We start from the raw sequence: 576,716 nt of genomic DNA, 5'->3' as shown, positions 1-576,716 counted from the left end.
ATACATCTCTGAGCACCCTCAACCTATCTGCTTGAGTTTCTTTCCTTGGTTGGGTCCCTAAGAGGAGGCGGTTTCTGCTGAGAGAGAACAAGATCGCCCACTTGTGCTGGATACCCATTGCCAAATTGGATCCCAGCACAGACAGCCAGCAAGAAATATTTCCACTGAGGTTGCTATGAACCACAGACTCTTCCTGGTTTGCTTCCTTAAACACATGTGCATTGGGGGACCTATCAAGGAAAGCGCAGGATCAAGTGCCGAAGCTCTCGCGGACCAGCGTATTATTGTATTTTATTATTAATCAACAGCTATACGTGGCCTCATAAACTTACACGACCCTTCACAAATGCACAAGACATGGTGCCTGGCCCAAAAAGTCCACGATCCAAGGGAGACAACACCGACACCAAGGCAACAGGAGAGCAGTTTCCTAATGAAAGCTGCTGAGATGTCTGCTCCCGCCTCTGCTCTGCCAGCCTGCATCGCCCACTCGCTAGAATTTCAAACAGGCACTTTCACGCTTTCTCCCAGGCCGCCCCGCACGCTTGGGAGGAGCTCCCCCTAAACAACCGCAAAGCCACTGCATTATCCTCCAAATGCCTCCTTAAACTTCCATTTTGGTAGGAAGCCTCCAGAAAACTGGATAACAGGTAGGCAACGGTCTTGGCACACCAACTACCTATCATGCTACACTGCATTGTCTCATTTTTTTCCTTGTACTCCCCTCCCCCCCCCCGTTTAGTTCCAGCTGTTGTCTTTTGTTAGATGGTTAGCATTTGGGGGGAGGGGTGGTCTTTTTGTTCTGTTTGTACAGCGCATAGCACACTGCGGTCCTGATCCAGGACTTGGGCTCCTAACTGGTTCCACGATCCAAATGATTAATAATCCTCCTTTTGTTGTTCCCCTTGCCCTTTATGGTTCTGTGTGTGTGTGTGTGTGTGTGTGTGTGTGTGTGTGTGTGTGTGTGTGTGTGTGTGTGTGTGTGTTCTGGTGCTGTCAAGGGACCCAAACCAGGGATCAGGGCCCCATGGAACAAAACGATGGTCCTTGTCCCCCCCCAAAAAACATCCAGTGTAACTATAAAATGAGATTCCGGGTGGCTATGCTGAAGAGGCAGGGTGAGCACAATGCGACAGGTATGACTGTGACTCCCAGCTTAGCTGCTGCATCGTGGCTGACATTTTCAAGTGTCCAAGTGGCGTAGGCTTCTGTGTTTCTGTAGCAAGGCTCTGTGGCCTTCCTCGAAGCTTGGGTCCGAGGAAGGGTCGCTCTGCCCCCGCTGGACAGAACCAGGCCCTGCAGGCCCAGCCACCTGGAAGCAGAGGGGTGGAGCCAGGGCCAGGGTGGGAAATATAAAAGGCAGGCCCAGTAGCTCAGTCAGGGGGAAGCCACCATTGGAAGCAGACGTGTCTTCCCAGAGGCCACAATCTGAAGATTTTTCCTGGCAGTGGGATTGGCGAGATATGGCCTTTCACTTAAATTCACAGAACCACAGAAGATTAGGGTTGGAAGGGACCTCAGGAGGTCACCTAGTCTTTTATTAGTTTCTCGTCTTAAGCTCTCATGTTTTTATCGTGGCGCTCATGGGAGAAGGCCCAAAGGAGACTGTGAGTGAAGGCAATGCAAGGAGCAGTGAGAAGGGATTCAGTGGTGGAACCCTCCGGCGAGAGAGATTGATGAGAAATGGGAGCCGAGACAGAGGTGATGGCAGAATTGGGCAGAGCCATGAAGGTGTCGCTTGAAATTGGAAGGTGAGAGAATATTTTCCCATGGTCGACGTGGCAGGTAGCAGAGAGAACAGCTTTTCTCGTGGTTTTTTGGCAGTCCCAGTTCCACAGTCCACAGCTGCCAAGCACAGAAAGAAAAAAGGATCTGGCTGTTCTTTGCTGCTGAAAGTGATTTGGTTTGAGCTCCATTCTAAATGTGGATGAAGATCCTGGATCCCTTTGTATTTTCAGTGCCGGTCGCTCGGTGCCTAGGGAGGCCCCTGGGCAGCCAAGATTCTGCACCATCTACAAATAGCTGGGGCTTGCTGAAAAGAGCGGATTTGGTAAACCACATCAACAAGCATATTCTCAGCCAGGCCTTGTTCCAGTTTGTATATGTTTGAAAAGAACTGTCGGAGCATATGCTAAAGCTGGCATCTTCCTCGGACGTGCTAAGATCTGATGGCTGGGACACAATAACCAGATTCGGATGCCCAAACCATTAAACAAATAAAACCAAGCAAAGTCCACCAGAGACGCTTGTGAGGCTGGTCAGAAGAGCCCTTACTTACATATTGTACAGAGCTGAGCAATGTACCAGGCAGTGCCGCAGTTCTTGGCTGCTTCATCTGTCTGATGCAAAAATGGCTAGCTGCTATTTATCATAGGATAGCCAACTATGCCAGCTCCTGGCTCCGGTTTCTGATCACAGCTACGCCGGTGCAAATCCAGAGTCACTCCATTGAGATCAGTGCTAAAATTCCCCCAAACCTTAGTTTAAGACTCCTTTATAACCTTTTTAATTTTACATGCCAGCAATCTGTGTACATTTTGGTTTGGCTGGAAAACCATCCTTCCTGTATCGGCCACTCCTTTTCCCCTAAAGTTCCCCAGTTCTGAATAAACCTAAATCCCTCTTCTCTACCCTACCCTCTCATCCACGTAGCAAGACCCTGCAGTTCTGCCTGTCTAACTGGCCCTGCACAGGGACAAAGCCTGAGTAAAGAACTTGTTAGTGATACTCCTTGATCAAAGGGATAGCCTTTAGAGACCAGGACCCAAGTAATCAATAGGAGGTGGGGAAAGGGTGTGGCCTAGACATAGGTACCTAGAGGCCTCCCACGAGAGCCCCTTCTTGAGAAGAGTGAGAGCACAACTTAGCGCTGTCTACACTGCGGCTTAAGTCAGCTTAACTATGTCAGTCAAGGGTGTGGATTTTTCCACACCCCTGAGTGACGTATCTGTGTTGACCTAATTTTCTAGTGTAGACCAGACCTCAGCTGCCACAGGGCCCAGCACCTCCAAGGAGCTATGAGTCACCAGTGCAGCCTCTCTGCCGAAACTTGGAAATGAAGCTTCAGAGCTGGGTAAGCCTTTAGATTTAAAACTAACCGCAAGACTCAACTATAAAATTGTCGACCGCAGTTATGCTGACGTACAGCCACCGCAGTGATTGAATCGGTTTTACACGTCCACACTGCTCTCCAGCTGCCGGCAATGTGCGTCCTCCGCGAGAGCGCTTGAACCGATTTAACTGCCGGTGAGGGGCGTTGTGGGACGAATGTTTCTGAAAAGCAGCAACAGATGATGTAAGTAAGGCAGTGGAAGCAGTGACACTGTGTTGCCCATACTACATCAACTTAAGCGCGACGCTTCTCATGGGGGTGGAGTTACTACGTCAGTGTAGTGGGCGAATTACATTGGTGGGAGCGACATTTTAGTATAGACGCTTACAGGTGTTAGGTGGATGTAAGCTGTCTTATGTTGACCTAACTCTAGTGTAGACCAGGCCTGGTATTTTAAAACGCTTGGCCTGTAAAATGCCAAACCCCTCCAGCTTTACAGAATTTACATGGCTAATCCTGCCGCATTCAGATTTAAGAAGTTCAACATTCAGACAGTTTGGCTCCCACTAGAAACCTGACAAAATAATGGGAATGAAAAATAAGGGCATTTACCTGTCCGCACGGCTGCCAAACTATCCTTACCACGGCAGCTTGCTCTGCCCCGGGCGCTCGCTCGCTCACAGGTGCTCACTGATCAAGAAGCCAAACTACCGTGGGCGGTCTCCATTTGACAAAACCGTTATGAAACCGAAGGCGGACGCTGGGCTTTGAGGCTCATACGTTTGCGGACTGTGCTTCTGATCCTGTGAGGTGCTGAGTGGGCAGGGCTTTGAGGGCACTTGGTGCCTCACAGGATCGAGCCCATCCTTGCTCACCCCTTCGCCTCGATGTGATCGACGTAGAGCGTGACTTCGGTGGAAAATCTGCAGGGCACGGCTGGAGTCAGCCTGCCTCGCTGACTGGAGAGAGCTCTGCCCATAGGTAATGAGCTGTGGAAAAACAACACCCCCACAAAAAACCCCTGGCAATGTACTGTAAACAGTTTCCATGAGTAAACAGTGCTTTACAAAGTATCTGTTTGCACTACCTGTGCCTCCACTTTAATAACAGTGTTGTCAAATGGAGAACACACAGTATAATTTATGGGGTATTTTTAACTGCCACACGTGGCGTGCCATAGATACGGCCAGTACAGCAGGGGGTAAATTGCGGACATAGTCAGCGTTCCGACCTGAATTGCTCTGCCTGACACAATGCCTTATGAAACCCGAGTCCCAGTCTGGGAGCGCTGTTCACATAGCTAGACGCAGGGTGTGGGGAGAGGGAGAGAACTGGAGGTGGAGTAACCGTTCTGTTCCCCTCTGGGCTGGAAAGCAGGCAACACTCACTTGAGTCACTATCTTTTGAGTGCATTCATGCCACTGAGTCCTGGGATAAGACTAAGCTGAGTAGCCTGCTATTTTGTAAATGGGGGCAGGAGAAATCTAAGTAGCGCAAAGACTTTAAGGTCAGAAAGGCTCATGATCATAGAATCATAGAGTTGGACGGGACCTCAGGAGCTCATCTAGTCCAACCCCCTGCTCATAGCAGGACTAACCTCAGCTAAATCATCCCAGCCAGGGCTTTGTCAAGCCACAGCTTAAAAACCTCTAAAGACGGAGATTCCACCACCTCCCTAGGTAACCCATTCCAGTGCTTCACCACCCTCCTAGTGAAAAACTTTGTCCTAATGTCCAACCTAGACCTCCCCCACTGCAACTTGAGACCGTTGCTCCTTGTTCTGTCATCTGCCACCACTGAGAACTGCCTAGCCCCATCCTCCCTGGAACCCCCTTTCAGGTAGTTAAAGGCTGCTATCAAATCCCCCCTCATTCTTCTCTTTTGCAGACTAAACAAGCCTAGTTCCCTCAGCCTCTCCTCATACATCTTGTGCTTCAGACCCCTAATCAATTTTCTTGCCTTCTGCTGGACTCTCTCCAACTTGTCCACATTCTTTTTGTAGTGGGGGGCCCAAAACTGGACACAATACTCCAAATGCGGCCTCACCAATGCCGAATAGAGGGGAATAATCACTTCCCGCGATCTGCTGGCAATGCTCCTACTAATGCAGCCCAATATGCTATTAGCCTTCTTGGCAACCAATGCACACTGCTGGCTCATATCCAGCTTCTTATCCACTGTTACGCCCAGGTCCTTTTCTGCAGAACTGCTGCCTAGCCCGTCAGTCCCCCGTCTGTAGCTGTGCCTGGGATTCTTCCGTCCTAAGTGCAGGACTCTGCACTTGTCCTTGTTGAACCTCATCAGATTTCTTTTGGCCCAATCCTCCAGTTTGTCTAGGTCACTTTGTATCCTATCGCTACTTTCCAGGGTATCTACCACTCCCCCCAGCTTAGTGTCATCTGCAAACTTGCTGAGGGTGCAATCTACCCCATCCTCCAAATCATTAATGAAGATGTTGAACAAAACCGGCCCCAGCACCGACCCCTGGGGCACTCCGCATGTGACCGGCTGCCAACTAGACATGAGCTGTGCAGTGGATATACAGTTCTTTTATTACCCTGTTGCTGGACACCCAGGGGTCTAATTATCATTTACAATAAGGCCTGGTCTACACACCCAATTTGTATGATGACTCTCCACGACGATGGCACCAGCCTTGACCCGGCTTCTCCTGACTGAGCAGTCGCGGGCAGGGCTCACCCCGTTGTTAATGGAAATGCTGAATTTCTTGAGACCTTGCTTGACCTTCTCACTAAATCGGGGCTTTGGCTTTCTGCATCACGGGTAGTTCTTGAGTTGGCCATAGAGCACAGCCTTCAGCAAACGATCTTGAGACATGCGCTCCACGTGTCCCAGCCAGCCAGGCCTGTGAGCAGCCAGCATAGTCTGCATAGACCGTAGGCCGGTTCTCTCAAGGATCTCGCTGTTAGTGATCCATTGGTCCCAAGTCACACTGAGAACTTTTCTGAGACAGTGAAGGTGGAGCTGTTCAGTCTCTGCTCCTGCTTGGAGTACCTGACCCAGCTTTCACAGCTGTAAAAGAGGGAACTGAGGACACAAGCCTGATAAATGGACACCTTCGTATTCAGAGTTAGCAGCTTGTTGTTCCAGACATGTGAGGTAAGTTTGCCAAAGGTGACAGAGGCTTTGCTGATTCTCAAATCAAGTTCCGTATCAAGGCTAAGTGAGCTGGTTAAAGTTAAGCCAAGACAGCAGAAGTGATCCACATTGTCAATAATGAAGCTCTGAGCATAGATTTTAAGTGAGAGGTTGGTGCCCTGTGACATGACAACTTGATGCCAAACTTGATACATGCATCAGAGAACTTATTCATCGTGCTCTGCAATTCATTGGGTGAATTAGTGACGAACACAACATCATCTGCGAAGAGCAGATCCCGAATAGTGAGCTGGGTGTCATGCCTTTTTGCTCTGAAATCGCCTGATGTTAAACATCCTCGATTCAATGAGTACGCCAGATTCATCCTTTCTGAAAGCGTACTTACGGATAGAGAAGAAGATGCCAAAACCGGTAGGTGCTAAGACATAGCCTTGCTTCGTGCCAGTATCCATGGGTGCTGGGTGAACCACCCATTAGGAGACCCTAGCCTGTGGCTTCCCCCCTTCCGCCTGAGACCACGCCCCTCCCCCTCTCCTTCACCACCATGGAGCTCCCCCACTGCAATCGGAGGAGCCCCACCCCACCCTGCCACAGAGCTGGGCCACCCTGAGTCCCAACAGTGACGCCCCGGCACCCCAGCTTCCCAGGAGTCCCAGCACCAGCCAGATGGCCCAAGCCACACGTGGCCCTAGCCACCCCGGAGAGGCAGCCACGTGCAGCCCCAGGGCCCGCCGGCGGCCCCAGCCACCCCGGAGCAGCACCCAGGCAGCTCCAACAGCACCCAGGAAGCTTCTGCTGCAGAGGCAGCAAGAGGGGGCGGGGCCCCACCTGGCTCTTTGGGAAGCCTAAGCCTTCCCCCGCCTACATTACCCGGCGCCCATGCCAGTATCAATGCTAAACTCAGACGATGTTTCGTTTCCATACTGGATAGCTGCCTTCATTCCCTCCTGGAACTCCTTAAACAGGGAGTGCACTTTTTGCGGACAGCCAGGTTTCCACAGGATCTGGTATGTGCCATTCCTGCGAACCATGCCGACGGCCTTTTGAAGGTCAGCAAATGCTACACAGAGAGGTGCCTGTTCACGGCTTTTTTTTTTCTTGCAACAAGGGCACTATGAAGCACAGGTCGGTCGTGGAGCGTCCAGCTCTGAACCTGCCCTGGCTCTCAGGGTAAACTCGCTCAGCAACGACTTGGAGGAGTTTCAGCGAGACCCTTGCAAGCATGTTGCTGACCATGCTGAGCAGAGATATCCCTTGGTAGTCGTTGCAGTCTGCTCCGTCCCCTTTATTTTTGTATAAGATCGTTATGTTTGCATCTTTCAGATCCGGAGGTACGTGGCTTTTTTCCCAGCAGGCACTGAGAAGTGCATGGATGTTGTTCACAAGCCTTCTCCCTCCTGCCTTGAGGAGCTCTGGAGGTATCTGATCATTGCCTGCTGCTTTCCTAGGCGCAATCTCTTGGATACTCATGTAGAGAAAGCTATTTGGTCCAGCTCCTGCAGCGTTGGAAGCTGAGGAATGGCAGTGTCACAGATAATGGCATCCTTTGAGTAGAGTTCTTTGTAATGCTTAGTCCATCAGTCAAGTTGTTCTTGCCGGTCAATCAGGAGGGTATCATCTTTCGCTTTCAGGTTTGCCGTCTTTTTACGAATTGGACCAAGTGCCTCTTTGATTCCATCACAGGTACCATGAAGGTCCCTTCTTTCAAACTCTGCACAGGTCTTGCCAGTACCTCTGGGCACATTCTCTAGTGACTTTCTGGACTGCAGCATTAGCCTCTTTGAACTTATTAAAGTTAAAGTTAGGCGAGCTTGCTTTTTCTTCTCTATAAGTGGGAACAGCACATGTTCAGCTGCTGTGAACCAGTCCGGTTGTTTTTCTTTGTTGTGCCAAAGACATCTTTGGCAGTAGCCAGTGTCTGATTCTTAAAATTGTCCTACAAGGTGTCAGAGTCAGGGGAATCAAGTTGATCATTTTCAGAAACACGCTCAAGCGCACGTCAAAACTTTTCACAAGCGTCCCTTTATAGAATCATGGAAGTGCAGGATTGGGAGAGACCTCGAGTGGTCGTCTAGTCCAGCCCCCTGCACTGAGGCAGGACTAAGTATTAGCTACTAGACCAATTTTACTCTGGTTAAAATAGACTGGAAGAACCTTAACTCTCACACTGTGGCATTAACACCTTCTGATTGTGGGTAGGAGGACACGCCTGCTGTGGGGGAACCAATGGCAGTGTGGCCTGCATCTTATTTGGGCTATGATGGGAGAAGGGAGGGGGGCCTAGGAAGGGAGCACAAAGAGGCTTGGACTGCGTGTGCTAGATCGGAGACAAGATGAGATCAGCGTTACCTGGGTAGCCCAGCCCTGTAGACCCAACTCCCGCGGCTTCCATGAATCTGTCATTCCCCGCTTTAAGCCAGAGGATAATATGGAAAAGACAATCTGTTGGCTTCTGGACATAAGTCTCCCCTTCCACAGTCTGACCACAAAACCAGTTGATTTAGCCCTCAGGTTCCCATGGCCTTTCTCATAAAGGTAGTGACGTCTGTCCTAAAGCCCTGGCCAAAGTCCTGTAGAGAGAAAACAATTCCTCTCTCTTCATGGGTCATGGTGTTCTTCGCTTCCAGCCCTAACCGGTCGTGGAACCTTGCTGTGTTCATTTCTCCGTTCATAGATGCTAAGACTAGCAGGGACCGTTAGCTCATCTAGCCTCCTCTCCTGTATAGCGCAGCCCATAGAATTTCACCTGGTTGCCTTTAGGGAAGCTCCTGTGAATGCCCCAGTGAGGTGCCTACCGCTGGGGGGTGAGGTGGAATTGAGCCAGTATATTGGGTTTGGGAATCGGAAGACCGAAGGCTCTATTCCTTAGTTGCCTTATCTAAAACATGGATAATAATAGCTTTGTATGGCACATCAAAAGCTAAGGACGAAAGGTGCCATATAACACCAGGCTAATATTATGTCTACTGTAATTCTGTGAAGGAGTTTAAAGCTCCTAGAAGGAGCTGTATTAATATACGTAGTATTATTATTAATAAATGAGAGGTTTTATCAGCACAGGAGGTTGCACTCACTGACAGAGGTGGCGGCAGAAGCAGCAGGTGGAGAAAACTACTGAATTGTTACATTGAAAACCGACTATTTGTGAACCTACCAGGATCTAATAAGCAGTATATGCACAAATGGTGGTTGCATGGTGTATACCTTCTCTGCACAGAGTTCATGTGCTCCTACTGGCACTAGGGGTGGAGCATGCTGCAACACCTATTGGTAAGGTTACTCAAGAGTTTCCATTCTAAAGCCCCTTTAATTAGCTCATTATAGCTCTTTTCAAATAGGTTAGGCCCAGATTTTCTACTTGGGTCTCTATCACTGGATGATTTTTTTCCCCTGATTTAAAAATAATTCAGCCATCTTTGTGGGTGGGGGGAAGGGGTGATGGGAGAACCACTTATACCATTATTTATAAATTTAAAAAACAAAAACAAAAAAGAAAGTTGTGACTCTTTTAAGTACAAGCACCACATCAAATGGAAGAAACCTGAAATCTGGCAGGGAGTTGGTTCTTCGTCCATGTGCTTTTCAGGGGCTTGTGGGAAAATCTGTTTTGATTTAGCGGAGCTGAGACATCTTTTGTGGTCTCAATTGCCAGGTCACAATCTGTCAGCAGCCACCCTATGACGCAACAAGTGGTCGGCTAAAGCCCTCTGGAATGATTTCCTTGTTGCTGGTCCGATCGTGTGACTGCCAGGATTTGACCTTCCACATCACGTTTTGGTCTCTGCTGAACAGGTTCTAAACTGGCCAAGTAATATGCACAGCCAACCTCCACGCCTGGGGTCTGCCGTGATGACTCACTTTGTCAATGCAGCTGCCATCAGTAAATGGCGCATGCTGTTAATAAGTGTCAGCTAACTAGATGTCCTGATGGTCGTAGGGCCCTTCATTCTGCTGGAGCCCCTGCCATGTGGCATAAGCTTCATCATATATCACATGCACCCTCAGTCAAATCCCCACTCCGCTTCCACACACACACACGTGTGAGTAGTGCACTAGAAAACGGGCAAATTTCCCCACGCCAACCATTAGCATTGGGGATCGAATCCCAGTCCTCTGCTCTAATCACTAACCAAGCCTGCCTCTAACGTGGTTGCATTCCTATAAAGCTGATTTTAAAAAAAAAGTTTAGTGGGGGTCTTATCCTCTCTGATCAATTTTCAGTGCATGTCAAATGTGCCATGAGTTGGGGTATGCAAAGCAATGCCTCTCTATCTAGATCTCCCAAAAGGACCCCCACTCAGAAAGAGCTGGGCGCATTTAAATCATGCCCATCAGCCAGGAGAGTGCCGTTATTCCCATTTTACAGCTGCAGAACTGAGGCAGAGAGAGACTTCGGTCAAATCGAATGGAGCAGGGCACCTAGGTGCTTTGGAAAAGCATGCTGGGCGCCTCTCTGCATCGCTAATGTGCCTAAATAAATACTGGGTGCTAACGGTATGTCTACACAGCCTTCTAAACCTGGGCTCAGGCTCCAGTTTGAGCCCCAACCCCCCCCCCATCATCCACACACATCTGCTTGACCTGGGTCAGCAAGCCCCCAGGGCTTAGCTAGGCGGGGTGAGTCAGAGCCCCAGTCCTGCTGAGCCTGTGGTCCCGGCTATGATTTGCAGTGTGGACAGGGCTCAAGCCGCAGGCTGGGGTCAGAAGGTCCCTGCAGAGCGGGATGGCTGCGTTAGGATGGCTGGGCCACCCAGACCCAGCGCCTGGCAGCCCAGGCATGCAGCGGTGGCCCTGGCGGGATTTGACTCCAAGTCTCCCGCGCCCTGGTGCGGTGCCCGCACCCCCTCCCCTGCCGGGAGCGGCTGGGGGCAGCTCCGCACCGGTTTCTCGGCGCGGGGAGCGAAGAGTTAAAGGGAGGGAGCCGAGCCCGGCCCCACCCTCCCGCCGCCTGCGTTAGGCTGCCGGCTGGCAGGGGGCGGGCCGGGGGCCGGCTGCTCTTTGCCGCAGGAACGGGGGGAACGTGGCGGTGTGCGCTGCGCAGGGACACGGACCCCGCGGGCTGCCCGGAGCCGGCGGCAGCAGCAGCGGGGGCGAGGGCCGTGGCTCCCCGGCCGGGTGTTCCATGTCTGCCCGGCGCGCCGCGGCCGGCCGGGGGCGGGAGCAGGAGCAGCAGCGCCCATCCGGAGCCTGGCTCCCGGCGGCAGCCCAGCATTCCTGCCAAGAGTAAGGCTGGGGGGGGGGACAGCCCCCCCCCCCACACGCGCACGTTTTTTGGGGGGGGGGCTGCCTGTTGCAATGCACTTCAATGCAGCAGCTGGGCTGCAGATTGCACGGGCGGGGGGGTGCCTGGCGCATACTGGAGAGGCGGGGGGGCTTTATGGGGCGCTGATGGTTAGCCACCAAATCAGCCCTTTTTGGGGGGGGGGGGGGCTGCGATTTCTGCTTTGGAGAAACGTGTGTTTACTGGAGGTAGCAGCGCATCGCCGTGTTTTGTTGGGGGGGGTTGGGGTTTTTTGTTTTTGCTCTGCTGTGTCCATTGGGACCCCCCCCCCCCAAGAAATAAAGGGCGGGGGTCGGGGGTCGGCGGCGATGTCAGGAGTGGGGCTCAGGCCGGCCGGCGGCCCGGGTGCTGGGCAGGCAGTGGCTGTGAATTATGTCATTGCCTCCCCTGCACTAAGAGGGAGACTCGAGCCGGGGGCGGGGGGGAGCTCAGTGCCTGCTCTGCTTTGCACGGAGGAAAGCCGGTATTTACATCCAGCAAAGCAGGATGATTTCACGAGGCTCTCGGAAATGGGTCTGGGGTAGGACCCAGATCCCTTCCCCTGGCTGCGGTACTCTTCGGGGTGCCAGATCTGCTATTTTTTTAAATCCCCGGCCTACTGGAACCCCAAAAGATTGTGTGTGCACCTGCCCACCCCCGTTGGCCTGTATATAACCAGCTAACTCCTCCGCCGGTGTCAATCCACGGCACTCTGCGGACCCTCCGGCCCTAACAGTTTGTGCCGTGGGGGTGCTGAAAGCCATTGAACAAAACTGGAACCCCTCTGAGATGCTGGGAGCCATGCGTTCGATTGCCCTGTACCCCCTCCCTGTCCAGGAGACGAGAAAGTAAGTTGCTGTCCTGGATGAACGCTTGGCTTCCCTGTCTCCTGTGCTCTGCTTGGCGCGGGCTGGTGCCTGGCGCTGGCATGAGTGTGATGTTCCCAGCGTGGTTTCAGAGCCGAGCTCCCCGGGAGAGAGCAGGGCAGCAGCCTTTACTGCAGTGCAGCTGGCTCCTGCTCGCTTTCACGCCACCGCTGGCTCCCTGCATGATGTCAGCACTGGCTGGGGCACCCGGGTCAGCTGCAGATGAGCCGAGGGGAGCCCCCTCCTCCGGCGTCCGCTTTACTGGGGGCGTGTAGTGTGCGGGGAGGGGACTTAATGCCAAACTGCAGGGCCTCGAGGCCTGTGATCTCTGTCGAGAGGAGCTGAGGATCACCTAGCTCCTCTCCCCAGATCTGGGTTGTGTAAGCACCCAGCAGCGGGGTTTGGTACCACCTCTCTGCCAATCACAGCCAGCATCGGGGGGGCCTTGGTGGGGGAGGGAGAAACCTGACAGTTTATTTAAAAAAAAAGATCCCAAGTGGTTCATGTTCTTCTGCCATGGGGCAGCAGATCGATCCAGAAAGGGAGCTGGACTCCTCTTTGGTAAACTACCCGTCTAGTCTGAATAAGGGCGGCGGTAGATGAAGGAAAGGCCTCCTACAGTATAGATCATGGTCTGTCTGGCCAGCTGGCTCATAAACTCTTCCAGGCGGGGACTGAGCCTTGCTCTGTATCCCGTACAGGGCTGTGCGCGCCACCACTGACTAGGAAGTGATCAAGAGCCCATGACCGGAGCACACACTGTTTATAGGTGCCAATCATGAGCTGTTACGTTTAAAGAACCCTGGACACTTAGGAATGTCCTGTTTTTAGGATCCTGTGTTTAGGGCCTTTGAAGATCCCGAGGAATGAGGGCTGTGAGAATAGCATAAGAGTGCCATTTTTTTTGGTATAGGCTAGCATGTTTTCCATCATCGTGGGCCACTTACAGACTGTGGTGGGGTTTTTTACCCTCCATTAGAAGTAGATAAATGAGAACAGGCAGGTTGGGTTCCAGATCCCAATCTCAGCAAATGGGACGACTCTATTTACACAGAATCTGAGTCCCTTTTTAATTAGGGGAGGAATTGATCATAGCAATGTATTTAATTTAACATTGGGAGTCACTGAGCTAAATTTGAACATGGGCCTGGGAATCAGCTCTGCCACTGACTCACTGTGTGACCTTAAGTAAGTCACTTAGCTTTCCTCTGCCTCAATTTCACCATCCATAAAATACTTACCTGCCTCATCCAGGTGTAATGTTAATATTCATTTGTATTACAGCAATATCTAGAGGTCTCAATCAAGGATCAGGGACCCATTAAACTAGGCATTTTAATTAATACTTGCTTTTGAGATCTTCAGCTGGAAGATGGTGTAAAATATTTATTAATAAAATGATGATCAACTCAGTACCAAGCAGTGGAATGGTGCAGATATTATAGCTAGTCTGTTCTATATAGGTTCTCCTTCTGCTCTCGTCACTACAGTATCTGAGGACCTTCCAGTAGCGCATTAAGCAATGTGACTAACATCTGTCACATACGGTTCATTCTTTCTCTCATCCTTTCCCCAGGGGGAGAATTGTGTGTGCAGCGTAGTGTTGTTGTGGCTTGTTTGTGTATGCGCACACTGCTAGTGGCTATATGGTTTCACATGTCCATATATAGAATGCGACAGTATCATCTGAGTTCAGCTTACTCGTGGAATTATTTTCCCGAAACATTTGAAGACTGTTCTTTGGAAAACCTGGGTTACAGTTATAGGCTACGGTCCTGCAACCCTCTCACACGTGAGTAATTCTTAATCCATGACCCCAGTGCTCCTATTTGTGTGAGGAAAGTTTACTTGTGTCAACGAGGCACGCAGGATTGTGCTCATGTGTTCTTGCTCTGGTAGGCCCTGTAAATTCACAAATACATTATCCAAGTGCACAAATGCAGAGACCTGGTTCAGAGTGGAAGGATGGTCCAGTGGTTAGGACGTTTGCTAAGCCTGTGGGAAACCTGGCTTCAATTCCCTGCTCTGCCATGGACTTCCTGTGTGTCCTTGGGCAAGTCACTTAGCCTTCCTTTGCCTCTGTTTTCCCATCTGTAAAATGGGGATTTTCCCATCTGTAAAATGAGGATAACAGCCCTGCCCTACCTCACCCGGGTGTTGTGAGGATAAATACATTAAGATTATGAAGCACTTTGAGATCTACTGATGAAAGGTGCTATATTAGAAATAGGCATTATTAAGAATGGCATTGAAGGGAAAACTGTGTGACCTCCTAAGGGTAGTTCTGCTGGGGTGGGGGATTTGGCCTTGACAGAACAGCTAAAGAAACCTGGATCTCTAGGGGGATGTCACCATCCCGGGGTCCAATCCTGCAGTCATATTGCAGCAAGGGGGACTGTAGGAGCCTGTCTATGGTTTGAAAACTCCAAGTAGGAAGGGGTGTGAATTGCAGGCTGCTTGTTTGATCCTCCCACGTATATGGGACTGAGAGCTTTGAAACCGAGCAACTTCACGACAGAGAAAGGGCAAGCCTTAAAAACGACGCTGTTGGAGCTGTTACAAGGGTTGAAATCTTACCGACTTTACTAGGAGGAGAAAGGGGCATGGACTCTCCAGGAGAAGCAGAGACTCTGACTGTATGCACAGAGCTGTCAAATGCTTCCAGGAAATAAACGGGGGAAAGAAGGAGAAGGATATTTTTTCCTCTCTAATCTTTCTCAGTTACAGTCATGCTGCATGTTACTTGTCTTGAGAACGGCCATTCTGGGTCCATCTAGCCCAGTATCCTGTTTTCTGACAGTGGCCAGTGCCAGGCGCTTCAGAAGGAATGAACAGAACACGGAATCATCAAGTGATCCATCCCGTTGGCCATTCCCAGTCTCTGGCAAACAGCAATCCCTGCCTATCCTGGCTAGTAGCCATTGATGGACTTGTCACCCATGAATTTACTAGGTTTTTTTTTTAACCCTGTTATAGTCTTGGCCTTCACAGCATCATCTGGCAAGGAGTTCCACAGGTTGACTGTGCATTGTCTGAATAAATACTTCCTTTTGTTGGTTTTAAACCTGCTGCCTATTAATTTCATTTGGTGACCCCTAGTTTTTGTGTTAGGAGGAGTAAATTACACTTGCTTATTTACTTTCTCCACACCAGTCATGATTTTATAGACCTCTATCTATCTCAACTTAGTCACCTCTTTTCCAAGGTGAAAACTACCAGTCTTATTTATCTCTCCCCATACAGAAGCTTTTCCTTACCCCTCATCATTTTTGTTGCCCTTTTCTGTACCTTTTCCAATTCCAATATATCTTTTTTGAGATGGAGCAATCAGATCTGCGTGCAGTAGTCAAGATGTGGGCATGCCATGGATTTATAAAGAGGCAAAATATTTTCTGTCTTCTCCATCCCTTTCCTAATGATTCCCAACATTCTGTGAGCTTTTTTGCCTGCCGCTGCGCACTGAGTGGATGTTATCAGAGAACTATCCACAGTGACGCCAAGATCTCTTTCTTGAGTGGTAACAGCTAATTTAGACCCATCCTTTTATTTGTATAGCTGGGCTTATGTCACAACAGCGCAGTGGCGTACCGAGGGTCCGCCAAGCCTACGTTTGAACCCCCCACGCCTCATGCATCTCCCCCCCCATGCAGGGCAGGAGGGGTCCTGGCACCATCCCCCAGCTGCCCCAGGGAGGGGGTGTCTGTAACTGCGTGGGGTGTGTGGGGGGGGCAAATGCAGGCTTGGCTCCACCCCCACCTCCCTGCACCTACCCACCATGTGGTGCCCGCCTCTCCCGCTACAGCCCGGCACCAGCTCGGATGGGGCAGCCTCACCCCCCAGCCTGTGGAGGAGGGCTGGGCCAGCCATTCACGACACGCACGGGGGGGGAAGCACTGAGCTCCTGCACCCCCCACCCATCATGAAGGGCCAGCCCGGTGCACCTCTCCCCCACACACCTACAGCTCCAGCCCCGCAGCCCAGCAACAGCTTGGACGGGGCACTTTTGCCCCCCAGTCTGGGGAGGGGGGCCGGGCCAGCCCTTCATGACACGCAGGAGGGGGGGAAGGCGCTGAGAGGCCCCTCAGAGCCTCCTGGGTCCCCTGCCTCTGCCCGTCATGAAGGGCCGGCCCAGTGCCCCCCCACAGGCTGGCGCCTGGAGTCCTGGCCCCCCTCCTCGGTTTACCACTGCAACAGCGGTAAACATTATTATCAGATGTGTCCAAAATCTGAAAAGATGCAGCTATCCAAGACTCTGGGTGCCCCCATCCCAAAAGATTAAACTAAAACGAGATCAAAGGCAGGGCCCCGAGCTCTTCCCCCTGCACATACACACTGGATTTCTCCGAGGGAAATTTAAATTCTGAGTTGGGGTCCCTGCCACTCTCTGAGGGTAAACTGAGGCCCAGAGAAATGAAATGACTTGTCCCCAAGATCGCAAAGCAGACTAGTAAGGATCTGTGATGCTGTACTCCAGTGTTTCTCAACCTGTTAAAAAGCAAGGGCCCCCTAACTTCTGAAAATGTTAATAAGTGCCCAACACTCCATGTTCCACGGGATTTTATATTAACAGACTAACATGAGCCATATCTTGGAAGAAGGGCTGAGTATATAAGGCCGTGATATGACAGATGTCAGATCTAGTGTGGGTAGGGTTACCAGTTTTACACCAGGGGTGCACAACTCAAGTATGTACCTAGGTTAGAGGTGATGTTGGCCAAAGCTAGGAGGCTTTGAGCAGCATGCCAATGCTGGGGAATATAAAGTGCTGTGCCAATTTTTTTGCCATAGATTTGAGAGGAGGAAGGGGTGAGAGAGAGACAGGGAAGGAGGGTAACTGGTAAAATCTGGGGCTGTCATAGAGCAGTGAAATTGACAAGTTGTCTGGGCACTGGGCTTTGAGCCAGGAAGGGAGCCTGCCATCTGGCTGCCAGCCCGGGACGTGGGCGACTGCCACCCAATCCGAGCTGGGGCAGAGGAGGGAGGCTTCCGCGCCGGCTGGGACCCAGGAATGTGGGCGGGCGGCTGCTGCCCATCTTCAGGCCAGGGCGCTGGAGGCTTTCCCTCGGCTCAGAGTCAGGGTGTGGGTGGCTGCCACTCAGCTGCGAGCCCAGCTCACGAGATGCAGGAGGCTGCCACCGGGCTCCCACCTGGCAGCTGGGACCCGGTGGGATGCGGGTGCTGCCTCCCGCCTTCCCCAGAAGTTGGGGGCTGCTGCCCGTCTCCCAGCTCGGAGCTGGGACTTGACAGGAAGAGGGCGGCTGCTGCCCGCCTCCCCCAAGAACCGGCAGCTGCTGCTCACGTCTCAGCTGGGAGCTGCAACCCGGTGGGAAGTGGGGGCCTGCTGCCCACCTCCCCCAGAAGCTGGTGGCTACCACCCGCCTCCCACCTGGGAGCTGTGACAGGGCGAAAAGCGGGCAGCTGCGGTCTGCCTTCCCCAAAAGTCGGGGGCTGTCACACGCCTCCCAGCTGGGAGCTGGGACTGGCTGGGAAGCGGTCTGCTGCCATCTGGCTTCCCCAGAAGTCAGCAGCTGCTGCCCACCTCCCCTTCGCTCTGTTTTTCCCTGGGTACCCCCTGCCTGTAGGGTTCGGGTACCACAGGTTGAGAAACGATGCTGTACTCGCTCTGGTGCTCATACGGCCAATCCCAGCCAGTTTGGCTGCATTCCAAGGCACATTCAGACTGGAAAATCAGGCGTAATTTTATTTTATTTTTTTTTACCGAGGAAGGTAATTGTTCCCCGGGTTCATCTCCCAAGGCTCGTGGTGGATTTCCTCAGGCCTGGCAATGTTTAAATCAAGACTGGATGTTTTCCTAAAAGTTCGGCTCCAGGCATTATTTTGGGGAGTTCTCTGGCCTGTGTTATACAGGGAGTCAGACAAGATGAGCACAGTGATCCCTTCCGGCCCCTGGATCTATGAATCAAAGTAGTTTGGGTATCACAGCTGGGACTAGAGCCTTGGATGCCCTGTTTTTGCCACTGGAGCACAAGGCTGTATCCCAGGCTGTCTGCCCTCAGCTCATATCGGAGTCAGTGAGTATTCAGAGTCCTGAGTTGGGTCTCCATCCGCTTAGTGCCTCTTCTGGCTTAACCAGCTACCAGGCAGTGCTCCTTGGGGCAGGAGAATCCCGGGTGGCCTACAGCCGGGCAGAGCAGCCCTACAACACCCTGCTGACTGGCATGCTAGTATGGGGGACGTGGCCAGGGGCTCCCTTGCACTCTGACAAGTCCCAGTTTGATGAAATGGCCTCGGGGGGCCGCAGGGTGCAAGTTAAAGCGGCTGAGAGTCTGGAAGCACTTCAGCACCTTGTAAGATGAGCCCTGTCCGTTGTGTGTAGCTGACAGACTGCTGGCAGATCCTCTGCAGTGCTCAATGGAGCTTTCGGTGGGGAAGTTTAGATGCAGATTAAGATTATTGCTCTAGCGGAAGGACTGTGGCGGTAGAGGCTCGGTGCTCCAGTAGAAGGGAGGCAAAGGTATCCCCACGGTACTGAACGGATCAGGTATTCTCCTCTAAGGCCATTTAGGAAAGGGATTTTCTCCATTTCACTCTATCCACGTTGGCCCAGCCCTCACTTGAAAGTGAACATGACACACCTTAAATGGAGGATGACGACACTGGATCCTCTGTGACCTTCCACGAGTGGGAGAATGTTCCTTTGATCGGGTGGGTTCGTTAGTATCACGCTTGTGGAGGTGTCAGGTGGGCTCAGTGGCGAGTCAGGAGCCTTCTAAGGGGAAACCTATGTGCTGCCGGAAGTGGGGTGGGACATTCATTAGGCGGTGCTCTTCTCTGGGTCTGTGGAATCAACCCCGCAGCTGGCAGGGTGCTGGAGGTGCTGTGCTCCTCTTTCTGAGGGCTGGGAGAGCTGAGGGACGAAGCCTAGTGGGCGTCAAAATGCCCCATGGGTACATTGCAAGGGAGGGCTATTGGCATGGCCACTCTGGATTCTTCCCTGCTGCCTCCCAGAATCCCCTCCTGCAGTTTCAATTGGATACAGCTTTCTTCTCCTCTTGGCCTCTATGACGTAGTGTTGCTGTGTGCAGTTAAACAGCTGCTGCCTTCTGTGGTAGGGGAAGTGATTTTGTGTGTGTGTGTGCGTGAGATACATGCACAAATTCATTGTGCAATAGTTAAGATAGACATACACACACACCAGACATGAGACAAAGCAAAGAAATGAAAAATTAATCCACATGATCCAGTCCATGCCACCGCAGCAATAGCACACTAAAGACCACGCCCCATAACCTTAACTCTGCTCCTAATGACATCAGCCTTCCATCACCCCCCAGCCTGCCTTCCAAACGTGCAGGGCCCTCTTTTATGCACATACCCATTTACCAAGCTAACCCCACCCAGCACTTAGTTCTGGAGGTTTGGTGTAATTTGCTGTGTCTGGGGCAGAGGTTGCTGGGGGGCTGGTGTCCCTAGGGGAGCAGAACAAGTTTTTTCTGTGTAAGGTGAGTATGAAACATCACCACCAGTGTACGAGAGCGGAGAATGCTCAGCTGGTGGCATTGCACACTCCCAGCCCCTGCTGCATTCGCACAGACGTCGGGTAAAAACGCCATTGGACTTCAGCGGAGACTAAAACTGTGCTGATTCAGACCCCCTTTGCTCAGGCTAGGCATGAGAAGCCAAGCCCAGACTTTCAAAAGTGAGGTGTGATTTTTTTTTTTTTTTTTTGGCTGCCCCCCCATTTTGGGGGCCCTCCATCCTCAGAAGCATCAGGATCCTGCTGTTCAGAAAGCGCTAACTAACCTGATTTTTCAAAGGTGGTGGTGAGGGGGGTGATATTTCAAGGCATCTCCAGTGGGGTGCCCAAACAAAAGTCACTTAAAACTTGGCCTAGATCTCTGAAGTGGACTGTGTGTGAGCACAAGCAAATCCTCCTGAACTCGGGAATCTGGCCCCTGTGTTAAGACACATGGTTCCTGCAAAACAAGATTTGGGTGGAAAGAATGGAGAAGGAAAAGCATGTGGTGACGCATGGCCCATCAGTCCAGGGCTCACTCCGCAAACTCTTTGACTAAGAAGCCTAGAGGCTGATCCAATTCCAGAGAAGCCCGTGGAAAGACTCCCATTGACTTTAGTGGGCTTTGAATCAGCTTTCTAATGAGCTGCACTTGAAGGCAGGTGACTTCTCCATGAGCTTAATTAAAAATCAGGCCTCAAAAAGCAATCCCTGCCGGTCCGTCTGTGTTTTGAATACAAAGGAGGATAGAACGCACAGGGAACTTGTTGTGTTAAAGCTATTGGGCTGAATCCTGCCATCTGAATCTGATGCCAGGAAAAACACAGCTCAGCTCCCAGATCTTAGCTTGAGTTTTTAACATCTGCATTTAGATCACATCCCTCCCCGCAGAAACTTCTACCAACAAGCTGAGCACATTGACTAGGGAAGGTGTTGCAAGGGGGTGAAAGATTTCAGTAGCACAGAATGGTCCTAGAGAGACGGTAGCAGGAGCCCCAACGAATTATAGAGGCGGGTGGGTGGTGTTAATTAGCGTTTCTGTCTCAGTGGAATAGGACAGAGAGCCTCAAACGTTTCCAGAGCATGGAGCCCATCTTAATAGAGAGAATGTTTAGTAGACCAACCCTCCGCACACCCCTTGGGATCAAATAACTTCCCTGAGACAATCCCAGTAATTTCTCACATGGAAACAGATTTAATAACCTGAAGTCGTGAGTCCATATCCCACAATCATGAGATCATCTTAAATAATAAACGTTGGCTTTTCTTTTCTTTGCCCTTTTTCCCCTAGCCTCGCTTTTTTTCCCTGTAGCCACCAGGGCTAGTAACTATCTTTTTCATAAATGAAAATTGAGCTGGAATCCCGCACGAAAACAGCTGGGGCTTAAAGAAACACAGTAACAATTGCGAGGCTCATGATAAAACTGAGAGTTGGCAACGCCTATTTTTCGTTGTCTTTGTCAATGTGATGAAGCAGGTGGAAATAAAAAGGCTATTAGCACCACATGGCCAACCAGCATTCCCTGTCTATGGACCACAGCGTGAGACCCTCTGGGACAGCAGATGGGGCAATGACATGGCTTCTGGCCTGTGGGTGGAGAATAGGACTGAGGTTTCTTACAAAGGCTGGTCACGGCTTTCACGTGCTCCAGTGCGCTCCACTGGATGGAATGTCAAATCATCTCCGTATCGCCCTCCAGTGTCTGGAGGCCTACAAGGAAACTATGACCCCATTACTACTCCTAGCGACCCAAGTAGCAGGGTCCTGAATCATGGGAGCAGAATGCTTTGGGTTGCGCATCCCATGAAGTGTCTGCGCGGTAGAGCTGAAAACCAGGATGGCTGTATATACGCAGCTATGGGTTCATTATCCTGTCCTTGGTAGCTTAACTGAGCTGCACCACCAAGGGCCGACCTCTTTCACTTCAACAGGGCAGCTCCCCACGCCTGCTTCTAACAGATGCTGGCAGGGAGTCTGACTTGCACTGTGCGTTCGAGATTCATTGGTGCAAAGCTAAAACTGTCACTGCTGCTGCTGCCCAGAGTGGAGCCCAGCAAGATATAAATAGATAAGTAGCCCTGGCTTCTTTTAGACTCTCAGGACCAAACCCTGATCTTGATTATGCTGGTGCAAAGCTGAAGTAAGTCTGTCAGTGACAGAGCCCCAGCTGGGAAGAAATGCGATCGTATTATTAACACATTTTCTGCTCTTCCCACAAACAATCTCACAAATATTTATTAGCTGGAGAAATGACTTGGCAGCTCCAAAGCCAGTTTATGTAATGCTAGACGCTTTTAAATATGTGTCATGAATTACCCAGTTCCATTGGTACGGGGCCCAATGACATGTTTTCCTGTGGAATCAAAACAGCAGACATAATAATAATGATCCAAGCCAGGAAAAACCAGGATAAGCAATTTCTTCTCTTTTGTGGCCATCACCTAGAAAATGCTGCTGGAAGTTGGTTCCATGCGGAAGGTGATGCACACCGATCAACCTGTACGAGATCCTTGCTGTGGAGTAAACCATCAAAGAATGGTTTGAGTTTCGTAAGAGATGTGATAGCAGACGCCCAGACATAATAGACACAGTTTCATATTGTCGTGAATTAACTCGCATGTATGTGTATGCTGCTGCTGGACAGACTCAGCAGTGTTGGACTCTGTGTGTCATAGGCCCTATACTGCTCTGCACTATAACCTACCAGCAAAAAAGCACTAATCGTTCGGACCCCGGCTGGGGTGCCTTAAACCATAATCAAAAATGTGTATCAAGGAGTCGTCGTGGTGGCCTATTAAGTTCTGACAGCCCCCAAGGAGGGGAGTGTTGGAGGCTCAGTGCAATTCGAGTTGCTTAGCCGCTGTCCTACAGACCTAGCATAGTTTCAGGTGCTTGCTTGGCTATTCTGACCCCTGTAGCATGACATCTTCCGGTTGACAGAGACTGAGTAACTTTATAGATGTCTCAGTTTCTGCACAGCACGGCACATAATAAGACAAAATACAGATACTGTATTGCTTGCAGCTGCACATAGATAACGGTGGTAGGAGCAAGTTATCCTTGAACGTCTGGGGGTACACTGTTTCATTGCCAAGGGGCATGCTTTTACTCTGCCCCTCCTATCACCAGATGTTGTTTTGACAACCCCAATTATCATGGTGAGAATGGAATATAATTAAAAATAAAAACCCAATGAAAATAATTAGCATATATAATAATAAAAAAATAATTAAATACAAATTATTTATAAGAAAATATAAATAATCATCACTTAAACAAAAAAAAAAAGCTCCATCAACCCCTAACTCCACAAAAAATATTGCCAGTTAGACCAAAAAATCCACTAACTCCCTAGCAAAGCCCCTAAAAAAATCCATTCCTATATAGAGCCTTCTAAATAACTGCTTAACTCTCCAAACTTAATAAATATAATATATTTAATTTTAAGCTTTATATCTAACTAATATATTTATTAAAAACCTTACACATTAAACCTTATTAATCTGCAAATCAAATATACCGTGTCTCACTAATATCCGCACTAATCACAAAATATCCAGAATCAGCACCATACAGGATGAAACACACTGGGAATTATTCATGGCATTAGAATCTAGTCTTATCTAGTGGTCAGACCAGCCAGCTAGTAATCGTGACTCCTGTCCCTGGTTCTGCCACTGTCTCGGACCTAAACCACTCTGTTTCAGCTGCCTATTCGGTAAAACAGGTATAATTCATGGGGATGTTTTATCATTTGTATTATAAAGCACTGAAGAGGCCACAGCAAAGAGCAGGACATTGTACTGACAGAGTCCCTGCCCTGGAGACCATGCAATCCAAATCAAATAGATAGGAGAAGGGAAGTACCATTGGCCCCATTTTATAGATGGGGAAACTGAGGCACAGGGGGATTTGCCCAGGGTAATCCAGGAAATCTCTGGCAAAGTTGGGAATTGAATCCACATCTCCTGAATCCCTGGTCAGTACCTTAACCAAAGACCGTCCTTCTCGGGGATGACTCATGCTTCTACAGGGCTTACTGTCAGGATATTGCAATATAAATTGCAACTCCGACTGGGTGATACGGAGCAGCTCTGTTGGCTGTCTGAAAATACCAGCAGGCTCATGTACAAGAAGGGGACAGGCAATGCATGTGCAAGGAAGTCGGTGCGCTTGTAAATGCAGTGTGGAGGAGGAAGCTGTGGGGAGCACGCTTGCCTGTTGATGTCCAGATGGTGGATTCCTGGCTGTCAAATATTAATCTCTGCCTGCTGGAGCAGGGCGTTTTGTCTCCCGGAAGATGCTTCGCTCTAGGTTTTGGATTTTTGTGCCAGGAAAGTTGGAGATGAAAGCACTGCAGTCAGCGTCTCTCCACCATTCAGCTGCGCCTTGAGCTGTAACATTCCCTCTTACCCCCTTTCCTTCAAAAGCAGCGCACGTGGGGATCTTTGCAGACTGGCCTCTCCACAGAGCTGGACGGCAGTTTTCACTGGCCAGCTGCTGGGGTGGAATTCCCAACGAGGTGTGGCTGTCGCCTTTGAGAAGCTGCATTCGCAGGGAGCCTGTCTGCGTGGGAGGAGGGGAAATCTGCTCCCCAGGAGCCAGTGGGGGTCAGTGGGTCCATCTCTGGGGCTTCCACTCTCCAGTCACTGCTGGCTGTCAACCCGTCCCACATGGCCAAATCTGGTCTCTCACCTTTGTGAATCAGGAGTCGCTCCATGTAAGCCCAGGGAGTCTGAATCAGGCGTTTCTGAGGTGTGTATGTGGGGGGGGGGGAATCTTTGGTTATTTTCACTGTCATCAGCTCCCTATGTTGGACTGGAATGAGCAATTAAATCTCCAGCCACTTCTTTCTCCGAGTTACTGAGCCAAACTCCTCCCTAGTGGACCTCCACTGAATTTGGTACAGTTGCAGCAGGTATGAACGGAGTGCAAATTCCCCCCCGTCAGTATCTCTCTTCCCATTAGCAGTAGACATGGGGATGAAGACAGGCACTCTCGAACCTGCTACTGCACAGACCCTTCTCTGAGGCCCTTTCAAGCTTCCCACGGCATCTGTCCTCCCACAGATGAATGCAAAGGCCTCTTGTGGATGCACTGTGCTGAGATTCATGGGGGGTGTGAGATGATGAGAACGACGCACTGTTACCAGATTTGCCCGTCACCTTGGGGTTCGCTCATTTATTAGGGTTACTTTCCTGGAAGGGGGTGTGTGATTCTGTTAATGTACTGCTTGTGTTACTTGTGTGTTCATATGGCTACAAGTCCCCTCCCAATGGAGCTATCCTGCAGGACCTAAGGTTTTCAGGGCTGGGTTCCTCCAGCCCAGATTCAAATAATGCGCCCCCCCCCCCCACACACATCCCAGATTAACCAAGTGCATCTGAGCAGACCGGGCTATCATCACTCTCAGCTGATCCCTTATATGCCCCTGAACTCAGCAGGCTGGGTGACACAGCATTTTCAGCGGCCACCCTTATATGCCCCTTTGCACCGCACCAGAATAGAGCGCACTTCTGAGCAGGCTGGGTCCAAACAGCACTTTCAGCTGCCACCCTTATATGCCCCTGGAGTCCGTAGGCTAGGCAGAGCAGCACTTCTCAGCTGCCTTCCCCTCTCACTGTACAATTATTCTAGCAGTAACCCCCTTGATGAGCAAACCCCACAGGATTTTTGGGCACTCCGGGGATCTTTGGCTTAGGTAAAAGAAGCGTTGCTGCAGAGCAAGAGAGGGAAGCCAAGAACACAAAGGAGTAAATGAAGTTTGGAGAGAGAGACTGGCAACCAGTGTGATTATAAGAGTTATTTTATTGGCAGGTACATAAAACTTATACTAACAGTGATACCATACAAGGAAAGAAAAACAATCAAAGGGTTACAATACTACACAATTACAGTTGGGGTTTTGGAGAAAGCTAGCCCAGGTTTGATTACAAAAGTAGAAAGTTACGCCTGGACTAAAAGAGAGAGAGTGTTGGGGGAGGAGGGTGGGTCTCAGCTCTCCGTGCAGCTCAGAGGTTCCCAGGAGACAGGCTGTTCAGCTTAGGGTCCGGAGTGCTTGAGACAGGCAGAGCCCCCAGCATGATCAGTCAGGACAAGGGGAAGTCCCAGTGGAGCTGATGCAGCATTTGGATCCAGGCATCAGAATCAGGAGTTTGAACTTGGGTCAGGGTTTTTGTAGGGAAGAAACAATGGTTCAAGGGAGAACGCTAGGTTTGTTTATGGGTTGACTATGACTCAAGGGAGTATCCCAGAGTGGTTTTCTTTATGCTGGACAATAGGAGCTGATCGTTCCTGGCTATGGGCAGTGTTCCTTCCAGGGAGCTCCCAATGCAACCAGGCAGATGCAGTGTTTTGGAGATCAGTTACTAGAATGGTCTGATAACTGCAGAGCTGGGTGTGTGCAGGTGTGGGTTCATTTACATCAGGAGCAGAGATCTCCCATCATGCAGTGCGCCCCTGCTTTGCCAATCTCAGAGTTCAGTGCGGTCCCTGCTTTGGAGCGTGGATCTCCATTAGCTAGGCTAATTCTTGTTCCATCTTCGATGGAGATGAGGCTAGGGGAGTTGTATCACCCTTGTTTGGAGTGGTTTAGGTGTGTCTCCCGCTGCCTTTTCATTGCTTTCGGTTTCTGGTTCAAGCAGAGGCTGGGGGGTGGGTGGATTCAGGTGAGCCAGAGAGAGTTGGGGTTTTGCACCCTGGTTCCCCAAAAACACAGAGCTGATAGGTGACAGCACTTTCCCAGCCCTGCCTGCTCTGCTGCCTCACGTCTGCAGCGGAGGAATCCCAGGACAGATTGACCCCTGAGTTTGAGAGATCCAGTGCCCTTCTCGAGCCGGGTTTAAACAACACGGCACCACTCTTCAGCAGATTAGGCTCCTGCCCTCCTGGTTAGTTTCTAACCACGGCTAGCAGGAAAGCCCCACTGTGCGGTAGGGGCACAGATGGTGTCACAGCGTGGCTGGCCTTTTAAAGGGAAATGGGTCTCAGCCCCACCTGTGACATTGTTAACTCACCTGTGCAAACACTCAGGCTGGAACCCGAGCTCTGGGACTTTCCTCCCTCCCAGGGTCCCAGATCTCGGGCTACAGCCTGATCCTGAATGTCTGCGCAGCGATTTTTAGCTGACATGGGCCAGCCACGGCCGTGCTGCAGGTGTTTTATTCCAGTGTAGACGTACCTGACCTGGTGTTAGGCCCCTGCACAGGGGTTAATTACATGTGGACCTGGCAAATATCTCCTTGAAATCCCTCTGTACTGATAGGGAGGGGGAAACGTTCTGTTATTAATTAACATCTCAGATGTCACGGCGATGGGCGCCATAACAACGATGTTTAATATTTGTATCACAGTAGCCCCCGGGTGCCCTCATTAGGCCCCCTTGTGCTCAGAGCTGTACAAACGCACATCAGGAAACACAGTCCCTGCCCCAAAAATCTAACTTGGCGGGAGAGAGAGTTCTGGCTCCACTTTGTAGGCCCTGATTCAGGAGAGCACTTGAGTACATGCTGGAGTTCAATGGCATCTAAGCATGTGTTTAACGTCAAGTACGTGTTTGAGTGTTCTCCTGAACTGGGGTCCTGAAGAGCATCTTGGGGGCTGCTGAGCCTGTGCGTCTGTGCGCTAACGTGTCTCACAAGGAATTTTGCAAGTCGTGACGTTTGTTGATGCTTGAAAACATGAATGTGTATGAAATAGTGCAGGGATCAAATGTGCCGCTTCTGCATCTGTTACGAATCTGGATTTCTTCCTTTCTTTTGGCTGTTGTTAAATTTTGAACTACCATGAGTGTGTTTGCTGCTGTTAAAGACATTCTAACAGGCCTGGGGACCAATCCTGCAATCACTAACGAGCCTACGTAGTTGGACCCGGGGAATGGTTCCAGGCCCGTCAGTGGGCCCGCTCGTGCGAATGATGTTGCTCAGGATGCATCGCTCTTTGTGGGGTTGGCACCGGGGTGAGCCCTGAGCCTGCTGTCACACACACGTGCTTCGCCTCACTCAGGCGAGCAGAGTCAGCAGAGCCAGTAGGACTATTCCTGCAAGTCCTGGTAAGTCTGTGTGTAGATCTCTGCAGGATCAGGACTTTAAGGGAAGGTGCTGAAGGCCGGGACTGCCTCTTACAATATATTTGAACAGTGCTAACTGTCGTGAGACCTGGATCCTGAGCAGAGCCTCTAGCTGTTACAATGCAAATATCAAATCATCAGCGTCGGAGCCTGAGGTGAGAATGCAAAGGGCCAGTATCCCTTGTAGCCTACCTCACACTTACACGCCCTCAGGCCAGGTGGGGGTGTGCATTCCTCTCTTCCTCCCTGTGCAGTTCTGTGGAGAATGAAAGGCCTTACATCTGCACTCCTGCGTGTTTCCTGTGTCAAAGGGATGCTGTTAATGTGAAATCTCATCAGCTATGAGGATAGTTTCAGGTCCTGCCCCTGAGTCTCTCTGGCAGTCTGGGGTTTCCCGATGTGGCCTGATCCTCTCCTATAATGAATGCCAATTGGTACTCAGCTAAGGAGAGGAGTGTACTAAGGTTCTCGCCCCAGAATCAGACACAACAGAGTCAGGACTGACTAGTTCAATGTCTTGTAGGGAACCCCGGGGTGTATGGCAAAGGCACTCACACAGAGAGCAAAACACAACCTAACCAGCTTTATTAATTACCATGAATAGAGACAAGAAAGCTCCAAACCACATCAGCAAATAGCAATGACAGAGTATTAGAGAAATCTTAATGGCTATCCCTTGCATAGCATACACTCCCAGATTTCTATATTCACATCCCTTTCTTGGAGATCTGATGTCAAGAGATGAAGAGACAAAGGACCAGCCCTGTCTCTGGCATGGCAAATGAGTTTGATGGTCCAGATCCCCAATGCTTAAAGACAGATGGTCGATTCTAACACTAAAATATTGAAGAGTGGAGGGCTAGCTAACTTCTTCATGCAGGCTCTTGCTTATATAGGCCTGGGAATCACCAGGAATATTCATACAAACACCCAACGTCCTCTGTCCATATCCAACTTCCCTCACCCTCCTAATACTGGGTGCCTTTACCTGATAGGCTAGCAGATTGATCCCTGTTTAATCATTACCATATTGCTGAAGCAAGTTTGTGGTGAGACGTCTGCCAGCGAGCCTATCCTAAAACATCCAAGTTTAGTATCCGTTCAGTATTCCTGCAGTTGCTTAGTCTGATTTTATGCCAACTTTCCTCTTAAGAAAGCTATTCCCAGTTCTCCAAAATCTAAAGTGACTGTTTTATCTGTGGTAAAGGTCAGAGGCTTTGCTTCACTTGTGCTAACTTGTTTAAGCCAGAGTCTTACAGGATGCAGGCCTGTTCCTTGCGTTACTGCTAAAATAAGACTAAGACGGCCCTACGTCACATTTTCCTATTTTTAACAATGTTTGCCTCTCCCTGGCATGGCAGGAAAGACCCACGTGTGAGCATTCCTTGTCTTCACAGAATTTCTTCCACTTGCTCAGGTCCTAACGCTAATGGAGAGCCCATGGATGCTGGGTTTACTCCTCTACAGCTGAGAGTAGAATCTGGCCCAGTGTTTCACAGGGAGGCCAACTGGTTTGCTCTTGCTTTGCATGCCATTGGGTGAGCTCCCAAGGCAATTTCAAGAATCAACTGAGTAGCTGGTGGGCAAGAACCTCAGCTGGCATAAAGAGATGTTGCTCCGTTGCTTTCAATGGCAATACGCCACTTTACTCCAGCTGAAGATCTGCTTTTTAGGGAGGATTGGACTTCTGATCAGAAAAGGCGATTGGTCATTGGGGCCTCTGGTTCCTATTCCCAGCCCCGCTACCGACTTGCTATGTGATCTTGGGCCAGTAACCGAATTGCACTGTGTCTCAGTTTCCCCTTCCTGCAAAATGAAGCTAATAATACCAAAACATGTCTTCAAGGCGTTATAAGGCTGAATGCAATTTTTATAAGCATTTTGAGGCCTGTGGATTAAAGGACAAAGTTCTATGCAGTATTGGCCATCCTCAATCATTTCTTTTCCCCCTTTGTTTGCATACTTCAGATATCTGTCAAGTGCATTTTACTCTGTGTGCTTTGGTTTACAGCATTTAAAGATCCTGAATGGGTGAGTTACAGTTAAAGCTGCAGATGTTTTTGAAAGTCACCAAATAAAAAAAAGTTACCCTCCCATTCTGTTGGTATTCCTTTTTATCTACCCTCAGGAATGTGCTAGAGGGAGACCTTGCTATTTCTTATCTGGGAGAGAATGCTTGTAAAATAGATTACACAGTGAGATTGGAGGATTAACAGTCAAATATGACATCTTTTTCTTTTGGGTCATCTCTCTGAATCCAGCCCGGGGCTTGCGAAGCATGACATGAGTCATTTCCATCTGATGCTGGTTTGGTGGCCCCTGTGAGTTAATACTCTCCATCAGATTCCTAGCAGAATGCATCCATGTCATCAAACCCACCCCTGTGGAGGGTGCACATTGGCTCCTTTGTTGGCGTCTCAGCAAAAAACAGTATTACCAATCCCTGTGATTTTATCATGAGTCTCAAGATATCGGATATTTTTTCTTCAAGCCCCAGCTCCTGGAGTCATGTGAGCAGGGGAGAGTCTCGGCTTTCTTTTTTTTTTTTTTTTTAATCCAGTTTCTCGCCCTTGTGGTTGCCAAGAAGAGATTGAAAATGTGACCCATTTGTTTTCTAATGGCTCTGAAACCAGAAGACAGAGACCCCAAATGTATTGAGATTGGCTGGGGTTTTTTTAATCTCATGATTTTTTGCAGTTAGACTTATGGTTTTTAAACACTTGGGGCTGGCGGTACTGAGAGAGACCAACAACTGAATGGAGCTTGGAGGCTGAACTCCTTTCTCATCCCTACAGGTGACCCCTCCAGGTCAGAGGCAAGACCTCTTGGGCGGGGAGGGGGCAACATGGCAGAAACCTGTCTGATAACCATCATCTTGGCCAACACACCAGGGCTTGAAGTGGCAACCTCCAAAGAATGAGTTTGAAACTTGAGCTAAGGAGCCAAGCTGTAACAGATCCAATGTCCTCTCTCAAGAACATTGTTAGCTTTAAAATTCATATAAACAAACAAAAGCAAGCCACCAAGCAGTATCTTATGCACAAATAAGGGGCCTGAGGTATGGTCCATTGCAGACACTGAGGAAAAGATGAGAACAGTTGGTGAGGAGGGTGAATCAGACGTCTCCGTATGTGGCGTGGATCTGTAACCTGCTCCAGGGGTGTGAACTGAAAGTTCATAAGGGTAGAATACCTTTTGGCCCAGTGCTTCCTGCTGTCATGATCCATGCATGCATTGTTGAATGGTAAGGAATGAGGTGTCTCAGAGAGGTACATCTGAGCAAACCTAGAGAACTTATTCCTTGAGCCAGATATAAGTCCGCTGCTTTGAATTGCAGCATGGAATGCAAAGACACAGCAAAATGCTAGGAAGAGGGCCCTTTGCCAGCACATAATGTGATGGTTTCAAAGGCATTGTTCCCTGCTGGCGTTGCACGATGGAGGAGCTGCTCTTTGAATGTTTAGAAGGTATTTGTCAGGTTAAAGACACTGTGGCTGAGATCTCAAAGCTGCCAAAAGGGATTTAGATGCCTGACTTCCTTTCAGATTAATAGGATTGGGCGCTGAGCTGCTTAGAAAATTGCACCTTATTCAAGCATTCCACTCGGAATAATGAAAACAACATTTTTATTGGCCTCATACCTAAGCTCCTCGGTTCAGCCTGCAGATCAGGAGAAACTAATGGTAAAAAGCCACCATACCTGTGCAGTTGATCTCTTGAGGTGGGGAGAATGTTGTTTTCCTGCGCTCTGGTTTGTGTAGTGGAACCTATGGGCTGCTCGGGAAGGTGGGATGGAAAAAAGCGGTTCCTCCTTCAGAGAAGGCGTTCGGGTAGCTAACATTCGGCTGTGTGCTCCTTAACAAGGCAAATATTAATAAAAACGTGTAAATGACCTGAGGAGTGTCACGCTGCCCTGCAGCGTGTGTTAATCAAGAGCAAGGGTGCTGGGCTAGTGCATGGAGAGCCAGGAAGTGAAACTGACTAGCCTCGAGCTCTTGGCCAAGTCCAGCAGAAAGCTAAAACTGCCTGACTCTTCCCTTGAATAGTAAAGGGGGAGGGAGGAAGATATATTGGATCATCTAGCTCATCCCAGTGGGGGGCCAGCAAAAAATCCTAATATGTTCCCCACTGCTCTTTTACATGGCCTCAAGAAGGAGAATTCCTTGATTTTTTTCTGGGAATATCTTACAGTCTCATTGGTGCAAGTCCTGGGCACCGTTTACATCCCCAAAACAGGACTTAGATGGGGATTAACTGGTGCCTATATAAACTTTGTGCTAGCCTCTGGCTCAGCTGTGAATTTCATCCGGGAGTCCTGCTACTCAGATTTCCATCTCACAGCTTCCTCCCACTTCTCCCTGTTAGATAACTCTCTGCATTGCATCTCTCCTGCCCAGATTTACTTGCACAGAGGATGGTTAACGGGTCCCCCAGCTCCTTCCCTTCGGATGCTTCCAGTCTGCCCCTGGAAGCCCAGATCCACGAGGACTGGAACACTCAGGCGTTTATGAAGTCAGATCAGGTTAAAGAGATCTAAAGACATCTTGGTGGGGAGCCTTGAAACTCTCTTTGAAAGCAAAAGCAACGGCTCTTGGCCGACCTTAGCCCCAGAGAACAGGCCGTTCGGTGATACTGAAGAGGCAGCCTCTTCAGCTGAAACGAGGCTTTTGTGCAGAGGAAAAGTGAGCAGAATAGAGACGTCAGGCAGATTGCCAGCTTAGCTGCCAACAGCAAAGGCAACTTCACTGGTTGTGATTAGATTTCAATTGCACTTGGTTAGAGAGGGCGAGAGTTTGTCTCTGTCCCGGCCCTGTAAGGAGCATAGCCATGCCTGTCTTGGGGCTTGGTGCAGGCAGTGTATGTCAGGGGGATTTAGCCCTTCATCCTTGGCTTCCGGAAATGCAGGCCTGCAGCACATCTAGACTGCAGGCAGTATGGTCACTGCCCCGCCAAGGGACGGGGCTGTCTGAGGCACATTTCCCCCTGTCTCCCGTGAGCTGGATCCCCTATGGGACATGTTTCCCCACCCCAACCTGGGGGGCGGGCTGACTGCTGCCACAGGTCTATGCTTTGTCCTCGCATTTCCCAAAGGAATTTCTTGTCCGTAAAAATTAAAACAACTCTCGCTTAATCCTGTTCCCAAAGAGGCTTCATGTAGATTTTGTTCCGGGACTGAATTCTGTTCTATTCTTTGACACCAAGCTGTAATGAGAAAGAACTCCAGGTCTGAGCACTCTGTGTACATCACCTGGTGAGGGGCCTGGCTTTCCTTCTCTATGCCTGATAGGCCATATCCCCTGCCCTGGCCCTGCTCAGATCAGGTTACCTGATTTCTAAGCTGGCTGTACCTGTTCAAACGCCAGTGCCATCCTGCTGGTACCTGGAAACGTCTGTGTTCAGAGAACCCCCTGTTTCAGTGCAGAGTTGATCTGGTCCATTTCTTGTGTCCCAATAACCCAGCGCTTAGAAATGAAGGAGCCAGGTGCTGCAGATGCACCCCAAGTATTTAGGTACTGGTAGGCTAAAAGAATCTACGCAGCCTGCATATTCATTTTCTGGATCGGCACCGCGCACGCAGCCGAATGTATCATCCGGGCCCTCCATCCCTCATCTCACCTATTGCAACTTCTTCCTCTTTGACTCAGATAGATCCCATCCTCTCTCACTTTTAGCCATTCAGCAGACTGCCTCGGAGATCACTTCCTGGCTCGTCAGCTGGACCACATCACCCCTCTCTTTGCATCATTCCTTGGCCCCCACCTTCTCTGTCACGTCAAACCCAAATGCTTCTCCCTTCCCAGGCCCTTCGCTGCAGGTCCGCACCTAACGTAGCCTCCCTCATATGCTATCAAGACAGCAACTCTGCGAGTCCACCAGCTGTCATCACCTGCTTGTTACACTGTTGAACCCGAGCCTCTGTTTTCTTCCATGCCACCCCCAGCACATGCAAACAGCTCCCAGTAAATATCCACAGAGCCACATCATTGACCTCTTTCCAATCCCGCCTTCAAACTCTCCTCTGCTGTGATGGCTACAAAAAACATTGCCCAGGGTTAGGCCGCTGATGCACTCTGAGCACTGCTTCCCATGCTGGCGTGGACCGTCTCCTCGTTGTGTTGTGCTCTCAGCTGTATCCATCTGTCTGCTACACCCACCGGTTGTCTCATCTGATACTTGGAGACTAAGTTCTTTGGGGGCAGGGACTGTCTTTTTGTTCTGTTTGTACAGCGCCTAGTGCTATGGGGGCCTGACCCAGGCCTGAGGGCCCCAAACTATAAATAACAATTTTAGTCACTACTTGTTCATTAGTGGTATCACGGTAGTGCCTCGTAGCCCTGGTCCTGGACCAGGAGCACATTGTGATCGACTGTGTGCAGACACAGAACAAAGTCTGGTAAGGCCCCCAAAGAGTTTACAGCCCACGCTTCTCTTTACCTAATGTAACTGTGCTCATCCTTGTTTTCCTTAGTTCATCTGGCAGCACAGATGCTGTTGTACAGGAAAGTAACCTTGCTTTGTAATGCCCCTTCTCTCCCTAGTGGCCTGTATATTCAGTATTACGTCTTCCATAACGTCTTTCATACAGACTGTAACCCAAAACACATACCTGTTAACTAATCTACCTAGCATTTAATGGAGGGAGAGGGAAATTAAGACATGTTGGGATTCCTTCTGAGACCTCTTCCACTCGGCTTATCCAGAACATCTCGTCCCATTCTGGGAGAAACCTTTATCCGGTTCTCTGGAATCTAACAAATCGGTTCAACTCCCGCCTCATCATGGAGGCGTCTTTATCAGCACACAATCAAACTACACTGAATTGATCGGGTGCAGGTGTAAGGGTGGGTGCAGTGTATCCCACATGTCCAAATGACACAGTGTCATCAATCAGTTTATATATAATTCTGAAACAAACTGCCGCATGCACCTCCAACTCCATATCGTATCACGCACACTGATTGGTTTCTTAATTTCTGTAGCCAATCCCCATCTAGGTCATGAGCGGTTTATGCACTGCAAGCTATCACACCTTGCTTGTTATCCCACAATCTCATTTCTCCTAGCTACGTCTCTTACGTATTCACAAGGCTACTGTAAATTCATGCTTTGCTATTAAAACCCAGTGTGTGTCATGTCTACAGCTTTCTTCCTATCCGCTAGGCCAATAACCCTGTCAAAGAAGAAAATTAGATTTGTTTGACATGGTTTGTTCCTAACAAATCCATGTGGGCTATTACTTATAACTCTATTATCCTGTAGGTGCCTACAGATTGATGGTGTAATAATTTGTTCCGGTATCCTTACAGAGAAGTTACGCTGGCCAGTCTATAGTTCTCCGGATCCTCTTTGTTTTCCTTTTTCAAGATCAGGTCTTGCTGTCTTGAATACATCTAACTTGTCTAAATATTCTGTAACCCACCCTATTCTGGCTTGCATTTTTCCCTCTTGTTAATATTAATTGTGTTAATAAGTATCTGCTCACAATTTGCCTTTTTAGTGAGCAGTGAAGCTAAATAGGCGTTAAACAGTTCAGCCTCCTTGATGTTGTCTTTCCCCGCTGAACAGAGGTCCTACACTTTCCTTCCTTTTTTTTTTTTTTTTTCTTGCTCGTAATGTATTTATAGAACTTTTGCTTATTGGTGTAACTCTAGATGTAACTCATTTGGTGCCTTAGTCTTTCTGATTTTGTCTCTGCACGCTTGGGCTCTTCTTTTGCACTCAATTTGTTCATGTTTGCACTTTTTGTAGGGTTCCTTTTTGATTTTCAGGTCATTAAAAAGCTCCGGATGGAGCCATATCGACTTCTTACTGTTCTTCCTATGTTTCCTTCGCATTGGGATAGTTTGCTCTTGTGCCTTTCATGTTGTATCTTTGAGAAACAGATAACTCTCCTGAATAACTTTTCTCCTTAGATTTTTTCCCATGGGACCATACCTACCAGTTGTCTGAGTTTGGAAAGTCTGCCCTTTTTAAGTCCGTTGTCCTTATTCTACTGCTTTCACTCTTTTTCCTTTTCATGATCCCTTTCACTCAAGTTGCCTTCAACCTTCAGATTTCCAATTATTTCTCCCCCGTTAGAGCCATGTTTAAAATGCCTGTCCCTTTGTTACTTCCTTCACCTTCTAGAACAGAAATTTGTCACCAATACATTCCAAGAACTTACTGGAAATTCTGTCTTTTGCTATATTATTTTTCAACAGATGTCTGGGTCATTAAAGTCACCCATTTCTACCGGGTCTTGTGTTTTGGATATTTCTATTCTTTGTTGTAAAAATGCCTCATCCATCTCCTCTTCCTGATTTGGTGGTCTACAGTAGATTCCTACCATGACATGCCTCTTCGGGTTTTTTCCCCCTTTTTTCTGTCCACCCAGAAACTTTCAACTGGTCCGCCTCTCACCTCTTTCTGGACTTCAGAGCAAGCGATACAATGCAACACTTCTTCCCTTTTTTTCCTGCCTGGTTTTCCTTAACAAACTATATCTCTCTATTCCAATATTCCAGTCATGAGATTTAACTCACCAAGTCTCTGATGCCAATTACGTAATAATTTTGCTTGTGCATGTAACCCCCAAGGAGATTACCTAGATCCCTGGGGCTCTGTGTGTCGGTAGGTCAGGGAGGGGGAATCAAGGCAGACGCAGAGTCTGCCCGGCAACCATTAGGGATGGAAATGCCCTTCCCAGGGAGCTCAGGACAGGGGAGAGACCAGTTTGGGAGCAGTCTGGAGCCAGGGGAGAAAGGGGCAGGACTGGCTGTGTGGGGAGCTGGTGAGCCCAGGTCTGCATGCAGGGCTGCCCCTGAGAACTGGCCTCTGGGGACCAGAAAGCCAGATCCCTCAGCTTGAGCCCTTCCCGCTCCAAGGTGTCTCCCAGTTTGTAGAGCGTTGCTGGCTGAGTTAGCCACCAGCTCCCTACATGGGAGAGGCACCGCATGGCAAGCTCTGCTCTGGCTGTGAGTCTAGGGCCACGGCCTGCTGTGGGAGACTGAAGTTTTTGGATGTGTGGTGTAGTGTTGTAATCTGCGCCTGGAGCCCTGCACTCCTGGGAGGTGAGGGGAAGTCCTGGGACCAGAAGCAGCCTGGCGCCTGCATGGAGAGGATCCCTGCCAGCAGAGACCAGCCCTTCTGCAGGGACTGAGGAGTCCAGAGTCATCTCTGACCCTGAGGATCAATCCCAGCCCATGTGAGTGCATCGGCTGTTAGTTAGCCAGTCAGTCAGGGAAATTGCTTGGGGAACCCCTACTCCCTGCACGGCGTCCTCAAGCCGGGGAGTGAGGGTTTGGGGGATTCTGATAATCTACTGCCTATTAAACCAGCAGAGGGACTGATCACCCTATCCCAGCTGTGAGCCTGTTGTCTGTGCTGAACCCAGTCAGCCACACGGCGAACCCGCTGCCCAGCAGAGATTGTGGTCATCCGTCATCAAGGGCCCCAACAAAGCACACGTAGCAACGGGACGCTACTTTTACAATTGCTACATCCGGTCACGGGACCGGTGAGCCCAAGAATGGTGTTTTACCCTGGTGTAGGTTGTTTATCTCCTGTTTAATGCGATGGCTGTGTGGAATATATTGTGTGCGTTTGCATTCTTCCTTAGGAGTCTCCAACTATCTGGCAAGTAAGTAGGAGTTCTCCTGTGGTTAGCATTTTCTTCTCAAGCTGCCCTGGTGACCCTGCCAGGAAGGAGCGAGGCGGGTGGAGATACCGGCAATTAAATTCATAGGGGGGAAAAAATAAAGCAGATACACCCTGCTGAGTGGGGGGCGGGATCCATAAGAACCCAGGCCTGTCCATCAAAACCTGTTTGCGGATTGGCATTAAAGAAGGTGACGGGGTGGCGAGGGGCGTTACATGTACTAAGACTTCCAGTTCTTGCTGTTTATTTCCCATACTCCTTGCATTAATGTATGAACATCTAACACATTGAGCAGGTTCCCCCCACAGTTTACCCCCTGGTTGATCCCTTGACTCTATTGTAATTGTCCACTTTCCCCTGTTTCCCCATCCCTCTCCCCACCCACACACACAACTTCCAGCCCAAGATCGCATTTATTCTCTGTCAACCCCTTGCAACACTCGTGGAAATCAAATCTACAGGCTTCTGCTTTTTGTTACGGAAACTTTATTTTATTTTATGTTTACTCGTATTCATAGTAAATGGAAGTGGGGAGATAATGAACATTTTTTACTTTGAAGAAGGGGTCATTAGCCCGAAAAGATTGGTGTTTCTCAATCTAGTGGCTAGGGCCCTGGTCTTGGAGCATGGAGAACTGTTCTGTTCCTAGCTCCACCGCGGACCTGCTGAGTGAGCGTTGCTAAGTCACTTGCCCCCTCTGTGTCTCCCTTCCCCTCCCACGTTTTATCTGGCTGGTCTATTTGAAGGGTAAGCTCTTAAGGGCAGGGACTGTGTGTTTGTACAGTTCCCGGCAAGATGAGACCTTCAGGTGTTAATATAATACCACTAATAATTTAAGGTAGAGACCTCACCAATACCAAAGTGGAGTAATTATGTTGTGACCTTTGTAATCTGTAAAGAACAAGAAGAGCAATCAGGGGGCTTGAGGCACTGATTCATAATGATCACACCTAGCTGTTACATAGTGCTTTGCAGCAGGCATCTTTACAAAGGAGGTCCCGATCAGAATCTCCATTTTACAGATGGGGAAACTGAGGCACAGAGAGGCGACTCGCCTTTCCCAAGGTCACCCAGCAGACGAATGGCAGACGCAGGAATAGCTCCGAGCTCTCCTGAACCCCAGTCCAGTGCTCTAAGCACTAGGCATCCCTTTTATGAGGCACTACATCGGCATCAATTGGTGAGGTGGGGTGGGGGGACTTGATAAGTCTCCATACATTTGAAGAGTGTAAAAATCAAGGCGGAAGAGGAATTGCTTAGTGCAACAGCTAAGAATAATGGGATAAAATTAAGACTGGCTAAAATCCCCTGGCTGTGAGCGGTACTAAGCTGAGGAACGGTCTCCCAGGGCAAGTGCTGGAAACCTGTGTATTTTTTTTATTTATGGCTTTAAATCTAGATAGGACAAATCCCTAGAAAAACCTCCTAGAAGGAACCATCCTGCATTGTTTTCTGGGTAGTTGAACGGGATGATCCGCTGGGTCTTTGCCATTCCTGATTTCCGTGAGTTTTGGCAGAGCTGAACATTGGGTTCCTCGTGCTCTGAGGCTTGCCACGAGCACCCAGCACCATCAGTGCAGTAGGGCTGGACCGAAGGTTAATCAGCAAGATTTTTTAATATTGATTATTTACCAGCTTGCAGAAAATAGCTCAGTCTCTTCCATTCCCTGATAGGCCCTGTCTGCAGCATTCAATGCTCAGGTGATGCTCCAGTCCGTGAATGGCTTGGGGACAAGGCTCTTCCTTCCCTCCTTCTGGCTGGTCCATCTGTCTAAGCTCCCAGAATCTCAGTTCTTCCTGGAGGGGTGGGAGCAAAGCCGGCAGTCCCAGCCAGCATGCAAAGACGAGTGACTGAAGGTCTGCCAATAAATTATCATCCTCAGTTGTCATTCATGTTATCAGCCAGCCCTGTTCTCTCAAGGAGACCTAGATAATGCTATGGAGCAATCAGGCATTATTTTAATCTGATTCCTTGTAAGCAAGGTCAGGGATGGAAGGAGGCATCAGTCCTAACTCCAGATCTCACCCTGATGGGCTGGGCGAAGGGGAGGAGGGAAATGCCTGCCTCTTAATTAACTTCCTTGAGCGTTGCCCTTTGGACGAGAGGAAAACCTGCCCTTGTCACAACCGATCGGAGCCTGTTGGACAAGCACACGAGGAAGGCCGCGGGGGAGCAGTGTGGAGGGAGGCTTGGTAAAGGGCCTGATTGATTGTTTGTTGTATGAAGCCTGCATAAACCAATCGCTTGGTGGAAGGAGCCATGGCTTTTTCCCGTGTGAATGTTACACGACGTTTTAGGGTGCATTTGGACCTGAAAATCAGTTGAAGCTCAGTGGGAACAAAGCCAGCCAAACTACTTGCAAACCAAAGGAGCACTAGCTAATCGAGGCTTCCGTATTTCTCCCGTGGTCTGCCACCCGCTTACCCGCTTCTTCCCCAAACCCACGTGCTTTGGATTAGAGCTGTGCAAACTACATGGCTTGAACTGCAGAAATACTTGCTGTCAATCTGCCTCGGTCTGGGAGAGGGGCTAGTGTCTATGCACAAACGCCTTGCATAAGGCTGCAGACAGGCTGCAGTGGATGCTGGGAGAGCAGCAGTAGTGGGGTGGCCTGACTGTGGGTTTGAGGGGCGATTCTGTTCCCATCCCCAACCTTCATGGCGTTTCCCACAGACAGCCTGACTTGGTAATTTTTTTCAAAAGCGCCTAGGTGATTTAGGAGCCTAAAACCCTTTATGATTACAGGTCCTACTGAGTCATCTGACTCTGGATCTGTGTAATGAGATGTACTTATTCAGCCACTAAGTGTCTCTGTGGGTTGTACAGAGTTCCAAACAGGGTGTGGCCCCTGGTAAATAAGGGAAACGTAGCTGGGACTGGAGCTGTGCGGAAGCCTGTTTTGTGTTTGTAGTTGTATCTGTGCCCGTATAATTAGGGCTGTAAATCCATTATTCCACATATCACAGGGACAAGGTGAGTGAGGTAATAGCTTTTGTTGGTCTCTTTCCTCAGAAGAAGTTGGTCCAATAAAAGATATTGTCTCACCGACCTAGTCTCTCTAATATCTTGGGACCAACATGACCACAGAAACATTGCACGCAATCCATATATCATGACAGTCTGTAATTTGAGAAACCCCAGTGATCTCTATCCCAGTATTATGACAGGTTTCATATGTTTCTCTCAAGAACTTGCTAAAAGGGGGCCTCAGTGTACATGAATCTGCATATCCTGAAGAAAGCATCACAAATGAAAAACAATGTTGTTGTTAAAATTGTGAATGGCTTGTGGAGATATTGGCGTGTGAACTTCTTTATATAACACACTTCATTTTGTTGCATGATAAGTAAAATATATTCCATTTGATAATAATCTGCTAAACCTCTGGGCAGCCAGTCACTGAAAACTCCCTTCTTGTCTGCGCTATCATGCATGGGTATCATATAGTAATGTAAACGGCTGTAAAAATACAGGAATCCAGGTAATTAATCCAGGTCTTGCTAGGAGAGCGAGTGTAACCAGACCTTGGGATCTGATTCTTATACACATTAAGGGCTCGATCCTCTGTCACTGAATTCAGTGACAAAACTCGCATTGACCTTAAGGTTCATGGCCTAAGCAAACCTCTCTGTTAATGTCAACATTAATGCCGGTGGTTGGGTTTGCGGGGAGCTCCTGGGAGCTATTCCGTCCTGACTCACTGTGTGAATTTGAGCAAGTTGCCTAGGCCAAAATACTTGATGATGATTATTTAGAGTATGCGAGCGCCTGGTAGCCCTGAACCAGGACCAGGCCCACTTCGTGCTAGGCTCTGCGGAACCACATAGCGAGAGAGAGTCTCTGCCCTCTTACAGTCCAAATAGACCAGCCAGACAAAGGGTAAGAGAGAGGAAGGGTCGGTCTTTTGTCTGTGTTTGTACAGCACCTAGCACAATGGGATCCGGATGTATGACTAGAGCACCGAGGGGCTATGGTAATACAAATAATAAAGGCACTGTACAGCTGAGGCTTGGACACCCTCCACTTCCACTGGTTTCATTGGGAAACGGAGGAGTGTCCCAGTGGGATCAAACTGTAAGAGCTTATTTAAGTGACTCGTTATGGACTCAGGAGCCCAACTGGAGGCAGCCAACTTTGAAAATTGTGGCCTCACCCTGTCAGAGCTGATTTCCTCATCTGTCAAAAGGGGCTGATAACCTCTGCTCTTCCATGGGGGGATAGCCTGGGGGACTAATGCTAATGCCGTGCTTTGAGATCCTTGATGGAAGGCGTAACAATGTGCCAATTAGCAGTGCGAGCAATGCACAGAGCTAAAGAGAATGGGAGACTGTCCCTCCAGCTGTGAAGTGGAACATTTCAGGAGCTTTCAGGAGCTTTTCCAGGGGAAGCCTGCTGCACGTGCTTGAATGAAGGAGGCGCCCCTGAGCCAAAACAGCTCTGATTGGCTGCCTTCTCCATTGTCCCATCTCTCAAGGAACAGCAACCAATCAGAAGTGGATTTCCCTTTAGAATGAAAACTCTTCACCATGGCCTCAAAACCCGCAGACCGCAGGGAGAACCTGTAGAGTTAACAGGACTATAAACAGCTGCTGTGTCCCCCGCTCAGAGGTGGCTGCATTTTGGCGACATCCATGTCTAGTTTCTACAGCACGTGGGATCCTTCGAGATTCATGCCGGATTATCATCTAAAGGACATTCTTTGGCTAGGCACGTGAGTTACAGAGGAGTCCAAGAGGGGGAACTGGAGGTGATGGAGAACAAGAGCCCGCAGCGGCTAAGTGGCACGGATAGACCTCCCACCAGACCTGCTCCAGCTCAGGGGTGTCTCCGTTTGCTTAGAGCGCCGGTCGAAGGGGGAGAGGCAGAGTTTGCCCCTTAACGTGAACATAGCACTGGGTGGACAGTCATGTAGACATTCTCCACAGGCCAGATACAGCAGCCAGCAGCAGCTCTGGCTGGCTTCCCCCGCGCTACCCTAGCCCTGACATGGACAGAGCCCATCACTGAGTGGGACTCAAGGATTTCCAGAGTGGCTCAGACCCAGGGTCTGTCCAGCCCAGTGTGCTGTTTCCATCAGTAGCCGGGCCCCGATGCTTTTGAAGAAGCTATAAGAGCCCGGCAATAGGTAGATGGGGGATAATCTGCCTGCTGTGAAGATCTCATCCTCATCCCCAAGAGTTAGAGATTGGTTTAAACACTGAAACATGAGGGTTCAGCTCCCAATACTCTTGCTAGCGTTAATGATTCTAACTCTGGAGAGCCTTGTTATCCGTGTAAACGTCCATTCCTCTTTCCATCTTGCTAAATTCTTGGTCTCAGTGAGATTCTGTGGCAATGAGTTCCACAGTCTCATTCTGTGTTGCATGAAAGAGCAATTGCACATTGAGTGAAAGGATAAGGTGTCGTCCCTCTGATGCATTCAGTCCTGGGTTCTGCTATCAAAGTTGCCAGCAATGTTGCTAATTATCAGATAGCCACATTGGACAGCGACTGTCACCCACATTTCACAGGTGCCACCACCAAATACTAACCACTTTAGGTCACTAACAGCTGGGCGGGATTTGATCCAATGACCTGTAAGTGAAAAGCTCTGTGTCCCATTACCAATCCCTGCTGAGATATCTATGTCCCTTGGCAAGTGCCTTCCTTTTCCCTCTCCAAAAACACAAGAAAATTCCCTCTCCCTCTTACTGGCCTGCTCTGGCACTGATGGGTGTCTCTTTAAATGGTGAGAAAAATACTTAGGCATCAGTGCAAATCTTGAACCGAAGCCAGTTTAAGCTGAAAATAGCTACGAGTGAGTGCAGCGAGGTCATAGATAGAAGGCATTAGTGACTCATGCTGAAATCCTCTGCATTTGATTTTCACTGGCGTAACTCTGGCTCAGCAGCGCCTGGAAACATCCTGTCACACTGCTTCCATACCGTTTCAGCTTCTTGTAGGGCTGCTCTTCAGAGATTTTAAGCCACCTCTCTGGAGAGCCAGGGCAAGTAGGCGTGGTTTTTAGGGCTAGTGTTTACATCCCTTGCAATTGCTTCTTAGAAACAGGAGTGGCTTTCATCTGAGTCACATTGGCAGACATCACCTAGTTCCCCAGGAGAAGCCAGGTTTGCCGGTAAGTGCCAGTCTGACATTTCCTGAACCCTTTGCACCCTGCTGCTGCTATCTTTGAGTAGCTGGTGAAGATGAAAATTGGGCAGCAGCCGGATACCACATTCTTGCATTCTTTGCACACTCAAAAATCCCATTGGAATGCGAATTTGGGTGCACAAGAAATGTAGGATCAGACCATGAGCAGATGTGATCGCCTCTAGGGAATAGTCAGGTTGTGATTTATTAAGAGCCTTGTGTGTGCTGGGTGCTGCCATTTTGTGCCCAGTCACTCAGTTTTGTGAGATCCCTTTGTAACACGTCACAGTCTGTTTTGGTCTTAACTATCTTGAGTCATTCTGTGTCGTCTGCAAATTTTGCCACCTCATTGTTCATCCCCTTTTCTAGCTCACTTATGAATAAGTTGAACAGCCCTGGTCCCAGTACAGATCATTGGGGCACCCTGCTATTTACCTCTCTCCATTCTGAAAACTGACACTTTATTCCTACCCTTTCTTTCCTATCTTTTAACCATGAGAGCACCTTCCCTCTCATCCCATGACTGCTTACGAGCCTTTGGTGAGTATTCTTGTCAAAGACTTTCTGGAAGTCTACATACACTATATCCACTGGAACACTGATGTCTGCATGCTTGTTGACACCCTCAAAGAATTCTAATGGATTGGTGAGGTATGATTTCTCTTTACAAAAGCCATGTTGACTCTTCCCCAACATCTTCATCTATGTGTCTGATAATTCTAGTGGTTAGTATAGTTTCAACCAATTTGCCTGGTACTGAAGTTAGGCTGACTGGCCTGTACTTGCCAGAATCGCCTTGGGAGCCTTTTTAATAAATCTGCTTTACATTAGCTATCCTCCAGTCATCTGGTACAGAGGCTGATTTAAGCAATGGGTTACATACCACAGATAATAGTTCTGCAGTTTCATATTTGAGTTCCTCACGTCTCTTGAGTGAATACCATCTGGTCCTGGTGACATATTATTGTTTAATTCATCAGGTTCCCAAACCACCTCTCAACCAGGGACAGTTCCTCAGATTTGTCACCTAGAAAGAATGGCTCAGGTGTAGGAACCTCCCTCAGCTCCTCTGCAGTAAGACCAATGCAAAGAATTCGTTTAGTTTCTCTACAACGACCTTGTCTTCCCTGCGTGCTCCTTTAGCACCTCGATCATCCTATGACCCCACTGATGGTTTGTTTGGCAGACATCCTGCTTCCTAAGTATTTAGAAAAAAACTTGCTGTTAGTTTTGTGTTTTGTTAATTGCTCTTCAAATTCTTTTTTGGCCTATCTAATTATACACTCGACTTGCCAGAGTTTATGCTCCTTTCTGTTCTTGACTTCCAATTTTTAAAGGATGCCTTTTTTCATTTAACCTCCTCTTTTACTCTGTTTAGCCATGATAGTATATTTTTGGTCCTTACTGTTTTTTGTTTGTTTTGAGGGGAGGGGTAATACATTTAGTTTGAGTCTCTATTAGGGTGTTTTTAAATAGTTTCAGCTTGCGGGCATTTCATTCTTGTGACTGTTCCTTTTAATTTCCATTTAATTAGGGTTCTCGTTTTTGTGTAGTTCCCCTTGCTGAAGTTAAATGCTACTGTGGTAGGTTTCTTTTGGTATTTCCCCTCTACACATATGTTAAATTTAATTACACGATGGTCACTATTAGTGAGCAGTTCAGCTATATTCACCTCTTGGACCAGATCCTGAGCTCCACTTAGAACTAAATCAAAAATTGCCTCTCCTCTTGTGGGTTCCAGGACTAGCTTCTTCAAGAAGCAGTCATTAATGATGTCTAGAATTGTATCTCTGCAGCCCATCTAGAGGTGACATCTACCCAGTCAATATGGGGGTAGTTGAAATCCCCCATTATTATTATTGGGTTTTCTGTTTTGTAGTCTCTCTAATCTCCCTGAGCATTTTACAATCACCATCACTATCCTGATCGGTGGTTGGTAGTATATATTCCTAACGCTATACTCTTATTATTCATTCAAGCATGCAATTTCTATCCATAGAGATGGTATGGTACAGTTTGATTCAATTAAAAATTGTACTATATTTGACTCTGCTTTTTTTCACATGTAGTGCCTCCCCTCCCAGTGTGACCTATTTTGTCATTCCTATATGTTTTCTACCCTGGTATTGCCGTCCCATTGATTAGCATCATTCCAGCAAGTATCCAGGATTCCTATTATTATCAATATCCTCATTTAATACCAGGCACTAAAGTTCCCCCCTTTATACTCCTGGGAGAATTCTGCACCACAGCGCGCATGCAGAATACATGTCCCTCGCAGATTTCTTTTTTTCTCTGCAGAAAATAGATTCTGCCAGAGAGGCGCTGCAGTTACGCCTTTCGCCCACCAGAGGCTGCTATGATGCCAGAACAGAAGACAGTGGCTCACGGCTGAAGCAGCCAGCCATGGATAGGGAAAGGGCAGTGCTGCCCGCAGGGCCAGGTGAAGAGATATGGGATATGGGGGAGATGGACAGAGTGGGGCACACAGGGGTGCTGGAGGTCACATAGACTGGGGTTTAGAAAGGCTAGTGGGGGGGACAGACTAGGGTAGGGGCACAGGAGCTAAGGGGGTGACAGTATTGAGCCAGAGGCTGAATGGGAGTAAGGGTGCAAGGAGAAATGGGGACAGGGGCAGATGTGCCTGACTGAATGGGAGAGGTTGGGGGTCGCCAGGGTCTGCATGGGGGAGGTTTTTTGTTGTCTGAATTGTTACAGACACACTTGCTGAGAGGTGTTTTGGAATAAATGACCAAAATAATTGAAACTGGCATGATTATACTGTGTTATTCTGACAAATAAAATATGCAGGATTTTAAAATACAGTGTGCAGAATTTTTAAATTTTGGGCAGAGAATTCCCCCAGGACTAATCTTAGTATTTAGACTTCTAGCATTTGTATACAAGGACTTCTAAAATTCATCCATATTTAGTTGTCTGCCTTCATGTGATGCAATCAACTGGGGCCCTCTTTCATTTGATTGCTTCTCTTCAGCTCCTACCTGTGTGTTATCGACTTCTATCCTCTCCTCTTTACTAAGGTATAGAGAATCCCCAGTAATAGATCCTCCCCTAAGGGATGTGGCTATCTGCTCCTCCACACCTGTTGGCTTTCCCCCACTGCTCTTGTAGTATCTGAACACCTCACCATTTGGAATGCGTTTCTCCTCAGACCACCCCTGGGTATTATCCCCATTTTACAGATGGGGGGCTCAGGCAAAGAGAGACAAGGTACCTTCCCCAAAAGAAATAAGGAATTGAACCTAGCGCTGCCTGGGCTAGCACCCCACCTGTTCAACCATCCTCTTTCCTCATTATTCTGAGCAAGCAGAAAGGAACGGGGAATAGTTAAACCCTCCCTCCTTCCATGATGCTCACAAGAAGTGAGCAGGGAACATTTCTGCAGGTATTACTGTTACTTAGTTGTATTCTAGCCGTGCCCGCAGTAAGCCGGGCACTCCCCAAGAACTGGCTTTCGGAAGCTCTGATCCAAAGCCCATTGAAGGCAATGGAGAGAGTCCCAGGGATTTCCAAGTGTTTTGAAGGCTAGCAACCTGCAAAGGGTTGGGGATGCAATAAAAATATTTACAACATGGTCAATTTGCATTGGATTAAAAAATCCAGTGAAAAACTGACTGACAATATTTTTGATATTTGTCCAGCATGACGGTACCATGCCAGCCCACGCTGATGGATCTGGGTCAGAAGTCAAGTATAATTATGGCCATCTGGCTTCGGCTCTGGCATATTATTAGAATGACCAGTACAGATAAGTAGAAAACATCCAGGAGCCAAATTCTTCCCTGGTGCGCTCCATGGACTGCAGTGAATTTATGCCATGGAGTCGACGACATGAAATGTGAATAATAACTACCCCTTGCATTGCCCGTTCCCTGAGGAGATCACAAAGGCAGTAACTATCGTGGATCACATTTTATATTTGGGATAAGGAGGCAGAAAGCAGTGTGTCCAGCATGCCCGTGGCACAGTTAGGAATAAAACGCAGGTCTCCTAAGTCATAATACCATGCCTGTCCACTAGGCCACGGTGCCGCTCTAATTTAATCTGATGAAAATCAGAAAGGGCTCAATCCAATGCCTGTTGAATTCAATGGGGGTTTTCCCATTGACTTCTGTAGCCATTGAGTGAAGTGATAAATGTTCAGACAGCGTTGTCTAGGGGAACGGTCACACGCTGGAGTGTTAGAAAGCCCTAAATTCTCATCCCACTGCTCTCACTAAGCTGATTCGTGGCTTTGGACAAGTCATTTATCTTTTCTGTAAAATGGAGGATAATCATCCCAGCTACAGCCCTTCACACAACCATGAGGACAAATGAACGTTGTGCAGCGCTTAGAAGATAAAAAATGCTATAGACGTAACTAGCTATTAATAGTTGTGATCTGCTCATTCTTGACAGTTAAGACATAAGATTTAAAACATTAACGTGTCCAGAAAGTGTATGAGTCACCAAAACCTCACTTTCAGCTGGGGAAATAACCCTTTTAGGTTCTGAGACTGTTGTTGAGAATTAATTCATTATAGATTAACTCAGGATTTTTCTGGGCGTTTAGGCATGAACTGTGCCAAGAGGTGTTAAATCAACATGAGAAAATTAGGCCAGCAAACTGTACAGACCAGGAGTTTAATTTTTGCTGAGAGTCGCATACGCTTTCTCACTTCAAAGATCTTATAAATGCTTTGGCTGTTTGAGCATATTATAGCGCCTTCATTTCCCCCCCCCCCCCCCCCGTTCTTCCTTATTCTATCGATTGGAAGCTTATTATAATAATATCTGAACCCCACACCATTTGTAATGTATTTATCATCACAACACCTGTGTGAGGTAGGAAGGTGCTATTCTCCCCGTTGTAAAGGTGGGGAAACTGAGGCGCAGAGCTAGCTACTCAGCCTAATAGCTCAATGCTATGGTGGCTGCCGCCAAGTTAGACCCTGCCCTACGCCTTTGCAAGGGGGGACTTACTATAAAGGGGGCAGGGAGAGCTTGAAGGAAAGGAAAGCATTCAGAACTGTGGTTCCATCCCCTCTCTGCACCAGGCGAGCTGGCTGGCTGGACGGGGGAGGTACGCGACATCCTTTTTGCAATGTCTCCAGGACAGTGGACCTCCGCACTGCCTCTTCCAACGGGCTCTGTGGTAAAAGCATAGCCCTCTCTGCACAGCAGGGCGGTCAGACCAGTTCTCTGTCTTTTCAGTCCAAATCTGGGGTCCAGCACTACATTGCTCACTGGCACGAAGAGGCTAATTTTGAGGGCTTGTCGGACTGCAGAAGATGCTTTCCTTTAGCTAAAGAAGTTAAGAGAGAGAATGCAAGACCTTTTGTTGCTTTATTAAACACTGCTTCCTTCTCAGCATCTCCCATTAGGCCTCCTGCACCCTCAGGCCCCTTCAGGCACAGTGCAGATCAAAGCCAAGAAAAGCATCCTGGTGCCAGATCTGGCCTCTGGGCCGTATGTCGACATCCTGCCTTATAGATGAGCACTGATTATTATTAATTGGTTGAATTGTGGTCGCACCGAGGAGCCCCAGTCAGGGGCCAAGACCCCACTGTGTGAGGTGCAGTACAGACAAAGAACAAAAAGTCTGTTCCTGCCCAGAAGAGCTTATAATGTGACTGGTATTTGAGCATTAAAGAATGAAGCTGGCACATGACATCATTTCAAATTGGCTCCTAAGACAACATGAGAAGTTCTAAAAAATCCTTTCATCTGGCAACCTGGGTCTACCCCAGAGCTGGTCCAGACAAAGGAAACGTATGCACTGTCTGCCCGACAAACTCTGTGTTTAGTGTGGCTGTATTGACCTAGCAGTATATCTGACCCCCGGCTGAAATGAGAAATTGGCCTCCCAGCCCAGGCCCTGTAGATGTCACAATGCAAAGGTCAGATCCAAGAAAGAAAGGTCTAATCCTTTGGAGAGCAAGCATAGCCAGAGTTATAGCGGCAAATACTAAAGACTAAGCAAACTCTTGGGAAGGGATATGACCCCTCCTACCTCAGGGCCTAAATCAACCGCTAAATACTCTGGTTTCTCTTCATAGCAATGTGAGCTGGTAGATAGAGCACTGGACTGGGACACTGGAAACCTGGGTCGTATTCCCAGCTCTGCCACTGGCCTTGGACAAGTCATTTCTTTGGGGGTTACAATGGACAAGAAGCTGGATATGAGTCAGCAGTGTGCCCTTGTTGCCAAGAAGGCTAACGGTACATTGGGCTCCATTAATAGGAGCATTGCCAGCAGATCGAGGGAAGAGATTATTCCCCTCTATTCAGCATTGGTGAGGCCGCATTTGGAGTATTGTGTCCAGTTTTGGGCCCCCCACTACAGGACGGATGTGGACAAATTGGAGAGAGTCCAGCAGAGGGCAATGAAAATGAATGGGGGCTGGAGCACAGACTTACGAGCAGAGGCTGAAGGAACTGGGCTTGTTTAGTCTGCAGAAGAGAAGAGTGAGAGGGGATTTGATAGCAGCCTTTAACTACCTGAAAGGGGGTTCCAGGGAGGATGGAGCTAGGCTGTTCTCAGTGGTGGCAGATGACAGAACAAGGAGCAATGGTCTCAAGTTGCAGTGGGGGAGGTCTAGGTTGGATATTAGGAAAAACGTTTTTACTAGGAGGGTGGTGAAGCACTGGAATGGGTTACCTGGGGAGGTGGTGGAATCTCCATCTTTAGAGGTTTTTAAGGTGCAGCTTGATAAAACCCTGGCTGGGATGATTTATTTGGGGTTGGTCCTGCTTTGAGCAGGGGGTGGGACTAGATGACCTCCTGAGGTCCCTTCCATCTCTAATCTAAGATTCTATGATTCTATGTCACCTCTGTTCCTCAGTTTCCCCACCTGTAACATGGTCATAATGATACAGACTTCCTTTGTCAAGAGCTTTGAAATCTGCTGCTGAAAAGGATTTATAACTAAAGGGAGTCATGAGGAAACTGTATCTTGGGCTCCATTGTCCCACGCCTGCCTGTTGTGTGGCTTCTTGCCCAGTTTCTGAAGCAGGTGGTTCTGAAAACTGTCAGGGAAAGGATACTAGTGTGGACTAGTTTAAATTCCTGGGATCCCGCATCTCATCCCGTACTGCAGGGTGGCTAGCACCTGTGTTTCCCAACCCATAGGGCTCTGAGCAATGTTTCTCGCTGCATTTTTGCCAGTTGGTGTGCATGATTTTTGGCTCTGTGACCGTCCCAAACCTTTTTTTGCTCACCTCTAGCCCCAGGTGCCAGGCTGCCCATGTGAAAACGCTGTGGCAGTCATCTTCGGCAACTGTTGCCATGTAAATGCTTGCTGGGGAGCGGCTTCCCCAGAGCTACATTCCACGTTTAAACTCAGCATGACCCAACCTCACCCTAGTCAAACGGTATATAAATCTAAGCTGGGATGGGAACTGGGTGCCTAACTCCCTTGGGCCCCTCAGGAAATCCCTGCCCTAGTGAGACAAATGGTCAGGTTTGGGCTCCTTTTCTGAACCTATCAAGGAGAACACCAGGTCACACAGCTTTTTGTCCCCACATGGTCTTGTTCTATCAGACTGGCCCTGCCGCAAATCTTCCCCTGACAATCCCTTCCCCATCACCCTACCCGGCACTGTCTTGGGGGAAAGGAGCAGTAGTGGCCTGCTGCTGTCTAGGTGGGCATCCTGCCCTCATCACTGGGGTATATTAGCCGAATTCCACAATATATAGGCTACCCACTTCCTGGTGCCTTAGAATGCAGGGATTGTTCTCCTCTCCCGTGGACCACCAAACAGGACCACATCCGCTCCCACAGTCCTGCACATCACTCATCCCGGAGCGGACTCTGGGTCGCAGCTGAGCCCGAGGAATTTAGCAAAGGAAGCAGCCAGGCAAGTGTTACTTCTTTAAGAACTCAGTGGCTCTTAAAAGGAAACGACAAGAGGAGGCTTGCTTTCATTTTTGGTCAGGGTCGGCAGGTCTCGAACCCTGAGCCAGAGGGCCTAGCGCATGCCAATCTACCACCCGGTGACTTGCAGACACTTGCCAGAATAGAAAGTGAACTCTGCCAGAGGACGTCGGTCCGGGGCTCTGATTGGTGGGAACGCTGAGGATCCTGATTGGTCCCCAGCTTCTATTTAAACCAAGCACAGGAACAGGAAGTTGTCCATGTAAGTGGCTTCTCTCTGCTTTGGGCTGCCTCCCTTACAATACCTGCTGCTGGTGTCTTGGTAACGTGACCCTGCCTGCCTCCTGACACCTGACTCTTGGTTTGCCCTCTGGCCTATCTCAGACTCTGACCTGGCCCCTGACTCTTGCTCTGACCACTAGGTCGGACTGCAGACATCCTGGTTGTGATGGTAAGTCAGTGGATGCTTGGGTTTTTATACAGGGGTCAGCTCGGGAGTTTGCCTTTGAGGGAAAAGGGGGCACGACCCAATCCAGTGAAGAAACAGAGAAAAATCATTTTGCCTACACTCGATGTTGGCAAGCAAGTTCTCTCTTCTGGCCACTAGCTCTGAGAGTCAGAGTGCCCTGGGCTTAGTTACCTTTCTGAACAAAATATTCTCACCTAGTCACAGTTCTGTCCAGTTAATATGCACCATTGCTATATCCTTGGGTGTTAGTACTGAGATGCAGTGAAGCCCAATAGGTAGGGCATGAGTTCTGATGTTCCCGTTGCTGCTACCTGCTGTAGGTCACTTCCCTTCCCTGTGCTTCCCATCTGTAAAGTGATCCCTCCTTTGGTTAAGAACTTCGAGATCTACACATGAAAGGCCTGTGTAAGAGCCAGGTGGCATTAATCCTTTCCCATGGTGAGTTTGAAGCCTTTTCCATGCCCAAAGCATCAGGTGTCGGTGCGGTTGTGTTCTCCCAGGTGTGTTTAAAAAAAAAAAGTTCTGAGAAACTGAAAGCTTCACTGTTCAGCCAACTGGAACGTGAAGGCAGCAACGCAACGGCTACAACTGTTTTGCTTTCTTCATGCCCAAATGCTCTCCTGCTGGGGTGCCGACAGTCCGCTGAAGACGGCCGGTGCAGAGAGTGATTCAGTGCCTCTCTGATTCAGTGCTGGCATGGTGAGGAGGCTGGGGTTGGAAGTGGCCCATCTCCCCTCGGTGGTGGTGGTTGTGGTTGCTGATGGCACGGTCAGTGCCAAACAGAGGAGGAGGAACGGTCCCTGCTTCTGGGAGCTGACAGGCAATTTCTGAGACCTGTACATAGATGAGGAGGAGGAGATGAGAGAGAGGAGGGGGTGGGGATGCGCAGGAATTTGAAGGTGACCCCTTCCACTTGCTGTGCCGGTGAATTCCCTTCCAAAATCTTAAATCATGCAGCTGCTGCTAAGGCGCCTTTCTCCTGTGCTGGGTCCGAGCCGCTCTGGAGAACCATCTAAGAGTACGTCTGCACTAGTGATGCTACAGCAGCACAGCTACACCGCTGTAGCCTCCTCCTACAGTGAAAGGAGAGGATTTTCCATCACTGTAGTAAATACACTCTCCTGAGAGACTAATGAAAGAATTCTTCCATTGACCTAGCAGTGCCTGTAGCAGGGCTTAGGTTGGCTTAACTATATCTCCCAGGTCTGTGTGTTCGGAGTCATAATGTATGGTCTCCAGATGTGCTCTCGCTATGTGAGAACAAAGCTGACCAAGGTCAGGTGTTTGTTGCTGGGATGTGCAAACAGCGAGTGATTTCTACTGTGCTCTCAAAGGAGTTCCAGGCACCAGCTGATACGACGGGTAGGTTTATTTGACTTCAATGTGTACAGTTGTAGCACACTTAGGATCAACGCTGAGGGTGTTGGCAAGTTGCCGACGTGGTGCTCAGGATTGCAAAATTTGGAGGCCCCCAGCGTTAGAGGGGAAAGGTGCCTTATCTCTGCCCTATATGGGCAGGTGCATTGGGGTGAGCGGTTAACCATGGCGATTCCTCAGCTGATGTATATGGGAAAGGTAGTTATCAAGTTAATCTTCACCCAGCAACTTGAACATCTTTCCTCCGCTACCTATCTTTCCAAAGGTCCTCATGGTGTGCAATGGAATTACTAGAGATGACTGCATTCATACGGTTAATGGAGATGGCTAGGTGAGGACAGCTCGTTTCAGCTGGGACGCCGCATAGCAGCCTATCTATTAGTAAAACAGAACATGTTATTCTTGTGCTCCACCCTCCACACCGGCTCCCCATCGGATTCCGGATCCATCTCATCTTCATGGCCTCTGATGGCCAGAGGCCTAGCCACCTCTTTCCACCCCCCTCCAAGAGTGCTACAGCCGGGAGGGATGATGCAGCTGGCAGCTCAGGGCATAATTCTCCTTGGGGTGGGGCATGCTGGATACAGGATCTGTGGCTCCCTATCACTGAAGATGAGGCTGAGTTTGAGGTGTGGAAGAGTGGAAGAGTGCTCTCTTTGTACAGGCCTTCCATTAATAAAGGGGGCCAAAAGCAACTCCAGCATCCTTTCCCCTGTGTGCAACCTACCAGAATGATCCTTCAGAAATACAGCAAGAAGGGCAGAGAATACGGTCCTAACTGCTCATCCCTGTCAGTGGCACCTGCATACCAGGGTGATGGATGCATTAGAAACCTGTGGAGAAACAAGGTTGACTTCTGTATCCTGTCTTGCAAGAGGAGGGTAGGGAAGAGCTTGGACATGGCAGGAATGCTTCCTAAAAGTCAGGTAAGTGACAACTGATAGCTAGTGCTTGTTGCCCTAACGTTTTCTTCCGAAGGAAGAAAATCCTAACTCGTAAATGACTGGAAGCAGTCAGGAAGTTAGTGAGCTCTGTGACAATGTTAAATAGATAAGGACATGCAAACCTGTGTGTTGGGTTCCAATGCTGATAGCAGAGGACGAGGGAGGATTCCACTGCTGATGGCAGAGGATGCGGGACGGATAAAGCACAACAACCAATATGATTGCAAGCAGAATCGTTTATTCCATCTTGTTCTCCAGCTTATATACCCTTTTATCATCTTTGCATACAATGGTCATACAATTTCTGATTGGCTATTATATGATTTCACCTACTTCACACGGGAACAGCTTACATATTACTGGTAGCATCTTAGCTCACACAACTATCTTGTTTACGACCTTGAATACTTTCTACTATCTAGTGGATGGCGGCCAAGTCCCGGGAACTCGCCGCCAGTGAGGCGCCTGAGTGAAAGTGGCCACCTTCCAGCTCCCTGTAGGCAGCCTCACTTTACCCGGTGTCCAGCACCAGGCCTGCTGTAAGTGTCCACTAGGTAGCCATCAGGTTAGGGTACGAATGATACACTCCCACACCTGTGCTTCCTGATTCGCTTAACAGGGGTGAATAAGATTTTTTTCTGGACCTCTAGATTCATTGCCTCTTTAGAGTGTTACGAGGAAATAAACAAGCCACTGATGTGCTTAAGAAATGCATGGCTGGGATAAAGCAATAGCCAGGTGTTTCTCATGAAGATAATGAGCCTGATTTTTGAAATGCTGATCACCTGCAGCTTCCGCTGACTTCAACTGGAAGTTGGCTTTCTCTGAAAAGCAAGCCTGGGGAGTACTGCAATGAACTAGCTAGTGTAAGCAAGTGTCCTCTGTTGAATGGAATTAGTAGTGCTCAGCCGTGTGTCACATAGGCCCTATACTGCTATCAACTGATGGAGACAGTGGCTGTCTTTTTGGAGCCGGAAGCACTATCCCAAATGTCACTTGAAGTTCTAAATGGCCAAGACATGCAGTCTTGCATCCCCATGAAGTCCTAGGTGACCACAGATTTGTTGTGATGGATTAACCTAGCTCAGAAACCTCAGCAGAAATCAGCACGTGGCTATTTTTCACCAGGATGCAACCACTGATAATGTCACTGTAAATTAAACCTTCAAGGCCAAGATCCCTGAACAGTCCATCATCTGCCAGTAGCCAGAGGTGGTGGTTTTTGCATGTTTGTTGAATCAAATCTTGAAGAGGTAAAGCACGGTGAGGTAAAATCAAAGGCTTCTTAAAATAAAAAATCTCTCTTCTTCACCAGAGGGACCTATTTCGAGGACAGACGCAGGGTAGCGTTAATCATTACCAACTTATTGATTCACTCCTTGGACAGAACATTTCAGAATATCAAAAACTAGTTTTAGGTCACTGGTAGTTTACAAGGGGGAACAATAAACCTTTCAACCCTGAATCTGAACTGCAATTTGCTCCAGAGATACTAGACATTGTAAGAAGATATCTGATATTTTGGGTTTATCTTTTTATGTTGCAACTCCTTAGCCCGTACTGATTTCAAACCTCTTTATAAGAGAAGGGAAAAAAATAGAAATAAAAAACAAAGCTTCTATAGTCAACCTGGGAAAATGGCCTTTAAGCATTACGTAAACACAAAATAGACATATGATATGCAGTTCTGAGGCTCAAATACAGATTGATTTAGATAATATAGTAGCTTACATTTTATAGGACTCACGTCATCCATTTGTATCACAAAGCACTTTGTGAGGTTTACATACAGCTTTACATAGAAGGTTGGGGTCATTTTAACAGCCGTTGAAGTGCAGCCACTTCTGCAGTGGAAAGTGGTGACTGTTTAACAGGAAATGGTGCATATTGTATCCAATTGAAATTGAAGAATATTTTAGCGACAGGAAGTCAAATGTAATTAGCGAAGTTGAAATCTGGCCAGAACACCAGGGGTAATGCCCTTTTTCTTATGTGAAAGGTAGTGTGATTGATACCCTGGACAAACCTTCTTGAATTCAATTAAACTTTTCTGAACTACATTTAAGTGTTTTAGGAATTCATTCTACACTTGCCTTTTTAATACATGCAATCCCACAATACGTGTAATTTCTTTAAGGAGGAAACAAAGGCTAATGTAAGCCCTGGAAAGTTTTAGGAGCTTCAAAGAGCTCTTGGGAACAACGTGAGCTTATTAAATTTCCGTGGGTTTCCCAGGAAGTCTCGAGGGGGAGGTACACTCCAATGTCAATGCCTCTGGATATGCAAGAATTCAGCCTTCAAAGCTTCTCAAGCAGGAGGGGAGCTGTTGTCTGCTGAACACCTGTTACATAAGGACCAATCCAGAAGGCCCAAACTGGATTAAAGAGTGACTCTCAGATTCATGGGGCTGCTTTATTCCGAGCCAAAGCGGTTATGAACTTGCAACCCCTGAAAAACTCCTTGATGGGGTTTGAAGAGCTGCTCACCTGCCAGAGGCCTTGCTGGAGATGGGGTGATCCATCTATGCGCAAGCGAACAAGCTCACCAAGCTCTTTTGTTTGTCATGTGTTCTCGGCAATGCTTTCACCTGGAGAATAAATGTGCTTGCTTAGAAAGGACTGGTACTGTGCGGTGCTTTGTAACCGCTGGCAATGACACACCGTCTCTGAAAAGAAGGCCGAACAGGCCTGCTGAGGCAGTCTGAATTTTGGGCGGTTCAGTGTAGGCAGAGAACTGTGTGTGACAAAGTGGAGATATTCTGGGGGCTTTCTCTGAGTGCTGTGTGTGTGTGCCTCAGTTTCCCCACATATGTTGCTCATGTATGTCAGTGACGGGACCCGGGTGTGTGATCGTTTGAGACCACTAGATGGCGGATAACCCTTCCCCAGCCACACGTAAGCAGACCTAGCCAGGACCCCCTGCCCTGGCCCAACCAGTTGCAACAGGTTGTGACCAAGAGGAGTGGCCACCTTGCCCGGGAAGGAGACAAAGGACCAGGGAGGGGCTAGGGGACAGGTCTGGGGGTGGCTGGGGGAAAGAGGCCAGTCCCCCGTGGGGGGCCCAGCGGGAAAGGTGCCCCGAGAATGGGGCTCTCCAGGTGGTTGCTGCTATAACTCCTAGTTAAGGCTGATCGCTAGCAAAGTCTTTCTGTGCTGTGAACCTAAGAACTAAAAAACCCTTCTGACTTTCACGCTGGCTGTGAATTGCTTCTGATGGCAAGGTGGGGTGCCTGGCCCTTTGGGCGAGGAGGAACTCCCCGGGACCCATCCAAGGGGAGTTCCAGGCGGGGCCAGAGTCAAGAGGCTGCGAGCCGGTGTGTGGAGACCCAAGGGGCAGACTCCAAAGCACTAGAGTCCTGACTGGCCGTGCCAGAGTGTTTCAAGGGCATGATCCCTGCGGGACTCCGTCACACTGTGCAGTCAGGAAAAACCCCGGTCAGGAGGGAGAGAGACAGGTATCTTCACCCAAGAGAGTTGATGGCTGGGCAGCCAGAAACCTAAGTGTGGCTGCCCTTGCTGGACCCCGAGGGGTCTGAACTGTGACAGGCAGCACCTCCCATATTTCCACACCCCCTAACATCACACTGGGACTCAAGGACTGTCTCCTACCCAATCAAAACACCACCTTCTGCAGCATTTAAGTGTTTCTTGGAGATGCCAGCCAGCTCGTGAAAAATGCTGGGCTGCGGGCCCTGGAGAGGGAAGGTCTCCAGTTACAGAATGGACACCGTACAGGTAGCATCAGCAATGCCAGCGTTTCCCACCCTGCTCAGACAGTGTCACTCAACCCTGACTTAGACGGGCCACTTGTATGGGAGAGAGGATAGTTGCCCACTCAATCCTTGCCCTCTTGACACTGGACACGAGGGCATCAGTGAGTGCCTGTGGTGATGGTGTTTGACTTAGGAACTTGACTGAGACCTGCCCCAAACTCATTTCACGTGGGCCTCCGAACACTCATCGCTTTGTAACAACTCTTGCTCGTTACTGACTTCAGTTGGGCTTGACAGGCCTCACACCCCCTTACCGCACCCCTGAGCCAAGGTGTTGCTCCCTGTCTGTTGTTGCGTGAAGCCCCTAATGTTTGCCTGCCCTTGTGTCTTGAGGACTAGAAGGTTTGAATTTGCTTGCAATAAATCCCGCAGTTCAGCAGCTTTGTCCCTGGCCTGTGATTTCCCAGAGAAGGTGGCAGTAGAGGGATGTACTGAAAACTGTGGTACGCTTAAAGTAATAGCTTCTAGTTTTAAGGGCTTTCCTGGTCCTGCCTGCAGGCCAGGGGGCTCTGTAGGGCAGCATGAAATCTGGTTCTTCAGCAGTCAGTCTGCAAAAAGCCAGCCTCGAGCAAGAGGGCTTGAGTTGCGCCCCTCTGCCCTAGGGAGCAGCCTGTTTTGTCTGTCTTGTGCATTTGAGTTAAAGCAGTGTTATGTTTCTGGAAGGTTGTAGGGAGACTGGTTTCGATCTAACTTCTCTTTGTATGCCGTGAATGTAAGAGGCATCTTTCAGGAAACATTTGCTCCAGCCAGCCACTCCCTGCCCTCTCCAGGTACCTGTGGAGCTCCCCTGTTCCAGAACATTTGAGTAAGAGGAAAGAGACGTCTGGTGGGGAAAGATCAGTGATCTGTAGTCCTCCTTTCTAACCTGTTTCTCTTAGCACGTTCACTGTGCTGAGAAGCTGTCAGTGTCTTACGTGGTGCTGGCTTCACACCCACACGCGTCTGAAATGCCAGCTAGCGAGAGGTTAAAAGTCTCTCACAAAGTAGTTGTGGAGCTTTGGGAATAGAAGAGACGGGAAAGTCTGTGTGTAAGAGACAGATTCATGAAAAATTACTCACAGCCGCTCTGAGAGATGCAGGCAGGGCTGACCTGTCTTCCCAAAGGCTGGTATCTGCCTGCCTGCTGTTCTTGAATGTGTGCGTGTTTGTATTTTTGCTGCCGTTGGTTTAAATGCAGGAGCAGCAGCCCTTCGGTCACTAATTAGCGTGCCTGGCCGCTATCGATAGCGCAGACCAGACTGAGGCTAGCAGAGAGGTTTTGGAGGCAGTGGGGTGGGAGTGGCAGTGAGGGATGGGTGCTTTCCCCTCTAGGCTGTCAGTTCACATCTAGCCTGGGCAGCAGCAGGGCGGTGTTGCAGTGCGGCGTTGCGCAGTGCAGCCTGTGTGAAATGTGTTGGCAAACTCGTTCTGGTTCCTAATGGACGAATATCTACAGTGCAGCGTGGTGGGGCTAATTGGCACCTCTGCTGGCGGTCTCAGAGGGGTGGTGTCAAAAGACTGAATGTGCCACAGACTGGACTCCCCCCATCTCCAGAGATGGGGGCCCCTCCGGTTCAGGCTTGAAGCTCTTGGGAGAGGTAGCAGCGGGGGCAGCTTGCATGACTATTGCTTGTGTTGCACCTGCTCTTTGGGCACACAAAGGACTTCAGGCTCAGGGCTGATCATCCAGCACTAAATCCTGTGCTATCCAGAGCCAGGCGAAATCCAGCTGTTTGCTCAAACCTCTGCCTGGACTCCCTGTCCAACAAGTACCGTAAGCAGATGAGGGGAGGGCAGCTTGAAGACGGGTCATGCTGCTGCCTTTTGTTCCCCTGGTAAGGGGTGGAGGGGAAGGAGCAATCTGGGAAAACAGCAGGGCATGGGGCATAAACGGAGGAATCGGGAGGGGGAATTTGAGAGGGGAAAGAGGCATGTTTCTTTGGCTGGCTTGGAGCCATGTAAACACTGGCTGTGGCCCTGCATGTAGATTGGACTTTTGTGTAACACTAGTCATAGAATCCTAGAAGATTAGGGTTGGAAGGGACCTCAGGAGGTCATCTAGTCCCACCCCCTGCTCAAAGCAGGATCATCCCAGACTAAACCATCCCAGCCAGGGCTTTGTCAAGCCACAGCTTAAAAATCACTAAGGATGAAGATTCCACCACCTCCCGAGCAACCCATTCCAGTGCTTCACCACCCTCCTAGTGAAAAAGTTTTTCCCCTCCAACCCCCCCCCCCCCCCCCCCCCCCCCCGCAACTTGAAGCCATTGCTCCTTGTTCTGTCATCTGCCACCACTGAGAACAGCCTAGCTCCATCCTCCCTGGAACCCCCTTTCAGGTAGTTGAAGGCTGCAATCAAATCCCCCTCATTCTTCTCTTCTGCAGACTAAACAAGCCTAGTTCCCTCAGCCTCTCCTCATAAGTCATGTGCTCCAGCCCCCTAATCATTTTTGTTGCCCTCCACTGGACTCTTTTTTTTCCAATTCATCCACATCCTTTTTGTAGTGGGGGGCCCAAAACTGGACACAGTACTCCAAATGTGGCTTCACCAGTGCCAAATAGAGGAGAATAATCGCTTCCCGCGATCTGCTGGCAATGCTCCTTCTAATGCAGCCCAATATGCTGTTAGCCTTCTTGGCAATAAGAGCACACTGCTGACTCATATCCAGCTTCTTGTCCACTGTAACCCTCAGTCCTTTTCTGCAGAACTGCAGCCTAGCTCGTCGGTCCCCAGTCTGTAGTAGTGCATGGGATTCTTCCATCCTAAGTGGAGGACTCTGCACTTGTCCTTGTTGAACCTCATCAGATTTCTTTTGGCTCAATCCTCCAATTTGTCTAGGTCACTCTGTATCCTATCCCTGCCCTCCAGCATATCTACCACTCCCCCCAGCTTAGTGTCATCTGCAAACTTGCTGAGGGTGCAATCTACCCCATCCTCCAAATCATTAATGAAGATGTTGAACAAAACCGGCCCCAGCACCGACCCCTGGGGCACTCCGCATGTGACCGGCTGCCAACTAGACATGAGCTGTGCAGTGGATATACAGTTCTTTTATTACCCTGTTGCTGGACACCCAGGGGTCTAATTATCATTTACACTAAGGTCTGGTCTACCACACCCAATTTGTATGGGTGTAAGTACTTCAGCTAGGGGTGTGTTTCTTGTTTACCCAAACAGTTGTACTAGTGTGAAAGCAGTTACATAAAAAGATGCCCTTATACTTGCATCACTCATTCCCCTTCCTGCAGGGGAATAAACTATCCTGGTGTAAAAGCTTTCATATCAGGAGAACTGGCCACACAGGGGCTGAATCACTGGTATATTTAGAGCAGGATGACTTTTGTGGGTAGACGAGGCCTAGGGCCCTTTTCTACAACTTGAGCGGCATAAAGTGGCTTTCGTGTAAGTGACAATCAGGTCCTTGTCTGTGTTCTTTGTTCTGGGAGCAGAATCTAAGGGCTTGTCTGAACACACAGTTGTGCTGCTGTAGCTATAGTGATATACTTAAAGCTGTGTAAGGCCGTAGCATGAATGTGGTTATACTAGTATAAAAATGCTTATTCTTGTGTGGGAAGGGAAGTAAGCCATATTGTTATAAGGCACCTTTATACGGCTGTGTATGGGGCCACGCTAAGGGGTTTAGAGCTATTCCACTTAAAAACCACCTCTTTAGCCCAAACCGTGATAGCAGTACAAAAACGGCATGTAGGCCAAGCCTAAGAGCAAATGTAATGCTTCATCTCTCTAGAAGCATGGGTATCCTGAGGAGTATCCTCCTGCTGGTGGTCGTTGTGGGGCAGGGCAGTGGAGAGGTGTGATTTCAGATGGGCCTCTCTCCGCTCTGTGGAGCTAGTAAGATCTTCAGGCCAGGGGCCATCGCTTTCAATGAGTCTGTTTGGGGGGGGGATCTTCCTGATTCTATTGGTTTTGAAAAACATGTTCACTTTCAGCAAAGGATCTTTGATAAAGATGGGGGGGAAGGGGCACCTGCTGCTTCCAAGAAGTTTTATGTTGTACATTTACTACCCAAAGCTTTTAAGGAAGGAATGTGGCCAGTAGTTAGGTTGCAAGCCTGGGAACTGGGACCCTTGGATTCTCATCTGTGCTACAGACTTGCTGTGTGTGTTCTCGAGCAAGCACTTAACCTCTGTCTGCCTTAGAGCTTTTCTACGTGAGGAGAAAGCCCAAAATAGCAAGGGCTGAATAGTTATTCTGCACTAGGCACTAGCACCCCTCGTGGACACTCTTATTCTGCTCTGAGTGCATTAACCTCCTAAGCAAAGGCAGTCCGTGTGAAAGAAGTGTCCGCACGGGGAGTTAGTGCAGAATGGCTATTGCACTTTAAAGTCACACCCTAGCTACTTTGCAATAGCTTTCCCATGACTTCCCTGTGTACACTGGCCCTTAGGTTTTCTGGGTAAAATCCTGGCCCCCTTGAAATCAGGACACAACGCCTGTTTGCTTCAGTAGGACTAGCAAGCAGTCTGTAAAATACAGAAAATAATGCTTGTCCAGTTGGGCAGCTGTAATCCTTGTTGTTTGTGAAGTGCTTTGAGATCCTGAGAGGAAGGGGCCCTTCGTACGTGTACGGCTAGTAGAGCTGCTCGAAAAATGGAAGTATTTTCTGGGAGGGAAAAAAAAATTGTTGAAATGAAGTTAGGGTTTTTTCTAAGCTTTTTTTAGTGGTTTTATAAGACAAAAATAAAATTTTTGCTTTCCAAAAACTGACTTTTTTTTTTTTTTTCAGTCTTCAAGGGTTTTTTATTTTGAAAACTTTTTCCAAGCTTCTCATTGAAAAGACGGCTCTTCTTTTGGAAGAACTTCAGCTGAAACATTTCATCCAGCTCTAGTTACTCCGACCCAACGCTGTTGTGTTTGTGTATCTCTCCTGTAGCAGCCAGTCCTGGGTATTCCGTGAACAGAGAAAGGGGCTCTTCTGTTTTTAAGATGCAGGTGCTATTTTTCCTTCCATGCAAAGCTGCTAACTGCTTCACTCAAACTTCTTCTGCACTATTAAATAATTCACAGCCTAACTATTCGTGCTGACACTCATCCCCTTCCCATATGCATGTAGGGGTCGTGCTGTTATGAATGGCTTCTACAAACCTTCTAACCTTGAAGTGCACCTGCCCAGCTCTTCCATTGATACGGGACAGAGATTGGGGGGGCGAGGGGCTAGGGAGAGCATCTGGTGTCTGTTTCACCAGCACTTCACCAAGCAAGACTTCAAGCAAGTGTCAGCCTGTAGTGTCAGGGTGACTTAACCCTGTAGAGTGTGATCACAGCAGGTGGCACCATACTGCAGTTCAAGATACAAGGCAGCAGAGTGTCTGGAGCACAGATGCTGGGGGGAAAAGAGCAGGGATTTCTACTGGCCTAACAGTCTGCATCTCTGCTAACATGGTTCTAAAAATGTCCCACCTGTTCAAGCATCTCAACTTGGAGGGATTCCATTCTGGTTCTGTATTACAGCCATCACTCCCACGGGATCGGAGCACTTGATCATTAGAATCTGCATCAAATTCCTTCTCTAAAGTAGTTTCCTCCCTATCTGTCCACCCATCTTATGCTCATCCAATAGCATCTGACCACCTCACCGTGATATCTGAGCACCTATACGTGCTGACTTGTTTCCCCTCTATTTCCATTGCCCACCGGGGCTTTTAGTCTTAAAGATCAGAATTTCTTTAATGATTTCCTATGTAGGAAAGAATGTCTCGCCTTTCTGTGAACCACTGGGCTGCAGAAGGAAAATGGCACAGCTTGTAAGAGCGCCCATCAGAGCCACTTAGAACCTGACACACCTGCCTGGGCCTGGAATGCCCTGGGAGAACTTGCAGTGTCTGTGCCAGATAGAGATCTTACTTCTGTGAATATGTCCGAGTTGGGAATGTCCCTCTGGATGTGGTGAGCAGTCGGGTATAATGATCAAAACAGGAGGATGTACAAATCCGTCTGCTATACGAGGTTTAAACTGACTGTCTCAAAAGGTTTTCTAGAACAATCGAGTTGCATTGTGCTACTGTGATACAAATAACTGATAACAATTATATTGTGAGCTTCCCCCTATCTGTGACTTGAGAAGAAACTTACAAACAAGCTAGCCACAAGGAAAGACTTGCAAATTCACTAGCTTTGGAATTTTTTTAAATGCATCGTGTTGCAGGATGGGCCCCAGGAAAGCTTCAAGGCTAGAGCCTGGTTAGAAAACATGCAGAGGCCAAGGCTATACTATAAATTGGGACCCCATGTGTAACCAGATCCCCTGGCATGGCTTGTCTTTGTAGCGTGGCTCAATTTCAGATGAGCACCCAATGGCTTAGATGTTTGTCAGAGGCTTAGTCAAACTTCTTGAGTTTGCAACGTTGGGCAGGACGTCGTGTGAGAATCCTGCTGCTTGTGGCCGGGCTGGAGGCAGACAGAGTAAAGTAAGTTTGTCTCCTGGTGTTTTGACATCTCTGCTTCTCTTCCCAGTCAGAGCCAGAAAGTGCAGAGGGCATAAAAGTGAGAAACGCTTCTTTTTCTGGAGGGGGCAAGAGCGGATTAGAAATGGTAAGATCTTTGGGGCAGGGACTGTCTTTGTTCTTGTGTGGACAGCACCTAGCACAATGGGATCCTGATCAATGACTGGGGTTCCGAGGCACTACCATCAGACAAATAATAATGCTAACCATAATTCTCAGCCTCTCCGCAAAGAGGCTCCACTGATGTCTTGGGTAAAGCTGCTCCGGTGACACTGGGGTAGTGTGGTTTAACGGTGTAAGTCAAAAAGAAAGTAGGGGATCGGTTCTTAGTTAATCCAGACTGAGGGTCAGATCCAAACTCCCATTGAAGTCAATGGCACTAGTCAAAGGCTTCAAGTTTAGCATGAGTCTGAGTGTGTTGCTGGATCAGGGACAGAGCGCCTTGAAAGATGGAGCCTGTCGGGGCGGCAGATATCCAGAGACAAGCGCTACTCGAAATCTGGAGACCACTGAGCCTCATTCTTTGATTGGCTGGGTGCCCATTCTCCTGTAACACAGACTGTTTTCGCTGCCCGCTGAGGAGCATTTCGTTCATTTCAAGCAAGGTATCATCGTGTGCTCGTTTTCCATCTTGCCGCGCTGGCTTAGGCTGTGTCTATGCTATGAGTCCTATGGCTGCAGCTATGCCACTGCTTTGCCGAAGTGTGGACACTTCTTATGTCCATGGAAGGGGTTTTCTTTGATGCAGTTAGTCCACCTCCCCGAGCAGGGGTAGCTAGGTCCATGGAAGAACTCTTCCATCAGCCTAGCCACACCTACCCCACGGGTAAGGTTGATTTAACTACAGTGCTATGGGGTATAAAACGTTTTCAGAGCCCAGAGCAACGTATCTAGTTTGATCTAAATTAAGTGTAGACCAGGCCTTAGATAGATGACCTAGTGGGTTGGGGATGAGGCAAAAGCCTCCCTCATTAAAGGCTTCTAGAAACCGGTATGGCAGGGACTCCGGCTTGTTCTCTTCCTAACCAATCATCAGGTAAACAAGGCCCGGTGAGGCGAGGGGAGGGACCTGACTGCATCTTGGGAGGAAGACTACTGCCAAGTTGTGTTTAAAAACAATGATCGTGTATAATTAAAAGCCCTTCACTGCAGAGAGCTTCTATTTATATTTCCTAGCAACATGAAGGCAGCTTTATGAATGCCCAAGAGGTGTCACAGCTTTGCCCTTTGGCTGTCACTTTTTGCTAGCTAGCAGCTCTGCTCCAGAAGTTCAAATCCCCTTACCGTGTAATTGCTTAGATGAAAGAATCCTCTTCCCAAACCTAGCTTCGGGTCTGGATTTGCCTTTGCTGACCCTGGGAACATATTGCCATTGGTACCAATGGACCTTCCAGGGAAAGAGAGGGAGAGTGGGGGTAATTGGTTTTTAATCTTAACTCGCTGTGTCTAGGACTGTTTGAGCTAAAAAAAAATCCCACCCAGTCCACAATGAGATTTCTTGCGAATGGGAAGTACAGTCTGAATGAGCACAGTCAGTGCAGCTATGGGAAAGGGCATATAAATCAAGCAATCGAAGTCTGACTTAGAAACTTGGTGCTGGAAACACGCAGAAGCCTTTCTCTCAGAGTTCAAAAATCTGTGTATTTCAACCATGCGGGCAGGGAGCCTGGAGAAAAGGGTTTTCCCATGCTGTCTTCTGTGTTCTCTGAAGCATCTTCCACTGTGATTTATTTATGGATGGAGAGCACTACGACCCGGGGGAATTCCTGTGTTCCTAAAGCAGCTGTAACTTTGGGTAGCTGCTATATATGAGATGCTTTCACCTTTAAGCCTTGACCACATTACAACTTTGAAATCATGTTTATTAAAAGAATGGATATGTTGCACTTCCCTAGTGCCTGCTATCTGAGGATCTCGGAGAACTTCACAAGCATTCAGAAAGCCACACGACACCCCCCTGGGTTTGAAGAGGTAAGGGAGCTATAGGAGAATCACTGCGGTGGCAGCAATCCCTCGGAGTCAAGGATTTTCTCTTTCATGGATGTTTCTTTTGTCTGAGTCCTGGCGACTGAGAATTCCAATCCTGGAGCCTCAGACTCACTGGCAGACGTTGCAGGTGGTGGTGGAAGGTCAGGTTGGGCGACAATTGCTGCATGACAGTTGTCTGTCCCTTCTTTCCTGGCATTTTTCTGCGACCAGGGCACGGCGATTTTTCCTCAAAAATGGTTGTTCCTTCTCAGACAAGCCTTTGCCAGTTAGCCCTGTCTTGGGCTACCATCTGGTGTCGATGCTACACCTCTTGAGGTTGGTCTTACGGGTGTCTCTGAAGTGTTCCTTTTGGCCTCCCCGTTTCCTTTCTCTTTTGAGTTGGGTGTCCAGCAATTGTTTTGGTAGGCGTGCATCGGGCATACGCACAAAGTGCCCATGCCCCCTCAGCTGGTGCTGGATAACCAGCGTCTCAGGACTGAAGATGCTGATCTCCGTGAGGACACTGACGTTAGTATGGCAATCCTCCCGCTTTAAGTTGAGGATCTTCTGGAGAAAGTGCTGGTGCTGCCATTCTGCGTTTTTTCAGGATAGGTTTTCACCTCTGACTGAAATGCAACTGCTTCTGGCAGTGCCCAGTAACAGCATGCACATATGCTAAGCGTTCTGCTCATGTGATCATGATGTTGGCGTTTCCACATATTCCAGCAATACATGGGATAATCATTTCTCTCTTTTCTTTAAAGATTTTGTGCTCCTAAAGTCTAAGGACTAAATTCACTAATTCCAAGGTCAGAAGGGACCATTATGATAATCTAGTCTGACCTCTTGTATAACACAGGCCACAGAACATTCCCCAAATAATTCCTAGAGCAGATTGTACAGAAAAAAAATCCAATCTTGATTTAAAAATTGTCAGTGATGGAGAATTCACCACGACCCTTGGTAAATTGTTCCAAGGGTTAACTACCCTCACTGTCAAAAATGTACGCCTTATTTGCAATCTGAATTTGTCTAGATCCAACTCACAGCCATTAGATTGGGTTCTGCCTTTCTCTGATAGACTGAAGAGCCCATTATCAAATATTTGTTCCCCAGGGAGGTACTTACAGACTGTAATCAAGTCACACCTTAACCGCAGATCTCCTTAAAGTTACCCCCCACTTATCAATGTGTAACTTACACCCCATTGCTTCTTATTATTACAACAGCGCTAACATTAATGTTGCCTTAACTGGTAATTTCCTTGATTTGTAGTGTTCATGCTGATAGGAAATGCATTTGAGAGCACAACGCTATATTAGCTGTGTTCTTGTGTAGGATTGGTTCGCTAGATTTGTTCCTCTTCAAGGTCAGAAATGAACTAGTCAATATATTCCTAGGAGTTGAGGAGCCCCCAGAGGGTATTCTGATAATATATCCACCACAGCACTCTCGACAGGAGGTACCTGGCCTTGCCAAAGGAGATTGCAGTCAGCCCAAACCTGATGCTTTTATGATCAAATTGCAAGTTCCCATTTTGCTAAGCCTCCCCCCGGTACCAAAATCCTTCCGGGGTTAGTGCATGATGGGGGTGGGGGTAAGGAGACACTGAAAGACAGGAGAGCAAGAAGAGAGAGAGAAGACAAAGGGGGAGAGGGGAATAACATTCTGGTACTGAAGAGAAGCAGAGAGCTGAGAGCACCTGGGGATCTGCTTACTGTTAATTAGCTGTGTTTAGTGCTAAGATACAATGGTAAAAGGTGCCTTAGATCCCTGAGAGAGAACTGCATGTTTCCAGCTAATCTGCATAAATCAAGACCTCCCCACTTTATTTGACCCTTCACTCACCACTGAAAAGCAGCCAGACCCGAAGGCACAATACAGCAGGTCAAATTGTCTAGCCTGCTCCAGCCCTCTTGTGTTGCTCAAAGCATTGGGAAGTCTTCAACTGGTGTAGAATCAACATCGCCTGCTCCAGGGCCGACACCTGAGTCCAGCATAAGAGGCCACTAGGTGCTGGAGAGCTACAGTGCTTCAGTAATTCTCACCTGGTGGATGGACCTTGGGTAGTTTAGAGCAGCCCTCAGGCTGCTTTAAACTGTGCTGGGAAAGAGCCAACCAGAGGACCAGGGAGTCACAGCTGATTGCTTTGCAGCTCCTCATTGCCTACTGCACCTAACAGAGATTGGGTGCAGCAGAGAGAGAGTTGGGGCAGTATGTAGTTAACAGTATAACCCTGACATTACCCAACAGGTTAGGGAAGGAAGCGAGGAAAGAAGAGAACTATGCCCAGGTGAGGTTGCAGAGGGATTTGGCAGAACATAGTTCCCTGCCCTGGGATTTTTCTTGGACAGTGGAATTCACACCCCCCTTTGATAATGTGCCATGGCCAAAGGTGTTCTGAACTGGAGACCTAAAACCCACCTTGAACAAGTAACAAATGTGCCTTCTACTTGCTGTAACAGCAGAAGCAAAACCTCAGCTAGTATTATTACTCCCAGGAGTACCCATCGATCCAAGACACGTTCCCAGCTTTTATGTACTAAAGTTTGGATGGCAGTTAACATCAGACAAGAGACATTGATGGTATGACTCTGAAGACAGTGGGGCTGTAACAGAAAATAGGTGATGGAGAAATAACATCATAAACTGGTTTAGTAGTTAGTCACAAAAAATATAAAGGAAATTGCCAAGAAATGCATGGAAGTGCATGGTGCATCTTTGGTAGAAACACGTGTTAGAGGTTGCAACACAACCTGAATGCAATGCATGTTTGCTATTGTGTGCGTATGAAGCAGCCAGTGTTGCCACATGTCCATCCTGCTGGACAAAGCCAGCACATCACAATGTCACTGGAGAACAGACAGGACTCAGTTGAAATGAACATTAAAAGATTCTTTACTGAGGCTGCTGGATGCAGACCATCTGGTCCTTTCTGGCTCACTTGCTCCCAGACCCTCACTGGGACACATGCCGCTGTCTAGTGTCTCCTTAAATTCTGGCCTGGCTTTAGCTATGAGGAAAAGAACTGAGGACTCCACTGCAGGCACGTTTGCATTGTGACTTCTTGGTGTTGTTGATATGCCATGACGCAGCCTTTGTGACATCTTCAGCATCCATGCATGAGACCAGCCTTGCCATTACGCTAGGTGCTGCTTTTTGGCAGAGAGTGACCATTTTTACCATGACGTGCTTTATTCAGGAAGGCAAATGGGACCCAGAATTGACCTTGAACTAGCCTCTAGGAATAAATATTGAAGTAAAAGTGTCCCATTTGCTGTCTCCCAGGAGAGTTGCTGCTGTTGCTCCCAGTCTTAGCAGGATAGTTTGTAAACCAGTTTCACTCCACCACTTGCAGGTTATAAGTCTGTAACACATGGCAATAAATAAAGGACCTTCTGCTAGTTCTTTGGGTAGCGATTTATGTATGAATTCGATGCATGGCTTTATAGATCCTGCAAGGACGTGTGCAGCAGAGTGAGTGGAGATACTGAAGTACCTACACTCACACTACAGAGAGCAAGAATGTGGAGATGCATGTAGGTCATAAAACCAAGCTGTCCGAGCCAGCGAAAAGAAGGTGAATGAGGCATTACTAGACCAAATAACAGAAATATCCCAAACACAAGACCTAGTAGTAATGAGGGACTTTAAATCCCCAGACCTTTTCTGGAAAAGCAACATGGCAAAACACTCTCTGTCCAGTAAGTTCTTGGACTGTATTGGGGATAACTTTTTTTTCAGCAGGTGGAGGAATTAACCAGGGGGACAGCCGTTTTAGACTTGATTCTGACTCACAGGGAGGAATTGGTTGTGAATCTAAAGGTTGAAGGCAACTTGTGTGAAAGTGATCATGAAGTATAGCTTTCATGATTCCAAGAAAGGATGGGGTAAGAGCAGCAGAATAATGATAATGGACTTAAAAAAAATCAGGCTTTATCAAACTCAGAGAAGTGGTAGATAAGGTGCCAGGGGAAGAAAGTCTAAGGGAAAAAGGAGTTCAGGAGAGCTGGCAGCTTCTCAGAGATAATATTAAAGGTGCAACAGCAAACTATCCTGATGTGAAGGAAAGATAGAGGAAGAACAGTAAGAGGCCAATATGGCTCCAGCAGGAGCTTGTTAATGACCTGAACATCAAAAAGGAATCCTAGACTAAGTGGAAGTAGGGAGAAATTGTGAAGCATGAGAACCAAAGAATAGTGCAAGCATGCAGGAAAACATCAGAAAGGCTAGAGCACCAAATTAATTACATCTAGCAAGGGACATAAAAGGTAATAAAGAGTTTTATAAATAGATGAAGAGCAAGAGAAAGACAAAGGAAAGTGTAGATCCTCTACTTAGCAGGGAAGGAGAGTGATCATGTATGACATCAAGAAGGCTGAGATGTTTAATGCCTATTTTGCTTCATAGTTCACTAAAAAGGTAAATTGTGACCAGATACTAACGCAATTAATATTAACAGTGAAGGGAAGGAACTCAAGCCAAAACTGGGAAGGAACAGGTGAAAGACTATTTAGATACATTAGATGTATTCAGATAGGTGGGGCCTGATGACATGCACTGTAAGGTACTTAAAGAAGTAGCTGAAACAATCTTGGAACCATTAGCAATTATCTTGGAGAACTCATGGAGGATGGGTGAGGTCCCAGATGACCAGAGAAAGGTACTATGTTTAAAAAGCCAAAAAGAGAGGACCTGAGGAATTATAGAGCAGTCAGATGACCTTCTATGCCTGGAAAAATCTGGAACAAATTAATCAGTTTTTAAGCACCTAGAAGATCATAAGGTTATAAACAATAGCAAACATAGATTTGTCAAGAGCAAATCATGCCACACCAACCTAGCTGCTGACATAATCGATAAGGAGGAAGCTATAGAAGTGATATATTTTGATTTTCATAAGGTTTTTGGCACAGTCCCGCATGACTTTCTCATAAACAAGCGACGCGTGTGTGAACTTGATTAAACTACTGTAAGGTGGATGCACAACTGGTTGAAAAAACATATTCATAGTAGTTATCAGTGGTTTGCTGTCAAACTTGGAAGACCTATCTAGTGGGATCCCTTGGGGGTCTGTCCTGGGTCCAGTACTAGTCAATACTTGGATAATGGAGTGGAGAGTACACTTCATAAAATTAGTGTCTGACCATAAGTTAGGAGGAATTGGAGGACAGGATTGGAGTTCGAAATGACCTTGACAAATTGGAGACATTTTGGTCTGAATCAACAGGATTTAATTCAGTAAAGACAAATGCAGTGTACTACACTTAAGAAATTCAAATGCACAACTACAAAATGGGAAATAACTGGCTAGGCAGTAGAAGGATCTGGGGATTATTGTGGATGACAAACTCAACGAGAGTCAAGAATGTTCAGGAGGATAAAAGGCTGGATATAAGGTGAATAGAAAGATGGCTAGAGCTTTGAGATGCTTTGAGCAGGGGGTTGGACTAGATGACCTCCTGAGGTCCCTTCCAGCTCTAATATTCTATGATTCTAGATTGTCGGGCTCAACAGGTAGTGATCAACAGCTTGATGTCTAGTTGGCAGCTGGTAACAAGCGGAGTGCCCCATGGGTTGATCCTGGGGCTGGTTTTGTTCAACATCTTCATTAATGATCTAGAGGATGGAGTGGATTGCAGCCTCAGCAAGTTTGCAGATGACACTAAGATGGGGGAGTGGTAGATACGCTGGAGGGTAGGGACAGAATAAGAGTGACCTAGGCAAATTGGACGATTGGACCAAAAGAAATCTGAGGTTCAACAAGGGCAAGTGCAGAGCCCAGCACTTAGGACAGAAGAATCCTATGCACAGCTACAGACTGGGGACTGACTGACTAGGCAGCAGTTCTGCAGAAAAGGACCTGGGGGTTACGGTGCATAAGAAGCTGAATATGAAGCAGCAGTGTGCCCTTATTGCCATGAAGACTAGTGGCGTATTGGGTTGCATTAGTGGGAGCATTGCCAGCAGATCAAGGGAAGTGATTGTTCCCCTCTATTCGGCACTGGTGAGGCCACATTTGGAGTATTGTGTCCAGTTTGGGGCTCCCCCCCCCCCCCCCCCCCGACTACAGGAAGGATGTGGACAAATTGGAGAGAGTTCAGTGGAGGGCAACAAAAATGGTTAGGGTGCTGGAGCATGACTTATGAGGAGAAATTGAGGATACCGGTCTTGTTTAGTCTGCAGAAGAGAAGAATGAGGGGGGATTTGATAGCGGCCTTCAACTACCTGAAGAGAGTTCCAGGGAGGATGGAGCTAGGCTGTTCCCAGTGGTGGCAGATGACAGAACTAGGAGCAATGTCCTGCTCTATTTGGCACTGGTGAGGCCTCAGCTGGAGTACTTAGGAAAGATGTGGAGAAATTGGAGAGAGTCCAGAGGAGAGCAACAAAAAAGGATAAAAGGTTTAGAAAACCTCACCTATGAGGAAAGGTTTTACCGGGTATGTTTAGCCTTAAGAAAAGAAGACTGAGAGGGAACCTGATAAGTCTCTTATAAAGAGGACAGTGATCAGTCGTTGTCCATGTTCACTGAAAGTACAATAAGAAGTCATCAGCATAACCTGCAGCAGAGATCCAGGTTAGATATTAGGAAAACCTTTCTAATTATAAGGGTAGTTAAGCTCTGGAACAGACTTCCAGGAGAGGTTATGGAATGTGGAAGTTGTGTTTAAGAACAGGTTAGACAAACACGTGTCTGGGATGGTCTAGATTTATTTGGCCCTGCCTCAGCACAGGGGGCTGGACTAAATGACTTCTTGGGACCCCTTCCGATCCTACATTATTTCTATGACCAGTGTTTGTCATTGCAAATGGTCCTGATGTATTGCAGTGGAAGCGGCTGTTTTCCATCTATTCCGTGTTCTTTCACAGTTGCTCGCTCTATTCTGCCTCTATCTTCGACTATCTCAATGTGTTCCAGGCCTTTGTTTTAAACATTCTTAGCCAGTTCCAATCAAAGATGGCCAGTTCTGGGGTGGGGGTTTTTTGGTTTGTTTGTTTTTGTTGGGTTTTTTTTTTCTTCTTAAACGGTTACCCAGTCACGTCAAGCGACAACAAACCTTCTTGTGATTGGTGGTGGATATCCGAGCACTTTGTGCAAATGGGTGGTCACTTTCATTCTCTAACTGAGGGTAGGTTCCAGTTTTCATTTAACTTCCCCTCCGCCCCCCAGTTCAGAACTTTCTCAAAGTTCCTTTTTGGGTTGAAATGTTCTATACTTGGTCGATGCTGAAAGGGTGGGGGGTTTTTTTCTGTGTAGTAAGTTTGAGCTAAATTGATGGAGTTGTTTTCAGTTGTTTGAGTCTGAAGAAAATACGCTATTCCTCAGTGTCAAACTTGGTTTCATTTGTAGATCTGTGAGATTTTTTTTAAATAAAGTCGCATCGAAAATAAAATGAGGCAGTTTTAAAGTTATGTACGTTTAGTCTGCTTCAAACTCAAAACTTCTAGTAGGTGCCTGGAAACTTTAGGCATTCATGTTTAAAAATTGGGACCCATTAGGATTAAAAAGCTCCTCTGCTGATATTTTTAAGTACCTTAATTAATGATCTTCTTAGCATAAACAACATTTTTTTTGCCAAACTAAGTAATGGTTCTTTTATATTATCCATTAACGAGTGACCAAAAATCTTCCAGCCATCTTTCATCCTTTCTGGTGGGCCTGCCACTGTAGCCTATGTGCAGTGTTGTAGCCATTTTGGTCCCAGGATGTTAGAGACAAAGTGGGTGAGGTAACATCTCTTATTAGACCAGCTGGAGTATATTGTAACATTGGGGGTGGGGTGGGGAGAGTGCAGGGCTTACATGTGGGCAATAGACTGTGTAGGTTTGGGGCCTGTTTTCCAAAAGCGAATAGGGAGTTTAGGTGCCTGCTTTTCAGAGGGTGTCTGCTGACCACGTAAAATCAAGCCCCTGTAAAAGGTCTCAGATTAAATCCCCCAAAATATAAGCACCCGAAATCACTCTGTAAAATCTTGGCATTAACTCCTGTGACGTATTTTTCAATGTTGTTAGAGCAGGGCCGGTGTAATTCCCACGCTGATTTATTTTTTTTCCAAAGCTTGCATCCTGCAAGGAAAGAGTTAATGAAACTTAAGTACTTGAAGGGAGCAGTTCCCTGATATTAGCCAGTCAGAGGGAACAAAGGTTCAGCTCTGTGCCTGAGCTAAGGCAACAGGTGATCTGTTGTTTACAGCAGGTATTTTTGTAGAGCACCCTCAGGCACAGAGCAGGTAGAGACAGTCTCTTGTCGCCTTACCAGGGGAAGGGGCTGGGAGAGTAAGGGAGGAAAAAAACCTCTTGATCGCTGAGATACCTGGCCATCTAGCTTACATTTGCTGAAAACGTATTTTCTGCGTTAGCCTCTTAAAGGAGGCTCTGGGTAAGGTGAAAGTACGGCACTCCTTTGTTAGCAAGCGCTCTTCCCAGGAAGGATGGAAACAACAGAGAGCCGCCAATCTGGAAAATGAGTACAATCTGCTATATGCGGTCGCATCCTGCGTAAACAAGGAAAGAGCATCTCTCAGTCAACTCGGTGGGATTGTGTTTAACCAGGAGCAGCCTTGCCACACTGGGATGGAGAGAGAGGAAAGACCCACCCCGCGTTTACAGCTGGTCTGATCACTTCTGTGTGCGGAAGGCGTTGGGAAGGCTGGGTATGCTATCCTTGTTTTCATTTGCTGCCTGAACCAGGGTGCCTGCCTGCCGTTAAACAGTTGCCACTTTTCACTCCAGAGGTGGCTGCTTTCTGAGACACGGGTCTAGTGATGTGTCAGTGTATGTCTTTATACCGCAATGAACTGTATGGGTCCGTGGGTGCACCATTGCCCTCTGCTGTGTATCCCAGGGCCTGTGCAGCTTATGGAGATTCTCCTTCAACTCAAGCGCTAAGGGACCGAGTCTGTGGCTGGGGGGAATAGGAGAATCTGACTTTGGAGTTGTTGCTGCGGGGGATTGAGTATTTGTGGCATACAGTTGTCTGTAGGGGGCAGTGGAGTTGCAAGTTGGTAACTAGGAAAGTACCCTATGCTGTGTAAAGTCCTTTGGGATCCTTCGGCTTGAAAGGTGTTGTACGAGGCTTAGATAATACTTCCTTCAGGTTCCGGCGTCATGCCTTTTATTTGCAGTGTGTGTGCCATTCTCCCGGAGAGTAGAAATGCAAATGATTCAGGCGATCCCACTACAAATAATACAGTCTAATGTTTACGGCAGCAGGATTTTTAGGCAACGTAGGAGCTGGCTTATTCTCCAGCCAGACCACTCCCGTACAGGGAGGGGTAAGAGGGAAATGAATGACGAACATGTTTCCATTGGTGGTGGTATGTTGCAGGCTGTCGGTGGGAGCTGTGCCACTGCCCTTGAAATTCCTCATACCGAGTTAATTATAAATCTAGGCTGGATTCACAATGCAGAGCTGTTAAAGCCTTGGCGAGGGAGGCGGAGGCGGGTTGATCTGAAAATGGGCATGGTTTGTAAACACACCTTAATTTTTCTTTCCTCTACTCATGAGAATGTTGGGAAGGCCGGAGTTAGAGGTGGTCACCTTAGCCTGCAGGCGCCGGAGACATCGGCCAGGAAAACCTAATTTTGTGTACGTAGAACAGGGGATGAGACGGGCGGCTCTGATCCTCAGTGTAGCTACACCAGTTCACATCAGCGGAGCATCTGGCCTGTGTACTCCTGCTGCTTTTCACAGCTCACTGGCTTAATAGACACCTCCTTGCATTCCAAAGGGATCATTTAAAGTGTAAGAGCAGCTATGCTGGGGTCAGATCAATGGTCTGTCTAGCCCAGTGGCCAGTGCCAGGTGCTTCAGACAGCATGAACAGAGTAGGACAATCGTCAAGTGATCCATCGCAGTCCTCCAGCCCCAGTTTCTGGCAGTCGGAGGTTTAGGGACACCCAGGGTCCGGCGCGGTGCAGAACATAGCCATTCCAGGCCACTCAGTGTCGTAACAAAACAAAGCTAAAGTGCTGTTCAGCTCATGGATGTAGCTTGCGTGGACATCAATGAGTTACACATGTCTGAGGGCAGAACTGGGCCTGTAAACTAACAATAACAGGCCTGAGCAAATCCCTGAGAGGGCCCCATACAAACATAGGGGCCCAAACCGGCAAAGGACTTGACCCCCTTCTCTTCCCGTTGTGGAGTGAAAGGTGCTCAGCATCTTGCAGGATCAGGTCCTATGGAAACAGAGAGGTGCCCACATCAAAATCTCAGCTCCAAACTCCCCTAAAATTGGGAAAAGGTTCTATCTGGATTTGGAGCCAAATTCTACAACTCTGGAACCAAGCAAGCAAGCCTTGAACATAGCTGAGATACATGCCACTAATGTGCTTCTGCATAGATCAAGGGAAGGGGAATTCCACTGCCAAAGGCTCTGGGGGTAAAGGATCCTGTGACGTTCATGGTCTCTCTTTGTTCACTGTGTCCAGGCCTGTAGCATCAGCTCTCTCCCTGGCCCATAATTCTCTCCTAGCCCATAGCTGGGAAGCGGAGTCCACCAAATTGTGTTGCCTCAATGATACCGATGGAAGCTGTGCACAGCTGGATCCAGGGTGGTACATGGCTCCCTGGTAATATGGCCAGCTGGATTTACTCCTCTCACTCCCTGTGTGTTGGAGGCTTTGAGCTAGATTCTCCCCTGCATCGGAGCTATGCATGGCACAGAGGAGCAGGGGTAGTGGTTACAGTTGCCCTACTTAACGCCACTGGACAAGGGTCCTTATGGCTTCTCTCCCGGTGGAGGAGCTGCATGTCCTCCTCCTTGTGCTGGGGGTGAGGGTGGTCAGCTCTGCCAGCTTCACACCAGCAGAGAGTCTCCTTCTGCAAGGGGAAATCTCCACCGGCTGTTTGCAGCCAGAACCCAGCTCCCTTGGGCTACCTGCAGAGCACAAAGGGACCAGATTGTAACAGAGATTCTGGCCCTTTGTCTTCTTTAACCTGTTGTTAGACACTGGAATAGCCCAATGTTTATTCCCTTTACACAGGTTTCATTTGTGCCAGTACCGTTTCATGCTAACTCGGAGTCCCTGGGGATTCAGCACTGCTTAGCACTTACATGGTACTTTTTCCTCTGGAACGCTCAAAGGGCCGTAACAAGGTGAGCACCAAGCAGTATCCCTGTTTTACAGATGGGGAAACTGAGGCACAGACCAGTCAAGGGACTTGCCTAAGGTCACATGGGTATTCTGTGGCAGAGTTCAGAAGGGAACTCAAGTCTCTTAACTCTATCTTCCCATTGGTCCACCCTCCCTTCCCCCGTCTGTTCCAATGATTTCATCTGGCTTTAAAAATATAGTTTTGACAGGACTTTGTCTGTCCTGCGCCGATTGGTTGTTTGGTCCAGCCCTCTCCCTTCCTCTCCATGGTATCTTCATCTCAGCTTCTCTCCACACCTTCCCCTGTGGCCCTTTTCTTCCTTTCCCTATCCCCATCTGTGCTGCTTCCGGGAGCACCTAGGGTTGTGAGGCACCTCGCTACCACCTGCCCTTTGCCTGCAGACGGTCAGCTCCACAGCCACTGGAAGCACACGCACTCCCCTCTAGGCCTACACAGGCCCCGCTGTCACTACAGGTTAGTGATAGGTGCACTCCAACCGCGAGCGTCTCCCTGGAGTGTCCCGCTCCTGGTCCACTGGCCACTTGCAGTATTCACGGATTCGCTGCTTCCAAAGAAGCAGAACACCCTAGCTTACCAGCTCCACCTCGGATCACCGCTCCGCTTACCAGCTCCACCTCGGATCACCGCTCCGCTTACCAGCTCCACCTTGGATCACCGCTCCGCTTACCAGCTCCACCTTGGATCACCGCTCCGCTTACCACACAGCACTTAGGCTTGTTTACAGTGAAATCAAGTAGAAGCGTATTTAACAAAGCTGAGAAATTCAAGCAATAGCAAATAGAAGTGTTGGAAACAAATCGCTACATATGAAATAAGCTCAGAACACACGTTCCAGAGGTTAAACTGAATTAACAAAATACTCGCATCTAACAAAGTATTGCTGCCCCAAAATCCCTGCAGCACTTTACAGGCTGGCTGTGCCCCTTCTTTCATTAGACCAGCATGCTGTCAGCTTGCCTCCTAGGTAAAGGATTCAGCACATCTCTTTGCTCTCCAAGATACCAAACCAATCTTCTGTTTGTATTCCTAGACAGGATACCGCTCTGCTCTTTGTTTCTTCCTATAGACTTCCTCTCTTGTAGGTGTTTGACATCTTTCCATGCACACCTGTCTCAGTAAGCCTGCAATACCCAAACAGCCAGAGTGGGAGCTAGGTGTCCGTGATCTTTGCCTGAAAGGAACATCTCCAGGTACGCCTTAGGCCTCATCTACACTAGAAAACTAGGTCAGCATAACTAAGCCACTCAGGGATGTGGATTTTTCACACCCCTGAGTGGCGTAAAGTCGACCGAAGTCCCCATGTAAACAGCACTAGGTCAACAGAAGAATTCTTCCACCAACCCTGCCACCGTCTCTTGGGGAGGTTGTGACATTCCCCCCTGCAATCTGGACTGGTGTGTAGCTGTGTCACCCCAATCCCTCACTCCTGGGCCCCGATTTACTCTGCTTGGCTGTGTGAACCACCCACTCCTGGGTCCGCCCACGCCCAGCCTTCTGCGAGTAATCAGTCCCTGACCTAGTGAAGGAGCACTTCTGGCCAGCCACTTGTGGGATTGACCCCCAGTCACAGATGCAACCCCAGGAACTGCTGTCTTACAGGGTTCAGTGCTGTACACTGCACTGGGCAAGCTCATTACATTGGTCCATCAATTTATCAAATACATTTATATGCACCAGCTCTGTCACTCTGAGCAAAGTCTCTGCACACACTCAATCCACATGCACTGCTTTAGATAAAACAAACAAATAAGTTTATTGACTACAGCAAGATTTTAAGTGATTATAAGCCAGAAAATATGAATCAAGGTTTGATCACAATTAATTAAAAGACAAATCGCCTTCCAAACTAAACCCAACACTTCAGTAGCTTTATAGTTCCAGATAATGCTCACCACAGGCTGATTGACTCCTTTTCAACCAAGCTCTCCCCCCTGTGGGCAGTCTGTCAGTTGCTTGTTGTTGCTTCGTAGATGGATTCCAAGGGAGAACTCCAGGTGAAGAGACATGGGATATGGGGGGGGACAGACAGAGCGGGGTACATAGGGGCTTCTGGGGGGCCCGCAGACAGCTTCAGACGGGCTGGTGGGGGGCACAGGAGCTAGTGGGTGAGAGCATTGAACCAGGGGCTGAATGGGAGGGGGGGTGCAGGGACACACAGGGACAGGGGCAGATGTGCCTGACTGAATCGGAGAGCCTAGGGGTCAGCCAGGAGCTGCCTGGGGGAGGTTCCCTAACAATCTCCCCCATCTCCCCCCCCAAAAAAAAAACAAAAACCAAAACCTATTCCATACTTCTCCCACCCACACCCAGCAACTCTCCAGGTTCACTGCCAGGCTCCTTCCCTCTCTCTCAGCTCCTCCGTTACCCCTGACTTCCCCCAAGCCTTTGCACCGCTTCTGAGTGGTGCAGGCAACACGTTTCTGTATTGTAGTTTAAATAAAGTATTACTCAGACTTCAGTGTTAATATGCCTAGTAAGGACTCTATTTGTCAAACATTTCTTGAACCTTTTTTGTTGTCTGTATTGTTACAGACAAAGTTGTTGACAGGTGTTTTGAAATAAATGACCAAAATAATTGAAATTGGCATGATTATATTGTGATGTTTTGACAAATAAAATATGCAGAATTTTAAAACGTGCAGCATTTTAAATGTTTTGGGGCAGAATTCCCCCAGGAGTCACTCTGGGAGTCAGAGGAGCTGAGTTCTATCCCTGCCGTCACCATGACACTCAGCACTGGCCATCAATGTCTCACAAGCAACAGTGAAGTCCTAGGAAACCAAGTAACAAACCCAAATGAGTACAAAATACTTGTGGAAGGACTATGAATGCCGGATCCAGACTGATATGACCAAAGAAATGCAATTTGTAGTACATACTCACCAGATGTGCCTTCCCTGGCATCCTGGTCAGTCACGGTTTCCTGTGTCTGGCTGGGCTACTCTGTGTAGCAAACAGCTCCTGACTTCCAGGGAGAAGGGATACCCCACTCGCCTGCACCCTGATCTCCTCCTCCTCATCCACAGATTCATCCTCTTTCATCTTGGCCTCCGATTTCCCCCTGAGATATCTACGCTGCATGGTGGCATAATGGTTGGGTCTCTGCCGAGTATCGCCTGCAGCTCCGCATAAAAGCGGCATGTTTTTGGTGATGAACCAAAACAATCGTTAGCTTCCCTAGTTTTCTGATACGCCTGCCTCAGCTCTTTGATTTTAACGCGGCACTGCTGCGCATCCCTGTTGTGCCCCTTCTCCAACATGCCGCGAGATGTCTTCTCGTAGATATCCCCATTTCTTTTGCTGGCTCGGAGCTGAGCCAGAACAGACTCTTTGCCCTAGAGACTGATGAGATCCAAGATCTCAGGTCGGTTCCAGGATGGAGTGCATTTGGGGCATGCAGCTGCCATGATCAGGTGCTGGCAAGCTCTCTCCACGCTGACCTCACAGGAAATGGGAATTCAAAATTTCCTGGGGCTTTGGGGGGAGGAGCTATTTCCTGTTTATGTGGCCTCAGTGCAGTAGAGTGCAAAAGTCCAGAGCGGACACAACAGAGCATTATGGGATACCTCCTGGAGGCCAATGACGTCAATTTACGTTGCGCTCTGCCTACACTGGTGCTCATTCGACCCATACAATTCGACTTCAGCGCTATGCCACTTGCAGAGGTGGTTTTATTAAGTCGAATTTTACCAGGATTTAGGTTGGCGGAACTGACCTGCCAGTGGAGACGCCTACTTTATGTGGTCGACAGAAGCCGCGTTCCGTCAACCTACATTATCAGTGTAGACCAGGCCCTAGCTGCAATAGCCAGTTTTGTGCTTCTGAGAGCGCTCTTTATAGATTTCAGGGTCTGTTTCAAGTGCATTGCTGGGATTTTTACATCCGTAACTCCTAATGTATCCAAATTTGCACATGACGAGCAAGAGACAGCTCAGTATCAGCATAGCTCCAACCAGGACTTAGCAAAAAGTCTGATGCTTCAACTTCTAAAGGTTTGGAGGTCGGTTTAGATGAGCACCCAAAAATGTGGTTGTTTGTCAGGACTTTGTCTGCGCTGTTAAAGAGCTCTATATCCTGTTTGAGTCCATCCTCCCGCCTGCAAAGAACTCTGTTTTCACCCTTTTCCACAGAGCTTTTCAATTTGTCTTGTTGTTCGCGGTTCACTGGTGCTATCAAATACAATCAAGAATCCTGGCTAGGTGCTGCACAAACACATGGCAAAGGAGATTTCTAGTCTCAGCCTGAAAGAGTTTACAGGCAGTATCAGAAAAGAAGCAACAGATGGACAAAAGAGACCGATTAGGATGGGGTGGGAGAACTGGGAGGAAGAGAGAACCATAAAACAGTCTGTTAGAAGTCTCAGCTTTAAACTTGAAAGTTTGTCAATCCCACCAGCAGAAGTTGGTCCAATAAAAGATATTCCCCTCACCCACCTTGTCTCTCTAACCACTGGCAGGCAGGAGTGACTTGTAGGTGTAATGGCAGACTAGTTCTGATGAATACGATCCTACCTGAAAACCCTGAGTCTGCAAAACTGATCTGGAACTATTATAATTATTTATGCATTATTTGTATTGCAGTAGCACCTAGGACCCCGTGTCATGGATCAAGACCCACTGTGCTAGCCAGTGTACAAACACAGAACAAAGACAGTCCCAAAGCGCTTACGCTCTAAGTATAAGACGAGACAGATGGATTAAAAAACTTTCTAGTACATTCGAGACTACTTTATGTCAACACTCTTAATGATCAGTCCAGCTTAGGGGACAAGATTTTTATTTAACAAGACTTTTTTATATTAACAGTGAAGGGGGACATCATAGTCTTGTGCCTAAACATGGGACTGGGACTTTAGGAGTGCCTCTCTGTCGTATAGGGCCATGGATCCCTCTGTGCCTCAGTTTCCCTGTCTGTAAGATGAGAGTAGAAATGCTACAGTAGTGCTCTGCAGTGTTGTGAAAAATTTTCATACATATAGTGTGCTCTGAGCGCCTCAGATGGAAAGATCACAGAAGGGCAAAATGTTAGTCAGTGAATTCAAATGTGCCTGTTTACAGTTTAACGCCAATTGACAATGACATTAAACGGTTTCGTGTTTCAGACTGACTAGAAGACTCTGCTTGGCTGTTCCAAACAGCGCTTTCGTCTCACTAAGACTTTGAGATGAGTAGGTTCTCAGTTAGCTGCTGTTTATGAAACCCCTCCCTCTTGCCTGCATTTGCCCAGTGAAAGCCAAAGACCAAACAAGCATGACCTTTCTTGTTAGGTTTTTTTTTTTGTTTGTTTAATTTTTGCTAAATATAAGTGGGCTACATGGCTCTGGGCTTTCAAACAGCCCTGTTCCAAATGGCTTTTGCTCTGTTTGCCTTGGGATTCGCTTTTGAAAATGGACATTGATGCAACAGGGTATTCGTTTTTATTTGTCTAGCGGGAAAAGCCTGGTTGCTGGGTGGGTAGATTTGATTGTTGGCTCTGTGTATCGGAAAACCACACTCAGGCTTCCATCCTGCATTCCTTGCACATCCAGATCTCCCGCTGGCTTCCGTGGGAGTTTCAGGTGTGCAGGGAATGAAGGATTGATGCCCATGGAAGCTACTGGGAGCAATGGCTGAACAAGGAATGCCATCAAGCCCTGGGGGGGGGAAGAGCAGGTGACTGAAACTGATGACAGCTTTGAGTGTATGTTCTGGCAGGCTGAAAATACAGCAAAGACAGCTTTTTGCCACTGGCTTTAATAGAGTCAGGCTTTCACCCAGGGTTTGTTCGCTTTAGATACCGCAAATCCTGCATCGGGGCAGGGGATTAGACTAGATGACCCTTGCGGCCCTTTCTAACCCTATGATTGCTTACTTGGGTTCTGTTGCCTTCCAGAAACTTTTTCCAACCTCCAAAGCAATTCAACGAGACTTCAGGGCAAAGAACTGTAGAAGGGTCGTAATTTGTTCTCTAAGATTAATCACGCCGTATTCTGAGGCATAGTCTCATATGTGGTTGGTCTTGCTCTTTAAAGTGTGGCTCTGAAAAGTGGCTCTGTAAAAATGCTGTGGTGGGGCTCCATGGCTGTGCCTCAGTGGTTCCCGATCAAACTTGCTCACTTCACAAGCAAAAACCACGTTTTCCAACCGCTGGCCCGACAGCGTCAGCCTGGGATCTGAGAGCCCTGCTGTATTTAGGAGACTAGTGCGTAGCAGCAGGGAGGTGGCTTTCTTTTTCTTTTTTTTAAATCTCCTGTTGTTCAGCATTGGAAGGACTGACACTGGAATATTGTGCCCGGTTCTGATGCCCACATCTCAAAAGGGATGTTAGAAAAAAATTGGAGCGGGTGCAGAGATAAGCCACCAAAAATATTTGAGAACTAGAGAAAATGCTTTGCGGTGAGAGACTTAAAAATGCTCAATCTGTTTCGGCTGAAGATTGAGAAGTGACTTGATTACAGTGTATAAGTACCTTGAAGGGGAAGATATTTCAGGTATTAAAGGGCTCATTAATCTACTGGAGAAAGGCATAACAAGAACTAGTGGCTGGAAGCAGAAGGCAGACCCATTCAAATTAGAAATAAGACGCAGGTTTTTAATAGTGAGGGTTGTTCATCATTGGAATTGACTGCCAGGGGCAGTGGTGGAATCACCATTTCTTGATGTGTTCAAATAAAGACTTTCTGGAAGAGGCTTTAGACTTTATTGGGCTCAGTGCAGAGGTAATGGTGAGATTTAAGGGCCTGTGATACACAGGAGGTCAGACTAGATGATCTTATGGTCCCTTCTGGCCATAAATGCTGTGAAACTTTTTCCTTCTCGTGCAGCTGCACTAGTGATAAAGGTTCTACAGGCCACGTGATGCTTTCAGATTATGCCTTTCGTGACCCCTGTGCAATCCATTACCTTCCCACGGGGGCTGGCATGGATGTAATTGAGTAGAATTTAGTAAAGAATTCTGTTGGTGAAAGAACAGAATCCAGCTTCCTCTCCCTCGAACCACACTTCAGTCCAGAGACGAGGGAGGCCCAAGCCATCAGTTCACCCAGCCAAACTCCCCCAATGTTCAGGAAAGGTATGTAATCTGGGGTTTAATTTAGTCAGCTATTCCCCACCCAGCCTCAGTTTAGAACCAGATCCAATGCCTATTGAAGTCTCTGGGACTTTCCATTGCCTTCATGGGGCATTGGATCAGGCCTATAGCAAGGATCGTTTAGGAGGTTGGTCGGATTCAGCTCTGGCCATAATGACGACTGACGAGCACAGCTGGAATGACATGCAGTGAGTGAAAGAGACTCTGTCATCCCTGCCAGTAAGGGCTGGTAACGTAGCACGCACTTCCTTACCTGCGGGTGTTGTACATGTCGGCCTCGTGTTATTGACATTAGGCGGATCCAGTGGAGATTTGTCAAGATGTCACAAAACCCTGAGCGCATTAAAGAAACGAGGCCTGAATGTCCCAGCTCTGCAGACAGCAAGGAAGGAGCTGCCGCAAAATACGGGAGATAGCAGAGCAGCTTAACTCTTTCGGCTTAACGCTTCCACTAAACTCCGGCGCACCCTCTAACGGAGGTGGGCCCTGCTTGTGCTCCCTCTGCTACACTGCACACCGCAAATCTGCTCTTCTTTACATCTGTGCCATTCCACTGAAATAGTAGCAGGACTTTTTCTTTAGCTGAAAGCTGGGAACATGTGGTGGTAGAGATAGAGGCTGTCGTTTCTCTTCCCCATGTCCTAAGCATACGGGTACCTGATGACTCTGGTATCTGTCTGTGTCCTGTCTGCTGGGAAGTTTATCCACCGTGCGCACACACAGAAACAAGTCCAACCGTTTTCTGCTGGCCAGTCTCTGGCCTCACTAACTGATACCGCTAACAATGCAGGGGAAGAGGGAGCTCAGATTCACGTGGTGGCTTTTAAGGACATTTTGGCAGGGTCAGAGTAAATTACTTCTCGTGACTTTTAACTGTATTTCCTCTCCAGCATTTGTTAATACTGCCCTAGATTCTTTGTTCTCTACTAAATCTGTCCTCTGTCATATAGGAATCTATCCCCCACTTGTCCCTCCCCTTCTGTGTTTCAAATGGAGCAGAAATTATCCTGGCCATTTTCATTTAACATTGCTTACTTTCATTTCTACGGTCCTGGGGTTTCTGGTCCCAGGACACTGCACACAGCAGCATTAGCCCTAGTCTACTCTGCAGTGGAATACTGTGCACCGGTATGGGCCCAGAGCTCTCACACTAAGCTCCGGGATCCACAACTAAACGGGGCAATGTGGATAATCTCGGGAACATTAATGTCAACTCCAACAGACTGGCTCCCTGTTCTGTCCCATATTCACCCTCCAAAAATATGGAGTGACTCCAAAACCTCCACTTTCCTCTCCAACATAAACCAAAACACCAGAATCCCCCTGCACAATGACCTGTAGAATCTTCCTAGAACAAGATTAAAACCTAGGAACCCCCTTTGGACTCGCAGCGGTACTTTGATGGATTTCAATGGGGATAATCAATGGCGTGCAACCTGGGATATCTCATCAGTCCCAAATAAGCACCTTATTACTGACCCTACTGAAGAACTGCCAGGCTTTGACCTGCAACGGAAAGAATGCTGCATACTTAACCTCATAAGAACATCGCATGGAAGATGTGCCCAGAAACTCTTCCAATGGAAAATGAAAAGTAGCCTGGATTGTGATTGTGGACCAGTGCCGCAAACAATGGAACATACATACTCCTGCCCTAAGCGCTTCTTTAAGGGTAGCCTCACTGACATTCACCAAGTTACCCCTGATGCAATGAACTGCATTTCAAACCTGGACATAAACTGATCAACGTATAAACTGATCATTGCAAATCAAACCAATGCCATAAGAAGAAGAAGATTTCTGCAGTACATCATCATGCCAGAATGAGACATAATTCCTCCAAGCACAACAACTCTCTAGGAATAGTGCCATCCATTTAATTACTGTTGCAGAACCAACAGAAGAAGCACTAAATATCTGTGTTTATGTAGGTTCCACAGCAATGTAGTCAGCATGTTTTTTCATTGATTGGTAATAATAAAATATTCAAGTTTTTAAAAATCTAGCTAATGAGGGCCCATAGAACCTCTATTGATTATAACTATTATTAAAGTGGGGCAGATCTTTGACCTTCAAATACCCTTGACAATGACCCATATTCTTTAAAAATCAAACAGGAATCCCATGCTTTTGATGCAAATTCACTGAATTTTTCAGGCTGGTTATTAGAATTTCACATACATTGGCCATACTGGGTCAGACTAGCCCAGTATCCTGTCTTCTGACAGCAGTCAGTGCCAGGTGCTTCAGAGGGAATGAACAGAACAGGTAATCATCAAGTGATCCATCTCCAGTCACCTGTTCTCAGCTTCTGCCAAACAAAAGCAAGGGACACTTCAGAGCATGGTTTTGCATCCCTGCCCATCCTGGCTAATAGCCATTGATGGACCTATCCTCCATGAATTTCTCTAGTTCTTTTTTTGAATGCTGTAATTGTCTTGACCTTCACAACACCCTCTAGCAAGGAGTGTGTGTGTGTGTGTGTGTGTGTGTGTGTGTGTGTGTGTATGTGTGTGTGTGTGTGTGTGTTATGTTTCTTTTGTTCGTTTTAAACCTGCTGCCTATTAACTTTTGTATTCCTGAGATGGCAGGTTGATTCCTTTCAGCAGAGGGAATAGCATGGAGGCTAGGTATGTCTTCCAAAGTTGGTTGTTACTGCAGCATTAATAACCAGCCTACTAAATCAGAAATGGTGAGATCTTTATAATCTGGGCTCAGTTCACTGTTCAGCTGCTTATCTGAAAGCATTTTTTAAAGCCAAATAATTATAGACTTTGCAAACTAATTCAGCTAAAGCAGGTCTGACTATACAAGAATAATCTAATCAACATTATTATTACTGTAGTACCTAGAAGTGCCAACTGAGATTGGAGCTCCATTGTGCCATACACAATACAAATACATAGTGAGAGACAATTGCTGCTCCAAAGAGTTTACAAGCTAAATAAACCACAGGTTGGCAATAAGAAATCGTATCCTTAGTTCACAGATAGGAAAGTGAGACACAGAGAGATTAAGTGACTTGCCCACAGCAAGTCTGTGACAGAGCCGGAAATTGAACCTAGATCTCCTGAGTCCCAATCTAGTGTCTTAACCACAAGATGATATTTCCTTGCCACTTTTAGAATTTAAGGCACTCCTCCTGCAGCTATGGGCATGCGATATATTCCCAGGCAGATAGAAAGGTGATTGTATTGATTAGATATTGGGCTGCTAGGATGTTGATAGAAAAGATGGCTCTAACACAGCATTAGAGAGTTAATTTAGAGTCTGTGCACTTTTGGAAAAGGATTTGCTGGGAAGCCCACTTCGCTATAATCCATCCAGACAAAGGAATTCTTTTTCAGCTTTTATTAAGCACACACAAAGAGTTCACATTGAAATACTTGGAAATGGAAAGTTAGATCAACATTCATTCTGGAAAGGTTCCCCTGTCCTCCTTTTGTATTTGCATAAAGCCTGTTAATCCAGGTTTTAATTTAAAGCCTCCTGGAAACCAAATGCCTTTTTTGGGGAGGGAAAGTGCTGAAGAGCTGGTTAAATATTGATTTTTGGCTTAGTCATTTTTGTAGGATGCATCCTGCTGTTAAGATAAACATAACACCAGAGCGAGGATTGCACTGAATGGAAAACCTTTTCTTTTTCTCTCCCTGATGTTTGCTTCAACTGTGTGCTGCAGATGGGATACAGCAGAGACAGGTCAGTCACTAACAAGTTGCTTTGCCCTCCAGACCCTGTCTTGATTCCCAGTCTGAGATGACTTTCTGCAGCTATGGTCTGAAGCCTTCCCACCTGGGTCTCCCCTGCACCACAGGATAGCTCTGGCTATTTCAGTCTGCTGTGCTGGTTGCCATGCTGGTATAATGGAGGGAAGTCTGTTCCAAAGCTGGCCACGATTAGAACCTATTAGACAGAAGGGATAATCCAAACAGACAAGCAAAATGTTATGGGTTATAGATTCGTAGATTCCAAGACCATCAGGGACCTTTGTGATCATCTAATCTGACCTCCTGTATAACACAGGCCAAAGACCTTCCCCAAAATTCCTAGAGCAGATCTTTCAGGAAAACATCTTTCTGTTCAATCTTGTTAAAAACCGTAGTTCAGCACAGCATAGTTCACAGCAGCCCCGGTGGAGGGAAAGGGGTCTCACTTGGGCACCTAAAATCAAGGCAAAAATTTGCCAAAAGTGGTTTCCAACACCCATCTAGCATTTTGAAGATGGGATAGAAAAGATGATAGAAGTGCTAAAGGAAGGATGGATGGCCTTGTGATTAAGACACCGATATAGAAACGATAGATACGTAGCTAAGAGCTATATCTCAGCAACTTTTGAGAGGAGGCTAGAGTAAGGTAGAAAGGATGGATGGTCTTGTGGTTAAGGCAGTGGATTGAGACGCTGGAGGCTTGGGATCAGTTACCGGCTCTGCCACCGACTTCCAGTGTGACTTTGGGATCTCTGGGCCGCAATTTCCCATCTGTTAAAGGGGATGATAACGCTTCCCTTCTCCCATTTTGTGCCCAGCACCTTTGTTTAAATTGTGAGGCCTTTGGTGCAGGAACTGTCTCTATACACGTGAATGTACAGTGCCTAGCACAATGGAACTCTGATCTCAGTCAGGGCCTCTAGACCAGCGTTGCTCGCACGCCGCCACCAGTGGATTTTTTTAAAATTTTTTTTGCAGCCATGACTGCCTCCAAAGCATGGGCGGAGATTGGGGGGGCAAGACGGCAGCCTCTCCCTGCAGCACCAAGCTGTTGCTCCTGAATTGCTGTTACCAAGGGCAGCGAGATATGCTGCCTTGATGTTTGTGCTGGCACCATCAGCAGGGATCCTCGTCCTGCACCGCACAGCCTCCTCAGGGGCTCCAGGCAGCGCCTCTGGAGACACGTGGTGCTGGTGTGCGGGGTGCCAGAGGCGGCTGCAGTGTTGTGGTGTGGTGTGGTGTGCTCCCCTGGGTAGCTTCCCCCCTCCCGCCCGGTCAGGACATGTGGAGCCTGGGACTACGCAGGCGGTCGGTGAGTTCCCGATCCACCTTCCCCGGCGCAGGCATTCGAAGGGCCACGGGTGACAGGGACAGAGACAGGTTTACCAGAACAGCCACCAGCAAACATTCGTGGCCACACTCTGAAAATGTGTTTTGAGAACCCCTGCTCTAGACCCTACTGTAATATCAGTCACGGACACCTCTGGTTACAGCAGATCTCCATAGGTCACGGGGGTTTTATACGGCACCATGACATGGTATTGGGTGTGCATGAATTCTGACCGAGAGCAACCGAGTGCTCTGGCCACTTGTTGGAATGGTTCCAGCCTTTCCACCTTCTGCTTGACCACGATAAGTTTTCTGACCACTTTCTCTCTGGGAAACTGCCCTGGGGAGGGGAAGTGCCAGCTGGGCAATGGTCAGACTCCCCGGGAACTGGCTACCGCCAAACGAAGTCTGTTTTGCCAGCCAAGAGCCTGGCATGTCCCCAAAGCGCTAGTGAGGGAGGTGTATGACGTGCAGATGACAGACACCTGTCCCCAAGCTGGTAGCTTAGTGTCATTGTTTTTTCATAGCTCTGTTCTATACCCGGCAAGAGCAGGCCTAGAAATTGTATGTTCATGAACCAAGGTTCTGCAGCCTGGGCTCTGGAGGAAAGAGGTTATGTGCATTTATACAACCTTCCTAGTCCTGCCCCTGCCCAGTTCCTAGGGGCATCCTACTCTGCTCAGGGAAACTGGGGGTGCATCAGTCAGACTCTTCTTCCGCAGCCAGCAGCACCTCAGTCTGTAGCAGGACAGTGGGTCCACATGGATCCTCTTTCACTTCCCCCTGCCAGACCAGACAGCGGCTACTCGGGCACCATTCCCCTCTCCACCAAGCAGGGTGGAGGAATGATCCCTGAGCGAAAGAATTTCCATGCGCTAGTCAGTGGGGCCCGGGCAGAGCGGGGAATGCTAGATCGGCCTTTCTGAGCGGGTTCTCTAGCAGGGAGGCTGTGTGGTTCAGTGGCTAGAATACAGGCCTGAGAGATAGCAGACTTGGCTGTTAGGCCCAGCTCTGCCACTGGCTCAATGTTGACCTTGGATGAGTCACTCTCAGCCCATGCCTCAGTTTCCCTGTGATAGGGTAATGATTCTAGCTCACCTTTGAGATCTGCGGATGAAGAGCTCTGTGTAGTAATTGTATTGTCACTTCTAATGAGTCCATCCCCATGGTGTCTGGGCAGTCTATTTCCATGGGGCCTCATCCACTCAGGAGGCAGATTTGGCAACCAAGGGATCACTGTAAACAAGGAGCCTTGCTGAATGGGAGATTTCTAGCGCACTGTAACTGCCCCATGTAGCCCCTGCTGGCGTACTCTAAGAGGTACCTCGTTCGCACTGGTGGAGTCCCCTTTCAAACAGGACTCCATTAACATGCACTAGTACCTTTTGGAGCATGCCAGTGAGGTCTGCCTGGGGTGGTTGGAGCACTCTACAGCTCACACACCCCACCTCCCCATAGACTGCACTGTGTCACCGTGTAGACAAGCCTTTAATCCTGTTCGCACACCTCATCCCTGGGAAATCCTCACTCTCCCTTCTGCTGGGGTGTCAGTGACTCTTTCCTATGGCAATGGGAGCGGGGCACAAAGGAGCCAGACCTCAACTCAGCTAGCAATTTGCAGTTCCTTTCTTGGCCTAATTAGCAGCGAGAGCTGCCATCCCGGTGCCCTACTTTCCCGAGGGAGCTTGTTTCTTTTGATCACATTCAAATCCCTGGCATGGTTCCTTTGTCCTGTGCCATTCCAGTGCACCACATGGGAAGGCTGCAGTCCTGCTGCATTAACCTGTCCAAGTTTTGGTGCCTTTGGGGAATGTTTTCTCTCTTGGATGCTCTTTTCATGAGTGCAAGGGCCCCGCCTCGGATGCAGTAACCATATTTGGTCATGCAGATACATAGCTGCACTCCCGGCAGATCAGCCAGCAAGAGATGGTGAAAGACTCGTGCAGAGGAATGTTCTCCTTCTCAGCTGCCCATTTGCAACTAGCTTGTGCCACAGTGCAAAGACACCCTAGCAGGAGCCCACGGGCTAGCCCAGCGTGAATGCATATTGCTCCATGCACAGATACCGTGACCATCCTGGTCTCTGACTGTGCTCTACCTTGGGAAGCCCATAATCACACTGGGGAGCAGTTACTCACATGAGGAGCCACCCTGAATTAATCGCTCACCAGTGTGAGCAAAGAGGATCGTGGTTCTGAACGGGAGCGTTCAGCTGTAGCCGCGTTTAGGGAGAACATGCACCGTGACACCCTGCAGCGGCGCAGTTTTAAAGGACAGAGATGAGGAATGCCCAGCCAGTAAGTTAAATGGCAAAGATTCCCAATCTTTCCGTGAGAGACGCACCTACACAAAGAAATGCACCTTACCTCGCATCCTAGGGACCGAATCCCGAGAGCCTTCATCTCGTATCGAAATCAACAGGCTTTGCTCGGCGCTTAGCACCCATTGTTGAACATCTTAGCTCTCAAGTTTGGTCCCTAGCGACTCCTTAGACTGATGGTGATATTTTAGCCCTGCAGCCACTTGGCTGCAGAAATCCCTTTCTCATGAACTCACCCTGAACTACTTTGGGAAGCAAGGTGTTTTCGCCTGCGTACATTAGGTGCTTCCCAACACCACAGAGTCTGGCGGACTGGATCCCATTTCAGGCATGCAGGTGTTCACAACACAAGCCCATGATGAACTGGCAACCAGCCTAGCCTCCGTCCTGGCGCTTTCATCAGAGAAGCCCAGTGGATTATGAAAAAAGCTCTATCCTCCTGCCACTTGAGGAAAACGCCTCCAGGCCAAGGTCGGGACCTTATGGAGCAGCATGGGCAAATACTGCATTCCTGCTGCCTGTGTTGTTGTGTTTTAGGCAGCCAGGTCTACACATTGGTTCTGTGTTGGTATCGCTATTTTGCATAGGGGTGTGGTGGTTTTGATTTAAAGGAACAGTTATACACTCACTTCCTTTAGTGCTTTCCACTTTATAGGTGTAAAGGTGCCTTACACTGGTATAGCTTATTTCCCTACATTTCTGGGAACATGCGACACCACCATAAGTACCTTGTATGTAAACTGTGTCCAGGGGGGCGTGTGCTGCTAACTGTACTGTGCAGTTCTACAACTCTTGACTGTAGACCAGGCCCTTAATGGAGAATGTCAGTCCCCAGGGCCGTCAGTGTGACACCTTTCATTGACTCTAGGCTCAGTTAACACTGCCGAGGCTTCGTACAGCAATAGATGCGTAGGGAGGGGGAGGCCACGTGGGGTCTTGTGGCACTTTTCTGGCTGTAGCATCTCTTGACATGATGCAAACAGGCTTTGGAGTCGCTGCATTCCGTCTCTCCTGCATGACTCCTGCAGGGTGTTCCTTTTATTTCTTTATACGTGGAACCAGATTTGCCTCCGCAGTCTTGATGTTCAGTGACACGAGAGACTTTTTCATGTCAGGGGAGCGGTTTTGCTAGCAGTAATATGTCACCATGTCGGAGAGCTTGACTAGATGAACATAATAGGCCGTATAAATTACGGAGGCACCACCGCACCTCCATAGTTAGGGTTGCCTAGAGATGAAACCGAAAGGAGACTTTAAATCTTTGTTTGAATAATGTAGTGTAACTTCCCTAAACATGCAGCACTTAGGGCCCAGCCCTGCAAAGTTTTAAGCATATGCTTAGCTTTACTCGTGTGAGTAGTCCCAATGGTACCAACAGAATATCTCACATGAGTAGAGTCAAGCCTATGAAGAAGTCTTTGCAGGATTGGAGTCTTACTTTTAAAGCACAGTGGGACTGAGCCAGCTCCACTTAAGTCAACATGAGTCTTTCCATGTACTTCGAGGGGGGTTGTGAATTCAGTTTGGCCCTGATCCATGTCCCTCTGTTCATTAGCTGAGTTATAATCCATTATAAATGACCCTTTTTGAATTTTTGAGGGGGAGAGAGTCCAACTTATTCCTCTTGCAATTAAATGGCTGGTTTTGAGATGTAATAGTTGATTCACTGTTTGAGTGAGTGTTTTCTCAGCTCTGATAGCTCATTATGACATGGCCAGGTGCTGTTTTAATGGAACTCACCAACTTCTTAATGATCTGACGGCGTTTACTTTGGTCAGACGTAGACTTGTCTCTAATTGTGTTTGCCTTATAATTAAGGAAGAAGAAAATTAGTGTTTGGGTATATTTATATATTACTTTTGGATGGGTTCCATAAAGAAACCTGGGATTAAATAGAGAGATGATATCCAGGTAGCCTTTAACAGTTCAGATCACTCTTTCATTTTTGTAGACACATATGGTTGGATGAAAGCTCAAACTTTTTACAATCTTTGTATGAAAAATAACAAAAAATTCACTAAATTACAGGTAAGGGGGCATATCCTCAGTCAGAGCTGCACTAATTTACACCAGCTGAGGATCTGGCCGTAGCCTGCTAGATGCAATTGAAGACCAGACACATCCTTATTGCAGAGGGTAGAGTTAAGGTTATTTGGGTGCTGATCACTGAGGATTTTTGCACGTATGGTCTGTGTGCCTGAACCGAGTGTTAAGCCTTGTGTCAGAATTGTTTGTGTAACCTCAGCTTGTCAGTTCCATATTTTAATTTGGGGTTGTTTTTTTTAAGGCTTATTTAATGGAGATTCTTTTGAAGCCCTACACTGTCATTGGATGAGGTTTGTGGTTGGTTAATTCTGACCTCTCTGTTGCCACCTAAGAACTTCCTGGTACGCAGCCATCGAGTATGATGGCAATTGCAAGGACAGAGCTCTCACCTTCCTATTCCAATAGTACAGTCCCCCTAATACTGGTGTTAAAAAGGAATCCTCTGCAACTACTAACAGTGTAAGGCCCATGACCCGTAGCTGAGCAGTTCTTATTCCATCGACTAGAGGTCAGTGGTACACATATACACTCTCCTCTTCCTAAGCGTATTTAAGGCGTTATTGTATCTAAATGCCATAGACAAAGGAGCATGCTGTCCGCTGTTCTCAGTCTCAACAGATGTGAGCAAACGCCCCTGCAGCCAACACCGAGTTCATTAAAAAGCCATCAGCCTCGTTAAATCTTTCTTTTTTTCTCCAGCAAATATTTGTAATGAAGGCAAAAGTTCTCTCATCAGTGACTAACATCAAAGCTGTGTTGGGTAGAGGTTTGAGATAGTTGAGGTAACCATCCCAAGATTCATAGGCTGATCTGAAGCTTATCTGAGTCTCTGGACTTAATAAATCAAGTTGGGAACCTCATGTGAACTGTGGTTGTGTTTTGCCAGCGAGGTAGGGAACACTGCAAGAACAGCATCTGTTACAGTATTTACCGAGCCACGTGTTCTTTGGAAAGGGCTGCTAAACACTCATCTGTGATCCCAGGAGGAGACACATCAACCAAACAGGGCCATGTAGTGAGGTAATTAGTTTTAACCTCAGTCTTCCTTTCATGGGACTTTGTTTGGAAAAAAATGCTGACCAGCACTCATTTTAGGTCAATTTTTACCTCATTCCTTTCTCAGACAAACTTTTTTTCCCTTTAAAAAATTATTCACCCCCCTCCCCCACAAAAAAAATCTTTTTGCAAAAATATTCATCACTATTTTTGAAGTTTTTTCAATTTCTTTGTGCAAATGGTGTGCTTTTTATACTCTCCCATTTTTTTATTCTAAATATAGACCGAGATTTCAAAATGTTGTGTTTGAAAAAGCCTGGCTTTTCAGTAAACAAATGTATCAATAGCCATTTTGATACCAGTCTTCATGTTTCCAATTAAAATTCCAGGGGGAACTTCACATTTTTTAAAGAGGAGGCAGGAGAGAAGAGGTCCCTTTCAAACACTTCAAAGCAAAAACATCTCTGCTATTCTGAAATGCTTCAGGAAGTAGGTTGTTTTCTCCAACCAGCTCCACTAAAACACTCCGACTGGATTCAAACGCCTTTCCTTGTGGTGAATAGCGCTGTACTCCAAGAGCAGTCAGGGGAATTGTTTGTCCGCACCCGAAGGAAGGATGCAGAATCTGGCTCTGAATAGCTGAATCTGGCTGTCGGTCACTATATGTGCGGGGTTTGGGTGTTGGCTTCTTTCTGGATGCCGACCGGGGGAGAGTGGTGGTAAGAGTAACTTGGCATGGATATCATTCAGCCCCAGTGTTATAGGCCTGAGGTCTGCTATCTGCTCACAGCTTGACAAGGCCTGTGGCTTTTCCTCTGCCGCAGGGATGGGCAGCTTTAAGGTTGGAGAGGGCCACAAAATCCACTAAATGCTTTGGTGGGTTGGGTCCTGCTCCTGGTGCTGATGTGACATGGGGGGGGTTGTCCCCTGTCTGAGGTATGGGAGGAGTTGGAGAGCAAGCCCACCCCGTATCCACCCCCTGGCTCCTGAGTTGAGCCCAGTTCCCTGCTCTGTCCCACTGGGCTCTCGCCACAGCGCCATTGACGTGTGCAGAGGCAGGGTTCTCCCCTCACGACACCCCACGTTGCTCCTTTCCCAGCCCTGGGGCTGCCAGATGCCGTCCCCGAGCGGGGTTGTGTCAGGCCAGATAAAAGGGTCTGGCAGGCCGGATGCAGCTCCCTGGCCACCAGTTGGCCACCTGTGATCTACGGTGTGAAGCAAATGTAAAAGCTGCTTCTAACAAGGTGTCAAACTCCTCCCTGCATCCCAGTAGGCATGGAGTTAGCTCTTGGCTTAGACCTCACCTGGGTGGACAGGGCAGAGAAGCAAAGGACGTGTGGAGGCAGAAGGCCTGGTCAGGCTAAGGACTCTAGCCATTGGACTCAGTGGAAAGAGCAGTGTTATAAGAGCAGAGAGGCCAGGAGTCTCCAGGGAGGCAGGACTCCCCCGTTGTTTGACTCCCGGGCTGTAGCCTGAGCCGGGCCTTGTTTCTTTTGTTGATGGCTGTGGTGGGCTGGCACGGGGGGTTGCTTTGAGGACACGCCGCCTTTTGGGGCAGCTCATCAGTTGGCGTGAGTTGCCATAGCTCTTTCAGCTTCAATGCCAGGACAGTTTTTACACCAGCTGAGAATCTGCCCCTTGTCTCCGATGCCAGTTGGAAGGTGGCACCTGAAAGTGGTTGCCATCAGACTGGTAGCTTACAGGGGGCTCCAGACCTACGCTGCTTCTCAAGTGGTGGGTTTCAGGACCGTTCTCAGTGGGCGAATGTCCGCATCAGAAAACCCCATCACACCATGTTAGCTGCCTTGGCAAAGAGGTCAGGGCAGGGCTCAGATACTACAGGGAAGAGGGCCATATAAGTACGTGGACTGATAAGTCCGGAATGGGCCGTGAGGCCATGAAGGTGATCCCAGCAGGGACCAGCGTGGTCCCAGCTTTCAGTGTCTCTGTGTTACACATCGTATGCTTCAAGCGGCCTTGGGGAGTGTTAACAGTCTGCCCCTTTCACCACCCTAAACTGAAGTCCCCTTTTTTTTTTAAAGGATAAAAGTGTCTCTGCAGTTTCTTCATCTTGCCCTCAAAAAGTCAGTGTAAATGTCACCGTAAAATTTACACAGCTGATAACACTAAGCTGGTTTTCTTCCCCCAAACCCTGCTCATTTGATAAAGAACTTTGCCTGTAAGTCTGTAACGTTCTCTGTCCTGGCCTAGCACTGGGACTTTACAGTCGCTCTGTGATATCAGCCACAGGCAGCTGGATACCAAAAAGGACATGCGGCCTATAAAGACCAAAAATCCTCCAAAGTCATTGAAATAAAGATTACGCATAACCCCATATGTAATTAACTGAATGAAAAGTCTTCCCTGATTAGCATAATCCTCAAGCACAGAATGTGGTGTTTTATTTGAGCCAGTTGATTTTTTACACATCACTTTCCTTTGTGATAGTGACAAACCAGGTCTCTGCAGTGCCTGGAAAACGGCTGGATTTACTGTCAGGCACAGCACCAATATGGAGTTCAATCATGTTCTTCTTTGGAAAGTGGAATGAAGATGGGTCTAGGCCTTGTGCGCTGTCCAGGGAAGTGGATGCAACTGTTGCACAACAGTGTAACCTACACTAACACTGTGTGGTTGTTTGTTCCCCTCTAGCGGTTACACCACCTGCAGGGGTTTATGATGAGTCAGCTACTGCAGTGATAAACCGGTGGCTGGCCCATGCCAGCTGACTCAGGCTCAGGCAAAAGGGCTGTTTAGTTTGCAGCATAGATGGTGGCGCTGGAGCCCGGGTTCCAGGACCCTGCAAGGTGGGAGGGTCCCAGAGCTTGGGCTGCAGTCTATACTGCAATTAAACAACCCTTTATCCCGAGCCAGCTGGCACGGGCCAGCAGCGGGTTTCTCATCGCAGTGTGGATGTACCTACAGCCTTCAGTTGCTAAACAGGGGGCCACTGTTATGACCGCCCTGGAGGTCTTTTGTCATGTGGGCAGCTGTCCACTGGACTGAGGCTACCACTCATTTGGCACTGGTCACTGACCTGTCATCCCACAGTAACCACTTAAAATCCCTGGCAACCTAGGGATGAAAGGCTTCCTGTCCCTGGCCCAGTCCCCTGAGCCCTTCCTTACTCAGTCAGCTGCGAACTCTAGCTGGGAAGAAATGAGGCCGTGGTGTGTTGGAGTCTCGCTTTGCAGTGATCTCATCTTTCTAAGCTTCTTGCAGCAGCAGCTGATAACCACTGTTTCCCAGCAGGGCTTGGCAGGGACTTCATTACCGCTAGGCTCATCAAGCAAGAGAACAAACAGTGAACAGAGGAGCTTTGGAGCGTTTGCCAGCCAGGTGCATGTCGCCTTATGCGCCTTTCGCTCTCATTTTGGAATGGAGGTGCAGCTCTGTTCGGTGCACAGGATGGTACTGGGCTTCATGTGGCCAAAAGCAACGCAGAGCTATCTGCATGCAGTGAGGGTGACTGCTCACTTACAAACACCTCTTACTCCTATTCCTCCCCTCCACCCTTCCCAGACTGCTGAGTATGTGATCCAGGTAGCGCTGGGGAGAACCAGGACTCCCCTGCTGCTCCAACAGCCTCTCCTGTGATGCCGTTTCAGCTGAGGGCAAAAGCAGAGCGACTATCTTTGTGATATCGGTGGGAAAGCGAATGGACAAAGGGCAATGGACTGCTACATATACCGCCTGCACCAGTAGCTAGGGCAGGGGGGGCAGCTCCCGTTGACATCAGTGGAAACAGGGTTAGACCAGTACTCCTGTGAAAATCACACCCTGGGGATGGAGAAGACCTGTGCCAGTAGGTCACAAGGTCCATCTCCCTGCTGGTGCAGGTTTGTTCTCTGCTGTATGCTCCATAGCGCTCTGTCCTGTCTCAAGCAACGCAGGTTGTGTGCGCCTTAGGAAGCTGAGCCACAGTCAAATACATCTCACTGCTTGGACGCTTTTTGTTTTTGGTGCTCCTCAGTCTAAATTTTCAATAGCTCTGTTTCATCCCATTACATCGAATACCAGCCACTGTCCCCAGTACGGTTCTCCCTAAATAACTCCTCGCTGTTGGGAGTTTACACCCTTCAAATGCATGTGCATGTTGTAACTGTTATACCCCCCTCATATCCATGTTTGCCTGAAGGGGGTTCTGCTGACTCACAAAGCCAGTGTCTCATTACCTTGCCCAGATATTAAGGAAATGGAAGCGGCTGCCTAAAGAGAGAGGACTTAGGGTGTGAGCTGAGCAATCCTGAGGGAGGAACCATAAAAGCAGCCAAGTCTGGGTGGAAAGTTTGTTATATTTTTGTTTGTTTGTTTGTTAATACATCCAAACCCGAGGACGGGGGTGAGTTTTGGGTCTTCCCAGTTTGTGGACATTGTTTTAGAGCAGGTTGGGAATGGCATCTGCTCACACCTCTCCTTAGTGTTCTTATGGCAAAAACCCCTTAGGATATAGTAGAGATTAAACCAAGGGGTTGTGGAAACATTACTCTGAAAGCCCTACAAAAACTTCATACGGTGTTATATCCCTGCTATGGACTCATGTGCTTGTTTAAAGATCCGATAAGGAAGGTATCCTTCTCTTGCCACATCTGCAGTGTTTGTCCATAGGGGATGGTCCCTTAGCAGGCAACCCATCATAATTTTAATCTTTCCTGCTCAACCAGACTCTCCACCCCAGTATTCGTTTTGAAGGCTTTTTTTTTTTTGCATGCCCACTTTGTCATCATTGCCTCCCTGTTACAGGAGTAGCAGGGGCTGTACTGGTTAATCTGAGTGCTGTTTATTTCACTCTGTTTAAAAAAAAAAAAAAAAAAAAAAAGGCCCGGTATAATTTGATTTGCACCAAAGCTGGGCTGGAGGGCTCAGTGGTGGCATAGCCCTAGGAAGGGCACCCAAATGGACTGAGGTTGGGGATAAACCCCCTGCTTCTGCTGGAGCCATCCCCTGTGAATACTGCTAAGCCATCCCTGCCAGAAGTGACTTATCCTTGGGGGGCACATAGGATGCGTTTTGCCTTTAGAGTGACTAGATTGCACCATTAGCTGGTACGTTAGAATAATAATTTCCCTGAGAGGATTCCCTGGAGTCCCTAGGTCTTGGGTGCATTTCAAATGGCACAAGAGGGATCCCTGCCCTAAACCACAGATCGAGCCTGGATATTCTTCTGGAATGAAGCACTAACATTTCCAGCAAGTGGCACTTCATGGACGCATCTCTGCCAAGTGGTGCTGCTTGCTTTCTTGATTAATGAACACATTCTTCAGCCCTTCGCCCTTCCTCTCTGCAGCACAAGTGCTCCTGGCAGACCGGGGTACTAGGGGCTACATTTTAGCTGTAACCTCTTGTTAACAGCGTGACAGCACCTCGCTGCCTTGCAGTCACAGTGAGGGGTGGGAAGTCTATAGCTAACCTTGTGTCACCTCCGCCCTATTGTAATCTGAGACTGGATTTCGCTATAGACTAGGAGCTGGGGATCCTTTATTTGCCGAAAGTCATTGGAGTGAGCATATTTACAGGAAGGAGCTGAAGCTTTTACTAACAGGACACAGAGATGGGCCTGAAACAAAACCCCAAATTGGAATCCTCACATGCCTTCGCACCCTTGCTCGCAAGAGTGCAGGGTTAAAATAGGGGCAGGGCGCAGGTGAAGACAGGGGTTTGAGCATCATCCTCGTTGTCATGCCAATGGGGAGCTCGTAGCTAAGCGCCTGCCTTGCAAATTGGCAGCCGCATGGCACTGATCTCATTGGCACGTGATCAGGGTCCCTTGCCCAGAATGCCCAGCTCATCGCTTTTTCTCCTGTGCGCAGTTTTGCTTGCCAGCGCCAGGCAGGATGAAGCCCAGGGTGGTGGAATTTGCAGGGTTGTGATTTGATCAGGTCACTTTTTTGAGAAAAGAGTCCCGGGAGGGTGGCTGTGACTCAAAGGACAAAAGACTCTAGAAATGCAGTTGAATAAAAGAAAAGTCAAGAATCATGGACCTTGTTTTAACCTTTTATTTTTTCCATTCCATTTTTAGTGCAAATAACCAGACCTGTGAGTGTGCCGTGATAACAGGGGCCACTTGGGAGCATAAGAGTTGCCGTATCGGAGCCGACCTTTAGACCTAAGCCGGCTCTTCAAAGTAAATAAACCCGATTGTCCTATTTTGCTTGGGGGAGGACTAGCCATGGTCTGCCCTTCCTGTCACCGAGCTGCTATTAACAGATCAGACTCACATGGCACCTTCCATCTGAGGATCTCCAGGGCGGGTCAACCTCATTATCTCCATCGTACAGGGTAGGAACCTGTCCAGGATGCCCTGAGGTTTGTTTGCAGATCTCCCTACAGCCTGCCTGCATCCATCTACTCATGATCAATATGAGGTTTTAAACCTGAGAAACCCAAAACTGAAGACTTCTGCAACGAAAGACAAGTCTTGCCTCTCTCTCTCTCAGGTGTTGCATGGTTTAATTACATGCTGGGCCAGATTCTCTGTGGTGCAAATCAGCATAACTCTATTAAAGTCAGGTGCGGCTGATTTGCATTAGCTGAGGATCTGGCCCAGTATTTGTAAAGTACTTCTGAGATCCTTGGATGAAAGGTACTATAGAAGGACCAAGTATAAGAAGCTCTGCAGAGCTGGGACCTTGTTGTCTTACTGTCTGGAGAGCACCCAATACACCTCGCGTGTGTATAATAATGGGACAGACCCTGAAGCGCCTGCTCGGTGCATATCCAGGCACAACTGTCCTGGAGGTCGGTAGCAATTTACCCGAGTGAAGAAAAGAAGGAGGCCCTTGGGGTTTGACTCAGTTTTTATTTTGATTAGCGTCTCCCTCTTAGTTCTACCACCTTCATTTCCCATCATTTTGTTTGGAATAAGCATCTGCTCTTGTTATCCAATGACTGGTTGGATGCATATCGAAGCTTGCAAAACTCCTGACAGTGCTTTTGGCAGGCCCAGTCCTGCTCCTACTGAAAGCCAGAGACCTGATTCTCCACTGCCTTGCCACTCCAAAAAGCCAGTTATAGCTGCGGAAGTGAAACACGACCTCCAAGGTGCACAGAATGGAGAAATCAGGTTTGGTGGCACATTACACCCCCTTCGTACAACCATGAAAGACGGCAGTGAGTGTAAGGACAGTGGAGAATCGGTGGCTTTTCTGTGGAAATGGGATCAGTATTTGTCTGAATAACAGCATATAGTTCTGTAAGATCTGACCCGTTAGTTGTTGAAGACAATGAGACATTGACTTTATGACTAATGGATCAGGCCCAAAGTATTGTCACATGGCTCTTCCTTGTGATTTTTCTTTTTCCCTCTCATTCAGAATATTGGCCTCCTCTTCTAATAAACAACTGCCCAGAGCTAATGTTGGATCAAATTCTCATCTAATAACCAATAGCATGATCAAAATAAAGGAATTTGGGGGTTTTTGATAGAAATTATTTTATACTAACGAGGTGCTGGATTAAATTAAACAAGATTGAATTAACTAGTGGTTGAAATGGATAGAAAACCCAGTATTGTCATCAAGTATAACATTGTTCTTCCAGAACCCCTATTCAGACAAAACATCCCACAAATCCAGAGTGACCAGTTCTGGGGCTTTGTGTTGTAGGGGTTGGCCATGTCTTCTATATCTGGTTGAGCACGGGCTTTGACGTCCTGAGGATGTTCGTCTAGATGTCTGACCAGGACCATAACCAGAGACTGAGGCTAGAAAACACATCCCAGTCTTTACTCCGACCCCCCTCCTCCCCGGGCATGCTGGGACAGAAATGTGGGTGCTTAGTTGGCACAGTTTGGGTGCTTGTGTAGTGCAGATGTGATCAATAAAGGTCATAAGACTAAAGTTTCAAAGGACTAATAACTAGTGATTTTGGGTGCCCAACTTGAAACACTTTAAAGAGGGCCTGATTCCAGAGAGTGCTGGCCACCTGTCCTCTGAAACCCCAGCCCATTTAAGGTCCCTCATAGTGAGGACCCAGAAAGTGAGGGATCCAAAATCACGAGCTGCTTTTGAAAATACAGGCCATAGTTTCACTCCAGAGGCTCAATGCCTTGCTTTAAAGAGCTCCCCTGGGATGTAGCCATGAGGTCACCTCTTTGGCCAATCACTTAGTATGAAGATGTTCCAAGTGAGGTGTCTGCATTTGAGAGAGGATAGAGATGGACTCCTGGGGCTGGAGGTTCAGGACGGGTGCATCCAAACCTAGAACACTGTGGCTACATCTGCTGCTGACAAATGCAGAGGAAAGCAACACAAACGTTTACCAGGCTGGAGAGTCCGGACTAGGAGGAAAGAGGAAAAGAATTAAATAGGAATAGCGTGGCTTCCATAACGACAAGGAGGAACATGATAAGCGTCTGCAAGCATATGTAGGGTAAAAAGCCAAAGGACACAGGACTTGTTTAGGGTGATCACAGGGAGAATGTTTAGGGATAAAGAGGGTAAAAAATGTGTAAAGGAAGATTTTAGGATGACTGTCGTGGGGGAAAAGCTCTTGATTCCACAGCCTCCTACAGCTCACTTTGTCTCTCCAGGGAGGTGGTGAAAGCACCTTCACTTAGGATATTTCAAACCATACGGGAGAATTCACAGTAGGGAACAATTCCGCCCAGGCCTGATGATGGACCAGGTGGGACCTCCATGGAGGAATGTCCCATCCCCAGTGATTGTACGTGGTTATTTTGACCTGACCTCGTAGCAGGGTCACTTTACACCTAGCAGTCCCTGGCAGAATGCTCTTGGACAGCTTTGCCTGCTACCGCCCACTTACTGCTCCTCCCGCTCCGGTGAGCGCAGCCTCCAGACCCCCAGCTGGAGAGGAACCCATTCAGTTGTGCTGCATAGGGATGGACAGGATTTGGTGAACCTATGCCACGGGGCTTCCTGAATGCTCTTGGCCGTAGAAGCCTATTAAACTGGGCAGGGGCAGGTTAGCGGAGGAGCAGAGTCAGTGGATCTGCTGCTACCGGAATCCACCAGCCATTGCCTCCCACAGGAAGAGCAGGGCCTCGGCCGCCATGGGAGTTAACAGGGTCACAGGAGCAGGTGTGGAGCCGCAGCTCTCCCACTCCACAGGCTGGGAGGGGAGGATTCCTTCCCTAGAGCCCACAGCCCATGCTTTCAGAGACACATTTGCTCCTCTGTGTTCAGTGAGGGGAGCTGCTCAGCACAGGGGAGAGAAGCAGGCCAGTAACACTCTCCTTTTCCTCCCTTTCAGTGCCACTGACTCGTGCCTCAACTTCACCTCTGAGTTGCCATGGCCAAGTTAGAGACCCTGTCTGTTCTCAGTGACCCAAGCTCCCAGAGCCCGGAGACCTTCCACTCATTTGCCCCCAGAGCCTCTGAATCTGCCTCCCAAAACACGATGGGAAGCGTGGGCAGCGGAGTCGCCAATGAGCAAGAGTTTGCGATGAAGAGCGTGGGAACCAGGACTCAGAGCAGCGGCGGTAGGCAGGCTGACGGCTCGCGGAATGGCTATTCCACGCGGGAGAGCTCTAACCGCTACTCCGGGGAGGAGAAGGTCTACAAGTTGGAGAAGGTCTCCAACTCCCTTTACATCAACGGGGACCCACGCAAGAGCGAGAAGACGAAGACAGACATTTGTGGGAACGTTACCACCAACAACGAGAAAAACCTGCCGCCTCCTCCCCAGTACAGAGAACCCAGTAACCCACCAAAGATATTGCCGGTCTCTGGCAAATTGGACCAGGTAAGATTCCGTAATCACTTGGTGTCCTGTGATGCGTGCAAGACGTAACTCCAGTAATGCAACTCCGGACAGTGAAGCAGAGAGAACAGGACAGGTCTTCAGCTGTAATTCGCGGTGGTCTCAGGAGGCTGAGCAGAGTAAAACTCTGCCTTCTGAGAACTCATGGGATTGGTACTGAGTCTTTCACTGCTCGGCTACCCAAGTCACAGTTAGGCCCAGATTTTTAAAGCTGTTTAGGTGTTCTTAGCATAGATTTCGGAGCCTAAATATCATTTTCCAAAGGGATTTAGGCACTTAGGAACCTAAATCTCATTGACTAAGTGCCTAAATCCCTTTGGAAAATGATATTTAGGCTCTGAAATCAGAGAGACTTTGCAACGTGGAGAAAAACCTGGGCCTTAGTGACCAAAAGTTGTTGCTTTCTGATGGCTGCTGGGTGGCATCTGTGTGAAGCATTTCAGCTTCTGGTGGGCACACGACACAAACCACCACTGCAATTGACCCCCTTTGTTGGCAGTTTAAGCAGAGCTGCCAGGGATTGAAGGGGCTGAGGACACTGATCTCCCCCTAGAAGTAGTGGATCAGATCCTCTGCGGGTGCAAACTAGTAAAACCCCATTGAAGCCAACATCATTGTATGCCGCCTGTGGATCTGATAAGGTGCAGCATTGGGGAAGCTGCCACTCATGCCGTGCCGACTCTGTGGTTTATAGAGCCCATCAGTCTCCAGGGCCATCGGTCCTGTCACCTTTCACCAGGATTGAATTGTGGCACGCATGTGCATGCTCTGGATTTTTGTTGTCTGCCCCGTCCAACTCTCTGCTGTATTGCTGGGGGACGACACCTTTTTATCTTAGACAGAAGAAAATGGTGTTCACCTGAACAGAATGTCAAAGGCTGATGATAGGAGCTTGGAACAAATCCTGATTCACTTCAGGCACAGAGCGACAGAGATTGAGAGATGGGGTGGTGTGCTTTGAGCACAGAGCTGGCAGTAATTGCTCCTGAGGTCCATCAAATATGAAATCCAAAAATCCACAGTGTCTTTTACAGCTGAACAGTAGAAAACATGGGGCCTGATTTGGAGCTGAGGTAAGTCAGCATAGCTGCATTGACTCTAATGAAGCCTATGGAATTATGCTGGTTTACCCCAGCTCTGAATCAGGCCTGTGATCTTTTGTGTGTTGTTACAAAGCCTCCTGGCTACGTTTCATGTGTGATTCTCTTTTTTTCCCTTGCAGAGCAATGAGCCCTTAGTTAGACCTTCAGCCTTTAAACCAGTAGTTCCTAAGAACTTCCATTCCATGCAGAATCTCTGCCCACCGCAGAACAATGGGATAACAGAGAACAGAAAGAGCTTGAATCAGACCAACAGCAATAGCCCGTCCGCAATCAAAAGCGGACTGGAGAAGACCAGCCTTAATAGGACTACAAACCAAGTGGGAGGTCTTTCTGATTCTGGCCGTAACTCTTTGACGAGCTTGCCCACTTATGGGACAGGCTACAGTCAGCACATTGGCCCGATGAGTGCTTCAACTAGTCACATAAACCGCATTGGCACAACCTATGTCGATAAGAACATAGTGGGATACAATGGAATATCTACCTCAGACAGCGGACGGTCTTCAAGCAAGAGTACTTCTTCTTTCAATAGACTCAACCACCTGAACGAAACAATGCCTTTCCATTCGCCCTCGACAGATGATGTGATCCAGGACCTGGAAGACAGGCTGTGGGAGAAGGAGCAGGAGGTCCTCCAGATGAGAAGAAACCTGGACAAAAGCGAGGCTGCCATCTTCCAAGTGTTTGAGGAGAAGCAAAAGATCTGGGAGCGGGAAATGGAGGACCTCAGGCAAAATTATGCAAATAAACTGCAGCAGGTCTCCAAGAAGACCCAGAGAGCTCAGCAGGCCTTGCAGCTCCAGATCTTCAAGCTCCAGCAAGAGAAAAAAAAGCTCCAAGATGATGCAGGGCAGCTTCTCCAGCAGCGAGAAGAGCTGGAGAAAAAATTTGTGGCTTTCAAGAAAGAACAGGCTGAGTTTCTCCCCAAGATTGAAGAAACCAAGTGGGAGGTAAGAGCCCAGCAAACATCGTAGCGTCATATATGTCTGGGATGAGAGCATGAGTCTGTGCTAACAGAGATCCCAGTCCAGCAAAGCACTTGAACGCTATTTTCTACGGGGCTTCTCACACGCTTAAAGCTAAACACGTGATCAAGTGCTTCGCTGGATCAAGGCCCTCGCAGCAAAACGTTTAGCCCTGGTCTACGCTCACCGGGTGATTCGGCAGCAGTCGACGGGAGTTACGCAAGCTACGCAGAGCAGCTTGCTTAACTCCAGTCGACTACTGCTGTGCTTCCCTTCTGCGCGGCGTCTTCACTGCACCGCGCCACTTGGGGGGGGGGGGGGGGTTTTACAGCGTCAGCTTCTGGATCAAGGGAGCTGGTCTTCACTGACCGCTCAATTGATCCAGATAGGTCAATCTGACGGTGGCGACTTTGCCTCCGTCAGTGTCAACAGACCCTTAGTTAATGGTTTACAACAAAAAAACCAGAAGTCTCAGATGGGAGCTCCCACTGTGCCCACTTGCCTTTTATCTCTGCCAACATCTTTTACCTTATTCCCACTGGCGGCAGAGAGGTGTGTGGGGATGGCACAACCACTGTCAATAACCGGTGCAAATTATTATAGAGTAGAGGTTCTGAACACCTCGGGAATGGAGGTTGTTCGTAACTCTGAAATGTTCGTAACGCTGAACAAAACAGTTTGGTGGTTCTTTCAAAAGCTTACAACTGAACATTGACTCAATACAGCTTTGAAACTTGACTATGCAGAAGAAAAATGCTGCTTTTAACCATCTTAATTGAAATGAAACAAGCACAGAACAGTTTCCTTACCTTGTCAAATCTCTTTTAATCTTTCCTTTTATTTTTTTTAATACCGTACAGTATTTGTATGGTGGGGTTGCTTTTGTTTTTGTTGCTGCTGCTTGCATACGTCAGTTCCAAATGAGGTGGATGGTTGACTAGTCTGTTTCTAACTCTGGTGTTCATAACTCTATGGTAATCCTTGTTACATCAGGATTTGGAGGCTGCTTCTGATCCGTTCTACAGCAATACAACTGTGGTAATCTGTTCTGTGGTAATACAGTTGAAGTAGCAGGCTGAGGCTCCATCCACACACTGAGTTGCTCTGGGTTAACTAAAGCTGTGACTTCTTTTTTAACTGATTTTAGTTAAACCAGTACAACTTTGCACGTGCACCCTCTTCAGTTGGTTTAAACCTGATTTATATTGGTTCAGCTGATCGGTAGCAGCTAAACTGATGTAAATCCGGATTAAACTGATGTGTGTCCACATAGGGGTTTGCACTATCTTAAGTAAATCAGTTTTTAAACCAGTTTAAATTAAACTGTTGGAATTCCTGTGTTTAGACAAACCCTTGAATTCACAGCTCAAATGCTTTGTTTTTTATTTATAAAAGAGAAAGAGAAAGAAAGAGAAAGCTGGCAGTGACTCCTATAGTTAAAGCTTCCTAACACTTTTTTTCATTATCAGACCCAGTGTTCAATTGCTAATACGTTTACCAAACTTTAACAATCCAGGCAGAAATTTTTCATGCCTGGTCTCTGCCTCCGGCTGATTTTATTTTTTTCAGTAAGTATCAGAAAACGTCAGCCATTTCCAAGAACAAAGTTAGCCAAAAAGAAGTAGTTTTGCCAGCGTTAACATTTGTGCCCTAATGTGGTTTTGTTTGGTTGGTTGGTTGGTTTGGATTGGATTTTTGGCGGGGTTTTTTGTTGGGGTTTTTTTTGGTTTTTTTTTAAGAACTCTATTACCTCTGTGCACTGGATCGGGAACAATAAAATTTAGAAGGGAGATAATTCTCGGGTCAAGGACTTCTCCTTTACTCACCCTACAAAAAGCCATTCTGATTTGGCCAAGTTAGAAAGCCGCTGACAATCACCATTTGCACATGCTTAGCAGAGCTGGTAAAATCTCTGAACAGTCCATCTCCATTGAACATGCTCCCAGGCCCTGTAGGGCTACTCCCATGCCAGCCACACCAAGCACACATCCAGGCCTTGCATTGCTTTCTATGGGCTAGGCCTGGTCTACGTACAGATTTGGTACCTGTATAGCTGTGCATATTTACCCGATATACTGGTACAACCCCTAGTGGTGGACACAGTTATACTGGTATAAAGATTCTCCTTCTAGGACAGGAATTAGCTATACACATATGAGCACCTTCCCAGGCACAGCATTAGCAGCTGCTGCTGCCACCCCTTTGGCTTAGGGGAAGATATACTGGACTAGGAACCAGGTGGAAATCATGCATCCTACTCCCAGCTCTTGCACTGGCTGCTGTTAATAACTGTGCGCGCTTAGCAATCCTTGTTATCGAGCGAGGCCTCGTAGCCTTATCTTGGGAGGTTGGCAAAGATCCTTCCCCACATTTGAAAAATGGGGTGGGCTGCGATGAAGGGAGAGGGGGACAGATTGGTTTCAGACACACACGGGCATGTGGAGGGGTCAAGGAGCCACTCCGAAAATCTTCCAATTCTGCTAGCAACCAGGAAAGAAGAAGGGTTCGGCATTGCACACCCACATTTCCCAGAAGTCAGGAGAAAGACACTTGAAGATGTACAGAACAAACACAGGGCCAGAGGGTGGTTACCACTTTCATAATGTGCTTCTGCTCTGCAGTCAGTGGATCTTCCCATGGCGATCGAGGCGCTTGTCACTTGTAAAATTTGCAGACAGCCAAGTAATATTTGCAAATGCAGGGTTTCTAAAACCACAGAGTGCATGGAGACGGGGGACTGGATTATCTTCTGTTGGGATCCTGCCCCGGCACACGTGACCCTGTTAACGCTGCTAACTTAAGCAGGGCCAGATGAGTTTGGTGCTGATATGGGACATCTGCAGCGTGCATGTGCTGCCATCGGTGCTATGGGCACTCCTCCCTTTTAGCTGGCCACTGAAGACCCCATGGCACTTTTCTGCAACAGCATTAGATGTGCTGTCCACATCCAGTGTGAGTAATTTAAATTTACCTGCCTGATTCCTTTATAGGATATGGTGTTATTCTTCATAACCAGTGGCTATGTTCCAACCCCATATGGGGCCGCATTTCAGTAAGTGGTGCAGTGATCCCTGTGTTCAGGTTATAAAGTGCTTTAGGAACTTTCAGGAAGGGAAGAACTATATAAAAGTGAGTTGCTATCAGCTGATTACGTTCTAAAGTGTCCGCTCCCAATTCCTGTGCTTCGTGGTTCAAGTCCAGTGCTGGTGAGAGGCAGAAGGAATGGTGGTTCTGAGGTGACTCTGTTGTTGGAAAAACTCTCATTAACTTCAGTGGGCTTTGGATCAGGCCCCGGGCAAGCGGTTTGTTAATGAGAGAATCCGGTAAAATAAGTACATTTCTAGGTGCACCAGTGTCAGGCAATACAGTCACATGCAAACATCTAAGGCCTGATTCTCCACTCCATTACACGGGCTGTGTGCTGGTATAACTCCACTCAATTCAATGTGGTTGGATATTAGGAAAAACTTTTCCACTAGGAGGGTGGTGAAGCACTGGAATGGGTTACCTAAGGAGGTGGTGGAATCTCCATCCTTAGAGGTTTTTAAGGCCTGGCTTGACAAAGCCCTGGCTGGGATGATTTAGTTGGGGTTGGTCCTGCTTTGAGCAGGGGGGTTGGACTAGATGACCTCCTGAGGTCCCTTCCAACCCTAATCTATGATTCTGTGGTTTCCCAGGTATAAGCCCCATGGTACTGGAGAGGAGTATCGGCCCCTCGTTCACCAAGTGAACATGGCTCTCTGTTTCTCATGTTGCGCTCTCGTGAATATCTCTCACTTGCTCTTCCAGGTGTGCCAGAAGGCTGGTGAGATCTCACTGCTCAAGCAACAACTGAAGGATTCCCAAGCTGACGTCTCTCAGAAACTGAATGAGATAGTGGGGCTGCGGACCCAGCTCAAAGAAGGTAAGAACTTCCTGAGAGAGAAGGAGGAGCAGATCCTCACCCTGAAAGACTCCTACAGCTCCAAGACCGTCAACCTGGAGGTCTGCGAGAATGAGCTGCAGAGAAAGATGAATGAGGTGCAGATGCTAAGGGAAAAACTCAGCCACTGTGAGCTGGAGGTCTCGGGCCTGAAGCAGACGCTGGCCGGCCTGGGGCACCACGACCATTTCAACACAGAGCTCACCGAGAAGCTAAGGGACCCTTTGGCCTGCGAGAGCGACGAGGCCAAGATGAAGCGCCAGAGCGAAGACAACGTGAACGCCCTGAAGAAGGAAGTGGAGCGGCTCCAAACGGAGCTGAAGCTAGAGCGCCAACAGCGGGAGCAGCAGGTGATGGACTTTGAGGAGGAGCGGCGCACGTGGCAGGAAGAGAAGGAGAAGGTGATCAAATACCAGAAGCAGCTGCAGCTGAACTACGTGGAGATGTACCAGAAGAACCAGCTCCTGGAGCACAAGGTGAATGAGATGACCAGCAAGGCCACCAGCCCGCCTTACACGGAGGAGAAAAAACCATGGACTCCATCCAGGCTAGAGCGAATAGAGTCCACTGAGATCTAACAAGGGACCAGTCAAAAAAACGTAATTTTATTACTGTGCATGTACTACCTACTGCCAGCCAGTGATCTTCCTAAGGATAACATGCTATCTTTCCAGAGGTGTGAACGCACCGAATCTCCCACCCTTATCATGTTCTTCAGTGCGCTGTAGGTAAACTAACTGTGGGTGTACATTGTTATTCTATCGATGATGCTACATCTGTTTCTTCTAGCACAGCTAATGAGGGCCCAGGGGCCCTTTTGGAATCTGCCGTGACTGTTACTTCACTACGTGCTGCCATCCCCTCCACCATCATCAAGTCCCCGTGCCTCTGTTTCCCTCCCTCCCCCCTCCCCCCATTGGTACATGCAGCAAAACAGGGTAAAGTGACAGGGTTTTTCAGGGCATTTTAGCCACATTGGCTAATAGAACAAAGCTCTCGGGATCAGCAGAAACGTGCAGTTCAGCTTCACGGTATCCTAGCTGGATGATACTTGTCTTACAGCCTAATCCAATGACGTCAGTAGGAGGTTTGCCATTGAATTCAGTTAAACCAGGCATTGGCCCTATTCAGATAAGTCTCTATGGCCAAATGCATGGGTAACAATTGCCAGGGTCCACGATGTCACTAGGGGTTAGAAGAAGCCAGGTCCGGTCCAAAGAGCCGACACCACCCCTTGCCCAAAATGAACCGAGAGATGCGTTCTAGGTTTCAAAAACCTGGTGCGTTTTCACTTTATTATTTACATTCACGTCCCCCCTCCACTTCTTGGCAGTGACCAGGACTAGGAGCAGAAATGGTAGATTGTAGCAAAGCCCACTAATTTTTCCTGTATTTCTCACCTGGCCAAAATAAGGAATCCCTAGAAATTCAGGCAGCAATTCCCATTCCCCCAGATGAGAGATCCCAGGGAAAAGAATTTTGACTAAGCTTCAGAGAAGCATCCAACTCATTGCATGTTTATCCAAACCAGAAATTCACCCGGGAAGGATGCCAGGTGGTGACACTATCCCATTTCCTAAAGAAAGGTGCCAGGGTTGCATTTCCCCTTGCTGCTGTTCCCTGTAGAGGAGGTCTAGTTACAGAAGGGCCTCAGGAAACCACCCACACGTTTGCAGACTCAGCTGTGCTAGTGAGCAAGCATCAGCACCGTGGCTAGCTGTGGCAGGAGGTAAGACCCCAGCATTGCTAATACACTGATCTATCACATATCACTGTATCATAAGTAACTTAGGCCCCAGTTCAACAACGTGCTCAGCTGTGTGCCTGATTTTAAGAACGTGAGCCAATGCTTGAAGCTAGGCGTGTGCTTAAGCACCGTGCTGAATCGGGGCTGCAGTAAAATCCCCGGGGCCCAGTTCTGCCTGGTGCACAATCCTTGAGTCTCACACATAGATCCAAGGGCAACAGTCACCCATCAATGGGCCTGCTTCTCTCTCCAGCTCAGGATGTGTCACACCCCTCTGGAAGTGTAAAGGTGGGACTCGGAGTGAAGCAGTGGTGTGCGGGGGACTCCGTGTAACTGAGAACGAGACCCAGTGTGCTGTTCCAGAGGAAGAGATAGGACCAATGATATGTTAGGGTGTAGAAGGAGCAGTGCCACAACCCCCTGCGCAGTGATTTCAATGAGAGTTGAGGCCTGGCTGTGAAATCACCAAGAACGGCAGGACGAGGCAGGCTCAGCTGTCCGGAAAAAAGCAGCCGAGAAAAGAATTGAAGCTGCTCATTTTCCAATATCCCCTTAGCTGAGCTCGCACTACGATCTGGCGGCTCACAGTTCCCCAGGGGTCTTAAACTTCGGTTGGGATCTAGAACATCTTGGTGAAAAACACAGTATTTAGCAAGCAGGGCTCGCGGGAGAAAGGGGAAACTGACCAGTTCTCAGAGCCTTTGTCTGTTGTTTTCCAGCTGACTTTGCCCAGTGAGCATGCGCCAGCATGGGCAGCTGGGGGTGCTGGTGGGAGACAATTCACTTGCTGCACAAGGGAAGGTTTCTAGCAGGATGGCCCCGTTGCAGCCTGTCCTGGGAAACAGCAATTGATCTGGAGGGTTCCTCAGTTTTCCCACTGCTTCTCTTGTGTCAGGGGTGGCAAAGAAAACATACTGTGGCAGTCCTGCAAAAACGAAAGCAAATATCTGTGAAACCAGCTGTGCCAGAGACGAGCCCAAACCGGCTGCCCAAGAAATCGTCTTTGATTGATGGCCAAATGGCACCACCCTGGGCTTGGGGTGGGCTATGTAGGACAAGGAGTGGGCCTGGCTCTCGGAGATGGGCTGAACATACTAATGCAGAGCCCAGTGGAAAGCTTCTCATTAACTTAATGGGCTTTGGATGAGGCTCTAAATCAGGAGCTGGAGTGACTGCAGTATAGCATCCTTCTGAGAGAAGAGTCCGGCTCTGAATGCAGTCACTGGAGCCCAGGTATGGGGACCAGAAGCGCTTACAGTAGGAGGGAGGTTAAATTCAATCGGAGCCAGATCAGTGTCAAAACTCTCAGTGACTTGAAGAGGAGCAAGCTTAGCTACTGTCTGCAGAGACAGGAGAGTGTCCGAGGAGGCGTTGCTCCCCAGCCCCCGTCAGCAAGGGCTTGAGCAGGGGGCTTTATTGCATCCCGATGTTAACGAGGGACGAGACCTTGCATTAGCCTTGTAAGCTTGATTTCTCGCTTTGCTGCCCGTTTGTAATCGTGTTCCAGGCGCCGGTCGTTAATCCTCCCCCCCCCCCCCCCCCCCCGGCTGGGCAGCGGAGTCGGCAATACCAAGGGCCGGGTGCCGGGGCAGAGGGCTGAGGCTGTGTGCACAGAGCAGCGTACAGCGGGGCTCAGCTAGCACATTCGCGTGTCGCTTCTGCCGCTGTTCGACGTGGCGCCATTTCCACGTCTGGGCGTCGTTTTCCCTCCCTGGCGCCTGCGGTTACGGTTCCCAGCAAGCTGCAGCCTGGCTTTCAGCAGCAGGCAGGTGCAAGTCACGGGCGCAATTCCACATTCTGCGCCTGGGGGTGGGGCATCTAATTGGCACGCCCAGTTCACACCCATTCGAGGGTGTGGCTGCGCAAATGGCCTGCTGGAGGCAGACCTGGGCCAGCTGGGTCTGCCAGTGCCGAGTGGGTGTGCGAATGCTGATTGAGTGTGCACGAGGCTGGGCCCTAGTTTGGTCACTTTTAAATGAGCTGAGCCAGTTCCTCAGCTGGCATGAATCCGAGTCGCTCTCTTGACTTGACTGGAGCTGGCCACCCGCGTACTCTGTGCGGACTGGATCCTGCAACGGGCCAACCGCCCTGAATCCCCCTCAGTCAGTGTGAGGGCCTGAGTTCCCTAATCCCCAGAGTTAGTTGTCTTAACGAGTTATGGTCTTTGGTGGGGGGCTGATTTCTGTTTGTGTGACTGTGCCAAGTCATTTTGCTGTGCCTCAGTTTCCCCATGCGTTAAAGTAGGATAACCGTCCTTCCCTACTTCACAGGGATGGATTCGTTCCTCTTCACAAAGGGCTTTGAGATCCTTGGATGGAAAGGAAAAGTGCTGAGCAGCCACAAATAGTTTTAACGGCTTTCAGATCAACTTTACACGTAATTTTTCAGGCCACCATTTCACGAGAGGATGTCTCAGGGAACAGTATCTGCACTCAGCATGGGACGAGCCCGATGACCCACTAGATCGCTTCCATTACTCTGGGTGAAATTCTGCTTCAAAGGACGTTGATGGGAAAACTCCCACTGAATTCAGTGGGGCCCAGATTTCACTTGATCGTTCTAAAAGGCCCAAAGGTGTTACTCTGTGAGAATCAGCTGTTGGGCGTGTTTGTGGCCTGATGTTAATCTGTGTTAGCATCAGGCAGCAGTTCACACTGATGCCATCCAGAGCGCCCTGTTCTACCCACTCAATGCGCACCTGCGATTCCTCCTGATGCCTAGCGAGCGCAGAACGGTTCCTGATTACAGAGTTACATGTTCTGCCGGCTTGAAACATTCCCTAAATAAATAGTGACTATGCCTCCTGAAAGCTCCTTCGGGGTACACGGCGAAGAGGGTCAGCCAACTCAGGCTAGCGGGCTCGGGCCACGGGCCTGTTTCATTGCAGTGTAGACTTCCGGGCTCGGGCTGGAGCCTGGGTTCTAGGACCCTGCAAGGGGGAGAGGGTCCCAGCAGGGAAACCGCCCCATAGCTTGAATCCCATGAGTCCGAGTTGGCTGGCCCAGGCCAGCCGCAGGTGTCTAGATGCTGTGTAGACATATCCTCAGTGTGTTGCAGAAGAGGGAAGCCATTAAAAGACCCCTAAATACATATTTATCCAATGCACTGTAGCATCCCAGATCTTTGCAGTAAGCAAGTAGGTGACGTGTTTTAAGAGCTCCCTTAATGTCCAGCGTACACCACTGAGGCTCGGGGTGAATATTCTGGGCCAGAACCTCAGTTATTGTAAATCGGTGTCACTCCGTTGAAATCAGCTGAGGATCTGGTGATGCCCAAGTGACACTAAGGCTGTGACAGGAATCAGTCAGTGCAAAGGGACGTCAGAGAAAAAGCTGAACCTGGAACGCTCCACTGCTCCTTCTTTAACTGGCTCTGTTTCCTAGGCAAACTAGCCAGATGCTTTAACAAGTCAGACGCAGCCAGGTCACCATTTTTGCAGGATGTTTGGGGCTGTGAATTGCTCCTTGCGTGTGACACCCCCAGGTGGCCGTTATGCGAGGGAGGCTGAGGGCCCCGTTTGATGTTACTTACCCTGCAAATCCTGTAAGCAGGTGTTTTGCCGGCATGCCAGCAAGTGCAGAATCCTGTGCCCTTCGTGTCCCTGATCCCCACCAAAGCTGACAGGTGATAAATGGCCTCAATGTGCTGGACGATGTGCCGACTTCAGGGACAACAAAGCCACTTACGGACAAAGGTTGCGAGTTTCCGCCTTAAAGGCGGAAATGCTTATTCTCACCCCTCTGGTCGTGTGTCATTACCATTCTCCCTGCAGATGCATCACCTTGGATGGGGATCTGCTTAGATCTCTTGACCTAAGCAGCGCTGAGTCTGCCTTCCTATGGTGGGAGAGCTGCACAGGATACCCAAGGTGCGCTTCTTTGGAAGTTATGCTGGTGATTCAGTAAAGGGCGCCCTTCCTTCCCCGGTCAGCACTGAACTAATGCCACAGTGAGCTCACGGTGCTGCTGGAGGTGCCTCTTGCTGACAAGTTGTAAAGCAGAGGTTCTGATCATTAAGGACTCCACTGAAGGGCCGATCCTCAGCTGGTATGAATCAGCATAACTTCATTGCTTCAGAGCCAGGCATTGACGGTAGCTGAAGATTCGGCTCAGATGAGCTACACTCGTGTAAGGGTGGGAAGAACCAGACCCACTGTGTGTTTGGTTTTCTTCCATGATTTTGCTTCTGTTGCTTTAAGATGTCACACTGGCATCGTTTTGGCTCATCTCCAGATCAGCAGGTGTGTAATGGCTTCACAGAGGTATGGGAAAAGATTAAAGAGAAAAACGCTGATGTTACTGCGCACCTACCTATGCCCAATACTGCTTACCTTCCACCAATCTACTGACCGGCGATCAACCACATCGCTGCAGATGAGACTGCATCAAACTGTAGGGAAATCACTGACGGTTTTCTGTGTGTGAAGTGCTTATTAACCGAAATAGGAACCGAATCATATACTATATGCTGCTAAGTTATACAGAGACAAGTGTACTTGGATGTAAATAATGGTCTTGTTCTGTATATATGATTATTAAACAAAACAAAAAAGAAAAGAAACCTCTGTGAATTCTCTGTAGCTGACTGGCATTGACAGTAGGAGCAGAAGTCATTGTCAAGAGCTAAGTCCTGGACTACAGGCCTGATCCTACGAGGTGCTCAGCACCCTCAAACCCCCGTGGACTCCAATAGGAGTCTCTCCGTCTCCCTGGATCAGGCCTTTGCTGTCCTGCTTTTCTGTGTTCCTTCTGGCCATTGATAGTCCAGTGGGGGACCTGAGGGTTCCCCAAAGCCCACCTTGACAAGGCCATGAAGCTCCCTCCATTCTTCTGAGACTTGGACGCTCAGAAGAAATGCCCAGAGAGGGACCTCCTCTTAGGAAACCCACTGTTGAACTCTGCCGCTGGCCCAATTGCCCCATCTACCTGACTGCAGTGGCCAGGAACGTGACTCATAGTCTAGCATGCTCCAGGGTTTCCTTCTGTTGATGGCACCTTATAGCTTGTGTGAGATGATGCCCCCAGGGCTGTCACGACCAAAGACCTAGTTAGGGTGTTTGAATTACGGGTTTGGAACCGGTCCCTTCGTTTGCAAATGGTAGACGATGCTGAGAGGGCGTTAGGGGCGAGGTTGCAGAGGAGAATCCATGCACTGGGAAAGGGGTCAGAGTCCATTAGGGAAATAAGCGTTGATCAAAACTTCCTCTACTTGGAAAGGCCCGGCCAATTTCTGCAACTCGTACTGGAGCAACACACCCCGAGGAAGGACCCGCAGGATTCGGTCCGTGACAAGGCAGTGTGGACCAGTGGTGAGAGCTGGGGAAAGGGAGTTGAGAGACCTCGGTTCTTTTCCCAGTTCTAGTGCTGACTTGGGCAAGTCTCTTCATCTCTGGCTTAGTTTCCCCACCTGCGAAAGCATGGTGAGATCCTTGGAGTTGAGGGGCTGTATGAGCACAGGGTTTATAGGATTGGCCTGTGCCAAACGCAGGGCCCCATTTTACTCCCACGGACTCCGGCGGGAGGTGGATTGGGAATCTAAGCCACTCTGTTTATCGTAAACTAGCAGCTGGCAGCAGCACTGGGTCCTGGGAGTGTCACTGTCTCTCTCTCCCTACAGCCCATGCCTGGAAGTTCCTTAATGCCCAGGTTATTACGGAACAAAAGATTTCAGAGGCAAAACCTGAACGCGGTTTTCACGTCCCCTGCTTGGCATGTCTGGATAGACTCAGCCCACCTTAGCTCAGAAGTGACCAACGTGCTCATCACGTGTCCCCAACTTGGGCTCCTTAACGGACCAATTGCAGCATGTAGTGAAATGAGACTCATAGGTTTTCCCCTTCCTGTATTTCTCTGCCGACCTGACTGTTCTCATCCGCCCTAGGAAGCACAGTCTAGTGATTAACGACTGGGACTATCTGGATTCAGTTCCCAGCACTGCTGCTGACTTGCTGGATGATCTTGGGCAAGTCCCATCACTTCTCTGTGCCTCAGTTTCCCCAATTGTAGAATGGGGATAATACTCCTTCCCTGCCTCAGCAGGGTGCTACTTCTTTAGTGGTTTGTAAAGTGCTTTGAGATCTCCAGATGAAAGGGGTTGGAAAAATATAAAGTACTGCCTTAAATAGACCCATTTTTGAAAGTGCTATGGGAAAACAAAGAGAACAAGCTTTCCTTCCTTCCCGCATCCCCTTGTGCCCCTCGCCTCAAAGGAGAGAACTTATTAAATGTACCTGGCAAAGAATAAACTTCCGGGAGGTAGTGATATCTCACCGATCAAGTCTGGGCTCCAGGCCAGAATAGGCCCTGGGTTGGCACAAGGTACATACTAGCATGTTCTGTAGTGATCAGACAAATGCGTGTGAACTACTGCCCGCTGCTGGGTGGCATTGGAACTATACTTTTCACACCTAGTGGCGATAGGCGTTAGCTCACGCGGTAGGGAACTGAGCTGTTGGGGCTGGTTGCCGTGATGTGCAACACAGTGAGAATGGTGAAGGCCTGGTTGGCCCCAGATTTGATATAGTGCTAAGAATTCCCCTGTTTTTACTGCTTTAGTCCTAAGACATAAAAATCTGCACACATGGCCACTTCTGCCCCTCCAGGACATTTGCCCCAGGACCCTTCTCCAAATACCATGAAAGCTGTTCTTGCACGTTGCCTGGGACTGGGCAAGCACCCCTGAGAAATGCCACACCTGGGAGCCACGGCTCCATTTCCCCTTCCCTTTAGAACTCCTAGCTACGGTCTTGGCAAGCCAGCCAGAGTCAGCCCCGTCAGGGCGCGTCTTGGTGCCTGAGTACAGGGTGTATCAGAAAGGCCTGGATCTCCCACTAATAAGTAATTATTGCCCATCTTTGCTTAGGAGCCACTTTCTGTCACTAGTCCGCTGCCTTTGGCATCTCCTTTGCCACGCAATTATCAGCAGGATCTGCCCTTGTCAACCCCGTCTGTGTTTATCGCTTGAACTATGCGAGCTACCAGCCAGGTCAGGATCGCCTCTTCGGGAGCTGTGACTGAGCCCTGTTTTCCAGCACAGTTATTGAGCCCCGTGATTTCCCTGTCCAGTGTGGGCACCTATTTCTTGGAACAACGGTGCCAGCCGGGCGCGTGCTCTGGACTAGCTCCCAAGCGATCTAGTTCTCATAAGGCGCCTACGTTCATCTAGCAGGAGGGATTCTCCCGTGGCGTGTCACCACATTGGCTGGGGGCTCAAACGGGGCTGCAGCTTTGCTGGCAACCTGGCAGCAAGCCACCGTGCGGACTCCGCCTCAGCATCCCTTCATGCAAGCAGCCAGTGCGGAAGGGCTCCCTTAGAACTTCATGTGCCAGCTGGTCCCTACACAGGCAGCTGTTGCCACGCCCCCTCACAGCTCCCACAGGTCGCTCTTCACCTGACTGTAAGGGGGGGAAACTATGACTATCTCGGCCCCTGCGCTGTGGTAACTATTAGCAAACGCCGCCTCTCCTAGCAGATCTGATGGAATACAGGCCCCGGGGCGAAGTCAGACACCCGCCGTTTTGCTGGTGCCATTGGGGGTGTTGATCAAATTGGTATGTGAGTCTGTTCGTTTCGATTATAACTCCTGTACCCGCCCTTGAATAATATCAGAAGAGACTGTAATGAAATCCAGAGCTTGGCCCAGTGTCAGGCCCAGTGCCTGCAGAGCAAGGATTATACTTTTCTGGATTTAAATCATTTTCTCTGAAGAAATCAAGCTTTGCTTTCCCTTACAAAGATGTTCAGTTTTCTAGAAAGATTTAACTGTATCTGTTCCCTGCTTCACATATGGCTGGGCAGACCCAGGCAGGCCACAGCTTGCTTCCTTTGCAGTCAGGACTATGACATTACGATGAGGGATGGGGCCAAACTGCATAATTTGACTCGCGATCGGTGCCTCCCCAAAGTCTGTGTAAGACGCTGGCTCCGGGCCTGATTCAAACTCCATCTGAGTAAGTGGGAATCTTTCCACTGCCTTCCGTGGGCTATGAATCAGGCCCTTGTATGCATGATTATGTCTCCCTCTTAGTGGCTGCAGCAGTACCAGCTTTCTCCTTCTTGACAAGGTGGAGTCCTTTAACTCCGGTGGTGGGGCTTGTGTTTACAGCATTGAAGGTCCCCATTTGGTCCCCTCTGACGAACATTGTGTCTGTACTCGCACAGCCATAGTTTGCTACATTCAGATCCCAACAGAGATGGGGACAGCTCTGAATTTTGGACTGGGATCCAAACTTGGTCAGAGTCCAAGTGTGGGCAGGTTGGATCCAGAGTATCGTTTTTGGGCCCATCCCTTAGGAAGACACTGTATTTCTCTACTCTATCAGCGTGACACCTTGGCTTCTTTCAGATGACCGGAGGGACAAAACCACATGGGCAGATCTACCCCCCTGGTGCAAAAGGCTCGTAGTGTGCTGAGCAAATGAAATGCCTGGGCAGTTTCTTACTGCGTGATGATGGAGTCAGGTTCTGAGCTGGAACCTTTGAAGGGTGTTTTCATTCGCACTGGCTCAGATCTTCTATGAGTCTGACATTTGCTCTGCTAAAAGCCGTGAACCAGGGCACCCACGCAGGTGGCCCTGTGACAGGCAACCTGCCAGGATTCAGTCCTGCCTGCCTTTAAATTCACATTGGGTTTTAAAAATCAAACCTAACTCCACATGGCTTATTTGCTTGTCTCTGTATTGTGTCCGTTCCTTCACAGGAGCCGTGAGCCAGCTCCTTAGCTGCTAGAAATCCATGTCGCTCTGTTGATTTCAATGGAGAAATGCCAATATTGACCAGCTGAGGACCTGGCCTAGCGTGTTGTCTGAGTTCACCAGCAATAAAAACCTGGCAAATGAGCAGGCTGGAGCCTGGCCCTGCCGGCGGCAGGGGCTAGGTTAGCTGCAGACTGCGTTGTTGGACTCTGCCTAGACCCGCAGGCAGCACTCTGGATGGCCCTGCTGTAAACGTAAGTCCTGACCTTCAGTCCTGCCCTTGTGTGTTTTGGTTTCTTAAAGTCTCACTCGCTATGGTGACTTCAAACCAGAAGTTAAACTGTTCTCCTTTGTTCCGCGTTGACTGTTGATGGGTCTCTCCGAACTCCGGCTGAGGAGACTTTGAAAAAACATCCACAAAAACAAATACTTTAAAAAGAATAAGTATTTCTAAAAATAAACCTGGGTTTGGCTCCTGTCGACCCGTCAGACACCATTCTATTAACTGTGCCTCTGGTAAATGTATTTAAAGAAATGAGATTTTTTTTTTTTTTTAAACAACAATGGACTTTTTGTACAGCAAAGTTGGATCCATTTAGAAAACTATTGTTAAACCTCTCGCACATTTCACAATCAACTCCTAGTCTGTTGTTCATCTCCATCAGGTTATAATGTTGTGATGAGTCACTGCCTTTTGGATTTTCTACCGTGTACAGATATATATATATGTGTGTGTGTGTGTGTGTGTGTCCATATAGAGATATGTGTGTATATATCAATGTAAAGATCTATATGTATAATGTATCTCTAGCTATCTCTCTATAACGATATCTGACTGTGAAGGATTTTTATTCCAGCAAAATAAAATGGAGAAAGGCCCCTTTTACGAATCTGAATTTCTGGCTGGTCTGTGTGTTTGGAGATGGACAGGTACACTGGGAGCGAAGGGGGCAGAAGAGCTCGGGGTTCAGACCTCTGCTGCTGGGCCTGGGGAGGGAGAGAGTCACAGAGGGTTTAAAAACAAGCTGGAAAAGAAAGAAACTCTTGCCTCAGTTCTCCGTGAGCTTGTCGCAGTCTGGCTGTCGCTGGCTTTGATTCAGTAAATGGATTGGCTAGGCAACTGCACTTGTCACAGTAATAGAAAAGGGCCTTCGTGCGCTGGGAGAGTATCTAATTAACCGTTTGGCTACCAGATAATCCTTCAGGGAGAGGTTTTCAGAGCACCTCTGGGAGTTAGGCACCCCATTCCCACTGAAAGAGAAGTTTCCTCTTGTCCAGCGACCCAGTCCTTCCCTGACTGACAGCAATGAGGAGGCTTAGCCAGGCCAGGTAGATCTAATCCTAATCAGCCCTGTCTCTACCTCCTGCCCCAGATGGCTTGTCTGATGTGCCCCGCCCGCCTTGTTTGTGAGTCTGACCGCCCCTCTGGCAGGGAAGCAGCTCGCTCAGGTTGCTGGCTGTGGGGAAGCCGCAGGGGACAGAGAGCCGGGGGTCAAAGTCACTGGCATGACCTAGGGCTGGATTTGACCCCAAGGGATTAACAAAGTGAAAATTGTTCCTGCGTTCCACCTGAGAGCATGAGCACACAGCTGCTTGCCCTGGGAGGGTCCTGGAATGTTTGCTCCGATAAAGTCCCACCCGCTGTTTGTTTCAATGAGGTTATTTATTGGCTTCATTCCTTTCCCACTTTTGCTGCTGCACCAGCAAGGCTCGAAGGGAGGCCGTCCTCCCCTTAAGTTCATATTTCTGCCTGGCAGCTGTTCCAGGCAACCCCGCTAGGATTGCAGTACCCGGGGAGAAAGGACCCCACCCTGTCAGTGCACTTATGACTGCAGGTGGGCTCAGGGGCAGGCCTGCAGGATCGGGACCTGAATGAGGTTCTCCACTGTCTGCACGAGGGAGGGGAGAACAACCGTAAAGGTAAACGCAAGGGTGAAAACCCCCAAAATTTGTCCAGCAGACTCAAGGGCAGGGGTGGGACCTGAACTTCCTTGTAAGTCCTTACATGAAAGTGACTAGGACTTCAACTGATGGGATTCCATCAATAAAACAGCAGGACAGAAGAGAGGGCAGAGAGTGAGGAGTCAGATGAACATGAGAGGGCTTCTTAACCTGCTGCCATCCGTTTGGTGTCACTCTGCCTGGCAACCTACCCCTTCAGCTTAGGTTTCGAGGAGATGATTTCCAAAAAGTGCCTTTTGTGATTTAAGACGCCACGGCCCGTCGCCTGTCAGGGGCACATGCCCCCAACTCCCTTGCGTTCCTTTGGAAATCTCCCCTAAGCTGCCAGAAGTCCTTTTCTGTTCAGATCGGGCTGGGGAGAGGCCAGTGCTTGAACATGGAATGAACTCTGGTTGTGCCAGATGCTGACTGGATGCTGCAGAGTGCAGCTTGTCATGTCAGGATGTCCTAGACGCTGCCTCACACTGTCCCATCTGCCTCAGCTCCAGAAACGTGGGTGAGTGGGCGTACCGTGAATAAAAGATGCGCTGGGAGAGGCTGGGTTATAGTAAGGGATAAGTCACTAAATCCAACAGATTCTTACCCCCCCCGACTACTGCCGTGGTTCATGACACTCAGGAAAGAGCTTCCAAATCCCAGTACATGGAGAAAAACAAAGTGACGAGGGGAGGGTTTCCCAGGGTCACCTGCAGGAGCCAGCAAATAGTCTCGCTTTAGCCATGGTGTCAGCAGAGGGCTCTTGCTCGCCTGAGCCCACTTGCCACCATCACTGGGTAATCAACATGACAGCATGAAGAGGTGTCAGGGAAATCAATCATCTTGCCCGTCCCCTGTTGCTAAATAGAAGGTGGATCCCAGCTAGATGAAAGAGGGATCCCTGTATGGAAAAGGTTGAGAACCACTCAGCTTCTGTTGGTTGTAAGAACTGCTTGACTGTGTGTCATAAGCCCAATACTGCTAATGCGGACCTCCCTTTAGCTCAAGTGGTAGAGGGACTGTGCTCATAGAGCTGGAGGAGCTGGGGCCTATCCCCAGTGTTGCCTTGGAGTTTTGCATGGTTGTGGTGTGCAGCACCATGGGAAATGAAAAGTCCCAGGTGGCCACAGTGTGTTACAGCACAAAGCCACAATCACATAAACGAAGGGAGTGAATCAAACGAAGCAATTAGTAAAAATGGTGGCCAGAGCACAAGACTGGGGGGCCAAGAATCCCTGAAGTCTAACACTGACTCTGTGTGGTTATGACAATTTAATTTCTCTGCCTCAGTTTCCCCATCTGTGAAATGGGGATAATAGGGAAGTACTATCTTGCAGGGGGGTTGTCTTTATAAAGTGTTTTGTAACTCAAATACATTTCATAAATGCTACATATAACTGAAGTGACAATCAAATCAGTTTAAGTTTTATAAAAAACAAACATTTCCAAAACCTAACATCAATAGAAACAATTCCATGGATTTTTCTTCCCCAAAACTTTTCAGTGCAAACAGTAGATTTTTTCCTCTGGAAGACTCAACCTTTCTCTTTGAAACCCAAACATTCAGCCTTGCCTTAGTACATGAGAGTCTGAAAATAAAACTGACTAGAAACAAACATGAAACTGCACCGTCTGTTTCCATTGTCCAAGCTCTGGGAAATTCCAAAAGTAAACAAAGGGCTTGAAGGATGAAAGAGAAAATTAGATGTTCATAGATGGTCAGGGCAGAAGGACTCACTGTTATCATCCAATCTGACCTCCTACATAGCCCACGCCAGGAAATTGCTCCAGAATAATTTCTAGAGATCTTTTAGAAAACCAACCCATCGTGATTTAAAAATTGCCAGTGATGGAGAATCCGCCATGAACCTCGGTAAATTGTTCCAATGGTTAATTGCCCTCACTGTTAATTGACGTTTCATTCCCAGTCTGCATGTGTTTGGCTTCATCTTCCAGCCATTGGATCCTGTTCTACCTTTGTCTGCTAGACCGAGGAGCCCATTGCTATATGTTGGTCCCCATGTAGGTACATATAGACCATGATTAAGTCACCCCTTAACCGTCTCTTTGTTAAACTCAATGAATTCCATCTAGTTAGTTTATCACTATCAGGCAGGTTTTCTAATCCTTTAATCATTCACGTGGCACTTCTTTGAACCCTCTCCCATGTATCAACATCCTTCTTGAACTGTGGACACCAGTGCCCAATACAGCAGTCAAATAACGTCTTTACTCCTCCTTGAGATTCCTCTGTTTATGCATCCAAAGATTGCATTTTTAAATCTCACTGTTAACAGTGCAAGGGGTTACTAACCACACAGGGCAGAGCATTTCTTTTTATTTCACTTCATTTTCACCTGTGTTTCACCAATACACTGACCTCAGTCTTTTCAAGACAAGATTTCTAAGTGACCAGTGGTGAAATGAAAGGATAACAGCCTTACATGAAGAAACCGATGCAAAAGGAAACGAACGTGGAATAAAGCGTAAGGACAGGTATGACCGAATGCTAAATATAGCTGTCTAAGCCCCAGCCTCTGGCTAATGTATCTCCTCCTTGGTCTAGTTCCTGAGACAGTTAGACTGTTCCTTGTATGTGATTATACACTGAGCTGACGCAGGCAGGATGAGCGTGTGGCTAAATCACAGGACTAGGAGGGGTGGGTTAGCAGAAGTCCTGCCGCAGACTTATCTCATTATCATTGTTCATTTGTGAATTAGGCCCTGAGTTTTCAGGGACCTCAGCGCCTGCAGCCTAGAGGGTGAGCGCACTCAGCGGTGTGCAAAGCACAGAGGCTATTGTTGGTTGGTTTTTTACAGCGTGCTGGGCACCTTCAACGTAGAACTAGACGAGTCTCTGACTGGGAGAGTTTCGAAGGAACCAGCACTAGAGGAGGACGGACGCTTGGGAGAGAGCAAGGAAGAAGCTACCCCAGATCCTGCCGTGGATCTAGAGTAATCCACTCTTTCCTCTCGTTTGTGGGACTCAGTCACCAGGGTGAGGGATGCAGTAGAAGAATTAGACTAGAACCGAAGGGGGACTGGGCTGGCACAGGGGGCCATGGGCAGCTGCTCACGCCCTGGGTCAGCCTGGTGGAAGGAGGGGCCAGGGGAAACGGGAGGACGTCTGTAAGGTCTGCTAATGGCAACTGAGCACCCAGCTACAAAACCCTGGGACAGGGCAAGGCTGACAAACCTTCACAGCCTGTGCACCACAAAGGCGCAATAGGCTTGGAGGCCTGTGCCCCCCACCGGCCCCACACGCCTCCACCACCGCAGGCAGGGCAGCTCGGTCCCCCAGGAGGGGGCACGTTTCCTGAACTGCACCGTGGGTCGGGCATCAGCACAACAAAGAAGGCAGGTTGGTGTTAAACAGGAGCCGGGGGGGGAGGGGGGAGAACCAGCAACGTGCCCAGCCAGGGCTCAGCTAGCCAGGCGGGGGGCACCCTCCCTCTCCCAAGGGCCCCAGGCTAGAACCACAGCCCTGGAGTGTGGGCAGGAAACATCCCCCCCAGTACTTCACCCTGTCCCCAGAGCGGGAGGGACTCTATGAACCAGGCCCAACCGATGGTTACTGCTTTGGCAGCATTCCCTGTGCCAGACCCAGTGGTCGCCAGAAACCTGCCAGCGAGGGGTGTCCCTCACCCCATTCTCATTACTGTGGCAGGGCTTTGGGGAGTGTGCACAGCGCTGTACACAACACAGAGGCGCTCGTGGGCCCGGCCCCTAGCAGGAGAACACTATTGACTCCTCTTCCTGGCCCCTATACTGCCAATGACTGAGGGCGAGTCTCCTTGTGCTCCACCATTCGAGGACTGTGCTTTTGGAGCTGCAGGAGCTCAGCTCTACCCTGGCTGTTGCTGTGAGGCCATAAGTGGCAGCGTAACTCATCACTGTGGTTATCTGTAACCGGTGACACCTCCACTTGCGCCCAGAGGAGAAGACAGATTCACGGGAGAGCTCTCCCCACAGGCTGGCACCTGGTTATTGCCAATGAGTCAGCACTCGGACGCCTGGATGTCCTCAGTCAAATAGGCACATTAAAACCGAGGCTAGAGATGCCCCACGGGTCCACAGCGCCACGCTAGGAGTTGTATCCTCTCTGCGGGCCTGAGCCCAGCCACTAGGACTCCAATCTGATCACACGTTCGGGGGCAGAACCCCTTCTAGCCAGTAGAGGGCAGCAGTGCCGACACCCCAAAATAGCCACCACCAGACTGAGCAAGTCCCCTAGATGGGAAGCACAGGCGGGAGGGAGGGGGAAGGGGGATTGGGGAACACAGGCCAGGGAAAAATGGGGGGTGATGGTGAGGACAGGTGGTGGGTGAAGGTTGGGGGGTTGGAGAGCACAGGCTGAGGGTGGGGGGGGTTGGATCAGTGAGGATTGGGGGCATGGGGCACACAAGAGCAGGTCTGATTACCCCCCAATACCCGCTCCTAGCACCCATCCACCTGCTGGCCTGTTACACCGTGTGCAGCGTCACCGAATCCCCAGCGGCCAGAGCACCTCAGCCTCTTCCAGCCCGTTCATGGCACGCCTGCTCCCTGCCTCAGTGACTGCAGATCGCAGCAGCGATGTATAGGTTCAATAGCCCCCTCTGCCCAGGGGGCAGCTGCCGCCGAGTTGCCTGGATGCTGGGACCAGTCAGGCCCGAAGTTGCCCTGTCTATTTAAAACCCCAACCTCCATGGGGCGGGCTGACTGTGTCTCAGACCCAGCGTGAGCCGCACTTAGATTTTTCCTCCAGACATTGCCGCTGGCCGAGACAACGACAACAGGGGGTCGTTACTGCCTGCCCTAGCCCCAGAAAAGGCCAAACATCTGCCTGGAGCGGCTGGTTTTCTCCTGGTTTGTGTTAAGACTGTCTGATGGATCTGGCAGGTCTCCCCCATAGCTGGAATCCCCCCCCTGCCTCCCGCAGGCTACCCCATGATCAGTGACTTAATCCAGCCGACTTCTCAGTGAAGCAACGTTAGGCAGGATGGCGTTACCAAGTGACATAAGCAACAAGGAAGCGTGACTGGTTGTGCTCACTGATGTGCATGCCCCAGACTCTGCCCCTTGGAGTTTACGGTCTAAGAGCCCTATCCTGGAAGGCGCTGAGCAGCCGCAGCTTCCCCGGCCAGCAGCTCGCTCCACAGAGTTGCCAACCCCCGTTCCAAAATCATGAGATTGGCTTAAATCCCATCTTCAAACTCTCTTTTAATGCCTATAAAAAAGGAGCCACGGGCAGGCAGCAGCTGTGCTGAGTCCCCTGCCCACCATAATGACCCCTGGGCCTTTGTGTCCACCCATCCATGGGCTGGCTGTATCCACCTCGTCTTCTACTTAGTTTGTAAACTCCTGGGGACAGGGCACCCGACATTTGTTTGTACAACACCCAGCACAAGGGGGGCCCGGCTCCATGACTGAGGCTGTGACGTGCTAGCACAGTGTGACTCAAGAACAAGAATTAATAACACAGGAAGAACAGAAGAGAGCTGAACGAAACCAAAGATGGACACTAGCTCTCGGCTTCTTCAGGGCACCCTGAAGGACTGGTGACCGTGCTCCCGTGCTGCCAGCATTGAGCCCCGCTCACGGACAATGCAAAAATGCCAGGCGCTGCTGCCGAAGGTGGACCCAGCTCATCCGCTGAACTGGCCACGGCAGCAGCAGCTCTTTGTGAACCAGACGTGGCCGTGTGAGCTGAAAGCCATGGGCGTTCAGGGGGTCGTTACTGACAGAGTGGAGGTTGGTTGGCGTTCTGGGTTATTTTCATTGTTTTAAATGAGGACAATAGCCACTGGATTGTCCTAACGTCTGACCCCCAGTCATGTGACCGCAGCATTAATTGTTAGACCACGGACCCGGATCATGTGACACGTGTTTCATGACAACACTCACGTGGGTCAGGCCCTTAGCGCTAACCATGAGACAAGCTGTGTGTTAAAATACAGCTCTTATCCTGCGTAAACTCCAGTGCTCACAAGCGCTGCGTGGGTTACAGGAGCAGTGGTTCGAGGTAAAACTGGAAAAGTGGGGCAGGCTGCACCTTTGACTGCCGAGGATCTGAATTGCTGTGAGTTGCCAGTGTCAGGGGCGGGCTATCAGAGGGGAACGATTCAAAGGGACACAGTGCCTGGGGTGCAAGGCAAAGCTAGGGCTGGCCCCTAGTCCAGAGGAGAGTTCTGGAGGGGCTGAACGGCAGTTACCACAAGAAAGACGCCCTCACATTAGGCAGGGGGGTAACAAGATGACTCTCAGTCCTGGGCAGGCCGAGAACCATCACAGCAGGGTAGACGCATGGAATGTGAGTCGGCGACCGGATGCAGTGTCCGGAAAAGGCCAGTGTCATTCTGGGGTGTATTCACAGGAGAGCTGTATGTGAGACACAGGCGGGAACTGTCCTGCTCTGTGCAGGCCTCAGCTGCAGTCCTGTGTCCAATCCTGGGGGCCACACATTTGGAAAGACAGGGATAAGTCGGAGCGAGTCCAGAGGAGAGCGACCTGTCTTCTGAGGAGAGGTGACAAAACCTGAGCAAGTTTCATGTTGAGAAAAGCCCGAGGGGGGGACCTGATACCAAGCGTCAGGTGCGGTACGGACCCGCATGAAGAGCGCGGGGGGCTGGACTGGATGACCTGACGGGTCCTGCATGTCCGTGGCTCTAGGACAGTGCCGGGCCATGGTGATGTGACCCGGCGTAAGGTGGGCGTGGGCGTGACACTGCGGGACGAGCCCAGCCGGCAGGTCGAGGCTGCATTGCAGTGGCGCGACCCCGTGGCATGACCTCGCACGGTGGCGGCTTGATACGTGGCAGGGGGCGGTGCTGGCATGACGCCGGCGTGACCCCAGGTAGCAAGGGTGCGGCACCACGTGGCCTTGGCATGATGCTGGTGTTAGCCCAGGGGCCAGGGGCAGGACACCATGTGGTGTTGGCCTGACACTGGCGTGACCCTGCCTGGCCTTGGCGTGACCCTGCCTGGCCCCCAGGGGGCGCTGTCACACGGCCGGGTCCCGGCTCAGGGCTCAGCGCAGGCCGGGGAGGGGGGCGGGGCCGGGCCGGCGAGCGGAGACCGAGCGAGCGAGCGAGCGCCCTCTCGCGAGCCCGCGCCGCCGCCGCTGCCGGCGCCGCGCTCCCTATTACAGGGCGCGGCCTGGCCCCGCTCGCTTCCCGTCGCGGCGGAAGTGCGAAGAGGTCAGGTGACCGGAAGCGTTCGAAGGGGGGAGTGGCGAGTCACGACGGGAGGGCGGCCGGCGGGGCGATCCCGGCCCAGCAGGCAGAGGGCGAGAGACTCGGCCCGGTGAGTGCGGGGAGAGCCCAGCCCGGGCCGGGGGAGAGGCCCCGCCACCCTCCCCTTCCCCGCCAGCCCCCGCGAGGGGCCGGTCCCCGTCTCGCGCTCCTTGCCCCGGGCGCGCGCCCCGCGGCTGCCCCTGTCAGCGCCGGGCCCGGGCCCCGCCAGCCCCGGCACCGCGCGCGCGCCACCTCGCTGATGCGCGTGCCGGCCCCGCCCGCGCGCGCGTTGGCTCGCGGTGGTGCCCTCGTGCGGCGCTGCCCCTCCCCCGGGTGGTGGTGGTGGTGGTGCCCTGGCCTGGGACCGGGCGGACGTGCCTCGCGCGCACACGGCCCACGTGCTGCACCTGCTGCTGCTGCTGCGGCGGCCCGCGTGTTGCTTGGGCCCCGTGCATGGCCACCCGGCCTCGCCGTGACCCTGGCGTTAGCCTCGTCTGCTGCAGATGACTGGTTCTGGGCCGCCTGGCACTGCAGGCACCGAGGCGCGATGCTTCCCTGCCTGTGTCTTTCCTGCCTGGTCGCTGGCTCCTGCTGCCTTCTGTCAGGCTGGGCCGGGTGCTCCTGGGGTGACCCCACACAGTGCGTTCCCAGGCTCCGCCACTTGAAGTTCCCGCATGTCTCTGCCTTCTCCAGCACCAGGTGGCAGGCACCTGCGTCTGATCCTGCACGATTCCTGGGTCTGAAATACACCATGGAGCTGCCACTGCTCCAGATGCTCCGAATACACCATTGAAGCAGCTCGGCAGGGCAGAGATACCATTTTTAGTCATTCCGCTCTACAGGCGTTAACGATAGTCTCTTAGCCAACCTTGAAGCATATGTAAACTAACCAATTTCACACCTAACTTTAACATTCAGGTCCAAATTTCCTAGTATTTTTTTGGGGGGAGATAATCTATTCCCTTCCGTTTTTAAACTGGGGGGCTAACACAGTATGTGTTGTTTTTGAGTCACAAAAGTGCATTAGATGCTTCAAACGCCAAGAAAGGTACAATTCCTGTCCCATAGAACATGCAGTCTGAGACTCGGGTTCTGCAACTGCATCAGCACAATTGGAACCATTGCCTTTCTTGGTGCTCTGCAAGGGTCCACATCCAGATCCACTCGCAGGATTGCAGCACATATTAGGCATGACTCACAAAGTGAGGGTCATAAAGGAGGGACCGAGGAAGGATAAGATCGACAGTGTCGTCTCTTGGGACTTCTGTAAGCTTGAAGGATTCAGTCATGTTTGCTCTTTAATTTGCTTCTCATATGTGACACAGAAGAAGTGAGTTTTCAGGTGGAATTGGAATGGAGAGAAGAGGGGGATGTTGGCAGGGTGTTTACACGTGGAGAGTAGCATAGGAAAGAGCACAAAGGTGGGAGCAGGAGAAGGGAACAAAGGGGACATTGAGGCTGGCATGTGTCACTGGTGGTGGGAAGAGGGAACTATAAAAGAAAACACATTTGGAGGAGGAGACGAAGGACACCTAGTTTGAAAGTTCATCTGGTGCATAGTGGGGATTTGAAGATGGGAGTAACATAGACTAAGTGATGAGCAAGAAAGACACTTTAGAACATTTCTCGCTCAAAACTTGGCATTTCTTGTCCTCTGTCCCTCTCCGTCCTCTTTCTTTCTCTTGTCCAGGTTCTTCGGTTGGCTCTCAGGAGGGCTAGTTCAGTGGATTTGTAGTCAAGGAACAGATAAATAAACGCTTAACTCTACATAGCACCTCTCAGAGTCCTGCTGATTTGCTTTACAAGCTTCATACCAAACCATTCTAACAAGATGATTAGCATGATTTTTATGAGCTGTGTGACCGTGGACACATCACTGACTGGCTCTGTGACTCGGCTTCCCCTTGGGTAAAATGGGGATAACTATCTCAGAGGGATGTTTTAAAGGTTTGTTCACTAATAGTAGCAAAGTGCTTTGAAATCCTTGGATAGAAAATTAATTTAATTTTAATAAATGGCACCCCTTGGATCAATGAATGTATGTGTTCTATTAGTGGAAAAATTAATAGATAGCACACAGAATAGACCAAAAAAAGGTCCTAGAGAAACCTGCATATCCTGGACTTAAAGTGATCTGACAGTCAATGACTAGCTTATATTGTGCCACAAAGCTCACCTAATGTAAGCTCCAGCAGATTGCTAGAGGAGGACATGGTTTCAGGGATGGGTGGGCCTCCACTGAGAAGGTGCTTTCCAGTGTGTATATATATATATATATATATATGTATATATATATATATATATATAAACTGCTCAGGCTATATGGGCCTTACACAGATCATACTTCTCTACTGCTCCAGGCTTTCTATCTGGAGATCTGGGAAGATGGCACTGCGTCAGTTATGCTCAACTCAAGGTTGCCCTGACAACCCTAAGATCTAACTATGGTTTCTGTTTTTAAATGAAATCTTGGATTCTGCAGGCATTGATGGGGAAGGCTGGAAGAAAGATTCCTATTCACTGCTGACAATGGATTTGCTGGGGCTTGCGTTGTGCCAGTATGTAATGGCTATTTGCTGTGTTTTTATTGTACATGTGCTGGGAAGTGGGTTGTTTTGTTTTGTTTTATAAGAGCATTTGCTAGATTGCAGGGGTTGTGTGGCATTCTCACACTTAGGGTGAGCTGTTGCTTTCTGCAGTGTTAGCTGAAGTCCCAAGCACAGTGCATTGCAGTGATTCATACTGCTGTCAAGACTGAAGGAACCATTATGATCTCCTCTGACCTCCTGCATAGCACAGATTTGCTTTTGAGGTACCAAAGGCATGAATTGCTATGAGAAGGCTGGTGTTGGATTCAGCACTGTCATCTAACTCTGTGCAGCTGTGCTGACATGGACGAAAACACAGTTACCGTCCGAGGCAATGCAGTTTAGACGTATATAAGGCATCAGACAGGAGTAGCAGCAAATGAGTTTTATTAACCCTTTAACGTTTTTTTTTTAAAATAAATTGTCCTCTTTTCTAGCAGTCTTTTCCTTCTTTCTTTCTCTAGGGTTTTTTTTTTTTCTGCTTTGATTTCTCTTCTGTTAACCATTTTCCTTCCTCTCTCAATTTCTCGTGTGGTCTTGGTCTCTTCATCCAAATTGTTTTTTCAGCTTTTCTCACTCTCCTGTTGTAGGCCTCCTGCCACCTTTAATCCTCCACAGTTGCCATTCTTCCAGAGACAGGAAACATGAATGAGGCACGCTGTGCACCATGGCTAAGAAAAGTAGAAGGATAAATGATTTAAAGCACCATGAGAGGGCACTACTGGTTTCTTGTCGTGGATATGACATGCGTATCCTCGTTCAGGAAGCTCTGTTTGTATGCAGAGTCATAAAGGATTATTGTCCCTGGGGTCGGAGATCTTTGTGCAGAAGGGCACAGAAGGTAATACATATCGCTGCTGTAGTGTCTTCACCAAACTTTGGCTTCCCTAAATATTTGGCATTCTGCAGTCCCTATATGTTTGTTCTGAGTAATATGAGAGAGTGAAAGAGAGCTTGAGCTTTTAAAGGAGTTGAAAATGCTAGAAAATGGTAATACCTCCTTAAGGTTAACCACATAAGGTTGGGGAAGTATATATTACATAAAGCAGTGACCTGGTGCTGTAACTAATCACCATCTGACTCATCTTAAACAGACTAAATTGGCTGCTTACCTAGGCTGGCTACATTAGGTTTTTGTTTTGGCAAGTTTCTCATCGTTGCCCTCTGTCTGCAGTAAGAGTGGTCAGAGCATTTGTATAGCTGAGAGCCTAAGTAGTGATTAGTGTTTAAAGCGCTATAAAAAAAAAAAAAAGAGAGAGAGTCCTGTAGCACCTTAAAGACTAACAAATTTCTGCGGGCATAAGCTTTCGGGGCTGCAACCCACTTTGTCAGATGCATGAAGTGGAAATCACAGATAGGAGGTATATATACATCCAAGGGTAAGAAACAACAATGGGGAGGGCAAGTGCTAACAAAGTCAATTCAGTTAGAGTAGATGAGGCCTATTCACAACCGTTGATTAGAAGGTGAGAATGTGTGAACAGTGACAATTACTTCTTGTAATGAGATAACCATTCCAAGTCCCTGTTCAGACCCGATCTGATTGTGTCAAGTTTGCAGATGAGTTCCAGCTCTGCAGTTTCTCGCTGAAGTCTGTTTTTGAATTTTTTTTGTAGAAGTATGGAACTTCCCCTCTTGAACTAAAGCATTATGTTAGCTGAACTTGCAAAAAAACTTCCCCAGGCCTAAAGAATGGAGCCTCTTTGGTATCTTTACAGTTCTTTTGCATACTAATTTCCAGTGTGTGGTAGTGTAACAGCAGCTTATGACTTTGGGGGTTTTCTCTCGTGCTTTCCATTGCCCTCTCTTCATTCTAGGGCTGCTTTTCTTCCCTCCCAGTGCTAACAGTCACTAACAACAGTCACTTACTTTTGTTTAGGCCTTAGGGTGCCAATCCTTCTGGCAGGCTAGTTCTGCTCCAACTTTCATTCTTTATACCCCTTTGTAAGAGAGAGACACCCTCTCCTGTATCCAGCCCCCCTCCCAATACCCCAACCTTACATTGCATAGTCTCCGATACTTCCATCTGTGGAGCAGTCTTCATCCGTGAGCCTCATTTTGAGAACTGCTGGAGTTCTGGTCAGTGCTGCTTAATAGAACCGAGTCATTTGAAACACAGTCTAATGTAATGATTAGAGCTCTGAGGATCCAGAGTTATAAAAATGTTAAAGGGACACGGTCCGCTTGAAATCTAATCAGTTTAACAATTAAAAGTATTTTAGGTCCTTTCACAAACTGAAGAAACAGACTCTTTTCCCCTAACCAGAGAGCCAAGTACTTGTAACAGTTGAGTTGCCAATCCTATCAATTCTACAATGCGTCAGGTCTTCAATTTTGCGTAATAACGGGTTGTTGAGCTTGGGTAGATTTTGTGTGTGGTAGTTTGGATAGTACTGTTAGCTGCTGACTTGCAGGAAAACACCTGATACACAGTAACTCTTTGTGAGCCATGTGGGATACTCAGTCTCTCATATGCCATCTAACTTACTAACGTGTTAAAGGTTATGTTTTTTTAAAAATGCATCATGATAGATGGAAGCCACTCATTCTTCGTCTGCCCTTTTTTCAGTACCTGGAAGCAATTCTGATCCCAGTAAATTGTGATCCATGACTACAGTGATAATATGCCGAAGATTTCCAGGAGGAGTTCGCCGTGCAGTTGCATTTTCAGCTACAACCAAGTGCGGGGCCAAGAAGAAAATTCCTCATGGAAAACAAAAGGAAGCTGAGAGTCCTGAAGTGAGTGACACAGGTGCTAAAGCTGTGGCTTCTACCAGATTGTTGAGCCCTCTGAAGTACAGAGCACTTTATAATCCATCGGCCTACACAGGAACCAAAACTGCATCACATCGGAATGCGACTAGAAACTGTGAAGACGGTGAAGGGCCACTTGAAAATGAATTCTCTAGCATCAGTACTAAGCAGGTTCAGAATACGTACGGCATCACCTGTTCACAAAGCCTGCCAAGCACAAAAAACACCTTGTTGGATCTGGAGTTCCATAAAACTGTTTCCACAGAGGCCAGCTCTGTGCAGGCAGATGCACTGGAGCCCACGGAAGACATATGGCTAGACACTGATGTGGAGGACTTTGATCCTAGGATAGAATCCAGAATGTTTCAGAAGCACAGGCCCGAATACCGATCTCTAAGTTATGACAAATCCGAGACTTTGCAGGTCCTTCCTGTAGAAGAAGGTAACTGGATATTGCATAAAGTAACTTGGGTTGGTCATCGCCTGATCCCAGGCACCATTGTGGAAAGTTTTTGCAAGTTGAGCCGTTTGCCAGTGGAGCAGCAGCCGATGGTGAGATCCAGTGCCATGTTTATTAAGCTGTGTCATTATGGAGTTGAAAACATCCAGCTTTTTAACACCTCAGAACTCATTGATATTTTAAAGGCCTTTGTCCGTTTAGCCATTCCACCAAACTACTCCATGCTGGATGTGTATGAGACTGAATTTTGCCGTCAGATGTGGCACATGAGCCTGGATCAGGTGCTGCTGGTGGCTGACTTGTGGCATTGCTTAAAACGCCGTGTACCTTGCTATTTATCGATCTTATTCAGTTATGTTAACTTGCATTGGGAAAACCTCACCTTGCCCCAGCTGGTTCAGCTGATTTATATCATAGGCGAAGGCCAGAACATGCCCCAAGATTTAATGCAGAAGTTGGAGACCTTAGTGTGGAGATATTTGGATTCCTTCAACTTGGAGGAAATAGGCACTGTTTGCTTGGGGTTCTTAAAGTCCAACAGTATCTTTCCTGAGTATGTTATGAGAAAAATTGGAGACAAAGTGTCAGCCCAGATAGTAGACATGAGCACTTTTGCTTTAGTAAATGTACTTAAGATGTTCCGCCATACCCGTGTCAGTCATTTAGAATTCTTGAAGCAACTTGGGAAAATAATTCCTCCTCAGATTGGTACTATAAACATCTCGGGTGTCATGCACATAACTCTTACCTGTTCGGCCTTGCATTACCTCGATGAAGGGATTATGAATGCAGTCGCTTCTTCATTGCCTTCCAGGGTGATGTATTGCCGAAGCAAAGATATTGCTAAATTCTTGTGGTCATTTGGAATCCTGAATTATGAGCCGCCAAATGCAGAGAGGTTTTACTCCAGCCTCATAGAGGAGATGCAAAGAAGGATGCGTGAATTTAAGAAATACCCTGAACATTTCCTCACCTGTTTGTTGGCTCTGGCATTTGCTGGGCACTTCCCAGCTGACCTGATAGATTATGCTCTGAGTGCTGAATTTATTAAAAAAACCAGGAAGAGCAAATTTGACCTCAGAAAGGGCCTGTTCTGTCTTGATAGCAGTGTAGAGATTGAGTGCCCAGATTACAAAGGTAATCGCCTTCCACTGCAGTTTCAGGAAGAGGTTAATTTTACAAAGAAGGAAATCTACATAAGGCAAGAAATGGTAGAAGCTCTCTCTCTACTCGAGGAAATGTTGGGTGGGCCCCAGTATGTCAAACACCACATGATTTTGCCTCATACCAGAACAGATGATGTGGAGGTTCACTTGGGCACAGACCAAAAGCCGTTACCTTTTAATTTAGAAGCTACTACAGCAGCTAAAGGTGAACGGCAAAACATTGGCGTCATTCTCACAAGTAACTTAATGAATAAGTTGCTAAAGGGGAAGTCCAGTGGCAAGTCACTTGTGGATAATAAAACTCAGATAGAGACTTGTAGCCAGAAGGAGGCAGTAGAACAGAAGCAGGTTCCAACCACTGGGAATCATTCTGCATTTTCATATAAGGCTCCCCTAACCAACACCATTTTGAATTTGACTAAATCAAAGACTGCTCCTAAAAATCATCTGTCCCAGCTAAGGCCGCAGCCCGGAGTTGTGAAGCTAGCCATTCAGGTGTCCCTCATAGACGACTATTGCTATGCTTCTAAGCAGTTGTTGGGACTGCACAGCTTGAAGAGGAGGCAGCTAGAGAAACTGGGATATGTGGTGGTTGAGCTGCCATACTGGGAATGGATTCCTTTGTTGACACAGACGCGTCCAAAGAAGCTGAGCTATCTGTACCAAAAAGTGTACTCAGCTTTTTGATGATGCTGTTATTCTTAAAGAACTATTTGACCAATTAATGCTGAGCCAAGTGCTGTAGGAGAATCTGCCTGGTTATACAGAGAGTGAAATAGCCATACAAATGCTTCTCTCTGATGTTTCTGATCACTGATTAAAATGGTCCCTCGCTTAGAGTAACTTACTTTAAGCTTTGGTGGCTGCTTTGACCACCATGTTAGCAGGTTCATCCTGCTGCCTCTCCTATATCTGTAAATCCCAAGCTTGTTCTGTCTTGTAAGTGGATCCCGGAATGATTCTATTAAAAATAAAATCGATGGTGACATACTGTTTTATCCCTTCAGGTGAGAGCTGGGGGGTTTGGTTGCTCAGTGTGTGAAAACCAGTCAGGACAACCAGAGAAGACTTGGTGTGATTTCTAAGCTATGTACATGGCCCCCCTGCTACAAAAGCCTCTTGCCCATAGGTACTTGCCACACAGATCTTCCTTCACTTAGCCACTCCCAGAGCCACTGATCTGGGTGTCAGGGAAATGGGCCGCCGTGTGCTCTGACTGCTTCCAGTGTTTCTAGTTTTGGGGAGGTGGGGGTCTGGGAAGGATTCCAGGACTTCCCCTTCCTTGGGCTGCTTCCCTCACAAAGAAAGTGAGGGAGATGGTGAGTGGTATGGGGTGGGGTTGACAGCATGTGTGCTGGAGAGGAAGAGGATGGATGTGGGGAGGGACTTCCCTCTGGCCATAGGTTTCTCATGCATGTGTGCGCACACACAAAGCCTTTGGGGGAACGTAGGTCCTGGGTCATGCTAAGTGGAGAGGCATTCACCTCACACAGCCCCCAAGTCGGGGTTGAATCACATAGACCAAGCAGTGTGGCAGAAGCTTGTACTGCTGCTGTCTGGCATATCTATTCTGTAGCTCAAGAGAAGGTTTTAGTCTTCAGCACCTTAGTTGATACACTTATTGTGACGCATCTAAAATTAGATGGTAAAATCTTTCAGGGGAGGGAATAGGTCTTTGCTCTGTAAAGGACCTGCATGTTTTGGAGCATTGTGTAAATTATCATCTTCCTCTTATTTTATACCATGTTAAAGCTCCGATCCCATACTAATAAACCATGCTACTAGCAGAAACATCCATGTGACGGCACAGGCTAAGGGGTAAAGTTATGTGAGTAAAAATGTTGACTCTTGTTTCCACATGCTGTCCGACTGTTGTCGTTTGTACGTGTTCCCCAGAATTTGTGCCTACAGCTGTCCCCTGGCTGGAGGCACAACCACCTCTTTGTTCGTCCCACTTCCTCTTATCAGCTGTCACAATCCAACCACCACCGAACCTTTGGACTCCAGCATTCCATATGGTTCTCACAGGGCCCGGGGATGATTGAACCTGGCAACATGCTACACAAAATGAGCTTTCAGCCATGCTTATTTAACGCTGTTCCCATGGCTTCGTGCTGACTCAGCAGTCATTCTAGACTTCCAAGTGACCGCCCTGGAAGACACATTAATTTGTGTGAGGGGCGAATGAGGGTTGTGTGCTGAGATGAATGTCTGTGCGTGTTTGGGGCTATTGTACTTGCTGGTTGAATTGAGTGGGTGGTTGTGTTGAGTGGGGCATTGTGCTGGGAGATTTGCACAGGTGGCAGTTTGCGTGCACCGCTGTGGCAGTTGGGCCAAGTACTCCACCCTCTGTGCAGTCTGTCTCCTACAACCAATGAACTGTTGCTTGCAAAGTAGCAGTTGAGTAAAGGTGGTGATTGGTTGAAGTACCTTTGATATCCTAATGGTCTAGGACTCTTGGCATTACAGATACATGCCTTACTGTAGTTGTGTCCCGCTCGGGTGTAATTCATAAAGTCAAAAAGGCTGAGAAGTGAAAATGTGGAGGGTAGCAGACCATTTATCCCAGCAATGCCAGAACCTGGTGATATTCTGAAGAAGAATTGCTCTCAGCTGTGCTTGTACGGGTTTCCATCACCTCACACTAACTCATCAGACATCATAGTCTTCAGAGTGACAATCCCATAATTGTCATTATCATGACAATTATAATGATTCAATGATAATGTCATTCATAATAATCCCATGAAGAGGTGACAGGCTCTGTGGATGTGGGAAAGCAGTGGACGTGATATACCTTGACTTTAGCAAAGCTTTTGATACAGTCTCCCACAGTATTCTTATCAGCAAGTTAAAGAAGTATGGGTTGGATGAATGGACTATAATATGGATAGAGAACTGGCTAGAGCATAGGGCTCAACGGGTAGTGATCAATGGCTCCATGTCTAGCTGGCAGCTGGTCACAAGCGGAATGCCCCAGGAGTCAGTCCTGGGGCCGGTTTTGTTCAACATCTTCATTAATGATCTGGAGGATGGGGTAGAGTTTGCAGATGACGCTAAGCTAGGGGGAGTGGTAGATACGCTGGAAGGTAGGGATAGGATACAGAAGGACCTAGACAAATTGGAGGATTGGACCAAAAGAAATCTGATGAGGTTCAACAAGGACAGAGTCCTCCACTTAGGACGGAAAAATCCCATGCACAGCTACAGACTGGGGACCGACGAGCTAGGCAGCAGTTCTGCAGAAAAGGACCTGGGGGTTACAGTGGATAAGAAGCTGGATTTGAGTCAGCAGTGTGCCCTGGTTGCCAAGGAGGCTAATAGCATATTGGGCTGCATTTGTAGGAGCATTGCCAGCAGATGGAGGGAAGTGATTATTCCCCTCTATTCGGCACTGGTGAGGCCGCATTTGGAGTATTGTGTCCAGTTTTGGGCCCCCCACTACAAAAAGGATGTGGACAAATTGGAGAGAGTCCAGTGGAGGGCAACAAAAATGATTAGGGGGCTGGAGCACATGACTTATGAGGGGAGGCTGAGGGAACTAGGCTTGTTTAGTCTGCAAAAGAGACTTGATAGCAGCCTTCAACTACCTGCTATCAAGGGGGTTCCAGGGAGGCTGGAGCTCGGTTGTTCTCAGTGGTAGTAGATGACAGAACAAGGAGCAACAGTCTCAAGTTGCAGTGGGGGAGGTCCAGGTTGGATATTAGGAAAATCTTTTTCACGAGGAGGGCGGTGAAGCACTGCAATGGGTTACCTAGGGAGGTGGTGGAATCTCCATCCTTAGAGGTTTTTAAGCTGAGGCTTGACAAAGCCCTGGCTGGGATGATTTAGCTGAGGTTAGTCCTGCTTTGAGCAGGAGGTTGGACTAGATGTCCTCCTGAGGTCCCTTCCAACTTTCATCTTCTATGATTCTATGATGATATTGTTATGTAATTTTAGATATAGTTCAGTGGAGTAGAGGCAGTAGAACCTATTGTAATATTACACACACACACAACTATGCCAAATATCAGAATTAAGATTGCCTGTGCAACCCATTCCCTCACTCCCAGCGTGAGTCTTTCTGCCCCATCCCCTCCGGTCTCTCCTTGTCCCAGTGTCTTCACTCAGCTAGTCCCAGTCCCCACTCCTCAGGCTGCTTGTCCCAATCTCCCTAGTCTTATCCAGACTCTTCTGCCCAGTCTCCTTGCTCAGCCATTCCTAGTTCTCCCCCCACACCAACCTCCTCATCTGATTTTTCTTTCCCTCTTGCCGCCCACGTTCTCTGTCCCCACTGGATCCCAGTCCTACTTTCCCTCCCTGCAGTCATTCCAAACTCACTCTTTCCCCGCCTCTTTGTCCCAGCTTTTTTGTGCAGCCAAACCCAGTTCTTTCCTCACATCCTGACTCCTCATCAGATCTGTCTCCCATCCCCTTAATCCCTCTCTTGTCCAGCTAGTCCTAGTTTCCTCCCATCTACGGGCAATTAGTCCCCCACTACATACACATATGCAGTTTCCTTACATGGCTCCCAGTTTCCTTGCCCAGCCAATCCGTCTTCCCTCCCTGCCTTGCCATCTCCAGTCCAAGTCTTATCCTCCCACCCCATCTCAATGTGCTCCTTGTTCCAATCTATTCGCTCTTCTCCCGCCCCCCCTGGATCCGGCTCTTGTCCCCTCTGTATTTGAATCCGGCAACTTCCTTCTCCAGGTTCTCCGGGCCCAACAGAGAGAGCACTGAGAACACAGGCGAGACAGTCTTCCTGCTCTCAGGTAGGTACTGGACCCAGCACAGTTCACAGCAACCCAGGGCTGCAATAGCAGGGGAAGTCCTGCCCATCTCTGGGCTGGAGCATGCCCAGTGCGGATGGAATCTTTGGATTTAGCTGCTAAAATCCAGTCTCTATTGAGCATGTGCAAACAGCTTTTTTTTTTTTTTTTTTTTTTTTTTTTTTTTTTTTTTTTAAAGACTTTAATTTGGCTAAATTTGGGCAGATTTTCCCAAGAACAGCAAAAAGCACATCCCTGGCCCAAAGGCCATTCCCCTGCCAAACTTAAAGTCTCTGCTCCAAAACATGGGGGCACTTGAGCTTTTCAAAGAAAACATAACCAGAATCTTTAATGTGCAAAATGTGGTTTTTCCCAGACTTGATCTCAGAAACAGCTGAACTGTTCTGGCTGAAATTTAAAACAAAAACAAAATATTCAGCCTGAGGCAGGCAGCCAGAGTGGAAAACCAAATGATTGAAGTTTGACAAAGTCATAAACAACTGAAAGTAGGCTCTTACAGTGCAAAATGCTGGGTAGTCTTAACAGTAGGCAGTGCTACCAGTCACGACTATCAGCACTTTGGGGTTTGAAAGGGTTGGTGTGTGAGGGGGGTCCCCCCAGTCCTACTTCTGTTGTAATTTTTCCCACTCCTCAGTGGAGGGATAATTCTCCTTTGCATACAGAACTTGAACACACCGTGCATGCAAACAGGCCTGACAAGCTTATTGATACTCTGTTGAGCTGAATAATGTTTATCTCAAATAGTAGCACAATTTATTTTAAATCTTGTGTTTCATCTCAAAGAAAATCAGTCCTTAAGTAGTACAGAACAGGAGCTGCCCGTTGACAAATAGGCACACAGCTATATCCAGGCACTTATCTCACAGTGGATTGCCCCTCAATGAGAATATTCCTTACATCTCTCAATAAGGGAAGAGATCATACATACCTATTGCTGTGAATTGTTCTGCTGTTGGTGCCATGCTCCCTTTTCAAAATTACCTTGACGTGCATATTGTTTCTCCGTCAGAAATCTCTCCAGGGGAAATAATTTCTCTGTGGTAACTTATGTGAGCAGTACAACACTCTGTCCCGTGACATCATAGATTCCAAATGCAGAAGAGACCACTGTGATCATCTAGTCTGTCCTGCATAACACAGGCCAGAGAATTTCCCCAAAATAATTCCTAGAGCAGATCTTTTAGAAAAAACATTCAATCTTGATTTTAAAATGGTCAGTGATGGAGAATCCACTGCGACCTTGGCAACACAGTAAGTTGTTCCAATGGTTAAAAAGGTACGCCTTATTTCTAGTCTGAATTTGTCTGTCTTCAATTTCCAGCCATTGGATCATGTAATACCTTTGTCTGCTAGACTGAGGAGTCCATTATTAAATACTTGTTCCCCATGTAGTTACAAGCTATAATCAGGTCATCCTTTAACCTTCTCTTTATTAAAATAAATAGTTTGATCTCCTTGAGTATATCTCCAGTGAGGCGTGTTTTCTAATCCCTTAGTCATTCTCATGGGTCTTCTTCGAACCTGCTCCAAATTACCACTGCTGGTAACACACAGTCTGAGTTCTCTTCAAAAGCTGCTGTGATATCAGCCCAAAGTTGATACTTCAATGCTGGGCATCAGCATAAGAACCTGGCTAGATAAATAGATTGATCTTCTATTTTATAGAGCTACATTTCTCCCTGATGGGATCCCAAAGTGATTGACAAACTAATTCTTCTAGATGAGAAGCAGAGGCAGATGAGGTGGTGGTGTTTTATTTGTATTGCCATAGGGCCTCGGTGCCCAGAGGTGGGTCAGGATGCTGTTGTGCTCGTAGCTGTTCAAACACAGCACAAAGAGATGGTCCTTACCCTAATGAGCTTACAATCTGAGTATAAGACAAGAGCCAATTTGTCGATGCTGACAGACAGATGGGTGAATACGGGGGAACAGAGAGACCATATTGGTCACCAGGATAGGTAGTGATCTCAGCGTACCGGCACCATTCTCAGAGAACAATTTATTAGGTGAGATACACGCTAACAAATGGGACAGATAAGATAAATTGGGCACTCATACATATACTTCCTCAGAGTATAAGCAAAAGGGGACAATTAAAGTGAAAGGCAGCAAATTGAACAAGAAAACTTCTATGCAATATAATAATAATTAACCTGTGAAACTAATTGCTGCAAGACACAGTTGAGGGCAAGAGCTTAGAAGGATTCAAAAAGGGCTTAGTCACTTGCACTGTACAGCAGATGTTCTCAATGGCTAGGCTAAAAAGATACTTGGAATGGATTTAAACCTGGGATGTAAGCTAGCCAGAAACAGCCTGGGGTTGGGAAGAAACTTCCTTCATGAGCAAGCTGTAACATAATTCTCCACTACAGAATGACTTGTGCCTACCCTCAATTATCTGGTACTAGTCATTGCCAGAGATGGGTTGCTGGATTGGATGGACCAGAAGTTCAATGAGATCTTTAATGATGAGGAATGGAGAGATATACAGACAGTTCTACATCTCAAGACGTGGTATTTCTAGCAGCAAGCCCCGCACTGCTATAGATTGCAGACCTGACACTTTTAAAATAAATAGAGGCTTGAAATTGCCTCTCTGTTTACCTTTAGTGAAAGGGCCATTGATTACATGTATGTGTGCTGGTCTCCTTTTAGCACACAACGCCTGATTCACAAAAACAATCAGGTAGACATTGGTAACATAAGCTTCAAACTCTGCTCTTTCATGGTGGTTTGAGATATTTTTTACATTGGCTCTAAAGTCCAAATTCAACGTCACCATTTATCTGTGTTCTGACATCTGCATTTAATCAGTGTCCAGGCTGCATTATTCTTGCATGTTTACTAGACAGGTACAGGAAACATTATCTGGTGACCTGACTTCAGTTAATTTTATAATCCCATTGTACACCTAAAAGAGTTTGCATAAGTCCAGTTAGGCTGAACAAATACCCTCCATTAGAAATCATTTAAAGGGCTCCTTTTTCTTCATAGAAGTTACAAGTATGTGATTACAAGATTGCTCCAAGCAATGGTGTTTACACCTACTTTAAGAGGTTAAAATTCTTACTTTACAGAGAATCTTATCTTTAAAAAAAATTGCGTCTAACCAGTTTTAGTTCCTTGAATGCAAAAGTTGTGTGTTCTGGCTTTCTTTTCTGAACACTTTTGAATTTCAACATTGGTCAGCGCTCAGAATTTTGTTGCTCTCCCTAAAGCACACAGTGCTGTATTGGATAACAGAGAGCAGCTATTAAATAACGATTATTAATTTTTGCATCCAATAGTAACTTTCATCTGAGGATTTCAAAGTATTTAGAAACATTTATCCTTGCAACACCACTGTGCACTCTTACTTATTTGTATTACAGTAACGGTTAGAACCCAGGTCCTGTTGTGCTAGATCTTTGACTAACACATAGATAGTTGCTTCCCCCCCAGATTGTTTACAACCTAAATAGACAAGACAGACCCAAGACGGAAGAGGAAACAAGGACAGAGATGTGAAATGATTTGCTCAAGATCAGGCAGGAAGTCAGTAGCAGAGACATGAATAGTTCTTCTGACTCCTAGAGCAGTGTCCTAGATCACACTGCCGCTGTGCATAAACTATGGCCAGGGAGTGGTGAAGTGATTTGACCGAGGTTTTAGTGAGGAAGATTTGCAAAGACACAAAGGGAAATTAGGCTGCTGAGAGTTAGGCACCTTTGAAAATCTCCCTAAGGTTGAATGGATGGCAGGGCAGGGACTAGGTACCTACCAATCCCTTCCTCTCTAGAGCACACTCTCCTTTGATAAGGCTTGCATCTAATCACTGGTTTATTTATAAATGAAAATTTTTCATAAAAACGGTTCCTTCTCAGATGGTTTTTCTCCTTTGAATCGTGAATGATTTAACTTCATCTTGCATCTTAACCCATAATCCCCATGACACACACTCTTGAGTTTCTCTTGAGTTGCTCAATTGTGAACAATCAGACTCGCGATGCACCTGTGACTCAGGAACTGTTTACACAAGAGTCTCCTATCTTCCACTGTTCACTAACGTTCATGTTTTGCTTTTGCCTTTAGTTTTACCAGCTGATTCTGATGCTTAGAAGTTGAGCTCTTGAACTGCAAAGATGGTAATAAACGTCTGCCTCCCTCAGTTCAAGCCAAGAATTCACTGCAACAAGGTAAAATAAAAAGGCATTGTGTTTTCTGTGGCTGAAGTCATAGAAGGTCAGCTCTGGTATCCCTTGGTTAGGTGGGGAGAAAAAGCAGTCCTTGTCTCTGCTAGACAGAGTGGTCATGGGAGTGCTGACTCAATATATCATTTGTGTCCGAGATAATGGAGTAGCATTCTCAGATGCTCATGCAAATCTTTTCTAAGAAAATACAACCAATTTTACTCACCAGACTCCATGGTGAAATCCCCCAGCAAACACCTGAGCCAGTGTATGCTGCAATTATCTCAGTGTAACATGCAGAGAGGTGCTTTTGTGCCATCACATTTAAAGGGACATGTTCAGGTAGATTGCAGCAAAAACATAACAGGATTTTTTAATTTTGCAAACTGGGATAGAATTGTCTGGGGGGACTTGGGTTTAGTTGAAAATTTATTTTTAATTTATAACTTTTTTTTGTGTAAGCCCCTCACGCTACTCAAATCTTCAAAGCTAACCAGTTTTATTGCAAAGAATTGGGGCAGTGTGGTATAATGGTGAGCTAGGACTCCTGGGTTTTTTTTCTGACATGCATGCTGGTCTTCAGGAAATCATTTCCTTCCAAATTTTCAGAAGCATCTGCTAATTTGGGGTACTGAGCACCTGTAGCTCCTGTTGTCTTTGTTTGGAGTTGTGGGTGCTCAGCACTGTTAAAAATCAGTTCTGAGGTGTTTCAGCGTGGGCTGCCAGTTAGGAGGTCAATCTGAAAAATTTGGCCCTTATCCTTTCTCTGCTTCAGTTAACCTCTCTATAAAATTGGTGTTGTTATGCTGAATTACCTTATAGGGGAGTTCTGAGGCTTAATTAGTTCTGAGATCCTCGGATGAAAGGTGGTAATAATTGCAAAGTCTCGTGTTATAGTAAGAACTGGATATTCAAGTGCTTACGTAGTCATTATTTTAGTATTATAGACAGACACCTCTCTGCCACCCCAAAATTCTCTGTGGCTCAATATAATGTGAAACACTTTCTCATTTTTCTTTATAAGGTGTCAAACTATTTATATGTAACTGAGCTTTCATGTCTGGTGCTTGGGGTCATAGGAATCCTTAGAGATTATCTAGTTCTTGATTGAAAGCCTATTTTGAATTGCAAGCCCCCCTCCTTCCAACTGCATCTCAAAAACAATAAAGCACCTGGGTCTTGTACTGTGAAAAATGCAGCATTTATTTACACAGTATTGAAAACCCTTCCCAGACGGAGTTGATTCCGTTGCTGGTCTGTATAAGCAGGGTGACTCCAGTGAAGTCTGTGGAGTTGTCTGCTCTTCCAGCAGTGCTGAAGTTAGCCTCTCTTCCATATTTTAGCCTAGAACGAATTTATGGCAAAATCCTTTAAGTAAAAATTTTCAGTTACATTCTCATTCCCTTTAATTAAAGGGGCACGGTCATTGGTAAATGTGTCTAGCGTTCTGAGCAACACTACTGTACCAAATGGGTTTGCAGAGCCCAGCACCCTAGAATAACAACTCGGGAATACACTTGCTCTGGGGAGTAAAATCAAGGGAGCACGGTTCATCCTCAAGTTTTGTTATCCACAGTTGATCATTTAATTCCTCATTTACATTTTGTCTTGCAAATGCTGTAAAAGTGGCTGCAAACTCACTTTCCTCATTTGGGTCAAATCAAGCCCAGTATTCTCTCGTTTCTCTTTAAACACAGATTTCTGCTGATGGTTATGAAGTTGAGAACCTCATCTCTGAAGACCTTGCAAAGAGAAACCGTGGCTTTCGCAGTGAATATTTCATCAAGCCCCCGGTCCATATTACTCTCTCCTTCCCCTTCAACATAGAAATCTGCAGGATTAACATAGACATCTCATCGGGAGGATATCAGAATTTCACTGGGCTGGACATTTACACGTCTACCTCATCGAACAAAAGTTCTTGGACTAGCCCCGAGTCTCAGTTCTCAGGTCTGGCCAGTCAGCCCGTGTCAGACAAAGACGTTTTCACACTAGTGGGCAAAGCTGTCCTAAAAAATCAAAGCAAAGTGACGTTCAGCCACAGGGGCTTCAGGCCAAGGCCTCCCTTCCATCAGATGGACGCTGTCTTCTATCCTGGGTCTGCATCTCAAGACCTCTGGAATAAAGGCCCAGCCTCGCTGAGCAACGTATCACACTTAAAAATTTGCATCTCCCACGTAGCAGGAGGTGGCCTCCCTTGCATTAAAAGACTGGAGGTCTGGGGTCAGCCAGCCAAGTCATGCCCACAGGAAGTGGTAGACAGCGTGTTCCAGGTGGCCTCCGAGTGCCTGGTTCAGAGCGTGGGCGTCCAGAGCACCGGTTTCATGTTGCCAATGGAAAGTGAGTGTGTGCCCCTGAGCAGCTCCGACAACAAACAGCAGAGTCTGCAGAAGCTGATCGATGTTGTTCAGGATATTCCTGAAGAGTTCTTGGACCCTATCACTCTGGAGATAATGCCCTTCCCGATGCTGCTGCCATCTGGCAAGGTGATCGACCAGAGCACTCTGGAGAAGTGCAACCGGAGCGAGGCTTCCTGGGGCCGGGTGCCCAGTGATCCTTTCACTGGAGTCGCCTTCAGCCACCATTCCCAGCCTCTCCCTCACCCTTCTCTAAAGGCGAGGATAGACCACTTCCTGTTGCAGCACAGCATCCCTGGTACCAATCTCCTTGGGAGGGCTCAGGCCTCAGGGATGGTCACGCCTTCTTCCATAACCATGTCTTCTCTAAAAAGGAAAATGGCCTACGTGGAGCAAAGCCCTGACGACAGCAACCCCATGGAACCTTCCTACTTTTCTACCACGAACTTACTAGCCATTTCTACCTCAGAGAGCAGTGTTAAAAAAATGAAAACTGAGAGTGACTCACATTTGGCCCAAATGGACTGCTCAACAGGTATCTCACCTCCCTAATTCTTCACCTTCCTGGTCTCCCGGGGCCAGAATCTCACACACCAACCCAAATGGGGTTTCACTTAGTCTTCACATTTCCTACCGATTCCCACACCAAAACCTAGTGGCATTTTTTGAGGCTGTTTGTAGTTTGCTCTGCCAAACATTATGGAAATGCTTTTAGCGTCTCATTCACGTCTGATCGTCCCCTTTCCTCTACCCAGTATGTTCTTCCTTTCATACACAGATTTTACTTCTGTTTTGTGGGTTTTTTCAGCCCTGACCGTATTGTTCTACCTCTGTTAGTACACTATTCTTTTTATTTGCCTTTAATTGGTTCAGATCACTTAATTTTTCCTTTAGTCTTTATTTCCTTTGTCCCCATCATTTTGAGATCATTGGCAAGTTTTGCCATGCTGGAAAATCATCTCTCTTGCAACATGTCCAAAAAAATTATCATGGGGAATTTACTAGCCCAGGTGTACAATCTGCTGTCCCATCATCCTCATAATGGGGGGAAAACCCTCAAATACCTTCCCTGCACTGAGTGAACTGGTTAGTAGAATCATGCATGGGCTGCTCACACAGGTCTCTGCAATCACAAATGTGTTTCTACTGACCCTTCTGCTTCTTACCTTCCTAACAGTTCTCCCCCTAAGAGGCATTTGCGTAATATAGCACAGCTTTAGAAGCACGTGTCAAATCCCAGTCAGTAATGCTAAATGCTTGTGTTGATGGACACCCCTGCCAAGGCAGCGCAAACACTTCAAACCAGTGGATGTCGGAAGGAGCACACTGTGTGTCTAGTCAGAGTGAAGTGCTAGAGGCTAGGGGACAGCACTTGGAAGGCTAGAGGGGAAGGTTCTACACATGGGCTACGGGTAATTCAAGCAGAAAGGGCATTTCCGAAGGAGAAGCCTTTTCATTTGCTAAAAATGGGCTGTAGCAAGTGTCCAGAGAGGAGGAATTTAACACCCGGTATTTCCCCACCGCCACCACCTTCACAGTATGTCTTAGAAAAATGTCTGCCAGCAGAGCCATCGGGCATGAGTGCCTCTTCGTCAGTCCTTTGCCATGTCATGTCATCAGCTCTGGGCCCAGTCCTACACCTCTTGCGCAGCGAGCAGTCCCCCGACCATCCAAGGTTTTAACGCACAGTTTTGGTCCCTTCTGGGCTACAACCTGGAATTCTGTGCTACAACCAAGTTTGGAGATAGCCAGGTTGTAAGCAGGTTCTCTGGCTGGGGTGTAGTTGCTGTAATGGGGGAAGTCTCTCAGGCTTCTGTCACTGTGAAGTTGGGCGTGGGATGCTGAATAGCTAGCGGTGATCGTGGATTGATAGCACTTGAGCTTTTTGCCTGCTGAGCAAGTTACACTGGTTGGAGCAGGAGAATGGCTTTGTGGGTAAAGCACAAGACAGATGCTTCTGCAGGACCAGAATGAGACCGACTGCTCCAACTCTTTCATTGTCTAACAAGTAATACATTCAGTCTGTGTCCTGTGGTGAGCGGCTTAGCACACGGGGGGGATGATAGGCCTGTTGTCTCCATGCGTATTCAGTTATGTAAAGAATTCATTTTTCTTGGCATATTTATTTCCTTCCTTGTTTGTGCAGAAATACCTGAAATGTATTGACCCTAGGCTCTCTCGGTCTTTGCTCCAGAACACACGCAGCTCTTTATGTGCATACAACTCCATTTTGCTCTGCATCTTTCTTATCGGCTGTGTGCCTTATAATTAAATATAGTTACTCAGTTATTCAAGAACACCACAGGTAAAGAGGGGTAAATGGAGTTGAATAACAAAGGGAGAAGAGATGCATGGGTAGGTGAGCTTTGAAGAGAAGTTGAGGGAGTCACTGAGGCAGTGAAGTATAGGGAGTCTGATCTACATAGGACAGTGTTAGCACACAGCATGTGAGCGTCTGGACACACAGAAGGATTGTCTCTCTGAACAGCTGAGTTGAATTTTCTTTAATGCATTCTGCAAAAGCTTACTGTAAGACAAATAGGGTTTGGGCTGCAGGTGGCAGGAAGCGAAAGTATGCCCACAGCAGGTAAGTAGAAATGTTAAAGGTGGGCCAAAGCTGCACACTTCAGATCTGAACGCTCCCACAGTTTGAGGCTTATTAATTCAGGGCAGTCTTTAGAAAACATGATTTATTTTGTATTACAGTAGCACTGAGAGGTCTCAACCGAGATTGGGTGCCCATTGTTTTAGGTACTGCGTGTACACACAGTAAAATAATCCTTGTCCCAAAGATCTTTTTCCCACATCTATCGTGCTTCTGTAGCCATCATCTCTGTAGGAGTATATCTGAGCCCCTGTAGTCAAAAGATCTCCTTTGGGAGATGTATTTAACAGAATTACCTCTACCGACCATTCACGAGGTATAAATGCCAGGCTACTCATAACATGGTCTTTAGCAAAACTCGGTCTTTGGGAGCATGTAGGGGGAAAAGCTGCCATACCTTGCAAAGCAGCCAGAGGGTTCCAGTTAGGGTGTCCATATGTCCAGATTTTATAGAGACAGTCCTGATATTCTGAGCTTTTTCTTGTATGGGTGCCTCTTACCCCCACTCCCATCCAGATTTTTCACACTTGCTATCTGGTCACCCTAGTTCCAGGCCCTGATGACAACACTGTCTTCTAGTTTTGGTCCCCAATTCAGTTTTATGTTTCTCAAACAAACAAATAAATGTATGAAATCCAATGTGAATGGAGGGGTTTCCAAAAGAAAATTAAAACAGCATTTTCTTTTTGGCTTAAATTTTCCTCCTCAGCATTAGAAACCAAACCAACCAATGGCACCAGAAAGTGCAACTGACCAGCCTCGCTTCAGCTGGCCAAGCTGAGCGAAATGCAGAAGTAAAGAAAGAGTGACTGGGATTTTCAAAAGGGCCCAAAGGAATTAGGTGCCTGAATGCCATTGAAGCTGTAAGCAGGTGCCTAAGCATTTGCAAGATTGGGGCCTAAACTTCAGTGGCGTTCAGGCACCTTAATTCCCTTAGTCCTCTTTGTAAGTCCCAAGCAATATAAAAAATAAAACAGCATGTACATTGGGCTTGTCCCTCCATAGATCTCAAAGCACTTTACCCAGCTGGGCGAGGCATCAGTATCCCAACTTCACAGGTGGGAAAGCTGAGGCACGGAGAGTTAAAGTGACTGGGCCAGTCCGTCAAGTGAATCAGTGGCAGAGTCAGAACCAAGGGCTCCTGTCTGCGTAACCGCCCACCGCATGACATGGTAAAAAGTTGAAAAATGCTTTTGTGTGTCACAGTCCAGGACTTTCACTGCGCCATAGCAGTGACCACCCAGGATGTTAGCACGCAGCAAGCTGATGCGCTGTAGGTTCATGCGCTGGCCTGCCATGCATTAACTCAGCCCTAAGGCACGGTTTTGAAGAGAAGTAAAAGGGCTTTTGCCTTATGTTGAGTTGAGACCATCCGTTTAGAATTAAAAATACGTTTAGTAGCAAAGCAGCGTTTAATTTGTCCCTGGATGCCTTTCTTTTCCACGGTGGCTATTCCTAGATCTCATGCCTCTCTCTGCAGGTCCAGTCTCTCACGAACAGAAGCTGTCAGAAAGCTTGGACACTGCCTTGACCTCTGCGCTCAGCTCGAGGCCATCGTTTACAGCTAGGTTGCTAAAAGGCCAGCAGCAATCGCCTAGCGAGGGAGCTAGCAGCAGTTCGTGGAGTGCCGATACCCTAGCTGGTAAGCAGCAAAGCAATTGGTTTCACTGCTGGCGTTTAGAAGCCATAGAGAAGGATTCCAGCCATGGAGGTCTGTGCTTTTGCATGAACACTGAGCTCGCACAGGTTGGATTGTGCAACAGTTTTGCTCTTAACATTTTTTCCCCTCCTTTTGACCTAAAGAGTAGCTTGTAAATCTCTCCACAGTGTCCTGTAAAAAGCCTCACTGAGCAGTAACTGTTTGAGTGCCTCACCGTCTTTATTACGTTATTTTCCCAACGCCATGAAGAGACTGGGCAGTGCCACGATCCCCATTGTACAGATGGGGAACCAAGGCACAGAGAGAGGAAGTGATCTGCCCACAGTCACACAGGAAGTCTCTGCCAGAGCAGGGAATTTAACCTGGGTCTCCTGGATCTCATTCTGACCACTAGGCCATCTTGCCTTGTCAGCTGAATGAGGCCGTTGAAATCCACTGCTAGCAGCCACCTTGTGCCCGCCGCCCGCACATGCAGCTGCCATAGAGTGTGCATACATCTGAGCTGCGTCCCCCAGCAGTGTGTTATACTGTCGAGCTTTTTACTTTACCTTTTAAAGCCATCACCACCGAGATGGAATTTGAATGGCGCACTTTAGGGGTTACGGGCCTGAGAAGCAAAGTGGTATTTAAGGAAAGGTGTACGTTCTGCACACGGTGGGGTATGACACCTGTGCAGATGTCTGGCAGAGACAGAGTTCAGTACTCACATTCTAGTGTTTGGAAAAGGGGGTGACTTTCAGCCTAGACAACAGCGAGATTTCTTTTGCTAGCTTTTGTCCTCAATAAGATTCTGGTGGTACCAAACTTCACCTTGATTTAGTCCTTCCCAAACAGTAATGCTTGGGAGCAAGAGGAATACTCTTGGAGTTTTGACATGGTAGCTCGTTATAAAGAAAACGGCCCTGTGAGCGCTTGCAGCGCCAGCTGCTGTCGGTAGGAGCTCTGGGTGCGCCTCGCTTCTGAGAATCGAACCTCTAGCCTACATCCAACCTCTTGTGCCAGAGATATGGGTGTGGAATAGGTAACGTTTTGCCCAGGTTGCTGTAGCATCACCTGACTTGCTTGAACATTGACGAAACTCTTTCTTCTCTCAACTTTCCAGAGCACAATAGCAGCCCGATTCAAGGATGCGCTTCCTGTAATAGAACATTTTCTTCTTATTTCAAAACGGAGCCTGTTTACCAGCTTCCGTGCGGCCACCTCCTGTGTCGTCCTTGCTTAGCTGAAAAGCAGAAGTCCTTATCGATACTGTGCATGAATTGTAAAAGGTCAGTCTCCGCTCATGATGTGCTGAGGGTCCACTTTTAACTTCTCGCCCGCAGCTATCGAAATGGCTGGCTGAAAGGCCCCAAGCAGAACTGGAGCCTCTGCTATTCCACTTGCCTGTATTGAATAGTACAAGGACGCAGTCCTCCACAGAGCTTGCCAGATGAGTGCACGTCATTCTGAAGAGGGCTTTGTCGTCTTATGCTTACAAAGTAGTGGCGAGGTTAGAGCATTGCCCCAGAGCAAAGCGATACAAGGATAATTAAGCCATATGCTTCTTTAACAAGGAAAATGTATTTATATGAAACTGACATCCATCTAATCATGCACCATCACTCCACCATTCCAATGGCTCAGTGGTTAGCATAGGTGCCTTTTGGACTGTGAGTTTAGCTTCCCTGTCATTTAAAACCATTTAAATATTTGACAAGTCATGGGCCATGTGAAGTCCCTGTGAATGAACCCATGCAAGCTCCCTGACTTCTCACCTTTTCTGCCCCTCACTCCCTGGAATTTCCCAGCAGTGCGAAGAGCACACAGGTCACCTGTTCTGAAGACCAGTAGGTAAGGGGGAGAGGGGCTGGAGTTAGTGCATAAATAACTGGCAATGATCTCATTGTGCTCATACAAACCCTAGAAAAGCCATTGCATTACACACAATGTCACTGGTTGTCATGTGACAGGACCGGCTCCCGTCTGGCTGATAGACATTTAAGCCTTAATAAAATTATGGTTAAAGTCAGTTACTTTTTTCTGCCTTGTAATTGGTCTCTTTGCGAGCTTTCCTAATGATTTCGCCTTGCGAAAGTGGCGTGCCATGGGTCTCTGGTGTGCGGGGGCCAATGCTTGCATTTGCACCCCCCCACACACACCCCTGCACAGGGCAGGCGGGGTCCCTGGCTCCCACCAGACAGTGCCGCCCCCCAGCTGCCCTGGGGAGGGGGGGATCTGTACCTGCGGGGGTACATGCCACTTTCCTTCTCCTGCGCCCTGGGGACTTTCTGGCGCTCATGGGGGCAGCTCCCCCGACTCCGGCTGGGCTCTGCTGCTGTCTCATGTGTTGTCATCGTCTTCCCCGCCTGCCCCCTCCCCCCCGCCCGCTGCACTTACGCACCATGTGGCGCCCGCCTCTCCCACTCCAGCCCTGCAGCCCAATCAGAACTGGTGCTGACTCCCCCTACCGGGTGGGGGGGAGTGGGGGCCTCACCCCCCAGTCAGGGAGTAGTGGGGGTTCCTCTTCCTGGTCACCCACAGCTCCCTGAACCCCACCTGCCCCTAGGCTTTGTCCAGCCGCCCCTAAGAGCCTCCTGCGCCCCCCCACCCCGTGCATGTAATGAACGGCCTGGCCAGCATCCCCTCCTCAGACTGGCACCCGGGTGCCTGGCCGCCCGCACTGCCTCCCCTTGGTACACCACTACCTTGCAAGTTTCTTTTTGGAGCTGGGCCTAAAAGTAAGGAAAAAAGCAAGTCGATCCAAAGGAATATTTTCTCCAGATTCAAGGGGGTGATCCCAGTAACCTGTTCTGAAATGGAATTGAAATTCAGATATGTAAATCCAACGGGCTGCAGTTTGCAGGCACCTGCTGAGAGAAACCACTCAGGAAAATTATTCGGACGCCCTTTGTCACTGGCATATCCTGGATGTGTTGGGAACAAGTGGATATTGGAGGTTTTTACCAGTGCACATACCTTGATATTGACAGTGTTGACTTTCCTGGCTGATCTCCTGTGCCCCTTTCTTTAGTGTAGTACGTCTTGAAGATCCATCAAGTCAGGCAACATGTAAACCCTTTTTATACCTTACTTACAGGCAGCATCCTTGCTGAGTGACCCTATGGGTACCTCTGCACTGCAGCTCCATTTACTGAGGGTATTCAGACTAATGTAATGATGAGGTGAAACTGTTCGCACGTCACCATTAAACTAGTCTGACTGCTGGTTTGAATTGGTGTGATCAGAATTGGGCTCCATATGTATCAGAAAATACATAGTCTGATACAGCTGGGCTTCTGTAAATAATAAATTATAGGGAAATAAAAGACACAAACTCTCTAAATTCAGAGGCAAAAAACACCCCGTTCGCTCTGTGAGACGTGCACAGGTTTGTGTTTGCAGTGAACTGAGCCGTCCAGCATTGACTCACTACTCAGGCCTCCTCCGCCTCGGATCTCCTGCACGATATGCTCATCCGTTGATTGATTCCAGCACACACAGCTCTCTTTCCATTTCCCTAGAACTTAACAAAACCTAGCTCCCTCCAGGCCAAGCCAAGCCACAGCTCAGCCAGCCCACTGCCATACCCAACAGTTACACACGAAACCACCCTGGAAAATGACTGGTGGCTTGATGTCACCCCTGGAACACCGGTGTGTTGAAGAGACCATCTCACGGCACTTTGGACCAAATTCACAGGCAGTAGCTCCAGTGGAAAGACACCAGGAGTATATTGCTCATTGGAATCTTGGCTCCTATTTCCCTGATTGCTCACATACCCAGCAACTGGGGCCATCCATCAGGGATGCAATAGGCCAGTGATCCTCAACCTTCTAAAGGGACAAGACCAGGAATAACTGAGTGCTTTTCTCCAGTACAGACAGGCAGTTTGTGCATCTTCCAGGGGCAGGCCTATTTCTCCAGTACTGGTGTTTGCTGTTTTTCTTCTGGGGATGGGAATGTTTTTCTTCTGTTGCAAATCGTCAGAAGCTTTCAACTCTGTGCTATTAGTAAGGTTTGGCACCAGCCTACCTTCAAGGCTTTGCATTGGCTCAGAGCAAGAGAATGGGCTAACCCCTCCCTTCCAGAGACGGTCATGCCTGCTCCTTGCCAAAGGGGAGATGCAGTTGAGCAGCATAAGGCGTTTTCCACCTCTTCACGCAAATGGAGCGAGAGGCTGGGCCTGGGAACAGCGTCTGGCTTCTCTTTGCAGCTACACTTGGGGCTGTGACCCCATGAACTCTACCTATCCAATATCTGCCACCCGCTGACGTACCTAGGTGCCACGCTCAGGAGGCCCAGCTCTCAGATGAGAGACCTTCAGGTAATCTTTAGGAGCTGCAAGAAGTGATATCTGTGTTTGTCAGTGGTGTTTTTCCTTCCAAGTCAGCACAGAACCACTTTCCCAGCCAACCATCAAGTAAGAAGAATGGTGTGTTTTCGAGGAGCCTGAAAACCGAGGTCCTGAATGCTTGGGGGTCAAAAGAACCCCTGGAGCTTCTTTTAAGTGTGAGTGCTAAGTGACTTGCCCGAAGTCTCACTGAATTATTGGCAGATCGGAGAAAAGAACCCAGAAGTCTGGGTCTCCATCCCTGCCCTCCAGGCTCTGCCCACTAGATTGTGCTTCCTTTCTTAAGAATTTTTAAGTGGGGTTCGGCTCAGAAAGTGACACTCACAATGACATTCATTGCATATCAGTTTATTCAGATTAACAGCACGCAGTTGATAAATAAGAGGGTGGCTTTTTTTCCTCCCAGTTGGCAGCTCGGAGAACTCAACCTGGGAGCTGAGTCAAGCTGGGTTCTTGCCTCATCCCACATCATCACTGTTGATAATTTCTGCAGGCTCAGTATCTAAACGTTTTACGAAGGAATGAAAGTGAATGCAAAAAGATCTGTCTCTCATTTCCCCCTCTCCCCCACCATTCTGTAGGGACTCTTAAAAAGGAAATATTTTGTTGGGATTATTAATATAATGACCCATTCTTAGTACTGAGGGAAGGCTGGGTTTATATTTTGTTCTGTAGGTACAGAGGCTTGCAGTCATTCTGTTGACAAGATGAGAAAAAACATTGTCCTTTCTGTAACACAAAATCATTGCCCTTTCTCCACCAGAAAGAGAATATTTAAAAATCTCTCTCATTTTATGGGTGTATTTTGTGCTTTGAACTGTACAGTTTGCAGTAGGGTCAATTTCATCGTTCCCACGTGTCACAAAGTGCCTCTTTATGGCCAGGAGTGGATCTGCAGCACCCTGCCTCAGTTTCCCCTCGTCAATGCCTCAATAACTCTCAAGAGTCCAATGACAACAGCCCTTCTTGAGGGGTCTGATGTATTAACTTGAAGTTCAAAATACACACACAAGAGTTTTCCACGCTGGGCACATCCCCGCCCTTGAAGTCTTGAGATAAGTTACTTTTCTTTTCTGTGCTTCACTTTCCCCATCTGCATATTGAGTGATGTGATTCTTGATTAGTTAATGTTTGTAGAGCACTTTGCAGACAGGAATAATCCTTACACTTCCCCGAGCTAATGAACGCCCAGCTCGTCACAAATCTTTGGGGTTTTTCTTTCCAAGCTGCTTACGACCAACTGCGGCGCGAAGAATGGCTTTGTCAAAAGCATCCGCAGCAAATTAACTCTGCCGATTAGATGCTGCCATGTGTTTAACTAATGACTCGCATGTCGTTTATAATATTAGTGAAAACAAAGGGCCCCTGTGGGACAAAATAGCCTCAAAGAAGAACGTAAACAAGCGGGTCGTGCGGCATGTTCCGTGGCCTAGTGAGACGTGCAGACGGAAGAGTACATGCAGCGTTGGTGGCAGGGTGAGCTGGAAACGGGACCCAGTCACCAAGTGCAGGCCCCTCTGTAGTTGATCCGTGTGGCTGCTTTTTAATCGCTCTTAGAGGACATGATTCACTTGGCCTGTTCCGTTCCAGGGCCTGCTCTGATGAGTTGCTAGAGCCAGAGCAAGGAATTGAAGTTGGGGTTAGAAATACAACAGTATCTACGTGAGTCTCAGACAGGTAAGGACACGCCCAGCCTGGCTAGAGGCCCCAGGGATGAATTTTTAATCACTCACCCACTTTGGAAAAGACTTAGGAGTCCACATCTCCCTGACTTCCCATGAGACGTAGTGGTCTAAGTGCCCGAGTCCTTTCGAAAACGTTACCCTTATGACTAGATTCACAAAGGGATTTCGGTACCTAATTGCCACTTTAAACACCAAGTCCAAAATTTGATGTGCTCACAACCCCTGCTCAGCTGCTGCCTGACCCTCTAGGCCCCCACGTTTCCTCTGGTAGGGTCTCCATGGCTCCTAAATTTTTGCCAGTGAGCATGCACAAAGCCACCTAAGGCCTGACGCTGCCAGCAGGCTACGCAAACGAAGTGTTTCCTTGCCTGTCTCCTCCTATGCCGAATCCGGAAGGCATTCTCCAAGGCCACCTAAGAGCACACCTACTTGATCCGGCCCTGCACAAAATGTGGTGGTGCGTGCACCTTTCCCCTTATGCCCAGTGGTTGCAGCACTCGCGCAGGGGGTAGGAGACCTGCGTTCAAAACCCCACTTTGCCCAATGCAGAGTCGGGAACTTGAGCCCAGCACGGCCCCCTGTGCTGTAAGCACTGGACAAGTCATTCTCTCGCTGGCCCAGTGAATGTTTATTTCATATAAAGGGGGGCAGTGCCGACAGGAGCACGGCTGCAGATCCCAGCTGGAAACAGGCTCCTTGCTTTGGCTCAGCGTTAGGTTCCTAAGTCCTTTGAGGGACGGGGGGTAGGCCCCACTCCTCGCTGTTTCCTACCGGCTAGCTTAGGCCACTCCCCACCCAGCATGTTGCCTCCTGTGGCTCCCGTTCTCTGACACCTAACCTGCCCCCTGTATTTTCTAGGGAGCCTGAGGGCCTAACTCAGGGCTGGCGCCTCCATTCGGCAGCAACGCTTTGTGGATCTAGGCCTCCGTGACGAAGGTTAAGAGGTATCAGCGGCAACTTCCCGGGCCAGAATCGAAGACCAGGCCTCTCACGTGACACCTGCCTCTTCCAGCTCCTGGTGAATGGCCCTGCAGCTGGTAGATCTCTCCAAAAGGGCTGTGTCTCTTCTCAGTCAGGGTCTGTCTCCCTTACAGTGCAGCCCCTTTTGTCCTTCCCAAAGACGCTGTCCTGTGTGGAAGTCTCGATCTTTCTTGCTTCAGTAGACTCAGTTTCAGCAAGTCCCCCCTGCCCACGAGGCAGCCTTTGCAAAATTCCAGTGGGTAGAAATATACATCACATGGTGCCGCGTCAGCCAAGTGCAGAGATGTGTTCCACTTCCCACCACAAACCTGCAGTGACTCATCCACTCTGCCTCCCAGGGGTGGCGTGCTCAGCTGCCTGGTGGGTTCAAACCTATGGTGCCGGGCAGCTGGAGTATTTCAAAGTGGGGACTTGGGCCGTATGTGATCATCAGCAAACGTGGCGTTTTTTTTTTTTCAAGGATACATAGATTCCAAGGCCAGACGGGCCCACGCTGATCATCTAGTCTGCCCTTCTGGCTAACAGCGGCCAGGGAACGTCCCCAAAATAATTCTTACAGCAGAGCTTTTAGGAAAAACGCCCGGTCTTGATTTTAAAATTGTCGGTGATGGAGAATCTACCACGACCCTTGGTAAGTTGTTCCAATAGTTAATTACCCTTACTGTTGCGAATGTATGCCTTATTTCCAGTCTGAATTTGTCTAGCTTCAGCTTCCAGCCACTGGAATGTGTACTACCTTCCTCTGCTAGATTGAAGAGCCCATTGTTCAATATGTATTCCCCAGGAAGGTACTTACGGACTGTGATCAAGTCACCGCGACCCTTCTCTTTGTTAAACTGAACAGATGGAGCTCCTGGAGTCTGTCATTATAAGGCAGGTTTTCTAATCCTTTAATCATTCTCGTGGATGTGCTCTGAACTCCCTCCCACATCTCAACATCCTTCTTGAATTGTGGACACCAACTACAGAGGTAAAATAACCTCTCTCCTCCTACCTGAGATTCCCCTGTTTCTTCTTCGAGATGTGTTGCTCATGTCCATTCCATTATAGGTGAGTGGGCGCCTCCGTGCATGGCTACCGGAACGTTTTTCCCCTTAGCAGATCCCGTAGGGCCGGCTCCGGCACCCCCTGGAGCCCCAAGCACATGCTGTGGTATAAGAGGCACTGCCGGCCCTACCCCCTCTGTTTCCTCTTTCCGCCCCTGATGGTTACTGGAATTGCCTGTGCTTGCTTTGCAAGTGCTAATTCCCCTTATTCTGGACTTTTGTTTTTTCTGTTGCTGTGTTATTAGATAGCTAAGTTAAGTAGTTGTTAACAGTGGTAGTTAGAGACTTAAGGGAGTCCCGGCTGGGACTGAGCCGAGATCGGGGTATGCCCAGGTCAGCAGGCTTCAAACCGTGTGCCTCCTGCGGGAAGGCTGTCCCGCTCAGCGATCGCCACGACCGCTGCCTGAAGTGTTTGGGGGAAGCCTGTCGTAAGGACAAGTGTAAGATCTGCAAGGGTTTCAAACCAAGGACTCAATAGGACAGAGAAATCCGTTTGAAAGCCTGGCTTATGGAGGCAGCGCTTCGCCCGGCTTCCGAGCCGACCCACTCGGTCTCGATACCGAGCGTGGGGTCAGTACAGAGTGTGCCGTCGGCACCGGCTGCAACTCAGCACCGCACCGCTTCCCTGGCGCAGAAGAAGAAGAGGAAGCAGCAGGGGAAACGCAAACACTCCCCCGCACTGTCTAAACGGGCGGGGTCAAGCACCGAGCCGCACCGAGGTCGGCCCATGGAGACATCTCTCTGGAGCCAGCATCTCCAGTCAGGGAGCCACCCCCGACTCCTGGGAGTGGGGGAGCCCCTCTGTCCCTGCCGGCGCCGTTGACACCGGAGGCCTTTCAGGCAGCAAGAGCCATATCGGCCTTGCCTATGCCGCCTACACCCTGCCCTCCGCCGAGGGAGAAGGGGCTGGTGTCGCAGGGGAAACCCATGTTGGGTCCCCCTGAATGTCTGAGGAGATCCCCAGTACAGGGAGGATGATCTCCTGCCAGATGGTCATCTAGGGTGGAGCAGCACCGCTCTCCTAGCAGTCCCTAGCAGTCGAGGTCGCCTGCCAGGTGCCGCTCCACAGATGGTTCCTGCCGTTCCTGCTCCCCGGCACCAAAGAGTTCGCCCGCAACGAGGAGGAGCCAAACCGAGTTGCCGAAGCCCGATATGGAGCCGAGAGGCAAGCGGCGCCGAAAGTCATCGGTACTGAGATAATGCTCCAGTACATCTAGCTCCTCGGAGCGCGACTCCGCTCACCAGCACTGATTGCGGTGCCGAAGGCTTCCCTCATCATTGTCGAGGTTGGTGGCGTCGAGAGGGCGTTTTCCGGAAAGATGGGGAGCGCCCGTGACTCGGGACACCATTCCCCCCGGCTTGGTACCGCACAGCGAGGGCCTTGGGGTCTTCAGACACTGCTTCAGGGTCCTCCCGCGGGAGTAGTTGTTGGGCGAGCTATCGTCGACAAAGGGTGCTAGAGCCCCCAATGCAGGTAGCCCCCGGATGGCCTCCAGGGCAGTGGCCCACCCCAACGTCCATATTGGGGCCCTGGGGTTTCCGGGTGGGGCTGGGACCCCAATCTGTTAAGTCCTCGGGGGTACAATCGATGTCCCCAGTACCGGGAAAGGTCCATCACTCACCCTTGGATGATGATTCAGACCCACAGGAGGGGACCTCTGTGGGTTCCGCTCATCAACGGGAAGGGGCTCCACCTCCTGCTGCACCCCTTCAATCCTCCTCCTCCTCGCCGGACGAAGCAATCTCCCAAGGCCACTCATAGTCACTGGATGATTTCAGGACGCACCAGGAACTGCTCAAAGGGGTTGCCACCAACTGGGGGCTGGAGGTGGAGGAACTAAAAGAGGCTACGGACAGTCTTTTCAATGTGTTGGCGACGGCTGCTCCAGCTTGAGTAACCCTCCCCATCCATGAAGGGGTCCTCAAAATAGTGAAGGCAAACCCCCTCTTCGGTGGCCCCGACGTCTAAGGCAGCCGAGAAGAAGTATTACGTCCCGGCCAAGGGGTTTGAGTATCTGTTTAGCCACCCCTCCCCTGGGATCCTGGTGGTTGATGCTGTCAACCAGAGGGATAGGCAGGGTCAGCCGGGGCCTACTCCCAAAAACAAGGATAACAAAAAAATGGACTTGTTTGGGAGAAAAATGTATTCTATGGCAAGCCTACAGTTTAGGATTGCCAACCAGCAGGCTCTCCTGGGCAGGTATCATTTTAATCTGTGGGATGCACTGAGATGCTTTGCTGAGGCCCTGCCCTAGGACCAGGCCCTGGACTTTAATACAATCGTGGAAGAGGGTACCACAGTGGCTAGAGCAGCGCTCCAGGCGTCTTCGGATGCGGCTGATTCGGCGGGCAGGGCTATAGCCTCAGCCATCTGCATGTGCAGATGCTCGTGGTTCCAATCCTCCGGGCTGTCCCACGAGGTTCAACAGTCCATCCAGGACCCTCCCTTCAATGGGTCGGCCTTGTTTTCCGCCCAGACTGATGCTAAGTTGCGTGGTCTGAAGGACTCGAGGGCCACGCTTCGCTCCCTGGGCCTTTACACACTGCAGACTTGATGGCGTCAGTCACGTCCCCAGGCACAGCATCAGCAAAGGTTCCAACCTCGGCCGTTCCCAACATATAGGCAACGGGACAGAAATAGGGGGTCTAGGAGACGCAATCCGCCCCCGAGTTCCTCCTCAGCCCCCCAGCAGGGGTCCTCCAGGCAGATGGGCAACCAAAGGAGGCACTTTTGATGGTGCACCCGAGGGTGGCGCCCCCAACGTTCTCCTGGATCCATCCCGCCCCTTTTCGAACCGCCTAGCGCCCTTCCACGCCGAGTGGGCCAAAATTACTTCGGCCCACTGGGTCCTTGGTATAGTTTTGCTGGGCTATGCCCTCATTTGCCTCATTTCCCCCCAACAATCCCCCCTCCGTTCCTCTTCAGGGACCCCTCTCATGAGCAACTCCTCATACAGGAGGTGGACACCCTCCTCGGCCCGGGAGTGGTGGAAAAGGCCGCTCAGGGCATGTTAGAGAGAGGGTTCTACTCGAGGTACTTCCTCGTTCCCAAGGCGAAAGGGGGTCTACGGCCCTTATTAAACCTGCGTCGTCTCAACAAATATATCAAGAGGCACTTTCACACAGTCTCCCTAACCTCCATCATCCCTTCCCTGGATCCAGGAGACTGGTATGCTGCCCTTGATCTCAAGGACGCCTACTTCCACATATCTACAGCCACAGGCGCTTCCTTCTCTTCGTGGTGGCCGGCTCCCACTACCAATTCACAGCCTTACCCTTTGGCCTGTCTTCGGCCCCGAGGGTGTTTACCAAATGCATGGCGGTGGTAGCTGCGCACCTGAGGCGAAGGGGGGACAAATTTTCCCATACCTGGATGGCTGGCTAATGCGGGGCAGGTCCAGGTCCCAAGTTCAGGGCTGCGTGACCCCCACTTGCCACAGGCTGGGTCTGTTGATAAACAAGCAAAAGTCCATGTTAAACCCAGTGCAGCGCATCAAGTTCATTGGTGCTACCCTGGACGCTTCCCAGGGCAGAGCCTTCCTGCCCCAACCACGCAGAGGGCATGAAGATTGAGCCTAAGGACTGATAGCAGACTTGCCCTGCCAGCCAGCACTGTTTGGCAGGAGAAGGGGCAATCAGATGCTTAGGGCCTAGTTCAAGTAGAGCTTTATATACAAAGACCTTGACTTTGCATCTTGTCAGCCATTGCAGAGCAGATGTGACTGCAACCCTCACCCCCATCGAACGGACGGAGCGAGCAGCTTCTGCCATTGCAGACACGTATAGGTGGATGAACTGTCTTCCACCAATGGTGTTGTCCATCAGTGCTCCAATGAATAAGGAAACAAGCCAGCCACTAGCTGCCTGGAATCAAGAGGAAACTTTCCCCATGGCCAGGTTATTCCATAATTGTCCACTGAGGGGGCGAGGTTTCTTGCCCCTACCTCGGAAGCATCTGGTCCTGGCCAGTGTAAGAGCCAGACTGTGAACCTCGGCCCTGATCCAGTCGCTATCTATCTATCTCCCTTGTACACAGTGTCCTCATCATCGTTAGCCTCAGCAAATCCCACACCTCGTGCTTTTCCCATACAAAGGCACAGACCAATAGAAACTGTCCCCTGATTTTCTTCACCTGGCCCGGTGTTTTCCATCCAAATGCCCTGTGGCGGATTCTGCTTTTCGTAAATTTCTCCTCTCACCCCCACCCTCAGCTCCCTGACCGACCCACTGCTTGATTCCATTGAGTGATTCCGTGCCGCGGCTGTGAAGCCTCTGCAAGTCGGAAAACATTTGATTAACCTACCTTGACTCTTCAGAGCGTGATTACATTTTAATCTTATATTCCCGCGTTGTCATTCCAGACACAGAGTCATTTGAATGCAGATCATTCCGGCTAATGTAATTTTAAGATACAGTAATGAAGCGACGAGCATGATCATGTAACATAGTTGCCCAATTTAGCGATGACATTTGAGTTTCTTTTGAAATAAGTTTACTGTCCCTAGTTCACATTTTTTGCTTACTCCTCAGCCTCTTAAATTGGGGTCAGTTGCTGAACATACTGTGACATGGGCGTTGTGAGGGGACTGTGCAGCTTCCAGGGGATGATAGTACCTAGATAGGTGCTTAAGCCTATTTACTGGCTACGTGTCTCGCAATGCCTGCTGACACCTGAAAGCCTGGTACCTAGGATGCCACTTTCTAAATTACCAGCACATAAATAAGGGAGAGTAGCTGATGGCTGAGAGCAAAAGACTTTTGTGGCAGGATTGCTGGGGTCTAGTTCCCGCCCAGCTCCCACGGGCATCCTAAATGAAAAGGGTCAGATGCCCAGCAGTGAGCAGCTCACTTGCCCCATTGAGAATGAACCCTCTGGGTCTCAGTTTCTCCCAGCCGTGAAACAGCGTTGTGAGATGTGTCTGCCCCATTGGGCTTGATTATTTTTCTTGGACCATCTGAACCTGAGTCTGATTCTCTGGAAATGAAGCCAGAGATTCCACTTGCCTTATTTTAGGGACAGAAGATGGTAACGGGTGGGGGGGGAAATAAGTGTGGGTCACGGTGACATTGATTCATTCCCTGCTTCTCAGTCCTAGCACATGCTCCCCTCTGATGCAAGATTCCTGAGCTTGGCCGCGTATTTTACTGCCATTTCAATGTAAAATGCTCTTCTGTGTTAGTCAAGGAAAATTGCATGAAATAAGTTTAACCTGTGATAAACTGAGCAGGGAGCATTTTCCTGTCAGCTGCTAAACATCTTGTATAACAAGCTGACGGGCGCTGTAGCAGCAAGGCCTGTGGTGTTGTCTTTACCATCCTGAGAAAGCAAATCCTGCATTTTGAACATCATGCCTCCTCGGGTGTCAGTACACAGCCCCGTCTGTGCAGCCTTGGTTGGCGTGGCTCTGCCATCAGATGTGTACACAGGAGCCCAACGCCCCTGTGAGGCCAGGGCCCAGGCGTGCCTTTGCCTCCATCAGATCAGATGCCACGATGATGGGCATGGCCGTAAGAACCTGAATCCAGCCCAAGGAAAGCGTTCCTCCATTGTGAAAACACAAGACCACATGAGCCAAATTCATCCGGTCTTCTCAGCAGGCCAGGCCCATCACAGCCACAAAGACGCCAAAGGTGACATTAGCCTAGTCCTGAAGGTGCAGGGCTACCGCAGAAATGCACATAAGTAGAGTGAGTAGATGCAGGCTTCCTAGGAGGGGACGTGACTGGTGTTCAGGTCTCCAGGGGAGATTCAGTGATGGTCTTAATCGTGGTCTCTGAGGGTCATCTAACAGCTGTAAGGGACAGCGCCACCGCGGGTGTCAATTGCCATCGCTCCATTGACTGTACAGAACTGTGACCATTTAAACCAGCGGCCAATCTGTCCCCAAGGAGGAAGACTGGGGAATGGGCGGATTTAGACTCACAAAGCTGTAGGGCTGGAAGGGACCTTGAGAGGTCCAGCCCCCGGCACTAAGGCAGGACCAAGTAAACCTAGACCATCCTGAAAGGTGTGTGTCTGACCTGTTCTTAAATACCTCCAGTGTAGTGACTCTCCAATCTTCCTTGGAAGCCTGTTCCAGTGCTTAACTCCCCTGAGAGTTAGAAGGTTTGTTTCCCTGCTGTCTAACCTAAATCTCCCGGGCTGCAGACTAAACTGATTGTGTCTTGTCCTACCATCACTGCCCATGGAGAACAACGGATCACTAGCTTTGTAATAGCCCTTAACATAGTGGAAAACCGTTACCAGGTTCCCCCCTCTGTCGTCTTTTCTCAAGATGAAACCTGCCCTGTTTTTTTAACCTGTCCTCGGCGGTCAGGTTTTCTAAACTTATCATTTTTGGTGCTTTAAGAAGGAAAGAACCTAACAAGGGCTGTAACATGATGGATAAATATTATTTAAGCTCCGACAGTGTGCAAATAACCAGCTATAAACAGACACACCACAGGTCAGCTCTTCAGCTGACGTAAACTGGCGTAACTCCATGGAGCGAGGCTGAGGGATACTAGTTAAGGACACATCCACACACCTCACCCTTAGGATTCCTCAGTGTGATGCGGACAAAAAGGAGGGTTCCCTGTAGCACCCAGAGGCCATTGTGCTAGGCGCTGTCCGTGCACATACTAAGAGATGGCACCCAGTCTCATGCTCTAACCAGTAGGCTGAGCCCTAGCCCTTTTTCTGTGCTTCTCCTCATGGGTTCTTGCTCACACATGCCTGGAGACACTGGAGGGCTGCAGCAGCTATCCCAGGGTCTCCACTATCACGTCAGCGAATGATTCAGGGACTTTGAATGGGTCAAAAGTCCCATCCAACCAGCTGCACCCACCTGGCCTTATTGCTGAGGGCAAGATGCACAGCAGTCACCTGGAAGAGCGTAACAAAGGTCAGCCCAGTGCTGGCAGAATATATGAGTGCTCCCTAGCCAGGTGTCCATGGGGAGGTGAGCAAGGGATGAATGTGGGGGGTGGGAGAGCGGGGGGAGAGACAGATGACGACGGCTTGACCAACGCCTTGTTCACTTAACTGTCCCAGCCTTCGCCCAGGTGTGTGTAAAGTCCCGGCTCTGCATGGATCATAGTCCGGCTACTGCTGCCAACTAATAGTGCACGTTTGCTTTAGGAGCTGGAGGAGTGCGATACAAAGCTCTGCACCCAACCTGGGGGTGATTTCGCTACCTGTGTCGTTGCAGTAGCTGTGGGGGCGTGCTTTGACTGATGGAAAGGTGCTGAGATCTGGCTAGGCCTGTTACCTGCAAGGGTTAATAATTCATGCTTCAGTGTTGAATACATCCCCTTGGTGGTTTTGCTCAACGCGCAAGGAATCCCAAGTTATATTGTCCTTTCTCTGTACTTTTGGTGGGAGGGCTAAGAGAGGCCAGATTTCCTTTTTTAACAACTGCCTTTAGAAGGCTTTTCCAGGGCAGGTCTGCTCCACTTTGCTGATGAACAGCACCGCAGGCTGGCGTAACTCCCCGTGCTTTCGCTTTGGGGCTGGTCAAAGGATGAGGTATGTTTGCTCTCAGCCTGCGCTTCCCCTCGCTAAAGGCTGGAGGCTGAGAGTCACAAAAGGAGTGAGGCATTGCAATGCTGAGTGTTGCAACACTTAACTTCTAGGTGCCCTGCCACCCCGTGGAATCCGCAGCCCCGAGCTAGGCATCCAGGCTCCCTCTACAAAGCATGGGGAGAGGCTAGGCAGCGGGGAATGGGACTTGCTGAGCGGGACGTCGCCCAGGGCAGCCACTAGGAGAGGAGCTGGGAGAGAAAAGGGGCGTAGGCACCTCCACAGCTGACCTGGTGTGCCAGGCAACCACAAACCCTCTCCTGGAGTTAGGCTCCTAAATCTAATCAGCCCCTTCTAGAGCCCATAAACTCTCTCTCGCTCACTCCTTCTTACACTCGCTACCTCGCTCACGCCCACCCTACGTTTCCCTGTGCCCCTGGCTGTCGTTTATACAGGTGCTGGGCTGGACCCCCCACCTATCGGGCGGGCCTGTATTGGCTCTCCAGATGCGGGGTCTGACAGGTAGCAGGGCTTAGGGGTGCTCAGAGCAGGCCTACAGGGTCGGGCTGCGCTGGTGAGTTGGCATTTCCCCCACCTAGTTTTAAATCCCATTTTGAAGCCTATGGGGCCTCTGCTTCAGCTCATTTGCTGTGAGGGTGGCAGCAGCATTTGAAAATTTAGGTGCCTAGGGGAGTTAGACACCTCCAGGCTCGATGGTGCTTGAGCTGCTGCTTTGAAAATGTCAGGGGTGCCTGTCTGGTGGACTCAGGCCACCTATGTGCTTTTTGGGTGCCTAAATCCCTTTAAACACCTGGCCCCAAGGCGCCAGCAGGATTTCACCAGAAGCCAGCTCGAAATGCCTCCTCCCAGGAGGGGGGCTCGGTGCCAGCTCACAATCCGACCGGGTGCTCAGCAGTGCCCCGTTAGCTCTTGCGATTCCCTCTGCTGATCGCTGCCTCCAGGCTGTGTGCGCCACAGGCCCCAGGCCCACGCAAGCTTCCAACTGGGTAACCCTTCCTCCCCCCGGATAGCCAGCCAGACACCCACGGCCTTTGTATCCAACCCCCCAGCAACTGCTGCCCCTTCCCTCCAGCCGCCCACCCCGGCTTCTCCCCACCGGCTCGTCCTCTGCCAGCCAGCCACCCTTCCCTGCACCTCTCCCAAGTGCCTGTCCCTGCTTCTTTCCATTGCCCCTGTAACCCCTTCCCCCTCTGTCTCCCTTTCCCTCTCCTCCCCTTCCCCAACACACACTCGCTCATCCATAATCTTTTCCACAGTCATGCATACACCCCACCAGCCCCAGATGTGCCAAGCAAAACACAACAGTCATTTGGGTGCCGCTCGGTTGCTTACTATGTCGTTAGTGCTTTGGGGACCCCCTCCCTTCATTAGACTATGAAGATGCCCTTTAATAATTGCCTCTAAAGGATGAGAAGTGGCTGCTGTGCTGCTCCGCCTGGGCCATGGTGCGCTCTCCAAGGGGGGCGGCTGACGCGCTCATTAAGCAGATGATTCCCCTCTGCATGTTAATTTCACGTTACTGAGGTCATCCTCTGCTGGAGCCTGCCCTGGGTCCATCCCCACCGGGACCCACACCACAGGAATTGCCTGGCTCTGGAGCTGGTGTTGCGAGGAAGAGGACCTGGGACAGAAAGGATAGGACCAATAATAGAGAGAAACCAGGCCTCGTTTTCTCCACCACCAAAACCACACAAAAAAAGCTATCGCACCGGAAAGGCCACTTCTGCTGGGAATGTAACTAGTTAATGTAATTAATGGGAGAGGGAAGGGTGGGTCTCTTACAGCAACTGGGCATTTGCTTCTCTCCCACCAGAGAGCTTCACTGGAAATACTCCTGATTTGCCCTGGCGAGAGGAGAATCTGGTCCATTACCTCCACGAGGAAACGGCATCAGGGAAAGGTGAATCGGTCCAGTGAAGAGAGCAACCCTCTCCAGGAGGGGGGAAACCCAGAGCAGCCCCTAGGGGAAAGGGCATTTGGACAGCGCGTCCTGTGAGACAGAAGCGTAGCTAGTTTATGCAGGTTAGAGCAGCCAGTCTGGGAAGAGGCCTGAGTTGAAAGAGACCAGTTGCAGAATTAGTGCATGATATCTGACAACGGGAGCAGCCGTGAGCAGTTTGTGAGTGACGTGTGGGCAGGAATTTGTTTGCCAAGCAATGTTAACTGAATAACTGCACAGAGCTATCAAATCCATATGCAACATATGCACCTGTGGACGGGCAGTTAGAGAAGTGAACCGAGGACCAGGCCCGCCAAAGAAACTCCTGTTCACCCAAACTACCCAACAGGATTAGCGCCCCTCTTTTACTGGAACGTGCTGAGGATTTCTACCAGTTCTAGGGGGCCAAGATCTTAGCTTTAAGGCTGGCTGGATAAAAGCACCGCCTCATATCCTGCTGGAGTGTTATTTTTCATAACGGTTCAGATCACGGGCCATGATGTGCTACATCCCCCGCACCATTTCCTGCAGCTCGAGATGGTCCGTGGAGGACACCCAACCGAAGACTTAGGTCTGTACACACTGAAGTGTGTGCCCAGGCTCTGACTCAGGTTTGAGTCCAAGCCTCCCCTTCCGTGCACACACAACTCAGTCTGACTTGTGTCAGCAACACAGTGCTTGGGTTCTAAGACCCTGCTGGGGCTGGGGCTGAGCAAGAGTTCTGCTGGGACTCAGGGCCAAGCCTTGTCATTTTGCAGGTCAGGTTGCAGACCTGAGTCAGAAGGGCCGAGTACAGCAGTATGGACGCGTTAAGGTGGCTGTGAGACCGGGGCTCCAGCAACTGTAAGCCCAGGTTTATAATGCAGCGTGGACGCTCAAGCGCAGGCTTTAAAACAAGTCCACAAGCCCAGGTCCCACAGAGCTTTTGTAGAACACAATATAACCCAGAGGTGCTACCCCAATATCGGGGCTGGATGCTGGACCAGCTCCACTGAGTGATCAAGAGATTAATTTAGCTCCACCTCCCCCAAGCCAGGAATTTGTCACAGGGACTTTGCCAGAGAAGCAGCCTGCAGGCCCCTAAAAACAAATCTGTGCGGTGCAGAAGTCAGGGCCAAAACCACTTGGCATGACTCACTCACCAGATGGAGCTGGGTCCTGGAGGAGTGAATGGCCTCTAATACGCTGCAGTCCGCCTTGCTTCCTTCTTCACGGGGCACTAAACCTGGACTCTTGTTTTAGCTTAACCACTAGCCCATCCTTCCTTGGTCTGACAGAGAGGAGGCGGGGGGGGCGTGGTCTGCCTGTCCTGCTTGGGCAGCACGTGCCCTGCTGGTAAAGTCTCACGTGGCGGGGTTGGGAGGCGTGGAGTATCTCACCGCAGCCGCCATGCCAGGGGGCCAGAGGGCAACTCTCCTCCTGCAGGGCACAGGAGAGCGTCCATATGAGAAGCCAGTTCTAAGCCCCACGCCTCCAGTGAGTCTTTTCACCTGGCAAGCGCCTGTCTTTGGTCGAAGGCTGGGGCTACGCCAGGGCCCAGGGGTCCTCACCCAGGAGGCAGAGGTAAAGCGCAGTGCTAGTGCTAGTGCAGTGCTTGCAGATGGTGGCCCACGAGGTGGGTAGTATTCCCTGGCTGGGTGGCCGGCTATGTGCCAGCGGTGCGGGGGTAAGGGGAGCTGCTGTGGGGTCCCATCTCTGGCCCGGTGCTGAGTCAAACCCTTCGGGGGGGTTATTGGGAGCATGGCATGAGAAGACGTGTCTCCGACTGCACCCAGATGTCCTTCATCTCCCAGCAAGGTGTCTCAAGCCTGCAGAAGGAGGGGCGTGAATGTGCGTGTGAGCTGCCGGCGAAGCCAGCCAAGTGTGGGTGGCTGCTGGCTTTGGTGCTGAGCAGTGGCGTCACTCCACTGACTTCAGCGAGGTTACGCCATCAGCGGCTGGCTCAGCCCCTGCAAGCAGACAGAGGGGAGGGTCAGCGAGCATCTGAGCAGGGCTTGGCGGGAGGCTACAATGTGGAGGCGACCAGGGGGAGGGGGAGAATTAGCATAAGGCAACACAGCTGCCTCTTTCCTAGGCAGAGCTGAACTTCGGAGCTGTGCCTAGGTCCCCTCTCTTCCCCACAGCTGAGCTCAGGGCCCCACTGCTGGGGGTAAGGTATAGCTACAGAGCGACAGCCCCGCCTGTGCCGCAGAGACCTTACCGTCGAAGCAGACGCAGGCAGGATTGAGCTCACGGGACGGACGGGAACGGAGGCACAGAGCAACTACACAGCAGAGCTGCGACATGAACCGAGAGCGTCCCCCTTCCCACACAACCAGCCGCTTCTCTGGAAGCCTCCCGCTGGCCCCCAATGTAAACCGGCCTCGAAAAGCCTCCCTTCTTCAGCGCCTCAAGAGGAGGAACTGGCCCTACCCAACTTGCAGTTGTACTATTCACACCCCCCTCTGAGACACAGGGCGACACGGTTACTTCACCATGCAACGGCCACCTGCCCGGCTCGGGGTCGGACCCAAGAAGGCCCGAGGTTTGGCCGTGCTGCACCAGCCAAACCAGTCGCCCCAGGAAGGAATCGGTGCACCAGCGTCTCGTGGGCTGCTCTGTAAAGAAAGCGAGAGCAGCGGCAGGGATCTGTTTTCTCCAAAGACACACACACATAGCAGCCCATGGCTGACGGATGGAGACAGGGCCGTTGCACGTCGCGTCCTGGGCAGGACCCAGGTACAAGTCAGGCATGCCCCTCCCTCACAGGCCAGCCACGCGTCCGACCCTGACCCAGAGCACTGCGTTAGCTAGGGCTGACAGTGCCGCTAGCGCCAGAGCAGCTGCATTCTCACACACAGGAGAGCGCTGACTGTAACAACAGCCGGCGAGCGGCTCCATTTTCGTCTTCTCTGCCGTCTGCGTTGCTACGAGGGCACAGCCCCGTCCCTCCGTCTCGCCGTGTGCTGCAGGACTGTGGAATCTTGCTGGGGTCAGTGGCGGGAACGCCACACCCGCAGGGAAATTGAGGCTTGTCTGCTGCGGCATTTCAGCACGTCTTAGTGTGGCTGGCCCTGGGTGGCTAGGAATTTCTGCAGCTGCAGGTTAGGGATGTGTTTATAAAGGGGGCAGGCGTGGGTGCACCACCTGTTGTTAAGATGGCCGCCACGCGCCCCATTGCAAGACCCTGTTTTCAGTTGCTTATGACTCTGCCAAACTTTTAGTGTTTGGGCTGAAATTTCCCATGCACCGTGTCTGCCTCAGGCTTCCCGCCTTCAGGCAGCTGAACTGAGAGCAGGGGGCTGGCTGTCCAGTGCTCTCCACAGTGCCTGCCCGGAACCAGCCACCAAACCCAGTTGGGACTGGTTGTGGCGGGAGGGGGGGGGCGGCTACCGCCTAGTGAGCTGGGCATCACCATGGAGTACCTGCACCGGGCCCTGCACCCACGTGTGGCCTTGCGGCCGGGGGCTCAGCAAGTGCTGCCCAGGACGACCTGTGGGTTTGGAGCCACCAGGCTTGGTTGTGAGGGAGGCAGGAGATTGTGGTGGGGGGTGGTGGTGGACTGGCAAGGAGGACTCCAGAGCTGGGTGATTCCCTGCAGGCTCAGCCGGCCCCGGGGACACACCTGGCTGCAGGGAGCTGACCCCAGGCTAGCGGAGGTTGCATTGCGCTGCTTGTCCGGGGGGGGGAAACGTCAGAGGAGGGGGTCGAGCGGGGGTGCTGTGCAGGTTCCCAGGCGGCTGAGCAGACAGTACCTACTATTCAGCTTCCTCAGTTCCTCAATAATCTCCCTGGGGCGTCCGAGGGACCCAGGAAACTAAATAGCAGATACTGCCTCCACTGCCAGGTCAGAGGAAGAGGCTCAGGCAACCTTAATGTTGGCATTTCTTAAATTGTGAGTGCTTGACTTTGCAACTTTAATGGCCTCAACCTAGTTTGTGTGTAAATATTATATATCTAGACGCCCAGGGAGCGAGCAAGCAATACTGCACGCCACAGCAAACTATACATCTGAGCTGGCCGACTAGCCAAGGGATTGCAATACGGAGGCCGGAGCAGACCCGCGGTCTCGCTAGTTCCGTATCCTTTCTCCCACAGTGGCCAGTAGCAGGACAACACATTCTTTGGGGCTGAGAGGTTACTCAGCATTTAGCGCGCGTGACCAGAGCACAGACTAATGCCATATTCACGTGAGTCAATGGTAGTTTCTCCTGAGTTATGATCTTGGGATTTAGCTCAGAGAGGTCATTGCTCTGGCTCCTCCCACCCCCACCTTGCTACAAATAAATCATCAGGGAGACACAAAAGTCTTGTTGCAAAGCAGTAAATGTTCCCTGCACAGCAGAAGAGAAGCAATCTGGTCCAGGAGCTAGTGCACTGGAACGGGACTCCAGTGACCTGCGGGGGAGGGTCTGTCCCTGGCTCTGTTGTGTTGGACAAGTTTGTGTGCCTCTGTTGCCTTCTGTCTTGTTGTTTAGCCTGTAAACTCTTGGGTGCAGGACCTGTCTTTCACGATATGTTTGTACAGCACCTAGCACAAGGGAGCCCCGTCTTGACTGGGGACTTGGTGCTTTGATACTAGCAATCATAAATAATATAAGCTAGCGCGAGCTCACGTGGTTAAATAAATGGGCCAGCTTCATGCCAGGTTTTATGTGGTTGATGTTTACCTTCAGCTGTGGATGCCAGTGCCTTTGATCTCACCTCACTATTTACACAGCACCTGGGGCTTCCCCGGCAGGTGTGAAAGCAGTGTGCCCGATTCTCCACTGCCTTGCACCATCGTCCCTTCTGCAATGGGAGTGCACCGTGTCGGCCTTTAGCTCTCTCTGGGCACCGGTGCGAATGGCCGTGCAAGGGGAAGCGGCGCATAAAACCCAGAGATCCTGAGTCCGAGCTGGCCCGCGTGGTACTCAGACGAAGCCCCAGGCTGGCGAAGCAGGTTCGGGGAGACCAGAAGCAGCCCCATTGCATTCAATGGACCTGTTTGCATGAGTAAGGCTTAGTCGCCTGAGTAAGGGGCAGCAGGCCCTACAAGCATCCCAAACACATTGTATGTCTGGAGCCTCAACTACCCGCTGCTGTCTGCTCCCAGGACGTTAGAGGGGGGGCCAGCGCAGGATTGGTGCATCCCAACAAAGACGTCACTAACAAGCTCACTTTACTTTTAGGAGTCAATAAACATAGCGAGCTGGACGCTCAACTCAGGTGAGTTGGTGCTGGGTGAACCATTTCAGTTATACTAGCTGTGGATTGGGCCCTCCACGCCAACCCAGAGGAAAGCACTGGGTTCCGGTTCTCTTTGTGTCCACACCAGGATGCTCCATGGACAGCCGTGGAGTCACTCTGGAATAGCACGGGGGTGAATGAGATCAGAATCAGACCCAGACACCCAACCTCCCCAGTCAACGGGGCCCCAGTTTTCCTGTTGGGAAGGACAAGTTATTCCCCAGCACCCGGCTAAGGCTCAGAGGAACGGCTGAGTCTGGGCTGGCTGATTGTGCGTCTGCACTGAATCACCTCAATTACAGGATTTGCTTTCAATCTAGTTCGGGAAAGAGATTTTTGTTGTTGTTGTTGTTTTTTAAAATGCCCCCTCCCCCCCTGGAAATGGTGACAGAGGCCAAGAAAGGCGTTACGTCGGCACCGGGAGGGTTATAAATAGGCAGCTGGTCCAGAAAGGAGCCAGATGCAAACAGGAGGCTGGAAAGCAACAAAGCTTCTCTCAGTGCGTGTGAGAGCCTCGCACCCCCTTCAAGATGCCAGAAACCTCGCTTCCAGTCCACTTCCTCTGTCTTCTTGCCTTGTCTTCAGCCTGCTACATCCAGAATTGCCCTCGAGGAGGAAAGAGAGCCTTCCCCGACACAGAGACCAGACAGGTACTTGAGGGGCTGGGGGCAGGGTGGGGGGCTAATTCCTCATTGTGTGAACTGTATTCCTCTGTGTGCGTGTGTGTTTAAAACCCCCCTTCACCAGGTGAGGAGTGTACTTCAGTACTGTGTGCGGGAGGGACTGGATTCCAGTCCTGGCTGTGTTAGGCAAACTCCTCGGAGGAGGAGACTCTTTTCCAGTTCTAACTGAGAGAGAGACAGGGCAAACTTCTTAGTGTTGGGGGGCTAGATTCAGTCTTTGGCCTAAAACTCAGATTGGCATTTTCTAAAGCTCCTAGTTCTTGCTTCAGATTTCTTTCTTGGCAGAAATGAAGTTAGATGGATTTGAGTGAAGCAGCTTTGAAAACATTTGCATTGAAGCTTCTTCGGAGACAAAGGAGGAAAAAATCTTTATTTAGATTTAGGAAAAGTGCCTCTAAGCCACACTTAAGCCCTCACTGGAAGCAGCAGAGAGAAAAGCTTGGGAGAAAAATTGGGATCCAATTCTTAAATCTATTGAAATTCTTTGGACTGAAAAACTTTTGGGGATGGGAGGGAAGTGGTAAAATGATGGGCACGTCACTAAAATAAGGGCTGCATCTACTAAAGAGAAAGACGTGCATGATTTCATTCTGCCATCTAATATCCTTTTAATGCCATCTTGCTCCACAATATTGAATAGTTCTTTTGGCTTGTCATTAAAGAACAAAATCTTTGCTCTATTGCTGGGTGTAACATCCTCTCTCAGGCACTAGCAGAGAGATGACACCTTAGCCAAATCCTTAGCTGGTGGAAATTACCCTCAATAGAGATATGACAACATCAGCGAAAGACCTGGCCCCCCAAGAGCTCAGTACTTGTATTTCCAGTGCAAAGTGAACAGATGAAAAATTGTTACTTTAAGTTACAGAGCTTCAGCTGTACTTACGGTGAAATCCTGGCCCCACTGGTCGATGGGAGTTTTGTCACTGACTTCACTGCAGTCTGGATGGGAAATAGCAATAGTGTATTTAGAGTAATAATGTATTTCAGAAAGAAAAGCGCTCTCATAAAAGTTATAGCCCCAGTGCATTTTAAACACACATTGATTTACATGAGGCACTCCTGTAATACGTATTTAAACCAGTTCAGTCATTGCACAGCGTTTTGTACCATTTCATTTTGGTTCTACCCCATTTTGAGCAGATCTGAACACAACAGTTACCTGAGAAACTACATATTACTTTACAGCCAGGCAGGTTATATCAAGAGAATTGAAAATAACCAACTTTCATGTGATTGTCTCTTCCTATTGTGCCTGCCTCTTTTGACCATATCATGATTTTTAGACAGTCTTTGATGTCTGATAGCTCGTCCACCCGTGGAACTTTGGTCCCAAGTGTTTTTGGGCCATTAAAGAACCTAACAAATGAAGCACAATGGACAGAGCCGCAGTATTGCTTAATTAGCGCCACTGATCAGCATTTCAAACTGTCACCAACAAGCAGAAAATGTCATGTTTGAATGAGAACATCTCTAGACCACAATTTAATTTTCCATTTCAGTAGGATTATTGTGGCTGGGGATAGACCGAGTTGGCTTCGAAGTGTAATTACTTTCCCCAGTTTGCGGTTTGTGTGATAGCCATGAGCCCCCTGCAGAGGGGCAGTTATTAAACGAGCAGACCTTTGGCACAGAGATGCACAGCAAGTGCCTGTATTGCCCCCAGTCACTGAGTAGCCTTTCCCTTTTATCATGAAGGGAGCATGCAGAATAGACCCCGTTCGTATAATGGGCCACAATAAGCTTCTTACAGTAATTGTGAGCTGGAGCAATATGGATTATAGAGCATGTGAGTGAATAATACGGCCTAGCACGCATGTATCACTAGTCATCAGCAGATCTCAACATGCTTCACAAAGGAGGGCAGTGTCATTATCCCCATTTTACAGCTGGAGAAACTGAGGCACAGAAAGGCGAAGCGACCCACTCAAGGTTATCTAGCAGGCCAGTGGCAGAGCCAGGAGCTGGAGCCAGGACTCCTGAGGCCCAGTCAAGTGCTCTAGCCATCTGATGACTTCTCCCAGCCCACACGGGATTGTTTCCTACTGAATACAGGCTAGCGTTCTCTCCCGTCTAAATCTGCCTGAGTGATAGAGAGGCTACCCCTTCCCTTAGGAGGCCACTGAACAGCCAAAGAGAGCTGGCTCTTTGGCTGTTTTATTTGGTATTCATCATATGGTTAATAAGAATCTCCTGTATTAAAGTAGCTGATGACGTACATTGTGGAAGGGACACTAAATGCCACGCTGCCTTGTTTAAACCAATCTTTAGTAAAGACTAGGAGGAGACCTAATGCAGGGGGCAGATTATCCCACATCTGCCTACTGCGGGACTCTGGCACCTTCCTCTGCAGCATCCGGTACTGGTCATTGTCAGAGCCCGGACACTGGGCTGGATGGGCCGTGGGTCTGATCCAATCGGGCAATTCCTGTGTTCTTTCTTAGTGTCACCCCATCACTTCCAGCTATTCCCCCTTCATACGAGCCTAAGTAATTCCTCTCAGCCTCTTGAAATTAATGGTATGACCCCCAACCCACCAACCCAACCAAGGGATCCTCAGCCAGGTTGAACCCACAACTCTGAGCTACTGGAGCTAAAGGGATAACTCCGTTACTGTTAATAGCAGTAGGCTGTTATACACACACACACACAAAACGCACTGTGCTAGGAATGGGTGCATTGACATCTTTCACTGTTTGTAGGCTCATACGGCCCCTCCCACCCTTAGTCAGCCGAGCCATATGTTACCCTTTCACACGTTCTTTGCAAGACAGTCCCTACAGCCCCCTGATCACTTTTCGCTGCTCTTCTTTAATTAATATCTTTCTGTTAAGGAAATACTCGGAACTGAATGCTCTGATCCATTGGTGGTCTCAGCAGAGCTGTTCTGAGAAAGGCACTTGTACCTTTTTGCCCCATAATGCAATAAACCAATACACTGACCATTCTAGTGGGAAGGAAATTCCATTGCCCGGGAATTAACATGGGAGGGAAATCGGTGTCGCCCGGAAAGCAACATCATTCTGCAGTGTGGTGCTAATTCCTTTAGGGCTTGTAGGCATCTTTGTAAGAGCGCCACCACCATATATGAATGACATGGGCTTCCACGTAACATGGTGGAAGCCAGATTGTATGAGACGTTGAAAACAAGCCTGGACATTGCTGACAAAGGAAAGCGCAGGCGATCCAACAGGCCATTTCTATCTCCTGCTTTTTGGACAAAAGCTGTGACTGCTAAGGCCAAGTGCATCTCCAAAGCACTGGGAGCCACAAAATATTTAATCCCCTGCATTTACTTGAAGGGTTTGAGAGCATGAAGGAGCTCATCCTTTTGGTCAAAAAAAGAAGGTAACTTATAGCATCATATATGATCTACTGTGCATGGAAAGCTCTGATCCCAGCAGTAAGAAATGCAGTAAACGGAAGAGGTGCCCAGATGCTCCAGTGATGGACATGGGATACAGACATTAAGGGGTGGAGGAGGCTATTTAACAGCACATAGCAGCACTGCATTGCAGTGAAAGCAGAATGTCAGATCCAGTTGAAGCTACAGGGGGAGATCAGGGATCCAATTGAAGCTACGGGGGAGATCAGGGACGCAGGATGTAATTAGCTGATGGCAGCTCATCCGGGACACGTCCACTCTTATGGGCTCTTTCGTGGCGGCCTTGGCTTTGTGTCTCACCTGGAACAGGCGGAAAGGGAAGGGGAAAAACGTGAGACCAGGCAGCTGGTTTCAGGGTTGATCTCAGAGACCCAATCCTGCATCCCAGCTCAGGTTCAACTCCTGCTGATGTCAACGGGAGTTTTGCCCACGCAGGGACTGCACGATTTGCTCCATAAAATCAGGCAAGAATGAGCCGCCATTCAACACAATGGGGATTTTGCCACTGATTTCAGTGTGGGCAGTAGCTGGACCCCAACCTTCATACCCAATTCATTCAGTCTAACAGCTTCCCCATCCTCCACGCACCTCTCCCGGCTGGTTACTCCAGGAGCTCCAATGGACTCCCCCCAACTCCCACCGGTGAGATCAGGCCCCGTGCTCGTACCATGCACCTGGGCTTTATCTGTTCCCGGAGAATGAACCTACCATCTTTGCAACCCCTGGGGCGCTGATCTGTCCTGTCTCCCCAGTGCATACCCTGCGGTCCCGGGAACAGAGGGAACTGCTTCGGCCCTAACATCTGCTGCGGCGAGGAGCTCGGCTGCTACGTGGGCACTTCCGAAGCCCTGCGCTGCGTGGAGGAAAACTACCTGCCTTCCCCTTGCGAGGCCGGCAGGAAAGTCTGCAGCTCGGGAGGAAGATGTGCCGCGCCCGGCGTTTGCTGCAATGATGGTAATAGAGGGGCGCCCACCTACACAGCACAAATACAATGGGAGGGGGGGAGGCATATCAAAGGAAAACAGCCTTTGCCTATTGGATCATCTCCTCGCCTGGGTACTTAGCTGGTCCCATTTCTGTAGTAGTCAAGCCCCTCACAATCGTTAATGTGATTATCCTCATGCCACCTGTGTGGGGTGGGGACGTGCTGTTAGCCCCAGTGTAGAGATGGGGAATGGGCAGATATTGGCCACGGTCAGACGCAGGCTGAGATGGACCAATGGTATGATCCAGCATATCAAATGCTTTACTCTTGGACTGGACCATTTGGAAATGTAAATAACAATAATGGACCAAATCCTGCCTGACCGCCTTAGTTTTTGCTCAATCATTAATCAGGAAAAACTCCTATTGATTTCACCATTGCGGGGGGGCGGTTTGCATGAGTAAGGCCTGAGTAACTGACTTCACTGAGCATTTTGCATGAGTAAGGACTTCAGGGTTTGACACAACACAAAGCCTACAGCTTGTATGGCTCTTTATATTGTCAACGTTCTTTACAAGCGTGCACTAAAGAGTCCGCCAGACTCAAAGGTAGGATTGTAAAAAGTATTCCTATAATTCCTATCTTTCAGATGGGGAAACTGAGGCACAGAGCGGTGACTTGATTTGCCCAAGACTACGTAGCATGTCAATGTCAGAGCTAGGATCACAACTCAGGAATTCCTGGTTCCTCACTCCTAAAGTCCATTTGTAATAATGTGTTTGCTGGCAATATGTTATTCAACCACTAGATGCCTCTGTTTGCTGCAGTGAGTTCCAGACAGGTTGTGGTCCCTTGTAAACCAGGGAGACAAAGCTGGAACATAAGTTCTGTGGAAGCCTGTTTGTGGTTACAGTTGTAGCTTTTTTGTTTAATAAGTCCCTCCTGTTTAAGAAAGGCTGTGATCCCATGCACCATAACGCCAGTCTCTGGCCCCTATTGTTCATGTAGCACCAGTGGTAACACTTTGGTTTTCTTTCCTTATTTCGAAGAGAGCTGCACCATGGATACCATTTGCCTGGATGATGACAGTGACAGAAGTCGAGAGCCCTCGGAGAAGAACCTGACTGTGCTGGATGGCTCGGCAAGCGAATTTCTGCTCAAGCTCATGCATTTGGCAAACAGGCAGCAACAGGGGAAGCACCAGTTTTACTGAGGGGGGAAAAAAGCAAGCTCAGCGATGCGATGCGTCTACCAGCGAGTATGCTACTGACATACCGCAGGACCTCAGAAAATCCTTGCCAGATGTAAAAGAGCTCCCCTTTGTAAATAGGTGGCCAATAAAGTCTTTTATTGCACTGCGCTATTCAACTTTGTCCTGTGTCATTTGCACTGACGTCTTAGGCACTAGGGGCTAGATTGACAAGAGCTCTGGACTTCGGGTGTAGAGCTCATTTGAAGACGGACCGGCTAGGCAGCAGTTCTGCAGGAAAGGACCTGGGGGTAACAGTGGATAAGAAGCTGGATATGAGTCAGCAGTGTGCCCTGGTTGTGAAGAAGGCTAATAGCATATTGGGCTGCATTAGTAGGAGCATTGCCAGCAGATCGAGGGAAGGGATTATTCCCCTCTAGTCGGCATTGGTGAGGTCACATTTGGAGTATTGTGTCCAGTTTTGGGCCCCCCACTACAGGAAGGGTGTGGAGAAGTTGGAGAGAAACCAGTGGAGGGCAACAAAAATGATGAGGGGGCTGGAGCACAAGACTTATGAGGAGAGGCTGAGGGAACTAGGCTTGTTTAGTCTGCAGAAGAGAAGGGTGAGGCGGGATTTGATAGCAGCCTTTAACTACCTGAAAGGGGGTTCCAGGGAAGATGGAGCGAGGCTGTTCTCGGTGGTAGTAGATGACAGAACCCTGTCACCCCACCCTGGAGCACTGACTTCGAGGATCGCTCCTGGCAGCACCTGAGTTTCCCAGAAGACTCCCAGCTGAGTTCTGTCCAGGGGCAATTCTGCACAGCTGGACTATCCGATGGCTGGCTAGCTGCGGAGAGTGGCAATGGGTAAGGTTTTTTCAGAGGCTCCTGAGCACCCGTGGGTACGTCTACATGGCAAGCAGAAACCCAGGGCAGCTAGTTTCAGCAGCCAGGTCTACAGACTCAGGCTCCCGGGGCTCACACAACAGCGTCAAAAATAGCGCCGCAGACGTTCAGGCTCAGGCTCCCCCTCGGTGTAACTCAACCTTGCTCCACTGCAGAGCTAGGCTGATCGACACCAGCTGAGGATCTGGCCCAAATGACGTCAGCCCTAACTCGTTTGCTCAGCGACGTGGGTATCAGGCAACTTCCCCGAGCGTGTTCAGTCAATGGCCTGTGGCTGCTGCTCGTCTGTTGCCTAGCGCAGTGTTTCTCAACCCATGGGGCGCAGTATGTTTCAAAGGGTGGCGGGGCAGCTTCTGTGCCTCCTGTCCCCCCGGGGCTGGCCGGGCTCGCCTCCCTGCCCCAGGCACTGCAAACTTTGGGGGCCCAGCACCATGCCGGTGTGGCCCAGCCGTCATGGTGGGATGAGTGTCAGGCAGGATCCAACCCCCCCCCCTCGGGGTGGGGAGGGGGAGGATGAAGTGCTGGATCCAAATGAAACCACCCCAGCCTATTTTCTGGGTCGCAACAAGCCATAAACTTTTACAGATGGGTCCTGAGCCCAGAAAGGTGAGACCCACTGGCCTGGAGAACATCCTCCGGGAAGAGCCATGGGGGTGATGTGCACAGCGCCGTGTGCTGAGCTGGACTGGCTGCACGGAGCTGGGCGGTTGATTTAACACATTGGGTTTCTTGCCGCCCAGTTGGCGTGAATGAAAGCAGACGGGCGTTTGCCGTATTTGCAGCGTACGGAGCCTGCTGCAGGAGGGTGACCAGACAGCAGGTGTGACAAATCGGGACACCTGTCTAAGACACAGCCCCAAATATCGAGACTGGCCCTATAAAATCAAGACATCTGGTCACGCTACGCTGTGCTGAGGGGCTCAGACCCTGCGCTGACGGGCGCCAGACAAGCACCTAGAACAGATGGACGGATCCTATAGGGACGCAGGTCGAATGAATTCAGGGCTTTCAGCTGGGTGAAATGATACATTATAAGTCCTCGTTAGCCCGACCTCCAGCTGTCATAGCTCCATCGACAGACATGAGCGGCACCCATTGATGCCAGCTGAAGCTGTGTCTATCCTCCAGGGCTTACTTAGCTGACTGAAGCCAGGGGGTTTCCTCCACCCCTCGTCCAGATCGGGGTGCGGTGCTAAGCCTGGCTGTGCTGAACTAGAACATCGCATGCCCCATGCAAGCACTGACTGGCAGCGTCCTTAGAGCTGCTGGTCGCCTGCCGTGCGTGGTAATAAGCAGGAGAACAAAGCCGCGGAGACTCGCCCGCCGGCAGAGGCGCCCCTGGATCTGCAGTGCTGGGCAGCGTTCCCCTGGCTGGTTTTCACCAGGGGTAAAACCCGTCCGTTGGTCAGACTTGCAAAGCCATGCAGCCACAGAGCTCGTGGGTCTGTGCCCTGGGCGCAGACGTCTGCACTGCCGCGCAGCAGGTGACGTCTGGGGCAGCTACCAGCGCGTCCCCACAGGCAAGCCCTGCTCTGCTTGCATAGCTAGGGGCCCCCATCCCCTGCGGGGTCACACGGGCAAGTGCAATGGGTGCTGTGAGCATGGGGTGGGCACCATCAGGCCCTCGCTGGGTGCAGGCATCCTGGAGCTGAGAGAGGGGCTTAACTGGCCTATTTGTAGCGCTGGGTGAATGACGCCTGGAAGCAAGTGTCGCCTGCTTTCCAGGTTCATGACAAGCCCAGATCTCAGGCCGGGGGGGGGGCTGAGACCTTCAGATCTCAAGCTGGGGGAGGAGGGGGCAGGAGCTTCCTGAAGGAAGCCAGGGAAGCGCCAGCACTTGGGACACTGAAAACTAGCCACATGGGGGAGAAGAGCCCTGCCTTGCCTTTTCCACCAGCTCCCACCCAGCTCCAGCTCCTGCTTCCATCAGGCTTTCCCGGGAACACATTTCCGAGGCGCGTAGCGCTACTTTGGGGCGCAAATCCTCGAACGCTGCCGTTTCACGCGTTTCTTTTTCGAGTCTCCTGGGGCAGTGGAGCTGGAGCCCGAAGTACAGGGCTGTGACCCCCAGCACCCAGAGCCCTTGTGCACCCAGCAGCTGCTCCGCCTCTCCAGCAGCAAACCCTCCAGGTAGCGAGTCCCGCTGTGCAAATGGGGAAACCGAGGCAAAGCGGTTACGTGCCAGCTTGCGTCTGGACGCTCTGTGAGTGCATAAGGAGCGTCACACCCCATTGCACCCCCTGTGTGGTGGCTTGCACCCCCCCTGCGCCTTCCTAATGCCCCCTAGGACAGAGGGCAGCATGTCCGAAGGTAGGTAGCCTTGGGCACGGCCCTCGTGCACACCTGGGAGCTCCAGGGGAGAGCCTGCCCTGCTGCGCTGTCCCTGGAGCGGGACGCCTCTACATCACCCCTCGTCCGTAGTGACGCGCGGAGGGCGTCATCGTCAGGATCCCAGCGCAGGAGTTCCTGGCTCCTGGCCTCATGCTCAGACCACGTCGCTCTGCTGAGCATGTCGTTCAGCCGCATAGAGCGCCGGCTTCTGTCTTAGTCCCACTGAGCTGCCTCTCTTACAGGGAATGTGCAGTAAGAAGCCGATTAAACCACCCTGGCTAACTGGGTGCGTTTGAAAGACCCTGAGGTCAGAGCAACCTTGGCTGGGAGCTGTGCGGCAGGGAAGCGAGATTGCGGAGCTTGTGTCACCGCGATTACTGCCTGCAGAGAATGCCAGGGCATGTCAGCGTGGCCGGAGCAGAGAGAGACGGCACAAGCCTGCGGATGATTCAAGCCCATGTCTCTGATCGTCTGAGCTACTAAATGGCAGCTGAAGAGGCTGGTGGGGGAGGAGAGGGCGGCCGGCAAAGCAGCCAGGGAGGGATTACTCTGCATTGCCTGCAGTCACAGTGACATGAACCGACGCCTGAGGGCGGCACGCGAAATAGGCCCCTGAGCTGGGAAATAAGGGGGCTCAGTGCCGTGCAGCCAAGCACCCCACCTGTATTCACACGGCACGGCTTACAGTTCTTCTCGGAGTCCCCGTCCTCTGGCCCGTCCAGCCCCCCCCTCGGCTCTTTACATCCCCTGCACTCGCCCTCGGATCCCGCCTGGGAACCCACCTGTTTATTTTGGGGGCGTCCTCTGGCCCGTGCCATGCAGGAGGTTGGCCTGGATGAGCACAATGGTCCCCGCTGGCCTTGGACTCCATGAAACCTCTTCCAGCGATCCCTGGTCCTCAGTCCACCCCGGCCCATCCTCTCCTGGGCCCACGGCTTCTGTGTGTGTCTCTTCCCGGCTGTAACGGGGGTTGCTGCTGCACCCACCAGCAAAGCATCAAAGGCCCAGATCCTCAGAGGCATTTAGGTACCTAACTCCCAACGATGTCAATGGGAGTTAGGCGCCTAAATAGCCAGGTGGAGACATCCCTACTGGACTCCATGGAAGCTTGTGATGTACATCTATAGCACACGCACCTGCATTCACCCAGAGCTGCATGCTGTTAAGGACCTCTCGAACCAACCCCACGTTGGTGGCAGTGGGATTTGGAGCCAGGAAATGCATTAGCAGCCACACACAGAGCTAAAGGACAGAGTCAGCTGTTTGAAAGGTATTGAGGAGGCTGGAGAGTGAAATCAATGGCAGCTCCGCACCTAGGTGCTTGTGAAAACCCCATTAGGTACCTGTCTGCATCTTTAGGGGCATAAATACTTTTAAAAACCTGGCCAAAAGTCCCTAAGCAGGTAGCAATTATAGACTCAAACCTCTCCTGTGAGCCAGTCACCAGAGGGAGACAATACCCCCCACACACACTGTCTGGAGATTGTGCGTACAGCACCTAGCACAATGGAGTGGGAGCGGCTAGACACCAGGTCGATAAATTAAATACCAGGATCAGACTCAACTGAGTTAGTCCATGTTTATACCCGTGTGAGTTCAGAATCAGGCGCACTGATTTCAGCAGCGTTGATCTAGAGGTACACCAGTGTCAGTGAGAGCAGACGTCACCCCACTGGCTGCTTTTCTTTCATGCCTTGCTTTTCCTTCTATATTTCTGTGAACAGAGCAGAGACTGGCCAGTCATATAAGCAAACGGCAACTGCATCTAATAGCAAAACACTGCTGCTGCTGGACTAGAGCAATTTCATGGAAACTTCATGCACCTTAAATTGAGATTCCAGTGCCGGGAATTGCACAATGTCATATTGTATTATTGTCAATGAATCGCTTAGGGCTCCCAAAGCTGGAGTGACAGAGGGGTGAGCGCAGGAGGCTCTCGGGACATAAGCACCCTCGACACACAACTAATAAATATTATTACCATTAAAGAGCTCTCAGCCCCTCAGGCTGCTTAGCCAAGTGTATATCTAGTGAAGCACACAAATCAGAGACGTAAGAGATCCCCGGTAGGGCCACTGCACCCCACACTCTCTACTGCATATTCATTCCCTTGTCGAGTCGCGTTCAAAATGATCCAAATCATGGGGCTGCCATAATTAGCCAGAACTCCCTGGTAGGGGATTTGTCCTGATAACTGACACCTCGCTCCCCTTTGCTCCGTTCACAATGCTCACCCTCGCTGGATTCCTGTTCCATGGAGCAGAGTGAAGGTCTGGGGCTGTTCAACAAATTGGCTCATTTGTTTAGCTTGATGGCTTTGTTTACCTTATATGTAAATGTACTTTCATTGTCTTCTGCCTGCTCGCTAGCCAGTCAGACAGTTCAATACACATCCCTTTGTGCACTAGCCCTCAAACAAATTTTGAGAACATGTTTCCAGCACACATCTGTAACTTTGTATGCTACCCATATGTCCATCACACGATGATCGTCATGACCAGCGGGTTCCTTATATGGCACTTTCAAGATACGTATTATAACAACAGCCTGTTGGGGCAATGAGTGTGTCGGAGCTGATGTGAGTTACAGGGTACGTCTACACTGACGGTGGCAAAGTCGCCGCCCTCAGATCGACCTATCTGGATCGATTGAGCAGTCAGTGAAGACCCGCTCAATCAATCCAGAAGTCGATGCTGGTAAACTACCCCCTAAAGTGGTGTAGCACTGCATCAACGGGGGCGCAGTGCAGTGAAGATGCCGCGAGAAAGGAAGCACAGCAGTCGATGGAAGTTATGCAAGTTACTCTGCATAGTTTGCATAACTGCTGCTGCCGAATCGCCAGGTAAGTGTAGACCAGGGCACAGTATGGGGGGAGGTTCTCTGCCAGATGGCACCAAAGGGATCCCAGGGTGGCAGTGGGTTAAATCTTCTTGTTGTGTGTCTTGGCTGCTTTGCTTTTTCTGTTGGGGTGTGATTTGAGACAAGGGCAGAATCAAGGCAGCCACCGGCACCTTCACACTGGCCCCTGGGCAGAAGCGTGAATCCGCCCCGCATGGATTTGCCTCCAGCGGTTTGCAATATCTTCTCATTTCTCTGTTCACCCAAAAATGTCATAAAATAAACATCACCTTTCATTCAGGATGAATGTGAAGTAGTGACTGAAATAAAAGCAGTCTCCAAAGCCAAAGCACAACCACAAAGCTCTCCCCCAAACAGCGGCAAATACGAGGCCATCCAGAAATCTGCATGAACTGGTTGGGGGGAATTCTCTGGGTATTGTTTGAGCGGACAGACGTGCATAAATGTAAGAGAAGCAGGAGACCGCACAGAGAGACAGACACAGCCTGGACAAGCACGCTGAGTGACCTCGCGAGGAGCCTAGAGAAAGGGTCTGGTGCTGGAAAAAGAGGCTTGGAGCTGTAAGCAAAGAACCTACCTCCTGTTTGGTTCCTTCTGTGTTCAGGGAAACGGGACTTTGTGCTCATTCCTCAGAATGAACCAAGACTGCATCAAAGAAACGACCTGAGTCTTTTAACTAAACACTTCCCACAAAACCCCAAATTCAGCTAACATCTCAGGTGAAAAGGAGTAACAGGATATTGAAAAAGAAGGCTCACACTTACCCGTTTGACCAGGGGAGTGGTGGTTGGATGGTAGCAGGCCCGTGATGCAGGCGCCCCAAAGGCACGGCCTCAACCAGCTCCGACTGTCACCCAGCTTAGGAAACAAGCATTTATAAAGTCCCAAGGGGGAGGAGCCTCTCAAGGAAGGTGGAGCCGGAGGTGGAGCTGCCAGTGTCAAACCTGGCCTCCTCCATGCTGAGGAGTGCCGTATCTGGGGCGTCAGAGCCATGGTATGTGTAGCTGCATTGGCAAATCACCCAGCTGCTTGTCAGGGTGCCGTCTTAGAAATCTCGCTGAAGTCTCAGCCCTGCTCCCCGTGGAGCGGTGTGTGGCCAGCCCGCAGGATCAGGCCCGTCTCTGCCGGCTAACTAGCCGATGAGCCAGTTCACAGAACCTGGTGTGAAGCCCCTTTCAAGGGAATCAGCGTCGTTCCATTGCCTTCAGTAGGCTGGATCAGGCCCACAAGCTGCAAGTGTGTGTAATTAACATGAAGCTTAATAACGAGAGCGTGGGAGAAAGGAAACTCTTTCCCCCTTCCTACTCCTTTTCTTCTGCACTCTTTGTGACCAGCTGTTTGTGACTGTTTCTCAGGGGCGTGCCTTAATCTAGCAGCTTCGCCAGCAGGTCTCCCCGAAACAGTCCTGAAATCCAGAACAATCAGAGCTGAGAGGAAATAGAAACCCTGACGTCGACACCCACCAACGTCGAGAAATAGCAGATCAGGACCCCCCTGCGTCCCACAGAACCAGCCGCCTAGCTCTGAAATCTGTGTTCAGATCTGGACTGTGGATCTAGGCGCCTGGTCGTCTGCTGTCTTGTGTTGTCATCCACTGGTGGAGTCCTATTTTCCCTTTCTACAGCGGGCTGAGAAAGAACAGCCCTATGTCATACCCCAGTGCTCAGCCCCCTTTACAGACAGGGGCTCTCGGTCATTCTAAATCGCCTACAATAACTCATGGGGGAAAGTTTATAAACACGCTCCTTTCTCTCTAGTGCAGTTTTAAGTCTTTGAAACACTCTTTTTTCTCCTCCTATATGATTTCATTGGGAGTTTAGAGCTTAAGAACCTTTGGAAAAAACTCACAAGGGGTTTGACTCCTAAATACTTTCATAAAGCTGACTCTCAGAATCCCGATTCCTGGGTTCAGTTCTGACTCGGACACAGACTTTCTGTATCTTCATAGGCAAGTCACTTCCCTTCTCCCTGCCTCAGTTTTCCATTGATCCATCTAAGGCCTGTTGTGATAACCGGGCCCACGGATGTGCCCTAAGTGTGAGCTCAGCTGTGAAAAGTGAGTGAAAGTTCATGACGTGTCACAATAAATGTTGATGGGAAAAGGTGCAAAAGGAAGACAGAAAAACAGAATTAGTCCAAACAAACAGGCCTCCACATATAACTCACGGTCTGTGTTAAGATCATGCCTGGTAAACTGGAGAAGTGTGGGACTGGAAATCAATAAACCAAAATTGGTGTGTCAGAAACTTGGCCTAACTGGTGGACAAAATAACGAGAGGGTGGGTAATTCCAGCCACGTCCCCTTTTTGGGTCCTCAGGAAGAGAGTCTGGGGGGGAAATACGTGCCGCTGGCTGATTAAAAGAAGGGAAAGGAGCAAGCAAGCCTCACCATCATGATGTCCATGTCCACCATCTCCTGGGACCATGGGCCTTCTTCAGCCTGGTCTGGAAGAGGACAGGAAGAAGGCAGGCACAGAAGGAGACACACACATTGAGCAGCCAGTGACCTGCTACTGCTGAGCTTAAAAGCGGGCCTGCTGGCTTCCTTCAGCCAATCAGGTGGCCCTGCCGCTACCCATCTGAGCTTATTAATCGGCCCGGCGACTGGGCTGGCTAGTGCTCGGGCTCCGTTGAAGGCGCTCACTCCTGACAGCTTAACCCAGTTTGATGTTGGACTGCGACTGGGTCGTCTTCACACTTTTGATTCTTTGGGCCCCTTTTTAACTCCGAGTGCCTGAGGTAGTGAAGTACAAATGGGGAACAAAGGCCCAGATCCTCAAAGGTATTTAGGCACCCATTGAAATCAAAAGGCACCTAAACGCCTTTGAGGATTTGGGCCTAAGTGACTTGCCCAAGGTCACACAGGAAGTCTGGGGCAGAGCAGGGAATTGAGCCCAGATCTCCCAAGTTCTAATCTAGACTCTTTAACCACCAGGTCATCCTTTTTCCATCTGTGCAATACGAGCATGCTGATATCTACCTGCCTCACAGAGCACGTGAGGCGTGCTCAGTTAAAGTTTGCACAAAGCTTTGGCCTCTTTGAATGAAAAGTGGCATTACAGTGACACGGGCCCAAGGGGCATATTCTGCCCTCACTTACTCTACTGCACAGCCAGAGCAAATCCCATGGGGCCAGCTTCTGATCTCACTCTCGTTTTGTACTGATGTAATGCCACTGAAGTCACTCTTTCCTGCATGGTGGTAAAAGTTGACCGGAATCAGGCTAAAGGGCTTGAGTGGAGTCACTCCAGATTTATATTGGTGCAAGAGCAGAATCAGGCTCGAGGAGGACAGCAGAAAAGTTTTCAGAACCCTTTAGAAGGCTATTAGTATTTACCCGTGTCCTTCTTTTCGCAATCATTAATTTAAGTGAGGAGTCACTGCTTAATGTTGACTGGCTGACCCTGCTCAGATTGCAAAGGCAGGGGTGAAACAGCCCCTCTGACCCTCTCTGTTGTCTACCATGCCCTCTCTAAGTGGCAAATATTAAAGCAAGCCAATGAAAATGACAAAGGTTGCTGATTAGACAACAGTGTCTAGCGTCTGGAACGATGTATGCACCAATTAACCAGGCCACCGTGCGGGTGGTGACCTTGGAAGGGTAATATATGTAAGATTTTCAGGACGTTGTCCATGTCTGACGAATTTATGCTAGACGGGAAGATCTTAATTGAGCTAATGAAGGTGAGGGGTCAAGGTGAGCCACGTCCCTGACTGATTTCACTATCTGTCAATCTCGCTCATTAACGCGTCACCACATTAATGGCTGTCGGCACAGCTTCAGTGCCACGACACCTGCTTTCCCCCTGGCGATTCAGCGCCTCATTGGAAACTGCTGCACGCAGAAAGTTAGTGATTGCAAAACACCATGCGGGGGGAGTTGCTTGGGCAAAATAGTTCAGGCCCATGGCAGGGGCCTTGATGACGGAACAAGCGTTCCCGCAAAGCAGCCACGCTGTTCAGACTCGTGATGAGTGCAGTATAGATAGACACAGTGCACGCAACCCCCCCTGTGCTATTATCCCCATTGCACCGATAGGAAACTGAGGCACAGAGAAACTAAGGGTATCTCTCCACTGCAATCCCAGGGAGTGATTACAGCACAAATAGGCATACCTATGCTAGCTTCACTCTTGCCAGCTGTAGTACTGGAGCCGGGAAGGTGTAGCCGCAAATGCTTCAATAGGGTCTAGCCCCATGAATAATTGCCCAGGGCTCAGATGGGCTCGTGCAACTTGCACTAAAGCATATGCTGCTGCAGCTGCCGCTGCTCCGGGACCTGAGTTAGCAAGATTAAAACTAACTCAGCTCTGTGTACTCAAGCTGTAAGGGCACCCTGTGAGTGCAGGAGCGCCCCACCCTAAGCAACTTGCCCAAGGTCAAAGAGGAAGGCTGGAGCAGCACAGGAAATTGAACGCAGGTATCCCAAATGCCAGGCTAATACCAAAGCACTTACTTGGAGCCAAAAAACTGACCCTTCTCAAATCCTTTTTATTGGGATCCACTTTGAAAATATTTCAGGCTGTGATGACCTCCTTCCCCTCCCGGCCATGCCACCCTTGCCAGCATGTGTGGGGGCCGATGGCTTGTGACCTCCCCCAAAATAACCTTGCGACCCCCTGAGGGGTCACGACCCCCACTCCAGTTTGAAAACCCTTTAGCTGCTAGTCCCCGTTTGCAATGCCCTGGAGCCAGTGTTCTAGACCAGAGGCAACGGATGTGATGAAACATAGGTGAATCCACAATGATTTGTGTGCGCCTCTAAACGGGGGCTGTTCTTCTAATGGCAGTAACCGGGCCAGGCGCCTGGTGTCCTGGCGGAAGGCTGGCAGTAAATGAGCGCCCCTTTCGCTGGAACGCAGTGTTCGTCCAAGGTATTCACCCTGCAGGACAGCTGGAGTTTCCAGGCTGCAGAGGCTCATTCAGAAGTGGTGCGTATGGCAGTGTAAATTAGCTTCCCCTTTGCTGGGCATGAGGGCATCTCAGTCCAATTCCCTTATCACAGTTCAGGGCAACTGCACCTGTATTCCCTTCTCAGGGTCTAGCATGGGCATAGACTCCTCTCCTGGGTGGAGTCCTGCATCCCTCTCTCCCTCCTGACCAGGACTTTCCCAGGCTGCACAGCTCTCTGCCTATCCTGTGAATGCCGTTATAAAGGTCCACGTACAGTTTTTCCTGTGCAATCGCATTTATTCTTAAGGTGAAAGCATCACAGAGAAAACGTTACAAGCAACAGAAGAACCTGCACGCATGCGAATCCGCTTACCACAGATTACCCCAATGCCAACCTGGGCTCTGACGGGTGTCAGTCCGTCACACCCCACGCTGGGGTCTTCTGTTACACAGGCGTAACAGCGTTTGCCCCGCACAACAACAGGCATGACTTGCTCGTTTATACCGGTTGGGCCTCTGATCTCGTCCTCCTGTAACAAGTGAGCAACAGGAAAAGATCCCAGCCTCAGGGCAAAGCTTCAAAAGGCTGAGCTCTTGCATAGCCAGAGGAAGTTGATTTGTGTACACCTCTCCCTAAAGGCTTCCTGGGAAACCCATTTAACTTTAAAAGCTCATTCTTCTCTGGCCCATCGCTTCAACTGGTTCTTTGATGCTTATAACCCCTCCCAAGGTTTATATTAGTCAACTCTTCCCCATAAAGACGTTACAGTCCATTCACTCCCACAGGAATACATAACCATTTGCATGTTTGCTACAACGCATGCCTAAGATACTCGAACGTAACTCGATAACGTTTAGCTTAACGCTATACGGTTTGCCCAGGAAACTGCTGTAGCTTTCACACTCCTGTGAGCTGGGCAGCCCTCGGTCTAAGTAGGGTTGGCATAGCTGCTGGGAGGGTGCAAGCCAAGGCGCATACAGGTGCTTTAGGAAGTGGCACGGGTGGTACTGTTCCCCCTGAGACCACTGAACCAACGAGATATGGGGGGGGGGGGGGCGCTGTCAGCTAGAAGGGAGGTGTAAAACTACAGTCTTGATCACTGGTGGCCATTTAAGATCCCATGATATTTATCACAAGAACGCGATGTCCTGGCTAAATGGTATCCTGGGGGATTATATGCAACCCACGTAAATGCCCCCTCTTCTTACAGTTGCATACAGCATCTTGTGTTTGCTGGGTGAGAGCGTCGGGCTGTGTTGCTGTGCGCTGTCAAGCAGCTGCTGCGTTCTACCCCAGAGGTGGACGAAGTGCTGCCTGTTGATATTTGTCTATTGCTTTAGGAGGCTCTTGGGCTGAAAGGTGCGCGATGAAATTTAGCTGCTAGAAAATCGTCTTCTTCAAAGAGCAAAACAAGGACTCGCCCCGCCCCGGGACCGCAAGGGCCGGTGAGGGCCACTCCTGCTTTGTGTGCTCGCCCCCCGCGGCCCTGCCAGCCTGTGCCAATTAAAAGAAACTCTTAGACTTCGACTCCTGCCTCACCATATTTGGAATAAGCACCAAGGAGAAAATGATTCCTCCTTCGCTGACCTCACATCCTTGACCCTAGATTATTAGCAATGCTATTTGGTGTGCAAAGCAATGCCGTGTAATTTTTAAGGGAAATGAGTGACGCTGGTGGTGGCATGTCTGAGCGGCTGCAGCTGGCGCTATATATGCAGCCACCCTGTGAAGCGTGAAGACAAAAACCTGGAGGGCTTTCCTGATCCCGCTCGAGAGCGACGCAAGTTCAGCAGCAGCCGCCATGTCTCACAACACTCTGGCCATCTGCATCTTGTGGCTCTTGGCTCTCTCCTCGGCCTGTTACATCCAGAACTGCCCCATCGGCGGGAAGCGCTCGGTCCTGGACGTGGATGTCAGAAAGGTATGTGATGCGCGCCGTCCCGGCGGGCTGTTACAGTGAATTTAGGGCTGGGTGAGGACGTTCGCAGACAGGGCCAGCACACGCTGCCCTGTGACTGTACCAGAGGGCTCACCTCCAACCCAAAAGGCTCACATCTAGGATGCGAGAGGGGAGATTTCTGGCAAGGGGCTGAGCTGTACCAGCTGGGATGGTGGCTATCTAAACCCTAGCAACTAGACCCGTAGGTTTTGATACCCTGATCACCACCAGCACCTAGGCTGCGGCTCCCGGAGTGCTGGCACACAGGGACAGGTGTGAATTTTGTAAAGCTTCTTGCAAGAACTAGAACAAGCCTTAGCTAACATGCATTACCCAGTCCCTCTTTTCTTCCCCTACCACCTTCCTAACTGTCTTTGTGTCCAACGGGCAGCCAATCAGGCAAGCACAGGCTACAGCGTATACTAAGCACCTGGGCAGCGGAGAAGTGCAGCTTGTGATTGTCAGTACCTCCGTCAGCCTCTTTAGATCATTTATTACCTACGCGTTTAAAGCGGAACGTCTATCACACGCACAAGTCCCATTGCAGATGCGCGGTAAGCAGCCAGACTTTGCAGCCTTGGTCTTGTGGTTAAAGCATTGGATGGAGACTGAGAAGGAGGCAGGAGATCTGGATTCAATCGCCAGCTTTGCTACAGACACCTTGTGTGGTGTTGGGCAAGTCCTGTAATCTCTCTGTGCTTAAGTTCCCCATCTGTACACTGGGGATAATATTTCCTTTAGCTGTCTTGTCTATTTAGAGGGGAAACCCTCTGGCGCAGAAGCTGTTTTTACTGTGCCTGTGTACAGCACCCAGCACAATCGGATCGCGTTTCAATCAGGTTCTCTGGACACTATTGTACTACAATGATCAGCCCAATTACTGAGGACATCAGAAGTCTAGTTTGGCAGTGAATTATAGAATCATAGAATATTAGAGTTGGAAGGGACCTCAGGAGGCCATCTAGTCCAACCCCCTGCTCAAAGCAGGACTAACCTGTTACAAACGTAGCTGTCTATATCAGATTGCTTTGCAGGCAGGAAGATGTGCAGCATCTATTTTGACGGTTGTCCAATCCTTCCCAGTATAGTTCTGTGTTTTACAACGCTGCCAAACTTCCACTGCTCGGTTTGAAATTTACCATGCTGGGTGTCTGCCTCAGCCTGAATTTTCTTCTGAAAAGTTCAGCTAAAATAGCTTGGCCGTGTTCAAGGCTGAGATTTGGGGGGAATACATTGTTTTGCCCCCATTAAAAAAAATCCTTACATCTGTTTTGTTACGGAGCTCTAGTGTCCCCATTCTTTGGAGAAGGGACCTGAAACTCGGGCGTGGGGGTCGCCCTGGGATCAGAGCTGTGCCTTTTGCCAGCCTCGTGGAATAAGCCGCCCAACTTTGGCCATGTTACAAGCCTCTGAAGAAAACCGTTTGCATGAATTCAGTAGCGATGTGTTAGAGTGTGGCAGCTAAATTCTTTGAAGCTTCTATCTGCACTGAAAAGTTCCAGAGGGGGTAGCCCTGTTAGTCTGTATACAGCAAAAACAGGTGCATCTGACGAAGCTTATGCCCGCAGAAATCTATTAGTCTTTAAGGTGCTACAGGACTCTCGTTGTTTTTAATCTGCACTGAGCATGCTCCAGGCCCAGGTCACAGGGGCCACATGCGACTGGCCCGTGTATGACCCATCCCCACGGGGCTGCTGGGGATGAGTAGGACTTTCTCTGCAATTGTGCTCCCAGTTGCTGCAGGTGGGGGAGGCCACTGTGATGCCAGGGAACAGAAGAGAAGATCCTCGCCTATGCCCTCAGCACCCTCAGCGGAGATGCAAAGGCGAGAATCTTCTCCGCTGGTAACGCTGGTGCCTGGCATCACAGTGTAGCTTGGAAGCGAAGGCAGAAGCAGCCTCATTTGGGTGGAGAGGGGACAAGACCTGGACTGGGGCACTGGGACTAGCCTAGAGCAAAGAGCCTTGGGGGGGGTTAGATTGAACGCTTGCGCTACAGTGACGTTCCCCCCCACTCCCCGTCAATTATAAACGCATCATGTGACATTAAATAGCTCCTGCTAATAGGCTGGTGCTGAAACACAGGGGTAAATACTGCAGGGATGCGGGCACAAAGTCTGCCGTGCGTGTCAGGAATGCCGTCCAACATGGACACTGGTGAAGCATGGCCTGTGGCAGCAGGAACTGGCCAGCCGAGATACAGCTGTGATACCCCAGCAGCAGCAGGCCATGGCATCAGCCACATCACTGCTGAGCTTGGCCAGCCCGTTAGCGAGAGCTGGTTTTGGGAGAAGAGCAGCGTGGGCGATATACGGGGCAGACGAGTTTTCAGTGCTCTGCTACAAGTTCCTTCTCCCGGCCGTCCACTCTTGGGGCCCAAACCCAGTAGGGGCTGGGGGAGAAAAGGCCTGTGGCCTTTCAGACCCTGTACCACACAAGCAAGGGCTATTTCGCTTAGGAGGAACATTTTACTGATCGTTTTCTGAGTCAGTCTGTACAGACGTAACATGTATCCTGTACACCACAGGAGATAACATTCCTTGCATCAGCTGCAATGAGGGGGTGGGGAGATGCAAAGGGAATGAATCAATCAATCATACTCCCTGTGACCCTATTTAATCAAAGGGTGCCGAGGAAGGCAAAACACTCTGGAGGAATAGGGCCCTACAGCGGGAGGCCCCTGCATAAGAGATGCTAGCAGGGGCCATGATTTGGGAGCGGGAAAAATGCATTTAGATTCGAGAAAGGTACCCAATGATCACTGATGTATGAAAAGGATAGGACAAAATTCTGCTCTCTTGAACCGAGGCTGGCAGGGAACAACCGAAAGCAGATTCTGGCCCTTTAGGTCTTTATTCGTTCACGTGAGTTGCATTTTGTTCTGTTTCTTCAAAGCTTCCCTTCCTCTATCAATGAACTCCCAGTTCAAATCAGAGGATCTGGCTGCTTCTGACCGCCTGGGGAAGGGCTGCCAGGAGGTTTAATCTTGAACCGAGACACAAAAGCATCAGTGTTTTGTAGAAGCCATAGCAATAGCCATGCCGCAGTCCTCCTCGCTCACTGATCTTCAGCCAAACCCTGGGGACGTTCCCATGAAAATCATGATCTAGCCTAAGTCCAGGGAGGTTGTTAGCGCAACTAGCTATTGTGCTTAATAAATGAAACGCACTGCGACACCCAGCACAGCACAGCACCGCAGGCGAAGGCATGGCATCAAACACTACTGGAGTCGTGGCGTTACGCCTGTTAATTAAAGGGGCACTGTCCACACATTACATTCCCAAACAATTCCTTCCCTAGGCTGGCTACTAATAGCCTCAGTTATTTAAAAAAAAAAATCACAAAAATTCAATTTCTTCTTTTATTCCCCCGCCCCCGCCCGCGCAGGCACTGCCCCCCAGCTAGAACAGTGACACCCCCTTCTGGTCAGTTTCAGTTTGGGGCACAGCTAGCTATTTTCGAGTCGGTTTCACTGTCTGGGAATTCTGGCCCCATGCTTTTGGGGTGGGGGTTCTGACCCCTCCAGAGAACGTATCATTCCCCAACACACCCAGTTCCACTGAGAGCTCCTGTAAGAACATTTCACGTCCCGATAAGGTGTCCAGTACCAAGTGAAAACTAGAACGGAAGTGCTAGGCCTGAGCTGAGCGTACAGGGGCTCCTTAGCCACTGGCCCATGAAGGCAGAAAGATGGCATCCTACAGGCTCGATCCACAGTGCACTGAGCACAGTGTCAGACTTCCCACGCACTCCAACAGGCTTTGGACCAGGTCCCAAGCAGCAAGGGATGTTGTTTTCCCCATTAACTGGCCTTTGGTTTCCTCTCCCCCAACAGTGCATCCCGTGTGGGCCTAGGAACAAAGGCCACTGCTTTGGCCCTAGCATCTGCTGTGGGGCGGAATTGGGATGCTACCTTGGTACTTCAGAAACCCTGCGATGCCAGGAAGAGAATTACCTGCCGACACCCTGCGAGTCTGGCAGGAAGCCATGCGGGACCACTGGGGGGAGCTGCGCAGCCCCTGGGATCTGCTGTAACAACGGTGAGTGCGCACTTGCTTAGCTTCTGCTTTAATCATTGCTTCATATTAACTAGCGCAATCCCTCCCCCGCCCCAATTTACAGCTGCTAATGTAACACCAGACATCTATTCTCAATGCTCCCAGGCACTTTTAACATGGGGGAGAGGCCTGGTGGCTAAGAGACAGGATGATGGGTTTGGGGAGGGAGGTGCTCAGTACATATGAGCTTTATCTCTGCCTCTGCTACAGACTCCCTGCGGGCCCCTGGGACAGTTGCTTAACCACTTTGCGCCTTGGTTTCCCCATCAGTAAAGTATGGACAGTTATACTTTCAGCCTGCCGGGGAGGGCCGTGAGGTTACATTCACTCATGTTTGGGAAGCACTTTGAGATCTTCGGACGGCAGGAGCTATATTGCACCGTGGCATGGTTACTTCCGTGCTGGTGCATTCACAATGACAAGAGTTCTGCAAAGGCCGTGGGCCGTTATCTAGTGCTCAGGCCATGGACAGAGAAGAAGTGGGGAAGTTAATATTAGCAGCAGTCCAGCCCGGTTCCTCCTTTCCCAAAGGAGAGAAGTCTCAATCAGCCTTGTCATTTCCTTCATTGCCTCAGGAAGAGTTAGCAGCAGTCACCTCCGGCCATACTCCATGCACAGAGGTGAAATTCACCCAGTGCCAATAGTTTATAGAAGCTCCTCTGCAGGAAAGACACCCCACACCCACATCCTACGCCAGACCCAAACCTGGTGTATCATGGTCGAGCACCATAGTTTTTCATGGAGTAACACGGATTTACATCAGTCGAGGATCTGGCCCAAGGTGTTTTCCAACATAGCTATACATAACTTCAGTGGCCCAGGTCACGCCTCACTTCCTTTTACGTGCTTTTGTTTCTCTTCAGAGGGCTGCATGGTGGACTCGGCCTGTGACCAAGAATCACTGTTTTCCTAGACCATCCGCTATACATGAGGGATGAAGTGACAGGATTTGCCACGTACGAGGATGTGAAAGACCAAAAGCCAGTCCAATATGATGCACTAACCTGGCCACTCTGCACCTCAGCACTCATTTAAACAACATCCCCAGCTAGAAATAAAACTTGAACAAAAAAAATCCTTCTGTTTATTTTTTCCCCTGGCTTTGTAACAAACTCAACAGTTTCGCGGTCTGCGTAGCTGGGATTCACATCCCCGCTCTGTACAGGAGACGCTGCTTCTTGGAACAGCCTGGATGGGGGAGGGGAGGAATGTAGATCACTTACCTAAGCAGGCAGTTAAGGACCTGGATGGGGTTTTGTGACGCTTCCCAGGGGTCCACAGGGTTGGCACCTTACTGCCGCTTGCCTGGGGACAGCGCCCTGACACCTCTTGGCCATGGGCAACGCAAACTCACCGCTCTAGGCCTACGCAGGCCCCACTGCAATAGCCCCAACCCCTCTGAGCGTATCCCTGGAGTATCCAGCCCCTGGTCCACTGGACACTTGCAGTGATCACAGAGGCACTGCTCCCAAAGAAGCCCCCGTTTACCAGCTCCACCTCAGATCTCTGCTGCCCTGGACACGCAGCGCTGTATGTTTATGAGAAAACAAGCACAAGTTTATTTAGCAAGGACAGAGATGTGAGTGATAGCAAGGAGGAGTATTGGAAACAAAAGGTTCCAGGTAAAATAAAATTATAACATGCATTTCAGACCCTAGGTTTAAGTAACAAGATAATCTCCTGTCTAATGCGGTAGTGATCATCGGAGCTTTACAGCCAGGCCTGCCTGGGACCCTTTTTCATGAGACGTAACATAGTGGCACCTTGCCTCCTCGATGAAAGGATCCAGGGTGTATCTTGGCACCCCCCATTATAGCTCCCTGAGTCATTGTCCTTAGTCATAAACAGGATGCCCCCTGTTGGCTGTTTTTTCCCTGTATACCTCTTTCTTGTTGACTTCACAATCTCTTGATTAGCATTTGGTTCAGTGTGCAACTAGGCATCCATTGTGAAGCATATAATACGCCATATCCATAGGACCAGAGAGAGAGAGAGGTAAGCACCTGGTACCTCCTGGCTGGGCACCTATCTTAACTCCTAGCCTTTAAGAACATATTTTTAGTATAGATACATAACTCCTTATATATTATCCACATGTACATTTTGCACTGATTACAATAACCAGTGGGCTACTGGCTTTCGGTAGACACCTTACGTGCTACCCTCTGGTGTACTAATATGCCTAGACCTGACCCGGAGGATTCCTGTAAGTTCATAGGCACCTTCTGTGCCCTCTGCCAGTTGGCACCAAGGGTCACAGTTTTATCCAGCAGCCGAGGGATGTCTCCTGAAAAGCAGGGCCAGTGCAAGCCAAGGACCTGGAAGGCCATACTGTGAATTAAGAGCCTGGGGGACTGTATGTGGGATAAGAGCAATGCTCCCGACAGCCAGATGCTGTAAGTGCTATCTGCAGATGATGAATGTAGGATTGAGGAGGTAATGCTAGGAAAGAGAGTAATGTTGTGCTGCTGTTGAAAGGGTAATCAGAGGAAATAGAACGATGAAGGATTTCTAAGCACCTAGGGGCAGCATAGGCACTGAAAAGCAAAGTCCTCTCTTTAAGCTGCTGGGTAGATAGTTCACTGCTTATATGTTAAAAGATGCCCCTGGGGTGACAGAAGAGTTTAAATAAGGCAGAATATTGGAAGCCCAAAGGAAGACCCCTAAATCAGAACATAACCTTGGTCATTCACAGCTCTGAACAACTCCCTTAACTGTCACAATAAAAGCTAGAACGGGTCCGGACCCAGAACTTCCATGCCGAGAGAAGTTCCGACATTTTGAAAAAAAACCTTCATTCTGATTCGGAACAGAGAGCCAAAATTTTCTGCAAAACGAATGCCGAAACTTTTGCTTTGATAGCGTCAAAATGCTTTGTCTTGACTTTTACATTATGTTAAAATATCAAATCTATTAACTAATGTAATATTAAAACTGTAATGTATTAAAATCAAAACAAACTGCATTAAAATTAAATGCTTCCTCTATTTGTCAAAAAACTGATGGAAATTTCCATCTTCCCAGTCATTGGTGTGGTATAAAAAAGGTTCTATCATGCAATTTAAAAGGAAGGGGTTTGATCTGGGGCTTCATGATGGGTTGGGGATGGAATGCCCCAAGAATCATAAGATCATGAATGCTTGGGAGATATGCCGGCTCAGTAAAATCTCCAGATTAAGAATCTACCAGTGAACAAAAAAAAAAATCAGAGTAGTGAATGACATGTCCAAATCTTTGCTATGAGGAGCAAGTCACAGGGGTGCTACAGGGGTCCGTACTGGAACCCATAGGTTTAATTAATGATCTAGTCAGGGTTCATGGCCTTTTCCATATTGGGACCACTGAGATCCTTCCGTCATCCTGTCAGGACACTCTCCCATTTAACGATATGGGAAGGATAGGGTAGTCCTACTAGATCTGCTCATGAATCCTAGGTTGAGAATCCATGACCTAAAGGAAAGAGTTACTGATATAGAGAGCACCAGTGGTGTACTCTCTGCTTCACAAACATAGTTCCCTGCACCAAGCAAGCAAATTCAGCCATGATCAAGTTTGCCAATGACATCAAAACCAGAAGGGCAGATCCACATGAGGACTGAACCAAGCCATGACACAGCCAGCAGGGATTAGAAATGTGAGTAGCAAAGCATGATTCAGTACTTACAAATCCTAAAGCCATCTAGTGGAAACAAACAACAGAATCAGGGGACAGCTATCTGGCAAGCACATCTGAGAAAGATCTAGGGTGAGAACAAGGAGTGAACACAGTCTAAGCTCCAAGTTCGATCCCATTACAAGGACACAGTTAAGGTAGCTTGGATGTCTTAACTTTGTGTTTCCATTGTTTCAAACATCTGGGTTTCTTTCAAAAAGTTTGACCTCAACTCTGAATTGCCCTGGTTTTTAATCTGTTTTCCTCACATTTTGATTACTATAAAACTTCTTGTAAATTTTTTTTCCCAATCTTAATTTACAGATAAGTGCTCTTAATCTTAATTGCAGTTTAATAAATACTTTTCTCTAGAAGGAGGGCTACTTAAGGAGTAATCAAAGGAAGTAGAACTATAATAGAAAGAAATTAACCAAAAATAATTTATGCTGTAAATCAGTAACCGACCTCCTGACAGCAAGACTTTTTGCTACAAAGTAGTTTCCCCCAGGGAATTAGAGAAATGTAGCGCTGGGATGGTCCTCAAGAAGCACTGAAGCAGGACCAAGTAAACACAGACCATCCCGACAGGTGATTGTCCAACCTGTTCTTAAATCACCAATGCCAGGAATTCCACAACCTCCCTTTGGAAGTCTATTCCAGTGCTTAACTATTCTCATAGTTAGAAAGTTTTTTCTAATATCTAACCTAAATCTCTCTTGCTGTAGATTAAGATCATTACTTCTTGTCCTGCCTTTAGTGGATATGGAGAAACATAGACCATCTTCTTCTAAACAGCCCTGAACATATTTGAAGACTTTTTAGGTCCTTCCTCAGTCTTCTCTCTCCAGTTTCTCCACATCTTTTTCGAAGCGTGGTGCCCAAAACTGAACACAGTACTCCTACTAAAGCCTCTCCAGTGCCACGTAGAGCAGGACAATTACTTCCCGTGTGTTACATAGGAGATTCCTGTTAATACACCCCCAAATATATTAGGCTTTTTCATAACTGCATCACATTGTTGAATCTCAGTCAATTTGTGATCTATAACCTCCACATCCTTTTCTGTTGTACTACCACCTCCCTAGTTATTCCCCATTTTATAGTTGTGCATTTGATTTTTTTCTTCTTAAGTGCAATACTTTGCACTTGTCTTGGTTGAATTTCATCTTGTTGATTTCAGACCAATTCTCCCAGATATCAAGGTTCTTTTGAATTCTAATCCTGTCCTCCAAAGTGCATGCAACCCTCAAACTGGCCATCCACCAATTTTATAAGCACACTCTCCACTCCATTATCCAAGCCATTAATGAAAAGATTGAATAGTGCTGGACCCAAGACAGACCCCTGGAGGACCACATTTAGTAACTCCTCCCAGTTTGATAGCAAACTATTTGTAATTACTCTTTGAGGACAGTCTTTCAACCAGTTACGCACCCATATTATAGTAATTTCATCAACACCACATTTCCCTAGTTTGCTTAGGAGGACATCACATGGGACTGTGAAAAGTCTTACTAGAATCAAGATGTATCACATCTAGGGCTTCCTACCATCCACTAGTCTAGAAAGAAGGAAATTAGGTTGGAAAGTTTAGAAAATAGATTAAGAAAGTGGTAGAAGTCCCATGACTAGTGTCCAGTGATGGAAAAAACCTACCAGAGCACATATCCTTGGAATGTTTTGCAGGGAATAATCTTAACCTGGCAGAGGCTTGACTGGGCACTTAGACACTGGAGTGATAGAAGCTATTTAAGCTCATAGACCAATAGTTTAATATATCTAATTCCTCTGAACTACTGTGCCTAAGAAATTAAGAACTACAGTGCTGTACAAAACAAATTCCTTTATTTCAGAGACAGCAGCAATTCACCCCGAAGCAAAGGGACATGAGCTACGAAGCAGGTAACAGCTTCAGTGCAGGAATCATAACTGGCACCAAAGGGCTGTTTGTCAAAATGAAATTCTATGGCCGACTGGTATGCATGATGCAGAAAACCCTTTCCTCTTGCTCCTGCCCTGAGCACAGCATCTGGATGGAAGACATGAGAAAGTTTCCCATCTGAATTGTCCAGCCAGATCAAGAGAGAGTCTCTAGGACAGCACAGTCCGCTTGACAACTCGCCCTTCTTTATCGATGGCAAAGTTGTAGCTGCGAGGGTTATCCAGGCACTCTTCAATTCGCTTATCCAGATTTTCGGGGGTGATGAAGTTTTTGGCTTCTTCCTAAATCAATGGAAGGTAAAGGCCGACTCTCAGTGGGTGCAGCATTTGCGCCCTCCAAGGCAGCCAGTTAGATACAAGACACAAAATGAGACCATGTTTCAGTGCAGAAGGGTTGGGGTTCTGCACTTTGATGTGGTCCACTTGCCCATAGCAGATGCCAGGGGTGGGGCTGATGAAATGGGCATGAACTGGAGAAGGATGAGAACTTCCCTTTGCTTCCCACCCAAACTCCAATCTCAAACTTAATGGAGCACAAAGAGTTACTACCCCACAGGACAGCTACTCCCGTAACTTGTGTTTATGGGGCCTGGAGTGGCTCTTCCAGCTGCTCTGAGGATCTCAACCCTCATTCAGGAGGACAAAGCTTGAAGACTGCAACAAAGATTCCCATTACTCCTCAAGAGGGGCTCAGGACTCATCAGGAGCAAAGGAGGGCTTGAAACAATAATATTCTTAGTGAGGGAACCCTGGACACACAAGGATCCTCATCTCCCTTCCAAATGTATTCCCCAAGCTGTTCTCAAAGCCCTCAGCCAGAACATTCTTCTTGCACCCCGAGATCATCAAGGATGCTCCTTGAGGCAGCTGGGAAGGCAGGATTTTGACAAAGAGCAAAACAAACCCTTTCTCCCCTCTCCAGGGTGTGAGCCTGGTGCCTCCACAGAACTCCCAACACCTGGTACCAAACAGAACAGCCAGTGGCAGCAGCTTACAATTTGAGAGGCTCACAAAGTCACCTAACCCAGTGATCATCGCCCTCAAACCCAAGCCTTCCATACCTGTAACTGCAGGACCTCTCTCTCCTTCTGCTTAAGAAAATCCTCCTTTAACCTGGCATAGTAGATGGCTCCTTGTAACTTCTGCTCCTGCAATTCTTCCTCCTCTCTTCTGAGCCGCTCCTCCCTGTGACATGAGCACAAGAGCACATATGTGGTACTTGGCTGCCCTGCTCAGGACAGCGGGAGGCACAGCAGTCTCACTAGGAAGCATTTAACATTCAGATGAAACCTGCTGCTCTCCCCTGGGACGAGGATGGTGAGGCAGGGTGTTAGCAGGGGTAGGAGAAGATGATGGAAAGCCTTTTTTAGAGGCGATGAGAGATGGGGCTTGAAGTCCTAACTATCACAGAACAGGGATAGGTTGGGCAGCGACAACGAAAATTACTCTCATACGTACCTAGCATAACTAACACAATAGGGGTACAAAAGAAGAGAGCATTCAGTGGAAACAAAAGTCACCAAAAGGGGTGACTTTTAAATTTGTATTCTCTGGGCCCCTGCTTTTTCCATCAAGCCACCACAGAAACTTCAGATCATGCTGAGAGTTTATATTCTGTGTATCAGTTTTTGCCATTTCAAGCAGATTACTACAAACTAAAGGGTTAGAAGAGCTCCTATTTAAAATGTAACCATAGCCCTGTCCCATAATACAAAGGGGGAGGATACAGCCAGATAAGATATGATCTATGATCCAGCCAGATAACACTGCCAATAAAGGAGCCATTTAGTGCCAGCTGTGCTGGTGCTGCAAGAGGGACATTTGTCTGGCTAGCACGTATACTGGCAGCAAACCCATTTTGTACAGAGGGCTGAACCGCCAGCAGCTAGTAATACTTTTTAGTACAGTGGCCTGGGCTGGATTTAAACCAGCGACCTAGAGGTAGGCGGCTCTGGAAGCCATTAACCTACCTCAGAAGTAACCTTTTAAAGAAATAATCACTTTAGAAAGCTTGTGACTTGATCATCAACTATAAGTATCTACATGGAGAGCAAATATTTAATGAAGGGCACTTCAGTCTAGCAGAGAAAGGTATAAAACGATCCAATGGCTGCAAGTTGAAGCTAGACTGGAAATAAGGCAGACATTTTTAACTGTAAGGATAATTAAACACTGCAACAACTTACCAAGGGTCGGGGTGGATTCTCCATTACGGACAATTTTTAAATGAAGATTGGATGTTTTTCTAAAAGATCTGCCGTTGGAATTATTTTGGGGAAGTCTGTGGCCTGCACTGTACAGGAGGTCAGATGAGATGATCACAATAGTCCCTTCTGGCCTTGGAATCTAAGAATTCATGAGCTCTCTGAATCAGAGACCAGAAAAAGGCTCCCTAAGAACTCTGAGGGGCGGGGAAAGAATCACAGCCCCTCCCTGCGTAGCTTTGGCATCTCACACAGTTTCACCGCACTGAAGCGGCACCCCAAGACCTTCTTGGGGCAGGTCTGAGTGCCATCCCTCACCTCTTTTTCTGCAGCCGCTCGTTCTCAGCGTTGTTCCATGTCATCAGCCTCTGGTGCTCCTCCATTGACATCTCCTGCCTCTCTTTATCAACCCGCTCACGCTGTTGCCATAACACCTCTTGCTTGAACTCAGCCCTGGGAGAAAGGAGACAAGGTCCCTAAGCACGCACAGTCACAGCAACATTGCTTTTCCTTTATTACCAATGCTTCTGTCCAGGGAGATGGATTCAAATGCAGGTCTTTCACAAGCCAGTGGCCCTCGCATGCTACTGGACCCTGACACCACTAGAAAGGGACACCGTCAGCTTGAATTATTTGGAAGAGATGCCTTCCAGCAGGTTCACCTGACAAAGCCATTTCCCTTTCAGAGTGTTGGGGAGGGTTTTCTTTAAAATCCAGGATTCTGAATGTTTATAAGGCTTTTTCCTCACCCTCCTGCTAAGGTTTACAAGGGTCCTTTCAGCAAGACAGTGTAAGCAGGCCAGCCCTATCCACGTGCATGCCAGCTGGTTACTACAGTAGAAGTCATCTCACCCAACACCTTCTTACTCACTCCTTGACTCCTCTCCAGGACCTGAAGGAGGATTTCAGGGGAGGGAAGAACATACACACATACACCCCCTATTCTGGATCTATGCTCTCATTGCTTCCTGAGCACAAGCAGAGGGAAGAACAGGCAGGTTAAGAGGCTGCACTGCCTCCTCCCTGGCTCCCCAGCCCATGCAGGGGAGTTTATGAGACTGCCCCTTTTGGTTGGTTCTTAGTGCTTCCTGGCTGCATGCAGGGGTCCTGGGAAAAGGAGACACCCTCCCCACACCAAACTTGGAAACAGCAGTTGCTCTGCCTCTGTATTTTGTAATAAATACCCTTCTGTAGGACTTGGAAGAGAGCACATGGGGCAGCGTGCAGAGCCTGAGAAGAAACTGACATACAATAAAACTGTCTGTATGCTGAGTGAGTTGTGATGCCCCCATCTTAGCTGATGCACTAGGGATTGAACTGGGAGCCTCCAGCACGAACATCTTGAGATGCTGCAGTTTGAGCTAAAGAGCCAAGGCAGACTCTGGGGATCGGACACAGACACAGAATGCACTCTGACCAGCAGGTGCGTGTCAAAGGCACAACAAACAGATGGACAGATAAGATCCCTGGGGTCACTCAACCCCAACGGGACAACTCATAGCGCCTGTCAGAGATAGGATCTCAGTCAGATGTGATTGAAATGGGCTCTGACACATCACCAGGGGGCAGGGGCTGCAGGCTGAGCTAGGGCAAGGAGACTGCAGCCTTCCATGCCCAGCTCCCCACACTCTCTTCCGACCCCTCGGAGGGACAAAACGAGATAAGAGAGCAGGACTGCGAAGAGATCCCAATGCCGTGGAATACCCGGCTGGTGGTGCCCTGCTCCAAGCACCTGTAGGACGAGCACTCCCACGGGTCTCTGCCCCACTCCACAGCCAAGTGCTTGACAGATGAAGGCTCCTGCTCCCCCGAGCTCTGACCCAGACCCCGCTTACTGGGGACACTGGCTGAGCTGATCCCAACTGCGTGTCCTGCCTCCGCCTGACACCGCCCCGGCCCCTGAGCGGGCTGAACCAGCAGCCTGCCCGGGCACCCAGCCCAGGGGGCTACTAAGAGCCTGAAAGACGAGCCGGGCCGGGCCCCTCCTGACCCCTCACCCGGGATCCAGTCCAGGCCCCCTTCTCCCAGGCCCACAGACCGAGCCGCTCCTGGCCCCGTCACACCGGAGATCAGCCAGGCTCCGGTCTCCTTCTCACCGCCACTTCTGATCCCATCCAGTCCGGACCAGTCGGGACCAGTCCGACCCCCGCTCAGCACCACAGCCCCCGCGGGACGAGCCGGGTGCGGGTCCCCGTCACACCCCGGCCCGGTCCCAGAACCGAGCCGGGTGCGGGGCCCGCCGGCTCCGATCCAGCCCGGCCCGGCCCGGCTCCCGCCCTCACCCCCAGCTGCGGCCCGGCCCGGCCGGTACCTGAGCGCCTTCATGACGAGGCGGTACTGCCGGTAGCGCTCGCACACCACCAGCAGCTCGGCCGGGTCCACGGGCGGCGGCACCTTCACCCTCCCGGCCTTGGACTTGGCGGGCGGGTCGTGGCGAGACTTGCGGCCCCGGGCCGGCACCAGCAGCGGCAGCGGCCGGCGGCTCCACTGGGCCCAGCAGCGGCTCAGCGCGGGCAGCATGGTGATGGCGGCACCACCGACCTCCGGCAGGAGCAGGGCGCCGCCATGGAGCTGACCCCCCTCACCCGGAAGCGGATGCGAGACTGCGCGCGGCGCGGGTGGGCCAGGGGCATGACGGGAAATGTAGTTCTGGGCTAGCCGCGGGGCAGGGTGGGCCCAATAGTTGCCCAGGCACCTCAGCGCGTCGCGTGTCACCCGCACCCAGCCCCGGACTGGGGCTTTTGGTGGGCTTATTTATTTGCCTCGGGCTTGACACGGCTCCTCGCTTGCTCCCACTCCACCGCTTCCTGCTTCCGGTCTGTCGAGGGACAACCGGAAGTAGCTGTTGCTAGGTTACAAGTTTATTTCCCGACGGTTCCTGCTTCCGGCCTGGGTGAGCCCCGTGACTAGAAATAGCCGCTGTCGCTAGGTTACAAGCTTGCCTAACCTTGTTCACGCCCAGGATTCGTACTCGCGCCCCCCCCCCCCCCCGCCACACACACAACACAGTCAGTGCCCATCCCCCCCCCACGCGCACACGCAGCCCGTTCACCGGCCGGCCCGTTAACAACTGCCCGGCGGGAGCCGGCTGGCGCGCCCTGCTTTGGGACGGAGGCCGGTTGGATACGTGTGTGTGTAAACGGAGGCGTTTGGCCTGGTCTGCGTGACACGCACGTGTGAGTGGGTTTGGGGGGGGAGGGGGAAGTGAGTCACACGTCACTCAGTCTCACACACCTGTCTCTGCCTGCGCTTAATTTTCTTCATACACACACCCCTCCCCCTCCCGTCTGTGTAGTGCACGGTGTGTGCACGCGCGGACTGGACTAGACTGTGCGTGCCCAGCCCCCCCCCCGTGGCTCGGCGGGGGGGCAGGAGCAGCAGCACTGCACAGGTAAGGCCCCGGGGGGAGGGGTCACAGTGCGCGCCCAGGGCGGTGGCTTCCTCTCGGCATGGCGGGGGGAGGGGCCCCGGGGCTGGGCGGAGCCCCCAGCCCCGCCCCGCCCCGGCCACGGCGGGTCTGGGTGAGCGGCGGCGCAAGGAGGCCCGGGCACGCGGACAGCAGCTGACCCTCCCCCCGCTGCAGCGCACGCCCAGTACTGGGGGCAGGTGGGATGCGGGGAGGGGCACCTCGCCGCTGGGGGAGGCGGAAAGGTCGGCACGTACGCTGCCGGCGCCAGCCACGGCCGCTGTGATCCCGGGGAGGGCAGTCCCGCGCGGGTGGCTGGGCGGGCTCCCCCCCGGCACAAGCAGCCCGCCGGACCGGCCCCCCCTGCAGTGCTGCCTCCCCCCTCTTTCCCCTGGCTGGTGCCACCCCGCGGCTCTAGTCCAGTCCAAGCCCAAACCAACCAACCAACCCAGCAGCAGCGGGATCACAGCTGAGCCGTCAGCACTGCTCTGCCTCCCTCCTGCCGCCTCGTCTTTGCAGAGGGGAGCCCAGCTCACCTCACCTCACACACGGCTGGTCTGGTGCACGCCACTCCGGCCCCACCGCAGCTGCCTGGCTCTGACTTGGGGCCAGGCAAGCGTGCACCAGCCCCTGTGTGTTTAGAGGTGGAGGGGGCTTTAACGATGGTGCCCATGATGTTAGCCTGCTGGAACAGGCTTTACCAGCCTATCGAAGCGGCAAGTGCACCTATGGAGGGGGCGGCTGGGTGGGCACACCAGGCTGGGCAGCAGCAGTATGGGGTGTCTGACCCTTATCTTCACTCCCTACTAGCAAGCCACTCCAGCAGCCTCCCCCTCCCTCCAATCCCTCAGCTCAGCTAGTGGGTGGAGGGGATGCTTTCCCCAGGTTCACTTAATTCACACAGTACCCGGCCCTAGCTGCTGATGGGGGGAGCAGTCACTGTAAGCAGAGGTGAGCCATTGTAGGGTATTGGTAATGGCTTTTATTAAATTCATATGTACAAAAATCTGAACATGATAAAATATTACACTCTCATTAGCAAAGGAGTGCAGTCCTGTCCAACTCACTGTGCACCATTCAACCCGCCTACTGAATAAGGCAGTGACCCTGTGGAAATAGCATGTGTGATCATGCAGTTGAAGGTTTATATTTGTATTCCAGTAGCACATAGTCTTTCACAAGACTCAAGGGCTTATTATGTTAGAGGCACTGGCTTATACATCTGAAAGGCATTACCTGTTCCCAAATGTTTACAATCCTAGTACGTCATGACACAAAAGTGTGGAGGGGAGCAAAAAAACCCAAATGTTTGGAGCGGGGTAAATAAGGAAAGGTGGGCAAATAAACCAAAGTGTCCCATTTATTTTCCTTTGTGGTATCAATGCTGAAACTGTGTATGCATGTGTGTGTGGGTGTGTGTGGAGACACATGTTGCAGGCAAATCCCCCATGTCCACACACCCCCAATCCCTGGCCCCGAGCTCCTGAGTCCTTGCAGTGCTGGGGATGTCTCAAATTTTCTGGGTCTGGACCACCTACCTTGACACATCCCATTTGTATCCTGTTCCATTTTAGCATCGCTTGTCTGACATTTTGAAGCTCAGCCACAGCCCGCCAACAAAAGAAGCATGAAGTCTTCCACATGGGCAAAGTATGGAAAGAAATACAGAAAGCAGCAGGAAACAAAAGGAGCTGAAAGACTAGCTAAGGCCCATGCCTGGCGATGACAGCAAAGCCTTGTAAATTCTGCAAATGCCTGATTTGTGCCCACCACGCTGGGACTGACTAACATAAAACAAACGCAGCACCATTTTCCTCTATGTGCATAATGAAGATGACAGATGTTGGATTCACTGTGTCACAACCCTCAGCCTCAGTCTCCTGAATGCAGCGATGGGAGCTAGGCTTGGCCTGCTACCTTGCCTGCCATTCAGCGGTTAGTTGTGTGGATCACCTTGGGGAAGTCTCCAAATTATTTTTGGACAGAGATGTAATCTCCATCGCACAAAATGCACAGCGCTTATAAACAATGTTATTGCTCTCTGCATGCTCTCACACCTCAGAGACTGGTGAATCCCAGTATTCACTGGTCATAGATGAGAGTACAGACATCAGTATGGTAAAGCAGCTTTGTATCGTTGTGCAGTATTTCAGCATCTTCCTGAACAAAATAGTGTCCACGTTTTTGGGACTAGTGAATTTGGAAGTCGAAAGAGCAGAAGCAATTGTCAAAGCACTGATTGTATTAGTTTTCCGTACATAAAAAAGTCAATCAAACTTTCCCGAGGTTATGTGTAACCCTTGATACCAGTATCTCTGTGAATGAAGGGACGTACATAGGACGTTTTCTCACATTTTGATTCAAGTTTGGCAGAATATTCTAGCACTCAGCGAGAAGGCTGAACTACTCAAGAAGCAATGTAGGGAGGGCCAAGAGTTACCCATAAAAGGACCTTGTGACCCAACTCTTGTTCAGAAATCAGTGCTTGCTTAAAACTGGTTTAGGGGGCTGGAGATTCGTTTATTTTTATTTTTTTAAAGACACAGGTAAGGACATAAATGTGGATGGAATTGTGTATGTAGCAAAATAAACTATTTTATTCAACATGGTGGAGTTACACAAGTGTATAAAGAAAACTCCTGAGAGGGTCTCGTTCTGGTTGGGTGATGGGTCCTGGATATTCACTACAGCATTATCTACGTTCCCAGCATTTGAGTGCAGTCAACCAAGATGTTTATAAGAATTTTTTAACGATCAGATACATGGAATTTACAGACACAACATCACGTTGCAAAGGAAACGACTGGAAAGCCTGCAGGGCTGGCAAGCATTTTGGAAAGAGTCTGTGGAAGGACTCACTTCTTCTTCTGTAGCTGTCTCGCCAGCAGGTCAGCCTGTTCAGCAACAAAGAAAATTAAAAAAAAAGCAACAAACAAAAACCACACCATAACTTATTGGGCCTGATTCTCCATTTAATCACATTTGGTTGATCTCAGTCCATTTGTACAGCATCTAGCACAGTGGAATCTTAATCCACACTCAGTCTGTACCACTGCAGTATAAATAATAATATTCCCAGACTTTCAAATGCTGAATGTTTTTTCTGTCTAAGTGGACACATTTATGTCTGGCACATCTTCCCTGACTTTCATCACTCCTTCAAATCCCTCCTATCAAGGCTCACTTCTTCCAGTTAACTTTCTACCACGCACCTACCCCTCTTGTCTGACTGTGCTCCCTAATAATTCCTAATTAATATAATAATATATTTGTATATTAAGGAAACAGATGCCACATTCAGATATCCCAGTGACATAAGCAATATAAAAATTTATATCGTCTTATCTCATGAGCTCTTCCAATCTGAAAATTTGTCCTGCCCTAGCTTGTGAACTCTGTGCAGAAGATGCCCAGATGCTTGCTAGGTCTTAAGTTTTTCTGGGCAGGCAGCTGTGTTTATTTGTCTTTAAAAGCCTTTGGCATTACAGATCGAAAACAATTCTAATAATTGACAATACAGGATCGTTCACTACTGCCCCATTTTTGCCACCTCTGCTAAATGCAGATTAACAAGCAGGTGCTCTGGTAGCTGCTTGTTGCTCTTACCAGTAGCGTGTTCACAATGGTTTTCCTTGGATTTCTCAGATAAGCACACTCTTCCCCGTCACACAGTTTGATTTCTTCTGAAGCCTGAACTCACAAACAAAACATAAATAAATTCTAGGGTTTGGATGGCTATAGGGTCTTTCATCCCTAAGTCAAATCCAGCCCTGCACTGTCATGAAGATATTTATATTTACAATTAGGGGGAAAGAAACAAGGAATATATAAATCCTCATGCAGTGGAGTATACGCCTGGGTGAGCAGGTGACAAACTTCCACTATGGACTGGTTATTACATAATTGTCCACTGGGGAGTGTCTTGTACTTTCCTCTGAAGCTGCTGGTTCTAGCCATTATGAGAATCAGGATATTGGACTAAAACTAAATGAATGACCAGTCTGATCTGATACAGCAATTCCTATAACCCTAGAAGTGAAAGTGTTACCATGACTGTTTGGTGTCCTGTGTGAAATGAGTTAGTAGCCTCAGTGCAACTCCTAGCAGACCAGGGCCCACAGGGTATTTTTCTGTTAACGGAGCTATGCATTACCTAGTATTTCTCTGTTACCTCTTCAAGCCCTTCCAATGTGCATGAAATCTGCTGAGCTATTATGTCTGGATATTGGACAGTGATAAAATTCAGTTAGTTCAGATTAGGGAGGAAAAATCCCCCAAACTTCTGAATTCATAGATGGAGCCATTCTCCATATGGAGCTGCCCTGAAGGGCAGGTGACATGCTGCAGGAAAAGAGGAAATGGTGCATGTTTTAAAGCTAGCGTGTGAAAGCACTAGTCAGTCGAAGGCTGTCCAGCTTTGGCCCTCTCCCAATTGTCTTCTCTTCCCAGTTGTATCTGTCAAGATGCCCCAGCTGTGCAGATCAGAAGAACCCTGAGCCTTTGGGTCAGTTTGGATCCTGATCTGTGTCTGAAGGCTGGGCGCTCTGGGCGGTGAGCACAGGGCTGGGAAGTTGGCGATGAAATGTTTCTCTCTATGTATGTTAGCGTTTTCATTAAGGACCTGATCCTGAGAGGTGCTGAGCACCCACAATTCCCACTGGACCCCATGTGAGTGCTAAGCACCTCCCAGGATCAGTCCTTAAATTAGGACTGCAGACTGGGATGTATTTAGAGCATACGGTGGGCTTTCAAGCAATACGGACGATCCCCCCAGGGAAAGGCTGGCACTCACTTCTGGAGTCTGTGACAAATCTAGTTCTCTTTTTCCTCCAGGATACCAGCCGTGGGACCAATGCTGAGCGCTCGACAGGTGGGTGCTGACTGCTAGCACCACAAAGAGCAAGAGCAGAAGAGGCCGTTGACATGCCATGGTGCTGTCTGGCTGAATGGGGAGATCCTGCAAGGAGAAGGAAGGCAAGCGTCAAACATGGTACGGGAGCAATCAGCAGATGGACAGGTCCCACAGTGCTCATGGTTCTAGAGTCATAGGATAGGCAGTGCCTCATTTCCTAGCATGCATTACAGTGCATACACAGGCAGCATTGCCCACTGGAAAAGAGATGGGAACAGGGAGCTTGGACACTGGGTTCTCTTCCTAACTCTCTTGCTGGCTGACCCTGGGCAGGTTGCTTTTGTGTCTGTGTTCCTTACCTGTATAATATGGATAACACTCATCTGCCTGGCAGGGTGGTTGTGAAGTCTAATAGGTTAACATCAGTAACAGCCCATCAGGCCCTCGGATAAAAGAAACTTGGGCTAATGCTGTTCTCAGTCCCTTTAGAAGCCAAGTCCTACAGATAGATCTGGCCAAAAGAGCTAATGTGATCCTGGCATCCATAAACAGAGGACTCTTGAGTAGGAGTAGAGAAGTTAGTTAGTATCTGGCACTGGTGCCACCACTGCAGGAATATTGTATCCAGTTCTGATGCCCACAATTCAGGAAGGTGGTTGATACACTGGAGAGGGTTCAGAGAAGAGTCATGAGAATGATTAAAGGATTAGAAAACATGCCTTATAGTGATAAGCTAAATAAATTGAGCTCTTTGAGTGTAACAAAGAGAAGGCTAAGGAGTATCTCGATTACAGTATAAAAGTACCTACATGGGGAACAAATATTTGATGATAGACCTCTCTCTGCTGGATGAAAGAGCCTAACATGATCCACTGGCTGGAAGTTGTAGATAGACAAATTCAGACTAAATTTTTGGCAGTGAGAGTAACTAATCATTGAAACAATTTACCAAGGGTTGTGGTGGATTCTCCATCACTGACAATTTTTAAATCAAGACGGGATGTTTTGCTGAAAGATCTGCTGTAGGAATTACTTTGGGGAAATTGTCTCGCCTGTGTTATACAGGAGGTCAGACTAGATGATCATAGTGGTCCCTTCTGGCCTTAGAATCTAAGAATTTATTAATCTGCTGGTACTACCAGGCTATGCTGCCTGATGTCACCTCAACAGGTCTCCCTACGTCCTGCCTTCAACTAAACAATCATGGGAGGGACTGATGACTGCACTACAACTTACAGCAGTGTAAAGCAAAAGGGGATTACTCTGGATTTACTCCAGTACCTCTGGAAACCACACTGAGGTCAGTGGCATTACTCTGGCCTTACACCAATGTAACTCAGAGCAGGATTGAGCCCATAGTATTGTGGCGGTTGTACTGACTGGGGAAGGGAAGGAGTTGCTGACCCAAGAGGTCTGTCCCAGGATTCCCTGGTGCAGACTTGAGAGAGCAGGGCAAAGCTAAAAGCTCTGAATGTGTTCCACTGAAACTATACAGCCAAAGTCTGCAGTCCGCTTTGCTGTCTTTGTTAGGACAGTTTGCATCTGGGGTACTCTGTTGCCATCCCTTTGCCAGCACCTAACTGCATTTGTTAGGTGGCTCTAACCTAAGTGCCAATCCACCATCTGTCTCACATACTGGTCAATGGTATTCTTGAGCCACTGAGCACAATGTGAGCAGTGGCTGTGATTTCATCAATATCCTAAATCTGGGAGAGAAGCCTGTAATTTTACCCTCTTTATTTTACAACCTAAAGAAACTGAAATAACAACTTCATACCAATACTTTGTTCTTCTCTAGCACAGGGGGCCCTGAAGTACTTTATGACTATCAATCCAATCCCCTAACCTCTCAAGGGAATTATTTTACTTCTTTTAAATGTGGGCATGTCAAGATGTTAAGTGACTTTCCCAAAGCCACAGAGCAAGTCCGTGGCAGAGCTGTGACTAGAACCCAGAAACCTTGATTCCCCCTGTGCACCCCAGGCAACAGTTTGTTACAGTTTGCAGCATTTCCCCATTCCTCCAGACACTGCCATCACAAACTCTTCTGGTAACCTAATATCTGAACACGTCTCTGTGATTGGGGTTTAGCATGATCTCAGTCAGGATTTAAAGCATTCTCAGTCAAGTACCAGATCTGTCATTACCTAAGGATGGAATTTCATTCATTCATGGCATAAGTTAATGCCCTATAAGCAATGACTAAATTTCCTTCAGCTCCATCTCAAAGTTTTCTCTCTCTCTCTCTCTTTTCCTGAAGGCTCGGGGGTGTTGAGTCTGTAACAACCCAATCCTCTTCAAGGCTCTGACAGTGATCAAAGACCACAAGCACTTGGCTATTGTGGGGCTTAGTGCAGGCTAGATAGAGATTAGATTGGATCCCACAAGGCGCTCTCACTAATTTTAAGAATATTCATTATAAAAATTTCCCCCCCTCCCCTTTTTTTAAAGCAACTTCATAACTAACTTCTGAGACATATCCAGCCTGAAGCAGTTTGATACCATCTCTGGGCTAACACTTCTGCAGGGGAATTAACTCTATGCTCAACAGCTATTGCGGTTCATCTGCCGTTTCAAAATATTACCATCTTAACAAAAGAAAGTCAGATCAGCTATTCTACAATTAAGATATTGAAGCTGACAAGAGGAAGGCAAGCCAGCACCTTGCTGCTGAAATATTCAGATTGTCTGAGGCTGAATAGCGACTATTTACCGTTTTGTTTTAATATCTATACAGCAAATTCTGACTCCAGTTTCAACAGTGAAAAGCTGGAGGAATTCTACTGGAGCCACTCCAGATTTACACTGTCTGCAGAATTTGGCTGTATGAAAAATAATCGCATAGATGAAATCCATTTGCATTTAACATCTTTAGGATACCATGTGCCCCCAGAAGTACTTCTGTTATCATTGGCTTATAACTAACACGGTTTGCAAAGCATGAGAGAAGTTTAGTTACTCACCTAGTCTCGATCTCCAGCTCACTCAGTCTTTAGACTTCAGTGAAGCCTGCACAGTTTGCTCTCAGTATTTATACCATCCCCTGTGTGCTTCAGTGTAATTGGTCTCCCACTCTGCTGGGGCTGCCTCCTGACGTTCATTGCATACTCTGCTGATGACAACATGCAAGGATAGGTTTAAGCCCTCTTGCCACCAGGATGGTGCTCTGCTGAGACAGTATAGGGAAAGGGTCTTTTGGGAACACCCGCCTGCCAGCTCATTAGCTGGCAAAGACTCCCTGAACTCCACAGTGGAAGTTTCCTTTTGTCCATAAGCAGATGGGAGCAGAGTTGCTCACTTACATGACACTCTTGGATTGTGAGGCGGTTGTCAACCGTGCCAGACATCCAACTTAAACAGTAGCTCTTCAGCATCTGCTGTTGTCTGGGGAGATGAAAAGCCTCTTGTGTGAGGCCTTTCACTAATGAGCACGGGAGCTGAGTGTCTCAATGCGCATGAGATCAGGGGGGCCGCTGGAGGTGGGGTCAGTTGGTCGGATCTGGGCTTTTGGCCCTGGGCCTTTATAGAGAGTGGGGCCCGTTGTGGAGCTTGCATCCAGAACCAAACTCAGGGGTTCTCAGAGCCAGGATTTTGACTCATGCTGATTTCTAGCTAAGAGATTCCCTCCAGCTCTTACTGGCATATTGCATCTGCCCAAACTAGCTTATATGCCCATTGCAGGCAGCTGGGATTTATTTTGTTTGCGTACTCCATGCGGATGCAGTCCAAGGCTGGCGAAAGAGGTGGCTCATCTAATTGGTTAAGATTGCCATAAGATACTCTAACACAAGATCTGTCCAGCAGGGGTGGCTTGAATTAAGATACAATTAATAGACCAAAATGAGACCTGCTGCAAGAAAGTGAAATTTCCAGTGCAGTCAATGGGAATTGCATCTGCTTACCCAGAGGCTGCATTTGGACTAATGCATGGGTGATACTGGGATACACCACAATGTGGAGAATCAGACAATTAGGGCTAAGGAAGATGTAATGAAAAGAAGTAGTTTAGAACTAAAGATGGGCCCAGATGGGAAGCTCAGATCCCAAACCCCCTCCTCCCCATGCAAGATTTGCAGGCATTTAAATCCAGATCCGAGCACATACTAGAACTTATTGAAAAAACATCCCAGAGGAAATTCTGATATTTTGACATTTGTTTTTGCCTTGAATCAGGATGAAAAGTCAAAACATCAAAATGTTTAATGCAACAGAAAGTTCAGAAAAATTTAGATTTGAAAATGTCAGAATGGTTCACTTTGGGTAGGTTGATCTTAATCTGCATCCACCTGAGCTGCTACAGTGCCTCATGGGAATTGTAGTTCTGGTGCCTCATGCCCCCATTCTCCCCATTGCCTGGGCTCCGTGGTCAGACTACATTCCATGATGCACTGTGTTCTCTTCCTCTGGCAGGGTTGCTGTGGTGCATCATGGGACATGTAGTCCAGCCAGGGAGCCCAGTCCTTAGGAGAGAATGGGGTCATGAGGCACCATTGCACTTCCCTGAAACAAAACGTTTTTAGATTTTCCTGATGGAAAAACAAACATTTTGGCAAAAAATCAACACTTTCTCCTCAGAAAATGTACATTTTCTGTCAAAACAACATTTTGATTGGAAAATTCCAAACCAGCTCTACCTCACACTGAAACAGGCTGAACTGGAATCCCAAACGGCTCAGGTTGCATAAGTAACTTCTGAGACCTATCCAGCCTGAAGCAGTGTGAATTTGATGGCCTGGGCTCATCTGTTTTGTGCTGGTCTAAACAGGAGACAATCAGGATGGCTCATTGACCTAAATAAATAAATAAACCAATAATCATCACTGGTCTTTATGTGACACATTCCAGCCTGAAGAACCCCGAGGCACTTTGCTGGCAAACTACTGTACAAACCACTGAGAAACATCCCTTCATCCACCGGTGCATTGACCCATGGCATCCAATGCAGCAGCTGTCCATGGCGTATGACAGCACTTCCCAACCCATGGCCCAGGGGCCAAAAGTGGCCTGCAGGATCTTTCAGAGTGGCCCGCTGCTCCCCTCCCACTGGCTGCAGAAGGGACCTGCTGCCAAAGGACTTAGGCAGAGCGTGTTGCCACGGGGCTACAAGACCAGTGCAGGCTCCTCCTGCAGCCAAGCGGAGTGGAGATCAGCACTCCCTTCCCTCTGCCTGTACCAGGAAGCACGGCAAAGTGCGCCACCTGGGTCCCTAGGTGCTGGGGGCACTGATCTCCCATTCCCCTGGCTGCAGAAGGGGAGCCACTGCCTAGGGACCCAGGTGGAGCACAGGGGGCTACAGGATGTGTGCGGTTTCCCTGCTGCAGCCAGGGGACGGGCGATCAGCAAGGACTCCTTCCGTCTGGCTGCATGGGAGGTGAGGGGGGATGCTGGCATTGACTAGTGGCCCTTCACGGTTGTAAAAATGATAACTGTGGTCCTCGAGCCAAAAAGGTTGGGAACCACTGGTATCTGACATCAGTACACACCAGTTCAGGACAGGATCTGACTGGGAATACTGTATCCAACTCGTATTGCAGGGGAATATAAATGGGCAGAATATGCACTCTTCCTTGGGTGGAATTTGGCTTGGACTCCCGCTTCACCTGCTCAGCTCCCACGCAGAGTGCCATGGGATCTGTAATGATCACAGACAGCCCAGGTGTTGGTTTTACTTGTCCAAAAGGTGACACTTCCAGCAACGGAGCTCCCCGCCACACCATGCTAGCGGAGACATTCACACTAGGATCTTTATTAAGGTGAGGCCATGAAAACTGGGATCAGTATCCCTGCTGAGAGTGCTCTGTCACTGGCGAGAATTCTCCTGTTAGCGCCTCCTGTATCACTGCATCCCAAGCTGACGTGAAAAGCAGGTGGGTATTTTGCAGCCCAGGCATTCTGACATCTGCTCTTTGTCTAATAGGGAAAATGTAACCTTGCCACTGAGTGGGGTTAAACTCATCTTGTGAACGGACAGGCAAACACAGCATTTGTAAATTAACTTATTTCCGAGACAGCGGACGGTGTGGTAGGTTTTGCCCTCTTTTTATTACTACATGAATCTCCTCTTTCAGCCCTTCTGACCCTGCCTTAAAAACCTTAATAAGCAATTTGCTTTGGACCCTTTCGACTTTGTTAGTTCATTGATGCCTCCTTCGTCCCTTTCTGTGGATACATGCATGACGACTGTAAGAGAAAGCTTAATACCAAATACAAAGCTGCCGCATTTATATCAGGTGCCTCATCCCAAAGGAGCACAAACAGAATGACCAGAAATGCAGCCCGCATTGCTTTGTCTCCCACGCAGAGGCAACCACCTCTGGGATGGAACACGGTTAATTAACAATGCCCCACAGCATCACACTACCGTTCAGCACAGACACGATGATACACGCCGTAGTTGAAACTGTGGTGGGCAGCACGTCATTCCCAAAGTTAGACTCTGGCCAGGATAGCAGCTAACAGCCCTACTATACAAAGAGTACCCAGGGATCTCGATGGGCACCATTATCAAAATTTACATCTGTAGAGAGCCAGAGAGGGACCTTCTCTAAGGGGAAAGAGGGAATGGCCTCTCTGATGGAAGTGTCACAAAGATGGGGGCTAGTTCCTAATGTGGTTTATGAGAAGTGGGATGAATAATCTGTCAGATAAGCCACTGGACGGTTTTCAGCTGATGCAGACTGGTATCTTTAAACACTAAATGTACAACTCAGCTTACTACACACCTCTCCTTTCATTGCTTCCCTTTAGTGAGATCTGGGGGAGAGGCAGGAAAAGAGCAGAACATAAGACCAGAACACAGAACCTCCTGAGTGCCAGCTCTGACACGGACTTGCTGTGTGACCATATGCGTGTTACTTAACATCCCAGCCTTTGTTTCCCTTCCTTCAAAATCAGGCTAATAACAATTCCTGATTTCACAGGTGGTTGTGAAATGAAAATAAGTGACTAATAGCACAATCCTCTGGGACTATGAAAAGTGCTATATAAATACTGAAGGGCGTGTTCATTTTGCTGGTGCTTACAAAACAACTAAGACTAGCAACTCCAGAACATGAAGGAGAATTGCAAGGGAAAGTTTGGGACCTGAATATCGATGGTTATTTGAACTGGAAGGAAAGGAAGAAGGTGCTCTCATTCCTAGCTGCAGCCTGGATGTTCAGATTGCCTTTCAGAAGAATTGGGAGTGCTTTTTAGTCCAAGATGAAAGCTCCCTCCCAACAATAACGAAGCTGGGGTCACGTACAGAAGGGACTAACGCTGCCAAGTCAAAGTCCTGGCCGGGGAAGGAAAAGACACTGCTCTGGGTACTAAAGCCTTCAGTCGTTGTTGGCAACTTCAAGCCAGTGCACAGATGGGGATCTCAGTGCGCAGATGGGAATGGCAGAATCTCACAGTGTATTGGCCAAGTGGAACAACAGGCTGGTTCTGATGTCACAATGCTCAGTATATGGAAATATCCCGCTGTCTCCACAGGCATCTGCTTGAACTTCAGAATAACTTCATTTGGAGAAGTGCTGGCATCACCCTAGGAGAGGAAACTTAAGACTTATCTCTGGTGATGGTAATACCCTGCAGCCCTACAAAACAAGGCTTCCTGAGGGCTGTGATAGCACCTGGCAGGCCCATTGTGATGAGCTGGAAGAGCAAAATGCTGTCCTGTACAGATTCACAAATTAATTATCTGTCAGGGGTGTCCACACAGGGGGAGCCTCCTGATTCATGCAGTGATTAGCATTCATGCTAAACTCTCATGCTCCAGGGCATAAATTAGTTGCTGGAAAGGTCAGGAAGGAAGACTTTCCTCTTGCGTACAGCAACAAACATTGTGCAGGTGCATGGAGGGCTGTAGTTTGCCTTTCCTGGACGTAGGTCATTGCCAGAGGAAGAAGATCAGACATGATCAAGTGGCCTGATGTGGCGTAATGAACCCTATGTGACCTATAGCAAGAACCCACCAGGATCCTCATAATTATATGTGTTACAGTAACATTTAGAGACAGTCCCTGCTCCAAACAGCTTAGAATCTAAATAGATGAGAGAGAGGAAGTATTGTGATCCCCATTTTGCAACTGGAGAACTGAGGCAATGAGTTTGGTCCAAAGCCCACTGACCTAATGGGAATCTTACCATTAACTGCAATGGGCTTTGGGTCCAGCCTTAAGTGATTTACTCAAGATCACACAGGAAGTCTGTGGCAGAGCTGAGAACTGAGCCAGATCCCCTGAGTCATACTCCAATGCCTTAAACAGAGCCCATTCCTTCTATTCCTTCCATCACATTGTCAGGGCTGGAGCCACTGAAATCACTCAAGTCCCACCAGGGAAGCACTTGGCCCAGTATATGTTTTAAAAGCAAATATTCTTATGTCTGTTACTAACATCCCTCCAACTATTACAGCCAAACATTTCAGTCAGTGAATTTACTTAGCGCCATGGATGCTTTTGGACTATTTTTGGCATTTCACTTGCCATGGAGAGTGACACTAGACTAGTCAGTTTCACGTCTGTTTCAAATCAATCTCATATTCTGGTTCTCATGCACTAGCTGATTAGTCCAAGGCCGCAATGGCTGGGTTGCAGTCAGTGCAGGGGAATCGCAATTGGGTTCCATAGGGATTTTTTTTTTTTTAAAGACGGGAAGTATTTCCATGGGCTTAGGTTAGAAAGTGTTTTAAAATCACCTACATTTTTGGAAGCAAAGTTGACTGGACATTGTGCCCTTGATTCCATAATATGCTATGTTTCTGTAGCACCTGGCATCCGAGGGCTTGTCAGCCCGGTGCAAACATTAGCGAGCGAAGTCTCTCAACATCCCTGTGACGATGTAACTGTCATTAGCTTCGGGTTATAGATGAGGAAACCGAGGCCCTAAGAGGCCTGTGGCAGGAATAGAAACTAAATCCCCTGCTTCCCAGCCCTGTGCTTTAACCCTAACACCATTTTGCTGCTCAGGTTCTCCAGAGGCAGCTTTGATCTAGTGGCTTGAGTGCAGGGCAGAAATTCAGGACTCCTGGATTCTGTTTCTAGTGATGCTGCTCACTCACGATGTGATCTTGAGCAAGTCATTTGACTACCCAGTGCCTCGGTTGCCCAGCCTGTGAAAAAAAGATGGCTGCTCACCTGCCTTGCTAAAGCGCATTGAGCATGATGATGAAAAATTCTATTTAAATGGAAAGCAGTGTTCCTAATGAATGCCTGAACAGCGCTTTGAGAAGCTGGGATGAAGGATGCGACAGAAGTGCAAATCATTAGTAATACATTTAGCATGAAACCTGTGCAAAGTTGCTTTAAATGTTCCCTTAGAAATAGAAAGAGGAGCTGAGACAGGGGCTAGTTAGGAGGGGGGTTCTACCATTTCTTAGGTATTCTGAGCAAATCTAAAGCAGGATTAAAGCAGGCCAACCTGCCAGCAGCATGATTTCAGCAGTCACTGTCTTTTCCTTCTGGAATAGAAAACTTGCAAGTTAATGCTTAAGTATGACCATAGCTAACTTCTCTCCCCCTGCACCTCCTCCCTTTCAGAGCCTTCTGCACACAGGGTTAATTGGAGAGCACTGTTGAGAAAAAGAACTATTAATGAAAGAATAGAGGTGATTTAAAGGTCAAGTTGACTCAAGGTTCCAAAGCAAAGATCCAGAGCACAGTCAATAAGCTCATTTCTGTCCATGTCACTTTATGGCAGCCATGAAATGTAAACACATGGCTAGAGATGGGTGAACAATACCCAGGTGGGAATTTAGTCCATGGATGTAGCTCTTCCTTCTGATGGTAAATTATCCCCAAACAGATCATGATTTCCGTTCATTTATTCACCATGCAGAATAGTTGGTGCTAACAGATTTTGGTCTATTGATTCTTTTGATCATAAACTGTTCGCCGCAGGTATTCACAATTCACACTGTTTGGTCAGCTAGATCCACAGATTTTAAGGTCAGAAGGATAATTATGATAATCTAGTCTGCCCTGCAGAGAATTTCACCCAACAATTTCTACACCAGGCCCATGGCTTCTGGCTGAGCTCGAGCATGTCTTTTGGAAAGACATCCACTCTCGATCTGAAGACCCCAAGTCTCACTGCATCTCTAGGTCAATTGTTCCAATGGTTAACAACCTTCCCTTAAATATGTGCATCCTTTCTAGTCTGAATTGGTCTAGTTTTAACTTCTGGCCTTTGGCTCGTTATGCTTTTATCTGCCAGACTAAAGACCCTTCGCAATCAGAGCTCTTCTCTCTACATAGGAATGCAGGGTATAATTTCTGCTTCATGTCTGGGTGACTTCAGCTTTGCTTTTCTCAGAGAAAGGGTGGACTAGGGAAGAGATCTGTTTAGGAACATACGCACACACAGATAAACAAGGCCAGGGAATTTCAGGAAATTACAAACCTTTTCCTCTTCTCTTTCGCACAAGGAAGAAGCATTTGATGCAGCAATCTACAGGGACCACAGATTTAAAAATAACCTGGCTCCTTCTTGCCTGAGGAAGACAGGAAGTTATCAGCCAGGTTTATTGGCTGCCCAGTGGTCTTTCCACTCCATTTTCCCTCATCATGTTCACACCAGGTCATTGCATGTGCATGTCTGTGGGTGGCGCTGTTCATGCAGGCTGCATCCATAGCCTTCTCTGTCTGATTTCGGGTGTACGTCTGCACATTAGCTGGGTAACGAGCAGTGAAGACAGTGCAGCATGTGCTTCCTGGCACGCTAGCAAGCTGAGCACGTAGCCAGAGTCTGTGCCAGGCTTCTACACCTGTGTGGAAGCCTGGAGGTCCATGTTGCACCTTTCCACTGTTACCACCTGCGCTAGCTGGATTCAAACTTGCTGGGGTGGACTAGCTGGGGCACAGCTTCTGATATGATGCCAGAACCGTACCTGCCTGACCACTGAGAGGCGAGGGACCAGACCTGTACACAGTTTAATGAATGGGAGCAGAAGAATTCTGAAACTTTCGTAATGCCATTATGTAAATCAGTTACACATCCTCACCGCAATGTCATATCACCGCAGGGAATGCCTCAGTTCCCCATCAGTGACGGGGCAATGTCTCTCTGTCACACAGAGTGGTGAGGACAAAATCCTCATGTGGGGGAAGGGCTGCTCAGGCACTACAGTGATGAGGGCCATATAAGGAGGAGCCATTCCAAACAGTGCCGCCTCGGTAGCCTTCTGGGCAGTGAGGGGAATATGGAGATTTGAGCGGATGCTAAGAAAATATTATGTGTGGGTGGGACACTTTACCCAAGTTAGCAATAGTGGATCAAGAGCAGAGCAGCTTCTGCCTAAGGATCTCAAAGCACTTGGACAAACAGCTTCCCAAGCCCCTTGCAATTCAGGGAAGCACTAGCCTCATTTTACAGCTGGGCAAACTGCAGCCCAAAGAGGGGGAGTGATGTGCCCAGGGTCACTCAGCTGGCCAGTGGCAGAGCCAAGAATAGGACCCAGTTCTTCTGCAGCCCAGTCCTGTGCTTTAACCACTAGATCTGGTTTCCTGCTTTCCCCTCCCCCCCCCTTGGGGGACAGGTTAGGAAGAGGGAGCTGGGGAAACAAACATCCAGCGTCACAGCACAGTCTCATTGTCTGGCCCATTGCTAGTAGCTGGTCACTCGGTGCAGGAGTTCCTGGGAGAACTCTGTGCCCTGTGTTAAACAGGGGAGGCAAGGTGATCATAACGGCCCCTTCTAGCCTTAAGATAGATGAAGCAGAGGATCAGTGGGTTAAATGCCTCCTTGCCCCCTACAGCCTGTCAGCCTCAGCAGGCTCTGCCCTGGCGTAGAGCAGCCACTGCTCACACTGGCTTGCTGGCCAGGTCCTAGGTTTCTAGCAGTAGGGGCTGTTTGTACCAGCTGGAACCCGTGTCTCAGGCCCATCCCTAGATCCTTGCATGGGGGGGGGGGGGGTGAAGAGGGGCCTGCGCCTCATAGCTACACCATCAGAGCCTTCATCTGTTCGCTGTAAGTCACAGCTGCTGCCGTGCGCCTGGGCGGGGAGGCAGAGGTCATTGCTGCACTTCAGAGCTGCTGGTGACATTTACTCAGTGCTGGTTTCCACCCCGCCGTGATTGTCAGGAAGGCAGATGTGACTTTACGTGCCTCAGCCGGCAAAGCATGAAATGTCACTGCCTGTTACAAGTGCTGCTCCTCTGAGGCCGAGCCCCACTGTCAGCCAGAAATACGCCTCTGACACATGGCGGCGGCGGCTCCACTGATCTCACTGCACTCCCCAGCTGAGGGAACCTTTGAAGCCGCTCTCCTGATTTTTAACTAGGGGAAGCTGCAGGAGGCGTTCCATAAAGGTGACCCAGATTTGGGAGCCAGGGCCAAGGGACACGGCGAGTTCCTCAAGAGGCATTTGTAGGGTGCGCTCATCACTGTAGCAAGAGACAGCAGGATCACCTCTGGAAGGCAGGGCCTCTGCTCCCTTCTCGTATGAGGCTGGCTGCCCACAGCGATAGGAGCTGCTGATCGAGTCCCGCTGTGCTGGGGGCTGTTCCTACACAGTTGCTTAGAGGGAAGCTGGCGTGAGCAAGCATGACGTGCAGTGAGATCTGCAGGGGGCAAGATCTGAGTTCGGCTTGAGCTGCTGCAGAACTTCTCTCCCTTTTGGGGGCCTTGCACGTCCTCGTCCGCCCACCCCAAGAGGAAGCCTGGGCTCTGTCAGCTGTGCAGTGTGGGGGGAGCAGAGAGCTGGTCCGGAGCCCCTTGTTGCTCTTCACATAAAGGTGAGAACCTCAGACTGTGCCCAGCATTCAATGAGCATTCAATTCAATTCAAGTGTAGGGTGTACACCTGCACCACCTGGCTCTGCTTGGCTTGTGGGTTGCTGTCTATTTCCCTGCTGAGGTTTCTGGGTAGCCCCGGGGCTCAGCTTCCAAAGGAGTGAGCAGTAGCCTAGTCTGGGAGAGACAAACACAAAGGGCAATGTTGCTAGGTCCATATTTGGACCAATGGGCATGGCCATTTGTCCAGTCAAAGGTGGCGGGAGGCATTTCTGGCCCAGGTGCATAGAATCGCAGGACTGGAAGGGACCTTCAGAGGTCTTCTAGTCCAGTGTTTCTCAACCTTTTAAGAAGCAAGGACCCCCTAACTTCTGAAAATTTTAATAAGTGCCCAACACTCGATTTTCCACAGGATTTTATATTAACAGACTAATGTGAGCCGTATCTTGGAAGAAGGGCTGAGTATATAAGACCATGATATGACAGATGTCAGATCTAGTGTGGGTAGGGTTATCAGCTTTACACCAGGGGTGCGCAACTCAAGTATGTACCTGGGCTAGAGGCGATGTTGGCCAAAGCTAGGAGGCTTTGAGCAGCATGCCAGTGCTGGGGAATATAAAACACCATGCCAAATTTTTGCCATAGATTTGAGAGGAGGAAGGGGTGAGAGAGAGACAGGGAAGGAGGGCGAGAGAGAGAGACAGGGAAGGAGGGTAACTGGTAAAATCTGGGGCTGTCATAGAGCAGTGAAATTGACAAGTTGTCTGGGCACTGGGCTTTGAGCCAGGAAGGGGGGCTGCCGCCTGGCTGCCAGCCCGGGAGGTGGGCGACTGCCACCCAATCCGAGCTGGGGCAGAGGAGGGAGGCTTCTGCGCCGGCTGGGACCCAGGGATGTGGGCAGGCAGCTGCTGCCCATCTTCAGGCCGGGGCACTGGAGGCTGTCCCTCAGCTTGGAGCCGGGGTGCGGGTGGCTGCCACTCAGCTGCGAGCCCAGCTCACAAGATGCAGGAGGCTGCCACCGGGCTCCCACCTGGCAGCTAGGACCCGGTGGGATGTGGATGACTACTGCCCGCCATCCCCAGAAGTTGGGGGCTGCCGCCCGTCTCCCAGCTCGGAGCTGGGACCTGGCAGGAAGCAGGCTGCTGCTGCCCACCTCCCCCAAGAGGCGGCAGCTGCCACTCACTTCTCAGCTGGGAGCTGCAACCAGGTGGGAAGCCGGCAGCTGCTGCCCACCTCCCCCAGAAGCTGGTGCCTCCCACCCGCCTCCCACCTGGGAGCTGTGACAGGGCGAAAAGCGGGCGGCTGCAGCCTGCCTTCCCCAAAAGCTGGGGGGCTGACACACGCCTCCCAACTGGGACTGGGTGGAAAGCGGACTGTGGCCACCCGGCTTCCCCAGAAGTCAGCAGCCGCTGCCGACCTCCCCTTCACTCTGTTTTTTCCTGGATACCCCCTGCCTGTGTCTCATGTAGCCCCAGGGTATGCGTACCACAGGTTGAGAAACTATGTTCTAGTCCAGTCCCCTGCGCTCAAGGCAGGACTAAGTATTATCTAGACCATCCCTGACAAGTGTCTGTCTAACCTGCTCTTAAAAATCTCCAGTGATGGAGATTCCACAACCTCCCTAGGCAATTTGTTCCAGTGCTTAACTACCCTGACAGTTAGGAAGCTTCTCCTAATGTCCAACCTAAATCGTCCTTGCTGCAATTTAAGTCCATTGCTTCTTGTCCTAGTCTCAGAAGTTAGGAACAATTTTTCTCTCTCCTTGTAACAACCTTTTATGTACTTGAAAACTGTTATATCCCCCCTCAGTCTTCTCTTCTCCAGACTAAATAAACCCCATTTTTTTCAATCTTCCCTCATGGATCATGTTTTCTAGATGTTTAATCATTTTTGTTGCTCTTTTCGGGACTTTCTCCAGTTTGTTCACATCTTTCCTGAAATGTGGCACCCAGAACTGCACACAGTACTCTTCCTGAGGCTTAATCAATGTGGAGTAGAGCAGAAGAATTGATTCTCATGTCTTGCTTACAGCACTCCTGCTAATATATCCCAGAATGAAGTTTGTTTTTGCAATAGCGTTAAACTATTGACTCATATTTAGCTTGTGATCCACTGTAACCCCCAGATCCCTTTCCGCAATACTCCTTCCTAGGCAGTCAGTTCCCATTTTGTATGTGTGCAACTGATTGTTCCTTCCTAAGTGGTGCATTTTGCATTTGTCCTTATTCAGTTTCATCCTATTTGCTTCAGACCATTTCTTCAGTTTGTCCAAATCATTTTGAATTTTAAAAAGCACTTTCCAGCTTCGTATTGCCCACAAACTTTGTAAGTGTACTCTCTGTGCCGTTATCTAAATCACTGAAGATATCAAACAGAACCGGACCCAGAACTGATCCCTGCGGGACCCCACTCTATATGCCCTTCCAACTTGACTGTGAACCACTGACAACTACTCTCTGGGAATGGTTTTCCAACCAGTTATGCACCCACCTTATAGTAGCTCCATCTAGGCTGTATTTCCCTAGTTTGTTTATGAGAGGGTCATGCGAGACAGTATCAAAAGCCTTACTAAAGTCAATATATACCACATCTACTGCTTTCCCCCATCCACAAGGCTTGTTATCCTGTCAAAGAAAGCTATCAGCTTGGTTTGACACAATTGGTTCTTGATAAATCTATTTGGTTACATATCCCCTTATTATCGACCAGGCGTTTGCAAATTGATTGCTTAATTATTTGCTCCATTATCTTTCCGGATACTGAAGTTAAGATGACTGATCTCTAATTGCCTGGGTTGTCCTTATTCCCCTTTTTATAGACTGGCACTAGATTTGCCCTTTCCCAGTCCTCTGGAATCTCTCCTGTCTTCCATGACTTTTTGAAGATAATTGCTAATGGCTCAGAGATCTCCTCAGTCAGCTTCTTGAGTATTCTAGGATGTACTCCATCAGGCCCTGGTGACTTGAAGACCTCTCACTTGTCTAAGTAAATGTTTACTTGCTCTTTCCCTATTTTAGCCTCTGATCCAACCTTATTTTCACTGGCATTCACTTAAGTTAGATGTCCAATTGCTACTAATCTTTTTGATGGAAACAAACAAAAAAGACATTGAGTACTTCATTTAGCATCTACCTGGGCCTCTCAGTGGAGTGAGGATTGACACTGCTCATCTTTGAGCACATGGGGAGATTCACCACTTCGGCTAGCTCCTGAAAACACTTCCCCTTGCTGACCAACATCACTTCCACCTTGCCTGGTTCTAGCCATGGCCAGTTGCTCTAAGGGAACGACCTTGCCTTCATGCAAGGCAAAGACTCCCGTTGACCTCTGTGGGCTTGACCAGGTCCCCCTTGAGGTGGTGACCAGTAGCTGTGTCTCATCCTCCTACTGGTGACATCTGAGCCCATGGCACTGCATGTTTCCCCAAGCGGTTCACACTGGTGTTGAGTGAGATGATGAGACAGGTTGTCGTGGGGCTCTGCGTTTGAAGGCCCTTAGGGAAGTGGGTGGTAAGAAGGAACTGAGGGACAGGTGGGCCCATTCCTCCCTTTATGCCCTGGGATGGGGTGAAGGGAGAGTGAGGCACCTGGGATGCAGTTGTGGCTTCACCAGACACTGCTGGCCAAAAAGAATCTGATCTCACCTGGGTGGGGCGGACGTGCACCAAGAGTGGAAGCCACGTGGACAATCACTTGAAGAACATCTGGATATTTACTCTTAGAAGAAACACAGTTTCTGAGCATAATCTTACCAATTGTAGTTAGAGTGTGTTGGCCAACTCAGCACATCAGGATATGACAATGTGGCAGGATGCCCACGGTTATGGAGGTGGGCGGGTGCCCCAGGAAATAGAAGAGGCCAACATCCATTATGGTATTAACCCAGATTATACAACATACCTGTAGACCTGCACCAGGATGCCAAGCTACGTGCTTCTTGTCTGGAGGGTGCAATTTCTTCATAGCAACGATGGGCAGCAGGACGGTTCCATCCATCACCTAATGGCACTACGATGGCTGGCACTAAGGTCTGGCTAATGGGAATCACTCTCTCCAAGTTCAGTGCTCCTCAGCAAAGGCATGTGATGGCCTAAAGGGACTTTGTGCCACTTCCCATTCCACATTTCCAGGCTTGTTCCGCAGTGAATTCACTTAGCCATTTGCAACAGGAGAGTCCTAGGACCCTAGGAGCATCCTGTGAACAGTAGCTCCATTTTCCACAGTGGCGCCTGTGAAGCACTTTTAGCATGTGTGCAGAGACTGCCACCTGACTTCCCCAAGGCTGTCCGCCCCGGCAAGGCAGTCAGACAAAGGCAGGGGTTCTCCACCCTTTTCCAAACTGCCAACATCCAAGGAATCCCTGCCCATCTTGCTGCGACTCTTCTCCTAATTAGTAATATGAGCAAGGAAGAGTGGTCACAACACCCAATGCCTGATGGTGACCCAGGTAGGAGTCACGACCTCAGGGTGAGAACCCCTGTACTAAGGCATTTCAGCAGGTTTTGTACCTAATTCCATCCCATCTGAGGAGCTGCACTCACTCTCACACACACAACAGTGTAGCATTCAGGGAGTCAAACACCATCTGTCACACATGGATCCAGAGAGAGAGACAGGTCTGGTTTCTTTTGGAATGAGCATATTTATTTCAGAGTATAACTTACAGCTTGGCCAATGTCCCAAAATTCAGGATTCGGTCAAAGTTTATTTACAAGTTCATAGCAGTTACTGATGTTAGGATTAATGAAGGAGGCTGTACACTTGTGAAATCACTAGAAACCACATTTCCAGGTGCTGCAGAAGCAAATCTCCACTGAGAGAGGCTGGAGAGAGCACATCTTGAAAAGGCAAATAATGAAACTGCATTAAAGGGATAAGAAAGGTCACTTTTCAAGGTCGCATTGGTCCATGTCACTGCAAGGGGAAGATGAGCTCATTTAGCGCCAATCCAGAGCGTTACTCAGAGTCACGTGCCAATAGTACACAGCTGTCTAACTTTAGAAAGAGCCTTACCTCTCCCAGGTCAGCACATACACCTCCCCTCTCCGCTTGACTTGCTTCTGACAGAGCGCTACTGTTCTGCAGCCAGAGCAATGGGGGCATTACATTCCCTTGGGCAAATGCACATCCAGCCTTGGGAGAGCTGCCAGTGTCAGGAATGGCACATCACTGTGCAGCAGGATTGCATGGGGCCACAGAAGCACTCCTTGTACACGACACACAGCAGGCCCCATGTCGAGCCACTCTGGAATGGTAGGGGGTGACTCTTTGGGTCACACTTTGACCTCACTTATTCTGGTGTAAATCAGGAATAACTCCCACTGACGTCAGTGGAGTCAAAGCAGTACAGAACTGGTGTAAGTTGGAGACGAGCTCCCCTCCCTTGATTTCAGCTGTTTGTGACTCTCATAAGCAGTCCGATTGCTGGGCACCGGGGAGCTGGTTTTTTTCTCTCTTCCCCCTTCAAGACTGAGGAGGATATGGGGCATCTGAATCATCGCAGCCCTTTCAATGGAGCCCTCATGTATCCCATGCACACACGCTGACAGAGAGGCACTCCGAGTTGTCACAGCATCTTACAGGTCGGAATGGATGTCAATAGAAAAACCACTTTCAAGAGTGTTCCAGCAAAATAATTACAAGATTAAAAAAATTAAAACGTCCTGTAAAAAATATCATTCACAATGAAGGCAGCATAAAATGCTACTGCAGCTACAGAAAGGAGCAGCTGGGAGAAAACTAACCCAAGAGTTAGTCTGTTTTTGCAATGCTGGGATTTCTTGGTGAAAATCGACTGGAATGAATGGATTTACAAGCCGGGAGAGATTTAGCATAAGGTTTCTTGTTACTGGTAGCTCTGGCCCATCAGGCATTGCTGAAGAGGAAGGGACACTAAGGGGTATGTTCAGGACCCCAGCGTAAGAAAGTTAAGGAGGCCTGGCTAGCGGGAGGTCAATAGGCTCGGTTCTCCACTCGTTTACTTGATTTTAAATCAGGAGTGACCCCACTGAGGTCACTGTCAAGCACATGTGAATGGAGACTCAGGTCCACTGGCGAAATATGGCACTGATATAACGGGCCTGATCCTGAGACTTGCTGAGTACCCACAACTCATACCAGCTTCAGAGGGAGTTAAAGGGGCACAACAGAGTCCTTTTTTGTCTTCAGAATCATATCTGCTTTGTAGACACAAACCAGTTTGTGCTGCTGTTGGCCACGCAGAACGACCAAAGGGCAAGCTGGATTCTGTTCGGTTATACATCAAACCAGCACCTCCAGCTAAGTCTCCGCTGCAGATGTGAGAGACTTGGAGATGCTGACAGAGGCCAAAAGAATCCAGCTGGACTTTCAGATCCCATTGGGTGTATGTTGGGTGAAAAAGTCATCACAGTTTGGCTTGCAAACTGGGCACATTTGATCTAAACATCACTGAGACACAAAGGGCCCCAACCTGCTCTCACTGGTGTCACTAGGAACAGGGCGTATTGTCAGTCTGGAACCTCAGTTACCCTCACTCCCAGTGTGATAATACGACGATTGCAATTTGCTCCTTAGAACGGAGGCATTTGGGAGTCAGATGGCTCTTGGTGGACCGCTACAGCGGTGTAAATCAGAAGTAACTCCCTGGCAGCCAATGGAGTTGCACCAGTATGAAACTGGTGGGAGTCAGAAGAGAATTAGACCCACTGGAGTGATGCCAGCTTAAGATGGGGGTACGCAGGATCACAATCTGGCCCACTGTGTTTAAAACTCCCTTCAAAGTTCCTAACCTGGGAAGTATCATGGGGGGCCGCTGTGGGGATAACCCCACCAACATCATTGTCCCTGGGGGATGGGGGAAAATACAGTCCCTCCAGGTAAAGTGATTTCCAGGGGGTAACTGGTCATAACTTTAACAAAACCGTGGCAGGTACTTTCCACATACAGGGAATCTAGCCTCTCTACATGTGCGCGCGCTCGTGAGGAATGCGTATGTATGGGCCGGTGTGAGTGAGGACCTCAGGCAGTTACTCTCTCTGCTGGAACTAGTCTGTGCCCAAGCCACCTTGGGACCAAGTGGTGCTTACTGGGAGGGCTGTGTGTGTCCATCCCATTCAAAGAGATGCCCAGCAGCAGCTAAGTCACATTCTGGGAGCTCAGACAGGGATTTGTGCTCTGTGGGCATAGGGCTATCTTCACAGTGGGGCCCATTCCTGATGTCAGTGACAACTCTCCTACTGCCTTCAATGGGGAGTGAATCATGCCCCAGAAATGTCCATTGCTATTGATTAACTGAGTTCACCTTGGTTTGCACTGTTCTAATTTAACTACTTAATTAGAAACCAATCAAGTTTGGCAAATGATTTGGCCACAACATGGTCTGAGAGGGGGATATTCATAGGGGCCTAAGGGAGTTAAGTGCCCAAATCCTACTAAACTGCAATGGGATGCCTAACTCCCTTAGCTCCTTTGAAAATGCCAGTCTAAAGGACCCACCCTAAAGCCTCTGCTCAGGCTGATTTCCCAGTGGTGTCAATGGAAGCTTTGCTTGAGTAATGACTGCAGCACCAGGCTTTAAGTATTAAGTTGTGTAAATATTGCGCTGGGTTGTGGATGTTTGTGGTTTTTGAAGAGGGCCTTAAGGACTCACTGTATTTCATCAACCCAAATAGCAAGAGGGATGGAGCGTGAGCCTTTTAATTCGGACTATCCCTGTTTACAGAGAATTAAGTCACATTAGTTAAACATCCCGCTATCCACGCACATACTATAGAACACTTGTGCGGATCAGCTCTCAGGGGTACACATATATAGAGACAGTCATAGCATAGACGCACGGACAACACCACACCGTGGCCATTTTTAGCTTCAGTGCACAGTAAATCCACAGACTATTTGGAAAGACTTGCTCAGCACCACCCAGCAATATCCAGCAGTGCTCTTCAGAGACAGGCCCTGACATTCCAGCAGACAGTCCCCTCAATTGACTTCACAAAGCAGTGAAGGCTGACATTTTACATTTTCACTGCCACATGTATAGAAGAACTGGGAAATCCTTCGGTTTCAGATTGATACCCCAGGTTCAGAATTCATGTATGGCCTACTAACTTGGCAGACAACTAAGGTCCCGATCCTGCAAACACCTATACACATGCTCAGCTTTATATAGGCGAGTAGTTCCATTGATTCCAGTGGGACTACTCATGACAGTAAAATTAAGTGTGTTTGCAGGACTGAGGCCTAACACATGGGGGACTCCTATCAACTTCGAGTTCTGTGGAGGGAGTGGCTGCAAATTTGGCCCCAAAGACAGGTTTTCCAGACAAAATTCTATAGCTAAGGAAAATGGTCTCTTTGCAAATACAATCGGAGGGGGAGAAAAACCACACACACGCAAACCCTATAATAAAATGTAAGGAACATTTCCCAGCCCTTGAAGATCTCTGAGTCTTTTCTCTCTAACCAATCCGGTGTATTAAACAATCAAATGTGATATTTGTACAGTCAAAAGCTATGCCCAGTTCCCCATGCCCTTATACAGGTCTTCTGCATTGGGAACTTAGTCAACTTCTCAGCCACAAAAAGAACAGATTTAGCCCTATAGACATAGCTGTCTAAAAACCCAACCCTGAAGGACACTTTCTAAGGCCCTCTCCAGAAAGAATGCAGGATTTATGTTGTTTTTTGTCTTGTTACATCCTCCCCCCACATTCCCTCTCTCACACACCCTGTGATAGATCTCACTAACTCTTGCTTCACACTGGATTGCCTATGGCTATTTGTATCTCCACTGTATGTCAGCTTTCAGACTTCAGATTCTACATGAAATTGTTATCAACATTTACATTTACCTTACAGCCAAAACCAGGTGAAGGCCCCGTTGTCTAGAGATCCTAGTCTACAAACATATTAAGTGACAGTCCCTGCCCCAAGATCTTACAATCTAAAAGACAAAACACAGAATCACAGGGCTGGAGGGACTTCAAGGCTCATCTAGTCCAGCCCCCTGCACTGAGGCAGGACCAAGTAAATCTGGACCATCCCTAGCAGAAGTTTGTCTAATCTGTTCTTAAAAAACCTCCGGTGATGGAGATTCCCCAACCTCCCTTGGAAGCCTGTTCCAGAGCTTAACTATCCTTAGAGTTAGAAAATATTTCCTAATATCCAACCTAAATCTCCCTTGCTGCAGATTAAGGTCATTATATCTTGTCCTATTTTCAGTGGACAACAACTAATCACCATCTTTTTTATAATAGCCTTTAATCTACTGGCAGACTTATCAGGTCCCCCTCAGTCATCTTCTCTCACATCTAAATATGCCCAGTTTTTTTTTTTAAACATTTCCTCATATTTGAGGTTTTCTAAACGTTTTATCCTGTTTGTAGCTCTCTTCTGGACTCCCTCTAATTTGCCCACATTTTTCCTAAAGCGTGGAGCCCAGGATTGGACACAGTACTCCAGCTGAGTCTTCATCACTGCTGAGTAGAATGAGACAATTACCTCCTGTATCTTACATATGACATACCCATTAATACACCCCAGAATGATGTTAGTCTTTTTTGCAAATCCATCACATTGTTCATTCATATTCAATTTTTGATCCACTAGAACCCCCAGATCCTTTTCAGCAGCACTATCACCTACCCAGCTGTTCCCCATTTTGTAGCTGGACATTTGATTTTTCCTTCCGAAGTGTAGTGCTTTGCACTTGTCGTTATTCAATTTCATCTTGTTGATTTCAGACCAATACTCTTATTTGTCAAGTCCTTTTGAATTCCAAACCTGTCTCTACAAAGTGCTTGCAACCCTTCCCAGCTACATGTCATTTGTAAATTTTATAAGCGTGCACCCCACTCCATGACACAAGGGGCTGAGCCATTAATACAGAAAATGTTTAACACACCAAGCCAACCTAGCTTTTTCTATCCATTATTATTGTCCTGAATACAGAGAGATGTATTTTATTCGCACGCACACACACACAGTCACGAACATTGGCCCAGACCATCCCCACACGGGCGACCTGCAGGAGAATGTAAAGTTCTCAATCCCCTTGGGGCATTTCCTTCCCATTTTTCCATCAAAGGAAAGTTCTCCCTTGACGAAAGAAGCCAGGGATTCAGCACCCAAACCCTATTGATCTTGGGGGACCTGCTGGAAAGCTAGTTGCCTCTGCATGGGCTCTCAGGCCCCATGCAGTACAGCTCCAACAAAGCCATGCTGATGGGGGCTGTTCCTCTTATGTGCTGATGGTGGTTGGGTTCCACAGCACGTAGGAATGTGCTGTAACATTCAGTGCTGAGCCAGCATTCACTGCCAGTGGGATCTCTCCTCCCTTGGCGAAGGTCACCACGCCTCAGGGAGGGCTTCCTCAGGCTGCAGGCAGGCAGGGTGGGGTTTGATGGTGTAAAGGCACCACTCCTGGCCCCTAGAAAAGGATCCATGAGGTTACTGGCCCCTCTGCTCACCAAGGCAAGGGAGACGTGCTTACATTCCAGGACAGAACTGCCTCACCTTTTGAAGCACAGGACACCCCCTGGGTCCAGTACAAAGTGAAACCCAAATATCGGCATTGCTGGATGAGGCTCCATTTCTTTGGATACAACTCCAAGGTTACTCCCCCATTGCAGGGGGTGGGGGGAAGAAGGAGAAGCAGGCTCCTTTTTGGGGAAAACCAAGCTCCTTTTTTGCAGGCAATATCCCTGTTGGAATAAAACCATGAGCTGAACTGGCATTGCTACTGACCGGAGAGGACAGAGACAGAACTAAGCTTACGTGACAGATGTTAGTCACATTGCTTAATGAAAAACTGGAATGTGCTCTGACACTACAGTGAAGAGGGGGCATAAGGACCTACACAGACTAGACTAGAGACAGCCATGGTATAAGGAGGTCTCTGTGAGAAGGTAGCCGGATTAGCTAGACTGCCCCCGCCCAGCAGGTATGTGGCTATTCAAATACCAAGGGAATCCACACCATAGCCCCTGCTGAGAATCTATCACTGGTATTTGTTAATAAGGATCTCACTGTGAGGCCTTAAAATAAATCTCTAAATAGCTACTGTACCTTCGACATAACAAGTGTGAATGGTGCTAATGTCTCTCAATCAGGGCTGCCGTTGCAGTAATTCTTTCCAGTCTGATGACGTACGTCTGTAGATGAGGACCCAGAGGACTGGCTTGGCACTTGAATGCATAGGAACTCCGAGACTGTTGGAAAATACATTCTAATTTTGTCAATGTTGTGGCTAATTCAGTAGTTAGGAAAGTCTCCTGTTCTGTCATACACTCAAATAGCCTTACCTCATTCCTACTCAGTCTGACTACAGAGAGTGGCTCTCTGACTGCCCACTCTACTGCCTGTATTTTAGAACCTTTAAAACGAGCTGTAATTCAATTTCCATTGTAAACTAGGACAGGTCAGACATTACACTGCATTTTTCTTTAAGAACAGTTCAACTGCCTTCTTCTCTCAACTACAATCTTGGAGCTCAAAAACAGGATTCATTCAAAAAAAGTCATCTTCAGACACACAGAAAGGATCTATAGTATTGAAAGACAGACACACTTCAGAACTCCCTAGACAAAACAAAACATTGATCCAAATCAACTTCAAATTTAGAAAGAGAAAATAAAAGCTACTTGTACCCTCCCTTTTAAAAAGGGTGGAAAAGCTTTAAGATGCCTTTGAGTAAAGAGTTGTTTCCAAAAATTAAAAAAACCCCAACCAAACACCTACAACAACAGCCACAAACCCTAGGATAAAATGTTAAATTCAAAGGGAGGCTCACGGAAAAGTTTAAGGAGATGACCAGCGTCAAGTTGCAATACCTAAGGACTAAGTCCTGCCAAAATTTAAGCATGGGAGTAACTTTACTCATTTGAGAAAAATTCCTCAGACGTACATTTATAGGATTGAGGCTACACAAAACTGCAAACGACACAAATGATATGATGTGGAGATGGGAGGGCTCAGCCTGGATAGAACAAGCCTTAAAAGGAAAACACTTTCCATGGTTTTAAATTCAAAGTGAGTGTTGCCAGTCTAGGCTCCTTGCTTTCACAATCACCACTGCTCTGGCTAGGTGGCTTCACTGTCTACCCAAGGGAGTGGTGTCCATCACTTGTCTTTCTAGAAAATCTGCTCGAGCGTGGCTTCGAGTCACTGTGCGCTTGATGCAGGAATCACTGGGTGAAAGTCTATGGCCTGTTATGCAGGAAGTTAGACGAGGTGATTATAATGGTCCCTTCTGGTCAAACATTATGGATCTACTTACTTTATTACTATTGTGAAGTGTGGCTCCTTTCCATCAGAAAACAACACATCTTCCCAGTTTCAGACTAGCTCCTAGAGGACAGGTATCCGTGTCACAACTCTGGGCACCAAATGGAGCTCAGCCCGATCCTGCAGGCAGATCTGTGCAGGCAGGCCTGTGTATGCACGGGCCCTGATTCAGGAAAGCATTCCCATTCGGGACAGTGTTCATGTATTCGCTTACATGCTGTCCTGGATCAGGGCCAAGCAGAGCCCAACTGATATCTGCAGGACTCTGCACGGGCACAAGGGTCCAACCGCATGGATCAGAGTGCAGGACTGAGGCCCTTAAAGGCAGCCACTGTAGCGAGGCCAAAGAGAATGAGCCCTGGAGACTGAAATCTCTTACGCTCAGAGATGATCCCTGCAGATAAGGAAACTGGTGGGGTATTCCATGTGTGTGTGTGTGTGTGTGTGTGAGGGAGAGAGACTTTTTCTATGTCTATTTCACTAGAGAAAGCCTACCCTCTCGCGGGATGGTTCTCCAAGTCTGTTCAGTTGGCACTTTCAACAGCATTACATTCAGTGCAGAAATTAAAAAACCCTCCTCTAGAAGAACCTGATTTTCTGATAGCTCTCCCTCCCACAACTAACCTGGGATGGACAGGATTTACATGGAGTGAGTGAGAGAGCTGCCCCACAGGAGGGCTGAGAAGACACCTGGTCTTCCACAATAACTGAGGCAAACAAGATCTTTAGGGTAGATACCAGACACCTCGTCCTGGGTGACTTTTATGGTAGTGCTGCCTCCATGAATGCTGCAAGGATCACCTCCTCTTTATTTTAATTTTCATTTCAGTGCTAAGAACACACAGAACTGGGCATGTCGACCTATACATTTTTGGCAGAATCCCCCGTCACGCCTGAATCTGACCTTACTCCTTCCAGTATGACTTGAATGTAAATTCCACTGCTTTCATTGTCGTTATTCCTGATTGACATTGGTGAGAGAGGAAGATCAGATCCAGGAGCTGCTAAAGAACCATTCACAGGGTGGGGAGGGAAGGGAGAGATCCGTCAGGGGAGCTGATGGAACTTGATGTCTGAGGGACAATCAATGATTGGTGGAGTTTCGATTGTTATGTGCCATATCCTCTCTCCAAACCATGGCACTAGCACTGGTGAAGCACCTAGAAGAGACCTGCTGAAGGGAGGGCCCCTCATCACTCTCTTTCCTTCAGTCCTCATGACCAAAGAAATGGAAAGGAGCAAAATTAAACACACTTCTTGGCCATGGTGGTTCTAATACGTTGAGAGCCAACAGGCACATGGAATTCCTGCCTCCAAGTGTAAAGAAAACAGGGTCAGGCAACCCATAATTGACATGGGCCAACAAACACCTTTGGCAGTTGTAAGACAAGCATGAAGTAAACACTGTTCTCCTGGCGGAACACAGCCCAAGACCTTGTCTAAACCGGGGATTTGCCCCAGCTGCAGCCATTGGTGGAGCTGTGCCACTGCATGCTCCCCATGTAGACAGGCAAAGCTTCAAGAAGCCATGAGTTGCACAAGAGCAGTTTACCCGTTTCAAGCAGAAGCACAAACAGTGGCTTCTAGAGGCTTTGCTTGTCTACACTCAGCATTCGTGCTGGTGAAGCTACACCACTTGCTGGACAACAATGGCTGAAACTCCCGGAGTACACAAGGCTACAGTGAAACATTTGGCTTTGCCTTGAGAGAGAGAGAGAGAGAGATTGCGAATCTTAATACTAACAACAACAAAGCAGCTACTGTTCACTGATGAACACAGACAGACAGAGCCAGAGGATTTCAGACAACGGCCTTTGTTAATTGCAGGAGCAGGTAAGGTCATCCACGTACCTGACTGCACTTGCAGTTCAGCTAGACATCTAAACGACCGACTCTGCTGCCTGCCAATAACTGCCCGGTAAGGCTGTGACTGAGCAGCAGATAAGACCAATCTGAAATCTGGCACACATGCATGGAAGTTTCCTTTAGGGAGCAAAAAATCCTTTTTTTGGGGGGCTGAAATCCCAACCGTTGCTGCCACTTACAAGTCCATTACCATTTTCAGTCAGTGACACATAGTTATTTAGCCCCGGAGAAAGAAACTTTTGCTTTTTCTCTTTTTATACAAAAACTAGGATATATATATACACAGAATAAGTTGTTTGGGTTTGTGGGGGTTCCCCCCCCCCCTTTTTTTTTTTTTTTTTTTTTTTTAAAGAGCAGAACAGCAGGAAAATGTGAAACCATTTCCCTGCAGATTCGGAAAAGCCTGTGCTTTTAGATGAAATCCAGAATACTACTATTTTTAAAAAGGCTTTACTCCCTCAGGAAAAAGAAGATTTACAAACAAAGTAACAGCCTATATCAACTCTCCAGCAGAGAGATGGATTGACAATATTAATCCAAACATCACGCTATTTAATTCCCCAATAAAACATTGGAAAAAAAGGAGCCAACAGTATCTGCGCTAACACTTTTGCTACATATAAAATCTCCAGCTAATATGAAGCCTATGGTACCAATCTCTAAAACAGTTAAGATATATACACATATTTTGGGGGGTATATTAACAAACAGAATATTACAAAATATTAAAGAAGGCAACTCTTCTGTCATTAGTTTCTTTTTGTTTTGTTTTTTCACTTGAAGTTGGCGTAGTCTGAGAAAGCATCAATGTATTCCTGCACCACCTTGTAGCAGAATTCGTACTGTTCCTGTGGTGTTTGGGAGAGGAAAAGCACAGCATTAGATAAGGAAAGGTACTCTGCACTTATGCCTGTGTTATGAAGGGCTCAGGCTAGATAATCACAGTGGTCTCTTCCTGTTTTGTATCAAAACAATTTCAAAACAATTTCAACCGCACATCTCAGAGTACTTTACAAGAGAAGGGTGAAGTATCATCATCCCCATCTAATCTTGCAGAGGCCAGTGGCCTGTTTTTCAAAGATACTGAGCATCCACAGCTCAGCAGCTGCTACGGATGTTTGGCACCTCTGAAATTGTGTCCATAAGTGACTTCCCAAGGTGAAAGAGGAAGTCAGTGGAAGTGTCTGGAACAGAATCAGGTCTTCTTATTCTTAGCCTGGTGCTCCCTCCCCGTAGAACTGATAGTTAGGAGCAAGGGTGTAGGGAAGAGACTCCTCCATCACTCCACCATTAGAATTATTTTAACAACTAGAGAAATTCCCACTCAAAAACCTTGGTTGAGATGAAGGAAAGTTTGCATGCAGATCTCAACTGAGGTCTGTTAAGGCATGAAGGGAGCTCGATACTGGAGAAGCACTAACTCATGCTTACCAGTGTCTGCACCATATGCGGCCTCTGTAATCTTAAACTCTTCACTGTCTGAAAGACGTCCAGAATCCCCTCGGCTTTAACCCTTTCCAGGACAGTGCTCAGTGCACAGAAGGTTCCTGTTCTTCCTGCCCCGGCACTGGCAAAGAGACAAGCAGGAGAGCACAGAGAAACAGAACGTCAGTATAAAGCACATTCATTTGGCTGCACAGATGCTCCAACTCAGCCAGTGGGAGGAAAACACTGGGGAACATGAACATCTTCAACAGTCTCCTTTGTGCTTTCTAGTTTAACCGCAATGTCTAGACAGTTGTTTTCACACGAATCATCCCATGTGACTAACCAGCCATTGTTCCCTCCTCTCTTGGGCACCAGCTCATGTCTGGCCAGAATTAAGAGGCCAAACAGCCAGACAGATGGTGAAGGAGGTTTGGTCATCATCTGACATGAGCTGAGTGGTCTCATGTAGTTCCCAATTTCTCCACATCAAAAAAACCGCACAAACCCAACTGTCCCACATGCTGGGGGAAGAGAAGCCAAGGACTGAATGGGGCCTGGAGACATATACTCACGGCTCCTTCCAGCTCCAGGTTCAGGCACACTAGCAGGGGCAGTGTGGGGGAAGCTTGCACCACTGCAGTCTGTGCTGCCTTTGTTCAGTGGGCTGAGGACATCAGCAGCCCAGCCCCTTTCACTGGCTTGCAGAACTATCATAGTTACTCAAGCCCAGAGCAATGCTTGCCCTAGGCCAGCTGTCATAGACTCATGGAAGATGAGGGTTGGAAGGGACTTCAGGAGGTCATCTAGTCCCACCCCCTGCTCAGAGCAGGACCAACCCCAACGAAATCATCCCCACCAGGGCTTTGTCAAGCTGCAGCTTAAAAACCTCTAAAGATGGAGATTCCACCACCTCCCTAGGTAACCCATTCCAGTGCTTCACCATCCCCCCAGTGAAAAACTTTTTCCTAATATCCAACCTAGACCTCCCCCCCTGCAACCAGAGACCATTGCTCCTTGTTCTGTCATCTACTACCATTGAGAACAGCCTACCTCCATCCTCCCTGGAACCCCCTTTCAGGTAGTTGAAAGGCTGCTATCAAATCCCCCTCATTCTTCTCTTTGCAGACTAAACAAGCCCAGTTCCTCAGCCTCTCCTCATAAGTCTTGTGCTCCAGCCCCCTAATCATTTTTGTTGCCCTCCGCTGGACTCTCTCCAATTTGTCCACATCCTTTCTGTAGTTGGGGGGGGGGAGGGGAGGCCAAAACTGGACACACTACTCCAAATGTGGCTTCACCAGTGCTGAACAGAGGGAAATGATCACTTCCCTCGATCTGCTGGCAACGCTGCTACTAACGCAGCCCAATATGCCATTAGTCTTCTTGGCAATAAGGGCACACTGCTGCCTCATAACAGCTGTGTCCAGTCCCTTGCCTGACTGGGCTGTACCTGCAGTGCACCGTGATTGGATGGTTCCCAGACTGCTGCTGCTGTTTCTGCACAGCTGCAATGATATTGATCATTCCTTTCCCATCACTGGGGATTCCAACTTCTGGCCAGCCATGGAAATGGAACTGTCGAATCTGTCGGCTCTTGTTTTCCTTGCAGGAGAAAAACAATGACAACTTCACTCCACTGGACCAATCTAAGTCCAAGTGCATAGCTGGAAACAGACTCTTTCAAGGGCTTGGGAAGAAAGTTAGAGAGGAGGGTATGGTCAGAAGGGTGGTAGCAGCAGGTGCCCAACAGGACCTGTGGCAGTGCAGAGGGGAGACAACTGGTGGTGGGTGCCCTGGAGGACAGTGCTGGGAACTGGAAGCCAGGGAGGGTTTGGGGGGGCCCAGGAGGGAACCAGCAAAGCAGTGAGGATGGGCTGTATGGCAGCAGAGAGGTGGGTGGGCAGGGCGTGGATGATTTAGTTTCTAATGGGGGAAGGGAACCCAGTAGACGTGGGGGAGACGTGACCGGAGGTCAGTAGGAGAGAGGTGTTAACAATGATGAAGGGGATAGGACAGCAATGTGCAAGGGGTGGTGTCGTCATTTTGGGGCAATTGTGGAAGGGCTTGGAAGCTGAGGCGGGGCCAGGGGAAAGGGTGAGAATCAGCATTTGAGACAGGGCTGCAGGAGCGGGGGAAGCAGGGCACCTATAGAAAGAACTAGGGGTTAACCAAATAATCTGCCCAGAGATCCCAGAGTTGCCTTCCATAGGTGAGCAAGAGAGACTCCTACCCTGGTGTTTGTTACTAGCAGATCCCGCACTGTGTAGCTCTCACATTCCTCCTCTTTTTTCAGCTCCATTGTGATGTCTCCATAGGACACAGAGCCATCAGAAGGCCAGTACTGGGCACATTTCTCCTAAGAAAGCATGAGAAACGCAAGAGAAGTGATGAGGTGAGAAACCTCCATGTGGCAATGTGAAATCCCCACTCCCCCCAGCCTGGCCAGTGGGGTCTGCTAGGAGGAGACCTCGCTAGGTCAGCCGTGGGATCCCAGAGCTCTGAAGGGGAGTTGGGATGCTGCTCTCTAGCTGTGTGCGCGAGTGATGTTGCTCTCCTGTGGCCAGCACACAGACAGCAATTAGGGAGTGGCCATTTAGCTCAAGAGGTGTTTTGGGAGTGGAATGTCCTGGATCCTTGTTTCATCTCCCTCTCTCTGAAATTTATACTATGTCTATAAGCATGTGGATTCTTTTGGGGGGGGGGGGTGGAGGGTAAAACTAGAAGTTGGACTGCAGCGTGAGGTTCTCCAGAGAAGGTCAGGAGGGTTAAGTAGTTATATAATTTGGGATGTGTTGGGAACAAGCACTAGGGCCGTCAAGGGACTGTAGGGACTTGCCTTGATTTTCCCACCAGTGATGGAGTCACAATGATGTTGCTTTCCCACCAGTTGCAGGTTAGTTTATCCCAGGCACTTACCTGGCCTCTCTCTTCCAGCTCTGTTAACATAACTATAGAGCAGGATTTCCACTCCCAGATCATCCTCCAGAAATCCTCTGTTGTGTGCTGGAGAGGCCCCTGACTGGCGATGTATGAATCCTTCTGGCGATAACCCTGCAATTTCAAGCCATGGTTGTTGGGGAGGCACAACTGCATGCAGACTGGAAATCACGCAAGTGCTGTAAGGATCTGCAGCAGCAGCTGTTCTGCCTGACACAGAGCAATGCTGCAGTGAACTCCCTCATAGCCACCTTGAAAAGTACATCCACAGAGAGATTACTATCAGATGGTGCAACAGCATGCAGACAAGAAGCGTGAGAGGTTGGTGACAGTGGGCCCCAGTGTGGGGAACTGCTTGGGAACTCACTGGGAGAGTCCTCTGAGTGGATCACAGGCTCCAAAGCACAGCTCACATGAAACCAACCTTTGGCTTGGTTTCAGGTGGAAACCACATCAGAGCTTAGTCTCCTCCATTTCTCTCTCCATACCAATCACAACCGAAAATCCCTTCCTGGTGGCAGCTGAGAAACTTGGCTCTTGTTTGCCCAAGGCTTGTGGACTTGACTCTCTTCTACACAGGCAGGGAAGGGGATCAGTGCTGCAACAAAGCTTTTTCATCTCTAACTTCTATGATCCAGTTTCCTTCTCATTCAGAAGTTGGACACTTTGCAACATACAAATTACTTGGTATAGGTCTTCTGCTGTGTAGCACATGGCTTTTTATCGCCTTTTCACAGCATACACAATCACAGCCATTAGAGATGGAAATTACTCTTTACACCCTCCCTTCCAGTTCAAGGTCAGACGAGGGTGCAGACCTGTTTTAAATGTCACAGGGGATGGGGTTTCCACCACAGGGAGACTGTCCCACAGGGTAATACATCACATTCCAATCTCCCCTATCGGCACTTAACCCGCATTTATCACATAGGTCACTGCTTCCCCTTCTGGCGCCTACACCCTGAACTTATTTGGAGGCTGCCCTTTTCTCCCATTATCCAAGTGTAGAAAGTCAAGAAAGCAGCAGCTCTTGCAAGGCTCTGACATCACTCATCTCTACTCCATCAGCTCTGTTGTGCCTATATTTGCTGCCTCAGTCATTCTCCATGCAGACGACTCACACTATAGGCCATTACTTCCACAGAGTGGAAACACTCCCCCATGCTGGGGAGCCTTGTTTCTTAGCATTCGTTCTGACCAAAACCTATCTTTAATTCCAATGCATCCAGCCTTCCCAGGCTCACTTCTCAGCTACGCCTCATCACAGGCATGTCATTGAGCTCAGGTATCCAATCACTCTGCCCCACACAGGGTGATACAGTAAATTAGTGACAGCACAAAGGAAACAGATGATCAAGAGTCTTGTACATGTTAAATAAAGAGCCTTACAGCATCTCAAGCATGTGCCCCTATTGTGTTGGACAGCGTGTCTCCTTTTGGGTCTTTGTCATGGATTGTAAGTGGCCCGTGCTGCTCATTTGGCTCTTGAAGAGTCGAGAGCTGTAACCCACGGTACAAAGAGCCAGACATTGTGTCCAGGTTGCTGCACCACACAACGGTCCTACTTCTCAAGCACCTCCCCCCCTGGATCTCAAAGCCTCCCAGCCTCACTGTGAGGCAGGTGTTACTGTCCTCATTTTGCAGGTGGGGAAGATTGAGGCATTTAGAAGTCAACAGGAATGTGGGGCAGGGTCTGTGGTCTCCTCTCCTTTAAGTTCCTGACTCACTCAGTCCCAGCAGTGTTAGGAAGAGGGCCTGGCTTCTGCAGACTTTACGAAAGCTGCAGGTGGGTGTGGGCTGGACTGCAGAGGAGGCTTGGGGGAATCAAAGGGGCATCCTTCCACTTCCTGTGGACTTACCCAGGTCAGCATGAAAGAAAACCCCACCAGTACCTCAGGGGCTAACTGGGAACACACTCAAAGCACCTAGGAGCCTTGGTGGGTCTGCCAATCTGCAGCAAGCTTGTCAGGGGGCTGATGAAGCTTTTGGTAGAAATGTGCCTTTATTACAGTGAAATGCCTCCCCGGTGATGGGGTGACAGCAAATTTGAGCTCTCTCTCTCTACATGGTAAAGGGCTAAAGACTTAGGTCTTGTCTACACAAACAAATGGTTCAAATATCATTACACTGCTTTAGAAACTGATGTACAACAGTTGCCTGCCCCTTGTGTGGACACTCAGATTCCAATTTAAAAGTGTCCACGCAATGGAGATAGCACCAAATTAACTAATGCTGTGTCTAAAACAATGTAGGTAAATCAGGACCAGACCTTACTGCTTCTGTAGAGGACAGAAAACTCATGTCTCCAGTGTGCCTGTAATGAACTGCACTGAGCTAAGCAGAGCCAACAATCTACAGTGACAGCCCAAATCAGAACGGCAAACCACCACCACCAAACAACTAAACCATTAGAAGTTTTTTGGAATCCTGAAGAACACCTGCTTTTAGGATGTCATAATTCAGGAATCCCATGTTTGATTAGAAATTTTTACCCTGGGCCCAGACTTAATCTACCAATTTAAGGTTGATGTAGTTTTTACTGGGGATTTTAAGAAGAAAAGAGCAAAACAAGGCCTGTGTTGTAACGCAATCTCCAGCACAAGATGACAACTGCTATTCCACAACCAAGAAATATTCCTGCTTCCGACAGCCAAGTTTCTGTTGTTCTCTTTCATCAGTTTGCAGTGAGGACACAAAGACACTTAGTCATTTGGAGCATGTCAGTCAAGTGAAGTTCAGTAGAGGCAGGAAATTGAATTCTCAACAAAGTTGCCGACATCACATCAAGGGCTTTTTGACCTAGATTCATGACAAACAAACAGGCCTGGGATGCCAGGCAGGGAGCTTATAATGTGCTCTGTTTGAAACTGATAGAATCAGAGTGTAATGATAGGTCAGCACAGCAGGACCCACCCAGTATGGATGATTCTCATTAGAGCATTACACTGCAAGGGGATAGAGAACTCAGGGCATTGTGATTATGATAGCATGCCTTTCCCCCCTCAGTCACTGGTTCGAATCTAGCCCAGGACCGTAATTAACAAAAATGACTTGCCTTTGGGAACAACGGTCATCTGGGGGTTAGAGGCAGGATAGAGATGGGGGTCTACATCAATTATTCACTGTTGGCTAGACTGCGTGTAGATGAATGCTAATGCAAGGCATCCCACGGACATCAACAAGACTACCTGTCAGCAAGGGTTGTGCAATCTAGCCCTCGGTGAGGAAATCACTTAATCTCTCTGTCTCATTTCCTCCAGTCTGAGGACAGTGAGATTGGTCTGTTTTTGTAAAAGGCTTTGAGATCTGTGTATTATTATTACATTATGTTGTCTGGTGGATGTTCAGTGGCCAAATGAAAGGAGCTTCTAGTCCCAGTTCTATGTCTAGTGGACAGACACCCATATCACAAGAGCCACTATCAAACTTGTTGGGGGGCTCAGTGGAGGGCCTAACGGGGCTGAGACTGAACTCGCCCTGTGATGCATCTCTTTGGATTATGGTGAGACATATGGGTGGGGCAGCATGGAAGCTCATGCTGCTTTTGCCTGACCTGTACATGTTTTAAGGATAAGCAGGGAACTCCAGTCCCCAGTCAACTTAGCACCTCCCATCAGCTCTAAATACAAAGAAAGGGAAGGAGGATTATAATAAAAAAATTCCTGAAAAGGAAGCATTTCAAGACTAGACCCATCCTGGGTATGGGGACCAGTTTGAGGTGGAGGATATTGGCTGCAGGTTGTAGAGTGCATGGTTAGAGTATGAACAGGAAACAAGAACTTACATCGATAAAGGACGCATTGACATAATCTGTGTTCTCTTCGCCTCTCTTCACTGGAATGATCACTCGATTGAATTCATCTAAAATAGAAGCCAAACAAGCAGGTTGGAGTTCTGGGGAATATTTTCAAAACACAAATACTTGCTAGTCAGGCATCAGCCTTAGGATGAAAGTTCACACAGCCCCCAGGACGCCATCAGATTGAGACAGCTGAGATGAACGGCCCAGTGTAAAGGGAGCTAGTCTGGGATTTGGGAGACCTCCATTCAGTTCCAGGCTATACCACAGACTCCCTGTGTGATCCTGGGCAAGTCATTTAGTTTCTCTGTACCTCAGTGTGACACTGTGTCTCAAAACAACACCCCAGAACCCCCATATTCCCCACTGTCATATAATTATGATATGTGTTGTACAAAGTATGCCTTGGGAGGTATCATTTTAAAAGTCTTGATCTGTTAAACATGAATATCCTGTTGGATTGTATGTGCTGTCATTGTATGTGAAGTTATGAAGTTTTCTTATGTATGCGCTACTGAAAGATGTGGTGAGGTAAGAAACACCCATAACCAGCTTTTCAGGTACAACAACAGAGTAGTCAAACATGCTGATGGCCTATTAAGGGGAATCCACTTTCCCAAGGGCCATCCCAAAATACTTCCCAGAGGAAGCACATACACAATGAAGACTGTTTGAGCAAGGTGGTACCCCCCCCCCCCCCCCCTTCGTCACATGCATAGATCTTTCCCAAGCTGGAAGAAGCTATAAGAGAGAGGGAAGTGACATCATTTGGCTTCTCTCCCCCCACAACTCAACACCTGAAGGAACGTCTGGAAGACAAAGGACTTTGAACAGGGATGGGGGCCCCAGGCTGCAAAGCAGATACAACCTGTGTGTCAAGGATCTGTAGCCTGCTTGTATCATCTGTCAGAGTGAGAGATTGCTTGATTTAAATCCTGTTCAGTTTGTAGAATTTAGACTGCAAAGTTATTTTTATGTCTTTGGTATCTATTTCTGATCTTTTATGCCTACCACTTAATAAACTTGTTTTATGTTTTACCTTAAATCCATGAGTCTTGGTTGAAGTATTTGGGAAATCTGCTCAGTTAACAAAGGCTGGTGCATGACCTCTTCACATCGAGGGAGGGGCGGATTAAATAATGAATTTACTCTGGCCAGATTTCTGACCAGAGCAAGACAGTACAGTCCTGAAATGCAACACTGTGGAGCTGGAGAGAACTGGATGATGTCTCTATCTATTGTTGGCTCATGAGTGGCTAGGGAAAGCATTCATGTATCTCAGTTGGCTGTGCGCCTGCCTGTGAATGTCTGTGTGAGTACTATACCTGCTACACATTTGTAGCTTCCTGACAGCGTCACAGTGATAGAGGCAGCTCAGGTAAACATTCCTGCTATCTAGCTTGGTGTGGGGCTCTGCATGTTGCTGGGGCTAGGTGATAACCGCGCCTGGAGCGGTTTGCTGTCACTGGCAAGGCATTGTAAGAGCCAGCCCACGCTGGAGAGTCAAGGGGGCACAGTGTTTCCACAGCTTCCAGGCTGCACCCTGGGAGGATCCCATCACACTCAGTTACCCATCTACACCATGGAGATAACAGCATTTCCCTAACTCAGGAGTGTTGCGTGGATACATTGATTAAAGATTGTGTGTGTGTGTGGGGGGGGTGTTCAGGTAATGGAGGCCATGTGGCTCTCCGACAGATAAATCATGGCGTCAATGACATACTAAGGCAGAGTGAGATATGCTTGTGTCTTGGGGAAAACATTATGAATAGGGCTGCTCAGAAATTTACACTAGAAAAAAAAACAAATAGTGGTACTCAAATTCTGAAATATCAAAATTTTACGTGAACCAAAAATCCCAAATTTTTATCAGCTCTATTCCTAAACCATGCTGGGAAACAGACATTATCCAGCATGGTCTGCCTCCCTTAGCATGAACACAGCAAATATTCACCCATTTGCCATCTCTGTTCAAGATGGCACCAGTGACTGCTATCTTAATTCTTTTAAATTAAAGTTGAGGGTAAGTCTTTAGACCTCATGCTTGCAACCTGAAATGTGAATCAAGAAACCAATGCAGTGCTGTCTACTCAGGAGTTTGAACCGGAAAGACCAAACAGGTGTTGACTATGAAGCCCAACAATGACCATTTAAAAGTCAGAATTGCTAACTATTTCACTGATCAAAGAATGGAAGGAAAGAGTCGGTCAGATTATTCCAGCAGAGTCAGCTCAGAGTGACTTCTTATTTTGATGTCACTAGTGGGTGAGGTTTTGGCAAGTACCACTGCTCATTTTCCCCCAATCTGAACCCTCACATGACAGTATCTAGGCACAGTAGAAGAATTGCTAGCAAGACATGGAGCACAGTTTGCAGAGCCAAAATTCACATGACCTAAACCATTAGTAGTAGTAGTAGCTATTTGTATTGCAGTAGCATCTAGGACAGTGGGTCTCAACCTATTTACTGTTGTGGGCCGCACATGCAGCTCTCTCTGTTATGTGAGCTGCATCTATGCAATATCTGTTCCACCCTGCCTGCTCTGCCTGCCTGGTCAGACACACGTCTGTCAATGCCTGCTCCCAGACAGTCAGGGGCAGGGGTGACCCCACCCACAGAGCCAGGGGGAACCCCAGCTGGGAAGCCTCCCACGGGACAAATTTCCACTCTGCACCAGCTCTGCCCCCAGAGACGGGACTTACAGGGCAGCCTCCTGCTCTGGCTGGGAGCTCTGGGTCCGGCCATGGCCTGCAGGGAACGGGTAGGCAGGTGTTATCTGCTGCAGGCAGCCCAGGGTGCCCTGCAGCCTGCTCATTCCCCCCCAGAGCGACATGTAACTGTGGCTAGTGGAGGGGGCACACGCCCCCCACATTTCTCCAGACACCTCTGGCGCAAATGCCCAGAAGTGAGGAGGCAGCACTCTCCATGGCAGTGGCACTCTGTCTCCTTCTCTTCCCTCATCCCCTATCCGAGTGGTCCCCAACTTTTTCCGTTGTGCCCCCCCGGTAATAGAACCTGTCCACACACCGGAACTGCAATCGGGAGGCACAGCTGGGAACCGTGGCTGGGAGTGGAGTCGGGGTCCAAGGTCAGCAGTGGAGCTGCCCCCAGGGCTGTGAGCGGGGATGCAGCTGGAGTCCAAGCTGCGATGGGGGCAGAGGGCAGGGCTGGAGCAGAGCTGAGGGCAGGGCTACGTGGTGTTCCCTGCCTGCTGCACCCCCTAGGGGGTTCATCCCACAGTTGGGGGACCAAGGCCCTATCCCCTTTCCTCTTCCCACTGTGCCCTGCCCCATCCCACTCCCCTATCCCCCCCATCCCCTGCCCCATGTCCTCCCCCTTCCTCATAGACTCTAAGGTCAGCAGGGCCCCCACATGGGGGGGAAAAGGGGTACACTTTATCGGGGCCCGGCCTAGACTGCAACCCCCATTACCATGAGGAAAAAAATTTTCATGGCTCATGAAATTGTATGTATGGGATGAGGGACTGTGGTATGTGTGTGGGAAGCAGCCTGCATTACAAGTTCGTACTGGGCCCGAAAAAATTATGCTTGTGCCCTGAAGGTCAGAAGGGTCCAATATGATCATCTAGTCTGACCTCCTGCACAACGCAGGCCACAGAACCTCACCCACCCACTCCTGTAATAAACCTCTAACCTATGACTGAGTTATTGAAGTCCTCAAACCATGGTTTAAAGACTTTAAGGTACAGAGAATCCACCAGCAAGTGAACCATGCCCCATACTACCGAGGAAGGTGAAAAACCCCCAGGGCCTTTGCCAATCTGCCCTGGGGGCAAATTCTTTCCCGACCCCAAATATGATGATCAGTTAAACTCTGAGCATGTGGGCAAGACTCACCAGCTAGACACCCAAGAAAGAATTCTCTGTAATAAGTCATAACCCACCCCGTCAAACGTCCCATCACAGGCCATTGGCATATCTACCACCAGTAGTCAAAGATCAGTCAATTGCCAGACTAGGCTCTCCCATCACGCCATCCCTCTCCATAAATTTATCAAGCTCAGTTTTGAAGCCAACTAGATTTTTTGCCCCCACTGCTCCCCTTGGAAGGCTATTCCAGAACTTCACTCCTCTGATGGTTAGAAACATGCATCTAATTTCAAGTCTAAACTTCCTGATGGCCAGTTTATATCTGTTTGTTCGTGTGTCCATATTGGCACTGAAATTAAATAATTCCTCTCCCTTCCTGGTATTTATCCCTCTGAGGTATTTATAGAGAGCAATCCTATCTCCCCTCAGCCTTCTTTTAGTTAGGCTAAACAAGCCAAGCTCTTTGAGTCTCCTCTCATAAGGCAGGTTTTCCATTCCACGAATCATCCTAGTAGCCCTTCTCTGCACCTGTTCCAGTTTGAATTCATCTTTCTTAAACATGGGGGACCAGAACTACACACAATATTCCAGATGAGGTCTCACCAGTGCCTTGTATAACGGTATTAACTCCTCCCTATCTCTACTGGAAATACCTCCTCTGACCATCCTTGGACCGCATTAGCTTTTTTCATGGCCACATCACATTGGTGGCTCATAATCATCCTGTGACCAACCAATACGCCGAGGTCCTTCTCCGTCACTTCCAACTGATACATCCCCAGCTTATAGCAAAATTCTTGTTGTTAGTCTCTAAATGCATGATCTTGCACTTTCCACTATTACATTTCATCCTATTTCTATTATTCCAGTTTACAAGGTCATCCAGATCTTCTTGTATGATATCCTGATCCTTCTCTGTATTAGCAATACCTCCCAGATTTGTGTCATCTGCAAACTTTATTAGCACATTCCCACTTTTTGTGCCAAGGTCAAATAATAAAAAAGGTTAAATAAGATTGATCCCAAGACCGATCCCTAAGGAACTCTCTAGTAACCCTCCCTCCAGTCTAACAGTTCACCTTTAAGTATGACCCATTGTAGTCTCCCCTTTAACCAGTTAGTTCCTTATCTACCTTTCAATTTTCATATTAATCCCCATCTTTTCCAATTTAACTAATAATTCCCCATGTGGAACAGTATCAAATGCCTTACTGAAATCTAGGTAAATTAGATCCACTGCATTCCCTTTGTCTAAAAAAATCTGTTATCTTCTCAAAAAAGGAGATCAGGGGGGTCTGACACAACCTATCTTTTGTAAAGCCATGTTGTATTTTGTCCCAATTGCCATTAACCTCGATGTCCTTAACCAATTTCTCTTTCAAAATTTTTTCCAAGACCTTGCATACTACTGAGGTCAAACTAACAGGCCTGTAGTTACCCGGATCACTTTTTCCCTTTCTTAAAAATAGGAATTATGTTAGCAATTCTCCAGTCATACGGTAGAACCCCTGAGTTTACAGATTCATTAAAAATCCTTGCAAAGGGGTTTGCAATTTCATGTGCTAGTTCCTTTAATATTCTTGGATGGAGATTATCCGACCCCCCCGATTTAGTCCCATTAAACTGTTCGAGTTTGGCTTCTACCTCGGATGTGGTCATTTCTACCTCTATATCCTCATTCCCATTAGCCACCCTACCACTGTCCGCAAGCTCATCATTATTAGCCTCATTAAAAACAGTGGCAAAGCATTTGTTTAGATACTGGGCCATGCCTAGATTATCCTTAACCTCCACCACATCCTCAGTGCTTAGTGGTCCCACTTCTTTCTTTGTTTTCTTCCTATTTATATGGCTATAAAGCCTTTTACTATGGGTTTTAATTCCCTTTGCAAGGTCCAATTCTACTTGGCTTTTGGCCTTTCTCACTTTATCTCTTTATGTTCTGATCTCCAAGAGGAAGCTTTCCTTGCTGATCCCTCCCATCTTCCACTCCTTGTAGGATTTCTGCTTTCTCTTAATCACCTGTCTGAGATGCTTACTCATCCAGCTTGGTCTACAACTCTTGCCTATGAATTTTTTCCCTTTCCTTGGGATGCAGGCTTCAGATAGTTCCTGTAACTTTGACATGAAGTAATTCCAAGCCTCCTCCACCTTTAGATCCATGAATTCTTCAGTCCAGTCCACTTCCCCAACTAATTCTCTTAGCTGTTTTTAAGTTAGCCCTATTGAAGTCAAAGACCCTAGTCACAGATCTATTTTTGTTTATCCTTCCATTTAGTTTGAACTAAATTAGCTCATGGTCGCTTGAACCAACGTTGATCTCTACAACCAGTTCTTCTATGAGGTCCTCGCTACTCACCAATACCAAATCTAAAATGGCATCCCTTCTTGTCGGTTCAGTACTATTTGATGAAGGAATCCGTCAGCTAACACATCCTCTCCCCACTGTCCCCTGCCCCATCCCACTCCAACCCCCTTCCTCTATCCCTCTTCCTTCCCCACTGCCTCTTCCCTCACCCCACTCCCTTGTCCTGGCCCCCCATGGGCACTCACTATTGTACAGAAACAGGACCCAGCACACAGAGAAGAGGACGACAATGGGCACTAGGACCCAGGAGGCAGTGTCCTGGAGTTGCCAACCTCAGCGGGGGAGAGGGGCTGAGTGAGCCAGCAAAAGGTGGGAAGGACAAACTCCCATTTCTCCTCCCCACTGACAGGCTGAGCAGAGCAAGCCCTGCTCAGCACTCACAAAAATCAGAGGCGGGGGGAAGTGGGGGGGACAACACCCCCCCAAAGTACACCCATGACTGGCACAGGCTGATGACCCGGTGTTGCCCCCCGTCCACGCTGACCAGACACTGACAGGTTCCGTTTTCAAACAAACTTTCCACTCGAACACCAGACACCTGGCAACCCTATACACAGTGTGTCCCTGCAGCACCGGGAGGAGGAAGCAGCAGGCTGCCGGCTGAACTCTGCCTGACCTGCTGGCAGAGAGCGCTGCAGCAGGGCGCCATGGCACCGTCTCCTCCTCAGCCGGGACCCAGGAGCGAGGCAATCAGTGAGGCAAACTGATTTTTTTTTAAGCACTTAGTTGGGCTGCAGCTGTGTGTTAATTGGGCTGGAAGAGGCTCACAGGTTGAGAAACACTGATCTAGGATCAAGGATCAGTGCTAGACACTGCACAGGTAAGTAACAAGAGAGTCCCTTGTCCCAGACAACTATCAGTCTAGAAAACAGACGGGCTGCAGCAGGTGGATAAGACAGAAAAAAAATTCTGCAAGATGTGCGTCATGGCTCTGGTTCTTTCACCTGGGCAGGCTCCTGCGTGCTGTGCAGTGGGTCATCTCTTCCAGCCTGCATGCGACTGCCCAGCTCCTCACAAACACCAGATATGCTAGGAGATAAGAGATGCAAAGGAGCAGGAGAACTACTCTGCACAGTGACACAGGCCCCTTAGCTTCCAGGCACAGGGCCAGGAGGCTGGAGAATGGGAAGCCAGCCGGCTGGAGGAAAGCCTTGGCAGGATAGGTCTAAGAGCCTTCCACCAAGGCTGTAAGCCAACTATGAAGGCTGGAGAAAGTTTTCAACTTGTTAACAAATCAGATTCCTGAAAGGGGAGAGTTATTGAGAAAACACCTGCAGTGTGAAGTTTTCTAAACTGGAGAAAGGGAAACTGAGACAAGGGCAGGGCCCAAAGCCAGACTGGGCAAGCCCTGCTACAACCCCAATGCTCAGAAGCCATCCCCATTCATTTCAGGATCCACTTCAAACTTACCTCATTTGTTTTCAAAACCTTCCATCTTACACTCACCAATGTGCCCCCTCCACTTACAGTGGCTCCTCCCCATCCCATTCGCTCACTGCTGTTGGTGCAAGAGCCACCTCCTGATGTCTCTTGTCCTCCCAAAGGACTCACCCTCTACATCTATTCATTTGTGCTCTGAGGGTATCTTTGCCCTGGGCAGAATGGAAGGAAAAAAAAAACCACTCACAAGGAATTATTTGAAGCACCCTGTTTTTCTTCATGTTTGCCGGCAAGTTGCCTGTTCTCATCTTGTCATTCTGGATTTTGATTGAAGTTAGTTTCTGCAGGGGGGCGGGGAACAAAATCAACCAACAACTTCCTAAGTGTCCCAAAGAAGTCAAGAGCATAACAGTCAAAACGCCCCGCACCGGTCCAACCCACTGCCCCAAGCCAATCTGCCGAAGCCTCATGAGCCTGCCTGCCCGCCCACCGAGGCCCTGCACACACCCATCCCATGCCAATCCGAGTCAACTGCTCCCACTAGTCCAAGTGAACTGCCTTGAGCAGCAGTTCCTAGCCACTGGGATATGCACGAGAATAGGGAGTTCAGTCTTTCCCCACTGTTATTCTAGGCCATTCCTCTCTCCTTTAAATGAGCCATGATGTGGGTCTCTGCATGATGCCACTGCCTGTGTCTCATTGTATGCAGCTGTGCGCACTATCTTGTGCAGTGGAGCCATCAGATCTACGACCCCCCCACCTCCATACTCTCACAAGAGAGGTCAGGAGATCTGGCTCAATTCCTGGCTCTGCCAAAGATTCCCAATGTGCTCTTGGGCCAGTTACTTCATCTCTGTCTGCCTCTGGCCCTTCTGTCATACAAGGACAGTAACAGTTCCCTTCTTGGTGATCTCTGCAAGACACCGAGACACAGGCCTGCCAACAGGAATTCCGGGCCTCAGGGCAGAACAGTCCTGCCCTGCCTCTTTTGCTCATGGCCACCGCCCACTGTTTGCCCCAAGCCACGCCCCTCCTCCACTTCAGGCCCCTCCCCCATCCCCAAATCACTGCGTCCCTCCCCCCAACGCTTGATCCCCTTCTCTCTTCCACAATAGGTGGCAAGCGACAGCTGGGGGGGCTGAGCAGGAAGTGGGGGGTGGAGGGACACAGCGAGCAGCAGTGGGAGGAGTGAGCTGCAGAGGAAAGGAGGGATGCACGCAGCAAGTGACTGTGGGGAGGAGGAGGGATGCGGCGAGCAGCAAGGTGGTGGGGAGGGCAGAGCAGGAAGGGTGGATAGGACTGTGGGGAGGTGAAAGGAGGTGTGGAAGAGAGGAGGGGGGCTAAGCAGGGAGGTAGGCTGGTAGGGCAAGACGCATCGGCAAGAGAGTTGAGTGGGATGGGGGTGGGGCCTGGGGCAGAGTGGGGTGGACTGTGGGGGAAGGCCACGGGTGGAAGAGGCGGGATGGGGAGCTAGTTTCCCTGAGGGGAAGCTTTCACCCGCCCCGTCCATGGCCTGGGCCCCTTTTAAAATCACCGGGCCCCTGGGCAATTTCCCCCTTTGCTCCCCGTCGGCGGGCCTGCTGAGACACTACAGTGATGGGGCCATAGGGAGTGGCCAGATGGTAAATAGAGTGGGTTCTCTCTAAGTCCCTAGCCCTGCCTCCCCTGTCAAGTCCCGGCTGTTGAGCTGGGAACCAGCAGCGGGAAGTCAGGGAGTACAAGGAGCTCATGCCAAGGACCAGAGAGTTTTGGTTTTGAAGAACTCGCTTCTGTCAGGAGTCCCAGTCCACACTGCTTCTCACCTGACTGCAGGATCCCCTGATCTTTGGGCTAGCACGCCCCTACCTGACTCCTCCAAACCCTCAGATCAGCTGAATTCCAGGTGTCACTTACAAAGAAACTGCACTGGTTACTACGCACACACACACGCCAGAGAAATGTTCATCCCAGGGACAGAGACTGGGAGCTAAGAGTCCGCTTTTATTAGATATTTAAGGAACAAGGCTCATTAACGCCAGCGGAGGGCGGTTCCATCTGCAGGGCACCGCCTAGCCTTTTGTCAAGTTTGACTGTCACTCTCCCTGGAGAACCTGCTGGCTCAGGATGGGACTGGACGCAACGTTTATGAGTCACTTGTCTTGGGCTCTCTTTGCAAGGGCAATGGGCCAGCATGGCTCTGCCACACTCACCTTGAACTCCTCCTCCAGCCCGTTGCTGCTGGTCCCTGGCACTTTGTTGTAGATTTTCTGGAGGTGGATCTCTAGCGAGGTCACTTCCAGCTCGGTGTCACCGTACAGATAGTGCTCCAGGAGTGCTTGGTATATAAACACGTACTGCATCTGAAAGGAAAGGGAGGGGTTACAGGGAGAGACGGCAGATTCCGGACCATGCTCCGAACTCATTCAGCTCCCTGTCTCTAGACTGGCTGTGTGCACAGGAAGGGTGAAAGCCCGAAGCCCAGGCACCAACATCAGCACAGCCATTGAGCAATCTGGACACATTTGGAGCCTGATCCTTCTCCATTAAAGTCAATGGGAGCTTGCCCGCTGCCTGGTAGAGGCTCAAACTCTTCTAACACATTCTTAGTGACTAGCTACAGAGCAGGGCCATGGACTGGGAGATCAGAAGATGCTCATGGCTAAAGGAAGCAGTTTGGGGGGGACAAGGGCAGGCCTAGTATGCATGGAACAATGGAGAGTGGCTCAGAGAGGAAGCTCCTGGCTGCCAGGGGAGCACTGGTGCATTACACAGCTGTTCATACGCAGGCATTCCCCAGTCCATGGGGAGTGGGAAAGGCCATATGCTCTGTTTAAATTGCTGAGCATGGCTGCTGCTACTGGATTTCCAGAGCTGGGCTCCCAAACACTGATGTATCCCAAATCAGAGGCTACTTTTTAGAACATTGGCCTTGCCCTCACTATGCCTCAATGTCACAGTCTGTAAAATGGGTATGGTGATACTTGCCTGCCGCACAGGCTTAGTTGGGGATCCTTGCATGAAGGGCGTTAGAGAGGGCAAAGTCTTATCATAAGTCATGCTCCAGTAATGGGTGGAAGCCACTTGTGGTCTGGAGGAATGAATGGAGGTTCTGGGAATCAGTAGATCTGCCTCTGCTACCTACTTGCCCTCGGGAAAGTCACCTCACTTATACGTGCCTCAGTGCCCCTTCAGTAAAATGGAGGTGAGACTAATCCACCTCACAGGGGTGCTGCAACGGATTAGCTGCTGCCTGCAGAGTGCTCAGAGCATGGGAAGTGCCATGTAAGTGCCCAGTGTTAGAGTGTCCCTATCCAGCCCCTTGGAATGGACTTACATCTGTCTGTACCATCTGGCAGCGTTGAGCCCGGATCCGGCTCACGAAACCGTACACATCCACCTTCCTCTCTGCGTGCATCATGTCCAGCATGGCGTCAATGACGATAAAAGTGCCTGTGCGTCCTACCCCAGCGCTGTAACATCAGAGGGAGCAAGTGGTCAGTGTAGCTGGCATTGGGGTATGGTCCCCTGGCACTGCTCCATGCCTGCTCACAGAGGGTTAGCTGCTGCACAAAGCAACAGAAAAGCCAAGAGGCTTTTCACTTTAGACAGCAGGCAGCTCAATCCATTCCAGACAAGAGAGGATGGGAGCTCTTACCCAGCTACAACAAGGGCTGGTCTTGGGTCCAAAGGCCACAGACATTTATAGACTTCAACAATCCCACCCCCTGGGACTCAGAGTGCATGAGAGCACAGAGCAGGCCAATGAACCCCGGAGTCAATTCAGGCTGGTAGAGTCTTCAAGTGCTGCCTGTGGCTGCTGCCTAGATTGTCCTCTGCTCCAGCTTCCTTCCAGCCTACCCTCTCCCCTACAGGGGTGAGACCATGGCAGCCAGTCACTCTGACAGGCCAGAGCCCAGCTCCATTGCTCCTCTCTCAGGCTCTGGCAATGCTTTGGGTTCCTGTTCTCAGTGTTCAACTATCAAGCAACGTATCGAGGGGGAGATGAGCCCAAGCAAAGATCAGGCTTGTGGGAACTTTACATGGATCCTAGCATCAGCTCTGACTCATGCAGACTCCTTGGAGTTGCAAGTTTGAGTCCTGTCGGAGGAGACACTGAGTACCATGCACTAAAGGGGAGGGGGGTGTAGATGGGCATCTGGCCTGCAAGAGGGATTTGCCCAACATCCTCTGTCAAATCTTTTCTAGTCTACCCCGTTACGCTGGCTGCCACACTCCTCTCTGGAGGTGGCTGCAGATCAGTTCTGCTGGGTCCTTATCGTCTGTGAAGGATGAAAGGGTCTACAGAAGAGAACAGCATTACAGACAGCATTGTCTCAAGGCCAGAGCAGGGGCATGTGAGTCAGGTGATCGGGGTCCAACTGCTGGCTCTGCCACTCATTTGCCACCATGATCTGAGCAAGCCATGGTGCTGTGTTGTGCCCGGCTGGCTCCCACCTTCCATGGGAGTGCTCTGGAACTGTGGGGAGGGGACACTGTATCAAACAGGGTGGATATTACCCCAGGCAAGCTGTGCAGCCTCTGTTTTTCCTGGTACAGAGGGAGCCTGGAGCTCATTGCAGGGTCTGGGATTCTCTCTACTAAGGGTTAAAGCCCAAATCTCAAATTCAGGATGCTGGCATGTTCTAGCCCACTGCGAGTGATGCTGCCCCCCGGTGGCTGGGCCCGTAGCAGCCAAGTGAACTGTTACCGCTAGCCACAGGCAATCTTCTTTGGTCACATGGCTCACCTGAGGCCTGTGTTTTTGGAGGTGAAAGGGCAGCGCTCTAGTCCCAGCTCCCCATGTGTGTGATTTATATGACTCTGGCTGTTGCCTGCAGCTCATGCAGTAAATCCAGCGTCAGGTAGCCAGGATCTCCTCTGCCTGCCCCTGACAACCTTTGGCAGGAGATGGAACAGGCTGTCCAGGTAACCCCCCAAGAGCAGGCAGGCAGAGATACGTGGAGGTGAAGGAGGGAGGGTTCTCCGGGAGATGGGGCCCTGGACTCACCTACAGTGTACAACGATCGCCCCTGCATACTGGGGGTTACACATCTTCACCTTCTTCAGGAACTTCAGCATCCCGATGGGGGTGAAGGGGACCCCGAAGTCAGGCCAGCTGGTGAAGTGGAACTGGGTCACCAGGCGCTGAGGCTTTTTGTTTGTGACGTCGCCTACCTGTGGGGGGGAGCACGTGCCTTGGTTACTGTCCCTCAGCTTCATCACCTTCCCCCAGAAACCGAGAACAGAGAGGGGTCTGCGGTTCAAACAGCCTTCAAGTTCGGGGGTGACGGGTTTGGAGTTCAGGCTTGGCTCTCAAGGCCTGATTGCTGAAAATCAGGTCTTGCATCCCACTGGTGCCCCAAACTCCATGGCTTACACCTCAGCGCATCTAAACTCCTGGGACCACAGAGTCTCAGCTGCACGGAACTCAATGGAGCTAGGCCAATCTCCATGAGCTGAGGCTGTGTCCCCTGGTGTTTACTGAGGGAGGGGGCACAATCCAGATGGACCCCACAACTCCTTTAAGGCTTTTTGGAACCTGCAACTGTCCTATAGTGCATTTGCAATAAGGTGGTGCTGATGGAAACTCCAAAGCCAGGAGCCAGTGTCTGGGGTGGGCAGGAATCCTGGGGGCTGCTTGGCTCCCACTCCAGGGATTTCACTTTGCGTTTCAAGCTGAATCAAACCAGGTCAAAGCTTCTGCGTTTCACTCCTACACAACCTGAAGGCACAGGGTGACCCAGCGCTCTCAAGAGTTGTTCACTCAGCAGGACTTGGATTCATAATGGGGCAGGTTTTCACTGTTCCAATTCCACTGTAAACACTTCGCACTGCTCTACTGTTAACCTGTCCTAACATAGAAAGAGGAGAGAGGCGGCAAGCACAGAAAAGATGGTCCTATGGTCAATGCACTGGGCTAGGCTAGGCTACAGGAGATCCAAGTTCAATTCCCACTTCTGCCAAAAACTACCTGAGTGACACTAGACAAGTCGCTTGCCCTCTGTGCCTCAGTTCCCCATCTGTACAATGGGGATAATAGCACTTCCCTGCTCCTCAGGGGGATTGAGAGCATAAAATCCATTAGTGATGGTGATGTGCTCAGGTTCTATGGCAAGTGAGGCCATAGAAATAGAGAGGAAAAAACAACTGCAGCTTTGGACTCCATCTCAGCTCCTGAGACGTCTGACGTTTTTGCTAAGTGCCCATGGCCATGTGCTCCATAACAGAGAGTGAGGGCCCAGGTGCAAAAATACACATGCTAATGCATGACTGCAGCAGAGTGCGTACCCTGGGAAACTGCAAGCGCAAGGGGGAATTTTAGGCCCTTACCAGCCCAGCTGGGCGTGCACCTGCCCCATTTCCACATGCAACTGTGGTAACGGCACATGCAAGCGCACCTGTAAAACTGTGTATGCGAAGTATTAAAGCGAAACTAGCCCATCCTCAGCTGGTGTAAATCAGCATATCTCTGTGGTGCTAGCAGCTAGCTGAGCTCAGGTCATGACATCAAGGCAGTGTTAAGTGTCCCAGTTCACTTGCCTGTTAAATGTTAATGTTATTGACTACACTTGTCTGTAACCGGCTTACATTGTATATGTATCCTATTTAATGTGTACTAAAGTAACTACATTATCCTGCTATTGCGATGTCCTGTAAGATCAAAGATGTATATACACTGCATGAAACTAATGAATATTACCTGTATTGTCTTCACTTATCTATCCCTATTATAATGAATGGCCGGCAATTACCTTATGTAAACCAGTGTAACAGGATTACTTGTGTATGCATGGAAAGTAGAAGGTTAATTTCAAAATGGGAAATCTACAAACACATGATAGGCTAAAGACAATTGCTAGACCATTTTCAACTATAAGAAAGCACACTGGGAGCAATCCTGCACCTTTGATCCATCTGAACGCTGACAGGGGGTTCAAGATGCAATGACAAAGATCCCCAAAAAGCCATTTTGGGAAGCCCTGAAGAACTTACAAAAAGACTCTAAGAGACTGGTAGATTACTGTATCTCTGCTATCATTGGGACTACAACTTTGATTCACCTGTAATGTAGCTTATCTAATTTAACCTCAATAACATTCTCTCTCTCTTTTTTTTTTTTTTTAAAGCTAAGAAATCCATAGTTTAATTACTAAAGGATTGGCTATAGCATTGTCTTCGGTGAGATCTGAAGCATATCTTCACCTGGGAGTAAGCGATGGGCCCTCTGGGGCTGTAAGTAACCTAATGTGTGGTGAATTTAGTTTTAATAACCTTTCATTATACAGTCCAGTTTGTCCAGGGGGTGGGGTGGGGAAGGGGAGAGTAAAAAGAGGCTAGAATGCCTAAGAGGACTGTTGGTGGCTCCATGATGAAATTAATCTAGCAATGCAGGAGTACAACTTTTGTTACTGGCTTGCTAATGACAGAATGTACCACCAGTTTGGGGCGTCTGCCCTGAGTCTGGCATTCTTAGCTGTGTGCTACTCCAGGAAGCGTGACTATCTCCGCTGGCTCCAACAGAGGAGGTGGCCTTAAATGACTAAGCTGATCAAATATAAAAAGCTATAGTGAAAACAGAGTGAGGACTCTGTAGTTATGTCACTCTCCAAACTCTCAGGGTACAATCAGTAACACAGGAAGAACTTTTTTTTTTTTTTTTTTTTTTAAGTGTATAATTTTTATTATGACTGTGTCCTTCAGACAGGCACACAACCCATCCCAACCTGCCGATCCCTAGCGAGAACATTTTGGGGCATTGTGAAAGTTTGGGGCTTTGTAGTGAGTCAGACAATCCTCACTACAGGCAGAAGCACGCTATGATGGAAAGCGGTGAGGGTAGTGGGAAGCGAAGGGATGTAACTGAACCACGGTACCTGTTGAATGCAGAACTTTCGCACAGTGTAGTCAACCAAGACGGTCACATCCTCCACAGACACCCGGATGTTTCCATAAGTCCAGCAGCCCTGATCTGGCCAATATTGAGCACATTTACACTGGAGAGAAATGACACAAAGGCAAGGCAAGGAATTATTTCGGGGAAGTTCTCCGGCCTCTGTTATGCCAAGAAGTCAGACTATAGGATCACAGTGGTCCCTTCTGGTCTTAGAAGCTAGCTTCAGTGGAAGCAGATTAGGTCCTGACTGTTTTGTGTGTGGAGCATGTTTGTCACATTTATTAAGGATAGGGGTGCTATGGGGAAATCTGCAGAAACTCATGTCTCATTTATACCTGCAAACCCCTACACATGGATAACCCAGACTAATGCAGTGCATTTCTTTGTCCCTCTCTGGTGGCTGGATCATATATAAAAGTGCACAAGTTTACTACTGCCTGCAGGCTAATGGACTGGGTCTTATAGTGCAAGCTGCAGAGGGTTATGCTTTTAAATCCAGAAGTCCCATGTTCAATCTCACAGGCAGCCCTTCTAGAGCACATACAAGTGAAGTAACCGCTTGCCTAGCTGCCCAGTTTACATGGGCTTGTCCCACTTTGTTGCAGGCCCAGCCATTCCCCATGCCTCCATTCACCATCACAGCAGGCGAAACGTGTGGGTAGTATTCCCGGACATTCACCTCTTTTCTCTCTTTTAGGTTGGTCACCATGACGATTGTCGCCGTGTTCTGCTCCCAAATCATTCTCCAGAAATCATTCACTGTTTCTTCTTTTGGTCCTAAACCGATAAAGACCAAGCACAAGTATTATGCCCCGGAAAGGGACGTCATCCAGCCACTGCAAGACTGTCCCCTAGTAAAAACTGGCAGGGAGAGTTGTTAATGACTGTGCAGCAATGTAATAGGGTTTCCACTTTTTGTCACTAGGTGGAAGCAAAGGTTACTTGCTCGATTCCTGGGATACTACAGCTGTGTTTTTAAAAGGGACTGAATACATTTTATGACCAGGAATTGGGCATGTAGCAGTGCAAGCTAAGATAAATGTGAAGAGGAAACTGAAGTACAGAGGCATGAAATGACTTGTCCAAGGTCACAGAGGCAGTTTGTGGCAGAACCGGAAAGGAGTCCTGACAGCCAGTCCTGAACTTTAATTGCAAGATTTTCCTTAACTTTGGTACTCATAAAAGTAATTACTGACCACCCACCAGACAAGCTGCTGAACTATGCCTAACATCCCGGCCCAAACCCCAGCACAAGCTTTGCCCTCCCCTATGCTCTAACATTACTTAACTGAAAGACTGCTCCAAGTTAACCCCATGGGCCACTGGCAGCGGTTGTGTTACAGCGGGTGATGACCAGCTGCGTGTAGGGAACCCCCTTGTGCCAGCAGGATGGATGAGGGGCAGTGAGGAGCCGCTACGCACTCCACACCACCAGAGCATCTTCCCTTACTGGCATGCAGCGGAGTTGCTAGTGCCACATACAAAGCTGCAAATCCACCAGAGCCAAGGAGATGTAGATGGTGCACAATCCCTGCTCTGGACTGGCTTACAGGGGTGTGTGCGTGTGTGCGTGCGTGCGTGCGTGGGGGAGGATTTGGCAAGATTTGAGAAACTCGTTCATCTGTTAGTATCCTACACTCCTTCTCCTGTAAGGAAGGAAAAGTCTCTCCATACTGAATGTTGCAACTAAGGGTATGTCTACACTGATGGCGGCAAAGTCACTGCCGTCAGATCGACCTATCTGGATCGACTGAATGGTCAGTGAAGACCTGCACAATCAATCCAGAAGTCGATGCTGGTAAACCAGCCCTTCAAGCGGCGTAGCGCTGTGTCGATGGGAAGGCGGTTCCCATCGGTGCAGTGCAGTGAAGATGCCGCGCAGAAGGGAAGCACAGCAGTCAACGGGAGTTACGCAAGCTGCTCTGCGTAGCTTGCGTAACTCCCGTCGACTGCCGCTGAATTGCCAGGTAAGCGTAGACCAGGGCTAAGTTTCTCTCTGTTGATATACCACCTTCTAATGATACACCATTGTCTACTGATGCACAAAAGGAGTGGAGATTAGACCAAATCAGCCTGAAACTTTCTCCACATCAGCAGATTCCCCTGCCTTTATTATGAGATATAATCGAGGCCAATAGCTTACAACATTTCCAGAAACGGTTACAGACCTATATGAATCGTAACAGCCCTGCAGTTACACTAGCTGGGAAATGGGGTTGTAAGTACCCAGGATCCTCATGCTTCAGGGCACAAGCTGATCACCATTTGAGGTCAGGAAAGAACTCCCTTGACCTCCTCACTAAAATCTAATATCGCAGAGGTATGTTTCTGGGCTTTGATGTCTTCCTTTGACACATCCAGCACTGAACTCGTACATGGGCCTACAATCTGTCCACACGATGGCATTTCCTACATTTCCACCGCAGCCTCCCTGGATTTTGACTGAGATAATGGGTCCAGGGCTGTTGAGCTACTGGTAAAATGTCACAATTTCATAGACCAGGAAAGAACCAGTCCCCGCCAGCTTGACACTCTCTTGACACAGTAACTAAAGCAGCAGAGAGATTTTACCTTGTGCAGCAATAAACTTGTTTTTCTCTTGGTACCCCTGCAGAGATACAAAAAGAGAAAAGAACACCACAGTGAAAGAGCAACCTTCCTCCAAGGCAAAGTTGGCTGCATCGCAGCCTCCCTCTCTCTGGAGCCCTGTGTTCACACCAGCAAGCATGCAAGGATTCCCTTTATTGCCCTTTATTGCCCTTTGGAGACCACACAACATTGTTCTCTCAACTCCTCTGAACTTGCACACAAGCATCCACACAACAGGAATCTTGTATTAGTGCTGCAGAATGATCAGTTAATCCTCGCTCTCAGAGTTGAAGGAAATCTTTTCCCATTAGCAGCAACAGCAATTCAGTATCAATTGGATATGGTGTTCTTCATTTGCTTCTCATCCAGCTGTAAGCTGTTAAAAAGCAGTTGGTGTGTTGCACCCCAGAGAAGACTGCAGTTCCATGGTGGGTGAAGTGATCCATATTTATAATGCAGCAACTTTCATCTTGACGGATCCCACAGCACTTTACAAAATCCATCTACTCTAATCTAATCTCTTCTAAGACATGGTTTGCCAAATACACTGGGATCCTTGGGGATGACAAGTGGTATAACAAACATTATACGTTATTCCACCAGTAGATGGGGCTGGGCTTTACATGTGGAACAGGTCAGCATCTGGGGAAGTACTCTGTTATAGCAGCCTATGGCTGGGTGTGCTTCCAGCAGAAAGAGCAGAGTGTGGCTTTTGGAATCTCTGGTCCATGTCCAAGCAGACATGCTAGGAATGCAGTACAGCAGAGTGTGAGGGAGACCAAGAGTCATAATGAGTTGCCAACTAGTTAATAAACTGAGCTGACATTCGCTTAATCCACTGCTGACCTGCCCACTCTTCCCAACAACCAGCCCAGGCCCCAAACCCTCCCATAGGGGCACATCACTGCACAGAGTGGGCTCAGCAGGCTTTGGTGGGAGACATGGTGCCTGAGCCAGGCAAGGTTCATGACCACAGGATCCCCTCCGCTGGAGGAAGCATAGTCTGGCCTGGTATGATCAGGGGAGTCACTGAATTTGCCCATCAAAGGTTCTGAAATAAGGAACAGACACAGTGATGTGCGATAACTTTACAGGTAAGTTCAGGCATCACGATCTGAGCGTCACTCAGTGCCCACACAGATCAGCAGACACCCCACAGACTCCTGGCTAAAGGGTTTAAAGGGTTTTTTGCTTTTTTTGTTGATGCCAATTTGTATTTTGGGGAGAATAAAATGGATTTCATGTTTTGAACAAATGTTCCTGCACTGCCTTGCCTTTCTTTTGGTGCATTAATACTCCCCTTTTAAAATACGTCGGGTACATATTGCTCCTCTTAATAGTTATTATTGCTACTCTTAATTATCTGTGTTACACGAGCAACTAGAGGTCCCAACTGATTTGGGGTTCTATTGTGCTAGGTGCTGTACATATATATTGAAAGACAGTTGCTTCCCTGAACAATCTACCATCTAAACAGACAAACGATGGGAGAAAATAAAGTACTGTTATCTCCATTTTACAGATGGGAAACTGAAGCATTGGGAGATTAAGGAACTCGCCCAAGGTCGTGCAGAAAGTCAGTGGCAGAGCCAGCAACTGAATCCAAATCTCCTGAGCCCCACAAGACCATCCCTCTGCTCTCTAATAGCACTCAGTTGTGCAATGCTTTATTGTTTTATTTAAAGGGAAGCTGAGCTCTGGGAGAAATTCTATAGACAGGACCTGTGACCTGTCACAGAAAGGGTCACATTTCATGTATCAAAATAGGAATATTATTGAGGAAATGAGACTGCAAACTCAAGCTGGCATCTGAAAATCAAGTTCTGTTTTTTCGAGCCACACCACATATCATCACGTTTCACTAGCAAAAGGCATGATCTCCTTATCCCCCCTGAGCCAAGGGCAAAACTCCCATTGACTCCAATGGGAGCAAAGCAAGCCCAAAGGTGGTGTAAACAGAATCCAGCTGGCCACCTATTGTTTTTTCCCACTTTGTTCCCAATCCTGCAAGCCCTATGGCTGCACAGCTCCCACTGGCTATAAAGTGAGCTCTGAACACAGAGGGACTGCAGCACCGGGCCCTTAGCGATTCATAGATTTTAAAGGTCAGGTGAGACCATTAGATCATCTAGTCTGACTTCCTATATAACACAGGCCAGAGAACAACACTCGTTTACCTCTGCACTGAGCCCGGTAATTGGTGTTTAACTAAATCATATATTTCAGAAAGGCATCCAAGTCTTGATTTGAACACATCAAAAGATGGAGAATCCACAACTTCCCCAGGAGTTTGTTCCAATGATTAATGACCTTCACTTAAAATTTGTCGTTCAGCTAGGGATGACTGCAAAGCCCTTTCCAAACATGAAAGCTAAGCTCTCCAACATCCCAGTGAATTAGGTGTTATCTCCACTTTATGGATGAGAAACGTGACCAAGGTCACACAGCGGATTAGTGGCGGAGGAAAGAACAGGGGCCTTGGCTTTCAGCTCCTTGCTCTGATCACCAGACCACATTCCCTTGGTGGACATATGAGGCAGCACAGAACACAGTTCGATCTCCCATAGCTGTGTTGACGCTACAGCACTGAGAACAGCATAATAATGTTTGGCCAGTGAACTAAGCAGACATGAGTCAGAAAGGAAGCGAAAGAGGCAGTACCAAGGGGCCATTTCTTAGCAGTCCCCTTCCTGACCATAACCACACTCCACATAAGGTACATGCGTAATGGCTAGCTTCACCCCAAGTGAAACAGACCACCACAAAGATCAGGCACAGCGGGCAGATATTTACCCTTCAAACCAATCAGCAATAAAGTCCATGCAGGAACTTACATTAATGAAGGAGGCGTTAATGTAATCGGAATCTGGGACCCCTTCGATGGGAGTCAGATGAACCCTGGAATGATCATCTGGAGAAAAATCAAAACTATGCATTAAAAACTAAATAAATGTTAATGAACTTCTATATCCAGAGGAAGCGGATTATCTGATCGGTGCCTCAGACACAGGAAGCCTTTCACGATATGTGCCCAAGGCTTCGCTTCATTGCATGTGTAGAAAGCTTTATATACTGAAACCCTCAACTGCTTAAGCTTAGAGAGGTGGTAAATTCTGCACAGGAAAGGTTTCCTTCTGCAGAGCATATAAACACAAGAGGGTCCCATGCCCAGTGCTCAGCCAAACCCTTGATCATGCAAATACATTGTCCCTCTCCGGTTACATTCAGGAAATTCAGAATTCTTGACTCTTGCCCTCCTGTCCAGTTTAATTTTGTATCTGCCCCACCCTGCCACCATGACCAGTGCTCTAGCTACTGCCTATGATGTACCATGATGTACACCTGCATCCCAGAGGCTCCTTCCAGGCTATAACTTGACCAGTTTAGCATGTGTAAAAGGCAGTGGGCCTTGTCTAGGCTAGACTTTTCAAGCGTGTTAGTTAGTGTGTGTTAGCTAAGAAGTGCAAACATCACACTTTAAATCCTACCTAGACAAGCTCTAGGGGTGAGAGGGGCGTTCAGTCTTCAAGGCCCATTCAATCCTTGCCGCTAGAGGCGCTAACAAAGGCATGGATCAATAGAAATCGGCGTGAGCCTTTCCCATTTGGGCTACAGCTGCAGGGAGCTCTTTCTACGGCATGTTATCTGGACCTAGAGCAGACAAAGCAGCCTGCACAGAGGTGGGAACCAACCTCACCTCTCCTGTTGCTTTAACTCAACCCGTCGTACATGGTTTCCTGCTATTTCGCTATCACCGCTCAGCAGGCCTGTTACACTCCCCACTTCAGTTCATAACAGCCATACAAGAACAGACCAACAGCAACAGTGTCAGCAGCGACTGGCTGCATCACCCCCACAAGTCTTAATGGAGCCACACTGGAAGCAAATACATACAGGGCAAAATGTTCACGTATCTGTTCTTCTCTTTGTTTTCCTCCTTGGAGGCGGCTTCGCTGGCTGCCTGGATGGGGCATGCTGGGAGAGCCTGAAAGGACAGGAGAAATGAGATTTCCTGTTATACTTCTACTGTACACAAGAGGGAGAGCATGTCACTGTAGTAAATACAAACCAATCAGCTCTTCTATACAGTGATGAGCTCTGCTGTATCTCGAGGGTCTTTCATGCAAGATAACATTGGCGGAAAATGAGGCACAGATGTTACATGATTTACCGAAGATGACACAATGTGTCACTGGAAGAGCTAGGAATAAAACCCAGGAGTCCTGACTCCCAGATCCCTATTCTAACCTCTAGGCAAACACTGCTCCCTCCATAACACGTCAGCAGTAGGGCAGCATTTCCCTTTGACAGTGAAAGCTCATCTTCCTGTCCCCTGAAGAGAAGCAGGCTATTTCATGAGAGGAGGGGAGAGGGAGAAGGTACACAGAGCAAAGGGGCAGTGCATGCTCCTGCAACAAAGGGATCATAGGAAACAGCCCAGGACTCAGCTCACTGCAACTCTACTCTGTTGAGCTCTTACACGGGTACAGTGGGAGGCCCGTAGGCAGGATGGCAAGGGGAAGCCCCACTATACTTGCGGCTCACAATCCTCCACAATCTCCCCATCCCGTCTCTCAAAGCCAGAAGGCACAAGGGTTTCACAGCTCCAGTAACGCTCAGTCCCTTTTGTGAAGTGCTTTGAGGTCTGTGGATTCTCTATTGCTACTGTACTATGGCAGGTTAGCATCTCTCTGCTAGCACTATTCACAGTGGCAATTCACTTCTGAACACAGACATTTCAGGATGGAAAATGGTTAATAAATAATGAGCCTGTCTAGATGGAGGGGAAGGAGATGGAACAGAGGCTCAGATAACTGTTTAAACAAGCTCAGCCCTCCTTGCAGGGAGCAGATTTCACCAAACATGAAATAAGGTGCCATATTATCCACAAACACAAGGTGGCAGAAAATCCCCCTCCAACACAAACCAGAACATCCCATCAGCACATCAGAGCTAGGGCAGGTGCAGCCCAGTTCTTTAGGAGTTACCTCGGGTTGATAGATCCCAAATGGCAAACTGAATTAGGGCTTGGAGCTGGCTGCTCAGCCCCACGTCCCAGGAGTCACCCCACCCCATGTTAGATGGGTGGAACATTCTATGGTACAATAAACTAATTCTGAGCACAGGGGTCATGGACTTTTCTTTCTTTAAAAAATAAAGTCAAGTGAATTGAGTGTTGATTGAAAGGTACCGGCCTGACAGCCTTGGAAAGTAACGTCCTCTCTCCACAGAGCACAGACAGCATTGGAGCAAGCTTCTCCCCACTGCACAACCCTGACCTGGGCAGACCCTCCCTCCTAGGTGTCACAGGGGATTCATTCTCCACAGCCTAAAGCCTCTCTGGCAAGATGGGCAATTGGAACTAAATGTGCTGATGCCATGATGCAGACCCACCATCAGGAGGAACTGGACTGAGACCTACTGAGTTGTTTCATGCAGGCCACCAAATAGGCTGTAGAGGGTGACAATTTTCCATCACAGTAAATCAGATATTATCACAATGTGATTTAGTCCACAATTGGGGGAAGTAGCAGGTATTTAGGCTTGAGAGGAGGAGAGTGGGATTTCTCAGCATTGGTGAATTTATGTAGTCCACTAACTCAATGTGTGTTATATGTCTTTCTCTACTGGCTGGCCCATGCAAGAGGATAAGAACTTACTGCTGCTACCAACTAAAGAGTTATTCTTTTGGCTCAAGAGATAGAGACCTGTGCTTTGGGGACAGAAGTCCTGGGTGCAATTCACCTTTCATCAGAAATGATCCCAAAGAAGTTTCCTGACTACATTACACACAAAATTACTGAAACGCAGCCACTCTTGGAGTGAATGGCAACAACCAACTGGCCCAACAGCAGTTGGGAGAGAGGAAATTTTTGGCTATGTCACAAGGCATTCTGGTGGCTTTGTCTAACAGTAATATATTGTAATTCTATAGCCAAGGTCCTGTGTATCCTGGTGAAAATTGTACCTAAATTCTGCAATCCCAGTGCTGAAAATCTTGTAGCAGTTCTGGAAGATTGTCTTGAATTAACCATGACAATACATTCAATACAGCAGCTCCTCAGTGATTTATTTTGATATTTAATTCAGTTATTTTACTTTCCTCCCTACATTATTAATTTTCAGTGTGCCACAGATTTTTGTATTGGCAAGATTTAACTGCATCTGAGGTGTTATCAGGGGAAGTTGTGAGTTTTGCCAGCTATATGCAAGACAGATGAGGTGCAGACACTTTGGGAGGCATGGGAAACAATTTTGGATTGTGAGATAAGCACAATACCTTAATGTGTCAGCAGAAAGGACAGGTGAAGAAAGTGGTAGCAGTGCTGACATTTCAATTCAGGTTTCTGGGTTAACACCACATTGAAATAACTAGGATAATTTCTCTCTCACAACTTCAATTTTTGGCAGTCTGCAAACTCTGGAGGACCACACTGCATTGTTTTAACATCCATGTAATGTTTTTAAGGTTTTCTTTGCAGCCATAAAGACTAGAAAAACTAAGCTTACATTTTGGAGCCCAGTTCTGCAGTCACAGAACCACAGTGTACACAGAGTCTTGTCTATAGTATCTTCTATTTGAGATTAAGAGCATAAGAATGCCCATACTGGGTCAGGCCAATGGTCCATCTAGCCCAGGATCCTGTCTTCCAACAGTGGCTGGTGCCAAATGCTTCAGAGGCAATGAACAGAGCAGGGCAATTATCGAGTGATCCATCCCCTGTTGCCCAGTACCAGTTTCTGGCAGTCAGTCTCTTAAGTATTTTCCTAAACATTAGCTAATTAAGCCTCATAGCACTTCTGTGAGGTAGGTGTTCTTATCTCTGCTTTGTAAGTGGATAGATGAAAGCATAGAGAGGGGAAGTGACCTGACCAATGGCACTCAGCGTCAGGGGCAGAGTGGGGAACAGACTCCAGATCTGTTCCCTGACTCAGTCCCACGGTCTAATCAATAGACACTGCTTGCTCTCCTTTAGCTCTCTACAGGCCCAGGTAATACAGAATCCCACTGCTCCAGTTCTTCTGAAGCATGGCACCTGTTACGGGGAAACAGAAACCTATTCATTATCTTATCAGCACAATTACATCTCTTCATTCATGTAAACATCCCATCATGGCTATCACTGAGCAGCTGCTGCGAATGATACAGAGAAGGCAGAGCCACAATTACTAATGGAACCACAATTACTGTCATGACCTGGGTTTAAATTAATAATGCTGGGACCTATTTTAACAAAGGAAACAAGAAGATGCAGGGGAAGAGGGAGTGAATGAGTCTGGAGTGGGCCCAAGCAGCAGGCTAAGTTGGGGAAAGTTGGCAGCCCTGCCGATCCAGAGCAGCTGGCGGTTTGGATGACAGACACACAAACAAGGTACTCATTCAAACACAGAGAGAGGGAAACCCTCTCTACTGCTTCTGACCCATGTTGCCCAGCCAGAAATGTACCAACCTATTCACTTGTTCTGTGATTAGTATCGAATATATCAAGGGGAATTCCTATTATAAAAAACTGGTCGGTGTGTCTGCACACCACTGTCTCCTGCTGAATAAGATCAGACTGCTTCACCGTATATCATATGCACTATGCCTCCAACAGATACCCTTTCAGCTCAGAAAGCTGGGGCCTGTACTGAGGAGACAGGAGGATGAGAGTTCTATCCTTGTAACTGGGAAGTTCTGGATGGCTGTGACATGTAGCATAGTAACAGCTGTGAAGTTCCAAAGGGGGCGACAGATTAGTTTTAATATCGTAACCACATCAAACATTGCTTGCTTTTCAGAGGTACAGAAAAACTGCCTAGATTAGCTCGAGAGGTGAACAGCAGCCTGGACAGGTTTGGCTCGATCTGCTACAGTAAGTACTTCAACCTGGTAAACAAAACACTCCTTTCATTGGTCGCCCTAGTGCAATGTCCCGGCATGACTGAAGCATGTTTGGCGGAGAGGGGATTAACAAAGCACTCACGTTGAATTCTTCCCGAAAGAGCTTATTGTCGTCTGCCATTCGCCGGTTAATCTCCTCTTCCAATTTATCCACAGGCAGTGGCGGATACTTCCTGTTGGTGCTCGGAGATCTGGCAAGCAGCGGCATGCTCTGAGGCTCTGCAATATCACATGCACTATTACAATGGTGTTCATATCTCCACTGATATCACCTTGGCAAAGCTGGGCAAAGGGAGCTCTTGTATTGCGTTTGGTAAATTTTCAGGACAATTTTGCATCTCTGACAGAATGATTATCTTTTGCCTCTTGTACAGGATCTGCCATGCAAGAATCTCTGAATGCTTTGCAAACATTAATGAATTAACTCTGCTAACATCCCTGTGGGTTGGGTATTAGTCTCCCCATTTTAAAGAATTACAATAGAGTACAATCCGGGCTAAATTTTCAACCCTGGATACCTAATGTTAAGTCACTTAAAATTCATACTGTGGCTTTGTCTACCTGGGTAAGTTTTACAAGTCATACTAGTATAGCTATACTTGTATAACTCTCCCGCATAGACATAGTAATTCTGGTACAAGAATAGCTTGTTTGGTTATGTATAAACTGCTTTCCTATAAACTGCTATTTAGCTGAGGTTAGTCTTGGTTAGTCCTGCTTTGAGCAGGAAGTTGGACTAGATGACCTCCTGAGGTCCCTTCCAACTCTATGATTCTATAACCAATAAAAGGCCTTCACATCAGAGTGAGAGTGGCCACATGAGAGTTATATTGGTGTAAGTATAGCAATTTAAATTCACACCTCAGTTTATACCAGTGTAAATTTGTCATACAGACAAGGCCTTAAGCACCAAAATAAAAAAGGGCTGATTTTCAGGCTTAATGTGTTACTGAAGGGTATTCTGATACCATGAAGATGGGCTCAAGTACAAGGACCTAAGCAGAATTCAGAGGAGCAGAACACACATTTCAGCTCTGATTTAGGTGACTACTTCAGGCATCCAATGGTGAAAGTCACAAAGCTAGTCAACTGCAGAGAAAGGAAGGGAAACCAGATGTTCTGACTCTCAGTCATATGCTTTAAAAGGGATTTGCAATGGATTTTTAAAAATTGGACTTGTACCGTTTTTTTGCCTCATTAGGATGGGAAAAAAATAGCCTCAAAGATTTTAAAAAATAGAACAGGATGGGTTTTTTCTGCCCTTTTTTCTTTTTTTAAGATGAGAAATGTCAAGAAATGTCAAGCCTTGTCTCCCCTGGTTTTGCTGGACCTCCTAAAAAGTCTCTCAGAAGTTTACCCAGCTCTTATCCTTGAATGGAAGCGGTAGGGGCTGTTGAAACTTTAACAAAGATATTTTTTCTCCAAAATGTTGGTCAATGGACTTAAACAGGCATTAACAAAACCAAAGAAAAATTTTCAACAGTCTGATTATTATAGGTGGGCATACGTTTTCCACTGAAACAAAATTTTTCATGAGAGAAAAAAAAAATCACTGTACTGCCAATAAATCCCTTTCCCCTCAGTTGTCTAGCTTTCTGTCTACTGATATCTGGGGGGTCATCAAGTCACTATTTCTCCAGTCACCACAGAGTATTGAATTTATACAGTGCCTAATCCAACGGGGTCCAGATCTTCAGTGGAGGCCTCCAGACTTTACTGTAACCTCACTACCACCTCTCTTTCAGGCCTTCCATATGTCATAAAAAAATGAAAAAGGGGACGAGATCAAAACTTGCCACAAAATTACCCCTCAAACTGATATTTGAGAAATGTGGGTTTCCTTTCTAACTCCAGATAGCCTGTGTTCTCACTCTCAGTGACTATAAAAGATGATGCCAGATACCACTTTCATCCTGATCCTAAAAAGACTTGCATTAATTATTATTATTATTTGTACTGCAGTAGCACTTGGGAGACCTCTGGCTTAACTTTATGCACTGTAAGTAGTCCCACTGAAGTCAAAGAGACTACGGACAGTGTGTGAAGTTAAGCACATGCATCAGTCTTTGCCTGATCAAAGCCTGTGTGTGTAGAGCTGCTTGAAATTGTTTCAAATAAAAAAAATTAGTGAAAAATAGCCTTTTAAATAAAATTCATGACAATGTTTTGATTTTCTTGATATTTTCTGATTTTCAATTACATTTTATCAGTGGGGGGGGAGTTACCACTAATTTTTATTAGTTGGTTTAGACAGAGTTGTGGTTTGTTAATTATTTTTGAAAATGTTCAGTTTATTTCAAAACTTGAGAAATGTCATCTTCTGTAAAAAATTCCATGCATAATTTTGGGAAATGAAAAAATTTCAATTTTGCAAACAAGCAGAATGAAACCATCTCTGAGCTGATCAAATATAAAAAATACAAAATTCTGTGAAAATGTATATGCGCGCATTTCAGTGCGTGAACTTTGCCCAACTGAGGGCTGCATGGACAACCTCCCAGGAACCTGAAAACTGCACCTAACTAGCTAAAATGAAATGACTACTGCCATTAATTTTTCATATGGAGGTGTAGTCCACTAGCTCCCCTAAATCCAAACAGCCTTCTAGGGGTAATTGATGCAGGGATGCCTCAGAGGGGAGAAACGTTTAGCTTTTAGCTTTTCCTTGGAAGATTCCCATGCAACAACTAACCCAGCTAAGCTCTGTTTAGCTGTAATTAAGGATGGGTGCACAGCACAAGGATGGATAGTTGAAGTGTATCTATATTTTACAAACAAATTAATCTCTACAGAAGGTTGAAACCAACACATTTTTTCCATCTAGTAGAAAAGGGGACCAAAAACAGTTACTAACCTTCCATAACTGTTGTTCTTTGAGATGTGTTGCTCATGTCCATTCCAAATAGGTGCGCACGCTGCATACACAGTCTGCCAGAAAGTTTTCCCCCAGAATACCCATAGGGTTGGCTGAGGAGCCCCTGGAGTCGCGCCTCCATGGCACGCTATATAGGGCTCCACCGACCCTCCCCTCAGTTCCTTCTTGCCGGACAGTTCCAATAGTGGGGTAGATGGGAGGGTTTTGGAATGGACATGAGCAACACATTTTGAGGAATAACAGTTACAGAACGTTAGAAACCGTTTTTCTTCGAGTGCTTGCTCATGTTGATTCCAAGTAGGTGACTCCCAAGACCTTCCACCCTTTGCCCGCTCTGGTACCGGCTTCTCCTAGATGTAATGGACTATGCCTCTGAGTCGAGCCTCTCACTGCACCATGGAGACCATGGCGGTGCGGTGCTGGACGGTGCTGAGGAGCAGTGCTGAGGGGAGTAGGACCTGGCCATCAGCGCCGATTTGCCCTTGGACGGCACCGGGGTCTTCTTCAGTGCCAGGGCTTGCACTCGCTCTTGCGGGGCTCTCTCTTCTCTCTCTCGCTGGTGGGGCTGTCTCTTCTATTAGCTCCCTCACCGCCTCAGAAGCCTCAAGAGTGGAGGGGAGTTGCAAATCCTCCTCCAGTATCTCCCTCAGTGGAGAAGCCACAGGCACCAGACTCAACAAACCCCTTCCCGGGGCTGGAGTCAATGGTGCTGCAGCTTGTGGGATAGGCCGTAAGTGTCCCAGCACGGGTCTCACTTTGCCCACTTCTCTTCCCGACTATCTTGCTGTCAGTGTGCGCCCCCTCTTCAACCTCCTCTTCTTGTGTGGCACTGGGGAATGGGAACGGTGCCACTGTGTCCCATGTGCCAAGGCCGTCAGTGCCGGGGAGGTATGTCAGTGCCATGGCTCCTTAATAAAGTCCTTACTATGCGGCCCTTCTCTCATCAATGCCGGAACACTCCGCACCGAGGTAGATTTGCCGGGACCTTGCTCCACTGAAGCGTCCATAGGACAAAGAGCCTTTTCCGTCATCAGGAATTTAAGTCTTTGATTCCTTTCCTTCTGAGTCAGCAGATGGAAGCTCCTACACATTTTACAACGCTCCCGCAGGTGCGACTCTCCCAGGCACTTAAGGCAGGAGGAGTGTGGGTTGTCTCTGGGCATAGGCTTCTTGCAGGACCTGCACAGCTTGAAGCCAGGCATGCCCCAAACCCGGGGAGGGGAGGGGAGAACTTGAACGACCCACTAATCAGGAGTACTATCCTAAGCTATACTAACAACTAATCTTAACTACTTTAACTATTTTCAGGTACTTAACAGAGAGAACAATAAAGGGGGGAATCACTTGTGAAGCAAGAGAACCCTGGATGTTCCAGTGACTGTCACGGGCAGTCAGAAGGAACTGAGGAGGGGAGGGTCAGCGGAGCCCTATAAAGAGCGCCATGGAGGTGTGACTCCAGGGGGCTCCACAGCCAACTCTACAGGTGCTCTGGGAGAAAACTTTCTGGCAGCTGTGCACGCAGCAGTGTGCACACCTGCTTGGAATCGACATGAGCAAGCACTAGAAGAAGAAGGTAATTTACTCCAATACAAGAGGAAAGCTGTACCAGTTCAATTAAAAATACAAGAGGTGTTACACTTAGTATCATTACATAGATTATAAACCCAGAAGAGAGAGACTATTGTGATCATCTAGTCTGACCTACTGTATATAGGCCATAGGACTTCCATGAATTAATTCCTGTTTGAACTAGAGCTGATTTTTTAGAAAAACATTCAACCTTGATTTTAAAATTGCCAGTGATGGAGAATCCACCACAACCTCTGAAAGGGTGTTCCAATGGTTAATTACCCTCACTGTTAAATGTTTGTACCTTATTTCTAGTCTGAATGTCTAGCTTCAACTTCCATACAATTATTCTTGTTACACCTTTGTTTGCTAGACTGGAGAGCATTCTATTATCAAATTTCTCTTCCCCATGCAGGTACTTGTAGATTGATCAAGTCACTTCTCGGCTTTCTCTGCGTTAAGCTAACAGACGAGCTCCTTGAGTCTTTTATAACCAACAACAAGATTTGAGCTCAGGACTTTCAGTCATAAAAGCCTGAGTCCCCACTGCTTGAGCTTAAGGAAAATGTCCCCAATTTAGCAGCTGTAGCAAACTCATTAACCAGTTATGTGAGCTGGTCACTAGAGGAAGACAAAACCCACATTTTTCCAGGCAGGGTCACACAGTCAGAATGGAAAGCAAAGACTCACCTGTGTCATCTGTTCGGCCATTGGACAAGCGAAATGAGTTGGAATGGCTCCCAGCTTGCTTGTATTTCTTAAACCTAATGAAAGAGAGAGTTCAGAAAATCAGCAGCTGTCCATCTAAGGAGATCGGCTAAGATTGATTTATTTGGGTGAGAAATATGCCCAAGGTTCACTATGCATTTCTTCTCCCCCTTGACACTCAACAGCTTTTAATCTTGGTGAAGGAAGTTACTTACCTGAAACTGGAGATTCTTCCAGATATGTAGTCCCTATTTGCATTCCAAACGCAGAGTGCGTATGCATGCCATACACCGGAAGTTTTCAGTAGCAGCGTCCATTGACCTGCATGAGCGTCATACATTGTCTCATGCTCCAGGAGAGATTACAAGAAGTCACGAGGGGGAATGTTCCTTCGGTCGCCCTCTTACTGCTGAGCAGCAGGGTCCACAGCAGCGGGGATGGTGGGCGAGTATTGGAATATAAATAAGGACCATACATCTCAAAGAACCTCCAATTACAGGTAAGTCATCTCCTCTTCTTCTTTGAGTGACGGTCCCTATATATATATTCCAAATGCAAGTGAGCATCAAGCAGTGATCTGTTTGGAGGTGGGTGCAAGGATGCAGGAGGTATTGCCATCTGCAGGATGGCGTGGCCCACAGCCGCATCTTCCACTGCTTCCTGAGCAATGGTGTAATAGGAGGTTAAGTATGCACAGAACGCTAGGTTGCCACCCGGCATATGTTGTGCCAGGAGACGTCCGCTCAAAGAGCGGAGGTGGTCATGTGCACCCACGTTGAGTAGGCTGTAATCCAGCTGGCTGGTGTGGTGTTAGGCCGCACATAGCACACTCTGATGCATGAACAGATCCATTTTGACATGTGCTAAAAAGAAAGGATTTGGCCTTGGGCCCTCTCTGCAGAGGCCATGAAGAGGCAGAGAGGTGCAGGTTCTGTTTAGGTAGAATGCAAGTGCGCAGCAGACATCGAGTGAGTGCAGGGTCCTGACCACCAGAGTGGCGTACGGCGTGGGAAGGAAGACCGGGAGGTGGATGGACTGGTTGAGGCGAAACTCTGAGACCACTTTCGGGAGAAACTTAGGGCGAAGGTGTAAGGAGACTTTGTCTTTATGAAAGACCATATATAGGGAAGTGGGGAGAAGAGGTTGGCCATCATGGCTGCCAATTGGCTAACCCACCTAGCAGAAGCGACAGCCAGAAGAAAGACGACTTTCATGAATAGGTGGGAGAGGGAACACGTGGTCAGGGCCTCAAAAGGGGATTTGGTGAGGAAGCAAAGTACAAGATTGGTGCCTTGGAGGGTGTAGGTTTAAGTACTGGTGGGTAGCTGTTCATCAGCTCCTTCTGAAAGCAGATGGCGGTGGGGTGGGTAAACAGCAGGTGGCCATTCACCAAGTGCCGCCAAGTGGACCTGGAGCAAGATAAGGGTGAGGCCTGAGGTTTTAGTTCTAGGAGGTAATCCAGGATGGTGAGGAAGGAGACATCACTGAGAGGAAGGTGCTGACATTACGCCCAGAAGATGAAGCGTTTCCATTTTGCTGCATAGCACGTTCGTGTGGAAACTCATCTGCTGTGTGTAAGTATACGTCGCACTAGTGTTGAACAGGTGTTGTCTACATGTGAGCCCCATCCAACAACCAGGCCATGAGGTGAAACGGGGCTTGCCTGGGATGACTGATTCTGCCCTGGTCCTGGGAAAGGAGGTCCGGCAGTGTGGGGAGGCGGACTGGGGGGGCGGGTGGAGAGTCTCAGTAGGTCTGGAAACAAAAACTGACAGGGCCAGAACGGGGCTATTAATAGGACGGTGGCCCAATTGTGGAAGATCTTGCACAGTTTGGGGAAGGAGGGAAATGGGGGGAAAGACGTAGTTGAGATCAACCCACCACAAGAGTAAAGAAATTCGTCAGTCGCAATTGCTTTGCGTTTTCTTGTCTCCCAGCTGCTGCTGCACGTTTCATTTTTACGATATCCACTGATAAAAATTATTACCGCAAAACACAGACTAATAGTTTAAACAAGTTATGGGCAAGACACACGTGTATACACCTGTACACACCACGAGACTACAAAGCTTCGTTCATCTCGCGTCTATTATGCGTTTAACACTGTGCTCCTTGCTTTGTGCCACGTGCCAACAAAATGTCCACCAACCATACACTGCGATACACAGGATTGCAAATGATCGCTAAACAAAGAATTCAGCACTCAGATGCGCTGCCAGAAATGAGCAGTAATTAGAATGTGTTATCGTTAAATTGTTGCTTGATAACTTCTACCTGAAACTCTCAATTCATATTTGTATTGTTGTGTCAGGGAGGAGAAAGCGTGGGTGAACTTGGCCATCGGACAGTTTACTATCCTATTTCTAATTTCATCTTCCATTTCCCCATTTTCCTGGATTCTGAAACTCAGATACTTGAAACTTTGCATTTTCATAATTGTCTGCCCATCTAGTTTCAAGGATAATTCTCCAGTGTTCATTCAAGGGCTGGTGGGGTGGCTGTGGTAGCCCCTTCCCCTCCACCCTTCTCCCACCATGTGGGCCCAGTGGTGGGGCGCCCTGGCTGGAGCACAACAGCCGCTCTCCCCTCCCGGCCCCACCACATGGACGCAGTGGCGCCCTGGCCGGAGTGTGGCGGCTGCTCCCCCCAGGACCCAGTCCTTCACTGGGAGAAATACTAGGCACCAGAACTAAATTCCTAGGCACCATGGAGACCTGGCGCCCGTGGTTTGTCTAGCCCTACCATAGGGAACTTGGTTTTCATGATGAAGGGGTTGAGTAGGCAGAGATCGAATATAGGGCACGAGAGAGAGCAGTTTTTGAACCCCAGAATGCGGGGCATAGTCCCCCGATGGGGTTGAGGCAGGTCCTATACTAACTATCAATCAACTATCTATACAAGAAGAAAAGAGAGAACTAGCTAACTATAGACCACAGATGAGACGTTTCTCATAGTCGTCTATGAGCACAGAGGAACGAGGATTCTGACTCTGACCATGTGGCAATAAGAGGCAACTGAAGGAGTCTCACCCTGCCACAGCCTCTTATAGCCTCACCCAGAGCATGAGGCAATGTATGATGCACCTGCTGGTCAACACACTGCTACTGAAAACTTCTGTTTCTGACACATGGTACACATACACACTCTGCGTATAGGGAACATCACTTGAAAATCACAGTTATTTTGAGGTTTTTTATAAATAACAATATCATCACTCACCCAGCACCAAGTACTTTCTATTTTTAAAGGAATTTACTGGGGTCACACAGGTTGTAATTTAGGGCAGAATTTGGCCGTAAGATTCACTGTCCCCGTGTTTTGTAGGGAAGTAGGATTTTCCTATTTTACACATGGGGATACTGAGGAAAAGAGATGCCAAGGTCAGAGACAGTCAGTGGCCAGAACTATGATCAACATTCAGTAGCTTCTGCTTCCCGATTTGGTACTCAGACCATTAATTCATGTATCTAGTCATTAATAGCATAGTCCAAAAGGGATGCAGATCTCCATTCCAATTCACACAGTGACCTCCACATTCATGTGTCCTCTTCAGGTATGCATCAGTTACCAATAAGCTTCAGAACAGATGCCTTGAGGATCTGTACCACAGTTTAGGAGACACTCGTGGCATCTGGTAGGAAATGGCAGAGCAAATTTGCTTCTGCAGAAATCAGTTGACAATGACTGGTGACTCCCCCTGAAGGCCAGAAGTTCCAGCATGGAGAAGGCTCAGATGCTGCAGCATTTCCCTTTCTGAAACCTGCATGAATTCACCATCCCATGCTCGCCAACATCACATTCACTTAGACACTACAGTGATAGGCGTTATAGATAACCCTAACACAGACACACACCTCACCTTCAACCAGGTGAGATTCAAAGGACTCTAGAAACCTAACGCAAAGTTGTGACCAAGAATGACAGGCATTAAAGATGGGGCACCCCAGAAGTATATGTTCTATGGCCCGATTCAGCAAAGCACTTAATTACAGTAGAACTTCAAAGATACAGACATCTCGGGAATGGAAGTTGTTCGTAACTCTGAAATGTTTGCAACTCTGAACAAAACATTATGCAGTCAGTGTCTTCCAGCTGAGGCTGGGAGAGATCTCTGCAAAGGGGGCACCTGGCAGCACTGCCTGGTTTGCGAGCAGCTCCTTGCCCTTTTCCTGTTTCTTGCCTTTGGGCTGAACGGGGGGAGGGGGGACCTGCCCCGCACCTTTGGCACAACAAGCCCCAGCCCTCAGGCGCCTCTCCCCAGGGCTCGCTCTACTCCGTGCACTGCTTGCCAGGCTCCAGAGGCAGCACATGGCAAGGGTTTGGTGCTGGTCCACTGCCAGTGCCCCTCCCTCCCGTCCCTTGCATTCCCAGAGGTGCTGGCAGGATCCAGGAGAGCAGCCACAGGCAAAGCTTGGGCCGCATCAGTGCACAGATTGTGGCCCTTTAATACTCCTCCAGAGCGCAGCATGCAGGCAGCAACTTGGAGCCTCAGGCTCTGGCTCGCACTCCAGCTCCAGGCCAGATTTTGGCTACAACAGCAGCTGGCAGCTTCTTTTCCTGGCTCCGGACTGAGCTTGCAAGCTTGTTCCTCTCCTGACAGGGAATGATGGTGAAAACAGCTTTCCCCTCCCAGTGGGGTGGGGCACGTGTGTGTGAAACAGCATCCTTGGCTTACAGAAAACAGCATGAACCCAGGCTGCCTCTGTTCTGCATGCTGACCCTTAAAATGCAATACAGGCACAGTACGGTATTTGCTTTCCTTCCCGCCCCCCCCCCGGCTGCGTGATTGCTTACTTTCGGTTTCACACTGTGTTCAGTTGACCAGTCAGTTCATAACTCTGGTGTTCGTATCTTTGAGGTTCTACTTTACATACTTAAATCAATTCCTATTCAGCAAAACATTTAACTATGCACTTTTTACTTCAAGCACGTGCTTAAGTCCCATTGGCTTATGGTTAAGTACTTTGCTGAACCACCACCTGTAAGGGGTGGGGAGAGAGGCCTCTCACTTTTCTTTATAAGAGCTAACAACTGTCTGAAGTACCAGGCGGCCAGGGTCCAAGTCATGCTTATACTGAAATCAAAGGCAAAACTCCCATTGACTTCCATCACGCCCATGTTGGGCCCAAGCCAAGAAATTAAGGGAAATTTTCCATCACCAAAGGAAATTGCTTTTTTTTTAAAATTGACTAAACATTCCGGTAATTAAAGAAAATGTTTACTGGAGGTGAATAAACACTCACTCCTAGTTGACCATTTGCATTCAGGGGCAGGAAGGTCCAGTCTAATGCTTTGATTCTTTAAACATTTATCTAAGGAAGTTTCATTGAAGTATAGTTCCAGTGACTGTGATCTGTTCTCAGTAATAAGCTACCTCACAGAAATGTAGAGCTGGAAGGGACTTTGAGAGGCCATCAAATCCAGCCCCCTGCACTGAGGTAGGACCAAGCAAACCTAGACCATCCTGGACAAGTCTTTGTCTAACATTTTCTTAAAAATTTCCAAAGACAGGGATTCCACAACTTCCTTTGGAAGCCTATTCCAGTGCTTAACAATCTTCATATTTATTAAGTTTTTCTTAATAACTAACCTAAATCTTTCTTTCTGTAGATTAAGCCCATCACTTCTTGTCCTACCTTCAGTAGACATGGACAACAATAGTCCTCAACATATTTGAAGACTTACCAGGCTCCCTCTCAGTCTTCTCTCAAGACTAAATATGCTCAGGCTTTTTTGTTTGTTTGTTTTTGTTTTTTTGTTTTAAACCTTTCCTCCTAGGTCAGATTTTCTAAACTTATCATTTTTGTTGCTCTTCCCTGTTTATCTCCAATTTATCCACATTTTTCTTTAAACGTGGCACCCAGAACTGGACACACTACTCCAGCTGAGACCTCATCAGTGCTTAGCAAGTGGGACAATTACTTCCCCTGTGCTATATACAACACTCCTGTTAATACCCTCCATAATGATATTTGCCTTTTTTGCAATTGCATCACATTCTTGACTCATATTCAATTTGTTATGCAGGATAACCCCCAATCTTTTTCAGCAGTATTACCATCTAGCCAGCTATTCCCCATTTTGTAGTTGTGCATTTGGTTTTTATATCCTAAAGTGTTGTATTTTTCACTTGTCCTTACTGAATGTCATCTTGTTGATTTTGGACCAATCTTCCAATTTGTCAAGGTCATTTTGAATTTTAATCTTGCCCTCCAAACTGCTTGCAATCCCTTGGAGCTTGGTGTCATCTACAAATTATTATAAACACAATCTTCACTCCATTATCCCAGTCATTAATGAAAATGTTAAATAGTACTGGACCCAGGACAGACCCTTGCAGGACCGCACCAGATACACTCTCCCAGTCTTACAACAAACCATTGATAACTACTCTGAATATGGCCTTTCAACCAGCTGAACACCCATTTTATAGTAATTTAATCTAGACATTCCCCTAATTTGTTTATAAAAATGTCACGTGACACTGTGTCAAAAGCCTTACTAAAATCAAAATATATCATGTCTACAGCATCTTTCAGTTTGAAGGATTCCAAAGCTTTTTCCAGATCAGAAAGACCATTTCACACACCCATGAAATGCACTCATTGCTAATACAGAACGGGGCCACTGTTTCGAGGTCTCATGCAAAACCCACTGAAGTCAACAGGAAGACTCCCACAAGCTTCAGTGGACTTTGAATCAAGGTTGAAGTGAAAAAAAATATCATATCCAGCTCTAAATGCAGAGGGATTTTAGTTAGATTGATATAGTTACCCAAAATTCAGTTTGATCAGTAAGACCCTTACCTTTACAAAAAGTGTCAACAGACTTTTAATGGAACAAGGAGTCAGGACCTATAATCTTGAAGAATGCATTTTCAGTAGCACAGTACCTCCTATCTTTATGCTGAGTATTTGCTTTACACTGATGGAAAAGCATCACATACCAAATTACTAGCACACTACCTGGCCTGTCCTTGGAGGTCTCCCTTCTAAATACTAGCCAAGCCAGCGCTGCTTAGCTTAGGAAACAGAACAAAAGGCCCGAGCTAGCATAGTTGCAAGCCATCTGCATAATACTGTGTTTTAATTAATTAACTTAAGGAGACTGAAAATGGTCACTAATATCCCAGAAGGGAAGTCATTCTTACCTTAACATGTACAGCACAATAATAATAAATACTATGATTAGCAGGGAAGATAGGGCCACCATTACAGCAATAATTGGAGTCTCATCTGAAACAAAAAAGTAGAATACAGTTAAAAGAATCAGCAGTTATCTTAAAACATCCAATTACATCATCTTACAGCCAGATCACTACAATTTCTGGTCTAAGGACAATCAAATTGTTTAATAATGATACATTGTTAAGTCCTGCGGTAGAGAAACACATAGTGCATACTTCAGTATTCTTGCTCATTTACCAAGTGCCCCAAACTGATATGTTACCTTACAATCTAAAGGCATGATCCTGTGCACCCTAACCTTTCTTGAAACTCCTTTACTGGAAGAATTGACCCTAGCAACATAAAATGTTCATGGGTGATGGGCAGGGAGAATGGAATTATTTTAGGGATCTTTCACACAAATGAAATGTCTCTCCTTCCCTCTACATGTATTAGAGGCATGATGGGCACAAGTCTTTAGTCCGAATCTGCATCCAAACTTTAGTGGAATCATGATTTTGGTTCAGGCCCATCTCCCTCTCCTATGTACTGACAGGACAATATGAACAAACCGAACTCCTGATCTGGACACTTTTGAATTAGGAGGGTTAAAATCCAAAATCTCCCAGATGCAAGGTGATTAGGTTTAACATCAATTTCAGCACATCATAGAGAGGGGAGTGAATATAAACTCAGAGCTGGGTTTTGGTTCGCCTCTCTATATCTTTCCCCCTTCAGATATTTAATTTATCAAGAATGTGATACCAAAGCACACATTGGTAGGCCATTAACTAAAACGTTATTAAGACTGTTCAATGGTTAGCTCTCTCTTTCTCTCTCGCACACACACACTACAGATTAAGAAGCAAAACGCTCTCATCCTTTGAAACATGCAACGGGTTTTACAAATGAGCTACTGGCTGCTGGTCACTAAGAGCTGCCGAATTGGTTGCTGCTTCTTGAGACAAGGAGCCAGGCAAAGTCAAGCAGACAGTGAAGTAGCCCTGAAGGGCACATGCTTGGCATCTATAATGAGCTGGAGCCAGTGTGGATGCCAATGATACAATCTGGTGGTATTTTCAGGTGCATTCACAGTCAGCTTTGGCTGTGTGTGTGGAGTTACCTTCTCCTCTCTCTCAAAAAGCCTCTAGCAATCACTAACCCCTCTCTAAGACATGGTCATAAACAGTGCGAAATCCCCTATGTTAACTATGAAACGTTGGCTCACAGAGGGCCTGATCTTCTACCATGAAAGGCAGTGGGAGTTTTGTCATTGACTCACTGGGAGCCACAGCAGATTCACACACCATGTAACATCTATCGGGGGGGGGGGGGGGGAGGCAGGGAAATTAGCAAGGGGGTTCTCCATTTTGTTTCCTGTTTGGGGTTTTCTGGGTGGGCCAGGCAGTGGGACCACAGTTAACGGCCACAGTAGAAAAGTTCTAACGTATCAGGCCAGATGTGTCAAAAGGAAAGCAGCGAAAAACCCCAAGCTTCCTGTCTCCTGCTGCTAGATGTACCCCCTGTCAAAGCCCCTGCCTATTAATCACACCTCACACCAACCACCTGACAACAGTGGCTGCTGCAGCTGCCCCTGGAAGGATTTGCTGTCTAGTCTGGAGGGAATCATTAGCTTGGTCTCTTTACTTGGGTTGAATTCCCAGTGAATGCAAGTGAAATGAACCAACAACAACAACACTTAGTGCTTGCAGGCCTGGGGGCAGGGAAAGATTGCCAGCTGCTCCATAGTTAACTGTTAAAACTAGCTCCCCCTTTGTGGGCCGGATCCTGCTCCCACTAATGTCAACTGAAGTCATTCCATTGTTATCAACCGTAGCTGCATCAGATAATAAAATACCCTCACACTCACTTTCTCACACAAGGACACTACAAAGACGCTGAATCTCCTGAAATGCTGCACACCGCATCCCATCATGGGGCAGTTTGTTTGTCATGTTTAGTAAATATCAAAGTAGGACTTTTAAATAAAGCGAGGGTGTTCTGAAAATGCACCTTTAGTTTATGCTTGGAAAACTGGAGGCTGTTTATTTTGGCAATGTGACCCAGCAGACAGAGCAATGGACTGACTAATGAGCCATGGGTTCTATTGCCTTGGCCGTTAGCCTGCTGGGTGACTCTAGGCAAGTCACTTCCTCTTCCATGTCTCAGTTTCCACATCTGTAAAATGGGAATGATATTTTGTAAAGCACTATATAAGAGCTAGGTATTATTATATTATATCCCTAAAATGGTTGGCCAAAATACTTATCGGCCTTGCTGAGGCAAGGGACCTTTTTGTGGTTTTGAGAGGCCTGGGGTTAAGTGAAGACAGAGAAAGGTTTATGAACATAAACTGATCTCCTGAATTCAGCTTGTAGACTGAGCCAGATGTGGGCAGGGGGCTATGGTCTGGACTTCAGAGTAGGAGACTAAAGGGAAATGTGGAGGGGCACAAATCTGAGAAAGGGTGTGGTACAGAAGCAGCGTTGCCAACTCCTGTGATTTTATTGCAAGTCTCACAATAGTTGTTCCTTTTACTTAAAGCTCCAGCTCCTGGAGTCATGTGATTACATGATCATATCAGCTTTCAATTAAAAAATAAATTATGTTTCTAGCCCTCATAGTTGTACAGAAAAGCTTGAAAATGTGACTTGAGTGCACCCTAATGGCTCAGAAACCAAAAGGCAAAGAAAACAAACTGATTTAAATATCATATCTATGATATTTAAAACAATCTTATGGAGTTTTTGAATATGTAGGGTTGGCAATACTGAGGGAGGGACATGAAATAGGGGAGGGAGCTGGAGAGTGGCATGGGGGTGCACACTTGGAGTGGTGCCTACGGGTTCTGGGGCAGCAGGAGGAGGAGGAGGAGGAGGAAGGGCACTGGTGAGATATGGAGGGGTGATTCAGGGCATGCAAAGGACCTCTGGAAGACAAAGGGAAAGAGCATGGAATAGGGCAGGGAAGAAAGGGCACAGAAGGTGGGTGCAGGACTACAGAGGCATGCAGGGGACTTGGACAGACAGACGGGCCCAGCAAAAGGCTCAGTGCTTAAAGTTCACTATGTATATAGAAACCTCCTGACCACCCCTCCAATCCCTCCCACAATCTAAAACTCTCATATTCCTCAGTCTCACATCCCGCCTATTGCTAGTCTCTGCAGCAGGAGAGCCTTGGTCTGATGGGTCTCAAAAGCTCCTGTGAGAGCAGATCTCCCCTCCTGTACACCTTCTAAACCCACAAAGGAGTTCACATTTTGGAGCTCATTTAAAAATAGACAGGGAAATTCCTGCACAAAAAAACTTGGCTAAGATTGAAGGAGGGTTTCATCGGAATCCAGTTAGCACCCAAAATATAGTACTGTTATTCACATTACACTAGAAGTTACAAATGAGAGGATGATCCAATGGGTAGGGACAGCCTAGGACTTGGGGAGATTTGGTTCAATTCCCTGCTCTGCCACAGATTTTCTGTGAGACTTTGGGCAAGTCACTTAGTTTCTCTGAATCTCAGTTCCCCATCTGAGTAAAATGTGGATTGTACTTCCCTACCTCTGAGGATGTTGTGAGGATAAACACACTAAAGAGTGAGGCCCTCATTATTATTGTAATAGGAGCCATATAATTGCCTTAGAGCTAGGCACTGTACATACATATAGTAAGAAACATATCTGCCCCAAAAACTCACAATGTAATAGACAAGACAGACAAGGGCTGGAAGGAACAATGATTTACCCCCACTTTACAGAAGGGAAGTGAAGTGAAGTACAGAGAGATGAAGGGCCAGATTTTCAAAGGAGATCAGCACACTGGTTGCACCAATGATGGGCGAAGGTCACACATAGTTTGTGACAGAGCCATGAACTGACCCCCAGTCCCCTGCGTCTCAGAACCGTGCTTTAACCACAAAGCCAGCCACACTTCTTAAACATTATCAAGAGGTTGTAGGACTGGATTGATGCTACCAACCTTGTTCAGTTCCCTTCAGTTTTCTTTACAATCAAATTTGGGGGAAAACAGAAACTAGAATAAAAAAGACTCAAGAGAAACCAAAAGGAGTTTGTTAAAAAAAAAATCCCAGTCAAAAAGTATATCACAAAACAAGGAGCTCAAAGACTCCACCCACTGCCATGTGCTTGTTATTTTTTTAACACCCTAAGCCAGTGACAGACTGGCTGGGTGAGGTATGGGAATAGGGAAAATAAACCAGGTGTGTTCTGTTTGGATATTTTAGTTTAAAAGTTCAGATTGCCTTCAGAAATCAGCCCAGGCCAAAAGAGGCCAAAGTCAACAGCAACACATCACTGTCAAGGAACACCACGGGCTGGGGGAAGGCAAGAGTCATCAATGCTGTGTCATTAATCTAATGTGTCTCCCTGTTGACACGAGCTGCTAGCCTCTTTTCAACACACGTGAGTTAGGATTTGTAAATGCAAAACGAGTGCACAAATACACACACATGCAAAAATGTGTGCACATCATTTACAGACATTACGACAAGGATTGCAACACTTGCAGTAAACATGCACACAGCTGCCTGATACTCTCCCCAAGGCAGGGGTCAGCCACAGTGCTTTAGCCAAGTTCACTACCCCTTCCTGTACAGGGAGAGCCACCCTGGATGGGATCCTCTGCCTTGAGGGTCAAGTTGGTTGCCACGTGCTTTAGCAGTTCCTGGTGGGATCTAAAGTCGTCTAACAGGGCAATTGTGGAGGGGCCCATTACCGCTTCATCGGGCAATGAGGAACGGGCGGCTCGCAATTGTGAGTGTGTGTGTGGGTGGGCCGGGGGGGAGGGGGAGGAGAGAGAGGGGAGGACGACCACCACGGGTCCTCTTCCCTGGTTGTGGTAGCCCCCACCGGGCTGTCCAAGGGAGTTCCTTCCTGGTTGGACTCCACATCCAGGTTCAGTGCTGCACCCAGAGCTAGTGAGGATCTTGGTACTGAGGTTCCCACAAGTGAGTGAGCCTGTGGGACCGTGGTCTGGTGGAACCCCCACGGGTTCCAAAACTGTCATGGACTGGGCCACTGTCCCTGAGGCCTAACATGGGGTATCCAGCTGACTAGCCCGACAGCTATCCTCTAGGAATGGCTATGCCCACTCCCTCTGAATCCAAGGAGGCACTCCTAGCAACCAAGGGGGTGCCGATGCTGCATATCCCTCCGCTCTGACTCATGCGTGCTGGTGTTCCAGTGCTGGGGAGCAATGCCGGGACCCTGAATACCATGAACTCCGCGACCATGTTTTGTCCTTAGGCTTTTTATAAGGATTTGGTAAGTGGTGCTGGGGCTCCAGGGCTCCACTTCTGCAGTCGGTGGATCGGTGCCGGGGTCTCGGGGACTGGTAGCATTCCGGGCAACGTGATCCTAACTTTCCTGGTGCTCTGGGGACCGACGCCAGTCCACCAGCGGTCACCAAACCTATGGTAAGTGGTGTCTCGGTAATGAGGAATGCTGTGGTAGTCTTAATGCAGGTTTTCCCCTTGACGAGCCCCCTGAGGGGGCAGCTGTTCCTTGGTGTACAGGCCTCTCTTCCCCAGGTGTAGGCAGCACCAGAATCACCAGGAGGTCCTTCATCACCTGGAATGCCTCAGCAGGGACTGGCAGGGCAGGCAGGCACCGGGCTCAAGCCGTAGGGCTGGTGGGGAAGTGTCCTGACATGGGTCTCACTGACCTTCTTTTGCCCTTTTTTTGGCACTGGGGAGGCTGAAGTGCTGGGAAGATGACAGTGCCGGGGGGGTCTCTGCATCAAAGTGATCGGCACCAAGTCCGACCTCAGTTCTAATGCCAGTCTAAGTGCTGATTCCATCAGGATGGCCCTGCGCCTGATGTCCCATTCTTTTTTAGTTCGCGGAAGGAAACTTTTACAGATTTTCACTTTTCCCGCACGAGCTTCCCCTAAGCACTTGAGACATCTCTGACGTGGGTCACTCAGTGGCATTGGCTTCTTGCACAAAAGCACAGGGTTTAAAACCTGTGGACCGGGGCAGGCCCCAACCCTGGGCCAAACACAACTCGAACTAACTCTAAAACTAAAACTTAACAACAAGACTAACCATATACACCGTAAAATGAGTAAACAACTAGGTTGACGAAAGACTTGCAAGAGCAAGAAAACGTACCAGCACCGACACAAGCGGTAAGAAGGAACTGAGAGGGAGGTGGGCCGGCGGCGCCCTATATATGGGCACATATGCATGCTGCTGCAGAGGGCACTAGAGCCAGCCCTACAGATACCACTAGGGGAAAAATTTCCGGCACCAGTGCATGTGGCACACACGCACCTAATTCAAAATGGACATGAGCAAGCATCCAAAGAAGAAATACTTCCCTTTATTTGCTTTAAACCTGCTGCCTGTTCATTTCATTTGATGACCTCTAGTTCTTGTGTTATGAGGAGTAAATAACACTTCCTTATTTACTTTCTTCACACCAGTCATGATTTTATAGACCTCTATCGTATCCCCCCTTAATCGTCTCTTTTCCAAGCTGAAAAGTCTCAGTCTTATTAATCTTTCCACATATGGAGAGATTCCATATATTTCATACCACTAATCATTTTTGTTGCCCTTTCCTGTACCTTTTACAATTCCAATATATCTTTTTTGAGATGGGGCGACCAGATCTGCACACAATATTCAAGATGAGGGCGTACCATGGATTTATATAGACATAATATGATATTTTGTCATATTATCTAATCCCTTTCCTAACGGTTTCAAACATTCTGTTGCTTTTTTGATTGCTGCTGCACATTGAGTGGATGTTTTCAGGGAACTATCCACAATGATCTCCAAGATCTTTCTGAGTGGTAACAGCTAATTTAGACCCATCATTTTATATGTATCGTTGGCATTATATTTTCCAGTGTGCATTACTTTGCATTTATCAACATCGAATTTCATCTGCCATTTTGTTGCCCACTCACCCAGTTTTGTGAGATCTCTTTGTAACTCTTTGCAGTCTGTTTTGGACTTAACTATCTTGAGTAGTTTTGTATCATCATAAATTTTGCCACCTCACTGTTTACCAGATCATTTCTGAATATGTTGAACAGCACTGGTCCTAGTCCAGATCCCTGGGGAACCCCATTATTTACCTCTTTCCATTATGAAAATTGACGATTTATTCCTATCCTTTACTTCCTATTTTTCAACCACTTACAAATCAAGGAGAGGATCTTCCTTGTTATTCCATGACCGCTTACTTTGCTAAAGAGTACAAGGTGAGGGACCTTGTCAAAGGCTTTCTGAAAATCTAAGTACACTATATTCATTGGATCACCCTTGTCCATATGCTTGTTGACCCCCTCAAGAATTCTAGTAGATTGGTGAGGCATGATTTCCCTATACAAAAACCATGTTGACTCTTCCCCCAACAAATCGTGTTCCTCTGTGTGTCTGATAATTCTGTTCTTTACTATGGTTTCAATTGATTTGCCTGTACTGTAGTTAGGTTTACTGGCCTTTAATTGTCAGGATCACCTCTGGAGCCCTTTTTTAAAAAATTGGCATCACTTTAGCTATCCTCCAATCATCTGGTACAGAAGCTGATTTAAATGATAGATTACATACCACAGTTAGTTCTTCAATTTCACATTTGAGTTCCTTCAGAACTCTTGGGTGAATAACATCTTGTCCTGGTGACTTATTACTGTTTAATGTATTAATTTGTTCCAAAATGTCATTTAATGATGCCTCAATCTGGGACAATTCCTCAGATGTGACACCTAAAAAGAATGGCTCAAGTTTGGGAATCTCCCTCACATCCTCAGACATGAAGACCGATGCAAAGAATTAATTTAGTTTCTCCACACTGGCCTTATCTTCCTTGGGTACTCCTTTAGCATATCGATCGTCCAGTGCCCACTCCCCTCCACCCCAGGTTGTTTAGCCAGTTTCCTGCTACTGATGTACTTAATTTTTTTTTTTTTTGCTGTTATTTTTTTAGTCTTTGACTAGTTCTTCAAATTCTTTTTTGGCTTTCCTAATTATATTTTTACACTTCACTTGCCAGAGTTGATGCTCCTTTCTATTTTCCTCAATCAGATTTAACTTCCACTTTTTAAAAGGATGCCTTTTTGCCTCAGTGAGCTTGTGGCAGATTCAGGACTTGACCCCAGATTTTTCCAGGCCAGTGCCATAACCACAAATCCATCCTTCCTCCAACCAAGTTGTTGCAGATAAGGAATTTTAGGGAAGGTTAATGTTGATGGTCCTTTCAAATGCACAAAAGGAACTAGCATCTACATCAGTGACATCCTTGAAACTAGCAAGAATGGGTTACACTCACCCCGGTGTCAGTCCACTGGTTCTAAGAAATTACAGTATCTCCAGGGATGTATTTGGCTTACTGGTTTTATTTTATTAATTGCTAATTAAATAACTGATTAACCATCATAGTAGTGGGAAAAAGATTAAAGGTCTTTATGGTATTTTTAAAGTATAAAAGCTCTCTCCATCTATGGTTCAGCATATTCAAATTCCCTGTCTGATCATGATTCAATCTATAAAAATATATAGGGCTAACAATGAAAAGCTATTCGCATATTATTAAACAGGGCTGTATTTGGTGCACAGCTTCATTTGAGAGCATTCACTAGTAAATAGGTTTGCATTCATTGTTTTCTGGAATCCCTGCTGACATTTTGTATCAGACATACCAGTCAGAAGAGCTGGAAATTCCAGACAAACTAAATAAGTGCTCTACCCAGCTGTGGAAAAGCATGGTACAAAGTCTCACAAAGGGGACCGGGTCTAGACCACAGCTTTATAAATCTAGCAGAGCATGCATGCACATGCGCACATGCTTTTTTGCCCCGATTCCTAGCTGGCTGCCAAATGAGAATTCCAGACTACAGCTACCACAAAGGTCCTCAGGACTTGGGGACAGCAGGGCAAAACATGTTATTACTAACAATAACTATAGTCCCTGGAACTGGCAGAAATGGGGAGAAGGAAATGCTGGAGCCCAAACAAACAGAGGGTCTTAGATGATTAGCCCATTTTCATTGGAGTGGATCTGGCTCGGACATGGCTTGCATACTCCCAAGTAGCAACCTGAGGTTTTAAGGAGTAGTATACAGAAGGACTCATAACAAGCCTCTCTTCTTTTCCCCTTCTAGCAGGAATCCTACCTCTTTCCCTGCTCCCACCTCCCTGCCACAAACCATAACACACATTACTCTCTTTCCAACCACAAGCCACATGATTTCCCAACTACCTCCCTCCACCTGTTACCAGCCTTCTCTCTCCATTGGCTCCATGCCAGACGTTCCTATCTCCTTCCTAGACTGCTCTCCTGATGTGATCTGCCTTTCCCCTGTTGTATCATGACCCTGCAGCATAGGTATACACACACAAAAATAAGATTTACATATAGGTAGGTGCAAGCTGTAGAGCTGGGATCTGGAGCTCAACTTCCCCACACCCAACAGCATTTGGATCTGGGAGTTTGGCTCAAGACTAATCTGTATATTTACAGTACCAGGAAATCAACACTGGGAGAGATGGAGTGTGGTCTAGTGGATGAAGCACTGTTCTCCATGTCTCCCTGTATGTACCCAACTTCCTCCCTGAACTGATCCATAGGGCCACGTTCTTCTCTTCCAAATCTCTCAATGCCCACTTCTGCCTGAGAAACCTGCGAGAAACTAGAGCTGAGGGGCAGGCAACTGAAATAGGCTGATACTTCACAACAGCAAGAGTACCAACATATAGTACAAGGTTCTATATTTGTTATTGCATATTTCTCCCCTACTTTTTACATATTGCTCATCTTCTTAGATTGTCAGCCCCATGGGACAGGGATAGGATCTGCTTTTAAGTTTGGAGGTTGCTTAGCACAATAGGCCTCCTGTCCATTACTGGATTATTAATAATTATATTAATAAATTCAGCAATATATATGAAAAAATATTGTGCAATTATATGATGCTTCTCATCCCAAGATCTCAAAGCACTTTCCTAGCATTATTTAAGCCTCAGTTCACCCTTATGAAGTAGAGAAGTATTTCCATTTACAGATGGGAGAACTGAGACATAGAGGCTTCTCCGTCTCTTGTTGTCTTTAAATGAAGACTGTATGTCTTTCTGGAAGATATGGTTTAATTAAACTCAAATTATTGGGCTCAATACAGGAGTCACATGAAAAAATTATCTGTTTGATTTTATACAGGAGGTCAGTCTACATGAGATAATGGTCATTTCTGACCTTAAAAATCTATAGATCTAGGTGACTTGTACAACATCACATAGTGAGCCAGATATAAACTGATCTCCTGAAGAACTCAGGAGGCTTGACTTCCAGTCCTCTGCTCTAACTACTAGATAATATACATGCATATTGCAATGAACTAGCATGTATGCATGTGCATGCATGTACACGTGTGTCTACAAATGCACCTCCCCCCACTATCTTCTGCTGGATGGAATCAGAACTGCCCAACTTTGTGTCATAGCTCCCATATTGCTATCAGCTAAAGGAGATTCTCCTTTAGCTCAACTAGCAGAGGCCTTGGCTTTTGAAACAGGAGGTTCTGGGTCTATTCCTGATGAAGTTCTGAACAGCCCTGTGGTGTGTGATACAGTGACAATGCTATAAAACCAATATACACATTCTCATTCTGAAAATGCCATATTTAAAGAAACAAACCAAAGAACAATGAGGCACTAATTCTCTGGCATAAAGCTCAATTCTCCCTGTGCTCTGCAGTAATGAATCTTACAACAGCACTTGGAAATCCAAACTACAGCCATCTGAGGATTGAAAAACAGAGAAACCAAATTCTTTCAGGTTTCTAAGAACATATCTTATACAGACACTGCTATAGGTATACACGAGAGAGAGAGAGAGGGGGGGAGTAAGTAAAATTAAAGGGTTATTTGGTTTTTTTATATAACAGCCCTAAATAATAAATAGCCAAAGTGTGATTTTTTCTCTAACATTTACCATCTTGTACCACTCCTCTTGAAAGTTTAATGATCACATGGGAAAAATAGACAAAACATTTTCATTCAATTTTGGTGAAAGCGCCTTTATCTTGCTTGCTTTAGAGATATCACCAGCAATTTCTTAAGGAGGCTTAGTTTTGAAGTGGTGTTAACAAAGATATTGCTGTAACTTTCTTGAGAAGCGTACCAGCAATTTCCCTCTTCCTGATACTAGATACTTTAAAAAAAAAATGTAAGCAGCTCCCACTGGGCATTTGCCCTGACTTAAAAGAAGTCAAATTATATTTGCTCAAAGTCTTCACTTCCCTATAAACTCATCATAATGTTTGTTCACAATGTTCCTTAGATTTAAAGGAAAACTCCAGTGTATTTTCAAAGATGCACTATTTACAACAGGCTTGATCCTGCAGCAATCAGTCCTGATGAAGTCAGCCAGTGGGCCTGATTTTAATCTCTGTCATGGTTTCACAGTATCATAACTTCAGTGAAGCAAATGGAATCACAATGTATACCATTGTAAGAGAAATAAAACCAGGTCCAATGGGAGTTCTTGCATGAGTAAATAATGCAGGTTCAGGCACCACATCTAGAATATGTAGATACAAAGAAGAGTAAAATCAGAATGAAAATATGCCAGATCCACAGCAGGAATAAATCAATGTAACCTACTGACTTCAATGGAGTTACAATGATTTACACCAAAAGAAGATCTGGTTCATAGGGTAAAACTCTGCTCTCAGGTACACTAGCAAAATCTCACAGATGGCAAAAATTTAGGTTCAGTCAATAAAAATGTTTTGTGGAATCTAATAGGAACTGAAGTGTTTTCATGAGACTTTTGCAATTTTTTGTTTCAGTGCACTCAGGAATGAGAATTACTATCTGCAGAGAGGGCACAGAAGAATACATATGCTGTGCTGGAGGTAGGGGAATTGTGCAGAAAGTTTCCATAAGTCTACAACCACATTTTAAAATGAATTCACTTGACTTTTATCCCTTTTGTTTTCCCTTTCTGAGAATGTTCTAGCAAACGTGTTTATTGACAAGAATGGTTGCAGAACAGAGTATTTAAGTAGTTATTTACACTATGCTCATCATCATTAGAGTTTCAAATATAGCCAAGATACCTGGACCACCATGCAGTCTAACCTAAGCTGAAACACTGAACAGAGTATTGCTAAAATATCTGCAGAAAGCTGATTTCAAAGTACAGAAAACCAAAGCAGAAGGACCATTGGTCTGATCCAGTCTGGTAATTCTTGTATTTATGAAGTAATTTGTAATTGCAAATATTCAATGAGAAACCTGACTCTCAAAGCTAAGCTCAACCAGTCACATGACAGAAACAGACCACGTGACCGATCAATCTAATCAAAACAGCAGGAATTTTGATTCTCTACCAGCAGAACTACTCATGAACAAGACTAAGAATTATTCACAGGAATTATTCGGCAAATAATTTTGAAAAATGAACACATTAGGAGAAATCATGATCAACAACAGGCAATTCACAAAGGAGGGGGGAATTCTTTCAATAGCTCCTTAGACACAAATTATTCACCCAGCTCTATGGAGGCTTTAATGTCAGATTTTTCAAAAGAGTTTAGCACCCACAATTGAATTCAGATTTTCAAAAGAAAACAATATCTATAGGTGTATCAAACTAAGGGACTAGATATCCTACAGGGCTCAAACACCTTAGGTGGAAAACACTTTAAAAAATCTGGTCAGCAGGGTCACACTGGAAGCTGCTGGGTGGTTGAGCACTTCTGAAAATCTGCTTCTTATTCAGGTGTCTAAATGGAAGCTAAGCCCATCTAGTCCAATAGTAGCTGATGAGCACTTGAAAATCTGGCCCTTGAGCACTTTCAGTATCCTGCCCCTAAGAGTGGAAACACAAAGGTTGCATTCTGTGCTTTCAAACACTATCAAAAAAACCAAAAACCCGAAGGCACAGTTAGTCATGCTTAGCAGAGGAATACACAATATACAATGTATGTGAATTTCTCACCTCTTCTCTCCGTGTTAGAGTCACCTGCACAACAAGAAAAGAACAAAACAAGACTATCTTAGCCACAGAGAAACACAAATTGTAAGAAAAACTGGGGTAGGGTAGAAATTGAGAAAGAACAATATTGTCAACTCTTGTGATTTTATTGCAAGCCTCACAATATCTGGTTTTTCTTTTAGAGGCCTATCGTCTGGAGTCCTGTGATTACATGAGAACCTCAACTTTCATTTCAAGAAAAAAGTACATTCAGAGCCCTTGTGGCTCTGGAGAAAAATTTGGAAATATGACTTGAATGAGCCCTAATGGCTCAGAAACCAGAAAGCAATTAAAATAACCAACTTCCCCTCCCCCCCCCCAAAAAAAATCTCATGATATTTAAACTGATCTTATAATGTTTTTGAGACATGATTTTTGAGCACTTGGGGGTTGGTAATGCTAGAAACATACCATTCTCATCAGGTACAGGAAGGATGGGCAGCTAAAGGTTTCAATAGGTATTGAGACGGACTATAAAAATAAACTGAGAAGAACTCAAGATTATTTTGTACAAAAATATAATATGCAGTGGCAAATAGAACAGGAGTAAAACTAGCACACAAGACTGAGGAAATTCTTAAGGCAATGAAATCACTTGTTTGTAAACAGTGGGAGTATGACAAATACCATTTCAAATGGAATTCAGGCTTTTTTATTGCACTCTAAAGAAGTGTTTCTCAACCTTTTAAGAAGCAAGAACCCCTTCACTTCTGAAAATTTTAATAAGTACCTCAACACTCAATTTTCCATAGGATTTTATATTTACAGACTAATGTGAGCCATATCTTGGAAGACGAGCTGAGTATATACGGCTGTGATATGACAGATGTCAGATCTAGTGTGGGTAGGGTTATCAGCTTTACACCAGGGGTGCACAACTCAAGTATGTACCTGGGCTAGAGGGTGATGTTGGCCAAAGCTAGGAGGCTTTGAGTGGCATGCTAATGCTGGGCAATATAAAGTGCTGTGCCAAATTTTATGCCATAGATTTGAAAGGAGGAAGAGGAAAGAGAGAGACAGGGAAGGAGGGCGAGAGGGAGACAGGAAAAGAGGGTAAATGGTGAAATCTGGGGCTGTCATAGTTATCAATTTCACTGCTCACCTAGAGCAGTGACATTAACAAGTTTTCTTGGGCACTGAGCTTTGAACCAGAGAGAGGGGCTGCCACCTGGGCAAGTTGCAGGTGGCTGACACCTGGCTGCCAGCCCGGGAAGTGGGCGACTGCCACCCAATCCGAGCTGGGGCAGAGGAGGCTTCCATGCCGGCTGGGACCCAGGGATGTGGGCAGGCATCTGCTGCCTGTCTTCAAGCTGGGGCGCTGGAGGCTGTCCCTTGGCTTGGAGTCGGGGCACGGGTGGCTGCCACCCAGCTACTAGACCAGCTCGCGAGACTCAGGAGGCTGCCACCGGGCTCCCACCTGGGAGCTGGGACCCAGCAGGAAGCTGAGGGCTGCTGCCCACCTCCTGCCTCCCAGCTGGGAGCTGTGACAGGGCGGAAAAGTGGGCAGCTGCAGCACGGTTTCCCGGGACTGTGGCAGTTGCCGCCTGCCTCCCCTTCACTCTGTTTTTCCCCGGGTACCCCCTGCCTGTGTCTCGCGTTCCCGTACCACAAGTTGAGAAACTATGTTCTAAAGAATGCTGACTTGTAGCACTGAGAACTCTGATAATTTTTATTGCTACTTAACCTCACACTGGGGCATCAGCTCCATATTATGTTCATACGGCCCCTTTAGGAGAGAGTCCTGTACTTGTCCCATTAGTTTTCCCTAGTGGATGAAGAATCAAAAAGTGCTGAGAGACAGGAAAATGAATTCAGAGATCACTGCCAGGCTGAGCAGACTCTGAAATGGGGGCTGCTGCTGAATAAAATCTAAGGTCTCTTTGAACCACCAAAGGCTCAGTAAAGGACAAGAGCCCCCTAAGAATGTGACTGGAGCTAGCTACTCACTGGGCATAACTGTACACTAGTGCAACGGAGAACAGTGGCTGTGTGTGTGCCTCTAAAGATGATGGGTCAAATTCTCAGCTGGTGTAAATCAGAATAGTTCCATTGACTTTAATGAGGTGATGCCAATGTATACCAGCTGAGGACCTGCTCCAGTAAAGAAGCGGGGTCCAAGAATGCCAGGAATGGTTAACTTGCAAGACACATACTTGTAAGATAAAGCACTGTAGGGAACAGCTATAGACTGGCAGGGGGCTGGACCAGATGTGACCTAATAGCTCTTACACAGCCTCTAACTTCTGTTATCCTTGTTTGTGTTTTTCTTACTTTGTAGTTTCTCCTGACAAGTCAGCAGCAGCATAAAACATGTGTCTGCATTAAAACACTGTGACATGCACATGGCATATGGGAGGAGATAGGGAGGGGAAAAGGAGGAGAGGGGCTGGACAGCTACTGTTTTCAAAAGATATAGGAACCAAATCATTCACTGAACACCAAATTAAAAGCCTACAACAAACAGAAAGGGCTTTGGAGGTTTTAAAGTGCATTTATCCCAGAGTTTCCAAAGCCAGCTTCTTTTGAACATTCATGCTAGGAAAAAATACCCAACACTGTCTCCTTTTATGGATTTTCTTCCCTCCTCAGAATAGCAAGGCAGAAACATGAGACAAGTGAGGAAGCCTGAGTAAGAAAAGGTAGAACCAACCATGTAGAAACAAGGCTCACGCGTCACCATATGAATCCATTTATAAATAGTTTACAAAGAGTTGATAAACTCCTAGATGTTTTAATAAATGGTTAACTGATTGTTACTGAGTCCAACAGGTTGCTTATAACCATGGCTTATGAACATCTATAAACACTTTTTAGTGATGTGCTTATAACAATTGATAACACATGCTACTTGTATTTGTATCATATACAGAACATTTATCAGTCATTTATTAACCCTTTATGAACTATATATTAATGGTACTTTAATATGAAGAATGATAGAACCAAGGGTTCAGTTAAAACCAGCCAGGCCCTAGGACAGAGTGAGTGTCTAATGGTAAGCACTTACCTGGTTCTTTTGATGGCTCACCTAGAGAAAACAAAACAAACCAAAGAGGAGTGTCAGTGAATGAACCATTACTCCTTTCACCAGAGCTTATTATTCTAATGAAAATTCTGCAAATCCGCAGGGCTGGAGCAGCTGACAGTCCCTGGTCTCCACCGGAACAGCTGATCAGCTGTTTGGAGGTGAATAGTTGATCAGCTGTTAGTGGGGGGGATGCGGTTGAACAGCTGATCAGATGTTAGGCCACAGCACTGAACATCTGACAAGCAGTAGGTGTCACTGAACATCTGACAGGCAGTGGGTGGGGCTGAATAGTTGTTCAGCAGTTAGGTTGTGGGCGGGGCTGAACAACTGATCAGCTGTTAGGCGGCAGGTGGAGGCTGAACAGCTGATGGGAGCTGGCAGCAAACAGATTGGTGGTGGGGAGGCAGATACATCTAAAGGAGGGAGTGAGGATTGCAGGTCGGAAAGAAGTTTATTCTCGCGGATGTGGACCCACATATTTGTATCTGCACAGGGCTCTAATTCCACCCCTCTGCATTTTTATAGCCCCTTGTATCTGAGGATTACAAAGTGCTTGAAACCCTTCTGTGTGGCAGAGTGGTTTTCCCCATTTTATATCATCATAGATTTTTAAGGCCAGAAAGGACCACTATGATGATCCAGTCAGGCACACTGAATAACAGGCCAGAGACTCTCCCCACAAAGGAAGTATTCACCTCATTACACAGATGGGAAACTGCTGCATGGAGCAATGAAATGACTGTCCCAAGATTATACAACAAGTCTCTTGCCTCCCAGTCGAGTGCTCTAGCCACTGAACCACACAATCTCTCAGTTTACACATAAAGAAACTGCGGCACAGAAATCAAGGGACACATCTGTAAAAGTTGCCTTTACTGTGAGCTCTCCAGAGCAGGGACTGCATTGTATTATTTGCTTGTTCAGTGCCTAGTGTGAGGTAGCCCTGATTCCTTTCCTTCTTGGATCCCATTCAGAACTGTGACCTAGACCATAAGCACTTCGGGGCAGGGACTGTGTTTTCACATATATTCGCATGCTGCCCAGCATGAGGCCCTGTTCCCTGACTGGGGTCCTTAGGCGCTATCAAAATACAAACACACAGCGATAATATCTGCCCTTTGGACCATTAAAGCGCTTCAGTTGAGCAGGATCCCAATTTGTGGGGGGGTATTTTTATTGCTTTTGTGTTCCTTTAAAGAATGACTTCTCAGCAGTACCCTTGGGATTGGATACCACTAGACCCTTTTTACACGAGGAAACAGATGGTGGTGATGTGACTGGCCTAAAGCCTGGGGCGGAAGTAGGACTAAAACCAGGACTCCTGGCACCCCAGTCCTGTGCCTTAGCCACATACCATTGTTCTTCCCTGGACACAACCTGGTTTTTTGTTCCTCTGTCTCTTAAGTATAAGGGCCAGATCCTCCTCTGGCATAAATCAGCTTTGCTCCATTCTTTTCAATGGAGAGGCCAGTTTACACCAGCTGGCAATCTTGCCCTAAGAAGTTTACTTGCGGCTTCCGAATGCTCTCAGCAAACAGAAGAGAGGAGAATAAAGGCATGTATTAAAGGGATGGGAGGTCTACAGCACAGGGAAGAAGAGGAAGAAATGAAAAGTATCTTTGCCGTACCTGAAGTGACAACGGTTTCTGAAGAAGTTACTGCCTCAGTGATGTTGCCTTCTGCAGGCACTGTCTTTACAACCTGTGAAGTTGTTTGTGGAGCAGAAGACGTTGCGTTGGGTGGACTGGAGGTGGACCCAGGTGCCGGCACAGTTGTCCTTGCAGTGTGGGTTTCAGCACCCAGCGAGCTGACAGTGGTATCCTCGGGGAGTTCTGGGGCTTGGCTGGTAGTAGGCCTTGATGCCATGGTAGGTACAGTTGCTGGAGAGCTAGCATTCAGGCTGTTCGGACTAGTGCTCTTCCCACCACCTGGCTCTGAAGTAGGAGCTTTCACAGAACGCATGGCGGAGGTGGACTCTACGGATGGTGGCACTGGAAGTAACAAAGCACAAGGTAACCTCCAATGCCATATTGCCCTTTTATCCCTTCCTGCCCCCATCACTGGGTCAGCTGACCCTGGCAACACCAAATGGGACCTATTCCCCTCCAGTTTTACTCCCGTGTAACTCCACTGACTTCAGCGGAATAACACCGGTGTGAGAGGAGAATCAGGCCCTGCATCTGCACCGCAGGAGTTCACGGTAATCAGTAGGTGTCCAATCGAGCTCCCGCTGAAATTCCTGGGAGTTTTTCCAGTGCAAGGATTTCCCTAGACCCCCTCTAGAGGGGTGTGCATCCCGTCTGAATTTCCCCATCACCCACCAGTAGTCCACTAGTTACATGCAGGGTTGCCAATGTAGTCCGAGGTTGGAAACTTGAAATGAAACTGAAACATTAATATACACTTTAAAAGCATATACAGTATATGATAAAATATTTGTACCTGAAAAAGCAGAATAGGTTTGAAAATTATGAACAAAGACTAGCTTCCTCACACAGCTGTTTTTTATGACAATGTAGGCCAACCTAATAATTTCAAATTATGATTTGTAAGCAGAGTCTGAATGAACTGCACTCGCAAAGCAGGGGGAGAGAGAGTGGGTTACAAGTGTTTTGCTTGGTGGTGTGGGCCCTGCCTACGAGTCACAGGCACTGTTTTGACCTGCCGCTCTCCCGTTAAAAGACAGAGCTGATTAGGCTCCATACAGAGTCTTTTGTTTTTTTAAGTGATCACTAGAGTTGAAATCATTGATAATCAGGTACACATGCTTAGACCTGCTGTGGGACAGTGTTTCAGTGGCAGAGACTGCCTAGCCTGCACTAGCAATGCGATTCCCCCACTGAGATCTGAAATCACTGAGAGCTGGGTGCAACCTTCAGAGACCGACTCGCAGAGGTCACAGTGGCAGGTGGCAGCAGCAGGTGATGGCATAGGGCCATCGGCAACAGAGCGGTGGAGTGAACAGTATCACGACAAACAACAGCAGCCAGAGCGAGGTGGCTGCAGAAACGAGCAAGGTGTCTTCTCCCTTCCCACCACCCAGGGTGGGAGGTGAACTTGTGCGAAAGAACCTCTGAACTCTGGGTCTCCATTGACCAAGGACAACTACGAGTGGCGTGTGGTGGAGGGAGAAGGGAGGGGCACATTAAAGGAACATTGTTTGTTGGACTATGTTTTAGTGACTCTGCCCTAAAATGCTACATTTTTGACTGGGAAATTTATATAAATATACATTTCCTAGTAGGCTAAGATTTTAAAAATGCATTATTTGCCAAGGATGTTATCTAACATCCTCACTATCTCAAGAGGTGTTATCTTGTGGATTTTCTGTACTACACATTTTTATTATTATACGGTATTATAATTAATTTTTACCTAAGAATGGACATATTTGGTCAGACCAGAGGTCCATCTAGCCCAGTATCCTGTCTTCCATCAGTGGCCAATGCCAGGTGCTTCAGAGGGAATGAACAGAATAGGCAATCATGGAGTGATTCATCCCCTGCCATCCACTCCCAGCTTCTGGCAAACAGAGGCTAGAGACACTCAAATCATGGTGTTACATCCCTGCCAATCCTGGCTAATAGCCAATGATGAACCTATCCTCCTTGATCTTATTATTTTTTAACCTGGTTATAGTTTTGGCATTCACAACATCCCCTGGCAAAAAGTTCCACAGGTTAGCTGTGCATAGTGTGAAGAAGTACTTCCTTTTGTTTGTTTTAAACCCGCTGCTTATTAATTTCATTTCTTGCATTATGTGAAAGAATAAATAACATTTCCTCATTCACTTTCTCCACACCATTCATCTCCCCTCTTAGTCATCTTTTTTCCAAACTGAAAAGTCCCAGTCTTTTTAATCTCTCCGTGTATGAAATCTGTTCCATGCCCTTAATCATTTTAGTTGCTTTTCTCTGGATCTTTTCCAATTCCAATATATCTTTTTTGAGATTGGGCTACCAGAACTGCATGCAGTATTCAAGATGTGTGTTCATCATGGATTTATATAGTAAAAGTGGAGAAGTTTGGTTTGCCAGACCAATGAGCAAAGCCAATGCTGACAACCTATGTGAAAAGGCTTCAAAACAGCAAGCCTCTGGACTGCATCGACATAAAGAAAGCCTTATAAGCTAGCCACTGTCAAAGCCAATTTTAGAAGTACTTAATGAGGCTAAGAATGATGGAGACACAACACAGTTAATCCAAACAAACATGGCTGTCGCATCATACTTTCTATTTAAGCAAGAGATAACACTGGCCTCCAGTTGGTATAGTGTATGATAAGTCCATTGTCACTTGTTAATTCTGAAGTTGGACAGTGGTTCCAACCAAGAACGGCAAATGCTCACTATCTTTCTGCAAGAAACTCAACTGACATGTTAGAAGCATGCGGTGCAATGGTGAAAAACTCCGCAGCTGAAAAAGCAAAGAACTCTCTCACCACATTCCAACAATGTGCATACGTGGCTGATAAATGCACTGATGCAAATGGCCATCAAGTATTAAGTCACTGTGTACATTATTGATGTCAGTGGTGTGCCAATAGATGCATTTCTAGATGTTCAGGTTATTGAAGACACATTGGCTTCCCACATCTTAGAAGAGTTAAATGCTTGTAAATTGAACCCCCCGACAATTGATGCATTTGATGGAGCTGCAAACTTCTCTGGAAGACATAATGGAGTACAAGCTTTGCTCAGAGAAAAATGTAATCCTAATCTCTCCTATATACCGTATTTCCCCATGTATAAGACGCTCCCATGTATAAGACGCACCTTAATTTTGGGGCCCGAAATTTGAAAAAAAATGTATTACATCAGCGGTTCTCAACCTTCTTTCCCCCGAGTACCGCTCGGGCCAGGTACAGTCGGGTCAAGTACCACTTGACCCGACTGTACCCGACCCGAGTACCACCCGGGGAAAAAAAGGAGGGGACTTGCGGCGGGGTTTCACGGCGGCGGCGGGAGAGATTTCCGGCGCGGCTTCCCGGCGGCAGGGAGAGACGGGCGGTGGGGTTTCGCGGCGGAAACAATACCCGCCACCGAAACCCTTCCGCCCGTTCCCCTTCTTCACCGGCAAAGCTTCGCAGGGGTGGGAGGGAGGGCCCAGTCGGCGGCGGTGGCACGCGTACCACCCGGCCCTGGGGTAAGTACCACTGTATAAGACGCACCCAGTTTTTAGACCCCAAATTTTTCGAAAAAAGGTGCGTCTTATACATGGGGAAATACGGTACACAGTAGAGGCCATCTTCTTCAACCAGTAATAGTATGAGCAGCAGAATCTTCAAAAGACATTAAAAAGCCATAAATGTAATGTCTTTGTTATACTCTTTTTTCGGCAAGAGTCCAAAAGGACTGAACATCTTGGAAAAAACAGAAGATACACTGGACTGAAGTTCAAATTAATCTAACCTTGGAAAACCCACTGGCTTTCTCATGAGTGATTCTTGGCTGTTGTCTTAAAATTACTGCAACTGTTATTACTGACTTTGGAAAGTATATACCAAGATGGGATAGATTTAAGTAGTGCAGCTGGTGGACTACTTTTGCTACTAAGTTCAGAGAAAATTATCGCCATTCTCTCTCTTATAAATCTACTGTTGAAACCACTTAGGTCATTAAACAATGCCATCCAGGCATCTGCTACAACAGTAGTAGATCTCTGTCCAGCAATAGCGCTACACTTGGATCAATCAGAGAGATATCCATTGAAAATGTACTGGAAGAAGCAGACTTCAGTCCAGAAGTTGACTAATGAAGGCACTTATACTGAATCCTTAAGTGACGAGGACAAGAAGTGTTTGTTAAGCCAGCTGAAAAAGTACACAGACTTCATTCTTACAAATCTATAACAGCAACTTCTGGATTCTACTCAACCTCTATGTAGCTTTTACAGATGCCCGTCTTATAAACACTGACAGTTGAGTAAAGTGAGGCACTACCAGCAATGCTATGTGATCAGGACAGAACAGAGAATTTGAACACAGAATGGAATGTTATACGATGAATGAATAAAGATCTGACTTCAACTTCTTCTTTATCATCACTAGTGGTTCGACCCAATCTTTGTGGTATGTTTCCTGGGATGAAAGTAGTAGGAATTCATCTCTTGCTAATCGCAGTAACAACCGCTACAGCTGAGCGTTCTTTTTCCTCATTGAATAGAATTTTGTGTTCTGAAAGAAGTCACCATCTGCCTGATCATGAGCATACTATGAAGGACTGGAAGCACTGGACACATGAGAAACCACCAAAGATGAATGAACTGCATTTAAGAAGTTAATTAACAGTTGTGCATAGTTACAAGAAGAAATCAAGAAGGATGTAGTGCTTCATAGTAGCCTTGAGTAATCAACTTTAATTTGTGTGATGATTTTAAAACATGAGTTAAACTTAATAAAACGACTGTGAAACATTTTTCAATTTTTACTATGGTGCAATACAGCCCACCTTCATTCTCACGGTCTCACCCTTTGTCAGCCCTCACCCCCACCCCCAATTTCAATTCCTGGGGAAAACAATGGGAGACGGGTCTGGTTGTAGGCAACCATGGTTATGTGACCATCTCAATCCTTCCTATTCACTCTCAGCCACAGATTATTTATGGCAGGTTTTCAGTTTAAATGCAGCTGACCTCAGCTTTCATCTAACATAGGCAAATGTTTGCACTGAGTTTGACAAAGTCCACATCCAGTTTCACTTGGCACTGTGGGAAGATTTGAACAGAGGAAAAGAGATGACCTCCCACATTATACCCTATTGTGGCAGTAAATCCAGCGGGGGGGATGTTGCCAACAGTAAGGCATAAAGGCCACCAATGCCCATCATCCACAATTCCAGGATATTGGTCATGTGGCATGTGCCCACTAAAAAATGCTTCAGGGAAAGGCAAAGAATCCTCAGGATCTCAGCCAGCACACTGTGGGGTCAAACTTCCCTCTGTCCCCATCAGGCAATCAGAATTGTCCATCCGAATGGATTCAGCATGTAGGGCCTAGGGGAATTTGCACCAGTCTAAATTCACTGATATGTTATACAGTATAAATCCCTTATATAAACATATGGTACTGGTGCACAATGGGGCCTACACCGATCTTATCCAAGTAGGTCACTCGTATGTTGCACTAATGCAAACCCCATCTTGCATCACATGTACATTTGAGATTTGCACTAATGTAGTTATATCAGTGCAAAAAAACCAATCCCACAGCCTGGAGGAAATAAGTCACTAAGGATTTGAGGGCCTCCACATTCAATCCCAACCACTGTTTACAGCCAGAAGGACAGGAAGCGATGAACATGTCTCACCTGAAGTAATGTTGCTCGCACCTAGAGATGTCAGGCCACTTCCAAGCAAGAGGACAAAGAACCACGAATCCATGTTGACCTGGGGAAAAAGTGAACATGCTGTATTAGAAATCCTGTGCAAGTTCCCCTAACCAGCTCAATCACGGAGTGCATTACCAACCACTATTCAACTCCACATCCAGAAGGATAAAAGAACGAGATGGAAAAGTCTTACTACTAAGGTCACTTAGTCCATCTCTCTGCCCCATCACATACAGAGGACATGTGTAGGACTGCTCTCTACAGAACAGTCTCCAGGGCTTTGTCCAATCCAGTTTTCAATAACACTTTGACCTTCTATAAAGCTTTTCCCCAGTTTATCTCAGAGTTTGACAAAAGGAAATATCATTACCCCCATTTTACATCTGGGGAAACGGAGGCACAGAGCAATGTGTAAGGTTACTCCGCTGGCTGGTGAAGGAACACAACCCAGGTCGCTTGAACCCCAGTCCAGTGCAGTGTCCTCTAGGTTACACTGCTTCTCACAGAGGGCTCTGAAGTAGACACTAGGAAATTCAGTGATTGCATTTTAATCTGCCTGTGTTTTGCACCTGATGTTTGATGTCAGTACAGATTAATCCAAAACCGCAAGTTGGCTCAAAGAAGTCAGAGATGGAGAGGACCAACTAGATTCCATTTAGTCCATCAGTTTCCATTGCAGGCTGATTCCCTGTAGTTCATGCTTTTGGCATCTGTCCAATGTAATTTTCAAGGTCTCCTGGGACAAAGTTTCCCCTGCTTCTCTTAACAGACAAGACCATTCTACAGATTAAGCCATCACATTGCCAAAGAAGGTTTCACTCTTGATGTTCAGCCCATTTTTCCCCCTTCTCCTATGACATCTGTTCTCATTGTATTTATTTTGATCTGTTTCAATCTGAGCCCATCCCAAACTCTGGGCATCCAGACAACACTGAAGTCATAAACATGCTAGAAACAATGTTCAAAATACGAGATCCTCTCAGCCCACTCAAACTGGGACTCTCACACTATCCAGTACCACCCACTCAGCCCTGTTTCCCACAGAAAACCTTGCAGAAATTAGACTTGCAGGGCGTCCTAAAGGTCAACAAACCCAGGCTCTGCTGGACCAATGGGGGAACTTAGTTCACTGAAGTCACCCTGCTGTCAGCACCTCCTGATTAGTCTATGGATTGGTAGCTTGAGCACATCAAGTGATCTGAAGTACTCTGCAATCACACAGGGAAGAAGGTGCTTCTGAGATCTGGTCTACCCTAATGAAAGCAAATCACTTAGAACACATTGCATTCACACACAAGAATGTTCCGCAAACAGTTTTATAACTAGTTAGAAAAGCCAGCCTTTCAGAAGGTTTAATAACTGGTTAAAGCGTAGCCAGTTCAGTCTGAAACAGTCTAGTGCCAGTGTGAACAAAGGCAAGCTGAAATGATTCAACTGGCAGCCCTGCAACATCTTCCAGAATGAACTGCTTCTAGAAGCCAGACCAGTAATTCTGGGATAGCTGCACAGAAGTCATTACATCTGAAAAAGAGTTTAGGCTAGGATTAGTGTGCATGTATTAAACTGGTTCAGGCCTGGAAAGTGCATATGCACTGAACTTGTGCTGAAATCGCTTCAGCGTAACTGGTTTAATTCTCTATCGTAGACAAGGCCTCAAAAACTCCAAACCTAAACCTTTTAAGGTTACAACCAACCCTTTCACATGTAACTGGATGCATACTGGGCTGCATTAGTAGAAGCCTTGCCAGCAGATCGATGGAAGTGATTATTTCCCTCTATTCGGCATTGGTGAGGCCACATTTGGAGTATTGTGTCCAGTTTTGGGCCCCCCACTACAGAAAGGATGTGGACATTTTGGAGAGAGTCCAGTGGAGGGCAATGAAAATGATGAGGGGGCTAGAGCACATGACTTATTAGGAGAGGCTGAGGGAACTAGGCTTGTTTAGTCTGCAAAAGAGAAGAGTGAGGGGGGATTTGATAGCAGCCTTTAACCACCTGAAGGAGTGGTCCAGGATGGATGGAGCTAAGCTATTCTTAGTGATGGCATATGACAGAACTAGGAGCAATGCTCTCAAGTTGCACTGGGGGAAGTCTAGGTTGGATATTAAAAACTTTTTCACGAGCAGGGTGGTGAAGCACTGGAATGGGTTACCTAGGGAGGTGGTGGAATCTCCACCTTTAGAGGTTTTTAAGGCCCATCTTGACAAAGCCCTGGATGGGATGAGTTAGTTGGGGTTGGTCCTGCTTTGAGCAAGGGGTTGGACTAGATGACTTCCTGAGGTCCCTTTCAACCCTAATATTCTATGATTCTACAATAACTGTAACCATACTAAGCCAACAGGGTCTTAAATCTAGGCTAAATTTTCCAAGAAAATCTAGAGTTAGCAATTACAGTTGCTTCAGGAATCTCACAGTGAAAGAATCTAGCATTTGACATGGAAAGGAAGCACTGGCCATCTCGAACGCAGCGCCTTACTTTTCTCAATATGAATTACTAGTCTGCAAATGAACACCAGTAGTGAAGAGAGCAGAGGGAGCATAGAATCATAGAAACATAGGGCTGGAAGGCACCTCAAGAAGTTGTCTAGTCTAGCTCCCTGTGCTGAGGCCATCCCTGACATCTGTTTGTCCAATCTGTTTTTAAAAAAACACCAATGATAGGGATTCCATAACCTCCCTTGGAAGCCTGTTACAGTGTTTAACTATCCTTATAGTTAGAAAGTTTTTCCTGTTATCTAACCTAAATCTCCCTTGCTGTAGATGAAGCCCATTACTTCTTGTTCTACCTTCAGTGGACATGGACAGCAATTGATCACAGTCTTCTTTAGAACAATCATTAATGTATCTGAAGACTTATCTGGTTCCCCCCTCAGTCTTCTTTTCTCAAGACTGAACAGGCTCAGTTTTTAATCTTTCCTCATTGATCATGTTTTCTAAACCTTTTATCATTCCTGATTGTTCTCCTCTGGACTCTCTCCAATTTGTCCACTTATTTCCTAAAGTGTGGTGTCCAGAACTGGACCGAGTACTCCAAGTAAGGCCTCACCAGTGCTGGTTAGAGTGTGACAATTACCTCCCACTTCTTACACACACTCCTCTAAATATGCTCCAAAATGATATTCACCTTTTTCACAACTGCATCCCATTGTTGACTCATTCAATTTGTGATCCACTAGAACCCCCACCAATCCTTTTAAGCAGTACTCTTGACTAGCCAGTTATTCCCCATTTTGTAGTTGTGCATTTGATTTTTCCTCTTAAGTGAAGTACTTCGTGCTTATCTTTATTGAATTTCATCTTGTTGAATTCAGACCAATTTTCCCATTTGTCAAGGTCATTTTGAATTCTAATCCTGTTCTCCAAAGTGCTTGAAACCCCTTCCTGCTTTGTTTTACCTGTACATTTTATAAGCATAACTTCCACTCCATTACCCAACTTGTTAATGAAAATACTGAATAGTATCAGACCCAGGACTGACCCTTGCGGGACCCTAGTAGACATGTTCTCCTAGTTGTACAGAGAACCACTGATAACTATGCTGAGTATGGTCTTTCAACCAGTTATGCATCCACCTTATATTAACTTCATCTAGACTGCATTTCCATAGTTTGCTTATGAGAATATCACGTGGGACTGTGTCAGACCTTACTAAAATCAAGATACATCATGTCTATTGCTTCCCCCTGATGCAGTAGGCCAGTAATCCTGCCGAAGAAGGAAATTAGGTTGGTTTAGCATGGTTTGTCCTTGACAAATCCATGCTGTGAAATTAAAATCTTAACTTCACACCTCCACCCATGCTCAGGAGATGTGCACTAATGAAGAGCACATCCATGGCTCCTAAATTTCAACAGAAGTTTGGCCACAATGACAGACCCCATATGCCACGATCATTCAGCTGCTGGAAAATTTCAATCCACTTGGTAAGAAGTGCATGATTAAATATCGAGGACAGTCAAAAGGACCCCAGCAGGGCAACGTGAGCTCTGGAGTTTTCACAGATTGCGAAGTATGAGATTCCTGGACAATCTGATGAAGTGCTTACTGCATACAAATAAGATAGGAAGGTCTCTCCCATTTGCCCCGCCTTTTGTTTTTAACACACATTTGAGATTTTCTCAGCTATGTCAACAGTGGGTTTAGAGTAACATTTTGTACAAAAATGAACAGATGAGTCACTGTATCTGGGAGGCTTCCTATTCACACTGAAACTACACTTAGTACTCAGATGGCACTTTTGCTCTTCAAAGCTTCCTATACAACTTGTATCTCACTGATCAATAGAAAATGTGTATATTGCACCGCCATTGCCATTTCTTTTTATCTCAACAGAAAGGTATTTTTGGACTCTTCCCATTTTCCATCAAACTGGATGCCTTCTTGTTGTACACCTAAGCATACTGCATGAAGGAACAATGGTATTATTTGCCCAAGGTCCCTCAGTAAATCAGTAGCAGAGCAGAAATAGAACCCAGGGGTCCCAATTCTCAGTTCCTTGCTGCTACCAGCTCAGATATCTGGGTGACTGTATAGAAACGTACATATTTATCTTAAGGTTTTAATAGTCCTGCCCACCACATAGTATCTGAGCAGCCAAGTAAAATCAATAGCAATAGAAAGTTCCTAAGGGACTCCATGGAGTCCCTTAGTTCTTTCACTTTCCTAAAACATCCTCATTTGGAGTTTGAAAGAAGTCTGCAAACTGCAAACAATTACTTCCTCATTCTGACACATCCCCATCTTGACAATAAGTTATCAGATAAAATATTAACTACCATCACTTACATAGGGCTTTTCATCCATGGATCTCAAAGGGCTTTACAAATTACCCCCATTTACAGATGGGGAAACTGAAGTACAGAGAGGTGAAATTACTGGTCCAAAGTCACTGAAAATCAGAAACAGAACCCAGAAGTCCTGACTCCAAACATAATATTCTATCCACTGGGTGATGCTGCTTTCTCCTGTGGTAGGAGGAGGCTCATAAGCCCCTTGCCTTTTTCTTTTTGACTCTCCGCTAACTGAAGAGGGATAAAGTCAGACTGTACAATGACAGCAAAGAGAACGCTCTCTATATACAGCCATTACGACTGTATCGATGATGACTACAGGCACTAATGTCAAAGACATACGAATTCCTGGAATGGCCCTGTGGGCAATTGCTAGAAAGGCCATTAGAAGATGACAAAACGATGTAAATCCCTTCTCGCCTGCACAGTTGAATTGGCTAACACGGCTCTGACATGGTTTAGGATTACATCAGTTGTAATGCAGCTGTCTGCTTTAACAGCCCCCTTGACATATGTTTAAAAAAAAAAGCTCACTGATTCTCAAGCAGATTGCACAGGGAGGGAAGGGTTTGAAAATGGAGAGGGATGCCAAAAATCACCACTCTATCCAACACCCCCCCATTACTACTTTGAAAGCTGCAAGAGACTTTGACAAGTTCTTTATAATTTGTTGTGTCAACTGATTTACTGAAAGGCTGTGAGTGACCGGAGAAAAAGGATATGGGGCAGCCCCAATGGTATCACTGATTGCCAGATCGATAATTGAATAGAAGTCTGGGGAGCTGCTAATGTCACCAGGTATCACTTGCCAAAGATGTTTCATCACCTTAAAAAATGATCCATAGTGCAGAGCAACTGAGAGTGCCCTATGTAGCATGAGACCTTTGCAACTTCAAGTCTTGTCCCTGAGAGAATCTTTCCCACACCGTTATTTACGTAAGTCCTTCTCCCAAATGCAGTATAAATAAATGACAGTGCTGTGCTGAGTTGTTAACATAAAAGGCCTCAAGAGTCCTTCCCCAAAGCCAGAGCAATCTGAGCCTCCCCTCCCCCACTGCTCCTTCCCCTGCTGATTCGGAAACAGAGAGGAAATACTTGTAATGTTATCAACATAAACACAGCTCTTGGCTGGCTGTAACATCCTGTGCGCTTCACAGAAAAAACATCCTGACGTCATGTCTCTGGATCCACCAGAGAAAAAGGACCCGACAGTAAGATGGCTTTTGCCAGACCTCAGCAATGAGTGTTAGCAAGACTGTGCAGGGGCAGGGAATGGGTGGGGGAGATAGGGAAAGAGACAGGGACAATTGCACCAGCTGAAAATAATTTCCAAAAGGTCAATGTTCTTAGCTTTGTAATGAGGCTTTAAAAATGTATTCGGAAAAGTTTTCGTATTTACGCTAGATAACAGCTGTGCACATTTAAAGGGCCAGACCCATGAATGGAAAGTATGCAGGAAATACCACATCCCCTACAGTATTCTAGGGTAAAGCTTACAATATCAGTACTGCAGTTTTAAGCTACAGAATACAGGGAGTGAGGGGGCCAGGAGAGGGGTGGAAGCAGATACTGTAAAGATGACTGACAACCCTCAAAAACGACACTTACTTACCTTGTAATTGTTGTTCTTCAAGATGTGTTGCTCATATCCATTCCATTGTATGTGTGTGCGCACCTCCGTCCACGGTTACCGGAACTTTTTTCCCTGTAGTAGTACCTGTAGGGCCAGCTTTGGCACGCCCTGCGCACATGACGCGGTATATGAAGTGCTGCCGGCCCTACGCCCCCTCAGTTCCTTCTTGCCACCAACTCCAGCAGCAGGGACAGGCGGTGGGTCGTGGAATGGACATGAGCAACACATCTTGAAGAACAACAGTTACAAATTAAGTAACCATCTTTTCTTCTTCAAGTGCTTGCTCATGTCCATTCCATTGTAAGGTGACTCACAAGCAATACTTGGAGGTGGGCCAGATTTACGGATGAGCTGCCTGCAGCACTGCCTTGCCAAAGCCCATGTTGTCCCGTGCCTGCTGGACGATGGAGTAGGGGGACATGAAGGTGTGAACAGATGACCAGGTGGCAGCCTTGCAGATATCTTGCACAGGCACTCTTGCTAGGAAAGCTGTAGCCGAAGCCTGAGCTCTGGTTGAGTGGGCTGTAATTATCCCTGGATAATTAACCTTCGCCTGCTCATATCACCTTCGCCTGCTCATAGCAGAACTTGATGCAGGAAGTTAACCATGATGAGATGCACTGGGCGGAAACAGGTAAGCCTTTCATCCAATCAGCCACCGTGACAAAGAGTTGTGTAGATCTCTGGAATAGGCTCATGCGCTCGATGTAGGATGCTAACGCCCATCTAACATCTAGTGTGTGCCACCTCCTCTGCTCCTCCAAACCATGAGGTTTGGGAAAAACACAGTGAGAAAAATGTCTTGATTATAATGAAATTGGGAAACTACCTTAGGCAGGAAGGCTGGATGCAGCCGCAACTGAACTTTGTCTTTATAGAACACAGTATAAGGAGGCTCCGAGGTCAGCGCTCTAATCTCAGAGACCCTTCTTGCCGAGGTAATGGCCACCAGGAAGGCCACCTTTCATGACAGCAGCAGTAAAGGGCATGTAGCAAAGGGCTCGAAGGGGGGTTCCATGAGCTGCGAGAGGACCAGGATGAGATCCCAGGGAGGCACCGGATCACAGACCTGTGGTAGTGCCTCTCCACCCCTTTCAGGAACCTAATTGTCATAGGGTGGAAGAAAACTGATCTCTCCTCCAAAGGCTGGTGGAATGCCAATATAGCCAGTAGGTGTACCTTCAGGGAGGCCACAGCTAGCCCCTGGAGTTTTAGTTGCAACAAGTACTCCAGGATCGCCTGTATCGGTGACAACCCAGGCGAAATCCCCTGGGACTCTGACCAACAGGTAAATCGCTTCCATATAGCCCGATACATGACCTGAGGGAAGATTTCATGCTACCCAGTAGGATTTTCTGGACTTGCGCCGAACAGGCTCGTTGATGTAATACATGACTGCAGTATTATCTGTCAGTACCTGCACCACCTTGTCCACAATAAAGTGGAGGAACACTCTACATGCTAGTCGAATAGCCCATAACGCTCTCATGTTGATGTGCATATGCCTCTCCTCTCTCGACCAGACCCCTTGTGTGCCAAGGTTGGCACTGATATGGGCCTACACCCTAAATCCGAGGCGTCTGATACCAGGGTGACCGAGGGGACTAGTTCTTCGAACGGCACACCCCTCAATACTGCCCGGGGCTCCGCTACCAGTCTAGTGTGGCCAGGACCTGGGGGGGGAACTGTGACCATCCAGTCCAGGGAATGTCTTCTCGGGGCATAAACCAAGGCCAGCCATGACTGAAGTGGTCTGGGTCTTAGGCGAGCCAGCCTCACCATGTAAGTGTAGGCCACAATGTAGTCTAACAACTGCAGACAGTGCCTGGCTGTTGTTGTCAGGCAGAGGTGCAAATGAGCAATGACAGCAGACATCACCTAAAAGCGTGGCTGGGGTAGGAAAGCTCTGGCTTGGGATGCGTCCAGGACCGCCCCGATGAACTCTATCCGCTGCACTGAGGTTAATGTGGACTTCTGCTCATTAATTAGCAGGCCCAGCCGGCAGCAGATGCCACATGTCAGATCTACACTGCTCTGGAACTGGGCCTTGGAGATGCCCCTGATCAGCCAATCATCCGGGTAGGGTTAAAGTTGGACCTCTTTGGCTCTCAGGTGCACCGCCACCACCTCCATACATTTTTTAAACACCCTCGGGGCTGAGGAAAAGCCAAAGGGCAACCCTGCAAACTGGTAGTGAGAGCCAGCTACCACGAAACGGAGAAAACGCCTGTGGCTGGGGAAGATAGAAATGTGGCAGCAGGCATCCTTTAGGTTGAGGGCAGCATACCAGTCTCCTGGATCCAGGGCGGGGATGATGGAGGCAAGGGAAACCATGCGAAATTTCAGCCTCTTGAGATATTTGTTGAGACAATGCAGGTCTAGTATAGGTCTTAGACCCCCTTTTGCTTTGTGGATGAGGAATTACCTCGAGTAAAACCCCTTTCCCTTCATGTCTGGTGGAACCTCTTCTATGGCCCCTACGCTGAGATGGGTCTCTAGCTCTTGCATGAGGAGCTGCTCGTGAGAGGGTTCCCTGAAGAGGGACGGAGAGGGAGAGTTGTTAGGAGGGACAGAAGCAAACTGGAGGACATAGCCTGCCAAAATTATGCCAAGGAGCCAGCAATCCAAACTAACCTTGGCCCATTTGGACAAGAAGGGAGTTAGGTGGTTCAAGGAGGGCTGGGAGGGATCCAGGGAACAGGCTGGAACGCTGCCCTCGGGCGCACCTTCAAAATGACCTCCTTTGATTTACCGGATCGCCTAGATGACTCTTGCTGGGGGGCTGAGGAGAACCCTGGTGTTGGCCGACATCTCCTAGACCCCCTATTTCTGTCCCTCTGTCTGTAGGGCATGAACTGCTGTGGCTAGTACCTCTGCTGTTGCTGGCCACGAGGACAGAACTGGAGTCTAGAGGTCTGGGGTCAAGGTATAAAAACCCAAGGAACAGAGCGTAGCCATTGAGTCTTTCAGACCATGCAACTTCACATCCATCTGGTCCAAAAACAAGGCCGACCTGTCGAAGGGGAGGTCCTGGATGGACTATTGGACCTCCTGGGGCAGCCCCGAGGATTGCAGCCAAAAGTACCTGTGCATGCAGGTGGCAGAGGCCATGGCTCTGCCCACTGAGTCTGCTGCATCTGAAGACACCTACAGCACTGCTCTGGCCACCATGATACCCTCCTCCAGAATGGTACTAAACTGCAGTGCCTGGTCCTGGGGCAAAGTGTCCACAAAGCACTTTAGCGAGTCCCCGAGATTGAAGCTGTACCTGCCCAAGAGATCCTGGTGATTGGCAACTTGAAACTGTAGGCTTACCATCGAATAAACCTTTTTCCCCGAACAGGTCCAATTTCTTGTTATCTTTGTTTTTTGGTGTGGAACCGGGCTGTCCATGCCTATCCCGCTGGTTAACCACATCTACCACCAAGGTACTGGGAGAGGGGTGGGTGAAAAGGTACTTGAATCCTTTGGTTGGGACATAATATTTTTTCTCAGCCCCCTTAGAGGTTGGGGCTGAAGGGGTCTGATGAAGGGGTCTGCCACAGGGCCTTCACTATCTTCAATACCCCCTCATGCATGGAGAGGGCAACCCGGACTGGGGGGGCAGCTGCCAGGACATTAGAGAGACTGTCTGACACCTCCTTCAGCTCCTCCGCCTCCAATCCCAAGCTGGAAACCACCCTCTTGAGAAGCTCTTGATGTGCCCTGAAATCATCAAGGGGCACCGAGTGTCCCTGGGAGAACGCCTCGTCTGGGGAAGAGGAGGAGAACTGGAGGGGTTCGGTGGGTGGTGGCATCCCTTCCCGCTGCGGAGGGGCCCCAACAGAGGTCCCTTCCTGGGGGTCCAAACTGTTGTTGGGAGCTGAACAATGGCCCTTCTCTGGAGCTCATAGTGCGGACTGCACCCCAGATGACCTGAATGACTGCAGACCTGGCCCGACCGGAAACCCCCAGGGTCCCCAATACGGCCATTGGGGTGGCCACTGCCCTTGAGACCATCCCAGGGCTGCCTGAGCCGAAGGGTGCTCCGGCATCTTTTGCTGGTGGTGACAACTCGCCCAGTGGCTGTACTCGAGAGGAACCGACTCACTGTCAGACGACCATGGTGGCACTGTCTCGGAGGCTCCCGCTGCACGGTGCCGAGTGGTGGGGGAACAATGACCTGATCTGTGGGTGCTCTGGAGAATGGCCTCTCAAGTGTTGTCAATCGTGATGATGAGACCTGGTGCCGCAACTGGTGCCAATGCAGGGAACCATGCTCCGACTGTGAACTGGAGCGCCCGGAATGGCAGGCACCAATGACTTACGGAGCCGCTACCCTCAGTGCTGAGCCAGCCCCTGGTGACCGGGTGAACTCCTCAGTGCCATCTTCCCTCTGGGGAGCAGCCTCCTGCAAGTGAACCGAACAGGCGCCACCTTCTGTAATGAACTTCACCCAGTGCCGGGGATCATGACCAGTGCCGGGAGGGCAATCTTGCTCCGTGCCCCGCCAATGTGGGGTGTTCCAGTGACAGTGACCTAGAGCGACTTCTGGGTGAGTGGTGCCGTGTCGACCCCTCCACCCAGGGTGACCAGGTTGTTGCAGATCTTCCTCCCTGCTCCGGGGATTGCTTGAGCCAATCTGTGGGTCCTAATGTGGGTTTCCCCTGCGACACTGGCCCTGTCTCTCTGGGCGGAGGCTGGGGCGGGGACGGCATGGGCAAGGCCAACAAGGTCTATGCCACCTGAAACACCTCTGGTGTCGAGGGCGCTGGCAGGTGCAGAGATGCACTCCCAGGAGTCACTCTCTGGTTGGAGGCATAGGCTCCACCGGTGGCAAGTGAGTCTCCACTGTCTGGCTTCGGTACGGCCCCATGCTTGACCCCAATTTCTTGGATGGTGCAGGGGAGCAGCTGTGCACTGCTTTCACTGCTTCTTCCTCGATGGAGAGGAAGTCCGGTGCTGAGGCGGGGCCTGTGCTGAAGGCACGCTCTGCACTGATGCCATGCTCGGTACTGAAACAGAACGGGTTGGTTCAGAGGCTGGTCCGAGTGCTGCCTCCATTAGTAAGGCTTTCAAGCAGATCCCTCTGTCTTTTTGGGTCCGAGGTCTGAAAGCCCTACAAATTTTGCATTTGTCCTTATGATAAGCTTCCCCCAGACACTTTAGGCAACTATCATGGAGGTTGCTCAGCGGAAAGGCCTTCCCACAGGAGGCACACAGTTTAAAACCTGGTGATCGGGGCATGTCCCGCTCCCAGCAAAGTCCCAGCCGGGACTATCCTAAGTGACTAACTACCACTATTAACAACACTTAAGGTCAAATCTACATAACTAAGACAAACTACAAACGATTAAGGGACAACAAAAGGGACTGAGCACTTGCGATGCAAGCCGAGGCAGTTCCAGCGACCGACCGTCACAGGAGGAACGAAGAAAAGGGGGCATACGGTCAGCAGCGCCTCATATACCACGGCATGTGCACGAGGCTCCAGGGGGCGCTGAAGCCGGCCCTACAGGTACCACTAAAGGAAAAAAGTTCCAGTAACCATGCATGAAGGCGCGCACACACCTACAATGGAATGGACATGAGCAAGCACTCGAAGAGGAAACATCTTTGTAAGGCACCACATGGCTCAGATGAATGATAACAGGATACAGAGCTGCTCAGCCATAGATGAGCAGATGAAATCCAGCCCTGGGACCCTATCACCACACTTCCTAGTATCTCCTATAAGTAACTTCTACTGAGCTCCCTAGCAATTATCCAGAGCCCCTGATAAGTAGCAGTGAACACAGACTGCTAGCATCGGACACTTGTTCATTAGCATGGCACACAGTTATCCATGCCACAAACACCACCGTTACGGGAGCATGGTTTACTGAGTAAGACACTGGCCTGAGCATTAGGATATCTAGGTTCTACTCCCAGCTTTGCCTGGTCCTCCTAACCTACTGTATGACTTAGAGAGAAGTGATTCACCCGTACCCGTTTCCCCTCCCACCCTTTGTCTGCCTTGTCTATTTAGACTGCAAGCTACTTGGGGGCAGGGACTGTGTTGTTCTATTTGCACAGTGCCTAGCAAAATGGGGCCCAGAACTTAGTTGGCTTCCCTAGGTACTACCATAATACAAATAACAATAATATACACTGTTAGCACTCAGTGGAGAGGCTGCAGGAATTAATGCCCACAGAGTCCCAATGCTTCACCACTAAAGCAGAGGATCTGGAGGAGAGGAGAGGTGTGTTGTGGGGAAGCTTGCTCAGACACTACCTCAGATGGGTCTGCCTTGGGGATGGCAGAACTACAGCCTCTTACACCACCAAGTTCACCAGCAATAAACTGGCTGTAGAAAAAAGCCTCTAGATTTTACTCCATGTATATATACAATCAACATTACTAAGGATGTCAAACCTCATCAGTGAGGTGCTGAACCCCTACAACAGGTTGCTATCGTGCCCTTGGCTTCCACTAACAGCAGGAACTCAGGGCAGTTGAATATTTTACAGGAGTTTGTAGGATGGGGCCCTTTATGAGGCAACTTTATTTCTCTCTCTCTTTTTGTCTCCTCATGCCACATAGAAAGCTCCAGAAGCCTTTCCACACTGGATTTCACTATTATTTTTTGTTAGAGAAGGATCTCTCCGGAAAAAAACAAACAAAATAACGAAGTAGCAGCCTCTTCACTATCATAGAAGCAAGGGAATTTTGCAATTTTTCATTTTTATTTTAAACCCTACGGTGCATTTTTTTTTTTTTGGCATACCTATATGGACTGATTCTAACTCCCAGTGGGGTCTCTGCAGCTTAAAGTAGGTTTAATCTGTCACCAAACATCATTCCTCCCTCCCCAACCTTCACATTCCACAGTAAATAGACAGGATGAGAAACTGCAGCAATTACCTGCTCTTTCCTAAAGCACACTTCATTTTATTTTTTTCTTTTATAGAAGCAGATCACTTCCATGGGAGTGATCGCAAATACAGCACAGGCTACAGGGAGAGGCAGGATGGAATTGTGGTTGAGGCCCTGGGCAGAAACTCAAGGAGATCTGGGTTCAATTCCTGGTTCTACTACAAATCCCCTGCATGACCTTGGGCAAGTTACAATCTTTCTGTGCTTTTGTCCTCTATCTGTACAACAGGCATAACATTTCCTTTTTCTTCTCCAGTTATATTGTAAGCTTCTTCGGCCCTATCACATACTATGTGTACGTATAACACTTAGTTCAGTGGGGCCCTAATTTTGCCTAGATCTCTAGAAGCTACAGAAATTATTATTTACTTGTATTACAGTAAAGCATAGCAATCCCAATTGGGGTCAATGTCCTATTGTGCTAGGCACTGTACAGACACATACTAAAGTCCACCCCTGACCTGAACAGTTTACAATATAAAGAGGTAAGACAGACAAAAAGCCAGAGGGGAAACAGAGACTTGCCCAAAGTCAGAGCAGTTCAGCAGCAGAGCTGAGTTTAGAACCCAGGTCTCTCAAATCTTAATCCAGTGCCCTAGTCACTGGGTCACACTGCCTCCTAATGACAACACCTCACAATAATGATAAAGCATAAGCATTACACAGTAGAAAACTCCAGCTGCAAAGGGTCATGTCCCAAATGCAGAAAATAATCCATAATGGGCCACAATTAGGCAGGGAACGTTGCCCCATGACTAGACCTGGGAATAAGGATCCCCATGTTCTCTCTCTGGCTCTGCCGTAGGAAGTGACAACAGCCTTTCTCTCAGTTTCCCCAACTATAAATGGGCAGGTAAATATAATTTGTTTATTCCCAAGAGACTGTGCCAGGTTTAATTCATTCATTAATGTTTTTAAGGGTCTTTAAGACCACAACTATAAGGTTCTATTTGTGTAATATATTCTATTCTAGGACTTTCAGGAATATCCTTGCAGAAAAATGCCAGTCTGCAAGCCAGAGAAGGAGAGAATAAGGCCTGGTCTGAGGGATACAGTTAACATCCTTGGTGGAATCACTACACTGCACACTAAGTAGTACTGTAGGAGCCCCATAACAAGCTTTAGGCTCACTGACTCTCCCCGACAACCAGTATCCAATAAATACCAATGCATACTTCAGTTCCACAAGTGGGTGGAATGAGAATGCCCAAGTAATCGTTACAGCAGGGTCACTGGTCACATCAGAGACCTTACTGAGTAGCAGGCAGAATCATCACAACATGGAGATGATGATGGGCAGATATGAAGCTATTCTGCAAAAACAATATTCCTCAAGCCTTCTCCATGAGGAGGATCACAAAAGGCTTAGCATTAATAAATGAACATCAAAGGAGCCTTGGGACTAGGGAAATATTACTAACCATTTAACAGATGCGGGAACTGAGCCTCAGAAGGTCAGGCCATTTAAAAACAAACCAAAACCTTAGGTGCCTAAATCTAGGCAGCCAAATCCATATTTAAACCCATTAAGAGAAGTGGCATTGAGAGTACTCAGGAACTTTGTAGAACCAGGACCTTTAGCTCCCTGCGCTGCCTTGATGTAAGGGCTAGCAATTTAATCCATTTAACATGGCACACATTAAAGGTGTTAAAAGCTAGTTAACCGATATGCCTAAAAATGTAATTGTAAATAGGGAATCATCATTGAACAGGTTTGTTTCTAGTGAGGATCCCGCAGTAATTGGTTCTTGGCCCTCTGCTATTCAACGTTTTTATTAATGATGTGGAAGAAAACAAAACAATCACTGATAAAGTTTGCCAATGACACAGAAATGGGGGGGAGGAGTAAATAATGAAGAGGACAGCTCAGTGCAGCTGATTATGCCCTACAACTCCCAGATATTTTTCAGAGTCACTGCTTCCCAGGATAGAGTCCTTCATTCTGAAAGTATGGCCTTTTGTTCCTAGATGTATACATTTACATTTAGCTGTATTAAAGCCTATATTGTTACTTGCACTCAGCTTACCAAGTGATCCAGATCACTCTGTATCACTGAGCTGTCCTCTTCATTATTTACTCCTCATATTAACCCTTCCAGTATGATGCTATGGCCAAAAGGGTTAATATGATCCTTATATGCACAAAGAGGGGACTTTCAGGCAGGAGCAGAGAAGTTATTTTATCTCTGCATCTGGCACAGATGCAACCTGCTGCTAGAATACTGTGCCCAGTTCTGGTGCCCACAATTCAAAAAAGATGTTGATACACTGGAGAGGGTTCAGAGAAGAGTCACAAGGATGATTAAAGGATTAGAAAACCTGCCTGATAGTGACACACTCACGGAGCTCAATCTAATTAGTTTTCTAAAGAGGAGGTTCAGGGATGACTTGATTACAGTACAGAAGTACCTATATTGGGGAACAAATATTTAATAGGCTCTTCAATCTAGCAGAAAAAGGTGTAACACAATCCAATGGCTGGAAGTTGAAGCTAGACAAATTCAGACTGGAAATAAGGTATACATTTGTAACAGTGAGAGTAATTAACTATTGGAACAACTTACTAAAGGGTGTGGTAGAGTCTCCATCACTGACAATTTTTAAATCAAGATTGGATGTTTTTCTAAAAAACAAACTCTAGGAATTAATTGTGGGGAAGTTCTATGGCCAGGGCTACACAGGAGGTCAGATCAGATTATCACAATGGCCCTTTCTGGCCTTGGAATCCATGAAACAAGCTCTCTATGTCTAAGGACACTGAATTGTTACTATACTGCCTAAGGGCATGCAAAATCACAGGAATGGGGGTCAAGAGATCTAGATTCCTAGCTGACCCATGCACAGCACACTGTGGAATCTAGTATTGGGAGCACAGCACTCTCTCACCTCAACTAACTTAACTTCCCTGAGGTGGGGTTTACCCACCTGTAAAATGCACACCCTGTAATAGTATTTCCCTCACCGGTACTTATAGGATTAATACATCCGTGCTTTGGAAGTGCTTTGAGATCCTCAGATGGAAGGAGTTACAAAAACTCAAAATTATTTATTAGAGGTGCATACAGCACTACCTCAAGTCTACAGAGAGGATTAGCTGTCTACTGTCGCTGCCAGCTAATGGAATTATTCTTTATCTCAAGTGGAAGAGATCTGTGCCTTGCAGCAGAGGATTATGGGTTCAAACATTGTTGATGACCTGTGATCAGGGTCATTATGCCATGCCCTGTCTAAACACAGAAATATCTCATCTGTACATCGAAGCACCTACAAATAAGTGTCATTATTAAAAGGACCCCTTTGTTGTCATATATGATAAAGTAGGACAATAGTATATCTTTAATGTCCATCTGATTTTATTATTAGTAGTAGTTGCAGTGTGATAGCACCTAGAGGCCGTAACCTGGGATGAGGATGCCACCGTGCAAGGTACAGTAAACGCCCACCCACCAAAAGACAGTACCTAACCCAAAACGTTTACAATCTGGCCTACCACCTCTTTTGTAAGGGTTTTTCCTCCCTCAAGTGTTCCTCACATTGTTGTAACACTTGTGTTGTGACAATGCATCAATTAGTGTTTGTAAAGCACTTTGAAGATGAAGGGCAAAATTTTCAAGAGCATAATTACTGTGAGGACTAAATCTCATCTTCAAAGGTGGCTCAGGAGAATTTTCTACTGACTTTGAATGAAATTTAGGGCTAGTCTACACTTAGAATTTAAAGTGGCACAGCTGTGCCAATATAAGAGCACTTGTGTAGCCGCATTGTCAATGGGAAGAGAGCTCTCCCACCAACATAATGAAACCATCTAAACGAGCAGGGGTAACTATGTTGGGGGGAGAGCTTCTCCCTCTGACAAAACATTGTCCACACTTACATTTAGGTCAGTGTAACTTATGTCACTCAGGGGGGTGGGCTTACTCAGTGACATAAGTGGTAGTATAGACACAGCCTGACAATTGGGTTTACAGTGGCAGCATCAGGTCAAATTTTATCCCAAATTTAGGTGAGTTTAAAAAAAAAACCCACTGCTTATAAAACCCATGACCAAAACAAGTACTTCCATGTTTGCAGGTGACATTAAGCTAAGGGGAGTGGTAGATACCCTGGAAGGTAGGGATAGGATACAGAGTGACCTAGATAAATTGGAAGATTGGGCCAAAAGAAATTTGATGAGGTAGAAGAAGGACAAGTGCAGAGTCCTGCACTTAGGACGGAAGAATCCCATGCACAGCTATAGACTGGGGACCAACAGGCTAAGCAGCAGTTCTGCAGAAAAGGACCTGGGGGTTACAGTGGATAAAAAGCTGGATATGAGTCAGCAGTGTGACCTGGTTTCCAAGAAGGCTAACGGCATATTGGGCTGCATTAGTAGGAGCATTGCCAGCAGATCGAGGAAAGTGATTATTCCCCTCTATTCGGCATTGGTGAGGCTGCATTTGGAGTATTGTGTCCAGTTTTGGGCCCCCCCACTACAAAAAGGATGTGGACAAGTTGGAGAGAGTCCAGTGGAGGGTGACAAAAGTGATTAGGGGGCTGAAGCACAAGACTTATGATGGAGCTAGGCTGTTCCCAATGGTGGTAGATGACAGAACAAGGAGCAATGGTCTCAAGTTGCAGTGGTGGAGGTCTAGGTTGGATATTACAGAAAAGGTTTTTCCACTAGGAGGGTGGTGAAGCACTGGAATGGGTTACCTGGGGAGGTGGTGGAATCTCCATCTTATAGGTTTTTAAGCTGCAGTTTGACAAAGCCCTGGCTGGGATGATTTAGCTGAGATTAGTCCTGCTTTGAGCAGAGGGTTGGACTAGATGACCTCCTGAGGTCCCTTCCAACTCTCATCTTCTATGATTCTAAATTCCAGGCAAAATAGTTCGGGGCTTTCTTTAAATATACATTCCCGTGCTGTGTTTGTATTCCAGATATTGCAATATTAGGCTAGCACTGAAAAGTAGAAAGGGAAATCAATTATTCTAATTTCATTATCCATACTGCAAAAGATAAACAGTACCAATAAAGTAAATGAGATTAATGTTTCATCGTTAATAATCTAGAGCATTATCTGTAATACAGGCAAGGAAATTTGGTTGTTAACTCTACTGGCCAAGATTTTCAAAGATGAATAGTCAATTTGGGCATCTTATTGATGTCAATCACTTTTGAAAATCTTGGCGATTATGAAATGTTGCCCATTATTTAACCTGGCAATGCCTTTAGCTAGCTAAGTAATTATATGGCCCCATTTACTATGTTGTAGTACTTGAGATCCTCCCACTAAGAGTACCATATAACTGAGCAGCCAACAAAGTGTAAGCTCAGGATAGCTATCATGCCTCATCTTTAAAATAAAACTGTTAGAGGATACCACACGCATTTGACATCTTTCAAATCCCATTACTGAAGCTAAGCTCCAATTAGAAATCGCTCTCTCATGTAAAAGATGCTTAATTGTGGCTCTTGACTATACTGAAATCCATGCTAAACACTCTCATGGTGACAGAAAGAAGGCGGTTCGCCCTCTAGAGCAGCCGTGTTAAGAAAGAACAGTGCACACAAGGAATAATAATTTACCTGGTACAGTGCAGCAACCACTTGATAATTTCAGCCTTGTTGCCACAGCAACACTTGTGGTATACCAGAAATCACTAATTATGAACCTGGGAAATCCGAGATTGCTAATTAAGATACATTCCAGTTCTCTCAAGGCTCCACATTAACTGCACTACAATTGCAAGCACAAGAAATGGCATGTCAGAAAGCAACATGTTGTGTCTGTCATTGTTGCAGACTAAATTTAGGTCACTCCCAAGGGAAACCCTCTTTTGTGAGGATGCTTTTTCAGTGGCAGTTGAACTGGACCAGAAGCGCTCTCATGCATTTTAATGTCTTTATTTCTTTTCCTATTTAAAAGAAAGTCACCGTTTTTGGAGAAGCATTGTCTTTCTCCTTTAGCAGATTTCCACATAAGCGATAGCTAAGGAGAGCGCAGAAAGGATGGTCTAGTGCAGAGGTCAGCAACCTTTGGGAAGAGGCATGCCAAGTCTTCCCCGTCCCTTTCCCACGTGCCAGTGGCGTGAGGGTGTCAGGTGCCCAGTGCTCACTATCTGTATTTGGGTCCCATCCCTCCCATCGGTGGCAGCGACGGGAGGGATCTGCAGGCCTGTTTCCTGCTCTCCTCCTCCTATCCCTCCCCTGCTGAGGGGGTGGCGGGTGCAGCGGCAGTGGTGTACCAAGGGGGCCATGCCCCCAGGCAGTGGCCTGGGGGGTGGGCACCGGCCAGGCCCTCCTCTGAGGAGCCGCCCCCCACTGACATCTCTGGTGGCCACGCCAACCCAGCCCTTCAGGTGGGGAGAAGGAGTGAGAGGAGCAGATGCTCCCAGGCCGCCCAGTGGCGGGGGGAAGGCTGCCTGGCCCCTGTGTGCCCGGGGTCCCTGCAGCTCCCTCGATGTGCCCAGCGCAGGGGCGGAAGAAGGGCCGGGAGGACGGGAACCTGAGGGGCCGGGTCGGCACAGCCACCGGGGATGTCGGGAGGGGTGGCTCCTCCTCCAAGGACCTGGCCAGTACTCCCCCATAGACTGGCGCCCGGGGGCATGGCTCCCCCTCCCTTAATATGCCCCTGGCCAGGGCCGCTTCTGGCCCCAAACAGCACCGCGCAGCGGCCACTCCTCCCCCCCCCGCCCCCCCCAGATCCACCCCTTTCCACCCTCTGCTTCTCTCCCTGCCCTTGGCATGTGCCCACTCAAAATCATCTTGGATGCCACATTTGGCACATGTGCCAGAGGTTGCCATCCCCTAATCTAGTGGAAGGGCACAGGTCTAGAACTAATCAGATCTGGGTTCAATTCCCAGTTCATTCAAGACTTACTGTATGATCTTGGGCAAGACAATCTACTCCTGCCTCAGTTCCCCAACTGTAAAATAGGATACAACTTTGCCAAGGAGATTGTGAGCATAAAATGCATTAATGATTGTGAGGGCTCATATACTACACATATGAGGGCCATATACCTACCTCGAAAGATATATGTTCAGGTTTGTTACTAAACTATAGTCACTTGCAACTTCCCAGGGACATAACTTAGCTCCAAAACCACAGGCACCTGCCATTTGAGCTAACGAGGTCTGATGGAGGACTGGGCATGAAAGCTTTTCCCTTTCCTAATATTTTCTTCTTTAACTGCAAAGCATTCTGGGCTATAGTTTATATGGAAGATTCCATGCTGAAGGATGTTGGCGGAAGTCAGTGATACAGCCAGGCATGAACATTTTTCGTGCACACTACGAGTTGATTACTGGAATCTGCCCTATATTACCACAATTAACTAATTCACACGGCTGTGGGGCAGGAGTGCTTTTGCTTTACAACATGTATAATGCCTTATTTTTACAAATCTCACTGGGCTGTGAATATGATTAAAGCTGCCTGACATTTCCCCAGGACTGACTGAGTAAGGAGGACACAAATCCCACAAGACACACCTAAAGGTGGGGGGGTAGGGACAGGGCTGGTTGCTGCCGCAAAGGCATTATATAAAATGTAGATAAAAAAGTGCCCCAACCTTAAAATTTTGTTCACAACTAATGAAATTGTTGTTGGGAAATGACAGACCAGGCACCTCCCTGATCCCACTGTCAGCCCTGCTAACACATGACAGCTAAGTTATATTCACTTGGGCCAGATTCTCCACTCACTCCTTATTTACACCGGTGTGAGTGAGTAGACAGACACCCACAGTTTCCACACTAATCTAGAAGCATGGCAATGAAAGTCACACAAGTTTAAAATTTAAAGTGAAAGGCAAACACGTAAAAGAGATGCTTAGAGATCACAGCCAGATCACACAGTGCGCTGTGTGTGTGCATATGCCCACCCACCCAAGTGTTTTTGCAGTATGCATGGATCACATCATCCATACTTGAAATGCAGCTGCCTCTGGAGTGGATATTAGCAACCATTTAATAGTGTACAGCAACATTACCCAATTGCTAGATTGTAGCATTTATACAACTGTCCTATATATGATGGGCAGAGCTGCACCACTCCATGAGAAGTGCTGCCAAAACGGTGCTTTAGGAAAGTACAATCTCTCCCAGGGCTGCTCCATGTGCATGGGATGGGTTGTGTGAGCAATCTATCCCATGCTTTATAATAGAACAGGCTGGTCCTCCCAGTGGGCTGGTTTGGAGGTGGGGGTTGTGCCCCATGTCCCTCCTCCATTTCAGTGAGTTGCTCCACAGGGAGCACAGAAACTAAGCAGTCCCAGCACATCCCAGAGTGCAGGGATCACAACACGGGAAGCCCTCGTAAGAAGTGGAGAAGAGTTCTTGTGTGCCACATCCCTACACCCATGTGTTGGCATGAGGGCCACTCAGACGTTTGCCCCAGTGTTTAGGACAAAAAATGAGGGAGAATACTGTACCCAACTGAAACTAGAGGGGGAGTTTTAGGCAAGTGTAATGTAACTAAATAAACTGGCACGCACAGATTAGCACACAAGAGCAATCTACAGAGATCCCAGAGGAGGAGTCTGACATCCTTGTGCTGATTTTCTTTCACCAACAGACCATTAAATAGGGCATCATTAAGCCTCTCTGTCCTGAAAGCATTGCACCATTTTAGTTTTTACCTGGAAAAGTTGATTTGAAGCTGGCATTATTAAGAAGGGGTAAACTGAGAAGCCAGATTGTGTAACAGCTATGTGACACACTACTTTAAAAAAACAAACAAACAAAAAAACAAAGTGTGACCGTCAGAAGAATTTCTATGACACTGATCTTTGAGTCCTAGCCCCACCTACCTGACATGGCTCAGGGTCACAAAAGGTTAATAATACCTCGTCCCATAACAGGCTCAACAGTCACTGGCTCCAGTGGCTAATGTTAGACTGCATTTCATATCAACTAGTTTTCAGGAAACATCGCCCCAAGGTTGCCCAAATTCTCCCCATCTGACAGGTATGCTGGTAACTTGCCAGAAGCCAAAGAGATGCGGCTAGTTTGCAGAGAAATTAAGCAGATTGTGGGTGCCCTCATCTAGGACATAAAGATGTAGCCCAGCAGAGCCTGCACATATAGTTTGGATCAAACTAGTGCATTGCATGCTGGGATGCAGTTGTCACAGGCAATAAAGGCAAGGGTGATTCCAGGCCACTATTCGCCACCCCTAGCTTCAAAAAAGTCTTAGTCCCTGCCTATTAAATAACAGAATAAAGTAAAATGAGGAAAACTACATGGAGCTGCTGTTGGCTTCATAACTGTGCTCTCACCATCTCAAATAGAGAGGACTTTCCACACGGACCAAATGTTAAAAGACAACCCCTGGCACAGAACAGCCCCCGTGAGAATATCATCAAAAAACTCTGCAATGCAGAACCATCCCATCCACTAGCCCAGCTTGCTGTCAGCAAACAAAATGGGTGTATGCTTGTGTCTTGCTCTCAATATCTAACACCCCATCTCTCTGCCTGGACAGGTGCAGTGGAATCAGCTTTTGCAACATGCATTTGTTTTTCCTCAAAGGATAAAAGAGGGACCCAAACCACCCCACCTTTTCTTTTTTTCATGACTGAACAACTGCTTACAATAGCAGGTTTAACAAAAAACAGGTCTAGACAATGCTTCCCATGTACTGTGAAGGAAAAAACCATCATATGATGACAAAGGGTAAAAATTGCCAGCCTCACTTTAACACAACAGGCATCTTTTAGAGATCTAAAGCCACGGGGAAATCCATTAACCCAACAGTAACTGTTCAATTATCAGTTGACAATCAGTGGTGCTGCTATTGATTACCACTAAGCAATCCGATTAGCACTCAAACAACCACTGATTGTAGTGGCCCATAGGATTAATGAGAATTAGGCTGATTAGTTTGTATTAAAGTAACAGCTCTTTTCTTCACAGCCTAGCTATTTCACATCCACTCTAGTGGGTTTTAGCAGAAAAGGTGCAGTGCTCTCAGTAGAGGAGGGTCACTTATGTGCCATCTTGGGGTGCTCTGGTGAAGGAGCAGCGGAACATCAAAACGTAAACTCTTTGGGACAAGGAATGTGTTTTCCAATGTGTTTGCACAGCACCAAGGCCTGGGATTCTCCAACATTTCCCTAGCGTGGACCATATTTTAACTGAGAGATTGTCATGTGGACAAACTCCTCTCTCATTCATGACTGCATGGATCATCGCCCCTCCCATTCGCAATCACATAACATCCCCGCCATAACAATGTACATAGGAAAGTAGTTAACATATTGTTTTCTGTCTCAGTGTGATTTAGCAGCTGGGAACAAGGCCAAGAGCCAGCATCATGTGATCAGACAGCTCACTGACCACAGTTTAAGAATCAATGGCCCAACAAAATGGAGCTCCAATCCTAAATGAGGCTGCCAAAATACAAACAGTAAGTAAATCGCCCTTAAAACTGTAACTGGGCTTTGGTTGTAACTATAGAAGGAGGCACCAGTTTTAACCTTTTACTAGATTTAGCATGAGGAATTAGTCCTCTTCCATGCATGTGGCTTCGGTGTGATCATATTTGGAGTGTCTGGGCAATTTGTTAATATATGGACAAACTACAGGAAATTTAGTGAAGAGCCACAGAAGTGATTGAAGAGAGGGGACTGAGTTATGAATAAAAACTGAGGGCTTGTCCACATATGGAGTTATTACTGTAAAGCTATTCGTGAATAAATCCATCAGTGGACATACTTATCTGGAATAAGAATGCCCTTTTCTAGTTTATTTTAATTCAAAAATTGGATTATTCCAGAATAAGAGTGTCTACCCAAAGGAGTTATTTAAGAATAGCCATTCCTCTTTAATATGAATACCCTACCATATTCCAGAACACTTTCATGTGTAGACAAGCCCTGAAAGAGTTAATATGTAGTGTTAGGCTAAGAAATTAGTAGCGAGGATATGGGGATATAGTAACAGTCTATGAATATATGAAAGGTATAAACACCCCAGAGGCTGTGGAATTATTTAGGATGGAAAATGGGGCAGTAGTAGTGACAGGATGAGATTAAGAAGAGGAATAGGACAAAGCTTCCTGATAGCCAAAAGTACTAGGCTGTGGAACAGTCTCTCAAGGGATGTGGAGCAAAACCCCTTTCAGCTGGGATGTTCAAGACAAGACACTACAAAACACAAAGTTACTTACCAGTAACTGATGTTCTCTGAGATGTGTTGCTCATGTCCATTCCACTATAGGTGAGTGCACACCTCCATGCACGGCTACCGGAACTTTTTTCCCCCTCAGCAGATCCCATAGGGTCGGCTCCGGTGCCCCCTGGAGTCCCACGCATATGCTGTGGTATATGAGGCGCTGACGGCCCTACGCCCCCTCAGTCTCTTCTTTCCGCCAACTCCGGCGGCGGGGACAGAGGGGTGGTTGTGGAATGGACATGAGCAACAACACTCCAAGAACATCAGTTACTGGTAAATAACCTTGTTTTCTTCTTCGAGTGCTTGCTCATGTCCATTCCACTATAGGTGACTAATAAGCAGTACCTTGGAGGTGGGCCGGAGTTAGTGGTGAGCTGCCTGCAGCCCAGCTTTGCTCAAGCCATGTCTTTCCACACCCATTGGACAGAGGCATGGTGGGTCGTGAAGGTATGTACCGCTGGCCTGGCAGCTGCTCTGCAGATGCCCTGCCCTGGTACTTCCGCTAGGAAGGATGTAGATGGAACTTGAGCTCTATTGAGTGAGCTGTGGTGGTGCCCGGAAGCGGCACCTTCACCTGCTCGTAGCCGAACGCAATGAAGGAAGTTATTCACAAGGAAAATGCACCAGGCGGAGACCGGTGAACCTTTCTTCCAGTTGGTTGCTGCGCCGAAGAGCTGCATCACTCACTGGAACGGCCTCATACATCTAATGTAGAAGCCACGGCCTCTCTCACGTTTTTAGCAAGTACCGCCTTCTTCTCTCCTCCGAACCATGTGGTTCGGGGAAACCTAGGGAGAATATATGAGTGGTCGCAATGAAACTGGGCAACCACTTTGGGCCAGAAGGCCTGGTGCAGTCTCAACTGAACCTTATCTTATAGACTACAGTGTGAGGGAGGAGCTCCGAGGTCAGAGCCCTGATCCTGGAGACCTTCCTTGTCGAGGGAAACCGCCCCAGGAAGGCCACCTTCCCGGAAGGCCAGAGTAGAGGGAATGATGCTGTGATTTTTTTTTTTTTTTTTGGGGGGGGGGGGGGGGGGGGGGCCGGGCCTGTGGGCCGAGAAAGGACCAGGTCGAGATCCCAGGGAGGCACTTGGAGCGTTTTGTGGTTCTTTACACTGGTGTGCCGACACCTGTCCTTCCTTGGCTAGACTCCTTGTGAGTGGAGGTCAGCGCTGATACAGCACATTACCCTCTGCTCGAGGCGGCCGATATCAGGGTAACTGAAGGAGCCTGTTCCATGAACGGAACATGCCCCTTCTCACATCTCGAGGAGTCGTTCACCAGTCTAGGAAGGGTAGGGCTTGCTGCTGTTGGCTTTTTTTTTTTGGTTTGCTTTTTTTTTGTTTGGGGGGGATTTTTTGTTTGTTTGTTTGGGTTTTTTTTTTGGGGGGGGGGGGATTTTTTGTTTGTTTGTTTGGGTTTTTTTGGGGGAGAGGGGGAGCCTTAGTCCCCTACTGCAGAAGCTACCTGCTCGGACTGTATCCCGGGGCCGTGACTGAAGCGGCCTAGGCATCAGGCTAGCTAGCCTCACCCCATAGTTCCAGGCCACCCTGTGACCTATCAGCTGTCGGCAACATTTGGCTGTTGTTGTAGAGCATTTGTGCAGGTGGGCCATCCTGAGGGACACTGTCTCACAGCACGGCTGGGGCAAGAAGGTCTGGTCCCGGAGCAACCAGTGACGCCGATGCATTCCGTAGGCTGCACCTGAGCTAAGGGGAACTTTTGTGTTTACACCAGCAGGACTCACCAGCCACAAGTGGCGTCTGACCAGCTCACACTGCTCTGGACTTGGGCCCTGAACCTAGCTCGGCAAATCTTGCACCCTCAAGCGCACAGCTACCGCTGCTAGGCCGTCAGTAAACACCCTCGGGGCCAAGTGACAGGCCATGGGGTAAAGCTGTATAGCGTTAGAGGGAGCCAACCCCTATGAAGTGAAGGAAGCTTTGAAGATGTGCGTCCCTGACATCTTGGGCGGCATACCAGGCTCTTGTTTCCAATACCGGAGCTGGGGAGACCATGCAAGACTTGAGTCCCTTGTTCGGTATTTGCGAGACGACGTAAGACTGCCACCGTCCTTAAATCTCCACCCCCCCTTTTTTTCCCCCCTCCTTTTTAGGGGACTAGGAAGTACCTCGAGTAGGACCTCTTCTGCCTTGCCCTGTGGGATCTTTCCCGCTACTGCGGGCTGAGGCAGCCTCAACCTCTTGGATGTGGAATTGCCACTGAGAGGGAGGAAGGGGGAAGTGTTGAGGGGGTGGGGGAAGGAGACGACCGGGGGCCCTAGCTCACTGAACTATATCAAGGACCCAGTGGTTCGAAGGCATTCTGGCTCACACCAACCTGAACGGGGGTATAGGCTAGGGCGCTGCCCTTGCGTGCACCATCAGAAAGGGCCTTTTCTGATTGCCCTATCACCGAAAGGACCATTACTGAGGGCTAAGGAGCCACTCAGGGCGGATTTTTTAGACCCCCTGACTCTGTCCCATTGCCCGCAGGTCACGAGATGGCCGTGGCTGACCCGCCTGACACCGAACGTCTGTGGCATGTAGCGGCCCAGGGAACACAGCGTGGTCTAGGAGTCCTTAAGACCACGCAGCTTCGCCTCTATCCGAACCAAAGAGAAGGCTGACTCGTCCAAGGAAGGGCCCCGGATGGGCTGCTGGACGTTTTTGTGGCAGCCCAGGATTGCAGCCACTAACCACTGGGCATGCCGATGGCAGAGGATATGGCTCTGCCCACCGAATCAGCAGCAACTGAGGATGCCTGGTGTGCTGCTCTAGCTCCCATGGTACCCTCTTCTGCAATGGTGCACAGGTTTCAGCACCTGCTGCCGGGCAGAGCCTCAGCAAGGCGGCTCCTTGAGTCCCCCAAGGGCTCACCTTCCCCTTGCTGGTAGTACCATTGAATAAAATGTTCTCCAAACAAGTCTGGCTTGAAGTCGCCTTTGTTCTCTGGAGTAGAGCTCGACTGCCCTGTGGTTGGCAGCAACCACCACCAGGGACCTGGGGCGGGGTGGTGAACAGTATTCAAACCCCTTGGCTGGGATACAATACTCTTCTCGGCTCATTTAGGCATCGGGCTATGGAGGAGGGGGTTTTCCAGGAGACCCTCACTATGTTAAGCGCCCCTCTGTAGACCAGGAGGGCTACCACACTGTGGAGACCACCAGTAGCACCTTAAAGATTGTCTGATGCCTTTTGCTCCTTTCCTCCAGCCCCAAGGTGGCGGCCACCTCTTGGGCAGTTCCCAGTGTGCCCGAGAATCAAGCAGGGTGCGGGAGTTTGCTTCATCTGGCGGGGAGGGGGTGGGGGGTTCTGCAGGTCGCAGTACCTCTTCCCGCTGTGTCCCTGCCCATGGGGCCAAGTTGTTGTCCAGGAGCCAATGGCGGCCCTTTTCCTGTACCTGAGGTACTGACTGCATCCCCAAGGGCTTGACAGACTATTGTCCCTTCCCACCCTGGGAAACCCGCTAGGCCTTCATACAGCCATTGGGGTGACCACTGCCTCTGGGGCCATCCATCTGGAGCTCTGGCACCTTTCGTTGGTGGTTGCTCCCCAGGTACTGCATCCCCAAAGGGACACTGAGGCACCGTCAACAGACCACTGCTGGGGCTGCCCAAAGGGCTCTCACTGTGCAGCACTGGTGCTCCAGAGAGCGACCCCTTGACATCGACAACCTCGACTACCAGGTTTGTCATGGGTGCTGCGGCCATAGCAGGTGTACGGACAAACGCTCCAGTGAGCTGGGCTGACCAGAGCATCAACCCGGTACTGAGGACTTTTTGCACTCTGCGTGCATCTTGGATCTGAGTCAAGTTCCGGCGACCAGCTCTGCCTGGCCTCGGTGCCGGGCAAATCCCTCAGCGCCGACTCTGTCGCAGGCCACCGAGTTTGGCACAGCCTCGGGGCGGGGAGGAGGCGAACTCCTCGATGCTGAATCTGTCTCTGGCATCCGGGTTCAGCACTGCCTTGGTGCGGGGGGTGAACGCCTCGGTGCCAAGCCAGTCTCCGGGTTCGGCACCGCCCGGCGAATTCCTCAGTATTGAGACTGTCTCCGGTGACTGGGATCAGCGCCACGTCCTTGCGGGCGAACTCTTCGATGCCGGAGCAGCGGGATGGATCTCACCCGGTGCCGGGGGGTCGAGAGTGGTGTCGGGTGGGCAACTTCGTCTCTGCCTCAATGAAGGTTGGTCCGGCGACCGCGACCTGGGATGACTTCTAAGGGAGCATTCCTGCTCTACCCTAGGAAACCGGACTGTAGGAGATCTTCCTTTCCATACCGGGGATCTCCTGAGCCATTCAGGGGTCCCAATGTGGGCTTCCCCGTAATGCCAGCCCCTTCTCTCTCGTGGAGATATGGGCGGTGGTGACGTATGCAAGACCAACAAGGCTCTTGCTACCCTTCTGCCACCGAAGATGATGGTGCCGGTAGGTGCCGAGGAGCTCCCCCACTCCCCTGAGTCAAGGGAGGCTTCCTGGCTGGAGACACTGGCTCGGGCAGCGGGTCTCCGTGATCCGACCTCGATGCAGATTGGTGCTCCACCCCGCCTGCTTTGACGGTGCGGGGATGTATCCACACTCCAAGTGCTGATTCTGTCCTCGTGGTGTCGAGTTGGGTCAGTGCCGACGGTGCCCTCTGCACCGACGGCATGCTGGGTTCCACAGCGGAGCGGGTTGGCTCAGAGCAGGCTTGGGGGTTCCATGAGCGGCTTTCAGGCAGATTTTCTGGAGGTCTGAAAGCCTTATCGATCCGTTCTCTTCTCACGAAGATCTTCCCCCCATGCTTCACACAGTGGGGGAGGGGGGTCACTTAGCGGAAAAGCATTCCCGCTGGAAGCGCACAGCTTGAAGCCATGACACTGGAGCATACCTGCTCCTTGTAAAGTCTCAGCTAAACTAGCTCAAAGTTTCTAACTACCACTACAACAGTTATTAATCTAACTAACTAGTTAACACAAAAAATCCTTGTTTGAAGTTTAAAACACGGGGAATTAAGTGCTTGCAATGCAAGCGCAGGCAGTTCCAGTAACCGTCACAGGCAGAAAGAAGGAACTGAGGGGGCGTAGGGCCGGCAGTGTCTCATATACCACGGCATGTGTGTGGGCTCCAGGAGCACTGGAGCTGGCCCTACTGGATCTGCTAAGGGGAAAAAAGTTCTGGTAGCCGTGCACGGAGGCGTGCACACACCTATAGCGGAATGGACACGAGCAAGCACTCAAAGAAGAATGTTCACTTCGGCTTTGTCTACACTAGCACTTTTGTCAGCCAGGGGAGTGGAAAAAAACCACATTCCGACTGACATAAGTTTCACTGACAAAAGTGCCGGTATGGACAGCGTTATATCAGCAAGAGAAGCTCACCCGCTGGCATAGAACAGCTACGCAGGAGACCTTAGAGCAGCACAGCTGCAGTGGTACAGCGGTAAGGTCTGTTGTATAGACGTAGCCTAAGGAACAAACCTGCATGTGCAGGGAGTAAAGGCTCTAGCAGGAATTAACCATCTCTGACCTCTGTAATTATTAATATCGTCTGCATGTTGTCAACTGATTATGAATCCATTTGTTTTCTTCCTTCTTGAGTCAGGTGACATGATTCACGATGACAGCAAATGGAACTGGTCTCAGCAGCAGACCAGAATGTGCTGCGCCGCACTGCTCTGCCAAGCAATCTAGGCCATTTCATTCCACCTCCTGTCCTATTATAAAGGTGAACTGTGAGAAAAATCAAGATAGGCTCAGAAAAATGGAGACGTTAAAGACGGAAACACTCTGCAAGGTCACCCAACCCATCACTCTTCATCAATGTAGGATATACTCCACAGCGAGAAAACAGAGCAGACTAGACTCCTCAATTTTCCTTCTGTGGCTCATCTCTCACTTAACTAAATTTTCCTATTAATCTCTTCTCCCCTGCTCAAGACACAGCTAGACTACAGCACAAGACCTGCAATCTCATTCAAGACCACAGCAATGGTCTGGAGCAACCAGTGGAAGAGGCAATGGGACCAGCAATGCTTTTTCCTGACACTTAACATCCGAGGCTAAGACCAGCACCTCTTACCCTCCCAGAACAACAACTTGGAAAAAGCCTATTCACACATACAGATAATCTTTCTCATCCAGCTCATCTTTCTACCAGTGCAGGGTTGTTACCCTGAACTTAGACTAGGAAATAATCCTATTTTGGAGCAGCCTGAGACAGCCAAAATATCAAGTGAAATTTAAATATTCAGGGCCAAATTGTCTTTTTTTCAAGCATTTGCGTGGAGGGGTAAAATTAGAATGAAAACATCAGTGAATTTTTACACAGAGTTACTGATGTTAGCTCCCTTTTGACATGAAACACGGAATCAGTGTCCTCTTACAGGAGACATTTATTAGAAAAAACAGCTCCAACTGCAGATACTGTACAAGTGAGCAGGCTTTCATACTGACCAAGGTCTCATTTCAACACCCAATCTGAGCAAGGTACAGCATGACAGATACTGCAACCACAGGTAGTACGTTTGGGGACCCTATTGTATCAAATTTATGAATGTTCTGTGTATTGTTGTCTGTTTGGGCTTGTATTCTCTCCATTGGAAAGGTTACTGCAGCTCCTCCAGGAACTAAAAGCAGTGGGGATGATTACTACAGCATTGCACACAGCTCCAGAGAAGAACCACCCCATTTTAATCCAGCAAACCGATAAGATCTTTTATCCAAGGGAGGACCGAATCCTGACAAAAGGCTAGAAAGACAGGAGCTTTCCAGGATCTCCATAGGACTGACTGGCAATGCATTGGGATCTTGTTATTGTTTTATGTTTTCTCTGTATGCTTTTGTCCTTAAATTAATGTACTTTGCTTTGGAAGAGCTATTTGGTTACTGTGAAATACTGTCATTGACCTTGGAGAGAAAACAAAGAGTAGGGGCTGGACATTTGTCAAATCTGCTTGGGCAGAATCACAGTGAGTATAAGGGGACTGCAGGTTAAATCCCTGGGTCAGGAGGGAGTGGGATGCAGGTCCCCACCCAGAAAGAGGTGACTTCTAGGGCCCTGAGAGGCATTTGTGCAGCAGGCCATAGGGAGAGGGCAATGGTACAGTTACCCTCAAACTGTGACAATCAGCTCAGAGGATGAAAAACAAATTCAATTAAGTTTTTTTCAGTCAAAACCATAGAAGCAGCAACAAAATTCCTGGGGCTTTGAGCCAGATTTTGAGTTCATTTACCCTTATGTAAGTCTGGAATAACCCCACAGACTTCACAAAGTACCTGCAGCCCCACTAAGAAAAACCACAAGTGCTCAGAAGTTCTGAAAATCAGGCTGCTTATTTAAGTACCTAAAATATGAATTCAAATGACTAACTTTAAGCACTCATATTTGAAAATACTGTCCATAATTCATACCCTGTTTCCACCCACCCCAAGAACTCTGAGTTTAACTATGATGTTTTCAACTGGGATCTCTACATCAGCCTTTCAACTGTTCTAGGCATAGTAACAAATAACAGAATAAAAAATATCAAAGGTCTCAAAACAGAAAACTGTTGCTAAGTTTTATAATCAGTCTTTTTTTGGCACAGTTCAACCAATGAGTATTTCAATGTCACCACACATTAAAAATGTGATACAATTGGGATTCAAAAGGAAAAAATGCCTGCCATTCTATCCTGCAATATTTCTCCCACAAGGACATTATTTAAAACTATAATATTCTGTAACAGGCTTTAAATTGAAGTGAACTTCTGGAGCATGCTGTCATTTTCAGTAGGTGTCACATTATTTAACCCCACTCTGTGCATTGCTTCCATCTTTAGTGTAAGGCAAACCAGACGTGGGACTCGCATCATATGTTAGCAAGATTGGGAAGAGGGCCAGGATCAAAATCTGTGGGGTTAAAAGTTCAGGAGACTACAGGGCACAGAGGAGCAAAGGGTGTTTATTGTTTTTATTATAGAAACTATGGAAGAGGAGAAAAGTGCCAAAGTGAGCTAAAGAGGAGAGCTGTGCAATACTCATGGAGGTAAATTCAGAAAGTATCAGGTGCATCCTTTGTCTAGTTCCGTACCTCTGACTATTGCTTCTGTAGCTCCCTGACCCTTTTATTTATTGATATATCTCTGAAATTCTCCCACTGTTGCACTAGCACAAGTGCAGCTCCACCAATGCTAATAACACTGTGAGCGCTAGAGCAGACATACCACCATGATGTTTAGACATGCTGCAAACGGGGTTCACTGACACTGTGGTTAATAAGCCACTGGAACACCGCACTAGTGTTCACATAATTACCAGTACAGGGAGAGCTGCACTGATGTTATTACAACAGTGGGAGAATTTAAGAATGTCATAAGCCAAAGTCTTCTCTGGCAATAGATGACCACAGTTGTACGCATTTACGCCTGCAGAGAATCTGGTCCCCTGCATGCAGATAAAACCAAAGTGTGCTAGGTACTTCAGCTTTAGACCCACAATCTCAAAGCAATCCCCAGCCCAAACCATGGCAGTTTGCCTTTCAAACTGAAACCAAGAAAAACCACAGAATCCTGTGTGGTTTCTGCATGCTGGGTTTGTACCAAACCAGTAGCTAAGGAAGTTGCACCTGCCCTGCTTTTGGGTTTCAAAACAGAAATCCCAACCTCCTCTTCAACTCTGACAGAACAGAACTGAATATGGCCTTAGTTTCCCCTGCAGACTCTCAGTACCTCAAAGCTCTCTGCAATAAGGACCTTTATACTGTTGGGACAGTGATGCTGTAGGTCAATGTGTAGCGATGGTGCTTTCAGCAACAGCTCACAGGCATCTGAAACTGCTTGGCTGAGAGAGTGAACATTGGGTAGGACAGTGTGGAGTAAGATCCTATCCTTGTCAAACAGGGTTCTGGGATCTTTCACTTTCTCCTGGGCAGTCCAAGTGAATGGATCCCATCATGTCGAAGTCCCACCTGGACACCACATTGCACTGTCAGCAATGGGGTGAGCCAAAATTCTGGTGTGGAATTTGTGAAAAATGGACAGGATTTGTAGCAATCCTCCAAATAAACCAGCGTGGATAAAAACTGATTTTTGGGTGGTTTTTTTTTTAAATTTTGCTATTTAAAAGTAACAGACTGTCTCCTATCAGGAGACTTAGGTGTGGGAACATAAGCCCTAGTCACTTTCACTTAGGCATGTTTGAAATTTTCCCAAATTGATCTGAAATCAGTTCAATTCACAGACTAAAATTTTACATGCTGTTGCATGTTTAATGAAAGTCCAGTTACCATTCACATGAAGCTTGATACAAATCATGAGCAAAAAGTATATTAAGCAATATTTACCTTTTTCTAAAATACTAAAAATGTACAATAAGAATCTGAAAATATTAAAATATATAATTGCTTAGATAAAATGTATTTAGTTATAGTGTACTCTCCTAGTAGCAATAAGATATACCAAATTAGTGGAAAGACTCTGTTTAGTTATAAATCAACATGCTTTAAATGGTTATATCAACTACTGAAAACACAACTTTCTTTAGAAGATAACTGACATTCAAATGGAAAAGTTGATTAAAATTGATTATTTAAATCAATCCACCCCGAAATAAACTATTAAACAGGCAGATTCTCTGTTTACAGAATTCCTTAAATGCTGTATCTTTACAGACACCAGGGGCTCAAGCACAATACATGCACACACAGATAAGACAACCAGGTCCAAGCTCAGAGACTTTGGCAGGTTTTCAGTTTCCCTCAAGACACCCAAAGGGGTCTGCTCATCCTGGCAGCCAGCTCCAGAGTCTCCACAGTTTCATAGCAATTCCAGTTTCCTATCCACTAAGTGGAGAAACAGATGAAGCACAATGCTTCTTCTTAAAGAGGAAGTAGGCCACACCTCTTTAATCATAAAAACAAAAAATGAAAACCATCTCAAGGCTGAGAGGCAAATTGTCATCAGCTAAGGCCTAGTCTTCACTGGGGTGAAGCGCAGGAGATAGGGAATTCCTTAAGCTAGTTAACAATTTATTAACTACAAACTGCCTTGTCTTCACTAGGATTTATTTTGAGTTAGTTAATTTAAGATTAATTTTTCCCCATAGAAAAGACAAGACCTAAGAGATGTTTTGAGGGGTAAGATGTTGCTTTTGGCCAGTTTGTATTTTGCCACCATCAATAAATATGCAAGCCAACAAACCTCTCAGAGAGGAAGGTTGATCTTATGATTAAGGCACTGGACTGGGACCCAGGAAATCTAGATTTGCTTCTCAGCTCTGTCGCTCTCTCCCTGTGAGACCTTGGGCAAGTCACTTAATCTACCTCAGGGTCAGAGACCAATGCATATCAAAGTGGCTGACTCAACTGGTGACCCCAGTTTCTTTGAGGTAGATTCTACCTGGAGGACTCTAGTTCCATTCCTCGGAGGTTTTTTTTTTTGGAGAGGATTCTTGACTCTCTCTCTTAGATGTTCTAGGCAAGTATGGCGCAGACGTGATTGAAGCAGCTGATTTGTTTGGAGATGGCGTACGGGGGCTGGGCACCTGGCCTGGATCAGAAGCCAGTTGGAGAAAGCTCATCATCATGAGGAGACATAGTTTAATCTCCCAGTTCTTTCTGGTCCTTGATTTTAAAGCCAGACAAAAGTTGCACTTTTGAGGGATGTGACACTCCCCATGGCAAAAGCACATCAGGTGAAACTGTCACTTACTGGGATAGCCTCCCAGCAGGATAGGCAGTGCATAAAACCGGGAGGACTGAGTATGCATTCCCAGCAATCTAAAGCTTTCAGGAGGGAGAACAACTGAAAGGACAAACGGTCTTTAACAAGAAAAAAAATATTTTTTTTTTTAAATTTAAAACTACCACCACCAAATACTAACTATCGCTAAAAAACTAAACTACTAAGTATACTGAGAAAAGGACCCCAGTTGAGATAATAACAGCTTGGACACTGCTAAGGCTCCATTTCAGCTCAAGGCAGTTGAAAAGGAACTGAGGGCGGTTCCCCCATGCAGCTCCCTATAGCTACAGTGCTGTGCAGGAGGATGGAGGGGGCACACATGCAGGCTGAATGTGCACAGCTATCTAAAATCTCCAACTGCAGGCAAATGCACACCTGAAATGGGGCACCCACAGCTCCACAGTTATTTACCCAAAGTCATACATTGAATCTGCAGTAGAGTCAGGAATTGAGCCCAAATCTCTTGAGTCTCAGTCCACTACCTTCCTGGGATATGGACATTTGTCCAAAAGGAATTGGTCTGAACACCTTTCTAGCATATATCACAGAGGCCACCAAGATGATGGTAACTTTTGGTTACTATCAAACCAAGCTGATCGAGTATTGGCAACCTAGCATTGTATCCCGTGACTGGTCCCCTGAGCTCAGAAGTTTACAAACATTAAAATTCCTATATAAAAGCAATGTTCTGAGCCTAACAGTCTTGGATATCTTTTTAAGGGATTAATGCTGGAAATAGTGTTCCACTAAAAACATCCATTTCCACTATGTCCCTTTCTGGGAACATAATACACAGAAGATCCAGTGTTGCCATTAAATAAGAGACTCCCCTAACCAGGCATTAAATGGTACAAGAGATTAGAGACAAGAAAGCATCAAAAGGAGCTTTTGTAGTTGCTTATTGCAGTATAAACACAAGATAGATGATGTTGCTAAAGCTCAATATTGTATGTGTGTGCATAGAGGCCAAGCCTAATGAACTAATCTCACTTTGACTTCCTGAAATCTAGTCTGCTGTAGGTCAGGGGATAAATCCTCCCTGATTTACCTCCATCCCCAGGCAACTCCACTGAAGTCAGGGGTGTGAATCATGGCAGAATTAATCCCCTGTTCCTTGTATGAAACTGGATTGATGGTAGGATATGGCTTTACGTGCTCTGGGGGAGATGAGCCCAGCACCAATTGTTCTAGTTATAAATTGGTTAATGCAACACCAATTAATCTCCCAGGGTAGTAGTTCTCAAGATGTGCTCCACATGCAATTGGTGGGCTCCAGAGTGTTGCAGGGGGGTCCTCAGTGCGGCTTCTGTCACAATGGAGAAGCATGTGTCAGTCTGCAAGCCATGCTGTTTCCTGTTAGGTGAAGCTCAGTCCAGAACCCTTGTATGGTCTCCAGAGGTCTTATTTTATAAAAACCAGCTAAATTAAACTCAAAAAACAATTCACATTGCACGGCTGCTTCAAGATCTTTGTCTAGGGCATCTTCTGTGAAATTTCAACTACAAGAAATTTGCTTATGAGATCAAAATAGGGAAGGGGGGAAACAAATGTAGAACCAAATAGCTAAGTGACTTGGAGAGATCAGGCCTGAAAATAGTGAAGATAATCAGAGTCCTACATGCAGAAAGTGGCAATATTTAAAATGAGAAGGATGTAACCAAGCAGCTGTGTTCACTGGACTAACAGATTTCATCATGTCTTCTTAATACTGTCCTCATGTTATTTTTTCCTATGACAGCCAAATCTTACCAAAGTAAGGGCCTAAAGTAAAATTTTCAAAAGCACCTAAGTCTCATTTTCAAAAAATGACAGACACAAAGGAGCCTAAATCCCACTGGCTTTCAATAAGACTTAAGCTTCTAAGTGCCCAAGTCATTTCTGAAAATGGGACTGACTTCAAAATCACTTTTGAAATGTTACCCCCAATCTCAGTTAAATGAACTTTCCATGGATTGCAATGGGAGAAGGTTCTAGCGCTAAAGTCCAGAAAGCCAGCTGTAGCACTGAGGCTGATGTTTTCCCTCCAAACCTGCAATACTGCCCTACAGCAGCTTCCAGAAAGCGTTTCTGATTAATGAGTGTTAACACTCTCACTACAACAGTATGAGCAAAATAAATGTACAAAACTGTTGTCTATTTCTTTTTTAAAAAAAAAAATCTTCCAAGAAACATCAGCGGAAACTCTTCTTCATCACTTCTTTAATAAAGGCCGTGACCCAAGCTTTAACCTACCTCTTTGAGCTATCAGTACAGAGTATTTGACAGCATGTTTACTCGAGGGCCCAGGTCCTCTATCCTAATGAGTTCAGGGAGGGAGGGGGTAACGGCAAGCCAAAGCTGTTCAGGGACCAAGGGAAATATTTGATACGGATACTAAAAACTTGGATTTGTTCTTAGGTTAGGTCTCCCTATGCAGTTAATTTGAGTTACCTACACTCAAGTTAGTCTAGCTTGAGTGACAGCAGTCACAGTGCAAAACGACACTGGACCCACACAGTGACTGGATTAGCAGCACTGAGCGATTGGTTTAGCAGCACAGAGTAACTGCATCCCCCATACATTACTAGCTCAGGCAGCAGCAGTCAAGCTTTAACCCATGCCCCCTTACAGGCCAGCCTGCTCTCGCTGAAGAACCACCTAATGTGAGACAGAGATTTGTCTGTGTGCCTGGGAGTTATGGTAAGGGTAACACCCAATTATACCTCAAACTAACACTGCAGAGATGACAAGTCCTTAGTCAAGGCAATAGTATTTTCCTAATTTAATTTAGCACTGACTGAAAGGTGCAAGTACTGACAATTTCTGAGACTGAACTTCTGTATGCATAGAGGAGGTACAGTAGAGGCAAAAACAGTGTAGACTTCCCCGCACCCATCCTACAAATGACCACACACTAGGGATGAAATGTATTTCAGTCCATTCAGTCCTGGACCTCTGTTGAGATTGCCACCAGGAACCAGTTGCAATGGGGGATTTTGAGATATCTACTAGGAACCGGATGGAGAAATCCTCTCTTTTGAGCCAGATTTTTTTTCACATAACTACCAAATGGCCATCAGATGGGAATGACTCAATCACCACCAATCTGGGCTGGATTCCACCTAGTGACCTTGAAGCAAAGATTCAATGATCCATCCCCACAGCCAGCCAGCGCCTCCCATTCTGTCAACTGGATTTAGATACACTCCAGAATAGTCTTTTCACTCATCCTCCCTGTATTATTTAGGCATGGAGACATGACCCTTAAGGTATGTCTACACTTCAATTCAACACCCACAGCTGGCCCATGCCAGCGGACTTGGGCATGTAGGGCTTTAGGGCTGTTTAACTGCGTACAGATGTTCAGGCATGGACTGCAGTCTGAGCTCTGGGACCCTCCCGCCTCGCAAGTTCCTACAGCCCAAGCTCCAGCCCAACCTCAGACATCTACACTGCAATGAGACAATCCCTTAGCCCAAGCCCCGGGAACCCAAGTCAGCTGGTATGGGCCAGCTGAGGGTTTTTAATTGCAGTATAGACATACCCTTACAGCTAGCTTCGAGACCCAAGTGGTATACCAGCAGCCATTTTGCAAGTCTCCATTACCTTTTTCTTCCCCACCCTGCCTCTCACACTCCCAAGAAGTAATTTCTGGGACTGATTAAATTATAATTTCATGCTCAGGGAGACATTACCCCCTGCTTTGCACTCCGTTTGAGACAGTCTGTGGGATCATACAGGCATGCACAGCCAGAGGGTGCAGGGGAGATTCTTTATTCTTCACAAAGCCCATGGCAAGTCTGGCAGTCACAAGAGTCAATAAAACTCATGAAAGGCCCTTTTATACCCGGGTGAATGTGAAATACAGATGGAAAAGAGAGTGTCAGATGACCCAGTTTAAGATGCATCTATTACCAACAGGCTTTAGTTCCTTTTATCCCAGATTACACTTTTGAAATCTGCAAACTTGACAGTAGCAATGTGATTTCACTTGCCAAAAAGTTGCCAGGTTTCACAGTCCTGACCCTGAACAGCTGTGCTTTTAACCATACAGGAGATTTAGCCCTGGATTGTCAAACCTGTGCCTAGAGAAAAAAAAAATCATAAAGCTATCAGAAATACTGGGAGGAACTTTGTTTAACAGCAACACCTTTAATTTCTTCTGAGGCTAATTTGCTCAATAGAGGTGAGGAAAATACAGATTCCATTAATCTGCATGCTTTCCCTGGTCAGTTCTTTCCTATTAAAACAGAGATGGGACTGACCTGGAAGAGTACTCAACTCCCTCCCCTTTGCAGAGATTCCAATCCCAAAATGGATCTGAGCTTTGCAGCTTGGGCCTGTCTAATTAGAGGTGAAACAGTACACATATGCCACTCATTCACACTAGCCGTCATATTTAAGAGTTAGTCGGTCAAAACAGACCTTTCATCTTTAGATTGTCAACCTACGCAATCACAACTGAAATCTATTACCATATGAAGGCTTGTGGTGGGTTACATGGACTGCCTGTGTTATCTCCATTCAGTTTTTATTGGGCAGGGCCCTCCATTGCTAACTCCACTACAGTTCTTATGCTAGGGCCCAATCATGCACACTGCTCAAAGTCCTCAACCCCAGGTGGACACATCAGAGGCTGTGTATAGCACCCACATCACACTCATTCTATATTATTGTTCCCTCAATTCTCCATGCCAGCGGCTGTGCATGCCCCTCTCATTCTCTCCTTCCCCCTTCATGCCAGGGACTCTGTCTCCCCTCATTACCCTTCCTCCCATATCCAGATCCTTTGTTCTGCCATACCAGGAGCTGTGCGTGCATACATTTTGCCCCATATGCACTCCAACTGCCCTCCCCTCATTTATTTTTTCTGGATGGAAGATAAGAAAGATGTAAATAATAGCTGGTCATTGGTAAGACGCAAAGCAGTAGAGCTGCATGAAAAGAGTAGCTCAGACTAATGGCTCTACAGTATTTTCTCTAGCAGCCCCCCGACCCCCATCTAGAATGGTGGCTTTTGAAACCCATTCATCCTCTTTCCATGCTTTCATGACGTAGAAACAGATACAGATATCTACTGAGGAAGCTTTTGTTTGGAAGAGTCCCATGCACAGGTACAGACTGGGGACCAACGAGCTAGGCAGCAGTTCTGCAGAAAAGGACCTGGGGATTATAGTGGATAAGAAGCTGGATATGAGTCAGCAGTGTGCCCTGGTTGCCAAGAAGGCTAATAGCATATTGGGCTGCATAGTAGGAGCATTGCCAGCAGATTGCGGGAAGTGATCATTCCCCTCTATTCGGCATTGGTGAGGCCGCATTTAGAGTATTGTGTCCAGTTTTGGGCCCCCCACTACAAAAAGGATGTGGAGAAGTTGGAGAGAGTCCAGCGGAGGGCGACAAAATTGATTAGGGGGTTGGAGCACAAGACGTATGAGGAGAGGCTGAGGGAACTAGGCTTGTTTAACCTGCAGAAGAGAAGAACGAGGGGGGATTTGATAGCAGCCTTTAACTACCTGAAAGGAGGTTCCAGGGAGGATGGTGCTAGGCTGTTCTCAGTGGTGGCAGATGACAGAACAAGGAGCAACGGTCTCAAGTTGCAGTGGGGGAGGTCTAGGTTCGATATTAGGAAAAAGTTTTTCACTAGGAGGGTGGTGAAGCACTGGAATGGGTTACCTAGAGAGGTGGTGGAATCTCCATCTTTAGAGGTTTTTAAGCTGCGGCTTGACAAAACCCTCGCTAGGATTATTTAGCTGAGGTTAGTCCTGCTTTGAGCAGGGGTTGGACTAGATGACCTCCTGAGGTCCCTTCCAACTCTATGATTCTATGGAAGAGTATGAAGGTGGCCTCAGGTAAAGAGTAAACAGGCAGTCACCTAAAGTGCTACATCTAAGGAGACTTCAGGGTAGTACCGGGCCTGCTGTAGTCATGCACCAATAGGTCAGCTCCGAATGGCTCACCCACCCAAGTCCTTTACTCAAAAGGTTTCCCTTTCTGCTCAGTTTTGCCTTTGGCTCTCAGAAGTGGCCCAGAATCCTTTAGCCTAGCTCCCCCTTCATCCAGTGCAAAGGAATCTAGGAACTACAGATAGCCAAGCAGAAATAGGTTCCTCTTTTGGAAGAAGTGTTGGAAATGAACTGATCTTGTCCCCATCTAAAAGACACCAATGCACCAGGACAAGTCCTGAGCTGAAGAAACACAGCTTGCTTTGCCTGGGTTGTTTTAACTTCTAGTGCTACTGAAGGACCTTCATGTGCAAGAGGAGGGGAAATACACACAGGGGGCTAAGAAATTATAAGGGTGAGGTGAATTCCAGAATGCCCCTTACTTCTGCTGACCCCAGTTAGAGGATTGCTCCAAAAACAATGACTTACTAAGCTCTAAAACAAGTGAACACATTTTTTTCTTCTCCCCAGCAAGATTGCAAAATGAGAAGCATTCATGGCATTTGATTATCCCATGTCCACTAGCAATTTCTGTGGTTTGGGAGGGAAAAGAGCTAAATGTTTCCAATGTAACTTCTTTCTCTTCCTAAACCACAGTCTATCCAAGGTGGCTTGTGGAGGGAAATCCACAAGAAGAAGAAAGGCATAGGTGGTTGTGGGGTGGTGGAGGTTGGTTATAAAGATATCAATTTCATACAGTAACTCACACCCAGGAAGATCCCAAAGTATTTTACAAATGACAAGCTCCAATCTGTTGCTCTTTTGGTTATACAGACAGAGTACAGTGGTCATGACTTGGAGCATAAAATATTAGTATTCAAGGAGTTCTACTAACATAAGGTCATGTCATACAAGCTGTTTTTAAGTAGAGCTTTCCCTGTAATCATGATGGCATAATATGGCCTTGAATCAGTTTAAGTGTTCCCCCAACCAATATTTGTCTTGGACTCTGATTTCTGACAGTTTGCTGTCCATGGGCTCAATACTTCCTCCCCCATAGGAGTTACTTAAATCTTTCAGTTACAGGAATGAGGAACTTTATCCCATGCTAATGCTGCTTCTCTTCCGAAAACGCCCATGCCTGTGTGTACCCATAAAGGCAGTAGGGTTTGCTGCACCATCCGAAGACAGAAACTGGCAAAAGGTGTTTCACATCCTTCAAAGGGAGAAACAAAGTATATGAATAAATAATGAGTTCTTGCAGAAAGCTGTGTGAATGCAGAGCACAGTTTTCAGACTTTGATCCTAGCTCCCTCCTTTCTCTTCATCTGAATAGAGCTTTCAAGATCTCCATGCAGGCGATTCCAGGTTCCGTATTCAAATGGCACGTAGACACCTAAAACAGGGTATGTGGGCACCCAATCGTAGGATTTGGGTATGCTAGGTTTGGTCTACACTACAGAGTTAGGTCAACACAAAGCAGCCCATGTTGACCAAATTATGTCAGTGTCTACACTACAATGCTGCTTCTGTCAAAATAAGTGGCCTGCTACACCACATAACTCCACTTCCACGAGAGGTGTAGCGCTTATGTAGATATAGTTAGGTTAGGGCAACGCAGTGCCTGTGTAGACACTGGGTTACTTACATCAGCTGTTAGTTGTCAGGCCCGAATGGGCTGATAGCTGAAGCCCTCCCCTCAACCCAGCCCTGACAGCTGGAGCTGTCAACCTGGAACATGCTCACAGCTGACCCTCCTGCCTGGGCTATAAGTGCCAGGGAGGCCTGGGGGGAGCCAGCTTCAATTACTGCTGGGATGTATGTCAACTTAACTTAAGTCGACTTAATTTTGTAGTAAGGACAAGCCCCTAGTTAAGACCCAGATCAGAAAATTGGACTCGCGCATGCATCAGAAATAGCAACTTATTTTGTTTTATATCACGACTCATTTCTCTGTAGGGCTGCCTGACTCACCCACCCAGGCCAATAATAAGGAAGGGACGTAGACAACTTGCGCAAAGCATACAAAGGTGTCAGTAGTAACTCCGGAACCAGAGCCCAACTCTCCCAGCTCCCTGTACAGTACTACTGGCCCAAGCTGCCTCCCTAAGATGCTCATAGTTTATATTTTTAACATTCTCACTCTTAGACATTTGCTCTATGCTGCTGCTTTTCTGTGCAGTGCTTTGAGACTGCAAAACATGCAGTACAAAGTCACAGGAACATGCCCAAGCCAAAACCTTGGATTCAAACAAGCTCACAAGCAGCAGAGCCCAAATGTGGCCCCACTGTCATGTTACAATCTATGCCAGATGGACCAGGGACATTGGACAGATGTTCAGGGCAGCTGGAAACACTTGTTCCACAAAAAGCTCCTGGGAATGGGCACCCTTCCCACTGATGATGGAAGGGTTAAAGCTAAGCCATGGTACCTCCACCCCCTCTCCTCTCTTGAATATGCTTTGCAAGCACAGTGAAATACAAGCTTTGGCGCCAGCAGATTACATAGGTTGTCCAACTAACCCAGTTTGTAAGAACTGGGTCAGTAAAGACAAAAACATTTTTGTTCTCTTTCACAACCCTCCCTTTTCCCAGTTAGCCAAGGTGCATTTTCCACATCGTTCACATCACTTTACAATCATATACAGCCTCATCTGACCCATTTACCAAGTGTTTAGGCCGTATACAGTCAGTGATCATGGAGAGGGAATGGCATTCACCATGGCCTGAAAGCCTAGAATCATACCGCATTGCCAAGAGGCAGCATAAATTAACCTCTCTAAGCAAACTGGTTGCCAAGCTTTTATCTTCTCCTCATTGTTAATTTACAATGAAGCAGAATAATTAGGTAATAAAGGACTACACAAGGCACTACAGGAAAGTCCTGCCTTAGCAACTCAATTGTGACTATAACATCTATGTTGGCTATTGCACATGAGTTATGAGGAGTGGTTTGGAATAATCGTGGACTTGATCCTGATCTCACACCAATTTTATATTCATGTCATTCCCATGACTTCACTGCAGTTACTCCTGATTTACTCCGGTGAGTGAGAGAACAGCATTAGATCATATCTACATGAAATATTCTATAACATGTATGATTGGGAAGTAACATCTTAAAGGGCCAATAAAAAATTGTTCTGTTCATATTTTTTAGTTCTTTGTCTAGTCTAGATTTAAAGGTCCCAAAATCCAGATTTAAAGGATCCCAAAATCTAAGACTCCTGACACTCCCCTTGGGAGACTGCATCATGGTGTAAATAATGCAACAGAGAGAACAAGTGTTTAAGAAAATTAAGTTTATAAACTACTACCATTTTAAACAAACTCATTGTTTTGTAGCTACCTGAGTGAATCAATGAACCAATGATTTTAGAGAGAAAAAGTTGAAAATAAAAGGAAATGCCTTTCAAAATGGTTATTAAGAAATTGATCTACAAAAGATATTTGAGAGCCTTAATACTTAAGTTACTGAACATAATTATAGATCTGCTGCTAGGATGTAGCTAAATAGAAACCATGCCATACTAACATATCCAGACTACAGTATCCTGTGCAAGCAACAGACTGGATTCCAAAAGTAGCACGTTGCTTCATTAATATTAGGTGTCAAAGTTTAAAATTCCAATGTACTTTTTAGTGTTTTTGCCATTTGTTTACTTACAGCATTTCTCTCATGGGAAAATGGAAAACAGGTTGGTCAATTTCCCCTTGATTTCTAAATAGTTTCACTTTCTGGTTGTCATGTACTAATGTCATGCAGCAATGTCTGGGTTGTAAACTCTGATGTTAATTTGTTTAAAAGGAAAAAGAATCATGGGAATGTTTCCACTGAACTTTAGATTTTTATCAAACTTAAACGGGTCCAAATTTGACCTGACAATGTTCCCTTGAACATGAAGAAATAGTTCATCTTGTGCAAATGAAGAAAGAGGATTAAGATACATTTTTCAAAACTATCTGAAACAAATTAGGAAGTACTTCTGGATGAGAATGGTTGTGGGGTGGAATATAATCAGAGATCAAACAACATCCCTTCTCTTCCTTACACCACTGCAAATGAGGAGGGATTGCATAGAAGTCAGTGGGATTTCACCAGTGTAAGTGAGAGAAGATTCAGGCCAACATTATTCTGATAATTCATTTCTTTTTCTGTAGACACTAACTAGCACAGCTGTCAGAAACTTGACCTTGAAGCATGTGTGTCTCATTTTCAGAATGCTCCTTAAGTCTGGTCCCAAATGAGGTCTCTTGAGACCCCTCTGTTTAGAATAGGAAATGAGAGATGGAAGTGCCCACTAAGTGGGTTTCAGCTTCTGACATTGAGAACAAGAGGAAATAAAAGACCTTATGGCATCAACTGTCACCAAAGTGAACCGGGACATTTCAGCTCTCGAGGCCTCTATAAAAAATAATGTGCAGGCATTCTGATGTGCAATAAAATGTGAAACTATGTGCTGATGTTCTGGGAACAGACAGGTTTACACACATTTGAAATCAGACAGGAAGTCAACTCCAGCTGACTACAAACTGCTGCATCCCACACCACTTTGGGTTACCTCCGCTATACAACTGAGCCATCATAACTCTGCATTACAAACTAAAAGTCAGCTCCTAACTTCAGTAGGACAACTCACATGAATGAGAACTACACGATCATGTGCTTCAAAAAGGTTTCTCAGCCCAAGTCAACAGCAGTTGATACCATGCCCAGCAAGGGTAAAAAAAAATTAAGTGCTGGCATTCTCCCAAGCTCTGCCCACAATGACAAAATGAGATGCCACTCAGCGGGCTTTGCAGATCTTAAAACTGTGATCATCTTTACATACTTTGATCCACAATAAAGTCGTTAACCATGCTCATATTTAAATTACTACCACCGGGCTTTAGCGCAGTCACCCTACTGACAAGAACAGATAAGCTACACCACCTCTCTCAAAACTCTTATTTCTGGGTGCCTGCAGACTCAATCACACCATGCTCATACTCTGAAGGTTCTCATAGTAAGTATAAGAGCTAGACATCTAAATTTAAAATTAGCTTTTGGAGCAATGGAAGCAGCATACAGAAAAACATTAGCCTCACAATGAGCCAATGTGACTTATTCCAATGCAACCCCTGATACCTAATATCTCATGGATATATGGGTTCCAGTGCAACCTCTGATACCTAATATCTCTCACTACAACTAGTGACAATTCACACACTTTCCAGGATTTTTAACAAAAGGAAACAAGAATTTTATATGAAATGGAGATGGAAGAGACATTTACATTATGTATTTTGCTGTCAGGAAGCATTTCCAGTTTAAAATTTTCCTTTTCAAAACTGAAAAGTAAAAAATCTGCAACCAGCCCAGTCCTCATTCACATTTCACTTCCAGCAATTCCTGTAGCATGGCCTCCAAACAGCTTAATACTGAAAATGAACAAGATAAAAATAACTAATGATATACTGCCTACATTTTGCTTTTGATCCCAAACCCCCAGCTTGTTAGAACAAGTCTGCTCATTCTTCATTGGCTCTAGTTGTCTCTCCATTATGACAACAACCAGGACACTGAGCTAGTGCATGAAGAAGTGAAAGAGGTAGAAACAAAAGTGAAACCAACCAATTAAGAGGAATGAAGACAGGAAACAAACATCTCAGATTTTATAAGAAACTATTATGAAATGAAATTATGTAAACTGCATTGGGAAATTGCAAATAATGCAAGATAAATCTGAATAAAAAATAAAAGTGGGGAAGGAGTTACTCTTTGAGGGGTAAAGAAGGAACGACCACCTGTCCACCTTCTATCAAGGGTATTTCTACAGCACACATCACTTAAGTGCCAATCTGAACATATAGGTTGCATAAGAGAAGTACCTTTTGCCTGTAAGTTACTGGTTCCAGTCCAACCATAATGATAGGAACCAAAGACCCACTTAAGCACATACTCAAATTCTTTGTTGACTGGGGAAGGACTGCTGAATCAGGGTATGAAAGCCAAGGGAGACCTGAATTTCCCCCCTTACTCCTTACAGCTGCTCCATCCAGGTCAGTGGTGAAGTACATTGCTGGAACAACAAGGGGGAAAAGCTTGTGAGGCTGCTATCCATGCTATAGCTGAGGTGTGGAATAGAAGAAGACTTAACTGCTACAGAGGCTGTTAGCCTTTCACCAATTAGATACAATTTATGCTGAAACAATCAAATGTTTTTAAATTGTAATGTTAGTTCCAGCATACTCAGCTCTACAGTACACTCACTTTCTGCCTGCTCTTTCCAGAATGCTCTTTGCCTTTCACTTGGGTGCATGAGTGCATATTATAGCACACCAGCTCTGTTATGTTAAGGTGGATTGTATTAAGAAGTTGTGTGTATATACTTACACATATGCATGCATGTGCGCACACAAAATATTTGGCCTAGAAGTTTAGAATTAAGCATAAAAGGAAAGAGGAAATACAAAGAGGGAAGGAAAGTCGGGACAGGAAAAAGCAGCTGATCTCTCCTTCTCAGTGTTTCTTGAGCTCTTAGCTGCTAGGCACAGCAATAAGTCAATCACACAGCAGTCAGCTGCTTTAGAGTCACAGCCAGCAAATCCACCAACCACAAAGCACACTGCAAATAATTTTTTCTAGGTGGTGGGAGTGAAGGGCACGGCAGTCCAACAAATAAGAACAAATGGCTTGGCAAAAACTGTCCTCTCTGAACTTTTCAGTATTGCACTTCGTTAATCCTTTATGCTCTTACAAATGCTGTAATGGGTAATATCTATGAAGCCTGAGATCTATTTGAGCATCCCCTCTCAGAAAAAATAAAGGAACAGAAACAGGTATAGAGAAGGGCAACAGAAATTATCAGTGGTGTAGAAAGATTTCCATATAAGGTGAGGTTAGAAAGGTTAGGACAGTTTAGTTTAGAGGACTGAAGAAAGCACATTAGAGAGAGAGAAAATGAAAGAAATTGAAAAGGCTCATCAGATTTTCCCTCTTCCTGAAATGAGAACAAGAGGATATCCACTAAAAGCAATAGATTTAAAGCCAACCCACTGAAATACACTTTAAAAAAAAAAAAAGATATAATGGATCCATTAAACTCATTACTTTGAGATCTCATTTAGGCCAAGAGCTTAATAGGATTCAGAAAAGAATTAGAAATTTATATGGACACTATAATACACATTTAGCTGGGATACAAAATTTAGAAGGGATATAAATCCTCATGCTTCAGGGCATAAGCCTACCACTAACTGATGAGGGTCAGAAAGAAAACTTCTCCTATGGGCAGTTAATCCATAATTGTTCGGTATGGGGTTTTTCAAACTCCCCTCTGAAGCAGCTGGGTCTGTGACTTGCCCTGAAAACTAGATCACTGGTGAGCCTTTTGTGGCAGGTTCCCTCCATGATGCAGCCTGGAAACTGTGGAAACGCTGTGCCCCCTTAACCTTCCAGCATGGGCTGACTCCCAACAATGCCTCACTAGTGACAAACACCAGATCCCTTTGGGCACTGTTATCACCCAACAGAATAGCAGGTGGATCTCTGCACCCAGCTAGACAGCAGGAATGTTTACCTGGGCCGCCTCTGACATTGTGATGCTGTCAGCAAACTACAAATGTCTAGCAGTATAGTACTCACACAGGCATTCACAGGCCCAACTGAGGTACCAGCCAATTTCCCCTAGCTTTTATGCACTGTACTCCAGAATTATACTGTCGTGCTCTAGTAAAAAAACCGGGCAGAGTAAGCTCATTATTTATCCCGCCCCTCCCTTGATGTTGGAGAAGTTATACACAAGCCCTTGTCCACTGAGCGGAGATGTCCCAAAAACTCCAACAAAAAGACATTGTTTTAGGTAAAATTATAAAACAGATTTATTAACTACAGAAAGATAGATTTTAAGTGATTATAAGTGGTAGGCATAAAGGGTCAGAGACAGTTACCAAAGATATAAAATTAACTTTGTAGACAATTCTTATATACTAAAACAGGATTTAAATCCAACAAAGTCTCACCCTGACTGATGATTTAAGCAGGCTACAGATTCTTGATACATAGGCTGCATCTGCTTTACAGCCTGGGACCCCTCTCCCCCATTCAAAGTCTTTTGTCTTCCAGACATTCCTCCAAGTGTTGAGCTGTGGGGGAGTGAAGACAAGTGATGATGTCACTCCCCTACTTTTATAGCTTCTTCCAGCTTGGGAAAGATAATGCATGTGACATGGGGGGTTGCCCACCCACACTGGTCAAGCAATCTCCACTGTGTATGCACTTTCTCTGGGAAGTATTTTGGGATGGCTGTTGGGAAAGTAGATTCCCCTTAATGGGCCATTAGCACATCTGGCTACATACCGGAAAAGCTGGTTGTGGGTGTTTCATACCTCACCACATCTTTCAGTAGCACACACATAGCAAAACTTCATAACTTTACATAGAATGATAGCACATACAATCCAACAGGATATTAATGATCAACAGATCAAGACTTTTAAAATGATACCTCACAAGGCATACTTTGTACAAAACAATTATAGGACTGTGAGGTTATGGGGTGTTGCTTTGTGACACAGTGTCACACCTTTGTATTATAGGGATGATCATTATTCATTTCACAGTAGTGTTTAGAATGATGTCCCAATCAAAATTCAGGGTCCCATTACAAACACATCATAAGATACTGTGCCTGTCCGAAAGACCGTATTTAAAAAAAATAAAATAAAAAGGGTAGACAAAGGGTAGGATAAAGGAAGTATTATTAACATCCATTTAGAGATGGGGAACTGAGGCACAGAGATGAAGGGTCAGATTTTCAAAGGTATTTAGGTGCCTAAGATGAAAACAGATGCCTAAGGGGCTTTTGAAAATCCCACCATCAGGTTAGGTACATAACATTCATTATTTCAAAGGGAGTTATGCACGTAGCTCACTTAAGCACTACTATTCTATTTCCTCTTCCAGTTTTCACCAAAATCAATACATTTCTTCCCACTGATACCTAGAATATTCCTGGAATTTTGTAATTAATTGAATGTGATATTCACAAGTTCATGTTACAAACAGAGAAATGCCATCAAGTACTTCATATTGCTCAGCCAACAAGCTTTCAAATGCTTTCCTCGTGCAGATCCCTTCTTCAGATGAAGAGTACTGTATCTCTTTCCCAAACCCCATTCCACAACTACAGTACCCTGCAGCAACAAGAATGCTCAGTGACATGAAAAGGTAATAATTAGGATAGGATTAGGGAGATGGGTGCAAACAAACTGGCTTTAAAGTGATGGGTGCAGTTGGTTGGTTCTATCCCTTATTTCACATTTGGGCTGTGTATTTCCTTTCCCTGGGTGTGGGGCTTCATGTTCATTTGCAACGAATTTCCCTATAGTACCTGCAGCCTCCACCACACTCCTATCTCCAGGGCATGTTGCAGATGTTTCTTTGGGCTTGCCTTTGCACAGTAAGGTGTGACATCAATTGGATTGTTCCCTTGTGGGGCATCCAGCCATAGACTGTGCAAGAGAGGGGTTTGTTTTTGTTGTTGTTTGTTTTTAAGTAGTTTACTCAGTTAAAGAGCATCTGGAAATGAAGAGAGGATTCGGGACTGAGCTATAACTATCAAGGAACAGCACTTTGAAAATGTGTTCTTCACATGTGTGCAATAGCAGCTCCTGCATGGAGCATTTGGAAGCATTCCCTGGGGCACAGCATGGGAACTCCCAGTATCCTGGACTCCATCTAACTCATGAGCTTAGTGGTCCTAGAATTCTGTGTGAAAGACTGAGGCAAAAGCACTTGGTTGGCAGACCAACATTCTTTCTATTTCAATCACACCCAGAGGCCCCAACCCAATCTGAGCCGCAATGGTGCTAAGTGCTGTGCAGACCAGTAAGAAATAGTTCCTGCTATGAAGAGCTCATAATCTGAATTTGTTCCCCCTCAGACATGAATGGAGTGTTTAAAGAGTGCAAATTCTTTCAGGACTAGTATAGTTTTCCAAGAAATGGTCATGGTTCATGACCCCAAAGAAAAATAAAAAGATAAACGTTTATTTTATATATATTTGAAAAAAAATGTTGTTCCATGTCTGTGTCCCCTTGAGAACAGAGACCTTGGCAGACCAACAATTAAAAGGAAAAAGATGCTGATTTTCACTCCTACAGTTCAGAGCCACTGAGATGTTCTTGATATTCCTTTGTCTAAGGTAACATTTAGCCCTGGGTACAAGGCCTTTCAACACTTCACTATTATTATTTGTGTTATCATAGCATCTACGAGCCCTAGTCAGAGACCATAACTCCATTGTGCTAAGTGCTGTACAAACAGAACAGTGAACCCTCAAAACAGGCAGGCAAAATAAGTGGGCCTTGAGTACATAAGCCTTGTGCTGGCATTCTACATTTGGGTGAATTTCACACCTAGAAAATAGGGCTTTTACAACACTACACACCACATTTGCCCTCTACATCATGGCAGACACTTTAGATACAGGATTGGTCTGAAATTCTTTGGAAACTAAAATCATACATCATAGAGTGAAAACTGTCAAACAACCACCCTAGGGACCAACAAAAACAGAGTGCCCAGCAGAGATGATCTTTAATTAAAGGTCAAATAAAACTGTGCTGCATACGTTGTGGGAAAATACTTTAAAGCAGTCACTGCTAAAGAGAAAGTGCACAACCTATCAGAGGTTTCACCATCTATGATATCTTCCCAAGAGACTCATTTGGGGTCTGATCCAGAGTACACTGAAGTCACTAGAAAGACTCATATTGAATTAAATTGGAATGAATCAGGCCTTTTGGCTGGCACTCTGGAAAGACAACAGCCTTTTAAGCAGGGTGGATAAAAACAATAAAAAAAAAATTTTTTAATAAAAAAGATCTGATTTTTCTTCATTTAAATTGGTTTAAAAAAAAAAATCAATAGAATACTAAATTTTTCTCTCATTTAAAAATAACAGTTACAATTAAATCTCATTACAAACATGCTAAACCTACACTTACAGTCTCATAAAAATGAATTAATGGCTCTAGTGTGTCCAGCGTAACTACCAGCTCTGGCTTCTTGAAAGTTCCGGGCTTTCAGTTTCAGTTTCTCAGCAGACTAAGGTCACATGTGCAAAGAAAGACACAGGCTGGATAGGATTGTTGTTGTTCTGTGCTTATGTGGTGGTGGAGCTGGGCCAAGCAAGGCCGAGGAATTAGTTAAAACACTGTCTTAAAGACACAGAGAGAATATTTTCATTGTTTGGTATTATTCACTCAATGCTGCAAACGTGACAAAGATGAGAAGATACTAAGAAGAAGAAGAAGAAGAAACGGAAGGATGCTCCTTAACAAAATATGGCTGCAGTGCCCATTTAATGCATCTTTTAGCCAAAGACTTAAGCACATCATCTTCAAGAATAAAAGAAAATGTTGTTGAAGTCGCAAAATACTTCCGTAACAACTATTTTGCTTCAGCTTCACTGAAGTGAGCAGGAGGATCCATACTAATTCTCCCTCAAGATGTTCGATGGAATTCTGTAGTTGATTGTTTTGAACAAGTTATTAAGAACTGGCCTATCCTCATAAAACTTTGTGAAGAAAACCGTGATAAAATAGATGGAAGTATCTCATCCAAAGTATCTAACATTGAATTAAAGAGGAATGTAGAGGATATGCTCAGTATACTGAAGCCAGTATCCATAGCCTTAAACAAACTTCAGAGACATTGTTGCTGCACTGCTGAAGCTGTTGAAATTTGGAAGGCACTTCAAGAGAGACATTGAAGAAAGAAGTATCTCACCAGAAATTTAAACTGCAGGCAATAAAGAAGCGAATGGATCAAGCAATAACTCCCACCTCATTTTCTTTTGAACATTCTCGACCACAGATATAAAGGCAGATGCCTAACTTCTGAAGAAGATAATTCTGCCATGGCATGGGCATCTCAAAATCACTGTTATGCCAGTCATAATAAATTTCAGAGCTGGAGTGGAACCACTTAAACAGTACATGTTCACTGATGATGTTTTGAACAGTCACTCCCCTGAATTGGTGGAAATCATTAGCCAGGCACCTTGAAACAAGAGTTCCTTCATTGCTAAGCCAACTTTCCACAGCAGTAGCTTCCTCTGCAGGCACAGAGAATATTTCCATCATTTGGTATTGTGACCCGTCCTTGCCTACGGTAGCCACCTGAAAATGCCAAGGTCAGGGCAGGCTGTAAAAGGAGAGCAGATTCTCCCAGTACTGGTGGGTGACACTGAAGTCAGACTTCCCAACCAGCCACAAACAGTGCTTCTGATTCCCCACACTGGTTATCAAGAAGCCAAACTAAAAAATATACACAGCCCCCTTTACTGCATTTCAGTCTCTGGCTCCCAATCAGCCACTAGGTCCAGTAAAGAAATCAGTTATTTAAAACTCTATGCTCTTTACCAAAAAGGTTTCTCCTGACCTCAAAGGGTCAGCCACAGTACCAGATCAATATAAGTTTGGATCTTACCCAAAACACCACGCTGCCAGCCAATCCTTTAGTAACTAAAACTAAAGGTTTATTATAAAAAGAAAGAAACAAACTTTAAGAGAAGTGTTAAGTGGTTAAAGCAATCACACACATACAAATGATTGGAAAGTCCATATATATCAGATTTCCAGTAGAATTGCAGAGTTTGCAGGCTTGTATAGTCCCTCTGGTGTTCATCCAGTACCTGGATGGGTCTCAGTCCTTTGTTTAACAGCTTCAGTTTAGTTGTAGAAGAGTTGATCCAGAGGTAGGCTGAAGATCAAAGACAAAATGGATGTGGTGCAGCTGCTTTTTATGTCCTTTGGCCTTTGCCATGCTGCTTGTGGAAATTTACAGGAATAAGATGGAGTCCAGGGTCACATGAGTAAGTCCTGGTGACTCATCAGGTATATCCCTGGCTTCTCCCCCTGGCCCATTGTACCTGTGGATTTCCTTAAGGGGCCATTAAGTAGACTAGTGATGCAGCCATCCTGTTTGGGGTGTCTTCCAGAAACACCATACAATATAAAATACAGATATCCATACCTTCCATTACACCCATAACACATGAACATAAACATCATCTTACTTAGCACATTATAGCCTTTCTAACGGTACCTGACATGGCATATCTCACATGAATTATTATGATTCTGACTTATTGATGTTTAAAAATATAATAAATGCCCCTCCGCCCCAATCCAGCCAGCGTGACACTTCCAACGCAAGATTGGTGTAGAAGAGAGTAATCAGAGCTCCTAAATACACCTCAAGGGTTCTCCTAATCCAGCCAGCGTCACAGGTATTATTCACTCCAAGCTAAGAAATCGAGTGGGAGTTGAAAAAAGCAGGAAAACTCATATTTCTGTTTCAGTCTATGAATAAAAATGACAGTGGGAGTGGAGAAGATGAGAGCTAGTTGTAGAAGTTTTAAGGATAGTGTATGTTTAGTGTTGTGATGACTTGTCTGTTAGAGTTAATAAAATTTGAAAATTAAAAGAAGTTTAAGGACAGCCATCAGCCAGCAACTCAGGAGACTGCTGCAATTGCAAATGTGAAACATTTATGTAACATAAGATTTAGTTTAATAAAATGTAAGTGCTATTGTGTTTGTGAGAGAGATTTAGTTTTTACCATTCCTAATGTACTGCTATTGCTAAATTAATAAAAATCAAGTTATCTAAAATTACACAAAGTATACCCTACTAGATGTTGTAAAATGCTGTAATGAGCTGTAAATTAACATGCTTTAGTGATCAGATTTGCACCATTGTTTAAGAAATATGTGAAGTAGTATCAGTGGGAAACGATTTAAATCAGTGATTTTCTTGGTGATTTAAGTCATGATTTAAATCACCTTGATTTAAATCAATCCACCCTGCTTTTAAGAGTTAATAGATTCCCCATTGAAGCAAAGTACCTTAATTTCCACCCCATATCCCCAGGCAAACAGCTTTCCCCCCCCAAGCAGCTGACTTGAGATCAGTGGAGTTTGGTGGGTTTTTTTGGTTTTGTGCCTATGGATATTTTTAAGCCTCCCTGCCTGACATTGGCAGCCAATTTCGGTGCCACAGACAGCACCTGTGCAGAGATGAGCCCAGCAGGAACTGGGATGCCTCATTGCAGCCCGACAGCCTCCTGTGGGCAAGGCCAGCAGCCGGAGAGTGGAAGATTCGTTTCATGTGATCAGTCATTTGGCGGAAAATTTGCATTATGCACAACATGTGGCTAAGCTTTCATCTAACAGATGTGACCCTCTCTGACACCTAGAATTCAGTAGGAGAAGCAGCAGTAGTAATATGGGGGTTGGGTGCTTTTCCTGTAACACAAGCACCTTTATGAAACTTTGCTTTCCATGTTGCCCTGCGCAATGAAGCAAGCAAGGGCCTTTCCATTCTTTGATTGCATTTAAAAGGTGGTGACAGAGCAATAAACTAGTCTGCAGAGTGCAGCTAGTACCCATTCAGCTGCAGACAGCTATTCATTAATAGTTGAGAGGTTATTTATCAACTGGATTCAGCTCGTAATCTGGAGAGGGTTTTTTGTTTTATTTTTATGAAGGAATACGGTCTAGTGATTGAAATAAAGCAGTCTGAAGCGAAAGCAGTGAATTCTCAAAGCTTTGCTGCAGAACATGCAGGATCTGCAAATGTTGCTGATTCAGTACACTTCATGCTTCCTTTTGAGTTATTGTTTCAGTACCCCAACATGCTATTATGGGGTGCTGGGCTGTGGGAGATGCTGTCTTCCAGATTTCTTGCAGTTTTAAATTATGCAACCTTCCTAAACTTGCATTAACAGAGATTTATTTTAAGGCACTGGACTCCAACTCCTTCTGATATTTCACTTTCAACTCCCTTTATTCCATGTACACAGCTATGATCAACATCATCCCTGTGACTCAGACTTATAAACTAGGAATTATCTTTTACTCCTGCCTCTGCTGCAAACATCCAGGCTATGTCCAGTGCCTGGCACTTTTTCCTCTGTAACATTTCTAAATTCAGACCTTTTCTCTATGCACACAACTAGAACTCTTGACCAGAACCTCAGCAACTCCTGCATCCATCACTGCAACTTGCTCCTCTCCAGCATCCTTAACAGCTTCTTGGGTCAGCTTCCCTACACCCCCCGATTCTGAATACCACCACCACCTCCCCTTTTCCACTGCTTCTTGTCCTCACCTTCCCCTTCACAGCTCTGCATTTTCTTTTATCCATTCTTGTTTCTTACTGACTTGCCCTCCTTGAATTGATCTACCACTACTCTCCCCTTTCCTTCTCCTTTTGTTCCTCCAAATCTTTCCTCCAGACTCACTTCTATTATGATGTCTACAATGGAATTGCAAGCTAACAGAGGCTACAGACAGGACCAATGGGGACACTAAGTATATATTATTTTTAAATTGCTTGTATTATTATCCCTTTCCTACACCCTTAATAGGCTTCTTTTTCTAGTGTGGAACAGGGACTTCATACTAAGTGTTTGGAATAAACCGAGCACAATGGTTTTAATTTTTTTCCATACCAAGACCCTACAATCATATAGCTAGGATCCAGCTGAGACCCCCCTTCCATTTAGCAATATGAAAAGGCAAAGATGGCAGCAGTTCTCTGCTACCTCTCCTGGACATCTATTTGTGACCTAGATCAGTTGAGAACCCATGGCCTAGCAGGTTATTTATTCTACTGTAATCCAAATTAATACTATTTACAAATATAGTAAAGAATGTAGTATAGGAATCTAGATAATCTGATAAGTGATTTTGCAGCTGCAAAGAGACCTTCCTTATCATTTGCACCTGTTCTATGAAAGCTCAGACTCCAGTTTACTTCCCAAAAGTATTAGAGATAGGCTAGTTATTTGTTTAACAGACAAAAATCTTTCACAGCAGCTACAATTAAAAAACATACTTAATTCTGCACACAGCTAATTGAAGTAGCAAAGCAGTCTGAGCTGAAGAGACAGGAAAACCAAGAACAACTTGCCAAACCTGAAAACAAGCTCTGAAGCTGTTAACAGACAAAGCATGAGTCAGCCAAAGGCACAAGGTGTAATAAATGCACAAAATATGGACATTTTGAAGTTGTTTGCAGCATTAAAACAGTCATAGAGTTGATTCATATTACAGACAATCAAGAGCCATTTTTTCTTGGATCTATCAGGTGACAGATTCAGTGAAACTGAATATTCATGAAAAGACTATTGACTTTAAAACTGACTCAGGAGCTGACATCTCAAGTCATCTCAGAAGGGACTTACAATAACTTTCAACCCCTTCTGAAGTCACTTGACACACAGCTCTGACTAGACCTGGAGGTGTTCAGTACTGCAGGGACCATTCCACTGCAAGGAAAAAAAAAACAACAACAAAACAACACAGAGACAAAAGCTACGCATTCAGAGTGTAAGCGATCAAAGGATCAAACACCAACTACATGATGAGCTTAGTGAGAAAGGAGGAAGAACTTGGGAATATTTGATGATATTGGACTTCTGAAAGGAAACCCAGTACAAATAAACTTGAGACAATGCTGAACCATACAGCATACAAACACCTCTACCAGACATACCTTGGAAGAGAATAGCTGCAGATACATGAGAATTCAGAGTACATTACCTGATCACAGTGAACTATTTTTCCAGGTATACTGAAACTATGTACTTGAAAGACATAACATGTCACAGTGTTATCGAGAAACTAAAAGTACACTTTTGTTCATTTTAGCATTCCAAAAACAGACCACAATTCACTGGTACAGAATTTAAGTCATTCTGAATGAAATATGATTTTGATCATATTACTAGCAGCCCACATTATCCACAAGCGAATGGAGAGACAGAGCAGGAAGATCCATTTCTTGAGCTTCTGAGTTACACATCAACACCAATAGCAGCTAACCAGCATGACTTCTGATGGGAAACTACTGTTCCGACTTTGGAAAGGAAACTCTCTCCAAAGTGAAGACAAGAGAGTAGCCAAATCAAATAAAAAGGAAAAAGTGCTTACAAATACTTTTACAACAGACAACACTCAGACCTACAGGTCTAGCACCTGATGACCATGTTTGTGTCAAATCGGATGGAGAAAAAGCATGGACTAAATCCACCTGCTGTAAAGAAAAAGAATTCAACACCCAGATCCAACAGTGGGGAGTTCACAGAAACCGTCAACATCTATGGTTATTTCTTCAGAAAGAACAACCAATAGAGCAAACTCTACAGATGGCAGATGTAGAACAAGATGATGACTCAAAGATTCCAAAACTGACCACAGCCAGCTGTTGCAAATAACAGACAGCCAAATGAACAAGCTGTTATGCATTCGGGCTGTGTAATTAGAAAACCAGTACAATTCAGACACTCAGACTGATCCTGTACTGAATATCAAAGATATGCAAATTCTGTAAATGGTAGGAATGTACAAACCAAAGGAAGAGATGTAATGGAATGCTAAACTGTATTATACTGTTTAGCCACTAGGTGGCATTGTGTGTCATATACCTTATTAAAGCTAACTTCAGTCATACCAAGAGCAGAATATTAAAGCAGGGGTGCCCAAGCTACAGCCCACCAAGGCATTTCATAAAGTCCACAGCCTGCTTCAACAAAATATATTAACAGCCAATTCATTAGCGTTTTGTCATCATGTTTAGATCATTTTAGTTTACACTAATATGTAAGTAGACAGTATGTACACAGAAACAAACCTATCTAAACACATACGTAACAAGCTGAACTTAAAATATAAATCAGTACAGGTGACTTTAAATCTTATTAAAATATGTAGAATCTATTTGGCCCACACAGGGTTGTGCAGCCCTCCTGTGTAATAAGGTTGGGCACCACTGCATTAAAGACTCTTATAGTGAACACACCTAATGTGTGTATCTCTGGGAAGGAAGCTCTGCAGCAGGTGCATATCCGGTACAGAAGCCGGACTTTCTAGAAACAGCCCTCCAATCTATGGTTTACAAACCATACTTGACATTCACAGAATCAGGTCCTCAGTTATCTTTTAAACTCGCATAAATATCCCATTAATCCGTTTATGGAATCTATATAGTTTCATGCACCATCCAGCTGCCCAATCAGTTGCAAGTTATCAGTCCTTTGGGAATGTATTTCAAAACTGCAGGTCCTGGAAATTGCCTTGGAGATCTTCCTGGAGAAGGCAGGAATTAAGAGTTGGAATTGGAGGGTTCACAAAGTTCTGTGATCATATATGCAACACTAGCACACACTCCAGATAACCTACAGGCATATGATAAAATGACAAAGTGTTTTCCCAAACACCTGTGAGTGCAAGCTCTTCTGAGGCACAATGTACTGCCAAAATTTACTAATTTCAAGGAGCTAATTGTCAAAGACAAGACAGAAGGTGTATTTGTTTATACAAACAACTCAAGGCAGTGGTAATAGGTCCCAGATTGCTTCTGGCATGGTCTGTATGAACTGTGTTTCATTCAACTACACAAACACCAGTGAATCCAGAAAGCAGGATATTGGTGCAGTATGTTTAACGCCAGTACTACGTGAAACAGCTGGCGTGAAAATAAAAAACCTAGGTGTTTATGAATGCACAAGAATGGTCCAATTTTGCAAGAGACTTGTGAAATGTGGCTATTTTGCTAGAAATTTCATTTAAGTGACAGTGAATTCACACACGCTCAAAAATGGTCCTTTTTTCCTAATTTTGTGTACACAGGGTAGGATTTTCACAAGTGTTTAAGTGATTTAGGAGCACAAATCCTCATGACTTTGTGTGGCTTGTTCTCTTTTGCTTTGGAAAATACCATCATCCATGGTCAGTTTGCACACTGAAAATCGGACTGTCAAGTTTTTGCTTCTGTTAAAGAGGTTGAGAGCCCAAGCTCCCATTGGTTTTTACTGGAGTAATGGGAGCTTAGCCCTTCTGGAAATCAGGCCCTATTAATTTCACACAATTAAATGTAAAACCAGCTAAACCACAAAGCTAAAATGTCTGGATTGTGCAATGGCCTGGAACAAAATTGGGAATGTCATGTCCCCCCACACACACGCTTAAACCAAAAATGTCTCAATTTTTGTTTTTAACATTCTAATTGTATAGTATAAACTGTAGATTAAAAGGTCTTTTGAAAGCCACTCAGAACTGGCTCTTGGAACGGTCCTAGGGGCTGATACTTGGTTGCTTCTGCAGATTACTTAGAGCTTGGATTAAAAATACTGGTACAGGTTATCTATCTGCATATCCATGTCAAAGCTGTTTCAAAGGTGCTGACAATGTCAGAAATGTGGCAGTAGATCAACTTTCTTCCATGTCATGTGGGATGTCCCAAAGACAGATCTGTTCTGGGATAAAGAAGTTCACAGTTCCTGAATGAAGCATTCCTTACCCAAATAAGCATTCTGCCTCCCAGTTGTAATCACCTGAGGCCAAATCTGTTTCATTTGGACAAGGAATATTTTTTCTTCAGTGTGCAATGTTAAGAACAGGTGTGTCTTGAGACTCTCCTACACGGCATGCAAAACGTCTACTGCCACATTGTAATGCAGAACAATTTGTCTGCATTAAGTGCATAGTCTCCTCTTAAGGAAACTAGTCTGGCTGGATATCATTGCTACCTATTTGGCCCCCATCACATTAGCAGCCAAGTGCCTCATAATCTTTAGTGTATTCATCCTTAACATTCCTGAGGTCAGGCAATGCTATTATACCCATCTTACAAACAGGGACATGGCAACCCAGAGAGACTGAGGGACTTGTCCATGGTCCCACAGGCAGTCTATAGTAGGACAGGGAACAGAACCTGGATCTCCCAAGCTAGCACCCTAACCACTGAACCATTCTCTCTCTGAGTCACTGGCTGTAATGTCAGTACTGCAGAGGGAGCAAGGCAGTCAGGGCTTGTCTACACTATGATTAGAAACCTGTGGCTGGCCCTAACCAGCTGACTCAGGCTCACGGGCCTCAGGGCTGCTTAACTGCAGTGTAGACTTCCAGGCTCAGCTGCAGCCCAAACTCTGGGACCCTCCCACCTCACAGTGTCCTAGAAATTGGACTCTAGTCCAAGCCCAGAAGTCTACTCTGCAGTTAAACAGCCCTGCGGCCCGAGCCAGCTGCACAGGCCAGCCGCAGGTGTCTAACTGCAATGCAGACCTACCTCAGGATACTTCAACCCTGCAGTCAGCTGACTCGGGCTCAGAGGGCTCAGGCTGCAGAGCTAAAAATGGCAGTGTAGACATTCAGGTTCGGGCTCCAGCGCATGCCCTGAGACCCTGAGAGGGGGGGGAAGGTCTCAGAGCCCAGGCTCCAGCCCCCCATGTCTAAACTGCAATGTTTAGCCCCCCAGCCTGAGTTCATTGACCCAGGCTCAGACACAAAGCCACAGGTTTTTTATTGCAATACAGACATATCCTCAGGACCTGATTCTCATTTACACTCTTCACTGTTCTGCTGAACGGGACCTTAAAGTAGGTGTAAAGATAATTAATAAAAACTAAGATAAGAATCGAATTGTTTGCAGTGTTGTTACAGCTGTTTGGTCCCAGGATATTAGAGACACATGGTGGGTGAGATAATATCTTTTATTGGACCAACTTCTGTTGGTGAGAGAGAGAGACAAGCTAGAGATCGGTGTAGCTTGAAAGCTTGTCTTTTTCCAACAGAAGTTGGCATAATTAAAGGATAGTACCTCACTCACCTAGTCTCTCTAATCATAAAAGAGAGAAGGGAAGATCATCATTGATTCTCTCCTGCACAGAAGCCAGCATAAGAATAATTCTCTTCAGTCTCTTCTCCAGGCTTTTGTCCAGTCTGTTTTAAAATGTATCAAGATGAGTTGCGGTTTTCACCACTTCCCTTGACAGCTTACCAGATCACACTAGACATGAAAAACAACATTAATCTCAAACCACCACCTTGCCACCCACTGCCTCCTATTTTCTCAGTATATTTACACTTGCATTTTTAGTCAGAAGCATTAACACAACTGTCACTTCTAGTGTAGACACGACACCAAAACATTTGTTCTAGGGCACAGACGTTAGCTACTGATTGTATTTAATGCTGAAGCCTAGAAATATATAGTTCTGTCATATAGTACGGTTCTCAAAATAAACACCTTTGTGTTGACATCACTCCTGTTTATTTCAGCTTATTCTAGCACTCTCTCCAACTCCAGTGTCATTAATGAGAATGGATAAGCCACTGAAGCAACACTCAGCTGTATTCTCACTCCTATACTTCTCAGATTATGGGATTTGATTCTTATGGCAATGTAGCCAGGAGGTGTGGCCTCCCTCGGAGATTGACACTGAGGGAGAGACAAACCCCCCTGGAGTTGGAACCCAGGAAGGCAACAGCTCAGCTGACCGGAAGCAGGTAGGCGGGGCTACGCCTATAAAACTCAGGCCTGCCCGCATAGTAAGAGGCCAGCGGCCAAGGGAGAAGAATGCCTCTCCCTTGGTGCTCAACACCTGACCGCTACCTGGAAGAGAAGCTGCCGGATCTACCCACAGTGTGGGGCCCTGAGGACCTGGAGGAGCTGCCTGGACCGGACGAGCTGAAGGAGACCCCCAGATCCGATGACCCGGAGGAAGACCTGCCCGAGTTGTCTATTGCCTGGGGCCCTGAGGAAGCTGCCTGAGCTACCAACCCCTGGCGAACCAAAAGGGACACATGGACCCTGGGACCTAGAGGAACTGCCCTCCGCAGAGGACCCTGAAATGTTTCCAGACCTGCCACTGGTCGATAGTGAGGGACTTGTGAGACTCCTGCTCACGGTCTATCCCAGCGACCCCAAGAGAGACGACTGGCCACAGGTACTCTAGGGAAAGGGTGGGAGAAAGAAGCCCAGGGAAGCTGACTACAGTCTGGCTGCGCCTGCACTTGCTGTGAGTCAGCGCATTTTGGCCAGAGCCCCAATGACCCAGTGTCGGGACACCCAGTCACTGACAGGGCCCTGGACTGGGACGCAGTGGAGACGGGTGGGCCTGAGTCCTCCTCCCCCTCTTCCTACTCCGACCTGGGGTGAATGCCCGTTGAGGGCCAGAGCCTGTCCCTTACTGCCTGCCATGCCCTGCTGAAAGGCTGTGTATAGACAACTTACTCCCCTGCTAAGAGCTAGAGACTACTGTCCCTCTGCCCTGCCCTGCCTAAGGGCCCGGGCCTCGGACCATTTCTTCGCTCGCTTGGGCTATAGACTGCCACTCACTTGAGCCTGTGTTTGCCTGCCTGCCTGCCCTACAGAAGGGCCAGGCCATAGACTGCTGCTCGCCCTGCCCAGGGCTCGAGACTGTGTTGGCCAGCCTGCCCTGCCAAAGGGCTAGGCGATAGACCGTTTCCTCGCCCTCTGGGGCTAGAGACTGCTTTTCCTGCTGCTGGCCTGTCCCTGGCTGAGGGCCGGGCCCTAGACTGTTTGCCCGCCCGCGGGGCAAGAGACTATTCCTCTTAGGAGCAGCCTGAACCCTTTAATTTGGACTCCTGAGGGGCATAGGCACCAGGAGGTGTGGCCTCCCTCGGGGATTGACACTGAGGGAGAGCTGCCGGCACTACCCCCTACCGAGGGATCTTCTACAGGCAAATTATAAAAATAGGGGTAAGCCTCCTTGTCAAAGTCAACCTTTCAGATGATGAATATGTGATTAGCTGATGTGAACCTGTAGCACTTGTCTAAGACAGATGTCCCCTCATTCTTTTCTTCCTTGTGTCTAGCCATGGAGATGAAAAGTATTATAACCAATTTATTCAATACCCCCAGGGTCAGTTTAAATTTCTCAATAACTTTCACATATGTTAGAGCTGAGCTGAACCAAGAATTTGATAAACTTAGGCTTTATAATTGTCCATGTGTGAAAAACCTTTGGGTTTAGTGACCTGTTCCTATTTCTGAGGATGTTTCATTGTTTTTAATTATTCACTGGATAACTGGATCAACAGTTTGCAGCCTATGGCTTGCCTGAAAAATTCAGCTACTTGCTATTTGTGTTGAGAGACTAATCACATGGTAGCTAAAGTGTGTTAAACTAGTAATTTTAAAAAAGAAAATGCCTCTAAAGGAATACTGGGGTATTTGCATCAAGCAACTGATAAGAGCTAAGCATCACAGATTCATAAACATTAAGGCCAAAAGGGATCACGTTACATTCATTTAGTGCGACCTCCTATGTAACTCAGGCCATACAATTTCATCAAGTAATTTCTGCAGTGGAGGGAATCACTCTTTCCAGCTATGTAATTGAGCACTATAACAAAACAAACGGTTTGTTTATTGTTTGAAATTCTCCCCAATTGGAATATTTGTTATTTTTTCAGCTACATTTGGATGAGGAGGAAGAGGTTAATGGAATGGACAGACATATCAGAATATCTGCGTGTATACCTACGGTACTTGTAGCCCGGAGGTGTGGCCTGCCTCGGAGATAGACAGCGAGGGAGAACCAAATCCCCTGGGGGGCGGAGCTCACTGCAGTGACACCTGCCCAGAAGCAGGTGGGTGGGGCAGGAAGAAGAAAAGGCAGCCAAGGGAGAAGGATGTCTCTCCCTTGGTGCCGGGGCCTGAACCTGCACCCAGCCGTTCCCGGAGGATAAGCTGCCCCAGCTGCCCACTGCCTGGGGCCCAGAGGACCTGGAGGAGCTTCCTAAGCCAGCGAGCTGGAGGAGACACCGGGACCCTGTGATCTGGAGGAGCTACCTGAGCTTCCAACCCACTACGGGCCAGAGGAGGCCCCCAGATCCTACCCTCTGCAGACGATCCCAATGAGTCCGGACCTGCCATCGAGCGACAAGGCCAAGGGTTTCTGGAACACCCTTTGGGCAGAGTACCCCGAGGGACCAGAGTTCAACAGAAGGGACCAGATACTATAGGGAGAGGGTGGGAGGAAGTAGCCCAGGGTAGCCGGCTACAGTCCAGCTGAGCCTGCGCTCACACTAAGGCAGCATGTTTCAGCTGGAGCCCCGCTGACCCAGTGATGTTGTGTCCTGTCACTGACAGAGCCCTGGACTGGGACACAGTGGAGACGGGTGGGCCTGCATCCCCCATCTCTCCCTTCCTACCCCAACCTAGGGGTGATCGCCCGCTGAGGGCCAGAGCCTGTTCCTCATTGCCTGCCCATGCTGCCTGAGGGCTGGGCCTTGGACCATTGCCTCACCCTCCTGGAGGCTATTTTCCCGCTTCTTGCCCGCCCTGCTGAGGACCAGGCCTTAGACTAGTTCCTCGCCCGGTAAGGGCTAGAGAGAATTCCCCTGCCCGCCCTGCCTAAGGGTCAGGCCTCAGAACTACTTACTCGCCCTATGAAGGACTAGAGACTGTACCTGTTGTTACGCCCACCCTGCCTAAGGGTCAGGGCCTTGGACGGCGTGCGCGCCCTACTAAAGGGACAGAGATTACTCCCCCTTTGTTTGGCCAGCCTCCTAATGACCGGGGCTGGAAACTGGGGCTTACCCTGCTGCGGGCAGGAGACAACCCCTTTGTTTGGGACTCCCCACAGGGTGCAGGCATCTGGAGGTGTGGCCCTTTACAGTACTGTTTATACCCAAGAAAACCCCTTTGATTGTAATTGACTAATATTTTATCTAATTTAATCAAAAAGGCTACCTCTCCCAAGAGGCAAGATAACCAAATGGGCTTTAACATGGCATCTTCTAGCCACTGCTTGAACCAGATATAGATCCATCTTATGGATGCTCAGAAACTATGAAGCATGGAATGAATGCCTATATATAGATGTTCATTTTGTAACAGGAATCAGTCATGCAAATTCCTTCTAAGTACATTCCTTGTGCCACTTATCCTAAGCCAAACAAGAAGTGCAAATACATTTAAGATCCACAAACCTGCATGGTAAATCATTTGTTCTTGTCAGAACAAGAATTTCCATCTCTCCCTCCAACTATCCAACCAGTGAGCTAACACTACCCTTGTAGTCCTTCCGTGGCAGTCCTTCTGTGGACAACAGTGCAAACTGTACTAGGCCTTTAGAGAAAGGCAAAAAAGATTAATGAGGCAGGACTTAAAGCAATATATAAGGGACAGGAGGAATAAATAGCCATCTACAAGTTCAGGATTTGAAGGGTGTGAACTCTAAGTGGGGGGGGGGAGGGGGGGAGGAAGGAACCTTTGTATAGGGTGGTCAATGAGGGAATAACTAGGAGTTGAGATGAAATTGAGCAAGGAGACAGAATAACAGGAAAAAAAGTTACCTAATGGTGAGATCTCTTAGGTTGTGAAACATTTCAGCCAAGGGAAGCTAAACCATCAAAGGAGATACCGTAAAATAATTCTTCATTGGAAGAAGAACAATGACCTAACAAGTTTTCTCCTCCTGTGCGTGATGCCAATTGTTTCTAAGCTCACATTCTAATGTCTGCAATGTGACAATGTGACACATTGCGCTGCCGATAGTCAATTATCTCCTTCTAGTTATGGCTATGTGAGTCGCACATGACAAAAGAGATCAGAAGAAAGGATGACAAAGAAGGTAGATAACAATACAAACAATGAATGAAATAACTGGAGACCTGGAGAACAAGTCTGGATTTAATCTAGGATTCCTGCCCACACCCCATCACACACCTCGTACCTTCTTCCATACCACCACCCATGCATGGAACATCCTCCCCACCTCTGCTCTTTAAGGCACTTTCCAATCATTTAAACCCCAGAATCCAAGTCTCTAGCTCATACAGTTGCACAGAAAGCCTTCAAAATACGAACCAAGAGTAAAGTGGTGCAGTGCTTCTGTGCCCTAGTCTGCAGACCGTCTGAAACAGCAGCTCCTAGTGGTGAGAGCTGTCCCTCATTGCAGTGTTAACACTTTAGCCTAATAATCTTGCTGAAGATCGCACATAGGGGTGCTTTTATTTGGAGCCAGATTCCAACACCCTTAGTCACACCACAGAATACCCTACTCACAAGCAGACCCCGCATTAATTTCCTGTGGACTCATGCATTAAACTACTATTCAGCATGAATAAGAGTGCCAGCATGAATAAGGTTGCCTCCATCTTGCACAGTGTCAAACAGTATCAGTGAATCCTAGACCAATATCAGAGGAAATGTTCTAGGCTACTATATTTGGGATAGCTCTTTGAATGGAAATTCATATTTCTAATCTCACTATAGTATTTCATGTTTGCTGATTTTTATAATGGATTATTTGCAGAGATCTTAATATAAATTGGTGGTCAGCAGAACACTGCTGGAGTGATGGCCAACATACACCTAAGATAACTCTCGCTGTCTCCACAATAGCATTTTTGGAGAACCTCCTTCCAGGACAGCTCCACCAGAGAGTGACAATAACACGAGAACTAATGTAGAATAGCGAGGAGTGTGGATACAGCACTACCATGAAAATCAGCAGACCTGGGCTCTATTCCTAGCTCTACTAGAGAACGTGTGTAACATTAGAAAATCTCTTCCCCTCTCTGTCTGTCTTCCCCCCTGCCCCTTGTCTTGTCCAATTCAACAAGAAACTCTTCAAGGCAGGGACTGGCTTGTACCATGTGCATGGACAGTACCTGAGACGATGGACTCGCTGTGTTACGATAATACAAATGAGAAGGGCAATGGTGTTTTACTGTTATGATGTCTAATTGTACACAGATGATAGTGGTGGAAGTGCCCTGCCTACATCAACATTCCATTTTTGCTACCAGTGGCAGAAGGGAAACACAGGACGCTTTCTGAAAAATGCTAATATAGAAAAGACACATATTACTACAGTGATTAGTGTCACAAAAATACTTATAAATGTCAAGCCTGAGTACATTTATATTTGCTTTTCAAATCCTTGCCCAGTACATTCATGTTTTCAGCAAAACAATCTTTTTGTATCTAATTAATCAGCAATTCAAACACTTCTGTACCACAGCATCTGGGGACAGACTAGCTGACCATAGCACTTCAACATGATGGAAATGGACTAATAAAATAAATTCTACTTAGTGTCTCAAAGTAACAGGCGAGAACCTGAATTGCAAACTCAATCACTAAGTTTCAATAGAACAAAAATTATTGTACCAGGCTCTTCAAATAAGAGTTCTTACAATTTCCCACTGAGTAAAATGAAGAGCTTCTCATTATCCTTAAAGGAGAAAGTAGTAATATTTCCACTGTATGTTATGTTCCAGGTTATACTTAAAATGCAAGACAATTTTTTTTTCATTTGGAAGGACATTTCTAAGAACAAGTTAGTACTTTAGCAGTGTCCTGATACCACCTTCGATTATTGGTGAATTTTAAATAAAGCGATTACTCTAATTTGCCTACTAAGTTCCAAGGCTGACTTCAAGAAGAGTGAAAATTGGGTGATGCCAAAGTTAGTGACTCTTTCCTTACCTTAATCATTGTAAGTGCATCATCCATCCGTAAGTCCTTAGGATCCCATACAGGTTCTTCTAATTGTGTCCCCTGCAAGCAAACCAAAAATATAAACGACTTAATTTAATAACTATACAATTACAAACATTTTTTAGGAAAGATATGAAAGAGCAGAACACTTGCACTGCTTTCAGCAAATCAAATCTACTTCATTTGCTCTCTATCTAGAAGCAGAAACGTATATGATGTTATTGGAAAGCTATATAGAGACCTTTTAAATGATATATGGATGCACCTTTAAATTCCACTTCAATATGATGGACATAACCTCACAGTGCTTCCAGTCTCTTCTATGGGAGTAAGCATGCATGAGGATAATACAGCCTTAAAATGAGTGCAGGAGATGATATGATCCACACTGGGGATCCAAGGGGCAAGGGATCAAGTCAGTCTCAGAAGAATCACCCTTTTCTTTCTGTTGAAAACCAAGATTGAGGCTCAACCACTGAGCAAAACACTATAATATATATAATTTCTCATGGAGCATCAGTTTTGGGAACATCCTTCAGGAAACTGTACCAGAGTCCTCACCAACCTGCCTGCTCCAGCTCATTGTACTCCTGAAACATGTGTCCCAGTTGTGCCTTCATTACTATGTGACCTACAGACTCTGGGCATGAGTCCCATCTTATGTATAGCCTAGGAGAAAGAAGGATTACAGTGACATTCATGGGAGGGAAGGGCACCCTTATGTCAGATCAAAACTGGCTTTGGGTCCGTAAGACACCAATACTGACTGGGAGGAGGGGCTGTTTCTTGGGCGGTCTCTTGGATTTGCAGCGCAATGCCAAATTTAATGTGCGATTAGTGCAGTCTGCTGCTGTGTGCACAGAATGACCATGAAAAAAGATTTGGAAGAAATGAGAGAGAAATGGGGGGGGCAGAGACTTGACTATGACACCCCCTAACCCCCCACAAAGCCAGAGGTGCTCAAGATCCAGCACACTGGTTATGCTTTGAAGGGAATCGAAGACTGGCACAAGGAAGAGGCAGTCGCCTCTCCAGAGTTAAGATTGAGACCTGCTTTCCACTCTAAGGCCTCACTTGATCTCCCTCTAAATCACACAAAGTCGTTTCAACTTCATATTTTGCATGTAAAAGGTCTATACCCAAAAGAAACAGCGTTTGAGTTTTATTATTGGGGGGGGGAAGGGGAGGAGAAGAGAGAGGAGCTGAGTGTGCAAGAGAGGCAGCTGCAAGAGATTGTAAATCTGAGGTGATTCTGAGAAGTCATTTCCAAGATACAGAACTCCATAAAAAATAGGTGCTTCCTATATTTTGAAAATGATTCCAATGTTTATTACCATGCCTGGCCTCAGACAGTCCTCAAAAACTTCCAAAAAATGGGTTATGAGATCTAAGTGGAGATTTTCAAAAAGGCACAAACTGCTTTTGAAAAAAATCTTTATCTGTCCATTATGCCTGGGGCCAATTCTGACTTATGACTGGATTACAATACAGAGTTAGGTCAACATCAGGCACCTGATGTTGACCTAATTATGTCAGCATCTACACTACAGACTTCATCCCACCAATGTAAGTGCCCTACTACACCAACATAACTCCACCTCCATAAGAGGCATAAGGCTTATGTTGGTGTAGTTAGGGTGACACATTGTCTTTGTAAATACTGTGTGACCCTTACATGACCCTTACATAGGCTGTTGGCTGTCTGGTCAATTTCATGACAGTAGCCCTGAAATTCACAAGAAAGCCAAGAAGAAAGCCTGCAGCTAGTTAGCCCAGTCCCTGGAGTCCCCTGGAGAGTTGGGCGGCTTTGGACTCAGCTCCTGGCTGGGAGCCTGGTCATGAAGCTCCGCCTGCTTCAGACCCCACCTACACCCTACTGGGTGAGCCATGAAATTCACAAGGTTGCCTGGCTCCTGGTGGGGAGTGGGCTGGGGGTGGAGGGCAAGAAACTGGGACAGCTGGACCCTGCTCCCTGAGGGCAAGAAGCCTCAGGCATCTTCCCTTGGCTCCTGGTGAGGAACAGGGAGGGGAGAAGCCTCAGTGGCTTCCTTGGCTCCCTATGGGGAATGGGAAGTAGATGGGGCATCCGTATGGACATGAACATGGACATGAACTACCACTGTAATGAACATGGACATGAACTACCACTGTAATTTCTGAGGTGGCTATAGGTTGACTTACGTTTCTAGTGTAGACATACCCTTAGCAAAAGCTACATTGGGAAATTGTTCTCTGGTCCACTATGGACCTCTAGATGGCCCATGAAGTTCTCATGGATTTTTAAAGGGCTCCAAATGACTCTCAGGCACCTAAACTATCATTTTCTAAAGAAGCATGTAGGCCTTTAACATTTTCCTAACAAAGAGCACCACAAAAATATAAAGCAATCACTAGCAAAGGAATTTCCATACTTTACGTTTGACATTTCACTTTATCCCTGCATTCCTTTTGGTTTTGATTGCTACTTTTGTTTTATAACACTGTTTTAGTAAAGAGGTGTTTTTACCCTTAAGTAAATGATACATACTCTTAACTTTGCAATTTTTTGTCTGGAAATGCACTCTACACACTTAAAACTCAGCAGGAAAGACTTCATAAGATGTTAAGAAGAATCACTGTCCAGTAAAAAAAACATGTAACTATTGTATTTCCCCACAGGTGGCCCAAAATCACACTAATAGTGAAATCAGTATTAAAGACAGAAAGCAGGAACTCAGGCATGATGGCCCAGTTGCATTTCATTGCCATCTGGCTCAGAGTAGGATCACAAGCTCACTTTTTATTTTCTAAATTTCCAGTGCTCAAATCCTGAAATGCCTTTAGTTTCCTATTAAAATGTATTGTAAATATTACTCAAATAAATAATGGATTTTGCAAAAGTCTACACCAGTGTTTCTCAATTAAATTTGGTCACGGAACCCTTTTGAACTCGATAAATAATTGCGGAACCCCCCAAACTCTTAACAGTATTTTTACATATGGGGTCAAAAAAATGTTGAAATAAGCAAATTATATACAAACTAGGTCAGCATTTCTCAATTAAATTACACTTACACTCGATACCCTCCGCTGAAAAATCCGGGACATCTTCCCTTTTTTGGCGGCACGGAGAACAGCTGCTCATGGAACCCTAACAGGGTTCCACGGAACACCAGTTGAGAAACACTGGTCTACACATTGGAGGCACTCAGATTTTAGTGGATTCAGTTTTTGTTTCCCCTTCCTTGCAAGAACAGGAAGCAGAGGAAGAGCTGTGTAGTGACCTTATATTTATTCATAGAATCATAGATTAGGGTTGGAAGGGACCTCAGGAGGTCATCTAGTCCAACCCTCTGCTCAAAGTAGAACCAACCCCAATCAAATCATCCCAGCCAAGGCTTTGTCAAGCCAGGCTTTAAAAACTTATAAGGATGGAGATTCCACCACCTCCCTAGGTAACCCATTCCAGTACTACACCTCCCTCTAGTGAAATTTTTTTTCTAATATCCAATCTAGACCTCCCCCACTGCAACTTGAGACCATTGCTCCTTGTTCTGTCATCTGCCACCACTGAGAACAGCCTAGCTCCATCCTCTCTGGAACCCCCTTTCAGGTAGTTGAAGGCTGCAATCAAATCCCCCCTCACTCTTCTCTTCTGAAGACTAAAACAAGCCAGCTCCCACAGCCTCTCCTCATAAGTCATGTGCTCTATCCCCCTTATTTTTGTCCACATCCTTTCCATAGCGAAGGGCCCAAAACTGGACACAATACTCTAAAATGTGGCCTCACCAGTGACGAATAGAGGGGAATAATCACTTCCCTCAATCTGCTTGCAATGCTTCCACTAATGCAGACCAATATGCCATTAGCCCTCTTGGTAACAAGAGCACACTGTTGACTCATATCCAGCTTCTTGTCCACTGTAACCCTCAGGTCTTTTTCTGCAGAACTGCTGCCTAGCCAATCAGTCCCCAGTCTGTAGTAGTGCATGGGATTCTTCTATCCCTAAATGCAGGACTCTGCACTTGCCCTTGCTGAACATCATCAGATGTCTTTTGGCCCAATCCTCCAACTGGTCTAGGTCACTTTGTATCCTCTCTCTACCCCGAGCATATCTACCATTCCCTGCAATTTAGTGCCATCAGCAAACTTGATGAGGGTGCAATGATAATCCACTCCATCCTCCAGACCATTGAAGATATTGAACAAATCTGGCCCCAGGACCGACCCCTGGGGCACTCTGTTTCCGGCTGCCAACTAGACGTTGATCACTATCCGTTGAGCCCTGTGATCTAGCCAGATTTCTATCCACCTTATAGACAATTAATCCAACCCACACTTCTTTAACTTGCTGATAGGAATACTGTGGGAGACCGTATCAAAAGCTTTGCTGAAGTCAAGATGCATCATGTCCACCGCTTTCCCCACATTCACAAAGCCAGTCATCTCATCATAAAAGGCAATCAGGTTGGTCAGGCATGACTTGCCCTTGGTGAATCCATGCTGACTGTTCCTGATCACCTTCCTATTTTCCAAGTGCTTCAAAATGGATTTCTTGAGGACCTGCTCCATGATTTTTCTGGGGACTGAGGTGAGGTTGCCTGGCCTGTAGTTCCCCATATCCTCCTCCTTCCCTTTTATGAAGATGGGCACTATATTTGCCTTTTGCAACTGGCTGGGACCTCTCTCAATTGCCACAAGTTTTCAAAGAGCCAATGGGTCTGCAATCACATCAACCAACTCCCTCAGATGCACTGCATCCAGTCCCAAGCACTTGTGCATGTCTAGCTTTTCTAAATAGTCCTGAACCTTTTCTGGCTGCTCACTTCCTCCCCATTCTGTGCTGCCCACTGCAGTAGTCTGGGAGCTGATTTTGTCTATGAAGACAGAGGCAAAAAAAGCATTGAGTACTTCAGCTTTTTCCACATCATCTGTCACTAGGTTGCCTCCCCCATTCAGTAAGGGGCCCATATTTCTGTGACATTCTTCTTGTTGCTAACATACCTGTAGGAACCCTTCTTGTAACTCTTCACATCACTTGCTATCTGCAACTCCAGTTGTGCTTTGGCCTTCCTGATTTTACTCCTGCGTGCTCAAGTAGTATTTTTTTACTTCTCCCTAGTCATCTGACCAAGCTTCCACTTCATATAAGCTTCCTTTTCAGTGTTTAAGCTCACCTTAGATTTCTCTGTTAAGCCAAGCCGGTCACCTGTCATATTTGCTATTCTTTCTACACATCGGGATGGTTTGTTCCTGTGCCCTCAATAAGATTTCTTTAAAATACAGCCAGCTCTCTTGGATTCCTTTCCCCCTCATACTAGCCTCCCAGGGGATCCTGCCCATCAGCTCCCTGCGGGAGTCAAAGTCTGCTTTTCTGAAGCCCAGGGTCCATATTCTGCTGGTCTCCTTTCTTCTTTTTGTCAGGATCCTGAACTTGACCATCTCATGGTCACTGCTGCCCAGGTTGCCTCCCACTTCTACTTCCTCTACCAATTCAGCCCAGTTTCCGAGCAGCAGGTCAAGAGGAGCATGGCCCCTAGTTAGTTCCTCCAATACTTGCACCAAGAAGTTGTCCACAACACTCTCCAAAAACTTCCTGGATTGTCTGTGCATTGCTGTATTGCCCTCCCAGCAGATGTCAGGGTGATTCAAGTCCCCATGAGAACCAGGGCCTGTGATCTGGAAACTCTCACGAGTTGTCTGAAGAAAGTCTCATCTACCTCATCCTACTGGTCTAGTTGTCTATAACAGATACCCACCACCACATCATCCTGGGTGCTCTTGCCTCTAAAACTAACCCAGAGACAACAGGATTTTCTCCAGTTTCATACTGGAGCTCTGAGCAGTCATATTGCTCACTTACATCCAAATTCTTCACATGGGGTGTGTCACCATTTCAGAGATGATTCTTAAACTGGGCACAGAGAGAGGTGTACTGTTTGGAGTCCTTATGTGTGTTCAGCATTTAACACAATGGTGGCCTGATCTTGACTGGGGCATCTAGGCACTACTTGAATATACATAAAGTCATATAGTCAGAATAAAATAAAGGCACCCCCGCTTCTTGACTTGGGCTTTAGCCACAAGAGAATCCTTACCTTTCCTTTTAACAAAGTTCAAGCATTGCTTAACCTCAGGTTCAGGTACTATTTGGCCATACAAGGCTTTAGACACCACATAGCATTGATAGAGTGAATTGTGTTCCTTGAATTAGAATCATATAGGGCCACTTTAGAGTTACTCTCTATGTATGCACAGTTAAGTTTCCATTAAAGACCTACGGAGGCAGGATCACATGTTCCACTCTTTGCCCACACTGGGTTCTTCTGATTATTCCCCACCTGTTTCAAGCAGTCTTTACTCTAGTGTTTACTCTGGGATCCATCGCCAAACCATTTTTTCCTAGATGTAATTGGATGGGGCATTTGAGGAAACTTCCATATGCTGGGTTTTTTTTTGTTTGTTTGGTTGGTTTTTTTTGTGTCTCTCAAAACCCAGAGGAATAGAGAGGCCAAAAAGGCCAAAAAACAAAAATCTTTTCGTGACCACATATCATTTGTGTTGCTACTCTAACTGAACTCAAATAAAAACCCCCTACATCCAAACCCCTTTGAACACTAGATTAGATTTAATTCTGCAATTCAGATCTCTAACAGAAGCTGGACAAAATTTGCAGAATTTTGCTGTATAAAAGATTTCGATGACATTTCACACACACAAACAAAACCCACACTTCATTTTTCAACCAGCCTTCCTCTCTTTAGTCACTGCCTCTCTCTCTGTATAGGAGGATCAGCAACACAAAAGCTCAGAGGTATTGTGTCTCTAAGCTCTTTACAGTCATGCCAACCTTATGAGGAAGGTATTCAGAACCCAGGAGAAACTGAGGCACAAGAAGGAAATGTGACAGGAACAGCATTCAAAGGTCTGATCCAAAACTCACTGAGCCAATGGGAAGACTTCCATTGATTTCAACGGGTACTGGATTGGGCCCCAAATTCAGATAGCTTTGAAATCACATGAACAATCAATCAGTGGCAGAACTGAGATTAGAACTCAGGAGTCTTAACTCCTAATCCTCTACTCTAGTCCTTAGACTGAATGCCCTCCCTCATTCCTTTTGACAGGTGATAAATACAGGACTATGCAGACATGTCCCAAGATATCAAAGTAAGTGTATATTTAACATAAGCTAACACTACTTCATACACCAAGAAGTGCGTACGTCCAGACCTGCACTTGGAGTTTAAATTCATATGGCCTGTGCATACAGAAAAAATGTTTGCCATTGAATAAATGTATACCGCAGTATTGAAAGGGACAGGAATGTATTTTCTACATTCAACTTATTAAGCACCAGCCACAAGTATTTTCACTAGGCTGCCTTGCTAGGATCAGACTGACACAGTGTGCCTGCAACGTAATCCGATTGCCAGATAATCTTTAAAAAATGCAATATCCTGAGGATATGAATATAATGCAATCGTGCCATGGAGCAGTCATCTGATTGTGATAAGCCATGTCTGCAGCGCAATGGCCTCAATACTATGTGATCTAATTAGGCTATCCTTGCTGTTTGTGTATTTGGATGGCAGCATTCTTCAATGAATGAATTTGTATACTGCTGGGGACACACAAGACACGGGCCTCATCTACAATGAGGGGTGTAAGGCTTCCATTGTTGTAAACCTGGTCAGCTCCACCTGCACTTGCAATGTTGAGAGTGCTAACACAGACCAGGCTCAAGTGTTTTTATTACTGTTTTGTCTAGGGTAGAGGGCTGTCTAATGGGGATCAGTCATTCACCCAAGATCATATCAGGTGAGTGTCAGAGCTAGGAACAGAACCCAGGGTTCCTGACTCTCAATCCAATGCCCTAACCACTAGACCATACAGCATTTGGTTCTGAAAGTGGATCTCATTGTGTAATCATACCCTTCTGTATGTTTGATAATATGTACCCAGGTCCCAGAGATGCCAGTGTGAGGATTCATGTCTGGAAAGTGCTTTGATGAGATTTTAAAAATACATATTCACCACTATTGTTGTATTGCCTAATAAAGCTGATTCTTGGTACACCTCCAATAAACTACTGCATACAGTTAGTTGGGGATGCTCTGAAAAGCTATTTTTATTTCATCCAAGGATAAACTGGGTGACCTACAGCAGTAGCTTTGTTCCTGTCTCTTATTAAAATAATTCTAAAACAGGTGTTACTTGGCTAGATGGGACCAAATCCCATCTCCTATGTAATCCACCTGAAAATCAAAAGCATCAGAGCAAATTAAAGCTGCCTTTAATCTTTACAAATCTCAGTACAAGAATCTTTTATTCTTTGTTGCCTTCTGTCCCCAGTTATTATTACTGATAGACACCTGTTCATGCTGCTGCTATTTCAGGAGCTTCCACCAGGAAAGACAGCTAGAAAGTGACATGAAGGGTAACATGCTAGTGATGTAAAAAACTGATTTCTTGGTGCACAATTTTTATGTAGACAGGAGAAGAATAGATTTCTTCTCCTGTTTTCCAAATCAGCTAGTGGCGAGTTCATATTACTTGTTGCTGTCACAATACCACTGAATAGGTTGAATAAATTCAGCATAAAACTATATCCAAGTATATCAACATGCACAAACCAGGCCCACTCATACATAAACTAGGCAGAGTTATGCTAATTTAAACGGCATGACTATACCTAGTCTATGTTTACAGTCTGCCAAGATCCTCCAGGACAGCACTGTAAGCAAGTTATTACATCTGAATATGACGACTTTATGCTGGCAATCTGCCACAGTTCTCTCAGATATGCATTGCAAATGAGCCATTACATATTCCCCAAAAGCAAACTCTATTAATAGAGAAAAATGGGTAAGGGGACTGTTTAGATTTATTGTCACTCCACATTAACTCTGTTGGAAATTAATCTCCTCCTTTCTCCTGAGCTATAATAAAGCTAAAATTAACTCTCTTCCCTCTAAATCCCCGAACATAAGTCATAGAAGACATGCAGAACCACTCAGGTCAGGTCATAATCCTGTATGACCCTTTCTACCTACCTCTGTCTTCTAGGAGCTAGCAAACAGGGGAGCTTTGCGAGGAAGTTTGAGGAGTGCAGAAGGCAGATACACCTAACGCACTAAACTTAGGCTAATCATCATTCCCCTCACAAATCCTGCAAGAGTAAATATAATGGTATAGAGGCTGATTTAAGTGATAGGTTACATACCACAGTTAGCAGTTCTGCAATTTCATATTTGGAGAAGACTCTTTGGTCTTCGTGATTTACTGTTTAACTTATCAGTTTGTTCCAAAACCTCCTCTTATTGACACCTCAATCTGGGACAGTTCCTCAGATCTATCACCTAAAAAAAACTAATGGCTCAGGTGTGGGGATCTCCACATGCAAAGAAAGTCTATTTAATCATCAATGGTATGGAGAAAGTAAATAGGGAAGTATTATTTACTCTTTTAAATAACACAAGAACCAAGGGTCACCCAATGAAATTAACAGACAGCAGGTTTAAAACAGACACAAGGAAGTACTTCTCCATACAATGCATAGTCAACCCATGGAACTTGTTAACTTGTTGTGAAGGGTATAACTGGCTTCAAAAAAGAATTAGATAAGTTCATGGAGAATAGGTCCATCAATGGCTAGTAGCTACGATTGTCAGAGACGCAACTCCATGCTCTGGGTCTCCCTAAAACCTCCAAATGCCAGAAATTTGGACTGGACAACAGGGGATGATCACTTGAAATTGCACTGCTCATTCCCTCCTAAGTATCTGGCACTGGCCACTGTCAGACAGGATACAGGCTACATGGACCATTGGTCGGACAAACAATGGCCATTCTTATATTCTTTCTTATAGGCCACAATCATGCAAATGCTTATGCATGTGAATAATTGTGTATGAGAGTCTCACTGACTTCCTGTATCTCTGTGCTCTTTCCTATCTGAGCCCTTATGTGAGTGAAAACATCCCTTCAAAATCCATGAAGCTGCTCACACTTTTACCCCTTCAAATTATTTAATTGTTTGCATCACAGCAATGCTTAGAGGCCCTACCTGAGATCAGAGCCCTGTGGTTCTGGGTACGGTACGGATACATATTAAGACAGTGACTGCCCCATATAACTTACAATCTGAAAAGACAAATTAAGGGCAGAAGGGGAAAACAGAGGCAGAGATGTGACTTGCCCAGTGCCATACTGCATGTCAGTGGCTTCCCTCTTTAAAGTCTTACCTCAGCAGCGATGCCCTTAAAACAATCTATTTTATTAGGCAAACACACACTCATTTTACTGTTTACTTGTCCTTGTCCTTCCCCTGTGCCCCTTCCCTTCCTGGTCTGTCACATCCAGCTGTTGTATCCTATTACAAATTTAAGATAATGAGCTCTCTGGGGCAGAAACTATCCAGCATCTTGCACAGTACGGCCCCAACCTCTACGAGCTACTATAATCCTGCACACATAGTGTATGGATCAAAGACCCTAGACTGTAAACTCTTGGGCAGGGAGTCTGTGCGTGTGTTTGTGCAACACCTAGCATATTTGGGACACTACCATAATACAAATAAGTAAAAAAATTCTCAGCTTTGTAATGAAAACCAGATCACATGACAACATGGTTATTTGTTAAGCATGATCAGCATAATGACAGAGGTTAGCTGCTAGGGGCAGGGTCAAGCTAGAGATGGGAAGCCCGAAAAGCGCATTTAGTCCATGCTCCGACACCTAAACAGGAACATGCTTTAGAGTATGTACTGCAGTGCTTTGCCCAATTTAAAACCACTTCCCATGGGAAAGAGCTCCTTAGACTAATCTCAAAGCTAGACGTCGGTAATGCACTAAGTACAGAACAATAAATAATTCGACGTTGTCAGCCTGAGATCATTTACAAGCTGTTTTTCAGACCAAGACAAGACGCCCTGGGAGCCTCAGAACCAGGTGTGAAAGTTTCCCCACATCTCTTTTTGTATTATTTGCTCTTGACCTCCTTGTATAATTCTTTGGGATAGAGAAGCACATGGGCAACACAGAAGATGGCCTTTATCATTTATTACTAGTTATTACAGGAAAACCTAGAGGCTTCAATAAGGGCCCAACATCCCTAAAGTCCTCACAGTCCTCAAAGGACCCTAAGGTGTGTATGATGTATGCATCCCTAATGTTGTTCGACCAAACACCAGAAGTGGACAAACCAAACCAGCAGATGGGGCAGGAGGCGGGGAGAAGCAGGGAAGAGGTAATGGTCCTCCAGCTTTTGCACAGAGTGCAGTAGTTGTAGTTCAGCACCTGTCTAGGACTGCGCAGAATCATGAAAGGATGAGGACCTAGTGCAATGAGATTAGGAAGGCACTACATGCATAGCGGGATGGGGAAGGAAGGAATCAAAATGAGGTGGTGGGGCTGGCAAAACAATGAGGCTGAGGGAGCAACAGGATATGAAACAAAAAACACAAGTAGTCCTATGCAGAGCTGTGGAATCTACAACCATTAATGAGCCTGTTCCCCTCTCCCCCGCCCCTTTGTTATTCCATAACGCTCTGCTTATACCCCTCACCCACCCAGACACTTCAAATCACCCAGAACAATTCCCCCCCCACACACACACCCCTGCATCTACACACTGAAGTGCTCTTACAGCTAGAGCAGCAAATGTAAACTCCAATTCTCCAGCTGCAAAAGGAAAGTCTGATAGTTAGCAGTACCCTACATTAACCCTTCAGCTCCCACCCAATGCTCCCCCACACTCTGAAAGCACTAGATGACCCGACTGCATTACAGCAGCAGTTTGGGGGCACTTCAAGGATTGCATTTCCTCCCCTCTTTTGTTCTGTAGTACAACAATTAAATTCTGACTTTGTTCCAGATACCAATCAATCAGTGAAGCTTGATCTTAATGAATTACTCATATCCCAATCAGTACAAAAAAAGTGGAGGGAGCCGCCAAAAATGTAATAGCAAGAGATCCATAACTAGCTGGCAAATTATTTTAATTTATATAGCTCTTTCCAGCATGGCAACCTGGAACACTGAATACAGCAAAATTTAAAAATCAAGCTAAATAAGCTACTTTTCAGTGACACAGCATGCTACACACCCCCTCTGTCATGAGGGACACCTCACAATTTTTATCCATCAAAGCAGTTTCCCAATAGCAGGATCAGGCTTCAAATCTTAATTCTAAACCCTAAATCAGTGGTTCTTAACCTTTCCAAACTACTGTACCCCTGAAGCCTGAGTCCCACCCCCACGGGGCTGAGGCATGTAACTTAGTTTCATGGCGCCCCTGTGGCTCCAGGCAATTGCCTTTCTTGCCACCCCCAATACCAGCTCTGCACTTGCGACCCCTCTAAAACCCCAGGTTAAGAAACACTGCCCTAAATCATCATCATCAGCCAAATGCTAAACAAAACAAATAGGCCTCAGGCCATGGCCTGAAGTCCAGCAAATGCAGATCTGGATGGAAAAAGGGACGATGTTGCATGATTTTTCATGATGAGGGAAGTGGCATTTATGGGCACAAGCCAATGCTGGTGACAGATTATTGACTAAATGGACCATTGATCTGCTCCACTATGGCAATTCCTACATTCTTCAGATTTGAATGGATTAATTATTAGACTGAACACTGGGCAAAATTTAAGGCCTTCCCTCATTCTAACCAGGATACAGCAACCCTTATTAGCTCCTTCTTCTGATCCTATTACACTGCCCCTTCTGTCAAAAGATCACACAAGACATTACACACACTTAATTTGCAAACTTAACACTATGGTGCAGACTAGTACATGACAGCACCAGAGACAATCAGAGCCGTTCATGATTTTACTCATTGATGTTTCTTGTCTACATGAGCCGGAAACCTTTCCGAGATAAACAAGCAAACAAGAGTGGGGAAAGGAGCAGGTCAAGAAAGCTGCAGAGAAGGTGGCAGTTTTCACAGATAAACACAAGGGCTCCATGTTGCAGTCGCTAGGACTCTCTCTTGACCTTAATTCAGAATACATTTAACTGTGTTCCTTTATTATTCCTTGAGTCCAAATACAGCAGGACTGACCCCTGGCACGAGTGTCCGTCTCCCTAGGTAGATAGACTTGCAGGATTTGAGCGTTACATTCTGAAGTTGTTGTTTTTTAAAATAAAGCAAAAAACAGTTTTTGAAGTGAGAGTGGAAATTCCAACCCAACTTTCAAGCCTTCTGTCTCTCATAAAAAAGAAAAACAGCACAAGCCCCATTTATGTTCCGCTTTGCAGGTCACCTTTAAAGGCATCCTATTTTAGGATCATCACTATAAAAAACACAAGACTCCACTGAAAACAAAGGTGATCAGAAAAATTAAAAAAAAAAAAGACACCAGCATATTTTGTGCTCACTCATCTCATGCACAGCAGCCAGCAGCAGTACAGAGGGATGCTGTTACCAAGACACCACCACTTCCTGGTCAACTTGGATCCAGGGTTAAAACCTGCAAAGCTATTATTAAATACAGCTAAATTTTTGTACAGCTTCCATTCCATAAACAGTTATCAATGGGTGTAACTTAGCTGAACCCTATGTCCATATAGCATTTTTTTTTCAAGTTAAAAAAAAAAAAAAGTCTCAGAGGAACAGAGTACAGAATGCAGAAAGCCTCTCTGATTGAGAATAAATATAGTTAATTTTCATACCCATTGATAACCCTTCAGAATATGAGCTGAAAGATTATTTTAAGGTTATCAATGAGTATGAAAAACTTATCAGGAAGGAGAGAAGGGACAAATAAGAGTCCACAGCATCTGTTTGGCTGCTCTGGAGAAGACTGCTGTGTCTATATAGTAGTTTGGAAAAACCACTATTGTAGGAAAGACTGGGAGGCCAAGAAAAATTGAAAGGGGTCAGAGGGTGGGATGGGAGAGCACATGCACACTCTCTGGACTGCCACTGTTTTCATACCATCAGTAACAGGCAATGCAGCAAGTCCTGAATTCCCATTGATTGAAATAAAGATAGAAAAATAAAATTATTAACATCAATGAGATCTTTGCCCAAGTTGGAGGCTACAGCTTCTGTCTGAACATGTATAATCAGAACATGAGCAGCTCACATCGCTGAGAAATATGTCTTGTGAGGAATTAGTTGAAAACTCAATCCACTGAATGTTATTAACCTGTTGAAATATATTAACAATACTGCATGTAAAATTATGAGATTTTACTATATGAATGGAACTGCCTTCTCCCATGACACAAATGCAAGAAGCCTGGGAAACAAGCAGGAGGAACTGGAAGTCCTGGCACAGTCAAGAAACTATGACATGATTGGAATAACTGAGACTTGGTGGAGTAACTCTCACGACTGGAGCACTGTCATGGATGGATATAAACTGTTCAGGAAGGACAGGCAGGGGCGAAAGGGTGGAGGAGTTGCACTGTATGTAAGAGAGCAACAGGATTGCTCTGAGCTCCAATATGAAACTGGAGATAAGCCAGTTGAGAGTCTCTGGGTTAAGCTTAGAAGCAAGAATAATAAGGGTGATGTCGGGGTGGGTGTCTGTTATAGACCACCAGACCAGGAGGATGAGGTAGATGAGGCTTTCTTCAGTCAACTAGGGAAAGTTTCGAGTTCACAGGACCTGATTCTCATGTGGGACTTCAATCACCCTGACATCTGCTGGAAGAGCAATACAGCAGAGCACAGACAATTCAGGAAGTTTTTGGATAGTGTTGCAGACAACTTCCTGGTGCAAGTGCTGGAGCAACCAACTAGGGGCCGTACTTCTCTTGACCTGCTGCTCACAAACAGGGAAGATTTGGTAGGGGAAGTAGAAGTGGGCGGCAACCTAGGCAGCAGTGACCATGAGATGGTCGAGTTAAGGATCCTGACAAAAAGAAGAAAGGAGACCAGCAGAATATGGACCCTGGGCTTCAGAAAAGCAGACTTTGACTCCCACAGGGAGCTGATGGGCAGGATCCCCTGGGAGGCTAATATGAGGGGGAAAGGAATCCAAAAGAGCTGGCTGTATTTTAAAGAAACTTTACTGAGGGCACAGGAACAAACCATCCCGATGTGCAGAAAGAATAGCAAATATGGTAGGCATCCAGCTTGGCTTACCAAAGAAGTCTTTGGTGAACTTAAACACAAAAAAGAAGCTCACAAGAAGTGGAAGCTTGGTCAGATGACTAGGGAGGAGTATAAAAATACTGCTCAAACATGCAGGAATTAAATCAGGAAGGCCAAGGCACAATTAGAGTAGCAAGGGACATGAAGGGGAACAAGAAGAGTTTCTACAGGTATGTTACCAACAAGAGGAAGATTAGGGAAAGTCTGGGCCCCTTACTGAATGAAGGAGGCAACCTAGTGACGGAGGATGTGGAGAAAGCTGAGGTACTCAATGCCATTTTTGCCTCTGTCTTCAGACAAGGTCAGCTCCCAGACTACTGCACTGGGTGGCCCAGTATGGGAAGGAGGTGAACATCCCGCAGTGTTGAAGGAACAGGTCCAAGACTATTTAGAAAAAGTTTGGACATATACAAGTCCATGGGACCAAATGCAATGCACCCGAGGGTGCTGAGGGAGTTGGCTGATGTGATTGCAGAGCCATTGGCAATTATCTTTGAAAGTTTGTGGCAATTGGGGGAGGTCCCTGATGACTGGAAAAAAGCAAATATAGTGCCCATCTTCAAGAAAGGGAGGAAAGAGGATCCAGAGAACTACAGACAGGTCAGCCTCACCTCAATCCCTGGAAAAATCATGGAGCAGGTCCTCAAGGAATCCATTTTAAGGCACTTGGAAGAGAGGAAGGTGATCAGGAACAGTCAACATGGATTCACCAAGGGAAAGTCATGCCTGACCAACCTGATTGCTTTCTATGAAGAGGTGACTGGCTCTGTGGATGTGGGAAAGCAGTGGACGTGATATACCTTGACTTTAGCAAAGCTTTTGATACAGTCTCTCACAGTATTCTTATCAGCAAGTTAAGGAAGTATGGGTTGGATGAATGGACTATAAGATGGATAGAGAACTGGCTAGAGCATAGGGCTCAATGAGTAGTGATCAATGGCTCCATGTCTAGCTGGCAGCCGGTCAAAAGCAGAGTGCCCCAGGGGTCGGTTTTGTTCAACATCTTCATTAATGATCTGGAGAACGGGGTAGATTGCACCCTCAGCAAGTTTCCAGATTACACTAAGATAGGGGGAGTGGTAGATACCCTGGAAGGTAAGGATAGGATACAGGAGGACCTAAAAGAACTGGAGGATTGGGCCAAAAGAAATCTGATGAGGTTCAACAAGGACAAGTGCAGAGTCCTGCATTTAGGATGGAAAAATCCCATGCACAGCCACAGACTGGGGACCGACGAGCTAGGCAGTAGTTCTGCACAAAGGGACCTGGGGGTAACAGTGGATAAGAAGCTGGATATGAGTCAGCAGTGTGCTCTGGTTGTGAAGAAGGCTAATAGCATATTGGGCTGCCTTAGTAGGAGCATTGCCAGCAGATCAAGGGAAGTGATCATTCCCCTCTATTCAGCATTGGTGAGACCGCATTTGGAAAATTGTATCCAGTTTTGGGCCCTCCACTACAAAAAGGATGTGGAGAAGTTGGGGAGAGTCCAGCAGAAGGCAACAAAAATGATGAGGGGGCTGGAGCACAAGACTTATGAGGAGAGGCTGAGGGAACTAGGCTTGTTTAGTCTGCAGAAGAGAATGAGGGAGGATTTGATAGCAACCTTTAACTACCTGAAAGGGGGTTCCAGGGAGGATGGAACTAGGCTGTTCTCAGTGGTGGCAGATGACAGAACAAGGAGAAATGGTCTCAAGTTGCAGTGGGGGAGGTCTAGGTTGGATATTAGGAAAATGTTTTTCACTAGGAGGGTGGTGAAGCCCTGGAATGGGTTACCTAGGGAGGTGGTGGAATCTCCATCTTTAGAGGTTTTTAAGCTGCAGCTTGACAAAACCCTCACTGGGATTATTTAGCTGAGGTTAACCCTGCTTTGAGCAGGGGGTTGGACTAGATGACTTTCTGAGGTCCCTTCCAACTCTATGATTCTATGACTCAGCAAAAATTTTCCAGCACAAAGGGTTGGCATATATAAAAAGGGGAGGAAAACGTCCCTACCCATCTCTCTCCATCTTTCATCTCTCTGCTCATGACAACTCTCAAAGAACTGAAGAAAGGGGGAAGTGGTCCTAGGCTGGAAAGGGATGCAGTCTGTGAAACGTATGGAAGCTCATGGTGAGACAAACCTTTCGCATTTAAGCCTATTAGCTTGGTAAAGTAAGGAATTAGCTTGCCTATCTTTTTATTTCTTTTATAACCAATTCTTGTGCCTTACCACTTGTAATCACTTAATCTCTCTCTAATTAATAAACTTGTTTTATTATTTTATCTAAACCAGTGTGTTTTATTGAAGTGTTTGGGAAACCTCTACTTGAGATAACAAAGGCTGGTGCATAACTATTCCCAGTGTTGAAAAGATGGAAGGTACTTAACACTGTAAAACGCATGTCTGGGAAGCAAGACTGGAACTGTGAATATGCGGGTGTCACTCTGTATGTAATTCACAGATGGCTGGGCATAGTATTCATGTACTCAGCTGAGAGTGACTTTATAAGCTGTGAGTGAGCATAGCCTGGAGTGGTTGCTGTTCAACAGCAAACCAGTGTAAAAGCATCCCAGACAGTTAAGGAGACACTGCTGTTCAACAGTCCAGACTGTACCCTGGGGACTGTCAAACAGGGTCTAACCTTTGGTCTAGAACAACTCTACTCTTTCCACTCCTGCGCCTTAAAGCCCCCTTGTCTAGGCTCTTTTCTGCACACAGGTGTGCGTTTACAAGATAAGTAACCAGGTGGCTGTTTAACACCTCCATTAACTTTCTCCATGGTTGGTTTGACAGAACCGGTTTAATTGAAGTTTAGGTACTAGATGTCATCTATTCTCTAAGAACCGTTTTCTCTCATCAAGTGAAAACAAGGCCTTGTATTTGTTTCTAGCACTGTATTAAGGGCAGGCAGTGTGGTGTAGATCATGGAACCAGTAGTGAGGATGCATGGTTCTATTCAAAGTTCCATCACAGAGTAGAATTACCCTGGGCAAGTGAGTCACTGTCCCTCTGCGGCTCAGTGTACCTGTCTGACAGTGAGGATAATGCTAATCTGTAAAGATTAGAGCCATTTACCTGACTGGAAAGTTGTAAAGCTTAACTCATTAACCCAAGATAAAGAACTCAGATCTCTGAATAAAAGATGCTATAAAAGGGTAAAGCATTAATAGTTCTTGACAATAAGAGATCTAGTTCCTTATCTAAAGTCAATGATAAGTCTCCAACTGACTTCAATGCCCACAATATTTAGCTCTTAGTGAACTTTCAAAAGAAATAAAATCCTACTTATGAAGATCCTAATAATTAGTAATTAAGCATATCCAGAATGTTTATTAGGTGGTGAAGTTTGTCCTCCAAGAAGATGAGGCTTCGCAAGGTTTGCAAGTTTTTCTTCCTATCAGTGAAAAAAGTTTCTGATAAAAAGCCATTTGAAAATAAACCACCACCACCAGCAGCCCTACTTGGTGCTTCTCATCCCTAGATCTCCAGTGTGCTTTGGGAAAGTAGACAAGTACAAAAAGTCACCATACCTTCCACGTCTGGGTATGGTGTCATGCTGCAGTTCCCCCTTTTCAAGGGCCATCTCAATAAAGAGTCAAACACAACACTGAATTTCACAACAAAGCGTCCCCTGCTAGGGTTGCATTTATTATGAAACAACCCTGTGCCCTTGAACTTGGGGTTCTCCAGTCCTTTCAGCCCTGTTACAGGGTCAATAGTCCTAAATGATATGCTGGGAATGGGTCCAGAAAACACTATATTGGGGCTTCACCTCACATCCCTAAGCCAAGACTCCTGCTAGTCTTGATCCTGCCCTGGTTCACCACAGTCCACTTGGGTCTCCTAAAATTCACACCAGATGTGTGCCCACTTATCTTTCTCCAGGCAACTAGCCTGCTAGTCTCAGTGGAAAGCCCCCTACTCCAAGTCTTTTCTAGTTGCTGACCTCTATCTCAGAATAAACCTGGAGCACTGCTTTATTAGTTTCCCCACAGGTAATCACAAGAATATCTTTGCATTAAATACAACCAGCTGTGGCCCTTCTCTAACCTATGCACTGGGTCGGTCCGTCCCATTTTCAGACTTGCTCAAGGTCACAGAACGTCCACTAACCTCACAACAGAGTCCATGACCACAAATTTGGTAAACACTTTCTTAGGTCTCGTCTACCCTTAAAATGTTAGTTCAAACTAAAGCAAGATCATAGAATAATAGATTAGGGTTGGAAGGGACCTCAGAAGGTCATCTAGTCCAACCTCATGTTCAAAGCAAGACCAACCCCAACTAAATCATCCCAACAAAAAGGTTTTTAAGGCCCAGCTTGACAGAGCCCTAAAGATGGCGATTTCACCACCTCCCTAAGTAACCCATTCCAGTGCTTCACCCCCCTCCTAGTGAAAAAGCTTTTCCTAATATACAACCTAGACCTCCTCTCTCTGCAACAGGAGACCATTGCTCCTTCTTCTATCAACTGCCACCACTGAGAACAGCCTAGCTCCATCCTCTTTGGAACCCTCCTTCAGGTAGTTGAAAGCTGCTGTCAAATCCCCCCTCACTCTTCTCTTTTGCAGACTACATAAGCCCAGTTCCCTCAGCCTCTCCTCATAAATCACGTGCCCCAGTCCCCTAATCATTTTCACTGCCCTCCGTTGGACTCTCTCCAATTTGTCCACATCCTTTCTGTAGTGGGGGGCCCAAAACTGGAAACAATATTCCAGATGTAGCCTCACCAATGCCAAATAGAGAGGAATAATCACTTCCCTTGATCTGCTGGCAATGCTCCTACTAATGCAGCCCAATATGCTATTAGCCTTCTTCACAACCAGGGCACACTGTTGACTCATATCCAGCTTCTTGTCCACTGTAATCCCCAGGTCCATTTCTGCAGAACTGCTGCCTTGCCCGTCAGTCCCCAGGCTGTAGCAGTGTATGGGATTCTTCCATCCTAAGTGCAGGACTTTGCACTTGTTGAACCTCATCAGATTTCTTTTGGCCCAGTCTTCCAATTTGTCTAGGTCACTCTATATCCTATCCCTGCCCTCCAGCGAATCTACCACGTCCCCCCAGTTAAGTGCCATCTATGAACTTGGCTGAGGGTGCAATCCACCCATCATCCAGATCATTTGTGAAGATGTTGAACAAAACTGGCCCCAGGACCGACCCCTGGTGCACTCCACTTGATACTGACTGCCAACTAGACATTGAGCCATTGATCATTATACACTGAGCCAGATGATCTAGCCAGCTTTCTATCCACCTTATAGACCATTCATACAACCGACCCATACTTCTGTAACTTGCTGATAAGAATACCGTGGGAGACCATATCAAAAGCTTTGCTCAAGCCAAGATATGTCACGTCCACCGCTTTCCCCACATTCACAGAGCCAGTCATTTCATTATAGAAGGTAATCAGGTTGGTCAGTCTTGACTTGCCCTTGGTGAATCCATTCTGACTGTTCCTGATCACCTTCATCTCCTCCAAGTGCTTCAAAATGATTCCTTGAGGACCTGCTCCATGATTTTTCTGGGGACTGAGGTGAGGCTGACAGGTCTGTAGTTCCCCGGATCCTGCTCCTTCCCTTTTTTAAAAATGGACACTATATTTGCCTTTTTCCAATTGTCCAGGACCTCCCGCGATTGCCACGAGTTTTCGAAGATCTGAATTTAAAGGATGTGAATTTAAACTGCAAAGCTATATATATTTTATATACAAGCCCTTATATACATTGGGCCTGATCTTACAAATTCCAATGCACAAAGTTCCCATTATTTACTCAGTCTCCAATTACAGATTACTACCAAGAAATCTTGCCTGTTTCTGCAACAAGAATTGTAGGCTAATGGGTTCAAAATGAGAGTTGTATAACCTAACAGCTAGAAAGATTAACAATTTTCATGTTTAAAAAAAAAAAAAAAAAAAAAGAATCCACCTAACAGAGCTCAATCTCTCCCGTCACTGCTGATACGGAAGCACATTCACAGTACCCAAACTACAAGAGCCCCAAACTCAAAAAATCTGATATCATCAGACTTTCCTCAGGTAGTTTTAGGTAATATAATTTGCATTTAATCAATTTATTGTTTCAGCTGTCTCAGAAACCTCTGTTTTCCTGTACACTCTACTTCGCACAGAGACTGCAAATCCGGGGCAGGAAAGTCAGGCAGCCCTTCAGGAAGCAGAATCAAGAAACACAAACTCCAGCCAGGGATTTCTAAAAATGGCTATAGCTTCTTGACAGCAATAGGATGTTCTCCATTCCTGTGCGCAGATGTTTTACATGGATCTTAAGATTAAAAGTATAAATGTGACGTTGTTGTAGCGTGGATATGGTGCCTTTCACCTCTAGGTCACCAGTTTAAATCTGCAGAATGTCACTACTGCTCAAAAACCACCATTCCTTAAGGGCTATTTGTTGGCCTGTATAAAGTAACATGATTGCCCTGCTCCAGTTCCTAGAGACAGATACCACCACACACAATCTTCCACCACAAATGGCATTAAGTCAATCCTTTTTGGGCAGCCTCAGCTCAAAAGAACAGGAATGTAGGACTTGATCCTGCTCCCACTGAAGTCAATGACAAAACTCCCACACAACTATAATGGTGCAGGATTAGGTCTCCAGTGGCTATTAAGATTGAAACCCCCAGAAACTGCCCACCTAGAAGAGGTTTAATATACATTAGCAGGGAGCAGCTTTGCACTTTTGCCCTTCATGCTGTACCATTTCTGAGCATGAAAGAAAGATTTTAGTCTCCAGACTTGTCAATTCAGCTCCAGCACACCATTAAAAGCAACATATGTTGTAGCAAAATAAAGGCTACACAGTGAATATTTGTTTTAAAAACCTCTGTTGCTCCAAGCAGTTTTATAAATATACAAATATGTATCTATTAAGTATGATGACATTTGGTCACCTGCAAGCCAGTTACATATGGATCAATCAGCCTACTGATCTGTGGAGTCCCTCAAGTAACAGTTTTAAAGGGTGGAAACTTGCATCCATTCAATACAGTCATACTGAAAATATCAGTTTTACATGCCCCCACCCCCTTTTTAGGAATATGTTATAGCCTGCTCAGCACTATGGACTCAGAGGGTAAGGTCATCCCTACTTCATGAAGGCAGAGTTTGTTTTTAAGATTTTCAAACCTGGTTGCCCAAAGTTAGACACCCAAATCCATATATAAGCTCCTAAATAATTTTTTTTAAGGTGTCTAGTACCCATTGAAATCAAGGGATCTCAACATCTCAATTCAGGACAAGATGTTTTTGGGTGCCTAACTTTAGACAAGCAGGTATGAACACTTTGGCTAAAAGTGACTTGCTCAAGGACACATAGAAAATCCATGAACAAGCTGGGAATAAGAATCCAGTCGGAGTGCTAGCCCAGTGCCTTAACCAGAAGGCCACCCCTTCCTCACATGCCACTATACCGTATATATTACATGCACGACCCCGGGAATTCCACAGCACCTCTGGGTCACATTTGTGCAGAGAAGATATGAGCATTCTGCCATGCCTATCAATACTTTTGCTGATGGGATGCTGCAGGGCACTGCAGATCAAAACCAGTTGGACCCATCCTATTGGTAGCAATATCCCAGGAAGACTGGACTTTGCACAACTGGACAAGGAATCCTGCTCTGCAGTCATATGAATTCTGTAACCTTTGGATGCATAATGTTATGTCCAGATGCGGACTGAACCTGTCAAAGAATGGAAAAAGTTTACCACAGATGTGGCTCCAGGTGTTGCATGGAGCTGATAGTTCTCATTTTAATCCTCCTCATCTTCCCTAATTATTAAGGCAGGCAGAGCACCGGGGGGCTTGGGGATGGGGGGAGGCAGCATCATAATAATCCTCAAAAGCCATGTCTGAATATAAGCTTCCCCTGGTTTAGTTAAATGGATGCAAAAAAACATTTTGTGGACTTTAAAAAAAAAAAAGTGACTTACTTATTTTGGTTTAGCTTAGATCTGTTCCTGAGGAACTGTCCCACAGAGGTGGTTTTGGAACAATTTGATAAATTAAATAGTAATAAGTCCCTTGGACCAGATGGTATTCACCCAAGAGTTCTGAAAAACCTAAAATACAAAATTGCAGACTAACTGCGGTATGTAACCTATTGCTTAAGTCACCCTCTATACCAGATGACCGAAGGATAGTTAACACTTTTTTTTTTTTTTTTTTTTTTTTTTTTTTAAAGGCACCAGAGGCAATCCTGGCAATTACAGGTCAGTAAGCCTAACTTCACTATCAGTCAAGTTGGTTGAAACTATAGTAAAGAACAGAATTATCAGACAGATGGACAAGATACATTGGGGAAGAGTCAACATGGTTTTTGTAAAGGAAAAATCATGCCTCACCAATCTATAAGAATTCTTTGAGGGGAGTCAACAAGCATGTGGACAAGGGTGATCCAATTGATACAGTGCACTTGAATCTTCAGAAAGATCCCTCACCAAAGGCTCTTAATCAAATTGAGCCGTCATGGGCTAAAAGGTAAGGTCCTCTCATGGATCAGTAACTGGTAAAAGATAGGAAAGCAAAGGATAGGTATAAATGGTCAGTTTTCACAATGGATAGAGGTGAACAGCAGGGCTCCCCCCAGGATCTGTACTGGGACCTCTGCAGATCAACATATTCATAAGTGATCTGAAAAAGGATTACTACTAAACTGCAACAAAACGGCAGATAAAATTCAATGCTGATAAGTTTAAAGTAATACACATTGGAAAACAATCCCAACTATACATACAAAATGATGATGGGGTCTAAATTAACTGTTCCCACTCAAGAGAGATCTTGGAGTCACTGTGGAGAGTTCTCTGAAAACGTCTGCTCACCGTGCAGCGGCAGTCAAAAAAGCAAACAAACAATGTTAGGAACACGATAGAGAAGACAGAAAATATCATAATGCCATTATATAAATCCATGGTATGCCCACTCCTTGAATACTGTGTGCAATCCTGGTCACCCCACTTCAAAAAAAGATATATTACAATAGGAAAATGTACAGAGAAAGGCAACAAAAATGATCAGGGGTATGGAACAGCTTCCATATGAGGAGATATTTTAAAAACAGATTGCTCATCTTAGAAAAGATGTAACTAAGGGGGGGCAGGGAATGATAGAGTTCTATCAAATCCATGAAAGGTGTGGAGAAAGTGAAGTGTTATTTACCCCTTTATTTAACACAAGAAGTAGGGATTACCCAATGAAATTAATTGGCAAGAGGTTTAAAAAAAAGACATACAGAAGTAATTTTTCACACAACGCATAGTCAACCTATGGAACGCATTTCCTGGGGATATTGTGAATGCCAAAAGTATAACTGGGTTCAAAAAAGAATAAGCTAAGTTCAAGGAGAACAGGTCCATCAATGGCTACTAGCCAAGATGGTCAGTGTAGCAATCCCATGGTCTGGGCATCCCTAAACCTCTGACTGCCAGAAGCTGGGATTGACAAGGGATGGCTCACTTGATAACTGCCCTCTTCTTAATTAATTATCCCTGTTTTGTTCATTCTCTCTGAAGCCCCTGGCACTGGTCACTGTCAGCTGACAGGAAAATGGAGCTGATAGGATCATGTCGGCCTTGGGGCCGCAAACGACACTCCCGCCATCATGTGTTGGGGGTTCGTCCACCAGGACAGAGAGGTGAGTATTCACAGAGGAATGGTGAGTATCCTGTCCAGCTGGTGTTTGGACGGGATGTATACTGATGCCAGCCATATCTACAACGATCTGAAATGTAGTTGGGTGCTCTGGACCATGTAAGTGCAGGCTGCCATATGTCCCAAGAGGCTGAGGCATACCCTCGCCATGGTGAGCGGGTGGGGCCAACAGTCTGGCTATGAGATCTGATATAGCCCGAAAACTGGCCTCTGTTAGGAATGCCTTGGCTTGCGTAGAATCTGGGACTGCACCAATAAATGCTATTCTCTGAACCTGTATGAATGTTGACTTCTGCTCATTTATTAATAGGCCGAGAGACCGACAGGTGTCTCGCACGACCTCTATAGCGTGCTGGACTTGCAACCTTGACCTACCTCGGAAAAGCCAGTCGTCCAGGTAAGGGAAGATCTGTATACCTTGACGTCTGAAGTGGCCTGCCACCACTGCCATGCATTTGGTGAAGATGCGTGGTGCCATGGATAGTCCGAATAGAAGCACTGTGAACCGGAAGTGCTGATTGCCTACTGTCAAGTGGAGGAATATTCTCTGACCCGGGAAAATGGAAATGTAGAAATAGGCATCCTGAAGGTCAAGGGCAGAGTACCAGTCGCCTGGATCCAGAGAGGGAATAATGGAAACCAGGGAGACCATGCAGAACTTCAATTTCCTGAGATATTTGTTGAGGTTTAGCAGGTCCAGAATGGGTCTCAGCCCACCTTTTGCTTTTGGGATTAAAAAAATAATAGGAATAGAAGACCCTCCCTTTTAACTCTCGAGGAACCTTTTCCACTGTGCCCATCCACAAGAGGGTCTGAACCTCTTGAGGGAGTAGTTGGTTGTGAGAGGGGTTCCTGAAGAGGGACAGGGAAGGCGGGTGGTAGGGTGGAAGGGAAATAAACTGTAGGGTGTAACCAGTAGCCACCATGCTTAATACCCATTGGTCTGATGTTATGGCCGATCAGGCTGGGATGAATGAGGCGAGGCAGGAGGAAAAAAGTTTGGAGTCCAAATATCTGGTGATGGCTGGTAGATCGCCTTCAGGCATACCCTCAAAAGTTTTGTTTACTCCTCATGAGGTGACAGCTCAAGCCCAATTGGTGGGACGAGGCTGGTGAGTGGCCCTGGCGGCATTTAAACCTTTTGTTCTTCTTCCTATAGGGTTCTCCCCAAAGATGCCCTCTAAACCCTTGTGGTTGGTACGGCTTGAAATGTCTGGAGGAAGAAGGGGTATACACACCCAGGGACCACAATGTGGCCCATGAATCCTTCAGTCCATGCAGCCTTGAGTCCGTTTGATCAGCAAACAATGCTGCCCCATCGAAGAGGAGGTCCTGGATGGACTGCTTGACTTCTGCTGAGACCCCTAATAACTGGAGCCAGGATGCTTTCCTCATAGATACTACGGAGGCCATAGGCCTAGCCGAAGCATCTGCGGCATCCAACCCCGCTTGTACTGAAGCTCTGACCACCATTCTCCCTTTCTCCAGAATCGCATCAAACTCCTGTCTGGAGGTCTGTGGCAGGGAGTCGGTGAACTTTTCAAGGAACTGCAAAATATTAAAATGGTATTGTCCCAACACCACCTGCTGGTTAGACACCCTCAGCTGTAAGCTTGCTGTTGAATAAACCTAACAGCCAAAGAGATCCAGTTTCTTAGCCTCTTTATTTTTAGGCATAGAACTCATTTGGCCCTGTCTCTCATGCTCATTGACGGCTGCGACCATAAGCAATCGCGGGGAGAGATGGGTGCATAGGTACTCAAAACCCTTGGCCAGCACATACTTCTTTTCTGACCATTTGGAAGTGGGGAGCAGCGAGGCTAGGGTCTGCCAAAGTGCCTTGGCCAGTTTTAACACCCCATCATGGACTGGGAGGGCTACCTTATATGGGGGCTACAGATGCGAAAATGCTGAAAAGTTCATCGACTGGTTCCTTGAGCTCCTCTATCTGGAGCCCTAAATTCCTTGCCACTCACTTTAACAGGTCCTGGTGGTCCCTAAAGTCGTCCAGTGGGGCCGATGAGGAGGGCCCTGCTACCACCTCGTCTGAGGAGGGAAAAAAAGACTTGTATTTGTGGAGGTGCTGGGTCCATCTCCCTGGGTGGGATTGCCTCTGACTGGCTGACTGAGGGTGTCCCCTTCCGTTTTGAGTCCACATCTAAGTCCGGTGCCGCTCCCTGGGCTACCGAAGAATGTGGTACCGAGGTTTCCGCTGCTGAATAGGTCTGCAGAACCAGACTGCGGGAACCCTCACAGGTTTCAAAACTGCCAGGAACCGGGCCACTGTACCTGAGGCTAAGGACCCGTCTGAGACAACATGAGAAACCTGACTAGCTGTACCTTTGGAGGGTCTACTACCTCCCCTTCCAAGTCTGAGGAAGCATCCCTAGGTGACAATGGAGCAGTGAACGCTTCTTGCCTCTCCGCACTGCCTTTTAAATGCCAGTACTCCGGCATCAGGAAGCGGTGCCAGGAGACCTTGCGTTAGGAGTCCTGCAACCGCATCTTGTCTCTAGGCTTTCTGTAAGGACTTGGTGAGCAGCGCTGAAGCTCTGGGGATCTGTCTCGGGAGTCGGATTGGTGCCGATGCACCAGGGATCGGTGTTTGCCATCTGGAGACCGGAGGTGGGATCTCAACCTCTCGTGACGCAGCTCTGGGGACTGGTACCATTGACCCGGTGACCACCGATGGCCCTGTCAGCAGTATCCTACTAAAAGGGGAGCATTGTGGCGGTTCCGGTGCCAGATTTCCCCTTGACAAACTCCCTGAAGGGGTAGTCTGCTCACAGCGTGCAGGCCTCCCCCTTCCTTAGGTGCAGGTGGTCCCGGAGCAGCTAGGAGGCCCTTCATCGCATAAAATTCTTCAGGTGTGGTGGGGATTACCAGGTGATGAGGTCTTCTGCTGCTTCCTGGGGTCTGCGGTGGTGCGGATGCTGGACTCAACGCCCATACAGATGGAGATCCTCCTGGCAACGATGGCCCGACGCAGGTCTCACTGATGTGCCTGTGGTCTTCTTAATTGGTTTCGGTGCTGATGAGCGTCCCCTTTCAACGTGGCCCTTCTTCGAATGTTTCTTCGGCACCGGAGCCACCGACCGATGCCAGGCAGACACCAGTTCTTGGGGAGCGCTTCTTGTCGACGCCATAGTGCTTGGTGCCAAGTCTGACCTCGGTTCCAATGCGGGTCTAGATTCCAGCAGGATGGCCTTAAGTCTAATGTCTCTGTCTTTTCTCGTTCGAGGGCAAAAACCTTTGCAAATCTTGCACTGTTCCCCAAATGTGAGCTTCTCTTAAGGACTTCAAACAGCTTTGGCACTGAGAGGCATCGGCTTCTTACAAGAAGTGCAGAGTTAAAACCCCAGAAATCAGGACATGCCCCAACCCTGGGATGAAGTACACTAAACTAACTGCTAAAAAACTAACCACAACAATTATGTATACTAGATTAAACAAGCGAACCACAAGGACAGTGGTTCCCAACGTTTTTGGCTCGAAAGCCACAGATACCATTTTTACAACCCTGAAGGGCCACCAGCCTTCGTTAGCAGCCCTCCCCTGTGACTGCAGCCACACAGAAGTTCAGCTAGGAGGCTGCCTCCTCTCTCATCTCCTGTCCTCGTCTGCAGGTGGGAAACCGCACACGTCCTGTAGCCCTATGTGCTCCACCTGGGTCCCTAGGCTGTGGTTCTCTTCTGCAGCCAGGGGGACAGGAGATCAGTGCTCCCCTCTCTCTGGCTCCAGCAGGGACCCCAGCACCTAGGAACCCAGGTGGAGCACTTTGCTGGGCTCCCAGCTACAGCCAAGGGGAGGAGAGCGCTGATCTCCTATCCCCTTGGCTGCAGCGAACAGCCTGCACCAATCTTGTAGCCCCACGGCAATGCACTCCACCTGGGTCCTTAGCAGTAGCTCCCTTCTGCAGCCAGCGAGAGGGAAGCAGTGGGACGCTTTGAAAGACCCTGCAGGCCACTTTTGGCTCCCGGGCCACAGGTTGGGAAACACTGCACCAGGACTACAAATACTTGCAAGAGCAAGAGAGTGTTCCAGCACCATCACGGGCATTAAGGAACTGGAAGGGAGGGGGAGCCAGCAGTGCCCCATATAAAAGCGCGTACAAGCGCCACTGCAGAGAGTGCGAGAGCTGACCCTACAGATACCACTAGGGAAAAAATTTCCAGCACCAGTGCGTACGGCGCGCACACACACCTAATTCAGAATGGACATGAGCAAGCACTTGAAGAACAAGGAGCACTGGTCTCAAGTTGCAGTGGCAGAGGTCTAGGCTGGATATTAGGAAAAACTTTTCAATGGGAGGGTAGTTAAAGCACTGGAATGGGTTATCTAGGGAAGTGGTGGAATCTCCCATCCTTAGAGGTTTTTGAGGCCCGGTTTGACAAAGCCCTGGCTGGGGCGATTTAGTTGATGTTGGTCCTGCTTTGAGCAGGGGGTTGGACTAGATGACCTCCTGATGTTCCTTCCAACTCTCTTCTATTATTCGCTCTGGTGCAGCTATGTCAGTATAGGTACTCTGATTCAGAGACCCTGTGGAGATTAGTTTTCAGCAGATTCTACCACCCTTTAAAACATTGTTTACTCCTTCCCACCCTCCTCCAACTTTTCGCCTATACTCTTTTTCTCATATCCAAAACAGATTTGGGAATGCAGAAAAGTGTAGGATCCTGCTGGCATTTTAGAAAGACCTATTTGCTTAGACATCAGTGATCCAACCAACACTTTTCAAAAAACCAGGCTGTTTACTCATGTCCTTAGCTAAAGTTCCCTTTCCCTATTCCCCTTATAGAGCATGTCTCTCCAGCTGTCATCCTACACCCCAGTAATCGTCCCAGGACAGTACTCTTATAGAAGATGATAAAAAATAGTGCTGTTTTCAGATTCATAGACTTTCAAGCCAGAAGGGACCTTTAGATCAGCTAGTTCAAAGATCCCCGAACTGTGGGACGTCCCCCAGGGAGGTGCAGAAGAGCTTTCGGGGGGGTGGGGGGGGGCCACAACAGGGCCTAGACCAGCCCCCATAGGGGCAGAGAGGAAGCACCACCCAGCCCTACTCTGCCTGCCCTCTCCACTCCAGCCCCGTCCCCCAGGCCCAGGCCCAGCCCCTACTCTGGACCAGCCACAGCTTGGGGCCCAACTTCCTGTCACACTCGTGAGCCCTGACTGCATCTTGGGCCATATTCCTGGCCCTGGCTCCCAATAGTGGCTCTTGGGGTAGCACAGACCAGGTAGGGGGTGACACACGCTGTATCCCATGTACACCCTTATGGTATGATTTGTGTATCATTCATGTTCACCCTTTCAGTGTAACTGTGTATTGTTTAATGCAAAATATGACATGTAAGGGGTTTTTGGAATGCTCATGACATACTGAACATGGTTATGGTGGCATGCTTCTTTCAATGTCACATGTATGGTTATGAAGATCGGTTATGTAATATTCCTATGTGTGTCTCACATGGCTTGAATAGATCCAGGCAAAGCTAGTGAGAGTTCATGCCTCGATGAGGCATGCATACAGGAACAATGGACTGGCCTGAGCAGCTGATAAGGTGATGCACATTTAACTCAAGTGGAGGAAGTCATGCCAGAGATGGCTGATCCCCTGACCCCAGGGAGTGGCGGAGGAATCTGTTAAAATGAGAGGCATTTTGGTCTCTTGAGCTCTCCCTTGTAATCCACCTACAAAGCAACATCAAACAACTGAGACTGATCTCAGTGCGGAGAGCTTGGCTGAAAGAGTCAGCCAGCCTATGGTAAGAGAACATCAGACTGTAAGGCTACTGAATTATTCAATTTAGTTTAGAATGTGATTTGCCTTTTTATTTCTTCCTGATGAAATCTGACATATTATTCTGCCCTATAATCACTTAAAACCTTTTTATACTTAATAAGCATATTTGCTTGTTTTGTCTAAAACAGTGCATGTGGTTTGAGCATGTATGAAGACTTCGTTTAAAGTGACAGCTGGTGCATATCAATTCCATTGATAAATTGACTAACCTATGAGCTTGCAGAGTCAAATGGGAACCATTGAACTCTAAGACAGAAGTTCCTTGGGTTACATCTGGGATTGGAGATATCGGCTGGGGTCATTCTATTGCAGAATTATTGCAGAAGCGGCTGGCCAAAAGCACTCACTAAGGTAAGAGCCACTTGCTTGTAGGAGGCTGTGAGTGAACTGACCCAGGAGTGGGTGGTTCACACAGCAAGGCAAGTGCAAGACGGGCTCCGGGAGTGAAGGACTGGGGTGACACAGCAATACACCAGTCCAGATTGCAGAGGGGAATGTCACAGAGGGACCCTCAAAATTTGGGGACCACTGATCTAGTTTGACATACTCTATAACAATCCATAGAATTTCAACCCATGTAATGAGCTTGATAACTTAGGTTTGACCAATACATCTTCCAGAAAGGCATAGAGTCTTTATCTGAAGAGTTCAAAACATGGAGAATTACCACTTCCCTGGGTAGCTTGTTCCAGTGATTAGTTATCCTCCTATTAAAAATATGCATCTTATTTTTAATTTGAGCCTAGCTTTAACTTCCAGCTATTGGTTCTTGTTATGCCCAACTCCACACGATTAAAGAGTCCTCCTGTACCTGGTATTCACTCTCTGGGAAGATACTCCTACACCATAAACACATCACCTCTCAATCTTCTTTTTGATAAAATAAACAGATTGAGCTCTTTAATTCCCTTACTGTAAGGCATTTTCTCCAGCCCTCAAAATCATCTGTGTAGATCTTTTCTGCACCCTCTGCAGATTTTTCAACATCCTTCCTAAAATGTGGACACCAGAACTGGACGCAATATTCCAGCATCGCTCTCAACAATTCCATATACAGAGGTAATGTCATCTCACTATTCCTATACTCACTACCCCCGTTTATATAGTCAAGAATTGCATTAGCTCTTTTTTGGCCCAGCTTAGCACTGGAAGCTCATGTTTTGGTGCTTGTCTGCTATGACCACTACATCTTTTACTAAGCCACTGTTTTTTGGTTTTTAAGAGAGCATTGCTCATCCCCTTATTTCAAAATGCTTTACAAAAAGGTAAGTAAGCATCATTTGCATTTGACAGACAGGGAAAGAGAGACACAGATATTAAGGGACTCCTCCAGGGACACAGCAGTAGATGTGCGACTAGGACCCAAAACTCTACTGACTCCCAATCTCCTGCCCTATCCATTAGGCCATGCTAGAGGATAGTATGTGGAAAGCCTTAGGGATGAAAGGTATAATGTTATGACGATGCAGGCATGTGCGTGCACACATATACATGATGAGAACAGCATTGTGACTGGGACTGAAGAGTTTTTCCTGTATTGTGCTCTTTGGTCTATCTACTGTGACGCTATGGTACAAAGGAACAGCAATCTGTCTTTGCAGATCATCCCATGATGATTAGTTAGTTGCCACCCCAAGCCTGGCTATAAAACCTCATAAAAGCCTTGCAAGAGGATATATTTAATTAAGTACAGTAGCTGTTCTTCTGCCTCCAATCAGGAGAGCACTTCAGAGTCACAGTTTAATGACTGGACATGATCTGTGTGAGGCTCTTAAGTGGCATAACTCTTCTGCTAGCTGGATACATGATACCTCAAAGGCTTGCTTGCTCTTTAAAGAATCATTTATGTTAATATGTCAAGTTCATTAGAGTCACCAGCTACAAAAGGTGTCAGAAAAATAGCCTGGCAAGAGACATTTAAATCTCTAACTCCTCTTAAAATCCTGAGCTCCAGGAATGCTTTTCTGAATATTCTGTACACTTCACAGGCCTTAGTTAAACATCAGTAGCATTTACAAGGGGAGGCAATGCGATCTAGTGACTAAGACACTGTACTGGGAGTGAGGAGACCGGTGTTCTTTTCCTGGCTCTGCCACTGACCAGCTATATGATCTAAAACAAGTCAGAAGCACAATGAGGTGAAGTGTTTCCCTCCCACCCTTTGTCTGTTTTGCTTAGCTAGATTATAAAGCCTTTGAGGTAGGGACTCTCTCTCACCATGTGTGCAAATAATAATCTATTAAGGAATAAAATTGTAGGGCTTAATCCCGCTTGCATTGAAGCCAATGGAAAGGCTTCCATTGATTTCAAGGGTGCAGGATCAGACAACTGCAATGACTCTGGAACAAATTGAATTTTGTTCTCACAATCCCACATAAAAACCATAATAAAAATTCTTTAGCCATGAGACAAAACCTTCTGATCTCTTCTCACTTTAGGGTATTTATAGACAATAAAGATTATTTACATCCTGAAATCAAGATTTTGGAATTAGTAAATGCCATGGAATCGCAGTTTTCGTGGTTACAGGACAATAATCACCTGTAATTGATGTTATTCACCTGTACTTCCCCAACATTTACCACCCAGTTGATGTCCTTCCATCTAGATGTTCATGTGTGTATGGAATTACATAACAGAATGAATCTCTTCTGGCATCTCCTCTCCAACCCATTGTGATAACAGATCTCAGCTGAGAGGATACAAAGATGCAGATCTCCTTAAAATACACTGGTACTTCCTATCCTGTTTATCAATTATTTTCTCTCCCATCTGAACTGCTACTTCTATCTAATCCCATAACGACCATGGTATTTACTGAAGATTCAAAGGGAAGAGAAGAGTCAGAAAATTTAAATGGATGCCTGCAGCAATGCCCCACGGTATATAGCTTTATGTTTCCCAAGCAACAGACCCTTCTAGACACTAATAGATCTCAATTGCAACAAGCTTTTTCCTGATGCACTTTTGTTTCTCTAGTGTCACACTAATACACTATTGCATTTCAGAAGCCACGACACAAGTACAATCTTCCATTCATTTATTTGGCTTGGGGAAGATTGCTCCAAGTTAGGCAGTGGGGGGTCATTAATAATCCACAATTCAGGTTGGTGGGATGTAAACTGGAAAATGCTATCACTGTTAGAAGGGCTTAAATTTCAATGGCAATAAAAGAAGAAAAAATATTAATACTGTGCAGACAGCTGAAAGGCAGGGCAGTTACTGTTTAATACAGCAAAGTGTCTGGCACGCAACTTCAAACAGTGCCTTTTGAGAGCAGGAATGAAAAGGAAGATTTGACTGATAGCAATAATAAAGCATGTGCTGGGACTGCTACTTATTACCCTGAACAGGATCATTTCAGTGTTACCTTGTCCACCTCTCTCCTTCCCCCATGTTGTATGCATGTTCTAGGCCAGTGCTTCTCAATCTTTTTGATACCAGGGACTGGCTTGCTGCCTTCTTGAATTGTGCTGGAGCTCTCAGGGACCGGCATGGGTCCATGGACCAGTCATTGAGAAACACTGTTCTAGGAGATTCGCTTATCTTACATTCTAAAATCTTTGGGGCAAGGACCAATCCTTTTTATTAAATTTGTACAGCACCTAACATAACTGGGCTTTGATCACTGAGGGGGGCCTCTTCCACAATGTAAATGTCTGCAGGGTGCTTTCATTGTGATGGACCCTAAAGTGTGGCATTCATTCTTTGATATATATCTTACTTCAACACCTTAGTGGTTGCCCCAGCCTGCTTTCAAATGGCATGCTTAAGGTAACCATGGCTGTCTCTACACTTATCTTCTTTGAAACCCATTTGGTTTTGTAAGTCTGTATTCGACAAGTCTGGTATTACAGTGGTGCAGGAGAGTCACTATGATGCTTTAATGGTGGTTAAATGAACATGTAGCTTGGAGGCAGTATCTGGAGAAAAATGGTACATCTACATTTGGCTTGGGAGTGCAATTCCCAGCTTCAGTAGATGTCCCTTCACTAGGTCTGCTTGGGATAGCATGTTAAAAATAGTAGTGTAGCTGGGGTAACACAGGCAGCAACTTAGACTGGCTGCCTGAGTACGTAGGGGTTCAGTATGTTTGTACTTGGGCAGCTAGCCCAAGTTCCCACCCATGCTACTAGGTGGTGGGTGGGTGGATAAGAGGGTGGGGCAGGCATCAATTATATAAAGGCATCACATGGCTGGTGTGACACTGTCTGAAAGAAACACTCCAGAACCCCCATATTCACCACTTGTCATATAATTGTGATATGTTTTGTACAAATTATGTCTTGTAAGGTATTTTAAAAGTCTTAATCTGCTGAACATTAACATCATATTAGATTGTAGGTGCTATCTTGTACGTGAAGTTATAAATTTTTGCTATGTATGCTACTGAAAGATGTTGTGAGGTAACAAACACCCACAACCAGCTTTTCAAATACAATGAAGTAGCCAGACATACTGATGGCCCATTAAAGGGAACGCACTTTCCCAACGGCCATCCCAGAAGGATTCATAGAGAGAAAGCACGTAGACAGTGGACCTTGCTTGACCAAAGACGATGGACCCGCCAAGTCACCAGTATCGACTGTTCCAGCAAGCTGGAAAAAGCTATAAAAGAGGGGGGAGTGATATCACTTGTCTTCACACCCCCACAACTCAACACTTGAAGGAATATCTGGAAGACAAAGGACTTTGAACGGGAAAGGGGAACCCAGGCTGCAAAGCAGATGCAGCCTGTGTATCAAGAATCTGTAGCCTGCTTGTACCCATCAATCAGGGTGAGATATTGCTGAGTCAAATCCTGTTTAGCATATAAGAACTTAGACTGCAAAATTATTTTTATTTCTTTGCTAACTATATTTTATCCTTTATGTCTACCACTTATAATCACCTACAATCTTTCGGCAGTTAATAAATCGGTTTTATAATTATACCTAAAACAGTGTGTATTGTATTGAAGTTTGGGAAATCGCAGCTCAGTAGACAAGGGTTCATGAGTTGCTGAGGGAAAGCATTCATGTACCACAGTTGGGTGTGTCCCTGCCTATGAATGCCTGTGAGAATACTTTACCTGCTAGAGGTTTATAGCTTACTGACAGGAACACAGAGCTGTCAGGAGCTCCACCTCCTATTTCGGTGAGCTATAACAGTGCCTGGAGAAGTCTGCTGTCTATCACCAGTGCGACATTGATGGGAGTCAACCTAGGCTGGAAGGATAAGGGAGCACAGTGGTTGTACAGTTTCCAGGCTGTACCTGAGGTGGGGTGGGAGAAATCCCATCAAAGTTGGTTTCTCCCCAGTCCATTCCAATCTTCTCACAGAATCATTTTGAACAGAGGAACGATCAGCTTTGTACTTGGTCTTGTAATGTCCTTATGAAAATTAGTGAAAGGGGCTAAGCAGCCATACTGCAATGATTGCTTGGCAAAAGAAAGAAGAGGAAGGGACCTACGATAGATGCATTTTTCCCCACTGTAATTGCATTACTGGATAATTTCATTAACTCTATAAGTGGGCTCAGAAGAGAGAATAGCTAGTCTCAGGGTCCTTTAACACCTGCTCCTGGAAAAGTTTGGTCAGACTGGTGCAAGAGGAGTAGAGAGAATCCTGGAGGTTAGAGATGAAAAAAGACCCAATACATCATCCAGTCCATCCTGCTGCCAGTGCGGATGGTTACCTCTAATTTATATTAGGTGTTTTGTCCAGCACACGTTTTAAAGGCATCCATAACAATGGAGTTTCCACCACTTCCTTTGGGAGACCATTCAACAGCATAACAGGTCTCCCTGCCAGTAGGCATTTTTCCAGAGCCTCACTCCGCAGATTTGTCTGTATCCTTCTGGCAATGAGATGCTCTAGTCTGAATGCAGTACCTGAATGCAGGGAGGTGGCAGTCATCCCAAAGAAATGGCCACTTCCATATCAGAGGACAAGACAGCCGATGCATATAGCTCAAAATTGGCCTGTTACACTGGGAGTTGGGTGAAACCTCACTGAGGTTGGTGGGCATAACAGCCACCCTTCATTCATAGCATCTTTTGGAATACAATACTTGAAATAGGAACCATCACCCAAAAAAACAAGCCACATGGCAAGGCGCTGCATACACAGACACAGCCAGAAACACCAACATAGCAGACAGAAGGCAACAGAAAGCCCAGGACACCCAGAGACGCACTTATATCAGTACTGTGAGAGAAAGTGAAGAGGGTACTTTTGTGGTAGAATGCTGAAATATCAAGCAAAGGAAACTGTCTCCTGTTTGAGTCCTATTGTGTTCATAGAAAGAGCGTCTGTGTATATTCTTTGTAAATAAACTGGATTGCATTTAAGAAGTACTTGACTATCACAAATTTCTCCTAATAGAAACAACCGACAAGATCCCTAATACCGGCTTACCACTGGGTTTAAAAAGGGGGTAACAGTGGCATGAACAATAGGATTCAGTTCTAAATAGAGAATTTGAGAGCTGGTATTTCTGTTGAACCAAGACCAGACAAATAATGAAGGTGCTCACAGAAATCAAAAATAGCCAAAAAGAATTAACACAAGTCCAGAAAGAATTGAAACATGATCTAAAATAGCAGATGGAGGCATCACAAAAAATAATTTAAGCAAAATCTGGAGGTTTTCCAGAAAAGGCTGAGAGATTACTTGCAGGCAGAGTTGAAAACTTCTCATTGATCAGTAACTATAAAGAATGTTCAGGCAAGATTAGGAAACCCAGCTGCAACACTCACAGTTTGGAATGGCAAGACATATTGATAAGGTGACCAGCAACTCAACTGTCAGAAAGTTTTCCACAAAATAGGGGAGACCACAACAGCTTTGGTCAACTTGGAACTTGCTAATAGATATGAGCTGCAGCAAGGATTTAAGGAGCTCAAATGTCACTTTAAGAAGGAAATCAAAGGGTCGCAAACCACAGTGGAAGTCAGCCACCTAGATGTGCAACTGAGCAAGCCGGAGAACTTGGGCAAAACCAAGCATTTGCAACAATTTTCTACCCAGTCTGTAAGCCATAGATGTCCCCAGGGGAGAGGTCAGGTTGTCCCAGCGCAAATAATGCAAAACCCTAATATTTTTGAGTGGGGGGGAGAGGAGGGAATACTCTGAGGCAAGTATTTAATTCAGTTCAACAGCACTTCCAGGATAAAATGGTAATAGACCAATTTATAGAGGCTCAGCCAGAACTGACTTGAAGATCAAGAAAGCCCAAGACATTTCAAGGAAATGTGGAAATTGTCATAGAAATTTAATCTTTCCTTGCAACTGTTCAACAAGAAAAGAATCAGGCACTAGTGAGGAAACTGACCGCGATGAGCCTTGTAAGTACAGCTTGTGACACTGGCTGGATTAGGGGGACTATTTATGATATTATTTAACATCAATGTTTCAAAATTACAATAATTCATATAAGATATGCCATGTCAGATACCATTAGAAAGGTTATGATTTGCTAAGTATGATATTGTTTATGTGCATGTGTCATATTTATATTGGAAGTTATGGATATGTTTGATGTATCTGTATTTCAACTTATGCTGTGTTTCTGGGCAATACTCCAGACAGGATGGCTGCAGCACTAGCCTGCTTAATGGCCCATCAAGATAACTCACAGGTATAATATGCCTAAGGAAAGAACCCAAGGGCTACACCTTATGACTCACCAAGACTTACTCATGTGACCCTGGACTCCATCTTATTTCTGTAAATTTCCACAAGCAACATGGCAAAGGCCAAGGGATATAAAAGGCAGCTGCACCACATCCATTTTGTCTTCAATCAGTCTTTAGTCTTCAGCCTTCACCTACCTCTGGATCAACCCATCTACAACTAAAGCTGTGAAACAAAGGACTGATGAGACCGATCCAGGTACTGGATGTACACCAGAGGGACTATAACAAGCCTGCAAACTCCACAATTCTAATGAAAACCTCATATATATGGACTGTCAAAATCATTTGACCATGTGATTGCTATAATCATTTAAAATTTCTCATAGTTTGTTTCTTTCCTTTTATAATAAACCTTTAGTTTTAGTTACTAAAAGATTGGCTGGCAGTGTGGTATTTTGGGTAAGATCCAAACTTATAATGATTTGGTGTGGTTGATCCTTTGGGGTCCGGAGAACCTTTTTAGAAAAGAGCATAGCATTTTAAATAACTTCTCTCTTTACTGGACTTAGTGGCTGATTGGGAGCCAGAGACTGAAATGCAGTAAAGGGGGCTGTGTATATTTTGTTGTAGCTTCTTGATGACCAGTGTGGGGAATCAGAAGCACTGTTTGTGGCTGGCTGGGAAGTCTGACTTCAGTGTCACCCCCCAGTGCTGGGAAAATCTGCTCTCCTTTTGCAGCCTGTCCTGACCTTGACATTTTCAGGTGGCTACCCTAGGCATGGATTGGTCACAGTTCTGTACCTAAAATGCGACTGAAAAAGTGAATTCTAATGTGGTTCACAATCTCTTTGGAAGAATCAGAAAGAGGGACACATTTGGTTTTTAAAACAAGGAAAATGATCAATTATGCAAAAAAAAAAAAAAAAAAACCTAAAGGACAGCAGTTCAGTTAAATGCTGAAACTGAAGAAAACTGGCCACAAACAAAAAGGACTTAAATATAAGGTAGGCCAAGACAGAAAGCCACAAGTGTGTAGCAAAAGACCCACACGAGTTCAGAAAACAAAGGGGGGAAGGGGAAGAGAAGACACGTTAGGCTGAAGGGACATACCTTGGGATGTCCAAGGATCAGCCCTACACAGTTTTCGTAGGGCAGTTAATGCAAATTTGGCTATTCAATGTATAACAATCTGTGAAAAGAGAAGGTTCCTCACTTTGTGCAGTAACTGGGGTTCTTTGAGATGTGTCCCTGCATGGGTGCTCCACTGTAGGTGCAGCAGCACCTTTTCATCTGGAGTCAGATTTCCAATAGCAGTGCCTGTCGGACGGCATGTGCACACCTCTCCCCCTCACTTTAGGTGACTACAAAGCAGTGCTTCTGGCTGGAAAGTTGGGGCTTCGGAGAAGCCTGTATAGCCAAGGCTAGGACTGTACATCCACAGATGGTGTCTGCAGAGGAATCCTGCATAATGACGTAGTGTTGGGCGAATGTATCTGAAGATGCCCATGTGTCCACTTGCACATGTCAATAATTGGAACATTGTTAAGAAATGCAACAGAGGTTAACAGTGCTCGTATGGATGGTGTTCTTATTGAAGCAGAAGCCTGTTCATTATGAAGTTCATATGAGAGGCATATGCATTGCGAAATCCATTTAGAGAGGCCTTATTTCGATGATTTTCTGAATGGGCTAGTTCTAACGTAGTCTAATAATAATGCATCCTTACATCCATTATATGGAGAGCTGCATCTCGTTGGTTACTAGTTTGGTTTGGGAAAAAAGATGGGGAGATTTATAGGGTGGTTCAAATGAAAAGATGTTATGACTTTGGGATGTGGATGAAGTGTCACTTTGTCCTTATGAAACAGTATATGGTGGGTGTGTCATGAGGACCGAGAATTATTCCACCTGTTGGGCAGAGGTGATAGCAACAAGAAAGGAAATTTTCATAGCTAGGTGTAAATATGAGTATTTTGCCATTGGTTCAAACGGGGTTCTTGTCAGAGATTGTAAAACTAGGTTTGGGTCCCAGGCAGGGGTGGGGGCTCGTATCTGTAGGTATAGATTTTGAACGCCCTTTAATGAATTGTTTAATGAGGAGGGGTGAATACTGAGTATCCTTCAGTAGGATAGTGAAAAATAGTGATGGCAACCAGGTGTTCTTTGACAAAGCTGTTAGCTAGTCCATCCTGTTTGAGTTGGAGGAGGTAGTCCAGAATGAATGGCAATGGGGTGTGAGCTGCCTCGATACACCTGGGGCACACCAATGTTGGAATCTATTCCATGTGTGTGTGTGTGTGTGTGTGTACGTGAGCCTAGTGGTGTCACATCTGCTATGTAATAAAATGTGTTTCACGGGTCAGAGTAGGCTACTTCCAGACTCTTGAACCAAGAAGGAGCCACGCTTTCAGATGGAGTGTTTTTGGGTTGGGATGACAAACACATCCAGTGTCCTATGAAAGGAGTCACGATGCCAGAGGAAGGCCAATAGGTCAGCATAGCATCATATGAAGCAGGTAGGTGTACCATACTTGTCGAGACCATGTTGGGGATATTACTATCATGTGAGATTGGTCTTCCTGTATTTTGCACAAGACTCAGAACAGGAGAGGAAAAGGGGGGAAATGCACACATTAGTGGTCCGTTCCATGTCATGAGGAAAGCGTTGCTATTTATCCTCATTCTAGACCTGCTCTGGAGCAAAATTGAGGATAACAGGTGTTCCGTTGGGTGGCAAACAGGTCTATGGTAGGATGGCCCCACTGACAGAATATGGGTCAGAGTACTCATGTTTAATTCCCATTCGTGCTCATGAGAGAAGATCCTGCTCAATGTGTCCTCCATGATGTTCTGATGCCCGGAGAAGTATGCAGCCGAAATGGAGATACTGTTTTGGATACAAAAGCTCCATAACTTGATTTGCTTCCAAACAGAGAATGGGATCTTGCTCCACCCTGCCTGTTGATATAGTACATGAAGGCGAGATCGTCACCACCCATATCACCTGATGTTTGAGGATTGGTAAGAAATGTTGACAGGCATTGCAAACCACTCTTAGTTCGACAAGGTTGATGTGAAGACTGGATTTGGTGGGTGTCCATCTGCCCTGTATCTTGCGTTCAAGCAAATGAGTTCCACAGCCAAAGAAGGAGGTGGTTAACATCATGGTAGGTAAGGATTGGAGAAAGGGGATCTCAGCACAAACATTGTTGGGATGCGTCCATCAGAGCAGAGAGTCCTTGACTTATCTCAGCATGGACAATAATTTCTGCATGCTGTGTTTGTGAGGAAGGTACACAGTGCAGAGCCAGCCTTGGAGACATCGCGTATGTAACCTCACATATCTGACGAAAGTGGCTGCTGCCATATGTCCCAGGAGCTGGAGGCATGTGTGTGCTGTAATCTGGGGGCACTCTTGTGCGTTTGAGATCAGGCCTGTTAGGGTATGAATCTTGGAGATGGCAGAAACGCTCTTCCTTTTATGGCATCGAGTTGAGTGCCAATGAATTCCAATGCTTGCGCCAGTGTCAAGGTGGATTTTTCAATGTTGATAAGGAGACCTAAGCTTTTGAAAATGTTCATCATTGTGTGAACCGCTCGGAGCGTTTTGGCCTCGGATGGAGCTTAGAGGGGGCAATCATCCAAGAATGAGAAGATCATGATTCTTCTCTTTCTTAAGTGGGCTGCAACCATGGTGAGTGCTTTGGAAAAAACTTGCGGCACTATTGATAGGCCAGAAGGCAACACTTTGTACTGGAAGTGGTTGTCTCCCACTGTGAATCGTAGGAAGCATCTGTGATATGGAAGTACACATCATCTAGGTTGTGGGCAGAGAACCAGTCCCCCTGTTCCAGTGCTGGTATGATGGTGAAAAGGGTGACCATTTTGAATTGTTGCAGTTTGACAAACTTGTTTAGGTTGCAGAGGTCCAAAATGGGATGCCAATCGCTGGATTTCTTCTGAACCAGGAAGTAATGGGAGTAGAATCCTCACCCTCTGTGTTGTACAGGGACTACCTCTATAGCTCTCAGTTGCAGATGATGATTTACTTCTTCCCTGGAGATGGGCTCATGAGAGGGGTCCCTGAAGAGGGACGGGGGATTGGCATAGTTAGGAAGGGGATGGAATATTCTTCCTTAATTATTTCCTGGACCCATTTGTCCAAAGTCATAAAGCATCCAAGATGGTAGGAATGAAGCTAATCAGTTCTAAACTGATACTCTGTGATGTCATGGATGGTGGGGACAGGTGGAACAGAGGGGGTGTTCATGGGCCCTCGACCACACCTTCAAAATTGTTGTTTGTTGGAAGGTGCACGAGACATCGCCCCTTATGCTGTCTGTGATTGTGATTATTTGGAGGGTGTTGACTAAGGCATTGTCGAACTGCTGTTGCAGATAATAAAAGTTGAGGCCAGGATCCTGGGGGAAGTTATTTCCTTGATCCCCTCTTTGGCTGCAGTGCATATATACCCAGAGATCTGAGTGTATCATCTCGGGAATCCTTTAGCAAGAGTAGTGCATTATCGGTATGCTCAGAAAACAATTTCACTCACATTTCCAAGCCCATAACCCTTTGTAGAAAAATGCAATCAATGGCCCTGCACACTTGCAATAACTCAGTTCCAACGATGGACTTCCTGACTCCAAACTGATTAGTGACCAAATTGGTAGCAGTCTGGAGTTGCCAGCTTCCACATGACGATTGCCACACACTTCTCCACCAAGAGGGCAGCTCTCATTCTGGTATCCTTGTGCTGCAGGGCAGGGGTAAGCTCCGCACAGTTCCATGAAGTTGGTTTTGCACATTCGAAAGTTCTGCAGCAGCTGCTCATCATCCCAGACCTGTATTCCGGCGATCCCATCCCACCACTCAATGCTTGTTTCATGCGCCCAAAAAGTGGTGATGCACAGTGTGCAGATGCTCCATGAATGCAAAGAGTAATCCAGTGTTGGTTGTTTGCATGGCACACAGTAGGTCAGGCGCCTCGGATTCCAGTTCCAACTGGGAGGTCATGATATACTGCATGACCTGCTGCCATATGCTCAGAACACTGATAACAGTGGAGAGCAGGGCAAGATTAATCCTTTCAGATAGAGATAGCAGGCACTCAGAAAACGGGGCCATTGAAAAATGCCGCAGAACACATGGAATGGCAGGACGGAAATCACTGCATCCTGGGACGCTGAGTCTGCACCGATAATGCACTACGATCTCTCCACCTTCCCATAACACCTAGCGGCACAAGATGGCGAGTTGCACAGTGCACTGCTCTCACTATTGATGCTAAAGCATCAAGTGTGGACATGCTTTGGCAACACAGTCAGTGCTGTGTGAACAGGCACAAGCACTGTAATTACAACGCCTTTTGATCATTGCTGTAGCTTGCATCGACAGAATGTTTGAGTGTAGAAAAGGCTTTACTCTTGCACTATCGCTTCCAGTGATGTGTGTTCCAAGGATAAACAACTTCAGCACAACATTTTTTATGAGTTTCAAAAAAGAGTTTGCTTAAAAACAAAAGCCAAGCTAAAAGGAAGGATTTAAAAATCCAAATAAATGGATTTGTAAAAATGCAATTAGAGAAAACATACATATCTGTGGTTTGAGGAAAAGGCTATAAAAGTAACATCTTTGGTCACAGACATGAGATAGAAAAGGCTTGTGAAGTCATCCAATCCACCACCCTACTGATGCAGGATTCATCCCCATTGTACATTTCCAAGCCCTGAACCCAGAAAGCCTAGAACACAGATCATAAAAACAAGAAACTTCTTTCAAAACTAACCAATCAGTTACTGCTTTCCAGCTCTGCAGCATAGCATTTCACACTTCCGTCAGTTTCAGAAAAGCCATATGGCCTTCAGTGCTGCAAGGTTTATTTACTAATAAAAAGTCTGATCCCCAGTAAAATGGCTACATTCCCTCTCCTCTGTGCCTATGCCCCCCTCCATTAAAAGTCCGGAGAGACTGTACAGTTTACATAAAACATAAATCAATTAAAACAGCTATTTAACAATTTAATTTAAAATATATTGCTTTTTTAGAATCAATTTTAGCCTCATATGAAATAGGTTTTCAGAGGTCTGACATTTCAGAGGCTAACTTCCTCTCCAATAAGTTTTATTGCATAGCAAGGCTACATTTGACAGATCCGCAAACAGTATGGACAGAATCCTGGAGCAATACCATTAATTCTCAAGTTTTAACTACTGCCATTAGACAAAGCTTTTTATAAATGCTTCCCCAGCTGTGCTTCTACAGTCAAAGCAAATTAGTGCTCAGAAAATACATTCCTCTTGCAGCTCTGAGTTTGCAGATCACATCTATTTCATGAGCAGACTCACTCCACAAAAAAAGTGGATTTTGTGGGAGAGGGGAGGCAGCATTCCGCATACACCCTGCACTTGATCAGTGCTACACACATTTTGATTCACAGTGAGCTGAATGGGGGAGGGGTAAAAGTATTATAACACACCTGCACATGGATTTATGCTGCTTTCCAAAGCACTCAAAAGACATTCCATTTTGAGAATCAAACATATGATGCTGTTTTTTCCCCCACCCACCACAGCCCCAATGATTAGAGAAAGCAACTGCCTCAGATGGCTGCTCCTCTGAATATGTGCGCTGAAAATGGTTTTAGTGCTACAGTAAAAATTTAGTTACTCAAAGCTACATTTTAGAGATGGGCTAAAGCTCACGCACGTAAACCCAGACTCTTATAAAGTGTTTGGATCCAGAGCTTCAGTAGGAGCCCATCTGTTACATTTCACAATAGCAATTACTTGTGGCTCTGCAAGGTTTCAAATGAACTCAGGTCACTCACTTTCAGATCCAGAGGCTTCAGTTACACTCAGCAACACACTTAAGAGATCTGGACAGCCAATTCCCAGTCACTGTTCAGAATTTTCTTTTTAAAGTTTTGTCCTTCACTTTTTGCTGCCAGAGGTGGAGTGTGTTTGATAGATACTTTACATGACAGTGTTGCTGTACTTTGGCCCAAAAGCCATTTCTACAACTATTTGCACTTCCCTGAAAAAAATTTGGGGAAAGGATTTCATTTGAGTTTCATATCCAGAAAGGGAGCACTAGGCTGAGCCAGTCCTCAGGAAAAAAAACAAAAACAAAAAAACACACCTTCCATTTTGATTTCTTGTGGCCTCATATGGCACTAGAGCTCCAACATGTGTCCAATTCACCTCTTTGTATCTGAGCTAACCACATGGCTAGCTCTCAGTAACTATGGCAGCATTTCACCCCTGCCAGCAGCTTAATATGGCACTGTTTGATTTCCTATAACTGTCTTGGCACCCTTCTGCACTATCTTTGCAGCATGGACAGGAATCCCAAAAGTATGCCTGCTGTTTGGCCACTCCTTCTCCCCAACTTTTTGTGAAGTAGGACATCCAAGAATGCTCTCTCTCTTGAGCGGTTATTGTCACTATGCATATAACCTCAGGGCAGTATATGCCTGAGGAGGCACTATGGGATAGCTGTCCATATTTACTCAAAATGCCCTACTATAGTGTTTCTCAACCTTTTTGATACCAGGCTCTGGCCTGTTGCCTTCCTAAACTGTGCCAGGGAGATCTCAGGGACTGGTGCTGGTCCATAGACCGATAGCTGAGAAACACAGCACTAGTACACACAGTTAAGTAGCATGATTGTGCATCTGAATCTAACCTAGTTCAGCCAGGGTGGTGAAGCTGAAGGGCTGGTTGTGGACACACCTCAAACAGCATCTCTCATAACCAGGTCAAAGGAGTGTGGAATGATTTGTTTACCAAAGTGGTTGTGCCTGTACTGTAGTCAGGGCTTTGGGCCTCAGAATTTAGGCTTAATAAAAAGTTTAGTTTCACAAAGTTCAGCAGCAATAGACACGTTAGTATGATGAAAAATAATATTTCTTCACATTTGGATCTAAAGCTTCACCTGACAGTATCTGGAACCCAAACATTACAGCACTGGGCTAATGCAGGAGATCCAGAAAGTGAAATTGAAAAACTGGCTATTTTTGTTTTTTAGGCAGACTGTGGAGCAAAAAGCAAAAAAGCCACCCCACAAAACGTACACCTGGTAAAGAGCTAATCACATTTTTTTAAAATGTTTTAATCATTTAAAGCTTTAATGGAGACAAGGCCATTTCCCCCTTTAAGTATATAGTTTAGCCGGACCTTGTTATGAAGTAACAGCAGCAGAGAAAATTAGGAATCTTGGGGAAGTGGGACAGATGTTTTCATGATCCAGTGACTAGGAGACCTGGACTAATTTATTATCTGGATTGCACCCATGCCACCGCCCTAATGGGTGTTGCAGAAGAATATGGCCCTGCGTATTTTCATTATTACTCACTCTCTCAACTGAACAAGTACATTCCAGTTCTAAAATAAGAACACGAAAATGATTGTCAACAATCACAGTAACAGCCCCACCCTATATACACTGCAGTATTTTTATAGAAGCATGTGTAACAATTGCAATGATATCAAACACAGTAATACAAAAACATTACAACACTTAACACAGGAGTAGACCATAAGGGTTAAGCAATTAAAGAGATATTAAGCAGGGACTTGGTGATCTTAACCTTGTTTCCTGACCTGTGAAAGGCTACCATAGTTGGGATAGTGTACACATGTAGGATTTAGAATTGGAGGTTTGCTGCTAACATGCTTTGTTTGCCATATATTCCCTCATCAGACTCTAAAACCAGTGATTCTCAACCTATTTACCATTGTGGGCCACATATGAAGCCGTGTGTGTTACGTGGGCCGGGTCCATGCAGTGAGTGAGTGTGAGGCCCTGAGGATGTCACATGGGCTGCAGCTGTGTGATAACTGGGCCAACAAGTAGCCTGTAGATTGAGAACCACAACTCTAAATTCTCCACTCTCCAAACCAAATTTACCCAATTTCCTGAATTCTGGGTAATGTCGTTCATCAGGTATTTCCTGTACTAAGTAGTACTATAGTTAGAATCACCATTAGAGGATATTCAAAACACTATGGGACAGACAGCTACTCTGCTTTGATGTCAACAGATTTACTCCAGATGTACACGGTGAAACAAGGCAGAATTTGGCCCTGTGTACACACATTACTAAATTACAGTAGTAATGTGCCTGCAAGTTAAAACAACTTTCAGAAACCAGACACTCCAATAACAGGAGCCATAAATCCCTACCAAGATGAAATAACCTTCTATGCTTTTCAGTTACAAAACAATCATTCAGCCACTATCTCATGAAGAATTTAATCCAGGGGAATTTCAAATTCAAGTCTAATAGGCCCAGAACCCAGAAAACCTCTAGCAGAGAGATTAAAACACAGCGCTACCTAAATCCATAATCCATAAAAACTCTTGAACATGCAGCAGTTTATAAAAAGGAATTTTTTCCCCAGATGGGGGTATTTTGCTTGCAACAGAACAATTCTATGAGAAATTCCATCTTTCTAGATAAACAGGTTAAAAGATCAAGATTACAAATCTGCCTCAGCAAAATAATATCTACAAGACCCTCAGTTTGCTCCTAATATAAAAATATGAGTAAGTTTATTTTTATCAAATCCTCCCTTTATAAAGCTAGCAGAGGAGGAACCCCCCGGGAAACTGTTGCAGCTGGAATCTCCAGCTAACAAGAGCAGCAGCAACAGCTTCTAGTTCAACGTGCTTCTCCGGCAACTGTAAAGTGCACTCTTATTGTTCTCATTAGAGTGCTGCACTCATATATTGATACTGTGCTATTTCAGCTCACAAAAAGAAATCCTGACACTTCATCAATGACTCAAGGCAGTGTTTCTCAAACTGTGGGTCACAACTCCCGGGAGGGGTCACAGGACATTTGGGGGTGTCACGCGCTCAGGCAGTTTCTGCCCCTACCTTTTTAAATCTTGTGAGAGAGAGAGAGAGTGTGTGTGTGTGTTTGGGGGGGGGGGGGGGGGGGGGGGGGAGGGAAGCAGCACGCTTTTTCTTTTTCCTTTTTGTTTATTTAAGTCCAAAAAGGATTACCAGCACAAAAAGGTTGGTAAACATTGGCTCAAGGGAATGAAGACTGAATGGTTACCAGTTTGAGGCTAGGCACATGGCCATCTCAGAAAGATAAAGACTGAGTGGTGCCTCCAGCTTTAAAATGTTAAGGAACAATTTTGTTTTTGAATAATTTGCATCTCTTTCCCATCCTTAACACAACCACCCCAATTTTCACCACATAGGGATGGAAGCAGGATCTCTAGCTTCACTTTTCTAATTATTCCATCAGGCAAATTGAGACTTATGTTCCATCTCCAGCTCTGCCACTAACTTCACTGTGACACCTTGGACAAGTCATTCATGGCTAGATCCTTCAAGTTGCAGAACACCCAAAGACATTCAATTGAAGTACTAAGTGATCTTCAACTAGAGTACTCTGCATCTCACAGGCTCTGGACCTTCACCCCTAAATAAAATGGGGATAATACCATAGGGTGTTGGCCTCTCTCTCTAACCAAGGATGGACTGACATGCCCAGAGCATAGCTCAGGGCTTTTTCCCTCATTGTTTCAGTTTTATTCCTTCCTCAGAAAACTGGTAACAAATTACACCTCAACTGTCCCTTCCCCTAATTCATGGTAAACGTGAGTGTTGTTTTCTACAGATTTCCCCTTTATCGGCCACCTGCCTGAAAGCCATCCACAAATTGTGCTCCCACCCAACCCCCCTCAATCCTTGACACAAGGGCTTCCTTCCAGACGTTCTCTGCTATTGGCAGATCTTTTCCAGTTTTCTTACAGGGAGTTCATGTGAAAGACCACCTGTCCCAAGACCTGCCACAGGAGCCAATATGCTCCCTGCAGTTCTCCTACAACTGGGCTACTTGCTCCTTTTACAGTCATCTGATCCCTAACCTATCAGTCTCAGGTGAGAGACAGCTAATAAGTCACAAGTGAGGCTAAACCCCAACTCCCCTGAAAAGGCCAGTCACCATGTGAAAAATGCCAACTCCACAGGCATGCTGGTTAACTTTAATGCTGGCATTTCCTAACTTTTGAATACTTGACTTTGCAAAAGTAACGTTCTTTTAGATGTAGACTTATGTGAACAATAACATGCTGCATTAGACACCCAGAGCGCTTCATGCATGGGGCACAGACACCCTACATGTATGAAGTGGTACCTGTAAACTAACACCTTTGAAATAGATAAGCATTCGGATAATGTACACTATACACACAGAAGTGAGGTAGAGGTGAAGGGTGACATTGGGCAAGTCTTTGGCAGTGTCATGATTAAAATTCCAGAGTTCCTGATTCCCACTTCTGAGCACTAGGGGTGCTGCTAGTGTTATACTCTAATACAAATTAAGCATTTAAGGCTCATTTCTGAAAGACCATCATGCCCCCTTTAGTTGCCTCTAAAAATTAACACATAATGGCATCCTTTCCATCATACAAGACAACTGCCATTGTTCCCCATTTCTCTAGGCATAACTACATTCCAGGATAACTCATAAGAATACATGCTTAGCCACTAATTCCTTGGGTGCATCTTCACTAGGGAAAAACTCCCTACACTCCCCTCGACACACTGAAAGCTGTCACCAGAGACCTACATGGAGACAGTTGCTTGTTTCTGTCTAGTTCCAGTGCAGTGGCATCCACACTAGCGTTTGTTTTGTGACCACAGCTGGTAATAGTCAGCACCTTTGCACGTAAGATTTAGCACAGGCAAAAGGATTACAAAAAAAAAACAAAAAACCCCAGCAGAATGGATAAAACTCTCACCCCTAGATGCCCATGTCAGTGTTAGAACATTGTTGTTTTTCAGTATTTGTATGACACTATCCCATACAGTGCTGCCAAAATGACAGCATCTGCTACCCATGCTGTCCCTGTTCTGTGGAAAAAACTTCAATCTTCAGTGCAGACAAACCACTGCTAAATGAATATGATCTTTTTTAATAAGACATTATTTCTTTGTACAGCATGGTTCATTGGAACCTCTGTGCAATGCTGTTTCACCAACAGCACACAGTAACCTCTGAATACAAGGGCACAATGCTGCTCCTGGGGGGGGGTCCAGTCCTAAAGTCCTTAATTCAGCCAAAATTCTGATGTCAATGAAGCATTCCTTTGCCCCATTCACACTAGTTATACGAGCACATAGAAAAAAGAACCTGCCTCACAGACTGTAAAGTGTCTCACTTTTTTACCACATGGGAGCAGCAGGAATGATCCTTTAGTGATCACTTGTTGATCTTCACAATGCACAGGCCTCCTAATGAAACTGCCTCATCTAAATAGAATTATAATTGGCTGTGGATGCTAGTGCGCCATCTCACCTTTGCTTCCCTACACTTAGCAAGACAAACTTCTAAAAATCATTGTACACTGACACCTCTTTCTGCAGCTACCCTGCAAAGGCCAATCTATAAGTTGTCACAAAAGAGTCCCACCATCTCTTACATTTGTAAAGTAACTGCTGCTGCATTCTCCACCCGGGCAAGGGGCCATAAAAGAATTCTTCTAAAACACCACTTTATCTGAAGGTTGTTCTTGAAAGTTATTCAAGTGTGTGGCACGCTAACAATCTCACTATTGTACAAAAACAGAAATGCAGCCCTGGCTTTGGCGAGGCCTGGATGAAAGGAAAGGGGGAGAAACAATGTGGGTGTAGAAACAACAACAGTGAAAATAAGCAGTTGGTGCCAAGTCACATTTCAAAGATTTTATTTGTTTTGAATTCTAAAGCCAGAGCTTCTGCCTTCAATTCAAACCTGAGCTGCTAAGGCAGACAGCACAAGGTGATGCCACCCTCCCACCCCCCTCCATCCCACCACTAAAAATAGACTTTCCAGGAAAAGTGTGTAGCTCAGGATGTTAGTACAGTCGCAGCACCTTTCCCTTCTGGGTCACCAGCAACATGAACCGGATGATGACGACAACTATCTCCTGATGTGTCAGATCCCAAGAACCAGCACTAGTTGGAAATCCTACTTCAAGAAGCCAGCTGACCACAGCAACTGAGCTTCCCTCTGTCCTCCCCCAATCAGGGAGGAGGACACAACAGAGCAGCATGGAGGAAGCTTACACTGTGGCTGCCAATCCTATGGATAAATTGAAATCCTTTGGTATTTAAATCTGGCATCTTTCACCAGCAACTAACACTTGATCATTTGAACTATCATTAATATTTATACTAAAATAATGCCCAGAAAGCCCAATAAGTGCCCCACTGGAAAGCCCTGCAGCAGGACAGGTATCCCGCAGGTCCCACTGCCATAATAGTGGGAATAGGCAAAATGTACTTTGTTGCGGGAGGGATTAGGTGTGCAAAAAAATATAGACTGCATGCAGTAACTTGCAGGAAAACACTTTTTTTTTTTTTTTTTTTAGAGAAAGGTTTTATATTTAAATTTAAGCATGGGGATAGAAAGATTTGATGTCTATTATAACAGGAGTAAAGTATTTTTAAATGGTTTAAGCAAGAATTGTTTTATTTTTAGTGGTAAAAATTGTCTGAATTCCATTTTTATATTATATATATTTATTTATTAACTGACCATGTGTTCTGTTTTTAAGTAGCCTGGGGGAAATCTATTTCTCTTGCAGGATCTAAGGTTTTTGTGGGTTGAAGAGAGATAAAAATACAAGAAACAATGTGGGAGCAGAAATGGGTATTGCAAGGTGGGACAGGAGCAGAATTTAAAAAAATAGTGCCATGCAGGGTTCTACCTCACTGTAGTAGGTGCTGTACATAAGGGAAACAGTCCCAGTCCCCGAAGAGCATAGAATCTAAGAAAATAAGGGTGGGAGGTGAGAGAATCTAATGGATTAGCTATAAACCAAAAGTGCTGCTGCTAGATATTCACTCATGAAATATATCAGCCCATTTTCAATGACAGAACTAAATTGAATAGAATCAGAGATCAACAAAAGGCTATTCAACCTTGATGCAAACAGGTGCAACTCCGGAGTTCAGTCAAGTTGCACTGATTTTACATCATTGCTCTGCACAGTCTGAATTTTAGCGGACAGAAAACTGCACACAAAGCAGTTTGCAGGGGACAGTAAAATGGTTGCCCATTGCCAAATGGTCTGACAGCAGGGAAGAAATTTTCTTCACAAGGTTTAATTGTTAGGAAGCGTTAAAGTCAGACAGGATTCAGACATAAAGGGTTTTATACAAACCAGAAGGGCGGGAGGGAGGACCCACTCAGGCTTGTCTATATTACACTTATAATTCGCTAACCATTGCTGGTCCCACTGGTGCAACAGTAGCAAAGGCGGGAGTACAATGCAATTTTTTTTATTTATCTTATTGTCTAACCCAGTTCAGAACTGGCCTAGATAACAGTTAAAATGATAGCAGCCAATTCATACTACTATTCCTCCCACTGCTGGTAACAAAAAATGACCCTTATTTAGAACATGCCCGTCAGTGTTCACCAGAAAAGTCATTCCATGGGTGATGGGTTTCTACCCACATGCGGGTCGACAGATGTGAAAAATGCTGGTCCTTCTGTTACGTACCGAGTCAGAGTAATCATTGTTACTTCATTATAATGCCCAGACACCCAACCAAAATCAAGCTACAGCTAGTCAGAAAAAGGAGTTCCTTCTCCTGCTTTGAACTTTTTAGCCAATCACCAAAATAATTAGATTGAAACTAGTGCCATGATGCCTTGTGCGAGTTATTGTTCTGGTGATTTATGCTATCATTCTCCTTTACAGGCCAGGCTCTCTAGCTAGACTACATCTCCCATGATGCACCACTTACTCCTCTCTTAATAAGGGGAGGACATGCACCATAGGAGTCCCTGGCCATGATGAATCTTGGGCTATCTAGTCCAGCCAGAGAGCTCAGCTCATGAAGGAGAACACAGCACAAGGTATACAACCTACAACTCCCATAAAGTGCCACAGCACTAATTTAAATCAAGATGTTTCAGGGTTTGCCCAAAGAGAGTCAGTTTTCCACACACACAAAGTTTCCCCCCAAAAGGAATTTTTTTCAAAAAGAGTACCTTTTAGTAAAAAAGAAAACCCAGTTTTTCATAGAAAAACCAGTTTAGAAGGAAACAATTATACCAGCCCTAATCAAAGCCAAAACAAAAAGGTTGGACAGGAAGCCTTTGAACAAACAAGTTATTCTGATACTTCAGTTGTTCACCATCTACCCAAAGGTTCAAATCATAACCTGATGTAGTATAAGCAGCAAAACTACAGAAAGGTTTCAAGGAGGAATTAAATTGGTGATGGACCTGAAGATCAGATATGTAAGTTTGGGATTGGCTGCTAGGAGCAGAGCCTCAGCACAAAACAGCCCTCACTAGATTTAATAAAACTCCATTTCTTACAATATCACCTACTTGCTACCCCACATATTGCTAATGAAATACTGCAGAATACCTCATCTGCCTGTTTGTGAACAATGAGCCAGAGCTCCCTGAACAAAACAATGGCTTAATATTATTTATACATCAACTTCCATCCCAAAGCTCTCTGTGAAGGTGATCACTTCACCTGCAGTTGAAACAGCCTCTTCTGGGATGGAATTCAGCTTCAGCAGCACATAGCAATATGTAATAGCTTAGAATGGGAAATGAAGGATATTGTACTCAATAGAGGTTAGGCAGAACTTGTTTACCTAGCTTGGAACTTGATCAGGAGACAGAGGCTAAAATCTCTACTCTTACATAAACTCCATGGGACTCTTTCATGAACTTAAGCATTCAGGGCCACTGGGTTTTAGGCTGCATCCCAAAGGTGGTCAGGACTGTTTTGAGAACTGAAATAAATTCAAAGTGTACAACTAGAAATCCAATGTACTGTATACTGCAACCATTTGAGTTCAGAGCCTGTCAGTTTCAACATTCCCTGTACCTATCCTGGGCAGCAGAGTTTGCAACTCTGCTGAAGCCTCTCATTTGCAGCAAGACATGATCTTTAGTCACTGTCACTGCTGAAGGAACCCATAAATCTAGAAGAACTTGTAGCTACAGGATGTGTTTTAATGCACTCTTGACAAAACAGCTCTCTCTTTATATGGTGCCTACATCTGAAGGTCTTTGGGCCTCTAATCAGACACAATAAATCATGATGAGACAAATGACAGCCCTCAAAGTACACCCATAAAATGTAATGCTTTTCATCCCTAGATCTCAAAGCACTTCAACAGAAAAGGGTCACTCTTCCTCTTCAAATCAGCATTAAACCAATGGGTGCTAGAAGATGCTGTGCTGCTGGAGTGTCCGACTCTCACCCACGGGCATTAGGGATTGCCCAGCACTTCCCACAACCAAGAGTCAGGATATGGCCCTGTTACTCTGGCCAAATCCAAGTTCAGGTAATTACACACTGCCAGTTTAAGTTGCCCCAGAATTTGTTGAATATAACATTCTTCACTTCCTGTCCTAAAACGTTAAGCAGCAAAGCTGTATATGTTAAACAGCAAATTATACATCACTCAAGGGATGGCAGCCCACTAGCTCCAATTTGTTTTTGCTTCACCCAGTACATACATATGTTAAGTGCACTATAAAACGTAAAGGTATTATTTCCTCTATTCTTGTTTTATTGCCAATAAATTTGTCTTAACTGTTTCCATATTGCTTCAAAGGTTCAGCCAACTACATTCTGCATAAAATCAATTCGAGATTGTGAAAACTTTTAATGCTGTTAGGACTTTTCTTAAAGATGCATACAATCATAATTTTCAAATCACTTAATACACATTTTAAGGTTATGCATCATAGGACAGAAGTTTCCACTCCTCTTCAGGGACTTGCTTATGCTGAACTTTACTGAAGCACAGAGCAGGCATGCGGTACTCTTGGCAAGGTCCCAAACTGGGATGACCCAACCTCACAGCGAAATCAATTAGAGCTTTTTCACTGAACTTCAAAGGGAGATGAATCCGACTAAGAAAGCAGAGATCTCTCCTCTTGCAACACAAACAAAGCCAAACCAACAGCTTGATTACATACAAGAAATAAAATTTGGACAATTTAGAACGACTCCACAAGGGAAATCACACAATGTGAAAATGAGGGAATACCTGGTTTCAGTTTATTGCAAACTCTTCACTCAGACCATATTTGCTAAAAGATTCATAAAATTTCTTATGAGAAGTTGGGCCAATTCATGCTTTTGCACCAAAATCATTCAAAAGGTTGCAGTGTTAGCAGGAATCCAGGTGAAACTTAGAAGTTGCAAAGGATTTTCAATTTTGCTTTGTACCCTGCACTTGAGGGTGAGAAGGTGAATCTGCATAGACGAAAGCCAATAAAAATTACTTCGTATGAAACCCTGCTCCCACACAAATTGCCATGTTTCACACAGAGCTCATCCTACTACTTTAAGATCTACTCCTACTACTTTTAAGATGTAAGATCCAGTTCAACTGTGAAGGTGTGGTTTCTTCAGACACCAGGAAAGAACTCTTGGGGTAGGGGTATGTTTGAAATCTTTCCCCAAACTACTTTGGAAACTAGGGGAAAAGAACTCAAGTTGGTGCAAACTCCATTCAGCACCCAGCCAATGTTTTGATTCATTCACATGCTGAACAAGTCTTGTAGTGCCACCCAATTTCTTCTTTCCATGCCAGACCAACCCCCTGACCAGGCAAGTTTATCTGGAAATAAAGCAGATGTAGAGCCATTGAAGACAACCCCTCTTTAAAATAAAGTTAATTCTGAAAGTTTGTATGTGTACATGTACCCTAGCACTTCTCACCAGCAAGAGTTTCCTCACTCTTGTTTCACTTCAGTGAAGAAAACAGACAACGCCCCCTAAAGAAGCTTTATGTCATGGCAACAAAGATAACTTCTCAAATCAAATGGAGGAACCAAAAGGGACAGGGGTTGGAAGAGACTACACAGACCAGAAGACTCCATTGGAGAGAGACAAACTCAACATTCCTGGTTACTGACATCCTCTATTTTCAGGGCAGGTTCCACAAACTCACAGGCAGTCCCTCTGAAATCAGTGTGGTTATATGGCATGTAAATTATATTACACTATAATACTAATTTGATTTCTTTTAAAGACAGCCTCTCCAATGTTGTAATTTTGAGGGACATCACTTCTTTCATTCCCAAAGTTACCTGTGTTCCACATATTTGGTGTAGCCTTGCTTCTATTGCTCAAAATTATTTACATATGAAATAACGAATCAAGTTTCCCACCCACACAGTGTCCCACCAACACACTTCAACTTTACCTGAAGGGATCTTGTCTAGGAGAGAGAGAGAGAGAGAGAGAGTGTATTCAGTTTCCAGGACTCATTTACCCAGCCTTTGAACTGTGTCAAAAACAGTCACAGTTTTTCCAAATACTACCAACCAGGATGGTGATGGTAGGTTGTGTGTGATGGATGCATCCTTGTTGCTAAGGCTGCCAATTATTGTCAACTGGTGTATACCTTTTACAATAGGATAATGTTAACTGTTAACAGTTTCGACCAAGATCAACAATCCATTTCACATATGCCAATGAACAACCTTCACAGGACAACCACTTTCTGCAAACGGCCATTATATTAAAAACAGAATGGGGCTAAAGTTATGTCGTGTGGGGCTAGGATTGTCCCATATGACGGTTTGGGAGGTGGGGGTGAGACAGTGAAGAAGAGCTCCCAATATATTCTAAATTTCCCACTTTTAACCGCTCCTGCAAGCTCATTTGGAAGCACATCAACAGCCTGTGAAATGCAGGAAGGTGAGATGTAGAAGTAAAGGACGGAGCGGACCTATTAATGTAGACCAGCTCTAGCCTATTCTTGCAGCCAGTCCCAGGTTGGTCTCTGCATAACCTATATAGGTTCTTACTATAACTGTGGAAAAAATGTAACTGAGCACCATAAACATGAAATCATTTATCCTCACAAATATTCTGTTTTGTGGACAGGAAACAGAGGCACAGAAAAGTGAAGTGTTCAAGGTCACACAGAGTCTGTAAGAAGACCGAGAAACTCAACACAGGTCTCAAGTCCTATTCCAATGCCTTAAACACAAGCCCACTTTTTATACTCCAGTGTTTTTTCCCGTTTCTAGCTGACAGGGGTATTGTAAGGATTAATTCATTACTACCTGTATAGCACTTAGGGACCCTCAGATTGAAGGTGCTATAGACTGCTATATTATATATTTAGGACATTGATCTAATTTGTGTATTTAAAAAAAAAAAAAAAAAGAATTGTACATGCATCCAGAGCTGTAGATATTTATTTTATTTCTTTAAAAATGTAACTATTAAGTGCCAAGTGTTAGTATTTCATATTCCTTCTATATTTCCTGTCAAGAAATTCTCTCTGAATTGCTTACTTGCAAGTCATCTCCTCAACTTCATCACTTATTCAGCTACTGAGGCTTCCACCATCTTTCTTAATTTTGGGTGCATAGAACCTTCCATCTACACATCCCAAAAGCACTTGTACAAATATTACATGATTCATACCTTTAAGAACCAAAGCTGGATAAAGCATTAGGAAAGAAGCAATACTACCAGGAACGGATGAGAGAATTTAATAGAAAATTTCTAAATACTTACTTCTATGATAAGCCTCACAGCGCTCTACCCCCAAGAAATAGTATTAAGCATTTTGCAAACACTGAAACTGCACATCATGCCTGAACTAAGGCACAGGCCAGTTACACAACTCATCTAGTGTCAGAGCAAGTCAGTATCAGGATTAGAACCCATGAGTCTCAATTTCCAATTCTCTGCTCTAACTATTAGATACACTTCTCACACAAGGCTGGGCGTCCCCCAGGTTACACTGCAGGACTGAAAGAAATCCAGTTTCCCACTGGAATTCAAAGCACATGAAAAGATGCATGGACAGCTGTGCAATACAGAGATTAATGTTTTAAACAACTGTTCTGATGATCTCACTTATTTTCAAATTTCAGAACTTACTTCAATAGGGTAAAAGTCCCACTTCAGAGGGACTGCCTGGGGTGTGAATCAGTACAGAATTTGGCCCTAAATTAATTCCCAGAGTTTTCTTTTTTTTAGAATTGTGTCATGTAACCAGGTGCCTCAGCTGGACCCTTGTATGCTAAGTTTCAGCCCTCTAGCAATTATTTTCCTGTCTGAGTTATAAACCTCTGAAAAGAAAACCCAATCAGACTTATAATGAAACTGCTGAGAGAACATAAAAACTACAGCCAGGCAAGGCCTATGCCACTACAATATGCACGTGTTTGTGTATATACAAGCAGCTGCTCTAGCTTGTGTTCTATTTCATGGGCAGGGGGCAAATGAACTGTTTTTCAAGAGACATAATTAAACCCAGTTATAGGAGCCATTCAGATCTAAAGGCACCAAGTATTTTTGTGAGGTGGGCAGGGTATAAACTGACTCAGATCAGTTTCATTGTTGCCTAAAAGTCTCATTTCTTAAGATTACTGTATTTCTCCATGGTAAAGAACAGTACAAATAATATGTGCCAGCTCATCTTATCTCTTCTTTCCAAGGGATCAGAGCAAAGGTTTTAAACAGGGCTTGGGGAGATTGGGGGTGGGGAGGAGAGTTGGGGGGGGGGGGGGGGAATAGAAGACTGAGGGGTTTTTTTAAATAGAAAAAAAGTAGTGATCTGCTTCTTAAATTATAAATATCTATGTAAAAGGTAACTGTAGACCACACTTCCCGCTGCAATCACAGCTGTTATTTACAGTACTAACAGCACACTGGGACAAAGGCTAATAAATTTTTTTAATGGCCTGGTAAATACTGATGGTTTTATCTACTGCCAATTTCAAATCCTGACCAAAAATAATCACCCTTGGCACTTCCATGTGAGGATATGTGTACTGTTTCTTTCACTGTGTAGCAGGAACCCAGAAAGGTGGTAAACATGAGAAAGGTTCTAGGCAGAAGCCATCCAGTAATGCAGAGACACAGAATATTCTAATAAGGAAAATAGCAGAAGAAGTAAATTCTTTGTTCACTGTTAGGACACGACTCTACAGTTGCCAGTTTTACATGAGGATCTATAGCTATTTACCAGTAAAGCCCTGCAAATTCACGGATAGCTGCTTCATAGCCACAGATGCCCGCATTCACGGATGCAGATATCTGCGGACCATTTTTGTGAATTGCAGATGGATGCAAATCCAGATTTTATATTTAAAGCCCAGCAAATCCATGGATATCTGCTTTATATCCATGGATAATTATTGCAGATCAGATGTGGATACATGTTTTGTATCTACTCAAGACTATTCACCAGTGTTAACTTATTAATAAGGGTATACTCTGTCATAGAGGTCAAGGAATTGTGACTTTCTGTGACTTTTTCTAGGCCTGGGCTGGAGCAGCTATCAGCCCCCAGCTGCCAGAGCAGAGGCTGCCATGGGGATGGGCAGCACCTCTCCCCCCTGCCCCCCAATAGCCGATGCAGGGCAGCATCCCCACCTCCCTCCCCCCAAACTGCTGATGTGGGACAGCTGCCGCCAGGGGGCCCCAAACAGTAGACAGCCCCCAAAGCAGCTGGGTTGGGGGTGGGGTTGGAGCAGGGCTGTTTGTCTCCCCCATGTCCTTATCTATTTTCAGTAAAAGTCAGGACAGGTCAAGGCTTCCCTGAATTTGTGTTTGTTGTTTGTGACCTGTCCCTGACTTTTATTAAAAATACCCATGACAGAATCTTAACCTTACTTTCAATCTTCAACATCTTTGCTAGATCGTACTGCAAGTCACATTCACTTCTAGGGTTGAACATTACAGCTGTTTGGCAGCACACAGCAACACTACAGAAGAGAAAGTAAAGAATACTGTATCTGACTGAAACTGCAGGCTAATTCACTTAATTAAGCCAGGACATCAGATAATATCCCTGCTCTTTTGAAAAATATGATGCAATCTTAATGGCCTCAAATAACGAAGCTCTTTGGGACGATTATACGGAAGGCATTATATAAAAATATAATTGCGAAAACAGGATTAGCATTTTAGCAATTTATAACCCATTTTAAAACAATTTAGCAAGTTGCACTGTAAATAAAGGTATGGGCTACCTAAATTACTCAGTCAAATGTTCAGATGGGACATTTCATGCACTAGCAGTAAGTTTTTTGTTAATGGACATCATGACAGAGTTTCCACAAAGGCCTATGGTGAATCTGAGTTTACCATGCCATAATTCAAGCCTACCAAAGAGAACCAGAGACAACCCAAGCCCAAAAAGCTAAGGAGTCTGCTGAATAAGAACAGTTCAGAATGCAGCTCAACACTAGCTTTACAGTGTTCCACACCTGGGCTCCATAATCTGCACTGAAATTTACCGCTTGTTTTTGGGCAATGTTTAAAGTTTGGGTTTGACATATGAACCCATAGGTGGCCTGGGTCCTGCTCAGCTGATAACTCTCTCTCCCTACATCTTGCAGCACTGCAACCCTCTGAAGTGCTTCAGCTAGGTCCAGTATATAGGACACTAGATTGGAACTCAGGAGAGCTGTATTCCATTCCCAGCTCTGCCATTAACCTGCTGTGAGACTTTGGGCAAGTCACTTCACCTGTTTCCCCTTCCCCCCCATCTGTCTTGTCCATTTAGACTGTAGCTCTTTGGGATGATGACTGTCTTACTATATTCACACACACAGACCATAGTACAATGCAGCCTCAATCTCTGTTACAATACAACCAACACAAAAAAACCCTAGGTGTAATCACAGGATAGAGCACTTTCAAATGAGGAATAGAAATTTGGTCTAACCAAACCAGTTTTGTGAGCCCAGTAATTGTCTGCAGATTCTCCAACTCACAGATTCTTCCAGTCCTAACAGAGCACCTCTTCTCATAATGCTGCTCGTGAAAGCTAAGGAATAGAAGTATTTTAACAGCTAGGAGAGATATCAGGGTGGGATTATCCAACTAGAAGGACCTGGAGCCAAAAGAAAGGAGCTTTTACATAGAGGTCTGTCATTAGGGCGAGGGCCTAACGTACTTGGTATTATTCACGGAGTACCACACACGAGTTCCTTCCGCTCCCATCACAGAACATTTTATTTAGTATGCCTAGGAGACTGTTAGAGGATGTTTTAAAATTTACAGAGCTGCCAAAAATGTCAAATTAGTGCACAGCCGGAGTTCATAATAAATCCACTCAAGCAAACCACAGAAACATCATTTTTTGGGTGAAACCAAAATAAAATGCAGAAATCTACAAGCAATTACACCCAATACACTTCCTGTCTACGCATTCATCTTGGTTTTGTTTAGGTTTTGGTGGTGGAGAGGGAGAGGGAGAGACTGAAATTTCTGTGGGAGATGGATTACAGCTATTAATGTAAAGGGCTCTGGTGCTTCCTTAAACACAGATAAAGAATGCACTAAAAATGCCACACTAAAAGGTTTTTGTTTAAAATCTGTTCTTGCGTTCACAAAAAAATAGCTAAAAATTCATGATCTTTTTTTTTGTAACCCTAGTCACTGTTTAAAATCAGAAGTGATACAGGAAGGATACACCTGAAATTAGTATTTTATTTCCTGCAGCTAAAACTTTGAATGCTCCAGTCCATCAATTTTCAGTAGAGCCTAGGAAACCAAACTTTAAAAGAGTATACTTTATGCAAAAGGGAAGATTGAAAACAAGTAGAACAATGAAAGACAAGGAAGTTTGGTCAGAGGAGACATCTGGGAAGGTGCAAGGAGCAGCCAGGCAAAGGAAAAACAAGCACAAGGATACTAATTCATTCAAGCAACCAGCATGAGAAAGTCACATGCAAGATGCTGACACTCTCTTCCCCCCTCCCCCGACTCTCTCTGACCAAGACCAGTCTTGTGCCTCTCAGGAGCCACAGCCTAGGCAGCGAAGGACAAATTTGACTTTATGCCACCTTTGCACCCCTCAGATTCCATAATGCCGTGCACAGGCTTCTCTGCAGCTTGGAATAACCAGACTGCTACAGACCACCGGGATCTGATTCGGACATGGATAGAGACCTCTGTAAGGCTTTTAATGAAGTAAATACTACTGGGAACTGTGTGATTATGGGAGACTAACTTCCCAGATATAGACTGGAGGACAAGTGCTAGTAGTAATAATAGGGCCCAGATTTTCCTGGATGTTATAGCTGACAGATTCTTCACCAAATAGTTACTGAACTAACAAGAGGGGATGCCATTTTAGATTTGGTATTGGTGAGTAGTGAAGGCCTCATAGAAGAGCTGGTTGTAGGGAACAATCTTGGTTTGAGCAATCATGAGCTAATTCAGTTCAAACAAAATGGAAGGATAAACAAAAATAGATCTGTGACTAGGGTCTTTGACTTCAAAATGAAAAAGTTAAGAATCTAAAAGAAATAAAATAGTTGTAGGTATAGAAAAGTAATATTTTTGCTATATGCATATATTAACTTAGAAAGTTACTTAATCAGCTTCAAGCCTAAGAGATGCTTTAAAAAGAAAAGAAAAGGGGGGGCTAATAGATAAAGAAGAAGTTGAAGGCCAAACAGACATCAAGTGCCTGGATACAGATAAAGGGCAAACCACAAGATGTAGAAATCAAAGTCTACCCCCTTCCTGCTTTTGCTAAGGCTATGTGCCAACCTAAGTTAATTAACGGGCCCAGTAGTCGGGAGTTGTCTTCCTTGAAAGGAAAAACCCCTGACTAAACAATCCCGTTAGAAAAAGGTCAAAAAGGCACCTTAAAAGACGCATGCGTAATGAGGTGTTAGAATATTATCGCACACCCTGCATAGAAAATTGGTTCATTAGCATGCACATGCAATGACGTTTGTATGAAAAAGACCATGTATGTAGTAGGCGGTCGCGAAAGGTGTAAACCTTTTAGTACCCAGCCAATGGGGAACGAAGGGAGGGATTCTTTCGGCCGGGATAGGAAATATATACTGCTGAATAATAAAGGAGGGGCGCGCTCCTTACAGAATAGATTTTTTTGTTCTGGAGTTGTGCCCAGCTTTGCAAACCTGTTAAAGAAATAAAACTAGTTTGTCTTTACTCTTTACCCGCTTGTATCCGATGTTCTTTATTAGACCTTTTTAGTCCTAAGTGGACAAATTGAAAAGGTATTTCTTACAAAAAGAAATAACAATAAAAAATTAAGGGAATTAGTTGGGGAAGTGGACTGGACTGAAGAACTCGTGGATCTAAAGGTGGAGGAAGCTTGGAATTACTTCAAGTCAAAGTTACAGGAACTATCTGAAGCCTGCATCCCAAGGAAGGGGAAAAAATTCATTGGCAAGAATTGTAGGCCAAACTGGATGAGTAAGCATCTCAGACAGGTGATTAAGAGACAGCAGAAAACCTACACTGAGGATGGGGTGGACGTTAAGGATAATCTAGGCATGGCCTAGATTTTCACCTTCCTCTGTAGCATGGGGCATAGCTCACTTGCTGGTGGATTCTCTGTACCTTAAAGTCTTTAAACCATGATTTGAGGACTTTAATAACTCAGTCATAGGGAAGAGGTTTATTACAGGAGTGGGTGGGTGAGGTTCTGTGGCCTGCATTGTGCAGGAGGTCAGATTAGATGATCATATTGGTCCCGTCCGATCTTAAAGTCTATGAGTCTATGAGACTGCAGAGCATTCTGGTCACTCCTCCGCCTCCCTGGCTGTGCTGTGGCTGCAAAGGGATGATGCACATTTATCATTTGGCTTTATTAAAACGAATAGGATATAATCCAGACAACTAGGTAGTTTAGGGGTTTGATAATGGGCTGCGATGCTGTCTCCATCTGGAGTTTAGCTCAGACCAATAGTAACTAGAATCAGGGCACTAAATGGCTGCATTATTCCACCACTACACATAAACACCCCCTCTCTCCTTCTTAGTGGAATTTTAAATGGGGAAAGTCACCCATGTGGATGCTGAAGCCCTCCAAGATAATGAGTCCTGTGAACTTTATCATCCTACCAGATAGAGTCTCTCTCATCTGCTCTGGGAAGCCATGGATGTCTGGAGGTTTGTAGATTAAGCAGGATACTCAGATTTGTCTGGTCTTTGAATTCACAGATGAAGTGGATGTACCATTCTGAACTGAATAAACTTTCCCCACATTTGAGTCCAGAAGGTATCATCCCATTTTACAGAAGGGGAAATACAGGTAGAGAGAGAAGGTAGTAACTTATTCAATGTCACAGTGAGACAGTAGCAGCGCCAGAAATAAAGCTCTTGTCACCAGTTGTCAGCCCAGTGCCTTAGTCCAAGAAAAAAAAAATCCTTCCTCCTCATGCACAACTAATGGCCATTACTCCTGGCAGAAGAAGTCAAGCAGGAAAAGGCCAATATTTCACCAAACCGTTCTGTTTTAAAAGCAGACCTGACAATTGCCTGAATGATAGGCACATTTTTATCTTATCCTTTTCATTTCCCTCCAGCTTTGGCTAACAAAAAGGAGCCAAGCACAAATGAAGGTATTCTCCATCAAGAAAAAAAGGCACATCATTTTCCATGAATATTTAACTGTAAGGAATTTAGCATTCATTTTGCTTTTTGAAGTGATTTGATTTTTTTTTAAATGTTATCAATGGATCTCAACAGCTGAAAATTTCTCCATACACACTTAACTGCTCCTGGACTTATCCTATCTGAATAAGTCACTCCCAGATTGAAAAGGGAGCCTCCAACTCTATGGGCGAGAGTTTACATTGTCGAAATGAAGCGAAGTATGAGGTACAGTAAGTGTAGATGAAACTGCACCCAGACTTTACTCAGAGGGTCAAACTGGAAACTTGTTGAGCTCCACACCTAAGTGGCACATAACAAGGCAGACATAGCAAGGATAAGAGTAATTGCAGATATAGGACCATGGTGTAAGCAGGCAATGCTACTTCACGATCCAGAGAACCAAGAGGAAATAGAGATTCCAGCCATGAACATGCAGTGCTCCTTTTCTGTCCGAGCTGACGTCTTCACAGGCCGTCCATCAGTACTGGAGAGGTGATCTGCCAGACTCAGACTGACCTTGAAATGAAGGGTCTCATGCACAGATACATTTACACTCTTTGGAGAGCCCTCATGTCTGCCTCATTGATTCACCGACTCCATGCACAGACTGGCGATGTCGCAGTGGGTGTCTGTTATAGTCCACCAGACCAGGAGGACGAGGTAGATGAGGCTTTCTTCAGTCAACCAGGGAAAGTTTCCAATTCACAGGATCTGGTTCTCATGGGGGACTTCAATCACCCTGACATCTGCTGGAAGAGCAATACAGCAGAGCACAGACAATTCAGGAAGTTTTTGGAGAGTGTTGCGGACAACTTCCTGGTGCAAGTGCTGGAGCAACCAACTAGGAGCCATGCTCCTCTTGACCTGCTGCTCACAAACAGGGAAGAATTGGTAGGGGAAGTGGAATTGGGTAGCAACCTAGGCAGCAGTGACCATGAGATGGTCGAGTTCAGGATCCTGACAAGGAGAAGAAAGGAGAACAGCAGGATACGGACCATGGACTTCAGAAAAGCAGACTGACTCCCTCAGGGAGCTGATGGGCAGGATCCCCTAGGAGGCTAATATGAAGGGGGTAAAGAACCCAAGAGAGCTGGCTGTATTTTAAAGAACTCTTAATTGAGGACGCAAGAACAAACCATCCCAATGGGCAGAAAGAATAGCAAATATGGTAGGCGCCCACCTTAGCTTAACAAAGAAGTCTTTGGTGATCTTAAACACAAAAAAGAAGCTTACAAGAAGTGGAAGCTTGGTCAAATGACTAGGGAGGATTATAAAAATATTGCTCGAACATGCAGGAATGAAATGAGAAGGTCAAAGCGCAACTGGAGTTGCAGCTAGCAAGGGACATGAAGGGGAACAAGAAGGGTTTCTTCAGGTATGTGACCAACAAGAGGAAGATTAGGGAAAGTCTGGGCCCCTTACTGAATGAAGGAGGCAACCTAGTGTCAGAGGATGCGGAGAAAGCTGAGGTACTCACTGCCTTTTTTGCCTCTGTCTTCAGACAAGGTCAGCTCCCAGACTATTGCACTGGGAAGCACAGAATGGGGAGGAGGTGAACATCCTTCAGTGCTGAAAGAACAGGTACAGGATTATTTAGAAAGATTGGACATACACAAGTCCATGGGGCCAGATGCAATGCATCCGAGGGTGCTGAAGGAGTTGGCTGATGTGATTGCAGAGCCATTGGCGATTATCTTTGAAAGCTCGTGGCAATTGAGGGAGGTCCCTGATGATTGGAAAAAGGCAAATATAGTGCCCATCTTCAAGAAAGGGAAGAAAGAGGATCCAGGGAATTACAGACAGGTCAGCCTCACCTCAATCCCTGGAAAAATCATGGAGCAGGTCCTCAAGGAATCCATTTTAAGGCACTTGGAAGAGAGGAAGGTGATCAGGAATAGTCAACATGGATTCACCAAGGGCAAGTCATGCCTGACCAACCCGATTGCCTTCTATGAAGAGGTGACTGGCTCTGTGGATGTGGGGAATGCAGTGGACATGATGTACCTTGACTTTAGCAAAGCTTTTGATACAGTCTCCCACAGTATTCTTATCAGCAAGTTAAAGAAGTATGGGTTGGATGAATGGACTATAAAATGGATAGTGAACTGGCTAGAGCATAGGGCTCAACGAGTAGTGATCAATGGCTCCATGTCTAGCTGGCAACCGGTCACAAGCGGAGTTCCCCAGGGGTCGGTCCTGGGGCCGGTTTTGTTCAACATCTTTATTAATGATCTGGAGGATGGGGTAGATTGCACCCTCAGCAAGTTTGCGGACGACACTAAGCTGGGGGAGTGGTAGATACCCTGCAAGGTAGGGATAGGATACAGAGTGACCTAAACAAACTGGAGGATTGGGCCAAAAGAAATCTAATGAGGTTCAACAAAGAAAAGTGCAGAGTCCTCCACTTAGGAAGAAAGAATCCCATGCACAGCTATAGACTGGGGACCGACGAGCTGGGCAGCAGCTCTGCAGAAAAGGACCTGGGGGTAACAGTGGATAAAAAGCTGGATATGAGTCAGCAGTGTGCCCTGGTTGGCAAGAAGGCCAATGGCATATTGGGCTGCATTAGGAGGGGCATTGCTAGCAGGTCACGGGAAGTGATTATTCCCCTCTATTCGGCATTGGTGAGGCCGCATTTAGAATATTGTGTCCAGTTTTGGGCCCCCCAATACAAAAAGGATGTGGACAAGTTGGAGAGAGTCCAGCGGAGGGCAACAAAAATGATTAGGGGGCTGGAGCACAGGACTTATGAGGAGAGGCTGAGGGAACTGGGCTTGTTTAGTCTGCAAAAGAGAAGAGTGGGGGGGGATTTGATAGCAGCCTTTAACTACCTGAAAGGGGGTTCCAGGGAGGATGGAGCTAGGCTGTTCTCAGTGGTAGTAGATGACAGAACGAGGAGCAATGGTCTCAAGTTGCAGTGGGGGAGGTCTAGGTTGGACATTAGGAAAAAGTTTTTCACTAGAGGGTGGTGAAGCACTGGAATGGGTTACCTGGGGAGGTGGTGGAGTCTCCATCTTTAGAGGTTTTTAAACTGCGGCTTGACAAATCCCTGGCTGAGATTATTTAGCTGAGGTTAGTCCTGCTTTGAGCAGGGGGTTGGACTAGATGACCTCCTGAGGTCCCTTCCAACTCTAATATTCTATGATTCTATGACTATAAGATGGATAGAGAACTGGCTAGATCATCAGGCTAAACAGGTAGTGATCAATGGCTCCATATCTAGCTGGCAGCTGGTAACGAGCGGCATGCCCCAGGAGTTGGTCCTGAGGCCAGTTTTGTTCAACATCTTCATTAATGATCTGGAGGATAGGGTAGACTGCACCCTCAGCAAGTTTGCGGACGACACTAAGCTGGGGGGAGTGGTAGATACCCTGCAAGGTAGGGATAGGATACAGAGTGACCTAAACAAACTGGAGGATTGGGCCAAAAAAAATCTGGTGAGGTTCAACAAAGACAAGTGCGGATTCCTGCACTTAGGACGGAAAAATCCCATGCACAGACTGGGAACCAACGGGCTAGGCAGCAGTTCTGCAGAAAAGGACCTGCGGGTTAGAGTGGATAAGAAGCTGGATATGAGTCAGCAGTGTGCCCTGGTTGCCAAGAAGGCTAATGGAATATTGGGCTGCATTAGTAGGAGCATTGCCAGCAAATCAAGGGAAGTGATTATTCCCCTCTATTCGGCATTGGTGAGGCTGCATTTGGAGTACTGTGTCCAGTTTTCGGCCCCCCATTACAAAAAGGATGTGGACAAGTTGGAGAGAGTCCAACGGAGGGCAACAAAAATGATTAGAGGGCTAGAGCACAAGACTTATGAGGAGAGGCTGAGGGAACTAGGCTTGTTTAGTCTGCAAAAGAGAAGGGGGGGGGGGGAGATATGATCTGATAGCAGCCTTTAACTACCTGAAAGGGGGTTCCAGGGAGGATGGAGCTAGGCTGTTCTCAATGGCAATAAATGACAGAACTAGGAGCAATGGTCTCAAGTTGCAGTGGAGGAGGTCTAAGTTGGATATTAGGAAAAAGTTTTTCACTAGGAGGATGTTGAAGCACTGGAATGGGTTACCTAGGGAGGTGGGGGAATCTCCATCCTTAGAGGTTTTTAAGCTGTGGTTTGACAAAGCCCTGGCTGGGATGATTTAGCTGAGGTTAGTCCTGCTTTGAGCAGAGGGTTGGACTAGATGAGCTCCTAAGGTCCCTTCCAACTCTCATCTTCTATGATTCTATGACTGTTCAAGGCCCAACACTATTACATTCTTTCTTCAAGTAGAAGAGGGCTAGATGAAATTCCTTTCAGAGCTCATGAATGCCACTCCTATGCTGGCATTGACCAAAGGGGGTCACCATAGAGCATCAAATCACACCTCCATCTGGTGGTGGGTCACACACTGTCTTCACAGCTCTCTTTTGAAGCAAACATTATCTTAGATCTACAATAACTACACTGCAATGGTCCTCAAGATTACATGTGCTTTAGTCTTCAGAATGAGCAGCCAGCTAAACAATACTCCTTTAATCCAGGACACATTTGTTCACTGGCAGTGCAGGTACCTGAGGTCCCCATAGTTCTAGGTAGAGGATGCAGACTAGAAAGCAGCAGGAAATGTCAATACACCAAAGGATCCAATTAACTTGCCAGTCTTGGTGAGGCATTAACATGGTAGTGGTTGCGTGTGCACAAAGGTATGCTAAGCAAAGGAAATAGATACACTTCAAGGAGAAAAAGGACGCTGGTGCCCACATGCAAAGGAAGTGTTGGAACAGGCTTATTATCCAATCCCACTATAAGGAGAAAAATCTGTGCAATGTCAAGGTTACGTGCCTAAAACTGATTAAAGATTCATGTTGCTTTTTGTCAGCGGCTGCCTTTGCCAGCTTGGGTAACTGCATTCTGCTCTCACTAAAATGCTCTCCCTCCCCCCCACTTATCATTTCCATTGTTAACAGAGAGCCAAATTTAGACAACATTCAAATAGAGCTGCTCCAGCCTACACCATTTCTTATTTGCCCTTGTACTCTTCACCTACTATTCCAAACTTACGCATTTTGCTGTGCAGTTGTTAAACAGCCCATGTTTTCCACCCCAGAAGTGGCAGATTTCAGCAGTGGGTTTAGCGACCCCTATAGTTTAGGGCCTTTAGGAAGTAGTTTGTAAAGCATGTCAGGATCCATTCAACATGAAATAGGATTCCATAGATCTGATTCATCTCCAGATAGTACGATTTGCCTCACAGAGATACAGAAGATCATTTTACAATTACTTAGGCAAGGGCTGGTTCTAGGGGCTCTGCTGCCTTACCACACAAACAGGATCTCAGCACACTTCAAACCTTTAAGTTCCTCTGTGACCCCAGGAGTTGGATAAGAATATTTTTTCCATCTGAGATAACTGGGGATTCGCGCTAGGTCTGAAGGAAAACCTGTGTCTGGGCCAGGAATAGTACCCAGGCCTCTTGACTCCCAGTCCTGAACTTTAGTGCTGCAGGGGACTTTACTTACAGGAGAGTTTACTGCTTATAAGTCCCATACAAGTAGCTCACAGGCACAGCTCCCTTAATGGGAAGAAGGCATGCTGCTAGGACAGCAACAGGGCTCCATCAGAGAGACCTTCCTTTTCTCCCTGCAAGTGTCTACAAAGGCAGAGAACTGGAAAAATTAATTTGAAAAGGGAAAGGGAAGAAAAGGAAAAACACAGTTGACGACTTTTGACAGTGTCTAGTTAATGAAGCAGAAACTGAACACAAGCTGGTGTGTTCTATATACCCCATCTGCTGTGTCTTCAATCAAGATATTACCCATAACCACCAGCAACACTTTTCCATGCAGACTTATCTGCATGCTAACAAGGTAGGAATGAGTTAAGACCAGTGGCACCAAGCCAGATATGCTTTCCCATCATACACTGCATCACCGCTCCCGCTTAAAAAAAAAAAAATCAGACTAGAGGAAGAAGGGATGGATGGTTAATTATAGGTGGGGCTGGTAGCACTGCCTAGTAAGGTTGTCCCACACTTCTCCATTATAAGAGCCTGTTATCAGTTGCTTATACTTTGACAGACTAACCTTTTGGGGTGAAATTTTCCATGCTGTCTTAGTCTGAATTTTTTTGGAAAGCCTCAGCCATAACATCTCAGCTGTTTCCAAGAATGAGGCTAGAAAAAAATATGCTTTTCCAATGGTAAAAAAGGTTTTCACAACCTTTCCTTTGGAAAGCTCAAGTACCTTTGTATGCTTTGGAGCAGGAACTTGAAATTTGACAGGAGGGGCTTGTGTGTCAGAGACGTGCCTTCTGCCATTCCAGGGAAAATCCAACCAAACCTGGCCAAGTTTAAGCCTTTAAAAAAACCTACACTTTGCACATGATCAGTTGACACTTCCCAGAGCTTAATATTCAAAAGCCTCTGAAGACAGTCCTCACAGAGAACGCTTGGGTGAGCTACTCTCAGCTCCTAGTGTTGACCAGGCTGTGCATGCATCATCCCCACAGAGCAACTGAGCATGTTCCCTCCAGCCTCAGGTTACAGGGGCAAAACCAGATTTTCCCTGCAATGCCTGCTCTCAGGTGCTCTGAGTGAGGAATGTTGCTGAGGATGCCTGTGCCCTTGTGGATTGAGCTGTCAGCACTGGGGCCCCTACTGTTGCCAAGTCACATGTCCTGATGCATGACGTAATCCAGGAGAGATTCTTTGTGACGAAACTAGAAGGCCTTTCATCCTGTCTGCTACTGCTACAAAGAGCTGCGTTGTCTTCCTAAAGAGTTTGGTCCTTTTGACATAAGAGGCCAAAGCCCGTTTAACATCCAGAGTACGTAGCCTCTGTTCTCAGCTATTGGGATGTGGCTTTGGATAAAAGAACTGGAAGGAGTATGTCCTGGCTTCAGCAGAATTGTGACACTACCTCCAGCAGTAAAGCCAGGTGAGGGTTCAGCTGAACATTACCTTTGAAGAAAATCATATAAGGAGGCTCAGACGTGAGGGCCTTGAATTCTGAAACTCTCCTGGCCAAAAGTTATGGCCACTAGATAGGTTACCTTCCATGGCAGATAAAGGAGCAAGCATGTCACTAGTGACCAGAGGTTCGAACGGGAGAGCCATCAGCTTTGACAGTACAAGGTTAAGATCCTTTTGGGGAATCAGCTGACATGTTTGCGGTATAGTGTCTAGGTCCTTAAGAAAAGCCCCACCATGGGGTTGGCAAAGATAGAACAGCCTGCCACCTAAGGGTGAAACGCAGAGATTGCAGCCAGATGGACCTTAATTGAGGACACCAACAGCCCCTGCTGTTTGAGATGTAACAAACAGTCCAAGATGAGAGGCATAGACAATAGCACAGGTGGAGTACCCTTCTGTGAAGACCAGATAGAGAACCTCTTCCATTTAGTCAGTTAAGTGATCCTGGTGGAAGGTTTTCTGCTGCCAAAGAGGACCTCTCTGGCCGGTTCTGAACATTCCAGCTCCAGAGGGTTCAGTCATGAAGCTTCCATGCCATGAGAAGCTTCCAGTCTAGATTGGGATGGCGAAGGCAGCCATGATTCTGAGTAATTAAGTCCAGCACCAGTGGCAGACTGACAGGAGTTTCCACTGAGAGGTTGAGAAGGGTGGTGTACCCGTGTTCGTGCAGCCATGCTGGGGCTACCAGAATTAGGGAGGACCTTTTTTTCCTGTCTTGAGCAGGACCTTGTGAACTAGCGGGATTGGCAGAAACACATAGAACAGATGGTCTGTCAAAAGGCATGAGGAATGCGTCTGCGATTGATCCCAGGCTGATTCTGGAAGGAGCAGAACAGCATGCACTTCCTGTTGAGTCTTATCGCAAACAAGTCTATGTGAGAACTTCCCCACATTTGGAAATGTTGCTCCCCACATCTGGGTGGAGCAACCACTCGTGGTTGGAAAAAGACATCCTGAGGTAGTCCACCAACTTGTTCTGAGACCTGGGCAGGTAGGATGCCTCTAGGTGAATCAAGTGGGCTATGCAGAAGTCCCACAATTTGAGGGCTTCCTGACATAGGAGAAAGGAGCGTGCGCCACCCTGTCTGTTTATATAGAAATTGCTGTTGTATAGTTTGTCCTTATTGATATACATTTGCCTTTCAGGTGGGCTTTGAAGGCCTGACAGGCTAAGCATGCTGCCCTCAGTTCTTTCACATTGATGTGGAGAGTGACAGCTCTACCTGGGACCAGAGGCTGATGGATTCTGAGACCTCCTAGATGAGCTCTCCAGCCCATCACTGAGACGTCAGTGATCAGGGACCGGGAGGGGGAAGGTACAGAAAAGGGGACTCCTGCACAGATTAACTGTGGGTTGAGTCACCAGTGGAGCATTTCTAAAACAGGGGGGGGGGGGGAACGAGACTAACCTGTTGATGTGGTCTCAGGATGGATGATAAACTGAGGTAAGCCAAGCCTGTAACAGTCTGAGACATAGCCTGGCATGCTGGACAATGTATATGCATGCAGCTCAGAGCCCCAGTAGCTTCTGGCAATTTCAGGCATGGTGATGAGGTACTGCTTCCACTCTTCTATGATACAGCATATGGTCTGGAATCGAGAGTCGAGAGATAAGCCCTGGCCTGGTTTGAATCTAGCACGGCTCCTATGAACTCTATTCTCTGAGTGGGGGTCAAAGTCGATTTCTGCACATTGATCAGGAGACCCAACCTGACAAAGGTTGATCTTATCAATCTTATGTCTACTTCCACCTGTTCCCTGGAGCATCCTTTGATCACCTAGTCATCGAGGTACGGATAGACTTGTACCTTCTGCTTTCTGAGGAATGCAGCTACGACTGCCACACACTTGGTACAGACTCTGGGAGCAGCTGAAAGGCCAAACGGAAGTACCATGAACTGACAGTAGGTCTGGGTGAGTATGAACCAAAGAAACCTTCTTTTGCTTGGAATAATTGACACATGAAAATATGCATCCTTCAAGTCAAGGATGGCGTACCAATCCTCTGGATCCAAGGAGGGAATAATCAGGGCCAAAGATCATGTGGAACCTCAACTTCTTCATGAATCTGTTGAGGTTTTGTAAATCCAGAAGGGGTCTGAGACTGCCTTTGGCTTTTGGGATTAGGAAATAGTGGAAGCAGAACCCCTCACCTCCCAAAGAACCTCTTGCGCTGCTCCTATCTTTAGGAGCGCCTGCACTTCTTGGACTAGAATTTGCTCGTGAGAGGGGTCCCTGAAGAGGGATGAAGGGTGGGAAGGAGAAGGAGCTGAATTGGAGGGAGTATCCTAGTTCTACCATGCGCAACATCCAACGTGATCTGGGCCCACCCATTGTGGCTTGGTGGAATGCCCAAGAGATCCAAAAAGGCCACTGGACTGACATTTGCCACTGCAGCAGCCAATGCACTGGGAAGGACTGACCAGCCTCCAACCCCTGGTGTCGCCTCCCCTCTCAGCGTCTGTTTTGCCTTGAGGAGTAGGACTCTGCTTCAGAGTCGGAACTCTACAACTTGCTCCTCAGGGACCAGGGTGGTGCGGTTCCTGCCGGTGCCAGGACCGGTGCTGGGGAGATGGTGGTCAAGGCACCGAGTGCTTCTTTGGCACCAATGGTCTGGTGTCTAGAGCACCTTCAAGGGGATGGCGGTGCCGTATTCTTAATAAGATCCCTGCCTGCCTCAAAGGTCTCCAGCATGGAGGGGAGGTGCAGGTCTTCCTCGCGGATCTTCCGGGGTGGGGAGTCCAGAGGAACAGGACTCAGACCCCTTTCTGGAGTTGGAGTCAACAGTACCTCAGCCGCGGTGCTTGAATGGCCCGACACAGTTGCACTCTGCTCAAGCCCTTATGCCCCACTGTTTTGGGCATTGGTGAGTGCCCTCTGTCCATCTTCCTCTGCTTCTTGCGGGGAATAGGAGCGGTGCCATGCCCATGAGGTGTCCCTCAATGCCAATGATCCATGACGGTGCCAAGGGTCTCTAGCCATAAAGTCCTTCCTCAACGCTATCTCTCAGACAGCAGTGCACACCGAACCAAGGCCAATGTACCAGGTATCAGCTCGGCCGGCCCAGTGTTGGCCAGAGAGCAGCCTCCATAAGAATAAACTTCAGTCTCTGGCTTCCCTCTTTCTTTGTCCTTGGGCAGAATTCCCTGCAGATCTTGCAGCGATCCCTCTGACGGGTCTCCCTGAGACACTTAGACAAGTGGCATAGGGTTCGTTCCTGGGCACGGGCTTTTTACAAGTTCTGCAAGGTTTAAAATCAGGGGAATGAGGTATGCCCCAGCCCCGGAAGGGGGAGATAATCCTGATAAGCAGGGTCCTATCTAACTAAACTAACAACTACAACTGACTCAGACTATTTAACTATTTACAGGTGACAGTTCGATAACCACTAGAGAAGAGGACACTTGCAAAGCAAGAGAAGATCAGTGTTCCAGCGACTGTTACAGGCAGTAAGAAGGAACTGAAGAGGCGGGGGGTTGCCAGTGCCCTATGTGGGGCGTCATGAAGGCGTGATTCCAGGGAGCTCCAGAGCCGACCCTACAGATAACCACTAGAGAAAAATCCTTCTGACAACTGTTCACACAGTGCGCGCACACCTACTTGGAATCGACATGAGCAAGTACTCAAAGAAGCCGCCGCTCTCTCCTGTGCTCTTGATGGGCCCCTGCTGCCATCCAGGAAGAATGGAGGAGGAAACCATTTGATTCAAATGCCAAGGAGACAAGAATCAGATCTAGGGCTGTAGACTGGGACAAGAAGTATGGTGCAGACGCTGAAACTGGAGGTGGGGGTAGGTGGGAAGGAGGTAGGGGAGAGAGACTAGGGGCTTGTCTATGCTTAAGAACATGCTTTTCACTAGGAGGGTGGTGAAGCACTGGAATGGGTTACCTAGGGAGGTGGTGGAATCTCCATCTTTAGAGGTTTTTAAACTGCGGCTTGACAAAATCCTGGCTGGGATTATTTAGCTGAGGTTAGTCCTGCTCTAAGCAGGGGGTTGGACTAGATGACCTCCTGAGGTCCCTTCCAACTCTGTGATTCTATGATTGTAGCAGTACAGCCGCACCACTGCAGCACTTAAGTGCAGACACTATCTATTCTGATGGGAGGGTTCTCCATCAATGTAGGTAATCCACCTCCCCGAAAGGCAGCAGCTACATCAACAGAAGAATTCCTCTCTCGACCCAGTCCTGTCTACACTAGAAAATTAGGTCAGCTTAACGCCAATGCACAGGGGTGTGGATTTTTCACACCCTTGTCCAACATAGTTAGACCAACCTAATTTTCTAATATAGACTAGAACACTAGGGTGGGGGAAGGAGGAGAAACAGATATGACAGAGCCAGAATGCAGGGAGATCACTGGGACAAGGAGCCAGAGAAGAGATCACAGATTGGAGAAGCCTGGGTAGGACGTCTAGGACTAGGGCCCAATAGGGATGGGGGACATGAGCGGAGGAACAGTGACTAGAGATCATCCTCTCTCTGCCTCCAATCCCTTGCTTCATTCACCTCACACCTTCTAATTTCTGCAACAAACAAGGCAGGGGTTTCTACAGACTGAACTTCACTACATAATCCCAGCACAACTCCTGTACACTAAATGAAGCAGGTGTCTTGTAGGGAAAAATCCCCAATATATGGTCATGTAATTACGATGCAATCTTTAATGTGTACTGAAAGAGGGCCAAATTACAGTTACACAGGCAACTTTAATTCTGGCACCCCAACTTTTAAGTGCTTGACTTTGTAACCTTAATAAAGTTCTTGTGTGTAATATCATTAAGATTGCTCAAATGCCCACAAGAAGACCCTCCCTAACCTAAAGAGCAAACAGTCCAGAGGTGCAGAAGTCAGGTGATAGGGTTTCAATTTTTAACTCTGCCACAACTTCTCTGACAGTGGGAAAGACACTTATGGCCAGATTTTCAAAAGGTATTTAGGCATCTAAAAATATATGTTCCCAGTGGTATTTTCAAAAGCCTACACCTACGGCATTTTTTAAAGTCTCACTAGGTATCTAAAGATAAGATAGGTGTCTAAATACCTTTGAAAATCCGCACCTTAGATGTGGTCTAGGTTACTGTTGTAACAAAAATTTATTACCAATTAACTTAAGTTAACAGATGTGCCTCTACATGTTAATCTAGACACTCCACAAAAAGGTTTGTTCCTATTTATATTTCCTAGAGGTAAACCAATTAACTCGAGTTACAACAGGACTAAAACCTCTGATCCAGGAAAGGCCTCACTCTGTTTTTGGTTTTTTTGTCCGTACGGGGAATTAGAAAAATACCTTAGAGGGGTGCTGGAAGACTGAATTAAATTATGCTTATCATTCACTTTAAAATCTTCCAACGACAAGTGCCAAGAATTACCATCAGGAAATATTGGGATTCAGATCTAATCTAATTTGAACCAGTTTTCTTATATTGGAGGTTATAGAGGCAGTCAACTCATATCGAACAAGTGCAGGAAATCAGTTTTCAGAAGTCATGCCAGCTGCATGTCTAGTAATACATGAAACAGAACCTTCAAAAGGTCATGAGATTTGTGCATAGCCATTTAAACCCTACTGTAGCTAAATTACCTGAGGTTAAGATAGTTTTAAACCAGCACCATTAACAAACATTTTAACTGGGGAAATCATTCCTATTTGCAGCCTTAGTTATTTGTGCTGGCAAAGGACAATCTGTGAAGCCACGAGAGAGTAGTGCATCCTCAACGGATATATACACGCATACACGAGGGTGGAGTTAAGGTTGCACGTGCAGCACTGAACTCTGATATGGCCAGACTTTTGAATACTCACACTTGGCAGCATGAACATGCTAGCAATGTCTTTTAAAAAATGGAATTGCTACAACTCAGGATAGTGCACAAATATAAGTGCTGAAGTGTAATGGATGTGCACATATCAAAATTGATCATCCACAAAATCTCATTACTGTAACACTACATGTCTTTCTTCAAGATGTTCAGTATTTATTAGCATTACAATAGCATCTAGTGTTAGGGCTCCACTGTACAAGGCACTCTACAAACACATAATTTAAGACAGATTCTGACCCCAAAAGTTTACAGTCTATACAGGAAAAAAAAAGGTAAGAAGGGAAACTGAGGCCCCGAGGGGTGATGTGACTTGCCCAATGTTACATAGCAGGTCGGTGGCAGGACCAGGAAGAGAACCCAGACATGGTTTCAAGTCTAGTGCCCCTATCCACCAGATCACACTGCCTCAGAAGTTTTGTAGAATCTTTACCGATGCCACAGAATCTATTTAAAGCAGTTTTTGCTGAAAGGGATGGGGTGAGATTCAACTTACTGACTCAACTCATTAATTGCCAAGTATTGTTATTTAATTAATGTGTCATTCTGATTACATGCCACTTTTGACTGGCACATACACACATGCACTATATATATATATATAAAGTTGTAAAAATCTTCCATTGTACTGATTGAAGATATTTGTAACAGAAGTTCAACAGAAACTCAGAGTTACAAACACCAGAATTACGAACTAACTGGACAACCCCACACCATTTCGGACTGGAAGTATATGCAATCAGGCAGCAGAGGCAAAAAAGCAAATACAGTACAGAACTGCGTTAAACTACTAAAAACAAAGTTTAAAAAAGATTTGACAAGGTAAAGAAGCTTTTTGTGCTTGTTTCATTTAAATTATGATGGTTAAAAGCACCATTTTTCTTCTGTATCGTAAACTTTAAAAGCTGTATTAAGTCAATGTAACAACCACCATAGCGTTTTATCCAGAGTTATGAAAAACCTCCTTTTGCAATGTGTTCGTAACTCTGAGGTTCTACGGCAAGTAAATTTTATTTAAAAAAAATTTTTTTTTTTTTTTTAAAGTGTTTAACCTGGATGCATCCCTTTAAAATGTGTGGGTCTGATTCTGCGCTCACCAGTAGGGTAAAATAAGGAGCAGCTCTAATGAAGTAATTGGAATTATACTGGTGCAACTGGGATCAGGATGAGACCTCTTTACTCTGAAGACAGCACTAACCTATCTATGCCAAAAGGAGAAAAAAGCTTGTCATGGGAGGGAGGGAGAGGGACCCCCCAAAAAATCCAAGGAAACTCTTGAAAAGTGACCCCCTAACAGAGCCTCCCATCCAAGTTAAAAGTGATCCTAGTCTAAGCAATGGGAAAGGTACCAATCCCCCCAACATCAGGAAAAACCCTGAAATCCCATCAAAATATTTTCTTTACAAAAATAAATAACTGGATTCAGTGTCCAAATCATTCTTACAGTTCACACAAAGTGCTGGAAGGCAATTCTCATTCACAATGAAAAGTCTGTGTGTGAAGTTCACAACTTAGCAATTTTTAATGAAGTATCTCCTTAGTCGTTCTAAAGGGAGAACAGTCAAAAAACAAAACAAAATAAAAGGAGTATATGAAGCTGCTTGTGATCAGCCATGTGAGCAAAGGAATTATTTGAGAACAAACATTATCCCAATGCTTTTGAGAGACACTCAGTTACTCTTTATAAAGTCTTTAGAGTATATTGGCAAACACCCCCACAGTAAGAACTAGAGTTCTTGGCTGGCATCAGCCTTTAGTCCATTTGGGTGGCAGTGGGGTAGGGGGAAAAACCAACCTATTTCTCTCAATTTCCCTCCTTTAAGCGTTCTTCTCAGGTTTTAGATTTGTGAAAAATTCTGGCCTTTTAAATCGTGAGATGATAGGCAGATCCTACCAGAGCAATAAGAGGCCTACTCCTTTCGGACTGGAAGCCTCAGAGATTGAAGTCTTCCAGTTATCGACAGTATAAGTAAACACATCACTCACTATCCCAGCATTCTCCAGGCATGAGAGGGGAGTTCAGTTTCCAGGGTTTATTCAGCCAGGTCCTTCTCTCTCTTTGGACCAACAACAAGAGATTATTATTGCTAAAGGGTGTGGTGGTCCTTTTGATGTAACAGAAGGAATGCCATTAGACTAATTACAAAAGGCTACCAAACAGCTGTCATATCTACACTAGTGATTAACCATTAGGGACACTGAATGAATCCTGCCTCCATTTAATTCAATGGGACCAGGATTTTACCCTTGGATTTAACACAAACCTAGATATGAAAGTCTCTATTTATCCCCATTACTGCTCCCTAAACCAATCTCTGATCCAAGCCATGAAGCTTCAAAGACAAGATCCCTCCTTGAGAAGAAGAATCTTATTGTTAAGGTGCTGAACTGGTACTCAGGAGATCTGGGTTCAATCCCTAGCTCTGCTACAGATTGACTGCATCATCTTGGGCAAGTCACTTAATCTCCCTGTACCCCTGTGCTTTATCTGTAGAATAAGCATAATAATCCTTTCTTGCCTCCTAGGAGTGTAGTGATGTTAAACCCATAAATAGATATGAAGTGCTCAGATACAGCATTAATAAGGTTAATAGAAAAAAAAGCATGCATACATGCACGCAGTCTAAATAAAATAAATCCTTAAAATGCCTGAAAGGTTTTTTGGTCAAAGAAGTTAGTTGGGAAAAAAGAGAAGTCTTTCACAATCTTAATCCTTTAGAAAAGAAGAAAAAAGCAGAATAGTTGCTTCCAGATAAACTTACTGCATTACTCAATTCCTGCACAGATCTACAGTTGGTACCTATTGGCACCAAGAGTCAGGCCTTGCCAACATAATCCTCATTTTCTCTTTACTACATCAGGGAAAGGGGAAAATAAAACAGAATAAAAAAAATCCTTTGGAAAAGACCAAACCATGCCTGGGAACATGTGCAAGAGAAATGTCAGTGAATATACTGTTCAGACAAATAAGCTACTCAACAAGGAATGCTGAAGCACATTCTATAACGAGATGGGCCCAAATACCACCAGACCTCAGGGAAGTTTGGATGTGATTTCCACAGCGCAGGCCCTTTTCTAATGCTATTCAGAAACCATTTTTCCCTTCTGGTCACATTCTAGAGAGGTCCTCACGAAAATAGTATTGATCATTCAGATTCTGCTGCTTATTCACTATCCGGGCCCTTAATCTTCCATTTGTAACTAGAGATGAGTCTCCACCTCAAACCACAAATTCAGATTGCAATTTTCTAAAAGTTTGAAGAGGCTTGGCTCTGGGGGTGTGCTCTGGATTCATCACTGAGCTGAATTCTACATTCCTCACAAACACCCAAATTCCTATGGAAGTAAGTGGGAATACTAGGAGCATAAAGGATACAGGATCTACCCCTCTATTTATAACATCATGGTTGCAGTGATGATGATTATGAAGTCATGCACAAAAGATTGTGTGTTCAAGTGGAGATTAAGCAGCATGAAAGGATGAAATCCTAGGGAACTGATCTTGTTATTCAAACCTCCCTAGTGATTAAATAAAAGAGGGAAGAGAAATCTCCAATGTTATTTTTACACATGTAGCTAGAGCTCCTAGTCCCAAAGAGTTATTACCAGTACAGACAGAGCATGATCCCTCCTATTCTGTAATCACTAGACTAGTCAGGACTTCTGGATTCTGCACCATTGGCTCACTGTGAGACCTTGAGCAAGTCACTACTCTCTCTTTCAGGTTTCTCCCTCTGTAAAATGGGGATATGAAGTTACAGGTAATTTTTTGGGGACAGAATTCTTTGTCTGTGGAAAGAATTCTTAAAAGCCAAGAACTGGAAACAGACAGATACAAAATACATAAAATGCAGGATAGAAGTCATTAAAAAGGAAATTTGTGACCAAGCCAATGATGCACAGAAAAATTAGGGAAGCCACCAATGATTTGGGACAGGGTGAGGAAGAAAATCAGAGGTCACCACAAGAGAGTCTGATTCTTAAAGTTAGACATTAAAGACACATCAGATCATCTTGTCCCTAGAGCAGTAGTTCCCAACCCCATAGCCCACAGGCCAAAAGTGGCCCGTGGGGTCTTTCAGAGTGGCCTGTGGCTCCTCTCTCACTGGCTGCAGAAGGGAGCCGCTGCCTAAGTACCCAGGCAGAGCACATTGCTGGTGCAGGCTCCTTGCTACAGCCAAGGGAATGGGAGATCAGCGCTCCCCTCCCCCTGGCTATAGCAGGAGCCCGGCAAAGCACTCTGCCTGGATCCCTAGGCGCTGGGTCCCTGCTGAAGCCAGAGAGAGGGAAGCACTGAACTCCCATCGCCCTGGCTGCAGAAGGGAGCCACTGCCTAGGGACTCAGATGGAGCAAACAGTTTCCCTGCTGCAGCCAGGTGGACAGTAGAGCCTTCTCACTGAACTCTTTCCCTGTAGTCTATAGTGGGGAGGGGAGGAGGGGCTGCTGGCAGAGACTGGTGGCCCTTCAGGGTTGTAAAAATTATATTTGTGGTCCCCGAGCCAAAAAGGTTGGGAACCACTGCCCTAGAATACGTCATTTCCTAATGCTTTGTCCATACCAATGTCCAAAGCAGTAGGTTTTTACTACCACTAGCCCTGAAAAACCAGTCCAGGATGAGCAATCTGGATTTTGTTCTGCCTTGAACATTAAAAACACAGTTATCAACTGAGGTCTGATTGCAGAATCTTTATGACAGGTGATGCTGTAAGAGGCAGAAAGCAGCTTGATTTTCAGATGGAGCTAAAGAGATTAGTACAATCCTTTCAATTCTCACAATATTCACATACCAGTAAAATTAAAGAAAAGGCATGTGGAAATGCTGAGGAAAGAACATCCTTTAAAACGAAATATTCTGAGCCACCTTTTTTAAAAAGACAGATATGATGCAGACTTTTGCAAAGCATTTGTGCTCCTCAACATTTCGAAAGGAAGGCATGGCTCACATATTCTTGAATCCTCCAGTTCCACTTACTGGAGGTGTAAGGTGGTGGTTTCAGTAAAGAAGGGAAGTTTTAGACATTAGGAAATTAGAGCTCATGACCAAAAAAAAAAAATACAGCCAATCTAGAAACAGGCTAAGTCCACAAACAGATAGGTCCTCAGCCATTTCATTTCAGCTTGCTGAAATTCCAAGCTGGCTTTGGGAAACAGTAGCAGGTCCGGGACAGTATTATAAATTGGGCACTATAACTAGCCTTACAGACCTGCATGCTCATCAAGGGTATTTTTGAAAGTACCTTTTTGTCCTCTGCCACAGCTGCCAGGCCACTGAGAGTCCTGCTACCCCCTTTGCAGCCCCCCTTCCTGATTATGCACAGGAGCTGATGCCCCATATGGATCCAGAAGAGCTGCTTGACTGAATCAACATACAAGTGGGAGCACAGAATTGAAGTGACAATACATTTGGTTTCTCTTATTTCCAACGTGGGAGTAATGACCCACTAGCAGAACTGCCTCTGCTGGGGACTTCTGACCAGGTCTTAAACTATCAGGGTCTGATCCTATAAGAGGCTCAACATTCTCAGTTTTTAGTGAAATCAGTGAGAGCTGAGGGTAGCCAGCATCTTGCTGATACTCACGCTATAAATGTCCTACGCACAGAGTACTTCAGTCTTCCAGGACGTCTAACAAGTTAGCACCTTCCAACAGCACTGGATTTTAAAATTCAATACAATTAGAGAACAAACTACCTAGCTTGAACTAACTAATAAAATTGCTCTAGTTCCTCTTTGTTTACTGGCTTGTTTACTATTAACATGTCCAATGACAGCCAAACCTTGATAAATGGGAGCACACTAGGGAGAGAAAAGACTTATTGAACTGAAACAAATTGAAGAAAGTCCACAAGATCAGGGAGGTATTAAAATTCTGGGTCCCCTGACTGAAGCCAGGAAAGACGTTAAAACAAAACAAAAAAAAAAAACCAAAAAACCTCTTTGCATTGGAAGCAGCTAAAAGAATACATGGCCAGAAGGAAGAAAAGTTATGAAAGGGATAAGAAAACTGGTAAGCTTTTGACATGACAGCACACTGCTGTGAGCAGGGATAGAACCAACTTTTGAACAGGTTTTTTTTTTTTGTTTTTTTTGTTTTTTTTTTAAAAGGAGAGGGACTGAATATAGACAGTATTTGGCTGAAATAAGCCAAGGTTATCCAGAACCCAGTGAAGCTGTACCCTTCAGGGAAAAAAAGCCAGCAGAAAAGAGGAATAAGGGTAGCTGGACTTTTCTGAATTAAACAAAAAATCCTCTCTTTCAAAAGCTGAGCCTTTGTTTTAAAAGGTTTGAACTAAAAAGGAGGTTGAGTCAAGACATACAGATTCAAATCCCACTTTCCTCAAAGCAAAGAGGTATCCAAGCCCATTATAGAGATAACTTCAAGACCTGGGTTTATGCTCTAAGACAGGTACACCCTGTACACAATTTGAGTCCTGAACTAGATTTAATTGGTTTGCTCCCCCCCTTTTACTTGCAAGAACAGATTTGGAAGATCCTTATAACCCCTCACTTCCCTCGCCCAGCCTCACTTTTGTCCCAACAATATGGAGTCAAACGTCTCTGAAGCTTGGGTGCGGCTCAGATTCACTGTTTCAGTTCAGGCCCAAAATAGAAATGGACCCAAAGGGAAGCTCAGATGCACAATCAGGTCCAAACTTTCGGACTGTCCCAAGCAGTGTTCTATTTGGGCCTCTCTCACCCATTCTCGTATTCAAAAAGAGGAAATTAAAGAATGCAATGTCACAATAAGAAAATACAAAGCCAGTACAATGCACATGCATAACAGAACTTTTAGAATTAACGCCTACTGTTTCCTGGGTGCATCCAAAGCACATTGATAAATTGGGGCTGTCAGATGAATACATGGACAGCTTCGAAAAGACTGCACCATAGATCCCCAATACTAGTGCAAAGAAAGTCACTGAGATGGTAGATATGATATGGTGCCTTAACTGTTCAAGTCTATTAAGGTTGGGAACAAAAAATCACCACCATCCAACGGCTGTTACATTAACGAACCAGAAGGGAGTTGGTGGTTTCAACCCAAACAAAAAGGGATGTGTCACAGTAAAAGGACCAAATCCCAATGGGGCTCAGTACCTATCTCACAGGATTTGATCCAGCATTAGCACCCTTGTAAACAGTCTCAGCACAGATCAAAGACTGAATAAGTCATTGATACTCAGCTCTCCCCTCGTTATGGTTCGCAACTTCAGATCAGAATTGACGTACATCAGTGGGGCAGCACGGAGGAAGCTTGCACTGCTACTGATGCTGCTACCTGCCCTGTATCTGGTCCGTCAACAAATAAGGCTTCAGTTCCTACAGTCAGTCTGACACCTTCCACCAGCATCAGAGTGGACCGATTTAAAAATCAAAGCAATTTAAATCACTGATTTCAATCATGATTTAAAAATCAACAAGCAGAAAACTTTGTACTTTTTAATTTCTTTCCTAAAAAAGGTTGATTTTCATTGATTCGCAACTAAATTTAACCTCTACACTAAATTTGGTGCTTCTTTTGGCTAACCAGGCTATCTACAGGTTATTTAAGCAATTACATAATTTAACCTACATTTATTCAGATTCTTAACATTTTTACTTTATGATGTTAGAAAATGGTGAATGATGCAGTTATTTACTAGGTGACTTATTTTTTACTTGTGATTTTGTCTAACTATTGGGATGAAAATTCAAATTTAATTTAAAATGCATAAAATAGCATTTTTTTTATTGAACTAAACTACTTTAAATACGCTAAATACATGGGGAAATATGTTTGGATAAACACATTTTGCATTTAAAACTGATTATTAAACAAAGAAAATATCTGTAGTTACTTGAACTGATTTTTTTCTGGTCATCATGTTCAAGATTTTTGAACTACTAATCTCATCCTCTCATACCTAGTTTTTATTTATAGACTGGAAGAGGAAAACGAGCTTTCCTGCTTCTTGAATACCCAATTGGCTTAACTATGAATGAACTAGTCACTGAACTGAACTAGTTGAATAAACTGAAATGAAGAAAATGTTCTCTCTGCACCTGCACAAGAGGCTGCTGCTGGTGGTCAAAGCTGGTTTAGCACTTCAACAAACTCTGGTTCCAGGTGTTCAGCCAATAACTCAAATCACTGAACTGGAAGCACTTTCTTTAAAACTTGGCAGCAAATGCAAACATGTACTGTTGAGTATTTTTTAATTAAATTTAAAAAAAATAATAAGTGTAGGTCTTAACATAACTCAACAATTTTAAATTTAATTTAAAAAAGATTTTTCCACCCTGAGGTTTGTGTAGAAAACCTCTGACTTACCACAGGTGAATTTCTATGCTCTGGACTTAATTTTATGACATGATTTAAATAATTTAATATGTTTTTATTCCTTGATGCATTTATAATTATGTTCATTACTTCTTCCAAAATGAGTCCTCATTTCAGCAGGGCACTGCAGGCACATTCTGTTGACAGGTTCATGCCTGTTTATAATTTGCTTAGAAGCCCCAACAAAGATTGCAGAGCGCAATGGGAGCCCACTATATACATATATAGCTGGAGACAGTTCCTGACCTGAAGAACCTATCATCTAAATACATACGATATTTAATTTGTCTATCACCTATTTTTATGGATGGGCAGCTGAGGCACAGAGATTAATTAAGGTTACACCAGGAGTCTGAGGAAAATTGGAGATTGAACCCAGATCTCCTGAATCCAAAATCCATTACCTTAAACCACAAGACCATCTTTCTTCACAACCTAAACCCTGCAGTTGGAAGAAAAATGGGGGCAAGCTGGAACTCAGATAGCTCCAGGAGTTTCATCTGGAAGTTCAAGTTTGACAGAGTTTTGCCTCTAAGGGAGCCACCTCACAAGTCCTCCTCTCCCCAATATTTTTGGGAAACAGGTAACTTCTTTCTCCCTCCCCAGCTGCTTCTTCCTAGGCCAAGTCTCCTGGGGAATCTGCAAACCTTGCAAGTGCTAGAGCATTTTCCATCAACATGGGACCCAGCCTAGGTTTACGCAGGTTGAAGGCTCAGAATAAAGTATATTACAGAGGATCCTCCATCAATTGGCATCTTTCCTTACAGCACTTTCAGAATGCAGACTCTCCATTACTGGTCAGAGGGTTGGTACACTACGCAATGGAACACTTCTCATACCTATATGATGTCATTGAGGGATGCAGATTATAGTATATCTACAAAAATAGCAGGGAACATTAGAGATTTCAGCTTCCCAGTCAGAGTTAGTGTCTAAGGTGACTCCTATGATATAAACATGGTGCTGGAAATCTTTGTGATCCTGACAGCCCTAAGTCTCCTCATGCGAACTGTTCGAATACCAAAACACATCTCTAATTTAGGGTTTTTCCCTACAGTATATTCCATAGTGTTCTTCTAGTCCTGTCTATAATTTCCCACACAATGGACCATCCACTGCTTGCTTTTCTTGGGAAAGAGTGCGACTCATTTCAGTTAGGAACCTTTCCTAAATGCCTACATGAGCCTTTGTTATCTCTCTCTGACCCACCCAAACCATTCTCTTTCCCTTGTTGGCATAAGCATCTTTTAAATCTTAGTGGGGAGCTAATCATCGTCTAGCCAGGATATTGCATACTCCAGGGTGCATGTGTTAATTTACACAATGTCCTGAATGCTGCACTTTTCACACAGGAATTTGAGCTGAGAAAAGTTATGACGTGCCAAGTGCTTTCTAGCTTTAGGGGGGCACGCTCTGGGTAAAAGTCTACACTGTTCTATGCCAAGAGGAGAAAGGGGGCAAAGGGAGCTCTCTCTCCCCTTATCCTTTCTTAGCACAACTGTGCAGCAGCAGGGTAGAATATCCAGTCAGTAACAGAGCATTAACAGGGGCCTGGCTACAGCACTAGATGCCTCTTTGTTGTCCAAAAGCTATGCGATTTTCTGAGACAGGGCCTGGAGAGCCGCTAGGCAGCTAGCAGCAGGCACACACTGCCGCGAACAGCTGTTGCTCCGCTTTAAACGAAAGGTTGCATGCTCTCCACCAATCAATTCCCTTTTGGCCAGCATGTGCCATCTTGCTATGCACTGTGAAACTATCACTGCCTCTCCAGCCTGAACTAGCAGGGAAAGGCCAGGATTTATCTTTCTGGGTTGGGTTTTTAAAAGTTTGAATATATCAGTTTGTTACTTGAACCAGATTTTCTCAATGCATGATCTTGAGGGCTGCAGCTTCTCTCAACTCATATAGAAGTCAAAGGGAGACAGGGCACCTGGCACCTTGAAGGATGGCGCCTTTAGTTCCTGGGGGTCAGTTGGTATGAAATTCATGACCATTGTTTACCATGGGCTGCACTGAACTTTAAAAGGAGCCATTCACCCATCTGCAATGCTCATTTCTGTTAATTAGTCATTTTGAAAACAGCTCAGTTGAATGTGTAAGAGTAATTCTAGGCTTAATGCTGCCAGGATTTTTATAAGCTGCCTGTACTGGTTAATTATACAACATTGGAAGTCTCCCTACTAGAGCATTTGAAACCATCCATTTTCATTTCCTTTCTCCAAACCAATGGGAACAAACCCAAAAATCCAACCCTCAAATCCCTTCCTAATTTTTAAGCAAGAAAAACTAAATGCTTGCCCTGAAACCCTTGTTTGTTTGCCTGACGAATACAGTCTTTTTTTGGGGGGGAAGGGATGCAAAATGACCCGGCAGGCCCCTTTCAGTTTTTTTGTTGGAATTTAAGTGGCAGGGGATGCAGGCACCAAATATAGCTAATGGGAACCTAAACCTGCACACAGGTGTCAGGCCACAGTCTGTAGGTGACACAGCAGATTCAGCAACAACAGGGGAAAAAAATCGAGCAGTTAACGAATTTATCCACACTTTGGTTTTTGATGCTGGAGTTATTACAGATGCTTGTCTCCTCTCCTATAAAGCAACGGATTCTGCAAATGTCCAATATTTAGTCCGTGTTTGTAAGCAGAATTTTTAGAATGATTTCGTACTGGTAAACTCTTCCAGTCTGACAGCTCTGTAGACTTGAGCACTCTTTTCTGCACAGAACAGATGTGGCACAGACAACAATAGTAGATTCCCCACAATCTATCCCTATGGTATCTAACTGCCTCACACCCCTGCTCTGGAGATGATAGTTCATTCTCCATGGTTAGTATGACTTAGGCCACTCAACAGTTATGATTTTGTGATGCAAACAACAGTCCACAAGGAACAGGACGGGACCACTAATTCACTCTACACTAGCCACCAAACCACCACCTTTGGATGGCAACAGCTTTTGATTATTATAGTCAAAGGACTGGAATGAACAATGATGGAGTTGAGCTGGCAACCTAGAGACTCCATATCCTATTCCACATCACTTCAGCCAAGCAGCATTCTGGATGCCTGCGGTACACGTGTTCACGTAGATGACCACCAGCTGGAACAGAGCTTTATGGAAAGAGAAAGCTCATGCACGGTCATCTGCCAAAATGCTAAAATGTAGTTTAGCACACAATACAAATGGATGGTAAGAGGAAGGAGGATGCATTGCCTGTCTACTGAGGCAGCAACCTCCCTACATCTAGTAAGAGTAACGAATACATAGGTTAGTCTAATATGGAGGCAGCAATGGAGTTTTCAGAAATATGGGTGAATTAATTAATGAGAAACATGCACAATCTTCCCTGCTCTGAGTCTGATGCAGAAATGTCTTTCCAAGGTATGTGTGTCCTGTACATCATTGATGTCTGAACCCCTGTAATTCTCACACTGTAAATGGGCCCTGAGCAGCATTCTTCATATTACTTGTGCCTATTCGCTTAAGTGGTCATCAGTTACTGGGGCAGCCACGACGTTAAGGCCCCTGACTGACTGTCTCTTCCTGCATCATCTCTTGTTGTATTGCCCAAATGCTCATATACAGGAGCCCATCTGGCAGTGTAGGTAAAGCCCAGACCCTACCCACACTAGCATTTTAATCAATTGTATTTAAAACTAATTTAATAGGAATTCCTTGACTGGACCAAGCACCATCTAGTCCAGTATCCTGTCTGTCATTGACTAGTACCAGCTGCCTAAGGGTAAGATGCAAGAAGCATCTTATGGGATATCCTGCCCCTGGGGAAAGTTTCTTCCTAGCCTCCATAAGTTAGAAGTTGATTTATGCCCTGAAACAAATGCAGACACACTAGCAACCAAATGCTGTGATAACAGTGGCAGTGCACATGCTGAACATTTTGATTATTTTCTGATTGCCAAATAGTTTGCTCTAGCTTGTACTGATGATTAATAAGACTACAAACTTTGTCAAGAAACTGTGCTACTGATTCACGAGGGTTAGCCCCTAACAGCATTGTCTTCTTAAGCAGAAATAACAAATCCCTCTCCATGTGAAATACACACTGGGCTGGAAAACAGGTCAAGTACATATTATGGCAAAAACATACTTGTCATCTGTAGCTGAGCCCAGATGCAACTAGCAGGGTACTTTTCCACTGTGGATGGAGGCTCAGAACGGTTTCATTTCTCGGGGTTGTGTATCACATCCTGTGTTCTGACTGATGAAAAAGTTGTTTGTTAAGCTACCAGGAAATGACTGGTTTTTCCAGTGCAGTCTGTCAGCTCTGCAGTGGAGCTGACTATAAAACTGTTCCTCACCAGTTCTAGAAAGTATCGAATACAGTGTGTGGCTGTTTTTGTTTGTTTGTTTCGTCTTTGTCTTTTTTAGACTTTGCCTGTTTCATTAGTTAACAGTCAGTTAGTTAAAGCCTTCACAATGAGCCTGGGCTTGTCTTAGTTTATTTGGTTGGGACTGACAGGGTTGTTGTTTCGTGTGGTTGGGCAGAAAGATTTTTCTGTCAGTGAGGGCAATACTGCATATTCTACCTCTTGAAAGTCTTCCTCACAGGTGTGGTAAGGGAATAACTTATGTCTGGCTACCTGCATGGAGGATACAGGCAAGATGGCCTACCACTTGGCTCCTTACATATGAAAATACCTCAGCTTCCTGAAACCACAAGATCAAATTACAGTATGGCTGTCTCAGTTTATCTACCACCAAGGTATGATGGGCTGAGTACAATGCAGTTTATGCTCTGTGTGTTTCAGATGAGACCTTATAAACGAATGGCCACTGCTCTTGGTTGGCTGTTAAAATCCCATGGCCCTTTTGGCCAGAATAAGCATTTTTCTGGTGTCTTTGCACAACACTGGTAAATTCCGCCCAAAGTGCTGGTTTCTCCCCTATGGATCAGGAAGTGAACTCCCTCTAAAAAACATGAAGGGGCAGCAGGGGGAGCCAGAAAACAGCTACAACGAGCTCACGGAAGATACTTGCTTCTGGTGGCAGGTGGCTCATTTTTGCGGAACCAAAGGGTCAAGTGGGGCAGGATCAGGGAAACAGTCCTGTTCTGTTATGTTTCTACTGTTTCAAGGCCTGATCCTCCACTCCCTTACACCAGTGCAACCCCACTGATTTCAAATTGGCATAAGGAAGTGGAGGATCAGGCCCTTAAAGCAGTGTAATACATTCACAACACAATGCATGTTTTAGTTCACTACTCAGAGAAGCAACTTAAATGCCAGCGCTGTGACAAATTGCTGAGGGGTCATCTCTGTACCTGGGACAAGGGAACAGGCCAGTGCCAGCACAGCCTCCATGCAGGATAAGGAGAGGCACATAGTAGTCAACTGTATTTCCACTGATCCTCTTGGATTCAAGAAGAAGACAGCCAAGCAGCCCACATTTTTTCCTGCTGTCCTCCTCCCTTCTTTGCTACCATGCAATGAAGGGGGGCAGTGGTAGTGCATCCTGGCCAGAGTATCTGAAACACTGAGAGGGTTGGGGAGGTTAAAGATTATTTCCTCCCTACCTGCTGAGAGGAAGATCCCTTCAGATGTCAGCACCCGTACAGAAGGACTGACATGAACAGATTGTGGTCTTTCCTCCAAGGTAGAGACATGCTCTCTCCTAAAGGAAAATATTGGGAGACTCAGAGCACTTTACTACATGCTGAATTCTAAGTAGAAAGTAGAGCAAGAGAAACCAGTTCTATAAGGGGGTTTATCTAGTATGGTTTTGAAAGCAAAAAAACCAGACATGACAAATGACATCCTTGGTTGGGTTATTGGAGCAGACAGAATTCAGGACCACTGAATGTAAAAGCCTGACCCTCAATTCTTGACCCAAAGGACCAGGACAGAGAGCAAGAGCCTCAGACTGTTACAAGGTGGACATTACATGTCTTCAAGAAATGCATGTAGATTCCTTCTTTACCAACAGGCTGACAATAACAGACTATGACATTGTTAGGTACAGTCTTCATGCAAAACATGGCAGAGATATTTATGTGAAATCTTATATTGATTATGTGGAAGCCCTACCAAGTACTTCACTTCACTGTGAAATTGTAAATTGGTCAATTTAAAAATCACAAATGTTTAAAAACCTCCTGATGAAGCTTGGGATAACCCACCAATACTTCAACATCCATCTATCTATGTGGGGGGACTTCAATTGCCACCACTCCTCATGAGGCTACAAGGAATCTGACAAAAATGGACTGGATCTCACAGACTTGCCTTCTGTAAGTGATCTGTATCCCTTGCATGACCCTAAGTAGCAAGCCACCTTTCTTTCTGCATGGTGGAAGCAGGGCTAATTTCCGGACCACAATTGGATCACCCCAGCAGGGAGCCAACTGTTGCCTGTGGAGTTTGGGGAAAACTTCCCACACAACCAGCACTGCCTCATTTTTACTCAGATAGGAGTGATGATCTTCATTGTAATCATTAAACTGGGTGACTCTCGAAAAATTGGATAACTAGGCAACAAAACGGCAGATAAATTCAATGTTGATAAATGCAAAGCAATGCACATCGGAAAACATAATCCCAACTATACATACAAAAATGATGGGGTCTAGGTTAGCTGTGACCACTCAAGAAAGATCTTGGCATCATTCTGGATAGTTCTCTGAAAACATCAGCTCAATGTGCAACGGCACTCAAAAAGCCAACAATATTAGGAACCATTAGGAAAGGGATAGATAAGACCACAGTAAATATGTCACTACATAAATCCAGAGGACGGATCAATCGATGATTGCCCTGTTCTGTTCATTCTCTCTGAAGCACCTGGCATTGGCTACAGTCAGAGACCAGATACTAGGCTAGATGGACCACTGTTCTCACCCAGTATGACCATTCTTATGTTCATTATCCCTAGGTTGCAGTGGAATTACAGAGGAGCAAACTGGGGGGCGGAACTCAGTTGATCAATGAGCATGTAGCATATACACCACATAATATTTTGGTAGAAAACACTTACAGTCACTTCTCAGAAGCAATCTATCCCACATGGCTACCAAAAGACTTACATACCCTACTTCGATAAGGAATGTGCAGAACTTCTAAAACAGTGAAGAATATGGTGACTCATAACAAGCCACCTCAATGCCCATTGGAGGGAACAATGGGAAGAAGTTACATCAAATATGGACATAAGGTCTAGCAGGAAAGTGAAGTCACTCAAAGAATCTTGGAGCTGCACAGAAACCACCACCTATGCATCACTGTAAAGCAGGGTGGATTGATTTAAATCAAGGCGATTTAAATTATTGATTTAAATCACCAAGAAAATCATTGATTTAAATCAAGTTTCCCCACTGATACTACTGCACATATTTCTTAAAAGAAAGGAGCAAATCTGATCATTAAAACATGTTAATTTACAACTCAATACAGCATTTTACAACAACTAGGAGGGTATACTTTGTGTAATTTTTTAGATAAATAAATAAAAGTCAAGTTAGGAAATTGTACATAATACTCATTACCTGTGTCAAGCTGCAGATGCGGAAGCAGTACATTAGGAATGGTAAGAACTAAATCACACACGCAAACACAACAGCACCTATATTTCATTAATTTAACTCTTAAAATGTTACATAAATGTTTGACATTTGCAATTGCAGCAGTCTCCTGAGTTGCCGGCTGATGGTTGTCCTTAAACTCTTCTTTGTTTAACTTTCAAATTTTATTAATTCTAACATACAAGTAATCACAACACTAAACGTACACGGTCCTTAAAACTTCTACAACTAGCTCTCATCTTCCCCACTCCCACTGTCATTTTTATTTATAGACAAACAGAAATACAAGGTTTCCTGCTTTTTCAACTCCCAGTCAATTTCTTAGCTTTGAGTGAATAATAACAGATGATGAAAATATTCTCTCTAGGCCTGCAGAGAAAGCTACTGCTGTGAAAAGTTGGCTTAGCAACTGAAGGAACTCTGTTTCAAGGTGCCTGGCTAATGATTTCCACCAATATATAGGAGGTGACTTTGCTCAAAACATCATCAGTAAACATGTATCATTTAAGTGGTTCCACTCCTGCCCTGAAATTTATTATGACAGGCATGACTGTGATTTTGAGATGCCCATGCCATGGCAGAATCATCTTCTTCAGAAGTTAGGCAAATACCTTTATATCTGGGGTTGGGAATGTTCAAAAGAAAATGAGGTGGAGTTAGTGCTTGATCCATTCGCTTCTTTATTGCCTGCAGTTTAACTTTCTGGTGAGGTATTTCTTTCTTCAATGTCTCTTGAAGTGCCTTCCAAATTTCGACAGCATCAGCAATGCAGCAACAATTTCTCTGAAATTTGTTTAAGGCTATGGATACAGGCTTCAGTATACTGAGCATATCCTCTACATTCCTCTTTAATCCAATGTTAGATACTTTGGATGAGATCCTTCCATCTATTTTATCATGGTTTTCTTCACACAGTTTTATGAGAATAGGGCCAGTTCTTAATAAATTGTTGAAAACCAACCACAGAATTCCATCCAACATCTTGAGGGAGAATTAGTTTGGATCCTCCTGCTCTCTTCAGTGAAACAAAATGGTTGTTATGGAAGTATTTTGCGACTTCAACAACATTTTCTTTTATTCTTGAAGATGTACTTAAGTCTTTGACTAAAAGATGAATTAAATGGGCACTGCAGCCATGTGTTAAGAAGCATCCTTCCATTTCTTCTAATAAGTATCTTCTCATCTTTGCCACATTTGCAGCATTGAGTGAATACTACCAAACAATGAAAATACTCTGTGCCTTTAAGACAGTGTCTTAACTAACTCCTCTGCCTGGCTTGGCCCAGTTCCACCACAACATAAGCACAGAACAATAATAATCCTATCCAGCCTGTGTCTTTCTTTGCACATGTGACTTTAGTCAGCTGAGAAACTGAAACAGAAACTGAAACAGAAACTGAAAGCCCAGAACTTTCAAGAAGCAAGAGCTGGTAATTTGAATGGCTCTAGTCTGTCCAGCCTTTCATTTTTATGAGACTAAGTGTAGGTTTAGCATGTTTGTGATGAGATTTAACTGTAACTGTTACTTTTTAAAACATGAGAAATTTAGTATTTTATTGATGATTTTTTGAAAAATCATTGATTGTTATCCACCCTACTGTAAAGTGCCCCCAAACAGATTCGCCATACATGTAACTAATATGGCAAAAGCTAAAAGGGATGAGCCCTTTGAGGAATCCGTGAAGAGGGAATGGAGCAGATATAGATGACTAGACTAGAAATGTCTTCCTTGCTTTGAAACTATTCTCCATCAAGGAAGTGGAGAGAGCACTGAACTGCATGAAAGCAGAAAAAGCGTAAGGCCTTGACAAGATTTCACTAGAAATGTTACTACACTTTGGTAGGAAAAAAACAAATGCATGTGATTGTTCTGCTGACTTGTATTTTAGGTACACTTCAGGTTATATCCTCAGATATTGTAAATATGTGTAGCTCAGTTACTAAGTCCATGAAGAACAACTGGCACGTGACTCAAAGCCAGGATATTTAGCTTGCACACGTACCTACAAAGACCATCTCACCAAGGTAACTCAGAAGATTAAAGGGCAGAAAGTCTACTAAATAAGCTTGCTTGCTCAGCTTATGGAGCTAAGGTGCAACCACAGAGCAGCTCTGCACTAGCTCTCTACTATTCAGTTGGAGAATACTGCACTCCTGTGCACTTAAATTCTCCAGACACAAAGCTAGCTGATGTAGAACTGATTCAAACTATAACGGGGACCATGACACCAACAGACCCGGAGTGGCTCCCAGCCCTTTCTAACATCTTGCCTCCTAACATCAGGTATTATACTGCATCAAAGAACCCTCAGGACAAAATCCAGGACATACCACAACTGTCACTTTTCAAAGATATATAGGAGGTGAATTGCCATAGACTCATCAGCAGAAATTCAATCTGGACCATGTCTATGGCAGAATGGGAATAAGCAACTCCCTCTGTAGGAAACACCTTTCTTATCACTCATCCTGGTAAGTGTGTCTGGCTTCAAGCTGTCATACTATCTTTGGTGCAAGCTCAATGGTTTTAGATGGGATATGGTGACCCTAAGTGACCACACCTAGGAACTCAGGAACAGGCCGGTGTAGCTGTGGTGTGGCTGAGGACACTGCACAGGTACCAAATGGTTGCTCGTCTTGTACTGGTCTATCAGGAGAACTTCCCAAAATCCACACTGCTGACCACAAAGCTATAAGCTGTAGAATGGCTAACGTGAAACTTACCTGAGCCCTTTAGGACTTTTTTTGTTTTTAAACTTATACATCTGTTTTATCTCCTTCCATCATATTTTGAACCCTTTTCCATCTTTACCGTACCACTTATGCATTTGCTAATAAGACCCACTAGCTTGCTGACAGTAGCAGGTTCATCAACTCCTTTATATTGTTCATCCACTATAGGGGGAGACACATTTTGATACTGTTACATATACAGCCATGTACCATTAAGTGGTTTCCTGATTTCCATTTCTCTGTGGTATACAATATTGCGTAAGGAGAGGGAAAACAGGTAGACATTTCAGTCTGTAAAGAGTGAAACTTGCTATTTCAGATGGGAACGATCCCTGGATCCTAAGGAGAATTTTCATTGTTTTCCAATAGCTAAAACACCACTATCCCATTTACTGATAACTGTAGGATATTTTATATTTTGGGCTGGCGACACTACATGTCAAAATTATATTGAAGATAAACCACCTGTAATTCCTCTCTCCCCTGTACATAACTGGTGTACGCTGTCAACTCTTATTCCTTTAATTATAACACTGTACAATGTGGCTAACAAAGAGTTGATGGGTTTTTGTTTTGTTTTTTAAAACGTAAATTAATTCAGTGCTTGAGTGGATAAAAATCATTTTTTTAAAAAGGAAAAAATGTAAGAGAATTTATTTAAAGAAAAGATTTGATTAAAATTAAATACATTTCTAAATAAACCTCTTTAAAAAGAAATTCAAAATTGTCAACCTATGTTAAGGCCTACACTTTTTATAATCTATTAAAATCATTTAATTAAATACAAAAAATAATACTAAGCAGTATGTTTGCTGCCAAATTTTAAAGAAAGTTCCTTCAGCTCAGTGGTTGGAATCACTGGCTGAACACTCGGAACCAGAGTTTGTAGAAGTACTACACAGCTTTGGCCAGCAGCTGCCTTTTATGCAGGTGCAGAGAAAACATTTTCTTCATTTATTCAATTAGTTCAGTTCAGTGACTAGTTCATTCAAAGTTAAGCCAACTGGGCTTTCAAGAAGCAAGAAAGCTAGTTTTCCCTTTCCATTCTATGAATAAAAACTAGATATGAGAAGACGAGATCTACTAGTCTGAAAATTTTAAAGAATGTGGTGACCAGAAACAATCCGTTCAAGTAAATAACTACAGATATTTCCTTTGTTAAATAAATCATTTTAAAATGCAAAATATGTTTTGATAAACATTTTTCCTATGTATCCAGCACATTTAAAGTAGTTTAATAAAAATTAAAGGCTGTCTTTGTGCATTTTAAATTTAATTTGAATCTCTATCCAAACAGAGCTTGACAAATTGAGACTAAAAGAAACGAGTCAGCTAATAAATAAGAAATGCATCATTCACCATTTTCTAACATGATGTAAAAATTTAAGAATCTGAATAAATGTAAGTTAAACTATGTATCCACTTAAATAATTTAAATAAATATATTGTATCTTTCTGATTAGCAAAAGAAGCAACAAGTTCAGTGAAAAGATTATATTGAGTTAAGTCAACATATTTTAATGGTTATCAATCAATGAAAAAGAAATCAACCTCTCTTTAGGAAAGTAAAACAGCACAAATGAAAAACATGACTCAAATCACTGATTTAAATCAAGGCTTTCTGCTATCACACATCTAATGAACCCTGACAAACCTCACATCAATTTATATGTTCCATCCTAAAGAAATGATCTTGGAAGCCTGCTTGGGGAAAAAAACAAACAAGAAACCACAGCACAAACCCCAAAAGCAGTATTAATCTGTTCATGCAGCTGCAGAGACAAACCAGAGCTAATCATTCAGACTGCCTTGCTGCTTATCTCTTCAGCATACCACCAGGTATGCCCTAAAAAACAATTGGACCTGACTAATTCACAGATTTGCCAGTCTTTACAGTTGGGTATCTGAAAGGCTTTATTGGTAACCAAACGGATAACATGTCTGTGCCTATGATTTATTAACCTAGAGATTTTTCCTTCCAATCTAAATAAAAACAGGCATTTTGCAAACGGATTGAGATTAGTCTAATACAGGCAGCTGTAGTTAAAGTCTAGTCTTGGGAGAAAATCTTGAGAATTATCCATGCTTTCCAGTTTATTATTCATCATCAGCCCTAAAATATACTGTATTAATGTCGTCTGGAAAACAGAATAAATTGCATTTGGAAGGGTACAGCTATAGGCAGCCTAGAGCAGTACATGCTGATCTAGATAGGGACGAGAGCAGAATAAATAAAGCTCGTGGCTCTAACCTGAGACAAATGGCATATATAAACCACAATGATTATATTATTCACATATTCTAAGGTCACAAGGGATCACTGTGATCATCTAGTCTGACTTCCTGTATAACACAGGTCATAACTTCCTCAAAATGATTTATCTGAACTAGATATTTTATAAAGACATACAAACTTGATTTAAAAACCGCCAGTGATTGAGAATCTACACACTCATATACATATAGTTAGACCTAAATTTATACTCCTAAATCCTAAAAAAAGGTAATCTGTTTTCAAAGGTGATGAACTCTTGCTACTCTTATGGACCTTATTTGAGATTGTGATGTTCAGGACCTCTGAAGAGGGATTGGGAGGGTGGAGGGGGAGAATTATTCAGGTCACTTTTATGTAGGTGCTTAAGTACGGGTTTGAGAGTCTGACTTTAGGCACTCTAGTGAGAGGACTACTTGTTGATGAGGTATGAAGGCTTTATTACTGACAGATGGTAAGGCCATAAGGCAGGATATACCAGTCCTCCAAACAAAACACTGATAGAAGTTTTATACCTCACTAGATTATCTTGTGTACTGAATGTCTTGCAAAAAATATTTTACAAAGTTTTTACTTTTAAAAAGTTCTGTTTTTCATATCCCTCTAAGGCACCTGGCTATACAAGTAGTTACAATGAGTCCAAGTGTGCAAGATCTAGGGGAAAGATAGAAATCACAACCAATGCACTTTAAAAGCCTCTACTCAAAAATGTTAGTTCAAATAGCTTTTCCACACAGAATAGCACTTCTCTAAATTCTGGCTTTTTAAGACTTCCAAGAGACAGAAGCTATGTTACAGGCAGTGAACCAGACACCATCTCTCACTATGTAGAAGCTTAGAAGGATTAGATTTTTATCAGTAGATGTCAATTTCACCAAACACACATTAAAAAAAACCATACTTCCATTAATAATAAAAATGTACAGATAAGCAAAGTAAGAAAATATGTTGCTTGAGAAATTAAGAGTATGATTGAAGAATATTTACTTTGTATATTTTGACATGAGATGTTGACAAAGTTTCAGTGGTAATAAAATTTTAAACTTTTTCAATTTCAACATCTGCTGTCATTAAATAGTTGTCTGACCCATCCACCCAATTTCCCACAACTGAGAGAATTTGAATCTATACAAATAAAAAAATGCTTGAAAACAAACATTTATATTATCTAAGTCATAAAAAGAATAAAATCTGCCAAGCCTAACTATCTTTGTACAGTGTCTCACACAATGGAGCCCCAATCTCTATTGGGACTCTTAAATGCTACTATAATACAATAAAGAATAAAAACAAGTATTGTCTGTTCCTTTGATAACTGGAAATAAAAGGAATTCTTTATCCAAATAAAAAGGGGACAGAAGGGCAGAATGCCAAGCACCAGAAAGTGCCATACGATCTGTAGCAGTCACAAATGGTAGGGACCTCTTCTTTATGTTTTAGCAGATAGACAGCAGCTTGAGAAATGCAGCACCCTCTAATAGCATGCTGGGGCTTCTGCTCATCTGTGTTCTGAAGTTCTCGGACCCAGCTATTGACCCAATCTGCATCTAAACAGCTTCTGTGATAGAACAGATCATAGTACAAGGTAGTATGGCTCAGTGGAAAGGTCCAGCTGATGCCAAATGATTTCTTTATTCTCAAACTCGCATTATGATAATCTGAACTAGGACAAGAGAGGGTAGCCAGACAGTCTAGCAAGGGGGAGAAATAAGAGTTGGTGTCCACTGCTCAATCCTTCTTGACCAGAAGCAGCAGAAAGTAATCTCTTTCAGCTACTGCTGAAGGATGCAAGGCACTTTAGTAGATATTTAAAGCAATCAACACCTCCTTCTACTGCAACCCTTGTTATCCACACAGCTCTGCTACAGGCTGATCCAAAGCCCACTAAAAGTCAACACAAGACTCTCATTGGACCTTAATACGTTTCAGTCTTGACCCACCCTGCCATTACCACTGCCATTAGTATTCACAGTACAAAGGTGGTACTAGGAAGCTCCAGTCAAGATAGGGGGTCGCATTGTGCTGAACGCTGTAGAGAGTCCACATCCTGAATAGCTCAAAAATAATTTGATAATAAAAGGTAACAAGTTTAAACAAACTAAGGGAATGGGATACGAAAGATAAGGACAGTGTGTCCAATGGATAGGCCACAGGACCGGAACTCAGGTGACATGGGTTCTATTCCAATCCTGGCTTTCCCACTGACCCACCACGTGACCCTGGGCAAGTCACTTCCTCTCTGTGTCTGTGCCTCTCTGTTTCCCCTCCCATCTTTTGTCTGTCTTGTTCATTTGGGTTATAAGCTCTCAGAGCAGGGACTCTCTATTAGGTATCTGTACAGCACCTGCAAGGCCCCTGATCCCAGTTGGAGACTCTGAGAAACACAAATACAGTAATACAACTGCAGCTGTATAGCTTAGCTGTGTGCACAATCTGATGGCTTCAAATCATCTGAAAGCCAACGCCACCCCATCATCTGCTGACCATCTTAGCCATCACAAGTTGTCACAACAGTATCTTCCAGCCATTTGTATGCAATGCTAAATCTGTCACCACCTCTGACACAAAACACAAGCCCAAGGTTCCACTAACCCAATTCCACCCACATGGTGGTTTAACAATCCTAATGCTTTTCACTAAGCCTGCAGTAATGTTACAGATCCATGGAACAACCCAATCGCCCTTAAGGCTGCGGCAGTGATACAGGATTTTCCAAATGTAGTTCTGCTAGCATTTGTTTATGAGTGGATGAGAAGATGTAAATTTAGAAGGGAGTTGAGAAATCATTTAAAGCAGCACTGCAGAGCCTACTGCCAATACATGCAAAAAATACCTTAGACTATTAAAACAGAAATAACTTAGACCTCTAACTTACTATGTATGATAGATGCGGTCTCTGATTGCTTGTTAATATCACTTTTGTTCCTACTCAATTTCAACTCCAGTTCTCATGCTCTAGCCCATGTTTGTAATAGTTATGGAAACATTACTAATAAGCCCCGGGAGCAGCATCCAGTGCAGGGTATAAAACCCAACTGGGACCCCATTTCTCAAGCCCTGGAGCCAGACGTACCCAGAGCACTAGTCCCATCCTGCCACCTACCCGAGCCATGTGTGCTTAGAGAGAGCTCTAGAGGAGGAGCAAGACAGTCCCAGCAGTCAGAAGGACTCCCCACCCACTCTGTATACTGGTGATATCAGACTGACTTGGGACATTAACCCTGGGCATCGTTTTCAATTTACTGATGTCGCTTGGAACAAAAATGACTTTTGCCCACCATCACTCTGCATGCATGCTGCATCCTTTTCTCTCATCCTTTATTGGTCTTATTTACAATGTAATCTCTTCAGACCGGAAACTACTCTTACTATGCGTACTACAATGCCTACTATAAGGAGGTCCTAATCCTCATTGGATCTTCAAGAATTATGGTATCAGTTTTGTATGCTGCACGCACAGGAGAAATCCTAGTATTGCGTTCCTACATTTTGGATCTGAATTACCCATCTGTGCCTCTAACTAGTCAGTTCTCTGGAAAGCAGGCTTTACAATTTTAGAAGCTGAAACATCTAGTTATTTGATAAGACTTTATATTTATCTTGTTTCAGCAGTGAATGGTGACTGACATTTAAAAACTATACTGTTTGGTATTTATTACATTATTTGATACACAGAATTATTTCCTATACTATACAGTACATGGTTTTGCAGTGGACTGGTTTTTAGGACAAAAAGGTAGAGTTTAAATTTCTTTTCTGGGGCCTTTACATGTGCTTTGTTTCCCACTTGATGTGCATACTTGCATAGGAGAAGGTGGATCCAACTGCAGGATCATGGCTTTAAGTGCTCACATTGCTTTATTTTAGCCCCACTCCTATAGCCTTTGCACCTGTCACCCAGGAACTCCTAAGCACTTGAGTCATCTGGGTGAGCAGTATTCCCATTTCACAGATAGGGGAACTCAGGCACTGAGACTAACTGTAATTTTCAGAGGCACTGAGCTATCACAGCTCCAACTAACTTTAATTCAAGTTCTGGCTGCTCAACATCTCTGAAAAAGAGGTACCCAATATCACACAATCTGTCAATAGAATCATGAACAGACCTCAGGCCTCCTAGACCCTGCTGTCCCACACACGAGACAAAATAATCCCACCCTGAAGATCTTATAGTCCAACAGCACAAGCAGTAAAAGATAGAAGGTGATAGATGTTCGTTGCAGAGGTTTCCAGGAGCATTTTGGAGGAAAAGCGGGAGCTTGGCAGATAATTAACCAAGGACAAAGATGAGAACATGAAACACAGGAACGATTAGGTGTGATGTGATGGTAGGGCAGACATGTAGCTGGAGGAAGCATGCTACTACAGGTAGCAAGTATTTGAAAGATAAGGGAACATTTTCCCTGAGCTTTGATTGCAAATACCAGTTTCAAGGCACTGTTTTGCATTAATGCTCCTACAGTTCCCAGCAAGCCCACACTATAGGTATCTGAAGACGGGGTTCTCAGTGTCATGATGAGGTTTTATAATAAATACTAACATCTTGTATTTATCAAGTACCTTTCATCCCAAAAGTTAGAACCATAGGAATTGCAACACCAGACTAGTATCTGGCAGTAGCCATATCAGCTGCTTCAGAGAAAGGTACATGAAACCCTGTAGAAGCCAGTCATGGAACAGCCTGCATATAGGGGATCGTTCTTCCTAATCCTCTCACTAGTGATTGAGCACAAGGGTTTATATCCCATACTTGTAATATTAATCCTACTTAACATAACTACTGAAGTTCTCATTATCCATGTAGACATCTAATCCTTTTTTCAATCCCAAAGCACTTCTCAAACACACACACTAGTCATCTGTATCTGTACATATCTAATCCACCCTTCACCCACCAGTGAAATACAACTCTACGTAGCAGGATTCTGTGGTCAGATTGCAGTTGGAGAGAAGAGTGGTAGTTGGTACCACATGTTATGCTGACAGCCCCAGGTGCCAGCTCAGGCCAAGGTTCCCATGTCTCCATGGGACGCTGACAGATACCATGACTAAAATCAGGCTGGCTCACCTGTACGTTAGTATTGTTTAAAAAGATATTACGAGTGTGTGTTTAGACTTTCTGAAATGCTCGTAAATTGCTCCATCCATTAATCTTACTTATAACATCTGTATCCCATATATGATAAGGTAGTATTTGAGTGTGCACCTTGTAAGCCTCTGTAACTGTATAAATGAACAAACAAGAGAGAGACATTAAATAATGTGAAGTGCTGATCTCCAAGAGAAGATGTTACATCCTGGTCGACAAAGGTGGTCCTACCCAGACCTTCCACAAATGGAGAAATATATACTGGTTATGGTGGATTCTGCCACTAGACAACCTGAAACCACAGCTGTCTGTCTAATATAGAATCTTAAATGGCGGCTGTTGCCATATTTAGCATTTTTGGCAAAGTACATTTTCCCAGGAAAATTTTGTCAGACCATGGTGCAAATTTTAGGTCTGTTGTTTTCAAAAGAGTTATGAGTGTTGTGTGGAGCGAGGCATATAAACGTTGCTCCCTATCATCCAGAAACTGATGATCTGGGAGAAAGATTCAATGGGACATTGAAGTCAATGCTGAGGATGTATGTTACCTGGCAAGCGAATGATTGGGATGTGTTGTTCCCTTACTTGTTATTTGTATACAGGCATTACCCCAAGAGTTTAAGATCTAAACCCTTTGATCCCCTTTACAGGAGACAGGTTTGGGGACCCCTAGATTTAATTTGAGACTCTTGGAAGGGTAGTACAGAAGAGTCAGGAAAGCCTGTAAGGGAGCATTTCACTCATTTTAAAAGAGAATTTAAAAGCTAAGATGGACTTAGGCATCTCAGAAAGCTTGGTATAACAAACATACCAGAGGAAGATCTTTTGAGATAGATGACTTGCTGTTGTTGATTCCAGTGAGGAAAAACAAGATGCAAGATTGTTTGGAGGGGCCTTTCGAGATGACAGAGCATAAATGAGGTCACTTCTAGTTTAATGAAATCACATGGCAGGAGAACTGGGCAAACAATGTATGTCACTATATTAAAATCTTACCATAGAAGAGAGAGAGAGTCGTGAATATGATTTGTTTTTGCTTATGAGGGAATATTTGAACACAACCCAACAGCAGGAGATGTTGGCCTCTTGAAATACAAGAGGCAGATATATTCCAACCTACCAAGTTTAACTATCAAAATAGTACATTTCATAGAAACCACAGGGCAATGCCCTGCCCCACCCCTACCAAAGCATACCATGCTAATGGAGAAATGCAAAGAATTAGGATGGGGCAGAAAACAATTGTTAAATCAAAAAGCCTCCGCATGTTTCCTATTGTGATGATACCTAAAAGGGATAAAAACACATGAGATTGTGTGGATTTTTGAAGGGTAAAGGCAATAACCCAAGCTGATCCTTATCCCACATGCAGGACAGAGGACCTACAGGATCTAGTGAGGTGCAAAATTCATAAGTACTCTGGATTTGGGTTGTGGATATTGCCAAATCCCCTTGGATGCTGATACCCAAGAAAAGGCATCTTTCATAGTGGAATGTGGCCTGTATGAATTTAAGGGTTTGCCTTTTGGATTAATTAATTACCTTTTCAGAGGCTTGTCACAGAAATGCTGCAGGGTTTACAGACCTTCATCAAGACCTATATAGATGACTTGGCTATCTTTAGTGACTCCTGGCAAAACCACTTGAACCATGTGGGAATCGTATTGCAGAGGCTTAGAGAAGCCAACCTAACTGTCGAGGTATCCAAATGAAAAATGGGGGCCACAGAGGTGCCTTATTTAGGACACATGGGAGGAAGTGGGTTTGTTCATCCCGCTCCTTCAAAAGTAGAAGCCATTTGGAATCGGCCAGCCCCACAAAAGTACATCCAATACTTTAAGCAGCCTGGCCAACCAGAGGATTGTAAAGGGATTTAGCAACACTGTGGCCCCCAAAACAGACCTTACCAAAAAAAAAAAAAAAAAGGGGGGGGGGGGGGACGGGAAGAAAGAATGCCAGACTAGGTGATATGGATTAAGGCCAGTAAAAAGGGCTTCAAATAAATAAAAAAGGCTTTGTCTAAAAAGCCAGTTTTAGTCAGCCCCAATTTCAGCAAACCCTTTGCAGTGTGCACTGATACTTCTAATATTGGGTTAGGTGAAGTGCTAATGTAGGCTGGGGTGGGTCATCAGAGGCATCCCACTGCCTTTGAATGAAGAACTGACCCTACTGAAGAGAACTATGCTATCATGGAGGGGGAATGTTATGCCCCAGTTTGGGCTATGTAGCAACTTAAGCCTTAGCTGTATAATAAAAAATTATAGGTTCTAACAGATCACTCCCCACTAATATGGTTGCACTTAGCCAAAGGGACCAATTCCAGACTTCTACACTGGCACCTAGATCTACAGGAGTATGACACAGAAATCATGTATATCAAGAGAAAAGAAAATGTAGTGGCAGATTGTGACAGACTATAACCTCATGTTCACCACTTTTACAAAACTATGACAAACTTTGTACAAAGTATGCCTTGTGAGGTAACATTTGAAAACTCATAATTTGCTGATTATTATTGTCCTAGTAAAACGTGTACCAACACTGTATGTAAAGTTATACGATTCTATTGTATGATGTTACTAAGGCATATTCCAAATGTGGGGAAGCAGCCCAAACCAGTTCCTCAGAGACAAAAAGGCAAACTTAGGCCTGAGCCATGTATCAACAAAATCAACTGGAGAATCACCTGGGTAAGCAGCCATTCTTTGGCAGGAAGAGGAGTGTGAGCAAGAAATTTACATCTTGGCAAACAGACTTGCTGTCGTCTGAACCCCAGCTGGAGAGGATTCTCAAAGAAGAGAAATGCTATAAGAAAGGATAACAGAGAACACAAATCACCTCTCCCCCCTCATCTCTACTTATGGTATCAACAACATTTGAAAGACAAAGCATCATTCAACTAAGGGAGTGGCCCTGGCCAAAGGATTCCAGCCAGACTGCTATAAGCATATGGTAAGAGAAGTTTTTGCTTTGAATTCACTTAGCTTAAGTATTAGTCTGAATTTTGCCATTTATTTCTTTGTAACCAATTCTGACTTATGCCTCCTTATTTGTAATCATTTAAAAAAATCTCTCTGTGTAGTTAATAAACTTGCTTTATCTAAACCAGTGTGTGTTAGGATTGAAGTGTTTATGAAACTTCATTTGGGATAACAAAATTTGTGCATATCATTTCCTATTCATGAAATGACATTTTCTATGAGCTTGTACTGCAAAGGAGGAAAGATGTAGGCAGTAAAAGACATTTCTGGGGACATGTCTGGGACCGGGAATTTGCTGATGTCACTCTGCAATATAATTCAGAAGTGACTGGTTAGAAGCATTCATATCATTCAGCTGAGAGAGATTTTGCATGTTAGAGTCTCCGTGTTAGCAGGCCAGAAGTAGTAGTTTTCACAGCAAAGCAATGTAGAAAGCACCGCAGGTTGGAGAGTTGAACAGTTGTGTCCTCTCAACTGTCCAGATTGTACCCTGGGGAATGCCACACAAATGCTTTGTCAACAATAGGAGGATCCCAAAGCATATTCAGAAACATCGATGACTCCCCTTCCTATGCCATTTTTGCATTGGGGATGTGATGCCAGCAAACCTGGTGCCAGGTCATACCAAAGTCCCCATGCTTCAGTGAAATACTGACAAATACATAGCTGGAGTTAGTCTGGTTCACCTGCTTGTTAGTATTACTAAAACAGATATTAGAATTATAAGAACGTTTCGATTTTATGAATGCTTGTAAATTTCTGCATGCATTTATCTCATTTATAATATCTGTATCCCAGATGATAAGGTATTATTTGAGTGTTTGCACTGTAAGCCTCTGTAATTGTGTAAGTCACCAGACAGGAGAGTCAATAACTAATGCAAAGTGCTGATCGCTGACTGAAGGTGTAACGTCCTGGCCAACAACGCAGGCCCACCGACACCAGAATGGAACATTAAAGAGAACAAAAGACCGTTTATTCTACTCCTCCCACATCTCAGGAAGATGAGTCTTGCAAGTGAATTACGCCCATCAGATGAGTTTGAAGCTCAAAGGAGAAGGGGAGGATAAGCACCCCTAACAAGGAGGAATTGTATCTCATTGCTGCTTGGGCTATGGGGGCAAGGTTTCTAGGCATAAGTAAAGGATCTAAAGCTTCTTAACCTGGGTTAGCACAAAGGAGATATAGGTCTTGCTTACTATAGAAACCTCTATTACCTTTTGAAACTTAAGATTGTAACTCATTTGAATATGCATGTTTACCTGCTTTAAACCTTGTAAATAACTTATTTCCTTCTCCTATTAATAAATCTGCATATAGTTTATTATAGGGTTGGCTACAAGCATTATCTTTGGTGTGAGATCTAAGGTGCAACTGACCTAAGGGGAGTCCTTTGGGATTAACCTGAACACTGCTGTGATCCTTGATTTAAGGGACCATTTATCACAAAGGCAGGCTTACCTGCGTGGCAAGACAGACAAGGGAAATGTCTGTGATTCCATGGTAAGGCTGTTATAGTGCATAAGGAGTTTACACTTAATAATTGGGTTGGTTTGGAGTTTTATATTTAGATTTCACCAATGTAGGATTTGTGCTCTGTTCCCTAACAATCTGCCCTGAGGTTGGTACTCTTACTCAAGCCACTGCATGGCAGCTTGATGGCACTCTACCCCAAACTCTGAATGCAATTGCTGGGTGTTTCCATGGAAGTGAACAGCAATGACATGGCACAGTAATAGCAAAACAGTTAATAGCACCCAGAAATGACTCAGCCCACTGCCATGAACACAGGCAGTTCCCTCCTATCACAGCTCTATTGTTTCTGCCTGTCTGCAGACTTTGGAAGACAACCCTTATACCCGCTCAAATTCAAAAGCTTTACTGTGCAAAATTAAGGGCCAGGCCTTCATTTTGTTTTAAATGAAAGCTCAATAGAATTCACTTCATCAGGGCTGACACCCTACATGGCACTGGCCAAATAATTTCACCTGATGATTCCTGAATATGGCTTAAAGTTGATGGTTGAACTAGAGAATCTTTCATAGCATTCTGTTCTGCAGAAACTAACAGTGCCCCCAGAACAGTGTTAGCCCAGCACACCAGTTAATGCCAGCAGCAGAGGAGACAACAACTGGTTACGGCACAGTAATGCTATACAACACCTTAACACAGGAATTTAAGAATACCAAAACGGTGTGGGGAATTTGGGTCAACAGGACTTAATAATCCAGGGCATGGGTGACAATGAGTCTACTTCACCAAAGTGTCACAGGACTGTTAGTAATCACAAGAGGTCAGTGCCTGGGGGTTTAAATCTCATCTGAAAAACTGAAGGGCAGGGAGCTCTGGCATATTACCACTGTAGCTCACAACTCCTCACACTTGCACCTCACTCACACACACACCAAGAATATTTTGCAATATCAACCAGCAGCAATGAAGTCTAAGTGATCATTGCTCACAACACTCTTTCCCTCTAAACTACAGACTGCCTGTAACAGTCTGCAACCATGCTACATTAAGCCATGAAGGGAGTTTGGAGAGAGGATTTTGGTGTTTGGCTGGAGACAAAGGATTAAAGAGGCTGTTCCATTAAGATGCTGTGGCCTTCGACTAGCACCCTGGATTGGTGTACTAAGCATCGCTGTTTTATCTGATTCTTGTGGGGGTTTTTTTGAGAGAAATCAGGATCATATTTTGTTAATCTAAGAACAATACAGCAAGGTAAATGCCAGGGAAGCGGTACCCCTAGGAATGGGGAACACCTCTCAGGGTCCCTGCTGATTTGACAAACAGTGTTTTGCCTGGTCTTTGTAAACACCCACAGCACACCTAAAGTGTCACAGCAAGATCCCCTACTCCACTCAAAAAGCCCTCAGAGCCAGCCCTCCCCACCAGAGTCAAGCCCACAGGGTAGTGCAGAAGCAGAGGGACAGGTATTGCCAGGCACCCGGTATCTCTCTGCAGACAACTACCAATACCGCTCCATGCACACTCCCCTGACTTCCAGCAAAACAGCCACATTTGTGCCCACCACATCACCACACACCCAAGACATACTCCAGTGTAAAACTGGAGTAACTATTGGTTTTATGAGTGTCACCCTTAATTAACACTTGTTACCTAGATCAGAATTTGGCCCAGGCCCACAGTGACCAGATTCAGAGTTTTCCCAGTTCCAGGATCAGACTAAGACAACTTGCCCTCCCTTCTCCTAAATACTTGTGGGCAGTCCTGAAACTCCCTACAATGCATTTAGTCCAAGGGAAACTGAGTGTGCCACACCTGCCAAAAGTAGCATAGCACATAGTCATTAAATATCAGCATGGTGAAGAATAAAAAGGCCACACCTGGAAGCACATCCATGCTGTATTTAAATAGAGGCTTTTAAAGGCAAAAACCAAAAGGGTTTCCCCCTTCCTTTTGAAGTGGCCTGCAAAAGAAATATTGGCATCCCTAGGAAGTGGGGGATAGGAAGAAGAGACCTGCACAGAAATACTGATCCCCAGCCCGTCTGTCTGTCATTCTGTCCCCTCTCCGCCGCATCCTTGGAAATTTGATCCTATATTGCATAATTCATAGGTATCCCATGTAACGTGAAGAAAACAACAACTTGGTTTGGATGCTGACTGGAAATAATTAAATCCTCCTTGTGGAGAGCACACAAGTGACCCTGGAAAACAAGCTTAGAAGACCAGAGGAAATGAACAAACATGGCTGCTCAACACACTGGCTGCAGAGACCACTAAAAACGGCACCTAGATTGCTATGAGCATGCTGGAGTAATTGCAATTAAAATTAAAAAGGAAAAAAAGAGAAGCTGCTGTTAGGTTGCATGTTTAATTCCTAATCGCCTTTGTCCCATGCACAGAGCTGGGACCAAGGCAGCTCTTGTTTATCTGCAGTTTAATATATTTTGGCTCACACACAAAAAGTAGAACCAAAACTTCTTGTGGGAAGGACAACATTACCTTTACGTATCTCTCAGATTGTTCTGTAGCACTAAGCACTACAGGTTCTAGCTAGCTAGCATGCATACCACTCTTTCTATTATACTTTCTCTTCTAGAAATCCCCAAACAAACAGACAAGAAAACTCCAAAACATTTCCATTGCATCCTGAATGCTCTCAGCAAAATATTCATCAACAGCAGACAGCAAGAGAGAGGAGGTTAATTTCTAACTTAAACACAATGACTTCAAAACTGGAAGAGCATTCAGTCTGTACAACAGCACTGAATTAAGCTCTGGAGGCCCCTAGCAGGGTTAGCATCTCCCAATTTGGAACAAATAAATTCAGCAACTTCACAGCAGAATGGCTGAGCAAAGTACAGGGCCCTCCCTCACTCTTACTCTCCTTTTCCCCCAACCCCCCCCCCCCCCCCCCACACACACACACACACACACACACACACACACGCTTTACAAAAGAACCACTGAAACCTAATTAAAATAGAAGCAAGATTAAAAATGGGCCAGGGTTCTTTTCACACCGATATCTGCTATTCCCAGATTTTAATGTCACTCCATATTTAGCAGGGGGAAAAAAGCCTCCCTTCCTTCCTGTCACATTTTCCATCCTTGATAACATCCCAGATGATCAGAAATAAGCAGATCTTCAGTTGAGCCAGAGTTTTCCACCAAGGCATGGGAGAGCAAAAGCCAGTGTTACTTCCAAAAGTTTGGAGCAGTTAATATTATTATGTAGTATACGTATGCTGCACACCTCCAACCCACCACCCAGGGCAGGCAGGGAGGTATCTACCTTATGGAAAACTTACTATTTTGCAGATGTCAGCTATGTTTGACAGAATTCTACAGGTCTCTTCCCCGCACTCCAGGTTTTAAATTTTGTATACTTTCTTCAACTGGGGGGCAAGGGAATTTTAAAAACAAACAGCTAGATTCTTATCTGGTGCAAGTCAGCATGGCTCTCCATTGACTTCCACAGGACAATTAGGTTCCAAGTCCCTCTGAGAGTTGGGCTCTGAGGGCCACATTCTCAGCTGGCATGAATCAGCACAGTTCACTGGACATCAGTGGGAACCACACTGAACTATACCAGTTGAAAATCTGGCCCTCTAATTCAAGCCATTTGTTATTGGTTTTTCCTTATGTTAAGTAACAACTTCACACCACACAGAGTCTTAAGCCATGTAATAATGCAGCAGCATTACAGAATGCAGTACTAATGTTCAGTCTATTACACAGCAATTTAGTTCCTGCCCCAAACAGTCTATTTTGTCTTTATATTTGTGTGCAGCACCAAACACAATGGGGCCTGTTCCCCTGCTGGAAGTCTTCTATATGTTACTGCAGTATAAACAGTAAGTCAATTGTAATGAACAGGGAGTTGCTGCTCAGAGACTCTAGAATTATGTTCCCTCATTCTGCTTGTATCCAAGATTTTCATTAACAGAAACATCACCTTTCTCAGTATGCTCAGCCAAAATCTCTCATTCCAGCTTTTTTTCCATGTCATGATCTGGATGTCAGAAGAACTTTCCTCTTTGTCATTTACACAGCAGAGAGTGGTTAGGGAGGCAAGAGGCTTAAATAAGACAGTCCTGGTTTAAAAACAGCTGTTAGCAGTGTGTAACTTACACAGCATGTTCAACCTATGAGCATAAAGCCACTCTCTAAGATAAGCAGGTGTGATCTCCATTTTACAGATGGGGGATTTGAGACACAGAAATATGAAGTGACTTGCCCAAGGCCACAGAGCAAGTTATTGATAAAATCAGGAAGACAACTCAGGAGTTTCACCTCCCAGACCCCTGTTCTAACCAGTAGACAGCACTCTCTCCCTTGGACAGTCAACTAGGACCAAGGCACTGGGCTGGGACTCAGGAGACCTGGATTCAATTCTTAGCTCCCTGGGTGATCTAGGCAAATCACTTAGAAGACCCCTAACCAGACAATAATCTCACCATGAACTGACACCAAGAGTGCAGATCCACACTGAAATTAGCAGGGCTTCAAGTGGGTTGTACAGAACTCATTGCACCATATGAGCCTTAATCATTCTGTGCCTTTATTCCCCTATTTGTAATACTGAAATAATAATACCAGTCTCCCACTTTGTCAGTCTTGTCTATTTAGATTGTAAATTCTTTGGGGAAGAACCATCTCTGTGTCTGTAGAGCACCTAGCACAATGGAGCATTGATCTTTGCTGAGGCCTCCAGATGCTATTGTAGTATAAACAATTCTCTCTCACACATACCTCCTCCACCTGCATATCTGAAGTCTTGTCTATTAATAGCTATTTTGGTAAATTTCCAGGAGTACACAAGCACTTGATCTTTGTCACATTTCTCCCCCTCCCCTTGGGGAGGTGGGGAGAGCGTGAGAAGAGAGAATGTGAATATTCGGGCCCTGTGTAGAACCTGGGCAAAATGCTGCATCTATACAGCAGGCTACCCTATGCAGGATCAGGAACTAAGTATGAAATTAAGTCCCAATCCTGCTCCCATTGCAGTCTACAGAAGAGTTTCCCCCTTGATATCAATAGAAGCAAGATGGTGCCCAGAGTACCTGCATGTTATATACCCATCAATAATCTCTCCCTGGGCATTTGAGCTCAAATGGCAGCTATGCTTGTTTACACAAGGGCTGAACTGAATACCAATTCCTTACACCATATTCTACAGATATCCCTCTTTTGCCATTCCATAACAAGCCTCTCTCTCCAACCTGCTCCATATGGACGTACAGAGCCATATCACGCCTATCTGAAACAGATTGCAGGATTGGGCCCACAACTAAGGGCTCACTCTTGCGAAGTCAGCTGGAGTTTAGGGCATTGCACACACAGTCAGAAAGGACAAGCCCTAAAATTTACAGCGGCACAGCTGTATGAGAACGGCTGTACCGCTGTAAAAGCACCTGTGTAACCTTAAGGCAGGAGAGCTCTCTCCCATCGACATAATAAAACCACCAAGAGTGGCAGTAACTTCATCAGCAGGAGAGCATCTCCCACCAACATAGCGCTGTCCACACAAGCACTTATGCCAGCAAAACTAATGTTGCTTTTTTCACACCACTGAATGACAAAAGTTTTGCCCACATAAGTGCTGGGGTAGACGAGGCCTAGGACTAAAAGTTTTAACAGTTAAGTAGCTGTGAAATGCAACTCCTATAACATACTCTTAATACTCCTATAATGGAGAGACAGGCACTTAGTGCTCATCTACACCTACAATGTGACAGCTGCAGTGCTTCAGTGTGTACCAGTGTTTCTCAACTGGGGTTCCGTGGGAACACTGTTAGGGTTCCGTGAGAAAGTGACATCGCGCCGCCGAGAGCAGCTGTTCTCCGCATCGCCGAAAAAGGGAAGATGTCCCGGATTTTTCAGCGGAGGGTATCGAGTATGAGTGTAATCTCCCCGCGGAGCCTAAAGGGTTCCGCGGGGAAATTTAACTGAGAAACGCTGGTGTAGACATTACCAATGCAGACAGGAGGGGTTCTCCTGTTAGCCTAGGTCAGTGTTTCTCAATGACCAGTCCATGGAGCGGCACCGGTCCCGGAGATCTCCCTGACACAGTATAGGAAGCCGGTCCGGGATATCAAAAAGGTTGAGAAACACTGGTCTAGATAACGGTAGCTAGACTGATGGAAGAATTCTTCCATCAACTGAGTGCTGTCTACATGGGGATTTAGGAGAGTTTACCTATGCTGCCCAGAAGGGTGGATTTTTTTTACACCCCTGAGCAGTGTAGTTAAGCCAATTGAGGTGCCCTGGGCAGACCAGGCCGTAGACACCACAGTGAAGGGCCCGGCACCGAACAAGGCACAGTCTGATTTCAGCTGGCACCGACAGACTCCGCACAGGAGCAAGGACTTTTCATGCCTGGGGTCCGCCCGTCTGTCCGTCCGCGGCGCCCAGCGCCGCCTCTGTCGGTCCAGCCCTAAGGCAGGCTCTGGGAATTACCTCTCCCCCCTCGCGCTCTCATCCCTCCAGCGGCTGGGCTGGGCTGGGCGGGGAGGCAGCGAGGGCGGCGCGCAGGCCGGAGCGGGGGGGAGTCCTCGCCGTGGATGCTGCCCGGCGGGCGAGCAGCGAGATCCGCCTGCCGACGGCGCGGCCCGCAGCGCCCTCGCGAGGGAGGGCTCGGCCCCGGCACACCGAGTCCAGGCGGCTGCGGGGACCGCCGCTCCCCGGCCCGCCCGGCAAACCGGCTCCGCCACAGACCGAGCCACCCGCCCGGGGCCCGCCCCGCTGCCCCGCACGGACTGAGGCGCGGAAGGGCTCCTCCTCCCGCAGTGGCCGGGCTGCCCGGAGGACTCGGGCGCCCCAGCCCGGGGACGAGGAAAGCAGGGCGCCCCACCCCGCGCCTTCCCTCACTCACCCTGCCGCGGGGACGGTGCGTGACGAGCCGCGGGTGACTCCGGCGTGACTCCGCAGCAGCCGGGCCAGCCAGAGCATTTACCCCGCTCGCTCCACCCCCGCGGGGCGGGGGGGGTTGTGTCTCGCTCCCCCCGCCTCAGCGCCCCGCCGCGGGGCTCGGCTCCCTCAGCGGCGCCCCCGCTGCCTCCCCGCCATGGGGCCGCTCCATGCGCGGCGCGCGAGCGACTGACAGGCCGGCGGCGGCTGAGGAGAAAAGTTCCCGCACCGCGTCCTCGCGCCCCCCCCCCCTCCTCTCCAGCAGGACAGCTTCCGCTCTGCAGCCGCGCAGCCTCCTTCCCCGCCGCACGCGCCTGTGGTAGCCGCCCGCCCATTGGCCGATCAGACGCCGGCGCCGATTGGCAGCCGACCGGGTACCCAGCCCTCTCTGCCTCCTGCTGCTCCGACCTGTGCGAATTCGAACGTGCGGCCGGCGCGCGGTGACCGGGCCGGGCCGCCAGGGATGGATGGATGGATGGAGGCAGTCTGGGGCCGCGCGCAGGTGGCTGCAGCCGGCACTGGGTCGCGCGGCCGCCGCACAAGCACCCCCGCCCACGGCTCTGCCAGCACCCTAGTCCGGAGCGCCGCCCCCCGCCTGGACCCCCCCTCTGCAATTCCCGTGCCAGGGCCCCCACCGCCTGACCCCCTGCAATCCCAGTGCCAGGCACCCCCTCGCCCTGCTAGGGCGCCGCCAGCCTGACTATCTTTCTCTTCCTCCTCGCGTCCAGTGCTCCCTGGTCGTGAGCTGCACTTCCTCCCCACCCCTTCTCGTCCTGAGCACCCACAGAGGGTTTGGTCTATGCCTGAGCCCCATCTTGCTGCCTGGCTCCCTCCATCTCTGCCACTGCGCCACGGAACTGACCTACGAAATAGCTGCTGCTGCTCCACTCATGGATCTCCCCTGTCACAGCCCTCTCCAGTCTCTCCCCCGTCCAGGGATGTTCCAACCCTGGGCTGACACTCGCTTTGATTCTGATTTGCCACACCCTCCTCTTCCACACCTAGGTCCCTAAGATAGTTATCAGTGCCTTCCTCACTGTCACCCTTTGTCCTTGTAGGCCCACATCTCATTTGGTCTGACACTGATAGTTACTTTGAACTGGTACAGCCTGTCATGATTTCACACCAAACTAATTTTTATTTGTTATGTAATCTATGATTTGATTCCTAGATGCCCAGAGCTAAGAGCCCCAATGCACTAGCTCCACTGCCCCACCTACTGTCAAGAACCATAGAAAAATGTGGTATGGTAGAGTCCACAAGGCCTTCCTGATGTCCCTGTAAAGTTACACACCCACACCCCATTCCGGTCCTTAACCCTAGATGTCCAGTGATGTAGCTGCCACCTTGCTACAGCTGCACTAAAATACCAGGGAACCCAAAATATATTTAAGAATCTCAAGATTTGAGGAAATGCTACCTTCCATTTCTCATGCACTCCCTCCATGTTTATGTTTTGGTTTCCAGCGCTACAGGTGAATGTTTAAAACTTCCCAAATAACTCTTTCCCCTGATTTCTTTTTTATAACATGGGTAGATTAGTTGAATCAAAAATGCATAGTGCATTTACAAAACCTATCAGCAGTACTGCCACCCCCCACTGTCAAAAAAATTATAAGATTGACTTTAGAAAAAATCAGAAAGCTTGGGTACTTTTTATTTGATGGTCTGGTTTTGGAGCTTTTAGGCTTTGCATTTTCAAGCAGATCTCTCACCCATGCGGATGAGAAAGTTTAATTTTTTTTGTAAGGTGTGGAAAAAAAAGTAAGCTGAAATTCTCACATACTCACATGACTCCAGGAGCTGGAGCTTTGAGAAAGTCACCAAGTACCAGAATTGACAACACTTCTAAATAGCCAGCTGAAATCTGACCCAGGGGTTTAGCTCTGGCTATACTGAGCACCCCCAACTCCTGTTCATTTCAGAGGGCACTGCAGCTGCATAGTAGCTTTCAGGATCAGGCAGGTCAATGGAGTCTACTTCATTTCCCTTAAAGTAAACAACAAAATTGCAACTGGTCAATGGAAGCGAGATCACTGACCACAGCTCCATGTTCAATGGAAGCAAGAGCAGCTACCCCCTCACCAAATCCCACACTGTTTACTTTGGGCCAGCACCCTAGGTTGAAGTTACCACTAAAGTCAGTGGAGCTGTGCAGATTTACATCCCCTAGCCTAGTGATCTCAGTGGAACTAACCCCATGAGCAAGGCAAGCATGATTTTTTTATCCCAAAAGCCATTTCTTATAAGAGGTTCTGAGAGACAGAGAGAGAGAGACTGCATCGGGTACTGTGTGATATTTGTAATAAGATGTCACACTTTGGGAAAAGCTGCTGAACCATTTATGTCACACACACACACACACACACACACACACACACCCCCCCCCCCCCCCCCCCCCCGGTTTAACTACCCCTTTTTACTCTTTGATTTGCAAATGGTTTAGTCTCCCCTTTTCTGTGTACAAATTAGATGCAGGTAAAATTCCCATCCTATCATAAAGCAGGATGCTCCAGGGCTGGTATATTTCAGGCTATCAGTAACAGAACTGCATAAATGCTGAAAGTCCGCTTTGCAAGGGCTGGAAGCAAATCTCAGAAAAGAACAACCTACAAGGAGGATATGATCCCAGGAGGTTATAGGGGTGGAGGAATCAAGCTCAGTGAGGCTTGTAGGATGCAGAAGTGCAAGTAAAATAAGCCTTGCTTTAAGAACTTTTGAGCTGAGGTGGTTTCTAAAATTCTCAGACTTCAGACTTTTCTAAGGCTAAGAGCAAATATTTCAGATAGTGATCAAAGGCCACTGATGTGCACATACCAACCCTGAGCTAAACAATTTAAAAATACACATACGACTCTGTCCCTTGGAGGAGTTTCTTGCCCACAAAAGATACTTGCTGTAATGTGGTCCCCCTGAAGAAAAGGACATCCTCCCCACCCCAGTTTCACACATTTACTGTTTCAAGCTGCATGAATCACCAGCTCTGTAGTTAACACTTTCTGCCTAACAGGAAGTACTACACCTAGAGGCGTCAATTCCACACCCAGGAAAGCATTTGTTACAAAACAATTGCTAGGTTCTGTGTTTGTCATCTCTCAGTGACTCCCAATCAGACATGCTCAGTTTACAAGTAAGATTGTTTTTGCCCCCATGTGCCAGTCCTACAGATCAGCTTGGAATATGAGAGCCAAGCTGGATTCTTTCCTGCTTGCACATCATCCTCTGCAGAATATTTTTAACTACTTTTTTACTCCTGTTAGCCTTCCACGACCAGCTCAGTTACAGGTGAGGAAGCTGGATTCTATTCCTCCTTGTGCACCATCAACACTGTTTATTACATTTCAGCTGTCTCACTTATGCCCATGGAATTGTGAACTCAGCTCCTCAGACTCTTTGTCTATGTCCATCGACAGACCCGTTCTCCAACCAGCTGAAAGGAATCTGGCTGCAGTTCATACAGGACCAACTCCAGAGGTCTTTACTCAGGTGAATTCCCATTGGCTATGAAGGGGGAAGAAAAAAAAACCCCACCTACTAAGTCGCCTGTGCTCACCCAGTATAGCACATCTCCCTCCTGTGCTCAGTCCCATAGGTGATGCTTTCTGAGTGAGGTGTGGCCTTGAACTCCTGGACACAAGACTAGTTAAGAGCAAAAACCTCAGTGATTTAGTCCTAGATGTGGTATATACTCCTCCTCTAACCTTGGGTTAACCACTGTTCTTCTCTGCCTCATTTTCCCCATCTTTTAAATTGGGATGGGTATACAGATGTATGTAAATCTGCATAGAGAGCTTATGGTGGAAAAGCTTGACTCAAAGAAAGAGGTTTTACCTTTTCTTCTGAATGAGATGAGGTTAGTGATCCTCCTACATCCCCTATAGTACGGCCTCCTTCTTCTTCACTCCAAGTTAAGCACTATCACTAAAGCCTCTGATTACCTCTTCCTGGCTGAATCTCCAACTGTGAAATCATGTTGTTAATGGCAAAACTTCCACTGATTTCAGTGTGGCCAGAATTTCACCCCAGGCCTGGACTCCAGTCCCAGTCTCCTTGGCTTCTCTGCTGCCGTTGACACTGTTGATCACTCACTTCCTTCCTTGAATTCTCATCCTCTGGCTTTCTCCATCTTCTCCTGTTTTCTGCTCCTACATCTCATCCTTCTCTGAGTGGACCATCCGGCTCCCCTCTCTTCCATGGAATCTTTAAGGTCCAGTTCATGTCTGAAATAATTATAATACCTAGCTCTTATATAGCATTTTTCATCCATACATATCTCCAATCACTCTACAAGACCATCAGTATTGTTTTGCTATCTGTAAAATAGGCATAAGTGAGGCACAGAGGGTAGAAATGACTTGCCCAAGGTCACACAGCAGGCCAGTGGTAGAGCCAGGAAGAGAATCCATGTCTTCTAAGCCCTACAAGATCCATAGGCACTAAGCTCCATGGGATATAAATTAGTCTCTTCAGAGGGATGGATGAAGGGCTTAGGTCGGTCTTTCCAGGCAGGATCTAAATCTGGGACTGAGACAGTTCTTGGGCACCCAGGACTGAGAGTCACCTTGTTACCCTCTGCTTCCAGCATGAGGGAGGCAGTGGGTGTCAGCTCCCTAATACACCAGCCTTTCAGCCACCCAAGCGCTCTCCTCATAAACCCCATCACAACACTTATCTTGACAAGGTATGAGCTTTCTGTCAATACTTACATATTCCTCTTTATGGATAAAAAGCCTGCAAGACATGTTTGTTGTGATGAGTTTGCCAGGTCTGAGGTGAGATGTTTGCAAAGAACAGGGAACTCTTTGCCAAGGAATCTGTGTCACAGGCACTAAGCAGTCTATCCTGATACTCAGACTGCTCACCTGACTTATTCTAGCCACAGAGGTGAAGAGTCAGTTTCATGTCAGGTTCACTTACATGAGAAATTCCCCACCTGCCATAGAGTTATGGTGTAAAGAAACCACTCATTTAACGAGTGACCTACGTTGTGGGGTGCACTGAAGTGAACAGATGCTGCTAACCCAGGCAGAGCAATATGCAGAGCAATCCCTTCAAAAGGCTTTTGAAATTCCAGGGAAAGGCATGAGATGGGTGACAGGATGGAGGCATGAGTGACATTAAGAGTTTGGCGTCACACAGATGTTTGAAAATCCCCAAAGAGCCAAAAAAATTGTTTCAGGGCAATTGCCTCACATGTAGTAATCATCTCCATGTGGGCTTATCCTCAGAACTTGCCCCTATATTTAGTGAGCTCATGAAAGATTCCTCCAGCTTCTGGTGATGCTCACAAACACAGTTTCTCTATTACATGTTCTCAGGAGAGGGCAGAGTTGAGGGTCTTTCAGACTAACTCCTTGCTCTGCACATTGCCTTTTGCCAGGGGGTGGGTAGCAGGGGCAGTTTTGCTACCTATGGGGGAGAGGGAGCAGCAAAGGCTGTTCACTGTTACACTAACAGAATGGAGTTTCTCTAGTTTTGCCAGGTGCAGCTGTCCTCGGTGTCACACTTTGGGACTTGCTCCAAAGCCCACTAAAGTCAATGGGAGTCTTTCCACTGACTAAAGAGTTCTGGCTCAGGTCCCAAGCTGAGAGTCTCTGCTCATGGTTCTGTTCACATAAATTCTCCTCTCCGGTGAAACTTATGTAACAGACCTTTGCGCACCTGCAAACCTCAGAGATGGAGTTTCTCTCTGCAACACAATCAGGTGTGGAAACGGAGGGCAGATCGACTGAGGGAGAAGTCAAAAGAACCAAGCATGGAGACTCCAGAGCAGGCAGGGGAGCAACAGCTGATTTTAACCCCTGGCTGTGAAATGGCAAAAATCCATGCAGCACTCAAGGGAATGTGGGACATTCTGACATGGGTCATGCACGCCTCCTCTTTGCTCGCTCGCTTCACTTCATTACATGTGGCAAGCTTTGAAAATATATTGTCCATTAATGTCATATGTTCTTGTTAGGAGGGTTATTTTTTTAAAATGCCTTTAGAGTGGATGAAAGATGCTTGCTTGGCAGCCTGGAGTGACTTCAACATGCTCTGGATCATCACGTTGCTACAGCACAAAGAAAAAAACCTAACAGGTATCTTATCCCACCACTGTTTCCTTCTCCTTCGCTTGGTGCTAAATCCTGGATCTGGAGGCACCACCTCTAAGAGGTGAAGAATGTCATCCCCTTTAGAAGTAATCAGTAACAATGATGATAAAACATCTGTAGCAAGGCTGCCTTACCTGGTCTGGCTTCAGGCTAGCAGCTGCTGCCTCAGTTTCAGGTAACAATCACCTGCTCTCGTTCTACAACAAGTGTGCTGCTGCTGGCCCATTTCCCCAACCCACAAAGGACTCACTGTCATACCTACAGTCCTTCAGGCTCTTCTCCCAGCACACCATTTTATTAATTCAAACACCACCTCCCAACCCCAAATAGATTGAAAGGCCTCTGGGTGCCAGAAGCCTTTCAATCTACTCACCTCTCTCAACTCCTGAGCTTTTCACAGGAGCAAACCAACCTCTCTCCTGCAGCCTTCCTTCAGCTGAGCCCTCTCTGCCCTTTCTGGGGGACACTTGATCCCTTCCCTGCTGGGTCTGGATAAGGATCAGGGCTGTCTAGCTCCAGACTTGTAAAGGGACAGATCACCCTATTGCAGTTAATAGTAAATCTCTTACATTTATAAAGCATGCTTGGTCTCAAAGTTCTCTACAAACTATACATGGATGAGCATCTAGGAATTACTTCATTTGCCACTGAAATGCAGTCATCTCTGGGATGGAATCATGGAATATTAGGGCTCGAAGGGATGTCAGGAGGTCATATTGTCCAACCCCCTGCTCAAGGCAGGACCAACCCCAACTAAATCATCCCAGCCAGGACTTTGTCAAGCCGCACCTTAAAAACCTCTGAAGATGGAGATTCCACCACCTCCCTAGGTAACCCATTCCAGTGCTTTACCACCCTCCTGGTGAAAAACATTTTTCCTAATATCCAATCTAGACCTCCTCCACTGCAACTTGAGACCATTGCTTCTAGTTCTGTCATCTGCCACCACTGAGAACAGCCTAGCTCCATCCTCCCTGGAACCCACTTTCAGGTAGTTGAAGGCCACTATCAAATCCCCCTCATTCATCTCTTCTGCAGACTAACCTATTCTAGTTCCCTCAGCCTCTCCTCATAAATCATGTGCTCCAGCCCCCTAATTATTTTCGCTGCCCTCCACTGGACTCTCTCCAACTTGTCCACATCATTTGTGTGGTGGGGGCCCAAAATTGGACACAATACTCCAAATGCGGCCTCACCAATGCTAAATAGAGGAGAATAATCACTTCCCTGGATCTGCTGGCAATGCTTCTACTAATGCTGCTCAATATGCTATTAGCCTTCTTGGCAATAAGGGCACACTGCTGACTCGTATCCAGCTTCTTGTCCACTGTAACCCCCAGGTCCTTTTCTGCAGAACTGCTGCCTAGCTCGTCGGTCCCCAGTCTGTAGCTCTGTAGGAGATTCTTCCATCCTAAGTGCAGGACTCTGCACTTGTCATTGTTGAACCTAATCAGATTTCTTTTGGCCCAATCCTCCAATTTGTCTAGGTCACTCTATATCCTATCGCTACCCTCCAATGTACCCCGCTCACAGCTTAGAGTCATCTGCAAACTTGCTAAGGGTGCAATCCACTCCATTCTCCAGATTATTAGTGAAGATGCTGAACAAAACCAGCCCCAGGTACAACTCCTGGGCACTCCAATTGTTACCGACTGCCATCTAGACATTAAGTCATTGATCACTATCCATTCAGACCGATGATCTAGCCAGCTTTCTAGCCACCTTATAGTCCATTCGTCCAACCCATACTTCTCTAACTTGCTGACAAGAATACTGCAGCTATTTGGCAGTCCACAGCAACACTGCACAGAATTTTAGGACAGGAAGTGACAAATCCCACATCCATTAGAAATAGCAAGAGGGATCTGGGTAGAATGTACTTACACACTGAATTTTGAGCAAGGTGCTGGTGTTAACTCCTGCTGTTCTTGTGGTCATTGAAGAGACATGTCACTTCTCACAAGTGGTCTGGCTCCAGGTCTGACGTCTCATAAAAAAGACTGAAGCACAGAGAGTTCCCTTGTTTCTATAATAGGTCACTGTCACAGGGTCCCACTCACTGCTAGGGTGCCTCCTGATTGCTCTGGGGATTAGCTCTTTCCAAGTCTGATGTCCCCTTCAGCTGCTCATTGCATGCCCTGCTGTCCCTCTCTCTCTCTCTCTCTGACTCAGGGTGCTCTCTCACCAGGTCACTATAGTTCCCACCCCTTCTGCGGTATCAAAGTCTATATAAACGGTCTCAGGCAATCTTCCCATTCACTGCCCAGGCAGTGCCACTTCCTTAGTGGCTGGTAGGGAACCCAGACCCACCCACTACTCCAGGTTCCCACATAGGGTCCCTCTAATCAGCAGCCAAGGTCTTCACTATCTTAAACCTTGCTGCCATTTCCCTGAGCCTTTTCCTACATCCTCTCACCTAGGTTTCCTTCCTTCCTTCTCTAATGTCCAGAGAGTGGCTACAGGCTCTCTCACTGCCACCCCTTTTTCCTGCCAGCTTCCTGGCTTTATCCTAGCCCTGCCTGTTCCTTCTCAGTTGGCTCCATTATCATTCAGGGGATCACTTAAGCCACCTAATTCTCCTCAGCTGTGGCCTATCTGGTTAATTGGCCCCTTCTCAGCTTCATTAACCCCTTCTAGGCTAGTGTGGGGTGAACAACCCATCACAGTCACATAACAATCCATAGCCTGCACTAGAACCAGAAACAAACCGGAAGTAGAGTAACCAACCACTGTTCACAGTTGAGGGACACCCATATCATCCTAACCTGTTCAATCACAGTGATAGGCTGATTACAACACAATCTGAATGACTAAGAGTTCGGATGGAACTCAGTAGTTCTGCAATTTCATATCTACTCTGGTATGCAGCCTCTCTTACATCAGTCTCTGTACCAGATGACTGGAGGATAGCTAATGTAACACCCATTTAAAAAGAGGCTAAAGAAACAATCCTGGCAATTAGAGACCGGTAAGACTAACTTCAGTACCACACAAACTGGTTGAAACTATAGCAAAGAACAGAATTATCAGACACAGTTGAACAAGATATGTTGGGGAAAGGTCAACACAGCTTTTGTAAAGAGAAAATCATGCCTTACCAATCTATTAGAGTTCTGTGAGTGTGCCAGCAAGCATATGGATAAGAGTGATCCAACTGACATAGTATACTTGGATAGAAAAGAAAGCCTTTGACAAAATTACACATCATGGACTCTTAAGCAAAGTAGGCAGTCATGGGATAAAGGGAAGGTCCTCTCCTGGATCAGTAACTAGTTAAAAGACAGGAAACTAAGGTAGGACTAAATGGTCAGTTTTCACAGTGGAGAAAGGTAAACAGGGGTATCCTCCATTGGTCTATACTGGGACCAGTACTGTTCAACATATCCATAAATTATCTGGAAAAAGGGGTAAACAATGAGAGCAAAATTTGCAGATGACACAAAATTACTCAAGATCGTTAAATCCAAAGCAGACTGTGAAGAGTTACAAAGGGATCTCACAAAACTGGGTGACTAGGCAACAAAATAGCAGATGAAATTCAGTGCCAACAAGTATGAAGTAATGCACATTGGAAAACATAATGCCAACTAGACATACAAAATGATGGGGTCTAAATTAGCTGTGACAAGAAAGAGCTTGGAGTCGTTTTCGGAGAACTATCCACAATATCTGCTCAGTGTGCAGCAACAGTCCGAAAAGCTAACTATGTTTGGAGCCATTAGGAAAGGGATAGATAAGGCAGTAAAATCATAATGCCACTATATAAATCTATGGTACACCCACACCTTGAATACAGCAAGCAGTTCTGGTTATCCCATCTCAAACAAGATATTAGGCAATGTCTATACTACAGTTTATATTGGCATAACTTAAGTCACTCAGAGGGTGTGAATAAGCCACCCTCTGAGCGACATAAGTTATACTGACAGCACTGTCCACACCGGCGCTTATGTTGGCGGGAGAGCTTCTCTTGACAACATAATTACTCCAGCCCCCCACGAGCAGCAGTAGCTAAGCTCATGGGAGAGCTCTCTCCAGTAAGCTGAGAGTGGCTACATTAGAGAGCTTACAATGGTGCAGCTGCATCGGTGAATTAGATAAGGTACTGAGAGAAGGGCAACAAAAAGTGATTAGGGGCATGGAACAGCTTCCATGTGAGAGATTAAAGACTGGGACTGTTCAGCTTAGAAGAGATAATGAAAGGTGGATGTAATAATGATCCATAAAATCATGAATGTGTGGAGAAAAAAAAGTGTTATTTACCCCTTCACATAACAAGAACCAGGGGTCACCCAATGAAATTAAGAGACAGCAGATTCAAAACTAGCAAAGGGAAGTATTTCTTCACACAACGCACAGTCAACCTGTGGAACTTGTTGCCTGAGGATATTGTGAAATACAACAAAAGTACATCAAAAAAATTAGATAAGCTCATGGAAGATAGGTCCATCAATGGGTATTCGTCAAGATGGCCAGGGATGCAACCCCATTCTCTGGGTGTCCCTGTACCTCTGACTGTCAGAAGCTGGGACTGGATGACAAGGGATGGATTTCTCAAAAATTGCCCTCTGTTTGTTCCCTCTGAAGCATCTGACACCAGCCACTGTCAGAAGACGCATATTGAGCTAGATGGACAATTGGTCTGACCCAGTTTGGCTGTTATGTTCATCACACCACTGTGGGGCTCCAATATCACACAGTATTATGCACTTTCAGAGCAGTAGGACCCTTCGTTCTGAGGGATCAGCAAACGTTTGTGCCAGCTGGGCTATCCAAACGTGATCCAGACATGTGGGGTGCAAAAGCAAAGGAAGAGTGGGAACCTCCAGAGAATCTACTCCATTTGTTGTTTAAAATCTCAGTGTTAGAATACAGTCCTGCTCCGACCCTGGACTTCAATGGGGGAGGGTGGATTGCTGGACTCCAGCTTTATTTTCTCTGGGGGACAGCACCGGAAGGGCTCCCTCGGCAATTCCAAAGGTGATTTTTCAAACTGTCAGAGCGTCAGCCTCTGACAATGCAGCTGTGCTCCTACTGTCCCTTTACCCCACCCCCAGCAGCAAAGATCGTGCAACAACACCTCAGCCACAGCATGGCGGAGGAAGCATGAATCAGCTGGCTAGCTGACTCAGCTGGGTTGGGGCTAAGAGAGGTAGAAACTTGTTTGGGCCACTGAAGGAAGCAAACGCAACTCTAAGACATGCACAGAATCCTGAACTCTGAGCCTGAGCCTTCTCCCACGGGAAGAGAGTGAATTCACTCTCTCCCCCCACAGCGAGGCACAGCACATGCTGACACTGCCCCAGGAGCACAGCCGGGAGAGAACGCTGACAGTGATGCTTTCCCCGGGATCTCCCCTTACTCCTGTGGGGGAGAGACCTGCCACCGATCAATATCAGAAGCAAATTACCTGGCCCATCTTGGAGGAGAAAGTAAACTGACTGGCACGATGGGTCTGGAGACAAGGCTCTGCCTGTTCCCCCACCCACTTGTGCAAGAGTGGGAATCGCAGCCCCACAGGGCCCGTGCTTCCCATGTGCTGTGATCCACCAGGCAGGTAGCCCATACAGGGCACCAAAGGGGTCACTTTACTTTCTCTGACTCTGTGTGGAGTGTAGGGCAAGCATTGCCCATCCTAGTCACTGAGCATTTCACCACTGACTCAGATGGGAGCAGGTGGGATAACCGCCAACTTCCCTGACATACTGGGGCTTGAGCAGAGGATTTCCAGTGCTACAAGAACCAATCCCAGCCCTTCCTCAGGCAGAATGCCTATTAAAGCAACCCAGGGCTTCAGCCTGTCCGAGTGCTGATCTGAGCCGGGGGGCTGAGACAGAGAGATGGCACTGATATATTGTACAGCATACCTTTTCTGACCAAAACCACACGCCTAACTGCACAAGGGAAGCTCCTTTCTCAAAGGGACAGTTTAAGTAGAGCAAAGTAGATTCTTCTAGATGAAGGATTTCAGTCCCGGGGGGGGAGGGATCTCCATTCAACACCTGTCCCTGCTAACAAGAAAGAAGCTGACATACATACCTACTGCTTGTCCCCTGAGCTTTGCTAGAGAGAGAACATCTCCCAACTGTGTGATTTACAGCCTGTTCCTCCAGATACCTGGGCCCTGACAGGAGCGTGAAGCTCTGTGAGGAGGAAGCTTCAATGCCTTTATCCTGACGCTTGGCTGAGCTTTTCTTCTCAAAGCCCTTTTCTAGATCCTTCCCTGCATCCCCCAAAAAGAGCCCTGGGGAGATGTGGTGAAACCAAAGGCAGAAAATGACTCCCCGCCACCTCCTCCTGGAGTTGCACTAGTGCTGTTCTGCAAAGCGCAGCATGGGAGAGGAGCTGCAGGGCATGCTCCAGAGAGCCCACTCCTCCATATGCATCACACAACATCTGAGACCTTCTGGCTCCCTTGGTACCATCACCTCCCACAAAGCCTGCAGGGCTAGGGCAATGAGAGACTCTTCTATTCAGGTTCTTACCATGGGGACAGGCACAGTGTATCTGAGCGCCTGGGGTTTACAGGACCAAGAGAGATCTGTGGGGTATGTGACTCCCACAAAGGGGGCAAGCAGCTTGTCAGGCTTGCTCAGTAACAGCATCCTACCCTCAGAGTATGGTCACTCAATAATGCAATGTTTTTACCTTGTGTTTTCACTGGCGGAGGGTGTTGCTGCTCGACAGCTTGCAAGAGGAAACTGTGGGTGGAACTGCAGAATGAATACGAATGTGTAGCTGAATTAAGGCCTTGTCTATGCACAGAAGTTGCATCAGCTAAAATTTACCTCAGTTTTACAATGAATTCAAGTTAAACTGGTGCAAACCCCCCGTGTAGACACTCTTATTATGGTTTATCTTCTCTCTACTCCTAACTGACAAACTAAACTGATATAAACCAGCTTAAACTGAAATAAGAGCATCCACACAGCCTTTTTCACTGTTTAAATCAGTTTAAAAAACAAAAAAAACACACCTTTAGTTAAAACTGGTGCAACTTTCTCATGTAGAGACGTAAGCTACTCAGTACAGCTATTTTTACTAATTCAGTTTAAATATTATTGTTCCAAGCGCCAAAGCATCTTTGTGTCTCTGTGACCCACAGGGTATATTATTCTTAGCATTTATACCATTCTGTATGGGTTCATGAGTATTTTATAAGCAGTAACGGCTCCACATTGCCTGATCAGCACCACTCTGCTTTGGGGTAACATTTTAGTCGTTCTTTGCATTACAGTAGTCCCAACCAAAATCAGGCCCCATTGCACTAGGCACTGTACATTTTGAGAGATTGTAAACTCTCTGTAGCAGGAACGAAGATCAAGAAAGTAGCATTATCCGTCTTACCCAAGAGCTCACTGGGTGGGAAAGTGGTAGAACTGGGATTTGAATCACTCTGCTGAATGCCAGTCCAGTGCCTTAACTACAAGGTAATCTCCCTGAGAGCTCCCTAACCTCACCCAGCTACAGGAAGAGCTGGTCCAGTTGCCAAAGGGAGCAGTCAGGCCAACCTGGGAGCACAGAGATGCTCAGCAGTTGGTTGTATTCACTCTTCCCAGAGCAGGGGGTTGTAAGTTAAACCCTTTCAGTGCCGTCCTGTCTCTGCCCCCCAGAGCAATTCAGCTGGGGGGAAGGCAGGCAGTGGCAACATTGCCCGCTCGCTGCTGGGTCTTCCCGTCAGGGAAGGGCAATTCTAATCCCTGCCAGGGTTCTCCATGAGGCTGAATACGGAGATGTGCACAACAAGCCCCATTTCTGGGGCTGCACTGACCATCTGTCCCCACTCACCTCCCACTGCAGGTGAGACTGCTTCACCTTATGCTGGTACAATTTGCCAGAAGCAGGGAATGGGCAACTGGATGGATCACTTGATGATTCCCTGTTCTGTTCATTCCCTCTGAAGCACCTGGCGTTGGCCATTGTCAGAAGACAGGATACTGGGCTAGATGGACCATTGGTCTGACCCAGTATGGCCGTTCTTTTGTTCTTAACACACCAATTTCTCTGCCAATGGGGGCCCCAGGCCTGGGCTTACGCTGCCAGAGGCCAAATTTTTCCCCTGAGTGTGGTTATTTTGGGGGGATGGGGGGGGGGGAGAGGAATAAACTATGACAATCCACACAGCTTCATAGAAACTCTGCATATCAAGAGAACCCAAGCAAGTCACCAAGTGTCTATAGTCCCTGCAGCCACCTTCACTGTGCGATGTGAAGAGCAGGACCCTGTCTCGCACGGCACTCTGGACTCCTGCGCTGGGAGCAGATGCGCTGGCTGTAGCTAAGAGATGGCACTGGTTTTTTTCCTTTCACAGTTGGGAAACTGCCATCTCAGACCCACTCACCACCTGCCTGCCTCTCTTATACCCCCACCCCCCATGCCTCCCCCCTTCATTTGGCCTCTGATCCATAAATCAAATCCTGCTAGGTATCCCACCCTACTTCGCAGAGTGTGTATAGCCCTAAGTCAACTCTACCAAGCGCGCTATTGCCCTCTGCTGGTGGAAACTTTTTATATCCAAAAGCACCCAGAGCCATCTCTCCCGGTAACAGCAGTGTGTCCATCACTGTGGGAGGGACGAGTTTCCCGAACACTGGTTAGTATCACTTCTCTTGTCACATGTGACAGGCTGACCTCGCCTGGCCTGTAGCTTCCTTTCTCACATATCTTCCGCTTCCACGTTGTAGCATCTTCTCTGTAGTAGGATTATTCATTTGTATTAGTGTAGTGCCTCACGACCCCAACTGAAATCCTGTTGTGCTAGGTGCTGTACAAACACAACAAGTCAGCAACAGAGCCAGGAATAGCACCCAAGTCACTAGACAACACTGCCTCTCCAGGCAACCTTCTCTTGGTGGTGTTTCAATTCCAGCCTGCCTCTGCAACCCTGCCTCATGCTGAGTAGCACTCACTCCCTGCACGTGGTCCAAAGACTTCAGTGCTACCCAGTGTGAGCTCAATCAAGCTGTTGTAAGCACTTGGGACAGGCTGTTTATCTGACTGTAAAGCACATAACACCACATGTGACTATTAATAATTTATCATCTATACCCATGTAACACCATAGAGATCAAAGGCCTTTGCACAGCGTGAGTCAGGGACAGATTTGACTCTATGCCAGCAAACAGGCATGATGATAGTGTCATGTTTCCCTTATTTGTATTGTATTTCCAATTTTTCAATATCATTTTTGAAATATGGACACCAGAACTGGACACAATATTCCAGTAGTAGTCTCTCTAGTACAAAGGAATACCACCTCCCTACTCCTACTCGATACTCCTCTGCTTACACATATGTACCTTCTTAGCTACAGCATTACACTGGGTGCTCCTGTTCAGTTAGTTATCTGCCATTACCCTTATGTCCTTTTCAGTCACTGCATTCCAGGATACAGTCTCCCATCTTATAAGTGCTACCTACATGGTAAATATTACTACATCTAAAAACGGACAAGGTAACATTAATATTAATAAGAGGGAAGCAATGCAAGCCAAAACAGGGAAAGAATATGATGAAGAATATTTAGATAAGTTAGATCTATTCAAGTTGGAAGGGCCTGATATCATGCACCCTAGAGTACTTAAGAAACTAGCAGAATTCGTCTCAATCTTTAGAGATTATTTTTGGTAACTCAAAGGACTGAAAAAGGTTAAACATTGTTCCCTTTTTTAAAGATAAGTACTAAGAACGTGAGGCAATATAGATAGTCAGCCTAACTTTAATACCTGGAAAGATATTGGAACAAAATATTGAATTTGTAAGCACCTTCAGGATAAAGGGGAGCCATAAAGCAATAGCCAACACGAATTTGTCAAGAACCAGTCATACTAGAACAACGTAATTTCCTTCTTTAACAGAGTTCCTGACCTAGTAGGGGGGGAGGGGGGAAAGCAGTTGATGTGATATCTTGATTTTATGTTGTTGTAGCTGTTTGGTCCCAGGATATTAGAGAGATAAGGTGTGTGAGCTAATATCTTTATGGACTAACTTCTGCTGGTGAAAGATGTCTTTGAGCTACACAAAGCTCTTGTTCAACAGAAATTGTCCCAATAAAAGATATTACCTCACCCATCTTGTCTCTCTTGATTTTATTATGGCTTTTAACACAGTTCTACACAACATTCTCATAAGCAAACTAGGGAAATGTGGTCTAAATTACATTACTGTAAGGCAGCTGAACAACTGATTGAAAAACCATATCAACTGTTTGCTGTCAATGTGGAAGGACATATGTCGGATACCACTGGGGTCTGTCCTGGGTCTAGTACTATTCAATATTAAATTACCTGGATGATAGAGTAGAGAGTACACATCAACTTTGCAGATTGAACGGACCCGAGAGTGATTGCAAGCACTATGGAGGACAGGAGTGGAATTCAAAATGATCTTGATAAATTAGAGAATTGACCTGAAACCAATACAATGAAATTGCATGAAGATAGGTACAAAGTACTATTCTTAGTAAGAAAAAAAACAAAAAAACACACCAAATACACAACTATAAAATGGGGAATAACTGGCTAGGCAGTAGTACTACTGAAAAGGGACTGGGGATTATAGTGGATTACAAACAGTATGAGTCAACGTGAATGTGATGCTGTTGTGAAAAAGGCAAATGTCATTCTGGGATATATTAACAGGAGTGTCATATTCCAGACATGGGAGGGAATTGTTCTGCTCTAGTCAGGGCTGGTGTGGCCTCACTTGGTACTGTGTCCAGTTTTGGGCATCACAGTAGGAGTTCAAGGTGCTCAGCTCCTCACAGGATCAGGCCCCAGAATACAACAAGTTATGCTAGTGTCACTACAAGGACTTGATGGTAGTGTTTGCATAAAGGTTCTCCTCTCTTTACAAGACCAGTAGGAATGAAGACATGGTCAGGCTGTTGGGTGTCCGCACTTACATGTTCCTTTTAACATGTTGTATTGCACAAAAGCTAAACCAAGACAACTTGGATAAATTAACAACCCAACTATACACCATTTTCTTCTGTGGCAGGGGGATCAGGCCCTAAGATAGAGAAAAACAAAGATACTAACAAGGCAGTGGCATGTAAGGTGGTACTGGAAACCACCTAGTGCCAGTGGTGGCAAGTCTTCCATGGTGGGCCTGAGTCATGACTTCTGTGGGAGCTGTTGGGTGCTCAGCACTTTTGAAAATCAGAGCCAATTATTTAGGTGACTAATTATGGACATAGGAGACCATCTTTAGAATAGGTCCCTATTCTTAGGGAATGTATTTCTTAGTCGGTGTACTTTACGTAAGGAGAGAGAGCGCTACATCAACCATTTCAGCCCTGGAAATAGCAACCATGGATGTTTATGGATCTTTCCATGAAGGAGCTTTAGAGACTTTATAGGGCACATGCCTGATGTTCAGAAACGTTGAGCACGCCGCCTTTGGGCATGCAATAGGGTGCACATCATGCAGATCCAGATACCCCCACTGATCAAAGCATCTGTGTTACTGCCTTCACAAGTAACCTGTTCAGTGCATGCAAATAATTAGCATGCAATGACTACAGCTTGTACATGCAATCACCATAATTGTGCATACAAATTAGGTCCCCAGTTGTATGCACAAATGTGTGCCGATTTCATTAACTTCAGGGCCTTTACCTACACTGGAACCTTTCTAATGACTGAGGGTATTTCTATACTGACAGCAGCAAAGTCACCACCATCAGATCGACCTATCTAGATCAATTGAGCAGTCAGTGAAAACCTGCTCCGTCGACGCTTGTAAACCACCTCCTCAAGTGGCGTAGCGCTGTGTCGACGGGAACGTGGTTCCTGTCAGCGCAGTGCAGTGAAGACGCCGCACAGAAGGGAAGCACAGCAGTCAATGGGAGTTGCGCAAGCTACTCTGAGTAGCTTGTGTAACTGCCGTCGACTGTCACCGAATCGTCAGGTAAGTGTAGACCAGGGCTGAAAGTTATGCAATATATTAAGTGAACAAACTATGAAAATAGCAAGGACACTGCATCCTGAAATGGACTTTTCCTATATATTGTCAGCTTTAAGTAGTTGATCATTATGTACTAAGAAATGACTGCAGTAGATTTGTAAATGTGATGTTGCCTTGGTGATATGAGATCTTGCTACGCCAACCTGTGCTTATTAAATAGCTTTTGAGTACTGAGGAGAAAAAAACCTAGGATTTTGTTGCTACTGCAACTGTAAGGAATGTGGACTAGCAAGGTTCTACTCTATATAGATAGGAATCACTTTATCCATTGCTGAAATGTAGCCACTGCTGGTATGTATGCCATTGCACAGCACACTAAAATGCTATGCTGAGGTATTCTGTAAGAGACAGGAAAAGTAATTTCTCCTGCTGAGAGTTCTAGGTGGGCAGAGTGTAATTGCCTGCTTGGAGTTCAGCCAGGACACCTGGCCAGGAGAAGATTTCACTCTTAGACATGGCATCTTCATACTGACAATGGAGGCCAAGAGTGGCCAGCCTCATTATGAGGCAGCAGGAATTCTTTCCAGAGTAGTTATCACTACTCATGAGCCTAAGCTCCAACGCTCAGATCTAGAGCGGAGTTGTCTCAACGCTTGGGGGTTTTCAGAGCTGAGGTTTCAGTTCCGCTGGGTACAGAGGCAAGATTCTACCCTGGGCTCCCACTGGCAAGCTGGAGGGCCTATGGAGGGGACAACATACAGCTGGAGCCTTCAGGATGAATTACCAGCTAACTTGTTTCTGGGGGCTCCTGGATAGCCCACATGAGAGGGGTAACTGCACCACCTTGGGGAGGATGTGATTTGTTTCATGCTACATATCCAGCTTCTGGAAGACAGGGGGACATGACCATGGCCCAGCCCTCACCTCAACCCCTTTCAGACAGTCAGTCACTCTCTTTGATTAGATTGAACAGGACATATCTTTTGGGATTAAAAAAGAAAAATACACACCATCTAAAAGCAGCAGCAATATCCATATAACACATTAAAATGTCACTCAGAACTTAATAAAAAAAGCTTTTCTTTGGCATGATGCTAGAAGAGAAAAATTGCCACCAATTTAATTCATACCAGGGATTGAGAAAATACTAAAATGATTACCTTTTGAGATGGTGATAAAGTTCACACACACACACAAAATTCCAGAATGCTCAGAAGCTGGAAAATCCTACAATCCAATAGATAATGAAGTAGATTTTCCAATGCTCCAGATTTACGTGGGCAAAATAAAGATGTGAAGGAACTTTTCCAACTTTTAGGGACAGCAGTTTCCATGGTTTGGCGTCTTAGTGGAGTATGTTTCTTATGCAAATGAGGATTTGATAACTCATTCATTTGGTTCAGAAACATGGGCCGTCTTCAATAGCAGAAAACGGAAAGGCAAACTTGGAATCATGAATCACAGCCAGATCTTCTTCTTGTTTATCTGTCACTCTCTTTGCATGGTTGATTACATAGTGAATATCTTTTGATCAACAAGTGAGTAATAGATAAACACAACCTAGCTAGAATATATTAGCAGGTCTTATACCATGAAAATAAGGAGGAGTACACAGGTTGTTTCTCCATCTCCTGAAGGCAAAGACAAGGCAATCTGGACGTGTACAGATCTCAGACCAAAATTTAAGACACACAATACATGCTCTGATACTTACAGAAAAAAAAAACAAAAAAAACCTCACCTCAGCTCATAAAAACTAGACAGGGCTAGAATTTGGGAGAATTTTAAAAATTTCCTCAAAAAGTTATTCTGAATTCTCTGACTGAAATTTGGCTTCTAAACCAAATTTTGACACCCCTTCACCCCATCAAGCAGCTGCAATATTATTTTAGCATTAAAAATTCTTAGCATTGGGACAACTCTGTTCCCACCATATGAGCAGGTAAAACAGAGTACCCCTTGAGCAGAACTTAAGGGCCCTTATTATAAAGGCTTAAAACAAAAAGGACCAATGGCCCGAATGATGACACTTTAACCTATAACAATTCCTAAATAAGCAAAAGCAGAGACATGTTCTACATGGTGGCCTTCTATCTTACACCAAATTCGCAGTGGATTTCTTCCCCCAAAATCTTGTAATTGAGAACCAGGTCTTGAAAATTACAAGGGGGGGAAAATAAATAAATAAATAAATAAAACAACTAGTGGAGCCTCTTGGAGTTTCCAATAAAACAATCATGTCTTTGGCATGTAACATCATCAGATTAAACCCTTAATTTGTTGCAAAGAACAATTCTCCATTTAAAACATCCACCACATCATTTACATATAAATTAAAAAGAAGCGGCACTAGTAGGCTCAGACTTTAAGACTAGAAGGAACCATCATGATCATCTAGTGCAGCAGGTCAGATATCGCAGGTTTCAGAACCTCACCCACCCACTCCTGTAGTATTCCCATAACCTCTGGCTCAGTTACAGAAGTCTTCAAATCATGATTTAAAGACTTCAAGTTACAGAGAAGCCACCATCTATTCTAGTTCAAACCAGCAAGTGACCCATGCCCCATGCTGCAAAGGAATGTGAAAAACCCCTAGGGTCTCTGCCAATCTGATCTGGGGGAAAATTCCTTCCTGACCCCAAATATGGTGATCACGTAGACCCTGAGCATGTGGGCAAGACCCAGTCAGTCTTTCCCACCTGGGAAAGAATTCTTTGTAGTAACTCAGAACCCTCCCCATCTTGTGTCCCACCTCGACCTGTTGGGGATATTTGGTACTAGCAATCACAGATGGGCCATATGCTTTTGTAGGTAACCTCATCAGACCATCGCCTCCATAAAATTTATCAAGTTCAGTCGTGAAACCAGTTAGGTTTTTTGCCCTCTTTGCTCCCCTGGAGAGGCTGTTCCAGAACTTCCCTCCTCTGATGGTTAGAAACCATCTTATTTCAAGCCTGAACTTGTTGATGGCCACTTTATATCCATTTGGTTTTGTACCAACATTGGCCCTTAAATTAATAACTCCTCTCCCTTCCTGGTGTTTATCCCTCTGATGCATTTACAGAAAGCAATCATATCTCCCCATAGCTTTCCCTGGAGTACTCTTTTAGAAGTAGGGGAAATGTTAGTACATTTTCCGTTGGCTTTAGTTCTTATCCTAGCCTTACTACCCTAGTAGAGTCTCCAAAATATACAGAAGTCTTAGATAGATATCTATCCTTCTTAATTTCACTGAAAGTTAGTATCTGTTAATAGAATCAAATGCCATCTTTAGAACTATGAAAGCAGCATGCAATCCAGCACTCTTAACCACAGAGTATTTATAAATCACATAGGATAAAATAATCAATTGTGGCTTTACCAGCCTTAAAGCGAGGCTGCTCTTTGTGTAGTAAAATAGTCTCTAAAGCCCATATTTCAAGTTTAAATAGTAAAAATCTGAAATAAATTTTCCCTACCACAAATAGACTAATATGTCTATATAAAGCAGGATTCTTTGTCCCCCTTTTTAAAAATACTAAACTTCCAGTCAGATGGAATACATCAATTATGATAAATGAGAGTAAATAATTTAGCCAAGACTGAAGCCCATCAATCAAGTTTTTCCTGAAAAACTTAAATGGGAAGAAAGTCTTCCCCGGAGATTTTTTCTGTCCTCAGGCTAAAAATATATGATGGGACTTCACTGTCCATTGCTGAAGGCCAGAATGGCACCTCAACAAGAGAATTCATCATTGCATCAACTATGGTAGAATTAGATTTAAAAACTGTTTCGTGAGAGTCATTAAAGACCTAGACAAAATGTGCTATCCAGGCTTCATCATAGATATGGTGTTCCTCAGCTGAAATACATCTACCTAAGCCCAACGCCTCCATCTTCCAAAACATGGGAAGAATTTTCAGCGTTAGCTGCTCATTCAAAATCCTTCCACATAGATTGAAGATATTCTTGGGTTTTATTATATATTTCTCTCTTTTTCAGGCAGCTACTAAATTCTAAAGTAAATTAGGAGAGGGTTTGCATTTTTCCCTATTAGCTATTCATGGTACAGCAGACTTTTTCCTTCCTGTAGTCTACAGCAAATCATATGCGCTTACCTTTGACAGCATTTTTGGGATAATAAAAGCCAAAAATCAATTTGTTTAGAGACAAGTAGTTGTAAGAAGTTTACCAGCCACCCATATGATTCACAAATTTGAGAGGTATTCTCTGATTTAATTATCTCTGTGAGAATCTAACATCAGAAATGCTTCAATCTCCTCAATTTGATAGGAATAGCTACAGTCCATTTTAGTCATTTACAATCATGTTGTTCCAAAGGGACAATTAATGCATCTTCACCCATCAGAAAGGGCACATTATGAATAATTAGAGAGAGGTTGTCACTATCTGGGTGACAGAAGGACATTTTACTTACATTTCGTGGACAGGTGGTAGTATTGATTACATTATCTCCTCTATAATTAATTGGCCCTTCTATATAGATTTCTCTTGACTATCTCTTGCACTTCTTCCATTTACAGAAATGAGATTAAATTTATCTAATAAAACCATTACTTTTTGTCCAGAGATGTTAACCACTTGATCTCTAGAGTTTCAAGGGGGAAGTTCAAAAGTCTCAATATTTTCTTCCCAATACTGAGTTAATTGGAGGACCTATTCAATCATTCAAGTCTCCCAAAATAATCAGACTAGTGACAGAATGCAGCTCTGTATTCACACCTGACACACTATTGTAATAATCTTTATACAAAATATGCCTTGTGAGTTATCATTTGAAAAACAAAAACTCACTGGTCAATACCACCATGATGAAGTATGTGTAGCAACATAATAAGTAACATTATAAACAAGGTGAAATTAGGTCTGAAATTTGTTTAAACAGTCAAGTCCAGGTAAATCAGTTTCTCAAAGACAAAGGACAAGCTCACGCCTTTAGCCAGGTGTCAAAGTAGATGGGCAATCACCTATCAAGTGGTCATTCTTTGGCAAGGAAAGGGGGGCAGAAACAAACAGATCTGCATCTTAGCAAAGTCACCCTGAAACTCCATGGCTCCAACCTCACAGTGGGAATGAGCTTTATCTAAGGGTAACCCTCAGGGAAATGCATTTCAAAAGGGAGACTGGAATATAACATGAGGGGCAAAAACAGCCCAAGGTATTGCTCCCTATCCACCACTTTTTTTACATCTAAGATGATAAAAGAAAACATCCTTTGGACTTCGGGAAGCAGATCCTGGCCTGACAGTTTGGTCAATGTTACAAGGAGTGTATGGTAAGAATTTTACCTTGAACCAAGTCTAGTTTGTTAAGTTTAGCACTAGGAAGCTAGTTACCTTTATTTCTCTTGTAACCATTTCTGACTTTGGTGCCCACGTGGTTAAGGCATTAATGATACTGCCAAGAATGGCCTCGAGTGGGTCACTGAAGACTATGTAGCTCTGACTGGAAAGAAGGACAAGAGAGTTTGGAGCACAAGTGGTATTCTCATTCATCATCCCTGCTGAAGGAAAAGGCCCAGCCAGAAACGGTTGAATAATGGAAGTAAATATATGTTACGCAGATGTTAGTGAGAGGGCTTTGGCTTCGACAGTGAGCTGATGTTCCAGGAAAGAGGATTACTGTGCTGGGATAGGCTCTATCAAATACTGGGAAAAGCATCTTTGGACATCTGGCTAACTTGATAAGGAGAGCTTTAAACTTGGTCCTATGGAGAATGGTGACAAAAATCCAGCCAATGCACACTCAGGCTCAAGTAATGACAAGGGGAAGCAGCTAATTTCTTGAGAAGGGACTAGTAACTAATGGCATTAAAAAAGGCAAGAGGGGAAGCAACAAGGCTGTCTGCAAAATCTCTTTGATGCCTGTATAGAAATGAAAGGAGTATGAGGAACAAGCAGGATGAACTGGAAGTCATGGTATATGAAAAAAGTTAAGGCTTAATTAGCATTACAGAGTCTTGGTGAGACAAGTACCATGATTGGTGTACCAGCATTGAGGGATATAGCTTGTTTGAAAAGGATAGGTATGGGGAAAAAAGGAAGAGGTGCTGCACTGCACAAAGAATGTATACACTTGTCCGAGGTCCATGGCAGACCTAATAAGTCTCTTGGTGGGAATAAAAAGGGAAAAGAACAGTAGCAATGTTATGGTGGGGGTCTATTATAGACCACCAAATTAGGAAAACAAAGGGGATGAGTCATTCTACGAGCTAGTCTTGTTACCTGCTAACATATGAGCTACTATTAATGGGAGATTTTAACTTCCCTGGTATCTGTTGGAAGACTATTACAGCAAAAAATATCCTGCAAATTCTTAGTATGTGTCGGAACCAACTTTCTGATTCAGAAAGTTGAGGAAACTAGTTCATTTTGGATCTGATTTTGACCAACAGGGATTAATTAGTTGCAAATGTGAAGATAGTTGGGAATTTGGGAGGGAGTGATCGTGGTCTGATAGAATTCAAAGACCTCTGAAAGGAGCACATGAGAATAGCACTAGGACACTGGACTTCAGAAAGGCAGATTTCAACTGATTCAGAGAAATAGTAGGCAAGGTCCCATGAAAAGACCAATTAGGAAGAACAGGAATCGAAGGAGGCTGGCAGTTCCTAAAAGATGTAATATTAGAGGCTCAACATCAAGCTATTCTGACACGGAGAAAAGAGAAGAGCCACAGGAGGCCAATGTGGCTGCACAAGGAGCTTTTTAGCGATCTAAAAAGCTAAATGAATACATACAGGAAATGGAAGGAGGGCATGTCACCAAAGTAATGCATACATGGGAATAGTGCGAGCGTGCAGCGACCCAAAAAAAAAAAATTAGGAAAGCCCAGGCAAAGAATGAGTTACAGTTGACTAGGAATGTTAGAGACAACAAGAAGGGGTTTGTCAATATGTCAGACAAAAAGAAAGATCAAGGAGGGTGTGGGTCAGCTGCTCAGTGGAGAAGGTGAACTGGTAACAGATGATAGGAAGGCAGAGCTGCTCAATGCCTACTTGGCTTTAATCTTCTCACAAAAAATAACATGTGATCAGACGACTAGCAAAGTCACCATAGACAATATAAAGGGGAAGGGATACTGATCAGCATAAGTAAAGAATATGTCCAAGGTCTTCTGACCAATTTGAATTAATTCAAATTAGCAAGGCCGGATGCTATTCACCCAAGGGTCCTTCAGCTAATTCCTGCAGTAATCTTGGAGCCACTGGCAATAATATTTACAAATTCAGATGACAGGAGAGGTCCTGGAAAATTGGAGATGGGCTAACATAGTGACCATCTTTAAAATGGGGTCAAAAGGAGGAGCCAGGGAACTGTAGATCAGTCAGCCTGAGCGTGATACCTGCAAAGCTACTAGAGTAGTGGTTCTCAACCTTTCATGACTATTGTACCCCTTTCAGGAGTCTGATCTGTCTTGTGTACCCCAAGTTTCACCTCATTTCATGCTTATGAAAGACAAAAATAGTGTCACAGCACTTACTGAAAAATTGCTTACTTTCTCATTTTACCACACATTTCAATTCGATTTATTTTATAATTGTAAGTACAATATTTATATTCTGTGTATAGTATATAGAGTAGTATAAACAAGTCATTGTCTTTGTGAAATTTTAGTTTGTACTGACTTCACTAATGCTTTTTATGTAGCCTGTTGTAAAATTAGGCAAATATCTAGATGATATTTGTGTGTCCCTAGGGGTACACATACCCCTGATTTATACATTGCTCTAGTACAGTGGTTCTCAAACATTCGATTTGCAAATACCTGGAGGATGAAGGAGTAAACACTAGCGGCCAGCAAGAATTTACTAAGAACAAATCATGCCAAACCAGCTTGATTTCCTTCTTTGACAGGGTAACTGATTTGGTGGATGGGGGAATGTGGTTGACATAATATACCTGAACTTCAGCAAGGTTTTGACCCATCCCACATGACATTCTGATAGATAAGCTGGAGAAATGCAGGCACAGTGGAACCACCATTAAGTGGATACATAAGTGGTTACACAACCACAAACAAAGAGTAACTATTAATGGAATGATGTCAGAGTCAAGGGAGGTCTCAAGTGGGGTTCCACAGGGATCTGTTCTGCGTCCGATGTTGTTTAAACATCTTTATTATGACCTATATGTACATAGAGAGAATACTGATCAACGTTGCAGATGACACAAAGCTGGGGTGAGAGTTGCCAACACTTTGGAGGATAGAGCTAAAATTCAGCAGTATCTTGATAAATTGGAGAACTGGGATAAATAAAATGAAATTCAACAAAGACAAATGTAAGGTGCTACACTTAGGGAAGAAAAACCAAATGCACAAATACAAAGGGGCACAACTAGCATGGCAGCAGCACTGCGGAGAAGGATCTGGGAGTTGTGGTGGATCACAGCCTCCACATGAGTCAGTCATGCTATGCTGTTGCAAAAGAAAAAAAGCAAACGCAATTTTAGATTTCATTAACAGAGGCATAGCATTCAAGTCCCAGGAGGTGATAGTACTACTCTACTCAGCACTGGTTAGGCCTCAGCTGGAGTACAGTGTACAGTTTTGGTCACCAATGTATAGAAAGGATGTAGGGAAACTTGGAAAGGATCTAGAGGTGAGTGACAAAGATCATCAAGAGGATGGAACGCAAGCCATATGATCACAGGCTGAAGGAACTGGGTATGAGGAGATTAAGAGGGGAGGGGGAGACATGATAGCAGTCTTAAGATACTTGAAAGGCTGCCATAAAAAAAGATGGAGAAAAGTTGTTCTCTTTTACCATAGGAGGGCAGAACAAAAGGCAATAGTGGATACTACAGCATAGTGGATTTAGATTAAATCTCAGGGAAAACAACATCCTACTGTTCTTACAGTTAGGAAAATGGAACAGACGGTTTAGGGAGTATGTGGAAGCTCTTTCACTGGAGGTTTTCAAAAGGAGGTTGGATAGCTACCCGTCTTGGATTAGTTAGCCACAACAAATCCTGCATCTTGGCAGGGGATTAGACTAAATCAGTGTTTCTTGACCTTTTATGTAGCAAGTACGTTAACACTCAATTTTCCACTCTGAGAAATACAATCTTTTTCCCCTTTACTGCTGGACGACTGTATTTCTCATAAAGCAGGAGGGTTCTGAGTTCTGCAGTGCTGTGTGGCTGTAGCAGATCACAAAACCCCCAGCTGTTTCTCTCCTCCTTCCTCCTCCTCCTTCCCTTCCTCCATATAGGAGCAAAGGTCAATGCCAGCCAGTCACTATGGCCTGATGGTGCGGTCAGGAGGTGTTCTCCTCACACAGGCGGGAACTTGTGAGGTATGAGCAGGCACTAGCGGTCCACCAGTGTGGATAGCAGCGCTCCCCATGGCTGTCCCCAGGGGGGTGCAGGCCTGGTGCAAATCACACTGTGATCCCCTCTTAACATTTTTATACAGGTAATATCTGGGGCATAGTTGTCAATTTCACTGCTCTAGCTGAGCAGTGAAATTGACAAGTAAGCCTGCAGATAGAGCCCTACTCCAGGACTGGGCAAGCCGCTGGGCTCTCCGCCTGGCTTTCTCGACACTGGGCTTTGAGCCGGGGAGGGGAGCTGCCACCTGGGCAAGTTGCGGGTGGCTGCCAGCCCGGGAGGTGGGCGACTGCCACCCAATCCAAGCTGGGCAGAGGTGGCTTCTGCGCAGGCTGGGACCGGGGATGTGGACAGGCAGCTGTTGCCCATCTTCAAGCTGGCTACCGCCGCCCAGCTGGGAGCTAGGACCACGCGGGAACCAGGCGGCTGCCACCTGACTTCCCCAGAAGTTGGCAGCTGCCTCTCCCCTCCCTTCACTGGGTTTTTTGCGGCATACCTGCTGCCTATGTCTCGCATACCCCCAGGGGTATGCATACCACAGGTTGAGAAACTATGCTCTAATTGATCCATCAGGACTATACCATACACTTCCATCAAAGAAAGTGACTGATGTTGGAGATTGTGCATCCCTGATGTTACATTTTCTGTATGGTTGGAATTAAGGTAGAAATCACCATATTTTCATGTTTACAATCCTGCAAAAATACCAGGAATAAAGGTTCATTCATCTGCAGCTCTTGAGGTGTCTTGTACACTTAACTAGCTAAGTCACACAAGCTGTTGTGAGAAAGGTAAGGAATATATTGAGATCACTTCACCCATGTCTGACATGCAGCCACTTCTGGGGTGGAACAGCAGCTACCAAACAGTGTACCACACCTTAAGGAAGGAAATGAAGGAAAATTTTTATCCAGCTGAAACAAAAGGGAATTTAGACAGACTGAACGTAATTAACTGAAGTGGAATCTTAGCAGGACACCCAGGCTAGCCCCCTCGCCCAAACTCTTGCAAACACTGACATGGGATAGTCGATGCTTACAAGTGATCAGCAGTGGCAGTGTTTGTCCCCTCCAGGTCCCTTACAAAGCTCAGTTCAGATCCTACCAGTGATCTCATGCACATCGTGTATGCAAGGTCATGCTTGCACATGAACACAAAGTCTTGTGTGCTTAATTTTATGCAGTGGGAGTGAATCTGGAGTGTGAAAAATTAAGCATGTGCATGAGTATTTGCAGGATTGGGGCATAAGCCTGTAACTCTGGCCAGTGCTGGTACTGCAGGTGAAGTCAAGGTTGCAGACACAGGTATTGGCTTGAGTGCATACAAACTTTTTTTTTTTTTTTTTTTTGGGTAAAAGCATACACAGCAAAAGCACACAGACAAAACCAACCAACCTTCCCCAATGTTAGTGCAACCCTGCCACCAGTCAGAGTCAGCAGCAACCAGGACCAGGTTCAATATCTAGGGGTTCCTTTCAACAATACAAACATAAAATTGGCTCAAGCCCCCACCCAGTAACCTGGGACAATTATACACCAGCCCTTGGGCGCCTCTACAGGCAATACTTTCTCTCTCACAAGTATAGAGGCTGCATATGGAAAAAGACAATAAAAATGCAGTAACCTTGCATTAACTTGGGAAAATGCTGCAAGCAGGATTCACACGCATAAAACCATGAACAAAAACACCCCACCCCAGAGTACATGGAGCAGTTTCCTTTCACTTCAGTTCAGGTTCCGAAGTCCAGCAACAAGAAATTCCTTTAATGTGCCCCTCCCTTCAGAGCATCCCACTCCTAGGTGTTGTCCTTAGTCAGGGCCAACCCAGTGTCTAGAGCTGCAGCTCGCCCTCCTGCACACCACCATCCTCTGCTACCATTCTGCTTCTCCACCATGACCTCTGCGGGTGGGTCTCTTGAGATTCCTCCCAGCTCTCAGTGATTTCAGTTCTTAGTGGGTGAACTTCAGTGCAGAAGCTGAGCAGGCGCGCTGTCCCACAGATGAGTTCAGCTTTAGTGAGCACTTAAGATCTCATTAGAGGTCTTTTGTTAATTAGCTTTATCTTTGAATAGGGGGAGAGGGAGGTTAAACCATGCTTGGGTCTCTTAGGCAGACTGTCCCCACCCCCGTCCACCATCACAGACTCTGACATCCAAGCCCTTTGCTTAGTCAGTTTGCTTCAGATGATAGGAACCCTTCAATCAGAACAGGCAAAGCACAGTTCTGCTGCCCTTTGCTCACGCAATAAAGGGAACAACAACATTTCACCACCCCTGCAATTAACAACAGTGAGATGTAACCCAACATCAGCCAAAGGGATCATTTGGGCAGAGCAGTCCCATCCTGGTGAGTGAGCGCCTAGGCAGGGTGGGTGTGCTCATGCAAATACCAGCTCTGCAGGGCAGAGTCCATTCAGCCCCTGCTTACATCAGAGGCCTAGGAAATGAAGAGATATGGCTGCACTTCTCTAGGGAGGCACTTACGCCTCCTTAACTCTGCTGACCATAAAAACACCCTTCTATTTTTCTAAAGGTAGCTTCCCAGGAATGGGGGGAAGGGGCAGAGAATGACCTGTTCCCTTCCATCCCACACTGCTGTGTTAATTCAAGTCAAATGACTAAAGTTATTATTATCTAAATGCCGGTCCTGAGCACTGAGTCTCAGGGAGGGGAGTTCAGTAAAATCCCTTCCCCTAGGTCATCTACTTTCCTTTTTCACTACAAAGTAGCAAAAAACGTCAGGCTGCTGGAACTCTGCAGTGCCTCTCTTTCCAGGCTGTCAGCAGTAACAAATCCGTGTCCACTTCCCTTCCACTCTTCTCTCACCAGTTTTACCGCAGCCCCAGGCCTAACCCCCATTTGGAAGCAGCTGCGACCTTTTTTGTGCGGACTTTGGGGGTTGGGGAGGCGAAAAAGTCCGGCTTATAGTGAAAGCCCCGTTGCATCCCTCCCTGGGAAGCGCCTCCCCTCGCCCCGCAATTAGCCACAGGCGGACTGGGAAGTCCCTACAGACGCGAACTCCACCAGCAGCTTTTGCTGAGACAACCAATTCCGAGGATCCGAAGCCTCCCTCTGAGCGGAATTTCCGCTTGTCCGAGAGCCGGATAAGAGCGGCCGGGGTTTCCCTAGCCGGGCTGCTTAGCACGCCAGGAGGCCGGCCGGCCGGCCTGCGGAGAGACGCAAGCCGGAGCAGCACGGCGACACTCCATCCCTACGAGCGCATCGACTGCCCGAGGCCAACACAAGAGCTGCGCTTGATTGACGTCCGGGGCGCTACAGAGCGGCCAATGGGCGGCGGGGGACAGGCACGGGCAGGGCGGGCTTAGAACGCTCCCCGGGAGTGAGCGCGCGAGAGAGGCCGCCGTCCGGCTGCCATTGCCGACCCGGCCGCGTGCGGGTATCAGGCGCTGCGCGCACCGCTGCTGTGTGATCGCTGCCGCTGCAGGTTCCAGGCAGGTAAGGTGCGGCGGCGGGTCCCCTCAGCCCAGCCGGTCACTGCCCGCTAGCCCCTCCCTGCTGCCGAGGCCGGATTTTGCAGCGGAGGCTGGCTAATGGATCGGCTACCACAGCAGCTCCGCAGTCACTCCCTTAGGTCTGCATGTGACTTCTCAGCCGGGGCTTCCTCAGGCGGCTACGGGAGGGAAAAAGGCGTTGCGGGGCCCCTTTTGTTTTGCAGAAGGCTTATTTGCTCTGCTCAGCGGCGGGGGGACGGGACGGATTTGTGAAGGAAGCAGCTGAGTCACTCTGAATGTGCCCGGGCGGTCCATGCTATAATTGGATCAAGCAGAGAAATAAACAGGAGAATTCTAAGCTGCGTCTTGTTTGCAGTTGGAAGAGGAAGCGCCTTTGATAAAGGTGGCTCTTGTTGATCTAAGAGAGAAGAATTGCAGTAGCTGCTTTAGGCAGGGTGGATCAGAATGGGTCACCCGCCACTACTTATTGCAAAGCCCTGGCAGGGGATGTCATAGAATCATAGAAGGTGAGGGTTGGAAGGGACCCCAGGAGGTCATCTAGTCCAACCCCCTGCTCAAAGCAGGGCCAACCCCAACTAAATCATCCCAGCCCATGCTAGGGGCAGCACAGCCCTGAGCCAGCAGGTCTGGAGCTGGCTTCCTCCCTGGGCTTTGCAGCTTGCAAAAAACAAAAACACTTTCCTGCACCTATGGCTTCCTGCCTTCCCTGGCGACTGCGCAGAGAGACGGTGCCTGTAGTCCACATGGGACCAGCACCAGGGGTTCCTCTGTGAGCCTGTGCTGGCCGCCTGCTCCCCACTCCCAAGGTGCTCTCCTCTCCCCGGGCGCTCTGGTGCGGGGGCCACAGGCTGGTGGAACCTGGGCATGCAGTGCTCTGCAGGCCTCTTGCCTGCCCAGCCGGCTGAAAAGGAGCAAACCTCGCAGAAGGTCCAAAAAGGAAGAGTGGAAAGTAGGGCCGTGGCTCTGGTCTGGGGAAGGAGCAAAGGGCTGCAGGCAGGGGCTGTGGGAGAAACCCCCTGCTGTAAAGTCCTGGGAGAGGTGACTGGATAGCTCCTGTCCAGCCCTGGCCAAGGAAGACACAAATGAAGGGCAGGGGGAAAGGAGGGAAAAGGTTTGTATACAGGGGCCCCACAAAAATATAATAGCCCAGGCCCACAGGAGAATTTTAATCTGGCCCTGCTTCAGGTAGTTGAAGGCTGCTATCCCCCCTCACTCGTCTCTTCTGCAAACTAAACAAGCCCAGTTCCCTTAGCTTCTCCTCATAAATCAAGCTCCATCCCTCTAATCATTTTAATTGCCCTCTGCTGGACTCTCTCCAATTTGTCCACATCTTTCCTGTAGTGAGGGGCCCAAAACTGTGTACAAACAGTTGTGTAGATTCAAGTATCAAAATGTCAAACCCATGTGTATGTGTCAGTAAGACCTGGCTACACATAGGCCACTCTGAGACAAACACACTGCCATGCACAGCTCATTTGTCTTTAGTCCCATTGACTGCTCTTCCGAGTAAAGTTATGCCCCTCTATGATTGGGGCCTACATGTGTCAAAATTGCTGCAGTCAGGGTTGAAGCAGCAGAGTGAGTATCCAAGAGGAAAAAAATCTCTGCAGATTAACTTTTGCATCCCCTTCTTTAGGCAGAAAGCCCATGGTCTCCCTGCTTCCCCTTTTGTGTAAAAGTGAGTTGGGGCATTACAGCCTCAAGCTTTTATCTCCTCAGATCACATTAGGCTCTGCCAGCCTGGATTGGAGTGTACTAGGAAAACCTCAAGGTGTGTTGGGGAATTAAGTAATGTGCACTCTGCATCCCTGGCACTGAATTCAATTCATTCTTGGATCAACACTGGGAGTGAGGCGAGGACTTGTCTCCTTGATTCTGGGACTGCTGGAGTCCTGCTCACCTCTCGTGTAGGCTAGGGTTCTTCTCAGGGATTGGCACCCCAAATGCCAGGGGCTTTACAGCTTTTGCAGCATGCCAGAAGCAAGGCACCAGTTATTCTCAACATGTCATCACTCATCCCAGAATGTCCCCAGAGGCAATCCTGCACCTGGCAGAGAGGCTCCCAGAACAGGTTTATGGGAGGGGTTGCCTTCTTTACAACCTCTTTGCCTTGCAATAGGAGGTGCAAAAGGGCCAAATGAATTGGGCTCTGTCAGTGATCTACTCCCCTACCATCATGTGCAGAGTGTGCCATGTTTTTAAAAGAGATGGGGTTAAAGCCTGCAAAGCCACTGACAAATTCTGATCAGAGCACTTGCATTCTGCCTCCCTATGTTTCCCATAGTTTCACAACAGGAAGTGACTAACTGATTGATTGGTTGTGTGTTGCCATGTCTACCTCCTCTATTTCCCTAGAATGCTTCAGTGCAAGCACTGACCCAGATGGACAATGACTATACGGTCAAAATGCCTTAGCTGGAAATTACACTTGCAGCCCCATGCAGACTTACTCAGTCAGTACTTACCCCAGAGCTTACAAGCTAAATAGACAAGACATAAAAACAAAGCACTCTCCCCATTCTTACAGATGGGGAATGGAGGCACAGAGAGAAAATAGGTAGGATTTTCAAGAGCACCTTCTTAGAAAGTCAATGGCACTTGGGCTCCTAAATCACTTATGAAAATCGCTCCCTAAGCAACATGCCCAAGAAGAGCCGTGGGGGAGCTGGAAATTGAATCTAGGTCTCCTAACCCTCAGTCCACCCACCTATTCTCACATACACTGTATCCCATGCTAATCTAGAGGTGAACAAGGATTAAAGTTAAAATTAAGTAGAAGTCTAATGCTGTGTAGTCTGGCAACTTGTCTAAGGCACTAAAAATAGTAGTGACCCTTGAGCAAGAGGTTACTGTGAGAGAGACCCCTAAAATAAATACACTTTTTAAAAATCATGTGACATCAGAACATGATGGTTCCAATAACTTGTTTTGCACACCTCAGGCTTAAATTTTGGCTCTGATCCTCCCCAAACCAAAATTACCACTTGAGATTGAGTCCAGTGAGCATCTGGCACTCACTAGTGGATTGCACCCTCAGTAAATTTGCAGATGACATTAAGATGGGGGAGGGGGAGGGGAGAGGAGGGAGAGTAGTAGATACCCTGGAGGGTAGGGATAGGATTCAAAGTGACCTAGACAAATTGAAGGATTGGGCCAAAAGAACTCTAAGGAGGTTCAACAAGGACAAGTGCAGAGTCCTGTACTTAGAATGGAAGAATCCCATGCACAGCTACAGACTGGGGAGCAACTGGCTAGGCAGCAGTTCTGCAGAAAAGGACCTGGGGTGCTATAGTGGACAAGCAGCTAGACATGAGTCAGTGTGCCCTTACTGCCAAGAAGGCTAATGGCATACTGGGCTGCATTAGTAGGAGCATTGCCAGCAAACTGAGGGAAGTGATTATTCCCCTCTATTCAGCACTGATGAGGCCTCATTTGGAGTATTGTATCCAGTTTTGGGCCCCCCACTACACAAAGTGTGTGCAAATTGGAGAGTCCAGCAGAGGGGAACAAAAATGATTAGAGGGCTAGAGTACAAGACTTATGAGGAGAGGCTGAGGGAACTAGGCTTGTTTAGTCTGCAAAAGAGAAGAATGAGGGGGGATTTGATAGCAGCCTTCAACTACCTGAAAGGGGGTTCCAGGGAGGATGGAGCTAGGCTGTTGTCAGTGGTAGTAGATGACAGAACTAGAAGCAATGGTCTCAAGTTGCAGTGGGGGAGGTCTAGGTTGGACATTAGGAAAAAGCTTTTCACTAGGAGGGTGGTGAAGCACTGGAATGGGTTACCTAGGGAGGTGGTGGAATCTCCATCCTTATAAGGTTTTAAGGTGCGGCTTGACAAAGCCCTGGTGGGGATGGTTTAGCTGAGGTTAGTCCAGCTTTGAGCAAGGGGTTTGGACTAGATACCTCCTGAGGTCCCTTCCCAACCCTAATTTTCTATGATTCCCTGGCCTTTTCAGGACATAATATTTACAGACTTATTCTGAGTAAAAATTTGAGCTGGCTTGAGCTTAATTGACAAGCCAGAGCAAAACAAGGTGGGCAATGTATCTCATTTATTGGACCAACTTCTAGTGGGGAGGGAAAGAGAGAGGTTTTTGAGCTTACACAGAGCTCTTCCTCAGATCAGAAGTCCCTTTGGCATATGCAGCAGGACAGGGGCTTTGTTATGAGCCCAGGGTGTTAGCAGCCAGCCTTGAGGTGACCTGGTCTGGCCATTGAATCTGACTGGCATCTAGCTACTGTGGGTTTGAGTCCTTCCCTCTGGAAGCCTTGTCCTGGAAGTCCAGTTTCTAGTTTACGAGCCAGTATTTCAAAGTGCTGTAACAGCCACATGCAGACTCACTGCTCTTAGAAGGACTGTCAAGGAAAATGGAGGAGAGATGGAAGACAATACAGGAGGTCTGGTCACTGGGTAGCATGCACCATGGTGGCTGGGCATGGCATGGCAGTCCCTCTGTCACAGGCAGCCCTTGCCAGCAATAGCTTGGACCACTCAGTGATCTGGCTATCCTTATAACTCAGCCCTCCAGCCCGGTCACCTGGAGCCTCACCCATTCCAGGGTGACAAAAAAGTCCAAACAAAACCCAAATCTAATGAATTTATACCAGGCTTTTCATCCCAGTCTGAGCTCAGTAGTCCTTGCTCCTTCACTCCCAAGGCTTATACCCCCTTCCTGTCCCCTCACCTCTGGGTTCCAGCCAGGGACCTAGTGTGAAGTAGCTACAGACTGCTTCTTAGGATCCCTTGTAGCTGCCGCTCCAAGCTGCTCCTACCTTTGCTTGTCTGCAGGCACTTTTTACACTGCTGCATTGTCTTCTCATCACACCCTGGGGCTCTAACTCCATATGCTACTTCCTTAAGGTAACTCACACCCATCTTGCTGTTTGGGCTACAGGGCAGCCTTTTATCCCAGCGGTTGTTAATTGGCCACTTAGTCACTGCTGATGAAGTGACTCATCCCTTTATTAACTCCTTCCTGGCTGCTACAGTGTGGAGGTTTGTACACCCCCCACCTGCCAGTAAGAAGCAACATTAGGGCCATGTAATCATGCTGCATACTCCTTGCCAATTTCCTGAAAGGTAGGATTGAGTGTGATCAAAGAAAAGCAAGTAGTTTTGACTCATCCAGAGTCGTGATCGTACCTTGAGTAAAGGGGTTGCTGAGCATCAGGGAATGCACCCTGAGTCTCAGGACTGCTGTAAAATTGACATTGACTAATCTGGTGCCAGTATGTGGTAGCCTCTCAAAACAGTAACTTATGTTTATAATGAACAATCAACAACAAATCAAGTTTCAGCTTTCTACAATAATTCATACTAGGGCTCACCCTTGTCACTTTCACCCTGCTCAGATGCTTGTAGTTTCTGTGGAAAGGGTGTCAAGGAAATGTCAGATGCTAAAAATCATAGTCACATGGCCCTTTTTAAAACACCAGACCTCAAATGATCTCCTCCTCCTTCCCCCACAACTGCTATAGAAAAATCAAGCGGTACATACACTACAATAAACATTTTAAAATGATATTCTGACCCAACAGACAGAATTTTTGTAACCCATTTTTTCCTGTTAAAGGAAATCCTGGTGCAGCCTGAATTGTGGTAGCATCAGCTGTAATGTTGGGCCAGAGGCAGAGTTACTATTGCAAACTGGGGCCATGTGGTCATACAGCCCCCCTCCTTCCCCAGTGCAGAGCTGAATGTAATCAAAGTGTTCTAAAATTCATGTGTTAGCAATATTACCATGAAAACTGTTATTCCACAACTGGGGCTGTGCGGGGGTGAGGGGGAGAACAGTCATTGAGATGAATGGGCCAGTCCACACCTTTTGGAGCATCCGCGTCACGTGTTCTCATTCATGGGGAGAGCAGAGCACCATTTAAAATGAGGTGCCATTAAAATGAGATGGCCTCTTTGCCTGATCCTCTTCCCCTGTTAGGTGATCCTCCACCTCCCAGCCCATGAGTCTCTTCACCCACCCCCTCCAAATATGAGTGAGTGGTGTTGCAGTGGGGCACATGGGGTAGCAGCGCCACTAAGATTTGGCCCGGCCCAAAAGTGGTCGGGCCATGGCCCAGGCAGCCCTCCTGACTCATCTGAGAATAGCCCAAGGAGCTAAACAACCCACCTTATATCTTGGCAATCTGCCTCCACTGCAGAGGGTTGTGCAGAGCCCCTTCGCTCGACACTCACCCCCAAGCCTGTGGCTCTCCTCCTCTCCCCCTTGTGGTCTCCAGCTGGTAGATGTGCTGCTCCCAGCACAGTGATTATTACCATCCTACCTCCCTGTGGCCTCTCCAGCCCTATTGGGGGCATAGAGGGGCAAGGAGAAGGACAGAGTGGATAGCTGAGTGGCAGTGAGGTGTTCCCAGGAAGTCTTCTGCCATCTTTTCCTCCCCCTCTCCCCAGCATGGGTGCCCCAGGTCATCTCCCCCTCACTAACACCACTTCCACAAAAAATAAGGGGAATTCAGAGTTGAATGGTCTGGCCGTGCCTTGTACTCTTCCTGAACGTCGAGTGCATCTATACTAAATCATAAAGATTTGTATTCCCCTGGACTGACCAATCACATTATTCCTGCTGAACTGCCAGATGTTACTCGTGTGTCCTGAAGAAGAGCGCTCTGTCAGTTTGTCTCTTGCACCCTCAGAAGTTGGTCTTATAAAAGGCATTACCACATCCCCTTGTCTTTCTGATATCAGACAAAATGGCACAAGATTTCCCCCGGAACACAGAAGTGTTCTCATGATGGACTGAAATGAAAGGCAATGAACAGTGCTGCTTCGCAAGCATGAAGCCTGATGTCTTTAGCAAGTGACACCCTTGTCTCAGAGATTAAATAAGTGTCATAGCAGTAGCCCATATATATATATATATATATATATATACCTTTGTATCAGCTGAGAAGTTTTCTTAAACATCTCAACTACAACATTGCAAGTCGGTGTCTGTTGCTTTGGCTAATGAAGATCACGTACTGCTTTTCAAGGTCATCAACACTAGATCAGTGTGTTGTGGGCATTCCTGACACCTCTGCAACAAACAGGCAGGAAAACACTTTTTTTAAAAACCCTAAAACTAAGGACAAGCCAATTAAAATTGGGGTACATAACAAGAAAACTAAAAAAGAGCACAAACTGTCTTGGCTGGTCACTTTTAATCAATCAACACATGTGGCCAAGGCCTCACATTTCCTCTGACCAGTATCCTTGTTTAAGTACTGGAGAAGTAGCTAGTCCTCTACTGTGGATATCTAATAAATCCACAGCTGAGCACGACAACTAGAACTAAGTTCTGGGCTGGAGCAGACCTGTCCCAAACTTGTGTTTGTTGCTGAAGTTACAAGGAAGCAGAGACAAGGAACTGGCTGAAGCCAGCTCAAAGCAGAATGTACTGGAGTGACAAATCCAGTTTGTGAGGGCAGTTGCAGGGAGAGTGGGCCAAATTCTGCTTTTGGTGACGTTGGTGTAAATCAACTCCAGGGATGTTAGTGGAATTGTATTTCCACTTTTAGCTGAGTGCAGACTTTGGCCCAGTATTTTCGTGGATGGACTGTCTTTATAATACCTGAAAACATGTTAAAATGCTGTTGGTGTCCATGGGATTACTTATTCCAGTAGAGTTACTCACGTGCGCAAGTCTAGCCATGATTCAGATCTAAGTATAGACAAGTAAGGACAGGGGGACCTAAGGATTACAGTAACAAGCCCGAGTGGTTCTTAGGCTGTTGTGTGCACGTGTCATGGGGATCACAGTTTTTGTTTGTTTACATGAGTTGTGGTTTAATGGCTATTCATTCATTCATTCTTTCATTCAAATTTGGGACACAGGGAGTAGAGAATCAGCAGGGCAACTGGTCTTCTTTCCAGTGCTTGGAACAGACAGACCCTATTTTAGCCAATATGGCAAGCCCCGCAAATTGCAGGATCTATCCATTACTTCAGTGGCCTTCATGACCATGGTATCTGAGCACCTCATGGACATTAATGGGTTTTAGCCTCCCAGCACATCAGGGAAAGTATTACGCCCATTTTACAGATAAGGAACAAGGTAGACTAAGTGATTTGCCCATGCGCAGATGGGAATAGCACCCACGTCCCTCCCAGTCCAGTGCTTGATCCACTAGCCCCTTTCTTCACTTGATCTGAGACATGTTCTCTCTCATAACTTCCATCCTGTTTCATCTGTCAGTTTCACTGAGAAACATGCTTTGATTCTGTTTCTCAGGAAACTGAAAGTGTTTGCTTTGTAGAGTGCCACCTCACTTCACAGTCCAAGCTATAAAATGCTCATCACTGGTTTTATTTATACTGTTTAATAGGGTATAGCAGTGTAGAGTGGGAAGGCCATTCCTATTGTAGCAAGAGTTGCTGCAATGTGTGATATAGTCAACCTACTGAACTGATTGAGATCCCTTACTTCAATTAGAATAATATATAAACTCTGTCAGCCACAGAATTAAGTCTGAAACAAATCTAATTCTAATTGTAAAAACAAAATCTCTGAAACAACCCTGGAAAGTGAGTCAGTTTCACACAAGGGGGTTGGGATCTCTAGGTGCTATGGCAGTACAAATAACAGCTTCCAAAAATGAGTTAAAAGTAACTTCATGTTCTTCATCCAGCCCCTTGTCAGGTCTATGGCTTTACAATGCCATTTTCCTGTTCTTAAAAATGTCTCTGTAGCTGTGTGAAGGCCCAGTACGAACAATTGGTCATACAGTGAAACTGACTTGGTGCAAATTGCTGTTAGATGCATAGTTTTAATAGAAAAAGTTTTCATTTTTCATAGGATCTGATCAGCTCTAATTATTATCATGAGACTGTAAGCTCTTTTTGGTAGAGACCATTTGTGAGTTTTTTGTGTCTGTACAATGCCCTGCGCAATGGGGCCCAGCTACAATGTAAAAGTTAACTAATAACTGCTGTGTGTGTTTTTTGCTAAACTGCTCTTCTCACTCCTAGGTGCTAAGCAAAGATGGGGTTTGCCGAGGACAAGGTTTATGAGTACATTAAGCAAAACATGCCTGACTTCCATTGCATCCGGGTGAACCAGCTGATTCGCCATCTGCCATGTCTCTCTGATGCAGATAGGGTAACTCTTTATTTATTCTTTAACTCTCTATTCTCATCTTTGAACCTGCCTCTCTAGTTCAGGTGCATATGCCTCGGAGAGGAGCTGCGGGGACAGCATACATCATCCCTCCATAAGTCTAACCTCCCATTTCGGGGAATCAACAACTTCACCCCAAACTGAAAAATGATAAAGGGGCTCAATCGATGCCTAGAACACCAATGTATGAATTACTGGGAAGAACAAGTAGAAAACAAGAAGGCAGATTACTCTAGATTCTTGGCCAGAACTATCATGCTAGTGTAATGGCCAATACGCTAGGGATCGAACCTATGACCTCCAAAGCTAAAAGCATGAGCTGCTACAGCTAGAGAATCAAGCCTTCTTGCTAGTTAAGCTCACCTCCTCTGTGGTGCAGGCACAGAGGGGGACACGGTGCACGCTGATCAATGGGTTACACTGCCAGATCCCTCATCCCAGGGAGATGTGCCAAACTGAGGCAGACGCTTGCCAGATACAGAATTAGCGGATGTGAACTAAGGGTGGATACTGGGAGCCATAAAGCCTAGTCCATAGCCAGAAGGAGTAGCTATGCAACCAGTGGGACAGTCAGAGATGCCGGAATTATAACTAGGAGGGAGCACAAGTAGGGGATGTCCTTACAGTCTCAGATTTTTTTTTTTTTTAAATAATGAAAAGTGATGAGGAAAAACTGTCCAACCTGGGGAGCGGGTGGGGGTAGGAGAGACAGAGCTGGCATCACGTTACCCAGCAACCTGTCACTGACACAGTGATGGACACTCACACCCCACCCAGACCCAACGTAGCATGAGATGGTCCTGGGCAGGACATCTGAGAAGTCTGTCTTGCTTCTAAGGAGTGTCTCTCTCTCTCTCTCTCTATGGATTGTGCTGGCAATAAAGAATCCTTGGATTGAGCTGTGTGTGTGCTGTGAGAAAGAGGGAGAAACACTCCCAAATGTGCTGGTTATCATGGCAGCTGCATCTATGGCTGCAGCTCCTCAGTAAGTCTCTGCCTAGCTAGAGCAGGGAGCTTCTTTCTGCCTCCTGGACTCTCCCTCTGCATCTCTGGGACAGGCTCTCCCTGAAGCACAGTTGCAGGTAACCAACCCATGAGCCATGGAATTAGGAAACCTAGGAATTGCCAGATTGGATCAGGTCCCTCTGGTCCAGTGTCTGGTCTCTGACATCAAGCAGCACAAGGTGTTTCTGAGGAAGATGCAAGAACCCTGCAGTGGGCAGAGGTGGGATAGCCTGAAACCCTCCTGATCCCTAATAATGATTGGCTGAAACCTTGAAGGATGAGGGTTAATGGATTTGTTCGTGCTGTGGCTGCTGCAGCCCATGGAGACTATCGTCTTGGGATTCACGGCTCTATTTTAACTAGCAGGCGGGCTGCTGCGCCTCAGTCCCTGATCTCTCTCATCCCAAAGAGCTGGAAAGGTAAAAGGAGAGCCGTACAGCAGGGTTTGAAAAATGTTGCCCCTCCCCCCTCCTTACTGTCTTCCCCTCTACCTGCCTCCCTCCCTAACTGATCCTCTGCTCCTGCTGTTCTCCAGTCTTGGCTTGCCCCTGGCTCTTGTCTGATCCCCCTGTCCAGAGCTCCTGCTGGCTGCAGTCCTGTCAATATGGTGCAACATGAAGGGTGCTCAAGGCTGAGTGAGTTGTATCTGCTCCCAGCCCTTCTGCTCTGTCATCCCTCCTTTCTGAGTGTCCTCTGAGTGCCCCACTCCTGACATGCAGCATCCCTGCTTGTCCTGCCTCAGCTGCCTCTACGCAGACCCAATGTTACCATCCTGCTTTGCAATTTCCTTTGCTGCCCGAGCATGAGGCCACCTCCTTGTGCAAACTACCATCAGCACAGAACTCTGCCAAACTGTGCCGCGGCTTCATGATGGGGCCTCGCCTCCCTGGAGCTTCATCTTGCACTGTGCTTGCCCTGCCAGGTGACTCCTGGCTAAATTCCTCTGCCTCAGCCTGAGCGGGACCTCAGGCTCTGAGCTGCCATTTGTCTGACTCTTGCTGTGACTGATGAGACACGCCATAGCTGGCCCCTTTCTCAGCGTTTTCTCTCTGATGAATTTTAGGAAGAGATCGCAGCTTATGATGACAGGAAAGGAAATGAGCACGCCGTGGGGGAGCTCTTCGTCCGCCTGAAATGCAGGAGAGACTGGGTGAGGCAGTTCATACGGGCACTCCGGAGGAACGAGCAGCAGGATCTCGCAGACAGGGTTGAGAGCGAGTACAACGCTCACCAAGTCCGTAAGTTGGCTTGCAGTACCTTTCCCTTAGCTCATGCGGCGCTCTCTGAACTGCTCTCTCCTTGGGCTGTCTCTGACTGTGGCTCTCACATTGCTCCCGTCACCATAGTATCTGAATGCCTCGCAGTCTTGACTGTAATCTTGAGCTGTGTTTGCAACACCCTTGTGAGGCAGGACATAAGAACAGCCAGACTGGGTGAGACCAATGGTCCATCTAGCCCAGGATCCTGTCTACTGCCAGTGGCCAATGCCAAGTGCTTCAGAGGGAATGAACAGATCAGGTGATCATGGAGTGATCCATCCCCTCTCACCCATTCCCAGCTCCTGGCAAATAGAGGCTAGAGACACTTCAGAGCATGGTTTTGCATCCCTGCCCATCCTGGCTAATAGCCACTGATGGACCTATCCTCCATGATCGTATCTAGTTCTTTTTTTGGCTATTAGCCCCCTTGTACAGGTGGGCCAGATTGTCAAAGATGCCTAAAGATGCCAACAGACCCCTAGTGGGATTTGCAAAAGCACCGAAGCTGGTGAAGCACCAAATTTCCATTGAAATCGAATTAACACCTCTAAGGATCTGGCCCTGAGTGACTTGCCCAAGGTCACACTGGCAGTCTGTGGCCACACTGGGATTTGAACGCTGGTTTCCCAAGGCCCAGGCTAGTGTCCTGACCACTGGGCAATCCTTCCTCCTTTGAAGCAATGCCGTTTCTTTCCTGTTTCCTGGGAGTTTTTTTGTTGCTATTGCCGAGGTCATTAGGAGGGTGTACGTTTTAAATATACAAATCAAATAAATTGTAAAGACCAGGTCCAATAACGAAGTCTGACTCCTCCATCCCTCCTGCCCGTAGGGTTAATAAATCCATCCCAGCCTTTCAGCCGCTTACCCTCGTCCTGACCCACCTCCTTCTTGAAAGCTTGGTGATGCACCTACTTTGGGAGTCAGCAGGCCCTTGCTGTGCTGGCAGGTTCCAAAGACGGGGGCTTCTCCTTAGAAATGGCACCTGCCCCTTGTTAAAACTTAGGGGCTGCTGGCTTCCACCGCTCAGCCGATCCCCTCAGCGGTGGCACTGTGGAAGGAGAGAGGCGACTTCTCAGGAAGCCAGCACCCCAAACCACTGAGGTTGAATGCCACATGTGGAATTGCAGGGCATAGGATAAGGTAGCCACTGGACCTCTCTGCTGGGCAATTGCTGGAGTTTCTGAATGGCCTGAAGCTGCAGCCCCACATAGTCCACGTTGCAATAATTCAGACTCAAGTTGACAGACCTGGATAACTGCAGCGAGGTCTGGCCCCCCCATCAAACAGGTTGTGACCTTTCCTTTCTACTGCCTGGGACCACTGGAGAGCTAACGAGGCCCACCCCCAGCTTGCAGACTAGTGTCACAAACAGCTGGCAAACTCACTCAGAGGAGGGAGCAGCAATCAACCTCACCAGTTCTTGCGACTGCCTCTGCCAACCTATGAGCAGACCCGCAGCCATCAGGCCTTATCCAGGCCCCCGTCTTTGCTAGCCACGGGGTAAATGGTGCTGCCACACGCCAGTGGGTTGGGTAAGAGGGGAAGAGAAACCTGAGTATCTTCCACATAGTGAAGGGCCCATAGTCCATATTGCCTCACTAACAAGTCCACATTGGATGGGTGGCACGGCAGAATGGGACCTTATGCAGACAAAGGGATTCAGCTCAGGATCCTGTCTGTCCTGGCATGATTGGCTCTGGTGCTCGAGCTAACAGTCCCTTCCAGGGACAAACTGCAGAAGTACGGTGGTGATCACGTTACTTTCTGGAATCCGCCTGTGCATGCCACAGCTTGGTTTTGAGCTTCAGGGGATGCTGCAAACCCATCTCATCATATACTCCCAGGGGTGGTGCCTGGCTGATAAGGGAGGGGCTGGGAGCTGAGCTGGGAGAGGATACTGCAGGAGGTCAACAGTTCTTGGTTTCTCCCAGGGTGAATCTGTGCCTAGCGGGATGCCATGCTCTGCGTATAGATTGTATTTGAACTCATCATATATTTTTGTAATGAGCTGCGGCTTGATGTGCTGGACAAACATAAATGTTCCATAGCCTAGGTAAGATGAGGTGTGATCTCAGCTCGGTTGCTAGGAGACATGTGTCCATTTCACAGGAAGTGCTGTCACAATGACAGCAACTATTCATTGACTCTCTCGGCTGAGAGCCAGGGGGTTGAATGAACCATGGAGAGCAAGAACTCTTTTCTCCCTCCTATAGGATGCACCTCTGAGTGACGGTACATTTGTTGGTGGTGCATGGTTTCTCTTTGACTAGGCAGAACACTTCACCACTAAAGTTGCACCAGTGCTAAAGTCAGCCCTTGCCAGTACTCCCCATCTCCCATATTACTCATCACTTCAAATACTCTGCTCACACGTGTGCGCTCGTTCTTTCAACAGGTCCTCGGAACAACGCACCAGGCCCTGCTGTGAATAATTCTCTGCCCAGCTCCGTGTCAGTTTGCTCTCAGGTGCTGCCATTGGCTGCTAATCCTGATCGCCAGTGCGCTGGCCCCACCTTTGAGAACAATCCCCACACCTCTTCCTTGCCCAGGCAGCCAGCAAGTCTCCCAGGGCCTGGCACACCTCTGCCTCACCAGTCGAATCCCCCTGCAGCGAGGTTGGATGCCCTCAAATCATCAGCAGAAAGCTGCCTAGACCGGGGGGACTACAATACTCCTATACAAGAAATGGAGCCATTGGCAAAGCAAAAGGTTTGTTGTCTTGTGTGTCTTGTGGCCCCAGATCTCTTGGTTTAGTTGACAAGAACCCAACTCTGAAAACTGCGTAATTGGGCCAGGTTCCTGTACGCATCCCAGGCCCCCTGTGACATTTTGGCAGCTCAAAGGGGCTAGAAGTCAGCCAGATGGGGCTGCCCCGCAGGATGCAGGAGCACTCAGGGGGCAGTGCCAGCATTCCTGGCCCCTGCACTGCTCTCATCCCATCCAAAGCAGATGCGCTCCAGCCATCCCCAGCTGGTGTACATGGGCCAGAGATGCTGGGTTCTACGACCAGCTGCCTGATACCCACCCCTGCCAGGTGCTTCATGGATTGGGGGCCAGGAGGTGGTCTGGACCTTTGTCTCTTTCTCTGTCCGGCTGGTGCTGCCATCATTCCGGCCATGGAGAAGTGGCTGCAGAGAGTGCAGGGCACCCTGTCAGTCACGTACTCTCTCCAGATGTAGCTTTTCCATTCTGCATGCGCCAGCACATGGCAATTCCATCTGGTCGAAAGGCGATCTCGGTGCTAGATTGTCACCCCCTCATTCCCGCGGGCCTCGTGGCAGGAGGTGGAGAACATTGTGTAGGCTTACCCCCCACACATGCTTGAGGGGAACCCAGAGCGATTGTCTCCAGGGCTGTGGAGGAAGGCTAGTTCCCATGTCCATTCGGTCCTTGCTTCTCTCCAGAGTTCAGTGAGGAGGGTAAAACTCCCCCTCCAAGGCACTCTGCCTATAGACCCTGGCTTAGGTGTAGAGGTAGCGCTGTGGAAGAGAATCCTGCCATGGGCAGCGTGCTGTGGAGAGACGAGTTTGGACACCTGAGCTCTGTCTCCTTCAGAATGCCTGGGTCAAAACCAGGCCTAGAGTTCTGTCTGTCCAGCGCCTCGCCCGAAGGAGCCCCAATCCGGGCTCAAAGAATAACTCTATCTTCGAGTGATTGCTCATATCCATTCCAATATAGGTGTGTGCACGCCCACGGTGCACGGTTCCCGGAACTTTTTTCCCCTTAGCAGACCTGGTAGGGCCGGCTCTGGTGCCCCCTGGAGTGCCGCGCCCATGCCGCTCAGTCCCTTCTTTCTGCCCCTGAGGATCGGATGGAACTAGCACTTGCTCTCTGCAAGTGCCATTCCCCTTCTTTGATCTCTTTGTTAATCAAAGTACCTAGTTAGTTTAAGTAGTTGTTAAGTGTTGTAGCTTAGGAAGAAGTCCCTGACGGACTTAAGGTGGCCGGGCTATGTCCTGGCTGCCTGGGTTTAACCCCCCCTCTGTCTCTCCCCCACTCGGTACCTCAAGTGCCTGGGGGACAGCAGACGAGTAAGATATGCAAGGCTTTAAACAGTGAGCAGAGCAGAGAGATCAGGTTTAAAGCCTTGCTCCTCTCACAGTGCTCCGCTCTGTGTCCGGGTCGTCCTGCTCCCCCTCAGTGCGGAGCGCACCGTCGGCACCGGATTCCACTCGGCACGGAGCAGCATCCCTGGTGCCGATGACGAGGAGAGCGCATGGAGCGCGGACACTCCCCTGTGCCGTGGGTACGGGCAGGGTCGAGGACAGAGATGCACCAGCCACGACCCGTCGAGTCCCCTCCGGGTCTGCATCTCTGTGCAGGGGTCCACCCCCGACTTTTCGGAGTGGGAGAGTGCCCTGCCAACGCGGAGGCTGGCGGCATGAGCCTTGTTGGCCGGCCAATGCCACCTCCGCCCCCCCCCTCCTGCTGAGGGAGAAGGGGCTGGGGTCCCGGGGCAAGCCTGCGTGGGTTCCCCCGAAGGGCAGTGGAGATCCCCGGTATGGGGAGGAAGATCTCCCGCCAGGAGGCCACCAGGGATAGAGCGAGGACACTCCCCCAGCGGGTCGGCACCGGAGCTCCCGGCGGCAGCGGGGCTCCCCCGGCACCGGACCCCCCAGCGGCAGTGTGGGGCTCTCCCGGCACCGGACCCCCAGTGGCGGTGCCGGAGCCCCGGGTGAAAAAGAAAAGAAAAAAAAAAAAAAAGGTGGCAGCAGTGGGGCTCCTGCCGGCTCGCAGCCCCAAGCGGGGACAGAGCTCCCGGCGGCAGCAGGGCTCCCGCGGTACCGCAGCCACAAAAAAAAACAAAACAAACAAAAACGGGCCGGAGCTCCCGAAGGCATCGGGGCAGTGGGGCTCTACTGGCACCGCAGCCCCAAGACAGGCTGGAGCTTGCAACGGCGTCGCAGTTCCCCGCGGCACCGGGGTCCACACGGCACCGGGACTCCACGCCGTGCTGCACCTCTCCACAAGGCTGAGGGGCTCAGCGGTAGGCAGCGGAAGCACGGTCCCCAGCGTGGGCAGGGCACCCGGGACCTAGGACAACCGCCTGTGTGGCAGCTCGGGTCCCCGGGGGGGGGGGGGTGTCAGTCGTCGGAACAGCCGACGCCCCCTCAAGGTGTCCAAATAGGCGACAAAAGTGCTAGTAGGGGTACAGTTCCGTGCCTTGGCACAGTCTGAGGCCCATGTACACCACTCCTCGTTTGAGGAGTCGGACCCCATGGAGACACCCTCCTACAGGTGCACCCCTTCGGCAAGGGGAGCAACCGCAAGACTTGCCTCGGTAGTCCTATTACCCCTTCCCGGACGAGGCAGTCTCCGAGGGCCACATGGCGCCACTGAAAGATTTCAGGGCGCACCAGGAGTTGCCCAATAGTGGGGCCCCTGCCTTGAGGTTGGCTTCCGCCATCCTGCATGGAGGAATCACGCTGGCTAAGGCAGCGCTCCAAACGTCAAACAACCCTGCTGCCGCGGCAGGTAGGGCCATAGCCCCCGCAAGTTCCATGAGGACGTGCTCATGGCTGCTACCATCAGGCCTGTCCAGGAGGTGCAGCAATCTATCCTGAATCCCTGGATCCAGGAGTCTAGTATGCCACCCTCGCCCTACAAGGATGCATACTTTCATGAGTCCATCCTCTGGAGCCAACAGGGGCTGGCTCCTACTACCAATTTACAGCCTGCCCCTTGGCCTATCTTCAGCTCCAAGGGTGTTCACAACTTGCGTGGCGGTAATGGCGGCCCACTCAGGCGAAAGGGTGTGCAAATCTTTCCCTTCCTGGTCAATTGGTTGATAGGGGGTAGGTCCAGGTTCCCAGTGCAGGTCAGCGCGACTTACACTGCTCCACGTGCAGCAGGCTGGGTCTGCTCATAAACGAACAGATGTCCGCTGACCCCAGTGAAACGCATAGTGTTCCTGAGGGCCACCCTGGACGCTCCCCAGTCCAGAACCTTCCTGCGTCAGCCATGTTTTTAGGTGCTGGTCTCTATCATCTCCCAGCTGCACCGATACTCCAGGACAACAGCCAGGCACTGCCTACTGCTGTTAGGCCACATGCCAGCCTGCACGTACATAGTCATACATACATAGTCATGCCCGGCCTCCTAGCCTGGGTTGGTTTCCGAACCTCGTTGTAACCACGATTGATCTCTCCCTGTATTTCCCAAACCGCGCGGTCTGGGTTTGGAGATGGCATTCGCTAGACGCGAGACGAGCCCTGGCCTGTCACATCGAAGACGCGGCCGTTCCAGAAATTGGCGCAGCTCCTCGCCACGGGCAGGGGACCGGATGAAAGGATCCCCGGTTTCCACCCAGCACATCTCCGCGTGGATCACATCCTGCATCAAGAGCTGCTAGGAGCAGGCGAATGTGCCGCTGCCGGGTGTCATCACAGCGCAGTCACCCAGAGCTAAGGCCTCGTCTGCGGCTTTTCTGGAGAGAGTGCCCCTGCAGGACTTCTGCAAAGCTGCCGCCTGATTGTCGGCCCACACCTTCACGTCCCACTACGCCATCGTGCAGCAGGCGAGAGAGGACGCGGGCTTCGGCAGGGCCGTCCTGATGAGAGCAACTCACCGTTGACTCCTACCCACCTCCAAGGTAGGGCTATTTAATCACCTATACTGGAATGGATATGAGCAATCACTCGAAGATAGAAAACAGGGTTACTTACCAGTAACTGTTCTTCAAGAAGTGTTGCTCATATCCATTCCACACCCACCCCCCGTCCCCATTGTCGGAGTTGGCAGAAAGAAGGGACTGAGCAGGTGTAGGGCCAGCAGTGCCTCATGGGCGCGGCACTCCAGGGGGCACCAGAACCGGCCCTTTGGGGTCTGCTAAGGGGAAAAAAGTTCTGGGAACCGTGCACTGTGGGCGTGCACACACCTACATTGGAATGGATATGAGCAACACATCTCGAAGAACAACAGTTACTGGTAAGTAACCTTGTTTTCTCTTATCGACTAAACACATCTCGGGTTTCCTTCCAGGTTACAGAAGATGCCCTGACCCCCAGGAGGGAGGATCCGAGTCCCCAACCCACTGGGAACATAGCACGAGCTGATCTTAGGGCATCACACGGAAGCGGTAACCATGGAGATGGTCTGGCCCCAGCAGCAGTAAAGTTGTCTCCTCAGTCACCAGTGGGACACCAGCTGGCTTGTGAGGGGGCACCCAGAAGAGGGATGGAAATGGCTGAGCCAGGCATGCCAGTATCCGAACCAAGCGCACAGAGGCAGGACTGGGCTGGCCGTCAGCAGCATCCGGTCTGCGTGAGAGGTGGATATTTTGGAAACATGAATCACCTGAACATTGGAAGCAACAGTAAGGCTTCCGTGCCTGGAGACCCTGTTCAGAGAGGGGAGCTGGCTGCTGCTGTTAGCCCAGAGGATTTCAAGAACCAGCCAGAAGAGGTTAACTTTTCTTCTTTTGAGCGCTCTCCCCTGGCTTCCAGCGCCAACAGAGCTGTCCATGGAGAGGGGCAGCAGGCTGGAGATTCGTTCCGGCAACAGAACTTTCAGGCTCTGCAGGGTTCTGAGCATGGGAACCTGACGAGCAGCATGGTGGACGTTCGTGACCCTTTCGTCCCGCACACCCAGCTTGATGCAGAGCGAACATGTGTCCAGGGGAAGGGAGACCATGGTGGAGAGAGGGATGGGTTTCCCCTACACCAAATCAGTGATTCTGCACAAAGCACACGCAGTTATGGCAAGGTGGGAGCCAGCAAAGGAGGGTCTGACTCTGGCCCTGCAGTCAGAATAGCGCCTGCCTCTCAGGCAACAAGCATCGTCCCCCCGGACCTCAGCGAGGATGCGACTGCTCATGATTTCAGAGCATTACATCTCGGCACAAAACACTCAACCAGCTCCTCTGAGAAAGTGGTTTCAGGCACCTCCACTGGACGTTCCCAGGGGATCCCTGAGCAGAACCCAGGCAGTGCCATTAATTCCTGCAGCGGTCGGCAGTCAGGAGGTTGTCTGGCAGATACCCTGGGAGATGACAATGGACCAGCAAACAGCAGGGGTAAGAGCTTCCCCCCCATCATTATTCACACAGGGGTATTTTAGTTGGGACCTGCAGCAACGGGGTGGCATCTTCAACGCCAGGGATGAGTTAGGGACATGGAAACCTTTGATCAGAATTGCGCTGGCTTCCAGCTTCAGAGGGGATTGCCGCGTCTGCATTGCTGCCCTTAGCTTCGCCTGTCCCCATGCAGAATTTGAGTGTGTGTGTGGGGGCAGAGGGGAGGTACACTTAGAGGTACAACCTACTCAGTGCAAGGGTGTTCTTGGTGTTGTGCCACTCTTCTGCATGTGGAACTGGCTGGGCCCACCCACTGGCTTCTTCAGAGCTGGTAAACACTGTGCTGGGCCAAGACTATGCCAGGCTTGGGGAAGGAGGGAGTACCACATACTACATGCATTTTGAAGCCCAAAGCTGCCACTGGTTGCCCAGCAACACGCTAGCAGGGGCAGATGGAACCTGGGGTGTGTGTGACAGGGAGGAATGGGGCTGACCGCCATGCTAGTCCTGGGGTTTCCTGTTCTCCCACCTAGAAGGCTAAAGACAGACTTTGCCTGTGTTGAGAGAGAGCCTGTCCCATGGTGTTTTTGAATCCACAGCTCCCCTCTCCCCAGTGCATGGGCACCAGGCAAAAAGAACCTGTTTGTGCAGTTTCTCTGTATGGAACTGATACACACCCAGAACTAGGGGGCATTCTCTTGGCCTAGTTATGCACCTGAGAATTGGGCCCAGTTTGTCAATAGGTTTGCCAACCTGCACTGCCTTCAACCAGTTTTGCCAGGGGAAAAACAGGCACAATGTGGTGACACTCAACCTGAGATCAGGCAAAACTTGGCTGGTTTGGGCTAAGTTTTGATTGTGGTTTGAACTTGGAGACTTGGGGTAGCGGGGTGTTAACGTCCCATGAACCAAAACCAGAAAATGGCTTCCCCTGAGTCCCTGCTAAGTGGAGATGGCAGGTGTAACTAGATAGTGAATGTGACGGTTGCGCTTTGTGCCAGTCCAGCTGACTTTTTTACAAAGACTTCCAGTGTTAGGTCCAGGCTGAAGAGTTGTGATACGCTTTAGAGCGCTGTGGGAGACAGAACCTAAAGAGAGCCCTGCAGCGCCCTGGTCAATCAGCCTGGGCCATGAGCAGCAGCTGAAGGGAACATCTTGCTCGGAGCTTGTAGGTACTAGAAGGATGGATTTGAGAGCCAGCAAGTTTAGCTACTTCATCAACATGGGAGGTAGAAAGAGAGCTGTAAGCTGGAGCCCTTACTGCCTTTCAGTGCATGGGGGAAGGGATAGCGTGTAAAGAGCAGAGCTTTGCATAGTGCTGGGAGCAGACATGTTCCCAGTTACCTGTCTACCTGGAAATGACCAGACCTCTAAACTCAGATTACAGTACCTTGGGGGTTAATAAATGTCCTTAGTGTCTCTCGTAAGACCCATCACCCTGTGCCCCACAGTCACACTCCCGTTCTCTGTCATGGGCCTGCCCCAAAACTCACTGAAGTCATTGGGGGCGTCTTTCCATTGACATCAGGGTCCTATGGATCAGACCAGGTTGTACACATGGTTTGTTAACAATGCACTTCATGTTTGGCAGGCTAGTCCTCCATGACCTCCTCCCCTTCCTTTTTGTTTGGAGCAGGTATAACATCACCCCCCCCCCTCCCCCCATACAAGGAGACCAAGAAACGTGACTTCATAAAGAGGCACCAGATAAGAGAGACACCTTCTACCCTGGCCTCCCCTCCCTGCCTTTGAACTGGGACTTTCCCATTGTCAATATTGAAATACTGTGTGGGGAGGGAGCTCACAACTCCCATTCATTTCACACATCCTGATTAATATACGGTGTGCCTTGTTCCCCTCCAGATCTTCAAAGCAAAGTCCAGATCCCAGCTTCTGTAGCTAACACCCCACGCCCCGCTTCAACTCCTGGGCCCGGCAACATTCTTCCAACCAGTTCCCCCCACCCTCCCAGCCTGACTAGCATTAACAAAGTTCTTGAGGTGTCCAATGCCATTCCTGCTGAGGAATTCCCTGACCTTAGTGGCTTCTCCTCTACTGCTATGATTCCGCCTAGTTCACCTGGATTGCCCTCTAATTCCTCAGGGGCAGCATTCAACAGCGACCTGGGTGACCTGAAACGTCCCATCCAAGAGAGCGAACTGCCAGAGAAAGGGACAGACAGCAGCAGCACCTCCAGGCCCAAGGAGAATGTAGGTTGTTGTTTGTATGCTGATCTTACTGCCTGATGTTCTCTGTTGGGTTTGTGTTCCCTTTGATCCTGTCATACACAACACCCCCAAACTGTCATGTGCTGCCTGAGATACTGTCTCCAGAACCGTTGTAGCCTTTCATAGAGATCCTGCCAAGCAAACACCTTTTAGCCTGAACCCTTTCTGCAACAGTTTCAAATTTAAATTTAGGTTTTTTCTCTACATTCTCCTTGTCCTGTCCCAGAGCTTTAGAATCATAGATTTAGGGTTGGAAGGGACCTCAGGAGGTCATGTAGTCCAATCCCCTGCTCAAAGCAGGACCCACCCCAATGAAATCATCCCAGCCAGGCCTTAAAATCCCAGCTGGGCCTTAAAAACTTCTAAGGATGGAGAGCTTTGTTTAAACCTAATGAAGTTCTAATGGTAGAATCAGACAGTGCTATCCGTAATCGTGGATCTGAAGGTCTTGAGCCAAAGCCCATGGAAGTCAATAGAATTGGGCTTTGGATTATACCCCAAAGATTGGGAAGGTCTGTTTTGTAGGTCACCTAGCCTATCCCTTGGCACAGGGGAGTAAATCAAGATTGTTCCATATAGTGTACTGTAATGGGTTGTATAGTCTTTAGTATCCAAAATGATGGGGCCTCCACTTTAGACTCAGCCTGAAATTGCATTTTCCTAACCCCATCCCAACTCTCCTAGACCCCTGTGCATTGCACTGAATAATTCCCTCCTGCCTTGATGGTTACAGTTTGCAAATTCATGTTGGATCATGTGTCAAGCCTCCCTCCTTGTTGTTCCCAGGGTCTTGTCTATGCTTGGAAGTGGCCCCGATTTGTAGCCATTGGTGTGGGTGCCGTAGGCAAGACCCTACTTGTAGACAAGGGAAGTAGAGATTTGCCCCAGCCAGGCTGTACATTAGCTCTTCTCTTTGTTTGTAACTCAGTCCCTCCAGCCTCTTGCTCATTTTAGCTACTAGTCTCTTAGGGCCCCCCCACCCTCCCACATACAGTTTAATCTACCCTTCTTCCACCTTCCCCCAAACCCCGTCCCAAAGGGTCCTCCAGATCCCTGATAACTGCCTCTCCACAGCTGTCCAGAGGCTTCCCATCCTTCCAGCCAAAGGGCGCAAGCTACGACCCTTCCTTCTAAGCCACGCAGTGTTGAGAGGGAGTGGTGTTTAGCTAGGGGCGTATGGAAACTGGGGTTTGCGGCACTCTCAGCCTCAGAGCAGGAGGTTGGGAGCCACCAGTGCTTCCAGTGACACGCTTCAGTTTGTGATCTAACTAGTCCCTATTGTTGTCTCTTGAAGGTGATTCGAGCTCCAAAGCCCCCTTCTTCAGTCGTGACCCGAACCAGTCTAGGGATCCCTGGGGACACAGCCGGCACCACTGCGAGGGAGGCCCAAAACGCCTTGCCAGGCTTCCCTGAGGGCTGCCAAGCGTTCTGCAATGAGCTGGATGAAGAGGTGGAGCTCAGCAAACCAGGCGTGCTAACCTCCGCTGGGGATGGAGGCAGGGAGGAGCCAGCTGAGAGGTGGCCAGATGCACAGGAGACAAACGGCCAATATTCCGGGAGGTCCGATCGCTTCTTTTTCAGCAGCGCGTACTCTTTGGGCAGCAATCCCCTAATGATAAGCAAATCCAGCATTGCCTCCTCCAGCACCAGCAGATCACCGAGCAATCAGCCTGAAGAGAATTGCTACTCTTCTCTCTCTGACCACCCCCCTCCAACTTGCGCGGCTAGTAATTGCTCAGGAGGAGACGAGGCTACCAAAACCAGCAGAGACTCCCTTCCACCAGAGAGCAGCAGCACTTGGGACAGCACAGCTGTGGGAACTCACGAATTCCGTGTGGTCGAGTATCCTAGTGCCGATCTTGGGGAGGCTGCCAGCCTGAGGAGTGGAGACAGTGCCTATGAGAACCCATCTCCAACCTTCAGGGAGCACTCCAGATATCAGAAAGGCAGTAGCAACAAGTCCGGCTCACCTTGGAATTCAGAAGCCCCTCCGGGAGGTTCCCCCCAGAATGTTACTGGGCCGCGGCGAGGCAGTGATGGAACATCCTTTCCCTTGCGGGACTATGTACTGCCAGCTGCCATTGCTGCATTCACTTCTGTTGTGGCTTTCCTGTTCTATAAGCATCTGCGGAATTAGGAGTCGAGCAGGTGGAGAGACCGTAGAGCATTGCTTCTTCCAGCTACAAAGTCAGCGGTAAACTTCATGCTTAGCCAAGTACCTGGCTGCCTCCTTTCTCTTAAGTAGGAATTTTAAGTGGCATATTTAAGGCTGAGTCTGGAGGGTGGAATTTCAAACATAATATTCAGTCTTTTCCCTGTGGAAGTGGCATGAGATGCTTGACTCCGTTGTGCTGTTCTCTACCCCTCTCCTCATCAGTTGCCTTCTCGTATACTTCCCTTCTCCTGCCACACCTCAACCCTCCCCCACCGCCAGCAAGTCGTTACTGATGGACCCTTATCTGAAACATGGAAATTCCGCGGATGCTCATTATGCTCACCTCTCTGTGGGCGGGTGCAGTGGAAAGAGGTGCCAAAGAGACATATGGTGGCTTTCTACCAGAGAGAGCGTGTTGTCTTGTGAAGCTCAGGATTCCTACTGCCCGCTCTGAGAGGGGGTTTTGTGTCCTTGCAGAATCTGAGGGGTATAAACATTAAGAAAATGCAGCTGGCCTCCGCTCCTAGGTTTTGCCCAACTTTAAAATGCTGGTGCATAGAGAGGGGCTGGGCACTTGCTTCTGTGCAGGTACCTGACCGGGGATTCTCCCTTGAACTCAAAGGTAGTCCATTGAGGGCTCTTCTGGCTTTCTCCTCTAGCGTGCCACATGATTGAGTCTGTGTTCACTCTCCCCCTTCCTTCCTGCCGTGTGTTTGTGTAGGACTGGATGGGACCACAATTCAAGATCCTCTGTTCTCGTGAAGTTGAATGACTGTGCTGCTGATACAGCTATTCACTCAGAGGGGGCTAGCAGGAGGGCTGATTGCCCTCAAATCCCACTGGCAACTCCCACTGAGGTGAATTTCACCCTTACCTTATACCTCACTGGCTTGAATCCAGAGCAGGTCAGTAACTTGGTCGTTAACATCTGATGCCTTTTCAGTGCCCTGTGTGAAACGAGCAGGGTCAGCAAGTAGGCAAGTCACAAAAATCACCTCAGCTGGTCCCACTCTTGGCAGTCCCAGCTGGGAGGCCAAGGTTTAAAATGGACCATGGAGGTTAAACTTCTTTATGCCTACAGGGGGTCCCTCCAGCTTTGAGGCAGTGTGGGGGATGTTTGCACTGCAGCTTCCACACTGCATCTGTTCTGAGACTAAGTAGAGAGGTCAAATTGAGTGGCACCTTTCACCAGTACTAAATTCTCTCCCCACTGTCACTCAATAAACTGACCTCCAAGGGACACCACAAATCTTGTGGTTTTCCTTCTCCTCTTAGCATACATTTCCCATGTCTGTCAGGCTGCGTAGCCTTAGTCAGAGCATGGGATCGCTTGCAAATGTAGGTGTTGCCTGGTGCATTGCTAGATCTCCAAACCATTTGGGGATAGCTCTGCTGTAGAATCAGGCTTTAAGTAGGAAGAGGGGCATTAAGTAAGTTTGAGAGAGCTGAGCTACCATCATGGTGATGGGAATATACGTAACTGGGTGTGTAGATCAGTTGAAGCAACTGTTAAGTCATGGACAGGATGTGGGGAATAAACAAATCATGGAAACATACCCAGGGCTGGTGTTAGGGGGTAGCAAGCAGGGCAGTTTGCCTGGGTCCCAAGCCACAGAGCCTCACAAAGTTAAGTTATGGCTGGTGGACTTTGGCTTCAGGAGTTAGTGGAATTTTTAGGAAGTCATGGAGGTCTCATAAAATCACAGAATCTATGGCTAACTAACAGCCTTGCTAATGAGATGTCAGCACTAACAGCTATGGCAGAGTGCCCATTTAGGGGTGTCAATGCTGCAAATACTCAGCACCTGACAGAGTTCCCTGGCCCCCGCCCCATGTGAAGATAATGTTAGGGTAAAGGTTTTAGTAAGTACAAAACCCAGGAAATTCAAAGTTAGACTTCCCCGAGCAGCTATGTCTAACCCTGGTTCTGACACTGACAGCCTCCGTGGCAAGTCACTAGATCCTGCAACTTCAGTTTCTCCCATCAGCAGAGTGAGGATAATAAGGTGTACCAACCTCAAAAGGGGGCTTGAGGATCAATTACCTACATTCTGGAAGTGGCTGGAAGCATTAAGGGGGTCAGCTCCTCAGCTGCTGCAAATCAGTGTAGCTCCACTTCCTGTCCATAGATTACATCACACTTTTTTTTTTTTTATTGTCCAGACCCACCTACCCTTGATAACACTGAAACAAATGTGCAAAATCAAGGAAAGCCCCTTGACTGCTTTGTCATTAATGGAGCCTTGTGAAGGAGTGACCCACTGGCTGGTGTGCATAGAAGCGTTTGTTCCTCTCATGCCCCCTTTCAGCAGCCCCTTTGACATTGGACAGTCCATCTCCTCCCAGAACTCAGCCCTGGGCTCAGGTCATGGTCAGTCGTACCACTTTCAGGGTATCAAAACCACAAATCCCCATACGTCCAAGTAAAATCCACAGTCCCACTATGTTCCAGGCCCCTTCTTTAAATCTTCTGCTGGGGTCCTCAAAATGGAGACAAGTCAAACAGTACCAACGTAACTGTCTCCAGCCCACACGTGTGTACCCTGTTGTTTCCTCACTACGTCCTCTTTCATCCCACCATGGTAAGAGGCTTTATCTCCTGCAGCCTCTGTTCACTTCTGTCCCGTCACAGGCTTTCCTGCCCTCCTACAGCCTTCCTGACATCTCCCCCTTCTGGGACTCTCGGCAAGGGCCTTTCTCTTGCTGCAGAATCTGCCACTAGGTTCACCCTGCTCAACACCCTTCCTGGGTTCTTATCCCTTCCACTAAGGGCTTGTCTACATGGTGCCTTAGTCTGAGGTACCAATTCTAATGTACACCAACTAGTGTGCTGTGTACTACCTGGCCCGCTGGACGCTGCTGGTACACACACACAGCTCCCTAGTGCACGTTAATGCAGTCCCATTGTAAGCTGTATGACATTAATTCACACGAGGGAATTTTTATTGCACATTAGGGAACCTAGTCCACAGTCTAGTGAGCAGTGCCCAGCACACTAGTGCACCGTAGAATTTACACTGTGGCTAGTGCAGACAAAGGCACCATGTAGATGAGCCCTCAGCCCCAGGGCTTCCTCCCTCCCAACTACCCTGGGCCTTCCTCCTTTATAGCTTCACCCTGCCAGATACACCCTTCCCCAGGTGTACCAAGGCAGTGCTAAACAAGGTCTTGTCTGCTTCTTTAACCTTTTCCTTGGTTCTGTTCACCTTGGGAAGAGGGTAGATGTTTGCACCATCATCACAGCCCTAGACCAGCCTGTTTACACCAGCTGAGGATCTGCCCCATTAGCATTAAAGTCTGGACAAAAACTAAACACACTATTGTGTTACTATTTGCACCAAACTTTTTCATTGTTGTCTGCTTCTATATTATGGGAGTACTCAGAGTATTTCCTTGTGAGTGGGCCCTGTAGTGCTGGAAACTGGCAAAGTCTGCTCCAAAGAGTTTATAGGGTTACTTCGGTTAAAATACTACATAATATTTAAGTGGGAAATGGAAGGTTTAGGAGCTGGCTCCGCTGAGGTTTCATGGTAGATGGATGCTGCAGCAGGCTGCATGCTGGGGACGCTGCATCGAAAGGGCAGGCCTCACCAGGCCATGTCACAGAAGAAATTTCATCGGAAACTGAAGGAACAAGCGTGCAGCTCATATGTGGCAGTGCCTGCAGTCCTGTACAATAGGCTGCAGTTCCCCCCATGCACTATGCTGCAACATCCTATTCCATCCCAGAACACACATGCTTCTAAACTGTGTCCAGCATGTGGCTCTGCTGTGGGACTATAGAGAGACTGGTCACCAAAATGGTTTTCACAGCTAGCTCTGTACCTTCAGAGCCCCTTCAAGTCCTGAACTGAACCTTAAATAATCCAGCTGTAAAACTGAAGATCAGATTGATTCACTGCCATGTGAATGCAGTAAGAACTGTATAGCACTTAGGGTCACATCAGTTCTATTAAATGTTCTCAGGGCTCGTGTTTTCTAAAAAGTTTTGTGAGGTGGACGTTTTCTAGTCGGAGCCTAGAGATGCAAGGGGGGATATAATGTACTTGGTTCTTGGAAAGTGCAGCAAAAATGAACAAGAACAACAAAAAACACAACTTTTGTAGTCCTTTATGAATGGATTAAATGCTGAAATGATTTTCTCCTACCCCCAGTTCATATGTTCAACTGGCTGGATTTTACAATGTAGAAATTTGCTGGCCAATAGTCTCCTTTGCTGCAAAAAAACAAAAACCCACAAACAGTGCCCCAAGTTATTAGAATTTTTGAAGGGTCTGTTCTGCATTTGTACAGCAGAAATTTTCCTCCCATTTTGCAGTTTATCCTCCTAACTGAGGCTAATACAGTCCTGTTGTTGTTGTGTAGTTGTGTGCAGCTAGCTTTCAGCGGAGAGAATTTATTCCAAAGACAGCTTCCAGTCCAGAACCTGCTTGTGGGCCTGAACCTGCATGGTGCTGAGTACCCACAACTCCCAATGACTTCAATGAGAGTCGAAGGTGCTATACTCAGGCCCTGAAGCAGTTTCTAGATTGGAAGCAGTCTATGGAGTCAGTTCTCTCAGCTGAAAGCTAGCTGCACACAACTCCAGTATTAGCCTCAGTTAGGAGGGTGAACTCTGCAAAGTGAGAGGAAAAATTCAGCTGTGTGAGCACAGAACTGGCTTGTCAAAAATTCTAATAACTTGGGGGTTGGTTTTAAATTTTTTCCTCAGCAAGCCAGCAAAGAGGGGAGTAATTCACTACATAAAGTCTATGTACTTGGAGACAGAGGAGGTAACCTCTTCCCATTCCTAGACTAGGAACTTCTGAGCTCTAATCCCATTTCTGACAGTGACTCCCCCTGTGGTCTTGGACAAGTCACTTAACCTCTCTGCCTCAGTTTCCCCATCTCTCTAATGGGGATATTTACTTGCCCACCTCGCAGGGTGGAAGAGGATTAATTCAGCGGCCAAATTCTATGAATGGAGTTCTGCGGGGAGAGGAGGTGTAAGTCTCTCAGAATGAGGCCTAGAGTGTGGAAGACTACAGTCCCAGTTAAGCAATAAACCCATCTGAGCATGAAACAAACAGTTTTATGCTTTGTTTATAAGTCTTGCATGTTGCAAGCCCTGTACTAGCAGAGTTTATAAAACCCTGTTTGTATAATGTTTACAGGAAGTGGCAGGCAACCGTAACTATAATAAACTGTGCAAGCCTGAGACTTGTGTAGCAGAAGATGCCCTGATTTTTAGAAGCAACCTTTAGCTTTTTCCTTTTCTCTCCCTCAGAGAAAAAGGGAAACTTACAATATAAATATGCCAAGTTGAAGTTAGAAATCCCAGACTTAAGCTTTTAACGGACTCTAAAGGAGTTAACACCAATCTCAATGAGACTCAAGGAGAGTCAGGCTCCTAAGTTTAAACACTCAAAAGCTGGGGTCTGGAGAACAAAAATGGGTACAATTTTCAAACATGGCTAAGGATACATCTGTTCTGGAGCTGGAAAGTATCCTTTACAGCTCAACAGTGAGAGTTCTGTGACACCTTAAAGACTAACACATTTATTTGGGCATAAGCTTTTGTGGGCAGAAATTCACTTCATTGGATGCATGAAGTGGAAACTTCAGTTTGGTAGGCATAAATACACATGCAAGAATGGGTGAGTTAAATCATAGTGAGGAGGGCGAGTGTTAACGAGGTAAATACAATCAGGGCGGATGAGGCCGTTCACAACAGTTGATGAGAAGGTGTGAACGTCAAAAGAGGGAACTTTATTTTTTGTAGTGGGCTAGCCACTCCCAGTTTCTATTCAGATCTAGTCTGAAAGTGTCAAGTTTGCATATGAGTTCCAGCTCTGCAGTTTCGCACTGAAGTTTGTTTTTGAAGGTTTTTTGTTGAAGTATGGCAATGTACAAGTCTGTTACTGAGTGTCCAGGGAGATTGAAGTGCTCTCCTACTGGTTTTTGAATGTTACCATTCCTGATGTCTGATTTGTGTCCATTTATTCTTTTGCATAGAGACAGTCTGGTTTGGCCACTGTACACGGCAGAGGGGTATTGTTGGCACATGATGGTGTATATCACATTAGTAGATGTGCAGGTGAATGAACTCCTGATGGTACGGCTGATGTGGTTAGGACCTGTGATGGTGTCACTTGAGTAGATATGCGGGCAGAGTTGGCAATGGGGTTTGTTGCAAGGATACATTTCTAGGTTAGTGTTTCTATTGTATGGTGTGCAGTTGCTGGTGAGTATTTGCTTCAGGTTGGGGGGGGGGGAGGACTGTCTGTAAGTGAGGACTGGCTGCCTCCCAGGGTTTGTGAGAGTGAGGGATTGTCTTCCAGGATAGGTTGTAGATCCTTGATGATGTGTTGGAGAGGTTTTAGCTGTGGGCTGTAGGTGATGGCCAATGGCGTTCTGTTGTTTTCCTTGTTGGGTCTGTCCTGTAATAGATGACTTCTGGGTACCCGTCTGGCTCTGTCAATCTGTTTCTTCACTTCCCTAGGTGGGTGGTGTAGTTTTAAGAATGCTTGATAGAGATCCTGTAAGTGTTTGTCTCTGTCTAAGGGATTGGAGCAAATGTGGTTGTATCTTAGGGCTTGGCTATAGACAATGGATTGAGTGGTGTGTCCTGGGTGGAAGCTGGAGGCATGTAGGTACATATAACGGTCGGGGGTTTTCAGTATAAGGTGCTGTTTATGTGGCCATCATTATGGTTGATGGTGGGGTGAAAAACCTTAGCCTGGACCAGTCCACACAAGAAATCCACTTCCTGGACACTACAGTGCAAATAAGTGATGGCCACATAAACACCACCTTATACCGAAAACCCACCGACCGCTATATGTACCTACATGCCTCCAGCTTCCACCCAGGACACACCACTCAATCCATCCCCCCCACCCCCCTGCAGGGCTGCAGCGGAGTCCACACGGCCCCTTCCCAGGCTGGGGGAGGAGCAGCACCCAGGGGCTCTTCATGCCCCTCTGCCCCCTTCCCAGCTTGGAGGCTGCAGGAATGGAAGGGGAGGGGCAGAGGACCCATTGCTCACAGGGAGGAATCGAGCCACACCACACAGTTGGGCGCTCTAGTTCCCCCTTCCCTCCCCTCCCCTCCTGTGAGAATGGCTTTGAATTGCTCTAGGGCAGTGATACTCAGACCTCAGTGGTTCAGGAGCCAAATAAGAGCCCCGGTAATGTGAATTCATGGTTTCACCTACTATAGTACTATATAGTCCTATTTAAACAGTAGGACAGGAACTATTTAGTATGTATGTTGATAACTTAATTGGTTAATAAGAGTAAAGCATCCTGATTGGTTAATAATTAAATCACACACTGTTTCAATATCATGTGCTGCAAAGAGCCACAGGAGACACATTAAAGAGCCACTTGCGGCTCGCAAGCCTGTCCTGAGTATCGCTGCCCTAGGGAGTGGTTATCCAGCCCCAGGAAATGGGGCAGGCAGCCGGAGGGCTCACGTTTGCTAGAGGGCTGGAGTCTTGTGTCATTGTCAGACTGGCTTCAGCCTCAGCTGAGGTTGTGTCATAGAAAAAAAAAAGTTACGCGAGTGGACAACTCTGTGATGCAGCGCTTGTGACAGAGGCCTGGCCTCCAGTCAGGCTTCCTCTAGTGCAGTGGTCTCCAAACTGTGGGGTGTGGCCCCCAAATGTCCAAGGGGCACGATGGGACCCGAGCCAATCCCCATGGAGAATGGGGAGGGAGTATCACCCGGCCCCTGCCCCGCTTCGGCCCCGGCCACAGCTCCCGGCCCCCCAGCCATGGCTCTGCCCCCAAGCCAGCTCTGCCCTCATTCCCTCTTTACTGCCATCCCTAGTTCTGTCCCCATCTGCGCCTTCAGCCCAAGCTCCTCTGCTGAGCCAACTGTGCAGTAATGGAGGGGGGACGTGACCGGAAAAGTTTGGGCATCCCTTTCACGGATGGCATGTCTTTTTCCTCACTAGTCCAAAAAGAACCCTCCTGTGGCCACCACTGGAACAGTCCTTCACCCACCAGGCAACTGGAGTCTCTGCTTCACTTCTTCGCCCCGGCCTCCTTGTCCTCCTCAGCCATCATCCTCTCTTCCAGGCCCTTGTCACACAGGGATTAACATCCCCTTGTCTGGATCCCCTTCCTTCAGGGCCTGGCTGCACAGGGACATTCACTCCCCTTGCAGCCCAGCATTCCTTTAGTCTTAGTTCCTCTTTCTGAGGCATTCCTTTAGTCCCAGCATCTTTTTCAGGGCCCACTGCCCAAGGTCCTCCCTTTCCCCTGTAGTTTCAGCTACCTTCAGTCCTAGCTTCCCTCTCTCACTGCCATTTTCCCCTTTTGAAGCTCCAGCCCTTCCTCTTCCCAGCTTCCTGCACCTCCTTAGCCAGGTGATAGTCATCAAATAGATAAAATATTTCAACTGATCCTCATGCCCCAATTATTATTCAACTCTCCCTTATTAGCGCTGGCCCAGACTACCTGTCTCCCCCATCTCCATGTGCCGGGGCAAGTTCCTTTAAAGGGGTGGGCCAAACCACCCTGTGACAGGGACGGATGTGTCTGGATATGTGGGAATATGCCCAAGTTAATATAATAAGGTTATATTGTAGCCATAACCTTTTTATTTCTTGATTTGAGTGCTGAACATTGTAATCTTAGGGTTTGTCTACCTGGGGACACTCAGAAAAATTAATCCAAATTAACTAAATGTGAATTTAAAGCGGATTACTTAAACTGCATTAAGTTCCTGTGTAAACACTCTCATTCAGAATTAGTCGTTTTAAGTAAGTTTAGCTTAATTCCCTTTGAAATTAATTTTCCTGGGTGTTCTTGTGTAGCCAAACCATCAGCTTTACATGAACTATGGGCTTGTATTTTAACTCTCTAAGGCCATGTCTACACTATAAAATTATGTCAACCTTAGTTAAATCAACATACAGCCGCTGCATTAATTACATCACTTGTGTGTGTCTACACGTTGCTCCTGTGTCGGTGGTGCGCATCCTCACCAAGAGCACTTGCACTGATTGAACTGTCAGTGTGGGGCATTGTGGGACACCTTCTGAAAGTTAGCAACAGTCAAGCTAAGCAGTGCAGTGACTACACTGACCCTGCATCGATACATAGATACAAAAGAAATCTGATGAGGTCCGACAAGTGCAGAGTCCTGCACTGAGGACAGAAGAATCCCATGCACAGCTACAGACTGGGGACTGAGGAGCTAGGCAGCAGTTCTGCAGAAAAGGAACTGGGGATTATAGTGGATGAGAAGCTGGATATGAGTCAGCAGTGTGCCCTGGTTGCCAAGAAGGCTAATAGCATATTGAGCTGCATTAATAGGAGCATTGCCAGCAGATCAAGGGAAGTGATTATTTCCCTCTTTTCGGCATTGGTGAGGCCGCATTTGGAGTATTGTGTCCAGTTTTGGGCCCCCCACTACAAAAAGGATGTGGACAAGTTGGAGAGAGTCCAGCAGAGGGCAACAAAATGATTAGGGGGCTGGAGCACAAGACTTATGAGGAGAGGCTGAGGGAACTAGGCTTGTTTAGCCTGCAAAAGAGAAGAATGAGGGGGGATTTGATAGCAGCCTTCAACTACCTGAAAGGGGGTTCCAGGGAGGATGGAGCTAGGCTGTTGTCAGTGGTAGTAGATGACAGAACTAGTAGCAATGGTCTCAAGTTGCAGTGGGGGAGGTCTAGGTTGGATAGTAGGAAAAAGTTTTTCACTAGGAGGGTGGTGAAGCACTGGAATGAGTTACCTAGGGAGATGGTGGAATCTCCATCTTTAGAGGTTTTTAAGCTGCATCTTGACAAAGCCCTGGCTGGGATGATTTAGCTGAGGATAGTCCTGCTTTGAGCAGGGGGTTGGATTAGAGGTCCCTTCCAACTCTTATCTTCTATGATTCTATGATATTGACTCTACCCCTCTTGGGGAAGTGGAGTTATTAAGTCAGTGTAGTGGGTAAGTTACGTTGTCGGAAGTGAAATTTTAGTGTGGATGCTTACAGAGTGAGGTCAATGCTAGTCTCGGCAGGAGCTGCGGAGGCAGAAGCCCTGAGCCCGACAACGGGCTGGGTTGTGAAGGGACAGGATGTGCTCTTTCCCTGTAAGGTTGCTCTTGGGTAGTCTCCAGGTATCTGCCCCGGCTGCAGGAAGCTCCGGTGCTGCTGCAGCGCAGAAGTGAGATGCCCTCACTTCTGCGCTGCCTCTGGAGGTGGGTCTCATCTCCCTACCGAGAATGGCCGTGCAGAGGAAGAGCAAGTCCTGTGCCTCCCCAGCCTGGCCGGGACTAGCTGCTAGGAGCCCCAGGCTGGGGTGCTCTTATTAGCACGGGGAGATCAGATTGTAGGGCCTATTTATAATCCTGTGCTGCTGTGGTCTCCCTTTTCACGTGCATGTGACTCCCCATTGAGTCTAAAGGCAGTTACACGTACACCACATGGCAAGGAGAACAGACCCTGATGGATCCTGCTGTGCTTTGGTAGGGGAAGATGGATAAGAAGGTGTTAGGGTGCTAGATGTATGGTTTAAACAACAGGGCAGGTTCACTGCGTAGCACGCCAGAGGGCATGGGTGCCAGCTATGGGTATGGGCCCTCAGTTAGCACCCGTGCTCTAGCATGCCATTCATGCACACTAGAACAGCGCAAATGCTGTTTCTTTTTAAAGAAGCAGAGTGCACCCCCTCCCACCTACTCCCCCCCCATGCACACACATATTCACTGCTCCCCTCCTGCACTGGGATCCTTCCCTGCTCAGCAGGGTTCCAGAGCTGAGGATGCACCACCAGTGGCCAGCTTCTCTTAACCAGTCAGGGATGTATTTGCCTCTTCAGCAATACCGGTCAGACGATACCACAGAGACTTCAACAACGAGAGCTATGAGGGAGTGGCTACTATTACATAATACATGGCAGTAAAACACCTGTGGCTGGCCCGTGGCAGCTGACTCGGACTGTGGGGTTATAAAACTGCAGAGTAGATGTTTGGGTGTGGGCTCAAGCCCAGGCTGTGTGGATATGTCTACACTGCAGTTACACTCCTGTGGCTGGCTTATGGCAGCTGGTTTGAGCTCACGGGGCTCAGGCTAAGCAGCTGTTTAACTGCGGCGTAGATGTTCAGGTGCAGGCTGTAGGAGAGGCCAAATATCTACACTGCAATTAAACAGCCCCTTAGCCCAAGCCCCTTAATCCGAGTCAGCTGGCACAGACCATCTGCGGGCATCTAACTGCAATGTAGACAGTATCCTCTGACCCCCATGAGGCTCCAGCCCGAACCCAAACGTCTACTCTGCAGTTTTATAGCCTCGCAGTCTCAGTCCTGCAAGCCTGAGTCAGCTGACACAGGCCAGCCACAAGCGTTTTCTTGCAGTGCAAACATACCCAGTGTGTCAATACTGGGAATAATAAGACATGAGGTTCCTTTTATATTCTATGCCTTTAGGATGTACTGTATCTGGCAAGAACTAGCCCTGCTAATCAGTTAGTGTTCCTCAAATAGTGGATGTTGACTTTCTTTTACCTTTGAAGCATAGGTACGGTCAGAAAAATGACTGTAAAAATTATTTGCTATATGGGCCAGATCTTCAAAGGTATTAGGTTCCTAAAGATGCAGATGGAAGCCTCATGGGATTTTCCAAAGCAACTCTCTCCATCTTTAGGTACCTAAGAAAATCTGGCCCAAGAACTTAGTCAACACCATGCTTATCTTGTCCCCACTGTTTTTGGACTAATGGCTGCTTTAGTGATAGAGGGTTTCTGGTCTGTGATTTTGTTGTTTTATCCTATTAACACTGCCGCCAATACACCTCGTGGGAGGGTGAGCTGGAGTCTATGCTGACTCATGCATCAACGGAATTGCCAGTCTGAAAATCGCAGATGGAATTTAGTTAATTCTGCAGATGATACTCAAACCAGAGAGAGCCCAGCTTGATTTTTATATCCCAGACTCCCAACTCCATTTTCTAATCAACCATAGTTCCTGAGTAGTTCTGTTATGTTTAAATCAATTTTTTTTCCTAGAGAAAAAAGTGTGATACTGACCTTTGGCGTCATTGACAAACAGCCTGAAAGCGTCAATTGTAACCAGAGATTTCCTTTGCACAACTGTGCCATTTCCTTTGCACAACTGTGTGGCAAACACAAGAATCTTCTTATGTGGAAGGATGTTAGTGGAACATCTGCAAAGTAATGAGTACGTGATGGGTGTTACTAAGCAGTAACTATAATTTATTACTATTATTTATTTGTTCCCAAAAGGCTTGCACAAAGTGCTAGGTACTGTACAGACATCAGGTGGGCACAGTCCCAGTCCTAGAGAACTTATGATCTAAATGTGCTGTGCTGTACTATTTGCTATGCCCGAAGAACTGATCACCCAAATCAGACCTAGCAGTAACACCAGCTGAAGGTTGAGGGCTAGCGTCTAATCTAGAGTAAATCAGCAACACTTTTATGAAGGTAAAAGAGCACTGCTGATTTATACAAGCCCAGCATTTGGCCCTTTGTCTGCAAATAGTTCAGAAATCTTCTCCCAAGTCTTCTAACTATCGTGAGTTTTCATTGAAAGCCTGGGTTCTTTTCTTGTGGTTATTATTAGAAAGAGGGAGTTGAATAGAGACAGGCCAATTCATTGGGAAAACAAATGGAAATCATCTGAGATCATCAGCGTACTTGTTAATTATAAAGCAGAGACAGAGTATTTGTTCTGTTTAATCAGAGGCCTTAACTATGTTGTGTAGTCAGTCAGAATATTCAACATTTTATGGTGGTGGAGCACTTGTATCTTTATGCACTTACTTCCCAACATGTATGTGGAACAGCTAATAAGCTGCATCACTACCAGACTGGTCATACCTATTCTCTAATGCTTTGTTTTTGTGCTCTCTTGTAATTGTTTTGTTCCAGTGTTTTGTAGCAATGATTTGTACACATTTATTTTCACACTGTAAAGTTTTTTATGAAATGGTCAGTCTGTGGCATCTGCAATTATACAATTGCACATACAATATCTTGGTTTTATGATGTGAAATTTTAGTCTTCCAATCTTGATCCTTTTAAATTAAAGGTCAGATGCACCTGCAAAGTGGAAAGCTATGGTTTCACTGTCCCCTAAAGCTTTTGTGAAGAATTTTGTAGGATAAGTAATAAAATTTCTCAAATCAAACTTAAGTTGTGAAGCTGTTACATGGGTTTCTAAATCCAGGAGGACTAAGTCTGACTTTTGAAGCACATATAGAACAAAAAGACATTCATAAGAGATTATATCATGGGAGTTAGAAATGGAGACGTCATCTAGTCTATGGTCATAGAACCACTACAAAATGGTGTGGGACCAGTACCTCTTGCAAGCAGACAGAGTAGTTCAGAAAACAGGCGTAGTACTTGCTGGGTGACCTTGGGCAAGTCACCTACTGTCTTTTTTATTCATTTTTCCCCAACTATTACTCATGGGAGGGTCAGTGTGTACTAGTGGCTAGAGCACTGAACTGGGACTCAGAAGACCTGGGCTTTATTCCCAGCTCTGCCAGTGGTCTGCTGGGTGGCCTTGGGCAACTCTCTGCTTCAGTTTCCCCATCTGTACAATGGCGATAATGATATTGACCTTTGTAAAGTACATTGAAATCTTCTGATGAAAACAGGTAGGTGTTGTTATTAATCACCTTATAAGGTGCTTTTGAGTTCTAAAGGCAAAAAAAGCTACACCATCTCCCTTGCTTTGCCATGTACAATTTCAAATAACCCAAGCAATGGGGCTTCCACCACTTCCCTTGGGAGACTCTACAGCATAATAAAAATCTCACGACTGATATATGTTTGGATTTACTGTTGTGTAAATTAGATCAGAATCTTGCCCATAATTAGGAAGCTTCTGTTGGGAATTAAGCTATGTATAAGACCTTACTTTGGTCCTTATCCCCAGTCCATCTTAACATATTATTGCATTTCTTCTGAAAGCAAATGTACAGACATAAACAGCCCTCTGATTGGACTATAGCCCAGAACTGTAAATATTAAAACTGAGATGGGAACACGTGCTTCCTCTGCAAGCCTAGCTCAGGCCAGGTGTGTCCTGCCCAAAGTTGGTTACTGTCCAGCGGCTGCTTATTACCCTGTGTGAAATGTGTTCGATCTCACTCCAGTTCACAGCGAACAGGAGCCTGCATCATCCAAACCACCACCTTGGCTGGCTCCAGTGGGCAGCCTTGTCGGCAATCATGGAGAGAAACTAAGGACGGACAGGCCATGGAGATTCAGCTCTCCAGGGCAGGATTATGACATATTGGCTGGTCGAGGCAGGAGGAAAGTGAATAAAAAGGAGTCTTCAACTTCCAGAGCTGGCACTGCAGCACCTTTTGTTAGCACTACACTACCAAATCCCAAATGTTTAACTACAGTAATTTCTAATGTGCACTCGCAGCCCATGTAATGCTATTGGTTACCTTCTAGGCCAGGGTTTATCAACCCGTGGGTTAGGACTCAGAATTGGGTCACCAGAATGTTTCAAAGGGTGGCGTGGCTGCTTTTGTGCCTTCTCTCCAATATAGCTGGCTGGGCTCACCTCCCTGCTCCAGGCACTGCAACCTCTGGGATCCCAGCACCACTCAGGTTGAATGCAGCCATCACGATGGGAGCCCGGATAGGCCAAATTTGAGTGAGTGGCACTGCAAACCCATGAGCACGGTCACAACTCCACTCCCACAAATTTAGTCCCTGTTGGGGGATGGGGCCAAACCTAAGCAGTGCAGCAACGCCCAAGGTTACAATGCCCAGAGCCAAGAGAGCCGAGCCCAGCCAGCCCCGCAGCACAGGAGCTGCAAGAGCCACCACTGGGGGGTTTGTCAGGCAGGATCCAATCTCCCCGGGGGCAGGACAGGATCCAACCAAAACCAGCCCAGGGCTCCCACCTCCAGACTATTTATTGGGTTGCGACAGGCCATAAACATTTACAAATGGGACCTGAGACCAAAAAGAGTGAGAACCATTCTTCTGAGGCTTGTCCAGTGTGGCTTTAACACCTCAGCTGATGGAGCTTCCACCTCATTCCTTGAGAAACTACTTCACCCCTTTAAAGTGCTACAGAACTCTCATTTTTACTTCACCACTGAATACATCTCGTGTGGAATTTTTTTCTCCTCTTTGATATTCATCTAAATTTTCCTCTCTGATTTGATCCCATTGATCTCCTTCCTTAATATTTACACCTTTCTAATACTTGTAGGTAGTTGTTGCTTAGCCAACCTATACATAGATTATGGCCAGATTTTCAAAAGGACTCAGTACCCCAATGGCTCCTATTTACACACCTAAATGAAGCACCCACATTATCAAAAGAGCTCAGTGAGAGCTTCTGGGTACTGAGCACATCAAAAAACCTGGACCTTAGTTTCTTGTAATCTCTCCTCCCAACTCATTGCCTCTTTTTCCTCTCTCACCCTATGTCTCTCTTGTTTATTTAGATTTCAAGCTCTTTGGGTCAAGCACAGTGGGCCCTGATTTTGGTTGAAGGTTGTAGGCATTATTATAATTGATAATATTGAGGAGGATGGATGTGCTATTGTCATACTGTACCCACAGGCTGCGAAACACAAAGACTGTCATTGTGCAGGTGCTGTCAAAACTAGCCTGGGGCAGTTTTAAATTGGATCATGTGGTATAAAAATGAAGGTAGGTCTCTTTTCAGCTACTAATTGAGAATACATACAATGACATGAAAGATCTCACATCTATTCCCTCTCTAGCCAAGGTAAAATGTCAGTGTGATAGCTTCAGGAGAAAGACATTGCTACATGTATAGATTACATTAGAGTTTCTCCAGCCTCCCTCTTTACCATCCATTTCAGAGTTTTTTGGTGCCGTCTAAGGTCTCACCCCTTGTCCTTCACATGAAGGAAATGCAATTCTTTTTCACCAGGCATTATTTCCTTCCCTGTAACAGTGGTATCTTAGCTCTTCGAAGGAAGTTCTGAAAGCCTCATGAGTGAGGGAAATGGGCAAGTATCCAGTTATGGATCGATGCCTTTTAGTTCTTTACAAGATGTGTCAGGCTCAGGAATGTCTGATGCTATTCTACTTAACGTTAATGCTATTAATCCAGCTCAGTAGGGCAGCACCCATACCACACTCTCTTAAGCATGCCTCTGAGACAGAGATTTCCCAAAGAGTTTCTCCCACAAACAGTAACAGCTGTTAGAATTTTAAACTGCCCAGAGATGCCTGATGCCACAGGAATGTTTAGGGAGATGGGCAGGAAGGGGTGTGTATATGCACTCAGCAGTTCCTGAGCAGCTCCCACGTTGTGCAGTTGAAATTGGACAGCCCAGGGCCATTGGCATTCCTAGTCTTAGCAAGAGTTGGGTGGTGGTTGTTCCTCCATACCCCCCCAGTAGTCTGCATGTATGCTCCTCATTTTCACAGCAATGATGAGCGCCTTAGCGTTGAGCCCCTCAACGATGAGCCGCTCTCTGCCCCAACAGTCCCCTTTTTACTGCAGGGATTGAGGATGCAGGTCCTGGCTCTTTGTGCTGAGCATGGAGTTCTGCTAACTGCCCTGTGCAGTTCTGCCTACCCTTCTGCCATACCCCTGCTCAGCCCACTCCTGTCACGTCGGCCCTCTCTGCCACATAAGGGATCATAGCGCAGTGCTGGGATTCCCTTCCATATCACAGTGCAGTCAGTCCAGAAGCAGTTTCCTATCACTTCTGTGCTAGACAGGGGACTGCTCTCTTCCTCCCACTGGTTCTCTGGCTCTTAAATCACGCTGCTTGGAGCAGGTTTCACTCTGGGGCCTAGTGCTCAGGCTGTGGCCAAACAGGCTCTCTGGGGTAGTTCAGTCCTTGTGGCTGCTACTCCAGATCAACCGCCACAACCTCCTTCCTACCTTCTCTGGCTGTTTTTCTTTCAGGTTGGGATGTGGCCCCAGCTTTCTTCTTGCCCAGTCTCAGTAATTCAGAGCCCCAGCTGAGGAATGGGGGCTTGCTCACTCAGAGTCCAGCTGATCATTACTCGGAGAAGGGGAGACGCAGGGCCAAGCCCCTGGCTGAGTCTTACTCTCAGTCCTGGTCCTTCGCCTACAGATTGCTCTGCTTCAGCGATTACCACCTGTCTGCCTTTTTGCAGCCAGCCTCTCCTTTACTCTCCCGCATGCCTAACTGCCAAAGCTCCCTTTTAAGCAGCTCCTTCCTAGGAAGCATGGCCAGCAGCTGCAGAGGGTCAGGACCTTCTTGGCCCAATACTGCTCCAGTACTCCTTTTACTTCAGAGCGGGATCTGTCAACTCATCACACACTCTCTTCCTCAGGCTGGGCACCGTGGGGTTGGTCTGTGCAGATGGGTCTCCTCCATCCCACGAAAAGAACTCCATGTTCTTGTGATCATGTCCCGCTTGACGTAGTATCTCAAACTTGTACGGCTGCATTGGGTACCACCTTATAATCTGCGGGTTATGGTCTTTCATGGCATTCAGCCACCAGATGGGTACGTGATCCAACACGAGGTGGAATGGCTGTCCCCATGAGAAGTAACAGAGTGTTTCAATGGTCCATTTCACTGCAAGACCTCCTTCTCTATTACTGAGTACACAATTCCTGATGAAACAATTTCTGGCTGAGGTAAAGGATTGGGTGTTCTTCGCCCTCTACTTTTTGGGAAAATAGGCCTCGCCGAGGCTGACATCAGTGGCATCCATCTGCAGGATGAAAAATCAGGGCGGAACAGGATGGTCTCCTGAGTCAGTTGATCTTTCAATTTCTTGAAGGCTGGGGCACAGTCTTGAAACCACCAGACCTCTGTGAGAGCTGCATCTTTCACCAGGTCTGTCAGTAGGGCTGCAATCATAGTGAAATCCGGAATAAGCCACCTAGAATAGCCTGCCATTCCCAGGAAATGTCTAACCTGTCACTTCATGGAGGGTTTGGGACATTCTGCTAGCAACTTGGACCTTTCCCACCAATGGGCGCAGGTGCCCCCTCTCCACTCCTATAACCTTAGTGTGGAGTCTGTAAACCCCATCACACTGAAGCTCCAACAGACACTGAAGATAGTTTTGTTTTGTTTCCTGTTCTCCTCTTTCTGCCCGATCGTCTTCTCTGGAAGACTAGGGTACTCCTAGATGCTGATATTTTGTGCTGCCAGACTGATTTGGGGCTACCCTACTCTTAATTATTTGTACACCACATAGATTTTTTAAAAACTCTTCTGCTGTTGAACTAGACTGACTCACAATCCAACCATTGCTCAATGTCCCAGTTACAGTGACAACTTTGTATCTACCTTTTTTTTGGCTGTGGATCTTTTCAAACACTCCTCTGGGAGCAAGAGAGAACAGATCCGTTACATATTTTTGCAATAGAAACTTTAGGTTTTAAATCTCCTGTAGATTACTTAGAATTTGTTTAAAAACAAAACAAACAAAAAAACAGCTTCCCTTAAAAACTGAGAAACTTAACCTTCAAATTCATATTCTGATCAGAACAGGACAACGCCATAGTTTCTTAGAAGGAACAGAGTTAAGCTATATGTCAATGATGATAATGGTTTTAAGAACAGAATCAGGTTACCTATTCGGTGCCTCAACTCATAAAAAGCACCCGGATTTTTGAAAACACCCCCACAATAGCTCAGGATATAAGCACCTACATTGCAGAGACCAGATGTTAGATGGGAAAGCTGGTTTATATAGTGTTCACAGCACTATGTACTAGTACTCCTGTGTTCTAGTCCTACCTTGGACTCTAACTTGCTGTATGGCTTTGGGCAAGTTAATAATGCCAAAAATTTGAAGTGGCCAATTATTTAGCATGCTTCAATTTGGCGGTGTCCCCATGAAATGCCAAGGGTCTGATTTTCAGAGGGGAATGACACCCCCACCTCACATTGAAGATTAATGGAATTGTAAGTGTTAAGATCTTGACCCAGGAAGTTATTGGTAGTGAATAACAGCAACTTCATTGAATCTACTAGTTTATGAAAAATGCTACTTACTTTGTGTGCCAGCTATCTATGCACATGCACACACCTCTTTCATACAGTACTCTTATACCAACCGTAAGTGCTCAGCACCTCTGAAAAAAATCAGACCCTCAGTCTCTGTTTCCCCATCTCTAAAATATTTAGAAATAATAATTGCATTGCCAACTTAATTAATGTTGTAAAGTATTTTGAGATCCTGGAATAAAAAGAGCTAATGCTCTGCAACATATTCGCCTGGTATGTAGGCATTGTTTTGTTGCATTTGAACAATCGTGGTACCACAGAGAAAGTTAATGATAGAAAAGTAAGGGAGGTGCCATTTGATTTGTAAATCTACATCATTATAACTTCAGTGGTGTCACCCTCTGTGGCTTGGCCAGGCAGATTTGTTGTCCCCAGCTTCCAGCTCCTCCAGTTGGTGGAACTTTTGGTAATATGGTGTCATCAGAAATGGGTTGAGTTGGGTATCATTCGAAACCCCTTTCTCTCACGGACACGATGGCACCAAACATGTTAAACTTAGAACAATTATGTAGGTATACAGATGAGAAAATATTTTAAAATTAATGTTTTTTTAATTTTACATTAACAAAGGCATATCAAACATGCAGTGTGGACCTTGACTAGGGATGTAAAAATTTGTTTAATGAAGTACTTGTTTAAGCTTCTAAAAATAGATCGTTTAAAACAGTTAAATGATTAATTTACCCTGGGCAGCAGGGTCCTCTTTCAGCAGGGGGTGGATGCATGGCTCTCCACAGGGACAGGCTTGCTGGAGAGGGTCATCTGCAGCTGCTGCGCCGCTGACTTCCTTCTGGCCCAGCCCTGGCCTCCGCACAGCTCCCCCCAAGTTTGCTGAGCCACAGCTGGGTGGCTCTCGCTTGGTGGGGAGGCGCCAAGCCCAGCGCCAGGGCGGTCAGCCCTCTGCCCCAGCCCAAACGCGGGCCGGTGCAATGTTGTGCAGGGAGTAGGCTCTGCTGAATTCTTCCACCCCGACTCCACACGGATCCCCCTAGGGCAACATTTAAATGAATCACTAAGCAGTCAGACCACTGCTTACCATTTAAACATTTAACCGTTTAGCTGCTTATATCCCTACCCTTGACTGACCATCCCATGTCATCAGTTAATGCTCAGACCATGATATTTGATTAATTTTTTTAATGTTACAGATTGCTATAGATAAAAAGAATACTTCTAATTGATTTGCCATCATCAGCCAAAATAGAAAAGGTTCAGTGGTGGTATTGATTATTGGCTTTATTTATTATGCCAAACGATTTGCAAGGAGGCACTGCTGAAGACGTCAATATCCCGTCAGTAATTACTGGAATACTTCTGCAAAATGGTATGCACGTAGTTACATAACATAATTAAGTACAATCCCAAAGTAATTTATTACAAAATCCTTTTTACTTTTGTTCTTGACTATTTTTAGGCAGCAGTGGAGAAATGAAGAGTATTGACCAGTAGCTGACTCTTTGGAGAATACCACAGCAGAGGACCTGGTTAAACACAATGCTTGGTGGCACTTTACATAAGTACCTTGAGCATCAGGAAAAAGTTGAAGATGCTGGGAGAAGCACCAGCTGTAGGCAAGACTCACCTTATATTAGGTCCCATGGCGTGCATTTCGAGGAGAACACCTGCTTCTATCCTAAGCCAAAAGCCTGTAGGCATCCATTAAGCACAGTTTCAATTAAGCAGTTTCAACATGATACAGATGAAAAACTGGATGAAGCAGTCACTCTTAGCAAGAACATTGCATCGAAAGTAAAGTTAAGTGGGTATACTGACCCAAAAAGACACCCGTGCATGTGACATTGAGTGCTATACCAAGACTGTATGCAATGTGTTGTGTCAAAAGGTAAAAGCAACAGAAATAAATACTGATTTTCCTGACGTTGATATGATGAAAGCAGTCTTCAGTGATGAGACAGCTAAAAGATACCAGTTGAATGGATACTTCGGGTCATGACTTGTATGAAGCCTTCAAAACCCAAAGAATTATCCAGAATTCTGTCAGTCTATGGACTCCAATCAAGAACAGACTAAAGCTGTGTTCAAATGCAAAGCCGACAGTCAGAGTGAAAGTGGCAGCAACTATTACAGAGCTAACCACAGACAGATAATTGTTTACTCATCTTTTGGTTATGTCCAGATTTCAGCATGATGTTGATCTGCGTGAGACTTTGGGAAAGTACAAGTTTTCTTTGGTACCATGATCATTGTTCGAATGCAATGGAACAATGCCTATGTGCCAGGCAAAAAGCAAACTAATGCACATCTTGTTTGGTCTTTCTAAGACAGCACTTACTGACAAAATAACTTTTAGCTTAAGCCAGCAGAGGCCTTTCAGTGTAGCAATCACAGATGATAGGCTGAAGTAAAACTCTCAACAAATCAGAACCTGTTAACACCAGTGAGATTTGGCTGAATACTTCATTATGAATCAGGGTGGATAAAAATCAATGTTTTATAAGTAAATAAATAAATAAATAAATAAATGGATTTTTTTAAATTTAAATCAGATGTTTTTGATTTTTTAAAATCATCAAAAAAATACTAAATTTTTCTCTCATTTAAAAAATAACAGTTACAATGAAATCTCATCACAAACATGCTAAACCTACACTTACAGTCTCATAAAAATGAATTAATGGCTCTAGTCTGTCCAGCCTAACTACCAGCTCTGGCTTCTTGAAAGTTCCGGGCTTTCAGTTTCAGTTTCTCAGCAGACTAAGGTCACATGTGCAAACAGAGAGACAGGCTGGATAGGATTGTTGTTGTTCTGTGCTTATGTGGTGGTGGAGCTGGGCCAAGCAAGGCCGAGGAATTAGTTAAAACACTGTCTTAAAGACACAGAGAGAATATTTCCATCGTTTGGTAGGATTCACTCAATGCTGCAAATGTGGAAAGATGAGAAGATACTTAGAAGAAGAAATGGAAGGATACTCCTGAACAACATATGGCTGCAGTGCTCATTTAATTCATCTTTTAGTCAAAGACTTTTAAGTACGTCTTCTCCAGGAATAAAAGAAAATGTTGTTGAAGTCGCAAAATACTTCCGTAACAACCATTTTGCTTCAGCTTCACTGAAGAGAGCAGGAGGATCCAAACTAATTCTCCCTCAAGATGTTCGATGGAATTCTGTAGTTGATTGTTTTCAACAAGTTATTAAGAACTGGCCTATTCTCATAAAACTTTGTGAAGAAAACCGTGATAAAATAGATGGAAGGATCTCATCCAAAGTATCTAACATTGGATTAAAGAGGAATGTAGAGGATATGCTCAGTATACTGAAGCCTGTATCCATAGCCTTAAACAAACTTCAGAGAAATTGTTGCTGCATTGCTGAGGCTGTTGAAACTTGGAAGGCACTTCAAGAGACATTGAAGAAAGAAATATCTCACCAGAAAGTTAAACTGCAGGCACTAAAGAAGCAAATGGATCAAGCACTAACTCCACCTCATTTTCTTTTGAACATTCTCGACCACAGATATAAAGGTAGCTGCCTAACTTCTGAAGAAGATGATTCTGCCATGGCATGGGCATCTCAAAATCACTGTTATGCCAGTCATAATAAATTTCAGGGCTGGAACCACTTAAACAGTACATGTTCACTGATGATGTTTTGAACAAAATCACTCCCCTGAATTGGTGGAAATCATTAGCCAGGCATCTTGAAACAGAGTTCCTTCATTGCCAAGCCAACTTTCCACAGCAGTAGCCTTCTCTGCAGGCACAGAGAGAATATTTTCATCGTTTGGTATTATTCACTCAAAGCTAAGAAATTGACTGGGAGTTGAAAAAGCAGGAAAACTCCTATTTCTGTTTCAGTCTATAAATAAAAATGACAGTGATATTGGGGAAGATGAGAGCTAGTTGTAGAAGTTTTAAGGACAGCATATGTTTAGTGTCGTGATGACTTGTCTGTTAGAGTTAATAAAATTTGAAGGAAAAAAAAAAAAAAGAGTTTAAGGACAGCCATCAGCCAGCAACTCAGGAGACTGCTGCAATTGCAAATGTGAAACATTTATGTAACATTTAAGATTTAGTTTAATAAAATATAAGTGCTATTGTGTTTGTGTGTGTGATTTAGTTCTTACCATTCTTAATGTACTGCTTCCGCATCTGCAGCTTGACACAGGCAATGAGTATTATGCACTATTTCCTAAATTAATAAAAATCAAGTTATCTAAAAAATTACACAAAGTATACCCTCCTAGATGTTATAAAATGCTGTATTGAGTTGTAAATTAACATGTTTTAGTGATCAGATTTGCACCATTGTTTAAGAAATATGTGAAGAAATATCACTGGGAAACTTGATTTAAATCAATGATTTTCTTGGTGATTTAAATCAATCCACCCAGTTACGAAGCTACAGAGAAAACACTGGATTTGTGATGAAGTTCACTTCATGTCTAACACATATGCAGAAGAATCAGTTAAAAATATTACCAGAAAGAAGAAACTCCAAGGTATTGCACCTGTCCAATACAAAAATCACTGACTCCACGAACATCTCCATGTTACAATGAAGAAGCTACTGTCTCATACTCGCATGAAGGACAAGTTAACCACGTTCGTTGCAGGAAAATGCTCCAGCATGTGAAGAATTGCTCAAAGACTTCAGTCATCACATGACATAATGAACCTGCCACCTCACATGGTTCAATGGAGTTCCTCTGTAGTTCCCATAGGGATGCTGACCCTAAAATGATCTTGCTTGCCATCAGTGCCACCCAGAGAGTTGCTACTAAATCTGGAGTTTTGCATAAGACACGGATGTTCTAATGCTCTCTGTGAAACATTACCAAAGACTTCCACAAGATCCTGCTTTTGTCCCTGCTGCTGGGGAACAAAATTATTGTATATCCCTCAAAGATGTGTTCCTATCACCCAGACCATTAAAAGGTGCTTCACTGCCAGGTTTCCATGCCCTTTCAGAATATGACACTACTGGAAGGTTAGCTGGAAAGACCAAATTATCTTATTGGAAGGCATCTGATTCAGCCTCTGAAGACATTCTCCTCACTCTGAAGGTGCTGGAACAGCTGAGATAGTTACTGATGAGGTCATAAATGCACTGGCAGTGTTCATATGCTAAGTTTACCATTTGAATACCATCATTATGACATTTGCAGAGCTACACTGGTAGGTGTTTTTCAAGACGCAGACAAATGGAGAAAACTGCCACAGACAAGGAGTGCATTTATACCTGCTATCAAGAGGGCAAATTATCAAGCAATGGAATAGCTCTAGGATGACTGAGTGCATCCAAAACTATCCTCTCTCTCGGGCATGGATGGATCTTGAAAGATGGACTGACACCGCAAGTTGGGTGTGAAATACCACATGCTCCCGAATCAGTCCTTCAGGTAATCAAATGTTCGTGTGCAAAGACCAAATGCTCACCACCAAATGTTTAGCCAGCAGCCAGCCTTTTATGGAGATATGCAAGTGCTGCGGCAGGGACGAGGATAAGTATGACAACATATCTAGTAGAGAGGACACCAATGATGACTTTGATAAATAAATGTTTTCAGTCCTAAATATCATGGATAACTTTCCTAGGATTATCAAAGTTCAATGTCTTTTTTATGTAGGCAATGAATCCCGGTTACAGTATAATTAAAAAAAGGTTGATTTTTATTAATTTTTTCAAATATATATCTACATAATTGTTCTAGGTTTGTCGTGTTTGGTACTGTTGTGATCGTGGGAGAAAGGGCTTTCAAATGATACCCAATGCAACTCATTTCTGATGTAATTGTATTATCAAAATTTTCACCAAGCAGAGGACTTGGAACTGGGCAGCAAGCCCCTCCTGCCACGCCATGGAGGGTGACTCTATTGAAATTATGATTCTGTGGATTTTTAAGAATCAAGTGACACCTCCCCTTACCCTTCTAATCACTAGCTTGCCCACAAAATCAGATTTTTCTACCTTGTGCTCCTAGACTACTTTGGATCCAGCTGGACAAGACAAAGAAGAAAAATGTCTAGTTTTTAAATAAGGAACTCCCAATATAAGTGGAGCAGAATGAACACAACTTGCACCAGATTTCGTAACTTGCCATTGGGGTAGCGGAAGAAGATGTACAGATAGATCAAGCTACAGGAAAGGTCAATGTCCTGAAAAAAAAAAGCTCCAACACATTCCCTCCCCCCGAAGTCACCTGATTTAGTAGAATTATCAGGAGTATGTGAGAAAGATGCTGGATCTCTGCACACAGAAAGCTGTGGCAGTGTCCATATTACAGAGCCTAAGAGAGGAAGGGAGGATTTCCTGACTGTTGTTCTCTGGGTTACGCAATAGGTTTGTTTTTAAAAAGCAATTCTGAAACACTAGAGTAAAATTAGACCTTTCAGAGGAAGGTCTTGAAACCATGGCAAAAACTCCTCTTGACCTCTATGGGGCCAGGCTTTGGCCTTAAAACTGACCTGCAAAACAAAACTGGTTATAGCAAGAGGACAGAAGGAAGGAGGGCAGGTGGGATAAAAACAGGACTAAGGGGATGGATTAGGAGAAAAAGAGGAGGGAGATTGAAGGACTAAAAGGGACAGTTAGGACTGACAGATGAAGCATGAAGATTGCAGCTGGGAGCACAAAGGGACAGGTCTAATGTACTAGTGTGGTAGGTCTGCTGTGGAGAGTGTCAAGGGAAGCCTCTTACCTGGAAACCTGTCTTACCAAATCCTCCCTTACCAAACTTGCCTTGACCAAAAGTGATTTGAGATGCTGTATCTCTCCAGTCTATGCCATTTACCTTAGCATTTTTAATAAAATTCTTCATTATCTTCCCAAGGCTCAGTCCTAATATAGTACACTGGGATTTTTTCCTCCTCTAAGGCTGCCTCTGGAGCATTCACTATGGCAGGTGGGGGTGTGGATCGTGAGTTTACCTTACGTTTTGGGCTTTTTAATTTTATATATCCAGGAGCCCCACAGTGATGGCAGACAACTTAGCTTCCCTTTTGGTAGGGGGCTTTAAAACCTGGGCTCCATTGGGGCTGTTTATCATAGTTTGGGTAAGGTTTATTTCCAATCCCTTCTTAATCCTGTCACTCACGTTTCCCTTCCCCTGGTATTGGTGCCCCCCAGGGGACCTTGATTCAACATACAATATTCATCAGCAATTTCTGCAGTGTCTAGAACTGTGGGCTTTTTTTTGTCACAGATGGCTGCCTTCACTTCATCTGTAACTACCCACAATTGCCCGTGGGCCATCAGATCAAACAGTTTTCCATAATCACCTTCAGCCCCCACCCCTATTATCCATTTTCTCACAAAATTACATATTTTATACACATTCAACATGGGTGATATTGTCAAACATTCTGAGGTTTCTATACTTCAGTCAGTAGGTCTCAGGGGTAATCTTTTCAAGATATTTTGTTTAAATTTCGTATACATCATAGCACAGTAGCCTGCCGCTCCCCTCCTCCTGGCTGCAGAAGGGAGGCGCTGCCTAAGGACCCAGATGGACCACGTTGTTGCGGGGCTACAAGACCAGTGCAGGTTCCTTGCTGCAGCCAAGGGGATGGGAGATCAGCACTCCTCTACCCCTGGCTGTAGCAGGGACCATGGCAAAGTGCTCTGCCTGGCTCACTAAGTGCTGGGGCCCCTGCTGGACCCAGAAGGAAGGGAGCACTGATCTCCCAGCCCCCCTGGCTGCAGAAGGGAGCCACTACCTAAGGACCCAGGTGGAGTGCATAGGGCTACAGGATGCGTGCCGTTTCCCTGCTGCAGCAAGCGGGATAGGAGATCAGTGAGGAACTCCTTCCCTCTGGCTGTAGCGGGGGGCAAGAGGGGAGGTCCTGATGGTGAAGACTGCTGGACCTTCAGGGTTGTAAAAATTATATCTGTGGCCATCAAGCCAAAATGATTGAGAACCACTGCCTTAGCATCACTCTCCTCCATATCATCCAAAACTTGTCTGGCTTTCCCAATTAATTTGGTTAAGAGGATAGGCACCTGTTTATTTGCTGGAATATTGTGCATCCCGCACAGTCTCTCAAAAGGTGGACAAGGAACTCTTCTAGACAGCCAGTGTCTTTATAAAGTGGGGGAGGACTTTCTCCCGGTCTCCTGCATTGTGTGGGGTGTATGCTCTGGGTGGAAAAGCTCCTTTTGCGGCACCAATATTCTGAGCTGCAGCGTTTGGGCTTTCCTCTGCCTCCTGTGTGTCATTCCATGCGTCTTCAGTGGGCTCTCGCCTCGGCCTCCTAAACTGGCTTGGACGGCTGCTATTTGCTCCAGGCCCCTTCAGCGGGCTCTTTTCTCAGCTGCTTTGGTCATCCTGATCCACCACTTTGCCATCACTGGCATGAGCTGGTATCTAGGCCTGCCAGCATCACAGGAGGCATGGGGGGTAGTGTGGTGTATTGGAGGGGTAGGATTGTTGTGGTGGTTGGGGGGGGAGGACGGACAGGGCCGTGTATTGGTGGGATAGGGCTGCTGTGAGAGTCATGGGGAGATGGGGGGGTGTACTGGTAGGGGGTAGGGGTGCTGTGGGGAGCAGCAGGGACAAGGGGTGTAATTGTGGGGGGGTGGCAGGGTTGCTGCGGGGAGCAGTAGGGAACAGGAGTATTAGTGGTGGGGGGTAGGGTTGCTGTGGGATCAGAGGTTGTACTGGTGGGGGTGGGGCACGGTTGCTGTGGAGAAGGGGGGGCTACAGGGTGTGTTGCTATTGCGGGGGGAGGGGTGCTGTGGGGGCGGGCGTTGCTGAGGGAATGGTGCTGTGGGGGCGGGGGGGAGCGGTGCTGTGGCGGGGAGCGGGC

The 576,716-nt window shown here is 46.8% G+C and overlaps 9 protein-coding genes and 1 long non-coding RNA gene across 21 annotated transcripts; 6 read left to right on the top strand and 4 right to left on the bottom strand.

Moving 5' to 3' along the window:
- The first annotated feature begins 11,233 nt into the window (after positions 1–11,233).
- LZTS3 (leucine zipper tumor suppressor family member 3) lies at positions 11,234–116,535 on the top strand. 5 transcript variants are annotated; one of them, XM_067533622.1, is made up of 5 exons: positions 11,234–11,395; positions 101,070–101,174; positions 104,264–104,755; positions 105,996–106,826; positions 110,631–116,535. In XM_067533622.1, the coding sequence occupies exons 3-5, from the start codon at positions 104,303–104,305 to the stop codon at positions 111,339–111,341; spliced, it is 1,995 nt and encodes a 664-aa protein (XP_067389723.1). In that variant the 5' UTR covers positions 11,234–11,395; positions 101,070–101,174; positions 104,264–104,302; the 3' UTR covers positions 111,342–116,535. The 5 variants fall into 5 exon arrangements, with proteins under 5 accessions (XP_067389723.1, XP_067389726.1, XP_067389725.1 ...); XM_067533624.1 differs by lacking the exon at positions 11,234–11,395 and adding an exon at positions 75,081–75,116; XM_067533623.1 differs by lacking the exon at positions 11,234–11,395 and adding an exon at positions 88,314–88,351.
- Positions 116,536–130,305: 13,770 nt separating this feature from the next.
- UBOX5 (U-box domain containing 5) lies at positions 130,306–154,891 on the top strand. Of its 3 annotated transcripts, none has more exons than XM_067533502.1 (5): positions 130,306–130,425; positions 146,164–146,267; positions 147,959–149,153; positions 152,704–152,865; positions 153,986–154,891. In XM_067533502.1, exons 2-5 carry the CDS (start codon positions 146,214–146,216, stop codon positions 154,189–154,191), a joined length of 1,617 nt encoding a protein of 538 aa, XP_067389603.1. In that variant the 5' UTR covers positions 130,306–130,425; positions 146,164–146,213; the 3' UTR covers positions 154,192–154,891. The 3 variants fall into 3 exon arrangements, with proteins under 3 accessions (XP_067389603.1, XP_067389604.1, XP_067389605.1); XM_067533503.1 differs by lacking the exon at positions 130,306–130,425 and adding an exon at positions 136,221–136,249; XM_067533504.1 differs by lacking the exon at positions 130,306–130,425 and adding an exon at positions 144,546–144,606.
- Positions 130,327–139,180, top strand: FASTKD5 (FAST kinase domains 5). 2 transcript variants are annotated; one of them, XM_067533500.1, is made up of 4 exons: positions 131,330–132,302; positions 132,838–132,913; positions 133,534–133,784; positions 135,513–139,180. In XM_067533500.1, exon 4 carries the CDS (start codon positions 135,551–135,553, stop codon positions 138,008–138,010), a length of 2,460 nt encoding a protein of 819 aa, XP_067389601.1. In that variant the 5' UTR covers positions 131,330–132,302; positions 132,838–132,913; positions 133,534–133,784; positions 135,513–135,550; the 3' UTR covers positions 138,011–139,180. The 2 variants fall into 2 exon arrangements, with proteins under 2 accessions (XP_067389602.1, XP_067389601.1); XM_067533501.1 differs by lacking the exons at positions 131,330–132,302; positions 132,838–132,913; positions 133,534–133,784 and adding an exon at positions 130,327–130,425.
- A 21,218-nt stretch (positions 154,892–176,109) lies between the features above and the next one.
- On the top strand, positions 176,110–181,817 carry LOC137143658 (vasotocin-neurophysin VT-like). The gene is made up of 3 exons (XM_067533566.1): positions 176,110–176,244; positions 180,415–180,616; positions 181,637–181,817. The coding sequence occupies exons 1-3, from the start codon at positions 176,125–176,127 to the stop codon at positions 181,798–181,800; spliced, it is 486 nt and encodes a 161-aa protein (XP_067389667.1). The 5' UTR covers positions 176,110–176,124; the 3' UTR covers positions 181,801–181,817.
- Positions 181,818–194,567: 12,750 nt separating this feature from the next.
- On the top strand, positions 194,568–199,725 carry LOC137143666 (neurophysin 1-like). Its single transcript, XM_067533580.1, has 3 exons — positions 194,568–194,687; positions 198,540–198,744; positions 199,626–199,725. Exons 1-3 carry the CDS (start codon positions 194,568–194,570, stop codon positions 199,673–199,675), a joined length of 375 nt encoding a protein of 124 aa, XP_067389681.1. The 3' UTR covers positions 199,676–199,725.
- A 4,517-nt stretch (positions 199,726–204,242) lies between these two features.
- Positions 204,243–209,283, bottom strand: MRPS26 (mitochondrial ribosomal protein S26). Its single transcript, XM_067533477.1, has 4 exons — positions 208,871–209,283; positions 206,878–207,012; positions 205,417–205,540; positions 204,243–204,637 (listed from the first exon to the last, which is right to left on the bottom strand). The coding sequence occupies exons 1-4, from the start codon at positions 209,077–209,079 to the stop codon at positions 204,506–204,508; spliced, it is 600 nt and encodes a 199-aa protein (XP_067389578.1). The 5' UTR covers positions 209,080–209,283; the 3' UTR covers positions 204,243–204,505.
- A 3,294-nt stretch (positions 209,284–212,577) lies between these two features.
- On the bottom strand, positions 212,578–241,105 carry LOC137143609 (progonadoliberin-2). Its single transcript, XM_067533476.1, has 4 exons — positions 238,576–241,105; positions 214,758–214,922; positions 213,572–213,655; positions 212,578–212,859 (listed from the first exon to the last, which is right to left on the bottom strand). Exons 1-4 carry the CDS (start codon positions 238,582–238,584, stop codon positions 212,821–212,823), a joined length of 297 nt encoding a protein of 98 aa, XP_067389577.1. The 5' UTR covers positions 238,585–241,105; the 3' UTR covers positions 212,578–212,820.
- A 988-nt stretch (positions 241,106–242,093) lies between these two features.
- Positions 242,094–494,650, bottom strand: PTPRA (protein tyrosine phosphatase receptor type A). Of its 2 annotated transcripts, XM_067533619.1 has the most exons (24): positions 494,385–494,650; positions 379,763–379,834; positions 311,399–311,477; positions 305,720–306,082; positions 304,071–304,091; positions 301,028–301,051; positions 288,048–288,132; positions 280,880–280,953; positions 275,828–275,964; positions 271,755–271,845; positions 270,695–270,771; positions 267,843–267,879; positions 265,951–266,048; positions 265,252–265,371; positions 262,386–262,552; positions 260,712–260,847; positions 259,588–259,737; positions 257,646–257,739; positions 249,806–249,882; positions 246,001–246,135; positions 245,315–245,440; positions 244,535–244,686; positions 243,091–243,226; positions 242,094–242,507 (listed from the first exon to the last, which is right to left on the bottom strand). In XM_067533619.1, the coding sequence occupies exons 2-24, from the start codon at positions 379,787–379,789 to the stop codon at positions 242,433–242,435; spliced, it is 2,481 nt and encodes an 826-aa protein (XP_067389720.1). In that variant the 5' UTR covers positions 379,790–379,834; positions 494,385–494,650; the 3' UTR covers positions 242,094–242,432. The 2 variants fall into 2 exon arrangements, with proteins under 2 accessions (XP_067389720.1, XP_067389722.1); XM_067533621.1 differs by lacking the exons at positions 304,071–304,091; positions 305,720–306,082; positions 311,399–311,477; positions 379,763–379,834; positions 494,385–494,650 and adding an exon at positions 301,475–301,733.
- A 972-nt stretch (positions 494,651–495,622) lies between these two features.
- Positions 495,623–530,091, bottom strand: LOC137143706 (uncharacterized). Of its 3 annotated transcripts, none has more exons than XR_010917238.1 (3): positions 529,999–530,091; positions 498,251–498,639; positions 495,623–496,408 (listed from the first exon to the last, which is right to left on the bottom strand). It is a non-coding gene; the product is annotated as an uncharacterized lncRNA (long non-coding RNA). The 3 variants fall into 3 exon arrangements; XR_010917237.1 differs by having other exon boundaries at positions 529,911–530,087; XR_010917239.1 differs by lacking the exons at positions 495,623–496,408; positions 498,251–498,639 and adding an exon at positions 524,537–525,622 and having other exon boundaries at positions 529,911–530,087.
- A 4,109-nt stretch (positions 530,092–534,200) lies between these two features.
- On the top strand, positions 534,201–549,591 carry MAVS (mitochondrial antiviral signaling protein). 2 transcript variants are annotated; one of them, XM_067533550.1, is made up of 6 exons: positions 534,201–534,317; positions 536,404–536,578; positions 538,995–539,308; positions 543,581–544,613; positions 546,477–546,823; positions 548,136–549,591. In XM_067533550.1, exons 1-6 carry the CDS (start codon positions 534,201–534,203, stop codon positions 548,976–548,978), a joined length of 2,829 nt encoding a protein of 942 aa, XP_067389651.1. In that variant the 3' UTR covers positions 548,979–549,591. The 2 variants fall into 2 exon arrangements, with proteins under 2 accessions (XP_067389651.1, XP_067389650.1); XM_067533549.1 differs by lacking the exons at positions 538,995–539,308; positions 543,581–544,613 and having other exon boundaries at positions 546,717–546,823.
- Positions 549,592–576,716: the final 27,125 nt, after the last annotated feature.

This window comes from Emydura macquarii, unplaced genomic scaffold (assembly GCF_026122565.2).
Source record: "Emydura macquarii macquarii isolate MOO-44397 ecotype Brisbane River unplaced genomic scaffold, CSIRO-AGI_Emac_v2 contig_3345, whole genome shotgun sequence".
Taxonomy (NCBI): domain Eukaryota; kingdom Metazoa; phylum Chordata; order Testudines; family Chelidae; genus Emydura; species Emydura macquarii.
This window is presented reverse-complemented; position numbering and strand designations above follow the sequence as displayed.

Bases quoted from the DNA above. Each gene is read 5' to 3' on its own strand.
- MRPS26 (XM_067533477.1), bottom strand. From the start codon at position 209,079: ATGCTGCCCGCGCTGAGCCGCTGCTGGGCCCAGTGGAGCCGCCGGCCG. The intron at 207,013-208,870 runs GTACCGGCCGGG...CCTTTCTCCCAG, and splicing joins CTCGTCATGAAGGCGCTCAG to GGCTGAGTTCAAGCAAGAGG. The intron at 205,541-206,877 runs GTGAGGGATGGC...CTCATGTCACAG, and splicing joins GAGCGGCTGCAGAAAAAGAG to GGAGGAGCGGCTCAGAAGAG.
- FASTKD5 (XM_067533501.1), top strand. From the start codon at position 135,551: ATGACTACAGTGATAATATGCCGAAGATTTCCAGGAGGAGTTCGCCGT.
- UBOX5 (XM_067533502.1), top strand. From the start codon at position 146,214: ATGGTAATAAACGTCTGCCTCCCTCAGTTCAAGCCAAGAATTCACTGC. The intron at 149,154-152,703 runs GTATCTCACCTC...CTCTCTCTGCAG, and splicing joins CCAAATGGACTGCTCAACAG to GTCCAGTCTCTCACGAACAG. The intron at 152,866-153,985 runs GTAAGCAGCAAA...TCAACTTTCCAG, and splicing joins GAGTGCCGATACCCTAGCTG to AGCACAATAGCAGCCCGATT.
- LOC137143609 (XM_067533476.1), bottom strand. The intron at 213,656-214,757 runs GTGAGTGCCAGC...TTGTGAGTTCAG, and splicing joins ATTTGTCACAGACTCCAGAA to GCTTCAGAAGAAATCAAACT. The intron at 212,860-213,571 runs GTAAGAGCAACA...GTTGCTGAACAG, and splicing joins CCATTGTGAACACGCTACTG to GCTGACCTGCTGGCGAGACA.
- LOC137143658 (XM_067533566.1), top strand. From the start codon at position 176,125: ATGCCAGAAACCTCGCTTCCAGTCCACTTCCTCTGTCTTCTTGCCTTG. The intron at 176,245-180,414 runs GTACTTGAGGGG...CTGTCTCCCCAG, and splicing joins CCGACACAGAGACCAGACAG to TGCATACCCTGCGGTCCCGG. The intron at 180,617-181,636 runs GTAATAGAGGGG...CTTATTTCGAAG, and splicing joins CGGCGTTTGCTGCAATGATG to AGAGCTGCACCATGGATACC.
- PTPRA (XM_067533619.1), bottom strand. From the start codon at position 379,789: ATGGATGATGCACTTACAATGATTAAG. The intron at 259,738-260,711 runs GTAAGTCCATTC...CTTTCCTTTCAG, and splicing joins GCCAGATGGTACAGACAGAT to ATGCAGTACGTGTTTATATA. The intron at 249,883-257,645 runs GTGAGTGGTTTT...CTTCTATTTTAG, and splicing joins GGTGCTTCAAATAATTCCTT to ATGAATTCAATCGAGTGATC.
- MAVS (XM_067533550.1), top strand. From the start codon at position 534,201: ATGGGGTTTGCCGAGGACAAGGTTTATGAGTACATTAAGCAAAACATG. The intron at 536,579-538,994 runs GTAAGTTGGCTT...TTCTTTCAACAG, and splicing joins GTACAACGCTCACCAAGTCC to GTCCTCGGAACAACGCACCA. The intron at 544,614-546,476 runs GTAAGAGCTTCC...GTTCCCCTCCAG, and splicing joins TGGACCAGCAAACAGCAGGG to ATCTTCAAAGCAAAGTCCAG.
- LOC137143666 (XM_067533580.1), top strand. From the start codon at position 194,568: ATGTCTCACAACACTCTGGCCATCTGCATCTTGTGGCTCTTGGCTCTC. The intron at 194,688-198,539 runs GTATGTGATGCG...CTCCCCCAACAG, and splicing joins TGGACGTGGATGTCAGAAAG to TGCATCCCGTGTGGGCCTAG. The intron at 198,745-199,625 runs GTGAGTGCGCAC...GTTTCTCTTCAG, and splicing joins TGGGATCTGCTGTAACAACG to AGGGCTGCATGGTGGACTCG.
- LZTS3 (XM_067533625.1), top strand. From the start codon at position 104,303: ATGGCCAAGTTAGAGACCCTGTCTGTTCTCAGTGACCCAAGCTCCCAG. The intron at 104,756-105,995 runs GTAAGATTCCGT...TTTCCCTTGCAG, and splicing joins TCTCTGGCAAATTGGACCAG to AGCAATGAGCCCTTAGTTAG. The intron at 106,827-110,630 runs GTAAGAGCCCAG...TTGCTCTTCCAG, and splicing joins TTGAAGAAACCAAGTGGGAG to GTGTGCCAGAAGGCTGGTGA.